At 41.2% G+C, this 546852-nt stretch overlaps 4 protein-coding genes and 2 long non-coding RNA genes across 22 annotated transcripts; 2 read left to right on the plus strand and 4 right to left on the minus strand.

Annotated features, from left to right (window-relative positions):
• Positions 1–40362: 40362 nt before the first annotated feature.
• Positions 40363–45400, minus strand: LOC119086679. The gene is made up of 3 exons (XR_005090025.1): positions 45312–45400; positions 40991–41034; positions 40363–40629 (listed from the first exon to the last, which is right to left on the minus strand). It is a non-coding gene; the product is annotated as an uncharacterized LOC119086679 (long non-coding RNA).
• A 5182-nt stretch (positions 45401–50582) lies between these two features.
• On the plus strand, positions 50583–392533 carry Cask (calcium/calmodulin dependent serine protein kinase). 12 transcript variants are annotated; one of them, XM_028875901.2, is made up of 27 exons: positions 50583–50742; positions 117725–117855; positions 181744–181849; positions 215276–215353; positions 220435–220507; positions 272960–273062; positions 278402–278577; positions 284467–284589; positions 290514–290597; positions 300484–300583; positions 304631–304648; positions 314027–314148; positions 335610–335687; positions 338189–338269; positions 345523–345711; positions 352141–352219; positions 354180–354265; positions 356789–356857; positions 359442–359510; positions 360869–360904; positions 362451–362647; positions 366652–366767; positions 373861–373926; positions 374030–374110; positions 377306–377508; positions 384447–384530; positions 388171–392533. In XM_028875901.2, the coding sequence occupies exons 1-27, from the start codon at positions 50684–50686 to the stop codon at positions 388345–388347; spliced, it is 2784 nt and encodes a 927-aa protein (XP_028731734.1). In that variant the 5' UTR covers positions 50583–50683; the 3' UTR covers positions 388348–392533. The 12 variants fall into 12 exon arrangements, with proteins under 12 accessions (XP_028731734.1, XP_028731733.1, XP_028731737.1 ...); XM_028875900.2 differs by having other exon boundaries at positions 50584–50742; positions 373846–373926; XM_028875904.2 differs by having other exon boundaries at positions 50584–50742; positions 117725–117837.
• Gpr82 (G protein-coupled receptor 82) lies at positions 229796–235810 on the minus strand. Of its 2 annotated transcripts, XM_037199401.1 has the most exons (3): positions 235324–235810; positions 232579–232643; positions 229796–232449 (listed from the first exon to the last, which is right to left on the minus strand). In XM_037199401.1, the coding sequence occupies exon 3, from the start codon at positions 232413–232415 to the stop codon at positions 231429–231431; it is 987 nt and encodes a 328-aa protein (XP_037055296.1). In that variant the 5' UTR covers positions 232416–232449; positions 232579–232643; positions 235324–235810; the 3' UTR covers positions 229796–231428. The 2 variants fall into 2 exon arrangements, with proteins under 2 accessions (XP_037055296.1, XP_037055297.1); XM_037199402.1 differs by lacking the exon at positions 235324–235810 and having other exon boundaries at positions 232579–233198.
• Gpr34 (G protein-coupled receptor 34) lies at positions 258115–276161 on the minus strand. 5 transcript variants are annotated; one of them, XM_028875915.2, is made up of 4 exons: positions 275949–276161; positions 273924–273990; positions 266416–266602; positions 258115–259828 (listed from the first exon to the last, which is right to left on the minus strand). In XM_028875915.2, exon 4 carries the CDS (start codon positions 259731–259733, stop codon positions 258609–258611), a length of 1125 nt encoding a protein of 374 aa, XP_028731748.1. In that variant the 5' UTR covers positions 259734–259828; positions 266416–266602; positions 273924–273990; positions 275949–276161; the 3' UTR covers positions 258115–258608. The 5 variants fall into 5 exon arrangements, with proteins under 5 accessions (XP_028731748.1, XP_037055294.1, XP_028731746.1 ...); XM_037199399.1 differs by having other exon boundaries at positions 273924–274114; XM_028875913.2 differs by lacking the exons at positions 273924–273990; positions 275949–276161 and adding an exon at positions 266942–269370.
• Positions 392534–426523: 33990 nt separating the features above from the next.
• Nyx (nyctalopin) lies at positions 426524–429734 on the minus strand. The gene has a single exon (XM_028875893.2). The coding sequence runs from the start codon at positions 429629–429631 to the stop codon at positions 428129–428131; it is 1503 nt and encodes a 500-aa protein (XP_028731726.2). The 5' UTR covers positions 429632–429734; the 3' UTR covers positions 426524–428128.
• A 107013-nt stretch (positions 429735–536747) lies between these two features.
• LOC119086675 lies at positions 536748–539166 on the plus strand. Its single transcript, XR_005090022.1, has 2 exons — positions 536748–537064; positions 538787–539166. It is a non-coding gene; the product is annotated as an uncharacterized LOC119086675 (long non-coding RNA).
• Positions 539167–546852: the final 7686 nt, after the last annotated feature.

Consider the following 546852-nt stretch of genomic DNA (forward strand, 5'->3'; position numbering starts at 1 on the left):
AGTGGGGGGAGGGGAAGAGTTGCATATAGTAGATCGTAAGAGAAACTATGAGACCAGCCATGGAGTAATAATAGGATTAAAAGTAACGAGATGCCCCAGAGTCATGGCAGGAAAATGACAGTCCATGTATTTCTAAAGCAACTGCTAAAGTTATAGCTGGAAGTCTCAATGTTCTCCAAATAAATATTCACTGGGAAGGGACCTTGTATCCAATAGAAGGATATCTGAATGAGTAAAGAACATCAATACAGAGACAAATTCCCCCCTCCCCCACAATGTGCCCAGCTAGAGGAAGATAAGGACAAGCAAGACACTTAGGTAATTTTCATGGGCTATTCTTTCTGTCCATAACACTTTGTCCCAAAGAAATGCTGAGAATTCCCTAAGATGAAAGAACTTGCATGGGAAACTTTATAATACTTTACTTGGAAAATTGTTAGTAGGCCTGACAGTCATAAATAAATCATCTTGCAGAGATTATTTAAATTATGCATCATTGGTAATGACTACTCAGGTATAATGAGCTTAATTGATTACAAGAGAGTATATGTTTTAAGATGATGTAATAATTACCAATGATATTTTGTTTTTTGAAGTGTAGGCTGGTAGGGATGATTAAAAAGTTTAAGGCACTTGATTTGCATTTGTTGTGAGAGATATTTTTAAAATATAAACAGAACTGATACTATCCTGTAGTTCTGGATTGCCCTATCTGTCACTGAAAAGGCAAGACTTTGGTTAACAGATTCATGAAAAGAAAACAAAACCCAATAACTTACTGGTTTTTGTCGCCTCCAACCAAAGAGAAAAAGAAAGAAAAATCTTCCCACCTGTGCCAATTAAAGTCAGACCTACATTCCTCAAATGCTGTAAACATGAGTCCACCTGATTGCCTTTCCGCTACCTCCCCAACTCACCATAGGACAACATGAAGACCCAGGAATAGTCAGCACATCTCAGTGCATATAAGTGGTGGTCATAGAGGATAGAGGTGTGCTGTGAAGCCGAGGTTAAGCTCTCCTTAGGCAGCCCAATTCAATGACTCAATTAGGCGAAAAGACCAGAGACTTGGCCATTTTGTTCAGTGCAGACCCCTCTTACTCTAGAGTTCATGTTTGGGTTGATTATTTGCTACATGAGTATCACAGTCTGTAAGATTTCTCTGCTTAATCATTTTTAAGCCCCCTTTTACCTTTTGCGAGCTTTATTCTCAATAAAACAATTAATTCCTTACTTCATATCCATGTTGGTTTTGCAAAGGACCCAATCAACTCAGTACATTTTCACTTTTGTCCTACTGCCATGCCTGAACCTGGACCACCACTTTTCATAAAGATTTCCTAGATAGGAAAACAATTCAGCTAAGAAGGCTAGTACCTCTGCCATGTCAACATACTGACCTAGTATGTTGGAAGTTTAAGTCTACTAGGACCTCCATGAGGAGACAGTTGTGAACTGTGCTGGATGCAGGCTTGAGCCTTGCCAAATAGCACTATCTGGCTTCTGCGTCATGCTGGATTCTCTGGGTTAAAACTAATGACCCATTTGGAAAAGAGTCATAGCTTAGTAATTGGAATGGTAGTGTCATAGCTAAAGCCAAAGGCATTGAAACAATCTCTAAACCTTGGGACTCCTCCAAGCCCTAAGTTGTCCCAGCTGGACAAATGTGATGATTACTTCAAATTTAAGGCCAAACTTGAGATGCAGCTGGATTGGTGACAAGGAAGAGCCACTCAAGCTCCTATCATGCATCAATACCACCAAAGCCAGGAAGAAAATGAAAAATGCTTCCCTCCAGGAACACGCATTCTAGTGGGGTGGGGGAGGGAGGGGCCAAACAGTCAAAAGGTCAAGTAATAGTATACTTTAGATGATTGTGAGTAAGAAAACAAATTAAGCACAGAAAGGGCACAGAGATGATCGTGGGAGCAAGGCTACAATTGTAAGTAGGGTATCAGAAGTGGCCTCACTGACGTGTTACAGTGGTAAGAAAGTGAAGCATGCATCCAGAGCAAAGAAAAGCATTCCAGGTGGAATGCACAGTATTGCAGAAAGCCTGAGATGAGAATGATATGCTTAGAATTTCTTCACAGTATTACCATGAAGCTGTGCGGATGGCTGCAGAGTGGCTGGAGAGAAATGCTCCCAGCATGAAGAGTGGGAGAACATGAGGTCAGGGAGGTAGTTAGAAACAGAGCATAGAGACCTAGGAGGCCACTATGAAAATGTGAACTTTTACGGTCAACAAGGCAAAGCGACAGACTACAGAATGGGAAAAGATCTTCACCAACCCCACATGTGACAGAGGACTGATATCCAGAATATATAAGGAACTCAAGAAATTAGACATCAAAACGACCAACAGTCCAACTGAGAAATGGGCTTTAGATCTAAACAGAGAATTCTCAACAGAGGAAACCCAAATGGCTGAAAGACATTTAAGGAATTGCTCAACATCCCTAATCATCAGGGAAATGCAAATCAAAACAACTCTGAGATACCACCTTACGCCTGTCAGAGTGGCTAAGATCAAAAACAATGAAGACACTTTATGCTGGAGAGGTTGTGGAACTAGGGGAACTCTCCTCCACTGCTGGTGGGAATGCAAGCTTGTACAACCACTTTGGAAATCAATATGGCGCTTTCTTAGAAAATTGGGAATCAATCTCCCCCATGATCCAGCTATACCACTTTTGGGCATATACCCAAGAAATGCTCAATCATACCACAAGAGCACTTGCTCAGCTATGTTCATATCAGCATTGTTTGTAATAGCCAAAACCTGGAAACAACCTAGATGCCCTTCAACTGAAGAATGGATAAATAAATTGTGGCACATAGACACAATGGAATACTACTCAGCAGAGAAAAACAATGACATCATATGGTTTGCAGACAAATGGATCGATCTAGAAAAAATCATCCTGAGTGAGGTGACCCAGACTCAGAAAGACAAATATGGTATATACTTACTCATAGGAAGATGCTAGATGTGGAACAAGGATGACTGGACTGCTACTCACATCACCAGTGAGGCTACCTGGAAAACGAGACCCCAAAAAAGACACGGAGAAATAGATGAGATCTACATGAACAGCCTGGTCATGAGTGGGAACAATGAAGGGCGACAGTCGAGGGAAAGAGAGTGGGAGATCCTAGCTGGATCAAGAAAAGAGAGGGAGAACAAGGAATAGGAGACCATGGTAAATGAAGACCACATGAGAAGGGGAGGAAGCAGAGAGCTAGGGAGGCCCACGGAGATCCACAAAGATACCCCCACAAAGGACTGCTGGCAATGGGCGAGAGACGGCAGGAACTGACCTACTCTGGTGATGGGATGGCCAGACACCCTGTTAGTTGTGCCATAAACCCCATCCAAGGAGGTCTGAGGAATCTGGATGCAGACATCCACGGCTGGGCCCTGGTGGAGCACTGGGAGTCTAATTAGTGAGAAAGAAGAGGGTTTATATGAGCGAGAATTGTTGAAGCCAAGGTTGGATAAAGCACAGGGACAAATAACGAAATGAATGGAAGCACAGGATCTATGAACCAAAGGCTGAGGGGCCCCCAACTGGATCAGGCCCCCTGAACGGGTGAGACAGTCATTTGGTTTGATCTGTTTGGGAGGCAGCTGTGTGTTGGTGCCGGTCCTGGGCTCGTTGCGTGAGTTGGCTGTTTGAATCCTGGGACCTATGCAGGGACGCTTGGCTCGATCTGGGAGGGGGGACTGGACATGGCTGGACTGAGTCTACCAGGTCGATCCCGGTCCTCGGGGGAGACCTTGATCTAGAGGAGGTGGGAATGGGGGGTGGGGTGGGGGGAGGGGGAGGGGGGCGAGAGTGGGAGAACAGGGGAATCTGTGGCTATTATGTTGAACTAAATGATGTTGTAAAATAAATTTACTAAAAAAAAATGTGAGGCCGGGCGGTGGTGGCGCACGCCTTTAATCCCAGCACTCGGGAGGCAGAGGCAGGCGGATCTCTGTGAGTTCGAGGCCAGCCTGGGCTACCAAGTGAGCTCCAGGAAAGGCGCAAAACTATGCAGAGAAACCCTGTCTCGAAAAATCAAAAAAAATAAATAAATAAATAAAAAATAAAAAATAAAAAAAAATGTGAACTTTTGTAATGACTCATAGAGGGGTTGATCAAAGCAGTGACATGATATGGCTTATTTTACCGAGATCATTCTGACTGATTGAGGACGACTGAGTCTCGAGGAGCAAGGGAAGAAGGGAGGCCTATAAGAGACTGCTATAACAGCCCAAGAGAAAAAATAAACGATCTTGGTTTGGGCAGCAGTGGAGGGGAGACATGATGGGATTCTCAATGTAATCTGAAGGCAAGACTACCGGGATTTGCTAATAGTTGTTTGCATATGTGTGGTACAGAAGACAGAAACTAAAGATTATTTGAGAAATTCATGCAGAACAACTGGAAAGAGAAAACAGACACTTCAGGAAGATCGTGTTTTTTCTAAAGATCAGAAATTCCATTCAGGACATGTTAAGTATAAGATATCAATATCATACTTACAAGGACAGACTGGGGAGGCAGTGTAACATAAGAAAATTCCAAGGATCTGGGGAGAGATGGCTCAGGAGCCAAGAGCATGTGCTGCTCTTGCAGAGGACTGAAGTTGGGTTCCCAGCACCCATGCTCTTGAGAGACCTCATACTCATCTGTTAACTCCAGCTCCAGGAAACCTGGCACCCTTTTTGGCCTCTCCAGGCACAGACACACAAGCACATGCACATATAAATACACAAAAAGTGCAAACAAATAAATTTTAAAAGAGAGAGAGAGAGAGAGAGAGAGAGAGAGAGAGAGAGAGAGAGAGAGATCTCAGGATCTGAACCAACCCAGCAGACAGTCTAACTGAGGCACCAATTCAAAAGATGCCAACCTCTGCCAGAAAAATGCTGTTTTATGAAACATTTCCTCTCCAGTTTTCTTCATTCAATCCTGGACTTCCTCCAATGTTCCATATTTCAGTAAGTAGCAGCATCTATCGTGAAAGTCAAAAGGACTCCCTTTATGGCCCTTCACACACATCCAACCAATCATTAAATCCTTCCTGTTATTCCTCCTCTGTATGCCTTGATTCCATCTACTCATTATATCATCGCTGTTATTTCTTATTCACCTGAGCTGGGGCTCATATCAGGTCTCCTGTATTCTTTTACCTTCTTTCCATCCATTCTCAATGCTACAGAGAGAGGAAAAGTTAACACACCTGTTTTCACAGGAATGCTCAGGATCCCTTCTTCCAGGGACCCAAAATCAGGGGCAGGGTAAAGAGTTAGAAACTCCTAGATAGTGGTGTGGCAGTCCAAATATGTGCCAATAGACAGTGCCAAATAATAACTGACACACTTCTGAATTTGGTAATAAATAATAGTCATAAATTTAGGGGATATTTAGTAAATTGGATCAGGCATACCATAAAGGGATATAATGAACTGTCTGCTTCAACTGGATAGCTTCCTTGATCTAGGGCTAAAATTGATGGCAGAAGATGATAATGTTACTTTGCACATCTGTGGCATAATATGTGATGTCAACCTTGTTCAATAGGCCATTACCTGTCCATGTGTCACACACACACACACACACACACACACACACACACACACACACATTCTCTTCTCTGCTCGAATGCTCCTTCCCTATCCCAACTGAATTGGTTACTGATCATCCTTCAAAACTCACAGAAAACTTCCCAATACCAAATTCAATGGGCTCTGCTTATATAAAACGCATCATACATGGATCTTACAGCACTTATTGCAATTGGAATTATATAATCAATCATTCAGCTTCTCTTTAATTTATGTCTCCTCTGGAATATGAGCTCCTGAGCAGGATGCCCGATTTTTGTTCACTGTTACATCCCAAGGCCACAATGCAATGCCCAGTACAAAATAGGTGCTCAGCAATCCCACGTTGAATGAATAAATGGCTACTGATACTGTGCGATACCAACCTGGATGTTTTTCTTTTTCCATATCTACTTTCCATTAGCTAGGCAACTCTGTTGCCTCAAGGGTGATATTTATTTGGCAGTGATTTGTATGTCTATAAGCTTATAGCTTTTTAACGAAACTTTTCCCTCCAACCAGAAAGACATTCCTTCAGACTGGTGGAGCTAAGTGTTGATGAACCCTACAGCAAGGAGATCTGAAGCCTACTCCCCAGTGATGACCTTAGGGAGGGAGCGACACATGAGACCGGAAGGGTAGTCACACAGGTAAAGTCAGAATATATCCAGGGTGGAACAATCAGAGAATCAGATGAACACTTAACCCCACACAGTACTGGACCCCGAGTAAGAACTATCCTAGCATGGGAAATAGAATTTTATGGAAGAGAAACCCATGAATGACTGAAGTGGTATTTTAAAAGCTCATTTCTTGAACTCATGGATTTGTAGGTTGAGATTTGTTAATGTTGTATTTGCTTCTGTTGATGAAGATTTTGATTTAAAGGAATTTTTCATTTCCTAACCACATTAGACAACTTTCATTTTCTGCCTTTGAATCATTTTCTTTTCTAGCAAAGATAATGTGCACCTTTCCAAGTTCAGTTACAGTTTTCAAATATTCTTTATAGAATCGATGGCACATTATTCGTTAATTGTTGCTTAATTGTTGAAATTTGCTTCTCTGTTGGTACAACTGCATTTTTCTCTTTCGGATGTGACATATTCTACCAAAGTTACCTGCTGTTGTTTGTGATTCTGGTGGCGATGCTGCCAGCTGGAGAAGGCGGAAGCAGCTTGCATGAAGTTCTCGTGTTTGATATCTTTAAAGTGAGGCCTGCAATTACTTCTCTTCGTTTGAAATTTTCCAGCACAGTGGGGCTACTCAGATTGCAGGATGTTATCCTAAGGTGTTTTGATGTTTCTACAGCAAAGACGTATTTTACAATCATGACTGCATAAAAGCTCTCCATGTCTTAGCAGTCTTTACATGGTTACAAAGGAAGCACACTTCATGAAATAGTCATGGAATAAAAGACCGTTTTGTGGTGATATATTGTGTCCCCCAAATATTGTGCACCCTAATAAGCTTATCTGAGGGTCAGAGGAAAAAGCCAGCCACTACAGTAAACATAGAAGTCAGGCAATGGTAGCATACGCCTTTAATTCTAACATAGCTGTGAGTTCAAGGCCACACTGGGAACAGAGCCATGCGTTGTGGCACACGCCTTAAATTCCAACACTAGTTAACCATAAAGGTCTGGAGGTCTGTACAGACACACAGGAAGTGATGTAGCTGGGCAGAAAGAGGAAGTGAGATGGCAGAAGAGAAAGGCCAGAAAGGCATAGAGGCATGAGTATACAGGAAGTAGCTCTCTTTCAAGGCTGAGGGATGGTAAGGTGAGGTTGGCTGTGGTTCATCCTATTCCTCTGATCTCTCAGTTTTTTACCCCAATATCTAGCTCCAAGTTTTTTATTAATAAAACCGTTTAGCAATTCGTGTTACATCTTTTATTTGCTGTTTAGCTAGGTCAATGCTATTTGGTCGATAATCTTCCATGGCAGCCCTTCACCCTAAAATTGTATTTTGTTATTATAACAGCATTCCAGAGACATTTGTCAAAAATACAATGCGATAGCCCATGCCATTTCTTTCTATCATCTTCACATAGAGAGCCAAAAGGGGGAAACAAAGAACTAAACAGAAATAAATTTGCAAATGCTTTGGCCAATGACTATTTAAGCAATATGATGAAAACAGGATGATAAAGGACCTGCTTGTCTAGTTTTCCATTTTCATCATCAAGGCAAGCATAGGATTTATAATGAAAACCAGGTTTGCTGAGACTATGGCTGTAAGGACAGAAGCATGTTGTTTCAGAGCAGGAAATACTGGGCTGGGAGAGCAGCCACAAGGGCGGCCAGGCCAGTTTGGTTGTTGGCTTGTCAGCAAACCATTAACCTTTTTCTGTATGTGAGCCTTATTTGTGAAATGAAGATACTGCCACCTGTTCTTAATCGAGTGTAGTGGATGTTAGGAGGATCAGCTGTGCCATCTCTTGAGCTCCAGAGGGGTAAAGGGGGGCATGCAGGCTTCACTTATAGAAGTCCATTAACTGGATGTGACTTTGCCGCTATCGTGAACAGATTGCCAACAGGTTGTTGTACTTTCATTCCCTAATTTAGGAAATATAAACTGTCAAAAGCTAGTTTTGGGCCAGACATGGTGGCAAACACCCATAATCCTAGCACAGAGGAGACTAAAGCAGAGGGATTGCAAGTTCCATGCCACCCTGAGCTACACATAGTGAGACTCTTAAATATCACCCCCCACACACATATGCACTAATTTTCAAACAATCAATAGCTTTAGAATAATAAATACATTACTGCAATACAACACATCTATATTAAAAGCCCCTAACCAGTTAATGAATTAATGACCTAAAATAGAAGTACCATCTAGAAATTTTCTCCCCCTCAACTACTTTTTTGAGCCTCCTTTAAAAAAAGATGTTCTCCAAGGATACATGCAAACCATATCCTTTCATAGCTCATATATGCAGCTCAATGTAGGTGAGTCCATGTCCCCCTGTAGAGTCAGAACACAAAATCATAATTATAAAATTTCAAGCAAATATTGTAAGATGGCATTGATTTTTAATATCCAGACAAATATGTCTAATTATTATATTGTTCTCATTAAATGTATTTTAATGAATAATAATTGTTTTGATTTTTGAGGTTAAAAAATAGTAAGATGGTAATTTGAAAAGTTAAGAAGTCTTAGCCAGCACACTTGAAGCATTTATAGGATCTATCAGTTTTATCTCTCAGATAATTGTTACTATATAATAGCCCATCTTACACCCTTCATAAACTTTCAAATTAAGCTTCTGCATGCTCTCCTGGTTCATAATTTTGTTCTTATGGGCATTACTGGTATCAGTTAAAGTCAAGTTACTTAATGGCTTTCTCTTTAGGAAACTCATGACTAGCTGTTCATCTTACTTAAGATGAACAATTATCTTTATAGGAGATTAAGAATACACTAAACACATGCAATATGAGTGGACAATAAAGAACCACATTAGAGCATGGGATTCTCAATCTATTCATTTCAGAGTCAGCTCTACCATTTCTGAATAACAGAATGAAATCATTCTAATTACCAAAAATAATATCAGTGCTTTTAAAGCTAGATTTTGTTGTTAAAAACATAGTTCAGTTAATTACTCAATTAATCAAAAATTGTCTTAAGAAAAAGGAAAAAATACACTCTTAGAAGCAATTGATGGGGCTAGGAATGTAGGTGACCAGCTATTGTCCTAACAAGATTTGTTTCCTTGTAGAGGACAAGGCCAGACAAAGCTGTATAGCAAGACCCCATTTCAAAACAACAATAAGATAGACATGTGAGGAATGTAAGACCATAAAAATGAAAAAGGAGAATCTGTGGTTGATATGTAAAATGAATAGAAAATCTCTTAATAAAAAAAATAAGGAAAAAATGAAAAAGGGCTACTAAGGTGACATGTGCTTGAGGAAATTGGGTCTGAGAAAGAAGATAAGCATCAAATAAATTAATTCATAATCTAATCAAATGATGTTAGTGTTGTGTTAAAAGACAGAAAATACAGCCAGGCGGTGATGGCACATGTCTTTAATCCCAGCACTTGGAGGCAGAGGCAGGTGGATCTCTGTGAGTTCAAGGCCAGACTAGTCTACAGAGTGAGTTCCAGGACAGCCAGGGCTGTTACACAGAGAAATTCTGTCTCAAAAATCCTATGATGGGACACCTCGTGCAGTCTTGAGGCAGGGGGATGGACTTAGACTTGCCTCTACCAGATGTACCTCCCCATGGGAGGCCTTGCCTTCTTGTGGGGGGGTGAGTGGGGATGGGTTGGGAGGGGGAGGCTGAAGGGGCAGGAGGAGGGAAGAGGGGGATCTCTGATTGGTGTGTAAAATGAATGAAAAGATTTTCTTAATTTAAAAACAAACAGAGAGAGGAAAGGAGAGAGAGAAGAGAGAGAGAATACAATCTTGCTCAGCTGTGGACCCTGTGTGCCACAACCCCAATTTACCAGGCAAGATGAATCCACTGATACAATAGTGGAAAGCCTTTTATGGGGATAATTAACTGCTTTCTGATTAAATGTAAGGTCTGCTCCATAAGAAAATATTCATATCTGGTGCTGTAAAACCAAGTGAAGTCCATAGCTGGGGAATTTGTAGGTCCTAGTTGGGAAACTGGTATTGTCTTGCTAAATGGGCATGATGTACTTGTCAAATTCCCTCCCAAATAAATGTTTATGCCCATAGAATAGTGCTGCCATCAACTTTGGTCAGAAAAGGTTCTTTTTCCAGAAGTCGATAATGACTGCAGACATTCACAACTGGCAAAGTATAGAGAATAAATGACATATGAATGTACAGCCACAAATGGGACATCTATATTGCCCCTTCTGAGGCTCAGGAAATGGGAAAGATATGAGAAAACAGGCAGAAAGAATGTAAGAGCTGTAAAAAGGTGGGAGGGGCCTGTGTAGAACATTGATTTCCAGGTGTGACATGGCTCTTTCACTCCTGAACTCACAGCAAACCTGCACAAGATCTCCACAAGACTAGGCCTGTCAACGACTAGCCACAAAATCAGGACAGTCTCATGGGGCACCTCTCCTCCCTGAGGATTTATTTGCAGGTTGATGGACATGAGGGAGAGATTCTCTTCAATAGCCTACCCACTAGTAAAGTCCACATGCATCTGCAAACAAATTTTCACCCACGCTCTTGTAAATAAATCTAATGAAACTCATTGGGAAAAAAAAGACAAGTCCAAGTAGAAAAGAGGCTAGAGAGTCTAGCCAGAGTACCTGCAGCTCTTCACCTCTACCGCACTCCTCCAAGTCCAATGCCCCAGTCTCAGGCCCAGCTCTGTAGCAGACCGTCTAATTTTGCCTCTCCTCACTCTCTGCCCCATTTGATTAGGGGACTAATGAGATCCTGGTAGAACACACTGCTTTCCGCCCTCCTGTGGGACCCCTCAGCCCCCAATCTAGCCCATCCCCTTTCCTGAGTGTCAGCTCCCAATACCTAGAAATACATTATTACCTGGAACCCCTAGTGGCCACACCCAGCAGGATCCCAGGAGAGTTTCCTACCAGGCAACACACAGCCACCATACCCTCCTAAGAACCAAGGAGAGAAACAGAAACTAAGGAACAAAACACACAGTCAACAAAGACAAGATAAGATATCAGCACCTAGAATTACAATCTTCCTAAACCCAGATGCCTAGACACCAGCATAAGAACACAGTAAATAACAGCCAGGATAATATGTCTTCACTAGAGCCCAACAACCTTACCACAGCAGGCCCTGAGTATTGCAACATAGCTGAAGCACATACACACACACACACACACACACACACACACACACACACACACAGAGACTGTAAACAGCCTATATGAATATGATAGATATTCTTAAAGAGGAAATAAATAAAACCCTTAAATAAATTCATGAAAACACAAACAGATGGTGGAAGGAAATGAAGAAAACAATTCAAGACCTGAAAGTAGAAATAGAAATAAAAGGTAGAAATATTGATTAATAAAGAAAACCCAAATTGAGGTAAATCTGGAGATGAAAAATTTAGGAACTCAAATGGGAACTACAAAGACAAGCCTCACCAACAGAATGCAAGTGATAGAAGAGAGACTCTGAAGACATGATAGAAGAAATTGATACATTAGTCAAAAAATGTTAAATCTAAAAACTCCTGGCACAAATCATCCAAGAAACATGGGACACTGTGAAAAGACCAAATCTAAGAATAATAGGAATAAAGGAAGGGGAAGAAACCCAGCTCTTAAGGCTCAGAAAATATTTTTAACAGTATCACAGAAGAAAATTTTCCTAACCTAAAGAAGGAGATGCTAACCAAGGTACAAGAAGCACACAGAACACCAGATAGAATGGGCCAGAAAAGAAAGTCCCTGCACCACATAATAATCACTAAGCATATAGAACAAAGAAAGAATATTAAAAACTGCAAGGGAAAAGACCAAGTAACATATAAAGGCAGGCCTGTTAGAACTACACCTGACTTCTCAATGGAGATTCTAAAAGCCAGAAGGGCCTGGACAGATGTACCAGAGACTCTAAGAGACCACAGATGCCAGCCTAGACAACCATACCTAGTGAAACTTTTAATCACCATGGATGGAGAAAAGATATTCCATGATAAGAACCAAATTTAAACAATATCTATCCACAAATCTAGCCCTACAGAAGGTACTAGAAGGAAAACTCCAAACTAAAGAGGTTAATCATATCCAAGAAAACACAGGGCATTAATAATCCCAGACCATCAAATCAAAGGAGGGGAAATATGTGCGCGGGTGCACGCACGCGCGCGCGCGCGCGCGCACGCACACACACACACACACACACCATCACCACCACTACCACCACCACCACCTCCTTCACAACAATAGCAACAACAAAATAACGAGAATCAGCAAATGTTGTTCATTGATATCACTAAACATCAGTGGTATTAATTCCCATAAAAAAGACACAGACTAGCAGAATAGATGTGAAAATACTATCCATCTTTCTGCGGCATCCAAGAAACATACCTTAATATCAAAGATAAACATTACCTCAGGGCAGAGTATTGTAAAAAGATATTCCAAGCAAATGGACCTCAGAAGCAAGCTTGTGTAGCCATATTAATATCTAACAAAACAGACTTAACAACTCCAATGTGTTAGTTTTACTATTATCTTATATTTTATTTTATTATTTAAAAAAGAAAAAAACATCATAACAAAAGCAACTAATGGAATAAGAGTTTATTTTGGCTTGTGGATCCAGAAGGATAAGAGTCCAACAGCAAGTGACAGGCATGGTGGCAGGAGCAGAAAGCTAAGAGACTGCATCTTCTACCACAACCATGCAGCACAGAGAGTAAACTAGAAGTAGGGTGAGGCTGTATACCTTCTCAAAGCCCTCCCCCAGTCACATACCTCTTTCAGTGGGGCTACACTTCCAAAACCTACCCAAACAGCAGCAACAACTGGGGACCAAGTACGAAATTTGGTGGGACATTTCTCATTCAAATGGCATAATGGTCTTTTGCAAATGAAATTTACCCTTATCCAGTGTAATGGTTTAAATGAGATGTCCCTGATGGTCTAGACAATTGAATACTTGTTCTTCAGTTGATGACTATATGGGGAGGCTTAGAAGGTGTGGCCTTGTTGGAGAAAATATGTCACTAGCGTTGGACTTTGAGATTTCAAGAAGACTTATGCCATTTTGAGTTTGCTCTCTCTGCTTCCTGTTTGTGGTTCAAGACATGTACTCTCAGCTGCTGCTCCAGCCACCATGCCTGCCTGCTGCCACACTTCCCCACTGTGATAGTGGTGGTGGTGGTGGTAGTGATGGTGGTGATGATGATGGACTCATACTTCTGGAACTAAGCACAAAATAAACGCTTCCTTCTAGAGAGAGAGAGAGAGAGAGAGAGAGAGAGAGAGAGAGAGAGAGAGAGAGAGAGAGGAGGAAGGAAGGGTGGAGGAGGGAAAGAGAGAGGCTGCTTGATAAGAGGAAGAGGATTGATGGAAGAGGGACTACATAGGGTAACAGGAAGTGAATATGGCCAAAATACAATATGTACCTGTATGAAAATGCCATAGTGAAAGCCACTATTATGTACACTTAGTAATTTCTAATACAATTTTTACAAAGAAAAAAAGGCTACAAATACTACCTTTTGTTTCTTTGGCCTCTATTTAACCTCATCGCTGGTTTATCTCACAAACATGGGGTTCATATTGGCTTTCTAGTGCTGTACCACAAACTGCCACAAACCTACAGGCTTATTGTAAAGCAGTATACATCAATTATCTCAAAATTCTGTACATTAGGGACTGAACACAATGTGCTTAGATTTTTGTTCCCCAGCATCTCATCTGACTGACATCACAGAGCTGGCTGGCTAGAGCTAGGATTCTCTTCTGCACCTCATGGTCCCCTTTCAGGCTTACTGATTATTGGCAAAATTTGTTTCCTAGTAGTTGAAAGACTTAGACCCTCATTTTCCCCTTAATTGATGACTAGAGACCACATGTCAGTTTTTGGAAGCTGTCCAAAGGCAGTTCCCATAACTGCTTGCTTTCTTCTGAGCTGAACAGAGACTGTCATTTTACCCCGCTTTTCGGTGACCAGTCAGGGGACACTTTTGGCTTCTAATGATCTCACTGGATTAGGTCAACCCCACTAAAGCTAATCACCCTTTCTTAAAGTTAACAGTGCTATTTAACATGAAATAATAGTGAAAGGGTATTGAGGTATATTTACAACCCTTTCATGTTCTCCAGGGAAAATTATGTAGGAATATGAGCCATGGGGACCATCTCACAGTTCTGCCTACTAGGTATAGTTTACAAAACAATTCCAAATAGCTCATCATTTCACATTCTCAGAGAATTTGTGTTTGTCTTTTAAAATGAGAGAAAAGAATAGGACAAAAAAGGGAAGAAGCAATCAATTATAGGATTCCAACTCTGTGCCAAGACATTATTGGGTACTTCTTAGGCAGTATCTTTTAATTTTATGAAGTTTTTGATATAGAGATATCCAGGTTTTCAGATAACAAGCAATCTCAGAGTAGAAAAGCACTTTGTTCGATGACATGGGGAAATAAGGATCTAGCTAAGACTCACACCCAACTCTTTTTCACTCGTTTCCTTAAAAGAAAATATTATTCAGTTCAAGACCTGCCAGAGTTTCTTAGCAACATGGTATCTCAAAAACTTGTAAAGGTTCTGTTACTAGGTATGGTGACACACAACTTTGATCCCAGCACTAGGGAAGCAGAGGCAGACAGACCTCTGTGAGTTCAAGGCCAGCCTGGTCTATAGAGTGAGTTCCAGGATAGCAAGGATACAAAGTGAGTGAGATCCTGTCATTAAAAAAAAGAGGGGGAAAATGTTGAAGCTGTAGCTCAGTGATGTATTTGCCTGTCATGCTGATGGTCCCAGGGTTTGATCCCCAAAATCACAAAAATAAATTAAATATATATCACTATTTGAGATAATAACCAATTATTTAGTATAATGCTGGGAATAAAGAATAGTCACTAACCTAAGAAGGACCTTGATCTGGCTGATGAGTAAAAAGCAGAAAAATGTACAAGTGAGATTCAGATACAGAGGCAGTACTCAATAGGGATAACTCTGTGAAGGACAATTGGTCCACATCTATCAAAATTGCAAAGCATATTAAGCATATTACTTTTGACCGATCATTTACTTCTAGAAATGTATTCTAGAGACATTTTCTCAGGGAAAAAAATGAAGTACATAGCTATGCTTTTTAGCACTGCGTGTAATAGAAAACAATGGAGACATTCTAATTTTTTATCAATAAGGAGCTAGTTAAATAAACCATGACATATGCATGCCAGGGAATGCTATAAATCCATTAAAAAGAATAAGGAGACTCTTTATGCATTAAAATGGGATTATTTCACATTTGTAAGTGGAAAAAAATGAAATTACAGAGCAGTATTCATGACACATTATCATCTTTATGGGTAAAGGGGAAATATATAACCTGTATGCTCATAATATATATACATACAATCTCTCTCTCTCTCTCTCTCTCTCCCTTCCTCCTCCCCTCCCTCCCTCTCCCTTTTCCTCCCCCATCTCTCTCTCGCTCTCCCTACTCACACTCACACACACATTCACACACTGGGTATCATGGCCATTTCAGCCAGGGGAACTGAGTGAGTAAGAGTAGGAATTAAGTAGGAAATTTTCATGTAAACATATGTACCTATTTGACTTTTAAAAATAGAATATATTTCAGCCGGGCAGTGGTGGCGCACGCCTTTAATCCCAGTACTCGGGAGGCAGAGCCAGGCGGATCGCTGTGAGTTCGAGGCCAGCCTGGGCTACCAAGTGAGCTCCAGGAAAGGCGCAAAACTATGCAGAGAAACCCTGTCTCGAAAAACCAAAAAAAAAAAAATAGAATATATTTCATATTTATTGTTCAAGAATGGTATACATGTATATATTGTGTTTAGAGCATATCCACCGCCACTCCCAAATTCCCTCAGACCCAAACCCTCACCCTCACCCTCACCCTCACCAGCACATTCCCCTCCCAACTCAATTCGGTTTTTGAATCATGTGAATATGGAATATGTGTGTGAGAGACTTGCAAGATGGAAGAACACAAGGGAAGGGAAGGAGAGGCTCAAGAAACAAGGACAATATTTGTAAACAAAAGTCCCTTGATTTGGCAAGGGACACAGACTTATTTCTGAGTTTCTGATTTGAGGTACTAACATTAAAATTTACAAGGCAAATAAGATGGTTCACTTTCTGCCAAGCCTGAGTTTGATCCCTGGGAATCTCATGGAAAGATAGAGCTGACGCCAGCAAGTTGTACTCTGACCTACTCACACGCACACACACACACACACACACACACACACACACTGACCATGGCATGTTCAAGTACATACACATAATTAATTAATATAAAATTTTAATTTGTAGCACTGCTATAAAGTTCAAAATGTAATAGCAAAGAAAAAAATAAAGACAAGTGGAAGCCACTAAGAAAGGTATGAAAAACAAGACATTTAGAATTTAGTACTAGAAGGATAAGTAATATAAGAAGTCATATGGCACGGGGGTGGGGGTGGGGGTGGAATATCCCAAATGGACAAAAAGGTGTTACTACTATTGGCTCTTACCAAGTAGGGAGATTAAGTTTATTATTTTCTTTTTTGCTTTCTTGTTTTTATTTTTCGAGACACGGTTTCTCTGTGTAGCCCCAGCTATCCTGGAACTCACTCTGTAGACCAGGTTGGCCTCCAACACATAGAGATCCACCTGCCTCTGCCCCATGAGTGCTGGGATTAAAGGTGTGTGCCACCACGACCCAAAGTAGTTTATTGTTTTCTATAGAACTTACATCTTTATACTTTTAACCAGAACATATTAACTAACCATCCTCTGTTTTCTTTAAGCAACTGTATTTTGGAAGCTGAATTGAGTGTGGAGACTGTCGCTGAATTATGAGAGAGAGCATGGGACAGAGACTGAATCTCAGCATCAATCAGCATGACCCACATGAGCTGTCTAACACCAAGAAAACCAAGTTTATCCTCAAACCTTCAGCAAAAAGGTTTTCAAAGACTAGGTTCCCAGACAGCATCTGCATGAAAGGCTTCCAGGATTTACACACAGAAGCTCCTGCAGATCACAGCCGCTTTGATCCCTTTCTCCTCAGAGGCAGCCTGCTGGTGTTAAATGCTACAGGGGGAGAGCCAGCTAGGAAAGACACTGTAAGCAGGAGAAAAAAAACTGAGCAGGCCCACAGGGTCAGATAAGATGCTTTCTCATCAGTTGCTTTGCTCTGTCCTTGAAGGCATCCCTGCTTTCTCTTAGAGCCAGGCAACTGTGAGATTTAACTATAGCTGAAGAGTGCCTAGCATGCAAAATGACTCATTCTGTTATGCTTGCACTGTCCCCACAAACATGGCCTCCCATTTTGCACCAGAACAAACCACATGTGGACCATCAGTAGTAGCTTTAGGCCTTATTAGGTGCTCTTCCTCCAGAATCTCTCCTAACCCTGACAGAGCTCTCCTTTTTAAATTTATTTTCCTTTGCAAATAAAAGCCACCCTATGAGTATGAAGCAAAGAGTGGTTTAGGTCTCTTTTCCTCTGAAATTGTATATATCTTTTTCTGTCACACAATTTCTAAAGAATCCAGTTTCCAAAATGTAAACAAAACCAAGACACCTAAAATCAAACAAACCACCACAACAAAGGATTATAAATAACTGTGCAGTCGTGACTTTAGAAGAAAATGATACTGCATAAGAAAGGGTAGCAGATGTTCATGATGCCTTTCCCAAAGCCCCTCACTCTTACCACTTGGGATAATGGCCTTCAATTCTTTTCTAACCTCCAAGTCTAACTTTACCATTCATGATTAGGTCAGAAGTACAAATAAACTAATGCTTTCCTGGGAATATGGCTTAATTAATGAGTGACAGCAATCCATGGTGTACTTCAGCTATCTGGTCCCTTTTGAGAAACATCTCTGGGGGCATGTGCACACACCCATGCCCTTTCTCTGCCTCAACACCTGCAGAGGGTAGAAACTTAAGTCATTAAAATAGGACAGTAACCCTTATCAAGAGCCTATGGCTGAGGAAGTCATAAGCCCTAAGTGGAAACCCACTACTATTGCTTTGATAAATGGTCATGTTGTCAAACTGTCTTTAAATGCTTGTGTTTACAACAATAGATTTGGGATGTGCTCAGATTTCATCAGAGAAGCTTCTTACTGCAGCAGGCCAGCAGCAGCTAATGCAGAAACCCATAACTTGCCTAAGTGCCAAGAATAAGAAGGGGTGGAGTACTTGGCCTTATTTGGGATAGGTATATAACACCATCCAAGACTCAGGGAATGTCACGGAAGAATGTAAGAGCCAGCAGATGGAGAGCTGTACAGCAAAAAAGATGTCTTCTAGATAGGAGCTAGCTGTTACATTCACAAATTCACTGCAGTCATGATTATATGAACAAAAACTGCACAAAATTGGGTCCTACAAAACATTTCATCATCCATGGAGGAGTGAAGCCCATGAGAGACTTTTGGCAGTTAACAGTTGTTGGAGGATGTAGTTGGACTCTTTGGGGGACCACCACCCAGCTCCCAAATAATCACAGGGAGACTTATTCTTACTTATGAATGCCCAGCCTTAGTTTGACCTGTTTCTAGTCAGCTTTTCTAATTTAAATTAACCCATTTCTCTTCTGTATTTTGCCTCTGGGCTTTTTACCTTCTTTATTCTATATATTTTTCTTTCCTTCTTACTCCATGGCTGGTTGTGAGGCTGAGTGGCTGGCCTCTGGTGTTCTCCTCTCCTTTTCCCACTCCTCTTTCTCCTTTTTCTAGATTTCTCCTCCTATTTTTAATCTCTTTCTGCCAGCACCACCTATTTCTCTCTCCTGCCTAACTATTGGTCGTTCAGCTTTTCATGAGACCAATCAGGTGTTTTAGATAGCCAAAGTAACACAGCTTTACAGAGTTAAACAAATGCAACATAAAAAAATGCAACACATCTTTGCACCATTAAATATTCCATAGCATAAATGAATGTAACACATCTTAAACTAATATTCCACAACAGGGGGAGGTTATTTTCCTCAGTGGTGTAGCCACTGCGAAGTTGCTCTTGCTCAAAAAAATAACCCCCCACCCATGCTATGGCAAGAAACTGTAACTCAGCTCAGTGGCCACACACAAAAGGAAAAGATGTGACTGGTTGAAAAGGGTTCCAGCAGGAGAGGGATGGGGATGGGGGACAGGAATAGGGGATGAAAATTACTACAATTCATTATATAAATGTGTGAAAGTTAAATCTGAAAAAAGTTCCACTTTGCATGCTGGAGTTTGAATGAAATTATTTTGCTACAGAAAGTGTCACTGCACTAGATCTGAAAATCACTATGTATAATGGAACCTACAAAGTTTTGTCAAAACAAATTAACTCAATATATTGTAGCCTCACAGTTCACAGGACTGTGGTAGCTTTATGGAATTCCATGTTTAATCAATCCACTGGAGACAAAGAAAGCTTTTCAGTTTTGCCATTGGATGGATTTAGGTTCAGAAAATCCAATGAAGCCTAAATATTTGTACTCACATTCCTCGGGTGGAATAACACAAAAGAGAAGAGACCACTGGGTCATTTAAATGCAGCAATCAGATGAGAGGAGAGAGGGCTGTAAAGACATAGAACTGTAGTCTGTGTGTGATCATTATTGCATATTAAAACGTCCCAGAGAACAAAGGGCACATGTATCTGTCACACCTCAGATGTGACAGGGAGAAAGCACAACATTCAAATGAGAACAATAACCTTTACACTTCAGGCAAAGATTATTTTAAGCTGTGAGAGAAAAGATATCATTGACTGTTTGCCAAGTTTCCTTTAATCATTTAAAGCTAAGATTCCACTGCTTATTATGAATTCTCTGAATTTCAGATACATTTTAGAAGAAAATCATAGCATTTTACTATTGCTTGTGAATTGTAGTTTTTCCAAGTTTGTGAAAGAAACATAGGAGTAAGGATCAATTATAGGGCAATTCACCAGAAAGGCACCTGAGTGCAGGTTAGATTAGTGGGGCTTGGTTGTTCATTCACACTTATGATCCCAGCACTCAGGAGGGTGAGGCAGAAAGATCTCAAGTTTGAGACCAGACTGAGTCATATGGTGAGATCCTGTCTCAACAACAAAATGTACATTAGGTTTTAGATTTGGGCTCCTTCAGAAGTAGTCCCTGAAGCAAGGGCAGAAGGTCACACGGTTTATTTGGAAGGTAAACAAACCACTCAGTAGCCGAGTAGAGAAATGAGGCAGAAAAGAAGAAAGACATAACAAAACCATCTGTTTTTACCATTAGCAATTTGAATTCATTTCCACTAAGGAACTTGGGATGGCCACAGGGCACACATACACCCACACCCCCTGACACACACCCCTCAGAGATGTTTCTCAAAAGGGACCAGATAGCTGAAGTACACCATGGATTACTGTCATATTCATTGACTAAGCCATATTCCCGGGAAAGCGTTAGTTTATTTGTACTTCTGACCTAGCCATGAATGGTAAAGTAAGCCTTGCAGGTTAGAAAAAAATTGAAGGCCAATGGCTCTCTGAAGTGGTGAGAGTGAGGGGCTTTGGGAAAGGCACCACGAACAACTGCTACCCTTTCTTATGCAATAAGTACAAATAAGAAAGCTTCCTAGAGACCTATTTATCAATATTCACCAAAGACTTAAATGTACACACTTTGGGACCCAGAAACAGGAGAAAGATCTGGAAGACCATAGCAAAACTTGTTTATTTCAGTTTTAGCACCATTAACATTGACAGAAATGGGGTTTGTTTTTAAGTGAATAGATCTTAACTTTAGAGCAGTTTTGGATATTTATATTTCTCTCTCTCTCTCTCTCTCTCTCTCTCTCTGTGTGTGTGTGTGTGTGTGTGTGTGTGTGTGTGTGTGTGTAGCACATGCATTTGTGGAACGTGAGTGCTCTTAACAGCTGAGCTGTATCTCCACTCCCAGAAATTTTCAGTTTATAGAAAAATTGAACAGTAAGTATTGAGAGTTCCTCTACATGCCCTTCCCCCTCTCATCCACCCTACTAATGTCTAGCTTTAGAATGGTACAAGTGGTCTAATCAATGAAAGAGAGGAGGGATTCTATGAGCAAGGGACACGAGAGCATGATGGGAAAAAGTACAGAGACAACTAGCCAAACTAGTGGAAATGCATGAACTGTGGACCAATAGCTGAGGAGCCCCCATGGTACTGGACTAGACCCTCTGGATAGGCAAGACAGTTGTTTAGCTTGAACTGTTCAGGGGGCCCCCAGGCAGTGGGATCGGAACCCATCCCTGGTGTATGAGCCAGCTTTTTAGAGCCGGGTGCCTGTGGTGGGACACTTTGCACAGCCTTGGTGCATGATGGAGGGGCTTGGACCTGCCTCAGCTGAGTGTGCCAGGCTCTGCTGATTCCCCACGGGAGACCTAGCCTTGGAGGAGGCAGGAATGGGTGGGGTTGGGGGAGGAAACTGGGGGCGAGGGCAGGAGGAAGGAGGTGAGGGGAATCTGTGGTTGGTATGTAAAATGAATAGAAAATCTCTTTTTTTTAAAAGATTTATTTATTATGTATATACACACCAGAAGAGAGCATCAGATCCCATTATAGATGATTGTGAGCCACCATGTGGTTGCTGGGAATTGAACTCAGGACCTCTGGAAGAACAGCCACTGCTCTTAACCTCTGAGCCATCTCTCCAGCCCCACCCCACTCCCAAATATCTTAATAATAATAAAAAAGAATGGTACAAGCGTTAAAAGAATGGTACATGTGTTACTACTGATGAATAAATCTCAGCACATTATTATTTACTGCCAGGCGGTGGTGGTGTATGTCTTTAATCCCAGCACTTGGGAGGCAGAGGCAGGCAGATCTCTGTGAGTTCAAGGCCAGCCTGGTCTACAGAGTGAGTTCCAGGAAAGGAGCCAAAGCTACACAGAGAAACCCTGTCTTGAAAAACCATATATATATATAAAATTTACTAATGTCCTTAATTTTTCACCACTTGGTGTCATACACTCTATGGATTTTTCTAGATACATGACATCGTGTGGCCATTATTACTGTATAACACAGAATAATTTTACTGGCCCAGGCATCCCTTGGGTTCCTCAGGTACAACCTAACCCTTCTTCCCTTCAACTTTAGTTGCTATAGTTTGGGCTGAAACATTGTTTTGAATAAACACTTTTGAAAAGCTTGAAAATTATATCATTTACTTTTATTAAAATTTCCATCAAGTAATAAGATACTTATTATTTTGCAAATTGACCAGTTTGCTTTTATGAGTAGGCATCCACTCTCTCAGATCCCTAATACTACCCCAATTTGCCTCTTCTTGCCTTCCGGCATTTGAGCATTCTTCCCTGTCTATATCTGGAATGTACCTGATCTTGTCTGAATGCCACTATCCCTTGAGTTCTGACATATCTTGAGCTGCAAAATCTATTGCATTTATATTGATTTATTGCCTATGAATTGGAAATCAAAGCTTCTGTACTGACCATGGTGTTTGATTATTGGAAAGGTATTTTTTCATGGCTTTGAAGGAGGTTGTTAATAGGGATGTTGTTTGGCACTCATCTTCTTTTGATTTTTCTTTCAATTTTCTTCCCAGTCCTAATTGCAGTGGGAACTGATTTCACAGTATCACATCACTCAAGGCTTCTTGACATTGCTAGCAACTTGTTATTTCTTCTCTTCATTGCTTCCATCAATTCCTCCCAACCTGATTTCTATTCTAAAGCATCCTTTTAAAAACAAACAAGAATGTATCATAAGGAAAACCCATAACTAAGAATTCATGCTGCATTCTTCATATTAAAAGGCACTTTGGGGATTGCCTTCATTTCTACCAACAATAAACATTTCCCAGGGCTTAACAAAGGCTCTACTTTAACAGTATATAAAAAGACTGGCAAAGTCTAATACTATATTAAAATGCTGATATTATCATGTTAGATTATACAGATAACACATAAAGATTATATTGGCTCAATAACTTGCTTAAAGATATTTCAGCATCACTTTATTACATTTTCTTTATTGGTTGTCTAACAACATTAAAAAGCATCACAATGATTTTCATCATACAACTGTGTCAGGGAAAGGGAGAAAAGAGAACAATGCTGTGTGTTTTTAGTTCATAATAAACTGTTCAGTTCAACCAGAATTTATTGAGTATTCACTGTGGTCTTAGAATGTGCTAAGGGTCATGAATACAAAGGTAAATGAAACCAAGAACTCAGAACCTGTGCTGTAGACTACATTTTCCAAAAGCAGACCTTGAGATGGAATTGGGAATCAGTATCTGTAAGATGAGTGTGAAGCGGGGCAGAGGGTGATACTGGATCAAAAGAGAACTGCTCACTGTTACCCAAGTCTGCAGGGAGCTCTGGGGGCAAGAACTGTCCATCTGAATTGCTATGAATCTGCCTGTGCTGACTGAAGCTAGACATCCCTAGCTTGGTCAGCCATGGACTGTGGGCTTCTAGGAAAGAATCTGAGATGGAGGGGGAATTCTCTGTGTCATATTGCCTAGTACAAGAGGATTCTTTCGAACAGAAGCAGCCCTTGAAGGGGCTGAGCACTCTTCCTGCTGCTGGTGAATTTGAGTAGTATATGTTGGTTTCTATCATAGTTTAGTGGGAAGAACACCATTTTATCACAATGGGAGGGGTACTATAACAAATAAGTGTTTGGGTTACTAAAGAAACATAGGGCAGGGACAGGAACAGAGAAGGGACCAAAAAAGACTATTATACTAACGTACTATTGTATAGTTAGGTAAGTATGGATAACAATAATGCGCTGTTTACTTTTTAAAAGTAGGAAAAGGGACTTATGTATTATCATCATATATAAGGGCATTATGAGGGATTTCACATGTGTGGATGCCAGAGAACAGCTTCTCTCCTACCATCTTTACATCAGTTCTAGGAGTTGAATTCAAGTTTCCAGGCTTACAAGGCAAGCACCTTTACTGCTGAGCCATCTCAACAACCTAGAAAAGGGGATTTTGAGTATTTTTACCATAAAGAAATGATAAATGTTTCTGGTTTAGATAAATGTGTTTAACCTGATTTAAACACTATGCAATTTATGCACATATTGAAACATCATCATCTGGTATCCCATAAATATAGACAATTTTTGTTTTCTGTATCTGTTAAAAAACCAATTCAGTAAAAAATAAAATTGTATTTGAAAAGATTTCTAGGGAAAGATTATCCTTCACTTAAATAGGAAGTAGGGCTAAAGACAGTGCAATGAAGAAGAATTTGGATTGCCAGGGCATCCTTTAACTCGAGGATCTCTATTTAGTATTCCTCTGAATTGAGACTTTGAATAACTTAATTATTTCCTTCATAGCAAGACAAATAAGCTCTTCGGAACAATTTAAACATGATGCCAAGACGAAATTTGAGTCATACCAAAGGCCAATCTTTTAAGCACCAATTTGAGGGGCAAATAGTTTTGTTTTGTTTTTGTCGGTCGAAGAAAGTATTCCAGTCTGTGGAGATGAGGGATTCTGGGGACAGCACCAAGGCTGGATTTAGTCATTGAAGGCTTGGCCATTGTTTATTGATTGCACGATTTGAAACATATAGCTCTGGGGAAAGAACCAAAGAACTGACTAAATGCTTTACATTTTTAAAGGAATTTTGCTGTCAGGTGACACAGTCAAATGCACAATCATTGTCCAAAATATAAAAGGAAGAATAAAACACCAAAATATGACAAAGGTGTTACTCAACACATGTCACTCATCACTGAAATGTTCAAAATCAACTTCAATGCTCACACTGCTTGCTTAATGTCAAGCAATGTCCATTGTATTTATATATGGCAATGATTACAAGCAGGACTTATTTAATAGGTAGAAGATCAATCCAGTCAAATAAAACTCTGTGATTAGAAGGGGGTTACACTCCATTTAATGTTCACTTTTTTAATGTTTACTTTTGCAGTGCTGGAATTTGGAATAATACTTGAATAGGAGGCTTGTGTTTTCATTTTATACAGGGTCCACCAATTATACAGCCAATCCTGATTTCCAAAAAAGAATGCTTAAATTACAATGCAAGTTTTTGTTCTAGGTCTATGATAAATCTAGTGGTACATGTTATCATGGAACCTTAAAACTGTAAATATGTTACTTTTTATCTTGTAGTTAATTAGAAAACTACACTTTCATTGTGGAACATTTGGTAAATATGGGAATTTTAGTAAAAGCATCAAGAACGAGTCCTTCCTGATGTTACCTATTAGTGAAAAGACATTACTAATTATCTTTGATTATATCTTATAATATCTTTTCATTTGTGTGTAAAAGTGCCACAGTGTGTGTGTGTGTGTGTGTGTGTGTGTGTGTGTGTGTGTGTGTAGGTCAGATGGCAACATAAATAATCCAAGATTCTTTTTCCATCTCACTTTAACTTTATCCCACTTACAAAGTCTCCTTTTCTAGGTAAGGTTGCGTGTTCACAGGTTCTCCAACATCTTGTGGTAGAGTGGGTATTATTCTGCCTACTGGAGTTTCATTCCCGTCACTCTATTAATCCCTTTGGTTCCTATTTCCTAAGCGTTCACTACTATCCTGCCACATATCAAAATATTCCTTCAGTTAAATGACAATTAGACAAATAGCGCTAAATTCTGAACTGTAGTGATGACAACGCACTGCTAAGGGGTTTGTTCCCTTTGAAGTCTGCACTCTACGTTTATACTGGGTAGGGAGCCCCAAGGAAGTAAGTTGAGCTCTGGGTTTTTCTTAACTGCTTGGATCTGTGTGGAGAACATACATCTCATACTCAAGTTCTTTACTACCTTAATCATTTCTCACTTTTTAAAAATAAAAGTATTTTCAGCATCCTCATGGGTTTTTTGTGTCCTTTCTGCATTCCCTTAGTTTTGGACTCTGGTAGGAGAAACATTTTGGTAGTAACATGCAAGGTATAAGACACAGGGCTGGAGATTGCCAGATCTTCTTTCTGTCAGATAGCTTGTCACAGCAATGAAAAAGTAACTCAAATGCAACAAACACTGTCATGCCTAGCTAAGAGGCCACGTCATCTGTTTTATTTGCCATAAAAATTCAAATGGCAACCTGGTGGTGGTGGTGCACACCTTTAATCCCAGAACTCAGAGGCAGAGCCAGGCAGATCTCTGTGAGTTCGAGGCCAGCCTGGGCTACCAAGTGAGTTCCAGGAAAGGAGCAAAGCTACACAGAGAAACCCTGTCTCGAAAAACAAAATAAATAAATAAATAAAAATTAAAAAATTCAAATGGCTGGATGGGGGGATGGCAACAGGGAGAGTGCGGGTGGGGCTGGGAGGAAGGAAGGGAGGGGAAACTGCCACCAGGATGTAAAATAAATAAATTTATTTTTAAAAATTAGAATGCTGTAAGTAACATTTTCATGTCTGTAAATAATGCCCTTTTCTTTGTCAACCACCTTGCTAAGTTATTTCTCAACTCAATCTCTAACCTGTTCATTCATTTCATATCCTGCTACCTGGGGAAGGCACCAACAGGAGACAAATATGACACATTCAAACTAGAAGAATTGAGAGAGGAGTTATTTACCCCGGGGTTAAGTAGAGAGAAATCATACCAAGTAGAAATTATAGAAACCCCTGAGAGTAAATATCACTATCCACAAGCCTGAAGGGAGCAGTCAAGGAGCAGTTATTAAAAGCTATGGAGTCACGTGGGACTAGAGGTGTAGATCGGGGTTAGAATGCTTACCTAGCATGCAAGAGGCCAAATTTTATCCCCAACACACACACACACACACACACACACACACACACACGCACGCACGCACGCACGCACGCACGCACGCACGCACACACACACACACACACCAGAGACACACACAGAGAGGTCGGGGGAGGCAGGGCAGATTTGAGATTTTTATATCAGGGGTTTCCCATTGGCCAAACTAAACCAGAAGCTGGAGAGGAAGGGATGGTGTTCTACAGTTGTTAACACAAGTTTGACTTCTCAGAACATAGAGTAGAGAAAGAAGGTGGAGTGGAAACATGGAAGGCGACTGTACTGCATGCAACCATTCCTCACTTTTCCGCCACACAGAAGCCCGAACAATATTGTCCTTCGTTCTGTTCCCTCCAGCGTGTTCTCCAAACTGCAGCTGATGTTTTCAATACGCAAGGCTGAAAAGATCAAAATGTCTACCATGGGCCCAATCTCATTTAAGGTTTTGCCATCACTGCCTTTGTTCCTGCCTACTTTCATTTTCTTTTTTAAATGAAAAATTGTATACCATATATTTTGATCATAGTATTTCCTTTCTCCCAGCTCCTCCTAGATCCTCCACACTTTCCTACCCACCCAATTTTATGTTCTCTCTCTCCTCTCCTCTCCCTCTTTCTCTCCCCCTCCCCTAAACAAATAATGAAAATCAAAACAAACAAAAAACCCAGTAAGACAAAGAATATCAAAACAAAAAGCACACAACAAACATGGAGTCCATCTGGTATAGGCCAACTACTCCTGGGCATGGGGCCTGCCCTGAGGTGTGCCACTCCATAAGAAACTTAATTTTGACTTTGCAAGCAAATTTCAATTGCAGAGCGCTTCTTGGTTAGGGGTGGGAGCTCATGTCCACCACTCCCTCTTGGTGCTGGGACCCGATTTGGCTTGGAACTGTGCAGGCCCTGTGCATGCTGCCACAGTCTCTTGGAATTCACACGTACATCAGTCCTTTTGTGCCTGGAAGGCCTTGTCTCCTTGGAGTCATTCACGACTCTGGCTCTTACAATCTTTATGCCTCCTCTGCATACATACCTGAGCCTTGATGAAAATTTACACAGAGACCCAAAACTGGACAATGTGCAGAGAATGAGAAACTTTGGAGTAAACAGCCCTAAGTGGAATGTCTTTATCAAAACCCAAGTCTTTTGATTTCCAGCATGAATCATAATCCCCAAAAGCTATAATCCCAAGTGCTGAAATCACAGAAGACCCAAATTCCTAAAGTCTAAAATCCTCCACTTTGAATTCCAATACTAAAAGGTTATTATTCCAAATGCTGAAAGCTAAACTCTTGAAAACAAATACTATAGGAGAGAAACAGAAAACTATGTTTGGAGAAAGGCCTGGTCATATAATGTACCAATGATGAAAAATTTAGATTGAAAATGTATCATTCCAGGTGATGAAATTCTAGTAGGGACTCAATAACTCAGAGCTAAATTTACCTTTAAAAAAATGCCAGTGAAGTTACTGGCTGATTCTAAAATAATTATGTGCACCATAGGACAAGAAGATGCTTAAGGAACTATGTTGCGGTTTGATCATCTATATAATTATTATAGTTTTTAAATTGCATTTATTGTGTGTGTGCCACATGAGTGCCACATGAGTTTCATGGTAAACAGGTGAAGGTCAGAGGACAATTTCAGGAGTGGTTCTCGCCTTCTATTATTTGGGGCCGGAAGACAAATTCAGGTTGTCTGGCTTGGCATCAAACCTGCTGAGCCATCTCGGTGACTTCATCAGTATTATTTTTGACAAATCTGTGATCTATGTACGAGTGAGTGTGGAATGGATGTCCCTATGCCCAAAACAACATAGAAACATTGCACAGATGATGAGGAAATTCCACTGGACATGGAATCCTAAAAGGGTTTTTTAAAGAGCAGTACCCAACAGAAAATAAATGTGACTGGATAATATTCTTCAAGAAGCTATGCCCTAAAGGAAAGGAGCAGCTATTTGTGCTAATACAAGACTTCAGAATCTAGTAGCTGATGACCTTGCATGGAGTCTCACTATATAATTGCTCATATTCTCTTCTTGTAGTACACTTCTTCCATATGTCATAATTATGTCAAAACAACTAATTTGGACGTTTCTATTTTTCTTCTTAGTTTTTTCCTGCTAGTTTAAATTGTCAGTGTCGTTATTATTATCATTAGCACCAACCCTTTGCTCCTCTGTCCTCCACCCCCAGGGTGCTGGGATTACAGGTGTGGGCCACCATGCCTGGCATCTTTATTGTTTACAGTTTTCTTGGTATGCTTTTCATTTATATATCACTTGCAGTTCTGGAGATACAAGTTATACAGAGTTTCAGAAAGTTCTAATTTATTTTATGAATTTTGTTGCAAATTTGACACCAGAAAGCACATATTACAACATTGTCCTTGTGTGTAAGCACTGGGAGTGTGTATTCAAATGTTGAAATTCTTCAATAATGAGATGTTCTGTTTGTACACTTGGATTGGCAACAGATACAATTCTTGGCTGGGCATAGTGGAACACACCTTTAATACCAGCAAAGGCAGGTGGATTTCTGTGTGCTCAAGGTCAACCTGGTGTCATAGCAATTTCCAGGCTAGCCAGGGCTACATAGTGAGACCTGTCTCAAACAACAAAAGATAAAATTACTTAAGCTAATCATTATTGGGTTCTATTCATGAATAGTGAATGAATCATTGTTTTGTTTTGGTTTTTTGTTTTTAATCAATTTTGTCAATAGTCTTGGTTTAAATACTAAGGATGTATAAAAAAATCTCTTGTGGAAACCCACTGCTTTGTAAGCTAATTTTAAAATGTAATTTTTCATAGAGGAGTATGAGCACAGCTACCCTGCATTGTAAACAATACTTTCCCCAAAGGGCATGGATTATTAAATGAAAATCTCAGTGCCGGACATGAGATACCTCCCTACAGGTTGCACCCAAAACAACACAAGCTATTTCCATTGCTCTTGGTTACCCACCAGAACTAAATGGTAAGATCTTAGTGCTAATGACACAACACATTTGGTTGCTAGATGTAGCTGGAACTAAGCTAAAAAACTTCCTCCCTGCAGGCTAGCTTTCACAGTTCTGGAAGGAGGAGAAAAGTCATCAACAGTATTACCCAGTGGTGAACCCTGGGTGCTATAAGACTGACCTGCAGGGCAAGATATTCCGACTGGTACAGTAGTAACATGAAGGCTCAGATTGGGTTTGAGAACTGCCTCTCCACAGGTTGTAATTCATGTCTGGTACTGTAAACCTAGTCAAAAGTCCATGGCTTGGGAAGTCACAGGCCTTGGCAGGGGTGGGGATAAGGAATCAACTAATATTTTTCTCTTAAACGAACATGTTATCAAACTGCCTTCTAAATATTTATGGTTATAGCTCTGAACATTGGCCAGAGAAGCTTCTTTCTGCAGTGAGTAGCAGTTAGTGCAATGACTCATAATTGGTCCAAGAGCTGAGAATAAGTGGCTGTTGAGTGCTCAGATCAATGGGACATCTATATTGTGGTGGTAAGAATGAGAATTGATCCCATAAGCTCATATGTTTGAATGCTTGACCCCCCCACACACACACACACACTTGGTGTATTGCTAGGGGTTGGCTTTGAGGTTTCAAAAGCCCATAATAGGTTCTCTCTCTCTCTCTCTCTCTCTCTCTCTCTCTCTCTCTCTCTCTCTCTCTCTCTCTCTCTCTCTCTCTCTCTCTCAACTTGCATATCAGATGTAAGCTTTCAGCAACTTCTCCAGCACCCTGCCTGCCTGCCTGGTGCAATGCGCAATGCTCCACACCATAGTGCTTATCAACTAAACCTCTGAAACTCTAAGCAAGCCCCAATTAAATGCTTTCTTTTATAAGTTGCCTTGGTCATGGTGTCTCCTCACAGTAACAGAACAGTAACTAAGACATATATAAACCCAGGGAACATTACAGAGAAAGGGGCAGAAAGAATGAAAGAGCCAGAGGTAAGGAGGAATGCTGAGAGATGTCTATTGCACTCATGAGTCTATGTGAGTTATTGTCCACCCAACACTTGCACAAGATAATAATCAACAAGATCAGCCAATAGCCCAGCAGGCAGTACTAACTGGACTTGGTAGGTTACATTTAAGGAGGAGATGGAGGTGGGAAGGAAATGTGTTGGGGAGTTAGAAGTACAGAGGATTGAGATATATTGTATGCATGAATGAAACTGACAAAAATTAAATAAAGACATTTTTTAAAAAGAAGAAATGAAAGAGGGGATATCTCACTGGTATTATAGAAATAAAAATAAAAAGGATCCTAGAAAGATGTTAAACAACACTGTTAACAAATTAGATAACCTAGATGAAGCCTAAAAAGACACAAACTCAAAACTCACTCAGGGAAAAAAAATCTGAATAGGCCTATAACACATAAAAAGACTAAAGTTGTAAAAAGAAACCTCTGAGATTAGCCCATAGTGGATAGGCATATCATCTCAGCACTCAGGAGACAAGGAAGAGGATGGTGTGTTTGAGATCAGCCTGGGCTACTAGCAAATCCCAAGTGAACTTGTGTGCTGCACACACACACACACACACACACACACACACACACACACACACACACTACAAAAGAGGTTATGTCCCCCAGTATTTTGATAACAGTAGTTACAAATCTGGGTTCACTCAATTACTAACCACAGTTATATGCATTTATACACTTACTTCTTGGTCTATTATGTTTGAATATGGTTTGTCTGCACATGGCTCTTATGCCTTGTACTCTGTTAATTTGGTTACCTTAATTGAACTCTTCACAAAGCAATGAGCATCTTTCTGTTTAGTTTGAGAGCCTCCATTTATAAGTAGTCTATATGGTCTTTCATATGATAAATCTACTCAAAGAATTTTCCCTCTTTCCTTAAAATATTCATTACAGAACATCTTGGATGCCAGCACTCTTTTTAATGTTTATTATATTGCTTTCACCTGCAACACCTGAGTGTTTATGCTTACAAAAATGTGTATGGGTTTTTTTTCTGATTTTAATGTGCAAAGCAACCTATAAAGTGTTCTGTCATGTTTTCATATGCTTCTCAAATTGATGTTCTTTTAAAATGTAAATAAATGTGTTCAATGAAGTTTTAAATTATTTCTTCAAGAATATTTGGGGGATTTTAGATATTAGGAACCTTTGATGTTTGTGGATTTCAAATTGTGGATTATAGTGTTCAGGATTTCTCTTTTAGTATCGTGGCTCTTTATACACATTCTTCCTTTTCTCCTGTGCCCTTCCCAACATCTAACCCAACCTTGGCCTAGACCATGCCTGCTCTAGGGAAGCCTTCCCTGGCTTCCCACTATCACATTTCTAGTCTAGGTGAAGTCTGCATTTTCCTCAAGATGGGATGGTGTCATTCTGAGAATATTTTAGTTTGGAATTCTGTGTCCACTGGGTATGATCCTTTGATGAACTCAGTTCCCCCTACTAGGCACCAAAATGATGAAAATTTAATTTTAATAAATTACTTGGAGATTGAGTTTATTTCTATTAATTCAAACAGGAGCTATAGTGGATGTGGGAAAAAAATTAGCTTTAAAGCCCACTTCCACAGGAATCAGCTAGAGAAAGCAATCTTTTCCTTGCAAAAATGTCCAGAGTCTCTTTGTTTCTGAGAACAGTGTTGCTTTCCATCATTCTGCAAGCACTTGCTCCAGCAGAGCCTCAGTGCCAAATCTCCCAAAGGAGAACTTCCTACAAGTAGGGGACAGTAAAACTGTCTCTTGTTCTAGACATAAAAGATGACTTAAGTGGGTGCTACTCCATACCTGCTCCTCAACTTTTGTCCTGCCTCTTGGCTCAGGAAGGACAGGAATTCATGACTCAATGCATTTCAGCTTCTAGGCTAGCTGCATTGCATATTCCTCTCAGTCTAAAATCTGATGTACACCTGTAATTCCAGTGTGTGGTAGGCTAAGGTAGGACAATCAAAAATGAGAGGCTAGCCTGGGCTATATGATGAGACCTTGTCTTAAAAACATGTCTGGAGTTGGAGAGATGGCTCAGTGGTTAAGAGCATTCTTTCAAAAGACCCAAGTTCAGTTCCCATCACTCACATCAGATGGCTTATAAGTGCTTGTAATTTCAGTTCCAAAGGTTCTGAGACCCTCTTCTGGCAAACACACACACACACAACACACACACACACACACACACACACACACACAAATCTAAAACAGTCTGATATTAAAGAGGCATAGCAGCACTTAGAAGGTGGATCAAATCAAGAATTCAGTGACTATTGGCGAAATTATTAAGGCCACTCCACGTAGTTAAAAGGGAGGTTTATTTAGTGGTGTAACTTACAAATGAAGGGATAGGTAGGTCGCAGGGTCTGGGAAAAGACATAGCGTAGTCCAGAGGTGTTCTCTGGAGAACTCTGCTTGGTCTACCTCCAGCGTCCGGGAACCAAGAGAGAGGAGCATCCAGATCTCGGGTCTTCAGGGTCCTCTCTTGGCCCCGCCTTGTAGGTGTGACAGTTACCAAAGCCTCAATGGGGGTTGGAACTTCCAGATCAAAGTTGGAATGGCTACCCACTACAAGTGACAGCCTCCACTACATGAGACACTGTCACAAAGCACAAAAGCAAATAAGAGACCATATTATTGAATGGCATTGTTATTTGCGTGTATATGATTTTGGTGGGTTCTGAAGTTTTATCTCAAAGGGTTGCTAAGGAACTTAGGTAATATCCTGATATGTATTAAATAGAAGTACAGCTAATGAGGTAAAAACCCAAGTCACAAGGGTTGCAGGGGAGAGTAAGATGTTTGTACTACAAACAAAGTTTAGAGTCTTATTTATGAAACTCACAGATTTTCAGATTTGAATGTAGGAAATAAGTAATGCCACACCTAATCTCATGCATTTTCAGGCCTTAAGTATATTTCTTTTTTTAAAATTCATCTCTTCATTTTACATCCCAGGACTCAGTCTCCCCCACAGCCTCCCCCACAGGCTCCCCTCCCAGTCCTTCCCCCTCATTTCACCCCCACCACCCTACTACCCTCCATTCCCACCCCTCCAATCCTCTACTCTTCTGTCATCTCAATCCAGGAAAGGGTAGGTCTGCCATGAGTATCAACAAAACATGGCATATCAAGTTGCAGTAAGACTAAGCACCTCCCCGTGTGTTAAGGCTGGACAAGGTGACCCAGTATGAGGAGTAGGTTCCCAAAAGCAAGTAAAAGAGTCAGAGACAGCCCCTGCTCCCACAGTTACAAGTCCCACAAGAAGACCAAGCTACACAAGTATCACATGTATGCAGAGTGCCTAGGTCAGTCCCATGCATGCTCTCTGGTTATCCTTTCAGTCTCTGTGAGCCCCTATGAGCCCAGGTTTGATGGTTTGAGCCTTCCCAAGGTGTCCTTGACCCTCTGCCTCCCACATTCCTTTCTCCTCCTCCTCCACAGGATTCCCGAACTCTGCCTAACATTTGGCTGTGGGTCTGCATCTGCCTCCATCAGTTGCTGGATGAGGCCTCTCTGATGACAATTGGGCTAGGCACCAATGTGGTCACAGGAGAGGCCAGTTCAGGCTACTTATCTGCTATTGCTAGGAGTCTAAGCTGGAGTCCTCCTCATAAGACTCCTGGGAGATTCCCCTGTGCCAGACTTCTGCCCAACCCCCAAATGCCCCCAGCACTCCCCCTCAGCACTCCCCACTCCGTGCCCCCACCCCGCCTGATCTCTCATGTTCCCATCCCCATCAGCTCTCAGTCCACTCACAAAATCTCTTCTATTTCCCCTTCCCAGGGAGATCTGGCTGTCCCCCTATGAACCCTCCTTGTTGCCTATTCTCTCTGGGTTTGTGGATTGTAGCATAGTTATCCTTTATTTTGCAGTTAGTATCCACTTTAAGTATATTTCATTGCTATTTTAACAGTCTTATTTGAAAATAGTTCTCTGTAGAAGGAATTTTGAGAGTTGGAGTTGTAGCTCAGTGGTAGAGTACTTGCTGAGCATGTATGAAACCCTAGATTCAATCTCTGGTATGGAAAAGGGGAATATTGTCTCTATATAAGCAACCTTCACTGCAAATATTAATTGTTCTGAAATTCTCTACTCACAGGTACCAAGAGACTTTAAATAGACTCCTTTCTTATTCTGTACCCCTTTAATTTCCCTTGTCTTTCTATCCCTCCTTATTCAGAAAAAGTAATTATAGAGCTGGGCATGGTTGTGTAAACGGAGGTTTTTCTGTCCTGCCTCATCCTGCGGCCACTTCTAAAATAATCACTCAGAGGCTTAATATTAATTATAAACTGCTTGATTGAACAGCTCAGGATTTATTACTAACTAGCTCTTACTACTTAAATTAACCCATTTCTATTGATCTATGTATTGCCACATTGTCATGGTATTACCGGTCTGCTGGCATGTTGCTCCTTGGGTGGCTGGCTGGCTTCTCCCAGACTCCTACCTTCTTCTCCTGTATCTCTGCTTGGATTTCCTGCCTGTCTCTATCCTGCCTTGCCATAGATCAAAGCAACTTTATTTATTAACCAATGGAAGCAACACATATTCATAGCATACAGAAAGATAACCCACATCAGTTGTTCATAACAGCAATACGAGCACTTGGGAGGACAAGGTAGAAAGATTGTGAATTCAAGACCTGTCTGGACTACATAGTGTGACTCTATTAAAAAAAGAAAAAATAGGCTGCAGAGGTGGCTCAGTAGTTAAAAGTACTGGTTGCTTATAGCACCCAGGTGATGGCTAACAACCATCTGTAACTACAGTTCTGGGGGATTCAATGCCCTCTTCTGGCGTCTGTGGACACCAGACATGCACATGGTTCACAGAGAAACATGTAGACAAAACATAAAATAAAATGCACATAAAATAAAGGGAAAAGGCAATTATAAGGAACATATCTTAGAGGATAAGGGGATAGACCATTTGCCTAGTCTTTGGTTTTTTCTTCTTTCAAGACAGGGTTTCTCTGTGTAACAGCCTTGGCTGTCCTGGAACTCACTTTGTAGACGGAGCAAACATCAAACTTACAAAGATTCTCTTGCCTCTGCCTCCCAAACACTGGCATCAAAGGGCACCACCACACCAGCTTAGTCTTTGGTGTTATTTTAAAAACATTGCATCAAATTGGGCCATGGTGGTGCACACCTTTAATCCCAGTGCTTGGGAGGTAGAGGCAGGTGGATCTCTGAGTTTGAGGCCAGTGTAGTCTATAGAAATGAGTTCCACAACAGCTAGGGCTGTAGAGAGAAACCCTGTCTCAAAAAAGAAAGAAAAGAAAAAGAATCATATGAATCACATCAGATAAAGAAGTTGCATTATCAAAATTTTGCTTACAAATATGTTCATCATGCACATGCAATACCCAAAGAGGCCAGAAAAGAACAGATCCCCCAGAACTATCATTATAGACAGTTATAAGCTGCCATGTGTGCTTTGGGAACTGAACCAAGGTCCTCTGCGGATACAACATCTTCTCCTAATCACTGAGCCATCTCTTTCAACTCCTCCAGCCACTTTTATAGTCTCAAGTTCATGGCCCAAAAGAATTTCTAGAGAATTGGACTTTCTGGTAATGAAATCATAATCTACTTGTGCAACCCTGAGTCATATCTATTCCCTTAGAGTCAAGGCAGGATGGCAGGACTACATCCCTTCTTTAACCAAAGTTCTACCTGTGTTTGGTCCCACTTAAGCCAGTAATAAGTACTTCAACGCGTATCCAAGACTCCCTTTGCCCTATCCTAGCCTGTCTTCCTGAAATTCTCTTTGGTCCTTAAGTACAGTCCTTGCTGAAGCACTCCATGTGCATGGCATTCCTTAGTGTCACAGTAGCTTTAGTAGCTTCTTCAGTCTCCAATGTCTCAGCAAGCCCCAGCATGTTACACCAACATCCCCCATGATTGTGCAGTCAGGCATATGCCTGTGTTCTTCCCGGAGAAAACTGCCTTCCAGCTCACATCCACCAGCTACCATATTTAGGAACCTAAATATGTTCCTCCAACAGGTTTTTAAGGCAGTTGCTCTACTAAAAAAAATTCTAAGCTCTACCTCCACTTTGGTTTAGGGTGTTATCTTCACTGCAGAAGGAAAAGAAAGCTTTTAGAATTGAAATGAAAGAAAGTAAACTGATATCCTAATTCCACATTTAGATGCACTTCTCCTTGTCTAGAATGGGGATGTGTGTGCAAAGGGGCTGGAAAAATTACAGAAGACAGGCAGGCAACTTAGACAGTCACTGACAGATACACTTCATTCTAAATCTAGTGCTTTGTCATTTCTCATATACCTTGGTCAGCAAAGCCATCAAGAGAGGAGGTGGTTTTTCGCTTTTTTTTCTATTTTATTTTATTTTTCAGATCTGGTTATTAAAGTTGAGTGACAGTGTAGACTATAAACTTAAAGGTTAGGAAATGTAATCCAATTCCATCTGCAACCATGAGTTAGGCATATAAATTGGCCTTTCTGAAACTAGAGTTTTCCATAAAAGAATGATAAGAGACACTTATCTCTGATAAGGTCTCATGATGTAACTGTTAGCACTCTGGACTTTGAATCCAGCAATCCGAGTTTGAGTCTAGGTGAGGCCTTATGGTGGCCTTTCTGGCTAGAATTGGTGATATAGTTTGTTTAAGTAATTGAGGAGAACCTTTTTTTTCTGGTTTTTCGAGGCAGGGTTTCTCTGTGTAGCGCCTTTCCTGGAACTCACTTGCTAGCCCAGGCTGGCCTCGAACTCACAGAGTGCCTCCCGAGTGCTGGGATTAAAGGCGTGCGCCACCACCGCCCGGCGAGGAGAACCTTTTTAAAAGGATATATTTGTTTTATTTTATATATGTGTATGTCTGCGTGTCTGTGTGTGCGTTTGTCCGTGAATGGATGCATGTGTTCACCGTGGCCAGCAGGGGGCGCTCGATCCTCTGAAGCTGGAGTTACAAGCAGTTGTGAGTCACTAGACTTGGGTGCGGAGAATTGAACTCTGGTTTATGAAAGAGCAGTAGTACATGCTCTTAACTGCTGAGCCATCTCTCCAGCCCCAAGAGCTTTGGGCTGTATGTGGTTTCGGGGGGCGGGGGGCGGGGAGGAGGAAGGTATGTGCACTAGTGAATTTTGCTTGCAGAGGCCAGAGGTGTAGGATCCCCCAGGAGTTACAGGTGACCTTGAGAAACCTGATGTGGGTGCTGGAAATCAAACTCAGGTCATCTGGAAGAGCAATACAGGCTCTTCATTGAGCCATCTTTCCGGCCCTGTTTTTAAACATTTTTAATTTGACCTGTTAGGGATTTTGTTGTTGGGTTGATTTATAAATATTTTCTCCCCTTCCATAGGTTACCTTTTTATGGGACTTGCTACATAGCCCAAAGTGGCTTAAAATTGGGAATCTCCAGTCCTCCCTCACTGGGATTGCAGGTCTAAGCCACCATACTTTTTACCTCCCAGTTCCAGAAGTGTTTCATTTCATTTTTAAGCATTCACACAGCCCCACCCACCACAAAGTTCCTAATAGCAAATTGAGAGCAAAGAAGAGGAACAGCTATCGCAAAACGGTCCAACTTGCCTGCAGGAAAAGGTGTTAGCCCAGACTACTCGCGATCAGGGGACATGTGTGAAAAGGAGGTCTAAGTATCAGTTAGCATGGCAGATCAGGGACAAGGAATGCAGAAGGAGCATCCTTAACTGATTCGGAGTAATCTGAAGGCAGCACACACTGAGACTGCCCCGTGTTCAATGAGCATAACAACCACGTCAGTAAGCAGGGATTTGTGCCTGGCGATGGTGGCACACGCCTTTAAACCCAGCACGCGGGAAGCAGAGGCAGGTGGATCATTGTAAGTTCCGGGCCAACCTTGGGCCGTTGGGTTGCAGGAGAGGCCCACATAAGCACACACAAGGAGACCCTACCTCAAATTTCTTGTTTATGAGGAGGGAAACAACATATTTTAGCTAGGACAGTTTAGGATAATATCGCAAATGGGATTGCTTAGAATGACCAAACCTTGATTGCCCTGGGGAGCCGCCCCACCAGCTAATTCTTCTTGGGAATTAAGAACACAGTCCACACTCCTAGTCATACTGCAGCCCTAGTCCTTGCTCTCTTCTCTTGGGCTGCGCTCAGAGAAATCATAAACCTTCTGCGTCCTTGGAATTTATTTCTTTTTTTCATTTTTTCCCCACCACCACACCCAAAATTTGAGTATGCTTTTTTGTTTGTTTAAACAGGGTTTCCCTATGTAGCCCCTTTTGTCCTGACACTTGCTATGTAGACTGGTCTGCCTTTGAACTCAGAGAGATCCACCTGCTCCTGCCTCCCAGTGTCAGAATTAAAATCATGCCACACCATACCTGGGTGATTTTATCTTTGGTGCACAGAAATTTTAGATCTTGATATATAACTTAATTTACCCATTTTTACTTTGGTTGCTTTTGCATTTAATATATGTAAGAAATCATTGCCATATCCAATGTCACAAAGATTTTACTATTTGTTCTATTCCAGAATTTTAGGTCATACACTTAAGTGCTTGATTCCTTTTCAGTTAAGTTTCAAATATGGTAATAGAAAAATTCATTTTTTTGCACAAAGATATTCAGCTTCCCATCATCATTAATTGAAATGATTCTTTCCCTATTGAGTGGTCTTTGCACTCTTCCATCTTTAAAATTTACTTTTATTTTTATTTAGGTGTCTTTGTGAATGTATGCCAACTTGTGTACAGATGCCCTTGAAGCCAGAAGTGGACGTTGGATCCCCTGGAGCTACAGGTTCCAGCTCCTAAATGCTGGTATTACAGGCATGCACCACCTCGCCCTACTCAGACCTGCCAGGGATCAAACCAGGGCCTGTACTTAGCAGGCAAGCACTCTCCCCGCCGAGCTACCCTCCCAGGCCCAGGCTGGCTCCTTGCACGGTTCTTGAAGTAATCAAACATGTATTTCTGTGATGACTTACATCTGCTGCCCTCAGCAACCTAGAAGCTCCAAGAAGCAAGAATCAGACTGAGGCAGTTGCTTGCCCACTTTTCTGAGTTCTAACTTAAAAATCTAACTTTTGAGGCCTAGCAAGATGGCTCAGTGGGTAAAGGAGCTTCCTGAAGAAGCCCAATCCCCTGAATTCCATCCTCGTGTGGTGGAAAGGAGAGAAGTCATCCTCACAGTTTTCCTGTGACTTACACACACAAGCCATAATCCGCAGGCATATGAACACACATACGCGCGCACGCGCACGCGCGCGCACACACACACACACACACACACACACACACACACACATAAATGATCAACCAGGCAGGTGTGAGGCACACAAATAAAATAAATAAATGTAATTTTAAAAATGTTAATGTTTAAAACATAAATGTGAAATAAACAAATCAAATCATTTAGATGCTTTACTCCTTTCTGCCTCCTCTTTGGATACTAAACAAAATCCTAAACTTGCTTGTCGCACACGCTGAGCTTTCTCACTGGGCCTCTGAATTCCAGCTTCCCATCCGCTCTTCACACAGCTGCTTGCAGACCTCTGTTGCTGACCTCGTTTCAAAAGGCATGGCTTCCTCTTCTCTGCCTCTCCGTCTTTCTCCTCTTGGCAGCTGCTGAGATTTACAACTTGCCTGCCTTGTGGTTTTTCTCTCAAACGCTAATAATGGAGCGCTCCTCAAGCTTTAAGGAGAGAGAGAGAGAGAGAATCAGTTGATTTAACTGACTATTGTACCTTTGGTAACTACTATATAATAAAGGCTCAACAAAGTTTTATTCAATGAGCAAATAAGTGTTTGGAAATATACACTGCTGTGCTTGGCACTTAAAAAAAAAAAAAAAAACCAACTCCAAGAAGCAAAAACTGCCATTGTTGCTAGTCAACTCATTGTATCGTTTTCCCCAGGCAGACTCTGCTGATTCTAAGAAGGCAGACCTACTGCTGCCTCAGAGCAAGCCAATGGCAGGGTGCAGGACCATTCAGGCTTTGAGCCTGGCAGAGCTCTTCCCCAAACTGCTCCCATCTCTTTCCAGTTGTATGGACCTTGGCACATTACTCAACCATTCTCCAAGCCTCAGTTTCTTCATCTGTAAAAGGAAGGTAACAACAATTACTTCATAAGGTTGTAGCATGGCTAAACAAAATATGTGTAACGTTTTCCCAAACTGCCTGGCCTTTATAATGAGCCCTCAACAAATGGTCCTTCAGTTATTTCTTTACAGATCATTAGGATCTCTCTTTTCCCCTCAGTTCATTTTAAAAGGTTACTTTCTTAGCTGTTGTCCCCATTACAAGACAATCTAAAAGCCAAAGCAGGGTAAACAGGTTTGAGTGGGAAGTATTTGATTAGTGCACAGGCAGTACAATATCACTGAAAAATTCCTGTCAGACCTGAGCACTATGGCAAACAGTCTGTGTATTTTTTCCCTCTTGACCAAAATGGAAAATATCATGTGAGTATAGAGCTTTGGCATTACAGATCACTTCTGTGAGAAGAAGGATTTTTAGGAAGAGAGCCTCCATTTATTTTAGGAGAAAGTAAGATAAGAAGGAAATCCCTGCCTGAGAGGTCTGCAGAGTCTCAGTGCTACAAAAGACCCCCAGCAAGGACCTGCTTCCCTCGGGCCGCAGAGAGTAAATGATTAAACTTCTCAGCGTTGATAGGCTTGTATTTCATATCGGTGACTTATTAATCACTTGACCTTTTCCACAGTGCACTTAGCATAGTAAATTATACTCCTTTCAAGAGAAGCTTGGGTGACTTAACATGACTCTTTGTAATGTAGCCAGACCCGGGCTCGATATAAGTCACGCACTGAACATATTGCAGCTCATCTCATGTTTTTCCGTGTGTGACAGTTTAATGCCAGCTTGGAAAGAATGAGCTAGGAAATCCAGACAAAAGAAATTAAGGAGGGGATTTAATTCCCTATGTTTACTTTTGAAATCTCTTACAGCTAAGCAGGAGGAAAAACTCCAATACCATATGAGATTTTGTTTCCCCAGACAAAAGATAACTAATAAAACTTTTTCAATTAGTAGAAATAAATTCAATGGCCTTTATGTCCATCACTGCTCCCCTTCATAGCTCTTCAATTATGATGTTGTTGACCATCTCCATAAAAATCTTGATCTTTCTGTTACATATTTCCATTTTCAAGAATTCAATCATTTTATTTCTTTAGGTTTCAAACTCTAGTTCTAAGTATAAAATGATTCTCTAACTCAATTTAAAAATACACAGCTGGGCGGTGGTGGCGCACGCCTTTAATCCCAGCACTCGGGAGGCAGAGCCAGGCGGATCTCTGTGAGTTTGAGGCCAGCCTGGGCTAGCAAGTGAGTTCCAGGAAAGGCGCAAAGCAACACAGAGAAACCCTGTCTCGAAAAACCAACACAGAGAAACCCTGTCTCGAAAAACCAACCAACCAAACAAACAAACAAAACAAAACAAAAAACACACGAAATAGTCATAATGTTCCATCCCTGTAATCTCAGCTCTCTGGAGATTGAAGCAGGTAGATCATGAATTCAAGCCAGCCTGGGCTATCTGTACATAGTAAGACTTAACACTGTTTCAAAATAGGAAAAAAAAAAAAAGAAGAAGAACTGAGGTGAGAGTGTGGCTCAGTGGTAGCACACTTACCCAAAAATTTAGAAGCATTGGGTTCCTTCCACAGTATTGCCAATCTCTCTCTCTCTCTCTCTCTCTCTCTCTCTCTCTCTCTCTCTCTCTCTCTCTCACACACACACACACACACACACACACACACACAGGCACACACATGCACACATGCATCGTTTTCTACTTATGATGGGATGATGTCCCTACAAACCCATCACAAATTGAAAATCCCCCAAGTATAAGTGCATTTACTATACTAGGTCCCACTCATTCCAGCTTAGCCACACAGCACGTTAGGGGGCACTGGTTATTCCTGTGTGATCATGAGGCTGACTGGGAGCTGCCATTGCTGCTGCTGCTGTCCATCAGACCCTATACAGCTATCCTGGGTAAAGATCCAAGTTCAAAACCCAGTGTATGGTTTCTACTTGAATGCATGTCACTTTTTGACAATAGAAAAGTCAGATAATCATAAGGCGAACCATTATAAATCAGGGACCATCTACAGTCTTTCACTTATTTAGCAAATACACAGGGAAGACCTAGTATGTTCCACACATTTTCTAGGTGGAAGGCATGAAGGAACAAGACTATAAGCAAAGGTCAATAAAAGAGAATCTCACAAATTAATGAGATCTGTAAAGCTATTCACTCATTCAACATTTGGCAAACACCTTCAGAATGTTTACCATGCACCAGCCCCAATCAATTCTTGATGTTGAGATTTCTCTCTCGTGAACACAAACTAGATATCCCAATTCCTGACCAGTGAACAGGATAGGACGAGCCATTGGGGGTAGTAGCACAATGAGTAGAGTGGGCAATATATATATATATATATATGCTAATAGGACAGTGGATTTGGACTAGAGACTGAAAAAAATGGGAAATAAGGGAGGGATCTAGATGAAATTTTGAAGGAAAAGTTGACAGAATGTTGTAACTAGGTGAACTCGAGAACAAGACAGAGCCCTGAGACACAGCCAATGCCAGTGTTTGGTGACTAGAATGGAGCCTCACTGTCAGGCCAATGAGAAAGAAGGGATCTTTGAGCAGGGATAGGACCTGATAGACAAGACTCTTTTCTCTTGTGTATAAACTGATGAAGTCAGAAACAATGACAAACATTTTGATAGTTTAAAAGAGAGCCTCGAGACCCAGTAACTATCTTATGGCTCCGAAAGATAAAGCCAATATGGAGGCAGAGGCACACAGATCTCTGTGAGTTCAAGGCCAGCTTGGTCTACATAATGAGTTCTAGGCCAGCCCAGGCTACCAGACCTTGTCTCACAAAAGTAAAAACAAAAAACAATAAGATAAAGCCACTATCACATAGTGTATAGTAAAAATCTGGAGAAAGTGGATCATCAATGACTTTTCTTGAGTCCTGAACCAATTCTCACTTGATGCTAATTTAAGCCTCAGCCTTTCAATTATGTCAGCCAATAGATTCTCAATATTTTTAAGGATGGCTTGGATTGTATGCTACTCGTAATGAAAATAATTCTGTCCAATACAATCTTTATCAGAATGCAGCACATTGGAGGTTCTGGAAGTCCAATGAACACTTGTGATCCCAGTCCGGGAAACAGAAAAACTTCCAGCTATATTGACATATTTTGGTTAATTCTTAAGTGATAACAATATTCAGTATATGCTTTTTCCAAAGGCAATATTGTTTCCACTGGCAAAAAAAAAAAGTTGCCAATGACTTGCTCATGGCTATTAAAGGAAGAAGAGCAGAGCAGATCTTTAGAGGAAAGTTTACAGGACTGGAACTTGCAGAAACTGGGTAGCAAACACATTTCTCTCCAGCCCCTTTCCTGCTCCCTAGAGCGCTCTTGTACATTTCCTATGGATTTCCCACCCTAGTAGTGACATCAGCCTTGTTTTTCTACCTCTCAAGACGGTTCTCCAAACAAGTGTTAGAGCAGGTTTTATTCAGTTTTAGGTGTATAAGACTCACTTAGTGGGAGCATATAAAACTATAGATCCTTGGGGCTGGAGAGATGGCTCTGCCATTAAGAGAATGTACTTCTCTTACAGAGGACTCTAATTCATGTTCAGTTCCTAGCACCCACATTGGGTAGCACGCTGCTGCCTGTATCTCCAGATCCAAGAGCATCTGAAGCCTCTAGATTCCTTGGGCAATGAACTTATGTACACACACACACACACTCGGGGTGGGAGGGTATAATTAAAACTTTTAAAAATCTTTCTAAAAAAGATTCTATTATACATTCCAGGGACGGCTCCAATGGAGTCAGATTTGTTAAGTTTGGGGTAAGACTTAGGAATCTACATTAAGAAACAAAACAAAAATGTTTTACAAACTTCCAGATGATTTTGATGAAATTGTTACTTTAAGAAACACCACTGATGCCGGGCGGTGGTGGCACACGCCTTTAATCCCAGCACTCGGGAGGCAGAGCCAGGAGGATCTCTGTGAGTTCGAGGCCAGCCTGGGCTACCAAGTGAGTTCCAGGAAAGGCACAAAGCTACACAGAGAAACCCTGTCTCGAAAAACCAAAAAAAAAAAAAAAAAAAAAAAAAAAAAGAAACACCACTGGCTTAGATTGGGTTCCTCCAGAGTTAATCTTGATAACAGAACCATAAACAAGTGAGTCATTAAGGTAATAATACCCCAAGAGAAAAACAGGAAAGGAGAGAAGAGGGGAAATGAAGGCAAAGGAGCTAAGCCAGGGTGTGATTTTAGGTAAAGGCCTGCAGAAGGGTACATACCTTGAGCTCAGTCCCACAGGGAAGCTATGGAAGGAGCTGATCCCTCTTTCCCAGCCAAGGGAACTGGGCTTCCACATTCTTGCACTATCAGTGATTGGCTAATAGCTAACAGTCAGATGTAGGAGACCTAAACCCCCAGGCATTTCCACATTGCAAAATAGTTCCAGTAGCTTGTGGGAAGTCCTCTATGTCACAAGCAGTCTTTGTATGCAAGACTACACTGAGCTGAAGTGGGGCTCTCAGAAATGCTAAATGGGATCACAGAGGATTGAGATATGTATTAGAGCAGTTTCTACATTTTCAAAAGGAGTGGAGGGAGAAGACAGTGTGCACCAAGTACAAAAGTAAGAACTACTTAAAAGCATAATTCCAGGCCTGGAGAGATGGCTCAACAGCTAAGAGCATTTGCTGTTCTTCCAGAAGCCTTGAGGTAAGTTTCCAGCACACATACACTCAGTGGCTTACAATCATTTGTAACCCCAGCTTTAGGTGATCCGATGATCTCTTCTGGCCTGTGTGTGTGTGTGTGTGTGTGTGTGTGTTCCCAGCACACACACACAGACACAAACACATTAATAGAAAATCATTAAAATGTAGCACTCCATTCATGCACAGGGCCAGGGGACCAAAGCTGACGTAGAAGAGTCAGTATTATTGAAATCAAGCATTTTAGTAGGTAAAGTCTTTAACATGGCATTTAATATCTTTTACTATCTGGCCCCTATCTATTTCTCTAACATATTATCGCCTCTTTCTTCCTTCACTGTATGATCCAGGACTTTAAAATAACATTGTATGTTTTTCAGAGAGTATATTCTTGCTCACCTCATGAATCCACAAATATTATTCTCTCTGCTGATTACCCACAGGCCCCAATCCTTCCAATGGCTAATCTCTATACTTTTTCAGTCTTGGTGTAAACACTTCTTCAGTTTGGTCTTTCTCAACACACACATACATATAATATATATATATTGATAGATAATTGTGTGATGGACAGAGAGATGGATGTATGTGGTGTGTGTGAGTGTGTGTGCATGTGTATTCTATCATCTGTGCACATAAGTAGGTCAGAGGCTGAAATCAGGTGTCTTCCTTTAAGTTATCTCTTGAGATAGGGTCTCTAGCTAAGTCTGAATCTCACTGCTTCAACTAGACTAGCTGGTGGGATTTCAATTTAGATCCTCATGCCTGCACAGGAAACATTTCATCCTTGACGTTATCTCCCCCGCCCCAAAGGCTCTCTTCAGATTTGCTGCCTCCAACTTCCCAAACCCTAAGGACCATTACTTCTCGTTGTAATTATTTGTCTGATTCTTGTCTTCTTTTAGGGTGCAGCTGAGAATGGACAGGGATCATGCCTGCTTTCTTTATCACTTTAGTCCTTTAGGCTTGTCTAAACATCAATGACTAACAAACAGAGAGCCACAAAGTATTGAAGTGTAAGTGTAATCTATATGCTTTTTACTGGAGCGATGGGTAGTGTCTTCTACTTGAGCTTAGAACACTCTGTTTATGCCAGGAGGCAATAATACAACTTTATTTCAGTTGAGAACAGTGTCAATCTTAATTGTATTCACTAATTCAGTGATAATTTATATGATTAAACAATCATACTGCAGAATGAGGTGATCTCTAATTGCCTAAATTAGGCTTATGCCGGCATACACTGCCCTCTGTGTGGCCCTCATCCTAATATTTCCCTGGAGTGTGTTTTCTCCTTCTATATCTGTGTAATCCTGAAATTACACGGGAGCTGAGCAAACTGCAAATGTCTATCCCAATCTTGAGAAATTCAAACAAACACTCACATCACATGAGATTTGTAATGACGTCTAAGAATCAAAATTATGTAGTATCTATAACATCCTTGGGACTTTTAGAGAGTTCCAAAAGAATTTCAGGCCTATAAGTTATACACTAGTGGTATATCTACATTATGATGATAATAAATGGTAATTTTCCCATGCTAGACAGATTGCTGATTGATTACTGGAGTCTGCTCCCCACCCCCACCCCCATAGAGAATGCAAAAACACCTATGTCCCTAGCCGCTCTTGCAAGTGAGGTCGCCTGCTAGGTGACTCTGGTCTGGACAAGTGAGAAGAGAAAATATATTTTCTTTCCTTAACAGAGATGAGACAGGGAGTGAAAAGACCTCAGCTGCCCTTCCTGCCTTCCTGCTTCACATTGTTGATGTTTGAAACAGTGGCCTCCATCTTGAGATGACGAAACAAGCCAAAGGCAAAGAGGCCAACTATAAAGGATGGCAGAGTGGAAAGAACAAACTAGGTCACTGTCGAAACTGTCGAGTAGTGGATCCAGTGTCAGTAACCACACATCTCCAGACTCCTTGTTAAACGAGAAAGCCACCACCCTTGTTTGTTTAGATGACTGTTACTTGAAGATTCAGTTATTAACAAACCTGAATGTAGCTTTAACTCAACTAGCTACCCTAACATTTCCTTAAATTAACTAAAACAGAATTAAATTATTAACACCTGATCATTTGTATTTGGGGGAAAGCATTGGATTTTTGCAGGAAACTCAGAAAAAAACCCAAGTTCATCTGAAAGGTTTGGTTATTTTCATCCCGGAAGCAGGAAGCAAAGAGGAGTTTCCACTTGCCATCACACATTATACAAACTCTTGAAGCTGTGGACTGCTGAGACCCTTCTGTTTGACTAACTACTCCCTAGGAGCTCAGAGATATAAGCCCTAGCTGGAGGGAAACTTTTGAACTTTGTGCTGATTAGACGATCCTGAACCATTCAAGCAAGGACTGACCAGGAAGTGTCAAGTGCTGATAAGATTAGGCCAACCACTGTGGTGGTGGGGGGCCTGTACTGATTAACTTAACAAACTAGTGTCTACCTCTCCAACGAAGATGGATTATAACCCCACATCAAACCTAGAACTGCTATCGAGTAGTGGAGATATGGGGTAGCTCTTGGTAGAGCAACCAACCTATAAACCCTCCACTCCTGGAGATAAGGGAGTTGGACCCCTTGGCCACTAAGACTCTTTTCAGGTCTAAAGCAGCTGTCTGCGGGCAAAGACCATGCCTATCCATGCAGTTCTCTTCTGTCCCACCTACATATCTTTTTCTGCTTTTAACTGTCCACTTCTACTTCTGAGAAGAATTCTCCATGAAAGATAAACTCCAAAGTAAAGTAGGCAAGCCTTAGCACAGCTCATATTTGGGCTAGAGAAAGGGAGCTAGCAGGGTGACTTGTGAGGATTTATGCGCACTTCAGAGCAGAGTGAATGACGCCTTATTCATTAGGTGGCAGGTAGACATGATAGGTTGGGGTAAGTGACTTGTAACCGCTGGACCCTCAAAGAAGACAAAGTTTCTTGGGCTCTGAAGCTCATTCTTTAGAGAAAACACAAAATCTTTGGGAAAGGAGGAAAACCTTATGCAATTATATTCTCCCTTGATTTGCTTTAAAAATAGAAAAGGTAAGAAAGATAAGGAAGAGGTTTAGCTCCCAAATATTTAATAGGCAAATCTCCCAGTCCTTTTTAGGGAGCAATCAAGGGTTTGTGCAGATCATTTCTGAAAGGGAAATAGGCTGTCTTCACCCTGCCCCCTGCACTTTGGCAAATACTACTTTAAAAATACCGCGCTGAGAATTTTAACAGATGATTTCTGGAAAGCTGACTTATGAACTAATTGGACACTTCTGCTGTGTGGAGGAACAAAGACTTCTTTTTTATTGGTCTTCAACTAAGGCATATACCTGTCTCATGGCGTTGGCTCACTCTGCACATGCTCAGTTGAACAGAAATCTTCATATTGCATACAACCTAGCACAGCGGCAACACCCACAGCTTTACTCCGTGGCTGACCCTGTACGTCCATTCCTTCTAGTTGCATTTTTATGCTGAGAACTCCAACATTTGTAGGAAGTACATTAAATAAAGTAGATGCTGGGGCTGGGGAACAAAATACGATGGATTTAAAGTCTCCTTATGTCACTATCTTCCTGACCCGTCTCTATATTTTGTCTAGCAGGAATAGACACTGCATAGATATTTGGTGAGTTTGGGGCAGGCGGAAGGCGAGGCTGTTTCTCTAGTTCACTGTTCGTTGTTGTACACCTTCCTCTGCAGTTTTTGTTTGGTCCTTTCCTTGGACAATTCTCCCCCTCCCCCAGCCCTCGTCTTCATTAAAGAATGGCAGGGTGGCACTAAAAGCATCCGCTGCCAAGTGCCGTCTTGAGTGACAATCTCTCTCCACCTCCTCTCTGGCTTTCCCATTCATTAGAACCCTTTCCCTGCGTTTTTCCCAGCCAAAAACTGGGAAGGGCTTCCTGAGGTTACGAAAGAAGGGCGAAAACTGCCAGAGTGCTGAGCACGCCGTCCCAAAACGTGCATACTGCTGTGGACCTTTTGTCCCCAGCCCCTTTTCTCCACTTGGTCGCAGCTTGGGCATAGAGGCGACGACCTCCACCAGCCCCACCTCAGCAGCTGCAACTCGCGCAGCTCCGCTAGCCGACCCCCAGCGCCCTCTAGATTCCCCGCGCCGGCCGGTTCTTCGTGACGTTGCGGGCGCTGTGCGCATGCGCCACCGGGGGGCACTCCCCCCTCCCCCGCCTCCTTCCCCGGTCCCCGCCTCCCAAAGGGCCGGAGTGGGCGGGGCCTGCGGGTTTAGCAGCCGCGCGGGCCAAAGGGAGGAGGGCTAGTCTGCGCGGGGCGGCTGCACCGGGTTTGTGAGCCAGGCGGCAGCTGAAGCTGAGGGGAGGAGCTGAAGGCAGCGGTCGCGGCTCCCGCCCGTACTGAACACTCATCCCGCGAAGCCCCCTCCCACACTCGGGCGGGCGGCGGCGGCGGGAGGAGCAGAAGGAGGAGGGAGCGTCTCTGCCGCCGCCTCCTGGTCCCCAGCGCCGATCGGCCGCCACCACCTCCCTTCGCGACGATCCTCCCTCCATGGTCCTGTCGCGGCCCCCCCTGTAGCCCGAGCTGCCCCGCGCCGGAGCCGGTCTCGGGCAGAGGGAGCGGTCGCGGCCTCGCGGCCCGCGCGGGCTGACGAGCGGAGAGTGCGGCGCCTCGCGATCCCCGAGGGTCCGCACGCCCGGCAGCGCGGCCGCGAGCGACAGCGCCAAGAGCAGCGGGCGGGCGGGCGGCGCCGGGCCCGGGCCGCCTCGCTCCCACGCCCCGGCCCCGCCGCCCGCGCCGGGGCGGCAGCCGGCAGAGGAAAGGCGCTGCAGTCTCCCGGCCTCGCGGCCCCAGTTGAGCTTCCTCAGCACTGAGGGCTTGCGGGTCCGGTGGAGAGGACGCGAGCCCGGAGCTCCGGGCACTGAGCTCTTGGGCGCCCCCAACCCAGTTTTCAGAACCCTCCACGCTGCGGCCACTGTCCCCTCCGGACCATGGCCGACGACGACGTGCTGTTCGAGGATGTGTACGAGCTGTGCGAGGTGATCGGCAAGTGAGTCTCCACTCGAGGGAGCGGGAGTGTGGAAAAATGCATTTCAGCGATGCCCGGGGCCTCCCGCACCCGCTCCGGGCCTGCCCCCTGCCCTCTCTTCCTCCCCTCTGCTTCCCTTGTCCTCTTCACCCTGGAGTATTTATAGACGTGTACCTGGTCTCCTGCCAGGAGAGGGTCTGGGGGCTTCTCCGCCACCCGTGGAGGCCAACGAGCCCGGGTCGGCCACCCCATAAGGCGTGGGGCGGGCTCCTGCATTTTATCTGACGGTTACACAGGGACGTGGCAGGACCGATTTTATAGTTGCTTCCTGGGAACAGTTGAGGTTATTGTTACCTTTCCTGTACCATAGACCTTTTACGAAAAGAGCAGCCTGCATTTCGTGTGCTTGTGTGGAGAGAGCGAGAGAGCGCGTCCAGGGTTTTTAATTGTGGGGTGTGTGTCTATTGTGCCAGGATATTAGACAGATGCCTTTGTGTTCACCCCATGCCCGGATTTAAGAGGGTCATTGAAGACGGGTGCGTCCAGTTTCAGCAAATTCTTCACCTGCCTTAGACGATCGTAGAAAGAGTTAGGGGCACCCAAATTTTTAATGCCTCGTTATGCAATGACTGTACAATCAGTGCTCGAGGCTCCCTTCCACTGTTGTTGGGATGGTGGTTAGCGTGGTAGAGCCGTCTGCTTTGAGTCACCGGGCTGGTCTAAAATATAGAACTGACAGTCCAAATGCTCATCCTTTCATCTGTGTTGTATAATTACACTAGGGAAAAGCAGGGAATCAGATTAATCACAGTACTGATTGAGAATTAAATCTGCAGTTCCTCATCTAATTGTCCAGTCCTGAAATCTGTTTTGAATTGTTTCCTTTTCATTCTTGTCAAACAATATTCCAAGTGCACAATCCTGCTAATTTGCTTGTGAGGGAAATGCTGGCAATCTGAAGTTGATTTCCTAGCTCAGCGTGTATTCTGTGGCTTTGGAAGTTGAGATAAGATTTAAGAGCGATTTTTTGCTTATTTAATAGGGCTCGTTAGATAGCTAGTATTGGAATATTTCACGTCGTTTTGGAAGCGGTGCTTTATTGTCTATTTTAAGGTCCACAGTTGGGAAATGAAACCAAGACAGAGCAGTTGGCTCTACCTCTTTTAAGTTGTCTGCAGTATACTCAGTTTCAATTTTTTGAGTACTGATAACTCATTTTTTTTCCTCCATATTGAGGTATTACACTGCTGCTCACAGGGTGAAATTGTGGGTTGAGCTTGCTACACTCTTTCCATAGATCCAAACGCTTCGAGGACGCATTACTCCTTGCCCCATTGTTCAATGGCCAGCCTGTCTGTTAGGAGGAAGATGTCCAAATGTGTCTGGTAGAGTCGTGGATGTGCCCTAGAGCAGCGCTGTCCAAAGCTATCTAATGAGAGCCACGTGTAATGTATAATTTTCTAGTAGCCACATTACAACGATTTCAAACAAAAAGGTGCAATTAATTTTAGTAAAATAATTTATTTAATACACTACATCTGAATTAGTGATTTCAGCATGAATTTTTTTGCAATGCTGTGCATGTTTTCATACTAAGCCATTGAAATCCAATGTGTGTTTTATACTAACAGCACATCTCAATTCTGACGCTAAGCTGAATTTTCTCCAGAACTACTTGATCTGTATTTAGGTCTCATAAAATTTGCATGTGCAAAAGTAGATTCACATACTCAAGTTGTTCCAAACATACATAAAAGTTTTCCAGTAACTGAATTTACTATTACTATTTCTAAATTTTAATCAATTAAGCAAAATGCAAAAATTTATTGCCTCAGCTGGATTAGCCACATTTCAAGTGCTTAATAGCCACAATTGACGACCACATTTCTAGAGAAAAAATATCAAAAATCTCCTTCATTTCTTCATTGTTAAGAGCACACAAAGAAGGTAAATTAGATGTTTTTCCAAACCACCCAAATGACCATGTGTGAGTGAGTGATATTTGTTGTATCTTAGTTATTGCTGTTGTAAGTGAGCCTGCTGTTGATCCTTGGAAAATGTGGAATTAAGATGCTTGCGTACATTATGATGTTGGAAAATAGCCATCGTTGAATCAATTTTGGTGACTGGTTCTGATTCCTTCAGGTCTGAAAAGATGACAGTGTGATTGATCCCTTTGGATTTTGAAAAGTGGTTAGCTTCATGTTAGCGGTCTTTATTGTGCTGACTTAAAATTGCTAAAATATTTTCAGAAGACACCCCTGGTAAAATTAAGTTGATCTGTTCTGTTGTTTTGCAGCTGCATAAGGAGGAAGAACAAGCTAATTTTGAGATGCTAGGTAGTCAGTGGCTGCCTGCACTTCTGTGAACTGTGAGATTTCATTCCCATTCTACAAATCTGACTTGGATTCACTATTTCAAGAAATGGCATTTTATAAATGACAAGATAGTCTCAGCGTTAAAAAATGTAATGATAGTGTTCCTTACCCTGTGCAAAGGTTGAAGGTTTCTCCAGTAAATTGTGTCAGTATGTATTGATCCTGAAATTGAAATTCATTTGAGATTTTTTTTTGCAGGGACCTTGACAGCATACATTTAAACTAAGGATTTGTTCAATTATGAGCTTAAACAGAAAGGCCTTGCAGATCATCATTCATCCTGAAATCTTTTTGTTGATTTCTATCCAGACTCTACAGAATTTTGATTTTCTTTCATATGAAATTAGTATCATGAATTGTGTTTATGCCACAATGTCTTAATAGTTTTAAAATTTCACTAAGGCTCTTTAAAATAGATTTCGGTTTTCTAGACATATTGGCCACCTACTCACTCCTCTGCCCACCTATCCACCTACTCACTCATCCTCTATGAGCTAGGCATTATTGGTGGTGTCAAGGATATTTCCAATTTATTTGTTTGTTTGTTTATTGAGATAGGGCCTCACTAATGTAGCCCTGGCTGGCGTGGAGCTTGTTATGTAGATAGGACTGCTCTTAACTCACAGAGAGATCTGAGTGCTGGGATTAAAGGTGTGTGCCACCACACCTGGCTTTAATTCTAATGTAATAGACCCCCCCCCACTTAGGCGTCTTTTTCTTGGTTAAGAACATGACTGGAGGTAGGGAGGTTTGAGGGAAGATGCTATTTAGGTTATATTTTCTTTGTAGTTGTTGCAACCTTTACTGTTGCTAAAGCTATTTTTGAAAGAATCATATATCAACTATAAAGATTAGGAAGATGCCATTTCTTTTTAACAAATTAAAACTCCCTCTTTTTTTTTTTGCAAGTTGCAAAAACTCTTCAATGCCTCTTGTTTCCATAACATTTTTCATATGGCATCTTTGAAGTTATTGAAGTAAATTAAGTTACAGTCCCAAACTTCCTTTTTTGTTTTTTTTTTTTTTTTGAGACAAGGTCTTACTATGTCTAGCCCAGGCTGGCCTCAGACTCACAGATATCTACCTGCCTCTGCCTCTTACATGCTGGGATTGATTGTACAGTACCACCACACCCATCTAGTTCCCAAGCTTCTTATCCTAACAAATGTAGCAATTACTAGAAAGAAAAGGTATTATGCAAATACAAATTAATGATTAATTTATGTCATAACTGTCCCTTTTGCAGATTTATAGTTTTGTAGGTAAATGTAAAATCAGTAATAGTATATGAAAGAAGTTTTAAAACAGTTCATTTAAATTAAAACATAAAAAACCCACCATCTTTCTGGCAGAAGCAGTGTTTTTGAAAGAGGGTCACACAATGTACAGTTCTGAACTTGTGTATGATGAAGATTTGTCCTGGATTTTAGGATGTTTGAGAACCTGTAACTCCTGACTCTCCTGCTCTGCTAAGACAGACTAAAATTGGAATGATGCAGCATGACCCTTGCTCAAGGATGACCTGCAAGTTTGCCAGGGCTGCTGTATTTGCTTACACCCCAAGAGCACTTATCATATTTAATTACAGTTACTTATTTATGATCTCTCTACCTGGCTAATAGGTAGCTTTGGAAGGCGGGGGAATATATAACACACATCTTCATTGCTAAACACACTGCCTGCAATGTAAGAGTCACTCGTTAGGTGTGGATAAATGGAGTAGTGTTAATAAAATCACATTTAAAGACAAAAAGTCGATTTATCCACCTTGGAGTAACTAGTGTACCAAAAGGCTGAATTAGTTTAAAGTAGTAGTGCTCTACCTGGCTGCATAGTAGCACTGTCAGGGGAGCTTTTAAAAATGATCAGTGCCAGGGCCCTGTGACAGAGGCAGAATCTCTGGGACAGACATGTCAGCTATTTCTTTTAAAACAAAATGAATCTTGTGTGAAGAGTCACTGTTTTAAAACTTAGCTGATATATGTAACATTCTGGAACTAGCTTTTCAGAGGATTAAAATTTTTACAAAATAGAGTAAATATATTTTGTAATGCATTTAAGCTACTAGACCAAAACATGGATTTTTATCTTCTGTGCACTTCTGTCTCTGAGGCTGTTGTGTAAGAATTTAGTTTCAGCCCATGTTTGGCTTTGGTTTCATGGGCCTTTTAAGACTCACATTGATTTATGACACTCATCTAATGCTAACATGATGATTGTCTGATGTTGGGAACAACACAGAACAACGATTGCTTCAATAACCATTGATGATAGTTTTCTACTGCAATGGCTTAATTTAATAAGAAATTCATTAGTTTAGTATGGATTGTTTGCACAAACATTTGATTAAAAGAGAATGGTTAAGTTACTTGCATACTTTTAGTTCTGTACCTGTGACTATAGTAATGCAATTTGCCAGAGAATTGAGTTAAATGCAATCTTATGTAAATACTGGGTTAATAATATATAAAATATGTGATTAAGCAGAGAGGGAAAAATCAGCTTTCCTGATTTGTACTAATCACTCTGGATTTCTCATGTATTGATTATCTCAGTGATTTGGAGTTCTAGTACCTCAGGGGGAATGTTACATCATATAGAAGAATCTTTCTGAAAATTTAAGTAGACACTGTACATAAACTAGTTTTTAATGTTAGGAAAAGGTCATGTGTAAGTCTGAATGATTTAAAAAATTTCCAAAAGCAAGTAGTGTTACAAGAAAAAAGAACATGATCACAGCAATAGCCATGTAGTAAGGCAAATGAAACACACAGTCACCAGCTACATTTCTAAGAATCTAGATAATTCCAACACTTGAGATTCAGTTGCCCTTTCATAGAAGGCAACCTACAAAATTTTGAGACAAGTAAGGTCTTATTCCTGAGCAGTTGATTCTGGAGCCCTCTTGGGGGGAAAGTGAGCTCTTCAGTTACTTGTACATATCACTTTACTGTAGATTTTTAGCAATTGCTTTAGGGGTTTTCATTTGCAGCTTCTTCCTAAGTGTTTCATGTGGACTTCTTTAACTTCCACAGTGGAAACATACTTTGTGTACAATTGACATGCACAGTTCACCTTCCATTTTCCTCTTGTATATATAAGCTTCACACAATGGACTATATTTCTAATTTCCTTTAAATTGTGTTCTTAGATATTTCCTTTACATTGAAAGTTCTTGCATTTCTATTTATAGCTATGATCAATAAATTGTAGAAATAGGTATACCACATTGCTTTGAGATTGTGCTTGAATGGTTGTCTTTTTGTAAATGTTTTATACTTTAACTGCCTTTAAAGGAACTTTAACACAGTAAGTTTTAAAATGAAAAACATTTTATAACCTAATGACTATTTGGCAAAGGATATTGACTCGCCTTTCTAATATTAGGCATTTTACATGTATCATCTCATTTAATTTAACCCTTTTACAGAGAAGACTGAGCACAAGAGGTGGTGCGGAGTAATCTGGCCAAGACCACATGGGATTCTGTCTGCCTCTAAAGCTAATAATCTTTAGAAAACCTTTCGGCCACATTCTACTGGTGATTCAGGTTGTGAAAAAGACTGCACTGGACTTCTTTAAAATAAGACTGATTTTCAGTTTTCAAATGGATTACTATAAAAGATGATTTCTTTACTTTCCAGTTACATTTCTCACCTCTTTGATACAATATATATTCCTTCTTTCATTGCTTCTTTTTTCACTTGTTGCTCTATGACAGTGATTCTCAACCTGTGGGTCATGACCCCTTTGGGAGTTGACTGACCCTTTCATAGGGGTTGCATATCAGATAGCCTACATATCAGAAATTTACATTACAATTCATAACAGTAGCAAAATTATAGTTATGAAGTAGTAATGAAAATAATTTTATTGTTGAGGGTCACAACATGAGGAACTATATTAAAGGGTTGCAGCATTAGGAAGGTTGGGAACCACTGCTCTGTAATGAAATATTATTTACCAAACTAACTGATAAATCTGTGTATTCTTTAGCAGTGGAAATAAGGAATCTTGGCCATCTGTCCAAAATAGAATTGGTTTTGAAACATTCTTCATCCCCTTTACTCTTGAAGTGTTTTTTTTTTCCAGACTAATTATTTTACATTTCTAAGCTAGAAGTAGTGAGGTTCTCAGAAACAGGCATTTGTTGGAGGGTAGAATAGGGTGATTTCTTATGTCCTGCAATAAATACTGAATTGTATTTTGATTTTGAAAACCATGTCCTAAACTGCAGCTTCTGAATCTGTCACACTGGTCACCCGCACTGCTCAATTAAGTAGTCAGAAGGCTACTTTTGTACAGTGACCACTGTAGAGCAAAGTACCTGTCACCAGCCACCACGCTGATGAGATGTTCTGCTTTCACATTTTGGGGCTTCTATTTTAGTTGCAAATTTTTAATACAGATTTATCACTGTATTTGTGTTTTGTAGATTTTTGATTACTGGCTTTTAAGTAAAATAGTTTGATTTTCCCAAAACGATGCCATTTTTGTTCTCTTGCTTGTATATGACCATAAATTAGATGGAAGCCTTTTATTGAGTGACAAAGTAAATATTTGATCCTTTAAGTTTTACTTTAAGTTCTTGGTATTTATCACACAAATGTTGTTTTCTAAAATTATTCCACTATAGAGAGCTCTTAATTCTTTCTAGTATCAAGAATTTTTTAAAAAAGAATTCTTGTCCTTGGATAGTATGCTCCTCCCCTCTCCTTTCTCACCCTCTTTCCCTCACCTTCTAAATTTGTTCATTGGCTCTTTTAATTGTCCATCTAGTCACAATAGAAAATGGTTATTTAATTGTACTTAAGCCAATATATGTTTTGTATCTAGCTATATAATTTTTTTCATTTAAGCTTCTTGTGTTGTTATTAGGTACCTGTACATTCTGTTTTTAACCAAATTTCATATTTCTTTTAGTATAGCATTTTGGCTTTATAAACGTTATTGTGATTATTTTCATCATGTACAGTAAGTGATTCATACTCATCCTCTGTCCCTCCATTCTTTCTTCTCTCTCCCCTGTGGTTTCTTCTCCAAAATATGCTATTTTGCTAGGCATGGTGGGGCACACCTATAATTCTAGAACTTGAGAAATAGAGTCAGGAGGAACAGGAGTTCAAGACTAGTCTCAGACTCACTGAATTTGAGGCCACCCTGGGCTACATGGGATCCTGTCTCAAAATAAACAACAATAATCTCTCTTCTCTGTCTCTCTCTCTCTCTCTCTCTCTTCTCTCTCTCTCTCTCTCTCTCATACACACACACACACACACACACACACACACACACACACGTTGACTTTGTATTTTGGTGTATGTCAGTCTAAGATGGGATTGTTGTCATTTGTGCTAGTTAGTTTTTGTCACTGTGACACCAACTAGAGTTATCTGGGAAGAGGGAACCTCAACTAAGGAATGCCTTCATTAGACTGGCCTGTAGGAATATCTGTGGGGTACTTTCTGGATTAATGATTGATGTGGGAGGGCTTAGCTCAAGTGGGTGATGTCATTCCTGGCAGGTGGTCCTGGGTTGTATAAGAAAGCAGACTGAGCAAGCTAGTAAGCAGCTTTTCTTTATAGTACCTGCCTCTGCTCCTGTTTGAGTTCCTCCCTGACTTCCCTCAATGATGGATTGCGACTGGGACATGTAAACCAAATAAACACTTTCCTCCCCCAAGTTGCTTTTGGTCCGTGTTTGATTGCAGCAACAGAAAACAAACTAGGACATCACTTAACCATATGTAGATTTTACTGCTCATTAAATGAACAGAGGGTTTATTCAGTTACAGAGGTGTCTACCTCTGCTATATTATGCAGATATCCAATGTTTCACTGCTCCTTCATGTGTTCACATTTGTGCTTTAAAGAAACATAGATTTTTAGTCTTCCTGCTTATCTTATTATTTCCTCTGAATATATGATTCCATTGCTTTGTGGCTTGTAAGGCAGCCAGTCCCCTAAGATCTGATCTAATCACCTTTAGGCACAATGTAGCCATTTTCTTCTTTATAGAAGGAATGATATCTACTTCACAAGTTATGTGCATAGATTAGTGATTAAAAGTGCAACATAAGTGTTTTTTTGTTTGTAGAATGTCTCTGCCATACTCAAATTTCTTTTGGCAGTTATGAACATAAGTTTCAACAATTTTCAGATGTGTACTTTCTCAGTGCTAAACACATGCTCAGTTCCATAAATAATATAGTGAAATGAACATCCTTTCCTACTGTGTAGGTAAAATCAGCAGAGGTGTTAGTATCTATTCATTCATTTGTAGCTGTGAAGCCATGAGCAAATTAGTTAACATCTCTGATCATTAATTTCTTTGCCTGTAAAATGAAAATGATAGTATATTCTTCTTAGGGAGATTATGAGGATTAGATAATACATCTATGGAAATGTCTATATGTTTTTATTTTAGTTGCATTATTATTCAGCAAACACTTGGATTCTCTAGCCTCAAGGAGCTCTGTATCAATAAAAGAGAAATGTTTAATTGAGACCCTATCTCAGTAGTTCTTGAATTCTGATAAGGCGAGAGTCACAGCTGACTTGCTCACACTGCTGTCTCTGCACAGTTCTTTACCCAGCATGCAGAAAGTCAGCAGTAGTTATTGAATGAGTGTGTTAAGTGGAGATCCAGAGACAGCGAGACACCTAGCAGGAAAATAAAGTTGAGGAAATCTTTGTAGAGGGTATGGAACTTGAAAGGTTTGTTAGTCTTCTCCTTAGGTAATTTTTGAAATGTTCGGCCTGTTTCCTCATTTCTAAGAAGGAGTAGAGGATTCAGGTAAAGGAACTCTAGTAACTCTTAGGAAAGTTTTAGAAATATATTCAAGAGCATTTAGGGTCTTTTAGCAAAAATTGTTATGTACTAGGAAAGATACTCTTTGAGTCTACAGGTTTCCATAATTTAGTTGTAAATCTGTCCTAGGCTGTAGTTTTACAGTGCTGTAAAAAGCACCAAAGATTTTGCTAAAAGAGAGAGTTTTGTATCACACTTTTGCATTTGGATATTTGGTAAAATATTAATTCTTCATAATGTGAGATTTCATGAGGAAAAAAGGAAAATGTAGGACTGGTGGGATGGCTCAGAGTTAAAGTACTTGCTACTAAGCCTGATGGCCTGAGTTATTCCTGCTGGGACTCACATGGTAGAAGGAGAGAACCAATTCCTGCAAGTTGTTCTCTGGTGTGTGTGTACACATATACATACAATATAAATTGTGGTAATTTTTTTTAAAAAAGAAAAGGAAAACCCCATGATATGTATTTTAAAAATAGCTATATACAAGATTTGTTAAATTTATAGTGTAGTAGTTTCTCAAATTTTGTTATGACAGCAATTTCATATCTTAACTGAGGACAAATGAGACAGAAAGACCCTAAAATTGTTGTCTGTGAAAGATTGGGCACTGACTCTAAATTACCCAAATGCACACTCTGTAAGAATGATCATCATGTTGAAGAGGGTGGTCTAACTTCTATGGAAATAGGTTGTCTTCAGAGGAGAGTTAAAGGGGTCTTTTCCTATGATCCTTGGACAGTGTTGTATATATTGCATCATTTAGGTTAGAAGTTTCGCTGGCTCTTCCTTTCTCCCTTAACTCATTAGTTTAAAAGAAGATTGTCTGACTTTATTTGTTTATGAATAACTTCCCGTAGTCTACTTAGGCTTAATATCATCTTAATTAGGCTGTAGCCCTAACAGTATAATGACATTAAATTTGAGATTATTCTTTTTTTTGAGACAGGATCTCAACTATGTAGACCAGGCTGGCCTTATTCACAGACATCCACATAACTCTGCTTCCTGATTGTTGGGACAAAGGCATGGGTCACAATGCCCACCTTGATATTATCGTTTTAAAAAAAGAGTAATTTCGGGGTTTGGGATTTAGCTCAGTGGTAGAGCGCTTGCCTAGCAAGTGCAAGGCCCTGGGTTTGGTCCTCAGCTGTGGGGGGGGTTCCTTTTATGAGTAGCCATGTGAGTGCTGGGAACTGAACTAGGATCCTCTGCAGGAGTAGCATGTGCTCTTAACCACTGGGCCATCACTCCAGCATGATTATCTTTTTAATAAATATTTTCTTTTAAATTAAATTACTTGTAATTAGATGCTTGTAAAACAAGCAGGAAGCTGTTTTCACTGAGAATTCTTACGTATATTTCACATGAATTTAAGAAAAAGTCATACTATTCAGGTAACAGGTCAGATTGAGAATATATTTAGCTCACACTATAATCAACATATTTTTAACAAATGCTAAGATGTGAGGGAAAAAACTTTACTAATCATGCATGTTGTAAGCTATGCTTTTTTTCTTAAAAAGCTTTCTTGCAATGGATGCATCTCCAAAATGCTCTCACACCTGAGGCTCAGGGAACATGGAGGAAGGAGTGAGAAGATTGTAAGAGCCAGAGATAAGTGAGGTTGTGTCTCCTAGTGTTATCAGAAGCCACACTCATACATCTCACCAATATGACTGCCCAAATGTTAGCTAAACAAGGATGACACCAATGAGCATGCCAAACTGGATGGAGAGAAAGCACATGGGGCCTCATCCCTGCACAAAGTACTGTAGGCAACTGAGGAAGTGAGAGAGGTGGCCCTCCTCGGGGAAGAGCACACCAAATGGTTGTTCAGTGCCAAACAGTCAGCCCTGAAAACACACATACAGATAGCATTGTACAGACTGAGCAGGTTTTATTTAGGAATGTATCTGTGTATGTGTTATATATATGTATATACATATATACATACATATGTATACATATGTGTATATACCTGCATACAATAACCATTAGTGAAGAAAAGAGGCCATGAATTTAAAGGAGAGTGGGGAGGAGTATATGGGAGGTTTGGGAGGGAGGAAATGGAAAGGAGAAATGTTATAATTATAGTCTCAAACATTTTTTAAGAAGATTTCTCTCATGGCAATTAAACTGATCTGTGAAAATGTCTATTCATGTGAAAATGCTTTGTTATCATCATTGCAGAAAAAGCCTGGAAATCTGAAGAGGAAGCATTCAAGGCTTGCTGCTACACCTTTTAGATTCTCAACAATAATATTTCTTCTGTTGTTGAGTGTTCCCATTATACTGCTGGATCATACTTCATATTCTATGACCTGTAAGCAGGTTTAGTGGGCTTTAGTTGACATCTGGAACCTCAGGTTTCTTGGTTTGACTTACCCTGGTGGCTTCAGTATTAAGCTTACGAATATGAATATGGACTTGATGGCCTCATTAGCCCATTTCCTCTCATTTCCAGATCCATTTCTAGACAGAGAGGACTGTAAGTTGTATTTGGGGGAAAATGCAATTTAGTAATTGACAATCCAGGCATGATGGCTCATTCTTGCAATTCCAGCACTTGAGAGGCTGAGACAGGAGGATTATTGTAAATTCAAGGCTAGACTGGGTTACAGAGTGAGAACCTCTCTTAAAATGTACCCCTCCAAATAAGGCCAAGAGAAATAAGTATTCTAAATAAACTTTATTTCTAAAATTATTTATTTGTTTGTTTGTTTGTTTGCTTATTTATTTGTCAGGGTCTCCTTGGCTGGCCTGGAACTCACTATATAGACCAGGCAGACCTTGGACTCACAGAAATTTATCTCCCTCAGATTCCTGAGTGCTGAAAAGGCATATGCCACCATGCCTGTTGGAAAATTATTGAATAATAGTTCACGAGACATCAGTATTTATTTCTTCATCTTATAAAAGAAGAATGGGGAGTTGGAGTGATGGCTCAGCAGTTAAGAGAGCTTGCTGTTCTTGCAGAGGACCTGAGTTCTGTTCCCAGCACCCATGTTGAGCATCTCACAAGTGCCTCTAATTCCAGCTCCAGGGGATCCAGTGCCATCTTTTGGTCTCTGTGAGTAACTGAATGCACATGGCATACATGCACACACACACATACAGGCTCATAAAGCAAAAGTAACTGGCATTGCTGTTTTTATGAGATGCTTAAGAGCATAAGATGGCGTGATTTTCAAAAAGTCTTAAATTGCTCTATACATTATATAAGTTTTGTTGAAGCACCTCTACTTAGAAATGGGCTTTGTAGAATTTTCTTTGATTTTGGAAGGATGATTTACCTTTCAAAAAAGTGTGTGTGTGCATGTGCATGTGTTAAGTGGCCACAGTGCATATGTGGAGGTCAGAGGACAGCTTGTATGATTGGGTTCTTTCTTTTCACCCTGTTTTGTTGGTCTCAGTGATCCAACCCAAGTTGTAAGGCTGGTGCAGTGAGTACCTTTACACACATCTTGCTGGGTTCCACCTTTGTCTTTAAACTGATTTTGTGTTGTCTTTATGAGCATTACATAATAAGTGTTGCCTCTTAGGTAGGACTTAGAACGTATTAAGTCAAACTGTTGACTATCTGAAGGTGAAGTATGTTTATTTTACTGATGGAGCAATAATAAATTTACACTGTAGTCAAAGCAAAGAGAAGCCGGGCAGTGATGGCACATGCCTTTAATCCCAGCACTCGGGAGGCAGAAGCAGGCAGATCTCTGTGAGTTCGAGGCCAGCCTGGTCTACAAAGTGAGTTCCAGGAAAGGCACAAAGCTACACAGAGAAACCCTGTCTTGAAAAGACAAAAGAAAAAAAAGCAAAGAGAAAGAATGTGAATTAGCATGTTGCCCCTTTTTTCCTTAAATTGTAATATTTTGGTTGAACTTTCAAAATTGGAACTTCACATGAGAAACATTTGTGTCCAATCACATTTGAACTTAGACTCTTCAACATCTGGTTAGCCTGTAAGGAAAAATTTAAGCATTCTAGGAATGTATTAGAAATGCAGATCTCGCTGGGCGGTGGTGATGCACACCTTTAATCCCAGCACTCGGGAGGCAGAGCCAGACAGGCACCAAAACTACACAGAGAAACCCTGTCTTGGGGGTGGGGAATGCAGATCTCAGGCCTCACCTTGACCCTACAGATCAGAAACTAGGGGAATGGAACACCACTATCACTGTTTTAACAAGCCTTCCAAGAGAATTCTGATGCACATCAAATTTTGAGAACTACCCACTTAGAATCCTGGATCAGTAAATGATGGTCTATAGCCTAAATTGGTTCACTACCTGTTTATTGTCTATGGCTGCTTTTTTTTCTCTTTTCTTTTTTTTCCCTTTTATTTTATTTTATAATACCATTCAGTTCTACATATCAGCCACGGGTTCCCCTGTTATCCCCCCTCCCACCCCCTCCCCTTACCCCCAGCCCACCCCCATTCCCACGTCCTCCAGGGCAAAGCCTCCCCCAAGGACTGAGATCAACCTGGTAGACTCAGTCCAGGCAGGTCCAGTCCTCTCCTCCCAGACTGAGCCAAGTGTCCCTGCATAAACTCCAGGTTTCAAACAGCCAACTTATGCAATGAGCACAGGACTCGGTCCCACTGCCTAGTTGCTATGGCTGCTTTTTATGTTGTAGGCAGAATTGAGTAGTTATGTAGGACCATTGTCCATAGAGCCTCAACTATTTGTTATTTGGTCCTGTAAACAAAAAGCTCACTGATCCCTGCTTGAGATGAAATCTTATTATTGTTTTTTTGTGAGTAGTTAAAATCATTAGGTAGATACCCTTGTCTACCTTTACATATGACCCTCATATGTCTCTCTAATATCAACTTACTAACTCAATGACTAATGTTCTACATTGCCCTTTTTGTGCTTGGTAAATAGTAAGTTAGAAAATAGGACTTAACTAAGTGATACTGAGCTATCTTACTTCTGAGTTTGTTTTGGTTCATGATTTATCTCAGACAATGGACATGACTGAAATACCCTTTTCATTTTTTAGACTTTTTCAGTCAACTTAATTCATACCTTTTGCCCTACTTACTCATCCCAGTGGTGAGATACAAAGAGAGATACAGACAAAGGCAAGTACACAGAATGTGGTCATTCAGGTCTGTTGCCCAAGGCAGCCTATCTGTCAGATAATTTGAGTTTTACAGTTTCCTCAAAATAGTGTTGGAAATGAAGATTTTTAAAAATTATTCATGGCGATGACTAAAAGGTGAACTCTTTACAAGAAGGTAGTAGTATTATTTTCCCGACAGTACAATCCACCCACAGGAATCATCTGAACAACCCCATCTTTTCTGTTTTATCTACCTGAAATAGAGGTCAGGGGTGGATGATGATAAAAGTTTGGTAAATCATACTATGCTTCAGGTAAGAGGAATGATTTGGTGGTTTGTGCTGTGTTGTCATGTCCTTGTGTACAGAGGTGTCTGGGACAACCCTACAGATTCGGAAGTAAGCATCAGTAATTTTCCTCACTTCCTTGGCAGCCAGTTATGCTTGGGAGCTTAGTGTTCCTTTCAGAGAAGCAACTGCTGTAGATAAATTCTGCTGAATGTGTGTTTTGAACCATTTTCAAGGCTATAATGTTCAAATTCAAAATTTCTTAGTAGGCAGAGAATGTTATTTAAGAGTGTTTATGCTGTAGTATCAGATAAGACTCATTATGAAATAGACATTGCACCTTGGTCTCCAGGTAACAGGTCTGTTTTCTTTTAGTACTAATACTTTCCTGCTTCAAAAGCATTTGAAGTCTCATGATGCCTCTTTGAACACATTAGTAAACTTAGAATTGTATTGTAGATATTGAACATAATGGTAGATTCTTATCCAGTACTAATAACGAATTAGTTTCCCTGATTTTTGAGAACTTTCAAAGCATCAGACTTTATACTAGGTACCACCTTTTTCTAGACTTTGCATTGATTTACCTTTCTTCTCTCCTTGCTGGATTATTAATTGTTCCACTAGGACCACTGAGTCCAGTGCTTCTCAACCTTCCTAATGCTCTGACCCTTTAATACAGTTTCTCATGGTGTGGTGACCCCAACCATAAAATTTTCATTGCTACTTCATAACTGTAATTTTACTACTGTTATGAATTGTAATGTAAATATCTGTGTCCTCAGATGGTCTTAGGCGACCCCTGTGAAAGGGCTATTTAACCCCCCCAAAGGGGTTGCAACCCACAGATTGAGAACAGCTGATCTAGTGTGATCCACAAGGCTAGACTTGACTTTCAGTCAACTAGCTAACCCCACCTGACCTTGAGCAAAGGTAGGTAATATGGTAGCTGCTAGGATGTAGTAGTTTCAGGTTAGTCACTGTTAAATAAAACTCATTAAACTATGCTTTCCCCCCAAATGATTTCTAAATCACCAGTGGACTCATGAAAAAGTGTCCACCATTAAGTCATTGAAAAATGCAAATAAGAAACAATAGTGACAGACACTACACTTAGGATGGCTAGAGCCACAAAGGTGGGTGACTGTGCTTACACAGGTGGCCCCGGTTAAACTAAATGGGTCAGAAAACCAAAAGGTAAAGTGGGGGACTGTTTCAAACAATAAGTTGGAGAGAACTGAAGAAGGCACCTGATGTTCACCTCTGGCCCACACATGCACTTGCATCACATGTGTGTACACGTACACATGAACACACACCCAAGTCCACATCAAGAAAAAGCAAAGATAACAAATAAACAACTTCATTTTGTGCCTGAGGTTGAAAAAGAAGAAACTAAGCTGCCCAAACCATCAAAATGAAAAAATAAATGAGCAAAAATTAGTACAATAGAAAATAGAAAAAAAATCAAAACAGGATTTTTTTTTGAAAAGATGAATCTACAAGACTTTAGGCAGATTAAGAAAAATAATCAAAATTATAAATGAAGAAGGGTCATTACAGCAAATAATAGAGAAATGACTAGAATTATAAGAGACTGCATGAACAATTATATGATAACAAATCAGATAACCTGAAGAAATATACCTTTCTAAGATTGGATCAAAAAGAAGTAAAATCTGCACAAACCAAAAATGCATGAGAAAATTAAATTAGTAATCAGAAACCTTTCCACCAAGAAAAGCAAGGAGGCAAGGCTGGTGAGTTTCATTGATAAATTCTCCTGAACATTTAAAGTAGAGTTAATGTCATTCCTTTACAAACTATTTAAAACTTGAAGAGGAAGAATATTTTCAAACTGACTTTATGAGGTAAGCATTATTCTAATGCCAAAACAGACAAGGACACTACAGAAAAGAAAATTACAAGTCAATATCCATGATGAAGATACCTGAAAATTCTTCAACCAAATATAAGCAATCCAAATTTAATAACAGATTAAAAGGTCATCTATGCTTTTATGATCCTCAAATGAGTGATAGAAAAACTGACTTTCCAAAATAAAGATTTAAATCAGAAACGACAAGATTACAGTCTGCTTTTCTGGGTGTTACAATGGACCATAAGCACACTAAGGAGGCAAAAAAAGATACATGTTTTTTTTTAAGGCAAAACAAAGAACATTTCATACTTTATTTTGAAAGCATTATCCTTGGTTAAAAGTTTTAGTAATGGGGGACACATGTCAGTCCAGAGTTGAACAGTAATTGCTGGGTAGACATCCTTGTTGAAAGAAGTATTTCTTTGTTCAAGGTTGCAATTTTGGCAATGTTTGTGATAACTTGTGTAGTCAGTCAAACTTGTATGAGGACCCCTCTCTTCCTGGTTTACTGATTATTACACTTTGTCATAAATGACTCCATTTTGTTTTTCACAACTTTCACACTTGTTACAAAAATGCTATACCTAAAGGGACTCTTCTAAGATTGCTTTTTTCTTTAAGCAAGTTCAGCATCCTATAGCATTACATGGACAAGTAAATATACCTCTTTGATTCATAATTTTTTTCAATGGGAAATTAGAGAGTTGACCTCACTGATTTCTTAAATCTTCTCGAACTCTAAAATTAGTGATTCCATAATTTTAAATGTTGTATTAACTAATTATTTCCTTTTACCTTTGATACCAGTCAAACTAACTTTATATTTCATTTACTTACTATTAAAATTCAGATAGCATGGATGGGAGGGAAGAAGGATCATACATCATAATTAAATAAATTTATCTGTAGGGTGCAAAGATGGTTCATTATATAGTAATAGTTAATGTAAAACAGAATAAGTATAAAACCTTTGTGGTGATCTCACTAGAAGAAAAAAATCCAATGAAATTTAAAATCCTTTCATGACAAAAACAACTAGAAAAGAATATACCTGAGCGCATTGAAATCTATGTATAACAACCCCACAGCTAATACACTGAATCTTGAAAAATCTGAAAGCTTTTCCTTTAATGTTATAAACAAGTCAGGGATACCCACTCTCACCAATTGTATTCAATATATTACTAGAAGATAAAGCCAGAACAATTAATAAATAAAAGTCATCCAAATCACAAAACCATTAAATTTTCTCCTTACAGATGGCATGATCTTATAACAGATCCTTAACAGACTCCACTGAAGAGGAGGAAAAGGAGAACTCACCATAAGCCTCAGTGTTTTTCTATAAATTTTTCTTTCTATTCTTTAGATAGCCTCATCACAATCGGATGAAACCATACAAAGATGGTGTCTTAGTCACTGATCTATTGCTGTGAAGAGACATCATGACCATGTAACTCTTATAAAATGAAAGCACTTAATTGGAGCTTGCTTACTGTTTCAGAGGTTTAGTCCATTATCATCATGGTGGGAAGCATGGTGGAGTGTGGGCAGACATGGTGCTGGAGAGGTAGCTGAGAGTTCTACATCTAGATCCACAGGTAGCAGGAAGAAAGAATGACACTGGACCTAGCTTGGGCGTTTGAACCTCAAAGCCCACCACCAGTGATACACTTCTTCCAACAGGGCCATATGTCCTCTAATCCTTCTCTTGTAGTGCCACTCCTTGATGACTAAGCATTCAAATATATGAGTCTATGGGCCATTCTTATTCCAACCACCACCAATGGACTTGGTGCTTGTCTGAGGCTTTGGCAGCTTCACTGTCTCCTCATATTAAGTTATCGTGGATAAGGGTGGTTTGACAGCACTGCTTATAAAGCAGTGCAGTACTAATGTCTATTACACCTTAGTAGCAGCGCCTTCCTTGGCCGTAGTGGTGAGTTACAAATGAAGCCTAATCTGGAGTGCACTCAGCTGGCCACTTCCCCTGGGTAATTTGGTAGAAACAGGAAAAGAGCACTAAAATAATTTTTAGCACTACAATTTCTCTATGATTCTGTCTCTTTATTGTTATTTTCTATCTAATGAGTCATGATACTTTCTTTTAACTTTTAACTTTTTAGACAAAGTTTTTTTTTTTTAATTATGTGAACATATTTACAATACCTAATTTAAAATCTCCTAAACCCTGGCTGGTGAGATGGCTGAGTAGATAAAGGCACATGCTGGCAAGCCTGATGACTTAGGAGTTCAACCCCTGGGACTCACGTGGTCGAAGGAGAGAACTAACTCCCTGGTGGACAAGAGGGCTCAGTGGGTAAAGGTGTTTGCTATCAAGCCTGATGACCTGATTTGATTTCCAGAACCCATATGGTGGAAAGAAAGAACAAACTCATACATGTTGTCTTCTGCACACACACACACACACACACACACACACACACACACACAAATGTAAAAAAAGTGGAAAAGAGAACTGAGTCTCACAGTTGTCATCTCACACCTCCACACATCTGCTGTGGTATGTTCAAATGTGCCTGTGTGCATACACATGTTGAAATGTAATCAAAATTAGAACATGAACTCTACTAAACCCAACAGTTGGGTCCCTTCAGGGCTGATTTCTGTTGGCTACTATTTTCCTTCAGCGATTTTTCTCAGTAGGTTGAGTCTTTGAATACTATATTAAAATAATTCTGTTATGAGCCTCCAAAGGTAGTGGTTATTCTTGTTTTCACTTGGTTCAGTGATTGCCTGAACTAATTATGTAGTCTTCCTCTTTGGTAGCATGGAGCTGCTGAAGTCTATGCTAGAGATTTTTTTGTTAATTGATTGAGTTTTGTTTTCTTCAAAAGTTTTGGCTTTCTTTTGGACCAGATCTCTGTGGCCTGGGTTGTCTTTACTATGTACCCGAGACTGACCTCAAACTCAAAGTAGTGCTCCTGCCTCAGCCTCCAGAATGCTAGGATTACAGGCATATGCCATCCTGCCTGGATGAGCGTTTTGTTTTGTTTTCTTTAAATCCTTGATTTGTTTTGGTTTTTTAAAGTCTGTCTTTCTAGGGTTTTCCATTGGCTCAGCATAACTTAATGGGGAGTCAAGACCAGTTTTCCTTAAACATTCTGAGCCAGTAAGCCTAACACCTTTTGTTAGGGACAAGCTGTGTGTGGAGTGGGGCATACATTTGACATCCAGGCAGTTTGAAAGCCGCTTTAGGGCCTGAAGAGATGGACTGGCAGTCAAGAGCTTGTACTTCTCTTACAGAGGACCTGAATTCAGTTCTCAGCATCCATGTCTGGCAGTGGTAGCTCAAAACCACCTGAAACTCCAGCTCTACAGTATCCAAACCCTATTCTGGACTCCATAGGTACCTGCACTAATGTGCATATAAGCACATATATACATGACTTAAAAATAATAAAGTAAGATCTTTAAACTTCTGCTTGGCTTGTAGACCATTGAACCTACTAGAATACCCAGAGACAAAGAAATACAGCATTGGACACCAGAGTTTTTACAAAGGCGTCAAACATGAATTAGGAAAAAGCCTATACAATAAATGGTGCTGGCAGAAGAGTGAAATTAGATCTATATCTCTCATCTTGCATAAAAAATCCATTCAAACTGCATCAGAGATATTAATTTAAAACAGGAAATATGGTAACTGCTAAAACAAAGGGGGAAGCACTTCAGAATGTAGGTACAGGCGACAGACTTGTGACTGTAATCCCAGTAACACAGGAAACGACTGTATTAATTACCAAATGGAAGTACATGAAAATTAAGAAACTTCTGTGCAGTAAAAGAAACTAACAACATCTTTAACCATTAGAGAAATATCAAGTGAATCTACTTTGAGATTCCATCCCACCCCATTAAGCATGCCATCCATCAAGAAAATAAATGACAACAAATTCTGGTTGGGATATAGGAGAGAGGAATGATGGGAAGTGTAGGCTAATGCACCACTATAGAAATCAGGTAACCAAGCTAGACCACTCCTGGGCATCTACCCAAAGAATGCCAAATCCTGCTACAGAGTTTCTTGCATATCCATGTTTATCAGTTCCTTTCACAATAGCAAAGAAGTGAAACCAGCCTGGATATCCATCAACAGAAGATGGCATTATGAATGTGGTGTGTGTGTGTGTGTGTGTGTGTGTGTGTGTGTGTGTGTGGTGTAATGGAGTTTTATTCCATGATAAAGAAAAATATACTTGGGATTTTGTAAGAAAATGAGTGGAACTGAAAAATACTAAGTGAGGTAATCAAGGCTGAGAAAGACAAGTGTGCATGTTCTTTCCCATGTGCAGATTCTAGCCTCTAACTGTAAAATATGCATATCTAGGTGGGAGGGAATATGAGAAGAGGCTCAGAAACTAGAAATGGGCACATGACTGGGAAAAAAAGAGACTTTAGCAGTGATCAAGAGGGCACACAATTAAAGTGGAAAGGAAGAATACTGGGAGAAAAGTATGGTAAGGAAGGCAGATTTGATGAGGGATGGTGGGGAGAGCCAGCCAAAACCAAACATGTATGAAAACATACTACTTTGTCAACTAATTCAAAAAATAAAATGATCTCGATATCTCTCTCTCTCTCTCTCTCTCTCTCTCTCTCTCTCTCTCTCTCTCTCTCACACACACACACACACACACACACACACACACACACACACACACGCGCGTGCGCGCGCGCCTGTACTTAGAGATTTTGCAGGGCTTCACAAGCAGACAGCAGTAATAGATATTTGGGACCCTCTCCAGTGCCTCTTGGGCATGCACATAGCTTTGCACATATGCAGTCTTCCTGAACCTCCAAAATACATCAGTGCTTTTAAGCCTTCTATTGTGTCATCTTGAAGATCTCCCATTTACATGCTTGGCTGTTGTTTTATTTGCCTCAAAGAAATATTGCGAGTTTAAGCAGCTGTGGTTTTTGACTCTTCACTAATGATTACTACTCTTTTGCAGTGCCCCAACAATGGGGTTCAAAATCAGGTCAACTCCCTTTAGTGGCAGTGTCCACAAAGCTAGAAGACCACAGAGTCCTGGTAAAGGATGGAAACAGCCCCATGTCAAATGCCACAGACCTGCTGGTCTTTATCATCAGTAGGCAGAAGCTTTGTGCTGTTTTTTTTTTTTTTTTTTTTTGTCTTGCCATTCCCCATAGGTTTACACTGTATCTGTAATTTGATAGCTTTTCATTTAGTACAAGTATTTTCTCATGTTCTTGATAATTCATTATAAATAATTTCTGATGACTGTGTATCATCTCATCATTTATTTGAATGCCTCATAATTTATGTGGTGATTCCCCTATTATTGTACTCTAGATAATTACTTGTCTAATTTGACTGACTTTCCCAATAGGCTCTAACCTCAGGAAAGCCTGTAACAGTTTTACTATTTCACCTGCAGTGTCTACCATAGTAATTTTTGTCTCCCCACTTTTTAAAATGTTACAGATAGTACTTTCAGAAAGTATGTCTTGCTGCCAAAGCTTTATCCAGATTGTGTGTGTGTGTGTGTGTGTGTGTGTGTGTCTGTGTGTTTACGTGTTTACCAAGAATGGAGTTCCAGAAGTGGAACTGCTTAGTCAAATGATAGAGATATTAAATTATTATTGCCTTGTGTGTTATCGGACAACTTGGTGGAGTCAGTTTTCTCCTTTCACCTTCACATCGATTACAGGGATTGAGCTCAGGTTGCTGGACTTGCAGAGCAAATGCCTATGCCCACTGATCTATTCCACTAGTCCCGACATTTGTAAAGTTCCAGGTTTAGAAGGACTGCCAGTGTGATTTCTAGAAAACTTACAACAAAATGTTTGATTTTAGTGATAAACTAATCTATTGCATTGTGCATTTGGCAATACTGATTGTGCTTATTGCTTAGGAATGTTTGTTTTGCTTTCTTTTGAGACAGGGTCTCACTATGTAGCCCTGGCTGGCCTGGAATTCATTGTATAGACCAGGCTGATCTCAGACTCACAGAGATCTCCCTGCCTCTGTCTCCCAAGTGCTAGGATTAGAATTGTGTGTCATCATGCCTGGCTTATTGCTTACATTTTATTGATCTGATAGACCAAAAATAGTATCACATAGAATTATTGTTAATCTTCTGATAACCAATGAAAGTATTAATTTTCATATTTAAATTTTAAAATATTTACAAATTGCCAATTTGTTTTATCTGTTGTCCTTTCATTGCCCATTACTTTTCTTTTAAAAAATAGATTTTTTTATAGAATATATTTGATTATGGTTTCCCTTTCCCTTCCCCTCACCCCTCCTATATCCTTCCCACTTCCCCACCCGCCCAAATCCACGCCCTTTCTTTCCCTCTCTAATTTATATAAATTCAGTATAGCAAAGGAACTAATCTGCTATTATCTTTTAAATATATTTCAAATTTACTTAAAAAATTCTACCTAATGAGTTTGGATGTTGAAAAACTAAAAACCATCTAGAGGAAGCTTCTATTTGATGTGATTGGATCTCATCGCTGGTCTATTAAAGAGAGAGCGGATTATTTCCAATTTTAAACATGGCCTTTGCAACTTCTAGCTTAATATGAACCGATCTTTTAAAATATGTATTACTAATTTTAATTGATGTAATTGTGCATATTTATTAGGAATCATGTGATATTTCAGTAATATATACTATATGTAACAATTAGATCGGAGTGAATGATTAATATGATCATCATTTCAAACATTGGTCATTTCTTTGTGTTGAGAACATTCAAGATTTTTGGTTTGATTTTTTTTTTTTGAAACAAGGTCTCACTATGTAGCTGTAGCTGGCCTGGAACTCACTATATGGACCAGGCTAGCCTTAAACTTTGAGAGATCTGCCACCTCTGCCTTCTTAGTGCCAGGAAAGGCATGCACTACCATGCCCAGCCCAAGATCCTCTTTGTTCTATTTTGTCATAGATAAATTTTGTCAACCACATTAACTACCCTTTCTCCATCTACCTACCCCCTTACCTTCTGTTATCCTTACCAGCTTCTGGGTACTACTGGTTTTTTAGCTTCCACATATAAATGAGAACATGTAGTATTTGTCTTTCTATGGCTGACTGATTTTACTAATGTCTTCTATTTCTGAGTTTATACATCTTTAAAGTGGAGTAATAATGAGCTGTAATCTGACCCTTTTATGTCTCTTACAGTCCCCCCAAATGTGTTTTGCAGCCTTGTCACCCATATTTAATATAGGATCACCTTTATCTGGTGTTTGCAGCAACCTCTAATTAAGAATTCCAGAAACACCTACAAAACTAGCATAAAGAGAAACACATTTTTGAACAAACGTTAAGTGACTCTTGGTTCGTAGACATTTTATTTTGTGGGGCTCTTGAGCGTGTGCATTTGCTAGTAGACAATTGGCATTGAGTAGTCAACATGCTGTGGGCATTCATTAAATTTCACCCTGTGAAATTTGTTAAGTGGAGGTTGGTTAAAAAACACCTCTCCCATAGTTATAATCTATCCGTCTTTTTCTTTATTTCTTTGGTTGTTTTGATGCTTCCTGAGCATTATGTGAAAATTCACCTACATTTTCTTCTTTTATTTTGATTTCTTATTCTCTATGGTTAATCTGACATTTATTTAGTTTTTGAGGGGGCAGTAAAGATATTTGGCCTACCAAAGTAGTTTTTTTTCTACTCTCAAATTATGTGGCAGGATTCTCCCCCTCCCCCCAGTATAGCAAATGCTTTCTTCAAAGAGAGAGAGAGATCAAAGACATCATTTCTGTTTTCTCATAATTAGAACAGTGGCCAACAGAAGAGAATAAGGCTTCTCCTGGGAGTGAAAGGTCATAATTACTCCTGAAGAGCAGAGAAAGAGGGAGCAATAAGAGTAGAAGAAGGGGCAATGTTAAGAATACACTATCAGAAACATAGATGGACATATTTGTGTTTTTCCACAATGCCGGAATTCATTAAATAATAATGTGCTAGCTATGTTATTTTCCTTGGCTGCAACTTGTCAAGTAGTCCCGACTCCCTTGATAGCTGGCAAACACAGATTCTTTATTCTAATCTTAATTATTAATATTTAAACTCTTAGATTTCCCTCACATGCATGCATGTGTATTATATATCTCACAGTAATTTTATCTCTATTACCTAGGTTACAAAATGACCATAAAAATGAGGCAGAGGCAGAGAACTTGTGGAAATGTAGAGTTGTTTTAGTGTTTAGATATGAAATAAACTGAATTGGAAAGCTGGTAGAGGTACAATGCTGAGCTGTAGCTGTTTCAGGTCCACAGCATTGAGCTGGTGAGCCTTAGACCTGAGTACAGCTTCAGAGACAAGCTACAGGATTGTGGAGACTGTAAAAGGTAAGATGCAGGACCACTGGACCATGAGGGTGAAATGTAGGGTCAGGTTTTGATGGAAAAAAATGGATAGACTATAGGATGGCCATTCCGGGTAGGCTATGCCAGCAGTGAAGATGGAACTGAATCCTGTCAATTCCTTGGTCTCTTGACACAGATAGATAATAGGTCAAATTATAGGGCAGCAGGAGCCATCACCATTACTTTGTTAGGTGTTCTCCTTTTTATGGGGTTCAGTTGAGGGCATTGCACCATTCTTTGATCTGCTGTTTTTATTTTTTCTGATATGGTTTTAATATACTTATGTGCCAATATATCAGTCTATTTTGCTAATTCGATAGGGTGGTACCTTTTTACTTTTAGGAATAATTAGTGTCTCATAAGCAGTGCTTGGATAGGTGGTGATATTTATGTGTACAATAAAGTAAGTACAGAGTCATCCTGCTTAAGCATTGCATGCAAAATGGAGCCAAGTGCTGTTTATAGAATAAAGTCACCCAGAGCAAGGTACAACCCAAAAACCACTGTTTTACACAACTTGGAGTATCTTAGAGCAGGGCACACATAGCAGTTTCATCCCAGTAGAAAGGAACTGGGTCAGAGAAAGAGAAAAACAAGAACTGAAAAGTTGAGCAAGAACAGAGCTAGTGAGAAGTAGGTATTTCTCAAGGTGCCCTTTATAGTACCTGGAGGGCTCTTCCACAAATGGACATTTGAAGGGGTAGCTGGTCTTTAGATAACAGTGGATAAAGTAGTTTGTTTAATAGTTTAATAAACATTGTTACAGTGTAGTTCATTAATAAAGATTATACCAACAAAGAAGTAATTAAAGAATGTTCTATAAAACTGTCCAACTTGAAACCATGATTTACTCTGAGTTTTGTGAGTTTCTGCTAGAAAATTCTTCATCTTTTAAATAGGATGTTTTTCATGTAAGTCTTCCTTTGGTGCAACTACTTTTTCCTGGGTCATAGCATTAGATTAGCTAGGAAACATTGACTATATGCTGTTTAAGGCTATGAATGACCTCTTAGTATTGTGTGAAAAATAATATTAAGGAACTGCTGTGAGGCAGAAGTTCTTAGTAGAAAATGTTATTACATGATAGTGCTTATGCTAGTCTTAGCTTTTTAAATACTTTAAATGACTAGTGTTAAGTTTTATCTTCAAAGTGTTTGGTGTTAATAGATTCTCTTTAGTCTTCCTACCACTTACTGATATCCTAAGCAACTTTAGAATGATTCACCAGCTTCATATTGAAGCACACAGCTAAGAACTATTGCAGAGTTTCAGTGTCTTAAAGTAGTTTTCTTCCCTTCCCCTGGAAAGCACTAATTTCAAGGCCTGTATTTTCTCCTCTCCCAGGTTTAAGTCATGGGTGTTCTTGCTAGAAAGCACAGCCAAAGCACATGGAGCCAGTGGCCCCAAGTTTTTCATACCATCTGGAACGACCTGTGGCTGCTTTGTAGTCTAAAACTTCAGATGGCTTTATGATCTGTTGGCAGATGGCTAAATTGAGAGATCCTTGTGTCAGGGTTTTCATTTATCTTGCTTTTTATTTTAAAATAGAAGGGAAAATGAAATGGAGGAAGGATACATTGAAAGTTGTGCTTTGTTAACACCCATGGGAGGCCTGCCCCTTTCTGGATGGAACTGGAGGAGGTGTGGATGGGGAAGGGTAGAGGGGAGGCTGGGGTAGGGGAAAGGGAACAGGAGGAGAGGAGGGAGGGGACACTGTGATCAGGATATAAAATAAATGAAAAATGTTAATTAATAAAAGAAGTTGTAATATTTTCTGTGAACTGAGAAATACTGATAACTTCTCAAGATATGTATATAGATGATAGCATCACTACTTTAGGTTGACTGTAGTTTTTGTTCTTTGTTTTTCTTTCAGATTCACATTTTTTAAACTGGAATTAGCTAAGGCAAATTGGCATTAATAAGAGTTGATGGTGTAATAGATCTGACTCCTTCCCTCCTTCCTCCCCTCCCTCCCTCCCTCCCTCCTTCCTTCCTTCCTTCCTTCCTTCTTATAGTCCTGGCTGGCCTAGAACTTGCTATGTAGACCAGGGCTGGCTTCATACAGAGATCCACCTGCCTCTGCTTCTCTGCCTAGTGCTGGGAAAGGCATGAACCACCATACCCAGCCTCCATAGATATGATTTATTGCTGGTGTCTTCAGCAATGAGGTCTAAAGTAATTAGAAAGGTGTCACTACTTTGTATAGGTTTCAAGAAGAGTGTTACAAAGCTTTTTATTCAGTATTTGTTGACCTGATATGTCTGACACATTAGAATAAAGTCTTGGAATCTACTAAAAAGGGTAAAATACCCTAAACACACACTATATCCTGACTGCCCCATTTAATTGAATTCAAGGTGATTCCTCAGTTTAATGTGTTAAGTTTTAATGTTTCACTGTATGTATGTATAAAAATGTGTTAAGTTTTAAGGTTTCACATATCTGGCTATTTAAGTGCATTTATCTTAGAAATGCAGCATATACTGATATACTCAGGATTATTTGCATATGTATCTGATAAAAACTTTAGATATATTAAATATTTGGTTGTTTGGCTAGAAATTTGACATTTTTGTGTATATTTATGCACATATTCACACACACACACATACACACACACACACACACACAGAGAGAGAGAGAGAAAGAGAGAGAGAGAGAGAGAGAGAGAGAGAGAGAGAGCGCTAGCCTAGAAGGTATATGCCCTCTAGTCAGAAGTCAGAGGAGTAACATGAGAACATGTTTAGGATATACCTGTGATGAAGACTTTTCCTTTGGTTTTTGTACAGTATTTCAATTTTGCCTCTTTTTTGCGGGGGCGGGGGTATTGAGACAGGGTTTCTCTGTGAAACAGTCCTGTATGTACTGGAACTCGCTCTGTAGACCAGGATGGCCTCAAACTCACAGAGATCTGCCTACCTCTGCTTCCCTGAGTGCTGGGGTAAAGGCGTGCGCCACCACCATCCAGCTTATTTTCACCTCAATGCATGTTTTAATTTTTGGTCATTTTCCTCAGAAATTGTTACTTCCATTTTTCAAAATTTAATACCATTTAAGTAACTATATGTAAATAAATTTGTACAGAAGAATATCAAATGTATTTACACCCCTTGTCTTTTTTCCTTGTATTACTCTCTAAGTCAGCCCAGATGGTGGCCATTATGGATAGTAATATCAAGGGAGAAGGCTGTTAATACCACAGTATCTAGCATATGTCTTCTTAGGGGTTTGTGAACTAGTGTCAAAGGTGTGCTGCAGTATATCTATTATGCCAAGAAGCTTTCCATCTACATCAGCCAAGTAGAATAGATTAGACAACAGATTCATCTTTTGTTGTTATCCCTGACAGGGAAACATTTGATCTTTTTATCTAGCCAGATTTTCACTTGAAATTTCCTAACTTACTTGCATGATCTTAATTGTTGCTTTTTAAAAACTAAGGTTCTGGGGCTACAGATATATAGTTCAGTGGTAGACAGCTTGCTTAGCATATGGCGGGTTCTTGGTTTGACACCAAGCACAGCCCAAAAGCCTCCAAGAACAAATTCGAAGGTCCTTTAGCGTTTGGCTACATGAACTTGTAGCCTGCAGTAGAGCAGGCAGTTGTGCTCTCTGCATATGTGCCTTCTTCCCCTGTTGTTGGGATCTGTGATGTGTATAAGGTATTCCAAAAGTGATCTAAGCAGCCTTGAGCTTAAAGATGTCCTCATTTGTTCTACATTGCTATTGTATCTTTTATAGTCTGAAAGGTAACATTTCCAGACTTTTCAAGTGTTTTCCTGTGTTGACAAGGACATTGAAGAAATGTTAATGGGACTAAGACTGTGACTAAGTAGTCAGAGCACTTGGGTAGCATTCACAAAGCCCTAGTTTCCATCATGGGCAGGGGAGAAAAAGTTAGTGGACTTCAGAGGGAAGAGTGCAATAGCACTTGTTTTAAAGGCATGGCTAGTGAGATTTGAATATTACTGAAAGTTCAGTTGTACTTTTATCTTGAGATCAGAGGAGGCTGTGATATGTACTATTATAACAACAGATGACTATGTTTAGTCAACAATCAACTGTGTTCTGTCTGGTGAAACCAAAGCAATGGAAACAATTGGAATATACCCTTTGATCTTTTTATGCTCTCTCTATCCCAGGTCATTATTTCTTTGATATAAAATCAGAACAGTGAACCCTTAGTATAGTTCTACATGGAACAGCATAGCTGTGTCCTTTAAATGAACCTACAAAAGGTGTTGAGTGTATGTAAAGGGTAGCAAATTATTATACTAAAGGTGAAGAATAAATTACATGTTATAGATTTAATTAATAATGTATGTATTCATAGTACATTAGGGTTTAGGGTTTTATTGTTTTATTATTGTGTGTGTGTGCCTATGATATGTTTCTGTAGGTGTGCATGTCATGGTCTGTGTGTGAAGGTCAGAGGACAACTCTTGGGAATTGGTTCTCTTCTTCCACTTTTCTGTGGTTTCTGGGGATTGAACTCAGTTTGTCATGCCTCATTGGCAAGCACTCTACCTGCTGAGCCACTGCATGAGCACTCCATGTTCCGAGCTTCTTTTTAACATTCCTTTTACATATGTTCTTCATGTCAGTTATATGAGATAAGTCAGTTTCCTAATTTTCTTATCTCTGGATGAATAAACAGCTGTTTTTTTTTAAATGTGATTTATCTAAAGTTGAAGAATTAGGTGATTTAATTAGATCAGAGTTATTTAATATGTAGACAAATCTTAACACATCTTCGCCATTCTAAGGTCTAGAGTTTGTCTTTGAATCTCTGAGATCTAGAGTTGAGAAGAAACTGAAGTTTATACAAACAGGAAACAGGTTCTAAAACATTGAGTGATAAATCAACAGCCATTGTAGCTTTTGAGACCCTTGAGGGGCATATTCCCAGTTTATTGGCAGAGAATGTCTTGGTCATTTACCCATGCCTGAAGTGGATATATGGTAACATGTGAATGATAAATTGTTAATGATCTAACTAAACCTGTTACAACTTTTTAAAGTACTTCATAGAGTTTTTTCTTACAGATTGTGTTTTGTAGGGTATATTAGGAAAATATATGGACAATATCATAGTAAGTTACAGGATTTTTTTATATATCATTGGGAGTTAAAGTTTCCTGTCTGGGACAGAGAATCTAAACAATAGCCTACATAAATTTGTGTCCATTTTCCTACAAAATGAGAATTCCAGAGTATATTCCACGGCTGGCACGGTGTGTCTCAGGTATTATTTGGGACCTGGCACCTTCTAGCTTTTCTTTCAACTATCCTTATTATATACTTATGGTTACAAAATAGTCCCCAAGTCTAGTCATCATTTTTATGTTCCAGCCATGTTGAAAGACAGGACAAGATGGTGCCTGCCAGCCAAATGAGCCCTCTTGAATTAGCTTTCTTATAAACCAAATCAAGTGAAATCTGCTTTTATCTTACTGACTGAATTATATCATGTAACTATCTCATCTACTACCAAGCTGGAGAACATATTTTACTTGTAGATTAGGGCCCAACAGTATTGGGGGCTTCTGATAGCATGAAGAAAAGGGGAAGAATAAATATTGAGCAGATGATTGATAGTCTTTGCTACAGAAGAACTCTCTAGCTATCTAATTCTTATACCACTATCTTTCTGTACAGATAACTACCCACCTTTTCCATGATAAAAACATCTGCACATTGTTATCTTTAAGCCCTCAGTAATTTGATGATGTGCAGCCTTCTCTATTAGGGCAAGGTAAAGAATTTTGGCTCAGAGATTCACAGGCTTCAGTCTATAATCCTTGACTGCTTCTGGTTCTGGTGGTGGGAGCTTGTGGCAGAGGTGACTTTCTTCATAAAAAAGCAGGAAGCAGGGGCAGAATAAAGTACAACCCCCAAGGACCAGCTGGCAGTGGCCTACTTCCTCTAATTACGTTCTACCTTCCAAAGTTTCTGGAAACACTTTTATGTATCATTGCTAGTTAGGGACCAAGCTTTGTATGGGGAGACATACTCAAACCAAACCACAGTAGGTAGAAAAAGAATAAGTTAACTAGTAGAAGTTCGTGCCCTGAAAAGAGGAAGTGAAAATTATCATTTCTATTGGTCAGGGAAAGTAGACTTTCTATCCTGGCTTCTTGGATGGCCTATGTGAGCAGAACCTATCTCTGATTCTGCTCTCCAGGGTGACTTTCTTTGCCTGGAAAGTAAATTTGTGAGGGGGAGTCTGGGCATCTGTACAGAGCCCTATGTTCTGTCAGAAATTTCCGTAGGACCCACTGTCACTGATTGGGAAGCCTAAGCAAAATGTAGGTGATTGGATTCTAGTGTAGCAGGAGCCTGTTGCTTAATTGCCAAATGTAGGGTAGGTATGATTGCTAAAATGGATAGCAGAGTCAGTAAAGTGAACAGAATGATCTGTGGTGTAGGCGAACTTTTCTGTCCCATCAGCCAGCTACCAAATAACCACACAGGGACTTATTATTAATTATAAAAGCTCAGCCTATAGCTTAAACTTATTCCTAACTAGCTTTTTCTTTTCTTTTCTTTTCTTTTCTTTTTTTTTTTTTTTCGAGACAGGGTTTCTCTGTGTAGTTTTGCGCCTTTCCTGGGACTCACTTGGTAGCCCAGGCTGGCCTCGAACTCACAGAGATCCGCCCGCCTCTGCCTCAGGAGTGCTGGGATTAAAGGCGTGCGCCACCACCGCCCGGCCTAACTAGCTTTTATAACTTAAATTAACCCATTTTTATTAATTTACTTGCTGGCACATGGTTCATGGCTTGTTACTTCATCTTGTGTATATCCTGCTTCCTCTGCATCTAGCTGGCAACTCTACCCTTCTTCATCCCAGTGAGCTCCCTTCCTGTCTGCAAGTCCTGCCCAACCTCTTCCTGCCTAGCTATTGGCCATTTAGCTCTTTATTAAACCAATGATAGCAACATATAAAAGATTGTTCCACAACACTGTGGTCCCAAAAGGTGTTTCCTTTACCCACAAAGAACCCCCACTGTCCCTTTGGAAGTTCTTTATCATTCTTCCTTCTCTCTGTCCCCAAGTCAAGTGCTAGAAGTAAAACGTACTTTCTTGGATACTTTGTAGCTTCACAGCCAATGTCCTGTTGATGTGAATTTAAGACCATAGATTATTTTAGAAATTTAATAGTTTTTGTTTGCTGTAGGACAGACTTGGGGTTTTCATCATCATATGTTTACCTCAAAAAAATGTGTAGGATTTTATTTCTCTTTTTTCTTTTAGTGAAAGAAGAATGGGAAAGAACTTACATCTTTAAAAATTGCCTTAAGGGGCTAGGAATTTATCTCACTTGATAGAGTGTTTGCTTAACATGCATGAAACCTTGTATTCCATCCCTAACACTGGGTATAGTGTTACACCTTTGTAATCCCAGTACCTAGAAATAGAGGGAAGAAGATCAGAATTTTCAGGGATATCCTTGGCTACATGGAGAGTTCATTCTCCACCATATTCCTTTGAGTCCAAGTTTCTTACTGAACATGGAGTGAGGCTGTCAGCCAGCAAGTCCCCCAAATCCTCTAGTCTTCACCCACCATAGCATTCAGATTCCAGGTGTTTGGCCACTCCCAGCTTTACATGGGTGCTGGAGATTCAAATTTGAATCTTTGCTTTACCCACTGAGCCATCTTTCTAGCCCCTGGTGTTAGTTTTTAAAACTAGTTTTCTTTTAAGTCTTTCATATTCCTTGATAGAGGTGCATTCTAGGTGGTAATAGGCAGCCTAATGTACATTTACTTCTTAGACTCAAAAACTGAGAGAAATTAGGAATAGGGAAAATGATTTTTTCAAGGACATTAATGTTTAGAAAGGACAAGGGAATTAATCAATGGTGGAGGGTGGGGTGGGGGTGGAAATGGTCAAAAAAATGGGCAAAGTAGTCTTTATGTGATCCTGTTGAGCCTAAACAGATACTCCACTAGCTATTTAAACCAGGTAATAGAGTTTACCCAGAGTCTTAGCTTCTGTTTGCAGTGATGGGAACCGTGATCAAGAACAGATTAATCCCATTACTAGTAGTTTATGTCTACCAATATTAGAACCAGTATTACTTTCCTCATTATAGTGACAAAATAACCACAAAAACAGCTTAAGCAAAGGAGAGTTTATTAAAGATTTACTGATTTATTTTTATGTGTACCAGTGTTCTGCTTGCATATTTGTATGTGCATCATGTGCATGCCTGGTGCTCACAAAAGGTCAGAATAGGGCATCAAATCCTCTGGAATTAAGGTTAACAGATTGTGAGCCATCATATGGGTACTGGGAATTGAATCTGAGTCCTCTTCAAGAGCAACAAGTTTTCTTAACTGCTGAGCCATGTCTCCAGCTCTGGAAAAGGTTTATTTTGGCTCACAGTTTCAGAGGCATTTCAGTCCAGCAGGTTTCTTTCTGTGGCAGCAGAAGAACATGGCAGAGGTTTGTTCTCCTCATAGCCAACCAGGAAGCAGAGACCACTGGCTGGAACCAGGGATGAGTGTAACCTTCAAAGCCTGCCTTTAATAATCTTCCTCCAGATAGACCTTATCACCTAAGGAGATCCATAGCCCCAAAGAGTGCCACAAAGAAACTTCTGATCAAAGTTAAGAGCAGCACTAGTTTATGGGTATAAATAAAAGTCCTTAGAAGGCCATTAGACTATTTGTCAACTTAGCAAAACATCAGCACTAAATTCTCCCCTAACCTGAAGTGAAAGAAGAAAATGGATACCTGAAAGTTGTATTTTGACCTCCACACATATGATGGAGTACACATTCTCTCTCACTTTCTCATTTTTATTTTATTTTATTTTACAATGCCATTCAGTTCTACATATCAGCCTCAGGTTCGCCTATTCTCCCCCCTCCCACCCCCTCCCCTTACCCCCAGCCTACCCCCCATTCCCACCTTCTCCAGGGCAAATCCTCCCCCGAGGACTGCAATCAACCTGGTAGACTCAGTCCAGGCAGGTCCAGTCCCCTCCTCCCAGACTGAGCCAAGTGTCCCTGCACAAGCTCCAGGTTTCAAACAGCCAATCACTTTCTCATTTTTAAGCACACATATACATACACTAATAAGTATAAATAAAAAAAAATAGTGCCACAAACTGGGGACTAAGCATTCAAAACATGAGCCGGTGAAGGAAACTTTAGACAAAAAAATAGGAACTATTATATAAGCAATTCTTTGCTCAAATAAAAAGTAAATTCTTTTGCTCTACTTTCTGTAGTACTTACCTTGCATATTCTTTCAAAATATTTTTATTTATTCTTTGAAAATTTCAATGTATCTTGATCATAGCTACCCTTCCAGATTTCCCCTCCCACTCCCTCTGAACCCTCTCAATACACACCCCTCTTCCACTTTTGTGTACCTTTTTTTGTGTATAACTCACTGAGTTTATTTAATACTGCCTGAATGGGTATAGGTGTGGGGCCATTTGCAGGCAACCTACCAGCAGCCACATACTCCCAGCAAAACTTGACTCCCCCTTTCCTAATAGCCATCAGTTGTCAATAGCTTGTCAGCTAGGGATGAATCCTTGTGAGTCCCTCCCTTATCCATGCTGGAGTGTTGAATGGCTTGATGCTTTGTGGGTCTTGAGTGGGTACCTATAGCTGCTGTGAATTCATGATTACAACATCCATGTTATATGTAGAAGACAGCAGTTCACAACTTGCACACACCTATCCTTTAGCTCTTACTTTCTTTCTGCTCCCTCTAATATGATGTTCTATGAGCCTTGGGTTAGAAGGAGGTTGTTGATACAGATGTTCCATTGATATAGATGCCTATTACCTTACATATTTTTAAGTTTACATTATGAAAATGTGTTCAATCAGTTTTAGTAAGACTTAAACCTTATAAACACTATTTTTTAGTAGTGTGCTAGGCCAAGAGTTAATCTGACAGATAAGTTGTAATGGAGAACTTTCATGCTATTTAACTTGAAATATTTTAGTTTTATAACTTTTCTTCTTTGCTAGTTTTCCTTAACTATATCTCTCTAAAAAATAAGGTAATTAAAGAAGAGACCAAATGTGGCCTTTACTAGAATCTCATTTTCTAAAACATCCAAATACTTTTACATCTTTTAAGGCATTAAGAGAAGAATCATCAAAAAGTATACTTGTGCACCAGTTGTCAGATATTTTAAAACTGTTTTACTAGCATATATTAATTATATAAAACAATGAGTTTCATTCAATGAGTTCTTAAATGCAGAATGTATTTAGATCACCCACAACAATGTATTCAGATCATACACATGTCCCTTTTCTGATTCCTGATTTCTTGATTCTCTTCTTTACTACTTTCGTGTCTTTCTTGGTGATCCTTTAAGTGTCATTAGAGTTGATTACAGGAATATGTTTTCAGGAGCATGTGTGCCTTTCAAGTGGCTATACTTTTCAAGAAAAATGTCTCTCCCTTCCCCGTCAACCATTAAATGTGTCTCAGTCCTCAGGGAGAATTTGGAGCCCCATGAATCCCTTCCCTTCCCCACAACAGGCTGTTGATGGTCCTAGTCTTGTGCAGGTAACCACAGCTGACGTGTGGTAAAGAGTGCAATAGACATTGTGTGTCTAGAAGTCAGTGTTCCATACCAGCACTCCACTCTTCACTTTCCTCAAGTTCTTACACTTTTTCCTCCCCTTCTGTGATAGTCTCTGAGCCTAATAGGGGTCCCGTCTGTAGTTGAGCATTCAACAGGCACCTATTCTGAGACTTTTAACAGTTGTAAGTCTTAAAGCAGTTGTTAGTTAGTATATTAGACATCAGGGCTTAATAATAGTAAATAATAGTTGTTTTATTGAGTATGTCTTAAATACCAGACATAATAGTAAACAGTATACATCCTTTCATCCCCAGAACAATCCCCAAAGATAAATATTATCCTGTGTTATTTTTCTGTCATAATAACACATACTTGAGATAATCAGCTTGTAATGAGAAACGATATATTTGCCTCATAGATTTTGGAGCATGATCAATTATACCTATTATTTTGTGTCTGTGACAAGGTAGTATATCATGACTGTGGAGGTAAACTGCTTACCTCATGACTGGGTAACTAAAGAGAGAAAGAAAATGTTTGGGGCCCTTCTGTACCTTTCAGGGGCACACCTGCAGTGATCTTAAGATTGCCCATTATGCTCCAGTTCTTAAAGGTTACACAATCCCCCAAAGTGCAGTGCTAAGGAAGATTTAACCTATGGATCTGCCCCCACCATTGTGTGTAAGTCAGAGGTTGACACCATTTACCATCATCAGTCACTCTGCACATTCTTTTTTTGAGACAGTCTCTCACTGAAGCCATAGCTCATCCATTTAGAGATCTTCTTGTTGCTGCCTTCCCAGCACTAGATTTACAGGGACATGCCACCTGGTTATGTAATGTGGGTGCTGGACATCCAAACTCAGGTCCTCATATCTGCATGTCAAGTACTTTACTAATTGAGCCCTTTCCCCAGCCTAGCACATGAGGGAGATTCCTTTCTTTATAGAGATTTGTAAACTGAGGATCAGAGAGATTTAAGCCATAAAGTAGGAGTCTTAAGTTAATCTGATTCTAAAGTCTAAACTCTTCATCTATAATTATGTATGGCCCTTGTCATTTAGGAATTCTTTTTTTTTGGGGGGGGGGTTCGGGACAGGGTTTCTCTGTAGCTTTGGAGCCTGTCCTGGAACTCACTTTGTAGTACAGGCTGGTCTTGAACTCACAGAGATCCGCCTGCCTCTGCCTCCCGAGTGCTGGGATTAAAGGCGTGCCGCCGCCGCCGCCGCCGCCGCCGCCGCCGCCACACCACCACCACCTGACCAGGAATTCATTTTAATAGGGGAAAGTAAACAGAAATAGCAAATTGAGTTATTTCATGTTCTTAGTTTCGACATAGTTGCTATGTTCTTTTGCAGTGTCTGAAAGCTATATGCAAAAGATCTTTGGAATGCTTAGTAAACTAAAATAGCATATCACCCCAAATAGTATGGAACTTTGGGAAATATTCGTTCAACAAAATTGGTTGAGAAGTTATTATGTTATGGGTTCTTTTTGGCCTCGAGCATGCAGCGCTGAGTTGTACATGAGATTCTGTTTCTATCATAGATGTTGCAATTCAGAGAGAGAAACATGTTAAATAATCCCATAAACAATTGTTTAAAATTCATTGATACTGAATACTATGAAGGAAAGCCATAGAGGTTCTGTGATAGAAATTAAAAAGGGAATTAAATCTCCTTTAGAAGTGAGAATTAATGGAATGGTCCATTTTCTGAGTAGAGAGTTCACTATTTCCACAAACTAATATTTTATCACTGAGTTTTCTGATTCACTGTTCTTTTTGCCAAGTCTACTATAGACCTGTACTTTGTATCACTGGGGAAGATGAGCTTAACTTGATCGGAAGGGATTGTAAACCAATTCCTAGCTACTTGAGCTAAGTTTTGATGGATTTAGAAGGTAGAGCCTATCTGGAGGAAATAGGTCACTAGGGGCCAATTCTGTGTTGTGGTAATGGTTCAAGATGTAAGCCTCTCAGCTTCCTGCCACCATGCCTGCCTGTTGCCATGCTTGCTTGCCATGGTGAATTTTATCCCTCCCAAACCGTAAGTAAGATAAGATAAACTGTTTTTTCCCCTGTAAATTGCTTTGGTCATGTTATGTTGTCACAGCAGCAAAAAAGTAACTAATACACAAAACCAAGGATATTAATTAGTAAAATGCATGAGGAGCTTATAGCTAAGCTGAGGCTTAAGCATTGCAAGAATATACAGTTAACTTTCCATGTCTGAGTCCCACATCTGTGGATTCAACCAACCACAGATTAAAAATATTGAATTTCTACTAACACTGTACTACATGTTTTTCTATATATATAAAATCCATTATGAAAGCTACTTATAGCATTTGCATTATATTTGGCATTTTGAGTAATAGAGAATTTAAAGAATGTAGGTAGGATGCCTTAGTTCTATGTAAAAACATCCCATTTAATATAGGGAGCTAGAGTAGGAATCATTACACATAGATGAGGAGGAGGACTTGTATTATCATTTGTATAAGATCAAGTCAGCTTGAAAAAAAGGTGGGTATTATTCATTCTCTCTACCCTCTTCCTCTCCCTTCTTCCTCTCTCTCCCTATCTCTCCTTTCATTCATGAGTGTGTGTGTGTGTGTGTGTGTGTGAGAGAGAGAGAGAGAGAGAGAGAGAGAGAGAGAGAGAGAGAGAGAGATGAGACCCAGACACTTGCCCATGCTGAGCAAGTGCTGTACCACTGAACTACAAACTCAGTCCCAAGAATCAGCATTGTTTTATTTTTCTAGTACTGGGGATTGAACTTAAGGCTTTATGCATGTTAGGCCAAGTGCTCTACCACTGACCTTCATCTGTAGCCCCTGAAGAGAAAGTTGGAATTATATATTTTATTTTATGTATATGAGTGTGCTTGAGTGTATGTGTGTTTACTACATACTTGCAGGCACCATGGAGGCCAAAAAAAGGGTGTCAGATCCCTGGAACTGGAGTTTTACAGGTGGTTGTGAACTGAGTGAGGTGGGTACTGGGAACTGAACCTGGGTCCTCTTCAAGAGCAGCAAGTGCTTTTAATCACTGGGCTCTCTCTCCAGACCTTGAAGATAAAGTTGTTAACCATGGTGTTCCAAATATTTTCTGTTGATGGAGCATTTGTGTTTTTATTAATTATAGGAGGAAATAAGAGATTAAGTAAGAGGAAATAAACAGTGAAAACAGCACATGGTGTTTGCTATGGAGTATTGAGAACTACCTATGAATTACATGCTCTCCATCAGAGGTGGACACTACTAATCTCTGCTGAGCATTCTGTAGTGTGAATCAGTATTTTACTTTTCAGAGTTTCCTCTTGGAGTATACCACGACAAATAGTACATTAGAAAATCAAAAGTGTATGTAGTTTACTCCTGTAAACTAGCACTGAGGTAAAGAAATTAGAACAGTACCAAAATCCCTGTTCTTTATTACTTTTAGTTCCATCATTTTATCTGAAAATGGGGGAAATGATTGTTTTCACTTTTTAGGAGTACCAAGAAGCAACAAAAACAAAGCAAAAAGAAAGAAAACAAACAACACCCCTAAGATTATAAAGACATAGGATCAGTTTCCCAAAAACAGCTTATTTGCGGTGCTGCTAATATACCTATTAAATTTGAAGTGATTGAGGAAATAATTTGGAAAACTGCCAAGCAAAGGATGAAATCGTTGTCTGTCTAAAACTAACCATATAAGGATCAGCAAGATGGTTCCGTGGGTAGTCACTTGCAGTCAAGTCTGATGGCCACCTGAGAGATCCTAGGGACCCCACACAGTGGAAGAAGAGCTGACTCCCTTAAGTTATTCTCTGGCCTCCATGTACATGCCTCCCTTCATACACACAAGAAAATACATAAATGTGGTAAGTTTTAAAAATCCTATTTCAGTGAGCATAGCATGTGCCTTTACAGTTCCTATTACCCATTATTCTAAATAGAACAACATGTGTAGTTTTTCACAGCCAACAAATGTGCAACCATTCTCGCTCTCTATGTCTAAGAAATAGCGAAGCTCCCTGAAAGGAAAAATGAGTCAAGTATTGAAAATGGACACAAGTCTTGAATTCACTGGATACTTTTGGATTTCAAGAGGTTTGATGTTGAGTAATTATAGAGAAACCTAGTCACTGGTTAGAAGACAGAAAGTAGTTAGAGAAGACAGAAAGTGGTTAGAGAAGGTGTCTTAAATATGAACACAACATAAGATCATTTAAATTCAAGCCCATTAGGAAGACACTGTTATATTGCCTCATGTATTTGAATTTCTTACAGCTGGTTAGGCAGAAGGGAAGGGTTACCCCATTCACCTGTATACATAAAGGTAAAGCCCTTCCTCATTGGAAAACTATTTTCCCATACTACATTAGAGTGTTTCTCAGGTAACAAAAGTTTATTACTGAAATAAATGTTCTATTCAGTAAGGGGAGGGGGAGCTTGTTCCTGCCGTCTATTGCACAATTGATAAAAGTTTGGAAACATTTATAACTCACATCCCATAGTTTGCTATTTTTGTTGATAGAACTAGAGGGAACATTTCAGGTTACATGGGATGTATGTCATTGCATTTTATGTAAAATTTCCAAAATTCAATGCTTGTAGAATTTAAATGCTGTTCTGACTGTTTAGTGTAGGATCAGCCATCCCTGCTACCTTTAGATTAGCAGAAAACCTACATAGCCTCTTCAGGTTGCCATCAAATCTTTATAGTTACTTCGACAGAAAGACTTCTCCCCAAACCATGGGGAATAATGTCAGTTTTAAAAACACTTGTTCCAGGGGTGGAGAGATGGCTCAGCAATTAAGAGCACTAGCTGCTCTTCCAGAGGTCCTGAGTTCAATTCCCAGCAACCACGTGGTGGCTCACAACCATCTGTAATGAGATCTGGCGCTCTCTTCTGGCCTACAGGCAACATGAAAGCAAAACACTATACATAATAAATAAATCTTTAAAAAACAAAAACAAAAAAACCACTTGTTCTTTGGAGTAGAATTAGCATGCATTTTGTCTGCCTCTAATGTGTCAAAATCTTGTCTTTTGAAAAAAGTTTGTGTCCATGTAATAGACATTCAACCTCAGAATGTGTTCTGCTTTTTATAGTAAATGGTCAAAGAAAATTAATTTATCATAATTTAGGACTTTAGTTTGGAGAGTCTATTATCTTTATATTGTGATACATTTCTTCTTCCCTAAGAATTAGATATGTAGTTAGTTGATAGCAATTCTTTTTACTAACACTTTATTTGATCTATTCTGTTTTTAGTGAGATAGAAATAAAAATGTTTAAAATATGAGTAACCATTTTAAAACATCATATGGACCATAAATATGCACAATTGTATGTCAATAAAATTAAATGAAATTTAAAAACAGTAAATGTAGCAGAATTCTCAGGACATTTCCTACTCCAGTCTCCCAATGGAAAATAATATTGGTAAATGTTCCTGGGGTTGCCAAGATGTTGTTAAAGATTTCATTTAAAAAAAATCACAATTTATCTGTCTGTCTGTCTATCTGTCTATCTATCTATCTAATGGAAAGATTACATCCCAACTGTAGTTTCCCCTCTCTCTTCTTCTCCCAGTCCCTCTCCCTATCTCTCCTCCTCTGTTGTTCTAAAAGGACAATTTAAATAATATAAATATTACACAAAAATTCTGCTGGTGAGATGGCTCAGTAGTTAAAAGCACTTGTAGCCAAAGCCTGATGACCTGATCCCCAGGACACACAAAGTTAAAGGAGAGAACTGACTACCACAAGTTGTCCTCTGACTTCCACATACATGCTGGGGTGTGTACTCACATATGTGTGCACACATACACTTACAGGTAAATGCAATAATTTTTAATTACATAAAAAGTCAAACTTGAATTTTAGTGTTCATTCACCAATATGCCAACAAGACCCAGAGTCATCCTGAGTTTTAATTATCATATTGCAAGGGTACAAACAGTGGCACTTATATTTTGGTGGTAACCAACAGCTCTCTAATTGAACTTAAGGGCTGCTCAACAGAAGGGAATTCACACCTAGCCAAGCACCCATGGCTAGTGAGGGTTTCACTTTTTTCTTAAATCCTTGGTCTTTCACATGAATCTTGTACTCTCGAGCCAGTATGGACATATAGAAGGAAAAAAATTGAGAGTAGTATGAGGTGAATGAAAACTGTTAATATTTTCAGCTCTGTCTTCATCCCTAGTACCTTGCGTGTCCATACATGGGTTCAATGTGAGAGCTAGTGATCATCTCTTGCATTTTACAGGCACAGAGTCATCAACAAAACAAGGGGCTGGGTCAAGTGATGCCTTGGAATCATCTCTATACCTGACTTTGTTTTATTCTAAATGTATATCTTGGTGCCAGATGCAGCTCTTGTTCTTGGATATCCCAGACCCTAGTCTATGACCAAATAATGTTTGTTGTAAATTACCCAGTTTGTGATTATGCTATCCTAGCACAAAATGGCATATGATGTTGTAATTAATTAGATATCAAATACCCACTGCATGACAATCACTCACTTATTTCTCACAATAATTCCGAACCAATTATAGTTAATGGTAGTTTCTTCAGCCCCATTTTACAGATGAGCAAACTGAGGCACAGAGAGTTAAATAAACTTGGCAACAGCCCCCAAATTTATAACTGCTTCAATCAGATTTCAAATTTTAAAATTCTAATATACTGTCAACAACATTCTTAATCACTGTGCTATTCATGCTTCATACCTATATTGGACTCCCACTGAAATTATATAATCTTTATCTCTTTTATTAGAAGTAAAATCATCTGTTACATGCATCAGAGAATTCCAGCCACCAGAGTATATCTCTAGCAGTGGCCTGAGGTGCTATCATCAATGTTCGACAGCAGCCAGCAGGTGCACAGCAGAAAGCCAATATAACCTTTCAATGGAAGCATTATTATGCCTTTATGATTGTCATGCTTCATTTAAAATACATTCTTGTTTCCCTTGCAGTCATTTCTATCAACCTCCTTCTACTGTGATACTGTTAATATACTATATTCTAACATCCCATTAACTTCAGAGTCAGAGAGCTTAAGCAGGTGCAGATATTGGCACAGAGGATGAGGGTCAGATGTCCCTGTAGCAATGCTTCTGATGATTAGAAGAATAGCATGACTGTCTTAGCCAAGGTGTTCTGTATGAGGATTCAGAGGTCAGAAAAGGCTAAAAGGCATTACGAGGAGTACAATAAAGAAAAGAAGTCACAGAACTTATAGCTGAGAAAGAAGGCCACAATGTTTAGTTGGGTGGTAAAGAAGACTCACAGAAACTTAAAGACCCAAGAAGTGTTTGTATGGTGCTTTCCAAATATTCATTGTTTTAGATCAGTTTCACTCCCATCAAAGATACAAACACAGAATTTCACTTTTTAAAGAATACATTATTGAGACTATTCTCTTGCAAAATAATGACTTTTTGTTCAGGGTAGACCTCTCCCAAGATTTTAGATAAAGCAATGAAGACAGATTTGCTCTAATGGCTTTAGCATTATGTGCTGTAGTTAATAGTTTATTTAATTTTTAAAGCATTGTACATTCAAATCAAGTACTAATCCAAATTAGTAAGCATCTGTTACTATTCATGCTTGTCTCTGTTCTGTGGAAAACAGTATTATGGCAAGGCTAAGGAGTATGGAGCTGTGATCGAAATAGCCTTTGCTAATGCTGCTGATCACAATCATATTTTCTGTTTACCATGAAACATTTTATTATGACAGTTAAGGTTTAAGCTGACTGATGTCTTAAAAATGACTATTTTTTATCAATAGTATATTTCCAGTATTTGAGATATTTTACTATCATTTGATTTGCTTACCTAGTATCGAGATCCATTTTATCTGTATAATAAATGAAAGCAACAGATGTATAGTACTTTGGCTTATTTGTATTACAGATCAGATAAGTGTTTGTGGGAAACCAGAGGCATAAAACAAGCTTTAAAATATGCAGTCTGTTATATGGGAGTTACACACTACACTCTCATTAAGGATAGTAACTCTGAATTTGTGCACTGTGGAAGTACAAGAATTTTTGTAAATGAAGTGGTAATGGCTTTTTTGATGTGTTCCTTGGAAAGAATTGTGAGTAATAATTTTGCCAGTTGATAAACTCTCTGCTATTTAGTGCTTCTAATACTTTTCCTAATAATAATACAACCAAAATAAAAAAGGTCTGTGCAGTAGAACTCACTTCTTCTGTTACAGCTAGCTTTCTAAGAGGGTTGAGGAAACCCCAATTGTCTGCGGCCTGCAGTGAATTGTACGACAGATGCAGTTGTAGAGCTTGGGTTCTTGGCCTGCGGTTTTCACCGTTGACTTCCGTATTAGCCTTTCGTTTGGAGCACTTAATGTTAAGTGGTGTAAGTATGTCTTTCTAGAAGACTGAATCCTCCTACTTTCTCCCCAAAGGAAGAAAGCAAGGTCACCATTGACCTTCTCATCTCCTTCTTAGGGTGTTCTTTGAATGGAATCGGGGTTGGTTAGGTCAAAGTCAAAAGTACTCATTTCGGTTTTTTTTTTTTGGCTGAAATTTAATATTAATAATAAGCATACATGGAAGAGAGGTTATGTATGTTTAAAAAATTTCAGGACATAATGTATCTGGACTTGTGTCTGTGGAAATCAGGAATAAAATCCAGGCCAGGATTTTACTAGTTTTCCTGGTTCAAAGAACTACTAAAACCTTGGCTTGGGGTGGCTCAGCGATGTCAAAACTTTTGCACACAGCCTGCAGCAGGCTGGCCTGGAGGTTTTTCAGCTTTTTAAGTATAACAAATTGTTGCATGTTCCTGGAGCTGAGGTTTTTTTGTTGTTGTTTTGTTTTGTTTTTAAGGATTCACAAAAAAAGCCTATACAAAATATACATACAGTTCTTTATTAAACAACTGTAAACACTTCACTGTAAAAAATCCATAAAACTATATAAACAAAAAAAACAAAAAATAATATAATAACTAAATATTTTGGATTAAAAAAAACCTTTGTGAAAATATGTCTTTCAGGTAGTATTCAAGTGATCTTTTCCATTTTCTTGATTGTTGTGTTAAAAAAAACAGTTTTCTGTAAGGTTTTCATTTATTTTACTTTTTAACCATGAAGTAGATGATCATAATGTGGACACCAAAAGAAATCAGGAGCAAGTACATGGTTCTCAACTTTCTTAATGCTGTGACTCTTTAATACAGTTCTTCATGTTGTGGTGACCTCCAACCATAATATTATTTTTGTTGCTACTTCATAGCTGTAATTTTGCTACTGTGATGAATTGTAACATAAATATCTGTTTTCCGATTGTCTTAGGCAACCCCTGTGAAATGGTTGGTTAACCCCCAAAGGGTCGTGACCCACAGGTTGAAAACCAGTGTTTTAGAGTATCTTCACCCATGACAGGATAGTTACATTCTTACTGCTCCTTACACTATTACAGACCCCGCCCTTCTCCCCAATGCCACACCCCCACAAAAAAGACTGAAGAGTTTTGGGGAAAGTAGTCTATTTAGTACTTATCTCATTATAGGTCTTGGTGGTACTTCTGATATGGTGGTAGGGAGATAGATCTCTTTTCTCTGATTGTACTGTGACCGGCTTAACAGAATAAAATATTAGATAGGAATTTCTTTAAAACACCTGGAAACATTACTTTAGCTTTCCTATTTATTGGATTTTAAGTTTTCCTTATTTGGGAGAAATCACCCAGCATGTGATTTAAGAAGTGAAATTATAACATTTCAGACTAGAGAAAGGTAATAAGACGGGAAAACACAGTATTGTCTAGAGATTAAGAGCAGCTAAGATTTTGTGAACATTAGGACAATAAAATCAAAGAGAACCACTAGAAACCAAAGGAAGGGAGGATGGCTAGCAATGACGTATGGTGTGGAGCTATTGAAAATGGCTCAGTGGTAGATTTCCACTCCAGTCTGAAAACCCAATTCTTTGTGTATTATTTAATACACAATTTTCTTCTTTGTACTTCTCATCCAGCCAGTTGCCTAATGAGTATCCTTAATAGGCCCAAGAGCATCTACCAATCTTTTTTAGGGGGCAGGCAGAGGGATCCCCATCTTTCTACATTTACTTTTCCTTTTTCTTGGCCATGGTGCTTGGTACCAGATGTAGTTAAATAGTGGAAATCTCATAGACCCTACAGCTACATAGAGTTTATGTTAAAATTCTAACTCTGCAGTGTGGAACATTGTGGAACATTTTAAAATTAACTAGGTCTTGATGGTTTTATCTTCTGTAAATATTGAGAACACTGCTTGAGACCTTTTGCAACACACTTATTAGAGTATCTGGCAGTCAGCAAGTATCCAAAAAATGGTAGCAATACTGCTGTTGTCATCCTCTAGACACGTCCAAGATATTTACTAAGCTCAGGAGCACCAACAAAATGGAAGGATACACAAATGTTGGAAGGATAAAATATATTGAAAATATTCATCACAGATATCTGTCACTCAAGTGATGGGATTAAAGGTATGTGCCCACAGCTGGTCTAGACCACTTTCTTAATGAGACTTCCTCTGGCTGCCCTATGAAATACTAAGATCCATCCCAACCCCACATTAGTACTTCAACCCCTTGCCATATTCCGCCTTTCCCCCTGTAGACTCATTCCCCTTATTGCACTAACTTCTTTGAGATCCTATGGACCACCAGGTGAAAGGGAGCCAAGTCCCCAGATTCATGCAAGGCCACATTTGCTTTTGAAACTGGGAAGGAGTGTGTGTGTGTGTGTGTGTGTGTGTGTGTGTGTGTGTGTGTGTGTGTCCGTCCGGGTTTTAGGTTCTCAGGAGGAAGGTTGGCCTAGGCTACCTATTTCACTATTGTTGAAAATGGAGCACTCCCTGATTATTTCCTGGTTCTTAGTGTTAGTGAGATGATATTCGTGTAGTGTAAGAAATAGCATATTTTAGGGAAGAAGTAGTGAAGAGGTACTTACAAGATCCCCCTCGATGTCCTGTCTTGTGTGGATGTGCTAGGTGTGCCTGTTATCTTCTGTATTTCTCAGGACCTTCTGAAGTACCTTCCATCTCTGTTTCTCAATCTCTAAAATATTCAATAACTGGGCTCCTATCCTCATAATTTGTAATAATACTCAGGATTCAACTCCTGGTCTTCTGAACTCTTAACTACTTCATAATAGATTTGATTCAAAGAAGAAAATGTTGAAGTCTATCAAGACTGGCTTCTTTAAAGAAGACAATTCTATAATTAAAAGATGTTTGGAGTTGGAGTGCTTGTACTACCAAGTTACCTGGGCATGCCAAAGGGAAGCTGTAAATTCATTGTGAAATGTTAGTGTGCAAGGATTCTTGGCTAGTATAATGAATTTGTTTTTCCGTAGTTCAGTGGTCAGTCAGTGAAGGTGCCTATGAAACCCCTCACATGTTGAGGTTGGAGAGAGAGCTCAGTGGATAAGAGTGCATGCTATGTACGCATGAGGACCTGAGTTCAAATCCCCAGTACCCTCATAAGAAACCCAGTGTTGCTGTGCATAACCCCAGTGTTTTGGGGGTTAGAGATGAGAGGATAGTTGACTTACTGGCTTCTAGTCTATTCAAAATGTTAAGCTCTAGATTCAGTGACAGACCATGCCTCCAGTAAATAAAGTGTAGCATGATAAAGCTGGACATCTAACACATCCTCTTCTAGATTACACACACACACACACACACACACACACACACACACACACACACACACACACACACACACGATGGGAGATGGGCAGAGAGAAGGGTAAGGGAGAGAAAGAAAACCTTACATTTAAAACATGTTCTTTGTTGCCGGGCGATGGTGGCGCACGCCTTTAATCCCAGCACTCAGGAGGCAGAGCCAGGCAGATCTCTGTGAGTTCGAGGCCAGCCTGGGCTACCAAGTGAGTCCCAGGAAAGGCGCAAAGCTACACAGAGAAACCCTGTCTCAAAAAACAAAAAACAAAAAAAAAAAAAAAATGTTCTTTGCTACAGTCACTCAGTTTATTTTGTCTATACTAGATATCTTTCATGCATTCTATATTTTTTTCCTATTAGTTGATATGAAAGAAAGGATTTGGCTCAAAGATAAGACATGATAATTGCATATGTGTTAGTTTTAAAATGAACTGATGAATGGTTATTGGCTAAACTGTTTCTGATTTTTTTTGGGGGGTGGGGGGGCGATTGGTTTGGTTTGGTTTTACCTGTCCCATGGCTATCTACCAATTTACACTCATGCACAGCATTAATTTGGAACTATGACTTTTTTTTAAGTCTTTGTCTGCCTGTAAAAAAGTGATTATATGGATAATATAAATATTTTTTTCTGCTTAGCATATCTTATGTTGATAAACTATTAGAATAGCTGAAGCTTTTATTTAATCATACAAGCTGAATTGTTTTTAATGAACTATTAAAACATGTAACAAATTACTGTCATGACTGTTTTTATAAAACTTTAGGATGGAAAACTTTCTGAGCTTTAAAAGAGCTATATTTGGTTCTTTGCCATTACCAAGTACCATTTTGGAAAACATCTCAAGTTTACAAGGCCTGTTTTCAGTCATTAGAATAATAAAGTATTTAAGTACAAACTGCCCCCAGTGACCTTCCTCAAATGAGGCTCCTTTTTATAAAGTTTCCACAACTTCCCAAAGTATTACTAGCAGCTGAGAGCCACTGTTCAAAACATGAATAGGGAACACTTCCTATCTAAGCCACAGTGTCTCTCCCTTATAAGTGCAGCTAACTGCCCTGAAAATGGGTCATGTAAAAAGAGTAAAAAGCTTCCTGAAGTTTGCTAGTAAAAAATGTAGAGAGCAGTTAGGAACCTTAGAATTTTAATAAAAATAGCAAGTATTAATTAGCTCACTAGATTTTCTGTTTACCTTCCTTTTTGCTCCTAGACTGAACACCAAAGAGATCTACATGACATATTTTCAATGGAAATAGAAGATGAAAATCCCCAAAGCTCACTTTCTCTGACAAAAGGACCAGGAAGTAGGAAGCCCAGCAGAGACCTAGTCAGACTTGCTCATCCCTGCTGCTCTACATTGGACCCCAATGGGCAGTCTTATCTACCCATTGGAGCCAAAATATGCAGTCCCTCTAAGCCGTTGTGCCACATTAGACCGCAGCGGGTAGTCTGAGCTGACAACAACTATAATACCTGGTCATTTCATCCTCTGTGCCACAACTCTGGCCCCTGTGGTCTGACATGACAACGGCAGAACTTAGGTTATACCTATCTCTACTCCTTACTGCCACTGACAAGGGGCTTGTGTTTCATAGGTTACAGTCATATGTGTACCTTCCCTTTACCCTGTGTTCTAAGGAGACCAAGACGCAATAGCTTCTGGGCTGTCTCCCTCAGAACTGTTCAATGATAAATAACACGTGGCTCTGGGAAATACCTTGGGTCCCTACAGATGATGTATCAGAGTTTGAGTTGGGCCTCTCTGGGTTTCTTTTCATGTTGCTTTGACACAATATGCTGACACAAGTAACTTCAGGGAGAGAGGATTTGTCCTGGCTTCGAGTTTAAGGGTAGTATGGTGAGGAAGTCAGGGGGGCAGAAACTAGACGGAGCTGCTCACACCACATCTAGTCAGGAATCAGAGAACACCGAATGCTTGCTACTACTCAGCTCCCCTTTCTCCCCCTTTATAGTCCAGGGTCAGGGCCAGGGCCAGGGAATGGTGCCATTCACAGAGGATGGGCCTTCCAACCTGAACTAATTCAAGACGGTTTCTGTAGACATGTCCAGAGTCTTATTTTCCAGGTGATTCTAGACTCTGTAAGGTTGACAATGAATATTAGCCATCACACAGCCCTGGAAGAATAAGCCAGAATAGCCTTGTGAGTGCTGAGAAAATTGAACTTCCATTGGAACTAAAACCTACAAAAGTTCTCCATGATCTATACATTAAACCTAAACAGGATGGTTGCCTGCCAAAATCAAAGATCCTATAATCACCAGTACCTGAATAATATACACACTATACTAACTGCTATTGGCACAACAAGTACCAGGTAAAACAATTTAAATGAAAATAAGCATTCAGCTGACTCCAAGACTGAGATGAAGCAGATATTAGAATGATCTGATGAAGATTTTTGTTCAGGAGTCCTAAAGTTGCTCCAACAATTAGCTGAATGGAAAGATTTTCAAAGTGCAGCCAGAACATTACCTAATTAATTAAAATTAGAATGTAGAAGAAAATGGTCAAGAATAGTGCCATAGTTTTTGGCTAAGCAATTGCAAAAGGGAGAGGAGAAATGAGAACCCTCCGGAGTTCACTTTCACTTGTTTTGAGGGATATGGTTCGTTGTTCTTTTCTTGTTCTCCATGTTTTCTTGTGTGCCTTATTTACTAATAGGAAGTCGTTTAAGTACTGAGAAGTTGTTCTGTTCTTTGGACTGGTTACAAGTGAGTATTACTGCCTAGCATATTCTATTGTTACATTGAGGGACTTTGGTTTCTTACCTAACTTAATTTTTTCCCCTAAATGTTTTGATATTTTACTATCTTGCTTAAACAATTACATCCACTGTACTCTTATTTTTAGATTTCTTTCCCCAAAGCAATTATTTTCCAGATCATCTACTTTACTTCTTTAGACCTAGAAACTGATTACTACAATTATAATTCAAAACCTATTTTCTGCTGCCCTGCACTGAGCTGGGTAATTGAGTGTAAATGGTTATTTCCTTTGCACACTTTGCCATTGTGTTAAGTGTTTTTTGGTTAAAAGACTAGAGGTTGCCTGCTGAATATGCTTATATTAACAATTGTAAAAGAAAGTAAATTACTTTGGGGAGTATTAATGAATAGACATTTAAATTACATAGCTAAATCTTTTCCATCCTTTATTAAGCAAACAATTGGATTAACACCCCCAAGTTATTTAATCAACAGTTTATATGCCATAGTTGAGTATTTGTTACAGAAAAAATGATATTTGAATGGCTCCTAAGACATTACAACATCATAATTCATGTTGTTATTCTAAACATTAAGATTCAGATCATATATGAGTTTGTAAAAGAACAAATTTAATCCTTAAAAGAAAGATTCATATCACTGTAACATCAGTTTTTCTAGAGAACACCAAAGATTAGTAGTTTCTACATGGGTGGTAGGGGTAGAGCACAGCAAGGGAAGGATGCTTGTTCCCAACCACAAGACTGGGTCACTGACATGTCACAGGGTATGAGAGGGACATACAGTTGGCCTTCATGTGATATTTCCCTGCCTCACTTGACACAGAAGATTTCATTCTTTAAAGAACTCCACATAGCTGGGCAGTGGTAGTGCACGCCTTTAATCCCAGCACCTGTGAGGCAGAGGCTGGTGGATCTCTGTGAGCTCGAGGGCAGCCTGGTCTACAGAGTGAGTTCCAGGACAGCTAGGGCTACACAGAGAAACTGTCTAAAAAAAAAAATAAAACAAACAAACTAACAAAAAAAGAGCTCCACAGGATACCAATTCAGAAAACCTCAATTTAGAGTTTTAGCTAATTAAATTTTGTTTCTTTTGTTATAATATCAATATTGTGTAACTTTAAATAGCTCAAGTGTATATTAGGGGAAGGAGGGAGTATTGCTGGCCTCAAGATTACTTTTACTAACTTAATTTAAATTAGATACATGAATTTTATGTAATTTACTAGTAGGTTTAACTAGGGATCTTTAAAGCATAGTTGTGAACAGGAAGAGACTAATAACATTCCACAGAGAGATCACTGAAGAGCAGACAGTTAAAGGTAGCTTCTAAGCCTAAGTATTAATCCCACCTCACTCTTAGGTGCAATTGTGATAATAGCTTCCAACAACACTATTATATGATAATGTGCTGTCTTGAAAACAATTTATGTTAGTGACATAGCAACAAAGCATATCACTTTGATGATGCGATTTACAATGTAATTTCACACTCTCAGACTTCAATAATTATTAGTTTCAGTTTTTCAGTTTATAAGGATTGGATTATGCACAGAAAATTTAGCAATTGTGATGATGCTAGCACTAATTATAAGTAATTTTGTTCATGAACACTAGTAGTAAAAAGGAAAAAAAGTGAAGATAGTTTCAAAAATATTGTCTCTCCAGTGGGCCAGTCTCTGATGTGATACTGTGCAAGGCAGACTTTGTTAGACATTCGGCCTTGGTGTTATATTGCTGCAAGATACTGAGGTCTAAGAGCTTGTCTTTCGGCGTGGTGACACTCACCTTTAATCCCAGCATTCAGAGACAGGCAAGTCTCTGTGAATTTGAGGCCAGCCTAGTCTACAGAGTGAGTTGCAGGACAACCAGGGCTATATAGAAAGATCCTGTCTCAAAAAAGTTTTTTGGTTTTTCGAGACAGGGTTTCTCTGTGTAGCTTTGCGCCTTTCCTGGAACTCACTTGATAGCCCAGGCTGGTCTCGAACTCACAGAGATCCGCCTGGCTCTGCCTCCCTAGTGCTGGGATTAAAGGCGTGTGCCACCACCGCCCGGCTCAAAAAAGTTTTTGTACAATATATTTTGATCATGTTCCTTCTCCATTCCCAACTCCTCCCAGGTGCAGATCCCCTTACCTTTATGTTCTCATTCTCTCTTGCAAAAACCAAAACCAAATAAAACCCACAAAGACAAAAATCAAAACAAACAAGCAACATGACAAGAATGTCAGCACACACAAAACAAACAAACAAAACAAACTATAGTATAACACGAATCTTAAAAAGTCTTATAATAGCTGGATGGTGGTGGTACACACCTTTAATCCCAGCACTCAGGAGGCAGAGCCAGGTGGATCTCTGTGAGTTCAAGGCCAGCCTGGTCTACAGAGTGAGATCCAGGACAGGCACCAAAACTATACAGAGAAACCCTGTCTCTAAAAACCAAAAAAAAGTCTTATAATAAAAAACCCAGAGCCAGATATTGGGGTGAAAGCTGAAAGATCAGAAAAGCAGAACTGTCAGCCACTAGCTTACCTCTACAAATTCCTCAGCCTCATGAGAGTGAGTTCTGGTTTCCTCACGCCTTATATACCTTTCTGTATCCTGCCCTATTACTTCCTGGGATTAAAGGTGTGTGTGCTTCCCAGTACTGGGATTAAAGGCGTGTGTCATCACTGCCTGGTTCTGTTTCTCTTACGTAGCCCAGTATGGCCTTGAACTCACAGAGATCCAGACAGATCTCTGCCTCCGGAACGATAGGACTAAAGGTGTGTGCCACTACTGCCTGACCTCTATGTCTAATTTAGTGGCTAGCTCTGTCCTCTGAGCCCCAGGTAAGCTTTATTGGGGTACACAGTGTATCACCACACTATGGAATTTGTTCTGTGGTGGCCAACTACTCCTGGGTATGGAGAAAGGCCAACTTACCCTGCAGTATGGTTGATATAACCACTGACACTCCATTGAAGAAAACTGATTTTCCCTTTGCCAGTGGGTATCAATTGCAAATAGCTTCTTGGTTAGGGATGGGAGCCTGGGTCCACTTTCCCTTTTCAGTGCTGGGACCCTATGTGGCTTGAACCTGTGCTGGTTTTGTGTGTGCTGCCACAGTTTCTGTGAGTTCATATGTGCATCAGTCTTGCTGTGTCAGGAAGATACTGTTTCTTTGGAGTTATCCATTACCTCTGGTTCTTACAGTCTGTCTCCTTTTCCACATAGATCCTTGAGCTTTGAGGGGAGAGCTTTGATGAAGACGTCCCATTTAGGATTGCATGCTCCAAAGTCTCTCACTCTCTGCACATTATCTAGTTGTGGGTCTCTGTTAATTCCCATGTACTACAGGCTTTTATGATGTCATTGAGAGATACACTGATCTATATGGGTATATAAATATGTCATTAGGAGTCATTTTATTGTTATGTTCCTTCAGCAAAATACTAGTATTAGGCTTTCTCCTAGGCCCATGATCTATCTAGTCTCAGGTTCTTAGTATCAGCTATAGGTTCCATCTCATAGAGTGGGCTTTAAATCCAACCAAAAAGTGGTTGGCTACTCACATAACATTTCTGCCACTATTGCACTAGTACATCTTGCAAGCCTGTCATTGTTGTGGGTTGCAGGGTTTATAGTTGGGTGATATTGATGATTATCTTTCTCTTCCAGTACTGTGTATAGTACTTATCTCCCTCATCATGAAAGCTAGTCAGTAGGAGTGAAGCTTCTAGTAAGGTACCAGCTCACCTTCTCTGTATGTGATGACATACATAAGTGTTGTCTTCTGAAGTAGGACCTTATCATTAGTTGTGGAGAACAACCAGTAGCCTTGGCATAGCCTGTGATACATGGCATGGGGGGGGGTGCGACTTCATGGGACTCCTTTGATCAACAGCTCAACAAGATATAACCCTTTCCTGACACTGGAGGTTTCAGTTGGTGGCATAAGATACCTAGTTGAGGCATAATTATAATCTATTACTTAGATTACTTTCATATATGTGTATATTTTAGACTTCTACAAGGAATAGGTTTCCATGTGGTTTTTCAAATGGCCTTTAACATTAGTTAGCTCTTATTCTTCTTATTAGGTTACTTGTAATCTTTCTATAGTAGTGGTGTTTCTAGAAGTGTCTTGAGGAGAAGCTGGGACTTAATCTGTTTTCTCAAGGGTTCTCATTTATGACAATAGTTTCAGTTACTTCCCATTTACTCATGACTTATTAAGAATACAGAAAATATAACTTTAGAATTTAGAGTTCCTTAAGTCTGAGCTCCAGTCCTTAACCTATCTTAGCTTCAGTTTCCTGATCTATAAAATAGGAGCAAGTATTGTATTATGGGTGGTGACAAATAATGAGAGAGTATCTTGGAAAAGTCCTAGCAGCTTGGCATTCTGGTATGTTATAAATAGTAGTAGTTAATGTCTTCATCTTCCTATCCATGCTGACCCTTACTCCTTTTGTATGTGTATGAGTTCATACAGGTAGGCGCATATACATGTGTGCACATACTGTATGGAGGCCAGCAATCTATGTCATATTTTCTTCAGCTGATCTCCAACTTATTTTTTGAGTCAGGGACTCACTGAACACAGAGCTCACGGATTTGGCTAGATTGATTATCACCAGTGAACCTTCTGTCTGTGCCTCCCTGACACTGAGATTCTAGATGTATATTACTGTGCCTGGGATTTTGCTTGGGGACAGGAGATGCAAACTCAGGACCACACACTTGTACGGCATATATTTTACTAACTGAACCATTTTCCCAACCTCCTTACTCCTTTAAAATTTCAGGCTTTTACCTCTTTCAGCTCTTTCTAAGTCCGTACCTGGATGTGCTATGGAATAACACTTACTAAATAAACTTCCAAATATGTTCCCTTTCTTTTTGAATAGTATTCCAGTTCTTTTTCCTATGATTCCTCTCTCATTTAGCGATACCATTATTTACCCACTAATTATTGCCAGAAATCTATCAGTATTCTGTTACTTCACCCTCACTGCCCCTCAAGATTGTTTGTCTCTCAGTTGTCCCTATTGGATTAGTTCAGGTCTTTACTTCTTTCTTGGGCTAATGTAATAACTTCTGCCTAGCCACCCACATACTCTATTCTCCCTTTCCAGCTACTTTACCCCTCCAATTTTCCCTGCCAGCAGTACTAAACAGCTTAGAGTCCCCAGCACACATTGTGTATTTCATGTCACTCTAGGTCATTCCACGCATTTTTGTCCACCCTTTGAATTTTCTAACTCCTCTTGTCTTGGAAATCTGTTGACCATTTCTTGCCCTCTCAAACTTCCTTGTCTCATAGAAGATTTCTCTGGCCACTTTCCTATACATAGATAATAAACTTTTCTGTAGACTTATACTAACATTATTTATGTATACCAATAGTAGTGTCATCTAGTGGGAGTTCCTTTGAAACAGGAATGGCTTTGCTAAACCTTTTTATCTGTGTGTTCTTTTGTTTTTGTTTTTTTTTGTATTTTTTCCATTGTAGACAATAATCTGAATAAATAAGTAAAATGTGAAAATGTCAATTGAATTCTCAAAATGTCAGCTCTTCAATATCTATTTGTGAATGTTCTTTATATATTAAGCTAAGAGGATCTACACATGTATAATAGAGTTAAAGTTCTTTGTGCTGCTTCCCTTATGTTTTCTTACTTGATTTTTTTTTTTTTTGCCTATGTATAATCTCCTTCCTATTTCTTACATTTACAATAGCTCCTTGGCTAGGGATGGAACTTTGTGCCCATCCCCCCTCTCCATGCTGGCATTTGGTCTGGATTGAGCTTGCACAGCTCTTGTGCATGCTGTCATACCTGCTTTGAGTTCACATGTGCAACTTCCCTGCTGTGTCCAGAAGATAACTGCTTCCTTGGAGTCATTCACCGTTTGTGGCTCTTACACTCTTTCTACCCCCTCTTCTGCAGTGATCCCTGATCCTTTAGAGGAGGGGTGCAGTATATATGCTCCATTTAGGGCTGAACATTCTGTATTCTCATATTCTCTGCACCTTAGCTAGTTGTGGTTTGCTGTGTTGGGCATCTACAGGAATCAAAAGGTTCTCTGATGAGGACTTAGTATATGGGTATAATGATAAGTCATGAAGAGTTTACTTAATAGTGTGTCCGTTTAGCAGAATATAGTGATAGGTTCTCTCCTAGGGTCCATGATCTGTCTAGCTATAGGTTCTTGACCTGATGCCAGATATGATATTCATCTTGTAGAGGGATCCATAAATCTAATCAGGAAGTGGCTGGTTAATTCCACATTTGTGCCACGGTTGTACCACTATTGAGCGTGTTTTGACCAGCCACTCATTATTGTAGCTCAACAGGTTGTTAACAGCTGGTTAAGAGTGATAATTACTTTTCTCCTCTGGTAATGTGCATGCACCTCCATGAAATCTAGCCAGTAGCGATGAAGCTTCCTGTTCAGTACCAGCTTGATTTCTCCATGCTCTGTGACTCAAGTGTATGGCATCTTAAACAATAGGGTCTTACTGTCAAGTTCTGGAGGATAGCCAAGAGCATTATTAATGGCTTGTAATATTTGGGGATCTTTGGGACCTCACCAGTAACCCATTCCTGAGACTATGCCTTTTATTTGTTAGCCTCTGGTATCTGGTAGGGACATTGTAGCTTTGTCAAGATAACGCCCTTTTAACTTTTTATGTTTATTTATAGATATATCTTAGTAAGCTTCTATGGTGTTAGGTTTCCATATGACTTTTTGGAAAACTCTTTAGTATGATTTATCTCTTCCAGTTTCCCTCTTCTACCCTGTCTTCCCCTGCCTCAACCCAATTCATCCCTTCCTTACCGTAAGTCCCCTTTAACCTTCTTTAACCTTTTATAACAGTGCATTCTAACTCCTTTCCCTCAAAAACCCCTTCTCATGGCCCCTTAGTAAGGTCCTGACCTCTGTAGATATTCTAAATAAAACACATATATAAATGTAATAGGTTTAATAAGTAAGCTAGAGATGATTTTTAATTATACAGAAATTTATGTGTAGATTATACTCTAATAGTTGCCATTTTATATAAGGGACATAAATATGAGTAAAATTTAGTATTCATGGGGGAATCTTACAACCAATCCTCTTTAGACACCAAGAAATGTATATTCTTGCCTTGATGTTTCTCATCTAATACATATTTTCCACATGAAGCCTTCTTGTGCTTAGAGACATTAAACAGCACTTCATCACTATTCATGGGGACCATCTTGAGTAGTGAAACCAACAAAAAGCACAAAATAGAAAACATATGACTCAAATAGAATTCACAAAAGCAATTTGTTTATAATGTGACAGTGGGAACAAGAAGAAGGATTATTATCTCATTTGACCTCAACTGGCAGCATGTTCATCAGAAGACTCAAAATTTTCGCTACTGTGTGCATAATCATCAACTGTAAAGGTGTTTCAAGTATTGACTTTAAGGTTACAAATAAATTTAAGCAAGTAGAAAAATTGATAGATATGGAATCTGACTAGTCAGGTTCAAAAATATATGAACTGTTATATTTATATATGCAGTGAATATATGTATATTGTTGGCCTTGACTTTTTTTAGTGTTTTCTTTCCTTTTTAAAATTATTATTCATTGTTTTCCCAAATATCCTGTAGTACATTGTGCAAATTATTATAACAGTTTCTAGGCCTACAATATGGACAAGTTTACCCCATTTATTAAAAGCTTCTTAATATATATTTTTACTTATAAATCTTTTATAGCATAAAAATTTATATTACAGATGTAACATAAAAGTTTGCACATTGAATCTTAAAATAATACTCTAAATTTATTTCAGTTAGATATAAAATTATAATTAACAGTGTCTATTGACTTTATTGTGTCTGAATTACCATTGTTTTCTTCATTAGTGTATATTAGGTCATTTGAAATAATTTGGATTATACAGATATATAAAAATTAAGGAGACCTTTTTTGATTAGCAAAATCTTAGAAATTTACCCACTCAGCCATTAAAATATTTTAAAGCTAGAAAAAAAGCAATATATAAAGGAAATTATAATGTATATGTGTAGAGAATGATAAGAAGCTGGGCAGTGGTGGTGAACAAATTTATTCCCAGCACTTGGGAGGCAGAGCAGGTTTGAGGCCAGACTGGTCTATATAGTAAGTTGCCGGACAGCCAGGGCTACATAGTGAGACCCTGTCTCAAAAAACAAAAAGAAACCAAAAATTAATAATAAAATGAAAAGTGACAAATCTGTTGTCAGATTAGGAAATAGAATATCACTATTGCTTTCAAAACTCTCTTCTGTAATTCTCATACAATCTCTCTGTCTTTTTAAACCACCACCTTTTTTATTTTTTGTTGTAGCTTTACCTGAAGTATGTATATTCCTTCACAGTATATTGTGTTGCATACACAAATTTAGCTATGTAAGGAAAGGACAGTATTGCTACCATCCTATGGAATGGTGAAACAGACTCTTTCATATAGTGTGGCTTCAGATGACCTAAAACTGTTTAGAACTCCATTCTGAGAAGTCAGTTGGGATGATCACTTGTAAGTCCTAGAATCTGGGGCTTTTGCTAGGAAGGAAGGAGAATGGAGCTGTTGGGAAAGTAAGCTGTTGGAAAGGTTCAACAGGAATGTGCTCCAGGGAATAGGCCATACCTCATTTCCTGCCCTTGGGCCCACTGACACTTGCCTCTAGCTCTCAGGAATATGTGAAAGCAAATGCTGCAGTGGAGTAAAATGGAGGTCCTCTCTTGGTCCATAGCCAGAAAATGCCCAACAAGAGAATCTGGAGTCAGCTCACCTCACCATTGTGTTTCTAGGTTTAAAAGGGTAGTCAGTAGTTGTGGGGACCCGCTGTCATATAGCCTGCATTGGTTCCCCTCTATATTTGGTGCCCAACAGTCAGCCTGAAATTTCCCTTCTTTACATTCCTAGGGAATTCCTTCATCTTTATTCTGTATTGGAGCTCCTATTTGAAATCTTTTTAGTGTCTTTTTAATTGGTACATCTTGTATACAAATACACTCTATAATAAGTTTTCCATAATGTATGCATGGTAAGGAAATTGTTGGCTTTCTAGCGTCTGAGATTACCCTGATGGTTTTTGATGCCCTGGCTGCATACAGAATTAAAGATTAGAGGTCATTTTCCTTCATTGGGAAAGTTTTTCACTACTGTGTTCTTGTTCTAGTGTTGCCTGGAGCACCATATAGGAAGTGCAGTCATCTTTGCTTTCTGTGAACTCTTACCTCCATATCTGGACAGGTGAAAATTTTACTTCACACTGCTGTCTGTATAGACTTGGGTTATTTATTTTGCTGAATATTTGGCAAGGCCTTTTAAAAGGGAAATTTTTCTTTCTGTTTTTCTTTATTACTTTTTGCTTTGCTTTATGGGGTATTTCTTCAGTACTGCCTGCCAACTTTTATGTTGACTTTTAGGGTTCTTTGTGTGTTTATTTTTTAAAATCCCCTTTTTGTTTTCTAAAATTTCTGTTTTGGTTTCATAGCTATTAAACCTTACTAAGGATATTAATGCTAATTATTCAGTGCTTCTCTTTGGTCCATTTCCTCTAAATTACTCTTTCTGTTAGCATTTGCGCCTGTTTTTTAAATTAGACTCTTCTCCATAAGTCTTAAGAGCCGTGGTTGTCTGGTCATGATCATAAATCAAGCATTGCTTTCAACTGGAGACTGTATTGCCCCTTCCCCCACAGGCAACACTTGGAGACATTTTTGGTTATCAAACCGTGGGGGTTTACTATTAGACAAGAAAACAAAACATTTAGCTCAAAATGGTAATATTGCTAACTTGAGAAATCCCACAGCAGAAGGACTAAAAGCTGATTGAGAAACCATGAGTCTCTTTGGAAGATTAATTCAGGGCATCTTAAACTTTTTTAATCATGACTCCTTTTCACCTGAGAAATTTTTATGCAACTTCAGGTAAAATATATATGCAGATCAAACACTTACTTTATAAGTCATAAAGAAATTTATTTTAAAACAATTCCTTTGTGTATATATAGTTTTACTATTTGTTAAGGAAGAAAGCAAATTTGCACACTAATTAAGTGGATGTGCTTATTTTTACATGAATTAAATTTTGCCTGAATGTTTGAAACCAAAGAGCTTAGAGCATATTAAATATTTTTCAGAGTTGATTAATACTGATTTTACAATTGTCAATGCTGAGATCATTGTTTTGCCTAAATACATGGATAGGAATGTGTTTAGGACATTGTTAGAAATTCTGTCCTGATACCAAACTAAAATGCATTTAATGATATCTTTAAATGAAATTCGAGTTAGAAACTCAAACAGCGATTTTGAAAGTCAGTCATTCTAACCCAATCCAATCCAAAGGTATACTTACTAATTTATTATATGCTCAGGAGTCAGAGTAGGAAACATGTTTCTATAAGAGCAGAAAGCATTCTGTGTACACTAAATGCACTGGAGTTCAGAACACCAGTCTCAAATCTGAGCTAAGGTGTTTTAGGAGGCTCAATGGGCAAAGCTGTGACACAATGCCAGTGACTACTGCCATCAACACCTCAGATTCATTGCACATTTGGTTGTGAATTCATCTTTTGGATGGTTGTTGGGCATGAGAAGAAGTCTGTGTCACATTCAATTTTGTGGTTTCATAGGGTCACATCCCACAGTGTAAGACGCTGGGATATAGTTGGATGATATAGGGAACTTCATATTATCTTTTCTTCTTTTCCACTGGACATGTCTTGTCTTGGGGTAAAGATCCAACTTTCAACGTTCCATTTGTTAGGGAAAGTGACTGAGACTGTTCATAAACTGCCTCTTTAACATATTTCTTCTAGTTCCAGCTTCATGAGATTCTTGATTATTCTGTAATGTAAATGGGTTTGGTTTCAAATAGTCTTCCTTGTTTTCTCTAAATCAGCTCTCCCAAGTTTGCTGGATCAGTTAACATCACTGCATCTATGTATGCTCTTACTCTGCAAATTTGATTGTTACTATCTCACCTCTCTTGTTCTCTCAGTCCTTTCCTTAAACTTCTTTCAGGAGATTTGGGGAATAAGTTAGATGCACTGTGCTCAGTTTATCTTGGTATTCTGGAAAGCAACATACTAGCATAATTTGTAGCCATTTCATATAACTCTAGTCTCTTTTTTCAAATGTATTTAGTTTTTATATCAGAATTGTCTATTGCCTACATTTAACTTTTCTTATAAATGAAAAGTGAAGGCGAGTATTCTGTGTCTACATAGGGCAGTTATAATCTTTCCAGAACTCTAGCAGACATAACAATACTCATTATATTCCACTTTAATTGATCTTTTACCTAACAGGTTTTGTTGTTGCTGTTTCTTTATCTGGCTTTGGTATCAGGGAAATACTGGTTGCATAAAAATAATTTGGAAACGTTCCTTTCTTTTCTATTTTGTGGAATAATCTGCATAGTATCAATAATCTGCATAGTATCAAGTATTAGTTCTTTGAAGATCTAGTACAATTCTGCAGTGAATCTATCTGTTTCTGAGATACTTTTAGTTGGGAGACTATTACTGTTTCAATCTTGTTGCTGTGTGTGTGTGTGTGTGTGTGTGTGTGCGCGCTCGCGCGCGCGCACGCATAACACACACTTAAATTTTCATTTCATCTTGGTTTAATTTTGGTAGGTGATATGCATGTGCATCTGAAAAATCATCAGTTTCTTTTAGATTTTCCAAGTTAGTAAAATATAGATTTAAGGTATGTCTTCAAGATAGTGTGGATTTCATTGTTATCTGTTGTAACATTGTCACTTTTTGTATCTAATTTTATTGATTTGGTATTCATTGTCTTTTCTTTTGGTTAAATTGACAAAAAGGTTTGCCAATCTTGCTTATCATTCCAGAGAAACAACTTTTTGTTTCAATAATTCTTTACATTATATTTATTTCTCTGTTTGTTTCTAGTTCATTAATTTCTGCTCTGATCTTAAATTTTTTGAGACAAGGTCTCACTGTGTAAACATGGCTGGCCTGGAACTTCCTATGTAGAACAGGCTGGCCTCAAACTCACAGTAATCTGCCTACCTCTGCCTCCTTTATGCCCAGCCCTGATCTTATTTCTGTCTAGTGTTTTCAGGCTTGGTTTGTTCTTGCTTCTCTAAGACTTGAGGTGTATCATTCAGTTATTTATTTGAGATCTTTCAAATGGGAGTGAATCTAGGAGATAATGATACTCCTAGAAGCAGTAGGTTGCTAAAGCAAGATTTCCAATCCCAGGTATGGGATACCTCCACAGGAGTTCATCAAGGAAGCCTCAAAGGTCCCCAACACAACACAGGTTCTGTCAGTACTTTTCGTTACCCACCATTAGGGAGTACAACTTTTTTTCTAAAGACACTGAATACCCTGGTTGCAAGATAGAAAGAAAGCAAGCTGAAACTGAGCTGGAAACTTGCTCCCTGCTGGCTACTCTCAAAGTGCTACTCTACAGACTTCTGGTAGAGAAAAGGTGTCATTGGTCTTACCCATCTGTGTACCCTACAAACGGAAAAAAAACCTGCCTGGCAAGATGTGCCTACCTGTACAATCGTGGCACAATTGTTGTGGGGATAACCAACTGCCATCTGATAAGATTTGAGGCGTGTTCCTGAGAAGGGAACCCACAACTAGTACAGTAAGCCCACTTAACAACCTATGCCTGAGAAGGTTGTAGGCCCAACTGGGGTAATTAAATTGATACAGCATCAAATGGACTTCTAAATATGTGTGTTAATACCCATTGACAAAGGATACTCTCAACCTTAGTGAGAAAAGCCTCTCTTTATAAAGTACAGCAGTGGATGGAGAGACTAGATTCATAGATCCCTGATATTCTGAGAATAGGTGATGGTTGAAGACTCAGTCTTAAACAAGACATTTACACTCCTCCCTCTAAGGCTAAGAGAACACTGTAGAAGAGGGGTGTAGGATGTTGCCAGAGTCTTCCTGCCTTGCCCACAGTCAGGACAAATCCTTGTCACCCGCCAGTCCACAGCCGCTCAGACCCAACCAAGCAAACACAGAAACTTATATTGCATACAAACTGTATGGCCGTGGCAGGCTTCTTGCTAACTTTTCTTATATCTTAAAGTAACCCATTTCTAGAAATGTATACCTTGCCACATGGCTCGTGGCTTACCAGCATCTTCACATGCTTCTTGTGCTGGCGGCATCTGGCAGTCAGTCCTTCTGCCTTCCTGTCCTTTTATTTCTCCTCTGTTAGTCCTGCCTATCCTTCCTGCCTAGCCACAGCCGATCAGGTTTTATTTATTGATCAATCAGAACAACTTGACATACAGACCATCCCCCAGCACAGCCAAGTGCAGACCATCTCAGACACCTGCACTCAGGCCCATGGTCCTAATCATCCTCTATGCGGACCTGCTGGGTAACTCCACAAAGAACCCAAGAAGGGCTCCCACAGGACATACAGAACATCCCGCAGCAGTAGGAAGATGAAAAAGCCAGAAGATAAAGTGAAAGCTTGTGAGATGCCATCTTGTGGACTCAATACAACTGTCACAGTCATGAACTCAACTGCAGTTACCCTCACTGGCCCACATAAGACAGGCCATGTTAATAGTCATGGAAAGGGAAGGAACTCATACATCTTACTGTTACACTATTGGCTATGGACAGGTTTGGGAATGGGAGTAATTGTCTCTAATTATATATCCACTAGGCTTCAACAGATAGCTCCATGTAGGTCACAAAGAACAACAAATAGACATGAATGTCAGAAAGTTGTAGGAAAGAGGTGGTGTATGTATATAGGAGTAGCAGTGAAATGGGAGAGGTTGAGATTAAGAGTGGCTAGTATGCATTATGTACATGTATTAAATTCTCAAATAGTAAATTTAATTAAAAATTTTAAAACACATAGAATTATATAAATAGCCATCTGCCTCAATAAGAACTCTGTGCTACTATTCCAGTCAATATTTAGTATTTGTAAGGAGTTGAATGGAAAGTGTGTGTGTGTGTGTGTGTGTGTGTGTGTGTGTGTGCGCGCGCGCGCGCGTGCAGATATGTTTTGTTATGTTTTTCTTTATTTTGAGAATCTCATACTTGTACAGAATGAAATATGATTCTATTTACGCCTAACCTCCCTCTCTAGTCCCCTCAATATCTCCAACACAGCCCTTCCCAACTTCATGCCATTTTTTATTTAATGAATCGTTAAGTTCAGTAGTGCTGCCCATATGTGCATGGGTACAAGGCTGTCACTGGAGCATGGGGAGCCCACCAGTGGACACATCATCCAAAATAAATAAAGAAAGAAATTCTCTCCCCCAGCAATGTTTAATCAAATCTGAAATAGTGTCAGTTAGTGTTCTATTTTGGTCAATACCCTAGTAGAAAAAGATAATGACTTATTGTGTTCTGCATCAGTACTCAAGAATTGACTATGCAGTACATTTTTAAAAATTAAGGTAAAAATGTCAAGTGTCAAGAAAGGGTACAAGCCAAACTGAAATATGTTCTTCTTGAATTTTTATTGTTTCCTAAACTATCAACCAAATATAACTAATAAATATAATGTAGCTATATGTTAACACTGTTTATTAATTACCCTTTGCATTTTTGTAAAAGACCAACTCAAATTATATCTTTTATTAGTATCTGCTGAGTTTCAAGTTGTGAAGGAAATCACAAGCAATCTTAAAGAGTATGGTTTAATATCTTATAAGGTTATTAAATTTGGCTCAGCTAACCTTTGTTAGCTTCCTGCATGTTATTAAGGAAAACTCCCTTTAACATGCTTTACTTATGACTTGTGCTCAGGTCTTGAAGAATTCATAAATGCACTCCTTTTTCAACCTCATTAAATTAGCTTAATGGATTAGTAGATTTCAATAAAAATTTGATTTTATTGAGATTTAAAAAAATATTTTGAGATGATTATAATTACATGGTTTCTCCCTTCCCTTTCTTCCCTCCAAGTCCTCCTATTATGTACTACCCTGCTGTTCTCTTTCAAATTCATGGTCTCTTTTTTCTTTAATTGTTGTTGTTGTTTTTGTTGTTGTTGTTCCTAATTTTAAAAGGTTGTCTCATTGCCTTTTCTCTCCTTTCTCCTTACCTATCTTAATTTTATAAAAGGATAGCACGAGAAGCTTATGCTTTCTTCCTTACCTTCATTCAAGCAGGAAAAGTGTTTTAAAAATTGACTGGATTGACCACAAAGAATTCTACAAACAGAAGTTGGAAAATTGACTCACACTACACAAATGTGTGTATATATATATATGTATATATATATATATATACACCTCTGAGGGGTTTTGTGTGGCCCAAATCTGATTATGTTAAATATTTCCTGAAATTGTATGCTATTGTCAGACTGAATAATCACAAGTAGACATCCAGGTTAAAAATGGAAACACTTTGGTGTACTGTTACAGAGGAATATTTGTTGATGTTTTGAGTGATTATGCAAAAGGTTTTCTCTCTGTAGAGTTTTGATCTGAAAGTTATTAGCCCTTCCTTCCCTTCCATGTTAGCTTTGCTGTTTGTGGAAGGATTTGAAGTTGGATGTAACTGATGGCCATGATGATGGTGTTAATGTAAGAAAAATTTATGTTTAGGTTAGATTAAATTCATTTGCTTGTTCTCCAAGTGAATAAAGAAAGAGAAACAGTATTACAAGTTAAAGGAGCACTATATAAATGATTTTCTTCTTATGTACCTTGAGCACAGATAAAAGTATTTTATAAAAGCCAATAAAAGTGTTCTCTTGTCTCTCTTCCACCATTAGAAAGTAAAAAAAACGTATATATGCACATATGCTTCTGAATTTAATGGTTCTGTCATAGTTGAAGTGCCAATTCTATACAAGTCTGTCTTTAGGTTATCTTGAATTCTGACACTTATTTGATAACTTCATCTCAAAGAACTTGTGTGTGTATGAGTGTGTGTGTGTGTGTGTGTGTGTGTGTGTGTGTGTGTGTGCGCGCGCGTGTGCGCGCGCGCTTCCTGGACCGTGCGTGCTTCCTGGACCCAGGTATTGCCATTTTATTTCACCATGCATATCCAACTGTGTGGCAAGTATTGAGTCACTGATGAAGATTGAAGGGAGCAGTAGGTAAGCAAATCACTAGACTAGTACAGTGACTTTTACTGCTAAGGCAGTTCATTTCTTATGGCTCTTTAAAACAATTCTGATTGGAAGTTTTAGAATAATGGAGGATTTCTCTGAGATTTTTGGTCGGACTAGAGAGGTTGATGAAAACCAAATCATGCAGGGCTTTTTCTTTGTGCTCAATACTACTGTCTAGATTTTGTTGAAGATTCTTTTTTCCTTATTTTCTGTAGTAATTAATTATATGTTTTGTATTTTGGTTCTTGATTAGGTGTGTGTGTGTGTGTGTAAAACTTTTTCTCTGGGATTATAAGTGAGAACATATCAGATTTTCTTTTCTAAAACACTGCAAGAATGAATGAGAAACCTTTTCAGTAGTCACAGCAAAAAAAAAAAAAATGGTAGCTTGAAAACTTTATGACATGACATGTTCAGAAGTGATAGAAAGATACTCAGTAGGATATGGTAGTAAAGATCAGGTTTCTGAACAAGATAAGAGGAAGTGTTAGCAATGATTTAACTTTCTGCTTCCAAAAGAGTATGTCTTATATGCATGCAATAACAATTGATGAAAAAGAGGTCATGAATTTGAAGGAGAGTGGGAAGGGGTGTATGGAAGGATTTGGAGGGAGAAAAGGGAAGGGAGAGATGTTGTAATTAAAGTACGATCTCAAATTAAACAAAAGGAGTATGGCTCTGTATACTACCACATCTACAAACTTCCCTATGTGTAAGCTGTTCATAATTACATGGAATTACTAGTTACTGTTTGCCTTGAATATAAGGATACTATTTAGAAATTTTTTTTAATTATCTTGAATTGAAAACGTAATTATTTGGCTTCCATCCTTTTTGTTTTAACTATCTTAAAATGATGAGTTACCTTTGAATTAGATAATAATGTTCAAAATTACATTAGTTAAATTTTATTGTGAAGCTCTATATGAATATTAAAATATGATAGGTCACTTGCTATATAGTTTGGCTGTGGTAAATAAGGAAACACAGTAAGATGTTGATCAAAAAGAGAAATGTAAAATCAGTGAACTAAAATTGACTTTTTGTTTTCTAGGGGTCCCTTTAGTGTTGTACGGCGATGTATCAACAGAGAAACTGGGCAACAATTTGCTGTAAAAATTGTTGATGTAGCCAAGTTCACATCAAGTCCAGGGTTAAGTACAGAAGGTAAGAGATGGATTTCAAGTAAGTTATTTGATGTCTGGCTTTATTCCATCTCCAAAATCCATTTATCAACCTATCCTCATCTGGGGGGTGGGGAAGCAGAGGGTGTGATATAGTGGGGAAGTGGGTGGAGACAGTCTGAGCTCCATTTGAAACAGTTACTCAGAAATCTAAAAGATAGCATTGAAATATGGAAGGCTTATAGTCATCTAGGATCTTTATGAGCTTGTCTTTTTTTGCTGGAAAGGGAATGAAATATGGACATGTATTTTTTTAGGGTTTAATTTGAGTCCTGTTGTGTGAGATGTAAGGTAGGAATGGAAGTAATTGCAAGAATGATAATTGAAGATTTAGAACAGCCAAGGTCCTTCTAAATATAATTTACTGCCTTTAGGATTACTATCTAGTATAACTAGAAGATTGATAACTTAATTCACATTTGGCTTAATCACATAGTATTTGTGAAAGTTGAAAGGTCAGTAGTATTAGAATTTGTAGGACTTAAATTATAGTTTAAGATATTGTTATATATGTGTGCATTTAAAGTTACTTGTTTTTTAAATATGTGCCATGATTCACACTAAAGGTAACAAAGCTGATTATTATATTGACTTTTCTAATTAGCCTATCTACTAACTCTAGACTTCCACAGCTTTCTTTAGTCTTTTACTTTTTAATCTTAAAGCAGTGCAATTGAGAGCTTAGGTTAGAAAATTCAAGGTGAAGTATCCCATTTGTGTTTTATCCAATTATTTTGTTTTGGAAAGTAGAACCTCACACACTGTGAGCTCTAACTTAATCTATTCCTATAGATTTTTATTCAGGTTGATTACTTTTAAGTATTTTGTGACTCTTAGAATTATTATTATCAATTTAATGTTTTAGAAGATTCCTAAAAATTACTACTTCATCCTCTTCCAGAGGACCCAAGTTTGATTCTCAGCAGGAGGGCTCACAAACCACCTGTAACTCCAGTCCCAGGGGAACTGCTGCCCCCTTCTGGTCCCTGTCAACACCAGCCATGCACTTGGTACACAGACATGCAAGCAGGCAAAATCTCCATATAAATAAAATAAAAATAAATAAATCTTTTGACAAACTGTTTTCTTTAAGTTACTACTAAGAAAGAATTCCTTACTGGTTTGTTTCCAGGTTAAAGGGTATGCATAGCTTTAGATTAAATAAACATGACCACACTGCTGGGGAAAAAGTCTTACAGTAAAGTTTAGATGTTTTATCGTTCATGATTTCATTGTCAGAATTGGCTATTAAATACTTTTAAATATAGGTTATTTTATATGCTTAGCAAAATGTAAAAATTACCTTTGAGTGGACTTTACAGTTGATTTTTTTTCCTTTGAACTATTTTGTTTTATGTTTGGTTGTGTTGTTTGCTTTGTAGTGTTGGGATTCAAATCCCAGGGCTTCAGGTAAGCTAGGCAAGTACTGTTTCTCTTAACTTTTAATTTGCTTTGACCTTCCTAAGTGCTGAAATAATTTTGCACAAACCTTATTATTAAACTAGTAGATGTTTTGAAACTTTAAAAAATGTTCTGATATTGTTTGCAAACTTAATAAGGTTCTAATTTAAAATTAGAAATATTAAATCAATTATGCAATCACCTATATTAAATTACCGTAACAGCAGTGAGATCCTCTTATATAATATTACAGATAATTAAAATGAGCACTTGTAGTTTATTTCTTAGCCCCAAATTTTAATATCAAAGATTTGATTTGTCTTATCATTATACCTAATTCTGTGTCTTTCCAGACTAAAGACATTTTTAAAGAAGATAACTCCTTCCTCATTTGTCTATGGTGGATTATTGACAGATTTCTTTAGTCAGATCTCTGGAATTCTAGACCCAGAATATGAGAGTGAATCTCTATTACCATCTAGAGCATGGTGATTTAATCCTAGAATTTAGGAGGCGGAGGCAGAGACAGGTGGATCCCTGGAATTTCAAGGATATCCTGGTCTACATAATGAGTTCCAGGCCAGCCAAGACTATATAGTGAGACCCTGTCTCAAAAAACAAGCCAAACAAACAAACAAACAAAACCCCCACTTAGTCAGAGGGTCAAACACCAAACTTTAAAAAAGGAAGGTGGATAGTACATATAATTTATTTATATCCCTGGTTTGAAGTTCACACCTTCATTGCTTTGGTGATTAAAAAATGTCAAGTTCTGCCCTGAAAGCAAGACCAAGGAATTCAGTTGATCCTTTATGTCTCTTTGAACCACTTGAAACCTGGTACTATTTTTCTATCAATGTTATACACCTACAGACTTGAAATGATACCCATTTGAATTCTTCATATTACTCATGGTGTTGTCTGGTTTGGGTCAGAATTCAGTGGTATTCTAGTAAAACTATGCTATTGGCATATTCATGGTATTACCCTTTAGTTTTTCCTGTCTTTTTCAGCACAGTGACTTACTGTAAGTTAAGCAAGAAACAGAATCAAATTTCACATATAGTACCATCTCACTTTTTTGTAATGGAAATCCCATACCCTCTATTGCTCTTATTCACACTAGCTTACATCCTTCTGACTTAGCCACATTTTATAAGACGTATAATAGACGTAATAAATACTAAATTATTATATAAAATCTCTCAATATTGACCCCTTCAAGACCTTTCTGCCCAACTTCTTTTCACCCCTTTTCTAGTTACTATAAGCAAAAAATGTCTGGTTCCTTCTCTTCTATTCCATTTATAAATTGTTAGGGTACAAAAATAATCTGTTCCACAGTAAAGCATATAAGATATACAGTATTAAGAAGAAACAATTTTAGCACAGTAAAGTAGAGCCCATAAGTTCAAGTAAGAGTATCTTAGAAATAGCTTTGACTTCTATCTATTTAAGACAATTTCTTAAGCAGCGAATCATTTAAAACTCCATCCTATCACTTATTCTGCCCTTACTCATAGCTCTCCTCCCTTTGGCTTGTGGTTTATTTGACCGTTGTCATTGCCCATTCTCTTCCTGCTACCATATCTTTTTTCAAATATATTATGAACTAGATGTGGTTGAAGAGGACTATAATCTAAAAATTAGGTGGAGGCTGAAAGATCAGGAGTTGAAGGTCATCCTTGGCTACTTAGTAAGTTTGAGGTCAAACTACTACATAAAACCATGTCTCAAGAAAGCAAATAATAACAAATATGAGTACATATGTCTGATGAGGATCACCTGGGAGCATTTTTATAATTTGATCTTATTAGAAAAATATGTAGTAAATTCTATATAAGTAACATACAAATTTAATTTTGAAATAAAATAGTAATCAAGATCACTATGTGATTCAATGAATTTTAAATTTGTATTGCCTTACTGAAGAGTCCATATTATAATTTGAATATTTATTCTTTATTTTTTGCCATCAATATTCTAATGTTTTGTTCAATATGGTTTTTCATATTGCACAAATCCAATAATCCCTTTAAAATAAAAACAGATTTTTATGTATGTGTTCATTTTCCTTTAAGTTTTTAAAAGATTCTGAGAAATAGCACTCCTAAATGGTTTAGAATTTCTTCCTCCTTATGTATAAAGATGTAAAATTGCTTATGAGATGAGTAAAAGGTTTCTACTAAATGAAAGCTAAGTGAATTTATATTAAGGTATTTTTATTGTGGGGCCAGTGAGATAGCTCAGCAGGTAAAGGCACTTGCCTCTCAACATGACAACTTTAGTTTGATCCCAGGAACCAACATGGTAGGAGTGACTCAACTCCTGAAGGTCATGTTCTGACCTACACACACACACACACACACACACACACACACACACACACACACACGCAGAAGAAAGAAAGAAAGAAATGTAATGAAAATTTTAAGATTTTATCTTTATATGTATATATCTGTACAAATGTGTGTATGGGTTTCTGTGGAAGCCAGAAGAAGTCCCCTGGGACTGGAGTTACAGATAGTTATAAGCCACCTGATATGGGTGCTGGGAACCAAACTTGGATCCTGTGGAAAAGCAAGAAGTACTCTTAACCACTGAGCCATCACACCAGCCCCTGATTGGAAGATATTTTCATCTACACATGTACAAAGACACATAGACACATCTTTTAGTGAAATTCCTAGATTATCTTTGAACTTTTAATTAATATATTTTTGTCTCTTATTCTGCTGAGTCACTAATTAGATTTTGTTTTAAAAATAGTATCAAAATTAATTCAGGCAAATAAGGATATTAAAAGATATAAAATAGATAGAAATTAGAAACTGAATTCCAAAGTTCTGAGTTACTTTTATTTTTACCTACTTATTTTGGTGCTAGAGGTTGAAACCATTGCTTTGAGCATGCTAAGTATATGATGTACCAATGAACTCTACTCCCAGTCCATAACCACAGTTTGAATAATGATTTTTTAGTTAAAGATCATCATTTTGTAGGTATTTCCTATAAGTTCAAACATTTCCTCCTAAAGGAAAGAGAAGACCAGTAAAACTCATAAGGCTTAGGAAGCTCAGAAAATTATAAAATTCCCTTTCCAAGGTTCAATAAGAAGTAAGCAATTGCTGGGGAGAGAAAACTGGTAAAACTGCCTCCAAAGCCCTTAAGAAAAGCCTAAGTGCCGGGCGGTGGTGGCGCATGCCTTTAATCCCAGCACTCGGGAGGCAGAGCCAGGCGGATCTCTGTGAGTTCGAGGCCAGCCTGGGCTACCAAGTGAGTCCCAGGAAAGGCGCAAAGCTACACAGAGAAACCCTGTCTCGGAAAAAAAAAAAAAAAGAAAAGCCTAAGCAAACCAATCAAGGATTCACTAGGCACATATAAGAAAGAATACAGACTTAACAGGATTTCTTCCCAATCAATTATTTTAAAGAACAATAATAAAGAGCAGCAACAACAATAAGTCTTGGATAGAATACTTTGATTTTACAGATGATATTATGGTTAAAAATATCCAGTTATAAAAAATAGCCAATTATGAGGTTTGCATGTAATGAAGCTACAACAACAACAATACTATTCATGCACAAGCAGTTGAAAGGAGCAAGCAACTAGGAATTATCCATAAGCAAATGCAGATATTTTAATTAGTTATTTTAATATGCTCACAAAAGTAGAGGAAACCAGTATAAAATGAGTAAAAGAAGGTATGAAAGTAATATCCTGACCAGTAGAAAATATAAGCATTGAGATAGAAACTACACAAGCAAAAAGAAAAGGTACAGAGTAGAAATTTCGAAGTTGAAAAGCATCATCCAAATGAAAAAGCAGCAGATTTGAACAGACAGAAGAAAGAATTACAACCAGAAGACTTGAAGACAGGCTCATTAAGATTATATAGTTGAGGAAAGGGGGAAAAAGCCAAATAAGAGACCTGCAGAAAGCCCTCAAGCATACAAAGTAAATATAATAGGAGTGCTGAGATGATAGGAGAAGAGGAAATAGAATGTTTGAAGAAACCCTTGAGGAAAATAATGACACAGAAGTTCAGTAAACTCTACATAGATAAACCGAAAATATATATTATAATCAAACTGTCAACATTATAGACAAGAAATGTAAACCTACAGAAGAAAGTAGCAAGAAAGAAGCAATTTATCCTAGACAAGGGATCTGCACTAACTACCAGAAGATTTTTCATCTGAAATCATGAGGACTAGATAGCAGTGGGATAGCTTTCAACATCTGAAAGAAAAGACCTATTAAGAATCCTTTATATAGAAAGAACATTCTTCCCCCCCCAAAAAAAAGTATAAATTAAGATATTCTCAGATAAACAAAATTTGAGGAAATCTTGCTGCCTACCTATTGGAAATAATAATAAACTTACCCTACATGAAATTCTTAGGGTAGGTTCTATAGTTTCAACAGAAAGTATTTGTTAATATCCTGAAGCCCTATAGAAATAAAAACCACAGCCGGGCGGTGGTGGTGCACGCCTTTAATCCCAGCACTCGGGAGGCAGAGCCAGGCGGATCTCTGTGAGTTCGAGGCCAGCCTGGTCTCCAAAGCGAGTTCCAGGAAAGGCGCAAAGCTACAGAGAGAAACCCTGTCTTGAAAAACCAAAAAAAAAAAAAAAAGAAAAGAAAGAAAGAAAGACCACAATTAAAAAGAAAACCCTATATATAAAAGTCAGTATAAATACATGTTTTACAACATGACCCCAATATGTAGCATTGGCTGACTTGAAACTCATTATGTAGGCTAGGCTAGTCTTAAATTCACAGAGATCTGCCTGCCTCTGCCTTCCAGGTAAGATTAAAAGCGTGTGCTACCACACTTGGCTATAAATACAGTTTTATTGTACCTACAGTTCTCCTAACTGACTTAAAAGATAACTGCATAAAGTAGCATTATAAAACTATGTTAATAAGACCATTATGCAGTAGTGTCATTTCCAGATTAACTAATAAAAGTTCTCAATATACTAGAAGAAATGACAAGATAATATAAATGCTATAGCTGATAATATCTGTACAACATCAAAGAAGTCACTGGTATAGGAATACAAGAACAAAAAGGGCACAGCAAAGTTTCTAATATAAATCCTACCTTATTAGTAATAGTATTAAATATAAATGAATTAAAACTAATTTCAAGGCAGAGATTAGCACAATGAACAAAAACACATCCTATAATAGATTATCTACAAAAAGCACATTTTATTTTATTTTTATTACATTTATGTGTGTGTGTGTTTGCATACAGTGTGCATGTACACACTCTACAACATGTATTTGGTGATCAGAGGACAACTTTTAGGAGTTGGTTGTCTCCATCCATCATGTGGGTCCCAGTGATCAAAGTCAGGTCATAATGCTTGGCAGCACGCACCTTTACCTGTTGAGCCATTGTTCTGGCTTGAGTCACATTTTAGATTCAAAAGGCATTTAAGTTGAAATGTTAAGAAAAGATTTATAATTCAAACCATAACCAAAAGAAATTTAAAATACCTCTACATAAAATAGAAATTTGTATTTTAATGATACTTTATTTCAGGGCTGAAGAGATAGCTCGGTCAGTGAATTTAAATTCAGTCCTCAAAACCCATGTTAAAAAGTCAGCAGGGTAACTTCTGCTTGTAATCCCTGTGTTGAGTACAGGGTATAGCAGAAACAGATCTCAGAGTGCTCTGACTAGCCAGTCTAGCTGATGAGCTTCAGGTAGGTGGGAGACCCTGTCTCCAAAAGCAAGGTGGCTAATACCTGTGGAGTAACACTCAAGGTTGACCTCTGACTTTTACATTGTGTACCCACTTACACATGAAGAGAGGAGAAAAGGCAGGGAGGGAGGGAGAGGGAGAGGGAGAGGGAGAGGAGAGAGAGGAGAGGGGGAGAGAGAGAGAGAGAGAGAGAGAGAGAGAGAGAGAGAGAGAGAGAGAGAGAGAGAGAGAGAACAAGAACAGGTTGGAGAGAGGGGAGAGATTATAGCAAGGTTACAGAGTTAATATACAGAAGTCTGTTGTTTTGATATATACTAGCAATGAGCTATTGGAATTTGAAATTTAAAATAGAGAACTATTATATTAACATAAATTGAAATGCTTATGTATAAAGTTAACAAGAGTTACATAAAGAAAATTTGAAACTTATGACTTTTTTAAGATTATAATAAATGGGGAGTTGCCGGGCGTTGGTGGCGCACGCCTTTAATCCCAGCACTTGGGAGGCAGAGCCAGGCGGATCTCTGTGAGTTCGAGGCCAGCCTGGGCTACCAAGTGAGCTCCAGGAAAGGCGCAAAGCTACACAGAGAAACCCTGTCTCGAAAAACCAAAATAAATAAATAAATAAATAAATAAATAAATGGGGAGTCTTTCTCATATTTGTGGCTAGGAAGACAGTACTGATCAAGGTCAGTTCTTCCCAAGTTAATCTATAGATTCATTGCATTCCAAAATGTGATTCCAGATTCCAGCTAACTACCTTTTGGATATTGACAAAGTGATTCTAAAGTTATATAAAAAGGGAAAATATCTGGAATAGCTATCATAGTAGTCTAGAAGAACAAAGTCACAAGGCTAGTGCTCAACTCCAGTGCTTACTCTAGAGCTACAGTCATTAGGACTGTGGCTATCAGTGGAAGGATAAATAGATAGACTAGAGCTCAGCAATAGAGCCACACAAATAGAGCCTGTTGATCTTTGACAACATAGAGAGGTCAGTCTGGTGGAAGAAAGGCAATCTCTTTAATAAGTAGAGCTGAAACAAGCAGCCCATCCTCCTGAAAGGCAATGACTCTGGATGGAGATCCGAATAGGAACTAAGCAAGTTGTCTGCACTCATCATTCCTATTTAACATAGTGCCAGAAACAATCACAGCAAGTTGGGAAAAGTTAGTGTATTCATATAGATAGGAAATGAAGAACGGAGGTTTCGTTGCAGATACCATGTGAGTCTGTGTACAAAATCTCTAGGGAGAAAAGCGTATAACTAGTGAAAATGATGATGAAACAAATATACTAAACAATTATATACTGTATGCTAGAAACCGTAGTTAAAAATGCAAAACCATTTAGAATTAGGTAAAACAAAACCAAACTCTTAAACATAAACCTCACAAAGCATATACAAACCTGTTACATTAAAAACAACTACAAAATTCTAATGAAAAGAAACAGTCTCTAAATAAATGGAAGCCAATAATAATCAAAGAAAAAAAAGAAGCTATGAATTTGAGAGTGAGAGGGGATGGTAGAGGCTGGATGGAGGCATGGGACAGGATGGAGGGAAGAAAGGGAAGGGGGAAAGTGATGTAATTCTATATTAGTAAAACATGTATTAGAAATGATACAAAATATTTCTGCTCCTTGGGAAGTCTACTGTGGCTATGTCTAGTAGAGTTGTCTGTTTTAGGCAACATTGCTCTAATTCTGTGCCTTTGGATCTTTGACATAAAAATTGACCACACAGTAATGCCATAAATAAATGAAGACATGTATGCTGTTCATGGATTGACTGCTCAGCATAGCAATGTATCTATTCTCCCCAACAATCTCACAATTTAACACAATTTCAATTTAGTTCTCAGCAAGAATTTTTGTGGGTATAAGAAACCTTATCCTAACATGTTTACGGAAAGGAAAAAAGAACAAAAATAGCAAAAAAAATTGCTTTTAAAAAACAAACATAATAAGGTAGGAAGAATCAGTCTATTCTCATTTTTTGATATTCAGTTGAGTGTGTTAATAATTCAGAGTTAGACACAGAGATTAATAGAACAGTTTGGATTTTACAGAAGTAGCCACAGCACAAATAGAACTATTTTCAGTTTTTACATTTATTCATTTATTCATTGTGTACATACACACATGTGAAAATCAGAGGATGTCTAGATAGAATCACTCACTCTACCACATGAATTCTGGAGATAAAATTCAAGTCATTAGGCTTGGCATCTCAACAGCTCCCAACTGATTTTTGACAGATTTAAACCGAATTCAGTGAAGAAAGCATCTTTTTAAGCAAATGTTAGTAGAGAAATTGGACATCCATAGGCCAAAAGTGGACTTTAGTCTAAACTTGTTTAAGACTTATTCAAAGTGGCTCATAGATTTAAATGTAAAGTTTAAAGCTATATCACTTATATAATATACCAAAAATTGTGTCTATAAAACTAGATGAAGAATTGTTAGACATGATAGCAAGAGCACAATTCATACATTAAAAAACCAGTAAGAAAATAATTCAGTTACAGTTAAGAAAAAGTAATATGTTCAATGTTCAATATCATTATTCACTAGGGAAATCAAAGCCAAAATGACATATTACTACATACTTAGTGGAAAACTTAGAATTAAAAATAATGATACATTTTTCTGTCAGCAATGCAGAAAAGAAATTGTTCTTTCATACATTGCTACTGGGACTATAAAGTGGTGTTATAAATCTGGAAAATCAAAAGTGAAAAATTCTAAGCAAACCCTTTCCATACAACTCAGCCATTAAATTACAAGAAAACATACATCCCAGAGAAATGAAAATATATGTTCATGGCAAGATCATAATCAAGTTTTCATTGTAGTTCTATTCATACTAGGTAAAATTTGGAAAGTACTGAAATACATTACAATGTGCTAATAGTTAAGTAAATTGTGGTACATCTGTGTTGTGGAATACTACTCCACAATAAAAAGAAAAATAGCAATGCATTGAACAGTTTAATGGATATCAAAGAATTGTGCTTCATTTTAAAAAACTACCTGTAAATATCATGTATTATATAGACTCCTTTATGCAAGTTTCAAAGAGATAAAAATTTAAAACTGCAGGACAGAGTAATAATTGTCTGCTATGTGGCATTGCAGTGTTACAGTCAAAATCATGAAATACGATCATTGTGATTTTAAAGGAATAGAATTGGGCTCATTGTGGAGTATCTTTGTGGAACACAACTGATTTCCATTTTGTTGGTGACAAGAATGTGCACATAATGATAAAATGGAATAATTCTACATAAAATGCATTGAATAATTCTACATATAATGCATTAATGCATGTAAAACTGTGAAACCAAAATGAGGTCTATTATTTGTATCAATGTCAATTTCCTGCATTGGATACTGTACTGTGGTTGTATAAGATGTTACCAAGGGAAGGAAGGATTGAGTTAATGATATAAAAAGCCTCTTTGTATTATTTTTGCGCATTTCTGTTAATGTGTAATTATTCTAGAATAAAAGATGTTCCTTAAAAGTTTCTTTGTGGTTTGTACAATCTTCTACAAGAGTAATAATTATCTGCCAAATATTCAAGAGTATAAGAAAACACATTTTAACTGAAGGTTTGGGTTTCTGATAACTCAAATTGGTATGTACAGGCAAATCATGATTGATATAACTGAGAGCATCATCAAACACTGTTAGTTGCTTTCCCTAGGAAACATGAATATTCAGTCATTCTAATTTACATAATGAATTTACATTCATTTTGTAGGATAATTACTGGTTTAGCTAATTAATCTATATCCCCTCCTCCTGCATGCAGAAAGCATGTGAAAACCTCTTCTTTGCAGTGATATTCTTTAGTGTTAGTCTTTCTTCTGCCATGGCATGTATAGAAGTAACACAGCAAATATCCAGATATTAAGGTTTATACTTCAGTTTTGTCATGTAAAATACTATAGAGTTCCTCATCAGTTTCATCATGCATTTATGAAGTACTGGTCACAGATTTAATGAATCAAATTGTAATTTGTGAATTAGGTATTTGAAATGAAAACACCCATTCATCCAAATGTTATTGAATTATTCTGCATGTGCTGCATCCTATGCATGTGAAGCATAAATTCATTTTATTGTAGAGTTATCACATAATCATCTTTAGAATTGATATTATTAAACATGGATTCCTGAGAATCATGAAATTATTGGCTGTGACTAATACTTTAATCACTTTATTTTTTGATAGTTCTATGGAGAAAACAGAAAGGATTTTGTATTAAATGAAATATTTGAGCAAAACTGATTGGAGACCAGCTTCCAGCTAGTTGTATAATTTTCTACAGAACGTCTATTTTCACCATTTCTGATCATAGTTCCCATTTAATTACAGCATGGATCACTGACTAGTATATTCTAAAAGACGATTTCCCCATTAAATTTCCCCCCATACTATTGAAGCATATATTAAAAGCAAAAGGGATTCATGTATTTTTGTATTTCATGCATCTTAGGTAACAGATTTTGTGCTTTTTAGCAAATTACATTGATGCTACATCTTTGGCTATTTTGAGAGAGAGAGAGAGAGAGAGAGAGAGAGAGAGAGAGAGAGAGAGAGAGAGAGAGAGAGAGAAAGTGTGTGTGTGTGTGTGTGTGTGTGTGTGTGTGTGTGTGTGTGTGTGTGTGTGTGTGTTTCTGTCTGCCTGCTTGCCTGGCTGTCTGGCTGTCTATATGGAACCCTGTTTTAAGCTAAAAAGTCAACTTTCAAACAAATGCATCCATTTTTTACTGATTACTTGTGGTGCTGTGGCAATTGTTTCTGGATAGCTACATTTAAAATAAGATGCACATTTTCCTAATGTGAAGTTTCTGATTGTCTTGTTAATCATATCCTGCAACTAGTTCTGTCAGAAATTGCTAATGTATCTCTGAAGTGGAGCAATTTACAGTGACTGTTCTTGAGATCAGCCATGGGGAAAAAGAAAGCTCTGATTTCTCCATACTTTTATTTTACCCTTTAAGAATGTGGAGACAATTTAGTCCAGATTACTTGTTCCTGTAAGTATATGACTGTTTGTTAACTAAAATGACTCAGACTCACTAGGTATAATTCTAGATGTGAACATTTAATATTTAATATGTTGGCTATAATTCTTGATATCAATGTTATAAATGGCTCTTAATCTGATTTTCCTATCTCACTTACTAGATGTGTTGATAAAGAGGCTGTCATGTTTACATGTTTATATATTAGTGCTCTCAAAGCCCTTTGGTTTATATATTCAATTTCATCTTAATGTCACCTTCAGGAAATATAATAGTATGAAAAACTATAAAACAAAAGCCTCTGTTCAATATTTATTCTGAAATAAAATAGTATTTTAAGATTGTCTCACCTCCACCATTTGTAGATTTTTTTAAACTTTCCCTATTTCCCTTGTTTTTGTACAAACAGCTAACTATTCTTTCAGATATTTATTTCATTCTTTACATTATGTGATTTAGAGAATTCCTCTGGAAGCCATAAAAATAGACGATGATAGATATTTTGGTAGGTTGGTGGATGCATAAACCCTATTAGGTGGAGATGGGAAAAATTCTATAAAATAAGTATGAAAATTTGGCAGTATAGTTGATGATTATAATATTTATGTCTAAATTAGCTGAGAGCAATTCATATATGTTTGAGTTGCTGTTATTATGGCTAAATGAATAGGCATTTAAAATAACCTAAGAAATCATCTTTTATTATTAAGGTGGTCCTACAGAGGTTTGCATTATGTAATTGAGTGTATATTTTAAAAACAAATTCTAACTTAGTAAGGAGTGCATCTATTCAAAATGATTATTGCACAGAAGAGAAAGGGGCTATTGCATTATATTATGGATGAGAGTTTTTATTAGCCCTACCCAGAATCTTATTATGGACCACTGAAATATGTGCAGAAATCTTCAGGATGCCAAACAAAGGGAGTGGGGCCTGTTGTATAGCACGGAAGATCTATGTAGTTCTCAAAGATCAGACAAAACAGAATTTTTTATTTTGCTTTTATTGATTAAACAGTTGATCTCATCAATTATAAGGCAAAGAATGGTCGTTCAGACTGTCTGTATTTGGCCTTATCATAGATAAGTGAATGAGAAGGAAAGGTCTCTTCATTTCAAGTTGTTTTCCAAAACATAAAAATTGGTAAATTTATTAACTTTTGCTATTTTTCCAGGATTATGGGGTTTAAGTAAAATTTAACAAATGTTAAACTGTAAAGACTTTGAAAGGATATTAATATTCACTGCATCATTTTTATATTTCTAATTTATACAAGAATATATTATTAGTCCTGGTTTTCTTTGGCAATGTTTAATATATACAGTCTGGCCTCATTATTCATGGACTCCATATCACTAGATTCATGCAAACACAGTACCAAACAAGTACAGACTTTTATCTTGTCAAGAGTCTCTAAACAGTATAATTCAACAACTACTTAGGGTTTGAAAATAACCTGGAGATGATTTAAAGTACTGGATACCCTTTAACATTGTCCTAATTTCAGTAATATGATGGGCATTTAAAGAAACATAGGCAGTCTGTCCCCTTGAAATTTGAAACATTTGGGGATAGTATGGGAGTTACAAATTTTAAGTGGTAACATGTATTACTTTTCAACAAATAAAGAATTCAATTTGATGGTGAAAAAAGAATTTAGAGAATTGCTACTTGAATTTTCACTCTGTAACAGTTATTCTTCAGAATAGGGGTTACAAGTGTTCTTAAGTGTTTATAAAGACTTCCACACAGCATCCAGCATAGGTACTTCCAAAGGAACAAATTTCTAAATTCATCTTCTCTCTTATTATTTCTAAAGTTGCTATGCTTAAGAAAATGCTCATGATGGATATGCAATTTTTTCTCTCATATTACCTTCCATAATATTTTATTGTCTCACATTACAATGAGTCTTCTTCTCTCTCAACTAAAATATTGTAGGGTGTTGCAATATCTATAAAGGCCTCTAGAATGCTGGATAAAGGAACACGTTGAAAATTGGCATCAGGATTGAAAAGGGGAATTAGTTAGATTTATTCTCTGTTTACTTTCAGTAAAATTCATGGAACACAATCAACATGCTATCTGGTGAATCACTGAAACTAATTATTTATTAAGTCATTATGGAATTCATAGTATATAAACCAAAAAAAAATTCTCTTACAAAGTATCAACTATTTCCATCTTTTTTAAAAAACAATAATGGAGTTGCATCAATAGAGAAAAAACAACATATAGAATTGAAGAAATATTTGCCAACTATGTATCTGGCAACGGATTATACTCAATTACATATATAACCTGAAATACATACCCTAAATAAACCTAATTTTAAAAGCAGGCAAAAAAGCCATATAGAGGCCATACCTGGTTCAGCAGGTAAAGGTTCTTGCCTGATGACCTGAGTTCAATACTGTGAACACACATGGTAGATGAGAAGAATGTACTTCTGCCAGTTGCACACGTGCTTTGTGACACATGCATACTCACACACTTATGTGCAGGCATGTATGGGCACATTGTTCAATTATAAAGGAGAATCCGATCCTTCATTTCTTGCAAACTGGTTGGAGTTGGAGGACATATTGTTTAATGAAATAAGTCAGCCAGAGAATCACAAATACTTTATGTCCTTCCTTTAAAACAAAGAAGTCAAACTGAAAACAGTATAGTATTACTGGAGTTACAGAAGGATAAGCTAAACTTTTAGGGGTAGTTAGAAACAGGGAGATAAAAGGAAGCTGGATTTGATTAGTATATATTTGCATTTATTGAAATACCATACTTGGCCTCATTAAGTAGAATTAATACAAGTTAATAAAAATAAAATAGTAAAATGTCTTATTCAGATGTAATTTATATACCATAATATTCAGTCCTTTAGCCTGTATATTTGTGATTTTCACTGGTGCAACTCTTATTTCTAGAACATTTCATCAAACTTTTTTTTTTTTTTTATTCTTTTCGAGACAGGGTTTCTCTGTGTAGCTTTGCGCCTTTCCTGGAACTCACTCTGTAGTCCAGGCTGGCTTTGAACTCACAGAAATCCGCCTGGCTCTGCCTCCCGAGTGCTGGGATTAAAGGCGTGCACCACCACCGCCCGGCCATTTCATCAAACTCTTAAACATTTTGCCTTTTGTTGACCCATGATCCTTCAGCTGCCCACCTGTCAACCTTGAATCTACTTTGTCTCAAATGGATTTACACATTTTGGACATTAATGGAGTCATGCCATAGGAGACCTTTAATGACTGCTTTCTTTCACTTAACATGTTTCACAAAATGCATTTACACATTGTAGATTGGATCCGGTTGCTCTGTTGTCCATTTTGTGGCTCTACCACATTTTATATATCTATTCATTAATTGAATGTAGATGCAACCAACCGTCTTATTAAATAAGAAACACAGAACCAATGCAAAGAAGAAAGCCAAGAGATCAGAGCTAAGAGCCTTACTGCCTGCTGCAGCTAGCCTCTTCAACCAAGAGACCTCTCTGAAAAGGACCTACTTCCTGTGTGTTTGTCTTTATATAATCTCTCTGTTCTGCCTTCTCATTGGTTGTAAACCCAAACACATGACTGGCTCGTCACTGCCTGTCTGTAGAGATTTGCAGATCTTCTATGATTGGTATTGAGATTAAAGGTGTGTGTCTCCAATGCTGGCTGTATCCTTGAACACACAGAGATCTACCTAGCTCTGCCTACCAAGTGCTGGGATTAAAGGTGTGCACCACGAATGCCCAGCTCTGCTATGGCTTGCTATTAACTCTGACCCCTAGGCAACTTTATTTATTAACATACAAATAAAATCACATTTCAGTACAAATAAAATATCACCATATTTCCCCTTTTCTATCTTAATAAAAAGAAAAAAGGAAAAGGTTATAACTAACATAAGAAAAACTATATACAAAAGTACAATAACTATATACAATATATACAAGTAATAAATACCTAAACAATGTCTAGTCCATTTGTATTTGACAAATTCAGAGAAAATAATTCCATTATCTATCCTATTTTGCTAAGTCCAAAATGTACCTAATTCACGTTCTATCCTAATTAATCTTCAACTATAACTAACTAATCTTCAACTCCCTCAGAGACCCAAGAAGGAAATAATATTACCAAACAAAAATAAAAACAGGAAGTGCATGCAAGCAACTTCCAAAAAATTTGTGAGTTGACAGAAACAGCCAGTTGCCTGGACAGTCACCTGAGGTTTTTCCGCAGTGTTGGGGCATCATCTTCAGCCTATAGGCTTAGCGTATCTGACAGACTCATTTGTGAAGTAGGATGTACACAAGGTCAACAGTTCAACCTCACATTGGGTGAGAGCAGTCCATGTACCATAAGCACCTGAATTCCACTAGTGTCCTGTCATGATTCAGGATTTTAAATTCTGGAAATTGTTGATGGTTTTTGAATTCAGCTGTCCATTCTTCTTGGCTGTATATATATGGCTTCATCTCAGCATCCCGTTCTTCTCCACATCCCTGTATCAAATGCCAGTCTACTATTGAGAGGTATGAGCTTAGTTACTCTTCAAGAATAACTGTTTCAGCTGCTGTTCCATTGCACAACAGAAGCCATCGGCCCACTGCCTGTTTAGCTGCCTTTGAAGAAAAGGGCACTGTACCTTTTCCGGATTGCGAAGGCCACTTCAGGGATAGTGCCATTTTGTCCTGGCCTCAGAAGATGCCTTTTGATAAAGCCATAACCATACTTGTTTTGGCAAGAATCAGTAGTCCTTTGTTTCATGTCCTGTCTGTCCATTTTGTCCTGTTGATTCAAGGATACTTTGTTGCCCAGTGGCTAACTTTTGCCACAATGAAAGGTAACTCCATATGCAGTTTCTTCAATGCCCATATTTTCTCTGAAGTAGATTGGTACTGCCAGGAGCTGACATGTCTCAAAAAAGAAAAATTTTCTAAGTTGTTAGAACATTTTAAATGCCATATTCTGTAGATCTCTGAAGAGTTTGAAGATGACCTGTCTGTCTAAAATATATCTGCTCAATCTTGAAAACATACCTAATATGACTACAAGTTCTATTGTAATGTCTAACTACTAACTTCCACTTCTTTATATCCTAATAGTTGGTAATAATAACATTCAAGGATCAGAAAATTGCATTACATTGTTAAATGAATGATATAAGTATAATTAGAAATATACATATAGCATTTTCTAACAATATCAATTTCAATATATATAATTTGTATACAATATAAAACAATCCAATCCAATGTAAAGTATTTAAAACTAGTAATTGTCTTTTTCTTCCTTTCTTTTCTTTTTTTTTAAAACAAGAACCTTAAATCTAATCTCCTTTGCTTAGCCTTTTTCCTAACCCTTGACAACAACTTGTAACCAACCCCCCTAAACAATGAAAATTATCCCAGACCCAAAACCCATTAAAAAGACCAAAAAAACCACCTGCCCCATACCACCTCTTTGGGAATGTGGGCGTCGTATTCTTAAAATTGCTTCCTGCTGGGTATGGGCGAAGTTATCTTTATCCTGAAAGAAAAATTTTAGGTTAATTGTCAAATTCTAGGAAAGGTAACTATATCCTTCGTTATCCAGTCTGTGTATAATGCCAAAGTTCAGGGTTTATCTCAAGTCCTTATTCAAGTAGTCTTTGAGACTGGATCATCTCAGCTAGCCCTCTCAAAATTGCTCTGAGCACTTTGTAGTCCAAAGCTGATCTGTAGATGATGTTTGTCAGCTTAATGATATTATTATTGTCCATGTGGAATTGTTGTTGTGGGGCCCCATCTTCTTTCTGGAGACTTCAGTTGATGTTAGGCCTGGCTGTGATTTCCTGTAGAAAACTGATAAGAGACTCGAACACAAAGACATATATATGCAGCTAATTGAAGCCTTTTTTCTAAAATTAGTTAGTACTCTATATGACCATTCATATCTTAACAAAGTTTAAAATGTATATATATATATATGTATATTAATCTTGTAAATTTTGATATAAATTTTATACTTTAAGAAAAGTTTAAAGAATCAGAATAGAATCAAAGAGTTGAGATTAGTAATAGAATTGTCCCTTAATTAATTTGGCTTTTCTCCTGTCCCATAGCAGAAGATGGCTCTTTTCTTCTGGCATGATACAGGGAGTTTGCATTTTCCTTTTTTTTTTTTTTTTTTTTTTTTTTTGGTTTTTCGAGACAGGGTTTCTCTGTGTAGCTTTGTGCCTTTCCTGGGACTCACTTGGTAGTCCAGGCTGGCCTCGAACTCACAGAGATCCGCCTGCCTCTGCCTCCCGAGCGCTGGGATTAAAGGCGTGTGCCACCACCGCCCAGCTCTGCTATAGCTTGCTATTAGCTCTGACCCCCAGGCAACTTTGTTTATTAACATACAAATAAAATCACATTTCAGTACAAATAAAATATCACCATATTTGAAGATTGGTATTGGACCACTTTATAAGCTGACAAGTGGAATGCTGCTGTTAACATTAATATACTAGCAGTCTTCATGCATGGTTTTTTTACTTTATGTATCCATCTATTCAGCAATGTTTCTTTGTAACTCTCAAACTAACACTTATGGCACTTTTGTGATCATCCACAGACCTGCAAAGCATTGCAATTTTTGAATTGCCCAACACTTGGGTTCCTAGTTGAAGTTAAACAGTGCAGTTCTTTTCTTCCTTTTTTGGCTCTCATTCTGTAAATGAATGTCCTTTTCAAGGTCTATTTAGTTCCACGCTTCACATTTTTGTGCTTTTTGCTGTTGACTTGGCTGCTTTAAAGTGGCCACCAAGTGTAGTGCCAAAGTATGGCCTAGCATTCCTTAATGTAAGAATGCTATTATGTGCTTTTACAAAGGAATTGTATCCTTCAGATATGAGTTACAGAGCTGTTGGCCATGAGTTCAGTTACCAAATTAATATATGTGACAAAATGTATCTTTACACAATTATATAAAGGATTATGGATTGATCACTTGACCAGAAATTTGTGACCAGAAATTCACAGGAACCTAGCCCTCTATTTCTTCTGAAGAGCAGTGGTTCGACATTTATCCCATGTATGGGCTGACTGAAAACATAAGTACTATGAATAATGAAAACTCAGTTGTATTTGATTTTTCATGGATATATATGTTCAAGTTCTCTAGAATGTATGTTTAACAGTAGCATTGTAGTATGGGGATATAGCTTAGTTGTAGAAGTTTAACTAGCATTTGTAAGACTCTAGGTTCCATTCCCACTATAGGCAAAGTAGAAATAAAAGGGTAGCATTGCTAGGTTATATAATAGCATCTTGTTTTCATGAACAAGTTCCTCAGCCTTTATACATACAAAAAACAATAAGATTCAAAGTTAGGTTGAACATTGTTATAGTCTACCAGTTACAAGGAAATGGCTTCATTGTTGGGCAGGTATGGGAATTGCCCTGGTTTAGACACCCATAACACATAGAGTGATTATCTTTTGTGACACTTCAATATGAATAGCTTTCAAGCACCCCTAAAGAGAAATGCCCAATTTCAAGGAACAGTTACAATTTTCCTAAAGTGGATTCCTTGTTTGTTCATTGTATCAACTTTTTCCCACCCGTCTCACCTCCCCATGCCCAGTTCCTTCATGGCCAATTTACAGCATTGCATCTAGAGTGCTTAAGCCTTATGTAGGAACTTGTTAAGCCTCGAAGGAGGTTAAGGCATTATTTTTAGGTTGACAATTTTACACGAACTCAACCCTTCCAGTAGCATGAAAAAAAATGAGTATATAATGAAAGCATTTTAGTAACAAGTATCAAAAAGAGCAGTGTCTATAAACAGAAGCAGTCTGTGCTTCTGTTTGTAGTAAAGATTGTACCCATACCCAAATGATATGCACATTCTACATTTTAAAGAGCTATCATGTACTGGTCATTTGCTATTTGAAACTCCAGGCATGTTAGTAGGTGCTGCTTATGTATGTTGTCGTATTTTATCTTCTGAAAAAAATACATTGTGCAGTTGCAGATTAGAGAAGTTTAAGAACTTTTAAATTGATACATGGGACATTATAGAGCCAGGTGAATCTTCAGTTGGTCTGTGTTTTGGACCCCAAGCCTCTGTTTTAGTCACATTTCATACTGCTGTCCTACACTTTATATCACAGTGCTCAGATACTCTTGGCTTCACATATGCCACACCTCAAAACAGAAATGTATATACATGAAATAAAGGTAGGGATATCTTTTTCTTGATTTTTCCAGTTTAATTTACTCTTACCATCTAGAATTGTGCCTATCACAAAATAGACACTTGGTGAATATTTACTCAGTGAATAAAGAAATACCATAAATTTTCTTAATGTATTGAGGATGCTAGGGATACTACAGTAAAGCAATGGTGTGGTATTAATAGTACATGAAGATTTCGACTTGTTGGTGAAGGTTGTTGCACCTCTAAAAGTTTAAATGGTTATGTTACATTTTTATGGTCAGTACTCCAAAAGTTGAACTATAAATATATATGATTCTAATACTATGTATCCCCTTTAACCTGGCCAACTCTAGTTTATCCAAACCACTTTTTTTGTGCAAGTTTGTTCTGTAGCGTTCTATAATTAGGTCATATAATCAGTTATGGTAGTAGCTGGTGACTCTTCTCATACTATAAGAAGTCCAGTCTAGGTGTCCCCAAAGTAAACCCTGCAAAGACCCCAGAGGCAGATCGAGAATGGGCAAAAGACTTACAATATTTCAGGATTAAAAAAGAAATTTACTCACATGGTCAGTAAATTAGTACACAACTTAATCATCAGAAAAATCCAGGTTAAACCACAAATTGATAGCACTGCATTACTAACAGAATGGCTAACAGTGAAAACAACAATTCCAGTGTCAGTGAGGATGTAAATCAACCAGAACTTTTCTAATGAAAACATAAATTTGTAAACTGGAAGTATCTACCAAAGCTGACATACATACCTATTGAGTTTGTAATTAGTTTAGCATTGCCATTCCTTAAGTGTATACCCAATAGAAATACTTTAACATATATCCACCAAAAATTAAAAGTGTGCAAGTTTGGTATAATTAGTATAATTTTTATGATAGTCTAAATTAGAAGCACCCCATGTTCTAAAAAGAATAACACAGTAAATTATGGTGTATTCATATAGTGAAACAGTAAAAAGAGAATGGATGAATCTTTGTTACACAAAAAATATAGATGACCCCCACAAGCATGATATGTAAAAGAAGCCATGCATCCATAGCGAAGCACTGGGCCACGCTCTGGGAATCCTGTTGAAGAGAGGGAGGAAGGATTGTACAAGCAAGGGGTGTCAAGGTCATCACAAGGGAACTCACAGAAACAATTAATCTGGGTTCATAGGAGCTCACAGACTCTGGACTGACAGCTCGGGAGCCTACATGGGGCTGACCTAGGCCCTCTACATATGTGTGAAAGTTATGTAGCTTGGTCTATTTGTGGAACTCCTAGCAGTGGGATTGGGCCTGTCCCTGGTGCATGAGCTGGGTTTTGGGAACCTATTCCTCATACTGGTTTACCTAGCTCAGCCTTAATACAAAGGGAGAAGCTTAGTCCTGCCTCAACTTCATATGCTCTGCTTTGTTGACATCTATGGGGTACCTGTCCCTTTCTGAACAGAAACAGAGGAAGAGTGGATGGAACAGGAGGAGAGGAGGGAGGGGAACTGCAGTTGGGATATAAAATAAATGAAAAAAATTCAAAAAAAAAAAAAAGGAAGAAAAAGAAGAAGGAGAAGCCAGGCATAAAGGACTACACACTCTGGGCTGGAAAGATGGCTCAGCAGATAAAAGTGACAGCTGCACAAGCCTGATGACCTGAGTCAATCATCTGAACCCATATAGAAAATCAGGTGTGTCATACTTCTGTAATCCCAATATACTGTATGTAGGATGGGAGGCTGAGGCAGGGTACTTGCCTGGAAGTTCAGGTGCCAGCTAGCCTGGAGTATGCAGCACAGTAGCAGAAACAAGGGAAACCCTGTATCAACAAGCCCCAAAAGTTCTCCTCTGACTTTCACATGCATGCTGTGGCATGTTCTGCCCTTAACATATACATATATACACATAAAATAAAAGACTATTCACTATATGACCACATTTGTATTTGTATTTGTATTGTAAGTAATCTTATATTTGAGTTCAAGTTAAGTTACCTCTGTGAGAAGATAGTGGCTATTGGGGGACAGAAGGGCTACTAAGCTGCTGGTTGTACTCTTGTTTCTTGATTGTTAAAGAGTTTACTGAACATTCAGCAAACCACACACATAATTTATATACAATGTATAGGTATGTGAGGTGGTTTGAAAGAAAATGACCCTCATTAGAACTAGTGTGGTTCTGTTGAAGTAGGTGTGGCCTTGTTGGAGGAAATGTGTCACTGTGGGGGTGGGCTTTGACATCTCCTATGATCAGGCTATGCCCAGCAGACTGTTCTCATGTGGGATGTCCTTTGTATGCTGTGAATATATGTTGCTCTCTGATTGATAAATAAAGCTGCTATGGCCTATGGCAAGGCAGGATAGAGCCAGGCAGGAAATCCAAGCAGAGCTACAGGAGAAAAAGGGTGGAGGCAGAGACACCATCCAGCCACCCAAAGAACAACATGCCAACAGACTGGTAATGTCATAACTATATAGCAATACTTAGATTAATAGAAATAGGTTAATTTGAATGTAAGAGCTAACTAGTAATAAGCCTGAGCCATCAGCCAAACATTTATAATCAATATTAAGCCTCTGAATGGTTATTTAGGAACTGACAGGCAGGAGAGAAACTTCCGATTACACAGTTCACTTCCTGTTGACTGTGGATCCAGTACTATGTCTGCCCCACCATGATGATAATGGACTAAACCTCTGAAACCATAAGCCACCCAATTGAATGTCATCCTTTATAAGAGTTGCCATGGTCATGTTGCCTCTTCACAGCAATAGAAACCCTAACTAAGACAGTTGCATTGTTCCAAGAGCAAGATGCTGGAACAGTTTTAATATGTTATTTTATCCATTCATGTGGTAAAGATGAGCTAGTTATTTACATTTTAAATAAATGGGTTTTATTTGTTCTCAAACACTTTCTTTCAGTTTTGTGCTAGGGGAAAGCTTACTAGGTAACTATTCTGCAAAATATTAATGACTTGGTGAGTACAAATAGGTATACAGCATAAATAACTGTAGGTCTGGTAATCCAGATAAGAGATTGTCATCTCAATAGTAAATATTAAGGAAAAAATTACTCAGGACACTAGTAAATCTAATTTGTCATCCTCGTTAGATACGTAGAAGATGATGACAAGTCATTTGTTTCAAAATGATAAAAATGCCATTTCTGAAGTGTTTAGGAAAGAATTTTTCTAGTCCGTTTGAACTGGCCTTAATATTTTTCTGTGCTTTAAACTCTATCTTGGCTTGCCTAAATTTCTTCCACATCTCTGTGGTAAATTGTATCTATTCTGTGTTATACTTCAGAAATAACTGCCAGCAGATTTAACACTACTATTTGAGGAATGATTGCCAATTACTCATTATTGAGTGTAAAGTTAGTAAGCAGTGTTGGCTTTCTGAGAAGCTTGGCCAGTTTGTCTATAATGTGTACATATTTTGAACACTTTCAATGTGTGAATGAAAGTATTGCAAAGGATCTTTGCTAGCTCCACTGTAATTGTTTACTCATTCAGTTCTGTTGTTTAACTAAACTTTAGAAACTATTATTGCTTTTAAAAATATTTTTAAAGATTTCATACATGAGTACTTGTGTTCACATCATTTCTACCCTACCTTCTGCCTTCTCCAACTCCTGTGTCACCCCACTTCTTAAGTTCCCAACTTGTGTGTGCGCACATGAATGTGCACACGTGTACATGCACATATACATATGTATATATAAATAGAGCCTTCTGCTGAGTTCATTTAGTTTAATGTGATCATCTTGTCCCCTGATATTTGAAAATGCTTCTCTTATTCATAGAGATTAAGTAAATGACATTTCTATCCTGTTGAGTTCTTATTAAATTCAAGGAAAGTTTAAGGTTGTTAAGTTTTAAGTGGATTATAGCTGAAAAGGCTTTAGTTTTTCTTCTAGATCCATCAAAACAGGAAAAGCCTAAGAAGAGCTGAAGTCAGACATGCCAGACATTCCAAATTGTCTGTACATCGTGACCTCAGCTTTCATGAGGACAATGATACTGTCCTCACAGGGCTGGCAGTAGATTAAGAGTAAGGATGTTTGAAGTTCTTTAATTTACTGAATACCATATATAGGTAGTGTATAATTTCCCTGTCCTCTGTTGTGACAATGTATCTTCAATTCATTCTGGAGTTACCTTAATCTTAGCAACATCAATCTCATCCATACAATTTCTGTTTGCTTATTTTAATTATTCTAATTTCTTTATTTCTAAATAAAACTACCAGGGGTTGTTTTTTATAAGTTGTGAGAAGACAAAAATTGTTCTGATACTGTTTGCAAAGTGTCCAAAAATATTTTAAATAACAAAATCAATCATGCTCATGGATATTGCTGTTTGCTTTCAAACTCTGTCACCACTTTCTCCTTTACAAGTCTGACATGTTAAAGACAGCTGACTTGGGAGAAGGGGCTTGACTCTACTACCATGTGAATGTTTGTGTCTTTCCCCAAATTCATAGTTGAATTCTAATCTCCAAGGATTAGAAGGTAGGGCTTTGGGAGGTGATTAAATCACAGAGATAAACCCCCCACAAATGGGGTTAGTGTCCTTTGAAGGAGACCCCAAACTCAGTTTCTTCACTTGTCAAGTGAAGATGATGTAAGAATGTGATTGTGTGGAATAATTAGGATATCACATCAAATTATATAAGGTGATAACCTTAGTAAGAAGACATACTGCACACTAAATACCAAGCTCTTTGCTAAGAGATTGCTTTGTTATTATCTCTTTAGTTCTCACAGCAACCCAGGTTGTTGTGCCCAACTGACAGAGAGGAAAATGGAATTTTAAAATTGAAATAACTTACTAGCTGGCATTGTAATAAGGCCAGAATTGGAACACAGTTTAATGTGAAATGCCACTCTAAAAATCTCTAGTCTTAAATCATTATACCATAGAATACAAAAATAAAAAACAAATATTCAAATAATTATAATATGGAATCATCAGTAAGGCAATACAGATTTAAAATTTATTGAATCATATACTGATCTTAATAAGGAAAATTGCTTATGAACATGAAATGAGTAAAAGGTTTCTACTAAATGAAAGCTAAGTGAATTTATATTCAGATTTCTGATATGGGGCCAGTGAGACAGTGGGTAAAGGCACCATGAATCATGATGATTAAATAATAATAATTTAAATCACTATTTAATAATAGTAGTACTATTATTTTGAAAAAGTTAGTAATATACTTTAATGTAAAGACTTATTTTGAATGAAATTTGGCAATTATTAGACTACCCATACACAAAAATGTGACATTTTAAATCTCAACCAAAAGTCCAAGTGGTGTGGTGACAGGGCTGCCTAGATAATAAGGAAAATGATCCACAGGCAGTTTCTTTCCCACTCTTCTTTACTGGTTTGAAAAGTCACAACTCTTTGGTGTTGAAGAAGAAAGGCTATAGATCCCATCTCTGGATGGGAATGGAAGAAATCTCTGGCTGCCTTACTCTGTCATACCAAATACATTTTAAAGCTCAGACTGTTACCTTAAATGTTTGAATGAGGATGTAGATGCTCTTGGTCCTTATTCCATTCTGAAGCAGTACACAGATGTCCTCAACTGAAGATCAATATGACAACAGTGAATAATTTGTCTCTAAATGAAAGACTAAAATAAGGATAGATTGTGTTCTACAATTAGACACTAAAATCCAGTCTAGCACTGTTCATTAAAACTGAATTTTAATAGTTTTATAATCAAAAGATAAAGAAATTATTTTAGGCATATTTTATATGCTTTTTGGCATGGTTCTCAAGAATATTATAAGGAAACAAAACAATTGCCTTTTGAACTGTAAAACAATTCTTATTTTTGCTAAATGGTTTAGATCTACAATAAACAACAAAAAAAGCAAACCTGTAAGGACACATCATCAGTGGTAGAATATCCTGGAAGACAGCATGAAATTCTTTTGTAAGAAACTCATTAGATTTGAGCACAAAGCTACTTTGGTGTGATCACAATAGACAGATGTAGGTGGTTTAACTGAAAAAAAGCATGAAAGGAAGTGTACTTGCTGTTTTGCTTTCATGGTGTATTTTAAAATGTTTAATCCTGAAATAAGGAAAAAAATCTAATGCCATTGTCTTTGATTCTATTTGTAACCAGTTTAATTTCTATAGTTTTGAGAACCCAAAGGGTTTGCTGAATACTTTTATAATTTTAACTAATCTGGTTGTACCTAAGGTGTATCATTCATAGTTCCTTCCAGAGATTGCCAACCAGCAATTATTTGAACAGGAAAAGTTTAGTATAATGACTTATTGCCCCCTGTGGTATGGGCTGGTAAGAATTATAGACTCTGGTAAATAAATATAGGACTAGCAGGCTTAAGGAATAGCCACTACTCCAAGGGTTCAAGTGGAACACTTGGGCAGGGTTTGGCCACTGAGATTCAGTCCTTGTTGAAGAGAGCAGGTGATAGCTAATTGGACCACAGGTTTGCTGAAACATCGTGCTGGTAGGAAACAATGGAAATCTGCCTTCTAGGGTCTACTGGAAGCTAGCCCTAGGGATAGGCTTCACCTTAGAATGTGCAGAAAACTGACTAAAGATGTGCCTGAGGAATCTGGTCACAGAGAGAGTACTCTAACAGCAGTACTCTGCTGAAAGGACACCTAAACAGGATTCTGAGAGAAACTACTCATGGACAGGTGCCACATGCTGGGCACTAAAAATTAAACTGCACACACTTCGAAACCTTATGAGAAAAACCTCTGGAGCCAGAGAGCAAAATACTTCTCCTTTGGTGTCTTTCTGGTGCCCTCTGTTGGCAAACCTTAGTGTTGTGCCAGCCGGAAAAAAAAAATTGAGTCCAACTTCAGTAGTGCAAAGCAGTCATTGACGGGTGGAAATGCAGAGACCGTGAATTAATAAGTAGTGTAGGGGCATGGATCTTTTATTTAGCAATGAGTACAGTGGAGGTTTGTTCTATTTTTTATTTATTTATTGTTTTTGTGATAGAGTCTCAATCTGCAGCTCAGGCTGGCCTTAAACTTCCACCTTGCCCTCCAGAGTGCTAGGATTACAAGCATATGCCACCATACCTAGCTGATACAGTGTGGTTTGTTGCTGTTGTTGTTTTAACTTTTAAGTTAGCATACAAATTACTGAGTTTCATTATGATGCTTTCATGTATACTTTGTTATTCATTCCCCCCTGCTGCCCTTCCTTGTTCCCTTGTCTCCCTCTTGATGGTTCCCTCTCCCAGTAGACTTTTCTTTTGTGTCAATTTTACATTACCTTCCTTTTTCTGTTTTTTAAACTAGTACTTCCTCCCCCCCCCAGCTGAGGACCGAACCCAGGCGCTCTACCACTGAGCTAAATCCCCAACCCCTTTTTCTGTTTTTATCTCCCCTTTAAGATCCCCCCCTCCCCGCAGAGAGTACCCTTTCCAGTTTCATGACCTGCAGCCACACAGGTGGGATAGCTTGATGCCATATTGTATCTAGCTACCCCATCTTATAATACTTGGCAGTGTCTTTCATTTTATTTTGCTTTCTTTTCCTTATTTCCATTAAATGGTTAATAACTAACTAAATACCATAGCATATCCACCATAGAATTGTTAGTATTGATTCTTATCAATTTGGGAAGATTCAGCTTTTAAAATCAAATTTTTACCTAAAACATCATCCACATAAATGAAATAAATCCATGATTTGATTCAGAATATTGTGTTAGTCCATATTGTGTATTTGGGCTTGTTGTGGTAGGATTTCATAAATATTACCTAGAGAATTTGTGTACAATAATATGAATGACCAAGTGAATTTTAGTGAAAATGCTATTGATCTGTATATTAAAGTAAAACCCAGGATTCTCTGTGAAAATTAAAGGACTTTAAGAAGAGTATGAAGAAGTAGGTATGATCAAATGGATTCCTTTAATAGTGGGTCATATAAATGCCAACACATTGGGGAGTGATGATACTAATAATGCTGTCCTGGAGTGTAGTTGATTTCTTTTTACACTCTTTGGGGGCCTGTCACCCAGCTCCCAGATAAATACATAGAGATTTATTCTTACTTAGGAATGCCTGGCTTTAGCTTGACTTGTTTTTAGTCAGCTTTTCTAACTTCAATTATCCCCTTTCTTTTTAACTACATTTTGCCTCAGGGCATTTTACCTTTCTTTATTCTGTATATCTTTCTTTCCTCTTACTCTGTGGCTTTGTGGCTGACCCCTGGTGTCCTCCTCACCTTCTCCTTTTCTCGATCCTCCTCTTTTCTCTTTGCTCTCCTCTCCAGCCTAGATTTCTTCTATTTATTCTCTCTGCCAGGCAGCCCCGCCTATTTCTCTCTCCTGCCTAGCCATTGGACTCAGCTCTTTATTAGACTAATCAAGTGTTTTAGGCAGGCAAAGGAGCACAGCTTTACAAAGTTAAACAAATGCAACATGAAAGGATGCAACACGTCTTTGCATCATTAAACAAATGTTCCACAGCATAAACAAATGTAACACATCTTACACTAATATTCCATAATACTGGAGACTGATTTATTCTGTCTTTGTAATAACAGGAGCCATATCCCTTTATTCCCTTTCTCCATTCCCACTTACCAACACCTAAGGTGGGGCTCAAGTTTACTAATTGTTGAACCATTGCAAAACTTTCTGTAGGCTATTCTTCAGTCTCACCCCACTTCTAATTTGTTCTGCCAATTAACTACGATTTTTTTCTTTCTTAATTACTACTTTCCTCAATCTTCAGAATATATTGTTAATAGTAACTTTCTCTGTAGCCCCATTGCTTTAAGATTAAATTGAAATACTGACATTAAGTTATCTGACATTTGCATTTCCAGGACATTCTCAACAGGAATGCTTTGTTAGGTTGATTTAATAGATCTTTATTAACTTCTTCCTATGTCAGATATTAAGAAGCAAAAGTCAACCTACTCTAAAGGATATCATGAGGCAGCAAAGGAAAATTCATTTAGAATCTAAATTTTATATGATTGTTGTTACATTGTGTGGAAGCTGAGTGATATCCGCTGACCCCTAAAAGATGTTCATATCCAAAACCCACAATTCGAGATTGGGTTAACTCATATAGATAGCAAAATGAAATTGTAATGTGGTTAAAGATCTAGAGATGAGAGACTATCCTGGATTATTTCTGTGGGCTTAATCTAATGACAGTGGTTTGATAAAAAGACAGGGTGAGATTTAATTTATAGGACATGGTAGTGTGACAAATTAGAGATTGGGATGATGCAGCTGTGATCCAAAGAACGTTGGCAGCTTCTATGAGTTTAAAGACACAAGAAACAAGATTCTCCCTTAGAACCTCCAAAAGGAACCAACCCTGTAGCACGAATCTTAGAAGGTCTTATTAATAAAAACAAACCTGGAGCCAGGTATTGGGGTGAATGCTGGAAGATCAGAGAGACAGACACAAGCCACAGCTGACTTCTCCGCCGATCCTGTTTCCTCAAACTGGAAGCCTCTGAGTCTTCATCTGAATAAATCTCAGCTGAACTGCGCTCAAAAGCCTAAAAGCTTAACTGGTCCTCACGCCTTATATACCTTTGTGCTTCCTGCCATTACTTCCTGGGATTAAAAGTGTCTATTACCATGCCTGGTTGTTCCCGGTGTGGTCTTGAACTCACAGAGATCCAGACGGATCTGCCTTCAGAATGCTAGGATAAAAGGGGTGTGTGCCACCATTTTCTGGCCTCTATGTCTAATGGCTGTTCTGTTCTCCCACCCCAGATAAGTTTATTAGTGTTCACAATATATTGGGGAACACAGTATCACCACACAATCCTGCCAATACCTTGATTTTTGTTTTGTAGGATTTATTGTAGAGGCTGATCTCTAAAACTGTAAATATGATTATGTTGTGTTGTTTAAAACATAAAGTTTGAAGCGATTTCCTGCCAAAGCAACAAGAAACTATTAACATGGTTTAATAGGTGCTTGCTCAGCTCTTGAACAACTTCTTCTGTGCCAGTCAGTGAATTAGTATGTGAACTTGTTGGGGTTAGGTCACTGAAGGTAGGGGAAGGATGTATAGAGGTGCAGAGTGGTGAATTAGTAGACTTGTTGTGCAGGTGGTTTATTGCTCTTAGCTCCTGATGAAATACTAAAATATAAATTGTTATTTTTACCTACAAGTGGGGACAAAGGTCTGAACAAAAGATGAAAGAAATGAGGGAGGCTACCAGGATCCCGAGGAACACCTCCATTTATAAAAAGAAGAGTTACCAAAAGAGATTTGGAGAATTACCCTCCGAGATGCTGTTATCAAAGCGGAGAGAAAAATTTTTTTCTCTGGTGTCAGAAATGGTTTAGAGACCAATTGATAGAATAATAGTGATGTCGGTGGAATTTGTCAGCATAGAAATCAGTGGGAACCTTAGCCAGAGCGCTTTCAGTGCTGTTGTGGAGTCAGAAGCCAGATTGCAGTAGGCTGAGGAAGGAAGAGCAGAAAGGGAGGAAATACAGGATACTTTTTGAGAGGAAAAATTGCACTGGAGATATTCCAGAGATTTTCTAGAGTGGGAAGAAGAGACGTGTGTAACAGAGGTGTTCCACTAGATCCTGGCTTCTTAAGCTTCTTAAGGCAACCCCATATGACATCATATAACAGAATATGGGGGCTGTGAAAATTTGGCAACAGGAAACAGTTTCTGAACATGCAACAACCAAAACTTGATTCAAAAGCAAATGCGTACTGAATTTGAAATATTTCTAGTAGCAATCACCCATGTTATATCATGTGACTTCACTGCAGCCTTGCTTCTGAACACACAGTGCACACACTTTGCACATGATGTAACACCTACATACACCTCAGGTCAGACTTGACGATTGTATGTTACAATTTAGTGTTTTTATTGTACATAATTTTTTTGGCTTTTATGGAAACATAATAGTTTAATTATAGAAAAAAGGCAATATTGCCCTACTGTTGTTCCTTAGCATGTAAATATCAAAGAAGTATATCACTGAATTGTTTTTAAATTTTTGATTTTTTTAAAAATTACTGTTTGAGCTGCTGGCTTTGGTTTCATTTTTTACAAATCATTAAATAAATTTGGCTCTCAATTAGGACAGAATTTCCAGCAATTTCTGAAATAGTCTTAAGTGTATTTCTGCCATTTTATACTATATATTTATGCAAAGAGGCAATCTCAGCATTGACAATTATAAAATCAAAATATTGATCAGCTCTGAAAAACAAAGATGCTCTCTGTCCTGCAGTATCCAGTATCCAGCCAAAATTTAATTCTTTGCAAATAAACAGGCACATCTATTTCATTAGTATGAAAATTTGCTTTCATCTTTAATCAATATTAAAATTATATGAGTGCCAAAGAATTGTTTTAAAGTTTCTTTATGATTTGTTATCAGTAAATGTTTGATTTATACATACATATATATATATATATATATATATATATATATATATACCTGAGGTCGATACAAATTTCTTGAGCAAAAAGGGATTACAAGTAGAAAAGCTTTAGAAGTTCTGCTCTAGAAAAGAGGAACAGTGTATGGGATAGGGGTGGAGATTAAAGATGGGGAGCGGGTACATTCAGCACCAGTATTGCTGGAAGGTAAAAGCTAGTAGGAAAGAGAAAGAAAGAGTGACCGATGGGAGTGATTTTGATAGGAAACAGCTGGAGAAGGGCATCCCTTGACATAAACGAGAAGCTGTCCTTGTTAGCTTTAACTGTCAGTTTGACATAGCCTAGATCAGTGCTTCTCAACCTTCCTAGTGTTGTGACCCTTTAATACAGTTCCTCATGTTGTGGCGACCCCAAATCCTGCAATTATTTTCATTGCTACTTCATCTGTTATAAATCATAATATAAATATCTGATATGCGGGATATCTTGTAAATGACCCCCAATAGGGTCACGACCCACAAATTGAGAACTGCTGTCCTCGAGGAGCCTGAGATGGGCATTTCAGTTGAGAGATTATCTGATCAGATTGTCTTGTCTGCATGTTTGTATGGTATTGTCTTGCTTGCTTGTTGATGTAAAAGAGCTCGCTCCTTTGTTAACAGTGCAAGCAGCCTTCCTCCATGGTTTCCATTTTTAAGTTTCTGCTTCAGTTCCTGCCTTCACTTCCATCAATGATGGACTGTAACCTGTAAACTGAAATAAATCTCCTCTTAATTGGCCATGGTGTTTATCACAGTAACAGAAAAGAAACTAGAACAGAAGCTGAAGGCAGGAGGAGCCAGGGTGATTTTGTTGGTAAAGTGGGAAGCGTGGTGGTGGATAGTAGAGAGAGACTAGTAGAAATAGAACGGTTCATAATAGTGCCTTAGGAAAATGGAAGGGAGGTAAGAGGGGAGATTGCTAGCCTCCTCAAGGGGAAAGATACTACAAACTTCTTGCCTTTTGGTCATTAAGATACTGTCAAATTATTTCCCATGGTTGTTGTACTCTTTGACTTTGCGACCAATGATTATAACTCCTTTGCTTTGCTACCAATAACAATACCAACAACGTGTAAGAGTTATAGCTACTCTGTATCATTGCCAGCGCTTGGTATTGCCATCTTTTTCATTTTACCATTCTAGTGGTGGTGTCATGGTAGTTCCTGTAGCTTTAATTTGTATTCGATGACCTGATGACTGCATATTTTTGTGCTTAAGGACTGTTGTATGCTTTTATAGCAGCAGCTGGAGCAGCAGTAACAGTGTGAGGAGGAGGAGAAGAAGAGGAGGAGGAGGAGGAGGAGGAGGAGAGAGAGAGAGAGAGAGAGAGAGAGAGAGAGAGAGAGAGAGAGAGAGAGAGAGAGAGAGAGAGGAGAGAGAGACTGAGGGAGGAGGGAGGGAGGGAGGGAGGGAGATGGAGAGTGAGCAGGGAAGGGGTATATCTTCATTGTATTAAGTTACAGTGACTCATACTCTGAATACTTGTTCTTTATCAAATATATATTTTGCAACTTTTTCCTCACAGTTTGTGACATTCCATTTTATACACTTAATGGAATCTTTAAAAGATTAAATGTTTCTCATTTGGGGGAAATTCAGTCTGATTTTTTTTATTTTATGGTTTCTGTATTTTAAGAAAACTTTGTCAACATCAGCTTTATGAAAATTTTTATTGTATATACCAGTATAATTGTAGCTTTAGCCATTACTCTAAATTTAGGAACCCCTTTGATAGTAGTTTATTTTTCAGTGTGAGATTAGAGTTGAAATTCATGAATGGCTACTTGTTCTGCTGGTATTTATTGGAAAAAGGTACCTTTGTCTATTAGAGTATTTTGGCACCTTTATCAAAAATAATATATTGTTCTGTCTCTATACTTTGTATTCTGACCTATTAATATCTGATCCATGCAGTCTGGATTACTTCTATAATTAACTCTTAAGTTATACTAACTTAAATTCTGTCATTACTTCCAAAACTTCTTGCTCTATTCTAAGTTCTTTACATTATTGTAAAAAGTTTTTAAAAAGGTGTGAGATTTTGATTGGGATTGATTTTAATCTATGCAAATTTGAGAAGAATGAGACATCTTAAATTAATTGTGTTAAGTCCTTCAATACATAAACATTTTCTATTTATGTAGGTCAACTTTTTGTGAATAAATATTTTTGTATTCTGAAGAGTAGAGAGAACATGAATATTTATTTTATTTTTAGGATTTTCTGTGGTATAGACACATTTTTGTCTTTCTAAAGCAAATTTTCTTGCATTTCATTTTCCCCACATCCTGCCAACATTTGTTGGGTGTTTTTGTTTATTTCCTTAATGATAGCCATTCTTAGTGGAGTGAGAAGTAATCCCAATGTAGTTTTTACATTTTCCTGATTACTAAAGATGCTGAAATTGTTTTTATGTATTTTGGGCTACTTGTGTTTCTTCCTTTGAAAACTGTCTTTTCTGTTCGTTTATTGATGTGATTATTTGTTATTTTGATGTTTAATTTTTTGAGTTCATATGTATTCTGGATACTAATAACTTGCTCAATAAACAGCTGGCAATGACTTGCCCTGATTTTGTAAGCTGTCTTTTCACTCTGCTGATTGTTTCATTTCACGAAATTCCATTTATCAGATCTTGCTATTATTTACTGAACTGTCAGAGTTCTAGTTAGAAAGTCATTGCCTCTGCTTGGATTTATTTAAACTTGCTTTTTATTTATTTGTGTGTCTTTCACATCATGCATCCTAATCCCATTCAGTTCCTGACCCTTCATATCTGCCCTCTGCCCTTGCAGCTCCCCCCCCCAATAAAATAAAATTTAAGGGAAAAAAATCTCATCATAGAAGTAGTAGTGTGACACAGTGAGTCACACAGGAAACTCTTTTGTCCATATATCTTTACTTGCAGTGTTCATTGCAAAGAGTCATTGGTCTGGTTCAAGGCCTCTGGTTTCTGCTGCACTATCCATGCTGGGCCCTCACTGGGACTCCTCTTGGATATCTGTTGTTGCCCTGTGTCATGGAGATCCTGCAGCTTTGAGTCTGTAGGACTGACCCCTTCACATGCTCCAGCAGATCACAGATGGGGTAGATGACAGGGTGGGCCAACTAATAACGCTAGTCTGGGCCTGGGTAGTTGCAGGGTTGGTCAGCCCACCAGCTCTCCCTTGTCCTCACTCCCAGAGTGAGCTCTCCAACAGTGCCCCATTGCCCTAGCTAGTTCACCCTTGCCTCAATTAGCAAGGGGCAGGGCCAGTTCTCCTGCATTCACGCCCTCAGCATTGAGCTCTCCCACACCGGGACCATCAGGGCCAGCTCTGCTGTGTTGCCCAGGTGAGGTACAGGGCCCACTCCCACGTGTTGCAGCTAGTAAAAGGAGAGGGTCAGCTCCCTCGACTACCACAGGTGGTAGAGGCAATGCCTGAGTCTTTTTTTAAAACAATTATTTTTGAGATTATAATATAATTACATCATTTCTCCCTTCCCTTTCCTCACTCAAGTGCTCCCATGTACAGCTCCTTGCTCTCTTTCTAATTTATGGCCTTGTTTTCATTTATTGGTGTTACGTGCACATATGTATATGTAGAGATATGTATATTCCTAAATATAACCTGCTTAGTCTGTATAATGTAACTTGTGTGAGTGTTTTCAGGGCTGATTGTTTGGTATTGGACAACCAATTGCTGTGCTCCTCCCTAGTGAAGACTACTCTTCTCACTCCCAGCATTTCTTAGTTGTCTGTAGTTCTTTGTGTAGAAGGTTGAGGCCTTGTGGTCTTTCTCCCGTCTACTTTGGCATGTCTATTGATGTCCTCCTTGTTCAGCTCATGTTTAGGCAGTCATGTTGGTGAGACTATGGGTCTAGCTTCTGACATCACTGGAAGACACAACCTCACAGCAAACATCTTGATCCTGTCTCTTACAATCTTTATGTCCCTCTTACACAATGATCCCTGAGCTTTAGGTGCAGGAGCATTTTGTAAGAATCCATTAACTCTGCATTTTAATTGGCTGTGTTTTTCTGTAGTGGTTGTCTGTTACAAAGAGAAATTTCCTTGGTGAGAGATGAGAACTGCACTCATCTGTGGGCATAAGGACAAACATTTGGAATGTAGTTAGGGGTTATGCTGGTTTAGTAAAGTGGTAGTTGTAGGTTCTCCTCCAAGACCCAGGATTTCACTAGCCCTAGGTGGTTGGCTAGGTTTCCATTCCACATATGATTTCCCTCTTGTCGAGTGGTCTTAATTTCAACTAGAGAGCTGCTGGTTACTGCCAAGGTGTATGTGCCACTATTGAACCCTTAGGGCTCATTGTGCCAGGCTGGTCATTATGGTGGTATATACTTTCACTAGATCTTAAAAGTGTATTTTCTGCAAATAGTTTCAAATTTGGAATCTTACAGTAAGATCTTCTTTATTATATTCTATTTAAGTTTTTTTGAGACAGGTTCTCACTGTGTAACACTGGATGGCCTGGAACTCACTTTATAGACCAAACTAGCCTTGAACACAGAGATCCACCTGCTTCTGCCTCTTGAGTGCTAGGATTAAAGGCACATGCCACCATGCCTAACCTTAGATTAAGGTCTTTGATTCATTTTGAGTTGATTTTATATAGTGGGGGAGAACAGGTTATAGATCCAGTTTTCTACTGTGAATATACTGTTTACCTAGCACCACTTGTTAAAGAAGCTATCTTTTTCTGCTTTTGTTACTTTTGCCAGAAATCAGAACTGTAGCTACATGGGCTTGTTTTTGAATCTTCCACCCTATTCCATTGCTCTATCGTTGTGTGTGTGTGTGTGTGTGTGTGTGTGTGTGTGTGTGTGTGTGTACACGCTATTTTAATAGTGCCATAGTTGTGGGGGTTTTGCATATTTGCTTGTTTGTTTCTATATAATGTAGTTTGAAGTAAGATATTGTAACACCTCTAGCATTTTTCTTTTTGCTCAGGATTGCTTTGGCTATTCAGGATCTTCTATGTTTCCACATGGAATTTTTTTTTAAGACAGGTTCTCTCTGTGTAGCACTGGCTGTCCTAAAACTCTCTGTGTAGACCAGGCTGGCCAATAACTCACAGGGATCATACTGCCCCTGCCTCCCTAGTGCTAGGATTAAAGGCATGTACCACTATGCCTGGCTTCCATGTGGATTTTAAGATTGCCTTTTTTAGTTCTCTGTAGGTCTTTATGAGGATTTCATTGACTCTTAAGCACAGGGACAAATAACCAAATGAATGGAAACACATGAACTATGAACCAAAGGCTGAGGGGCCCCCAACTGTATCAGGCCCTCTGAATAGGTGAGATAGTCGATTAGCTTGATCTGTTTGAGAGGCATCTAGGCAGTGGTACCAGGTCCTGTGCTCATTGCATGAGTTGGCTGTTTGAATCCTGGGACTTATGCAGGGACGCTTGGCTCAGTCTGGGAGGAGGGGACTGGACCTGCCTGGACTGAGTCTGTCATGTCTATCCCAGTCCTCAGGGGAGACCTTGATCTGGAGGAAGGGGGAAATGGGGGGTGGGCTGGGGGGAAGGGGAGGGGGGCAGGAAGGGAGAGAACAAGGGAATCTGTGGCTATTATGTAGAACTGAATAGTATTGTAAAATAAAAAAATAAAATAAAATAAAGAAGTATTATTCCAATCCATAAACATGTGAGGTCTTCAGTTTCTTCAATGTTTTCAAGTTTGTATTGTAGAAGTTATTAATATCTTTAGTTAAATTTATGAATAGGCAATTTTTGAAGCTATTGTGAGTGATATTGCCTTGAGTTCTTCCTCAGTGAACTTATTGTTGTATAGAGAAGCTACTGACTTTTATATCTTGCTACTTTTGAAAAGATGTTTCTAAGATCTAATAGTGTTATAGTGTAGTCTTTTGGGTCTTGTAAATACAGTGTTTTATTGTCTGCAAACAGGGATAATTTTACTTCTTTTGTTGTTTGTATCTTTTTTATATCAGTCTCTTGCTTATTGCTTTGCCTAAGATTTCAAGCATTATTTTGAATAAGAACTGTAATACTGGACATCTTTGTCTTGTTAATTTTAGAGGAAATGATTTTAGTTTTTCTCTGTACCTTATATTTTTAATGCTAATAAATGATTTCTAATTGATGACTGTTGGAAGTTTATAGAAAGTCCTCTAACTCAACTCAAACTCTTTTAGTTATGTTTTAATATATCTAAACAGCATTTTAAATTATTGCAAATCTTTTCACATCATTTGAAAAGTTTCTGGGTTTTTGTTGGTTTGTTTGTTTGGTTTTGTTTTTTGTTTTTTGTTTTGTTTTGTTTTGTTTTGTGGGGTTTTTTTGGTGGTTTTTTGAGACAGGGTTTCCCTGTGTAGCTTTGCGCCTTTCCTGGAACTCACTTTGTAGCCCAGGCTAGCCTTGAAGTCACAGAGATCTGCCTGCCTCTGCCTCCCGAGTGCTGGGATTAAAGGCATGCACCACCGCTGCCTGGCTGAAAACTTTATTTCTTATATTTGATTCATTATAATTTTTATCTTAATGTCAAGTTTTTTTAATACTAGGATACATACATACAATTGATTTTTGATATATTAGTTTTATTGTGTTCTGTAGTCCTGCTAAATTCAGTCCTTCTGGAATTTGTGATAGACTTCATCCTATTTTCTTCATGGAGACTGCTTATGTGTTAACTGTGTCGTCTCAAATACACATCTTTCCTAGTCTGGTTTTCTTGCTGTACTGCACTAGCTAGAACTCGACTGCAGTATAAATTAGAACTGGGGCCAAGAAGATGGTGTCGTCTTTCTGTTAAAAAGCATTTGGTCTTTCACCATTAAGTATGATGTCAGCTGTGGGGAGTGTTTTTGTGAATGACCTTTTTAAGATCAATAACATTTCTTTCTATTCCTACCTTACTCGGTTTGTTGTTGTTGTTGTTTTTGCTGTTGTTTTAACAAGGTTATGCTGATCTTCTATAGCAAGTTGAGACATGTTCCTTTTCATTTTGAAGGTGAAGATTTGTGTAGAATTGACATTATTATATGTTTGATAGAATTCATCAATGATGCCACATGGGTCTAGAATTTTCATATTTGTTTCATTCATTTGTTCAGCTTTCTAGGTCAGTGGGAAAAGAAAGTTCTCTTCTTAATTAAAATAAACTTTCATGCTTAGAAAATTTCTTCATCATGATTTTTAATGTGATTTCAAAGAATCTTAATTCTAATGACTTACAGAAAGGGAGATACTGTTACCGAATTCTATCAAATATGATCAAGCTTATCTTATTTCCATTGATGCTGTAGTTGGAAAATTATCACTACACTTGCAATATGGTTAAAAATAGAAATTTGTTAGAGTGAAATAAGATGAATAGGATCTTACAGTGATGAGAATTAATAATACAAAAATATGCCAGCCACAGGTAACATTTACTTAGCATTTTAGTTGTGTAAAATGCCTTAGTAAAAGGTGTCTCATTTTTCTCATTACAATTCTATTATATAGTTTCCAAATTATGCCAGTTTTGCAGGCAAAAGAACTGAAGCTTGACAGAGGTTAAGTGGCTTGTACAGACTCAGAAAACAATCAAGTAAGTGGCCTAGATTCTACCTCAGCATTGTCAGTCTCGAAGGTCTTGTTCATAATCACCACATTGTACTGCCTTTAAGTGGATAGGTGTCTCCGACAGCCAAGGAATCACCTTCAGAACTGAAATCTGGGATGGAGTGGGGGGAACATTTCCAGGTTTCGTATAGCAGTCTTCTTCAGCCACCTTTTCAGTGGTTTTTCTACTTTAAGAGATCAAGTCATCCATCTTTTAGGCACAACTTACATGAAGATTCTGATGGCATCTTCCTTTTATCTACATATGATTGGAAATCTGAGAATCTATTTGGAAACCTTGTCATTGATTATCATTTTTATTGTAACTGTTAAGACAATTTTTTAGTAATGATGAAGTGGTGTGGAAGCAGAGGACACTACTGGAAGCATGGTAACTGTGTTTATAATTACAAAGCTTCCAGTAATTTTCAAGGATTTTAAATACAAAGTTTACTTAAAATAACTATTTATTGATTTAGCCAGTGACTGGCTATATTATTAACTTGTTTCACTCTAATTTTATTTCTAGCTATTTTTAATTTCTATTTAATGTTTTTAATTATAAAAAACAATCTGATGGCTATAAAAGTGAACTGTAAAGTAAGATGCATACACATAAGTATGTTTTCTATTCCTGTTCCCTTCATATTTAATCATTTTCAGTAGTTTTTATTCTTTGTCTTTCAGATTATATAGTTGTATTTCAGTATTGGAAGTACTATATTGTAAACAAACACATTCCTCTTTCTTGATTGAAAAGTGGCATGTTTCATATACTCCTTTGCATCTTCCTTTTTGAAGAAAAAGAGTTATTCTATGATTTGCTCCATAGCAGGAGATATAGGTTATCCTTATTCTGTTGTACCTCTAGATGAACACTCTTCAAAATCTCATTTGGTAAACATGTGCTGTCTGCTATGTGTACCATCTGTCTGATAGAATCTATCAGATATAGTGCATGGTCGTAATACAATTCTCAACTGCATCCAACTTAGGGAGTTTAAAAATAGTCCTTGCTCTAATACACAGTAGCTGGTTTATCAGTATTTCTTTTTATCAGTCTCCTTTATACCAAAGACTTATTAGAACAGTTTATGGCACTTGTTGTTTCTGCTATGCTTAATGTTCAGATATTATTTGTAAACCTAATAATGAATGTATCCTAATGTTTAAAATATTTCAATAGTTGCTTGTAAAATGTAAGCCAGAAGTATGTCAATAAGGGCCAACAAATTGGCTTGACAGGTTTTTAAAACCACCTGTCATTCAAGCCTTGAGTTTGAAAACCCAGAATCCACATAAAAGTGAAAAGAGAGAATCAACTCCACAAAGTTGTCCTCTGACAAAGAACACACACACGATTTTTAAAGATTTTTACCAATGAATGTATGCTATTTTGAAATACTTTTCTGTCCCTGTAAATTCAGAATGTATCATATAGTCTGACTTACTGTATGTACCTGTCGTTTTGAAAGCTCAGCATCCATTGCCTGTTTTACGCCTATCATTTTCTTTTTGCTTATTTGGCCTTTGAATTTGAGAGATGGTCTCACTGTGTATCTTGGGCTGGCCTTGGAACTCATAATCCTCCAGCTTCAGCCTCCCAGCTGCTGGTATTACAGGATTAAAGGTGTATGCCATACCTGACACTCTTATAATTGTCTTTGTATTCATTTGTTGTTTTGTTTTCTATTCTGAATATCACTTCTCTCCACTCTTTATTATTTCTTTATTAAGTCCCACCGTATAAAAACCTGAACTAACTTTCCCTCAAAGACTTAGGTAGTAGATCTGAATTATGAATACCTATAATGCTTTGTCACAGAACTGGGAAGATGTGGTAGACATCGTCCTTCAGTTTCTATGGTAGGTCTGAGGACGGTATCTTCACACTACTTCAGGATCGTAACTGATTTTTCATCTTTAAGTTTGGTGTTTCTCCTTTGTCTTGGTGACACCTTGGTTTTCCTTTTCTTTGTTCTCCAGTGTTGGCTCTAAAGCCCATCTGTGGCATTGTTTGCCTACCCTGGTACCCCTGTCCCTGACCTGCTATGCTAATCACTCAAGCTGTGCATATGATTCCCTCTTTCCCTAATGCCTCTGCCTTGCTTCATATACCTTGGTGTCCTGTTCTCTTTTCACGCAAGAGTAACCTTGGCCACAAAATACCAACATACAAAGCTAGAGAGTATACAGGCTTCCAGGGACAGGCGTTGAATAAGGTCTGCATATGTCATTTATTGCATATAAATAGCTGGAAACAAAAAAGGAACACAATGCAAAACTAAATTGATTGCATAAATGAGATTTGGCAATCCGGCACCTATCACACTACTCAAAGCATTCCCACAGAGAAAGCTTCTAGGGAAATAAATACTATACAAGAAGTAGCTTCACAAAGCTCTTTTTTATAATTCAGGAAATTGATTCCATGTGCATGAAGTCAGCGTTTTCTCTCAGCAGGCACTGCAACTAATGACATTAATGAGACCCATGCCATATTAAAAAGAGGGAAAGAGAATAAAACAGGCAAAACTGATAATTTTAAAAGGAAATTATTTCCAGTGGTCTGTTTGAACATTGTAATTAACCAAGAAATAAAATGAGAAAAGGACCTTTTTAATTGTGGTTTTTCGCACTCCATTAAGAGTGGATCAAACTCTTTATGAATTGAGACAGTATAAAATGAGTGCTTATGTTTAGGTGGGAGAGCCATCCATATTCAATACAGAGGTGTGGATTTATTTCAGAGTATCTTAGACTTAAGTGAGTATTATTATCACTTTGGAAATAATGCTTTTTAAATCTCTACTATTTTGACAAGAGGTTTTTAAAAATGTTATACAGGAGAACAAACACTAAAATTGGCTAGTAAAGCTTATACAATAAATAAAACAGCTAAAAATACCTTTTTTGTTATTGTTGGTATACTTCTGTAGCCCCAGTATAGTATTAACTTTGCTACCCTTGAAAACAAAACTTTATAATTTGTAACATGTAAAATAATATCCCCCAAAGAGAGCCAGTTTTGAATTACTTACAAAGTCAGTTTTATCCAAGATCCTGATGTTACATTATTAAATTTAATGAGAAAGATATTTCTTAGGTGGGTTCATTTACAGATGTGCTCTCCCTTTCTATCCTTTATTCCTGTTCTAAGTTTGCTTTTCTATTGCTGTGATAAAACATTTTGACCAAAAGCAACTTGGGGAGGGAAGGGTTTATTTCAGTTTACACTTCTAGGTAACAGTCCATTTCTCTGAGAAAAGAACTATACACATAGCTATCACACCATGCTACTTCAGCAACAACACAAAAGTCATTTTTGTCCTAATTCATTCCACCTCACCCTGCTTTAAGCATTCATCACTATTCCTTTTGTACCTAGCAACATATACTATTTCTTGTCTTTATAATTTTAAATATCAATTATCACCTTACTGCTTCAAAAGATACAGCTCATTTACTAGTTGCTTCTACATTCCTTCCTGCTTGTCCTTACTTTCCTTTGTTCATTTCTTTCTTTTTATTTATATATTTTCTCTTTTTTCCCTCCATTCCATCTCCCCCCACACCTGGTCCTTCCCACTCCTGTCCCCACCTGCCCCCAGCCCACCTGCAAAATCTATTCTATTTTTCCATTTCTAATTACTCATACTTGAGTTATTGGTGTAATATGATATTTAATATAATTATTGCTCCTGGAGTAATACCTAGCTGTAGCAAGTCTTTCTCTGTCCCTCCTGCCAGCTCCCAAATAATAACACAGAGACTTCTTATTATGAAAGCTTGGCTGATAGGTTAGGCTAGTTTCTACCTAGCTCTTATAACTGAAATTAACCCATATCTTTTCATCTACATGCTGCCCCGAGGCTCGTTTACCTCCTATGTACTGTCCACCCTGCTTTCCTACCCCATCCGCGTCTCCTGGCATCCCTCCCTTCTTCCCAGCGTCCTCCACGCCTGGAAATCCTGCCAAGCCATTGGCCATTCAGCTTTTTATTAAACCAATCAGAGTGACACATTCACAGTGTACAAAAAAATTATTTCACAACACTTGGCTTAGTTCTTTGCTGAGATTTTTGTGTCTTACTGTTTATTTTTCCATAGGCTGTCCCCCTGAACTGTGTGACTTCTCTCAGTACGTTTATTGTTTTTCTTTATAACAGAGGGGTCCCCTGTTGTTACATCTTGATTGTCATAAAGGAATTCCTTTTTTTTTCTGTGCTGATTTCCCTGCTTTCTAGGTTTCCCATGTTTCTTTTTTTTCAGTAGAGTATACTCTCTAGTAACTTCCTGAGAAAAGGTACTTTTTTTTTAGATATATGAAAATGTGTTTGTTCAGTTTTGTGCTTTGATCAGTAATTTAGCTATGTATAGCATTCTTGGTCAGATGCAACCTTGCAGGGCTTTGATAAAATGCAGCAGCATAGCGGCTGTATAAAGATTCAGGCATCACAGGGAGCTTCTGCACACCACGCCTACCAGCTGTGTGACATAGGTGTATCATACAAAGTCTCTGCCTGTTTCTCTATCTAAAAGTCGGGTGCACCATCTTACCACTTTCCAAAATTGCTGAGAGGATTTAGTGAGCTATACATCTCACAACAATACCTGGCCCTGTTTCTCTCTTTTAAAAGCTTAAGTGATAGTCTCTTTGCTCCAGTGACCCCTGAAGTTTCTCAGTGATATGCTTTACTATCGGCTCTTGTAAAAATCATTATACTTAGAATCTTTTTATATCTAGAAACTCATTGTTCTTTGGTTCAGAGGGGAAAAAAGTCTTAGGTAACTACATCCCTCCAATTTCTCCATTCTTTTCTGGCTGCTGTTATTTAAATAACATGGCATATATAATTAGCCACCATCTCTCACCTTTTCTTTCCTTCTCCTATCTCTTCTTCCTTTGTCCTAGCTGTAGTTTTTCAACTTGATCTTCTAACCCATCAATTTGAATCTCCTATCTTTGCTGCAATTTATAATGTCCAAAGGCATTATTCTCTGACTGTGCCACTTTTAAGTTGTCAGTATTGTACAGTTTCATATCATTCTTACCTACTGTGTTAGTTTTTTTTTCACTGCTCCAACAAAGTATTTGAGCAAAAAAGCTTTAAGGCAGGAAGATTTATTTGGGCACACAGTGCCAGAGGTTTTAGTTCATCATGACAGGGAGGGTATAAGCAACTTACATTATGGTTGCCAGGAAGCAGACACAAGAGAGTGCTTATACTAGAGGGCTTTCTCCCTTCCCCCTTTGTTTGCCTAGGACGCTAGCCTATAGGAGGAAGATCCTCTTTCCATAGGTAATTTCTGGACATACCTTCGGCAGAACAACAGAAACATGCTTTACTAACCTAAATGTTTCTCAGTCCAATCAAGCTAACAATCAAGATCAGTAATCACAAGTTCACTCTTGTCAACTTGACATCCAAACATGTCTCCTTAAATTGTAATATTTTACCCATTCCCCTCCCTTCCCCCAAAAAAACTCTTATCTAGTTCCTATTGCAAAAATGTATTCATTCAGGCTGGAGAGATGGCTCAGTGGTTAAGAACACTGGCTGCTCTTCCAAAAAGGTCCTGAGTTCAATACCCAGTACCCAAATGGTGGCTCACGACCATCTGTAATGAGATCTGGTGCCCTCTTCTGGCCTGCAGCCATATATGCAGGCAGAACACTGTATACATAATAAATAAATCTTTTTTTAAAAAATGTATTCATTCTATCCCCAAGAATTCTCTTAGTCTTAACAGACAAAACCTGTTCAAAAGCCCAATTTCAAAATCTGAGACTCAATGCAAAACTCTTAGCTGTGAGCCTCTAGAAAATCAAGACGACATCAGCTATTTCCAAGCTCCGGTGGCACAGAGTACATGTTTGTACTACAGAGGACAAACAGGAGAGTAGTGAAAGAGTGGGGACCAGAACACTGCTGAAAACCCATAGGGAAAACATTCAGTCTTGGAAATCCATTTGCAGCTTCCAGAATAAGTGATGGTGTCATGAGCTCCAGGGGGCTTGGGCACTCCTGCTTCAATATTGCCTTAGCAGTTGCAGTCCACTTATCCACCGGTGTGACCTGGCTTTGTTCATCGCCTATAGCTTTCCTCAGCAGATACTCTATGTTCCACATACCTAACTTCCTAGGGTCTCCATTGCGTCTTTGGCTTTACTCTTATAGCTTCCTCTATTTCCCTCTCAGGAGCTGCCTACAGGGAACTGACTCTGTCACACATTGCCTAGCTGCTAAAATCTTGTTCTGATGCCTCCAAGACCTTACAAGTCTTGTATTCTGCATACCTGCAAAACCAGCATCCCATGGACTATACCAAAGTCTACCACAGTTCCAATACGTGCCAGGACCCTTTGGGCCATGGCTGCAGTGGCCTGTGAGTGCCAGAATTACTGAGTAAAGGGAAATGCATTCTTAAGCAGCTCTGTGTAAGCAGAGACGTCTGGCTTTTTTAAAATTACTTGTTATTTTAAAAAAGGAAACAGAAACTTTCCACTCTTGAAGTGGAATCTGAGTAATTCTTGAGATTCTTTCAAGGCATCCTTCCTGTTGTCCCAAAGCAAAGTATTTGGCTTCCCCTTAAAGACTCTAAGCTTTTCAGCACGGGGACTTTCCTTGGCCCCAACTTTACACTTTTCTTTTCTGAGCAAATTGCAAAGTTTTTGAAACATTTCTGTTCTTCTTTTTGCTCATGATTTCATTATAAACTTGGCTAAAAAACAGTCAGCAGTATCCATGAATGCTGGGCTGCCCTGAGACTTCCTCTGCCACATTAGTCTACCACTTTTATATTCAGCTTCACACCAAATATCAAAACAGGTTTCTTGCTAGAGTGTAATGTCCATGGCCTTTAGTGCAGTTCCCTACAGAGTTCTCATTTCCATGTAAAACTTTAGGAACAGTTTTTACTCTCCACATTCCTAATAGTGTTTTGATCTTAGCTCCCACCAGAATCATTAAGTTCTGTTTAGAGCATTCTAGAGTTTCTGTAGCCCACATCTCCAAACTCTTCCAGACTCCTTCCATGAATCAGTTACAAAGACTTCTGAACCACATTGTCAGATAGGTACAACAGTAATACCACTTCACTGGTACCAATTTCCTGTGTTAAATACTTGTTCAATGGCTGTGACAAAATATCTTAGCAAAACAACATAAGGGAAGGAAGAGTTATTTTGGCTTTGGGTTTCAAAGATTTCATCCATCCTGGTGAGGAGAATGTGGCACAGTTCACATTATGGTGTCCAGGAAACAAAGTATGTAGTCACTGGCCACCTTGATTTTCATCTTTAAGTCTATCTAGGTTCCCAGCCTATAGGATTGAGCTGGTGATGTTCGGGAACAGTCTCATTCTCATAGTTAATCCTGTTTGGAAACACCCACACAGACACACTTTCACAGATATACCCAGAAGTGTGCTTTATTAATCCTCTAGAGCAGTGGTTCTCACCCTTCCTAATGCTGCGGCCCTTTAACACAGTTCCTCATGTTGTGATGAGCCCAACCATTACATTATTTCATTGCTCCTTCATAACTGTAATTTTGCTACTGTTATGAATCACAATGTAAATATCTGATATGCAACCCCTGTGAAAGGGTCATTTGACAACCTCCAGAGGATCTCGACCCACAGGTTGAGAACCACTTCTCTAATTGCTTCTCGGTCCAATCAAGTTAATCAAGATAACCATTATATTTATCATGTTGTATTTGACATTCCCTTTGTTCGGCTTTTGTGAGAAATGGCCTCCTCAGAATTTTTTCTATTTCTTTTAGACTCTTTTTTTAGAGGTTTCCTCTTATACCTGATGACCCTTCCTTTCCCTCCCTCCCTCCCTCCCTCCCTTCCTTTCTAGGGGACAGTATTAAATAGTTGCCTAGAAACTCTGGATATAGGAGTAACTTAACTATAAGTGATCGGGAAAAAACGGAGCCATTTTGGACAGCCTCATAGTTGTCTAGTATCTCTAGGGTTGATTTTTGTTTCCTCTTAACCTAGTCAGTTTAATGGAGAAGAACCTTTTGAGTGTCTGTCTTGGGCTAGAGGTGTATCTGCTGGGAGGATGAGACACACAGGAACATCTAAGCCTAATTACAGGAGTTCCACAAGACAACTTAACTATAATGAGGCTGAAGTTTGACACATGAAATTCCTAGTTGACTCTCCCATCTAAGTACAGCACTTCATTTTGATCTGAGCTATGCATCTGGGTCCAAGGTCTCCAGAAGGAATGGGGGGGTGGAGTAAATTTCATGGCCACAGACTGCTCCTGGGCAAGTTCAACTGATACTCTTGTTTTCTGCTCTGCCAGCACAACTGCCCTGAAAATCCTGGGTGCCTCTTATTTCCAAACTTCCTTCAGTAGTTTGATAAGCATAGCCAGCTTGTTTCTCACCAGCTTCTCTTGTTACAACCTCTATATGTTAGTTCAGGTTCTACAAAAAGCAAGTGTCAGGAAATGATTAGATGCATAAGACATTTATTGGGAAGTGACCAATGAGTGGAACTTGATGGGTAAGGATCCTGAGGAGGCTGAGAGAGCACTTACAGGTTTGTATGTCTGAATCCTTTGGAGATGTGAAAGAAGAAATAAAAGAAGAAAAGAATGGGAAATTCCTAGACACTTTCAAGGGTGCTTCAACCTCTGTAGCATACTACTTGGCGTCCTTACACCAGAGTTGGCCATTGCAGTCCCATATCTCACAAGGATAAACTTGCTCTGGTGTTCTCTTGTCCCTTTACCAGTAGCTGGTTGTAGCATTTGTAAGCATAGTCTTAGTGAGAATGCGATGATGGATTCTGTTGCATGACTTTCACTGGGGAAACAAACCAACCATTCAGTAGTCACCCTATCTAGGGCACTGACCACAGGTCAAAGAAACCATTCCACTCAAGTCTAGCTTATGGAAGCAATGAGTTTATAGGAGTGTGGGTGAAGTGCTACTTAGAGGAGCATGAATCACTTAAGGGCATCGCTGAAAGGCCAACCCCAGCCTAGGTGGAAACTAATGGAAGTTGTGTCCCGCAGCCCTGCAGGTAGCAGGGCTGATCAAAGAGTGCCCTCTCCTTGGAGTTGTTATTGCTCATATAACCTTGCAAAGGAGCTTGTAAATCTTAGAACTTTCAGAAGCGTCTTAGCTTTTTCAGTTTTAGTTTATTTCCTGGGTCGTGTATGTTTTCTTTACTTCTTGATCTTATATGAGCCTCACTCTTCTCCAGGACAGAGTGTTTCTGTTGAGAAGAAATAGTGTATAATAAACTCATTGTGCCATACCTTGTCAGTCCTTTACATTCCCTACTTCATAGATTGAGGGGCACATCATAATGGTAGCCACATTTGGAGTTCACCTTTCTTTGATCCTTTACTTTCTCCTATCTGAAACTTGTTTTACTTATCCAGTATACTTCTGTCTCCTAACTTGTTCCTTTAAGCTGTTAACTTTTAATTCATTTATTGAAATATTAGCTGGCTTTCAAGGAGTAGTAGAGATTGGCTGGAACTGGGGAATGGGTTTTATCAAAACATCTTATATGCATGTCTGAAATTCTCATAAAATAAAGCAGAACTATGAAGAACTTTTGGAAAGAAGTAGTAAAGAAAAATATATGTCTAAACCATGGTTTAAATGGAAATACTAGTTCACTTACTCATAAAATTCAAGTATAATTTATTGAACAATATACATTATATTTTGTTGTATTATATGGCTCTCTAGTTACCTCTTTCCATAAAGCAATCCTATGTGGGCACACACTAAGGCCTGCTGGTGACTAACTTTAGTTATTTGGAATAATGGCAAGGAATAGGAAACTCACAGCTCAGTGGCCATTCCATGCAGATTCTCCTTACTGGTAGGAGCAGGGGCTTTGTGCTGTAGGGGAGAGTGTAGCATGGCTTGATGCCCTCCTGATTCTACATCAAGTGGTACAGATTTCTTATAGCCTAAAGCCAGGGAGCATGCCATCTGCCAGCATTCACCAGATGCTGAATGTGCTTGGACTAGACCTTTTACCCCAGGAAGCTGAAGAAGATGGAAGTTGCCAGTCAGCTACCAAACCCATCTCTGCAGCTATTTGAAAAGGGGTAACTATACCATGTCAGCTTCTTCTCCTAAATCCTCTGAGTTTGGCTGTAAGTGAAAGTAGAGGACTGGCTGCTCCATTGGCTATTTTTTCCTGTTTACTGTGGGCCTTCCACAATATGCTGTCTACTGGTCACCTACTCCACCCGGAATAGCACCTTTACCTTAAGGAAATCTGAGCCCCCTAAAGCAGTTCTTTTTGTAAGACACAGTGGGGAAGTGAGTATGCTCCCTGTGCACTCTCTCTGCATTGTGGAGGCTTCCCATTGTTCTTAACCCAGTTTCTGTAGATTTTATTGAATAAATGCTTCTCAATTTGTTAGAAGCCTTTTGATCTGTCTCCAGAGACAGCTAAATGCAGTAAGACCCCTGTACCTGCAGGGTGTGCATCCAGGAACTCACCCAACTGTGGCCTGAAAATATTTGGGCAGAATTGTGTGTGTACTGAGCAAGTATAGACTTTCATTCTCTGTCACTATTCCCTAAGAAATGCAGTATAACAACTACTCACACAACATTTGCATTTCATTTGTATTATAAGCAATCTAGAGGGGACTTAAAGTATAAGTTACATGCAAATACTACACTGTTTTACATAAGGTACTTGAACAGCCACAGATTTTGGTATGGGGGTAGGGTTCTTGAAACCGTCTCCTTCAGATACTCTGGGAGGATTTGCTATGTCTCTCCAGGTGACAAGTTTCTTCTTCACAAGTTTCTGAGAAGTGAGCTTCTCAGGCAGCTGTCCTAGAACTCCACCTAGTCATTGTGCTTTAATGATTCTGAATCTTAATTAAAGGTAATTTTCAAAATTCTAATCAGGTGACTTGAACTGAGAAAACAAAGATTTTTCAAAAGATTTTACGATTTAATTACTCAACTTTGATTAAGCTTGGCTTTAGTGAAGTTTGGGGTTTGTCTTTTAAAGTAATGCAGAGAAATAGTTTACCTATAAGTTTCATCTTTCGAATTGATCAGTTCTAGATTTAAGGAGCATTCATTATGTTATGGACTTAAGAAGATAGATTCAGGAGTAGAGAGATGGCTCAGTGGGTAAAGAGCTTGCTGTGTAAACATGGGGACCCCCTAAAAGTCAGATTATGGAGTACACTAGTAACCATAGCACTTACAGGGAAGAGGCAGAGCCTGGGGTCTCCCTGACTAGCCAGTCTAGCAGAACAGTGAGCTCTAGATTCACCGAGAGAGCCTCTCTCTAAAACTAAGACGGAAAGGCAATTGAGAAAGACTTCCCAGTGTCATCTTCTGACCTCCACGTGTCCTTACATGGGTGGTTTACATGCACATATGTGCATGGGACAGAGAAAGAGAGCGAGAGAGAGCGAGAGCGAGAGCGAGAGAGAGAGAGAGAGAGAGAGAGAGAGAGAGAGAGAGAGAGAGAGAGAGAGAGAGATTGATTCAGATTCAGATTCAGATTCCCTGGGTTCAAATCTTTGTTCTACAGCCTATTCTGTGAGTAATTTACTGAATTGCTCTCTGCCTTTCTCTTATATAAGTATTGTCTGCCTCTTAAAGTTGTGAGGATTAAGTGGGTCAACTCATTTAAAATAGAGCCTGACTCATAGTAACATTCCCCGTAAAAGTTAGCTGATGTTTATTGTTGTGATAGACAAGTTAAAGGCAAACCATTTGTGTATTATATCGTCAAGACCAACACTGATGGGGATAAGAGGGGCCCTCGTGCTCAAACCCTGAGGGCAATGAGTTGCTGGTAGTAGACTGCCAGTTGACAGCCAGCCTCTGTTGTCACCATCCAAACTGTCAGGGAAGCAGCAGCAGGGAACAAAGCAAAGAACCTTGGCTGAAGGAAAGTTGACAGGAAGAGCCCTTGAGTGGATCAGAGTGAGCAATGGGATGCAGCCTGCACCAGTCAGACTGCTGCCCCAACACTGTTCTTCCTGACTTCAGCAATGGGATAGCACCTGGAAGAAGAGATCACAGGAGTAGCCCCCAGGTGATCCATGTCACCATAGCAACTGAAACCACTACAACTCCTTTCGACAGCTAAGTGTACCTACCTCTGTAGTGGTGGGAAGCAGAGTTGGCAACCTGATTGGGTGCTTTCGGTGGGATCAGTGTCCTTTCCCTCCCACTCCAGGCTGGACAACTGTTGTCCGATTGGTCCCATTTTTCACCTTATTGTTATGCACATACATTCAGCCAATCGGGGCCCAGGTGGCTCAATGTAACTGAATGGATGAGCATTAAATAAACAGTCTTGTTGGAGTGCTCTTCTGAGGAAAAAGAAAGGGGAGACTGCCTTCACAATGCATCAGAAACAGACTGGCAACCTAAAGAACTGAAACCACAGCTACAGGGGGACTCGTTCATGCCTCAATCTCGAAGACTTTGACAACTAACAGGAACTCATTCCTGTGGCTGTTTCTAGCTTCCAAGACCCACTGCTTCAGAGACCTGTGGCTCCAAAGACCTGCAAGAGTCATAACCCTTTTCATAGCTCTAACACTCCTGGCTAATATCCCAAAGCTACCAAGAGTTCAGATCTATTCAGTTCTTATCAGTTTCCCAGAGACCTGTTTTTCCAGTTGAAAGGTGTTCAACCTCATTTCTGGCTGTTAATCCTGTGATAATAGAGTACCTCTCCTTCATACACTCTTTGCTGTCTGCCCACCTCATTCTTGGAAAAGGCATGACAAGAAGCCAGCTGGTGACACGAGGGTCCCCACCAACTGTCTCAATACTACTGTCTGTGCATAGATCTTAGTGATGGTCTACTCCTCACTGAGTAGGAGTGATGTTTAGTTCCCTCTAGTGGAGGAAAGTCAGATATGCTCTTTAAAAAGCCATTTCTTTCAGAATTGTGATGATTTAATCTAATTACTCCTGAATAGTTAGTTAACCAGTAGTAAACATACACATATATAAATGCCTTTAATTGTTAAATTGTTCATGAAACCTTTGATCTTCAGTTTTTTTAAGAAAAACCTTAGAGCCATATGATAATATTAAATAATGTAGTGTATAAACTACACAATGGCATAGAAATGCTAGGCATAGCATTACTTTGCCTAAAGTTGGTGGATTCTGTGGTGGTAGTGCCTTGAAGTTTTCCATCTGCAGTCATGGTAACAAAATGTCCAGGATGGTATTCATACCCTTTTGTTGCATATAAATTGTATGTCTTGACCATTCTCTGAAAACTCTAATCAATCTGAATATGACACTGAGAAGAGATTGACTCAAACTTTGGATGGTTTTAGCATCATCTTCCTTAGAAACTGTGAAATAACAGAGTGCTGGATTGGGAATCAAAAACCTGTGCTCATCTTTCACTTGGGTTGTAAATTAGCCATGTGAATTTGAGCATGCCTATCAGAGCCTCATTTTCTTTCTGAGTAAAATATGAATATAAGAAGAGGTGTTACAGTTATGTTCACTTTTAGCATTCTTTATACTTTGATGAGGCATACACTTCTGTGTGACAAAGATATGTAATAGACATAGGTTGAATGGCTTGTATATGCTTGATGCTGCCTTCCAGCAAGGTCAGCAGAAAGCTGAGTGACCAGCAGCAGCCTAGTTGGTGATGCTGAGATCTTGAGGCATGGGAGTGCAGCAGGGAGGGGTAGTCGCCACGTCATGACAGCAGCATGTGCCTACCCCTGCTGGAGACTATTAAGGACAACTGTGAGGCAAAGTGTAAATGGGATCTTGGTGAATGAGTGGAGTGGCTTTCGTCACGATAAAGAAGCATATGAAGTATTAAATGAGGAAGGCGCATTTACTGCAATTTCATAGATTTTTTAGTCATGTACTTTGACCATACTCACCCTCCTCTACCTTCCAGTTCCTCCACCGATCCTTCCCACTAGGAATCAGGGTGGAAGTTCAACAAAAGGTCAATATTGAAAGTACCTAGGTGTGGGTCAGGGAAGCTGAAGGGAGAGCAGCTGAAATAGAATGGAGGTGTGTAGAAATTTGGGGAGGGATAGAAAAAAAAAGCTTTAGATTCCAATTATGTTGCTAAATAGGTCTGTTGACTCTAGTTAAGTCACTAGAGGTCAAATCAAAGCCATCCTGCAGCATTATAACATTTAAATGCATGAAACAGAGCACAGTGAAGGGGTTTGAAGTAATACGATAATATCTGCTTTAAACTATGATAGTACTTTAGTGAGTAGAATGAAAAGAAGAAATTGAAGGCAAAGGAGCCCATTAGATGATCCTTGCTGTGACAAGAGCTGGTGAAGACTGAAACTGGGGAACCAGCAGTAAGAGGAAGGGAACGTAGACAAGTGATGAAGAAATAAAATGGACAGGTTTCGGCAGCTGTGACACAAAGTGGTTTGTGTAAGGATGGGTCCCAGAAGTGCCTACAATGAATGATTTCCCAGAATGTTACAGATGAAAAAGTCCAGTGGTAAAGTGGGCGTCAAACTATTTAACAGTGTGGCTCAGTAATGGATGCTCACATTGTCATCTTTTGTCTTCAGACTTGGTCCAAATGAGTTTGGTCAAGACAGGAAGGAATGATTTCCACCAAAAATGGTCAAAGAAAAAGAGCCATGCTCCATGCCGTGCACTGTGCAAAGTGTTTTCATGGGTTTAGGAGCTCTCTAGGCCTCTCCATAGTCCTGAGAGGGAAGTTGTTGTCTTACTCTTCCCATTTTACAGATGAGGAAAGTGAGGCTCTAAGGGTGATACAGCTACCAGTTGTTGGAGACAGGATTTTAAAATGGACCTTTTGACTATAAGTCTGTTATACTATCATAGCATAACTACCTTCCTGCAGAAAGTGCTCGTGCTTGAAAGGATACATGCCAGATCTGTGGAATAGGGTGACCGTGACCAGCCTCAGTGCTATAGCCAGGAAAGTCCTAAGCAAACCAAAGAAGCTGGTATGACATTTTATAAGAAATGAACCATTATCTAGAATGACCTAAATAATGTGTCCATTGTAATTGTTTACTCTAATACTGTGTCATGAGTGAGGCCTTTTGTTGCTACTGAGTGACCACTGAGTCTTAAATGAAGAGGAGTTGATGTCGATCTGTCTGCCTTGCTTGCACTTGTGTTTTCACTGGCTCAGAGGATCCTGTCTTTGCTGTGGTTTCACTTGGCTATGTGTAAAACAGATGTGAGGAGCCTCTGCCCCTCAAACTCCATTGTTAAGGGAACTTTTGTTTTACTCATTCCCAGTTTGATGAACTGGCAAAAGAGCTATTCAAAGAAAAAAAACAAAAACAAAAAACAAAGACGGAAGATTGATTACAAATGTACATTCTTTACAGAGTAAGAAAATGCACATTATGGCATTCTGCCTACAAAAAAATAGAGAAGAGCTTTAGTGTCATTATTTGGCAGACACTCTAAAATATATTTATTTCATTTTTGTAAACATTTATACACTAATTAGTACATAATTTATATTATTTTGATAGCAAGATGGGAAACAGCAAATTGGACCACATAGAATGTCCCCAAGGGAACGTCTTATAATTTTTCAAAGAGCAGAGAAATGTAGTTAATGGTAGTTTCATACATCTCACATAGCACAGTGCTGGGTTTGGCAGCAAACAGCTGAAATGTACTTTTTAAAACCTAAAGAATTATTCTCAGAACTGATCATTGCTGGAGTATAAGACAGAGCCTGAGTTTCCAGGTTTATACATTGTTCTCAGAACAACTGGAGGTCGGTTAGACAATTACCTTCCTGACCCTGACCACACTCATTGTAGGTTCTGTGCTTCCTTTAAATGTCACTACAGACTGTTTGGGGACAGAGCACCCACTACTTCAACAGACATTCTGAATGATTCTGACTCCAAATTTTAAATTGCATTATCTAGATAGCTACTACATTTTAAGCACTAAACAAGATACTTCCTTATTTTTAGAAAAGATGAAATGAAAGGTTTGTTACAAGGACAGAACAGTATAACATATACCTAAAATGTATTAAAACACTAGGAAAATAGAGCCCTTTCAGAAGGCTGTTTGTTCCCTATAGGCCAAAGTTTCACTATGTATAAAACATCTTTTTGACACTTTCTAACAACTATTAGGTGAGTCTGCTTTGAACTAAAAGTTTTCTACTGTTTTTCAAAGCTTTGTGACTGGTTTAAAAAGACTAAATGGTTAGATATTTACTCACACATACCTGTTAGCAAGTTTCTCTTGATAATATACAAATAATTTGGTGGTATGTATAAATCTGTAAGTGTTCTCTCTATCCCTGATTTTACAGTATTTATTAAGACAACAATCTTATTCTTTGCATTGGCGTTTTCTACAATAAATGTTCAAGTATCATTGATACTTTTTGATATAAATTTGTCTCATACTTCTTTTTGAGACAGTTTCACTCTGTAGCCCATGCCTAGCAGTCCTTCTGCCTTGGACTCACAGTTGCTGGGATTCCAGGTTCAAACTGCTATGCACAACTTTTATACTATTCTATGAGATACTATTGACAAAAGGATTTTATGACTAGGTGGAGAAATCTATGAAATTAAAAACCTTGGTAATAATTTCACTGTACCATAGAGCTTTCTGGTCTTAGTTATTTGCTTATTTGTATATTAAAATAGATCACAAGTTGTTTTCTGGGGAAATTGTTCGTCTTGATGGCAGTATTTCTTGCAGTGGATAAAGGCTTGGTAGAGAGAAGTAAGTCCTAAGGAAATCTGTCTTGGTATGTGTCCTTTGGGAGATCCCCAGCTATCAATAAATAAATAAAAATAGGAAGTAAATCTAGATAACATAATCAGGAACTATTATGCACGAGGTATGTGCATAATGTTTGTTACTTTGACAAATTAATTGAACTGTTTTACTGTAATAACATTTTCTTTTGCTGTTTAAACTTTATTGGGTAATTTGTGTACAATATAATGAACCCTAATAAGTCCATAGTTCAGTGAACTTTAACAAATGTATACATTTCATCATCTTACAAAGCACCCTTATCTCCCAATATGTGTGATGCTTTTTAAGACTTTAATATTGAGAAGTAATTGAGGCATAAAATAGGGTTTCTCAAATTTCCTTTTATAAAGTGAAGAACACAATGTTGAAATAGGTGTCTGGTTTTTATCATAAAATGCCTTGATCTTTCCCTCTTTGGTTTATACCTCCCCAAAAGAAAAGCAAGCGAAGAACTATACCTATTAGAGACATTAGGAGCATTGTGTTTAGTTATTATCATGCATAAAATATACTCTCAGTAGTCATTCATATATTTGGGAAAATGAAACACTGAAACTTGGTTTGGTTTGGATTTTAGTTACCTCTGCCTTCTCTTTTTAGCTGTCTGATTAACATCTGTTTTATTAGTTGCATCTCCAAATAGACATACACCATATTCATGATTGAGTAACTCCTTGCATAGAAGACTGAGCGCTATATTTTCTGAGACAAATAATATGGTTTCTTTTTTAATCTAATGTTGACTCTTAACCACAAATGGCTTTTTAAGCAAATGCTTCTCTTTAAAGACACCTTAATATCGCCAAAGATTAATATTAATAAGGAGCTTTAAATTTGTCACCTGGAACATTTATTACTATCTAGCTAGTAAGATCGATGATTTTTAATATTCAAATATAGATTAAGAATGAACTGACATTTTTATAACTTAAATCCAAAGTAAATAAATGACATTTTAGGCAGTTATTTACCAACTCATCATAATGAAAATGACAAGTAGTTGTCACATTAATTGGCTTTATTTTATAGCTGATTGGTGTTTGTACATATAGTATTGGCTTTAGTTTAAATTTAATGTTAAACAAGATAGTGTGTTTTAATGTGTTTGTTTCACTTACCAGAACCAAAACTTAAGAAATATATTACAAAAATCTCATTAATTTTGAAATATTCAATACAGTTAAAGTTAATTTCTAATTAATGCACAATTTGTCAGTTAAGAAACAAACAAAAAAAAGAAGCCCTGTTAGTGCAGCATTTTGAATTCCCTTTCATCATTCAAAGGACAAATGAGATTTTAGCTTATAGAATTAAAAGGTGGACAAGAACACAAAGAAATTAGAAAATGCACAGAACTCTACAAGTATGTGAAAAATAATAAAATTTGTAGGGATAATAGTAAAATGTGTAGAAGATCAAAGAAATAATGAGTTTGCAGTTAAAAAAAAAAATTTGTGAGCATCTGTCTGAGCCTCTGGTCATCCATCCATGGTTGAGAAGGTCTTTCTTAGTTTGCCAGTGGTGGTGCATTCCTTTAATCCCAGCACTCAGGAGGCACAGGCAGGCAGAGCTCTGTGAGTTCAAGGCCAACCTGATCTATAGAGCAAATTCCAGGACAGCCAGGGCTACAGAGAAACCTGTCTTGAAACTGCCATCTCACCCCCTCCCCGGCCCCCCAAAAAAAGAAAGAGAAAAAAAGAAAGAGAAAGCCTTTCTTGATTTATAGAAAAATAGCCTTATTAAAACAAACCTGAATTATATATACATTAGCCTTCAAATTGGTTATTATATAAAGATGAAACTCAGCAGCAGAAAATGATTTTACTACTGTAACTTCTCCAAAGTTACGCTTAGATTCCTTTCTTAAAATATCATATAGTCATTAGTTTTATGACAGTAAGGGAAAATGATATCAATACTTATTTTCATTTACTTATTTTGTTATTAACATTTGTTCAAGTAAATACATCACTACTGGCCTTAATTATTTCTAGGGCAGCATTAGGATATTCTGTTTGAGTTTGGAGCTTGATTCGGATCATAGTGAATTTTAATTGTTGAGTTTATGATACAAATAGCACTATTGCCCAGTTGGATCGTGGGACATATATAAACTCCACGGGTCCGGGAGCCATGATGGTGTAATAGCAAGAGCACTGGGTTTTTGTCATTAGTCTTGTCCTCTCTTACTAGTTATGTGATTTTTTCATCATCAGCCTACATCACTGAACCCAGGACCTCAGTTTCTTCCTCTGTAAAATCACACGCGCGCGCGCACAAATGATCACAGTTATTTAGTAAGTACTTGAAAAGGGGGTGCTTGAAAATCATAAATGATAATTAGTAAATCCTCAAATATTTTATTGCATAGTCTAGTGTTAGAATCTATAAAGCTTTCTATACAGACTATATACAGTGATGTTAACCATTCTTGTTTGGTAAATTAAGCAAAATAAAAACAATTCTAAATGACAGAACAAATAAAGGACTTAGATTAACAATAGTTGGAAAACTTCAGATTTAGTTATTAATTGATAAAATGTAGTTATTAAGATGAGCTATAGAGTTTCCTCTTATAGACGTAGTCTTGAGTTACACATAATTGAATTTCGGTTCTTTTTTAATGACTGACTGCAAATGTATGCCTAAGAATTTCAAAAGAAAGCTTGGGGTATGTAGCTAATGGGTAGAATGCTCACCTGGCAGCACACAGGTATGAAGCTGATGCGGGAGGGATCACAGAAAAGAATAAGAATTAAAGTAAAGCAGGCTGGTGAGATGGCTCAGAAGTCAAGTCACTTGCCATCAAGCCTGGTGACCTGTGAACATTCTTGGAACACATAGTAGAGGAAGAGAACTGACTTCCACACATTGTCCTCTGACCTCCACATGTGACTTTGTCACACATGTGCACATGAATACACAGATAAATAAATAAACGTAATCAAGAAGAAAGCAAATGAGTTTATCTGGAGCTGTACCATTCTTATTTGTAGCCACTACTCACATGTTGCTGTGAAACACTTAAGTTGTGACTAGACTAATTTTATGTAGACTATAAGTGTAAGACACATACTGGATCTTAAAGAGCACAAAACTAACTTTTTATTAATTTTGGGGTGGCAGGGTTTCAAGACAGGGTTTGTCTGTGTAGCTTTGGAGCCTGTCCTGGAACTCACTCTGTAGACCAGGCTGGCCTCGAACTCACAGAGATCCACCTGCCCCTGCCTCCCACGTGCTGGGATTAAAGGCGTACGCCTATTTTATTAATTTAAGTATGTGTTGAAATAATATTTTTCATATATTGGATTGAATATGATATTATTTAAATAGCTGATCTAATCTTCATTGAATGTTCCTAGGCAAACTAACTCTTAAATGTAGGCTTTTAAAGTTCAGATACTGAGATTCAGATTGCTACTTCAAAGCTAAACATTTTTGAAATTGCTCTTTTTTCAATCATATTTATAAATACGAAACCTAGTTTTTACCCATTGTCGAATAAGCTTGCTGAAGAATTGAGGCACTAAGTGGTGCCCAATTTTTATGAAAGAACTCTACTAAGTGGAAGTAAAATGAATAATAAGGATATTTTCCAGAAAAGTTGTTTTTAAACTTATTACTGAAACAGCTTCCCTAGCTATTCCTTATTTAAGAGACTGATAAGCCATACTCACTTTATTGCTGTTTGACAAACCAAACTTCTTACGAAAATAATAGTAGTTTTAAGATTGTATAGCATGTTGATTTAATTTAAATATGTTACTGATTTGAGCTATAAAATTAAAAAGCATTAGTGCCTCTTTTAAAAGGAAAAGAGTTAAATGAATGGGATAGAGATGCATGATGTGAAAGACACAAAGAACAAATGAAAAGAAGGAAAAAAGAAATGAGTTGATTAAATATAGCTAAATAGTTAAATGTAAGAACATTAAATGTAGAAATAGAGGGTTGAAAGTGTCTTTCAAATTTTTCCTAAGAAATTATAAAATCAATTATGATGGGAAGAGAGAAAGAGGAAGGAGAGGTTGACTGTTACTAGTCAGTAAACAAGGCAGAGATGACACTACTCAGCCGTGTTCCTCCCAGGTATGTCTCATGCTAGTATCTGTTTGCAGCCGGACAGTTGTACATCAAAGTACTACCATCTTCTTTCCAATTCTTCCTTCCTCTGCCTCATGAGTCAATATATAGGTAAACAATAGTTTCAATCCACTATGTCATCATAGACTTAACAGCATTCAACAGGTACCTATTTCCTTAGGTCATATTCACATTTTAAAATAACCATTTTGAGTTTCCTATTTTTGGAGTCTACAGTTAAAATGCACATAGAATATCATTGTGCATTGTGAGTTACTTAATTTAAATTTTCATTTTGGTATTTGTTTTTTAAAGTATGCTTTTTTATTTGCACTATTTACTTGATATTTGAATTATGGAAAATAATTGTGCATCTTTTACATTGCTGTCCCTATCATTTCAAATTTATTTTTATATTGTCAGTCTTGTACTATCCTGTCAGCATTCTGGTTTTAGTCTCTAAAATTTCAGATCCAGTGACATTTATGCCACTTTGTTATTGGAAAGCAGGGGCCCCAGAAATTCTGTCTTTGTTTGGAGTGATGGGAATTAAGACTAGACCAAGAGCTTGTTCAGCCGTTCACCATGCCAAGCACAGGGGGTCATTGGCAGATCTGTTTCTACTAAAAGCTCTCAGTGTAACAAAGGTGTCATGTAGCAAAAGGTGAGTGGGAATTGAAGCATGCTGTAGTTACATGAAAGGAGCAAAATGAAAAATAAACTGAGGAGTGCAGAAGAGACCAGTCTTTATTGTGGCAAACACTGAATGTGTTTGCTTTATGACTGCAGCATGGAGTTACAATTGCCTTTCATCAGAACAGAAACTGATGGGAAGGAGTCACTAATGGGGAAAACAGAGGTATGAAAGGGTGACTTCTGATAAATTGAGAAGCTAGGGAAAACATAAAAAGAAGTAATAAAACTCTCACGCTTTCCCTGGAGTTGGGAAGCAGAACATTCTTGAGAGGAGAGAGCCATGCAAGCATCAGATTGATGTTGTGTGGCTCAGTTTGGCCCTCCAACACACTTGTTAAGAGACTTCCTCATGGATAGCATCTCCCTGCAGCACAAGCCTGCAGCTGCACCTACGGGGCCTGCCCAACTGCTTTTGAGCAGAGAGGCATTTTTCCGAGCCTCCAGTCTTTTCTTTTGAGGTGAACACTGAACACACACACACACACACACACACACACACACACACACACACGCCCACACATGCATGCACTTGCCCCTTTAGCCCTTCCCCCACATGCTGTGCTCTACATCATCCTTCCCTGTGTGGCTTCTTGATGCAGTCGTAGCACTGCCCTCTGAAGTCGGTTAGTAGCCCCTGAAGGTACTGCATCACATATTCCTATTCCCATTTTGGTCGCTGAAAGGAAGCCCTTTATAGAAGTTGGTAGTTGGTATGCAGGTGGCAGGGACAAAGGTGGGATCACACCCAGTTTCTGACTTCACATGCTGTGGACTCTGTCAGCACACAGTGTTTCCTTCACAACCACAGTGAGCAAACAAACAAAACCTGCTTTGGCCCAACCATTTCCTTATTTATTTATTTATTTATTTATTTATTATTTATTTATTGCCAGATTCTTCAGCTGTGACCCATAACACAGCTTAGTGGAAAGGCTGCTGACTTTGGAGTCAGGGTTCATTTGGAGTCAGGGTTCAAAGCTCACTCCTGTGATAGCTGTATAGCTGTGTAATAATGAACATGTTTCCAAGCCTGAGTGAGTTTACTCATCAGTAATGTACCTACCTCACAGAATGGTTGGAGTACTCCGTTCAGTGAGAGAAATGATAAATTTTAATCTAACATTAAATAATCGTCTCTTGTATACTAAGTTCAGCCCTGACCTGCCACATCCTTCCATAGCTTGGTTCCAAGGCCCTGCCTAGGGGCAAGGAGACGAGGGAATGAAGTAATGGTAGACACAATAAAAGATGGGACCAGGTGGCCTGTGCTCTTGGATGGAGAAGCCACAGTATTCCTCCACCCGCAAGCTCAGCATGCTTATCATATATAGTTAAATCAAAGAGGCAAGGTTTACGGTATACAGCCGAATCAAGGAGGTACATGTAGCAAATCATAGCAGGAACCATTCATTTCTGTAGGGGAACAGTAATCCAGCTGTAAACATGGGGGGAAAGGAAAGAAAGCTACATTTTTTGCATACACTGTCACAGTCCCCCTTGGACCAGGAGGGAAAGCTTTGCCATTTCCCTATGCCTAAGCCAGGGCAAGTGTTGCCATTTCCCGTGGGTCTAAGACATTGGGAACATGGCTGTGCCCGGGTCAATAGCACACATTCACTCAAGACGTCAGTAGTTCCATATACTAACTGACCTTTCTTTGGAATTTTACCAGCTCAGAATGTTCATGGCCTTTTCTCAGATTCCAACTTTCTCCACCTGGATGTACCTTTATTTCCTCTATACCCCTGACTTTGCTAATATTGTATTACTGATCCCTCCTTTTCTGATGGTGTCTCTTCTGTACTGCCTTCTTTTATTTCTTTTGCCTGTACATGAGTAGGTTTTGTAAGGTTCTACCTGCAGCCATTGCTCTTGTTGACAGGACTAAGTTGAATTAATAAACCAGAAAAGAGATCATGTTATCTATTGCATTGTGCAGTCTGTCCGTGGTTCTTACTTTCTTGTCTCCCTTTTACGTTCAAATATAAAAATACCACATTGTATTTTATACATCAGCACACAGGTATAACACTATTAGTAATGGAATGCCCCTGCCCACACTCAGTGTGAGGATGTTGATAGTAATTTTGTTTTCCAAATAGGGCCTGTTAGTTGTTGTGAGATACTGTCTCATGTAGCCCAGATTGGCCTTAAACTCACTACCTAACAATGGATATCCTTGAACTCTTGATCCTGCTACCTCCACCTCCCAAGTGCTAGAATTACAGGCATGTGCCACAATGCCCAGCAGTTACTACCTGCATTATCTGTTTGTTCTTCAGAATAGCATTGCAAAGTACTTAAAAGACCCTGAGTTATTCAACATATTTGTAGATGATATTAAAATTTTTTTCTCAGGCTAGGGATGTAATTCAGCAGCAGAGTGCCTGCTTATAATATGCAAGGCTCTGAATTCCATTCCCATCATTGCAAAAACTAATTAATTAATTCTACCTTTGGCTCTGGGAATATTGCCTTTTCTGTGTAAACCATACTATTTTTGTATTTCACATAACTTCTATGATATGTCTATAAATGCTACATTTTATTCTTATTTGACTTCAGGAAAACTAAGACAAAGGTAAAATTCAAAACAGCAAATTGAGTTACTTATCGGCAGATCAAGGAAAAGCTATAAATTTGGAGGCAGAAAGGTGACTATAAGAGTTTGTGGAATATATACATGTATTTATTTTACTTTGGGACAGGATATTTCTTTGCACTGAGAAATGAAGACATTTGTTAGTAAGAGCTTCCTCCCATATATAGATGGAAGCTGACAAACAGTATAAAGAGTTGTATTGTCACAGTCTTGAAAGGGTAAGAAGATAAGTTTAGTTTAAAATGGGGATTTCATCTCTTTAGTCAGAGAAGTCTTCATGTTACCATAGATCACATCCATTCATTCATCCTTCACTCTAATTGTCTTTTGTTCCTACCTAATGAAGTGTTATGTGTTTATTTTGCAGATCTAAAGCGGGAAGCCAGTATCTGTCATATGCTGAAACATCCACACATTGTAGAGTTATTGGAGACATATAGTTCAGATGGAATGCTTTACATGGTTTTTGAATTGTGAGTGTGCATTTTATTTTTTCAGTAAAGTTTTAAGTGATGCTGGTTGTAGAAAATTTTAATAACTTTCTCTTCAAGTTTAGCAATAGCCGTGGACTCATGTGTTTCAAGAGACCTGAAGTCACAGGTAAAAAAGGATTTTCTCATGTAAGGTTACAAGTGGTAAAGGAAACAGAAGCTGGGCATATCAGGTACTCTCATATTTTCAGCACATTTAAGAGAAGAAGCTCCAAAATGAACTAGAGTTTAAAGGGTAAAGACACCCCAAAATATTCAGTGTGCATCTTAGTGAAGAAGAGGGAGATGAGAGTGAAGGATTCCACGTAGGAAGTCTCTCTGGCAACTCAAAATGTGTAATAACATACTAAGTTTCTCTTTTGATGTAACCATATTGCCATATAAAAGGAAACTACAACTAACAGTATCTGAATTTTAATATACTAACTACTTCACTTGCTTCTCACATAATTTTGTTGTGAGCCTGGATAAATGTCCAAAGAGTTTATATAAAGCTTTATATAAATGGAATGACATTATACAATATTTTGTCTTTAATCTTACTATATTCAAAATTTACCCATGACTTTGATTAGGAAAGCAGGAAAAGGAGGCTATACTAGCTTTAATATTCAAGATCCACCAAACCAGATTATGCATTGCTTCATAACACATTGCTCCAAATTTTAGTGGTTTTTAAGCAACACCCATGTATTACCTCACTTTCTGTGCATCAGGAATAAGGCCCAACTTAGCCAAATCCTGTGGCTCTAGATCTCTCACAAGATGGCTCTGGACTTTGCCAATCCCCTGGCTGTTAGCAATCATGTACTGAGGGACTCATTTCCTAAGAGCTATTGGCCTGAGGCGTTCCTTAGTCCTGTGTCACGTGGGCTTCTTCATAGACTAGCATGCCTACTAGCTTTGATAGAGCAAGCAGCAAGTGTAGAGATCTGTCTCACAACTTAATTCTGAAAGTTGCACATCATCTCTTCTGCCATATTTTATTAGCTAGAAATGATTCATTAGATCCAGCTCACGTACCAGTACCTACATAGCAAGAAGCAGGAGTCTCTGGGAGACATTTCAGAAGTTGCCTATTTGTATAGAAATTTGTGTCCGAAGAACTAAAACAAAGAAAGTAAAATTGAGGACAAATTCAGCTACGTAAGCTCAAGATTAGTGTGAATTTAATTATAACTATTTACTTGAAAGAGATATAAATGTTTTGATTAGTTGTTTGCAACAGCTTAGAAATTCTGAATGGAATCTTAGGCTACATTAATTAGAAAGCATATAGAATTCAAAACAAAGCCATACTCCCACCTTACATACCGCTCTTTCTCCCTGGAGTGTTCATAGTAAGCAGGACGCCACAGTGTTTGTAGGACAACCAGAACAGAAAAGCCTGCAGATTCCATCATAGAGTAGCAGCCTTCAAAACACTGGATAACAAATGTGCTAGACTCGTGAGCTGGGCCTGCTATAAGTTGATATTTAAAAACTTTTAGTGTGGAGCTAGTGAGGTGGCTTAGAGATTAAGAGCATTGGCTGCTCTTGGAGAAGACCTGGGTTAGAGACCAAGAACACACGTGGCAGCTCACAGCCATCCACAGCTCCAGTTGCAGAAGATCTGTTGTCCTCTTCTGGTCCCTGGAGGCACCAAACATGTACAGACAGACATACAAGCAAAACACCCATACACATAAAATTAAATTTTAAATTTTAAAATATTTTATTGTAAGAATGTTACTTTCAGCACCTTGAATGTTCTTTTAAATATATATTTCCTTCACAACAGTATAGCTACATTTTAGGAAATGTTCACTATGTGATCAATGTGGCAAAATAGATCCTCTCTGTCAAATCACAGAGCCCAATCAGACTTGCTTTCTGTCAAAGAAAAGAATCTGACTTCTTTTCTTTTTTTATAAAATTAAAATGTTAATAGGCATCCTGACAACGACATTCATATGACTATTGATTTCAAGTTCAGTAGATGAAGCTCTCCCATAAACACGTTCTCTAGCTATAAGGTGGTGCCTCCTTTCTTTACTCGAGGCCTTGGCTTTGCTTCTAGGGTACATTCCTCTTCAGGAGTTTTGCATTCCCCGACTGCCTTTGAAGGTAGATAGGCTTTAGGGGGTAGGGGAACAGTTGGTCTTTTCAGATGGCTGATTGTAAATGCAGAGATATGAAAGGGAGACTAACAGATCACAGCATTTGTTTTCAGGCAGACCAGGCTATGGTAAATGAGGAGATGGAAACGGATTGCTTTAAAACATCCTACGTCTGGAGCCCAGCAATATGGCTTCAACAGATAAAAGCTCTGGCTATGTATAGAGTGGGCCTGATGACCTGAGTTAAATTCCCAAAACAGAATAGCCTGGAAGCTCTCAGGCAAGCTAGCCTGGAGTAAGTACACAGTGCAGCAGAAACAAGGGAAAGCCTGCCTTCACACAGTGGAAGGTGAGAAACAACTCTTGAAAGTTGTCCTATGACTTCCACATGGGCACTGTGGTGCTCACAAAAGATATTATAGGTAAGGTTTTTTTAAATCTAGTTCACATGTTCCTTGGAAAGAGTTTGAGCATTTCTAGACATACTTGAATCCCAAATGAAGTGCCCTGGGATGGAAGAGCTCTTGAAGACATTGGAGTCATAGCTATCCAGGAATGTACTAATCTTCTCCTTCTAACAGTCCACCATAGGGAGACCATGATCAGTATCTTCAGTTATTTGAAAGACTGTTATCTGTAAGAGTATGTACTTCTTCTGTGGCATTACAGGCCACCACTAGAATCAACAAGTGACAAATTTCACCTTTAAGTAAGGAAGGGTCTCCAATGACAAGATTTATTCCAGGAATGAAGCTGCTGTCTTACAGAACACATCCAAGGAGCTGTATCCATCCAAGAGGGCTGCAGGTGGGGTTTTACTTTGAGACTAGAGAGGGTCTCTGACATCCCACACAATTTTAAGTTTATAATTCTTTTTTAATTGCTTTTCTGGTTTAATTTGATTCTTCACTCAAGAACTCTGTCTCTGCCCATATTTTATTCTGAGAGAACTAAAAGCAGTTTGAATCCTGTACTGTAAAGTAACAAGCACAGAAAACAAAATGTTTACATTGATCTAAATTTGGATGGTCACGCTGCTTGCATCAAGGGCTCCTAAAAGAACAGTGTAGTAGAGAGATAATGCTCTTTGTTGTCATGAAATCTGGATTTGGGCTTCTAGTGGTGAGGTGATCCTTAGGAGATTTTTGTGATACCATTCTGATTAAAATAATCCAGTGGCTGTAACTAAAGATGACATCTTATGAAAGGTAAACATTTACCAGTGTCCTAATCCTACTGTTAGCCTAAAATAATAGAACATGGTTGTTTTCTTTTTTCACCTATTATTTTAGAAAATTCCAGATAAAAAGGGAGACTAATATGATGAAAGCCAGCACAGAGCTTCACCAGTTATCAGAACATTTGCTAGTCCCTGTTCAAGCTATCCCTTCCTATGAGCATTTGCCCCTGAGATTTCGAAAACAGTGTCATTTCACCTAGAAACACTCCTGTTTTAAATGATAATACCATTAGCATGCCTAACAAAATCACCAAGAAGTACTTAATATCATATCATATTCACTTGACTTTCAGCTTTTCCTAATTGAACATGAATCTTAAATGACAGCTATCTAAATTTAGAACTTTTTTATGAGCTCTAGGGACCTGAAAGTAGATTATAAATTCACAGCTAAAATAACAGTGATTTCTTTAAAAGGCCAGAACCAAAATAGAAATATAAAACTCTTCTTTTCTATCATTATTTTATAAATGAGCCTTCACAGCAATCTTTGCCCACTTTTTCTACCTCAAGCCAGAAAACCGGAAACAGATTACTATAAAAATTGTGCTCAAAAGAGCAATGCCAGTACCTTTGTGTGTGCCTCCACCTACTGGCAAAGAGAGGGAATGCATCTACAGCTGCAGTGTGGATTAAGCTACTCCAGAATTCCGTCCATATTCCTGACCATAAATGTAATTTCCCCTGGTATTCAAGGGCTTGTTGCTCAAGTTGTGAGGGATCTGGATCTTTTTCACGGTTTTATAATGTTACATCAATACAGAGTAGACAGGGGAAGGGGAAACAAATGAAATTGGGCCGATTGATTTTTGTTGTTTCATGGCTTCTTGGAAGCTCTTATGAGGGGGAAAGACTAGACTGAACAGCATATTTGGATTCCCAGAACATTTTTAAATTTGGTGTCCATATCTATCTTTGCTGCAGTCTCTGTGTAACCAATACTCTTTTTCTAAATTACGCTCATGAAATCATATGGCATAATTATGTTGCTTGAGTATTAGAAAATCCTAGGAAATAGTAGGCATCTACATAATTACAAATAGTTTGTAAATGTAAAGCATATTTAAATACAGATTCGCAGAAACAGAGTTGAACTGGAAAATATCTAAAGCAATAGATTTCAATGCTTGGAAAATCCTTTCCAAGCCATTTGTGGTGGCACCCACCTTTAATCCCAGCACTCGAGAGGCAGAGGCAGGCAGATCTAGAGTTCGGTCTACAGAGTGAGTTCCAGGGCAGCCAGGGATACACAGAGAAACCCTGTCTCAGAAGGAAGAAAAAAAAGAAACAAAGTTAAGAAGGAGGAGAGAGGGAGGGAGAGAGAGAGAGAGAGAGAGAGAGAGAGAGAGAGAGAGAGAGAGAGAGAGAGAGAGAGAGAATACAAATCTGTCCTATGTAGAGTATCTTAGTGAAGCAGATACCCAGGTCCATCCTTGGATTCAGTTTGAACAGATGCAGGTTTTCATGGGACCAGGTGACCTTTAAAGCACAGCTAATGCTTAACGATTATATTGTCGTCTTGCCACCGCCTGCAGTCAGACTGTTAGACAAGTGGATAGTGCCATCGCTTTGGGACTAGTCTTCACTTTGAACCTGTCTGCAGTGATTTGCCAAACCTGTTTTAAAGTACAGATTCAATTTTGAAGATAAGGCTGAGTTGTGTTTCCCCTCCAAAAAACTTTAAATATTTGTTTCTCAGTAGCACAGTCGGGCTTGTTTTTAGTAGTGTCTGGTGCTTGCTTGAGTTAAGCTGTAAATCCTAAATTGGCTGGCTAAGGAATTTTAATTACCTTATTATAGTATGATTACATATACCACAGGGAGAATTTTACAGTAATTAAATATGGATTTAAAACACATCTGACATGAAAACAATAGTTTTTTATCTTTTAAAATAACATTCTCAGTTTGTATTTTTGAAGCTTACAAAGAAGATAATAGGCTGGAACTGCTTTTTTTTTTTTACTTTAACTTTTGTCTGATATGCATGCATGGGGAAGGGAGTATTTGTGAAATTCATTAAGCTAAGTGGAACTAATTATTACTTGCCAGCAAAGTTGTGACAGACATTTTAAGCAAAAACTGTCTTTGTTTCTTATCACACAACAAAAATCTGGCCTGTAGTGTCTTAATTTATTTGAAGATCTATATGTATATTAAATAGCCTTCTCTAGTCTTGACTTTTTTTTCTTATGTATGAGGATACAAATTACTGTTCATGCAACTCACTAACATTTTTCAAACTCACTCTATCAAAAGGGTCAGTTGATTTTAGTTCTACATACTATCTCATGGTCCCCAAGACTACTCTCAGGTTGATGGTTTACTCTAAAGACTCAAGGGATGCAGTTTGTGATGGCATCCACAGCTATGATTTATTGCAGCAAAAAGAAATGGTGCATAGGGTCCTAGGGACAAGCTTCTAGTAGGCCTTTCCAGCAATCGATTGGGAAATGCTGCTAACCAGAGAATCTCATTAGAGACTTAGTGCCCAGAGTTCTTATGGAGGGCTGGCTGCATAGGTGTCCGATGCCCAGCACTACCAGCTTCCAGACTCCCAGAACCCAAGTAGATTTTCAGCCTAAACTGTTGCTTGCACAGTTTAGATGCAGGGAGCCACTTTTTTCAGTTAGTGAGATAGGAACGTTCTGGGGCTCAGGTCATCAGATGCCTGCCCATCAGGACCAACATTGGAAGCAGGCCTGTCAGACCTCCTTTCACAGCATCTGCTATGCTAATCCTGTGTAAACTAAAACAGAGACAACCAGAAGGTAGATTTTTGAGTTGATTAACTCGCTCCACAAACCACAGTAATTGCTTATGAAGATAATTATAAGCTTTAGGTTTGGGGTTGTTTTTAACTTTTAAGTATAATTATGGTATCATTTTAATATGTAGTAGAAAAAATTTTAGGTGGCCAGATCTCTGAAGCAAATTATTGATTGAGATTTTACAGTGTAACATAGATTTTAAACTTTGAAATTGCATTTGAAAGTAAATTATACTCTGATACTGTTATTAGAGGAATATATTTGAAGTTGTCACTCCAGTAATTTTTGTGCAGCATATTAAATCTTATCTTCAGTCCAATAAAATAGTTTAATCACTTATGTGCCTATACAATAGGATAAATTCAGTTGATTTTTCTGGTATTTAAAAGTACAATTAATTTTAAAATAAAAATTAGAAATAATTTAGTATATAAAATCTTTATAATATACCTACTTTGTACCAGTTGAGAAATGATTGAAAATTATAGTGACACAAATAACGCCACTCACAAAACTTAATCAGCAGAGATTTGGGAACATTTCCTTTTAGTTCCTAATTGTGTTTCCCGATTTTTTTCCTACTTAATGGTCCTAAGCATTTTTTGTGACATTGGATTTTTTGAAAATAGTGTTTTATGACTGCAGTAAGGTACCTAGATGTGTGTGTGTGTGTGTGTGTGTGTGTGTGTGTGTGTGTGTGCATGTTTAATTAGGTAATTTCCCTATCTATTAGAAATCATGCTGTATTTAATACTTCTTTTAAATAATATTTTGTTATTTTATTGTTGTATGTGTATGAGTATTTAGCCTGAGTGCTTGTCTCTCCACCGTGTACATGTCTGGTGCCTGTGGAGGCCATCAGATCCCCTGGAACTGGGGTTACAGACTGTTGTGAGCTGCCGTGCCGGTGCTGAGACGCAAACCCCAGTCCTCTTGCTCTTAACTGCCGAGCCAGCTCTCCAGCTTTTAAAATGTTTCTATTAATCCTTGGGAACGTAGGTAGCCCATTGAGTTCAGTTTGTGCTGCCCATGTACTCATGAATGTAAGGCCATCCAACCTCCCAGGGGCCACACCCATACACAAAATTGACTGTCCCTCTCCCAGAAGCCTTCCGATGTCAGTAACTATTCCTCAACTAGAAGTAGGTGCCTAGAAGTCCCTTCCACCCCTTGCTGGAATGTTGACTGGTTTAATTCTGTACAAATCATATGCAGGCAACCACCGCTGCTGTAAGTTCCTGAGGACTTCAGTCTTGTCATGTCCAGAAGATACTGTTTAGCCCCGGTCCTCCCTGACCTCTGGCTTTTTTTTTCTTTTTTTAGCTATGAGCACTCTATCTGCCTGCATGTCAGAAGAGAGCATCAGATCCCATTATAGATAGCTGTGAGCCACCATGTGGTTGCTGGGAATTGAACTCAGGACCTCTGTAAGATCAGCCAGTACTTTTAACTGCTGAGCCATCTTTCCGCTCACCGACCTCTGGCTTTTATGATCATTCTGCCTCCTTTTCCATAATAGTACCTGAGTCTTGGAGGTGGATGTGATATAAATGTCTCATTTATGGCTGAGCATACCACAGACACTTGACAGTTAATATTCTTGTATACAATTACCTAAACAGAATTACTGTATCATCAACATATGAATATTAACAAACATAATATTCATAGATTTAAGTTAATGCATGCATTATGTTTAGAATAACGCATGCACATAAATACACAACCTAAGGAATTACTGTAAAAGGAACATTCACACATATACAACCCAAGTCAAGAAATAAAAATAATTACCAGCACTTAGTCTTAATTCTAACCTTTTGTGATCATAACCCCTTTCTCTGTAAGAAATAACTTTAATCTCTATGTCATTTTGTGCTTCTATAGCTATATCATCTGAATAATCATCCTTAAGTAATATAATGTAGTATCAATTGTTTTATATGAAGTCCTATAGTATATATTTTAGATCTGTAAGACCCATCCAGATTGTTTTGTACATCTGTTCCTTTTTACCACTATACAGTATTGCAATGAACAAACTTTCACTTTAAAGTTTATTCATTTTAAAGTTAATGACTGTTCAGATGCTTTCTAGATTTGACTATTTTGACCAGTGCTTTCTAAATAGTCTTGTACATGGACTATGGTGCACTTAAGCACACATTCATACATTTTTTAGAGTAGGATTGGTGGGCTTTTAAATATGTTCAACTGCAGTTTTCTAAGCCATTTTCTAAAGTATATGTATAACCTCATCCTCCATCAATGGATTCTGGCTCTCTAGGGTGACCTCAGCCCTATTTTCCTGGAACTGCCTTCATTTCAGCCTGGTGTTGATCCTTACTAACAGCACTCCCTCTTTCTATTCAGAATTATCTATTCCTACACTCCTTATCCCTCTTGATACTTAGTGTTGCCAGAATTTTTTTTTTATTTTGCCATTTGGTATGCATTAGGATTTCATAGTAGTTTTTTCTCATTGTCCTTCCTAATTGCCACTTGGTGTCCTCTCCATTCTTTTAATGTTGTTTTTTTTAATGAAAAATAAGTTGGTAGTTTGAATATAATATAATGTATCAATTGTTTTGCTTTTTGTTAGCATTTTTGTGTCTTAAGTTTATGAACCGTTTACCAACCCTGAGAAAATAAAGATTTTCTCCTATATTTTATTATCCATCTGGAATTGGTTTGGGTTATACTGTGAAGAGCAATCCAATTTCATGCCTTTCCATATGGAGATTCAGTTGTCCCAGCACAGTTATTAAAGAGCCTGCTATGCAGTATAGCCTTTACCAGAAATCAAGCATCCGTATATGAGTGAGTGTTTCCATGCTGGCCTGGCATTGTACCAGGAGTCTGTTGTTTTATGAGTTCTGGAAACTTGTAGAGCAGGTCCTTCTTCTACCTGTGTTCCTTTTCAGGTGTGTTGGAGGACATAATTGTCTCTGCATTCTCCAAAAGCATTTTAGAATGTGGCTATCAGTTTGCACTTAGTAAAAACCTAGAGGGACTTTTGACATTAATGTTTATATTCAATCTGAGAATTGACCTGCTTACAATATTAATATTGAATCTTCCAATTCACTAATGTCATATGTAGCTTCCCATTTAGCTCTTTGCCTTCTTTAAGTGAACTTTGATGCTTTTTCTGTGGATACTGTATGCATCTATATTAGATGTATTTTTGAAAATAATGCGTGTTAAATAATGACAACATCTACTTTAAATTTTGTTAGATTTGTTCATATGTATTTGCTTTTAAGGGTACGTGAGCCTTTCTCATTATCTTCTTCCTTCTGCCTTGTACTAACATATCCATTTCCATTCAGTGGGCTTTTATTCCAGTCATTAATTAGTAAAATCATTTGGATTTTCTGAGTCCATGATCACATTATTTGCATATGATGATTTGTTTTATTCCATCCCACTTCTGTTTTTAAAATTACATTTATTTATTTGTTTGTTTCTTTATTGAGGACACACATATGGAGGTCAGTGGACAACTTTTGGCAGTTGGTTCTCTTCACTGTCTGGGTTTTAGGGATTGAACTCAGGTTTTCAGGCTTCTTGGCAAATGCCTTTACTCACTGAGCCATCTTGCCAGCCAATAATTCTTTTGCATTTATTATAATTTTTTGCTTTTATTGTGATAGGTAAAGCATCCAGAAAAACATTGGCTATAATAAGTGTGAATGGAAAATGAATTCCATCAAATGATTTTGTCATAGTTAGGTTTTTATTGCTGTAAAGAGACACTATCACCACGGCAACCCTTACAAATAAAACATTTAATTGGGGTGGCTCACTTACAGTTTCAGAGGTTTAGTCCATTATCATCATGACAGGGAGCATGGTGGCATGCATGCAGACATGGTGCTGGAATAGTATCTGTGAGTCCTACATCTTGCAGCAACAGGAAGCCAGCTGATACTGGTAGTATCCTGAGCATAGAAAACCTCAAAGCCTGCCCTACAGTGACACACCTACTTTCAACAAAGCTATACCTCCTAATAGTGCCACTCCTTATGAGTTTGTGGGGGCCAATTACGTTCAAACTACCACATTCCACTCCCTGGCCCCATAAGCTTGTAACAGTATCATAATGCAAAATGCATTTAGTCCAACTTCAAAAGCCTCCATAGTCTGTCACAGTCTTAGCAATGTTTAAAAGTTCAAAGTCTCACCTGTGCGCACGCTTTAATCCACATCGGAGCAGACCAGGGATCTCTGAGTTCGACACTACTACCAAGTAGTCAAAATGCAAAGCTACACAGAAAACCCGAAAAAAAAAAAAAAAAAAAAAAAAAAAAAAAAAAAAGTTCAAATCAATAAAAATAAAAATACAGATTACATACTCCAGCATATAATGGCATGGGATATACATTACCATTCCAAAACGTAGGGAAGGGAGCATAGTGAGGAAATACTAGACCAAAGCAAGACTTAAAACTAACTGGGCAAACTCCAAACTCTGCATCTCCATGTCTGATGTCAAAACGTTTTTCAGATCTCCAACTCCCTTCAGCTTTGTTGATTGCAACACACTTCTTCTCTTAGGCTGGTTCCACTCCCTGTTCGCATCTCTTCCATGTCAGAGTATCCCATGGCTCTGGCATCTCTAACATCTTGGGTTCTCCAAGACAATCCAAGCTTCAACTTCACAGCTTCACACAATGGCCTCTCTACTAGGCCTCTATTCAGGGACAACCCTGACACATGCCTGGCCTTAGCAACTTTCTTTAGGTGCAGAGGCAAATTCTACAACTCCTTTCTTCTATCCTTAACTCTAAAACCAGAACCACGTGGCTGAAGCTGCCAAGTTCTGCTGCTGACAAGGGCTGTAACATGGCCCCCTTGTTCAATTACATCTCCACCAGCTTTCTGTCCTTCACTGTGTAAGTTTGCCTGTTCTGAAACTGAATCTCTAGACCATGCTGGCCTCAAACTCAGAGAGTCACCAGCCTCTGCCGTCCCAGTGCTGGGATTAAAGGTGTGCACCACCACACCTGGCTCTAAACTTTTCTTTAATTCCTTTTTACAGGTTGGAAACAGCTGGGTGGGATCTTACCCTGAGGTCACCACTTCCCCATATTCCATTTCTTAATCTCCATTCCACTTCCTGGCGTTCTTTTTCTCCTCAAAATTCACATTTTGTAATTTGCTCTGCTCAGCGTGCTCCTTTTCATTATAAATCTTCATTAGAGCTACCACTAATAACCACATGACAGTCTATACTAGGCTGTTTTGAGATTTCCTCTGCCAATGGAATTAATCCAAAACTCTTCACTTTAGTCTTAGGAGAACTTTTATGACAAGGGCAAGAGGCAGCTACTTTATTCACCAAAATATCACAAGAACTATCCCTAGGGAACATACTAAAATTCTTTTCCTCTGAACCCCCTTGATCCCCACAGTTCATCTAATCACACTCAGCACCACTGACTTCCATATTCCTACTAATGTGGCCCATTAAGCAACACTTAAAGCATTCTACTGCTTTGCTAACCCAAACTCCCAAAGTCCATAACTCCAAACAAAAACATAGCCATTCTATCACAACAATACCCCAGTCCCTGGCACCAGCTTCTGTCTTATTTAGGATTTTTATTACTGTGAAGAGACACCATGACCACAGCAACTCTTATAAGTGAAACATATAATTACAGTTTCAGAGGTTCAGTGCATTATCACCATGGCGGGGAGCATGGTGGCATGCAGGCAGACATGGTGCTGCAGTAGTTGCTGAGAGTCCTACATCTTGCAACAGGAAGTCCACTGAGACTGGACCAGTATCCTGAGCATAGGAAACCTCAAAGCCCACCCCCACAGTGACACACTTCCTCCAACAAGGCCACACCCACTCCGACAAAGCCATACCTCCTAATAATGCCACTCCTATGAGATTATGGGGGCCAATTACATTCAAACTACCACAGCTTTTTTTCTGTGTATTTTGAAACAGTCAGATACTATCAGCATTTAGTCTGTTAATGTACTGAATTGCATTGATTCTTTGGTTGACGTAACATGATTGTGATATATAAGTAATCTTTGTCATACTTTTTATATGTTGCTGGATTTTGTTTAAGATTTCTACATTTATGCTTATGAGACAATTTTGTTATAATATTCTTTTACTATCCACACCAGGTTTTCATGTCTATATTATAGTAGTTTTATAAAATAGTTGAAAAAGGCTCCTCTCTTTATCTGACTTTTCTTTTCCATCTATATATGTGATTCATAAAACTCACATGAACAAGTTTCTTGTGAGAAGAGTCTCTAGTTCTAATTCAATTCTTTAAATATTTGCAAGAATATTCAGAAGTTCTAGACATCATTATGACATGTTTGGCAAAGGATCCTCAATAGTTTGGCATAAAGCTGTTTGGAGTATTTTTTGGGGGTTCTGTGGCCATATCTTTTTTTTTTTTTTTTTTTTTGTGTTGTGTGTGTTGTGTGTGTGTGTGTGTGTGTGTGTAAATGCAGAGGTCAGAAGATGACTTGGAGGAGTTGATTCTCTCACCATATGGCTCCTGAGGGGTTGAACTCGGGTCATCAGGGTTGGTGGCAAGTCCTTAGACATCTTGCCTCCCTGTGTCTTATCTTTTGTTTTACATGTGAGGCTTTCTTTTGTTGCTGTTGTTTTGTTTTAATTAAATTTACTTTTATTATATCTTTTTCTTCGAGGTTGTAATTATGTTCTACTCTACTTGTAGCACTTGTCGGCATGTTTCTTTCCTTTTGTTTTATTTATTTAGATTATTTAATATCTTTTGTCATTATATTTCCATTCTATTAATTATAGAGTTTAAACACTCTCCTGTTACTTTATTGTGTAACCCAGAAATTACAATATATACTCCCTAACCCATTACATTCAAATATTTATAAGCAATTATAGTCCTGAGAAGTATAAATTCTGTAGAATCCATTAATTTCATTTACTATCTCCTTTGATATATCCCATGTTTCATTTAACAATTTACATAAAGTATGAGTTATGTGTATTCCCATCATTCCTAGCTTCTTTTATTTTAGTCATTTAGATTTACCCCCACACTTACCTATCTTTGTTCTTTTAGTCTTTGAGCACAGCTATGGTTTTATCTGGGTTTGTTTTCCTTGTGTCAGTTCCTAAGTACAAACTTGTATTTTTATTAGTTTCAGAATTTTCTTATATTCCCTTTAGTCTTGGGGCTGTTTGCTGTGTAGAGAATTCTAGACTGGCATTTTCTGTCTATTAGGCATCATTCACTCTTTCTCAGCTTCCATTGATGTTGAGAATTCAGCTATTAATCTGACATTTCTCTAAAGGTAGTAGTGGTTGTTTCTCAGGCTATTAAATTTTTCCCTCATCCTTTGCTTTCTCTGTAATATATCTTAAGAATTGTGTCTGTGTGTTTTAACCTTGCCTTGAATTCTGTAAGTGTCTTAAATCAGTGTGTTGATATTATTCATCGTTATGAAAACTTCTCTGTGATTATCTCTTCAAATACTGTCTGTTCCTTTTCACTCATAATTTTTACAACACAATTAAATATATTTAGAGATAAACCTTATGATATTCTATATGTATCCTACATTTTTCTTATATTTTGCAATTTCTTTTTTATAAATTTTTTTATGTACATCCCTGCTGCAGTTTCCCCTCCCTCTTCTCCTCCCAGTCCCTCCCACCATCTCTACTCTGTTCCCACCTACCCCAAATTCACTGTGGCTTATAATAAATTTCGGTTTTACTCAATTACTGAAAAAAAAAAATACCAATCCTCTGTTTCTGTTTAAGAAGGACAGGTCTCCCATGATATGAACAAAACATGGCATATCAAGTTGCAGTAAGACTAAGCACCTCCCCATGTATTAACGCTGGGCAAGGTGACCCAGTATGAGGAGTAGGGTTCCAAAAGCCAGTAAAAGAGTCGGAGACAGTCCCCGTTTCACTGTTAGGAGTCCCACAAGAGGACCAAGCTACACAACAGTAACATATATACAGAGGGCCTAGGTCAGTCCCGTGCAGGCTCCCTGGTTGTCACTTCAGTCTCTGTGAGCCTCTATGAGCCCAGGCTAGTTGATTCTGTGAGTTTTCTTGTGGTGTCCTTGACCCCCCTGCCTCCTACAATCCTTCCTCCTCCCCTTCTGCAGGATTCCCTGAACTCTAATGTTTGGCTGTGGGTCTGCATCTGCCTCCATCAGTTGCTGGAGGAAGCCTCTCTGGTGACAATTGGGCTAGGCACCAATGTGGTCACAGGAGAGGCCAGTTCAAGCTACTTATTCACTATTGCTAGGAGTTAAGCTGGGGTCATCTTTATAGATTTCTGGGAGATTCCCTTGGGCCCCCTCTTTCCGTAGTCTCTTTCAGTACTCTCCCCCTCCATCCCCATCCCTTGTTTCCTCTGACCTCTCTTCCAGGTCTGTTTCAACACTACTGAATTGCTGTCAATCTGCCTTCTAGATTTTTAATTAATTACGCTTTTTAGTTTTGAGTTTTATAGTTTCTATTTCTTTTTAAGTATCTACTATATTACTTTTTATTATTTTTACATTTTTGCAAAAATTCAAGGTGGATTTTTGTATTCTGGAAACATAGTAAGCTTCCTTACTTAAAAACTTGTGCTGGAGGACTCCACATGGTTTTATTTTTTGTCTGTTTTCTTTTCTGGCTCTTTGTCAGGTACCATTTTGACTTTTTGCTGGAAATTATGTTGAAGCATATTAGCCTAAGAATGAATCTTTTCTTCCTCAAAAGAGATTTTTTCCCCTTCTGCTAGATACTTTCAGGTTCTAATAGTTTGAAACTGTCTTAAAGTTTAAGATTTTAGTGGATACCTAGATATAAGGTCAGGGTTCAAATCTATGGATTGGCTAATTACTTACAACACACAGCTAGATCTTTATGTAGTTTCAGATTACTTTCCATATAAATATTTACATTTGTATTCACACCAATGGAAGATGAGAAGATCCATGTTTACTTTGTGTGTATGTGTGCAAGTGTATGTGAGTGTGCATGGAGGCCAGAGGTTGATGTCCAGTGTCTTCCTTAGTTTTTCTCTACCTTATTTTTAGAGACAGGGCTTTCACTGTACATGGATCTTGCTGATTGGCTAGACTGGCTGGCTTATACACCCCAGAGATTTGCCTGTCTTTGTCCTGCCAGTGCTAGGATTACAGACACACACCACTGTGCCTGGGGACACAAACTCAAGTCCTCATGCTTATGCAACAAGTCCTTTATGAACAGAGCCATCTCAGCCCCCAAGTTTACGTTTTGATAGGTCAAATGATGTTTTGGGTTAAATGGCACTTATTTTGTCATTAGTGCTACAAAATGCTTTAAAGCATGTTTACTAGTTTCTTTCTCTTCCATTCCCTTTGTTGTTTTTTTAATTTTTATTAGATTTACTCATTTTATGTGTGAATGCTTTCCCTTTATGTGTGTATGTGTGTGCATGATGCCTTTGAAGGGCAGAAAGTAGTACATAGAACTGGAGTTACTGATGGTAGTGAGACAACATGTGGATGCTGGGAATTGAACCGAGGTCCTCTGCAAGAGCAACAGGTGCTCTTAACCACTGAGCGATCTTTCCAACCCTAAAGAATTTTTTATTTTCTAAGCACATTTGCCTTTTTCATGTGTTTCCAAATGTTTCTCAAAAAATTGCTTGTTTAATTTTGTTATAGTGCTTGGTTTTTGCTTGTTAATTTAAAAAATGTCAGAAGGCTGAAATTCTGTCAAGGAAGAAGTTACAAATAAGCAAGAGGATGGGCTAGGGTGGACCCTATATTACTTTTTAGAGGTTGAGGACAACTTCAAATCACTGATTATATGTACACATCCTTATAGATGTATCCAACTGTCTTATTAAATAAGAAACACAGAAACAATGTAAAAGAGAAAGCTGAGAGGTCAGAGCTCAGAGCTAAATCTCACCTTCCTGCTGTCCAGCTTCGCGAAAGAAGCTACTTCTTGTTCGTTTTTTATATATGTTTCTGCTTCTCATTTTGTAAACAAACACATGACTGCCTCGTCATGTCTGAATGTAAGTAGTCTTAAGCATATGTCTCAATGCTGCTATATCTGAACACACAGAGATCTTATGGATAAAGGCGTGTGCACACCGCACACTCTTGCTATGCTCTAAAGCTCTGACCCTGGACAACTTTATTTATTAACATACAATCAAAATAATATTTCAGTACAAAGATACCACAACATCCTCCCAAGTCTTCATTTCTAAATATGCTTCTGTAATAGAAGGAGCCAGAGCTGAGACAGAGAAAATGCAAGCTAAGCCTGCCAAAAGACAGTGCCAAAGACACTGAAGTGTTCCAAAAGATACATGCATGTCAAAGAGACACAGAAACCAACCTGAAAGCGTCCCAGGTAGCCAAACCTAGAGCAACTGGAGCAGCAAACTAAAATAGTATTGTATATAACACAAAGTGTGTCAGAATGTGTGAATACATAGAGCTTACAAAGAAGAAGCGGAGCTCTCCGGAATGTTAGCACTCCATGGAGACAGTCCTCCTCTTCCCTGAAGCACCTTCTGATGTATGATAAGAAAGGCATCTCACCTCTGCTACTCTTCTCTCCACCCCTCAGAAAATCACGGTCCGGATCTAGGGAAGAATTAATGATTAGACAATACCCAGCTGAGGGATGTTATAAAATCCTTGGCCAGTGTTTAATTATCTAGGCCATTTAAAACAAGAAAAAAACTAAGAAATTGTAACTTAAGATGTTAATGTCCTGAGGGACATTGCTGATAGGTGTGTATGATTTCTCTACATTTGCAATATAAAATAAAAATGATCTTTCATGGTGCTCCTTGAAGGAAGACTTAATTTCTATGCATCCCCAGCCCTGAGTACACAGCATTTAGTACCATAATTTTTTTAAAAGTTGTCTTTAATCAAAATCTAACATAAAAATAAACCATGAGTTAATACTATTATGTCCAGATTAAATTAGCAATTAAAATTTCCATTCATTAGATAATACAGTTATTATATATTGATTCTTATTAGACAGTAAGTTATTAGTTCTAATATGTAATTTTGGGATTGTAATTATTTTACCAAAAAAAGAGTCCTTTCTATCTGGAGATAAGTAATGAAATATTTATGCATTACATGTTACTGACATCTGAGATTTATCTCAAAATCTGCCAAGTAGCAGCCAAGTCATCTCAATCTGGTATAGTCTGATTGATCATTACTTTGACCCTCAAAGTCAGTCATGCAAAACTCTTGGTACCAAGAAAGTCCCTGTTGCTTAGCTACTCCTACTATAGAAACCCCTATACTTAAGTTTTAAAATGTTCATCAGTCATAACTGTTATTCCTGGGATCCAAGGTAACAGTAAGAAAGAATACCTCAAGAGAGTTAAGAAGTAGGGAAAATAGAATTAGCTAGATCAGTGACTAGGCCCTCCCTCAAGACCTATGGGAATGGGGCTGAAGGTAGGGCCTCATCACAAGATTACAGGTAAAAGAAAATTAGCTAGTTGTTACATTTTTCCAGAAGGTTTCATATTTTTAACATTTGAAATTTTCTCTATTTATGGTTTTTAGTAAAAGAAATTATAGAATTTTTTAACTTATAAAACTATATATCTCAAAATCTTAAGAATTTCTGTTTCTTAACATGTTAACACACTTATTTGCTTCATCCCACTAGTTTAAATATTTAGTATAGTAGTTCATTGCACTTATTTTTTCCTTTAGTTGTAGCCTTTCACAGGTACACAATCAAAATGCCAAGTTTTAAAGTAACCTGAAATATCTACTCTTTGTGGTTAGGCCACAGACCTGATGTGGATCAGATTAGAATTATTTGGTTTTTGATTGTTGGGGGCAATGTTGTTTTTTTGAGACAAAGTCTCACTATGTAGCTCTGGTTGGGCTGGAACTCACTCTGTAGACCAGGCTGGCCTCAAACTCACAGAGATCTGCCTGCCTTTGCTTCCACCACCCACATGCTGAGATTTAGAGCATGCGTCCCCATGCCCAGCAAGTAGTTGGAGGCCAGCCTGGTCTACAATGTGAGTTCCAGGACAATTGGGGCTGTTATACAGAGAAAGCTTGTCTCAGAAAAAAAGAAAGAAGACAGATCCTTGTAGATTTGCCTCATTTCTCCAAAACTTAGCATTCTGCAAAAGTAGTATAATGTTACAGCTAGACTACTACCATTGATACAATCTAGCAGTCTTATTTGATTTTTATGTCCATTTGTTTGTAATTGGAGGGATTACCTTTTTTCCTTCTGACTTAAATTTTGTTTTTAGGTTATTTACATGGCTACAAAATCAAACTAAGGACTAGGCTTCAATCAGAAAGATCGAGCTTTCATCCCTTCAGCCCACTTGCTTCCTTGCCCTAGTAGAAACCTAAATTTACTTTGTCTTTCTATTATGCTTGATATAATACCTTGGCTTTGTATTTTAAGAGTGTGGGAAATGCTGAAGGTTCCATAGTAGAAGGCAGACATTTTCATTCCTATTTATACATGCTTAGTATCCTATTTGTGATACAGAATAGTCATTAAACCTTTCCTCTGTTGGGAGATATTTGGAATATTTCCAATTTTATTTTGTTACCTAAATAACATTATGCAGGCTTTATTTCATACTGGTGCTGATGTCAAATTCCTTCCATAAATATTATACCACCAGCATTGTAGAAAAATGTAAGCTTTGATTTTACATTGTGATTAAAGACCTGAATTAAATTTCAGTCATATTAGCTAATAAATATTTACCTCATTATAAAACTGTTGTATATGTCTGGACAAGGATGGTTATCGATAAATTATGATGTGTTTTATGCACTTTATCCATTTCTATGGACTTGACCAACATGTTGTTATTTACAGTGGGTTTCTTGTCACTATATGACCACTGAATCCAAGAAAACTGTAACTTTGCCATTGTTTACTTTAAATGTTCAAAATATCATTGAATCTTAGTAAAAGATGTAAAGGCTATACTCCTCTTCCTTTCTGCCAGACTCTTAAAAGTGTTACCTTTCCTTAGTATATTCTTCCTGGTTCTCCAGCACACCCTCAGGGATCAAGGCAATCACAAGATCCTGACGGGTCTTTAGAGACATAGCAAAGATTCAGGGTTTCACCCTAGAGATGTGAGCCCATCACAGAATTCTCAGATTGCCATTTTAAAGGACTTTTTAGAAATAGTGTGGCTGGAGGTTAGGAGGAGCACATTTGGATGCAGGGAGAATTAGGAGACAATGAAGTAGTTAAGTATGGACATTGCCTTGGTGACCAAGGTAGGTGAGTGTCAGTTAGACAGTACAGGAAGTGAATATAGCCTGCAGGTACTTAGAAACTAGGAGTGGGCTTGATGGTTGGATATAGGCAGTTAGGAAAGAGGAGGAGCCAAGGCTGACTCTCCATCTCTGACTTGAGCACTTGGCATGTGGTGGTGGTGCCTTTGACTAACTTGGGCAGTCCTAGAAGTAGGTGATAAAGTACAGTTTGGATATGTTGAACTTGAATTGTCTGTGAGACATCCAAATGACAGGAAGTTGAACACGTGGTTAGGAACATAGAGATCTTGGACAGATACTGAGATTTATAAGTGGCCATTATAGAAGAGGCAGTACTGAGACTTGGAAGGATAACCAGGAGTTTACCAGGTGGTAATGGTAGGTAGGGATGAACTAGACAAACCTAATCAAAAATATAAAAAACATGGATATCTCATGAAATTTAGAGAATGTAAGCAAAATGAGGCTAGGTCTGATGCAGATTGAGGGCAGAGAAGATCACAGAACCCAAAGCTACTACTCCCTTCTGGGAGGTGGGGAGGGGTGCTTTGCATTAACTTTGCTCTAGAAAGACCAGCTTTGGCTGTTTACATTAAAGGGCTTGCACTTGGCCCTGAAACAGGTTTCCCAGTTTCCAGATCTTCTTCACCTTGAAGCACAAGTATCTTTTTGTTTTTGTTTGTTTGTTTGTTTGTTTGTTTTTTGAGACAAGGTTTCTCTGTGTAACAGCTCTGGCTGTCCTGGAACTCACAGAGACCCGCCTGCCTCTGTCTCTCTCCCAATGCTAGGATTAAAGGTGTGCGCCACCACCACCCAATGAAGGATAAGTATCTTTAAGTGTCTCTTACTTCACATTCCAAATACAGAGAGAAAATACGAATAGCTTATCTGATTCTCTCACTTCCCACCTGCTTTTCTAGCATTTAGTGCCCTAAGTTATTTACCTGGTCTACTATGGATAGACGTCTTTTGAATTCAGAATATTTTCTTTGTAAAACCAAGGCAAATCAAAGCCCACTGTTGTTTTCAAGGCAGGCAGGATGGATAAATATAATAGACTGTGGGTGGCAGATTGACTACGTTCATAGGAAAAGAAATAGGCATTACGGCCAGGAGAGCAAGCACGTAGGATGACCAGAAATGTGAGTCAGAGTGTGTGCTTGGGGCGTTTCTAGTAATGGTAGAGCTTACTTTGAAGTAAAGTATAAGACAAGAACATGACTGGAGATAAGTTTGAACATGTAATAATAAAACCATCAGTAATGTGTACAACTTCATACTGCATATTATATTTTTATTGTCTTTTAAGTCTTCTTAATAAGCAACTGACTAACTGCAATGTCTATTTTGCAGATAAAAAATGAAAATTATAAAGTTGTGACTTGTTCAAGTTTACAACACTATGTGCTGCAGCCAGGATTCTGACTTAGGCAGTTTGATTCTAGGGCCCCACTCATAATTGCTATGTTATGTCTATGTCTTTTGATCCCAAGTTACCAAGGTTTTTAATCCATATATTCAACAAGTACTTAAAGAATGCCTGCAGTGTACCAGATTCTGTTCTAAGCGCTACAGATTTAACAGTGAGCAACTCTAAGTCCTTAAATACATGGACTGAATATTCTAATGGAAGAGATTAACAAGTATATAATACTAAAATTGAGTACTGAATGTGCCATTAGTGGAGCCAGGTGGGAGGTTGAGAATGCTGAGCATCAAAGACTACTGCTTGCTTCAGATAGGATATTCATGTAGAGGTGATAGAGCACATTAGAATAATTATACCACAGTAATAATATAATAAGATTTGTACATGAGAAAGAGAGAGACCTCTAAATTCAGTATGAAAAACAGCAGCAGACAGCTGAAACAAAGGTCAGTCAAGAAGTCCATGCAAATACAATTTGGAGTTTAACTTCTTCATTGTGAGAGGGACCAAAAGGCCCTACAGGGAAGAGGGAACAGGAGTCATGCCCATGAGTGAAGTCAAGAGATGGATGGAGATTGTGAGCCTGCTGGAATGGCTGAGAAAGACTCTGACCAGCAGATAGGAGTAGTTCAAGGGGTCAGAAGAAAAAGAAATCTCCACTTAAGATGAGTATTCACATTAAAAGATACAAGACAAAGCTAACATCACAAAACTCTCAACATAGAAAATTTGGACTCAAGAAAATGTAGATAGTAGAAAAAGGAATTTTGAAGTCTCCAAAAATTTGAGGTCAAGAAAATATAGATAATATAAAAGGGAACTTTGAAGGAATAACAACCATAGAACAAGAGACTATTTGGTAAATGTTGGAAAAGCCTTAGGAGAGTGTGTGGTATATGTACATACAATTTGTGTATCTGTCACTCTGTCTCTGTCTTTGGAACTGATATAAGCCATTGAAGAAACAAGAGAGAACAAAGAACAGTTAGCTAGAAATCTTAAGTATAAAAGGGAAACTGAGAGCCACAAAGGCCGATTAGAGAACATCCAACATACCTTAGGAATAGGAATTCTAGAAGGAGAGTGTAGAGGGAATGATGAAAAGGAAAGGCCTTACTAAAGAAATAATAGCCAAAAATGGTCCCAAGTGAAAGAAACACTGGCTCAACTTGGGTCATTTGCATTTGCGCTGATTGTAGAACACACACCTATTGTTGTCCAGTACAAGCCACCTTATGAGTCTGGCCCGCAGTTAGAGGTAGAACATAGGAGTCACTACCATTGACACAGGGTCCATTGTATATCTGGGCACCTCAGTTTTTACTTTGACTACTTGTGAGAATAAAATGAAATGCAAGAGTGGTTTGGTCACTATACTAAATACTATCTTCATGGCCATAGTCATGAATGCTATTTAGTGACTCAGGATTAGAGGTTAAGATTTCAGAACCCCAAGTCCCATTGCTTACATTCCAATTCTTGCTGTACTACTTTGTAACTATGTGACCTTGTACAAATTACATAACATTTGTATTAAGCTTCAATTTCTTCACCTGCAAAATAGTATTTGTCTCCTAGTGTTGTTATGGGCGTCAAATTAATACTTACAAGCCACTTAAAATGGTGGTTGGGATATAGTTAAATGTTCCATAAATCTTTGGTATTAGCTATTAACATACCTGCTTTTAACGGGAACATCCAGTATTTTAATCCCAGAGGAGTGACTAATATAAAAATTATAGTATATGAGGATAATAAATTTAGGTTTCTGTGTGTTCCTGTAATACTCAAAGGATCAGTTTAGTTAACTGCTGGCTTATATTTGTCCATGTAAACAGTTTTGTTGCTCTTTGCAAATTGTCCATGATGTTATTTGAACATTCAAGGGCTCACTTTTTTTTTTTTTTTTTTTTTTTTTTTTTTTTTGCTTCATAATGCCTGAAATTTATAATTCATTTACAGGCATATAAGATGTCCTCCTCAGGACATAGAAGTGGTTTCATTTTGTTCTTACCAAGTTAGAACAGTTCAGTCTTAAGGAGATACCAGTGCTTGTACCTATTTTTGTTTATATTTGTACACCTGTAGGTTTATAAGTACCAACATTAACATTTCATTTTAGCTAAGAAATTCCTAGAAGAATTAAACCAGCTGGTTTGATTTCAGTATGCAAATGACAGTCAAAAAAGAAAACCAATAATTAACTGCATGATTATTTAAGACTATCCATGTAATACTACACACCACGTCAGATATAAGAATTCAGGAACCTAGGGAGATAGTGCCTGCCTTAGGAACCATGTGAAAAAGCCAGTGTGGTTGCATATGTCTGTAAGCACAGTGCTCAGGAGGCAGAGACAGGTAGATCTTTTGAACTCACGGGCCAGCCAGTATAGCTGAATCTTTGTTTTGTTTAATCCACTAGGAGGCACCATTATCAAACTTAGTTCTAGTGAGGAATTGTGAGGAATACAAAAATTACAAGTACTTTTGAAAATCTGTTTGCAACTTGTCAAGGCACCTAGAAAATGTTTAATGGCATTCCCCCCCCCCTTTAAGACAGTGTTTCACTATGTGGCCCTGGCCAGACTGATCTTGAACTCAGAGCCCCTCTTGTCTCCTGAGTTCTGGGATTAGAGTTGTGCACTACCACACTCAGCCTTATAGAACATGTTTAGTGGTTTGTAAGTTTGATGGACAAGTCAGTATCCTCGATCCAAAAATCCAAAATACCCTCAAATCTAAAATTTTTGAATGGCAGAGTAAAGCCACAAGTGGAAAATTCTATACCTCACCTCATGTGACAGATGACAGTAAAAACGTGGGCACATGAAAATTTTGATAGAATTACCTTCAGGATATTTATGGCCTTTATATGTAAAACATAAATGAATTTTGTGTTTAAACTCGAGTTCTATCCAAGGTGTGTGTGTGTCTGTGTGTCTGTGTGTGTGTGTGTGTGTGTGTGTGTGTTTGTCCATATGTGCATGCCTGAACACGTGCATGCTCCCATGCTATTTGAAAATTGAAAAGCTTTTGAAACCCGAAACACTTCTGATCTTGAGTACTTTGCATAATCGAGACATTGCCTCTTTAGCTTTTAAATTCTCAGACGCAGGGTAACATAGGCTTCCTTTGCACACTTCTGTGGCCAGAACATGCTAAGGGTGGCCTAAACTAAGGAAGGCTGCCTGTGACATGTGTTAAAACAGTATGGATGTGTACCGTGATGGACTAGCAAAGTACAAAGGAGGAGAATGTGTTGGATTTGTACAGCCTGCCTTCCCTCCACAGCGTTCCCTTCCTTTGCTGTTCCACCTACTTGTGTCCATTTACCCTCACTTGATGCCCTGTTTGGTACGTTCATTCCTTCCATAAATCTATGAGAAGAAGCTCTTTCAGACACTTCCTGATCATCAACATCCACTCAGAGGGGTCTTCTTTTTAGGTTTCACCAAACATTCAGATCCATAAAGCTATGAAAGGCAGTAGATGTACCAGAGCTCCCAGCTAGGCAGTATTGGCATTCCCTTTCGGTAGGAGACCATTGAACAGTACATGTGATAAAGTTCAGAAAATTAGCAATTCAGAAATCCCACCTTACCCCTAAACACCAATAGGAATACTACAGACAGAATTGAGTTTGTATAACTAATCAGAAAAAGCCAACAAGAAATAGAATATATTGTTTAATAGATCTTTGATTAGCTTTTAAAACTTCAGTGGACTAAGGTTCACAAAGGAAAACATCAATAGATTTTTTAAAGTGAAAAAGAAACAAAATTAATTTGTTTCAGTATTAATATAAAAGAGTTACATTCCATTGAGCATAGAGTTCACTCCAATGAAAGACCCTGCATAAACAAATCATTTTAAAAAGAAAGGGAAGATATTATGCTTCATATATAAGTAAGTGAGGACAAAAATAGATGATTCTCACCAAAAGAAATACAACTGGCAAATAGGCACTTGGGGTTATATTTAAATTATTTTAATGTTTTTGACAATATATCATAATTGCTTTATTAAGCCATTAAATTCCCATTGCAATGAGTGATACCTTTCTCCATTGGCATGATGGTGTTTTTTCATTGACAATCCGAAGTATTTCTCTGGTCCCTGTAGTGGGTAGCCATTCCAGATTGGATCTGGAAGTTCCAACCCCCATTGAGACTCTGGCAACTGTCACGCCTACGAGGCGGGGCGAGGGGAGGCGCTGGAAACCAGAGAGCTGGATGGGCCAGCGCTCTCTCTGTGCACTCTCTCTGTGCCTGGACCCTGGACGGTGGAGGTTGACCAAGCAGAGCTCCAGAGAACACCGTGGGCACGAACCCACGACCCTGGGGTTAAGAGTCCCATGCTCTACTGACTGAGCTAGCCGGGCCCCACGTTGGGTGCCAGATATTGGGGAAAATTATAAAGGCCACTCCACGTATTAAAGAAATTTATTTATGTTGACTTACAAATGAAGAATAGATAGTTGCGGGGGTCTGGGAAGTGTATTGCAACCCAGCGGTGTTCTCTGAGCTCTGCTCGGTCAACCTCACCGTCCAGGGTCCAGGCACAGAGAGAGCGCACAGAGAGAGCGCTGGCCCATCCAGCTCTCGGGTTTCCAGCACCTCCCCTCGCCCCGCCTCGTAGGCGTGACAGTTGCCAGAGTCTCAATGGGGGTTGGAACTTCCAGATCCAAGCTGGAATGGCTACCCACTACAGGTCCCTGCTTAGGTTCACACTGAAAGAATATGATTGTGGCCTGTTTACAATATCCATAGGAAGGAAGAATTTATCTCATATTATACTGTCACACATTTCCTCATCCATCACAAACCTACCTCACATGCTGCTTCACTTGCTGGGACTCCTTCCAGGCTGTATTGTCACCTGTTTAGCAGAAGAAATGCCTTGAGACGCTACCTTCCTCTAAACTACCCCTCTTAGCTCCGTTCTTGCACTCTTTTGTTCTTTATTTCATCTTCTTCCTACCTCTTCTTCAGAACCCATCCCAGAGGCTGCCTACTTCATAGAAACTTTCAGAATCCTTCAAAGATAGAGTATCTCCCACCATCAGAACTCAAAGATGCACTCACTTTTGGTTTGGTTTTGCTTTCATCCTTCTTTATCTCCTTTTCTGTGATGTAGGCTCTTAAAAGATAGGCGATTCATGAAACTGGCCCTTCTATTCTCTACCTGTAGTAAGTCCTTACTAATTGTACTCTGAATGAGGCTAAATTCCCCCTCCCCGTCATGGAATATGGTATATATGAAGGGAGAGTGAAAAAGGTTTCTGTGTGTGATTTCTCTCTTTTGGAAATAAACTTATTCCCCATAAATGCTCATAAATAACCACCAATATATGGGTTTTATAATGAAGATAAAAGACTTGCTTTGCCCTCAAAGTTGTTACAGTCCAATTGTATAGACCAGACAGGTGCTTGCCTGTGAAATATAAAGTAACTGGGAGTATGGGTCTAAATGGTCATAGGTCCATATTCTTAAAGCCCACTTATTCAGTAGAGAGAAGAGTTGGGAGCTGTGATAGACAGGAGGCCTCATAGGAAGTTGATGAAGGGCATTGGTGCAGGAGTAGAAGTCAGACATATATAAAATTAGACAGAGGATATCCTAGACAGAGACATAACAAGGGCCAAAAGAATAAGGAAGAGACACTGGTTATGCAGCATTTATAAAGATATCAAATTAGTACCATAAACAAAGCTGTAAATTTTAGGAAAAATAAAACAAAATTAAGATTCATCTTAAGCCGGGCGGTGATGGTGCACGCCTTTAATCCCAGCACTCAGGAGGCAGAGACAGGTGGATCTCTGTGAGTTCGAGGCCAGCCTGGGCTACCAAGTGAGTTCCAGGAAAGGCGCAAAGCTACACAGAGAAACCCTGTCTCGAAACCCCCCGCAAAAAAGATTCATCTTAATCAAAAGATTAGTTTATATATGCAAGGATTACAGGACTTATCATCAAGCATACTAGATAGACATAGTGGCATATACCTATAATCTCAACACTTAAAAAACTGAGTCAGAGGGAGCCCTATGAGTTCTAGGCCAGCGTGGACTACAATGTAAGACCTTGGTCTTAAAAGATCAACAGAGAGAGAGAGAGAGAGAGAGAGAGAGAGAGAGAGAGAGAGAGAGAGAGAGAGAGAGAGAGGCTTATTAAATGCAGAGATGTAGAGGACTCATTTAAATGATATCAGCAATAATAGCACCTACATGTGTCATTTAGGAGGTGGGGATGGGGAGCTCTGCATTCTGAAGACCCCCACCCCCTACCCCACTCCATGTGCTTAACACAGTGATCTAGATCATGGAAACTCCGTAGTTGGCATGAAAATGAATGGTGCACAGAGTTAGGATGCTTTCCATTTTGAAACCTAACCAGTTTCAGGGATAGTACATGAACTTCAAAATCAGACTGCCTGAGTTTGAATCTGACTTTATCAGAGATCAAAGCCAGCCAGGGCTACATAGTAAGTTCTTGCCTTGAAAAGTTAAGAGAGAAAGAGCACCATGTGACCGTTCACTTATCCTGAGCTGTTTCTCAGTTTTCTCCTAAATAAAATGGGGATGCCTGCACTACCTTACCTAATAGGCTTCCTGTAGCCAGTGAATAAACCAGTGCATGTAAAACACCTAGAAAATGCCCATCACATAATTATGCACTGAAAACTAGCTTAATTGTTGTATTACTTTAATCATTGTCACAAAGTAATGGATTCAAACTGTTTTGTAAGGGCTACTTTAACACTGTTCTGAAGGAATCTTTTTACATGTTTAAATGATGAGACCTGATTTCATGTGATAAATACCTGTTTGTTTATGAAGAAGTAAAAGGAAGCAAAGTGTTTCAAGCATCATCCTGTCCACTCTTTAATTCTCTTTACTATCCAGCAACTTAGGTACTTGTGCGTACCTATATCTGCTTATGTGTCTTACTATGTTATGAACATCTTTATGTCAATAATATAGAACATCATTTAATATTCCCCACTGTGAGTTTATAGAGGCATTCTTCTATTACTGGAATTTCAGTTGCTTCCAACTTCCTATTATTAATAACTATGATAAACCATTCTCATTAAAACTGGGAGAGATCCCTAATTCTTACCTTTAGAATAAAATTAAGTAAGTCAAGTGTGTATCATTGTGTAGCAAATCTTAAAAGGTCTTATTAATAAAAAACAGGATATATTTTAAATAGTTTGGCAAGCACTATAAAGTCTCTCAGAAGGGTTATATTGATTATTGATGTATTTTCCATGAACAGTGAATTTGCTGACTAAAGAAAAGTTTCTCCAAGGCCAAGTTATATTTCTGTGTGTGTGTGAGTGTGTGAGTGTGTGTGTGAGTGTGTGTGTGTGTGAGTGTGAGTGTGTGAGTGTGTGTGTGTGTGTGTGTGTGTGTGTGTGTGTGTGTGTTAGATGGATTGCCTTCTTCTTACACTATAAGATTAGAACTATGCCCCAACTTATTAAAATGTAATGCTGGAACTCAACCATATATACCAGGTTGGCTAGAACTGATGGCAATCGCATCTGCCTATGCTTCTAGAATGCTGTGATTAAAGGTTTACACTACCACACCCAGGCTGATACCTCAATCTTACAAAAGTTTTGACACCTACTCTTTATTGTCAATGTTAGAAATATTTTCTAATTATCATTATTAGTTTTTCCTTGATTGATAAGTTACTGGGCATACTTTCTTCAGCTAACAAGTTTTAGGGGGATTTTATTGTTGTTTTATTAATTTACCTCTAACACAACTGCATTATGATCAGGAAACATACCCTGAATGCTTGCTTTTGATGCAATTTCTAGGTTCACCTTTTACCTACATAGTAATTAATAAGAAGCATTTAGGTGTTTCCTATACTACCAGTATGTCACACCAGAATGTACTCTATATCCCCATTTCCAAAACACAGCTGTTTAGGCTTTGGCAAGTTCTTCAGACATCTGCCAAACAAGAGTTTAGTCTGTGGAAACACATGAACTATGAACCAAAGGCTGAGGGGCCCCAGCTGGATCAGGCCCTCTGAATAGGTGAGACAGTTGATTGGCTTGATCAGTTTGGGAGGCAACTAGGCCGTGGGACCAAGTCCTGTGCTCATTGCATGAGTTGACTGTTTGAAACCTGGAGCTTATGCAGGGAAGCTTGGCTCAGTCTGGGAGGAAGGGACTGGACCTGCCTGGACTGAGTCTACCAGGTTGATCACAGTCCTCGGGGGAGGATTTGCCCTGGAGGAGGTGGGCTGGAGGTAAGGGGAGGGAGTGGGAGGGGGGAGAATAGGGGAACCTGTGGCTGATATGTAGAACTGAATGGTATTGTAAAATAAAATAAAATAAAAATAAAAAAGTATAACTTAAAAAAAAAGAGTTCAGTCTGCCTCTTAGACCATCAAGGTGCAGAAAAATCAGGTGCAGAAAAATCAGGGAAATTTGCGGTTTCCCAAAGGTGTCCCCCACAGCTGCCTCCTTTGTGTAGCTCACTCTCTGCATGCCACCACTACCCACTGCCCAGGGCAGAAGCAGCTCTTCTTGTTCATGTCTCATCTGTTCAGTTTTCAGTTTGTTGTACTGGTTGTTCTTTGAAGATGTAAAATGTTGCTTTCTAATTTCATATTGGTTGTATAGTTGTTTTTGTCATCTTCAGAGAAAATGCTGGTCAGAGAAATTTTGTCTGTCCTTCATAACAGTGTTCCTCAAAGTCATTTGCATACAAATACCAATCTGCCATCTCTTACAGGTTGGTGTGCTATGAGAGAGGTGCAGAAACTGACTGTAAACATGTAGGAATTGCTATTACAATTTGAGATGGCTCTGAAATCATAATGTATGATGCTGTACTTTCAGCTCTAATTCATCCTTAGGTCAGAATGGCAGAATTGGGAATGACAGATTCTCATCCTTTTCAATATACACACAACCATACCTTGCGACCTATTTTGTTTGTCTGATGCATTGACTCTGGATCGTTTTCTTAATTATATGAATAATTCTTGATTCGTACAGACAGAAAGAGCAGTTAAAGTCATTCATTCGTAATTCCATCACTTTCTATGATTTATAGTAAACTTCCCCTGGTTTCTCTCCACGTGCAGTACAGAAGCCCTCCTCATCCTTTTCCATACGAGATTTCTTCTCCATCTCATTTCACTCTCTTAGGAGACAACTAGGAAAATACAAAGCATGCTTTTGGAAAATTCATGAACTGCTGAATAAGTACCCCAAGATGGGAAACCAAAGAAAAGAGCAGTAAAAGAAGCCTCCTCACTGTTTTTAGAAGTATTATATTTTCAAATAATGTATTAAAGGAAAGAAATCATCAATTTTGTCTAAAATATTCAAGGTTATTATATCAGCATTGCATATATTATGAATATGTATAGATTAAATATATGGTGAATAAAATTTACATAAATAACAATATTTTTAGTTTTTACTTCTGTATCTCATGAAACTTAAAATTAGCACATTGCTTTTACTTAATATCAATTAATGTTATAAATAATCAGATGACTTTAATAATAGAAAGGTATTTTCATGGTCATTATTCTTTCTGAATACTCCTTTCTAAAACATGCCTGAACATTTTAAAAGTTACACCAGTGATTTTGTTCAGTGTTCCTGGTTATGAATCTCTGAATTAAAAAAACATATAATGTTCAAAAGACCTCATTTATTAATAACTAAAACTCCAGAGCTAGGGGTATAGCTCAGTGTTTGACTAGCTTGTGCGAGGCCTTGAGTTCTATCCTCAGCACTATAGTTAAAGAAGGAAGAGAGAGCCGGGCAGTGGTGGCGCACACCTTTAATCCCAGTACTTGGGAGGCAGAGCCAGGCGGATCTCTGTGAGTTCAAGGCCAGCCTGGTCTACAAAGCTAGTTCCAGGGAAGGTGCAAAACTACACAGAGGAACCCTGTCTATAAAAACCAAAAAAAAAAAAAAGAAAAAGAAGGAGGGATGGAGGGAGGAGCAGAGGGAGGAAGGGAAAAGAGAGAACTAGCTATATAGAGATATAATACCTATGGAAGAAACTAATAATCACAATTTGTAATCAATATGAAAAAACCTTAAAACTGTAATGTATATATGAAAATAAGTAAGAGATAAAAATATTAGAAAATATTAAATTCTGGAAGTTAGTATAAATAATTTCATCTGAGCTAAAATATAAAGATATTTTACAATTTCACAAAATTGTTTTAATGTTTAACTGGGAGAAAAAGTTCATAAAGATAATGTGAAACTTAATTTTGCCAAATATTACAATATGCTATTACAGTATTTAAAATTGTATAATACTAGATACAAGAATAGAGCAGTCAGTGGAAGGAAAGCGAAACCAGAAAAAAACAATGCCTGTGTGCGGATGCAGATGTGTGAGGATAGTCACTGGAGGTACTAGTATTGCAGAGATGAGCAGAGAGGCACAGACTGATAGTGCTGGTCACTATAGCACCGGTCAGTAAGTGATTCCTGGTTGTTTCACAGAATACTTCCCTTCTTAGACTTGAGCTTTTCCTCATTTTGCCACCTCCCCACCACCATCTCCTTTCCCCGTCTCTTCCCCAAGATCTTTATTGCTGTATTATGCAGTCCATTTGGCTTTCTCCTCTATCCAACTTTTTGAATGGCACTTATCCTTAAATTTCAATGGAAAGGGAAAATGCCTAAATAGAAGAAATTCTTCACTATGAGATTTCTTTTTTTTTTAGTTCTCATAGATCAACTAACCAACTTAAACTGAAGCCATTTTCCACCCTACAGTAAAAAGAAATGAAGAAAACACTCAGCTTTTCTAGTAATCAAGGAAATGTAAATTAAAGCAAGCATGAATGACTGTTTTCCTCCTCTCTGGCAAAGATGAAAAAGAGTAGTCATTGTGGTGAGGGCATGGTAGAGGAAAGGGCAGTCACACTCCACAGAAACAGTACGAACTGTTAAAAGGTGTCTGGCAGTATGGCTAGCAAAAGTATTATGGTAAATCCCTTGACCTAGCAACTGCCACTCAAGAATTCTCTTCTAGGGCATGATCAGAGTTGTCCACAAGCCTTAAGTGCATAAGGGGGATGCAAAACAAAACAAAACCACAATTTTTTTCATAATAAACATTTTAAATAATCCAACTTGACATTGAAAAATGCCCAAGTATGGCATGTAAAAGTCTTATATAAATATGGAAATGTTTCATTGACATAAACCACACTAAGATCTAAATGATGTAACCAACTGTTGATTAAAGTTCTGTGTGCTGCTCGGTCTTCTGCTGAATATTGGATTACAGTGTGTTGAAAGTATAAACTGGTTTTTAGGACTTTATACTCTTGTTGGGCTGTTGTAGGGTGTGACAGTGTACACTTGTTCTTTGCATATCCAATAGGTGTAGCTATAGTCATTGGGAAAAGCAATGGACATAACCAGACTGGGTACTTAGTTTCAAGTATGAAAGGAAATCTGACAGCTGCTTCCCATGAAATCTCCTAACACTTGTGTGTGAGTGCCTTGACTTTCCATTCCAGGAATTTATATTCTCAGTATTTTACTTGCAATAGTTATATTGAAAACTGACCTAGAGAATTTCAAAATACTTTAGAAGCATTTGAAAATATTAGCTGTTAATAGTTGAATCATTTTTAATATAAGTAATCTTACATGAGTTTCATGTATGTATCTGTACATTTGTATGTGCTTAGGTTGCATAAAGCCTAAAGGTTATGATGCAGACTGTAGTTTGTTAGCAATTAAAAGCTGGTAATCACTGAGGGAATTTTCTTCGTAGATGGGAATAGAATGGAAATTTGAATTAAGGTAGGTTTTAGATATGAAAAACAGTATATACAGAAGCATATACCAGGAAAAAGGAAAAGGAAATGGCATATTAAAAAAGTAATAAGATCAGTCTATGACAGTTTGATTTTCTTAAAATGTCATTGGGCAGATTAGGTCAAAGCAATCTCACCTACAAGGTGAGAAATTGAGAATTATTCTAAATTTTAGAGAAAGATAGTAACAGGGTATTACCATCACATCAAAACAAAAACAAAAATAAGTGTGTTGGAATGTATCTGTAGAAATTGATTTGGATAATGGAAGGTAAAATAAATAAATTTTGTATTGGCTTATTAATTTTTCTTTTCACAGAATGTAACTTAAATTTCCCATTTATTGATGATAGCTATTGCAAAATGTTATATAAAAAAAAAGAAACCTTTGTGTTCTTAAAATACTACGTTACTTGACATAGAGAATTTGGTAATTTAATTCAGAAATTACACCCACCACCTCTAGAGTTGCTCTCTTCGGAGACTTATTACTGTGATGTTTGTGTTATTTGATACTTCCGTTAGCTTAATCTCCTTAAACGTTTCTTTTTCTGTAGATTTTCAACAGGCGGTTATAATGCATTACATTTGGTGTGTGCTTTTCATTAAAAGAAAGAGGATTTAAATAATGTACAACCATCAGTAGTCAGTCAGCTCCCAACAATGATATGTTTACTTAGAATGTTGTCTTTGATGTTCCTCTTTTCTAATATTCTTTTTCACATTTCTCTGCAGTATGGATGGAGCAGATCTGTGTTTTGAAATCGTAAAGCGAGCTGATGCTGGTTTTGTGTACAGTGAAGCCGTAGCCAGGTATGTAATCTGCATCTAATCCCCAGAAGTAAAGTGGAAGTAAAAGGCGGAATTGACCAAGAAATCCCAGGAAGTAACCAGCTCTTCTGTCTGCCAGCACACTGCTGATGCCTCCACAGATGACTTAGCTGCTTCAGTATGTGTGGAAGCTGACAGCAGCTGGAAATGTGCAGTGAATGGCAAACACAGCATCTGCTAACATGACTTTGCTTTTGCACACAAATGCTCCTATTTTACCCCTTCCCGGTGACTTTCTACAAAGGGGTTTGGTAGTCCAGAAACCATGTAGACTTAAGGTTGAAGGTTTGGCAAATTGTGCCTCATTTTAGTTCTTTATTTTGCTTTCTAGTGATTTTAGATTATTATGTGATCAATTAATCTAAGGCAAACACAGAAGAATAAGAAGAGCAAAAATAAAAGCACCATCTTTCTGCTGAATATGTTGCTTCAGGCCAATATGTGGTCTATGAACCAAGCGATGACTGTTATACTAAGTGGAGCAGTAGTCATAAAATCTTAATGACTCAAAAGAGAAGTAAAAATGAAAATGATAGTAGTCATGCATGCACTACAGCACTAGCTTATAGACTTAAAGCAATACAGCTTTCTGCCTTGGTTGTATTCAGTCACAGCATAATTATGCACTGGTGGGTTACTGATTTGATCCATGAGCCCGAGCATCCCTCCTCAGTCAGTGGCCACAATATGGTGAAGGGTTCAGACTCACAAACCTATAAGGACTTATTGAACTGTTTTATCATTTGAAAGACAGTTACATCAAGTGATTATAAGTTTCCTTTCATTCTTTTTATAACTATATCATCCTAGAAGGACATAATTAGAAACAACTATGTAACTACCTTAATACAACGTCTAGTTCTGTGTGGATTGGCTGAGGAGCAAGGGGCCCCAATGTGGACAAGGAAGTGCATGTGACTGTAGCACAGAAGAAGAATATGGGCAGTGTGAGGGAATTGCTGTTTTTGTACTCCTGGAGCTGGCAAAAAGAAGCAGCTGAAGGCTTCAGATTAACTATACTATTACTTGTATCACTGACATATGGTAGAATGAAAGCTAAATATCCTCTTGTCTTGTGTATCATACTCTCTAAAGCACATTCTAGGTGTTTTTAAGTCCCACTCTTCTATTTTTGAGCTTATATCACAATTTTTAAATTGTCACATTTTGGTGTGCTTCCAAAGTAAAAAGCATGCCCCAGTACTCCAAGCAGTCAGTGTTATCTTCATTTTTCTTGTGGCATTGTGGTGAAGTACCTTGTTAAAGTAAATTGAACTTTCAGACTTTTGTACACACACACACACACACACACACACACACACACACACACACACACACACACACTTCTTACATTTCTGAAAGAATTCAAGGAAACTTTTATATATTTTTTTATCATCAAGCATTGACCTGGACCTAGGACCTCTTACATGCTGGTCAAGTGGTCTTTTGTACAGTTATTAAGAACAACATAAAGTAAGAAAATCAAAATGTGAGAATTTGCACTCTTTGCACTTTTCCTCGATGGAGGGAGGTGATTGTTTTCCTTGCTGGAGTACCTGACGTCCCCGTGCTCACTCCTTCTCCTCTCACCTCCGTTTCCTTTCATTTCAGTCCTGCTCTACAGTTGGTCTGGGTCTCGGCATAGGCAGGGAGAGGTGATAGCATGCACTTTAATGACTTCTGGGCTCTCTCAGTCTTGAGACTTACAGGAAAGGTCGACGTTTGTGTATATATCAAGATGAAAGCTTATTGACGGTTTCAAACCCACTTATATTTGTTGGTAAATGGTGGTTTTCTGAAAGGAACTCTTCAGAATGCAGCAGAAAAGAGCACCACCAGTGGGACCAGTAAGTGACATTGCTCAGAAACGTTTGGACACACCTTATTAAAGTCTGCTTTCCCCTAACAATAAAAAGGGAAGCAGGGAGACTCGAGTGGCATCATTAGCTGTGTTCCCTCTTACGCCACATCAATAACGGTATAGAGACTCTTCTCATGATGTGTAGTGTTCTGCCAGGTAACTTCTAAATCCTCTCTTCTCTCTGTTCCTGTGCTTTACTATGAGGAAATTTAGCTTGAATGGGTAGTCCAGTGAGTCCAGCAAGTCTTAGAGACCTAAATAATCAAATGGCTAAAGCTGTTTTTCTCTAACTGGCTGAGTTTCAAGAAAAGTAGCAAAGCACAGATCTGTATGACAGTATACACAGTATAACACAGTACAACACAGCCCAGTAAGGGGCAGCCTCTCTCCTTTCAGTGCTGATGAGTTCTGGAATAGGCTAACACATTGACTCCAACTCTTAAAATCACGGTGGTCCATTTCCTAGGAGCAAGCTTTGCTAACTGATTTGAAGGATGAAGACAACCAAAAGGCCCATCTGAGGCAGAGGGAGACCTGAACTATCAAGGGCTCCCCACATCACTTCTTCCCACATACACTAGCAATACACCTCTGGTCCAGAATAAATTCCCTTTGTGGGGCTAGTGGGATTCCACACGCTTCAGAGAGCATTTTAGTTATGAAACATCTTTGGTTTATACCTGAGAATGTTGGTTGGCTTATATTATCTTCTCCATGAAGCTGCCTACACCTCAAATATCCCTGGTTCTATTTACCATAAATAATCTTTAACTAGGAACATATCAGAGATAAGATCTCTTCTGCCCAGCAAATATTTAGACTTTTTAACCCACTGTTAACCACAGGAGTAAGGTGAGTTATCTTTCTTTACCCACCATCTAAAAATCAAAACACCTCCTTCTAGAGCAGTGGTTCTCAACCTTCCAAATGCTGTGACCCTTTAATACAGTTTTTCATGTTGTGGTGACCCCCAACCATAAAATTATTTTCATTGCTACTTCATAACTGTAATTTTGCTACTGCTATGAATCATAATGTAAATGTTTTGGAAGATAGAGGTTTGTCAAAGGGGTCACAACCCGCAGGTTAAAACCACTGTTCTAGAGGCAGTAAATGAGCTGTTGGACAGTCCTTTCTTTGTATAGAATTATCTTTTTTTCTGATTTTTCAAGATTGGGGAAAATATATGTATTTCTTTGGTTTTCTGAAAATATGGACTGTGATATTTTGTGAAATGACATTTTTTGTTTGAAAGTTGAGTCAGCAACTCTCTTCCATGCATAACCTCCAAGGATCATGACTAAGAGGTAGAAGATTATTAGTTTAGATATGTGAGAATTGGTAGAGGAAAAAGTTCTTCTCTCCCCTTATATGACTTAGAGATCCTGCTGCGCATGCATATTTGACTCAGATACTGTTTTCTAACAGTTGGGCATTAAAGCCAGAGCCTTGGGCATGTTACACAAACCCTCTGTCACTGAGCTTCATCTAGCCAAGTCATGAAGTACAGTGATAGTCACAGTTTCAAATGCTCGGTCACTGACTTTTATTGGGGTTTTTAAGGCTAGAAGACAGGGATTTTCTTTAGGCTGAAGATAATTTAGGTGGCTATCTTAGTATTATGTATCCAAAATAGTCTGCTCTTGTGGGTACATGTCCACTTTGCCTAATTTAAGTCCTCCATTTTGACATCTGAATTGACATTTAAAACTTTGACTAAACTTAATAACAACTATAACATAATGACTTTACTGTGAGTTCCAAACCACTTTGACATTTGTTGTTAGCCATTTCAGGGAATCACAGCACCTCCAAGGTCTACTTTGAATGAATAAAAGTCCCCAACAGCAAGTTAAGTCCTCCTAACTTAAACAAAAGTTAATTGCAGGCTGCACTGGCCCAGACAAACCCCTACATGTCTATTCTCAGTGGAGCATCACACTAAGAACTGCTTAGGGCCCAGGTATGAAGAGATGATCTGTATAGGAAAAAAAGCTAGTTTACTTTAAGTTTACGGTTTTTTCCTCTTGTGTCTCTTATTTTTTTATAGGGAAACTTGTAATCTATTATAATATATAAAATAATCCATATGTTTAATAGAGGGATATTTGTATGAGAATTTTAGACTGTAGCATACTGTAGTGTACAAGAGGATACTTGATAGGAATCTTTCTGTTATAAAGCAAGGAAACTTTTTGTCTTAAGTCATAAACATGCCTGTAAGGTCATTATGAGTGCTCTAACTTAAATTGTTTGGTTTTAGTGTCAGAAATATACTGTCTGAAAGCACAACCAAGTTTAGTGAACACTATACAATAAAATATTGAAATAGAGCACTTCTGTACAGTGGCTACTTGAGATGAAAGGGGAAGGCATCTCTGTCTTGCCTTAGTTTGACTTCCCAATTTTGTACCTTACGATGGAATAAAAAGAATGTACAGTCTGTAGAAACTACTCTTCAAGTTTTTCCTGGGCTAGTGATATGCAGTAATGGTTAATGTTACTGTTTTGAGCATACTTAAGGCAATCTAAGCTTAGACTCTAATGTTTGTAATAGGTTAGGGATGTGTTTAATGCATTTTCAACTTCCCTTATTTTCAGCTTCAGATGGTCTCATCCAGATATAAACCCATAGTAACTGTGACTAGTTGGCCCTGTTAGAACTTTTTAAAAAACATCAATTCCTCTGTTCTGTACCCGGTGGAAACCCCTGCAGACCCTAGCTGTCTAGAAATAGCCTTGCTTTGTTCAAGAGTACCCTCAGCTAAAGCCTGATTAAGTAACAAAGAGAAATCGCATGTGTAGAGGTTCCATGGATTCTCCTCCTGCCTAAGTGGACACCAGGTAGAGAGCCGCTTTGAGTGGCTGACTGAAGGCCACAACCCTTTAGTCAGAATTATTCTGCTAGCCTCCAGCAGTTTCCTTCATAGCGATCCATAGTGTGCCTCTTTAGTGTGTTTATTACTGTTGATTGATTATGCAGAATGCTTTTGACTTAGCCCAGAACATTCTGTTTCTTGAAGGAGCATGTAAGTTTGTCAACTTTTTCCTTAAGTCTCACTGTCTTTCTTGTTTGCTCAAATGAAAGATGTTTGTGACTAGCTAATATAAAGTTAGTGGGAGTTATAAAGTAGAGACACTACGTGTTAATTTTTAACAATGGAAGTTTTTTACAGTTTTAGATTTCTCTTGTATTTTACAGCCATTACATGAGACAGATACTGGAAGCTCTGCGCTACTGTCATGATAATAACATAATTCACAGGGATGTGAAGGTAAGTATTTCTTTTCACTAACTTTCATCTTTATGAAGAGAAACTAGGTGATAATAATAATAACCAGGGATTTTTCTTTAATATAAAGAGCATCTTAAATTTTACTTGCAAATAAGAATTAATTTAACTACTTTGTATTCAGAGAGTCATTGTACTAATTCTTAACAGGAACACCGTAATTTCAGTTTCCTTGTTTTTTTTTTTCCTAAGAGATACATAAGAGAAAAACACAAAGCCAATAAATAAGGAAAATAGAACTATTTTAAAAATATTAACCATGTGCTTAAATTTATCATTTGTTTTTCTATAACTTTTCTTCAACTGGATTTCTGTCTTTCAAGAAAAGCTGAAATGTTGTAAACTGAAAAAAATAGGAGACAAGGGCAGTGCCAGAGTAGCAGATACTCCAAACAAAAACCCATTCATCAGATTGGAGCCAAGGGAGAAAGTCGTCTTCATTCAGCATCATCTTCGTGGTCTTTGCTGACTTCACCACCGTTACTTTGCAGCATCGCTGTTATTTGTGAAATAGTAAAAATTAGTTTCAAAAAAGAAAGTGCTGATGAAGAAGCCAATTCATCCCAATAAGTTACCTCCTAACTTCTTACAAGCACCCCTCTCAGCACAAAATAATTAAAAATAATACCTACGACTAGAAGAGACAGTGTAGGTTATGAATCATATTAAAGAAGATAGAACTAGTGGGCCTGAAAAATGCTCTCACTAATAAAATTTTAAAATGAAAATAGAATCAAAACTCTAGTAGTGCTGAGTAGCTTGATGAACAGGGAAAGTAGGTCAAGTGTCACTGTACTTCCCCAAGTGGATGCCATTTTAACATTTCATGTTAAAGTGGCACATGGATGTAAACTGTATAAAGAACAACTACTATATTTTGATAGGACCTAAATAGTTACTTTATATTCTAAAAATGAAACATAGTTTACTTTAATAACTGTCTGTATATGTGAGGACTGTAATCCAGCCCCATGGTGGTTTGCTGTACAGTCCTTAACAATTATTTTTCAAATGTCTTTCTGTAAAGCTTTGACCCTGCAGTGTTCAGAGCACTCTGATTGCCATCCAGTGCATACCTTATCCTTTGAGCACCAAGTTACTAGAGTATGAAAAGTCCAAGATAACTACAACACCCTTGAATTACAGTGATACCAAAATAGGCAGTATTGTTCTGATTAGGTCTTTCTTTGTTTGAAATGCACTGGAAAGCCTCAAATAGAGGGATGCCTACAGTCAGAATGTTTCTATGGCCTTCAAAGATTTTCCCGTTAATCATAATGCTGATGTTTACAAGTATCTTTTCTCGATTCATCTAGTTGTGGGAGAAATTGGCAATAGTAAGAGTTCTCATTTGGCTTACTATTTAAAACCACAGTAACCTTTTTCTAATGTCATTTCCGACTTGTGGTATTTCTGATGTAGATTTCATGGAATCTACTCAAGAGAAACATGGTACCTCAGTAGCAAGATTTTTTTTTTATGATTGCAGGTCCCTCATGCAAGCTCACCATGTCCTATTTGGGGAAGATCATGCTCCTTTATCCTCAGGAGTCTTTTTAATGCCATCAGTAAAACCTAAGTCTGCTACCCTTGGAATACCACAGCCAAGGATAGTCTTTGAGCCCAGACTAAGAACTCTGGAGCTGTGGCTTTAGAGACGTGGGCCCAGAGAGCAAGGGAGTGATCAAGGAAGAGTGCACATTCGTGCATCCACTGCTCTTCCCTCTCTACCTCCTGCTGCTGCCCAAGCTCACCCCTCCCCTTCTCCTTGGTGCTGTCAAACAGCTAGTTTTTAAACATAGCAGGAAGTCATGATTCTAGATAGAATGGACTTTGTACTCTTAGAATATCAGTAAGATTATTATTCTTTCTTCCTGTCCTATCCTTGTATTGAGTTAATGAGATGGCTCAGTCCCTGCCATCAATGTCAAAAACACACAGAAGCAGGCCATAAATGAGCCTAGTGGGCCTTCTCATTCATCCCTGGCACCTTCTAAGGCCTTTAACTACCAGAGAGTCTCTGAGGTCTCTTTAGCCATAGGTTATGCTTTCATGCTTAGCTGGGTTGGCCCTGGCCTATGTAACCTTCAGTGTGCACAAAGGTGATGTTCCTTCCTTCTAGGTGTATTTTTAAAGGCCTTACTCTTTGGCATATTTTAAATGGTTAAGGAAATTAGGTAGAAGTTAGTAATGGAATTCTTATAGCTAAAAGCTTAGGATCCTCATGCAATTCCAAAACCATGTAATTAAATGTAATAATAGCAAATGAAAATCACTGTAAAATGTACAAAATGCCCATTAGTGCAAATTAGTTGTACAATATCTTATTCATTCTTTTCAAAAGTGGAGATCTGACATTGGTACTGTCATTATGAAAACTTGACAATAAACAACCCAATAGATGCATACTTTTATTCCTTAAAATCTTTAGTTATGCAAAGAGAGTAAGAATTGTGGGAAACTGTCTTAGTATTCTATTGTTGTGATGAAACACCATGACTAAGGTAACTCTTATAAGAGAAAGCATTTAATTAGGGGCACTTAAAGTTTCAGAGGGTTAGTCCATGATCATCATGATGGGAAGTAGACAGATATGGTGCTGGAGCAGTAGCTGAGAGTTTTACATCCTGATTCATAGGCAGGAGGCAGAGAGAGAGAGAAACCGAGCCTGGCATGGGCTTTTGAATCCTCAGAGCCCACCCAGCAACATACCTTCTCCAACAAGGCCAGACCACTTAATCCTTCTCCAACAGTTTACCAACTTGGGACCCAGCACTCAAACCTGTGAGCCTATTGGGGTGAGGGGTATTCTCGGTCAAACCACCACAAAAGTGAACAGAGGAAAAATTGTCAATAGAGTGTTACAGTCTGTTGTTCTTTTACATTTAATAAATATAAAACAGTGAATGTATACAGAGTAAAATTTTTCTCCACATATACATATAAGGCAAATATTTTACTCTTTAAAATACATACTAGAAAAACGATAATCTGACAACTTAAAATTTATAAAAACAGATTGCTAGTTATGTAACAGCATTATGTGTAAAAGGGTTTGCTCAACAATTTTATTTTGTGTGAATTCTGTCCTCGACAGAAATTTTTGTAAATATTATATAACAAGTTACAATTATGTGTAATGCTTCTAATAATATAGTCAGATTTTGATGGGTCATGGTATTTGATATACTGGGAAGCCAAATCAAACAAAACATGAAAGTAGTTATATTTGATTTCATCTTCTAGTTTAGCATCTGTTTACATATTCTCCAAATATCTGATTGCCCACTTCACATGGAGTGTAAGCCCTAAAAGTATGATAGTATCAGAGAAGAGACTGAGGAACACATCTTATTCCACACTTCTGGAGTCCGACCATCTGTCAACATTAAGTGACTTTAAACAACAGCTGACATCATTTGTTCCCTGTGCAGTCTGGTTAGAGATAGACTGGAAGTGCTCGCCTCTGACCCCCAGACTGTTGGCCAAGGCCATGGGGCCAGTGCACAGAGACTTGAGTCCGTCTGCTGACAGCTCCGCTAACTGAAACTAGAGAGCTCTCCTAGTCAACACTTCCCCCGCTCTTTTCACGTGGCCCCATCTCCAGAAGGACAGTGGCTCGAGTCTTCAAAGGAATGGAAGTTACCAGGCCTGTAGATGACTAGATCTCAGTTTTGGCTCCATGTCACACCTTTGGCATTTGATTGGCCATATCAATTATAAAAGGTCAGACAATTAGTCTGAGTTCCAGGGAAAGAAATAAAACTGTATTTTATAAATAATAATAATAATGACTGTTTTGTTTGTTTGTCTTGGTTTTTGTTTGTTTGTTTGGTTTGGTTTGGGTTTGCTTTTTTGAGACAGGGTCTAATGATTGCCCTAGCTGGTCTTGAACTTGCTGTGTAGCTGAGGGTGGCCTTCTGACTCTACCACCCCAAGTGCTGATATTACAGAAACGTAATCCCACTCCCACCATGTCTGGTTAGCCACATCTTTTTATTTTTTGAAGTGCTAGAAGTATACAAGGGTAAAAGAAGTTGTTGGGTGTGATCTTTATAGACAGGCAAACCAATTTTTATAGAGGGTGGTATCATTAAAAGACGGCATCAGAGGGTTTCCTGAAGGCAGTCTTGAATGATGGGGTAGTTGTATGAGGACAAGGGACCATTTCAGAGAAGGAACAGTGTGTGCAAAGGCCTGAAAGTACTTTTATATTGGGTTATATTAAGTTAGTTTCTTTTTCAGGGGGACATGCCATGTAATTTTTAGGAAGCACTTAGAAATCCACTGAAGAAGGAAATAGAGAAGTAATTCTCAGACTGCAAATTAAGAAGTCACTAGGCAAAAGCACTGTATTTCAGTTGTCAGGGAGACTCAACAGAGGGCTTGCATTAGTGTTGATAGCCTTTATATTCAGGTACCATTATGTTGATGGTACCTGAAATTTGGGTATTTTGCATGAGTGAATGGAATATTCAGTTTACTTAATTGACACTGTTGAATTGGGTATATTTCCTTAAGATATTCATCCAAAAGATACTTTTCAAGTGCCTACTATGTGGTAGGCACTGTCCTAGGACCTGGAGCTACATCAGTGAACAAGACAGTCACAGCCCTTGTGGAGCTGACATTCTAATACAGGGCAACAAATAGCAAGTCATTGTGCAGAAAGAAGTAAACTGGCAGTTTAGAAACTGAGAGGCACTCAGGAGACAGATGCAAGCAGATCTCTGTGAGTTCGAGGCCAGCCTGATCTACAGAGCGAGTTCAAGGACAACCAGAGATATGCAGAGAAGCCCTGTCTTGAAAAACCAAAAGAGGGTGGGGGAGGAAAGAGGGGATAAGGGAGAGAGGGGGTATGCAGGAGGAGGAGCTTAAATAGAGTTGTCAAAGCAGGTACATTGAGATGACATAGCACCCAAGCAACGACTTGAAGGAACTAGAAAGGAGTATGCTGACCCGATGCCAATAGTAAAGAAAAGCCAAGACATAAACACAAGTGGCCTGCTTGGATAAGCAGCATGGAAATCACTATGGCCCAGGCAGAATGACCAAAAATCAGAATGAGTTCATGGAGACTGGAGATGATTGTTCTCAGCTCAAAGCAGAGTAGAAGCATTGCAGGTAGCCAAAAAGAAAAGAAAAAAAGGAAGAGCAGTTAGATTGCAGCTGTACTTTGAAGGTTGTGTCAATAGAATTTCCTAACACTGTAGTAACTTACCTAAACTTAGTGAGATTCAGGTGCTTGTTCTAGTGTGTGATCCTGCTTGCTGGTCATGGTAAAGCCTTCATACCTGTTAGGTCTCAGAACATCCGTATATCCAGAAATTCTCCAGCTGTACCCTCTGACATACAATACCAATATATTTCACACAACTAATGATCTAAATTTTCACTTGGTTTATTATATTAATATTTTTACCACTAAAGCAGCCTATCCAGGACTTTTTGCATCCAAGTCAGTGACTTGTCTATGTATATATTTGGTTCATATATGTACATTTTGGTTTCTACAGTTAAAAGGTTACATCCTTTATAGTTAATGAAGAAAATAAAGACCATGACAATGTTTCACTTTCATGAGGTAAATTTAGATTTAATTTGTTTCATCTGGCTATCGATCAATCATATATTCTCATATCTCTCTCTCCCCCTCCCTCCCTCCTTCCTCCTTTCCTTCCTCTTTCCCTCTCTCTGCCTTACAAGATGATCTAAAAGCAGTAAATTTTATATTGATTAATTGTACTTTTTCCTCTGCTTAGTGGCTGTTTCCTTTTGAAATCATAATTAATTTGAAAAGAGGTATTTTGTTTAGATTTGAGCATATAGCACCACATAACCATAATGGAAGCTGCTTGCTTTGGAGACGCAGTTTCTCAAGAAATTGTATTTTTTTAAATGTTTGTCTTTGAAATGTAAGGAGCCATGTCATGATAATGAAGGATCTCCAGGCAGTCATACCAGTGAGATTGGGGATTTGACCCTCGGTGTGGGAAGCCGTTTAGGATATTGCAGTATGCTTAAGCAGTACCCCTGGCCTTTGCCCATGAAATGCCAGTAACATCTCCAGCCTTCCAGGTTGTGGCAACGAAAAATGTCTCCTGAGGCATAAAACTGCCCCAAGTTAAGACCCATTGTTGAAATACTATATTGCTTGTGGTTTGCCTCCTTGTGGCACTGAGGCATGTATGCTGGTTGTTTGTTTTTTGGTTTGTTTTTTCTCTTGCTATCTTCTTCCCTTTAATTCTTTATCTTGTGACTGGTTGGAGAAACTTCCATTATGAATTAGTGATGTTTCCTCCCCTTTGTCCTCTCACCCCGAAATTCAAAGTACTTTGGAGGGAAATCAGACCGTTGTCAAGGTCAGTGCAGTTCCTGGCTCCTTGGCTGACCTGGGAGAGTTGGCCTGATTCTCTCAGCTCCCCTGAATCCCAAGGCATTGCCTGGGTTTGCAGAGACATGGCATCCTTCAGCCTTGTCTCTCACTCTGGTACATCTTCAGTAATTGAAGAAAAGCAGCTATTGAGCATGCAAACTGCTTGCCAAGCACAAGCACTCTCCATTCTGAGCAGGGCCTGGCCCTGGAGGTCTGGGAGCTCAGCTTTTGGTTCTCAGAACCGCTAGCCTCAGTTGCACATACACTCAGCCTAAGGTCTCGTGCCTCAGTGTTTCTGACTGTGCTTCCTCGGTGGTTTCCTCTGCAGCCAGTGTCGGCACGCCTGACTGCTCTTTGGTCCCCTTCTGGTCTCAGTTCTCCTTTCACCTGCTGAGTGCCTGACTTTATTATAAATGTGCATTCTCCACATTTTAATAAGCAGGCTTGCTGTTGCAGTGCTGATTTCTTGAAATAGTCCTTCCTCTTATGCTCATTCACTAACGTTTCTTTTACACCAACTACCACAATTCCAAAAGTCCCTGTGCTATATTGTCTTAAAGAATTGATTCTCATTAAAACCAATTCACTTTTTAATCGAACATAGATTTTTTTCATACAATATATTCTGATTACAGCTTCCCCTCTCCCTACTCCTCACAGTTCCTTCCCACCCCCACCCCATACAGATCCACTCCCTTTCTGTCTTTATTGTAAGAAGCATACTGATAATTAGTATTGGGCATTATTCTTAAAAGATCCTTGAGCAACTTGTGCACATTTCGTTTGATTATAAGCTCTTAATCATTGGAATTTGAAAAAAAGTTGCACAAGTTTTTAAAGGATGAATATTTCTTTTGTTTATTAGAAGTAGCTCCTTGTACTACTCCTTACCTGAGCCCAGAGAGACATGTTTCCTATAGCCAGACAGGTTTTTAACATCAGTTATAAAGCTTTTCTATCTGCAGTAACTTTTGGAAATGGTATCATTGGGGCAGGGGGTTATCACATGGCAGCCTCCAGCTTTAGGGTACATGACCGAAATGTTCAGCAAATGACCAGTGTTCCCTGTGTGGTTTGCCCGCCAGCTTTCCTTTCCCCCACTTACCCATCCTAGCTCCCGCCCTGGCAGACTGCAAGACCAGGAAGTCCTCGGGTCATCTTCCTCTCCTACCCAGGAAGGGCTGACTTTTTCAGATTAAATAGTTAGTGCATCCTGAATTTTGTTTGTCTAGACTTAATGGTTGGAATTCCTGATTTATAATTTTACAGTTGCCTTAAGGAGACTGTGTATGAGGAAGGAAGAAAAGGGAAATCATGCCTGTTTTCTATAGTGAAAATATTGTTTGAGATTTCTAAAATACAAATGTTAAAATTAGGGTAGATTCAGAAAGTGATACTTTTTTTTTTTTTTGTTTTTTTTTTTTGTTTCTCGAGATAGGGTTTCTATGTGTAGTTTTAGTGCCTGTCCCGGATCTCGCTCAATAGAAAATGATACTTTATATAAAATTTTTTCTGTGATATTAAATAATCAATTTTCAATTACTAAGAAAAATTCAACACAATAGTCACCTATTTAGGAAATTATGTAAAGACAAATATGTTGAGAATAAATCCAACATATAATTTAATACAGCTTCCATTTTCTGTCAGAATAAGCAATTTGAAGAGAAACCATATACCTCGTTGCATGTAATTTTTAAATATAAATAATTCTAATTTGGTAATATCATTTATCTTTAACATAGTAAGTAGAGCTGTAAAGCAATTTTGTTCAACAAAGTCTATGTAACCCAGGCTGGCCTGAAACTCACAGAGATCCGCCTGCCTCTGCCTCCCAAGTGCTGGGATGAAAGACATGCACCAACACACCTGGCCTGTAAAGTGATTTTTCAAATTATTGTATTATTTTGTGTATTTGTGTTTTGCCTGCATGTGTATCTGTGTAACATGTGAATTTGGTGTCCTTGAGGGGCATAGATTCCCTGAAACTATAGTTACAGTTTGAGCCACAGTATGTGTGCTGGGAATCAAACACAGGTCCTCTGGAAGAGTAGTTACTACTCTTAACAGATGAGCCATCTCTCCAGGCCTGTGACTTTTTAAGGTTTTATATGTGTTTTAAAGTCTTAGTGCAATGAGTTAATATGGTATAGTTCCCATAAAAAAATATGATCATTTCAGTTCCTCTTAGTCTAATGAGTTTGGGGGTTAAAACTCGTGTAAGGATAATGTGTTGTAACCGTGGAGAAATCTGAGCATCTCAGGCAGTCTCTCAGTGGACTTTGAATTATTCTATGAATTGCATGTCTACAAAGTCACTACATTAGATACCTCCGTTTTCAGCCTGCACACAAGGAGGTCACCAGGAATTTCCAATTCTCCTTTGTCTCTGCACGTTACTGAAGCAAAAATTCAGTCAATTCAGTCAGGTATTCAAATAGGTACACAGACGGGGAGGTAAGTCAGTTGGTGAAGTACTTGCCACAGAAGCACAAGGACTTGAGTTCAGTGCGCAGCACCCAAGTAAAAAGATAGGCCTAGTGACACATACTTGTAATTCCAATGTTGGGGAGCACATCCCTGGCACTTGCTGACCAGCCAGCCTCATGTAATCTGCAAGCCCCAGATCCTAGTGAGAGACCCTCTCTCAAAATTAACATGGATGGCTCCTGAGGAATAAGACCTGAAGTTAAAGAGTTAAAGGTCGCCACACCCAAGCACACGCCCCAACACACACAGAGAGAGAGAGAGAGAGAGAGAGAGAGAGAGAGAGAGAGAGAGAGAGAGAGAGAGAGAGAATAGAGAATAGAGAATAGAGAATAGATATACATTGTTAATACTTGATGCCAGAATGTGTTCCAACTTTGGATATTTTCATCTCTCAGTTAAGGAATGAAATAAAAACAACAACAAGATTTCTGTATTGAGTTTTGATGAAAATTACACACAATGTCTATTAATTTTGAGCACATAGCTCTTAGAACATCTGTTCTACACTTCTATTTCAGGAACTAACCCTGCCTTAAAATTAAAGATTTGTAGTATCACATGAACTTAATGAGAACTTCTTTTTGAACACTGAAGTGATTACCATGTGGAAGAGAAGAAAATGAGCCTTTAAGCAGTTTCTAACAAAGTGATAAATTGTGATTAATGGTTGATTTTATCCATTAATTTATCCATTTTATCAACTCTTTTCTTTTGTTTCTATGTCAGAAGAGAACGGAAGTAGAAAAAGAAGATAGATTATAGCTCCAAAGGAGCTTATGATAATTTAGGAAATACACAGTTTTTATTTTTGCTTTTTAATCATAATGTATATAATACAGAATATAATCACTATTTTTCTTACTGGCGAGATTACATGAAAGAAATTATCACTAAGAAATAACTACTTCTTAAATATATGTATATACTGGAGGAATTGATGACCTCTTAACTATGCATCTGGGTTTTTTCATCAGTAAGTACATTAACATGCTTTATGGTTGTGATGATTAACATTCTGCTCATGAAGCACATACACAGAGGACCTAGCATACAACAAGTGCTGACTAGCTGCTAGCTCACCATAGTAGCAGTATCTGATTTAATAGTAATGATATGAGTCGGGTCATATTTTCTGCTCCATGATTAAGGAAATTAACATGTCCAGCTAAATAAGAGATTGAGCCAGTACTGAACCAGAGAGTTTAACCAAAGGCTAGTCTTTTATGTAACAAGATTACACTTCTTTACCATTCATTCATTTAGTTTACAGAAATTAATTGAACATAACTATATAGCAGGTACTGTCATTAATAATAACATCATTATTTATATTGGAAATATATGAAAATAGCATGAAGATGGGCATATAATTATATATTATATTGCCTTTTATTTTGACAAATCATAATCCAAATGTTTAAGCATATTTGTAAGTGAAATCTATTTATTAAATATTAGAATCATTGAATATGCCTTTCCCAGTAAAATGAGCCAGATAATACCAAATTTACTTTACAATGCATTATTCATGCAGTTAGATAGGATTTAAATGAAGATGTTTCTTACTGGTTGAATTTTTCCAGTACTTAACATTTCTAATTTTTTTTTAGGTTAGCAACAGAATAAAATTTAACCATAGATGAGTCCATGTATTCGGTTAGAAAGCATGCACACCTATAAGCCTTTTGCTTCTTTATCCTTCAAGTCATAAAATATTGTGTATTGGACAGAAGATCCACGATTGACTGAAAACAAAAAAAGAGTTTGATTTCATACACAGTGGAATTCTTGTGGTATACTTGACTTGCTTCTGGAAGTCTCTGTCATCTTGACTTTCAGTATAAATAGAACTGTACATCCAATTTTATGCCTTTATTTATTTATAAAACCCAAAGAGGTTTGCTGGTGCCCATTGTCAACCAAGCTGTGACATTTTCATCAATTAATTTAATGTCACTAATAGAGTCACATGAATGCTTTTCTATTTTGTGGTGGTTTCCATTCAAAAGTCAACCATATGGTAGTATATGTGGTGAATTAAGATTTTGTAAAGAGATTATATAGTGTCTTCTTGAATGTTTTATCTAATAAAAGAAATATAATGGGATCTGTACTACTTCTGGCTGACGCAAGGCAAGTGAGGATATTTTTTGCTTCTATTAAATAATTCAGCTGCTGACAGTCTCCTCTCTGGTGCAGAACATAAAAAATGGGTTTAAAAATACTATATGGAAGAAAGCAAACTACTAAGAGGACCTGGATGATCAAAAGATGCCTTTTCACAGATCTGTAGGTCAAATCTCTCTCTGTAATGGAGGTGCAGGTCCTTACTCTTCTCAGATGGCTGACAAAAGAATAGTATGATGTTACTACTACTAAAAATGAGAATCCAATAAATGTGGTTCCAATGAGACCTGCAATCTGAGAGATCCTGGCTCCCAGTTCCATCTGCCGATTGTAGCACTGTCTTTCTCCTTCTTCTGTAGCCTCTACAACTGAGTAGTATAGGATAACAGGAATAATTATGACCAGCACAACTCCCCATATGTAAGTGCACATTTTTCTGGCAAAGTTGGGCTGGCGAAATCTTTTTAGTAAGTGACCATAGAACATTCTCTCATAGCATGAGGTGGTGGCCTCTTGCATGGATTCCTTTTTCATTAAGGTAGCATAACGGCTTATGGCAATCCAGCTTAAAATTAAGAGGCTGACAAACATACTCACATGCATGGATAGGGTTCCCAAAAAATTGACCAGTCTGCATTGTACAGATTGATATTTCCAATAGAAACCCTTCAAGAAATAGATACCCATGAAAGGCATGGCAGTGCACACAAGTAAGTTTGCAGTCACAAGATTTGCCAGGTAGACATGCGTTGACGTTTTCTTACCTATTTTTGTTAAAAATACCCACTGAGCAAGTGAGTTTCCAAAGAGACCAACAACACACAAAAAGACATAAGTGACCGGTAAAGCTGTGGTAGAAATCATGGATGGTTGAATGCATGTCGAGTTGTTACTCATTTATATCAGATTTCCTTGAATTTTGTCACAGGAGCTAGAACAGAATTGCATATACTTAATATTAATATTAATGTGGCATTTAAGTTAAGTCTATTTTTTTAAGCTTTTGGGTAAAGCAACAAAATGCATTGGATGGAGCTGGAAAATCCAGATGGTGTCTTACCTTTTCTAGTTGTCACAGTGGTCCAGTTGAAATAAAAGCAACAGTATTTAAAGTGATGCCTTCATCTAAAAAACAAAATTTGATGCAAATAGTTAAAAATGCCTGAGATTTATCATTCATAGCTTTGAAGAATTTATAGTCCTTTGATTATAAAGCTATATGTAAATCATGATAGGTTTTGTCTAGAAATCTCAATTCACATACAAATTAATACATGCTGATCAGAGGGCAACACTACAAATGTGGCCATGTTAGCAGACAGGTAAAACCCATCTCTTTATATGATAGCTTAAAAATTAATAAATATCTTCTATTTGCAAGTTTTTATATTAAAGCTCTTATTTTTTAAAACTAATAAAGCAAAAACTAGTTTTTAATTACAACATTGGTTATATATAGTTTCCAAGTATATTTATGGCTAGATTAAAACACTTTTCTATAGTACTATTAGAAGAGTCTTTTTTCATAATCCAGAAGTAAACCCAATTCCAAATTAATGAAACTCATATACGGTCCTGAATTAAACAGAAGGAAAATATTAAGACCAAGGGTAAACTTCAGAACCCATTAGCATTATGAGATCACCAGTAATTTCTCATTCCAAATAGTGCTAAATTCTCACACTTCAATAAATTAAATTATGTGTCAAAACTATACTTGGTATGCTTGGTGGCTAGACCCTAATGTGTCCTCCTCTGTAATCTAGAATCTGTGGGTTTCAGAATTTGTTTGTTTATTTAGAGGATATAGTGTTTTCAACCCAGTGGAAATGCAGGTGTGGTTTTTACTTTTTTAAAACATTTATTTTTATTTTATGTGCATGGATGTTTTATGTGCATGTATGTCCATGCACCATGTGCATGCAGTGCCTGTAGAGGCCCGAAAAGAGTGTTGACTTTCCTGGGACTGGAGTTACAGATTGATATGGTTGTGAGCCACTGTGTGGCTACTGAGATTCATTCGAACTTGGCTCCTCTGGAAGAGCATCCAGTGCTCTTAACCACTAAGTCATCTCTCCAGCCCTGGTTTTCACTTTTTCGTTTTGTTTTGTTTTGTTTTCAAGACAGGATTTCTCTGTGTAGGCCTGGCTGTCCCAGAACTCCCTCTGTAGACCAGACTGGCCTTGGAACTCATAGAGACCTGCCTGCCTCTGCCTCCCGAGTGCTAGGATTAAAGGTGTGTGCCACCACCACAGCCTTGCTGGTTTTTTGTATCTTTTTTTTTTTTTTTTTTTTTTTTGGTTTTTCGAGACAGGGTTTCTCTATGTAGCTTTGCGCCTTTCCTGGAACTCACTTGGTAGCCCAGGCTGGCCTTGAACTCACAGAGATCCGCCTGCCTCTGCCTCCCAAGTGCTGGGATTAAAGGCGTGAGCCACCACCGCCCGGCTGTATCTTATTTTTAAATCTTTTTTTTGCTGCAGAGGTATATGTGAGAAACTCAGGGATCACATACAAACTCACTTATTTTTTCCTTATTTATTTTTTTTCAGGTGAGAATAACAGAAAAGTTACTAGGTTCTGGTCAAATAAGAATTTCTGTCTTCCAAAGTTGCAATTATCAAAGCAATTTTATTTCTTTTAAGGAATGTGATTTCTCTTTTGAACACACCATTTCTCTGTGTTCTTTGCCATTAACTTGTGGGACACCATATTCTGTGCTCTTTTATGATGAACAGCAGAGTTTTTCTTAGTCACCTTCTCTCTAGATGATAAACATAAAAAGATTTTCCTATTTTCTGACCTCTGCCTTTTGGGATTATTTTATTCTCTGCCCCTCTTCAGAATCATGGTCTTATTATTTTCTGTATCTTGGATTGCTTTAAAATCATACATCAGATTTTATATAAAAAAAGAGGATTATTTCCTAATACATTAGCATTTTTGGAAGACTTAAAGACTGTGCAGTTTGTCTGCATTCAGATAACTGAGACCCTTAACTAAGGCCTACCACTATCTTCACCATTTTATTTATTTACAATTTTTATTTAGAAATTGCACCATATGTTTCAGAGTGCCTTTATAGCTATTGAACTGCAATGGACTGCCATTATAGAGAGTCTTAAATATGCAACCCTAATCTGTAATGTTGCTGATTTCAAAATCAGGTAGAGAGAGATGGAAGTAAACCAGTTCATTTATTAAGAAAAACTCTTCTGTTCAAAGGAGAATTAGATTGTACGGGATGAAGCTTCTGTTACAGAGAGCAGTAGCTTCTGCCTCAGAGACAACACACTACATGCTAAAAGCAGCAGTAGTAACGGCACCTCCATGAATATCCATAACATATTCCCTAACGAAAGGAGGACAAGAGAGGATGGAAAAGGATCAGATAATGCTGTTGAGTCTCTAAAGAAACAAAATGACAACTAGCTCTCCCTCTTCAGCTTCCCAAATTTGTATCCCCTTCAATAATAGCCTTTTGATTCTAAAGCTTCTAGAAAAACAGTTTCTAAAATTTGTAAACTACCATTAAACTTAGGAAGTCAAATAAAAGTGGGCTCTTCCAGAATTACTTCCAAGAAAATGTTTCCTCAGTAGACTGCCTGTGTACACACTGGGTCTCTGCTAATTTGACAAGTGAGAAAACTTCTATAACGCTTGCAAAGCTACTCATGGCTAGTTAAACACCTATTATGCTGACTGCCTTACTTAATTAATGATCACATTTCACAATTGAAACAGTTTAATCCTTTCAGACATTTGTAGTTAACCTTTAAGCTAAAACTGAACAAAGAATCACCCTTACCTGTATGAGGAGCTTGTGCTGACTAAGGTTATAGACTGTTCAGGTAGTGATGTAAATTTCAGACTGACAATTCTCTGATCTTCACTCTTCCAGGATCCTCAACCAGTTTGAATAGAGTCTTGTATGACACCAACTACATGGGGAGAAAAGGGAAATTAGATATTGAAGAAATTCCATAGTTATGGTAAATGTAGCAACTACCTCCTCAAAAAACAAAACAAAACAACCCTCGTTTCTCTATTTCTTTAGTGGGAGGAAGTTAGTGGGCAATCTACCTATAAACATATTTAGTATACTTCCTTATGTTTATTTCCTCAAGTAGCTAGCTTTACTATTGTGATTGGCTGAAGTTACATTGAAAGGTTTAATTCCACATACATAGTTATTTTTCTGTGAGCATGACAGAAGGAACTACTCTCTAGTAACTCAAGAAAATACTGATACAAATTTGCCTCTCAGCTTCACTACAAAGCTCATCTGCTTTGCAATCCATCTTTTCCAAGAGTGGGGAAAAACAAACCTTCAAGTTTTCTTATTTCTACTAGCTTGCTCAAATTAAGTATCACTATGCTGGATTAAAACTTCATGGTCATCAGTAGTCTTGGGGCTGTTTGGGGGTTGAAAAAGCTGGCGCCCAGAAATGCTCACTGTGTACACAGACTATACCCAGGGAATGTAACCCAGTTTGGTTACTAAAATAAACTCTCTCTGCTTCAAATTGACATGTGCTACCTCCATTTTGAGTTGAAGTAATGAGTACATCAGATAGAGCATTTTATGATATATTTGGGGACCCTTAGAAGTAGCAAATATGTTTCAGAACAAGTTAATAGTTATAACAAATTATGACACTAATCTTACATGTAAGATTGTTTAGTAAGTCTGTGAATTAACCACTAAGTGAAGGGTAAAATGCACATAGCAAGAGCTGTATACAAGAGTTATGTACATTTAGTACTGTACCACTGAGGTACCTACATCCCCAGCCCAGTTTTGCCAATTCTTGTTTCCAAACCCAAGTCCTGCTTACCACTTACCCAGTGTGTAGAAGATGAGAAATCGAGTTTATTCAACAATTGAGCCTGAGAAGCTGGAGAGGGCTATTATTGGCAATGCTCTGTCTTGAAGAACTGGGTTCCAAGAAAGGGCTTTTATAGGGAGGGAAAGTTTGCCTTAGGCAGTGGTACAATGGGCAGGAAGCTCTGTGCCCATTTCTCTTCCCCTTGTGGCAAGAACATAGTAATCAACCTTGACCTCCTGGGGCTAGATACAAACATAAGTTTTCTACAAGTTAATCTTCACAGAAATTTGTCCGCTTTGTGTTGATTGATGCAGAGAATTAAAAGAACAAGGAGGGCTACACATTCTGATGTTATCTGAAAGTCACCAGAAGTTCGGGTTCTAGAAATCTAAAAATTGTTTGGCAGTTGCCATCTTCATCATTTTGCTAGGCTTTTCTTCAAAAGGCAGCAAGGGAAGCGGGGCCTGGGCACGTCGCTTTCTCTCCGTGGGCCCACTGCAATGCCAGCCTCTTCCTACCTTTAGAAAAACCCTGGCTCTTTTGCAGTACTGGGGATAGAACTCAGGGACTTCTCGCCTACCCAGCAAGCCCTTTCCTATATCTGAATTCCCCAAAATGGACAACTCCTTAAAAAATGGCCATTGTTACCTTCCTGACTGTTTTAGGTTTTAAAGTTCTGTATTTTCCTTAAACAGTGCAGTTCACTCAGATATTTATTGGAGTTTCTACCACGTTTCTAGTGGTATGTGGAGATCATGAAAGAAACAGTAAATCAAAATGGTTAAAAAAAAAAAAACCTTGTGAAACTAACTGAAGGAGAGAACAGAGAATGTATGATGAATAGTGGTGGGAAGCGAGGCTGAAAGAAATAACAGGAATACCTAAAATGAGACTGTTAGTAAGATAATATAAAATCTTTTTCTAAGAAAGTAGAAAATATTTCTTTCCAATAGTAGAAAAATTAATGTCAGGTGATAATACACTAACAAGAATATTACTTGTCAGGGAGACATTTCAAGAATATTAAACCAAGCTACAAATCCTCTAGGAAGTAAAAAGTACCCCTTTGTTACAAGGAGTTTTCTTTGGTTCTTTATGTTGCCTCTTCAAAGTTCTGCTTTCTTTGTCCACATGAAAATGTTCTTATCTGATTACTTCTTATATCATCTGCTCAAACAAAATGTTCTGCTCTGGTCCTTATGATACGTATCCTGGAAGTGTTATCATCCCCCAGTTCAAGTCCTGCCTTGTGCTAAATTTTCTTGCTACAGAAAGAAAGTCCTGCCTTTAGCTCAATTTTCTTGCTGCATGTATGTGGAGACCCAAATTACTCAGGGTCAGAGAATCTGAGCTTGCTTTCTCCAGCAGGGCTGCATAATGAGATGATTTGGTCACGGGTATGTTTACCAGGTGTTTGTAATGGTCTACACTTGGCTGTACAGTGTGCTTTGATCTTGCACGCTGTCTTTTTAATAAACCTTGAGGCCGTTAAACATTGACCCAGGTCCTCCCGAAGCTATCTTGTGTTTCTTTCTCCTCTTCACTATCTTTCTATCTAATATTTTCTTATCTCTCTCCTCATAGGAACCCTTGAAAAGGTGGGAGCTGGCCTCCCACACATGCATCAGGTGCAGTTTTTAAATCTGGCTCCAGAATTCTTTTGGAGTACTTCAGTAAGAGTAGTCCAAAGGGCAGGCATGTGCTCATTCAGTTTTACAACCGGTGGGGAGCTGTTTTTACTGACTCTGTGAATTTGGGGAAGGGGAGGGGGCTTAAGGTCACATGTACCTGTGTCCTTCAAAGCCAAAAGCCAGAGGACATGAGATAGCTTAGTCATACCTGAACTTACGTGTTTCAAACGGGAAGTTATTTTTGGCTCTCCATGCTTATATCTAATCTGGCTGTAACTAGCCTTTTTTTTTTTTTTTTTTTTTTTTTTTTTGGTTTTTGGAGACAGGGTTTCTCTGCGGAGCTTTGTGCCTTTCCTGGAACTCAATTGGTAGCCCAGGCTGGCCTCAAACTCACAGAGATCCGCCTGGCTCTGCCTCCCGAGTGCTGGGATTAAAGGCGTGCGCCACCACCGCCCGGCTTAACTGGCCTTTTAAATGGTCTATCTGACCAATCAGAAGCTTGGGGCATTGAGAAGGAAGTTGGTATATAAGACAAGAACACGTCTTATTTTGTGCACATTAGAATATTACATATTAAAGATGATGATTTCCCTCGAAGGGGGGCCGTGGTAAGCCTTGTTCAGTTCAATGCTTACCCAAGCCATTTGGAAGTGAAGTGCAGTTCTGTTACTCAAAGCTGTGGTTTGTTCAAGCTCACTGAACCTCCTGTTCTCTTCAGGATGTGGTGTCTAGCCACAGCCCTGTTTCCAGTTCTACTGCTCTCAGGCCCTCACATCTACTACAGGAAGCTGTAATCATGGAAGACCCATCTGTAACTAGAGTTTTAGAATGCAAGCGCCTTCTCCAGGACCCTTAACAGGCTGGGCTAGGCCACCCATCCTAATAGGCCAATTCAAGAAACAAATGAGAAATTGTGAAAAGCAGAGACAGGAGAGTTAGTCACATGCACACATCAAAAAGAGGAACAGATAAAAGTGTCTAGTGACCCCAAGTCCCTCTGTAGAGTACTGAAATCAGCTTTAGATTTTAAATAGAACACAAATGGAGACAAGAAGTCAAGAGCTATGCATAATTAAAGCAGCCTTGGTCAAAGTGTAGCCAATACTTGGTATGAATCACCTTGTGATCAACTGATCGTTGACTCAGTTGTGGTTCAGCAAGGTGGTCTGTAGATGTTCTTATTATTGGAGAGGACACGGTGGATCTCAGGAGATGATTGCTCATGCTATAATCCTCATTGTGGATAACTCCTAATCTAGGGGATGGAATCCAAAGGACTACAGGGTTAGGATAATGACTGGAGACCTTCAGGCACCTTTTAGGTGTCTGAAGCAGGACATGGTAAAAGCAATAATACTAAGAGTCCTCCTTAGTCTTGTCTTTGTGTCCTCAGCCTTGAAGGGTGATGGAATCAGTTAGTTATCACTGCTTTTTTGATATGCAGTCCTTGGGTGATTAAAACATAACAAGTGAGGCAAGGTAAAAGGCAGAGATGCCAGGCTTAAATTGTGCTTTTAGTTACATGGGGGCCCAAATGAAAAGGCAGTGATTTTTAGGAAGGTCGGGGTTTCTTTGTTCTTTTTCCCTCTTTTTCCATGTGTGCGAGTGTATGCAGCTGCATGTGTATGTGAAAGCCGAAGGGCAGTCGCAGATTCTAGCCTCAGAAACACCGTGCACCTCCACTGAGGACAAGAAGGGTCACTGGCATGAAGCTCACCAGTGAGGCTGGACTGGGCAGCCAAGTCACAAGGATCCACCTATCTTTGCCTTCCCGGCACTAGGGTTAAAGCACTCTACCATACCCGGATTTTTCAAATGGGTTCTGGAATCAAACTCATGTCCTCATGTTTGCATCAAGCATTTAACCACCTGAACCTTCTCCCCAGCCTTCTAGCAAAAGTAGTTTCGAAGTGTCTGTTAAACATTGTTTATTAGGGGGGAAAGGTGCTCTTCTTGCTTTTAGGAGCTGATCTCTTACCAAGCAGCATGAGTATTTGTCTGAATAACTACTAAAAAAAAGTAGACAATTCTATCCAAAATTTGGATATTCAAATATCACTGATTCCCTTAGTTTCAGTCCCAGCACCAAAAACAACAGCCAAGTTATCAAACTTGTAAAGTGTCTAACGACAAAACCCAAAGGATCTGGTCATCCAGGTTCTACCCTCCAGCTTTGGCTTTTGTCTTTTCATATAGACCCGAGTCAACAGCTAAACATTACCTTTCAAGAATGCACAGCACAGACACATTATAGCAACCTCCTTAGTAGTCGTCACAGAATTGGGACCATCTCAGAGGGGGTGGCTGGAATGCAAACCAGAAATGAGTAGTTTTGGGGGAGGGGGACATCTTAGTAATGGATTAAAGAGAGCAAGAATGTCTTAAGGAATGAGTTTAACTTTTGGCATCTTTGAGCCAAATCTGACTCCTGGCATATTTCTTTTCTTTGAGTCCTTTGAAAGCCAAAGGTAAAGATGAGAATGGGCCAGCAGTCCTTCTGTTCCTGCCATGCCTGTGCTGTCTTTGCAGCATTCAAAGACACTTCCTTTGTTTCCTTAAAACCAGACAGTTCTGAAAATGAAGGAAATGTGGCCTGTCACATTGCCACACATATACACACGTACACATCACACAGTGGAACAGCAACTGGGAATGCAGAGAGATTAAGGTAATCAGCCCAGAATTCTCCAAGAACAGGGTTTCCTAGCCATTTTATTACTAGCTACTTCTTTTGAATTTCTAGAAAAAAAATGTCTTAAGATTAAGGCTACGTTGCATGTCATTTTCTGTCTTTATTCAAGGGGGGGGTATCAAGGGAAGATGAGGGAGAACTGGGCATGAGGTCTTCCTTCCTGTATCTGTTAGTGTCTATATTTAGTTTCTCATATTGAGAGCTCCCTAATATTGAAGTAATGCATTTTACATAAATTGCTCTTAGAAAAAAATGTTAATAGCCAGGCATGGTGCCATCCCAGTGCTCAGGAGGCAGAAACAGGTGGATCTCTGTGAGCTTGAGGCCATCTGGCTTTACATAGAGAGTTCCAAGACAACCAATGCTATATAATGAGATACTGTCTCAGCGGGGGGAAGGGAGGAGAAAAAAGAGAGTTTGACAATAAATGACAGCCCCTTAGCTACATTTTTATAATCATACACATACATACATACATACATACATACATACATACATACATACATACATAGAAGTTTTAGGATATCTTTGAGATAAATATTATTTCTTCTACTTTCTAGATGGTAGATGTAGGTCCATAGAGGGCAAACATATTATCTATGATAACACAACTAGCATAAGTCCTTGATTTGACCTCAAGTATTAAATGCTCCCATCAAATAGGATAGCACTCACAGAATCTAGGGTTTTTTTATTTATTTAAAAAGACATTTCATACAATATATCTTCATCATATTCTTTCCCCTCCCCTAAATCCTCTCTGCCTCCCTACCCACACAATTTTGTGTTCTCCCTCCCCCTCCCTGTATCTCTGTTTCTCTCGCTCTCAAAAAATTAAAACCAAAACTCTGTGTGTGTGTGTGTGTGTGTGTGTGTGTGTGAGAGAGAGAGAGAGAGAGAGAGAGAGAGAGAGAGAGAGAGAGAGAGAAATAAGAAAACAAAAAGCACACACAAAACATAGTGTTTGACAAGGTGACCAACCAAGCATCTCCTTTGACCAAAACCAGATCTTACTTATGTCCCCATTACTGCCTTTCCATGTAATCGGAGGGTCACGCTTGGAGGTTCTGGATTTAATGTTCCCCTTTCCCAGTGGATTTTAGCAAGCATTGATGGTTCCTGCTAAAATAGGGGTCTCTTCCATTGGCACTTGCATCTTGGTACCCTTTTGATGTGTGCAAATAGGTTAGGGTTGAAGTCGTCATTTCAAATCATCATTCCAAACAAGTCTTGTTTTCTAAATCTTTCAAATAGCACTATTCGAGGCACTCTTTCTAATATTTCCATGTTGCCTTTTCTTTCAGGGAAAAACAACCTGAAATGTAATGCTTTAATAAAACTAAATAATTGATGTTTGGAAATAATAAAATTGTCTGAATTCTGCATCTCCAGAAATAAATACCTAGTAGAAAGCAATTGGAGAGAAAACCCTGCATTAAATTTTAACACAGAGCAGCTCTGTAAGCGCCTCGCTTCTTTAGAGCTTTGGCCGCCAGAGGGCAGTGTATCACCAGTCTCAAACCCTTTGCTCACACAAAGCTGAAGCTGCCTGCATTGCAGTCATTTCCAGCTGGAAACGAAGCAAATAGGAAAATGTCTGCTTTGTCCTTTTAAGCCCTAGTCAATCTACAAAAACCACTTTAAATATGACAAAACTAAAATAATTTAAAGACAATAATTTCTGTCCAGGAATAGGATAGATGATTTAAGGATTCTTTGGTTTGCTTTTGCCTTGTCTTGTTCAGATGACTATCATAAGTGAACCTCTGTGAACCATTCATGACTGTAATAATCCTGGAGGTTAAAGTCTGACAAGCTGGTGTGGTGGCCCAAGCACCCAGAAGGCAGAGGCAGGTAGATGTCTATGAGGTCAAGCTGTCCTCCAGGACAGCCAGAGCTACAAATGAGATCCTGCCCCCACCCCACCCCACCCCCCAAAAAGAAAAAGAAAAGAAAGTCTAACATTTTAGCATGGGACAGTTTTGTGGCCATCGTCTAGTATTTAACATTTAAAATAAAATTATGATAGCTGGTGGATATAGTTTGAAAAGTCAAATAATACTAAAAGGATTATAATGAAAATAATTAATAAATGTATTCTGCAGTAGATTTTACCTTCTGGAGAAAGGATTAGAAGCAATAGCCTTTACCTCCAACTGTCCCCACTTCCTCCTATCAACTCTCCTGATCCTCCTAAAGATGCCTCGCAACTCATCTCTACATCAGGGGACTCATCCGTTGCTTTATCCTTGAGAAGATGTGGTTTGTCACGAAATCTTCAGTCATTCTGCCACTTCCCTCCTGCCTAGGGCTCTCACATAACTACACCCTTCCCTCCTCCCACCTCAAAAGAGCTGCCAAGGAAAAGCATTCTTTTTCTTACAGAAATGACTTCTATCCATTATTGCCTTTTTAGAAATTGGTCTTGACACATTCTTTTCATTTTAATCTACCACGTTTCTTTGAATATGTTTTCAAATTTGATGGTCTGACTAGGCTTTTCTGTTTTTTCCTCCAAGTACAGTAAGAGGCTCTTTTCTTAGGGATTAATATGGTGTGTGGACTTTCGAGTGCACTCTTTCCTCGGCAGCGTTCCTGAGGAAAGAATTGTGTTTCGCAAAGGACTTCACATGGCCCAGGCACATCTTGGAGCTGTCACACGGCTTTGGTTCCTCCTCGTATTAAAAGCTACATTAAATGTGCCGTGAATCTGCCATTTTCTTTGTATATTTTTATCCACGATGAAAGCCTTTCCCTTTCTTTTGCTTCCAGAACATTAGTCTAGGTTTGCAGTAGAACTAGGAGGAAAGCCTATTCCTGCTAGCTGCTAGCAGTTTGTTCGATCCTGAGAGTGGATAAACTGATGGAGAGATGGTCATTCCAGAAGGGTGGAGGGGCTGTTCTCCCACCCCACTACGCTGTCCTTGTCACTCAGGGTTTCGCTGTTTGAGTGTCAGAAATCTCCAGTCATTGGACCAGGAGACTCACAGATGCTTACTTAGTACGCTTTTCTCCATAATTGCTGCCGATACTCAGAACCTTGTCATCTCTACCCACAAGAGCTGACCCCATGTGTCCTGTGTTTTTCAAGCCTTACTGGCCACAAAGGGGAACTGAATATGAGCATGCATGCAAACTTATCAGTTCCCTTTGCAGCCAGCTGAATGTGTTTGTTTCAAAGATATAGAGGAAACGGGGTTTTTCTTCTGAGTACAGACTGAATTTCCCCATACATATGAGCATTTCTGCTTCTGACAGATGGAGAGGGGGTGTAGGAAAGAAGAGGGCATGCAGTTATGAGAAAAGAGTCTGAAAAGAGAAAGTGGAGACACAGAGACAAAACTGAACTGAGGAAGAGAAAGAGGTGCTGCTGCGTCCAGGAAGGGAAAACAGCCGAAGAGAGGGACCTGACTGCTAAGACAGTCTCCGTTCGTTCGTTGCAACCACAAGGGGCAGGAAGGAAACAGAAAGGAACTGCGGCTAAAGGACCATCTAGAACATCTGCCAGCAGTGTTAGTCGAAGGCATAAAGAACCTTTGGTCTAGAAATTGACTGTTGGGCAATATTTGAAGAGGGCACAGACTGGCCATGTGGTGTACGCTTGTAATCCCTGAACTTGAGAGACTCCCTCCGTAGAGTAGTGTTGGAGGCCAGCCTGGGCTACATAGAGAGCCCCTGCCTCCAAAAGAATAAAAACAAGAAACACAGTAAGAGGATTAAGATTGCTACTCTCACTTGACTTCCTCCCATTAGGGCAGATTTTTAGGGAAGGTACCTTGTCACCATTTTCCGTTGCAATGTGATTACTAGTTCAGCCGCCCAGATTATACAGAAAAGCTGAGACTCAGATATATACTAATGTGTCTTCTGGCACCTTTCCAGATGCCCTCACGTTCTTTGTCTGCTTGCAGAGTTTCAGAGTATGGTCTGGCTAGTGTAAAACAGAATAGATCTGCGTTCCTGTCCCAGTCCCCGCTGTAAGGAATGCAAGCTAGGATTCAGGCCCCTCGTGAGTTTCTTCCAGAGTTGGCCCAGAGCAGCTTTCATTGTCTACGATTACTCTCAGTCTCTGACCATTGCTCTCAGTGTATTTCTGCCTTTCCCCTGGGATTTGGCTATTTGGATAACATACCAAATATTCTCTGCTTGCTGGGTACATTTATTAACTCATTCAGTCCTCTTAACAACTCTGAATGAGGTTCACCATTACTCATGGTTTTGTTTTTGTTTTATTTTTGTGGAGGAGGAAGAGTTTGTCCAAGGCAATTCGTGAATGGTGGAGCAGACATTTGAACTCAGCATTCTTCAAGCCTGTCCATTATTTACTGAAATGTTATTAAGCTCTAAGTTGGATTCATCCTCTCCAGGATTCTCCTCATGGTCATATCAATGAGGTCATAGATTGTACTCCATAACCACTGGCCAACACTAACCTCCTGGACTGTTTGAATAGTCACTGTTTGAAAAGCAGCACATCTTCCTCTAAATTTTCTTTTCATTCCCTAGCCAACCACTAATTCTTTTCTTTAATTAACATGTGACATGTTAATATATTTAATCAGAACATCTGATTTGAGACAGTGTGCTTCTTAAGCATGTTTTTATATATTTATACACAAGTGTTTGGGTTTTATAGTTTTAACACTCAGAAAACATTTCTATTTTTATACCCTCAAGGGTCCCCTCATTTGATACCTCTGTACTATTTTTAAGCGAAGTGCTGAGCTATCAAAAATATGATTTCACCTACAAATTTTACAGTCCTTGAGGAATGTGTATTAAAAGACTAGTGATTAGCTAGATTTATTGATGAGGTTTTTTTCTTGCTACTGCTGCCTGGCAGAAGTCATTGAACTAAGTATAAGCACATACAGGTGGAAGTTATTTGTGGTCCATTTAAGCAAGGAAGGATTATTAGTTTATTTTTCCCAGCTCCATCACAGTTTCCCCTCTTCCCAGGCCCTCCCCCCAATCTCACCTCCCCCATCCACTCTTTCTCCTTTCTTTTCAGAAAAGGACAGGCCTCCCAGCCATGACCCCTCCTCTCCTATCAAGGCTGGATGAGGCAACCCAATAGGAGTAAAGGGTACAAAAGCAGGCAAGAGAGTCAGAGACAGCCCCTGCTCCCTCTGTGAGGAGTCCCACAAGAGGACCAAGTTCCATAACTGTAACATATGTGCAGAGGGCCTAGGTCAGTCCCATGCAAGTTCTCTGGTTGGCACTTCAGTCTCTGGGAGCTCCTATGAGCCCAGGTTAGTTGATTCTGTAGGTTTTCTTGTGGTGTCCTTGGCCCCTCTGACTCCCATAATTCTTCCTCCTCCTCTCCTACAGGATTTCCCAAGCTCAGCCTACTGTTTGGCTGTGGGTCTGCATCTGTTTCCATCAGTTGCTGGGTGAAGCCTCTGATGACAGTTGGACTAGGAAGCTAAGCAACTAGGGAGGAGACAGAGGTACAAGTAGGAAGAGATCAAGGGAAAGCTTATATTCAGGAAATGTTACAGAATGAAGCTCCATTGCCCTGGTGTTCAGGAAAGTGCACACTGAAGCCACAAGGAGATACCATCTTGTACCTCTCCGACTGACAAACAGTGTGTGATGAAATCAAGTGGTAGTGAGGATGTGGCAGCTAGGAGCTCAGTTCTGCCTAGTTGTGAGATTTCACGTATAAGTAGTAAAATTGCTTTGGAAAATTAATTATCAGAACTGGGACATGCTAAAGACCTGTATAGTCTTACAGCCAGACATTGTTGCTTGTAGATGGCAACGCTAAGGAACCTCCCTGCAAAGACCCTGGGTGAACAGAAAACTGCTTTTCACCATGACTCCTAACAGAAAAGCTGGAAACCTAAGTACCCATTGGTAGGGGAAATGTATCCTAAAACACTTTATCTGGGAAAAGAAGTAAGGCCGCTGTGCTAGACACATAGATAAGCATAACTTTAGTGGGGGAAAGTTGTAAAATGATAAAATGGGGGCTAGAGAGATGGCTCAGTGGTTAAGAGCACTGGCTGCTCTTCCAGAGGACCCAGGTTGAATTCCCAGAACCCATATGGCAGTTCACAAATGTCTGTAACTCAAGTTCCAGGGGATCTGACACCCTCACACAGACATACATGCAGACAAAACACTAATGAACATAAAATAATAATAATAATAATGAAGAAACTAAAGAACTTAAAATAAATAGAAGTTATACCACATGTAAACTTTTAAAACAAAGTTTATCTTGTTATGCACATGAGGGATGCTGTGAGGTAAGCTTTGGTATATCTAACTTTGAATTGTGTGTATGGGTATTAGAGAATTATTATCACCACCTTCTATATTTAGACAAGGTCTCACTGTATCACCCCAGCTGGCCCTGAATTTACAATCTTCTTGCCTCAATCTCCTGAATGGCTGGGACTACAGGCATGTACCACCATGCCCAGTGAAACAACTTTTAAGACTAAAACATTAACATCTGTTAAATTAGAGTCATAGTTACTTAACTGTCTATTGTAGTGTAGATTCCCCCACCCATTTTAAATGTTTCTAATTTAAAAAATCTTAACCAGGTATAGCAATGCACACCTGTAAAATCCCAGCATGACTAAGCAGTAAGATCACAAGTTCAAGGCCAGCATGTACTAAATATCACTGTCCTGTTTCAAGAAAAACAATAATAGTTAATAGTTAATAAATAAACATATAGAGTAAAACTTATGTGTAAAATCACCAAATAAGATAACTAATAGCTAACTGTTGCTCCTAAAGTAATTTCTCCAGGTGACCAAAGCTAAAAGAGACACATGTATCCAAACTGTAACTAAAAAATTTTCCAAAACTCATCTTATGGAGGTTCTTGATGTGTTTTATGAACTAAAACAAAATTAGTTCAGGTAAAATGTACAACTTTACTTTTATTTTTTTATCTGCTCCACCTGTATGTGTTTGCTGTAAATTAGCTTTCAAGATTCAGGTCAGTCTTGCAAGATATACAAATATGTGACAGCCAGAAAGCCAGTCTTGAAGGTTTGGGGATTTTGGCATCATACAATTTTGATAAATGATAAACAAAAGTTTTTGCTCTAAATACATGTTAGTAGTAGTTTGAGGTTTGGAGAGGTTGGGTTTTTTTTTCGCGGGGCGGGGGGGAGTTGATTTTGGGTAAATATCATCTTGGGGGCTTGGGAAGATGGCTCAGTCAATAAATTGCTTGGCAGGCAAGCATTATTACCTGAGTTTCAATCCCCAGCACCCACATGAAAACATTGGGCATGGCAGTATATGCTTATTGTCCCAGAGCTAGGGAGGCAGAGGATCCCTGGAGCTTGTTGGCCAGACAGTCTAGCCTGATCAGAACTCAGTCTCAAAAATCAGGGGAAAGTGATTGAGGAGGACATCTCATGCTGACCTCTGGCTCCCAGTGTGTACGTGCACACATGCGTGCACATGAATGTATACACACAGACATATTAAAGACATCGTGGTGATTACTATGGTGAAATAGAGTGAAATGACAAGGAAAAACATTGTCTCAGCAGAGACAGTGCCTGCGGAATGAAAGCTGATCAGTTTGCATTCCCTCGGGTAATACAGCTGCTACTTACAAACCACAATCCAGTGCTGTGGTGCACATGAAGTACTAGCAGAGTGAAAGACACATGAAAACGGTTTGTGGTTGATTCCCATTCATCTGCTTGTAAACATGAAGGGAGGGAGGGAGGGAAGGAGGGGGAAAGGAAGGGAGAGAGGGAGGGAGGAAAGAAGGAAGGAAGGAGGAAGGGAGGGAGGGAGGGAAAAAGTGGAAATTGAGGACAAACCTCCTATCTCCTTTCCAGATCTGTGTCCATTGTTGCCACCACCCAAGCAGCTCACCAAGTCTTCATGTGCAAACCCAGCCAGAGCTAAGTGGTACTGCAGCAACCACCCAGCCAGGCCATGACATGGACATTTCTCTGCAGATTTTTATCATTGCATTAATCGTCCACAGATGATCTAGTCATCTATGGTTTTTAAGGTTTATGGCCTTAAAACTTTTAATAACTAACTTTTAATTCCACTTACAATTGCTTTAGTGTGATACAAAGCAAGGCTGTAAGTTGGATTTTTATTTTAAATTTGCACAGTACTATTTATTAAGCTATTCTTCCTTCTTGAAGCTTTTTGTGATGGTTCCTTTATTTGCAGTGACTATCTCTCAGAGAGAGAGGGATGTATGTCACCTTGGAAACTTTTCAAAACCATGCACACCTTAACTACCAAAGCTTTGGGTCTCCCTCAGATTAATTCCTGCCCCGTTCTGAGAGTCATTCACATGCCATGCACTCCCCTCACATCATCAAAGTTTCTCTCCACATCTACTCCCTTGTTTTTCTTACTGAGGACAAGAAAATATTCAGTATCAGTGAGGTAAGTTTCTGTTAACAGATTAGGTATCCCTTATCTAAAATGTTTAGGGCCATAAGTGTTTCAGATTTTGGAGTTTTTCTTTCTTTTTTTTTTTCAAATTCTTTTTTTTTATTTACAAAAATTATTTATTCATTTTACATACCAACCATAGATCACCCTCTCATCCCTCCTCCTGCTCCCCCCCCCCAGCCTCCTCTACCTGCCCACACCCCATCCCTTCCAGATTTTGGAGTTTTTCTGATCTGTGATTATCTACATAGACTTTACTAGTTGAATATCCCTACCCTAAAATTCCAGTATCTGGATGTAGATATAACCAATCGTCTTATTAAAATAAGAAACACAGAGCCAATGTAAAAGAGAAAGCCGAGAGGTCAGAGCTCAGAGATAAAATCTTACCTCCTGCAGTGCTCCTAACTTCCCCACGAGAGAGCTACTTCCTGTTTGTCTGTGTTTAAATAGTCTTTCTGTTCTGCCTTCTCATTGGTTGTAAACCCAACCACATGAATGCCTCATCACTGCCTGTAAGTACCGCCTTCCAGGTCTTAAAGGCATATGTCTCCAATACTGGCTGTATCCCTGAACACACAGAAATCTACCTAGCTCTTCTAACCACCACGCTCTTGCTATGGCTCTAATAGCTCTGACCCCAGGGCAACTTTATTAACATAAAATTAAAATTACATTTCAGTACAAATAAAATATCACCATATTTCCCCTTTTCTATTTTAATAAAAAGAAAAAAGGCAAAAGGTTATAACTAACAAAAGAAAAACTATATACAAAAGTACAATAACTATATACAATATATACAAGTAACAAATACCTAAACGATGTCTAGTCCATTTGTATTTGACAAATCAGAGAAAATAATTCCCTTATCTATCCTATTTTAGTAAGTCCAAAATGTATCTAACTCACTTTCTATCCTAATTAATCTTCAACTATAACTAACTAATCTTCAACTCCCTCAGAGACCCAAGAAGGAAATAATATTAGCTAACAAAAATAAAAGCAGGAAGTGCACGCAAGCAACTTCCAAAAAATTTTGAGTTGACAGAAACAGCCAGCTGCCTGGACAGTCACCTGAGGTTTCTCCGCAGTGTTGGGGCATCATCTTCAGCCTATAGGCTTATGGTATCTGACAGACTCATTTGTGAAGTAGGTTGTACACAAGGTCAACAGTTCAACCTCACATTGGGTGAGAGCAGTCCATGTACCAGAAACACCTGAATTCCACTAGTATCATGTCATGATTCAGGATTTTAAATTCTGGAAATTATTGATGGTTTTTGAATTCAGCTGTCCATTCTTCTTGGCTGTGTATATATGGCTTCATCTCAGCGTCCCCTTCTTCTCCACATCCCTCTATTAAATGCCAGTCTACTATTGAGAGGCGTGAGCTTTCAGTTGCTGTTCCATTGCACAACAGAAGCCATCGGCCCACTGCCTGTTCAGCTGCCTTCTAAGAAAAGGGCACTGTACTTTTTCCGGATTGTGAAGGCCACTTCAGGGATGGTGCCATATTGTCCTGGCCTCAGAAGATGCCTTCTGATAAAGTCATAACCACACTTGTTTTGGCAGGAATCAGTAGTCCTTTGTTTCGTGTTCTGTCTGTCCATTTTTTCCTGTTGATTCGAGGATACTTTTTTGTCCAGTGGCTAACTTTTGCCACAATGAAAGTTAACTCCATATGCAGTTTCTTCAATGCCCATATTTTCTCTGAAGTAGATTGGTACTGCCAGGAGCTGACATGTCTCAAAAAAGAAAAATTTCTAAGTTATTAAAACATTTTAAATGCCATATTCGGTAGATCTCTGAAGGGTTTGAAGATGACCTGTCTAAAATATATCTGCTCAATTTTTAAAACATATCTAATATGACTACAATTTCTATTGTAATGTCTAACTACTAACTTTCATTTCTTTATATCCTAATAGTTGGTAATAATGTAAATTATTTAAAACTAGTAATTGTCTTTTTCTTTTCTTTTCTTTCTTTCTTTTTTTTTTAAACAAGAACCTTAAATCTAATCTCCTTTGCTTAGCCTTTTCCCCAACCCTTGACAATAACTTGTAACCAATCCCCCTAAACAATGAAAATTATCCCACACCCAAAACCCATTAAAAGAACCAAAAAACCACCCACGCCACACCACTTCTTTGGGAATGTGGGCATCATTCTTAAAATTGCTTCCTGCTGGGTATGGGCGAAGTTTTCTTTATCCTGAAAGAAAAATTTTAGGTTAATTGTCAAATTCTAGGAAAGGTAACTATATCCTTCATTATTATCCAGTCTGTGTATAATGCCAAAGTTCAGGGTTTATCTCAAGTCCTTATTCAAGTAGTCTTTGAGACTGGATCATCTCAGCTAGTCATCTCAAAATTGCTCTGAGCACCTTGTAGTTCAAAGCTGATCTGTAGATGATGTTTGTCAGTTCAGTGATATTATTATTGTCCACGTGGAATTGTTGTTGTTGTGGTTGTTGTTGTTGTGGTTGTGGGGCCCCATCTTCTTCCTGGAGACTTCAGTTGATGTTAGGCCTGGCCATGATTTCCTGCAGAAAACTGATAAGAGACTCGAACACAAAGACATATATATGCAGCTAATTGAAGCCTTTTTCTAGAATTAGTTAGTACTCTATATGACCATTCATATCTTAACAAAGTTTAAAATGTATATGTATATATATATATTAATCTTGTAAATTTTGATATAAAATTTATACTTTAAGAAAAGTTTAAAGAATCAGAATAGAATCAAAGAGTTGAGATTAGTAATAGAATAGTCCCTTAATTAATTTGGCTTTTGTCCTGTCCCGTAGCTGAAAATGGCTCTTTTTTTTCTGGCATGATACAGGGAGTTTGTATTTTCCTTTTAACGACATGCTTGAGTTTAAAGAAGGAGAGAGCCATTCTCCAACTCCAAAGTCAGCTTTAAATTTTAATTGAACTGGGACTATTAGAAGACCAACAGTGTTAAATCTTTAGAGAAAAGCAGAAACAAACATTTAAGAAGACATAAAATTTTTTAGATAATATATACCCATACGCCGTTTCACTCTGTTTCCTGGGATAGATGATTTGTCCCTTTTCTTCAGTTGTCTCATTTGTCTTGTGTTCTTCAGATTCCTTAACCATCATTCTCCTAAAAGACAAAAACAAAAACCTTTCCCCAAGACTAATTTTGGGGATGTTCCTTTTTGGCAAGTTATTATCTGATTAAATGAAAAGACATGTGTTACAGGTACAAGTTAGTTAAAATTGGATGTTCATGCTGGTTGATGAACTATCACCTCCTCTAATTAAGAGGTTTCTCTTGTTCAAATCGAACCTTTATCAATTTTGATGGTACCCACAGCTTATCTTCTCCTGTAGAAACAAAAGCAAAACCTCGTCCCCAACGTAATACATACCCTGGTTTCCATTCTGAGGTCAGCACATCCTTAAAGTATATAGGCTGATTTAATTCTGTAGTTTTTTCTATTACCCGATGTCTCTCTGCAGCTGTTGTTCCTTTCTCATTGGCATTCAGAAAATTCAAAGTTAATAGAGCATTATGCAGTCTACTTCTGGGGGTTTTTGTTACTCCTTTCTGTTTATTTAGCATATCCTTTAGAGTTCTATTTGAACTTTCTATAACTGCTTGACCTGTAGGATTATGTGGTATACCTGTAATATGCTTTATTTTGTAATAATCAAAAAACTGTTTCATTTTAACAGAGACATATGATGGAGCATTGTCAGTTTTGATTTGTGCAGGTATACCCATGATGGCCATGACTTCTAGCAAATGAGTGATTACAGAATCAGCTTTTTCAGAACTCAAAGCAGTTGCCCATTGAAATCCTGAATAAGTATCAATGGTGTGGTGTACATATTTCAATTTTCCAAATTCTGAAAAGTGAAACACATCCATCTGTCAGATTTCATTCCTCTGAGTACCCTTTGGGTTACATCCTGCTGGTAATGGCGTTTGATTATAGAAGGAACAAGTAGGACATTTCTTTACTATTTCTTTGGCTTGTTGCCAGGTTATGGAAAAATTCTTTTTTAAACCTTTACTGTAGCAGGAATCTTAAAGGTTCTTATTAATAAAATCAAACCCGAGGCCAGTTATCAGGGGTCCATGCTGGTAGATCAGAGAGACAGAGCAAGCCACAGCTATCTCACCTCGCCGGATCCTCAGCTGGTCTTGTTTCCTCAGACTGGAGGCCTCTGAGTCCTCATCCGGAATGGGTCTCAGCTGAATTACTGCTCAAAAGCCTGAATGCTTAACCAGCCAAATGCTTAACCAGCCAAAATGCTCCTAGTTTCTGGTCCTCACGCCTTATATATCTTTTTGCTATCTACCACCACTCCCTGGGATTAAAGGCTTGCTTCTTGGGATTAAAGGCGTGGTCACCATGCTTGGCTATTTCCAATGTGGCCTTGAACTCACAGAGATCCAGAGGGATTTCTATCTCTGGAATGCTAGGATTAAAGGTGTGAGTGCCACCATTTTCTAGCCTTTGTATCTAGTGGCTGTCTGTTCTCTGACCCCAGATAAATTTATTAGAGTACACAATATTTTGGAGAACACAATACCACCACACTTTACTATTGACATGATGTTTTTTATGAAATTCTGAGGCCTCCAGCACATTTCCTATCAATAATTTATCAATCTCATCATTGCCTTGTGCTAAAGGGCCTGGCAGACCAGTATGAGATCGGATATGAGTTATATCTGAACTTTCAAAATATTTCAAATTTTGGAGCATTTTGACTTTCAGATTTTAAAATTAGGTATGCTCAGTATGTACTTTAGATACCTAGAAAATAATTCTGCAGCACCTGTATTGCCTGTTGAGAAAATTCTATTTTGTGTTTTATGAGTAATTTTCAATAGGCTTTGGTTGAAATTGTTGTAATTTCATTAGTTCTATTTTTGTATAAGCAGGATTAAATCTGTTTTTAAGTTAAAATCAAAGCTCATGTATAATTGTCTTTTTCTAAGATTGTAGAAACAGACACCATCAAATAGCCTGTTTCTGTGCAGAATATTTTCCCCAAAGTAGCAGCAATTGAGATGTCACTCAGGGAACCAGGCAATCCATGTCCTTATATGGCATTGCACATGTGAGATATTATTTAGAAGCTTATTCTTGCTGCAGATCTTTTGCAAGGTGAGATATGCATTACTTCTGAATTTCCTTTTCTTGTGTGTATCTAGAACTAACCCTTGTGTTGACCAATAGAAGAACAGTGTTTCCTACATACATGCATCAATACTCAGGAAGAAATAAAAGATTATATGTAATAAATAACCCTAAATTCAGTGAGTCAGTAGCATATTTTTTAAAACTCTAGAACTATTCTCAAGATGCAGATAAGGAATACTTATAGATGAAATATCTGTCAGTAAGTAACCCATTATGATATAACAGTTAGATAGACTGTAATCAAATTTTACTTTATTACAAATAACATAAGTTAATTCAGTAAACTTTTACAAATAGTTTTGTAGCTAGAGTTTTCCTGCCTTGCCCACAGTCAGGACAAATCTTTGTCACCCGCCAGTCCCACAGCCGCTCAGACACAACCAAGTAAACACAGAGACTTACATTGCTTACAAACTGTATGGCCATGGCAGGCTTCTTGCTAACTGTTCTTATAGCTTAAATTAATCCATTTCCACAAATCTATACCTTGCTACGTGGCTTGTGGCTTACTGGCATCTTCACATGCTGCTTCCGCCTTCCTGTTCTTCTTTTCTCCTCTCTGTTAGTCCCGCCTATACTTCCTGCCTAGCCACGAGCCAATGAGTGTTTTTATTTATTGACCAATCAGAGCAATTTGACATACAGACCATCCCACAGCATAGTTTATAGACATTCTATCAGTTAATATAAATAATGAGATAGTTTCCAAAACTATGGGTATTTTATTTCAATGATCCTGAGGCTGTGTAATCTAATATACATAATGATATGATTTCTAGAACTATGAGTATTTTATGTTAACAGTCCTTAAAATTATAGTAACAGATAGTATAGTGTGTGTGCTGGTGTGCATGCATACCTGCGTGTGTGTGTGCATGTGTGGTATGGTTATACATGCACATATGCTCTGGTATGTGCACTCCTGCACAGAGGCCAGAAAAGGACATTAGGTGTCCTGCTTTATCTCTCTGCCAGACCAGCTGGCCATCAAGCTCCCAGGATCTGTCTACCTCTGCACCTACTCCCCCAGGTGCTCAGGTTACAGCTCTTACCTGCTGTCTTAGTTCTGGTTATCATTGCTGCAATGAAACACCATGACCAAAGCAACTTGGGGAGGAAGGGTTTGTTTGGCTTATGTGCTTCCATATCTCTGTTCATCATTGAAGGAAGTCAGGACAGGAACTCAAACAGAGCAGGAACCTGGAGACAGGAGCCAAAGCAGAGGCCATAGAGGGGTTCCTGACTACTAGCTTGCTCCTAATGGCTTTCTCAGTCTGTTTTCTAGTAGAACCCAGACCACTTGCCCAGAGTAGCACCACCCACAATGGGCTTGGTCCTCCCCAATCAGTCACTAATTAAGAAAATGCCCTATGTGTTTGCCTACAGCCCCATCTTCTGGAGACATTTTCTCAGTTGAGGCTCCCTCCTCTCTGATGACTCTAGCTTATGTCAAGTTGATGTAAACTAGCCAATACACTCACTGGGCCATATCTACAGCTCTTGATAATATTTAAACTGTGTTTATTAATAGTACATTAAGAGGTATGGAATGCTTGCCACTAATAGGATCCAATGTTTCATTATTTCATCTGCGGGTACAGCCCTATGACATTTTCCTCATCCATGTTGGCCAGTCAACTGATGTTGTCATTATTCAAGTCTTGCTAAAGCAACCATATTGTTGAGATTTCTTAGGTATAACTTCTGTGTCCTATCTAGAAGATACTACCTTGCAGCAGATTTCCTGGTCCTCTGGTTTTTAAAATGTTTTCACTTCCCTCTTCCACAATGTTCCCTGAACCTTAGGGTGTGGGGGTTGTGTTGTACATACATCCAGCTGGGGCTGGGCAGCCCATGATCAGTTGTTGTCTGCATTTTGACAAGATGATGCTTTTTGTAATGATCTCTATCTACTGCAAAAGAAGCCTCTTTGGGGGATGGGGTAAAGCCACATGTGTGTGGGGATAAGGGGTTTTTAGAATCTCACTGGATCTAACCTGAAAGCTTTCTCCTTGAGGACTAGCTTTCATAGTACTGGAAAGTACTTTACAAGCTGCCAAGAGAGGGATGCAACCAGTAATCCCACCCAGCTGTGACACCTATGAGCCACAATAATGACCAGCATGGCAAGATGTCTCTAAAGGTGCCATAGTGACACATATATAGTATAGTGTCCAGCAGCTGTCTAATTGGACTTTAAGACCTGATCAACAGGAGGAGATCATGTCTGCTACTGTAAACCTAGGCAATTCTCCAGGGGTAGTGGGATCATGGGTTTTCGAGGAGAACCTACTTTACTTAAACCAGTATAATTCCTAACCGCATTCTAAATACTTAATGCTTTTTGACATTGATTTCCCAGCCTTTGGCCTAACGAGTTTTAAGAAGTATTCTAGGCTGGATGTGATGACACGCACCTTTAATCTCAGCACTTGGAAAGCAAAGGCATGTGGATCTCTGTGAGTTCAAGGCCAGTTTGGTCTATGTAGTGAGTTCCAGGACAGCCAGGGCCACATAGTAAGACTCCGTCTCAAAAAAAAAAAAATTGTAGTAGTCATTGTCATTATCATCTAGGTGCCAAAATAGCTCTGTTGGAAGACTACAGAAGCATTTGGACTTTTTAAAAAAAATCCACATTCTGGGATAGAAACATACCATAGATTCTTGGAGTTTGTCACAACAGCCTGTTACATATTCAGACAATGGCATTCTGGTTCTGTGTACAAAAAAAAAAAAAAAGTAGACACTGGCCAAATTTTTGCAGTTTCTCTAAAGATACCTCCTCTCTAGATTGCAATGTACAATGTTCCTTCCACTCTATGACTGGAAAAAGGCTAATCATGCCCATTTTTTTCTTTTAAGCATCTTTTCCTCCTCATCCTCTTTGTCCGTCTATCTTTTCTTCCTTTGTTCATTGAACTACTTGGAAATATTTACTGATTTCTGACTTGCCAAGCTACACTTGTGAAAAGTCCCTCCTCCTTAGAACTTACTATTTGTTTTTGAACATACATAATGTTTTCAGTTTGCTCCTTTCAATTTTAACCTGCAGATGTACAAAGTCTTTTACTCAGAAATTTATCAAAGTGACACTTAGACACCTGGGTTTGATATACATTAAGCTCTTACTATGTTTATGTCAAAACTCTTCACCGGTGACCATTAAGTTTAAATTCGTATGGATGTTGTATGTTATCATGCATGCTTTGAATTTTTATTATGTGTACATAAAGAAAATGATAGTGTTTTAATATTTCACATAAATTATTTACTCTTATATTTGGTTTTCTTTCTCACTCAATACCATTTTTTTTTACTCAGTACTATTTTTTATGTGTATGGGTGTTTTGCTTGCATGTATGTCTGTGCGTCACATTTGTACATTGTCCCAGGAAGCCAGGAGAGGGGGTTAGATCCCCAGCAACCTGATTTTCAGATGGTGGTGAGCTACCATGTGGGTGCTGGGAATTAAACAGGTCTTCTGGGAGAGGAGCCAGGATTCTGACATTTCTCCAGTGATATCCCCATGTTTGATGCATGTATGTGTACTTTATTGCATTGAAGTGTTAAAGGTACTTTATGTGGTAAATGCTTTTTCTGATACATCCTTAATTGTTCCCGGTTATGACAACTGAACATCATTGTATATATGTTCCTGTGTATATATTTGCATTCTTCTATAAGAGCTGTACCTTATATTTGCTGGGCCACATCATCACATGCGCACCCTCTTCCTCTATCAGAGTGTGAGGTGGATGAATAATTTATAGCCAGGCTATCAAATTCTTAGCTTATATATTTAGTATTTAAATTCTTCCCATTTTTATCTAAACAGTGATAGTGGGTGGTCTCACTTTTATTAGAAATTTATTAATTCATTTGTTAGCAGAGATTTAAACATAAATGAATACAGCAAATATTCGCTTTTGAAGTAACAAACATGTTTTTTGACATTTTAACACAGTACCCAAATTGCTTTATTTTTAAACATATTTAAAATTAGTATCAAGTGCCTAATTTTTATTAACTCTTTAGTGACTTGAAAAACAATGACACTTCGTTCATTTTGTTGTTAAATCCATAAACTTCACTTAACTTTATAAATGTTGTTAAAAATGTTAGCTTAACATTATATTCTGAGAAGATTCTACATATAGTTCTAAAATCTAGAGACAAATGTAAGCTTTTCTCTTTGCCTTGAACTATTTTACAATGTAAGCAAGTGAACAATCACTTCTAAAGATCAGGGTTTGGGACATTCTAGGGCTTTGTTCCATAATTTTACTGATCTCAAGGAATGACGAAGCTGGCTTATGTCTGTCGTTTCATTTTAGCACATTTGCCTCAGTTACCCTTAGTATTGCACTGTGCTTTGGCTGCCACAGAGAGGTCATGCAGGGAGTATCCTGGCTTAAATTCTGAAGTGCTCTCACTCCTGCTCGCTTCGCTCTGAAATCTCCTAAAAAGAAGTTGACACATGATTTTGCGAATATTACTGGACATCAGGAAATACATGACTGGATCTAAGCAGCTGTTGAAAGAGGAGAGAACCAGCATGATCTCATTGGTTTTGTGAACGATTTCCTTCCAGTAGCAAGAAGACACATTTAGCTGTGAAGAAATGTAGATGAATCGAAAGGCATGATAAGGCACAAAACATATAGTAAAAATGATCAGCACGATAAAGGAGTTCCGGGCTGTTGTGGCATATTTGCCAGAATTAGGAAATTTTGATCTCCTTTTAGAAATCCTAAGTAGATTCTTGCCAATCTTCAAATAGGAGAGGATTATCAATAGGAAAATAAGCCAGAACATTACCACAAGAACATAGTTAAAAATCGCTTCTCCCTTTGCATTATGCCTATCTCTGTAATGGAAACACATTGTGGAATTGTGCCCTCCTTTCTTCAGCGTCAAAATGATCATAGTTAAAAATCCAGCAAGAGCAACTGTCCATACTATACAACAAACATAAATACTCTGCTTGGTGGTTATTGCCCTCCTTTGTTGTATAGATCGATTAATTTTTACATAGCGATCCAAACTGATAAACCCAAGCAAAATAATACTAATGTACATGTTCATGTAAAATAGTGTCCCCACAACCTTGCAAAGAATCACACCTAGTGTCCACTTATTTTGGTTGATGTGATACATTATGCGGAAAGGGAGGCAGAAGATGAGTAGAAGGTCTGCAATGGCCACATTAAGTAGATAAATTTGAATGGAATTTCTTTTGCGGTGGATGCCCAGAAATACATAGAGGGCAATGATGTTCCCAACCAGTCCCACAATGAAAATAACAGAGTAGAAAGTTGTTAACACCGTAGATAGTAGTTTTTCATCCATTGGACAGCTAGTAACATTTGGCACTGCTGAGAAATTTTGTGAGGCTTGGTCACTGTAATTAGTTATAAAGTGCATTCCATAGGAGGAGCAGGGCCAGCTGTCAGCTGAAGTAGTCGTCATCGTTACAGGGACTTCTCAGTGTCTTCTGTAGCTATTAGAACAGAGTACTAAATGACATGTTCTTCGTGTGTACTTCTTTATTTCTTCATATTTTCCTACAAAAGAATACCAAACATTGAGTCAGTTGCTGTGATAATAACAGCTCCTTTAACACAAAGCATAAATAAGGATTTCATTTCAGACCTTATTTGGGACCCTTGTGCTATCTACACAATGTGTGTAGTAGCATTATTTTATCACAAAACAACAGTAAATACAGTAGGATCTCTCTAACCTTCTCTGTTGCTATAACGCATGTACAGAGTTCATTTCATTTATTATATAAAACTAAATAATTGAACCATATGAGCATCATTTCTTAGCAGTATTGTTATGGGAATAGAGATAGTACAAAGAAACAGCAGCTCATATTTTTCAAGGATGAATATCAATTTCCCCTAAAGGTGCTTATTGCCATGGGTGAGCTAGGTCCCTTGCTGACCCTGCTCAGCTTCAAAAATGCTTCCTGTCCTGCCCCTTCCCCTTATAGTTAGCATCCATTCATTTTGACATACATTGCCACATGGTGTATATTGGATAAGCTGTAGTGATCTCTCTTTCCACAGTGAGAATAGAAAAGATCCTAAATTTCTTCCTTCACCTAAGACCAAGATAGGAGTATTAAAATTACTTATCTATGGAAATATACAGTTACCAAAACAGACCAAGGCTGGTACCTGCCTCCTTTCACACACTCCTATAGCCCTTCACAGGAGAATACAGTGATCATATAAAACTAGACCAGATAACAGCCAATAAACCACTCCCACCCTTGAAGCATAGGGCAGTAATATAAATGGAGCCCAAGGTTATGAGAGGTTAACTAATTAAACTTTAATTATGCCCTGGATTATATCATTTGAGTTTGTCACCAGAACCTTCTAAGTATGTCAGTTCTACTTGGTCTCAGTGCTACTTGCTATTGAACAATTCTCAGGCATTTGACAGTTGAGACCTATTATATATGCAGGGAGAATTCAAGCAGGTCTCCTCACATTCCTTTCTTATAGTAACGGCCCTGGTTTTCTGCAAAGGCCCCTCATAGATGTAACATAAAGACTTTATAGTAGTGGGCAGATGAGATGGCTTAGTAGGGTAAAGGTATGTTCTGCCAAGCCAATTACCTAAACCTGATCTCCAAGACCTACTTGTAGAAGGAGAGAACTGACTCCACAAGTTGTTCTCTGACCTACAGATGTGTGCGATGGCACATTTGTGTCATACATACATACATACACATACATACATACATAAGTGGATAGTGAAAATTACATACTTCAAAGCAGGACTTTCAAAACCATACCTAACTTCATAATCAAGGACAAATGACCTTTTTTAAGCTTCTATTCTCGTTTGTAAAAATGCAAAGCTTTTATGTGAAACACTTAACCCTGATACATAGTAAGTGTTTAAAATAGTTTTTGCTTCAAGCCTAGGTCTTGTAGCTCAGTGATAGAACACTAGTCTAGTATGTATGCATCCCTGGTTCAGTTCCCAACACTACACAAAAACAAAACAAAACAAAACAAAAAAAGCTAGGTGCGTTGCTAGGCACACACCTTTAATCCCAGCACTCGGAAGACAGAGGCAGGCGGATCTCTGTGAGTTCAAGACCAGCCTGGTCTAGAGTTCCAAGACAGCCAGGGCTACACAGAGAAACCCTGTCTCAGGAAAAAAAAAAGCTAGGTACCTAATGATCAATCTAAACATTTCACATTCGTGTAAGTACTGCTTGGATATTAAGGCCAATTAACAACATTGGATATTAACAATATTAAGAAAGAGAGCAGTGGTGGGCAGCTTAATCAGATCACAAGCAGATCTCTGTGAGTTGAGCCAGCCTGGGCTACCAATGAGTTCAGAAAGCGCAAAGCTACACAGAGAACCCTGCTCTCAGTAAGCATTTTTAGAGGAGTGTGTTCAAGCCCTAAATGCAGTAATAAAAAAGTAGTTTGATGGTTTGGTTTGGTTTGGTTTGGTTTGGTTTGGTTTGGTTTGGTTTGGTTTGGTTGAGACAGGGTTTCTCTGTGTAGCCCTGGTTGTCCTGGAACTCTAGACCAGGCTGGTCTTGAACTCAGAGATCTACCTGCCTCTGCCTTCTGAGTGCTGGGATCAAATGCATGTAGCACCACTGCCCAGCTATAAAGAGTAGATCTTAATTATGATAATTAATTTCTTCTTGTTGTCATTGTTTTATGGTACTGAGGATTGAACCTAGAGCTTTACACATACTAGGTGAATATTCTCCCATTGAGCACATCACACCACCATAATTTTTCAATTTTTGCTTCCTTTTTTAAATCAAGCATTTTTGTTAGTATACAGAATGTATTTCACTCTGACATTTTCCATATGTCTGTCATCGTACTTTGCTCATCTCCACCCCCACCACTCTCCCTTGCTTCCCTCCCTCAGTAGGACCCCTCTGCTTTATTGTCATATGGATCGATAACTAAATAGGCAAATAGATAATTAACTCTATAATCTACATGAAAGAAAATACAGTCTTTGTTTTTCTTCACCTCATTGTTCCCTTCCTCCTCCTGCTTTTATGTTTTCTACATTCTTTCTATGAGAAGAAACATGCAGCGTTTGTCTTTGCTTAGTTAATTCTTGATTTGATGTTATGTAGAGAGAAAAATATTTGGAAGAATGTAGCCTCTCTTAAAACTATATTTTTGGTTAAGTACAGGCTTTTAATAGAAAGTAGCATTCAGCTTTAAATTTTGACAGAGCGAAGGAGTTGGTTCCAAGGAAGAGGAAGTGGCTGGTGAGGAGGAAGTTCTGTCAAGCCATCTTGAGAACTGTCTCCACAATTTAGGACCATGGAGGGAAAAACAGAGAAGGACTGGGAGGAAGGAATAAAGGAAGAACTGAAGCTTGACTGTGCTGTGTCTCAGATGCAGGAAGACAGATTTCACAACGTAGAAACATGCAGGCATGTTTCTTGTGATCCGACGTCTTAAAATGAAGAGACAATCTAGGAAGGGTAGCAGGTTGCTGATAATGCAACATGCCTTGCCGGGAAGAGAGCAAGAAACCTATGTTGTGTGGTTATATACAGGCAGTACTGAGGCTCAGGTAGAGACATCCTCTCCATAGGCAAGAGGATGCTGAGACTCAGATGATATGAGTGACAGTTGAGGAAGCTAAAGTGACTTGGAATACTCATCCATAAGAAGTTTTTCTTCCTGATATATTTTAAACCCCATTAGGATCAAGAATCAAGCCGGGCTGTGGTGGCGCACGCCTTTAATCCCAGCACTCGGGAGGCAGAGCCAGGTGGATCTCTGTGAGTTCGAGGCCAGCCTGGACTACCAAGTGAGTTCCAGGAAAGGCGCAAAGCTACACAGAGAAACCCTGTCTGGAAAAACCAAAAAAAAAAGAAAGAAAGAAAGAAAGAAAAAGAAAAGGATCAAGAATCAAGTCTGCTCTTGTTTGCTTCTGTGTCCAGGTGCTTAGCATACTACATATTACTGAATGAAAGAGGGAATTTGTGAGAAGTAGACATAAAGTGTTAAAAGTACAAGTAGTGAATTCACAAAAACACAATTCCCTGTGTGCTGTATCAGCAATAGATTACAGCCACAGCAAAAAAAAAAAAAAAAAAAAAAACCTAACCCCATCCTTGGTTTAACTCATAAATCTGCAGTGTTTTAAATGAAAATAGTTACTGTTGACCTGGATTCTGTCCCAGGCTGATGTCTCCCCTGTGATATCAATTTTTAATCATCCTCAGCGGTATGCTTAAGAAAGACATGCGCGGGGTGGGCACGCCAATCCAGCACTCGGAGCAGAGCAGGCGATCTCTGTGAGTTCGAGCAGCTGGCTACAGAGTGAGCTCAGAAAGGCAAAGCACACAGAAAATTGAAAAAAAAAAAAAAAAAGAAAGAAAGACCATGCACCAAACAGGGAGAAGTGGGATTCAGATTATGTCGTAGGGATAAGTTGAAAGAAATAGGCACATTAACCTATAAATGAGGATGTTTTGCAAGGCCATGGAGAAGAGGGTCTCCCTTTCTTATTCATGTCTGCAGAGAGCAAAGCAAGGACCAGTCATAGCAAGTGCAGAGACAGCTATTGCCTCTTTGTGAGTAAATGCTTTTAGAATGAAACAGTCTAGCTTGGAAGGTATTAACAGTCTTAGCACTAGAAATTCAAAGCTGTACCATTCTGTAGAAGGGATTCTCAGTAGTTCTCAAATCTGTGGATGAGCATCCCCTTGAAGGCTTTTTAAAGATACCAATGTCTGGCTTCTTCCCAGATACCCTGTATAGTTTATCTGGAATGCGCTTTGTACACTGGTTTCTTTTAAAAGTTCTTGGGAGGTGTCTAGTGTGTAGAGTCAAAATTGAATTGAACTAAATGATCAAATGACTAGTTAATCATTATTTAGCCCTTGCTGTGATCCAGATACTGTTTGAACACATTACATAGTTTCTTTTATATGGTCTTTATACGTGAGGTAACGAAAAAGCCGTAGGTAGGCCCTTTCCCCATAACCTCAGAGCTCTTAAGTGGCAGTTGGGACTTAAGTTGGGACTCAGCTCTAATTCTGATAACCCCTGAACCTCCTCAGTAAACCTCACTCCTGTCATAGCTGATCACCATTTCCTTATTAATGTTGAATTCTATCAGTCAGTAGTAGTTTGGCAAGATTCCTTTACCACTATCTACCTTGGTTGGTTTAAGAAAGGTGGTACCATCTAGCTTTGCTCCTTTGAAAGAGTTATTAATCTTTCCATTTGCTAGGTCTATAACAGTATGTAAATAAATCCAGATTTCACAGCATCAAATCATTGATCAGAATTTTCAGAATTATTTCTAGGCCAAAGAGCAATAATCAAGTTGTTTCTAGGAAGATAATAGCACAAAGAACATATCCTGAAACCATTTCCTCAATTTTAATATGCAAATATAATTAATAAATTAATTAATAATGGTTAGACAAAATAATAAGTCTTTTGAACTGTGTTAGTGTCAAGTTGAAGGAGAATAAAGCAAAAGCAGTGTGTTCAGCAGCCGCAGGCGCCAGGCTCTATGGCTCATGTATGTCTGTAATCACAGCTCCTTGGAAGTCTCAGGCGGGAGAATCACAAGTTCACAGCAATGCTGTCTAACTTAGTGAGACCCTACCTCAAAAGAACAAGTTGAAAGAGGATCAGGAGCATATCTAAATGGTAGAGCAGTTGCTTAACAAGCACAAAGCCCTTGGAGTTCAATCTCCAATACTGCAAAAGTAAAAAAGTAATTAAGTTAGCTATACGTCAGCTGGTGTGTTGGTGTTGTTCACTCATCATCATCATCATTATAAAAATATTTTAGTTTTTCAAGACAGGGTTTCTCTGTGTAGCCCTGGCTGTCCTGGAACTCACTCTGTAGACCAGGCTGGCCTCGAACTCTCAGAGATCTGCCTGCGTCTGCCTCCCCAGTGCTGGGATTAAAGCTATGAGCCACCATGCCCACCCAACTTTCACTAATTAGAATTAGGAATTAGTTAAAATTAATTAAGAATTAATGATGTTTATTCATATTTCAAAGGCTACCTGTTTGATTTGTTAAGAATTTTCCAGAGAGGACAATAGAAAATGAATATGCTCTGTTCACATAGTGGACCTGACTTGTAACACATACAGTAGTCACATTCATTTTCTAATAGCAGGTAGTGTTTGTTTCTCAGCAAATCCCGTTCTTATGTTTGGAACCCTGTGTGAGCACTTGTACCCCCGAGTGCCACCATCCTATCTCTCCCGGTTTTTCTTCAGTGGCTGCAACCAAGGAAATAGCGTGGTGTTTTTTTGTTGTTGTTGTTGTTGTTTGTTTGTTTGGTTTGGTTTTTCGAGACAGGGTTTCCCTGTGTAACTTTGCACCTTTCCTCGCTCTGTAGCCCAGGCTGGCCTCGAACTCACAGAGATCCACCTGGCTGTGCCTCCCAAGTGCTGGGATTAAAGGTGTGCGCCACCACCACCTGGCGAAAATAGCTTTTAAAATACAATTTAGGTGTTGTTTCTATCAATATCATGTGTTGAAATACATACCTATTTGATAATAGACTGATAATAATGACTGAATATACATATTCAGGCCATGCTGTTGCAGTAATTGCTGCATACAGAACAACAATTGAAAGCATGTTACTTTGGAAATAATGAGATTAGCAATATATTTAGTTTTGTTATAAACTTAACTGTCTACTTTCAATTTTAATTTTAGTTGTTTGAATTAATTATTTTTGTAAAGTACATTGTGGTTTCTTTTTCTTTTCTTGAGTATTCCCTTTATTTATTCCGAAACACAAAACTTAAGTTTTAATTGGTCTGGTAAGTTCCATAAGATAGTAATAATATAATAAAAATATTTGATTCAAGTACAGCTATAAATCATTGTGACACTATACAATGTCATATAAATGATAGGACTATATTGTTATTAAATATCCTATCCAAAACGGCAGAACCTTGTTTGCAAACCAAGAGGAGGTGTTGTCCGAGCAGTTTACTCAGTGGCTCTAAACAGCAAAGATTTGCTAACCTCCGAATAGCATTGTCAGCATACACTGAGCTTCCCTTGGAGTGTTCAGCTAATCAAGTTTTAACTATGCAAAGGCTCGTGGATGTAGTTAAAAGTCCCAGAGGATACTTACAGTTGAGGCTTTCGTGAAGTACAGGGGTAAAGGCAAAGCTCCTTAGAGTAGGCTCTGACAGCTGGGCTCTCCCATCCGGCGATGGTGCAATTGCTCGAGTTCTCTTCTTTATATTCACATGTGGTGCAGTTGTTTTTCCCCTTTTCCTTCTTTTCTCAGTGTGACAGCCCCGGGGCTCCTTTTGAAGCTATGAAAAGACCCCACTCTGAGCAACAGCTTCAAGCTGAACTTTAGGAAATGACATCTTCTCTTTTGTCCCTTCTAGCTTAAACTAGGGAGTGCTTGGGTCATCTGAACTGCCAACAAGCTATCCAGTACAAGCAGAAATGAGCAGATTCCCCTTTCCTAAGAAATGAGGAGTGATCTGCTACATGGATTTTAGAATTTCTTTCTCTTCGGAATTCATTCTAGAAGTTGCTTCTGGCATAACAGCCTTAAAATTGAGGACTAGGTGGGATTTGCAGTGCTAGTCTCTCCTCATGACAACAATAAACTTACCCAAGTTACCTGGAGCGGTCTCTCCTACCTCCAGGAAGATGTGGCAAGGCTCTGCAGCCTCCATTCTGGTCCCAGTCCACTATTTAACCACCATCAATTCATGTGTGTAACTGCTGCCCTGCGCCTGAGTGTCATTTCCCCTTTTGCTGGTTGTTTAGAACATAATCGTCATTCTGCAGCTTTGTTTAAGCAGTGTTTAACTCATTGGGCTTCATCTACCGATTAAGTATTTCTGGGCATGTTCTTTTGAACAACATATTCTCCAGAGCTTTTACCTTGTTAAGAATCTAATACACAAGACAACAATTATACATTGCTAGAATAAAAATACTTTAAAACTCTTACTTCCCCCTGAGAATCTCTGAGAAAGAAGATGCTTACTGTATTTGTCTGGCAGTATTTTTTTTTCTTACTGTGGTAAGTGACACATACCACTGAATTTACCATATAGCCAGTTTTGAGTGTATCATCCAGTGGTGCTAAGTGTACTTATATCATTATGTTGCAGACTTAGAACTCCAACCCACTATGTACTTATTTTCTCTCCCCCTAGTCTCAACATTAGCAACTTTGATTCTGTGACATTGAGTAGAATCATACATAAACCTTTTGTGACTGATTTATTTTACTTAGCCTACTATCCTTGAGGTTCATCCATACTATAGTGTGTAACATAATTTCCTTCATACTTAAGGTCGTATATTCCATTGGTTGGCTATATTTCATTTTCTTTGTTCACTTATCTTTCAATGGGCATGTAGGTTGTCTCCACTTATTGGCCATTCTGAATACTGCTGCAACAAACATATATATGCGAATATTTCTTCAAAATCCTGGCAGGATTTTTCATGACTAAATGAGTCATAAAGTTCTTTTTATCTCCTAAAATACAATATAAACACTATTTCTGTATTGTACGTTGTCCCACACCTGTTTTTAAACTTTAGTGTTCTCATATTGTAGCTTCATTTTCTCCCCAATGTCAGTCAGCAGGGTTGCCATCAAATTTGAGTATTATCTTCCAGTTCTTTCTATGAGCCTGTTCTGTTCATTCTGAACATTCCGCTTGTCACCATCCCCTCTTTATGTGAAAACCAACCCTAGTGAACTTTAGCTCATCACCTCCTCCAGGCCTGAACCTCCCCAGTGAAGATGAGGACTGCTGGGTACAAGCACACAAATCCTACACAGTGGTCTGGCTGGATTGACTATCAAACCTTAAGTGGGCCCCTGGACTGCCAGCGCTCCTTAATGTGAATCTCAATGTCCTTAGTCCAGGCATTCTCAAAGAATGACTTCCAGACCAGTAGCATTAGTAATTCAGAAGCTTGTAACAGACGTACACTCTAACCCTCATCCAGACCCAACAGCCAGGAATTCAAGGGATGAGGCCCAACAATCTGGGTGATGCTGGTGCTAAAATTGGGGAGTCACTGCCCTAGTTCATCCTCCTTCAAAAATAGTGTTTCACACCTTCAACCTTCTCAAACTGCCAGCAACCCCATTTCCTTCCCCTACTCTCACCTGCTAGTTGCTTTTCATTTCCCTAAGAAAATAAAAGCAGTTAGAAAGGAACCTCCTCTATATGTTCAGGGCACATTACAGGAAATGCAGGTATTTTGTATGTATTTTATTTCTTATTTTTATATCCTACCAATGAAGAGGGAGATAGTGCGGGGTAGTAAAAGAAGACAAAACCTAGACCTCTCTGAGTATTATTTGTTTTGCAGTTTTGAGTTTGGAAGTACAGGCGTGTTTTGTGTAATTAAAACACCAAGCTGTACAAATCTAATTAAACTAAATGAGCCTCATTACGTGACAAAATGAAAGCATATCCACATGGAGAAGTTATTTTAGGTGCCTTTAAAGTAGGATGGGGGTTCGGGGCATAATTTTAGACTTAACAAAAAAAGCTATATTTGTGTGGTACAGTAATCAAAATCAGGAAATTTACATTGAAAGACACCATTATGTGTTTGAGAATCCTTGTTATAAATTTCATCAGTTGCCCTAATAGTATCCTTTAGAGCAAAAATAAAAACAAGATCACATTTATCTGTGATATTTCTTTAGTTTCACTGAAACCCTTGAATCCAGAGCTATATAAGCCTGCTACTTTCTAGACTGTCTCTTGGACTTTTCTCCGTGATTAGATCTAATTACACTCTTTGTCAAGGACAAACCATGAGATTGTCACTGGCTTCTCAAGGCATCATATCAGAGACCAAGTCCCATTATTAGCAATGTTCTCTGTGCTAGTTTCTTCTAGGCCTCTCCCTTGAAATACTGCTATTCCCCTTTTGTAATTAGTAAGTATGTTGTAGGGAGGTACTTGGAGAATATACATATCCTATCACTCTTCAAACTTTGCCCAACTAGTTAGCATCCTTGGAGATTCTTACCTGGATCAATTATGTTCATGAAAACTGCCAATGGTGATTTTCTGATTCCAACATTATATTTTATTTATGGAAAGGCATTTCTGCCAAGTGTGGTGGTGCACACCTTTAATCCCAGCACTAGGGAGGCAGAGGCAGGTGGATCTCTGACTTCTGTGCCAGAGAAAGGCATCTCTCTCCTCCCTATGTGTTTGTTTCCTGGTTTATTTGTATCAGTATGAACTTACAGCCTTTTATTTTGCTCAGTAGTGAAATAATATTATGACTGAACTTATCTTATATAATTTAATGATAAAAAGAATCACAAAGAAATTATACATAGTTACTAATCTTGCTGCTGCTTCTGTAGGTATTGTTTTAAAACCTATATGTATAGACCAGTGGTCCTCAACTTTCTTAATGCTGTGACCCTTTAATACAGTTCCTCATTGTGGTGACCCCCAACTGTAAAATTATTTCTTTGCTACTTTTATGAATTGTGATGTAAATATCTGATTTGCAGGACATCTGATGTGTGATTCCCCAAGGGGGTCATGACCCACAGGTTGAGAATCTCTGGTATAGACAGAGCAAATGAATAATTGTATCACTGTTATTAGGCACCAAAATTACTTGCTAAATCAAAGAAGTCAAAACCTTATAGTCAAAAAAGAGTGAATTTGTATTTTTCCCTTCTATAAAGTACACACTTAAAACTCTGTCTACTGGAAAGGTAAAGCAATAATAACTGATCAGCTCTTGGGAGCCTCCTGTAGATTTAAATATCTTTTCCCACTAAAGTATATTATGATGTGCACATTTCATGCTATGTAAATTTTACTTCAGCATTTTTACAGATTCTAAGTTTTTAGGATCCCAAAGTATGAATCTATGAAATGAGGTTGCTAACATCATTAAGTCAACAGTTGGTAGTAAATCTCATGATGGGTCAGGTAAATAACACCTGAATCTACAGTTGAATCCTGTAACTAAAGCAGGGCATCCAGACGTGTTCTTACTGATGAGATATAACAATTAAACCACATGAAATATCAGAACATAAAACTGAAATTGAACTGGACTCTAATCAAGATTCTGGATCTAACTATGAATCTCTATGAAATACAGCCAAGTACAAAACATAAATTATAAACCCTGTGGGTACCACTAGACTGTAGGAGATTTTTATGGGGGAAATTACTGAGTATCTTAAATAAATACCATGAAAATTGGGAGGGGAAAGAATAAACTAGAAGGGGAAATATATTCTATAATACAGCAATATATGGTCCATGGATCCCATTTAATTTGGGTGTTTGTTTTGAGATAGAATCTTTTGGAGCCCAGGGTGGGCTCAGACTCACTGTTAATATGCAGCTGAGGCTCCCCCTTGAACTTCCCGTCTTCAACTCCCAAATACTAGGGTTTGGGTCTTATTTTAAACTAAAGCACAACTAAAAGCATTGTTATGATAGTCAAGAAAAATTGAATGTAGTGTGAATATTAGAGGGACTATAGACATGGTTCAGCAATTAAGAGAACTTCCTGCTCTTCCAGAGGACCAGGGATCACTTCCCAACACCCACGTCAAATGGCTCACCACTTCCTGTAACTCCAGCTCCAGGGAGTCAGATACCCTCTCAGCCTCTGAAGGCACTGCACCCATATGCATACACACACACACACACACACACACACACACACACACACACACGTAAAAATAAAATCTTTTTTTAAAGGAAGATAAAAAGATTACAATCGTTTGCTTTTTGATGTGGTAATAATTTATATAAAATGATTTACATAAATTATTTGTATTTAAAAATGTAATTATTTTTAAGTCCTCTGTTCGAAGTACTGAACTTGGTAAATAGGTGAAATTATATGGTTGGTTTTAGAATACTTCAGCAAAAAAGTTAACGAATGAGGATAGGTAAAGCAAAAATGGCAGAATGGGGGCCAACAAGATGCTCAGCTGATAAAGGTGCTTGCATCCAAGCCTGATGGCTGAGTGTGGTCCCCAGAACCTACCCAGTGAAAGGAAAGAACTGACTTGTTCAAGTTCTCCTCTGAGATGGCACACAATTATACACCCAAACACATAAGTGTACTAAAAAGCTTTAGAGGATCACAGCATGTCAATAATTGTGCATATAAGATGGGTGGGCATGTGGAAGTTTATTCATTTTCCTACAATTGCAAATGTTAAAAGGTTGAAGCAGGGGCAGGACTTCTTCAGTTCCATATGTTCCTCTTGCTGCATTCCTAGCACAGAAAACTTGAAAGCTGTTTATATATACTGTCTCCACATCATCTCTTCCCATTCCCTGAAGAACCTAGTCCAGTAGACATTTTTATCTCCACTGTGCCACCAATACCACTTTGATCATGGGTACCAGTGACTCCTAAATTGCCAAATCTAATCATCTGTTCTCAGTTCTTAATTTAAAATGGCCTTGGTAACATTGATCACTACTAAGCATTTCTTCTTGGAAAAGTTTCTTCACTTGGCTTTTAAGATGCAAACTCTGATGTTCATCTGGGTTTCACTGTCTGACCATTCTGTACTCCTTTGCCAGAGTCTTCTCATCTTTCTACTCTTCATTTACCCCTAAGACCCAACTCTCTGGCCTCTTCTCTAATAGTAGTCACTCCCTTAGAAACTTCATTAGCTTGGCATGCTGTTGATCCCCAAATTCACGTCTCTAATCCAAGCCCCTGCCATACCCTATTTTATAAGACCTAGCGTTCATTAGTCCATCTTTCAAACTCTTCCCCTAGGAGTCCCCATTTCAGTAAACGGTATCTTTATTTTCACTCCAAGGCTAATTCCAAGAACCTGCTTGTCAAGCTTGACCTGCCTCTTTCTCTTACACTTCTATCCATCAGCAATTCCTCTCAGCTTTACCTTTAGAACAATAGCTATGTTTGATTAGTTCTTGTCATTTTCTGTCCATATCACCATCCTCTCAGGCCTGATCAGCTGCAATGTCCTCTTTTCTCTCATTCTTGTATTCCTACTATCAATCAAATGGAGAGACTATTGCACAAAAAAGAAAATATATCTGTATTTCTTGAACATCCATCCATGCTTTATGAGTGATGGCTTGATCTTAGAAACAAATAATTCCTAAGTCTTTAGAGAAGGCATTCAGAAGAGAGAAGAGGACAAAGAATTCAAGCATTTTATATAGTTTAGAAGCTTTATTTGTGTGTGTTTGTTTGTTTATTTGAGACAGGGTTTCTCTGTGTACCTCTGGCTGGCCTGGAACTCGCTCTGAAGACCAGGCTGGCCTCAAACTCAGAGATCCACCTGCCTGAGTGCTGGGATTGAAGGCGTGTACCACTACTGCCCAGCTTCAGAAGCTTGTTTTTTTTTTAACTGAAATTTGTTTTTTAATAATAGGTTTTTAATTTTTTAATACTTGTAGTTTTTATTGGGGTGGGGGCCCAGAAGACAATTTGTAAGAGTTGGTTCTCTCTAATTTGTGGTTCCCAAGTTGTCAGACTTGGGTAAGTACCTTTACCCTCCGAGCCGAGCCATCTTGCCGACCCAATTCCAACATTTTTTAAGTATTACTATATTGTATTATTTGGTTTTGTGTAAATTGAATTATTTTCCATTAATTCTTATCGTTGGGTTTGATTGTCGTTTTTTTTCTTTTCAGCCCCACTGTGTTCTCCTCGCCTCAAAAGAAAACTCGGCACCTGTTAAGCTTGGGGGCTTTGGAGTAGCTATTCAGTTAGGAGAATCTGGACTGGTCGCTGGAGGTAAGACCATTTTAACGTATTTGTTTTCCCCTTCAAAACCTGCTTACTCTTAAGTTGGTGTCAGATTTCAAACTAGATACTAACCCAGCCTGAGCGTTTCACACCCCATTCTACCCAGCACCATCAGATAGTCTTCAACTTAGTAATTCCGCTGTCATAACTAGAATTTTAGTCCCTTAAAAATACACTCTGGCTGGGAGATGGTGGTGCACACCTTTAATTCTATCACTCGGGAGGCAGAGGAAGGCACATCTCCGAGTTGGTGGCCAGCCTGGTCTACAAAATGAGTCCCAGGACAGCAAGGGCTACTCTAAGAAACCCTGTTTCAAAAAAAAAAGACTGGGCTTGTAGGTGTAGTTTGGTGCAGAGCACTTGTCTAGCATGTGTGTATGTGGCACTGGGTTCTCCCTAACAATTCACAGAGAAGGAGCCCCAAAAAAGCACAATATAAGAACAGTGCACAAAGACGTTAACGTTTGGAGCATAGAAGTTTTGGAAGTTCACCTGGACAAATAAAGTCGTTTCTAGTATGCATGAGTTTACCTTCTAGGGTCACAGCATGTCTAAGTTTAAATTTCCTACCATTGTCCTTTTTCTATATATCAAAGAATCCTGCTGAAGTTGCCAGCCTGTGCGTTTCTGAAGAGCAAATAGATAAGAACATAGGCTGGTTGTCTTATTAACCAAAGCAAAACATGATTTTTAAATTCCTGTGCCATAGTAGAAAATAAGAAAGTCAAAGTAGGAGCTTTCTTCACTGCTGTATAGAAGTGGATGCTAATTAAGATCCCAGTATGGGGGAGGGGGTCTTCAGTTACTCTTCTCAACAGAATCCAGCCCACGATGCTGCCCAGAGTTTACCTCGGTCTCTTAGTTTCACACGTTGTATAGTTCTCCATTCCGTCCTGCCAGCATGGTCAGTGTGTTCCTGGAGAATAACACCATGAAGCACAGCCTTTAGCATGGAGTCTTCAAGTCAGTTTGCCACCCTTCCGAATACTTCTGTTAAGCAAGGTGTGCTGATGTACACATGAATCCCAGCACTGGGGAGGCTGAGGGAAGAAGGTGGCTTTGAGTTTGAGACCAGCCTAGACAACATAGCAAGACACTATCTTCTAAAAGATAACAAAACAGATGCTTATGTTAAATGTAAGCGCTTTCTAAACCATGACTATCGAAATAGCTGTCTGTTACACAGGATATTTCATTCAGTTTGATTATGAGTAGAGCCTTAAGCAGTAGCGACATGGCACTATCTTCTGAAAAAAATGAGCATCAATTATATTTGTATTTTAAGAATCACTCTCTAGCACACTCCTCTCTGAAATTAAATTGTGTTAAGTTCTTCTGATCTTACATACTTTTCCAGCTAAACATTTCCAGTAACATGAGAATGAGAGAAAATGAGTCAAATTCCTTTCATATGTTATGTACTGAAGGATTTTGTGTCTGTTACTTCGGATCTGCATTCTGTTCATATTCATTGTGGCATGGACTCTGTTATTTCACAAATCTTGACGGGGCAGGGGGAGATTCATTAAGTTTTCCTCCATGTACAGCCATTTTCCTGAAGTCTATGAACCCTCCCCCTAATTTTTATTTTTCAACTAGTTTTGAACTCACAGCATGTCCATTATTCAAAAATTACTATTCTCTATGCTCTAGAATTCAAATCCTTTTTTTAAACTTTCTTTTGAGACAGGATTTCATGTGGCCCAGGCTGGCCTCCAACTTGATAAGGAATTGAGGAAGACCTCAAACTTGTGATCCTCCTGACTTCACCTCCTGAGCACTAGGATTACAGATATACACCATCACACCAAATTTGAATATGGTGCTGGGGGTAGAACTCAGGGCTTGTACATGCTAAGCAGGCACTCTGCTGAGCTGCATCTCCAATCCTAAAATAATTCCTAGTAGTCAAAATATTGTCGTTTCTTAATGAACCTTTCTATATAGTCTTGAAGTAACTATTTTAAATATTGCAATGCCTTTAAAAACACAATGTGAATAGATAAAGGGATACATGATTTCCCTTAGGGGGAAAAAGCTTTCTTGTTGTTTAAAGTACTTTTGAAATTTTGCTAATGTTTTCAATTTTGGAACAGAAAGCTTTTTTCCTGTAGATTGGAATGTTTAATTACCTGGGCTTCCAAATAGAAAATATTATCTCCTTTACATGTTCTACATACTAAAACCACTTAACTCCATTACATTTCCCCCATCTAACACTCAACTGTTTAGAGAATCCACTTACCCTGAATACAACCTAGAAAATAATTACAATGTAGTGAAAACCGTTTATCCTTAAAACCCATTCATAGTCCTTTCTGTTGAGAACTAAATGCACACACAGGAGGAGGAATTCTTCCTGGCTTTCATAAAATTGTATAAATTTGTGTCCCCCTCATAATTTGCACCTGCCATTTCATCTGTTTAGAATGCCTTTTGTCATTTTATCTGTCAGGTTTAGTCTTTTGCTTGAAGACTAAGCGAACAATTATTGCCTTTTAAAAGCAAGCATATTGTAACTGTCATGCCTCCTCTTCCATCTAACCAGAACTATCTGGGTTACCTACTTCCTTGCAAAATTTGATCAAGGACATGTAATAACAGCAAAGATGAGAGATTTGTAAGGGGTAGGAGAGCCATGGCTCGTCCCTCTATATATCTGCTGTACCTGCCACGGTGCTGAGGACCTGACTCTGGTGGCTAGTCATTTTCTGGTCAGTAGCAGATTATAAGGAACAAATAAAGAGTTGCCAAGCCTGGAGAAAGCATGGTAAGAGGAAAGCAAATGAAAGCCTGGTGACAAAAAGTGTAGGAAAGGTGACAAGGTGAGAGCAAAGCAAGGCCATTGGATCAGAGAGAGCCATCCTTACATACCTGTGAGGGTCCTGGGAGTGTCATCTGTTGTTGAGAGCCAGGATGACAACTGCAAGTCACCACGGAAAGATTGAATGATGTGTGACACCCTATGCAAAAAAGGAGTCAGGAAATTGTAAACCGCCTACAGAAGGGATAAGGTAAAAGGCTGTGTTATGAACGCTCAAATCCTAAAGTATTGAAAGCATAACTACGCAGAACAGCTCCCTCCCTGAAGTTTGAGGGAGGGTTTTATTATTGCATTAAAATTAGCACTTAAATATTATGTAAATATCTGTGGTATTTCATAAACAGTTCTATGTTTGGTTTGGTAATTGGTTTCCTGTTCTTAGAATTTTGTGATAAAAGTCAAGTGGTCACAAAAAAAATGAAAATTAGTAGCAAAGGCAAGGAGTTCGGTGAAGTTTTTCATACTGATGTACTTGAAATTGAAAAGTCTCTGCCATCTCTGAGCAAACTTCTCCCAAAGAAAGAGCACTAATTCCTCCATAGTGCAGGCAGCAGTCTTCAGTCCAGATAGATGGCTGGACTTAAACTGTGGTGCTTTGGATTATTCCCTACAAAAAGCCCCCCCACACACACACACACCCACCCACACACAATGAGTCACTCTACCTGGAGTCGTAGGAGTTGAATGTCAAAGTACCATGTGAACTTTTCAGCAGGTACCGGATGGGTCCTGGGAGCAGTGTTTCAAATGATACCCTGAGCTCTCGGCCCTGCTTTGCCCTACTTCTGCCAGCTTCTGCCCTGTCCATCAGAACAATGTTTATTATCCTGGGGCCCTGCCTTATGGAAGCTGCCAATGAGCCAGAAAGTTCAGCTCCCAATACTTCAGCTCTTATATGCTGCTTGAGAAAGCAAATCAGACAATCCAGAAATAAAAACTGTTTCTCTCGTCAGATCCTTGTAGTCGGTACTGAGTTTTTGTTGTACATTTTAAGAGAAGGTGTTTTCCCTGTTGGAGCCCTGAGCTTAATCTCTTCCATTATGGGGAATGGAAGGGAAACCAGAATGATCTGCAGCGCCGGTCCTTAGCCCTCTCCATCCCAGCTGAGTTTGATAACCACCAAACAGGCCTTTGCGATATATTCTGTGTAGATGGACTAAAAGATTTCTTAGGCTCTGGACCACAGTGAGATAAAGTCTTTTGCAATCTTCAAAGTAAAGATGATCTTGGATTCAGCATGAGAAGAGACAGGCGGACAAACCAACAGACAGAGGAAGGAAGGCAGGGCTGGGCCTGCAAAATGTACAAGAGCTGCCAAGTCTGGTAGGCAGTGGCTCACCCCCAAGTCCTTTCCCTATTAGTTTAAGCCTTTTACTCCTCCAGAGAGGAAAAGACTGTCTTGAGGGTACTCAGTTAAAGATGCTTATAATGTGCAAGCAGCTAGTACCAGAGGGAGGAAAAAGGAAAATTGTTTCAAGATGAGAGTCAAAGAGTCAGATGGTACTTAGACACTCAAATCCTATGAGCCAGGTATGTACGCTTTTGATCCCAGCACTCGGGAGGCAGAGGCAGGCGGATCTCTGTGAGTTCAAGGCCAGCCTGGGCTACAAAGAGAGTTCCAGGGCTGCCAAGGTCATTACACAGAGGAACCCTGTTTCGAAAAACAACAACAAACACAGGAGGAGTGCATGGGAGGGAGTTCCTGATTTTGCTTTAGTGCATGCCATCTGTTTGCTCTCAATTCTCTTTAAATGTTAACATTAGGAGTAAGCTAATTCCCGTTCCAGTAGCCATTGAAAACTGCTACAGTCAACCTAATAAATTCAAAGTAACCCTTTTGCCATCAAATTTTTGCTCACTTATACCCTGCCCCTGCCCTCCCCTGCCCTGCCCCTGCCCCTGCCCCCCCCCCCCTGCCCTGCCCCTGCCCCTGCCCCTGCCCCTGCCTCTATCCAAGTGGGCCTTCCACCTCTTCCCCAACAGGTGCAGGCTCAGTCAACTCACTCTTCCCTGCCCCCACTCTAAATTAGAACGTTTAAACTCCTTGAAGAAGCAAGAAATAAAAGACCTACTATATAACATGCAGAATCCAGAGAAGAGTACCAGGGTCCTGTTCTAGACCCAGTGTTTTCAAAAAGTGGTCAGATAAACTATTTTTTCCTTCCATGAATTCCTTTTATAAGGGGAAAAAAGTGGTAGGAAAACACTGATATTGGTAAATTTTTCATTCAGACTGATATTGGTTTTTGTTGTTTGTTTGTTTGTTTGTTTGTTTGTTTGTTTGTTTGAGAGACTGGGCTTCTCTGTATAGCCCTGGCTGTCCTGGAACTCACTTTGTAGACCAGGCTGCCCTTGAATTCACAGAGACCCACCTCCCTCTGCCTCCCAAGTGCTGGGCCATCGCCCGTCCGATATTGCTTTTTTACTTTCAGGTTCCAAGTAGAAAAAAAAAACCTTCATTTTATAAAACCAGTTTTCTATAATGTTGTTGTTTTAAATCTAGGACGCGTTGGAACACCTCACTTTATGGCCCCAGAAGTAGTCAAGAGAGAGCCTTACGGAAAGCCTGTCGATGTCTGGGGCTGTGGCGTGATCCTTTTCATCCTGCTCAGTGGCTGTTTGCCTTTCTACGGAACCAAGGAAAGATTGTTTGAAGGCATTATTAAAGGAAAATATAAGGTAATGGATTATGGTTTTTATTTTCCACTTAGATTTAAAAGACCCCAAAAGGTGTTGTTTTAAAGCTACTGTCTGTCTTTGCTCACCACCTGACTGTCACCTAGGTACCCACCCCACCGTAGCAAAGATCTGTGTTGACATCAGGGACCCAGCAGTCTTGTGGAGCACAGTGGGATCTGGATAAGTTTGAGTCACCATGAGTTGAACTCAATGAGAAGCAGACTTCTTCTATGGGCCTTTTTTATAGAGTTAAGAAAAGGCCTTTATTCTTAAAGCTTTTTTCTTAATTTATAATATTCAAATGGAAATTTCACTCAGGTACTTTAAGTCATTTCTTATCCTAGTTTTAAATTTCCACCAATATAGCAAAAAAAAGTCTTTATATTACAGAGTAAACTGACATGTGAAGAACATCACAACCGTGTTTCATGATAACAATTCAGAGGTATTTTCTCTAAAGAATTTCTTTTTATTACTTTAATTTTGTGTATGTGTCTGCATGTGAATACAGGTGTCTGCAGAGGCCAGAGAGGTGTTGAATCCCCTGGAGCTAGAGTTACAGGCAGTGATGAGCCACCAGTGGAGATGCTCGGACCCAAACTCAGGTCCTCCAGAAGAGCTAAGCCATCTCTTCAGCCCCAGTTTAGAGACATTTTGATATGACTTAAACATTCACATTCTGTAGCTACTATGCATTGAAAGCCTCAAATATTATCATTGCCTTGTAACTACCAGATTACTGCTTTTATTATTTATAAAAAAAATAATGCTATTACTGACATTGTGGAGGGCTAGATCAAAAAAGACCTAAGGAGTCTCAGAAATAAGTAAGCTGAAAGCCCCTACACAGTCCCAATTCTTCCTACATTTCTAGCCATATTCCAACACATGTAGCTGGTAGGATCTGAAACTGTGAGCGTCTGTATGCCTCTGGTCAAGGCACTTAATGTTGAGGAATTTTTCCCCATTGTCACTGAAGCTTGTATTTTCTATTCAGCTGAATCAATTGCTTCATTTTGTGCCATGCCTGGTAACATACGACCAAATACAAGTTTATGTAACACTAGACTCCCAAACTGAGGCCACTAACATTTTCTTTTCATTTTGTCAGTAATGTCATAATTTTTAAAGATTTGTTTGATTTTTAATTATGTGTATGTATGAGTTTGGTGGGGGGGAGTATGTGCACCAGAGAGCAAGTGTCAGTGAAGGCCAGAGACATCAGATCTCAGCCACTGGAGCTGCAGGTGGCTGTTAGGAGCCTCATGTGGAAGCTGGGAATTGAGTGCAGGTTCTCGGCAACAGCAATACTCACTCTTAACAGTTCAGCCATCTTTCTAGCCCATAATGTGGAAAAGTAGTTTCAGAGTCGCAACCTCATCCTTTAAACTATAATGAAAGCACATGGAGGTGAAAATAGTGAATAATTTCGTTTGTTTGCCTGTGCACTGTCAACTCATAAGAGCAAACAGTATCCTTCTGAAACAGAAAGAAGTTGTAAATACATCTTTTTCTGCTTCTCTTACAGTCAATTGCCCACTAGTAAATAAAGCACTACTTTCAAGGTAACTGAATACTCTAGGAGGTTGCTTATTAGCCGTTGCTCTCCTATCCTTGGAGATTGTAAGCAATTGTCAGAAATACATAGACTGGACTTTCTGGTTGAATGAAATTATAGAAGAAACTCAGTTGAAAATGCACCAAGGGCCAGGCACGGTGGTGATGCTTTTAACCCCAGCACTTGGGAGTCTGAGGCAAGAGGAACTCTATGAGTTTGAGGCTAGCCTCGTCTACATAGAAAGCTCCAGACTAGCCAAGGCTATATGAGGCAAGTACCAGGTTAATAAGAATAACAGCAATGATAGCAGCTGAGACACAGCACTTCATATGCACCCAGAACTGCCCTGGGCACTTCACTAAATCTTCTCAGCAGCTGATGGCGTACTTACCATATAATAAAATCTCCCACCTGCCTTTTTGAGTTATAAGCATTTGCTAATAATAGAATTCTTCCTTTGTATTTGTTCAGTTGCTAACTTCCTCGTTTCCAAGGCAATGTGCTTCATTCCAACAGTGTCTGGTATTTGACTTTGTCTATTTTTAAAGCATGAATACTTATTTTTATGCCTTGGTAAGAAATTTGTACTTTTTATACTGTCCAAAAATTAAGTTATTTTAAAGTTTCCTATTCCTAGCAAATGGTGGCAATATTATAGGAAGTGATAAGGTAGCAGCTATACCATAATTTCTGTACCAAGGTATAGAAATAAGTATTCAATGCTTTAAATACTTGAAGCTTTGCACCTTATAGTGTATTTCCCACTTATTTGGCTAATCTTACTTCTTGTTTGTCTTCAAGGCTTCCTTTACAAAAGCCCCAGGTTTTCATCAGCAGTTTAAAGTATAGGTCCATTTCTGCCACCTCTTTGAACTTCATGGACCTTGTCATTATTTTTTTTACATACTGTGATACGACTCTATCAATATGCACTGCTGCTTCTTTAGTATGGAAATAATCGATCACACAAGGATAGGGCAGAGCCCTCAGCTTCAATAAGCAATACATTGCAATCTTATTCTGCATCTCACAGACTTTTAGCTTATTCCAAAACATCTCAAAAACAAAAATCACTTTGACATCCTGATGGTACTTAGCAAAAGAAGCAGTAAAACCCTGATCTTGGACACATCTGTAAGAAAAACTCGATGACATCTTCTAAGTGTTGTATAGCTCGGTTGGGAGCTGCTCCTGCTCTTCAGTGATTGGGCTTAGATCTCATTCTTGTGTGCTGACTTGCTTGATCCTTTTTTCTATTTTCTTATTAAATTTTGGCTAGTATACAAAACAGTGGGTTTCCATATGAGATTTTTGTACATATAAATTTGCTCACATTTGCTCCTCCATTACCCACCCTTGCCCCCCCTCCCTCCTCTGGTCCCCCTCCTCCTAGTAGCCCCTCTTCTGCTTTCCTGGCATGTCTGTATTTTAAATCTAGCTTCTGTGTAGGAGAGAAAACACTCAGGATTTGTCCTTCTCCCCACATGCCATCACTCTGCCCTTACTTGCTCTTTTAAGGTAGATGTCAGAGAATACTATTTACTGGGATACATGCTAGCATTTCAAAGACATGCCTGTTTTCTAACCCAGTTGGTTTGCCCCGATAACTCAGTTTTATCTGATTTTGCCAGCTGAAGGACTGTGTTGTCAGTGCCGGGTGTCCTCATCAAAAGAGCAGGGAATTACCATTCCAAACCATTTCTTCAAAATTCGTAGCCACCACTTTCAGATCTTTTCATTTGCCAAGAAAAAAAAATCAGATTTTGAAGATCACATGAGCCCCAAGATAGGGAAGAAGGGTGTCTTAGTTAGTTTTCGACTACTGTGATGAAATACCATGACCATCAGCAAGTTGTGGGGGAAAGGGTTTATTTGCCTTACAGGTTACAGTTCATCAGTGGGGGGAAGCCAACACAGGAACTTGGAGGCAGGAAGTGAAGCAGACACCATGGAGGAATGTTGCTTATGGGCTTGTGTCACGTGGCTTGCGCAGTCTGCTTTTTTATACAACTCAGGACCATAGAATGTAGCCTGGGCCCTCCCCTCCCACATCAATCATTAATCAAGAAAATCCCTACAGACTTACCTACAACTAATCTGATGGAGGCATTTTCTCAATTGAGCTTCCCCTTCCCAAATAACTCTAGTCTGTGTCAAGTTGGGGAGGAAAAAGCGGCAAGGGAGCATAACCATCTAGGTCCTGCCTAATTAGTCACCACTTTCAAGCATGGACATTGACCACAATTCCAATAGGACGACAATATTGAGGCACTCTTATGAAAGTTATGTCACAAAATTCAACAAATGAAAATGGTTGCTTTTGTAATTTTGCCTATAAGAAGAGGAATATAGAACATCCTTTAATTGTAAGAGCTCTCCCTAGCATGAAGATGCTTTTCCCTCCCCATCTGTAAGTTCAAAGCCTCATCTGAGCCAAAGCTTGGTATCTATGGCTAGCCCTTGGCCAAATTGGAATGATTCCTTTATGCTATGATGCAAGTACTGTGATTTCATTTGGCTTTAAATCGCTGTGTTCATTCTCCATCATTTTCTCTTAAGAGGTGCCATAAATCTCTACTGGTTAAGGCCAGCACACTGAGCCAGAGATGTAGCTCCTTGGCAAAGCACTTGGCCTTGCATGTGTGAGGACCAGGGTTGTGTCTCCCACACTGAAAAACAACAGCAACAGTTACAAAAGCTGCAATACTACATGAAGCACCTGGCATCAAGCAGCTTCCATATGGTCATTCGATCAGGCAACTTCCTGGTGTTGAACTGGGAATAAGATCTACCTCCGTCACTACCTCCTGTTCCCACTTCCCTTCCCAACTCCAAGCTCTGAGCATGTTCCTTGAATGTTTTTCTCATTGCTGGGCTTAGACATATCCGCTTCCCCAGGAGCCTTCCAGTTTTTGCCTCAAAGGTTCACAGCCATTATCAGAAGACTTTTGGAAAACTTGTAATTCTTTTTTTTTTTATTTTACAATACTATTCAGTTCTACATAATAGCCACAGATTCCCTTGTTCTCTCCCTTCCTGCCCCCCTCCCCTTCCCCCCAGCCCACCCCCCATTCCCACCTCCTCCAGATCAAGGTCTCCCCCGAGGACTGGGATCGACCTGATAGACTCAGTCCAGGCAGGTCCAGTCCCCTCCTCCCAGATTGAGCCAAGCGTCCCTGCATAAGCCCCAGGTTTCAAACAGCTAACTCATGCAATGAGCCCAGGACCTGGTACCACTGCCTAGATGCCTCCCAAACAGATCAAACCAATCAACTGTCTCACCTATTCAGAGGGCCTGATCCAGTTGGGGAAAAACTCGTAATTCTTACTGTTTGGTTTTATTCAATTTTACCACATGAATTGGTTGTCTCATCTCTAAAAGAAAAAAGTGACTTCACTGAATAGAGTATACTAGTGGAATTGGCTATTTTACAGGGTTATGATGATAGTATTTTTTCCTTAGATTTTGAATACTGTGATCATAATATGCAATTAATGAATCTTCATATCTTCACAATTAATGTTGCTCCCAATTTTGTTGTAGGGCTTATGTACGCATCTTTCTTCTCTTCTCCTCTCTTCTCTTCTCCTCTCTTCTCTTCTCTTCTCTTCTCTCTTCTTCTTTTCTCTCTCTCTCTCTCTCTCTCTCTCTCTCTCTCTCTCTCTCTCTCTCTCTCTCTCTCTCTCAGAATTTCTATCCAACCTAGGCTGACCTCAAACTCACAATTCCCTTGCCTTAGCCTCCCAGTTGCTAAGATTGTAGTGGTGAATACCACACTCAGCACCTGATCCCAGTATTTGCAGACATCGCTTTTAAAACTTTATTTAGCCGGGTGTGGTGGGACAGATCTGTAATGCCTGCGCTCAAGATCCTATGGCAAAAACAACTAGAAGTTCAAGGTCAGCCCAGGCTACAGAGTGAGTTCTGGTCCATCCTGGGCTTAGGGAAACCTTATCTCAAAAAAAAAGAATCTTTCTTTGATTCTTTTCATTTCAAATTTATTTCAGTACTTTGTAGATCAATGTATTCTACCCTTTTTAGATCAAAATCAAAACTAGAAACCAGAATCATGGGCATTCTACCTTTTAAATATTGAAAATATTACAATGTAGCAGCACCAGCAGAATAATAGCTGATACAAACCCTCATATAATGGAGAAAAAATCACAAAGCACTGCATATGCTTTCTTCTTCCTCAGAAAACAGGTCTTCCAATCTGTTATTTGCTCTGAGATATTACATTGACATAGTATAGATTATAGAATAGTAAATAATGGTAAGCGTGGACTTCTTGAAGATAACTGTGGCGCTTTCCTTGTTTTCTCCCCAGATGAATCCAAGGCAGTGGAGCCATATCTCTGAAAGTGCCAAAGACCTAGTTCGCCGCATGCTGATGCTGGATCCCGCTGAAAGGATCACTGTTTATGAGGCTCTCAATCACCCATGGCTTAAGGTACCTGCGCTCACGGGTCACCATCCACACTGTGCTTAAAGACTAGCGGCAGCCACAGTGCACCACCCTGGAAGATGGACCTTTTCTCTCCTGGCTTGTTTCTCAGCCTTTCCTTCAGTTTTGTCCATCTTGCTTGCTGCCTTGCACCCTGACAGAGACATGTAAGATATTCAGCTGTTGGACAGGGCACAAAAGCAGGTTAAGACAGAATCTGTGAGTGAAGATGGGCTGTTGTCTGGCAACAATGTACCAAAGATGAAAAGGAACAGCTGAAGTAACCATGTTATCTCACATTATCTTTATTGTGGGTGCAACTCTGTACTCTGTAGGACTTCACTGGTTTTCAGTAGGCACTAGGTATAGATTGACTGTTTTAGGGGAAAGACACATTTCAAGCGTTTTTGTATCCCATTTTTCTGGGTTAAGGAAAATCATATCTTAAGACACCAGGAAATAGTATTGTTTCATTAAAACATTGTGCTGTAATTCCAGGAAATTCTTGCTATAAGGAAGAATAATACATCCTCAGAGAGGTTCAGAATTTTGCCCTCAGTCAGAGACATTGTCACTGCTAGAAGCAAGACTTTATTTAGTTCAGCCTACCACAGCCCATCATTCATGTTCTGTATCCTGTCCCTGTCCCTGTCCCTTTCACTAATTAGATGGCATTGGTCCAGCCACTTCCTTCTTTCCCACATTATCAGGTTTCTGGACCTTTGGGGTCTGATGTGTTATGATTTGTTTTTATTGTTTACATTCACATGTATGCATGCACATCTGCCTTCTCTTGCTCCTACAAACACTTCCAGCTTCTGCCCCCAATCCTTGGTTCACTCAATTGCAAAACTAATAAGAATTATATGTACCCATTTCTCCAATTTCTGCCATACCTTTCTCTTGAACTCATACCAGTCAGGATCTCAATGCTGCCAACCCCACTAAAACAGCTCTTATTGGCAATGGATATGGCTCAGTAGAGTTCTTGCCTAGCATGGGCAAGGCCCTTAGTTTGAACCCCAGAATCTCAAAAACTCAAAAGAAAAACAGCTCTTGTCTAGTCACTACTAACCTTCACATTGCTAAGTCTAGTGCTCAGATCCCAGGGCCAGACCTTATTGGTCTGTTGACAAAGTTCCATGTCCTGAAACTTGTCTTCCCTTGGCTCCCAGGGTATCTGCCCTCTGTTTCCCTTCTGCTTGTCTGGCTGTGTCTCCTCAGATCTTGCTGATTTGTCCTCGTTTCCTTCCCTACCATATCACATGGCTGTGCCACTGACTGGCCTCCGTCCTTGCTCTTCGTCTTCTTCTGCATCTCACTGTATACGGAAGACCTCCTTGAGTTTTACTGCCTTTAAGTGTCTGTACATGATGAGGCCTGAATCTAGGCCCCTCTCCTGAAGTATTCTTCCTTGACCTGCTATCTAACTGGGTTTCCTGATACTTTTCTGATTTTACCCTGTCCTAGTCTCCTGAGCCTCAGTTTCTATCATTCTGGTCTCCTTGCTGACCCTCAGACCACAGATACATCATTGCCTCAACTCTCCCATATTAGTCATACCCTTTGCCTAGAATATTCTTCCTTAGGTCACTTTGGAGTTTGTTCCCTCACCATCTTCAGATCCTTATTTAGATACCAGTTGCGTGGTAAAATCTTCCCTGGCTACTATTGTACCATGCTGCTTCCTCCGAGCTTATGCAAGATACTAAGATATATAAAAATATTGATTAATATGTATTCCTGGTGATGATGACGTGGAATAATATTATAGGGCAATTTTGGCATTTCAGTGAATCTTGATTCTCCTTGGAATATTACTTCTTCACTGAGGGTTATTATTCAACAATAGAGCACTTTCCTAGCATGCATAAAATCCCGAGTATAGTCCCAGTAACATTAAAAAGAATATTACTTTTGAAATATGTATTCAACCTTTTGATATTTTAATACTAATATTTCTGATTTTCCGAGCAAAGAATCAATTCTTTAATATTTTTTACTTTCTTAGTATTTTTCTTCCTGATATAAAATGAACACCTTAGAAGATTCCTACTCTTTCTTTGCTTCTCTCGGTTTTTTCCAATGAAGATCTTTTGTCATTTAGAAGTTACTTTTAATGCCAAATAAGGACAATAGCAGCTGTTTAAGTCATTTTTAAGATGCTTTAAAAAAAAGTCTTATCATTATACAGTTACAGTGACTTTCTTTATCAAAGCTTATCTTGGTTAATAACATATTTCTTTCTGGAAATTCTTGTCTCTACCAATGATTATAGCTCTCATCTTAAGTAGTCTGAGCTCCATACAAAATGGATTTCTGGCTCCAAAATGTTTTAAAATGTCAGTAACATAAAAGGAAAAATCTGGAAAGCTAAACTCAGAGTCACTTGCCATGTTTGAACTACTGGTTATTCTTATGGCTTATGTGTCATCTGGAGATAAAGAAGTCCATTAGTGAGGAGCTTATCTATCTGGAAGAAACAACTTTATGTTACATTTAGCCCTTGTTCATGTACATATGTGTCTCATTACAGTGGGTGTAAGTTATGTTTGTTTAGGATGGCTAAAATGTAAGCCAAGGCTTAATGAAAATGCCCTCAATAAGTACAAAGTAAAGAAAAGAATGATGAAAATTCTTGTAATAAAGGGTGTCCAAAGTCAAAAGTATCATTGTTTTGAGTCAAAAATAAGAGCAAAAGAATTATTTCTTTAGTTAAAAAAAAAAAGTCTTTCTTATTTATTCCATGTGGACAAAGAATCTGAGTATTAAACCAAGTAACATATGAATGCCTTATAGTTGTTGACTTGCACCTGTTTAATATCTTTATATATCTGATTAATGATACTTGCAATGAATATCCATCCCAACAACTGTAGGATTAAGTACAGACAGAGTTCAGGGTCACGGTTGTAGTAAACTTCCTAGTCTGAAAGGAAGACAGAGCCAGGCTGTGAAATAGCCCAAGGTTCTATCCTGCACAGATATCCTCTTGTCCATGGGCTTTTCTCAGGGATCATTTGGTCAGTGTTATTTGTCCTTTGACTTTTTGGGCTGCAGCCTTATACCTAGGCTAGGATATGTCAGGAATCAAAGCTGAAGTAAAAGAGGACAAAGAAAATAGCAGCAATATCAGCCTAAGCTTTCTTCTGCAAGCCTGGATCCCTAGAACGTCTACCTGCCTTTCTCCAGCTTTCAGTCTTCTGGCCATTCCATCAGGTAACCTGCCCGGGGTTTTACGCAGCAGAAGCATGTGATGAAATGTGCTCGCTCTGTCTCACCACTCACCGCTAGGCAGTCATTTCATTTTCCTTATTGCCAATACCTAACACTCCAGGGAATGTGTTTATGCTATTAGGTAGGAAGTGTTTTCAAAATCAACTCTAAACCCCATTTGTTGCCATGTATTCAAACAAGACATGCATCTTTCAAGGTGCTTGCCCTAGTCTTCCTAGTACAGTTGGACTCAAACTTCAGTTTCTCGTGCTCAAAATTGTGGTGCGTAATGGTGTCCTCTTCCTCAAACTACCCATGTTCAGTCTGTCAGAGCATTCTGTTCTACCTGCAAAATGTATGCAGAACTAAAAGCTTCTATTATTTGAGAGACAGTATTAAGAAAATGAAAAACAAACTGTAAACTGAGAATAAATCCTTCCAAATTATGTATCCGATAAAGATCTTAATCTAAAGAATGTAACAAATTCTCAAAACTCCATAAGAAAGCATAAAATCTAATATAAAATGGGAAAAAAACTTAAGCAGACTTTTTTACAAAGATACACTGATGCCTGGTAAGCACAGTCAAAGCTCCTCAACATTATTAGTCATTAGGGGAATCTAAATAATGCCACAGTGAAATCCCTGTACACTTGTGTTAGAATGTCTAAAACAAAAATTATTGGGGCTAGACAGAAAGTTCAGAAGTTAAGAGCACTGGCTGCTGTTCCAGACGGCTCAGGTTCAATTCCCAGCACTCACATGGTGGCTCACGGTGATCTGTAACTCCAATCCAGAGAATCTGATGCCATCTTCTGGCCTCCACAGGCACTGCACACACATGATGCATATACAAACATGTAGGCAAAACACTCATACATGTTAAATAAATATAAACAAAAAATGAATAATGACTAACCACACCTAGTGTTGACAAAGATATAGAGCAACTGGAACTCATGCTGTTACTGGGAATGTAAAGGGTACATTTGACCACCTCTTAAACCGTTAAACAGCCCAGTCACATGGCCAGCCATTCTGTCTCTTCCTTAGAGAAATTAGGTGTATATTCATACAGTGGCTGAGTTTCATATGTAAGTTGTTTTACATTTATTTATTTATTTGGATGGTGTGCCATGACACACGTTGGAGGGAGGGGTCAGAGGATACTTCTGGCGCGTGTTCTCGATTTCTTCCATGTGGGTTCTGGAGATCAACTCAAGTCATGAGGCTTGGCAGCAAGCACCTGTGTCCCTGCCCTCTCATAATAAAGCCAGCCTAGCCTGCCCCATCCTCATCATCCCTCCCATCTGATCTGTCTCCACTGTCCCGTCACTACATTCTCTCTGCATGTATTCATCTGCTTGCTCTTTATCAGGATTTCCACACATTCTCACTCCTTAAACTTTGGTGCTGGTTACTTGCCAACTCTCTCAGTAAATAATACCCCAACCTTTGTTAATTGTTTGCTTAATGCCTGCCATTCTGGCTAGTTCTGGGTTGAATTTCTCAAATGACGAGTGAGGTTGAGCATTTTTTTCATAATATTTATTGACCATATTTATTTATCTTTGGGAATCTGTCTGTTCATTTCATTAGCCCATTTGTTGAGTTGTTGTTTCTTAATTCTTGTTAATCCTTTATTTATTTCAGATACTACTTCTCTGTCAGCTGTCTGGCCAGCAAAGATTTGTCTCCCATTCTGTAGGCTGCCTTTTCAGTCAGTTGACAGTTTCCTTTGCTGTACAGAAGCCTTTTAATGCCATGAGGTCCCATTTGTTAGTGTTGACCTTATTTCCTAAGTGACCAGAGTCCTATTGAGAAAAACCTTCCCTATGCCTATATTTTCAAGTATTTTCCCTATTTTCTCCTCTAATGGTTTCAGAATTTCAGGTCTTACATTAAGGTCTTTTGGTTTTTCCAGAGAGGATTTCTCTGTGTAGCTTTGGAGCCTGTCCTGGAACTCATTCTGTAGACCAGGCTGGCCTCGAACTCACAGAGATAGATCCTCCTGCCTCTGCTTTCCTGAGTGCTGGGATTAAAGGCATGTGCCACCACTGCCACACACATTAAGGTCTTTTATCCATTTGGAGTTGACTTTTGTACAGAGTGAAAGATAGGAATCTACTTTCATTTTTCTAAAATAAAATTCTAAATTGCTCTTTTGGAATTCTAAAAGGCTGCTACAAAGGAAATGATTTCTTTCTGGGCAAGAGCTGAAGCAGACCCTGCGTAGGGGAAGTGGCTGAGTTAGATGTCCAGTTATTCCGGACAGTGCCGAATGCTGAGTCAGTATAGACTTCATTTTTAGTGCTCATTTTACCTGACAGTTGATGATGAAGACAACCTCAGTGCAATGATATATGGATGTGGGAAAATGTCATAATGAAATCTGTTATTTCGCATGCTAGCTAAAAAAAATTAAGTAGAAAAAGACAGCTTCATACTTTCACAACCATTATAACTTTAGCCACATGTCTAAAAATTAAATAATCTATTACTTTAGTCCTGTATTCTTGCTAGAAATACTATTTAGCCATCAATTTTACTGTTTATAGCCCTTGTTTCAGAATGTGTATCAGTGTATGGAGTAAAATAACCGATTTCCTAAAGTTAAATCTAAACTTCACACTTAAGAACTTGACCTTAATAATTGCTGTTAAGCTTCTTCACTTTTTTCAGTGGTTGTATATGATCATAATCTTCTTTTATAGGAGCGGGATCGTTATGCCTACAAAATTCATCTTCCAGAAACAGTGGAACAGCTGCGGAAATTCAATGCAAGGAGGAAACTAAAGGTAAATTTGAAAAACCACCAAAAAGCCTACTAGATGGGGTTGGTGGTCATGCCTTTGTTCTGCTTTGTTCCCTACAGACACATCCTCATGTCAGCCATTATTTTTGCCGCAGCTAAATTATTTCTAAAAATTGTTGCCATTTCAGTACATTTTAAGTTAATGTTTCAGTCGGAATCAAAACAAAATTTAGTAACTAGAAGACACATTATATTTTTGATTTGTTTTGTCTTTAAAATTCATAACAGAGGTATGGTTACATTATGAATCTAAGCTTTGTTTTTTCAAACATAAATATTTTGACAGAAAATATAACATGACATATAGCTATAATCCCGCCACTGAAACAAACTGAGGCAGGAGGTTCATGAGTTTCAGGCCAGCCTGGACTACATAATCAGACACTGCTTCAAAATGTTAAACTAACCATGATAATAAGACCTTAAATTTTTAAGTGTGATTTTAGTTCACTGGAAACTGCAGCTGGGTTAACACTGGATACAGAGTTGAACAATCATCATAAAGCAATAAATGAAAGCCCCACTACCATAATCTATAAGAAAATGTTTGCAGATCGCCTGCTGTCCTTTATTTTTCCTAGTTAGTTTTCTTGCCACTCTCCATATCCTCTGCCTCAAACAGTGAAAAGGCACAATGATAAGGGCCTTCACAGGGAGCCATTGTAGTTCAGACCTTTCTGAAAAAGACCCAGCATTTGGTGGTGGAGGTCTGCACTCTGGAAGGAAATGCTGTGGGGCAGCAGCACCAGGCTGCAGAGATGCAGAGGGAATGATTGATGCTTACTTGATCTGGGGTGCCGATTGTGTTGAGTCTGTTCTGTAAGTAAGTGGCTAACTGGATAATGATCTCTAGTCACGTGACTCCTACCAGCTACAATGCTTCTTGAGTATTTTCAGATGGCCTAAATTATAATACTATTAATTTGTTAATCTTCACCCCTTGAAGATTATGAATGATTTTATATAGAGGTAGATTTTATGTAAATGTTTGGGAAAACCCTCAGGTTATAATAGTACCATGGAAGGCTAAAATGCCCCAAATGGTATCCATTAGCCACATGTACCTATGTGAACTTAAGTTACTTAAAATTTAAAAAGCCAAGTGCCTGTTCCCATCCATACCATCATGATTCAAGTGCTCAGTGGACTAGAAGCTACCGTACTGAACAGCACAGATAGAAAACATTCCCACCCTTGTAGGAGATTCTACTGGACGGTGAATGCTGCTGAACTGCAAGAGAACTTTTCACATATCATTATTAACATCAGCATTCTTTTTTAAGCTTTTCTCCTAATTTTCTTGTTGACAGGAGTTCAAACTGGCTCTTCTCTATCTGCTTTCATAAAATCATTGGCAAAAAATAGTTATTAATGATATGCCATCATTGAGCTAGTGCCCAAAGAAGTTTCTTTTTTTTTAAGACAGGGTTTCTCTGTGTAGCCATGGCTGTCCTGGAACTCACTCTGTAGAGCAGGCTGGCCTCAAACTCACAGAGATCTGCCTGCCTCTGCCTCTTGAGTCCTGGGATTAAAGGTGTGCACCACCACCGCCTGGCCAGTGAAGTTTCTTAGGGCTTGACATCTTTGCCTTGACATCTTCCTAAACTGGTATAGCCATCAAATGAAAAACAAGAAAATCTAATCATTCAAAGTAAAATTTGGTCAACTCTTTTGCAGTTAGCTTCCTGTCCAACTGTCTGTGCTTCTTTCTTAATGTTTCTCTAAATCTCTTTAATCCTTGATCCTGCTTTGGCTTCACATAACATTGTGCTATGCAAGGTTGAACCTTCCTTTGCCCAAATACAGAGGTTTTACTCAGGCTTGGGCTCACCCATCACAGGAGACATGTTCTTCCCCTGGTGCCACAGAAGCAGACTTAGACCAAAAATAGCCAAACTGGTGACTAAGATTCATTTGGACAGGGCCAAACTATCACAACAAATGGGGATCATGTGGATTTACCACATCCCCTTACAGGCTATTTAAAGTCTCAAGACCAGCCAAGCAACATAGAATTAGGAACGTCAGTCTAATCATTATGGGCTCGTTTTCAGCTTCTGGCAAGGCTGCATTCCTGAGAATTGTCAGCCGCCAGGTTAACACATGCCATGCCTGCCCTCTCAAGGAGCTTATTCTCCTCCTTAGGCCTCTCCTATGAACCTCTAGAACAAAGGTTGTAATTTCCCTGGTTTACAACACCTACCACCCCACAGCTTATTTCCCCAAATGAACAGCTAGGTGCCCACTCATTTTTACCCCAGACACTGATTGAAGTTCCCCCAATGGTGCAGCAGCCTAATTTTTAAGACTACCATAGATGTAATTAAAAAAGAAAATTTGCTGAAAGTAGATTATTGAATTTTGGTTACGGGTAGCAGAAGTAAGAAGCACACAGCAGTACAGAAGAGCTGCTCTTGAGCTGTGATGGGTGGGTGAACCCCCGATCTGACCCTCCCTCATTGGAAGTCTCTGTGCCTTGATATGTGTCGTTATCTGTTAAAGTATGCAGAGTGGTAGCTGCTAATTCCTAGGAGTAGTGGATTCAATGAGTTACTGTTACACCAATTAGAAGAATACCAGACTGTGGTAAATGCTCCAAAGATGTTTTTTACTGTTAACTTTGTGCTCTTTGTTAATATATTATTATTGTTATTATTATTATTATTATTATTATTATTGTAATACCTTTGATTTAGTAATCTATAAATGATTGTAATTCCTGAATAAGCATTATATACAATTTTAGATTCTTACTACTCATTCAACTTTAATATTTTTAGAGCTTTTAGGAACTTTTATTAGTTTTTAGTTATTTATTTTGTATGCCTGAAGGAAAGGGAACACACATGCCATGCTAGGCATGTGAAGGTTGGAGGACAATTTGTGGGAGTTAGTTTTCTCCTTGCACCATGTGGGTTCTCGAGATTGAACTCAAATATTCAGGCTTGGTGGCAGGCACCTTTGCCCACTGAGCAATCTTGCCAGCCCATAGGAACTTTAAAAAATGCATAAAATACTGAAATGTTTACTGAATAATCTCTGTTCTTATTTTTCCTCCAAAAAAATTATGTTTAGACTTATGCTATCACTTATTTTGATCATCATTTTTCTTTACATTATCTACAGGAAGTTCTTATAATTATACTCACTCCCTTGCCACTATTTTCCTCAAGTAAGAGAGCCACCGTGTAACAAGCCACCATGTAACATGCAAGACCCTTAGGTGCCTAAAATTTTTCTGTCTTGAATCCCATATAATCTGCTGTTTTTAATATACAAACATGTTTCTGATAAAGTATAGTAAATAAATTAGGCACAGTAAGACTAGCAGTAACTCATAGCAATATGCTATTGTAAAGGTCATTTAAAGCATATAAAATATTGACTTCTGGGATTTTCCCTGTCATGTTTTCATACCAAGATTGTAAGTTACTAGAACCAAGGAAGAGGGGAACTACTCTACACTTCTCATGTGAGGCCTTTGGACCAGCAGATAGGCATCACCTAGAACATATTAGAAAGAGAAATAACTGGGTTGTAGTATATTCAGACAAGAAAAGAAAGGCTTCCATTTGGGAAGAAAATAAAATTGGCTTGGCAGATGACATAGTTCCATATTGTAGGAAATCCTAAGAAATTCACTAGAAAGAACAAGTTCATAACAAGTATAGGTTATGAATCAGTACAAAAGTGAAATATATATATATGTGTGTGTGTGTGTCCACACAAATATATGAGCAATGAACAGTCTTAAGAAGAAGTTAAGAAGCATGTCTATTCACTACAGCATAACAATGAAATGTTCAGAAATAAATCCAACAAAAGAAATACAAGGTGTGTAAACTACTATTCCTGGGAGAAAGTAAGACTGAGTCAAGGGAGATGTAGTGCTGATGTGTCAGAAGACTGTGTTATGTAGGCTGTGAAGAGGAGCTGTGCTCTGAGGTGTGGACTCCTTAAGTGATATGCTAGTTGCTGTCTCATTGCTGCAACAAAAGCCCCTGACCAAACAGCTTCGGGAAGGCTGGGTTTACCTTGGCGTGCTGTTGGAGTGTATGGGGACATGCCAGCAAGTGTGTGAGGAAAGGAGTCATGCTGGGTCCACAGTCGGGAAGACAAGAGAGATGAGCGCTAGTACTCAGCTGCCTTGCTCTTCAGTCCAGGGCTGGTGCTGGCCACAGTTAGGGAGGCTCTCCCTCCTCAGCTAATCCTCTCTAGAAACACTCGTAGACTTCCCCAGTTCTGGTGTCCTTGGTGACTCCAAGTCCAGCCAAGTTGACAGTGGAAATTAAACGTCACGAGAGGGGATGCTGCTTTCCATCTTGGGCATCAGCTACTAAAGGAATTATAAACAAAGGGATGTCTTTGATATGTGAGCTTGTCAGTCTAGGGACAAGCTCAACAGGGTATCTGTTCTGAAAGTTATCCCCTTTGCTTCAGGAATTATTTTGACCCCTAGAAAGCATATTTCTCTATAATGAAGCAAAATACATTATATATGCATTATGAAATTTTCAAACAGTTAAAAAATGTTTCATAAATTTAAAAGAAGCCTTACATCAAAATGGTATGTTTTGGGATAAAATATTTTGATCCCTTTCACTATCACTATTGACTTTTGTGTAAGCAGAAATTATCTGTCTACTATCACAATTTTAATTTCAATGTGTTTTCTGTTTAGCATAATATAATGGGACATAAATATAGGGTTTGGCCTTTAGAGGAAAAAAATTATCTAAATAGAAGCACTATTCGATATTTGAGTGAATTTACTGCAATCAATTTAGGAAATGATGGTTTGAGTCAAGTATGGTGCCATATACCTATAATTCCAGCACTGAGGAAGCTAAGTCAGGAAGGTTTCAATACCAGCCTGGGATATCTAGCCACACTCTGTTTTAAAAGCCTCTCTCCAATAGCTAGCTATAGTGAGTTGAAACCAAGCAGTTCAATTAAGAGGATCAAACCATACTCTTAATAGAGAGAAAGGAAGACCCTCCCCTCAAGGAGGCACACATGAACTCTCAGCAACTGTAATTGCCTTCATGAAGTCTGCACAAGATGGAGCCCTTAGGGCTGGAGAGATGGCTCAGCGGTTAAGAGCATCTAGCTGCTCTTCCAGAGGTCCTGAGTTCTATTCCCAGCACCCACATGGTGGCTCCCAACCATCTGTAATGAGATCTGGCGCCCTCTTCTGGCCTGCAGGCATACATACAGGCAGAACACTGTATACATAATAAATAAATTAAATATTTAAAAAAAAAGGAGCCCTTAAACATTCAGTCATAGATGGGAGAGGGGTTCATGGGACTACACCCCACTCAGAGAAGCTAACAGCAGTCCAGGGTTGCTGGGGAGAAGTCATTATCTTTCTTAGTGTAGTCACGAGTGAGTTAGCCATCTGTGTTCCAGTGGACAGCTCCACACCCATATCTATGTAGACAGCTGTGGTTAAGCCCAGTGAGGTCACCAAGTAAAAACAGACAGAAAATGAAAAAACAAGAAAGTAGGATGAGAGCAGTGGGAGGATGCAGGGGGATGGCTGTAACAAAAATATATTAAATCCATGTAGAAACTGTCAAATAACAAATTATTTTAAAAAGGAAAAGAACACAGCAAGGGAGATTTCTGACAACTCTATGGCTTTCCTTTATTGGTTTTGCAAATTACGGAAGTATACCTTGCCTCTGCCTGCTTATCAGTCTCCAGCATCCCTGAACTGCATAAGAAAAGGCAGTTTAGGAATGCTGTTTTAGTACTTTAAAAGCAGAAAGTTGCAATTTTATCATGGTTTTTCTTAACACATTTTGAATAGTCTTAATTTAAAATTCTGTTTCATCCTTAAAACATGCTAAAGTTACCTAGTAAATTTGAAGAGCAAGCTTCTTTGTCGAGGTTAAATAAACCAGAAAAATTTTATATAAGGTATCGTTTATATTGCTGCACACAACAGGCTGTTCTCTAGCTACAGTGTACTGTGGGAGCTGGGGGTCCGGTCCAGCCTTTGAGGGACATAAAGTTTTATTGAAAATCCGTGCCATATGTGCATTTACATTTGACCAACCCTCTTGTTGCTTTTGTGTGCTTTGATGTCAGAGTTGAGTAGTAGCAAAAGAAACCGTGTACCCTTCAAAGCCTAAAATATTTATGATCTGTCCCTTTACAGAGTAAAAAGAAATCATTGTTAACTCTCAGTCGAGTAGAAACCCTTAAATTAGGAAGAATGGTCAGTGGAGCTCAGTTCTGACCACTGTTGATTACACCTTTAATAATTACAGGTTTCTAAGCCTGCCTGACCTGTTTTCTCACCTATGAAATGAATCTTTTAGAATGGCCCATCACTGAGATTGACTCTCGAAGCATACTAAAATTCTTTGACTCTGAGCTATTTTGAAACTGTTTTCCTATTTCACATAATTGCCTTGCATTGGATAGTGGAACCATGTATGGTCACTGAGCTGAGAAACTAAATAGACCAAACCGCTAGCCATAGGCCAGAAAAACTAGGAACTTACTGTCTCACAGCAATTTTTCTCTCAGGCTCTTTTAAGTACTGGTGTAGTATTTGTTTATAAGATCTTCAGCTACAGAAGCAGTTGGGAAAAGCCTTAAAACCTAACACTAACATACCAAGAAACTCGGTTAACTTCACTTGGAAATAAAACATCTCTACAATTCTGATTTGGCTGTGTGGGAAATATGATTTGATGCATAAAACTTCCATTCCAGCCAGCTTTTAGGAAACATGTGTAATATGCAAAGTGAAATAAAATCCTTCTGTAGCTGTGAGAGTGGGATAGCTGGCCACGCTCCCCTTGTTTGCCATGTGGTGGTGAGGGCAAGGGAAAGATGCCTGCTGCCTGTGGTGGGCAAGGGAGCTAACCTCCCCCTTACCAACTGCAGCACTCATGGACCCTGCACCTGGCCTGGGCAGTACGATACCCTGTTGGGTGAGCCAGCCCCAATGTTGTGAGCATGGGAGAGCTGTCCCCATTACTCATCTGTCATGTGGTGGCATGGGAGGGGGAGAGATGCCCTCGTTCCTTCCCCTGCCCATCAACACTTGAGGCAGATGGGAGAGCTGGCCCTGCTATCGACTGCAGCACTCGGGAGAGTGGTCCCTCCACCTCGCCTGGCCCTGGAGGTATAGGTGTGGGAGATCAAACCCTGAGGATGCAAAAGCAGGAGAACAGGCCCCGCCCCTTGCTCATCACTGCTGCAGTGGTGAACTAGCCAGGGCAATGCTAGAGAGCTCACCCTGGTGGTGAGGATAGAGGAGAGCTGGTGGGCTGACCAACCCTGCAACTACAGGCCCAGAACCAGGGTTATGAGTTGGCCCACCCCAACATCCACCCCATCTGTGATCTGCTGGAGCAGGGACCAAGGGTTGGTCCTTCGGACGAGGGCTACAGGATCTCAACACAGGGAAGCAACAGGATGTCCAGGAAGAGTCCCAGTGAGGACTCAGTATCAATGGTGTATAGCAGAGACCAGGGGCCTAGAACCAGACCAATGATTCTTTTCAATGAATGCCTGCAATTTAAAAATGTATGGGTAAAGGGGATCACTGCATGACTCACTGTGTCACACTGTAGCTTCCATGACGAGATTTTCCCTTTCTCTCCTCCCCCCCACTTCTTTTTTCTGTTAAATTTTATTTTGTTTTATTATGGGGGGAGGAAGATAGGTGGGGTCGGGAGGCATGATGTGAAAGGCACAAAGAATAAATTAAAAGAAGGAAGAAAGATTCTTCTGTAGAAAGAACTCAACATTCACTATTTTTCTATATGGTTGGTATAATTCTGCATTAAAAACCCTATTTTAACCCCATACTATGGGAAATCTAGGCAGTTGCCTCAAATGGCAATATCAAAAGCACTTGTGTTTTATTTTGTGTGTTTTTCACTTTTTTTCATCTTTTTTAGGATGATGATGTTAGTAGTGGTAGCTGCTGCTACTGCTGCTGTTTTGAGACAGGGTCTTGCTATGTAGCCCAGGCTAGCCTGGAACTCCCAGTATTCTTGCCTCAACCACAGGCATGAAACATCATGCCTAACATTGGTTCTTTAGTTTCTATAGTCTATTTTTCAATTAAAATTTAGAGAAAAAACTTAACATGACCTCCAAAAAGTGGGCCTTGTAGAAATTCATTGCCACTAACATTTTTATGTATTTACCAACAAGTTCCTACACACATGGCAGATTTACCTTTCCTTTCAGAAAAACTCATGAGCTCAACAGTTAAAATTTACATAGAAACTATGATAGACTTAGACCACTTTGGTGACTTGATATTTAAACCACCTAAGTGAACAATTCTACATAGAGCAACAAAGATTTGTACTCATGTTCTGCCCATATTTTAGTAGGCTTAGTAATGACTTATACTTCCAGAATGTTCAACAGCTTTCAAAGCACTTTTGTGTACATTAAGACTTTTGGCAATTCTATACAGTAAAGTAAGGTACGTCCCCTTTCATATTCTCCATTTACAGATAAGAAAACTTAGAGAAATGGTGAAGAGATAGAGAGCTCGGTCAGAAAAGTGCTTCCTACACAAGCACAATAACCTGACTTTCATCCCTAGCACCCACATAAGAACATACACTCCCAGCCCTGAGGCAGAGGCAAAAGGATGCCTACAGCCTGCGGACTAGTCTAATCAGCAAGCCCCTGTTCGCAGTGAGAGACTCTGTCTCAAAAAACAAAGTGATGGCTCCTGAGGAATGACACCTAGGTTTGGCCTGTGGCCTTCACATGCACACATGTGCACACACATCCACATAAACATGCACATAGATGCACATGTAACAACAAGAAAACCTAGAGTGCTTTAATGATCTACTCAAGCAAGGTTGCAGAGCTAGAACTGGGCAGAGCTAGAGAGCAAGCATGGCAGCTTAGGGATTTTCCTATTACTAAAACAGTAGCTCCCAGTGCTGTCCCACACAGTAGTCCTAAAAGATGCCAGGCACTCAGTATGGCAGTGCTTCTCTACTAGGGTTCAGTGGGTCCTCTCTGTGGCTTCCAGGATCCACACATAACCAGGTATGGTGTTCCATGTCTATGTAGTACTAGCACTTGGGAGAAGGTAGAGGCAATAGGATCAAGAGTTTAGAGCAGCCCCAACTACACAGCAAGTTCAAGGCCAATCTGTGCTACATAATACCCAGTCTCAAAAATTACGTGTAGTTGATTCTAATGTGTGGCCTGATTGAGAATTGATGTACAAGAGCAATGTAGTCATTATTACAAAAAGAAAAGAGGAAAATGAAAAACTCTCAATCCTACTACCCAGTGATATTATTAATATTCTGATATATGTTTACTCTTTTATAATTATTAACTTTTTCCAAAGAAGAAATCAGACTATGCACTCTTTTGAAAGCTTTTTTTTTTCTTTTGGTTTGTCAAGACAGGGTTTCTCTGTGTAGCCTTGGCTGTCCTGGAACTCACTCTGTAGACCAGGCTGGCCTTGAACTCACAGAGATCCACCTGCCTCTACCTCCCAAGTGCTGGGGTTAAAGGCATATGCCACCACCACCTGGCTTGAAAGCTTTTTAAAATATAACTTATTGCAAACATCTTTCTAGTCTACTAAATATCCTTTGGCCATGTCATTTTATGATGACAAAGTCTTTTGTACTGTTTGGTACATATGCAAGTCCAAGATGTAATTAGTTCAGACACTTCATTCTGCATATGGAGTAATCTAAAGTAATCCAAAATTGTTTTGAGAACCCCCTCTCCTAGGCAACATTTCTTACAGATTTACTTTCTGAGTAATCCTTAAGGTAAATGAGCATTTAGGTAACGCCTCATGTTTGTGCGTATGTTTTAATTGTATGCTCTTCATCTTTTTGTACTAGGGTGCAGTACTAGCTGCTGTGTCGAGTCATAAATTCAACTCCTTCTACGGGGACCCTCCTGAAGAGTTGCCGGATTTCTCTGAAGACCCTACCTCCTCAGGTAATTGGGAACTTCATTCATTCACTTGTGTAAATCGCTTGGCATCTATCTTTTCTCATCCATTCTGAATAATCTTTGTGGGAATTTAGTCAAGTCCTCCCTCCAAGAGATTCTAAGGAACTTTGTCACCCACCAAATCCTACCTACCGTTGTCTGGTTCCTCTTTATTTGAATACCAAAGCTGTCCTCCCCAAATGCTTCCAAACCAACATTATACCAGTTTCTTTTTACCACACTACTTCTTCCCCTTTGTACACTCCAAACTCTACACTCCATGTCATCTACCCCAATGTCGTAATCAGACTCACTGGATCTTGATGATCATCTTCTCCCCCTGCAAAACCTTCTAATGTAAGATTTTCCCATGTCAACTACATGGAATCAGACTTGGGGACAGCACTGCTTGAAATTAAGTCTTTCCATGTAAAAGCTGTCTTGTGAGCTTTAAACAATTGCCAAGTTCTTCTCTCTGTAAAGTCTCTAACTCGTGTGTGCAAGTATTCAAGGAAGAAGCGCATAGAAGAGTTACCTGTTTTGATGAATGATACGTAAGTACTTCTGGGGCGGGGGGACCTGCTAGTGCTCACACAATCATTCTATAAAATGCTCACATTTACATCTGACCAGTGAGGTGTTCCCCAGGACCATTCACTAAAAATTTAAATGACCAATTTAGATGAAGAGTCATTAGAGTTCTTTTTTTTTATTTATTCTTCTCTCATACAATACATCCCTACCACACCCTCTCCTCCCTCCACTCCTCGCAGTCCTCCCCCCACACTTCCCCTCTCCCCCAGATCTACTGCTCCTCCATTTCCCTTCAAAAAAGAGCAGGCCTCCCAGTAATGTCAACTCAACAAGGCATAACAAAACACAATAAGAATAGGCACAAACCCTCACATCAAGGTTGGACAAGGCAACCCAGTAGGAGGAAATAGGTCCCACGAGCAGGCAAAGGAGTCAGAGACATCCCCTCTGCGCATATATATACAGAAAGAGGACCTAGCACAGACCCATCAGGCTCTGTGATTGCAGCTCCAGTCTCTGGGAGCCCCTATGAGCCTGCTTAGTTGATTCTGTAGACTGTGTTCTCCTGGTGTCCTCGACCCCTCTGGCCCCTACAATCCTCTCTTCCCCTCTAGTGAGGAATTCCCTGAGCTCCACCTGATGTTTGGCTGTGGGTCTCTGCATCTGTTTCCATCAGTTGCTGGGTGAAGCCTCTCTGATGACAATTGGACTAGACACTGATCTATGAGTATAGCAGAATAGCGTTAGGAATCATTTCATTGAATTTTTTTGTCAATAGTGTTTGGTTCTACACTAGGTCTCTAAGCTATCCAGCTTCTGGATCCTGGCTGTCCAGACAGTGTTGAGCATGGGCTCCCTCTCGTTTATTTACTTAACTCCTGAATTATATGTCATCTGGCCTCAGCTTTACTTCTGTTAGAGACAATTTTTATGTGGTTGAATTTGTCTTCTGATTTGGCTTTTACACATTTAAACTGGCTTCTTTAATATTTGTGTATGAGCATTAGAATCCAGGCTCAAGGCCCTTCCTTCCTACAGCATGAGTAGTATGTCCCAAAGTCAGCAATATGAGTGCTTTTTCCTTGGTGCATCTGGAAATGTCTGTCAGTGCTTATGCTTCTGCCCTCTCTTCATGTACATACGTGCACGTACCAGTCAGTATGTGCCTAGACCATATGCACAATGACAGGACTGAGTTTCCAGTCCAGCAGGTATGTGCTTCCTCCTTTTGATTTTTACCAATTGGGATATGAATCTTCCTCTTTTGAGTGAAGGTGATTTCCAAACACGTTCAGAATCTTAGAGAAGTGACTGGGGAGAAAGGCCAGAGGCTTCCTCTTGTGCTGCCTTAGAACGTGCCTGAGCCCTTCTGGTGCCCTGGGCTGGGGCATGGTTGTGACTATACACATGCACTGGATCAGGTCATCTCTGCCTTTTTTTCCCCCACTATATATATATTTTGTTCCTATCCCCTGGACAATTTTTAGAGCTTGAACATCTCTCTTCTGGCTTTCAGCATAGATTACAGTTGACCCTATTTAGGGAGAGTGGATCCAGGCATGGATTTTATTTCATATTTGTAATGACATGATAGAGTCACAACTTGTACTATATTTAGAATAAATTATCTCTTTGGGATTTGTGATCAATGTCTATACTATCACTTTCATCTTTTGAAATGGGCCTAGAAAACATTGTAGTCCTTGTAAATCACTTTGTAAACCTAATCTCCAGAATTTGCCTTTAATTAATATTTATGTCTGCCCACTGAGAATGTAATGAGGCCATAAGTGTTCTTTTTCTGGAAGAGTTGAAATTTTTTCTTTACAGAAAGAAATTATCTATATTCATAGACATGCTTATTTATATTAAATATATTTTATCACCTAGGTTTTCCCTTCTTTCAGTACAATCTTTAAGTGGTTTGGTTGAACAGTCTTTTAGTACAGTACTTTAACTTCTTCACCATCTTGCAGGCTACCTCAAGGTCTCACCTTCATTGTTCACAATGGAACATTCCGTTTTGACTTCCCTTTCCTGCATTCTCACCTTCTTACATTCTTTTCTTCTCTCTCCTTGTCTTTACTTTCTTTAATTCTGGGAACTTCATGATCTTCTAAGCAGTGTGTATTTTAAATGGCCACAGTAAATATCTGTAAAGGATTTTTTTTTCAGTGATGCTATCTGGGTGCTACAAACAAAAAGTAGAAGAATTAAAATCTAAATGTAAATCACTACCCTAAATGAAGAGGAAATTTTTATGTAGTCAGAAGTCAAAAGCAAAGGAGGTGTTTAAAGAAAAGTGTAACATTTTCCTTCACGCTTCACATAGCTATCAGAAATTATTCATCCATTTCTAAAATTAATTTTTAATACTAAGCCTTTTTGAGGCAGGCATTCTGCCCTAATCAACATTGCTGACCAAGCAGCCATCTGCCCACCCATGTCGTCTCTGCAGCCTGCACTAGTGCGTCAGCCGCAGAGAGCCATTTGTGTGTCTTATCTAGACTCAGATAGAGCTGTGCACTTCTGTAAATGAGAACATCTACAGTTGTTTTTCATTGCTTCCATCTCATTTTTAGTATTTTCATTAATTTTCAAACCCAAAGTCTTCCCTGTTTATCCTTATACTTGTTTATTTTAAATTCCCAAAGTCACCCTTTCCTCTGTCTTTCTGTTTCAATTTGAACGGGTTTGTTTTACACTACAAAACCGGAAGCATTTTTTTGTGATTACCAGCAAGTGCATCCAAGCCCAAGACAAGAGAGAGAGAAGTGACTTCAGAACCTCTATGTAGGGTGGTGCTGGGGGTGGGCACGCAGAGCTGGGAAGACAGAGAACGGTATTTCACCAGCTGCCCATTCTTTACACAGATTGTCTTTGTCTTCTACCTTACAGAATACCTTTTCTATTCTTATGAAATGATAGGTAAAAATAAGCCTAACAAAAGTAATAATTGGCAATCCCAATTTTGTCTCCCAAAAGTTCTTAAAATTCTCTCTACCACATCTGAAGTTTGAGGACAGTGACTAAAGCTGCTTGCCCACAAAATACAGCACGTTATTTCCTTAAATTAAAATGTATTGTTGTGATGAGTATGTATTTGAAAAACTGTATTTAAAATCACAGTTTAAAAATTAATCAGCTTCCTAACCTGTCATCCAAAGAAAATTGGAGATGTTTAAGTGTGTCGTAATGTAAAACAATTTTTTTCTGAGAAATGCTTTTCTATTTTGATTATTGAACTTCATTCATTATGCATTTACTAGATTCACTAAGTTTAATCTTATGGTAAACAGTATCTTGTTGCTTTGTTACTTAATTCAAAGGAGAGATAGTCTGTTCTCATATTCCAAAGCAAAGAACTAAGAACTAGATCTCAGTAATGGATGTCTGAAATTTGGAGGGGTGGCTGGGAGGCTGTGCTTGGGGCTTATGTAGCGGGCCCGACTGTGGCCTGATGACCTGCTTGCTCTAAAACCATGTTTGTCCTTTGTCCGTATGCTGCCTTCCTCCTAGGACTTCTAGCAGCAGAAAGTAGGTATCCCTTTGTTTTCCTCTAAGGTTTATCTTTATGCAAAAGTGTTTGGCTTTGCATGGTTCATAATTGGCTTGACTTTTTCCGTGGCTGTTTGTGTTTAGATGTTTAAATGTGAATTTTAACACTGTCTGACCATAAAATGAGAACTGGTATATATTGATTTCCTGAGGCATTGTTATTCAACTTAATTTCTCATTTCTTTCAAAAGTCGGGGGAGGGGGGGCAGAGTTAAATTTTCAACCATACTTAATATTATTTCACACGTGAATTTCAAACACAAATATATTCATTCTGGGGGAAAAAGATAACATTTTATTTCAAAGTTGGCTTTAAAGAAAACTTTTAGGGTAAGTGAGTCTTTTTTTGACAGTTTCATTACACATAAGTGGGTTTTCTTGCTGATACAGAGTCCATTCTGAGTTTATCAATGTTGGGCTGTGAAGTAAGCCCTGAACTCATGCGTTTTAACAACTTCACCATCAGAGGGACTTGAAGGCATAGAGGTACACTGGTACAACCCTAGCACTCAGGAGACTGACTCAGGAAGGTCACAAGTTGGAGATCAGTCTGAACTATGTAGTGAGGCCCTGTCTCAAAAAAATAAATAACAAAGAAGAGTAATGACGTGTATACCTTAATTGCCAAAAAGAAAATGTAATCTGAATATGTGAAAAAATAATCTGTAAGAAATATGCACATATATGTAAGACTGAGACAGTCCAGATAAAGTGGGTAGATTCCATCAATGTCAGTACTCAAAATGCAAAATAAAACTTTACCTCAAAGTGATGCTTACTAAAGGAAAGTAAATAAGAGACAAAGATAAATTAGAAAATCTGAGTGCTAGCAATTAAATTCATTGTCACTTTTGTTGCATTTGATATTTATAGCTAAATTTGCAGCCAATGAAAAATCTCACCATATACTCGTGGTCTGTGGCTGAGTACTGAATTGCCTCATCTTCCTCACAACACCTGAGGATCAGAAGTAGGGGCATGGCTTTGCTAAGTGCCTCTGCCTCCACATCTCTTGTGATGGCACTCCAGAGCTGCCATCCCCCCTTCGAAGGCAATGACTATAGGTGAAATCTTTCAAACTCACCCAGTGGTTAGTAGAAAATTTCTCTTCCTCTCTGGCTGTGGCCTTGTCTACAAGGCTGTTCACAACGTGGCAGCTTGCTGCCCCAACACAAATGACTAAAGAGAAGGCAAGAGTTGTTCCCTTGTATTCCCAAGACAGAGAACAATTTTTTAACTTTGCCACAGAAGTGACATTCTATATGCTCAGTCCCCATGCCAGGAGAAGGAGTTGATCACAATCGGTAGGAATAGCAGGGGACAGGATCTTAGGGGGTCCAGAGGCTACCTATATATCCATGCTGGTGGCTATAAAAATGAAAATCAAGCAAGCAAGCAATCGCTTCCTCCCTTCTTCTCTCCTCTTTCCTCTTTCCTCTCTCACTGTCCTTTTTAACCAGCCACACCTATTATCAAAATTGAGGATGAGCATCGTATGAGTCATCCTTACCAATCTGTGTAAAACTTTACACAAATGGGCATTTAAGGGCTAGCAGAATATTGTTAAAGTACTTTGAAAAAATAGTGCTCAAAAAATGTTGCTACTTATGCCTACTGTCTCATGCCTTTAATCCCAGCACTCAGGAGGCAGAGGCAGACAGATCTCTGTGAGTTCAAGGCCAGCCTGGTCTACAAAGTGAGCTCCAGGACAGCCAGAGCTGCATAGTGACACCCTGTCACCAAAAATAAAAATAAAAAAAGAAAGAAAGAATATTACTACTTGGAAACAGACTATTTTAATAAACATGATGTCACTGGAATTGTAGCAGTGAATAATGATGAAATATATATGTAGAGTTCCTTAAGAAACTTAAGCTAATACATTTTTGAGGTACCTATACCATAATCTACACATAAAAAATCTGAGACATTTATTCTCTTATACAAGTTTTCACAACTGGAATTGGATATAGTACACATGCCAGAGTTCAAAATACAGTTTCCGTTGTGGAATTTACTATTGCTTATAGCTTGATTAAAAGCCTGGATTTGCTTTGTGCATTGAAAATAAAAGTTGTTGGCTAGAGGATGGGGGTGAGAAGAGACAGGCTACAGTTAGACAGGGGGGATATTTTTTGAGTGATGACAATGTACATTTAAATTGGTGAATTTAACTTAATAAAGTACACTTTTGAGTAAGAAAAAGCTTTTTGAGACCAGGTCTCACTATGTAGCCCTGGCTGGCCTTGAACTCACAGAGATCTGCCTTCCTCTGTCTCCTGAGTTACGGCATTAAAGACATGTGCCACCAAACCTGGCAAAACAAAATTTTTAAACATATTGCTTAGCCAGGGACAGGGTTCACACCTATAATCCCAGCACTGAAGGAAGATGAGACCTGATAATCATAACTTCAAGGCCAGCCTGAGCTACATAATGAGATCCTGTCTTTAAAAAGGTATCATGTTTGCAAGGGAGAGGTTTTTATTGGGTGATGAGAGTATGTGTACAGAGGTACAGTGTTGTGTTAATGAGCCACTCATGAACTAGGCAATAGAAGGTATTGCTTCCCCTTCAGAAGTGAGCTGCATTCACATGCTTCATTTGCCAGTGTTAGCAAGTTGCATAGCTATACATGTATACAAGAAATGCACACAGATCTTTCTTGAAATAACTGCCATGTAAACATTGGAACACCAAAGCCGATTTAAAGTTTGTCTGGCGAAGAACTGAAATCTGCTGAACTGTTTAAGAGAGAAGTGATTGGTGTTAGCCACTCTGCCGCTTACTTTGGCATGAATGAGAAATACACTGAATTGCCAGATGGATAGCTGGGCTACATGTGATAGAGCAGTACAGCAAGCTGGTAACAACTCTGTGGGCTGGGTGCTTGTCGGCCTTCCTGCCTGTTTGGAATTGGTCATAGCTGGCTATGTGGGGGGAAAGGTTTTAAGAGGAATTCAGCCTACATTGACGCTGAGAACTGCTTAGTTTAAACATTTTTCTGTTTCTTTTTCTGTTGTCCTTTTTGGTTTATTTTTACTTGGTAATTTTTTTGTGAGACTTTTCCACTCTTGAAATAAAACTGTTCTGGATCTAAAGCTTTTGTTGACCTTAAAAATATATTCCTCTTTAAATACATAGGCCTAGAAAACATTTTTAAAGTAGTTGACTATTTAAGCTATTTTGACTATTGTTTCATAATAGCAACAGAAGACTTTTCAGAAAAACATTTTTAGAAGTGAGATTCTTTTGAAAAATAGAAATGTTGAAAATTCAAGTGTATGATTTTCAACCTGAATTTTTAGAAACACACTTGATTACTGAATGAATTGTGTAAAATATTATCCTAAGCCAGGATATAATTGCTTTTAGTAAATTTATCAGTGTAAAAGTTTGGACCAAATACTAGAAAAGAACCTTATATGGTAAATGCAAATGAGATTAAAAAGAGACTAGAAATTGGAAAGCATGGCATTACTGAACATGTGATCTGGGTGCATTGCTGAGGTACTATGTGGTTTGAAGTTACAGAGGGACCCCTGGAACAGGGGTCACAGGTGGGTGCTAGGATTCATTCCTCTGCTCCCCATCTGAGAGTGGCCCTTGGATAGGTTATCAAACCCTGATAAGCCTCCTGTTTTTCAAATATAAAGTATTTGCCTGCACAACAGGGTTATTGTAAAATCACATAAGATAGCAAGGATAAAAATACAAATTACCATACATGTGTTGGTATGGAAATAATTTCCACTGTGATTTTTATCTGGGCATGCTATCTCATACCTGTAAGCCCATCTCTTGGGAGACTGAGATAAGAAGATCAAGAATTTGAGGCCAGCCTGAGCTACACAGTAAGACTCTGTCTCCAAACAATAAAATGTTTTCTGTGGATAAATCTTCTATTTTAATACTTAACTCTAAGTTCTTGAAAATTTGTTTAGAAAAAATACTTTTAATCAAGGATCCTTGATAAAGAAAGCATCCTTTTGAAACACACACTCTACAAAGTGCAGCCCAGAATACAAAAGCAACTAGGATGCCCGCGGCTATGCCATTAGATAGCTGTCTCCTAGGGAGAACTTGGGGACCACTTATTGGCTGATTGACTTTTTTAAGGCAGGTAGACATTTACTCCAGGATTTTATAGGAAAAGCATCATTTTCAATCTTTGAAAAGAGTAGCTAGTTCCTATATGACAATATTGATCTATAAAATGAATACTAGTAACAGCTTAATAATCTGTGTGTGTAATTACCACTAGTGCCTGTATTTAAAATCTGAAGCAATAACAATAAGGAAGCCCTACCAAAATCTTTGTGTCAATTTAGTTTTTAACTAGGTTTATTGATTTTATTTTATTGAATGTTTTGCGCCTCTCTCTCTCTCTCTCTCTCTCTCTCTCTCTCTCTCTCTCGTGTGTGGGTGTGGGTGTGTGCGTGCCTGCGTGTGTGTGTGGTGTGTGGGTGTGTGTGTGGGTGTGTACCGCATGTGTGTCTGGTGCCCTTGAAGATCAGAAGAAGCATCAGATCCCCTAGAGCTGGAGTTACAGATGGTTGTGAGCCACGCTGTGGCTGCTGGGAATCAAACCTGGGTCCTCTGCAAGTGTAACCACTGCTTTTAGCCACTAGCCACCTCTCCAGCCCCAGGTTAATTTATTTTGTTACCTTTTTTCTTTCATTGAAAAACTGTGGGCCTTTTAGATGGGCTTGGTACTTGATTAGAGATACTAGTTGTACACTTCTGTCAGACCCAAAATGTATTTTTGAAAGAAAGAACAAGACTTCAGACCACAATGGTACAAGCAGAGCTAGAGGATCTCTTACAAGTTCTAGGCCATCCAGGGCTACATAGTGAGACCCTGTCTCCAAAAAAACAAAACCAAAACCAAAGCACAAACAGAAATAAACAAGTAATAAGACTAGAATAGGTTCTTTAAAAAGAAGCTATTGAAATGGTCACGGTTTGGGATGGAGTGTAGCTCAGTAAAAGAGTATCTGCCAGCCATGACTGTGGCCTTGGCTTCAGTCCCCAGCTCTGAGAATAATAATAATAATAATAATAATAATAATAATAATAATAATTAACAACAGTGGCCAAAGGTGAAGAAAAGATTTTAAAATTAGAGCAAAACCATTTATTCGATTTGAAAAATGAAAGAAAAACTAAATGAAACAATTCTCCTCATAATTACAGACACTTAAAATTAGGGGCCTTTTTCAGACCTGTAAGTAGCTGAGTACTTGAGTACAACTGGGAAAATGTTCCCTTTTATGAGAGGGAGTACTTCAAATGAATTCTGTTTGTGTACAAGCTTTGACTATAAGTCACTCCAGAAACGACAGATAAAGAGATTTAATAGACCACTGGAGACCATGGAAATGCAAGCTAACAGATTTCTTCGATGTTTTCAGAAAGACATCTGTCCAGCAGCCCCATCAGCAGATACATCCCCTGGTTAAGGCAAGGACTCATCCTCCTTTTCCTTTCCAACCCTGTCCCAGGATCATTCACTTCTAGGTGTAGTTGGCCTCTTGCATACACCAATCTGAGACTCCTTGAGGCTCGAGAGCATAGTTCTGTTTTCCTTAAAGCCCTTCTCTAGCACCTGGCACAAAGGAGAAACTTTCACTTCAGTAAGGCACTTAGTTGTGGGCTAATGCAATAGGGTCAAGTTCTTTTCCAGCCTCCATATCTATGCATGAACCATAACTGTTCAAGTTTCCTCTGGGCTTCCTAGCACAGCCAATTAGTGTAGTAAGTCAGGCAAAGCATAGATTTGGAAGCTAGACAAGGCCAGACCTGAGCACTAGTTCTATCACTTCCTAGCTGGAACCTTCTGAAAGCAGATCTCCTATCTAGAAAGATGGAATGATGTCTGCCGTTATGTGTTGGCAAATAATAGAAACTAAAGAATTAGGAGCTACTGTTATTATGAATTTTCTTTTTAATTTATTTTTATTATTTTAATTAAATGTATATGGAGGGAGGGTATATCCCATGAGTACAGGTACCCACAGAGGTCAGAGGCATCAAATCTCCGTAGAGCTGGAGTTACAGGCAATTGTGAGCTAGGAATTGAGCCTGGATCCTCTGCAAGAGCAGCAGGTGATCATAACCACCAAGCCATCTCTTCAGTATACAGCTTGTAGACATTGTAAAATAAATGACAGATAATAATAACAATAAATAACATAATAAAATAAATAAAGACCTGCCTTGGAGATTTTATTACTCTTTTTAAAAGAGGAATAAACAAAAGTCCAGTAGGTAAGTCATGGAATGTGCTGACAGGACAAGAATGTCACAGGTACTTGGGGAGTTCACAGATCAACCAGTGATATATACCCTGTTCAGGTACAAGCAGAATTGCTTTCCAATCATCGGCCTGGCCATCTTAGTATTCACTTAGTACATTTTGTTTTAATCTTATTAGTAAGCTGCTATAGTGTGTGTGTGTGTGTGTGTGTGTGTGTGTGTGTGTGTGTGTGTGTGTGTATTAGCACAATAATTACTAAAATGAGTGAACAGAAATGATAACTAGGTTTTGTGTTATCTGCTGATTTTAAGTATACAAAAAGACTATTTCCTTAATATTTTTATTGTTTTAGTTTCATAAGTTCAGGACTTTAGAACTGATTTTAATAATTTGATAACCCCAGTATCATTTAATTCTGCTAATAATGATATGCTTTAGGGAATTCGAGATTCATAGAAACATGGGGACTAATTTTTCCTACATGTTCTCTTAACTTTCCAGATCCTTCAGTAAGGATGGATAAAGCTGGTTTTGTGCTTGTGCTACTTTACAGGGTTTTGTTGTTGTTGTACTGTTCTTTGAGAGTTTTGTTTGTTTGTTGCTCCAGTGAGCAAAGTAAAAATCCTGAGAGCAGGTAAAAGGCAATAGATTGTGTCCATACATCTTCAGGAGCAGCAGGGGCAATGAGGACTGATTTCTACCTTGGACCTTTTTATCCCATTCAACATCTACTTAATGTTTGTGGTGAAAATCTCGGTAGCCTGACAGGCAGAAATTATCCAAAAGTGCCATTAGTTATTTCTCAGCAAATAAATGGTCAAATTGGCATATTCATACCATGGACTACAACTCAGCAGCAAAGAGGAACAAACTGGATGACTGCAGAGAAGTAGGCTAGCTTTAGAAAAAGAGCCAATCTCCAATGGTTATATGCTATGTGATTGCATTTAGATAACATCCCTAAAATGGCGAATTATGGAAGTGGAGAACAGATTGGTAGTTGTCAGGGCTTGGAGAGAGCAGAATGGGAGGCAAATGATGGCTCTAAGACATCATGAAGGCTCCTTGTGGGGATGGATGTTTTGTAGCTTCTTGTACCTGTCATCATCCTGACTGTGGTATCTAGTAAGGTTTTGTCATATGATACTATTGGAGGAAACTGGATAAACTTTGATCTTTGTGTCATTTTTTTACATTTATAACTGTCCTAAAATAAAGATAATTTTTTTAATAGCCACAGTAATTTCCATGTGGATAGCCACATGATTTGTGACTTAAATACAAAAACTTTAATGTAGCTAGTGCTATGAAAATCAGTAGCTTAGTTAGCAACTTGTTTTTGCTATTGTAGAAACCGTGGGTCATATGGACAAGAACAGGATGAACTAAGTAGGGAAATGAGAGCAACTGTTACACTTCTGGTGTATTTAGTTCTAATTTTTCCACTCTGTGTGTATGTGTGTATGTGTGTCTATCTGTCTGTCTGTCTGTCTGGTTTTTTTTAACCATAATTAAGAAATATGTTACATGGTTTTGTGTTCTTTTCTAAAGTTTATATCATGAGAATTTTCCTATATCTTGACCTTTTTTTTCCAAAATAATTTTTATTCCGCTATATATTTCATTATGTGAACATCCTATAATTTACATAATCATTATCTATTAGATTTAACTTCCATTTATCTGACAAATATCCTTATAGAGAATCTTCTTATTTTTCTCTCTAAGGAAGATTTTTGCACATGAAATTAGCAAATTAAAACACATTAGCACTTAAGGTTTCTTGACGTGTGTTGCCAGATTACCTTCTAGGGAATAACCCTGATTTACATTCTCACCAATAAGCGCATTGTAACAGATGGGATCGGAGACAAGAAGAACTAGAAATGGTTCCTAAAGAATATTCCACTTTTGTCTGAAACAGGCTTTGTCAAACTCAGCACTGACATTTGGGGTCAGTAACTCTTTGTTGTAGGGTGCTATCCTAGACCTCTGGGATATTCAGTACCATCCCTAGCCTCTACTACCACAGGCCAATAGTCACCCTCCCTTCTGCTGTTTGTGACAACCCAAAATAGCCCCATACACTAAGAAATGCACCCTTGGAGAGCAAAATCCAAATCCCCCACTCAGCTGAGGACCACTGATCTGAAGACTTAACTATGAGTGGAGCACTTATTCTTAGACTTTCTGAGTATATACAAATGTGCTGATACCTCTTGGGATTCTTTTTATAGACTGTATGTTTGCATATTGCCTGTAGAGTAAAACAAGTTGATTGGTTCTTTAAGGCTGTGTAGATGATTTTAATATTGCTCATATGTATCTTTCACTAATGATACCTGCCTAGTGTGCTGAGCATGGGGAAATGTAGGGAAACTGATAACACTTCCATTCTCTTTGCCCTACAAAACAGCTTTCCTAAAAACTGCATGTGGTATTTGGATGTGTCCATTATGTATATGCCTGTTTGTCTACCAGCCCTTTGTCTTGGGGTCTGTATAAGGTCCTGAGACAATGAGAATGACTTTGGTTCTCTTGACTCCATATATAAATTTTTAAAAGGAATAAATTGACTGAGGTCTTTGCTAACTAAAACTATAAAAAAAAAAATCCAAGCTTATTTTAAGTAGTGAGAGCTCTCAACTGATAGATAGTCTGTGCCTCTTATCCATAGTCGACTGTTCTCCTGTTCTTGATAGAATGCTTCCTGGGAAAGGCCCAGCTGTGTTGTTTCTGTAATGTTGCAAATGCCTTGTGGTCCTCATACCCTTACTGTCCAGCTGATGTCTAACTTGCTACACCCAGATCTTCTGTCATAGTAGCCCAGTTATGTTGACAGAGTGCTTTGATTTAAATATGCAAGCTTAAGTTCACTTTCAAAAACAAAAGACACAGATCCATTGTTGAGAACGTAAACACTCAAGATATTCTGCCCTTAAATGATATAAAGCACATTTAAGCCTCTCCTTCATAAGAACACAAGCCTTCTGAGTTCTGAAGCTCGTTGTTATTAAATGCAAGCTTAAGGTTGCAAGCTAGTGTAACATTGATGGTGTACTAGCAGTTTCTTTTCCATTTCACCCCGCCCCCCACAGGAGCCGTCTCTCAGGTGCTGGACAGCCTGGAAGAGATCCACGCACTTACAGACTGCAGTGAAAAGGACCTAGATTTTCTACACAGTGTTTTCCAGGATCAGCATCTTCACACACTGCTAGATGTAAGTCTTGTCTTTTTAGTTTTCTTGTTTGGAGAACATTTAGTAGTTAGCAAACCTTTTTACTTTATAAGGATTCACAGATCTCTATCTTAGCACTCCATTTTCAATTTCTTTGGATCTGTGAAAAATGGGGCAAACTATATAGTATAGATTACAAGCTAAAAAAAGTATATGTGAAGTACAATGCTAGCCAGCCACAATGGGGAAATTATATGTGCTTATATTTATAAATAATGTGTGCATGCAAGTGATAAGTTTTTTTAAAGTGTAGCACAACCCTAATTTACCAAGGTATTTTTTATTTCTATTATAATAAACTATTAATCCTAACAGCGATTTCTTTCTGTTGCCTCAAAACATTATTCCTCAAGCATGCATATAGAGGTGATAAAAAAACAAATGAGATTCTATGCAGTGGACTAGATATATTCACACACAAGAATATTTAATATCGCTGGGACATTGGGGTTCATAAATTTGGTGTCTTCTGCAAACATAAGAGGATGGTCCATCATTAAATTTGGCAGGCTTCTTTGACAGCAGATCAGGGCACAAAATAAAAAAGCTAAACCAGGTGTGGTGGCACATGCCTTTAATCCCAGCATTGGGAGGCTAAGGCAGCCAGATCTCTTATCATTCTGAGGCCAGCCTGGTCTGCATAGAGAGTTCCAGGCCAGCCAAGACTGCATAGTGAGACCCTGTTCGAAAAAAGAAAAAGAGAAGAATAGAAACAGAAACTGACCATCCATGCCTGCCTTCAGTGTGGTATCAGAAAGCTTGACTGATTTCTACAGTGGAAGTCTTCTTGGATGGTTCTGATGGTAATAATACATGTCAGTCATTTTTGTCTTAAGAGGAGAACAGAACTTGCTTTGGAAGACCTAGAACTGTTTAGTGGTAGAACCATTTGATTCAGCCACCACAGAATACAGACTACACTAAAGCAAAACTTTACAGGATTTTCTATAGAACTTTCATCTACTAGGTAGTACTATGACAGGAAGGGAGAAAGGACTTTGATTGATTGGTTGTTTGATGACTAAGTGTGGGATTCATTATATTAAGTGCTAAGATGTCCTGAACCTTTTGAGATTTATTTAATAGCATTTCTCAAACTAATTCAGGCACAAATCTTTTACTCTGAAATCCTGTAGAGCCATATTTTGATGAGGACCACTGTGGGAAAAGCTAAGCTAAGAATGTTGCATGATGTTTCAACTTTACACTGTATAATTATAGTTATTGAACACTGGCTTCGCTCCATAGATTTGATCAACTTAAATTAATTATCAGAGTTCCTTAGTTAGTTTGGCTTTGTGTGGGGAGGGGGGTAACATTTATGAAGCTATGTGGATACATGTGCACTTGTATATGCATACATGTAGAGGCCAGAGATTGACATGGAGTGTCTTCTTTACTCACTCTCTACCTTATTTTTTGAGACAAGGTCTCTCACTAAACCTGCAGCTTTTTTATTTGTCTAGGTGAACTGGCCAGTGAGCTGCAGGGATCCTCCAGCATTGAGGTTATGGATACAATGCTGAGCCCAGCTTTGTATAAGGATTCTGGGGATCTGAACTCAAGCCCTAATGCTTACACAGTGCACACTTTACTCACTGAGCCATCTACCCCTCCCCCAGTTTTGCTTTTTATATAGTGCATATGTGAGTCAGAGCTCATTAACAGTTCTAAATCATGTGTAGAGGGGCTGGAGAGAGAGCACTTGCTGTTCTTCCAGAAGACCCAAGTTCAGTTCCCACCACCCACATCAGACAGCTTACAGCTGCCTGCAACTCTAGCTCCAAGAGATTCAATACCCTTTTCTGGCTTCTATAGGAACTGTATTCACAGGCACATATTCATACATAGGTAATTAAAAATAGAATCTTTAAAATGAGTCTGGGCTGGTGAGATGGCTCAGCAGGTAAAGGTGCTTGCTGCCAAGCCTAACGACCTGAGTTTGATCACTGGAACCCACATAGTGGAAGGAGAGAATTGTAGCTGGAGGGCTTCTCTCCAGGTTCCCCAAGCCCCGCAGTCCCACAATCCACTTATAAAATAATCACTCAGACGCTTATATCACTTATAAACTGTATGGCCATGGCAGGCTTCTTGCTAACTGTTCTTTTATCTTAAATTAACCCATTTTTATAAATCTATACCTTGCCACATGGCTGGTGGCTTACCAGAGTCTTCACATACTGCTTGTCCTGGCGGTGGCTGCAGTGTCTCTCCCCTCAGCCTTCCGCTTCCCAGAATTCTCCTCTCTCCTTGTCCCACCTACTTCCTGCCTGGCAACCTACTTCCTGCCTGATCACTGGCCATCAGTGTTTTATTTATATAAAATGATATCCACAGCAGAGAATCAACTCTTGTAAATTGTCCTTTGACCTCTGACTTAGAATGTAAGGGACCTAGAAAATACAATCTAGACACAGGCATAGATTGGAGATATAACTCAGTGGTAGAAAACTTGCTTGGCATGTGCAAGATCTTTGGTCTGATCCTCAGCGTTCAGGAGACTGAGGCAGGAGGATCACAAGTTAGAAGCCAACCTGGTCTACATAGTAAGATTGTCTACAAAAGAAAAGGGCCAGTGAGATGACTCAGCAGGTAAAGGCACTTGCTGTCAGGGCTTATGTCCAAAGCCCACATAGTGGAAGGAGAAAACCAACTCCATAAAGTTGCCTCTGACCTCCACACACGTGCCACAGCATGGACCCCCCACAAACACATGCACATCACACACAGACACACACACACACACACACACACACACACACACACACACACAAATAATAGTAAACAAATTAAAATTTTAAAACAAGAGGAAGTAGGTATGAACAGCTCTTGGGAAGAGACTTTTAAAACTTTGTCCATCCGTATTTCCGCCTTCCACTACTCCAAACCCCGTGCTTGGTATGAATTCTTTTGTTTTACGGGGTCCTCAGTAGTGATAACCACTGGCGTAGTTTTGAAGACCATGAATTCTTTCAGGTTGCTGAGTCCCAGGGAACCATTTTATGTTATTCTTGTTAATCCAGTAACACTCTAAATAGCTAAGTTTGAGAGCAGAAGTTTTAAGCTAACCAAACAAACAGAGTAAGTTCCTAAGATGACTGAAGAACTTCTGAGGGCTTTGTTTGCCCTAGTCGTGGCTTTAAATTTAAACAAGTTTAGCATTCAGGAGGACATCATTGGAATTTGGAGGGAACAAAATTACCATGGTGTTGACGTGCCTGTCATTTACAACAACATGAGTGAACCTGGAGAGCACTGTGACTAGTGTAATGAGCCAGCCACAGAAAGACAGCTGCAGCGTGATGTCACTCAAATGTGGGGTCTGCCGCTGGTCTCACAGAAACTGAGCAGCTGGGGGAGCTAGGAGTGGGAGCATGGGGAGAGGTTGGCCAGTAGAATGTCATCTGGTGATCTCTTTCACAGTAAGGTGATTTTTGTTAACAATATCGTATTGAATATTTCCAAATAGCTACAAAAGAGGATTTTAAGTATTCTTACCACAAAGAAAGGATAAATGTATGAGGTGACAGATATACTAAATACCTTGATTGCCGCCCAGCATCCATTTCTTAACACATCACACCGTTCTCTACTAATAATGTACAGTTATTATGTATGGATTTATAAAAGGAGAAAACCATTGATTCCACAGAGGAAGATATGTCCTGATTTGAATTCTAGTTTAATCTGTGGTTAGAAATGAGTCAAAAATCTCCAGATATTGGCTGCCTAACTATTCCCAGCACATGAACACTGTTCCTCATTTTGTAGGCAGAAATAGAGAGAGGCATGAGGGAGACCTGCTTGGGTCAACTTCTTTCGGCCTCTGTTTAAAATTCCAAGGCACCAGTGTTAAGATGGTCTCCATATGAACTATATAGGTAATTTTAGTAAGATGTAATTTGGCATGGGTACTAGTTGCCTGAGGCTGCCAAATCACAATCAAGTGGTTTCAAGCAGCGACTTCCAACCTTTGCTGGTTGCCACCATCCCTTGGCTTGTAGACACTTCCCTCCAGGCTCTACGGTTTCCTCATATTTCCTTGTCTTCTGTGCTTCTGTCTGTCTTCACATGGCCTCCTTAAAAGGACACCAACCATAGAGTTTAAAGCTGACCCTTATCCAGTACACCTCATCTTAATTACATTTGAAAAACCTAAATTTCCAAATAAGTTATATTCTGGGGCTCTAGGTAAAGCTGAACTTTGGGAGAGACAATTCAACTCAGTACAGCATGAAAAACTGATTTTACCCTGAATTACCACTCAAATCAGGTGTGAGTGCTAAGTGCACAAATCCAGCATAAAATAATTCAATGTCATCCATCAGTTAGTCACTTTACTTTCTTGGAAATAAGTATTAAAGTATAGGTTACTCATTTTATTTTCTTGGAAATAAACATTAAAGTATAGTCTTTGTCTTCTTGTGGTCTTTTGAACCAGTGCTAGCTTAGAATTTGTGTGGTATTTTGGATAGTCAGTTGATCAGTACATTTTTGATGGTTTTATTTTCAGATCAAAAGGCATTTTGCAAATGTTATTTTATAACAATTCTCAGTCTTTTCATTCTTAGAGAAATTTTCCTATTACAGAATAAATGTTTACTTTGTAAGTAAAGTATTATAAAATACTATTAAATGACACATTCATCATCTTTGCCCCACTTTAACAACTAAGCTTCAAAACTTCACTCACTGTGTGTCCTACCTCTGACTGCTAGCTAGGATGTAGTGATGCCTCATTAGTGAGTAAGATGCCCTACCTAACTAATATGATTAGCTTGTTCTCTAAAACTGTAACCAGTAAATGAATGCTAAAACCACAAAGCCAGCTCTAAGCGTAGCTTAATTTAGATGTTCATTTGTCTAATAGATTAAGTAGTGTTTTATTTTTAAGTAATATGTTAAAATATTGCAATAGAAATAAACAAGTGCTGGAATCCCTCATATTATATATGGCTGACATCTTTATTGTATTGCTTTACTGCTTAGAGAGAGTTAGAGTTTTTCCATCTAGCATAGAAACTACAACTCCAGATTTACTGTTTTGCGACTTTGAGATGACATTAATTTAGTAGACATGTTTGGAATAGAATATTTTTAGAACTCAAAAGTTTCCTAAAGGAAAAAAGAAGTAGAACTTTTTAGCCACTTAGAGTCTGAGAAATAAGTTACGACAGTTTGAATATGTAACGACATTGCCAGTCAGGAAATGCCAAAACTGTTTCTTGTGAATTTTGGACTTAACTGTCTGGAATGAGAAGCCCTGAGGACCTTTGGAGGCCAAGTTACTGGTAGCGCCCCCATCCAGTCTCAAAGAGTCATCGGCTTTGGCAGGTACAAGCTAGCTGGGTGGTGGGCCTAAGCCCAGTGGTGATGGTCTTTGTGTTCTTGTCCACTTCCTAGGGCTGAAGATCAAAGTGTTTTTGCTTTGGGGAGTCGCTTACTCTACCATTTCTAACAGATTAGAAAACAACTTCCTTGTGTTTCCATCTCTGCAGTGAGAAAGTACTACTAAAAACAAGAACCTGAGAGCTGGGTTAGCTGGGTCCTTTTAATATAGATATTTCAGCACACCATTAAGCTTGATATGGTCACTTATTTTGTTTTATTTCTTAGAAACAGGATTTCTGTGCAAAACTCTTGCTGTCCTGGAACTCACTCTGTAGACCAGGTTGTCCTCCAACTCAGAGATCCACCTGCCTCTTCCCGAGTGCTGGGATTAAAAGTATGCCCCACCACTGCCCAGCTGATGGTATCACTCTTTAAGCAGCAACAGAAAACAAATATAATTAGGCATAAAGCAAGGGTTGTCCACTTCTTTTTACTTACTTTTAAAAAGTTATTACCATATATGGATTGTACAGAATAATTGGTTTCATTGTGACATTTTCAGGCATTGTTATGTTTAATTCCCCATTATCCTGTATTGCCCCCCAACCTTCTTCCATTGTTCTCTTTCTTCCCATATAACCATTTGTGTCTTTTTTAAAATCTAGATTCTCCATGTGAGAGAAATATGGTTTTCTTCCTAATTTTATTTCACTTAATTTGTATAATCTCCAGTTCAATCCACTTTGTGATGAATGACATGATTTTATATTCTTCTTGTAGCCAAGTTTTGCAGAATATTTTTATACTACATTTTATTTATCCATTCAAAGGATCATCCACTCTTAACCACTTCAATATCACCCTGGAGATTCTAAGAAATTTAATAAGACAAGAACAAAATTCAAAGCATCGGTTGGAAAGGAAAATGTAAAATTATCTTTTCACAGAAATATGAAAATCTTTTTCTTTTTGGTTTTTGGTTCTCAAGTCTTTTTTCAAGACAGGGTTTTTCTCTGTAACAGCCCTGGCTGTCCTGGAACTTACTTTCTAGGTGGGCCTTGAACTCACAGAGATCTTTCTGCCTCTGCCTCCTGAGTGCTGGGATCAAAGGCATGCACCACTATGCCTGGTTTACATATGGAAAATCTTAAAGAATCTATATAATAGTCTATTAGATTAATAGTAAGTTTAGCATGGTCATAAGATGTAAGCTCCATATCTGTGTTTCTGTAATAAGCAAAAGTAATGTGAAAACATTATCACAAAAAAGAAAATACCTAGTGATAAATTGAACATAAAGATTATGTGCTTAAAACTGAAATATTGTAAAAAGAAAGTAAATAAGAACCAGATAAATGGAGATGTGTATTTTTTTGGTAAAATAGCATTTTCCATTCTTATCAACATTCCAGCAGTATTTCTTTGTAGAAATTACTACAATGGGACCCAGGGGAGTGGTAGCTCAGGGTTAGAGTGCTTTGCCTACCCTGCACAAGGCTCCAAGGTCCATCCCCAGCATTGGGGGGGGGGTGGCGAGCAGTAGAGAACTAGAAATTGACATGGTGATCCTGAAATGTATATGGACATGTCAAAAAGATGACAAAGAATAATAACATAAGAGAATTGATTTCAATATTTACTATAAAGCTATAGAAAACAAAATAGATATATAGACTGATGAAACAAAAAGGGATTTAGACATAAATTCTCACATTTCCAATTAATTAATTAATTTTCATGAAAAATGTCAAGGCAATTAAATGACAAAGGAATAATCTTCAAATGGGATACCACTGTTGGAGTCCATGAGCAAAGACATGAAAGTGGAATCTTACAACCATACTCAAGAGTTCTCTCAAAATGGATCCTAGATTCATTGTAAAAGTTTAAAACTATAAATTTTGTTTTGTTTTGTTTTGTTTTGTAGTGTTGGGGAGTAAACCTGGGATTGTGTGCATGCTAGGCAAGTACTTTGCCACTAAGGTACATCACTGGTGGCATGGCCTCTAAAACCTTTAAAATAAAATATAGGGGCAAAACCTTATTGCTTTGGAATAGACAAAGATTTCTTCAAACACAAGGGAATTGGGGAAAATGTTCTAAAACTGAATTGAGATAATAATTATGTAACTGTGAGTTAAGGTTCTCTGAAGTAACAGAACCAATAGAATGAACATGTACTACAAAGGGGCTTACACAATGTAGCATAGATATTCAACAGTGACTATTTACACACTGGAAAGGCTGAATACCCAGTAACTGTTCCGTCTACAAGGCTGGATACCTCAGCAGTTCAAATCTGGTACTCCAGGACTGGAGAATTCCTAGACAGCTGCTGCTCTTCTGTCCATGTTGGAAGAAAAAGCTGGACTCCACTGTCAGCAAAAAAATGGCCATAGCCCCATCAGCAACAAGATAAGATATATTTACCAACAAGGAACAAAGGCAGGCAGGCATAAAGCAGCACTGTTTTTCTCTTAGACTCCTTTTTCCCTAGACTGTAAGGTGCTGCCCCCTCTGAGAGGTCTTTCCTCTTGTTTTTGTTTTTGTTTTTGAAATAGTGTCTTCTACATAGTCCTGGCTGTCCTGGAACTCACTCTGTAGACCAGGCTAACCTCGAATTCACAGAGTTCCGCCTGCCTCTGCCTCAGACCAAAGGCATGTGCCACCACTGCCTGGCTAGGGTTTTCCCTCTTGTTAACCTTCTAGAACGTACCTTCACAGACATGCCCAGATTCAATGAAGTTGACAGTGAAGATGAAACATCACAGCTATATGTTTACCAGAAGCCATCAATCTATCCACTTACAATGGGCAAACTGTGGATGGACTTCAAAAAAGCCCTTAGAAGTGAGCGAAAGCAATTAGGTTTTTTTCAAATCTATCTTAGCACTTTTGTATCTTTTCAAGATAAAGTTATTTTAGGAGCTAGAGATGTAACTTAGATAGCACAATGCTAACCTAGCATGCAGAAAGTCCTAGATTCAATCCCCAGCTCTCCAAAAAATTAGATATAGTTACACATGCCTATAGTCTAAGCACTCAGGAGATGGAGGCAGAAGGATCAGAAGTTCAAGGCTATCCTCAGCTATAGAATGCATAGACAACAGCCTGAATGCATAGACACTAGCTTGGGATACATGAGACCATATCTCAAAAACAAATGAAGAAAAAGGAGCAGTAGCTTGTTTGGAAACAATATGAGTTATAAACATTATATATCACTGAGGAGGTCATATCATTATTTTGATCATTCCATCTACATTCAAGTATGTATTTGCCACTTCCCAAACTTCACAGATTTTGGCAAATGTTATATAATATAACATAACCATTTGGAACTTTTTATGGCTATGATATAAGCCTAACATGAAATTGACCATTTCCACATGTTTTGTTTTGTTTTATTTTGGCTTTGACTGGCATACACCAATCAAACCATTTATTATGTTCATGGAGGAAATCATCTTAAGATTCAGAAAAAAGTTAAATCCAGGCTAATTTGCCAGAAATTTGTGTCATAATTCTATATATTAAAAATGTTTCCTATGATAAATCACTTTTAACTTTTTGAGATTTATTTTTAATTATATGTATGTGTGTGCATATGCATGTGAGTGCGGGTGCCCACAGGGGCCAGAAGAGAATGTAGGATCCCCTGGAGTTGGAGTTATAGCAGTTGGGAACTGAACTCAGCTCCACTGGAAGAGCAGCACCTGCTCTTAACCACTGAGCCTTCTCTCCAGCCCCACTTTGAGCATTTTCAAGTGTACAGATCTGTGGGTTTAAGTGCATTCTTGTTATTGCACACCATTGTTACCATCTGTCTCCAGAATTCTTTCATGTGCCTCAGCAGACCTAAAACTAAAACAAGGTCTCTATCCCCTACCCCTATCCCTTTTAGCTCATGACAGCCATAATTCTGCTCACTCTCTCTATAGTGTTACTGTTCCAAGAACCTCAGTGGGCCACACAGTATTTACCTCTTTTTAATTTTTTTAAAGTGTGTGTGTGTGTGTGTGTGTGTGTGTGTGTGTGTGTGTGTGTGTGTTGCTTAGGCGCACATGTGCCATAGTGCATCTGGAGATCAGAGGTCATCTTTCGGGAACTGACTTTCTCCTTCCACCATGTGCGTCCTAAGGATTGATTTCAGGTCAACAGGCTTTGGGGCAAACAACTTTATGCACTGAGACATCTCATTAGTCCAGCATTTGTCTTTTTATGACAAGCCTATTTTATTTAGCATCATGGTCCTTAAGGTTCATCCATGTTGTAGCATGTATCAGAATTTCCCCCTTTTTTAAGGTTGAATAGTAGTCTATTGTATGTGTGTATGTTGCATTTTGTTTGCCCACTCATCTACTGTCTATGTTATATGGTAAATATGTAATAGGACAAACCATCTTCTCAAAGTGCTGATCACAGAGATTTCTACCTTGGTTCCTTGTTCACAAAATTGCTCTTCTGGATCCCAAGTTGGTTCCTATAGTCTCTATTATTTTTAAAGGAATGCATGGTCTTCTCTGAATGTGCTGTGGATTACAGGGCTTCATCTGGTTCCTGTTTGAATGGATTACATAAACCAGAGTTGGAAATTGACTTTACAGTACTGAAGTAGATACTATAATACTAAATCAGTGTGTCCCATGATCAGTATCACCCACTCTGATGTCGTTCTCTCTTTACATTCTACTTTATCAGAAGGCAAAGAACCTTTCTAAGAGCCTTTGAAGTGCAATAAGTAATGGCTCCTCTTTCTGCTCATTCTCAAGCAAAAGAGGGCTCTTTCCAGAAAGGAACATGGTGTGCTCCGTTGAAGAGGGAATGGTTACTTTTTCTTTTCTATGAGTTATCAGGTGAAACACTTCAAGAGTATGTACATTTCACTAACCTGCTGATAGTAGAGTTCTAGGCAAGTCCCTTCATGATTATGACTTTTGGTTTGTGTAAACATCGCAGAATTGAACTGTGTGCATGAGACCCTGTTATACTTTAGATTCATTGGAAAGCCAAGGCAAAACGGAGTTCCAACCTTTATCTAGGGTATGCATATGAGAGGCAAAACTAAAGCTTTTCAGAGTTCTTACCTTCTGTACTGAAGGTATAAAGATGGTGGCTAATTAAGAAATTAAGTACATACCTGTAACCCCAGTGCTCAGAAGACAGGGGAAAGAAGATCATGCTAGGATCATGCTAGCCTGAGCAAAGCACAGCAAGACCCTGTCTCAAGAAAATAAACCAAAAAAAAAGAAAGAATGAATGAATGAATGACTAGCTTGCAGCATTAGCAATCCAACAACACAGCTGCTTTCTTCTCAACTTTGTGTTGGTCTCTTTTTAAATTTGTTTTTGCTAGTTACTATGGCTTCCAAAAGCAATCCCTTGTGATATCAATGTCTTTATTAAGCAGTGGGTAGATAGTGACATTTTCTTTAGTATAATTATTTTTCACTTATAATCGTAGATATGTAAAAACAATAGGGCTAGTAAATCAGGTTTTAACACTTTAAAAAAATAGGAAGTAAATTCATATCAGAGTGTAAATATCTTAAAGTTGGGCAAACTCTTGTCTTTAATATCAAAAAGTGCCTTCTCCCCGGAGGCTTTCTTAAAACAGGGTTTTATTTCAAATAAAACGATATTTGAAAATATCTCAGTTGATGGAGGGCTTGCCTGGCATGCTTGAATCACTGGGTTCCATCCCCAGCACCCTATAAATCAGGTACATACTTGTAATGTCAGTACTCAAGAGCTGGAGGCAGAAGGCCAAGGACATCCAGTTTGAGGCCAGCCTAGGAAACCCCTGCCCCATCCCCTGTCCTGAAGAGAAAATAAAAACAACAAAAAGACGCCTACACTGTGAGATGGCTCCACAAATAAGGGTGCTTACCACCAAGTCTGACAGCATGAGGGCTACGACTTAGACCCAAATGATGGAAGGAAAAATCGACTCTTTCAGGTTGTCCTCTGACCTCCACTTGTGTGCCATGAGTCCAAGCAAATGTATGCATGCAATAAATTTTTTTAAAAGGCTTTATTAAAATAAGGGCTGCCTATACTATATGCCTATATCATATCCTGTGATTTATTGTTTTCCCTCCTGATCTTTGTTTTGTTTGGAGGTTGTTTTGATTTTTTTTTTTTTGGCTTGCTCAAGAACAGATGTGATTTGTTTCTTTCTGAAGTTCATTTTAAAGCTATTTGCCAACTCAAAAATGACAATCAAGTTAGGTCATCTGGGGCTGATATCTCGGTTTCTCAGGAAGAGCTGCCGAATCACCAGACATTGCCACACTGGCTTATATTAGGCCACCAAAGGGACAGCTTTTTAGACTCAACTTAGAGGTCAAGCAGCTCTTAATTTCTTGGACTCAAAAGTAAATCCCTGAAGTGCAGTGTATAGCTGGAGAGCTTCTCTACAGCCCACTTATAAAATAAACACACAGACGCTTGTATTATTTAAACTGTTTGGCCTAATGGCTCAGGCTTCTTGCTAGCTGTTCTTACATCTTAAATTAACCCATATCTACTGGTCTATAAGTTGCCACGTGGTTCGTGGTTTGCTTGTCATGGCAGCGGCTGGCAGTGTCTCTCAGCCTCAGCCTTCCACTTCCCAGAATTCTCCTCTCTGCTTGTCCCACCTATACTTCCTGCCTGGCTACTGGTCAATCAGTGTTTTATTTATTAACCAATCAGAGCAACACATTTGACATGCAGAACATCCCACAGCAGCACCATTCAATCAACTAAGACTGAAACAAAAGCATTGCTGTACACACACAAATAAAATCTACACCAAACAAGGGTCTACTTGCAGCATTCTGATGCCAGGATATGAAAGCATTTATTGACTGTAGCTGTGTGGTCACTACACGAGTGTGTGGGTTCACGCGGGTCCGTGGAATGAAGACACAGAGGCATCTTAAGAATGAATCTAGCGTCAAATACTGAGGGATTGAAACACATTATTATAAAATATTATGAAAATATATTTGAGGCTGAATTCTTACATTTCTATATCTTACTTAAATATGTCTTCTCCCATCTTTTTCTTTTCTTTTCAGTAAGAAATTGTTCACTTGTAGGAAAATGATCAAATAAAACAAATTTTTTTTCTTGAATGGAAAAAAAAAAGAATGAATCTAGCCTTTCATGGCTGCAGGGGGGTCCAGCCTGGAAAGACTGAAGCACTCTTCCCTTCACCTAGGGCATACTTATTTACTCTTTTTTACAGCTTAGTTAATTTACTCTTTTTTACAGCTTAGTTAATTTCCGTGCCTTCAGAGCAACCCAAAAGGAGCTCCCAGAGACCAAATGCCAGGTGCAAATTCCTTGATTTCTCAGGTACCTCGGTTTTCCGGTTTTCCTGGACCAAGTTTCCCATAGGCCTTTGATCCTTGGGGGACTCTCTGATCCTTGACTCTCAAACAAGATTCACATAGGGCGATAAGAGAAACAAAAGGTGTGGTTGAACAAAGGAAGGATTAGGGGTAGGTGCTGCTCTCTGGAACCAGGCCAGGAGCTCAGCAGGAATGCCACCACAGTTGACTTTCAGGAACTCTTCAGTGAGCCCAAAGATACTGATCTTTCAGTGACCTTCACTGCCCACAGCAAACTTCAGTCCTGGATTTACTTTGGACTATCTATTACCAGACAGCTGAGCTGCTTCTTAGAACTTCAGAATATATTCCCCACTAAAACGTGACTTAAGCCAGCATTTCACTGTTATGCTGTTAAGCTAACATTACACTAGTAAGCTATTATTACGTTATTAAGCTCTCCTGGCACATTTAAATCAAAAACTTCCAGCCACTAGTCCACTCCCAATTCATTTCCAGCTTGAGGTGTTCAGTAGGAGCTGGGCCCAAGGACAAGCTAATTCCAGACTAGGACTCTCGCTGCTTTACTCTAGTCACTAGATTCTGAGGATGTAGCATACTTCTGGAGATGAAACACAAGTTTAGTTTACAGTTTCTAAAAGATGCCTAATTTACTTGTTTTCTGAATATTTGGAGGGAAAGTTAACTCATAGCATAAATTGTAATGATACTCTTCAAAGACAATGGAAGTACACCTTTCTAATGCATGCAATGCATGATCTCCTTGCAATGGAGAGTCATCTGCACGACTAATATTTGAATGTTTTCTTTAACTATTCGAAATAACCTGGGGGCTAGAGAGATGGTACAGTAGTTCAGAGTACTTGCTGTTCTAGAGTACCAGAGTTCAGCCCAGAGCACCTGTGTCAAGCAGCTCCAGTGGAGCTAACATCCTCTTCTGGATCCTGTGGGCACCTAAGCATATGTGGAACGCACTCAGACACATACACACAAAGCGGGGGGCGGGTGTTTTTTTAGTTAAACAGATTTGAAAAATCCATAGTCTATAAGGAAAAAATGGAACTGATAGAATAGAGAGATACTTACTCCATAAAATAAAGAATACCCTGGTGGTTTTGATATCATTTTATAAATCACAGAATCACAATGATGTATAATCATTCTTAAATGTGTAAGACATTTTTCTTGGCGTTTATAAATTTATAGCTCCTTAGTTGCTTTGAAAATTCCATTTTAGCTTTTACAATATTTCTTTTACAAGATTCAGACCTGTATGTGCTATCTTTGCATTATTTCATGTTTAATGATACTAAGGATGTATGGCCCCGTCATGCCCCCTTTGCACTATCTCGTGTTTAATTATGTCAACATCTTTGAAAGGGTCTTTCAATTTTGGTTTACATTTAAGAGATGGGGTTTCCTAGGCTGTCCAGGATCCTCTGTTCAAGCTCCTGGGGGAGTGTTTATCCTGAAGACATCAAGTTGGTCTGTTAACTTGTACAGGAAAATAGAGTTTAGATCTCAGAAATTTTTCTCCAATTTACAACTTCCAAAAAATCCTCTTCAAAGTGATAGCTGCTTGTATTTTAGTATGAAATCCCCTGCATTTCCCTAACATTTTAGTGGGTTTCAAATGTATTGTAAGTGAAAAAGAATCCTTTTGCCTATCACTTCTCGGTTGACTAAGGTGTGATAGCGGAGCCTGGTTCCTGTTCCCCAAGCTCCTCCACAGATGGTTCACAGAACTGCGGAGGAAGTTCCTACTGAGATAATCCGTTTCGTATCTCATGGCTGTCATTTCACGCACTCTTGCTCATCCTCTTATTATCTGTCTTACTAGGCCTGCAGGCACATTTCATTGTTTTGCGGCTAAGTACAAACTTGAATTCTTTTCCAACAGGAAGTTGCTTCAGTGTCCTTAAGTGCTTGCTAAAGAGCTTCAATGTTCTCTGCAGCTCTACAAGCCCATTCGTTATTTGGTCCATGCTTATATATAGTCTTGTACAAGTTATAATCATGCTGGGTGGTGGGGATGAATGCTATTAATCCCAACACTCGGAAGACAGAGGCAGGTGGATCTCTGTAAGTTGGAGGCCAGCTTGATCTACAGACTGAGTTCCATCCAGTATAGCCAAGGCTATACAGAGAAACCCTGTCTTGAACCCCGCCCCCCAAAAAAAAGAAAATTATAATCTTGTCTCAAATGGTATATATCATTGTCCTTTGATATGGTTTTCTCTGTGGGGGAAAATGGGTTATACAACCCAGGGATAGTTATTTCATAGCGTCTTCCCACTAATCTATTTTAAATATTCAATGATAAATAAAACAATGAGCAATCACTTCTATTTGAGGACTACTAAATCAAGAGTGAGATGTATGTAATAAAGTATGACATTTAAAAAAAAGAAGCTTCATTGAAAGCTTTACAAGTAAATTAAAAGCAATATATTAATTTATTTCATCTTTCTGTTGGAAAGTACGTGCTCAGGAGATAGGAATTGAATATTACCACTGAGTTTATTCTGCTTTGTTTGGAACATCTACAGTGTAGAGTGCAGTTTGTCAATGGAACTGCGCCTACTCTCCTTGAGACAGAGGTGAAGTGTGTCCATGTAGCTGTGTGTGGTCGCATCTGACACAGTGCCAGAGACACCCGGGAGCAGGCCTGTCTGGAGTGACATGGTGTGAGACAGCCTGTTTCCCTTGCAGCTGTTCCCATTTCCTTCTTTCGCCCTTCATGCTATGTGTGTGGTTTGGATATATATATATATAGTGCTGAACTTGGGTGGCTAATTTCTTTAGAAAAAGAATGCAAACAGTCATAGACTTCCACATCCCTGTTTTCCATCTAAGAATGATTTATTAACATCTTCCCACCCTCTTCCCCGTCTGCTCCAGCATGCCAGCCTTATAAATACGCTCATTGTCTTCAGCTTTAAGGAATGCAAATAACAAAAAGAAATATATTTTGATGTTGCCAGACCACCTTGAATTTAAATTTCTAGAGCAGAGGTTACAAATTCTCACCCTCAAGCCAAATCCAACCAACCACTTGTTTGATAAATATTTCATTGAAACACAGCCCTGTCTGTTCATTTTAACAGATGCTTTTACACAACACAATGGACTTTGATAGTAGTAGTGACAGAGACCAGATAGCCCTAAAGCCTAAAAAATTTCAGATCGTAACATGCCAAAACCTGCAATTGATTGGCTAATAACTTTCATATTTACTTTATTTTTTCCGTGGTCTGTGAATGACATTTTCTGCAGTTTTACCCCCAAATATTACTAACAGCATCTCCCTAGCGTGGGTTGTTAGTTGTTAGGTATTACTAAGTTCTAAGACAATCCAGAGAGATCTGGTGTGAGACAAAGGGCCCTGTTATCATGCCCTGCTGCTCTGCTTGTGTGACCCTAAGTGCGGCATTTCACCTGAGGACATGGTAGTTTTCACTTCTGCATTGGTCAGCTTTCAGTTGCTATGACAAAATAGCTGAGATAATCACCCTAAAAGGAAGAAAGATGGAATTTGGCTCATAGTTCTAGAAGTTTCCGTCAGTTCTCCCTATTGCTTTTGGGCCTGTGAGAAGGCAATACATCATCGCAGAAGAGGCTGCCCACCTCATGACATGCAAGAGGCAAAGAGAAGAAGGGAATGGAATACTATTATAATTAATACTATTATCCACCTCAAAGGTGCAGCCCCAATGACCTGACTTTCTCCTACTAGGCCCCACGGCTTCACAGTTCAGCCACCGCCGCTTGTGCCACAGACCAGCAAACAAGACTTGTAATAAATACGTGGGTGCTCGAGTGACGTTTATCCAAACTGTAACATTCTCTTCAAAATGAAGGAATAGAATTGTATTGATAGCTAAGGTTTTCTCTATCTTAACAATCTTAAGTAATGCAGACATGAAAGATCCAAAAAAGAATCAAAATGTGCTTAATTTCAAGGGGAAAAGTTTTAATGTGCAAACAGGATCAAATAGAAATTGTATCTAGTTCCTAAAGAGACCAGCTAAAATAAGTATTTCTGCTGTGTTTCTTTTTGTGGTACTCAACATTTTTTTTACAAATATATATTTGTAATTTCTATGTACAAGTTCAAATTTTTCATTTTTGAGGAAACTGTGTGCTGCTGTCTTTTTTTTTTTGCCCCCCCCCCAGTGCTGCTGTCTTATATTGGAGAACTCGAGGGTCAAGGAGAAGAGAAAGAAGCCCTTACACAGCATGTTCTAATGTCACGAACATCAGACAGCCACTTCCTTTTCGGTTGTTGATGCCCTTGAATGTGGCGGGCATCCCAGTGCTGGCGCTGTCCTGGGTTACACATGTGCAGCTTTAGCCCGTTGGCACAGCCTGCAGCTTGCCTCAGCAGCACACTCCTGCCTCCTGCCCGTGCCGTTACCCGTATCCCTGTTTCTGGGTCTTCTTGCTCTAAGCAGGCAGTCCTCTTGGACAGGATTCCATCAGAATGGCCTTGGGCAGGTTACCCTCCGAGATGTTTCTCTAACTCATAGGAAGCATACATTCTTTCCCATACTGGGGGGGGGGGCACCCCAGGTGAGGCATAAAAGAAGCAAACACTAGTCACTTTTCACTTAAGACCTAAAATATCCCATGTTGAGCCTCTCCAAGGATTCTCTGGACAAAGCTACCTTCCTAGTGCACCAATGTGGGCCAGTAAGTTGCTGCAACTCGGCAAGCCCTGGCCAGAGACCAATGCAAAGAGCGCTAGTCACCACTCCAGTTCCTGTGTAAGTTTTTCTGGAGGGTCCCCATACCCTTTGCTTGACATGGGGGAGAAGACAGGAAGAGGGGAAGGGAAATCAAATATGTTCTCTCCTGTGTCCCCTACACATGCAGAATAAGGCCTGGGCCAAGTGTGGAAGGAACGCTGACTGCTGCTCACCAAGCCCTGCAGCAGCACTGGCAGCTTCCTCCTACACTGGAGGCCACAGACTGCCGATTGGCCTTAGCTGGGAGTTCTGGAGCGTGTGTATGTGTGCATGCATGCGTGCATGCATGTTTCAGGCCATACCAAAGGCCCAGAGGAGTTTTATCTGAGTACCTTCCTTATAATATGGCCATGAAAGTGATGAGACTCCAGGCACCTGCATGCCACCCATGAAGTCACCCTAAAGCTAAAACTGTGGTTCTTACTTCACTGTTGTCTGTTTTCCTCATCTGTAAAACGGGAATAACATTTTATAACTAACATTTACAGAGGCACCAGACTTGCAAAATTAGCTGAGGTTAAGTGGATGCATGTATATTAAGATCTTTGACTAGTAGTTAGCCTCTAGTAAACGCTCAATAAAAGAAGCAGTCATCATTATTCCTAGTAATATACATTATCTCTTATCTGAATTGCTTGAGAAATGAAATGTTTTATTTATTCATGTATTTTATGAATACACCAGAATAAGGAATCTGATCTTCCTGATGTGGCATTATGAGACAAGGAGCCTCCAAAGATGCCACTGAGTTCCTTTCTGTTGGCCATCTCCTGCTGGGCATGCAGCCTACCCTGAAGAGTACTTTGTTTCCCCAGTGAGCCTCCCTTGGAGAAAAGCACATTTTCACTCACAAGTGGTTATCAATCGGAGACCGCTTCTGGGTTAGGGATGGGGCATGTGTCCACTTGTCTTTTCAGCTCTTGGACCCGTCTGGTGCAGACCTGTGCAGGCCTGTGCATGCTGTCTCAGTCTCTGTGAATTCATCTGCGCATCGGTCTGTTGATGCAGAGGGCCTTGTTCTCCTGCTGGCCTCCATCCCCTCTGCCTCTTCCACTCTTTCTGCCTCCCCTTCCACAGGGGGCCCTGAGCCCTGAGAGGAAATATTTGATGGAGATATCTCTTTTAGGGCTGCATATTGCCTGGCTGTAGGTCTCAGTATATGTTCCCACCTGCTACAGGAAAAAGCTTCTCTGCTGAGATGGCTGAGCAAGGCACTGATCTAAGAATATTACAGAATGTCATTGGGAGTCATTTTATTACTCCTCTTTTTTTAGAGCAGTGGTATTTGCTTTTACTCTAGGTCCCTGGGCTATTTAGTCTCAGGTTCTCAGTCACCCAAGCAGTGTCAGGTATGGGTTCCATCTCATGGAGTTAGTACTGGATAGAAGATTTCTAAAAACCCACAGAACAGATGAAAGCACCTCTAGTAGGTCTAGAGTGAGGCTCAAGAATGTCTCATAGGCACCAGATAAAAGTCTTCAAGCTAGTATACTGACATATAGTTCTTAGATGTTAGCAGATTCAAAGCCCTGACTACTGTGCCTAGCACTAAAACATTTTTATAGAAACTACACTGACAGACTATACTTGGATAGTAGGACCAGGTTAAAAATCAAGTCTCCAGGTTCAGAAATTGGGAAGAGTGAGTGTTTGTTGCTCTGTGAGTAAAAGTTGATACGCATTTATTAATTGTGTAAATAGAAAGCAATACTAATCACATTTGAAAGTGGTGGAAGTAGCATTAGCAATAGTCTTTGGTTACGAAAAGGTAAAACTTTTTTAGGTAAAGAATTAACAGTGTAAACAGTGTAAAGTGATAGTGCAATCAGCCTAAAAAGCCTTGAATTCAATTTGCTATTCTTTTAAATGGCCTTGAGCTCTTACTGTTGTTGTTATTATTATTCATCTAAGTTCTATAAACTTTAGTTATTAATACTTTGACATTAGGGATAACTAAGCATCTTTTTAAAGTTACACTTCGTGTGTGTGTGTGTGTGTGTGTGTGTGTGTACACATGCACACATGCCACAGTACATGTGTGAAGGTTAGAGAACAACTTCTAGGAGTCTGTTCTCTCCTTCCACCATGTGGGTTCTACGGAATGAATTCAAACCATCAGGCTTGATGGTAAGCACCTTGGCCCATTAAGCCATTTTGCTGGTCCACTAAATGGTGGTGATGGCTGCTGCTGCTGCTGCTGCTGCTGCTGTTGTTGTTGTTTTGGTTTTTGAGACAGAGTTTCTCATGTAGCTCCAACTGTCCTGGAATTCACTCTGTAAACCAGGCTGGTCTAAAACTCACATAGATCACCTGCCTCTGCCTCTGGAATGCTAGGATTAAAAGCGAATACCACCGCTCCCAGAACCACTAAATGTATTTTTTTAATCTTCTTTAAATTATATTTTGTTTTGGGGGTTAATGGGAATGTGCTCATGTGGATTTCAGAGGACAGCCTTCAAGAGTTGGTCCTCTCCTTCCACCATGTGAGTCCTGGGGGGATTGAGTTCATGTTGACATGCTTGGCTGAAGGTGTCTTTTTTTATATAATGAGCCATCTCTCAGGCCCACTATCTTTTTTAAATGTTACATATTGTTTTATTTTGCTAAGAATACAACATGGTATTCACTATCAATAAAAAATTAAGTCTATTAACTACAGACACAATGTTATAGGATTTGTTCATCTTGCAATTGTAATATATTTAAATATTCCTAAATGATGGTTTCTTTTTTGTTTTGGTTTTTTTGAAGTGGGTGACATTCACTTTGTTTGAGGTTTCCTTCTTAATATTTTATATATGAAGTCTTTCATTTCTTTTCATAAGTTAGTCTAGGAAGTTAATCACTACATTATTTCTGTAAGCTGGCCATCGTGGTACACACTTTTAATCCTAATACTCAGGAGGGAGAGGCAGACAGAACTCTCTGGGTTTGAAGACAAGTGTATATCTACAAGCAAGAGGCCAGCCTGGTCTACATGGTGAGTTCCAGGCCAGCCAGGGCTACATAATGAGACCCTGCCTAGACATATTTCTGTAAAAAAGAAAGTACATTTTTTTATTCCAGATTTTGTTGGCAATCACTAGAGATGTAAACTTTAAGAAGACAGAGATCATCCACATATATTCTCCCAAGGATTTGGCCAAACATCATACTACCAGTACCCTAAAATGTTTTAAGTAAAGTAGCATTTTACTTTTCTGCTTAAACTATTTATTCAGTCTTCAATTAAGTAGTACTTTCTTAATTAATGTTTTAGAGAAGTTAGGAAATAGACATCATCAGACTAGCCAAGGTCACTTTGAACTTTGTACTTTTCAAAGCACACTATTGACTGTGGGCCATTCCATTTGAAGTAGAACTAGCATTTTAATTGCACTAATAAACTGCAGAGTATTTTCTCTGACAAATTAAATTAATGTTTTTTAGCAAGTTGATGCTTGAATCTTTCATGTTTGTCGGGGGAAGGTATAACTTTATTTAGACCTTTTTCACATTCTGTATTTGCAAAATCAAACGAGACCAAGTTTCTGTCCTTGACTCCCTGCTGAGGGCTCCAGCACTGATTCTGATCATGAACATCCCTAGTAAGACAAGCAAAAACTCCTGTGAGAGCATTCCTTCCTAGAAGGAGTTGGGGTTGCCCTTTCCCAAGGTCTAGGTTTCTGTGAAAATTCTTTAGACTCTTCTTGGCCAGAAACGGTTCTTTCATTTTACTGCATACTCATGTTAGTGAATGTTGCTTCTGTCTGGAGGGAAACACTCAGATTGCTGCTATATTGACAAGTGTGAATTGCTAAGGATAGAATTTTGGTTCCTCTCTTCAAAAGTATTTACTTTACAAGATATACATGAAACATATTCTGACAAATTCCCTTGAATGATGACCAGTTCCAAAGAAGACCCACTGACATCATCTCCTTGACTTTTTAAGAGGAAAATATTGTTTGTTGAAACAGAAAGCTGTAAACTGTAGCAAAACGTGATGAGTATTGATTGGATTTTCTCCTTTGCTTTTTAGCTCTATGACAAAATTAACACAAAGTCTTCACCACAAATCAGGAATCCTCCAAGCGATGCAGTACAGAGAGCCAAAGAGGTAAGTGACATCTTTTTCTCAAAGTGTTCAGCATCGTCACATTGCTACCTTTACTGAAGATGTTTTGCTGCATGTTAAGAGGCACGCTCTTTAGGATCGCAGTTTGACTCATACTCAGATTGAGATTGCTAAATTTATCATTGAACATCCGTCTGGAGAAGAAAAAAGTCTCAGCAACAGTAGTTCCCAGATTCTCCTTCTGGTTTTGCTGTGTAAATGAACATATTAATATAGTCTTTTCTTTTTTTAATGTTATTTTACTGCACCTGGTAGAAATAGACATGCTTTAAAAATCTGAGTTGCTTTTTAAATGTGGTATTATGTGGAGGTTAATTGACTTTTGTATAACAATTAAATATACAGAATTCAAAGAAATCATTTTTATGCATCATCAATGCATAAAAGTATTTGCCACAAGCTTTTTCATACTTGTTTATTAAAGGAGCATGGCTTTGCAGAAAGCTTGGAAAACCAAATTCACCCAGAATCCCATCACCCTAACATAGTAGTTTCCGTTTTTTGTATCTTTTTCATTTGCATATAGAATTTGATGTATTACCAACCAAAATGTGTTGGTTTGGGCCTAATACTATGAAATAAATATTTTATGCCTCTAGTTGATCTTTATGGGCATAATACAATGACTGTGTAATTTTTTCTTATTACTAGAATGATATAGAAATTACCCCATTAGTAAATACCTTTTTTTTTACTGTTTGATCTTTTAAAGTTTTTATGCAAATAAACATTTCCTTTTAAAAATACTCCTTACAAAGTATGATTACTAAATGAAAGAGTATCGAAGACATAATCCATTTTTAGCAGATTTTGTTCTGGGTTTTGTTTTGTGGAGACAGGATCTCACCATATAGTCCATTGTTGGGATGACAGGTGTGTACCACCACAGCCAACTTCCTAGCAGATATGAAACATGACTTTTGATATATATACATATATATATATGTGTGTGTGTGTGTGTGTGTGTGTATGTATGTATATGTGTGTAGATATGTGGATATACATACATACATTATATATATAATGTATATATATATATATAATGTTTACATTCTCACTAAGAAATTAGACCATGGTGGTTGCCATGCTTGCTCACTTGGTGAGCAGAAATAGGGTAAGGAGAAATCTGTCTTAATTTGCCCAGCAATCATTCTCTCGTTCTTTGAAAGGAATTACATACACTTCAGGCAGGAATCATGAGTCACTGCCCAATCTTATCAATACCCAAATAGACAGAAGTAGAGACAGTCTGGGGACAATCCTTTGTCCTAATTATACACTTGAAGAATTTCCCCTAGCTTAGGAGATCACACCTCTGTACTTAAGATCATAGGCCGTGAAAGTAGCAAGGGAAACAAGGTTTGTGCTTTCCCCCTTGGTATTTCCTGGAAGAGAAGCAGAAAATACACCAAGGAGAACTACTTGAGTTTCATTAAGCAGCAGGAATTAGCTGCATAACAGGGTATTTGAATAAGAAACACCAGTAGGGGTGTGAGTGGTAGGGGGCTGAAATCTGAGACTCAGGCCAAGTGAACCCCTTCCTGAAGTTCTTGCAGGTTGAGGCAGGAGAGTCCTGTGGTGAAGGGCTACGTACCCCTTACACCAGTGGTGCTGAGGCAGCCTAGATGGGCTCCATGATTAGGATTCGGTTGAGCGCAATGCGGAGGTCTCTGGAGCAGCCATCAGCAGATAGAGCAGTAACAGAGGCCTGCTCAGAAAACCGAGGCGGCACTGCTGTGGGCTGCTAGCCCTGGACTAAGGTGAACAGATGAACTCCGTTCCTGGGTGAAAGGGAGGGAGACCCTTTTAACAGCAGTTCACCTGCAAGCAGCATTTTCACCAATGCAAGCAAACTGTTCGTGCCTGATTGGTGAGGAAGGATTGAGTTCAGAAGACACACGACTGAGGGGGGTTGAACTTCCCAATCTGCTCTTGGGGTCGCTGGAGTTTGTCCAAGGGGCCATTGGCAGAAGCACTGTCTTCTCTGTGGTGGAAGATAAGCATGGAGAACAGCATTCCTCCCACCAGGCTGCAAGGAAATGAAGTGTAGTCTTCATTAATGATCCTACTTCATGAGCATTCTCTTATACACTGTTCCCGTTGAGCGTCTGGTCATCTTTTCAAGGCTGTTATCAACTTTCAGTAGGAATTGATTTGGGGGGTGAATTTGAATTTTCTCCTTAAGGTACTTAAGTTTCTTAAACCTGTAATAAATATATGTTGCAAACTTCCCATTTTGCTTTTTAGTTTTTCGTTACCTTTAGGTCATAGCTGGGTATTAAAGGCAAACTATTATTGCATTTGTTCCATTTTACTTCTATCAATATTATTCTCATATTTTAATAACCTTTGAACTCAACAAATGTTTTTAAAGTAATTGTCTTTCCCACCACAAAAACCCACTCATAGATTTTAATTTAAAAGAGTTCCATGCTTTGTAAATCTCATATCATTTTTCACTAGTATGTATCTTGTTTTTCTAGGTATTGGAAGAAATTTCATGTTACCCTGAGAATAATGATGCAAAGGAACTAAAACGCATTTTAACACAACCTCATTTCATGGTAAGTAATACATCACTAGACCTAAACCATACTTTCACAAGAAGTTTTTTTTTTTTTTTCTTTTTTTTTTTTTTCGAGACAGGGTTTCTCTGTGTAGCTTTGCGCTTTCCTGGAGCTCACTTGGCAGCCCAGGCTGGCCTCGAACTCACAGAGATCCGCCTGCCTCTGCTCCCAAGTGCTGGGATTAAAAGGCGTGCGCCACCACGCCCGGCTCACAAGAAGTTTTTAATAACCTTCATAAAATACTTTATCCTTATACAGTCATATCACCTACTGTGGAGATAAATTCTGAGGAATATGTCATTAGACAATTTTGTCATTGTAAGCATATCACAGAGTGCCCTTAAAGAGCCCAGGTGATATGGGCTACCAGTGTACACCAGGCTACACAGTCCATTTGTATGGCATAGTCCTAGGAGGTGCTTAGAATCATAGTGAGCAGAATAATGTGAAATTTAACAAGCACACAAGAGAAATGATGAAATCAAGAGACACAGTAAACACAGGCACGTGACACTAGTATTAGGATAACACGACATGAATTTTTACAGTAAATGTGTTGTTTCTTTGTTTTCATTTTGTTTTTGGTTTTGGTCTTGACTTATGTTTGACCTAGGATCGCACTAAGCAACCCAGACTAGCCTCAAATTCAGAATCCTCATGCCTTGGCCTCCTAAATGCAAAGATTATAAGTGCTACCGTAATTAAACTTTTTTCTAACTAGAAGGAACACACTGTAAAATAATGATAAAAAGTATAACACAGTAAATAAGCCAATAACATCATGGCTCTCTAGTCTGATGTTCCATGGATAACTGTATATATTATGCTTTCATGTGACTGACTAGGCAGTCATTTGGTTTACGCCAGCATCACTACCACAACCATGTAAGTAGGCATTATGCCATGAAGTCACTAGGCACTAGGAATTTTTCAGCTTCAATATAATCTTGTATATGTAGTATATCATTGACTGAAATATCATTTTGTGGTTCCTGACCATAGTAGCAGACTAAGATTATAATCCCAGATAGTAACCAATATTTTGATTTTATTGTTTTGGTTGACCTTGTGTCATAGTTGTAAAGGTGATTCTTCAAGATCTATGTATACCCCAAATGAGGATCTGCTTCTGTATAGTTCTTGCCTTACTCACTATGCTATCTAAACCACAGACAGCTATAATTGAGGGCAATTTTTAATGAAAAACTGGCTTTGGGTTTTGCATTATATTTATTTAGGGTGGCGCATGCATGCATGGAGGTCAGAGAACAAGTTGAAGGGGTCTTCCTTCCACCACATGGTTCCAGGAATTAAACTCAAGGTGTCTTTGTTTTAGACAGTGCAGAACTCCTACCCGTCTTCCATTGGTTTCTATGAAAAATAGGAGTAGCACGTGCATTAGCCAGTTATTAGAAATTTGAAATAGCTAAGAAACTTTTTTTGTTGAGAAAAGTTTATAGCTATCTACTTATCTGCAATTGAAAAGTTGAATTACAGGGGTTGGCAAAATGGTTCTGTGGTTGAGAGTGCTTGCTGCTCTTCCAAAGGCCCCAAGTTCAGTTCTCACACCCACTTTAGAAGACTCGTAACTGTTGTAACTCCAGCTTCAGGAGATCTGACATCTTCTGACCTCCAAGGTCATCTGCACAAAGGTGTATACACATAGGCACATAAAAAAACAGCACAATTACAGATGGTAATTCATGCTGAATATAACATTTTAAACAGTCACAGCTGTAGATATGGAATATATATACAAAGAATAGAAAATCCAGCCAACTGCCCTCTGGGTGAAAATAATGACTTTAAAACCTTTTTTTTACTACAACTATTTATTTTAAATGCTAATTTATTTATTATACAATATAACATGTATCATATCATACCTGTGAGTTTTTATATACATGCTATTTCACATGTCCTTCAAAGTAACCATCTTGAAAGAAGCAATTTCCTGTATCCCCTCCCTAATTTTTCTAAGCTTTAATGGCTAAATTCAAACACGTCTCTGAGAGTGTTTAACTCCATCCCATTGTAGAGAATTAGAAATACAGTTCTGTGTCTGGGCGAGCTTACTTTTTTTACAGCTGAAATGTGTCATTGTAGAACTCAGTTTGAATCCCACCTTTGCTCTCAAAGTCATTCCTAGTTACTCTGAATCTGTGTTAACCTCTCTTCTCTCTTCCCCTTTCTGTTCCTGTGTGTGGCATTCTAATACACACTGACCTGCTGACGCAGGCCCTGTCCCTGGAGAATGGGCCTGGGCAGTTCTCCTATGTCTGTCCAAATCTCAGCTTAGCTTTGTGAGCTTGTGATCTCATTTAATCATTGTTGTCCTCTATATACCAAAGCAGGAAAAAAGAAAGATTCCGTGCCCTGTTAGTGTCCTCACATTTGAACAATCACAACTGGAGTTAATTATTATCTTGTTCACTGATACTGCATATATGGGGGCCATGTTTCCCCAGATTACAATTCATTCCTCTTCAGACATCATGTCTTCTATAGGTTAAGTGTGATTAAAGCTCTAAATTCAGGCAGACGTGAGGTTAAACTCCATCCTTGCTGCTGTGAACTAGGTCTGTGATCTCGAGCTCAACCTGTTGTAGTTGGAGTAAGAACTAAATGGATGCCTACTGTACTTAGCCTGCTTTCTGCCCGATGTATGCTTAATGCCTCGTCAGTGTTAGCTAATAAGGATGGTTGGTCATGTCACAGTGCCTGTCATCTGCCTGTGTACAGAGTCCACATTGTAAGCTCTCGTAAAACACTGAGCACAATAGTAACTGGCCCGTTTGCAAGTAGGTTCCCCTCACCACTCGCTGCTCTGTGCAGCTTATCCCCCACATTTGTAAACAAATCTGAGCTCACTTCATAGAATTATATAAGACCATTTCAGACAATAAATCTTTTGGATTTGAAGGAGACTAAAGAAATAAATTAGCATAGACCCAATTATGACCTTTTTACAGGATAAGGGTTTTTTCCTCACAGCTTACCTACCCTCTAGGCCTTGATTTATTTTGCATTTCTAAACTTAGAGAGAATGTGGTGTGTGTGTGTGTGTGTGTGTGTGTGTGTGTGTGTGTGCGCTTTAAAGACATCTTTATTCGTTTATCAAATATCTCAGCACTTCCTGTGCTCCAGGTGTGCTGTGCTAGCCATTAGGAATCTAGTCGTTAATGGGAAGAACAGTTCCAGCCCTCCTGGAATTTCCCCTTCCCGTGAGGCTGCAGGATGGGGGTGGGTAGATGATTAGAAACAGACTGAACACATGAAACAACACGGCCATTTCAGACTGCGATAATAACCAGGAAGCAGAGATTTAGTGCAGTGGCAGTAGTAAAGGGGGGGGGCTATTTTATATCCTCAGGGGAAGCCCCGCTGAAGAGTTAGCTAAACTGAGCCTTGGTACAGGAAGAGCTGGCCCCCTGAACATTCAAACAGGAAGAAGCAGAAGGAAGTTGTGTGGGTTCAAGGAGACAATAAGTCCATTAAAGATGGGGTTTAGTAAAAGGGAAGAAAGTGCTACAGAAATGCTTACAGAGCTTGCCAGAGGCTAGACCAAGTAAAGCTCTCCAGACTATAGTAAAGCGTCTAGGGCTTTCTCCTGGTTAAAATACTGATTGCACTGAGTGCTTGCAAGCAAGAAAATCCGATCCAATCCATGCTTTCACGGTTGTTCCTTGGCATAGTGGCACATTCCTGTCATCCCAGCACTTGATAGGCTGAAGTAGGAGAAATGCCACAAGTCTGAGTCCACCCTGAGGTATATAGTGAGTTTCAGGCCAGCCAGGGCTACGGAGTAAGATCCTGTCTCAAAGGAAGGGGTGGAAAATTCTGGAGCTCACACGTTGTAAATGGACGGGAGGAGAGAGGCCAATTAGAAGGCATTGAAAGAAGTGATGGAGCTTAGAGAAAGATGAGGACAGTGGTAGATGGGCAGTTGAGATTTCGTGTTGGAGATGGTAGGGAACAACAGGACTTGCTCATAATTGGGATGTAAAGTTGTGAGACTGTTCTCATTAGTAGAAATTGCCCTGTGAAGTAGACACTTGTTTAATTACCCAACTAGAAAATGGCCTCCCTAAGGTTCAAGCAGATCTTGCTGGCTCCAAAGCCCAGACTCTTAAAAAGTAGACTATTTGTAATACTAATGAATTTCCCTGTAAGCTTACATTATGCTTATTGGTAATTCTTGAATAAGCACACACATGGATAATATCCTTTGTAAGAAATAAAATTTTAAAATATATATTAAATAAACTTTTAGGTACTGAAGTTTTTTGTCTTATACAAATATTTTACCAAAGTTCCAGTGTTGTTCTTTGCATATTTGATATTTTATACTTAATTTGCTCAATTATCTGGACTTTTCTTTGCTTTCTAATCACTGTAACCAGAGCATTTAACTTTTAGTTACCAAGTACTTAAAACACAGACACTTTGAAAATATCTGCAATCACTTAGAGGAGAGAAAAAAAAGGCAGCCCGTGAGATGGCCTAGCAGGTAAAGTCTGACCACCTGGGTTCAATTCCTGGACCCCACGTGGTGAAAGGAGAGATGCAAACCCCTGCAAGCTGTCCTCTGACCTCCACACATGTGCCATGGCAAGCATATTCATGGGTGTAAACACATGTGCACACACAGAAAATTAATAAACGAATGTAAGATAAATTTAAGCTCCATATGGCAGCCCAAACCTGCTGTCCAGCACTCAGGATGCCAAGGCAGGAGGGATGCAAATTCTAGGCCAGCCTGTTTATATAGCAAGACTGTGTCTAGAAACATCCAAACAAACTACAGCTATTTCAGCCTAGTACTGATTGCTCAATCATACCCTATAAGACACTCACAGGAAATAGTAAAACTTCAATTTCCTTATGTTGATCTTCTATATGCTTTTTAACCTTATGTTAAGCATTCTGTGCATGTTTCCCTTTTCTGTTTGCATATGAATTAGAGCTAGCAGTCATTAACAGCAGCAAATTCTGGTTAATATCAAGGGTGACCTTTTTTGACAACATAATTTAAACTTTTTTAAAAATTCAGTGTGATACTGCTTTATGATTGAGGGCTTATTTTTCCTTATAAATAATACATTAAATGCAAGCGCCTGTTTATATAACTTTAAAGGATGAATAGAAATAATCTACAAAAAGCAGCATAAACATTTTATCCAATTCATGGGACTTTGAGGCTGATCTCATCCCCATAAAGCTTGCCTGTATGTACCAGTCAAAGTATCCTGAGTCATAAAAGATATCTCTCTATTTGATATGATGAGCCTGATCTTAAGAGATGAATTTCTCTAGTTAGCCCATTCCTGATTTGGCCTTTCTACTCTAAATCTTAGCTTCTTTGGTGGCTACAATTAAAGCACAGAAAGAAGGATTTGCCCACGTGGTCCAACCTCCGCACTTGGTAGCTCAGGTTCCCAGGCCCCTGAGGAGCTCTACTTTAAAGCTGTGCATTGTCAGTGGCCTTCAGTGACCCTCACCAGTGGAGAACAGCGGCCTGGGCTTTATTCCACTAGAAACAGAATAAATGGATTACTCTGAGCACCTACTGATGACAAGCCAGCACCATCTCCTTACTGCTTTGAACACAGCATTACCTTATTTTTGCCTTGTATGCAGGACTTGTAAATAGCTCTTTTAGGAAGTAAATAGCCTTTTAGGAAGTGATTTCAGATGCTGAAATACTACTGAATTGCATTTTCATTATCTTCACATATCTCATTACCACACATATTACAGATGAAAATGAAAGTAAATTTAGAGTTAGCATACACACTAATATATATAATATATATATATATATATATATTTAGTATATCTGTATAAAATTTCAAACAGACCAACAATAGTCAGTTGTAAATTCTCTTTGAGCTAAAATTTCTCATGCTTATTAAAAAGGGTTTATGATGGGACAAAGCAGGAAGATATCCTTTTTTAGAGAAACAAAAGAGATTTATTATCAAAGTTTGCCAAGATGACATACAGATGTCAGGATAAAGAAATCCTTTTTCTTTGTTAGTGAGTTTTGCAAAATGAATAAGTAATCATTTTTAACTCAGGGGTAGGGGTGTAGCTCAGTTGGTAGAGTACTTGTCTAGAATTCACAAAGCCCAGCACCACATGAACCGAGTATGGTGATGTACCCCTATAATTCTGGAACTTGAGAGATAGAAACAGAAGGTCAAGGTCATCCTTTCCTACATAGTGAATTCAAGGCCGACCTGGAATACATGAGACCCTCTCTCCAAAATAATAAAAGATAATAACTGTCCGATTTATCCAAGAGCTCCAAAAAAGATAATGAATAAAACATTTCCATTTTGAGACGTGACTCATCAAGCAAAGGCACTTTTCCCCCAACCTAAGAACTTGAGTTCAGTCCCTAGGACTCACATGGTAGAAGTAGAGAACCACTCCACAGGTTGTCCTCCGACCTCCACACGAACACCATAGCACATGTGTGTAATCACACATGTGTGTACATACATATACCAATAGATAAATAAATGTAAAAAAATTAAACTTTCAATTTTGAGTTCTATATGTCCGGTATTTTAGAAAATTGGTGTCTTAAGTGCATCTATATAATTTAATTGTATTTCCTAAGTTATGTTCTAAATTATCTTCATCCCTTGTAGACACCATTTATGTCACTGTATAATTGTCCATTCAGTTGTAAGAACCTGAAGCTTATGGGTCCTCCTCGATCCTTGCTTCTCCCTCATTTCCATTACCAACCTACTATTAAGCAATACTAATTTTATCCTTTCATTGATATCACAGAAGCTATTTATTCAGTACAGTCATCATTACAATTTATTTCAGTTTAAAGCCCCAGTGCAGATTTTCTGGTTCTTTTAATAAACATTCTTTCTGCTAAATTATTTAAAATTTAAAATAATAAAAGTATTTCAGCTTTTATTTGGACATGTGAGTTGGATACAGTTTTATAGCCTAACACTAGATGACACTTCTAACCCTGGTAATTGATAGGCCCCTCCATTCCTTGGTTTGCTCCCTTACTTGCTCATTCTATTTTGAAAAAGAGATCCATTTATCATGATAATTTGCCACAAAGGAATTGAGGTAGTTTAGAGGTATAGTTTGTTTTGAGTCACTTTAGATGAAAAATACTTTTGAGAAGAAGTATAATTACATACATTTATGTAGCAGAATCCTGCTCAAATGGTACTGTAAGTAATATTTTTCTCCTTTCATGAAAACGCCAGGCCTTACTTCAGACTCACGACGTAGTGGCACATGAAGTTTACAGTGATGAAGCATTAAGGGTCACACCTCCTCCGACCTCTCCCTATTTAAATGGTGATTCTCCAGAAAGCGCTAACGGAGACATGGACATGGAGAATGTGACCAGAGTTCGGCTGGTCCAGTTCCAAAAGAACACAGATGAACCAATGGTAAGTAGGAAAAACTGGAGTTACAGTCAGCCAACTTCACCCTGTACAGAGGAGGACGACAAGAAGGGTGGACATGGATGGTTCTAAAGAAATCAGTTTCCAGATCATCAGTTCCCCTGCCCTTTTCTCCAAGAGTTATCTGCCTGACACCAGATCTTAGACGTGCTGGCCATCACACCTCTCCTGTAACAATTACTTCTCAACTTTCCAAGAAGAGGTACATTACTCAAGAATTTTAAAAAAAAAAAATCTCTCATATAGCAAAGAAAGAAGCAATTGTGAAGTATTAGCATTGTAAAAATTAGTTAATTAAAAATTCCAGTACTTTCCATATCTTTTGCTTTCACCAAAATTTGAAGAAAAATAATTCAGAAAACATTCAGAGACCTGAATAATGTTGCTAAAATAAGCTTCCTCCCATTCACATCAACCTGTTTATTCATTTTCCCATGCAGTTGGAAGAGAACTGGTAGTGTACCTCCGATCATTCTCAGGAGCATCATAGGTTGAGATGATCAGGAAAGGCTCTGGGGTGGTCACTGAGCAGATGAAAAGGATGGAGCCCTAGGGTGGCGCAGTTCAGGCAAACCAAAGAGCATGTACTCTAGTAGTGAGAAAGCTCTTTCATGGTTTCCAGATGGAAACCAGGCACTGCAGCTGGCCAGCAGACAGCGTGGCCCATAGCAAGGGTGGGCCATTCACTACTGAAAGACATGCTAGGTCTTTAACCAAAAAACAGCAGAAAGCTACTGAAGGTTTTAAGCTGGGAGCTGGATTTGTTTCTCATTTTAGAACTAGCAATCTGGAGACTGTAGTATAGAGTCTAGAAAGACTAGTTAACAAAGCAGACACTGCCATGGTGCAGGGGGGAGATAATGATACTCAGAACTAGTGGGATGTACATCCAGAGAGAAAACATGAAAAAGCCAGGCATCGTGACCTATGCCTGTAATCCCAGCACTGGGGAGATGAGAGAACCAACTTAATAGCAAGTTCAAAGCCAGCTTGGGCTACTTGAGATTCTGTCTCAAAAAAGATATGAGTGAATGAAAGTAAATCAGCAAGGCAAGTAGTGGGTTGCAATGAAAGAAGCAAGCATCAAGGATGACCCTGCAACCTCGGGCTTATATGATTGAATGCATAAGGAGACAACGACATTGTGAAGAGGGGCACTGGGCAACCTTCAAGTTTAGAGATGGGAGCATATTTCTAGGGATGAAGACATTCAAATATGTGCATTTATCTTTTCTTCGGAGCTTAGAAAAGGCAAAATACCTGCTTAAGGAGGGAGAGCAGATCTGTGATCACAATTTCCAGAGAGCCCTCAGTTCTCTGTTCATACTCTTGTTCATTGTTCTAACATTATCTGGCAGCACACAGGGGCCATGCAAATCAGGTACCTGCTCTGCTGCTCTCGGGGCTTAGCAACCCTTGCTCTTAAGAGCATGGCTGGCAACAGGTTTTGAAGCCTTGCACATATTATGTTACATCCATGGACCTCATGGACCTCCGGTTGTTCACTTCTAGAAGCACACTGACTAAATGATCCTGAGGCCCCTCCAAACCGTGAAAGTCAAAAATTTCATCCATTCATTTTATGCTTTGATTTCCCCAATGAGCAAATGTTGAAAGTCCGTGGGGTGTATTCACTGCATTAGATAAGCCATGATATAGGGGCAGATAAGATATGGTCCAGTCCTGGAGCTCACTTTCCACAAGGTGGTCCACGTTAAGGAGGTAAATTTGCAGGTGAGCACAGTTTGGTAAGCCCAGTTACAACAAAACTAGAGAGAAGAAAAGCTGTCTGGAAAGGCGGAAGGGGTAAATGTCCAACCAAGCAAAGCAGACAGAAAGGTGTAAGGGACCATAAGGAGATCCCAAAATACCTTGTGATCATATAATCTGAAGCAAGATAATGGTAGTTGTTTGTCTTTTTTATGTGGGCTGACTACACAAATTGAGGGAAAGAATACACATCTATCTCTGAGTTAGTTTTTTTTCAGAAAGCAAAAATGACCTTCAATCACTCCTTAAAGTCTCCTTTAAAAGGCTGTTCTCACTTGTGATCTTGGTGATGGCATGTATTTTCACTGGCTGCCATGAAAACAGGAATTATTTCATGTAAAACATATATTAACAATAATAGACTATAACTCTATTGCAGTTACTATGGCTGTTTGCCTGTTCTTTTGCCTTCTTTGTAGCTCTGAATTACTCTGAAGAGTGTGTCTACATGCCCTCTTCTGCCTGGTGACCCTCTATAATGCATGCATTCCCTAAGGGTGATACACTTCCTTTAGACCCTGTATTTTTCCAGTTTGTAACACTCTACTCATAATTGTTTCCCTATTGATTAGGACTCCAGTAGTTAGAAATGACAAATACCATACTTGAACTAGCTTACACAAGAGGGGAAAAGCTTGTTTGTATAAGCAATGAAAGACCAAGAATGTTTGACACCCCCAATTCCTCAAGTTTGATAAGTTCATACCCATCCCAAGCTGAGCCAACACGTGCCCTGGAGTTTGTGATTTTGAGAACAATATGAGTCAATTCTTCTCTGCAGAGAAATTGGACAGAATAAAAAATGTTGACTATAATTGGTTTGAAGTAATTTTCCCTAGCAATGAAGATGCTGTCTTCCTCCTTTACTACTGTGCCTAAAAGCGTCTACAACATAGTAGCTTCCCATTCATTCATGTTAGTTGAGTTAATATAGAAACCTATTAGCTTTAAGGGTGAGATCTCTGTTGTGCCATCATTTCCCTTATGAAACTTGGTTTGACGTATGTATTCATTCATGGCATTTTCCAGAATACTACTCTAAGTAACCATACATACTGACTGTACAAATTGGAAATGAAACCTGAACATTACAATTGAATGTTAGGACCACAATCATTTTGATAAGCTGTTCTTTTCACAGTACTTGCCTAATCCTTCTGAGAGCTTCAAAATAGGAACCATGCAAAAATATATTTTGTGGCGTGGTTCAAATTAAACTTAGAATATAAATTCTGAGATAACTCCATGAAGCTTTATGACAGAATTTTATTCTTCAAAGAGGCAAAATTGAATGCCTACTACTAACCACTTCAAATTCAAGACCACCATCCTATAAAGTGACCTTGTTCAAATATATATAATTCTGGGCTCCATTCCTGTCCCCAGGAATATAAATCTAAAGAGTGTGCTTAAGAGTCAGCATTATTTAACAGCTCCCTGTGTGATTCTTAGGATCGAGCAAGTCTACTGCAAAAACATGTTTATGGAAGTTTGTCTTTTAATAGGGAATGTTTGCAAAGTCAAATGGAAAATGGCTGTGACTACAACTAGGAAACTTAGGCTTCTGGCCTCTAATCTGAAACAGATGAGATTGTGACAGATGTTCAGTTACAAGTGAGAATGGTTTTGGAGACGTTGGACATCACGCAACGAGGAATAGAGTTCTCGGAGAGAGAGGATGCAAAGACACTAACACCTGTAATTGTCCCACCTTGCTACCTTTAGAGAGTTTCCAGGCCAGCGCGTGCGGAGGGAGTTCTGAAGCAGAGCAAGCAGAGTCCCTAGATTGAGGGAGCAGAGCTAAGAATCTGGGAGGACCAACAAAAGTGTCTTTCAAAAATGGGCCAAATGTAAATATCTATAGACCACCAAAGCTAAAAGACTGTCACTTTTTTTCCTTCTCTCTTCAATCTCTTCCAATGATACTTTGCAGTGGGATGTATAAGAATGTAAAATGGATTACAAGGGTAACACAAGGTCAAGTAGAAAGAAATGGCTGTGCACTATTAGAAAGTCCTCATAAATGAAGTCAAAGACAAATTGGTAGGTTAAATACATATGCTATAATAAAGCCAACTACAGCCGCGAAAGCAGCAACACGAAGGGTTACAGATACCTGGGACTGGGGGAGACCAAAGAGGGGGCTCAGTGGGTGAGAGAGCTTGTTGAGTCGGCGGTGTCCCCATCACCCGTGTTAAATCAGATGTGCTTGTAACTGTAGCCCTGGAGATGAAGGGCGGGGAGCATCACTAGGACTTGCTGGCTGTCAGCAAAGCCAAAAAATACCACAAGATACAGCAGACTGAGAATAAATCCACAATAACACAGAAAAAAGAAGTTCAAAGAACACAGAAGAAGTGGAACACAAGAAGATATATTTATGCCAAACTATGTTACAATCATGCTAAATCTTAATAGTCTAAATTCTCCAGTTAAAAAGCAGAGGTTGGCAAGCCTTTAATCCCAGCACTTGGGAGGCAGAGGCAGGTAGATCTCTGTGAGTTTGAGGCCAGCCTGGGCTACAGAGTGAGTTCCAGGAAAGGCGCAAAGCTACACAGAGAAACCCTGCCTGGAAACCCCACAAGAAAAAAGCTAAGGTTGTCTGTCAGTTTGATTTTAAAAAAAAGTATTCATCGCATGCTACCTACAAAAAAAAATGTACTTAATACAAAAAGAAAAGTAGTTTCAAAAATAAGGATAGAAAAGCTATATCAGTATAACATTATTCAAATGAAGGCTGAAGTGGCTATATTAATATCAAAGTTTATTCTCAACCATAATGAAAGTAAGTTGGAAACTAATATAACAGATAGAAGCCGGGTATAGTATTACACCTATAATCCCAGTGCTCAAGAGGCAGAGCCAGGGAGATTGTGCATTTGAGGCCAGCCTGGGCTACACAGCAAGAACATCTCAAAAATAAATAAAAGTGAAAAGAAAAATTTTAAAAAAGAAAGAAAATATCTCAAATACTTGACAACTAAGTAACACAATTTGAAGTAACCCAAGAAGAAATCAGAAGGTAAATAGCATTTTCAGTTAATGAAAAATTAATTGCACTGTATCAAATTTTGTATGATGTGACTGGAATAGTACTTAATAAGGAGAAATATATATTAACAAAAATGTCTCAATTCAGTAACCTTGTCTCACATCTCCACCTTTAAAAAAAAGACCAATGAAACTAAATTAAAGCCAAGATAAGTAGAATATGTAATAAAAATCAGTAGAAACAAATGAGAATGGCAATATGTTGCAGTGGTAAAGTGTTGGCATAGTATCTATGAGGCCCTGAATTCAAGTCTCAGTACTGAAAACAAGGTAGCCGTCAGTGGACTAGGAAACAAACTCAACAGCATGAACCAAACAGAAGGTCAGCTTGGTCATGAAAACAATGAGTCTATTGCAGTCATGTCTCCTGAGGAGATGTAAACAGACGTCTCTTCACCCCAGACAGGCCTCACATAATTCCAAATGGACTTTTCCCAAACCAATGAAAAGGAAGTTCTTCCCAACTCATTCTATAAAGCCTGTGCTACCCTATAAAGCCAGATAATAACATTACAAGAAAGGTGAGGATTCGAATCTCTCATGAATATAGATGCAAAACTTCTAAACATAATCTTAGCAAAGCAAATTAACAAAATATGAAAACATTAATAAATGCTCATTTCAACAGCGTATATACTAAAATATTAACACAGAAAAAGTTATCCTGGTGTCTGTAGAAAGTTGATGGGCAAATACATGAAATGTCCCAAATCTTTTAAAAAAAATCATTATGAGTAAATGGAGATTAAGCCAGGAATTGCTTTATTATAACTGCCAAAACTGAAAGCAGGGCAGTGGAGGGATGGATGAACATGTTCTTGTGTCTAAACAATGCAAGACTGTTCAACAAGGACCAAAAATAAGTTATTGATACTATAACAAAATGGTAGACTCTCAAAAGAATTATGATAAGTTAAAAAAAAAGCAGCCAAAATGAATGTTGCTCCGTTTCTAGATGATACAAATTTACCTATAGTCAGGAAAGGCCCATCAGTGATTGTTTGGGCATGAGTAGAGAGCATAGAGCAATGGGAGTGGATGACCAACAAATAAGAGGAAATCTTTGGGGATAAGACACAGTTACCATCTGATTGTCGTGAAAGATCCACACATACTTGCATGTGTTAAACTAAGCAAATTTTATACTTTGAAATATTTTATGTGGGTTATAAAATAAAACTATTATTTTATGGAAGAAATATAAGGGATATACTAATAGAAAGTATATAAACTAAAGCAGGAGTAAAAACCTTTTTTTAATAGTTGGCAACATAAAAAAAAAACAAAGGGATGTGAAAAATAATCATAATTAAAAGATTAAAAAGCACTGCATAAAAAGCATGCATGGTATTATAGTAGTCAAAACACCAGCAAGTAGCATTTCTATCATAGAACAATTCTGTGAGTAAAGTAATAGAAGATCTTCATCTTCTATATATTTTCTAATGATTTTATAACTCTTCCAAGTAAAATTACCTACAGTAAAATCACAAATATAAAATAGTGCTTTCATTTAATTGTATCCTTACCAACTTTTTTTCTTTCTTTCTCTCTTTCTTTCTCTTTTTCTTTCTTTCTTTTTTTTTTAAACAGGGAATCACTTTGAAAATGAATGAGCTAAATCATTGTATTGTTGCGAGAATCATGCACGGGGGTATGATTCACAGACAAGGTGAGTTCCATCTGTAATTCTTTCTTTGCTTTTCTTAATTCTTCAGATTCTACTGATAGAAATGGAGGGGAGTTCTGTTTTGTTTTTATAATTCACAGAAAAGAGCTGTTTGTCTTTTGAGTTTCAGTCATTGTAGACCACATTTCTGAGTTCCATCCCCACCACCGGAAATAAAGTACAATAAAAACTCCAAGTATTGTTTTATTTGTATCCTACCAATTTTGATATGCAACCATTTGTTATAATTCATTTGTCAGTGTTCTTACATTCCTATTATACTTTTCATTGGCCCATAAGTGATTCAGAAGTATTTTTTATTTATCATATTTGAAGAGATTTTCTAGACATCTTTCTGTAATTTACTGCTAATTTAATTGTGTTGTGGTCAGAGAGTGTAGTCTGTATCACACCATTTCTTGGGGTTTTTTAAGACTTTCCTAATGGCATAGCACTTTAATCGTTTTTGTGAATCTGTATTTATGAAGAACCTTTATTTTTTAACCGCTGCATACAGAGTTCCCTATATAATGATTGGCTTGGTGTTGTTAATGTTTTTGTTTAAATCTTCTATATGTTGATTTTTTGTATGCTTGACCTACCAATATTTAAATATCCATTTATAGTAGTAGAGTATTTCATTGTCTACTTATAAATCTCTCTTTGGACTTACATATTTGACTATATAAATTAGGTACCTGGGCCTCAAACCCACTATGTAGCCAAGGGTGACTTTAAACTTGTAATCCTCCTGCCTTCACTTCCTGAGCACTGGGATTAAGGTTGTGCACTACTGTAACCAGTTTAGATTACTATTTTTTGATAGGAGTAGTTTATTAATATTTGTCGTGATGATTCTACTATCTTGTTTTCCTTGTTCATTTTTTGGTGACTTTTTTGTTTCATTACCCCCTAATTATTAGCTTTTAATTTCTGCACCCTATTTCTGTGATGTTAATGGTTACCTTGAAATTTTAAACTTTACATGTATTCAAGTTAAACAATATCTTTATTATGTTTATTTGCTTTTGTGTGTGTGTGTGCTCACACATGCACATATGCACACACACAAACATTCACACATACACATGCTACAGCATACATGTAGAGGTCAGAGGACAGCTTCTGGGAGTCAGTGTTCTTTCCACCATGTGGGTCCCAGGGATTGAACTCAGATTGTCAGACTTGATGGCAAGAGCCTTTTACTGCTGGCCCAGATTTCTTTTTATTTTATTTTATTTTTTTTTTTTTTAACTTTTCTGTTAGCTTTGCGCTTTCCTGAACTCGTTTTGGACAGTGCTTGAACTCACAAGATCTGCTGCTCTGCTCCGATGCTGGATAAGGTGCAACACTGTCGCAGATTTCTTTTATGTTTCTTTCTATTAGGAAATGTTCAACTGCTCAAACATTGCCTCTTCTTCATTCTCTGTTCTTTCTGAATTTCAGTTAGATGTACATTAAACACTTCTATATTCCATAGCTTTTTTATATATTATTTATTTCTTATTTCCTGTTTTTCTTATGTCTTTATTTCTATGACTTATATTATACATAATCTTTTGTTATATCTTCAAGTTCACTGAAACTCTCCTCAGCCATGTCTGAATTCTTACTCAACTTATCCACTTACTAGCTTATATCATTATTTATGTTTTTGTTTTAGAGGTACTAGTCATTTGTCTTATTTTTTCTCTCTGCTCATACCTGATAGTATCTTATAGGGTTGTCAACAAATTTCTGTGGCCAGCCATCAAAACTGTGCTATCTGAAAGAAGATCTTATCTGTTTGGATGGTTTTACTACATAAAAGTTAAATAATGCTGCAACCAAATGTGGCCCTGTCTCTGAAACATTGGCTTTTAGATATATAACTTATTTTTCATTACATTGCTGTCTTTGGCTTTTCATTGTTATAAAAAACATTTATTCATTTACTCTTTATAATTGTGTGTGATTTTCTTAGGTACACTCCATGTTGGTGATGAAATTCGAGAAATCAATGGCATCAGTGTCGCTAACCAAACAGTGGAACAACTACAAAAAATGCTGGTGAGTAAATGAAGTTTTTCCTTTTCTAAGATTAATTTTTAGTGCATTAGCTTAGATTTGTATCTTTTGAGACATTTATTTACTATGTGTTTGTGTGTGAGTGTGGTTGCACACATGCCTCTACATATGTGGAGTTCAGAGGACAACTTGAAGGAACTAGTTCTCTGCTTCCTTCATGTGGACCCCAGGGATTGAACTCAGGTCATCAAGCTTTGTGGCAAGTGCCTTTACATGCTGAGCCATTTTTTTAATTTATTATATTTTTAATTAAAATATAATTACAACATTTCCCGCCTTCCGTTTCCTCCCTCCAACCCCTTCTATAGACAATTCCCCCATCCCTCTCACTCATAGACACTTTTTCTTTGTTATTATACATGTATAAATGTTTACATGTATAAATACAATCTGCTGAGTACATTAAATGTTAATGTATGTACATGCTTTCAGAGCTAACCACTTAGAATTGGATGACCAAGTGGGAGCCTCATCCCTGGAAATAACTAATTCTCACTCTCAACAGTCCTCAGTTGCCTATAGTTCTTTGTCTATGGGTGGAGCTTCATGTGTTGTTTATTTTAACTTCAGCACAGTGACTGAGGCTTAATCTACTGCTATTTCAGCCAGCAATTGTGACTCCACAGTTAATGGCCTGCTTCTCTATCAATGGGCCAGCTGCTCAGGCTGTAGCCTGTTGGGAATTTTGTTCCCGCAGGCATGGGCTCTGTCGATGCAGCTAAAGGTAGCTTTAACTAAATCTCTATCATTCTGTTTATAAATAGATTCAAAGGCTGGGGTGAAAACCTGCTAGCTCAGAGAGGTTGAGTAGCACCTAGCTAACCTTCTCTTCTTGCTGGTGTCTCCCAAAGAGACTGTCCTTCTGCTCTGCCAAACAAAAAAGCTCTATGCCACTCCAAATCCCTCCCTACTTCCAGTGCATCTCTCTATCTCTTCCAGGTGCCCTCTGAAGCTCTATGATTACTTTCTGTCAACTAGTTGCTAATTCAGCATCCTGACCCAAGGCTAATTAATTAATGCAAATGCAAATTTGGAATGCACAGTTGATTGACTATCCCCCAACACCCATGAGATTTCCCCCTTCTATGATAGCATGTCTATGAGTGTTCTCATTGTTTAGGTCCTGTTGCTGAGCCATCTTGCCAGTTCCATCAACTTATTTTGTAAAACGTACATAATATAGGGAATGGAGAGATGGCTCAGTGGGTAAAAGCACTTGTGGGTTTACCTGAGTTTGGATGCCACACCCATGTAAAAAGCAGGGCAGTATTGTGTCTGGTGGAGACATGAGGGTAGCTGGGGCTTGCTAGCCACCACCCTAGTTCCAGGTTCAGTGAGAGATCCTGTCTCAAAGAAATAAGGTGGAGAGTGATAGAGCAGACTACTCACCATGTTCTTTTGGCCCCCACAAGCATATGCACACAGGTGCTGGCACTCACGTACGCACATCACACACACTGAATAAATAGAGATTTAAAAACACATATCATTCTTCAGTCATAATCAGAATGCTTCTTGTACCATCATGTATGTGAGTTGAACTTCTGCAATGATCATTAAAAACTGACAACTAGGAAAATATTTTCGTTGCAGTGGAGTTTGGAACCATTTTGCCTGCCTTTAGCAGTGTGGGCTTTCACACCGTTCATTCTTCATCTGTTTCTTACCAACCAGCTGTTTACAGAAAAGCCTTCCCGATATGTGAACTCATGTGAACTAGTTTCTCACTGACCTCAAAAGGCTCCTGATCTAAGCAATATCAGAAACCTCTTTCCTGTTTAGCTGAGTCATGGCCAGCTGTAGTGTATCTCTCTATAGCACAAAGGGGAGGAAAGTCACTGTAGGCCAGGCCATTATTGACTATACTAAAAAAAAAAAAAAAAAAAAAAAAAAATCTGTACTGAGATTAGGCCTTGAATTAAAAGCATTGACATCCATTGACAGACCCCCATCTGTGTTCTTTGTTGTAGCAAACAGAGGGAAACATTTGGTTTATGCCTTGGGTCCTTCTTTCTGCTACAGTGCAGCAGCTCCCCATGTAATGAATGCCTATTAGGCATGAAGTAAGCATCCAAGGCTTGCTGTAATAAAAAAGAACGCCAAAATTAATAAAGTACAAAAGCAATTTTATGGAGATAGCATCAGAAAGTAGCATATTAAATAAGATTTTTATGTAATTACTTAGTCTCTTGTTCAGTTCAATGTATAGTCATTCTTGTAAGGTATGCCATTTCGACTCTTTTGTATTCGAAAAGATAGCCATCAGAGATGTATACGGTTAGTCACTGCTAGGTGTAGGCTAGTCAGCCTTGACTTCACTGGACCTTTCCCAGAAACTTCTACCAGTAACCTGAGTGGTTCCTGCACTCTAGTGAGGTTTTGTTGTAGGGCTGTGTGCTGTCAGGTGGTGCGTACTAATTGCACCCACGTGTTTTGAATGGTTTCTTCTGTGTTTTTGTGTGCAATATGTGTTTGCATGAGAACTCTTCTCTTTTTTTCCCCCAGAGGGAAATGCGGGGGAGTATTACCTTCAAGATTGTGCCAAGCTACCGCACTCAGTCTTCATCCTGTGAGGTAATAACTCTAACAAGCCTCACCCATCTTCTCTGAGTTCTTAACTAACTGTCTGCTGATGGCTGAATGTTTTTGCTTTCTGGGAAATTGTTTCTGCCTGTGCTGTTAGATCACTGCACACCAATTTTACAACGAAGATAACGGAACAGAGGAGGTCCCACCCACCTCCTCAGCCCCACTTCTATGCAGATATCTTCAACCTTTCTACAGCCAAATCTAAGCCAAATATAGAAATGCTACAATAACATCAAGTTTGATAAAGAAAAAACAATGAAATCCCTGAGGCAAAAAGTACAGCAGTATATCCAGGAAGTCCATTCACTTCCCTTGTTAAGAAATCTCACAGGTAGTTCTTCTTTCCAAGAATCTGAGAAGTGATCAACTTCTGTTGAGATATTGGTGTTCAAATGACTGGCAGGTCTCAAGATGAGCATTAAGACCCTGAGGATTTGGTAACTGGCTTCACTACAGGGATGTGGGCTTTTGCAACCTTTTGTAAAAGTCTTCATCTTTGAAATGTTAAATGACTCGTAAACAAATACCTTTTGTAGAATAACAGCCCCAACATTTCTTAAAACATATTTATCTTCTTGCAATTAGAGATCTTCCAATTTATATTTTTTTGGTTTTATGTTGTTCGTTATAGTCAAAAATCTATTCTTTCTATATTGGGAGATACAAATTATCATAACAATATGAATCTTTGGTTACAGCGTATTCAGCTCAAGTTTTATTTATTGAAGCTTATTTTAAAATTTTTCCTGTGGATCTTCCAAGTATGTTATTATGAAGTACAAGCTCACCTAGCATGTATGAGGCCCTAGGTTTAAATCCTATCACTGCAAATAAGTAGATGTGAAGTGTACATTTTCTAAAGGTAATTTTTAAGAGCTGGTAGCTAACTTACTAGATTTATGCTTAAGAAAATTTGAAATAGAAATTACTTTTCAAGTCTCTAATGATGCTACAAATTTCACAAGAAAACAATTAGAGGGTTCATATTTTTCATCTAAGCCTATTCAACATGTGTATAAGAATCTGTGCTTTTGTCAAGTGAGCCAGTGACAATTAAAGTGTCTATTTTGTTGGGTCTTGAGCTCCTCTTGGTGGCTTCCTATGGAATTATATTTCAAAACTTTGCAGAACTTCTGCAGCTTCAAGATTCGGAGCATTAAATTTGGTTCCTTAAAGTATGAACCTTTCGGGGAAGGAGAAAATAGCATGCATACATTTTTGTATAGATAATTTAAATACTCTAAAACCATAGATATTCCTCACACCATTTCTTGTGTGTTAAAGAACTTGAATAAATAGATTAGATTGAGGGGCGGTGCTAACCAGAAGATATTGTTAGTTATTAATACAAGTTTCTTTTTTTTCAAGTGGTTGAACTAGTTTGAAGAAGACACAAGTATTATACATATAAATTCTATATCTTTGAATATTAGGAAAAAGTAATGATTCCCTTCCCTTATTCTGTTCACTTCCAACATTTAAACGCACCGCTGTTGTTGTTGTTGGATTTTTTTTAACCCACCTGGGCTTGGCCTCTTCCTAGCTATGGCAAGGCTTCTCAAATGAAGGCTCATACTTTCCTCATACCCTCCCCTACTGACTTGACTCCCCAAGGGTGACAAACAGAGATCGAGCCACTCATTAATGTTTGAGAATGGTCCTCTAAAGGATCTCATTCTATTTCAGGCTAACAAATTCCAGAAGTTTTCTTTCTTTCAATATTCTAGAAAAAATATGTCTTTTGAACAGAAGTTCATAAAGAACTCTAAAAATTAAATATTTAAAGCACTTATTTTCTTCTCTTAGCTCTTTTCATTAAAGTTGACTTGGACACTAAGGAATGGGACCTGCGAAGGATGCTGAGTGGGTTGAAGAGCAGAGAGATCTGGGAGTGTGGCTCTAGGGACAGTGCTGTGGCTCCTGGGAGTTTGGCCAGAAGGAGAACATTGTTGTTCAGAGTTACTATTTTACTCGGTCTGTGAAAGTGATACAAAGGAAGAGAGTTGCTCTCTGGTACAGCTTTCTCTTTAACTCCCATTAGTAATATTTCTTCCAGAAAGGTCTAAGGTGGTTGATTACATGTGAATTCTTTCTCTTAGGTTCATTTGCTCTCTGTGGAGTCATTTGGTAGTTCTTGGCAGTGAGGTACCTAAAAACCATTGCCTGCTTCTCAACCCCATTCTTTACCTATTCTTTAATATAAAACTAGGCAGTTGAGATCTTTAGCACAATAGTATTATAATATTTATCATCATGAGGTATTTGATAGGGTTTTAATATCCCTCTCCTGAGGTCCCAATAAAAAAAAAAAAACAAAGATTGTAGAATTTGGGATACCAGAGAAATCATTAATGAATGACAGCACCATCCTCACTTATAATATGGGAATCTTCAAACTACAAAAAAGTTTTTTCATACTTCTGTGAAATCATGCAAGTAAGTCAGTACGGCACCTTTTATAGCATTAACCAAAAAGGAAATGGTTGTCAGACTGTGGTGGTAACTGTTGATGTAAATATCTGTTTCTGTGCTGGTGTTCTGTGTTAATGAACCTTGTGTCTTATTGCAGAGAGATTCCCCCTCCACTTCCAGACAGTCCCCTGCTAATGGTCATAGCAGCACTAACAATTCTGTTTCGGTAAGAACTCTAGCTCCACACAGCCAAGTGTGACAATTCTGTTGGTGCTCACCTGCCATGAGTGTTCAGTTACATGTGTTCGGTGGCAAGATTGTCTACTGCAGCAGCAGGGCAGTTTACTCTGGAAACCCTTCTCAACATTTCCTTCCCCTTGAAAACCAGTTCCACTTGAAGAAACGTAGTGCAAGACCTCTGTAGTTGCTCTGAAATACCTCTCTGCCTCCCCACCAGTATGTGTGACTGCTCAAAGGGTAGAAATAGAATTGGGTTTCAATTCCTTGAAGCATTTTTTTTCATTTAAAAAAAAAATGATACAGAAACATAAAGGATTTTGCAGAAGAAGTATTTGGGTGTTCTTGGGCTTTAGAGTTTTCGATTCTGAGGGATATCAGCAACATGTTTTAGTTTCCGCTATCTAAGTTTACGAATTGGTGTGCCCTCTTGTTATTGTGGTACGTGCACATACTTTTGTGAATATAAGCCTTGCCTGGATCTGAACAGCAAAGGAGCTGGCTTCAAACTGCACTCAAGCCACGCTGCTATCACATCTTTAACACAAAGTACGGACTTGACTGGAATTTGGAAAGTGGCCATTCTTCAGAACTCATTTTGGGTTATAGAAAGAATTATTTAATCAAACAGAAGCATTTACATGTGCAGGTCTGCCATTTTTTGGAATAGCCAAATCTCTAAGTTGCTGCTGCTGCTGCTGCTGCCTGTCAGTCAGCTGCAATTAGAAGAGCTCTAAGAATGCAGCAGTGTTGCCCTTTAAGAATATATATCAACTTTTTTATCAAATAAAATCATAAATCATTCAAAGATCATCTCTAATGGAATTATATCCCAAGTATCTAAGTAAGAAAAATTGTGCGAGAAAATTGTTCATAACGGTGTTTCCAATGTGAATCTAGGCTCCCAAAGAATGCCTTTTGAACGTTGACATGTAACGCTTTTAAGATGGTAAAGAGCCATGGAGCTGTTAAAATTTTCCAAGTCGGAACGGTTGCAGTGCTGAAGTTGAAAGGACAACCGTTCTTTTGCGCTCCTCAGGGGTTTTGTAATAGGCTGTTTGAACCGCAGTGGCTTTTGTGTTGAAGATGCTGAGTTGTTTCTTAAGAACACATTTTCTCTCTGCTTCAACTTACCTGCTTTCTTCAGCTTGCTGCTAAATGGCCTGGGTTTGATTTTTTTTTTTTTTTATAACTCAACACTTCTGAGAAATGTAATAATGTATATGATCTCTTTACAACTTAAATCTAGTTCATTTTTAACCCTGTTGTAACAGAAACACACAAATTACTTTGTACTCTTGACAAGTAAATGAAAATTTTTTCTCCTGGGTTGGCTTTATTCTACAGGACTTGCCGTCAACCACCCAACCAAAAGGACGACAGGTGAATAGATATCCTCTATAGAAACTTCTCTAAACTGAGCTAATAGTCGATCCTTTATTAACCCTTTCCATCCCATAATGTCTGCATTTTGGACCATAACATTTGAGCATTGAAAGCTTGTACCATTTCATTTTAACACATTATACATGACTAATTCTCTAGAGAGATTTTTTTCCTCCTCACACCTCTGTAGCTATGATGGTTATTGTAAGTTCAACCTGATCATTTTTTGCTGCCAGTAAGGAGTTTGGCCTCAGAGAGTCTCACCTGCCTCTGGTGGATAAGAATTCATAGAATTCTAAATATAACTCGAAGTCATGCCCTAATGAACATTTTAAGGGACTTTTCTAAAATTGGAAGCTAACTAAAAATTAAATTGGTATTTGCCTGTGTATGTCTAAAATCTATGTCTGATGACAAAGAGCATCAGTGCCTGGCCTTCATCCCGACATGCCTGTGCTAGTTTAGAAATGATAAGTGCTGTGTAGCATCGGCAGGCACCTTCTAAAGTGGGGGGTTTAGGTACAAACGTGTTCATTTGAAGGGCTAGATTGCTAAAATAGAAATATCATACAGTAGTTCCAAAGCCCTTCAGGTTGGTTTTAGAGTGACCTAAATGTGACTATTCAAACTTAATATCAAGAGATAGAATTGTGGGGATTTTTTCCTGAAATGTAATGCTAAAAAACGTAAACCTGATTTTAAGTTAAGAACTGTATAAATTAATATTGGTAGAATATGCCTACAGTTTAGTCTCAGGACTGTATAACTTAGGCAACCTTGGATATAGTACCTTATTTTAGAGCACTTAGAATTCCAGTCATTCATAAAACGCTGCTGTATTATACCCCGTCTGCTATTATGTCTCCTAAATTCACATACCATAAAGCTCAGGGCCTTAAACCATGCATGCTTTGATGTTCTGTACTGATTTCAAGTGTTACATTGGTAAAGCAAGGGTTCAGATTCATCTTTATTTTTCCAGAAGAGTAAAACACGAATATAAAGCCAGAATTCCTCTAAGAAATAAAGCTGTATTTTGAACTTGTTAATATTGTTTGAGATACATATAGCTTTGTCTGCAGTGCATAGACACTGCCAGTTGTTATGAAAGCATCCAACAGCAAGACACCAACCCAGACTTCTTGCTACTTTAAGATCAAAACCTACCCTGAGTGTTAGCCTCCCTGCCTTAAAGGCTGCCTCATGGTTGTGACAACACATCCATACCATCACCATAGCCATAGCAAGTTTTAAAATTGGTGAGCATACTGCTCTATAATTCTACATGTATCCTATCACTAAAAGTAGAATTTATTCAACAAGTATTTTAAGTGTTCCTTCTAAATAGAAACAGCAAAGTTGAAGCTGTGATCATTAGATGTGGCACCCTGTTTCTTGTGTCCTATTTCCATACATCGTTTCAGCTTTCACCATCTGATGTCCTATTCATGTTGTAAATGTTGATGTGTGGTTATTAGATCAGTGCTCACTGTTTTCCTTCACATCACTGTGGCCTCCTTTCTTACAAACTCCTGTTTTATAGATCTATGTAAGAGCACAATTCGAATATGATCCAGCCAAGGATGACCTCATTCCCTGCAAAGAGGCTGGCATCCGATTCCGAGTTGGTGACATCATTCAGATTATTAGTAAGGATGACCACAACTGGTGGCAGGGTAAACTGGAAAACTCCAAAAATGGAACTGCAGGTCTCATTCCTTCTCCTGAACTTCAGGAATGGTATGGTTTTTGTTGTTTTATGATGAAACATTGCCCTCCCTTCCAGTTCTCAATTTCATATTTTGTATTATAAAAACTGCTTGGTAAATCTTTTGCTTTGCTAACTATACAAAATCCAATTGTCAAAGACCAGAGATCAGATCCAAAACTCAGTTGTCGAAGAATTCTCAGTCCCCAGCTTGTAGTTGGATAGTGGTTCCAGTTAGATCTGCGCATGTGTAAGGAAAGAAGGGTCTAAAGACAAGCGAGGGCTGGAGATGTCAGGTTAGAGACTGCTGCTCTCAGATCCTGATTCAATTCAGACACATGTCTCAAACATCTATAATAATTGTCCTTTCTGTCATAATGTATACATAAAAAAAAATCTTAAAAAAAAAAAAAAAAAAAAAAAGCGAGGGACTAGCCTCAGATCATTTGGGCAGAGCCCTCAACTCCTACAAACTGTTCAAATCTTTTTAGAATGGCATTTTCTTCCAGATGTCCCTCCTCTTGTCCCTTTCTTTCTTTCATGACCATCTCACAACACCAGGAAAAAATCTCCAAGTACCATGACTCAGTGTCACTCAGGGATTTAACCTGTTCCACTGTTGGGAGAAAGGACAATCAGAAGCTTTGTTCTTTGCCTTGCCATTCTTTAAGAATGGTTTTTCTAGGTTTTAAGAGTGGCTTTTCTAGCTCGGCAGTCGATGCTTGCCTGGCATGCCCTGGATTCCATCCACAGAACAAGAGACAGAGCAGGGGGAGAAGATGACCTCTTCTGTTAGAAGGCTCAAGTTGTGAAACAGGCTGGAGTCAGACAGGCATTTAGACCCTGCTTTTAGCTAAGAGACGAGAGAATGAGTGTCATCTATTAACTGTCCATAATCTTACCCTCTTAATTCTTTGGCCAATATCTACCAGAAATCTAGTACCAAAAAAGATAATTTAATGTCTGGGTTTTGTTTTGTGTAACAAAACATAACCTGCCAAAAACTGGAATTCTGCCACCCCCTAACCTGTACCCCCCCAAAAAAAAATACTTGAACTTAGAAGTAATCAAAACTATTTCTGCTTTCTCACCGGTCTTTCTCACTATTTAAGAGTTTTCTTGGTTAATCTTTTGGCTTAATTGCCTCTTTCACCTATCTCATGTTTCCCAAAACTATTCTTAAATTTCGAATGTTGGCGTGGGTGAGGACATCAGGGGCTATCATGTTACACATGGAGAGATGTGGGCCCACACAGAAGCAGCAGCCTGCTGTCTGGCTTGTCTTTAAGTCTGATTGTCTGCAGACAGTTTAGCATAAGCAGGAGGAAAGTAATTTCTAAGTCTTCTTGCTGCTGCTGCTGTGAATGATACATGTCATAAAATGTCTTCTCGAGAGCTGCCATATATTATGAGCATTTATTCAGAATAATCATGTGTGGGCTGGGAATGTAGTAGCTCACGTGGTGAAGCCCTGGGTTTGATTCTCAGCACCGAGTAAACCAGATGTGGTGGTGCAGGCCTGTAATCCAGCACTTGGGAGGCTTAAATGGGATGATCAGAAGCTCGAAGTCATCTTTAGTTACATAGAGTTTGAGGACATCCTGGGATACAGGAGAATGTATTGGAAACAAATTTTAAGGAAAGAAAAACAATAATTATGTAGATTCCAGGCTTCCTCCTACTTAGAGCAGCTATATAAATAAATCATGAGCTCTTAGTCCTCTGCAGGAATCTGGAGAACCACAGTGGAAAAAGATGGTTCGCTTCTTGGCTATGCTGAGGTCTAGGCTCTTCAGATCAATCTTCTTGCTTCGAAGGGAAAAAAAAAAAAGCTGCAGACAGTGAAAGGGTTTTTGTTTTTGTTTTGTTTTTTTGTTTTGTTTTGTTTTGTTATGTTTTAATGAGCTTGAAATCACTGAATAGCTCAAAGGGCACCAGGGAACTCAGCAGCCAGTTCTTCTATGAGACCCTTTCATCAGAGCCATAAGCAAATCTTAGAGTACCAAGTGCTCATCTTACCAAGAAGGAAGGCATTTGCTATTATGCCAGAGAACCAAGAGTAAGACCTAAGGCTTAACAAAGATGGTGAATCTGTCAGGAACCCTTCCTCACATTGTAAAAAACAATTCAGTCAGTCAGGTATTCTGGTACCCATCTGAATCCCTATTTAGCTATTGTGAGGTAAAAAGAAAAATTTCCAGGAGTTCAAGGCTAACCTAATCTACATAGTGAGGTCCAGGTCAGCCTGGGTTACAGAAACCTTCTTTCAAAATGGATAAAAAAAGGTTAGACTCTCCTGAAACCACAGGATTAATAACTGGTTTTAACTTATTAAAACAAGACTGGATAGTGGTAGAATGCTTGCCTAGCCTGCCCAAGGCCTTAGAGGGAGTTTTGAACCAGGAACAGTGGTTCATGCTTGTAATCCCAGAATTTGGGAAGGAGGAGGCAAGAGGATCAATTCAAAGCCAGCCTCATTTTCATAGTGACTTTGGTGCCTTGATTTTAAGAACAAGAAAAAAATGGCATGGTGGTGCATATTTGCAATCCCAGCACTTGGAGGTGCAGACAAGAGCATCAGGAGTTCAAAATTATCCTTCAAAGACTCTGAGGCCACCTGAGATACACGAGAACCTGTCTCAAACAAAATAAAATAAAATTTACTAAGGCATTAAAGAAGACAGACAAGCCAGGCAGTGGTGGTGCATGCCTTTAATCCCAGCACTCGGGAGGCAGAGCCAGGTGGATCTCTGTGAGTTCGAGGCCAGCCTGGTCTACAGAGTGAGATCCAGAACAGGCACCAAAACTACACAGAGAAACCTTCTCTGGAAAAAACAAAAACAAAAAAATAATAAAAAAGAAGACGGAACAAACATTGTATTCATGGACTATAAAACTCAAGGTGTCTATCCCTCCTGCATTAATTGTACCAGTGCAATCTCAATCAAAATTCCAAGTTTTGAAATTGACACACTAACTTGAAAGTTTACATGGAGAGGTTAAAGAGATGACTCCATGAGTAATTAAGAGGACTAGCTATGCAGTCATGATTCCCAGAGTTCAGATCTCAGGACCCACATAGCAAGCCAGGTGTAACCCTAGCTCCTAGGAAAGTAAAGATAGGAGGAACACTAAGACTTGCTGATTTCCAGCCTAGCTGATAAAACATGAGCACCAGATTCAGGGAGAGACTCTGCCTCAAAGGACTAGGTGGAGAGTGACAAGGAGGACACCAAACACCCAACTCATTCATACATACATACATTCATGCATACATAAATTATCTTTAAAGTTTGCCTGGAAATGCACAAGTTCAGGGATAGCCAGGATATCTTGAACAAGGACCAAGATCTTACTCAATCAAATACCAAAAGCCACAAAGGTATAGTAATTCAGAGATGCTCAGATAGACCAACTAAAGAGACAATATCCTAAAGAACTCCCATACCAAAATAGGTACTTGCTATGTAACAAATAGCATTGCACAGCAGTGAGGAATGATCTTACTTTTTTCAGTATATCCTGCTAGGACAGTTGAGTATCCACAAAGGAAACAAAAGAGACTAGACGCCTACTTCACATGATAAGCAAAAATCATTTCTAATATAATGAAATATGAAAGACAAAACTATAAACTTTCAGAATTTCTATGCAATGTGTCAGAAAGATTACCTGAGCTGATACATGGAAAATTCCTAGAAACATGCCTAACACTAAGTACTAAGCACTCAACAGGCCTGCCTTGATCCTGAATCTCATAAGCACATGGTGAAACTTCTGACCCTTATTATCAGTTAATGTGGGCTCAAGGAACACAAAGCGATTTTAACATGAGCCTGTAGTTTTAAAGCATTTCTAGGAAATTTGTCATGAAAGCCAAAGAATAGCCTTTATGCCAGTGATTTCAAGGACTGAGGAGGATATTATTGCTATTTATGTAGCTTTCAAATGACTTGTTTTCTTCTCAGCATAAAACGAGGCATTAACTTTGTCGGATTCTTTTTTTTCTTTCTATCGTCCTTTCTTTGTGTACTAGGCGAGTCGCTTGCATTGCCATGGAGAAGACCAAACAAGAGCAGCAGGCCAGCTGTACTTGGTTTGGCAAGAAAAAGAAGCAGTACAAAGATAAATATTTGGCAAAGCACAACGCAGGTAGGAAAAGCATGTCTGTTTCTGAGGCCGAGTCAAACAGCTCCAAGACCTAAGCAAATACAGCATTTACGTTTGGTCTTCAGAGTTCTTGTTCCAGAACATTGTATCCTATGAGACCTTGACCAACTTGCAGATGCCTTAAGAACCCCTGCCTCCTACCAGTTTCTTGGCAGAGCTCTACTTTATAGGACGAAGGTGCTGTTTGGAGGAAGTATCCTCTATGATGAGAGGAAGTCAACATTGAGAAGCAAGTGCTAGGGGTGTGTTGAGTCCCTAGAGTTCTCTCCTCTCTGGCTGAGATTGGCCTCCCTCCCAGTTCCTCTGGCTCTTGGATCTTAAGGACAAAGGTGCACAGAAGGACTATGCTACAGTGGGTCCTGTAGCTGCTTTGAACGGCACAGGTGACATGGATGCTAACTTGAGATAGTCAGTTTCTGTGACTATTGCCTGCCCTCATTGTACTTTAATGGAGTTCTTTTGCCGGGCATTGGTGGCGCACGCCTTTAATCCCAGCACTCGGGAGGCAGAGCCAGGCGGATCTCTGTGAGTTCGAGGCCAGCTGGCTACAAGTGAGCTCCAGAAAGCGCAAAGCTACACAGAGAAACCCTGTCTCGAAAAACCAAAAAAAAAAAAAAAAATGGAGTTCTTTAAAAAACACAAGGATATTACCTAGGCCCTCATTACCTTCCCTTCCCTTTGTCTGTGTGGAAGCTGGGGTTCAATTGAATCACAGGGTTCACTGTTATGTTAAAAACCAAAATGCATACCAAGAAAGTATGATCTGTTATTGCACTTGAATTCCCAGAAGACTCACAGGATGTCATTTAAGCTGAAAGAAAATATGTGGTAGTATATTAAATTTCAATGACTTCTCAATGTGACTCCTTTTATAATGGACTGTTCCTGAGAAATTAAAGGTTGGCAGTAGATTAGTTCCCAAATTTTCAGAAATAACTCCAAAGTATCAACCATATGGTCAAAAAAGTCAAATGACTGCACTCATTCCTACACAATTCGGTGTACTTCTGAGAAATCTGGAATGCAGCTTTCTTTGTTCTAGCACGCATCAACATTCACCAGGAAAATTATTTATGACTTCTGAATTCTTATTTCTCAATCAGAAATTAAATGTAAGCATTTGTGAAATGCTGTATACAGAATGGATGTGAATGCCCGCGTGGGTTGAGTTGAAATGGCTCAATTAGATGAGGGCTCTTTCCCTTCCCATCAGTTACACTGTGTGCAGTCCTATTCCCAATTCAAAGAATCATTTTTCTCATGGACTTCCACAGTGCAGTAGCCTCACAATGGCTTTTGTGTTGCTTTCATAAAGGCAGTAGTTTCCCTTTATGCAGAGTATCTAAACAGACTCTAGCAACCACTATGTCCAAGTAGCACTGTCTGAAAAAGTGCACAGCATGAACAGAAGGTAGCTCTTCCGGAGACATCAGCACTTCTTGTTGTCTCCTTAGTTACCTCCTCTCCACTTCCATCAGTCTAACACGATCGAGCCAGCTCACAAGGAAATTAGTTAAATTGAAATCACATTAGTTAAATACAAAAAAAATTAATCAGCTGGGGATGGAGCTCAGTAGTAACATGCTTGACTAGCATGTGAAAGGCCCTGGGTTCCAGCCCCAGCATCAAAATGAAAGAGGCAATTATCTAGCTCACCTTGTCATTTGTATAGTGTGAAATGACACACAAATACTGATGACACTCAAATGAATTTCAACCTAGGAAAGCAAAGAAATAGCTGGGCAAGTCTGCTAATACGTCATTAGTTTTATGCTCTACTAACTGGAGGCATGTAGACATCAGTATTCAATTTGCCAATATTCTATGAGGATAATTAAGTGAATTGATCAGAAAACGCGACTTCTCCAACTGTTGACAAAGACTTAGTCAAATCATTTGTTGAAGAATTTTGCTGGAGAAGCAGCATCCAATCTGACAGTGGTTCTCCTTTTCTGTGGCTCGTGTTTTCTTTTCTTGAGCACTGGGGCATCGGTGTACTTCTTCCATCATGCCCATTTGGATTCCCAGTAAGCAGTGTCCACTATTCCTGCAAATGTGGCTATCAACCGAATCGATGGCCTGAGACAGGATCATTAGCCCACCCAGAGAAAGTACATGACTTGCTCGCGTAGAGCTCACTGATGCCTTCAAACCAGGCAACCAGGTTAGCCGGTCAAGGCAGTCCTTAATTGTGGATTCATCACTCAGTCTGGCAACAGGTACCCTTGTGGGAAATCTGAGTAATCTTTCAGTGCTCCATGTCTTGGGCTGTAGCACTCTGAGAAACACTGCCTGTCCAGGTTGAATCCTTGATTTAGACAATGGGATACAATTGTTTTCTTCTCCATCCTTTGGCCTGACATCCCCTATCCCAAACCATGTGCCAAAGTTCTCATAAACTCAGATTGAGGAAAAGTAACCTTAGCTACACAGGGAACAGAGGGCCACCACTTTTTGTTGCCCTTAGTAGTCTCCTAACCATTGGCCTCTTCTAGGCAGCTGAGCAGTCCTAGTCATGCTTGAGGGATTGTCCTACCTGCCCATGTTTATCTGCCTGAGCAGCTTGGAAGGAAGGTCCTTGCATAGCCACCTAAGTTTCTTTCTAAACCTCTGTGTTTCTGCTTAGCTGTGAGTCTCTAGTCAGAATATTGCCATCAGGGTTCCTTCCCCTGCAGAGTCATGAGTTCTCGTTAATTTCTCTTTTAGGAGGAGGTGACCAGCTTTTATCCTGACCTGTCTGCAATATACTTGCCTAACTAAGCCTAGTATTCCTGTCACCATCTCTCCAGGGTTCCTCTACTTTATCAACGAACGTTTCCATCTTGTTTCTCCTAAGGTCCAGAACCCTTTGCTTAGCACTGCAGGAGATGAGGCTGTCTGGAGACAGCTGTCTGCTTTGGCTAGGATGAGGTTGCCTCCTAAATTACTGTATTGCCCATATAAAGAGTTACGTAAAATACTATTGGCCTCCATCTAGGTAAGGCAGGTGCTGTGAAAACATGGAAATAGTGTATTCTTTGATACCAACAACTAGCCAGATGCCCACAAATCAAACTGTACTTCTCAAGGATTTCTTTCAGAAACTGGCCATAAAATACAGCACACTCTGTTCTTCCTATGTTGTACAGTAATTCAAAATAAGGTGATGGATTTTGTTACCTGTCCAAAGCCTTTGAAAATTCGTCATACATTGATGACAAGCTCTAAATTTTATCATCAAAGTTGGAAATTATTTGTATCTTCAAGTAGAATAAAGATAGACTTTGTCAACAGCACCAAGAATGGCAATAATAACATTAAAATCTATTATTTCTGTCACCAGGAAAATCCACATGTCTAGTTAAAGCAGAATTCTGCTCAAACTGTGCAGCCTACATCTTACATAATACAGTGGCATAAATAAATTTCATTCATACACAATATTTAAATAATTTTATGATACCACATTTGAAAATCAGGTTATATAACATAAAACTTTGGGTTTTATCTCTTGGCAAAATAGTGAATGCAGCCTTACTAAGTCACTTCCTTTATTAGGGTCTATGGGTTGCTGATATCCCTTTTGGATGAACATTTCATTCCCTAGTACCCCCCCCCATACCCATAAACCCCTGCTGTTTTGACTGGTTCTCTTCATTCAACCACATTAGCTGTGTGGCCACTACATACATACAGTATCCTCTCTGAACCAGTGCCACGAGTTGGAATTCATTCTTAACTGGAGTCGGATTGGGGGGTTGTTTGTTGTTTTGTTTGTTTGGTTGGTTGGTTGTTTTTCGGTATTTGAAGCTACTTGAAATACAGAAGCAAAGATTCAGTGTTAATAGCTTGCTTTTTTTTTTTTTTTCAAATAGTTGCTTAAGTGCCTGAAATGTTAAGTAGCTTACCAGGAAATCAGAGAAATATAAACAAAGTATGCCAGGAAATATTTCTGGATTCTTGGGAATGAATTGGATTGTGGTATGTGTAGTATTTACACCAAATACGTTTCTGCAAACTCGTGAGACCTTTTGGCCATATGCATCTGATGCAAACAGCATTACCATCCTGCTAGAACTGTGCTCTAGATGCACTGAGCTTCCTAAGCCAAGACTTCAAGAAGTCACTTTTAGGGGGCTGGAGAGATGACAGTGGTTAAGAGCTGACTGTTCTTTCAGAGGACCGGAGTTCAATTCCCAGCACCCACATGGCACAAATGTCTGTAACTACAAGATCGGACACCCTCACACAGACTTATATGTTGGCAAAACACCAATGCACATTTTTTTAAAAAGTCACTTTTAATTCAAGTTACTGATTTAAACTTTTTTACAAATTAGAAAGTCTGTATTCATTTTTTTTTAATGTGAGACTTCAGAACAGTGGTATTTATTGTCCTGAAAATACTGCTTATGTGGGTACATATGCACTTAAGAGGATTTCTGGAATAGCGTTCATAGTTGTGTTTAAATTATGCTTAGTACTACAAACTAGTAATTAGCTTTTTTAAACTATCCTGAAGAAAAGTGGCCTATAACCTCACTGACATTGGCTTTTTTTAATAATAAAAGTAGGGCTGGAAGTGTGGCTTGGTGATAGGGTATTTTATTAGCATGTGCAAGGCCAGGCTCTGAGTTTGATCCCCAGAATCACAAAATATAATAACAACAAGCTAATAGTCACACATAGCTAGAAATTGCAGATGGTACAGAAATGCACAAAGTGAAAAGTGAAAGGCCTGTACATTTATTCTCTCTAAAAAGAGTTTCTTATCATTCCCACATAAAATTTCTATACACATGCTATAGCACATAAAATCCACTGGCTTTTATATAAGGGTATGATTGAATTTGTATTAAAAATGAGTTTGTTTCTTAATGTGGTTTATTTACCTTGTGTTTAAAATAGTGCATGATAAAGTTTATTTTGTGCCTATTATACTTTTATTTTACTAATATATGAAAAGTCATATTTCAATGACCCCTGTACATTTTTCATGCTGTCTCACTCCCAATGGCCTCTGTGCATGTAAGTAACCTGTTGAATGACTATGCCTCTGTGTTTTTGATGATTTCATTTTTAAGTCCTTTTTCTTTAATCAGCAAGCAATTTCAACCCTTTCGAAGTTCAGTCTTTAAGTGTTCTTCTAATATCCCTTGTATCTCTTGTTTTCAAATATCCTGTTTTGCTTTGCTTTGCAACCCTATGAGTCCATGGCAATTTAATTTAGACCAGAGTAACCTCTTCATGCTACTCATTCATGGCTAAGATTCTAATGTTTAACCTATCTGTTCATTTGTTTGTGGTATGTTAATTGTTAATCCCTAACTCGTGTACTTTTAGAAAACGACAAAGGCATAAATAATCAAGACTCAAGTTAGGGCTCTATAGAGGGAGAGGGATGTGTCTACCTTTCCGAAAACTTTTCAGAAAAATCATCTTGCTCTTTCATGAAGCACTTGGTTTGTATAGCATAAAACACATCAATTTGCCAATGCACTTCTTCCCATAAGCATACTTTCCCTTGATGGAAATATTATTCAAGGCAATAGGTACAGAACGCAATGCCATAAGCACCCTGCTTTTATTTCTGCAGTTCTCATCACTCCATTACCACTGTAGCACAGCAAGCTAGCTCTCCCACGGGGAGTCTCGTGTTCATTTTAATTCTGTGACCATACCATTCTGCAAACATTTCTCCAGTATAAGCTATTGCTAGAGAATATGGTCTAAAGATTTTTTTACTCAACTTTTGTAGAATCAAGTTTTCAAAAGAAAGCAAATGCACAAAGACCCATTAATATGCACTAACCTTTATTTTGATATATTGTATTTCTTTCTCTATATATTTTGAGAACGATGCTTTTCATTCATTTATGTATTTGTGATCTATTGCATTCCATGGTATCTTATTTTGCATCATAAGGTTCTTTGCTACTGTGCAGATCACAAATGTTAAGGACTGAGCTGATTCTCAAGATAATTTGGCCATATTATTTCAGGGAGCAGGAGCTCTCTGCATGATTCAACCATGGGGTCCACTTCACCAAATTATTCACCCCCTCTGAAATCCTGGGAGAACTCAATATTTTAAGAGGAAACTTCACTGTGTACTTGATATTAGTTGGGTATGACCATGGGTGGGTAGTTTACAGGAAACACAGATCTCTGACTTCAGCCTTCTCATGAGAATTTTCAAATGTGTGAGAATCAGACCCTTTCAATAGCAATGATCATTCACTGTGATAACTTCCCCTATTGCTTGAAATTGTTCTCATCATAGTGTTGTTGAGAAGCACATTTGTAAAACATATTTTTAAGGTATTTCTCTGTCTATAATAATTAAAGAACTGCCCTTTCTCAAAGGTTTCTAAGCTCAGACTCTCCATGATTCTTTCCATCCTGTCCATGCTGATTTATCACATAGCTTCCCATATAATTAATGGCTGACATGGTTTCTGGGCCAGGAATGCATGTTTCCCTGCTTAAAACCCATGCCTTCCCAAGACCTGAGTTACAGGAAAATCTGTGAAATCTTCAATTAAAAGCTTATAAGTCCTTCCAGAACCTGGCTTTGAACATGCCGCCTTCATCAATTCTTAAGAAGTAATAAAAGCAGTAACATTAGATAAAAACTGGGTGACCATGCATTTCTCAGCCATCTCTGGAAGTGCTGGCCCTCACTCACTGAGCTTCACTTGCACCCATGCTCTAGTTGTGTTGGTTGCTGCCCAAAGACTTTTTCTTTTTAATATGTGAAAATATGAACAGCATGTGGTTCTGAGTGAATCCAAATGATGTGTTGGAATATTGCATGAAAAACAAATGAGGTAGCCTTTAGAATTGGCCTTTCATGCATGCATGGACTCATCATTTCTTTGGTTCTCAAGTGCATTTTCATGGGCTTAAAAAGGGAACTTTCTCCCATAATGGCACTATGAATTAAATCATATGTAAGCTACATTTCATAAGCAGGATTCATGGTGTTACTGTAACTTAGTTTTTCCAATAAAATTATAATTTACCTACATGAGATGTCCATTCCATAAACTTACCTTTCTTCTAAATCTTTGCATTTTAGTGTTTGATCAATTAGACCTTGTCACATATGAAGAAGTAGTCAAACTGCCAGCATTCAAAAGGAAAACACTAGTCTTGTTAGGTAAGTTTAGTGTGTCAGTGGCTTGCTGATTCTCACCTCCAAAATATTTTACCAATATTATTACTAGTTGTTAATTTTTCCATTCTTTTCAAAAACTGCATAGGTGCACATGGTGTCGGGAGAAGACACATAAAAAACACCCTCATCACAAAGCACCCAGACCGGTTTGCGTATCCTATTCCACGTAAGCAATGGATCAGTCTGAGTTCTTTTTATCCTATCATGTTCTTATCATTGTAATATGCATATTTTTCTAATTATATAAATTACTGTACTATGGGAAATCTGTAAAATCCAAAATAAGATCAATGAAGAAAATAAGGTAATTTCAAGCTCGTTTTCCAAATAATGAGTACCATGAGTGTTTGTTGTAATCCCCTCCTAGTGGGGGTTATCCATGGTGTTTGTAACCTGATTTTTCCAACAATATGTCAGAAACATTATCTAGATGAATGATTCTTTTAAAACATAAGCTTTAATTGTTTGATAATTTTCTCTGATACAACCATGTTTCCGCCAATCATTGTCTACATCATTGGCTTCTTAACACTTTTAAAACCCAGTCAATGAACTATCTGTTGTCTAGTATAAGGAGTTCAAATCTGTAATATTTTTCAATCACCCTTACTTGACTATTTCATATTGTCAACCTCTTGCCCTCTTTCATTGCCTCAACTGTGAAGTGAAGGGGTCCCATGGTTGTAAAGGGGTGTAAGAGGCTGTGTGTGAAGCAGATGGTGGCCAAATCATAGCTATCAGACCTGTCACTGGATTGTTCACATCATTATTCTAAAGGTTAACATTTCCATTGCAAACACTATCCAGAAGTTAAGTCTTTGTTCAGGGTGGGCAGAGAATGAATGACTCTCTAGAGCTACAGGAGGGGGCATCCCTATAATCCAGCACAAAAGAGGCAGAGACAGCAGAACCCTGCAGGTACGAGGCCAGCCAGGGCTACAGTTCAAGATCACGCCTCCCAAAAATTCAGAACCAAATAAGAGCAACAGAAGAAAATGTCAAGACTAGTTCCTTCCTGACCAAGAGTGGCCAGAAGCCTTCCTGAAGCAAGGTCACTGCACACTTCCAAGCCAGGGGCCTTCAGAATTCACAAATTAGCACAAGAAAAGCTCACTGGGTATTGCAATTGGTGCTGCTACAATTTTCTAGTCAAACATTTTGAAATGTGCTTTCAGTTCTCACACCTGTATCATGAGGACATTACATTTAGGTAATGTTTAGTTTCATCTTGATCACATAGCAGTTGAACTTCCCAGAATAATGTCTGGTTAAGTTGCTTAGTTTTTTGTTAGTTTTGTTTGGTTTGGTTCAGTGTGTTTTGTTTTGAGACAGGGTCTCTCTGTGTAACAGCCTTGGCTGTCCTGGAACTCGCTTTGTAGACCAGGCTGGCCTCAAACTCACAGAGATCCTCCTGCTTCTGCCTCCAGAGTGCTGGGACTAAAGGTGTGCACCACCACTATCCAGCTAAGTAACTTAGTTTTAAAGCTTACCTTTGATGACATCAACCATGTCTAGTCTCCTAAATATTTGGATGTACATGTGCTGTACATTACCTGATGTAATATATAATATTTCCTGAAATAACTGAAGATGAGGTATGCTAACTTCAGCTTTCGATGTAACTAGAGAAATCATCCTCTTAAAGTTGACTTTGGCCCATGTTTTCAGCAAAGAGTAACATAAATTTGTCTTTATTCAAGGAAGGGAGGAAGCAATACAGAAGGGAGGAAGTTGAAAGATGAGAGAACAAAAGCAGGGAGAAAAGACAAAAAGTGTGTGTCTGTGTCCAGTCGTGTTACACTTTTGCTGATATGACAAATACCTGAAAAAAAAGCAAAAGGAACAAAGTGATTTGGCACTCACACTTCAGAGATGTCAGTCCATGGGTGGCTGGCTTGCTCCATTGCTGGGGGTCAGTGATGAGACAGAATACCATGATGGCAAGAGCTTAGAGCGGAGCAAAATACCTCATGGCAGCTAGGAAAACAGAGAGAAGCCAGGATTGGCTACAGGTTTGAGTCCAGCCAGAGCGATATACCAAGAACCAGGCTAGCCAGGGCTACAAAGTAAAACCTTGTCTCAAAAATGAAAAACAAATCTCTGAAGGACCATTTGGCCTATAAACCAGTTCACCAGTTCCTTGCCTCACCTTTGATGTAGTTCTTCTATACTAATCAGAGCCACACCTCTTTAAGGCCACTATGATGTTTTCAGTGTGGTATGCCTTTTACTCTATTCCAACCAACATTCTCATTTGTGAAGTGGTATGGACTAACACTGTCTGGAAGTTTCAGTATCTGAACTGTCCAATAGAGTAGTCCTTTGTGGCTCTTCAGCCATTGAAATGTGGCTAGTAAGATGGAGAAACTGAGCTGTTTCACTCATTCGTTTAACTGTAAATAGCCACGTGTAGTTATACATTCTTTCATTCTTCCTTCCTTCTGCATGGGACCCAAGTAAGCTAAGGGATACTGAGTTATGTTAATCTTTCGTCACCCTATTAGTTATTTTTCTGTCGTTGTGATAAAATACTATTACCAGGGTAACTTAGAGGGAAAAAGTTTGTTTTGTCTTACCGTTCCAGGGGGTGAGAGTCCATCATAGCAGGGCAGACACAGCAACAGGAGCAAGAAGCTGAAAGATCACATTTCCAGCCTCAAACACAAAGCAGAGAGAGAAAAGTGGAAATGGAGCAAGGCTATGAGTCTCAAATTCTGTTCCAAGTGACATATTTCCTCTAGCAAGGCTCAAACTCCCCAAACAGTGCCACCTGACTCTATCAGGGCCATTTTTCATTCCAAAAACATCACAGTCACTTCATGTCTTTTCTCCCAGGGCAGTGTGGAATGCATCTCAAAACACTGAAATATTCACCAAACAACAAACCAACCAAAGAAATCTGATCTGCTGCTGTACACAGATAAATACAGTTTTTAAATTGATTCTGCACATTACTGGAGATGGACACAGAGGATATGAGACACTCTGAAGAATCACCAGCTTTTTTTTTTTCCTCTTGAGACAAGGTCTCTTGTATCCCAGGCTGACCTTGGATTTGTAATCCTTCTGTTGCCACCTCCAAGTGATGGGATTGCAGCTCTGTGCTATCATACCTGGTTTAATCAGCTTTTAAGAAACAATTGAAGAGCTAAGTTTACAGTTCAGTGGTAGAGTGCTTGCCTAGTATACAGAGAGGCCTGGATCTTAGCATGCTCGCGTGCGTGCGTATGTGTACACAACACACACACACACACACACACACACACACACACACACACACAGTGATTGAGTTGAGTAAGTCCATTGGGAATGTAACCCATCAATCCAGCAATTTAAACCTCTCATGAATGGAACTTTACAGATACAACCAGACCTCCAAAGAAAGATGAAGAAAATGGCAAGAATTACTACTTTGTATCTCATGACCAAATGATGCAAGACATCTCAAATAATGAGTACTTGGAGTACGGCAGCCATGAGGATGCAATGTATGGGACAAAACTGGAGACCATTCGGAAAATCCACGAGCAGGGGCTGATTGCAATACTGGACGTGGAGCCTCAGGTAATGTCCAAGCCACCCTGAACCCACTCCATCTTGCCTGCATGCTGATAAGCTCAGATTCTAAAATACAAAATGCCATCAGAAAGTTTTGGGTCACGGAAATAATTTTCTAAGCCACGGGAAAATTTCAGTTCTCAAGACTGCCTGAGTCAACAGTCTAGGATATAAACTGATCAGTCACTGAACTCAGCACACACAGCATGCATTTAAGAAGCACATTGTTCTTTTCTGCCACTTATAATCAGAAGCTCAATGAAGTACCCATTTGGGTCTGTGCCTACCAGAAATCCTACACTTGCCCTACCTCAGGATGAGGCTCTGACAGTTTGTTATCACAGCAGCCCACCCCTGATCTCCTGGTACAGTCCATGCTGGACCAGTAGAGCATCTGCCAATATCTTCCATTGACCATTTGGGAGAAACTGATCCTGAGGTCTGGATGTGAAACAGCCGTAGCTTAATGCAATTGTGAGTGCTTTCACCCAGGGTTAGGCAAAGCAGGGATTAGGAGCCCAGGTAGCTCTCAGCCTCTGCTATTTCCTTTCCTGAGGAGAGAAGTAAAGAACTTAGAGAGGACTCAAAAAGGAGCTAGTACAAAGATGATTGATTTAATGATTTGTAACCAAGTCTTATGTGGGAAGCAATAGCAATGATGGAGCTTGAGAAAGATAAAGCTGAAGACTTCATATAGGGATTGACATCATTGTAGGTCAGCGGTAAGGTGGGCACATGCTTAGCATACACAAGGAAAACAGAAATGCTGACAAGCTAACTTTTCATGTCTGAGCATAAGCCAAGTAGAAGGGGGTCTTAAAGCCCAAGGAAAGGGACTTGGGAATGATAGACATCAGAGGAAGTTACAGGACAGGCTGGTGGGGACTCTTAGGACTCAGACGTGCCATTTTTAGATGGATCTCTACCCCTCGCCTTTCATCGCTTAGACTAGAATGGGGATACCACCCGCTGAGATACGGAGAAATGCCCCTGGCGGAACAGGCTCTGCTTCAGCACGAGGAGGCTTATATACTTGTCCCAGGCAGGGAAAATCCCTGTTGAGAGGTCACTGCATGAGACTGGGTCTCATAGCCGTCCCTAAATCATTAGATTTACAGTCTGTGTGAGCTGGGCCGTGATGGCTCAGTTTCTAACCCATGGCCACTAGCTTCATCCATTTCCATTATAGCACCAAGTTGGGTTCTTGAACTCAGAACTTTGGAAATCACAATAGGATCTGGTTAGGGGCTAGGGAGGAGTACAATAATAGGGTAAACACTAGTTTACTTAAAGGTTAACTTGGACCTATATAGAACTAAATATGATGATGTGTAACGCAGATTGATCTTTGTTTAACTACTAATCCCTCCTTACTAGGGATTGGAAAAATCTTCTGGCCAGGGGTGGCTAGAGGCAAAGTCTCAATCCTGGTCCTGGTCTTCGACATCCTCTCCTTGGGTTCCACACTGGTCTTCACCTGAACGTCGTTTTCTGCTGGTAGTAATGTCTCTAGCAGTATGCTGGCTGCAGGGCTCCTCAGATCCCTCTGCATTACCTCAGGCCACTTCCAAGGGCTTTCTGCCTTCCCTGCTGCTGCTGCTGCTGCCACCGCCGCCGCCACCACCACCACCACCACCACCACCACCACCGCTGCTGCCGCTGCTGCTCCCCTCATAGCACCCAGCTCCCCCTGTCCCTTGCCCTTGCACAGCCATGCACTGCTCTGCACTGCTGAGCGGGAGACCCATCTCTCAGCCTCATCAGGACGTCCACAGCAGATCCTTTCTCCATTGCACTTGGCCCGGCACCTCCTCCTGCCGGGCACACTGGCCCCTGCTGCCCTGACTGCTGGATGAGCTCACCTGCACTCCTCTCTTGCTTCCTGTTCCCCCTCCTCTCACAACTGTGATCTCTCAGTTCCACTGGCCCCTGAGGGCAGGCCCTAAGCATCCTGGGCCTCTGCTTTAGATGGCCCAGGGCCATCTGGCCCCTGTATGGACTGGTTGACCACTCTGGTCCCAGGCTCTCCTGCCCAGTCTAGACTCCTAGCTGGATGCTATGTATGGCAGTACAATCTGGGATACCTGTGGAGTCCATACTAACAGGGTTCCCCTAGGGTTCCCCTGGGGCTCCCTGGCCTCAGCCCATTCTCTCCTACTTTCAGGATGGCTGTGGCCATGAATGACTTACTTTCAGGCAGGGCCTTGTTCTTAAAACGTTTTCCTCCATGCCCCTTTCCCACCCCAGCTCTTTAGATTAAGGCCTCCACTGTATCTCAGACAGTCTGATTCAACACACTTGTACAAAGCACTAATATGCCAGGCTATGTGTGCCAAGAGCTGAGATGCAGTTAAGGAGGCAAGCTGGTGAGGATGAAATTCCCTCCTGCATGTGCCTCTCCAAAAGAGGGAAAGTGCCTTGTGGCTTTTCTTGTTTAATCTGCTCAACAGCTACTACAGCTGAAGCCACTTCTCCCATAGGTGGCCCATTGTATGACCAACCACCTAACACTGGTGCTCAGCTCCTTTAGGACATGTCTAATGCTTTCTGCCATCTTATTTTATTTCAGACAATTAAGGCTAAATTTAAGCACCACTACTAAATGATAAGATGTGGTGGTCCAACTTCAACCTAGAGGGCCATGGCAGCGATACTAGGCTAGAAAAAAAAATAAACCAGTACCCTGGCTGCTTTCAAAATAGCAAGAGATTATATTCCTATATTGCTGGTTCTGGTAACCTCAAGGAACTCTATCAGTATCTACCACCATAGATGAAGAAAACAGGCTTATTGTAATTGTGATCAACCAAGCTTTTCCAGCCAAAGTGAGCTTTGAACTGTGTTGGGTTTGTTTACTTTTCTATGACCAATCCCAACCTTTTGTGCCATTGTAGGCAAGGCAACCTTGGGCACCCTTTAGGTCTCCCACCTTATGCATAATACTACAGTTTAACCTTCATTTTTTTTCTTTCAACATCTAGAAAAGTCTATAGGGTAATGAAACCTAAAATAAATAGTATAAAGCTCTTTTCTCATGGAAATAAAATTTGAGGAACTAATCTATACCAATAAACAGAAAGTGTAGAGTAATAACTAATAGGTAATTGGAAGTTAATATAATGGTTCTTAACTTGAACTGTATTCTGATTTACCAATCAGAAGCATTACAAAGTTGATACTAGTTGCTGGGAGCAGCTGTGCCTGCCTGTAATACCAGCACTCAGGAGGCTAAGGCAGGAGGATTATAAATTCAAGGGCAGCCTGAACTATATAGCCAGATTCTATGTCCAAAACAGTAGCAGATTGTTTGTAGCTTTGCCTTTGCCCAAAGAGAGAGAAGTATCCAAAGATAAATTTCAAACTTAGTAGAAACCTCAACTTGAAAAGAAGAGTCCAAGCCGGTGGCCTAGCCCATTGGTAGGGGCGCTGCTTAGCATGCAGGAGGGTCCTAGGTCCCATCCTCAGTACCAGAACATAAACAGGAGCCAGAGGTCATTGTTCTCTGGCTATCACGGTGCTCTTCCTGAAGCCCTTGCATTTGTGTACAAGAATAACTGAGCTGCTTCCCTGTGTACTTCGGAACTGTGCAAACCACATTAGTCTAATGAGACCTACACCTGAGGTCCTTGGGTCAAATGAGTTCTTTTTCCTTGGCAAGATAACCTGAGATTAATTCTTGGCCATACATAGATGAACTATAAAAATGAATTCACCTCCGTAAATTACCTCTCATAGATGAATGGTACTTGTTTAATCTAGTACGAATCTAGTGATTATTTTAATCCAGTATGTTTCCAGTGCTTTTTCTAGAGTGTGTGTTTTCTCTCTGACTCTCTCTCTCCCTCCCCTTCTTTCTTTTCTTCCTCCACTCCCTCCTTTCCTCCCTCCCTCCCTCCCTTTCTTCCCCTCCTCCCTTTCAGAAAGATAGATTTACTTGTGACTATTAACAAATTTGTATCTCACCTCAAATCAGAGGTTTGGAGTTCATCTTTAACTCTGATAGTAGCCACCTGAGGGAGGGGACTCCTTATGAGCAGTTGCATTTTCTGTCCCTGAAGTGACTCTGAACTTCAGCCAAGAGCCTGGACCTACAATGGCTCCTGCTTGAAAACCCTAACTAGAGCAGGCTCTGAGGATAGACATTGTCAGAAACAAACGAGGAGGTGTGTGGTGATGATGCTGAGACTGAAGCCCAATGAGACGAGAAAATCGTGCTTGGGATCTGAGGCACAGTGGAATTTTGGAAAATGCGATACTATAGGATAGAACTAGAAAAACATGAAAAAGACAGGGGAACAAATATGCTAACCACAGGAACTACTGTAGTTATTATGATAAGCATTAAATTTGGTTCTAAGCTTTCTGTCAGCTGCAGGGTGGGGGAGGGACCTAGAGCTGATTTTTAGGCACAAAAAACCTCTGGAAATGTGATGAACATGACCTTCCTTGGGGCTTTCATGTAGTTAAGAGTCGGATGGTCCTCCTTATTCACAGCTGTAGACTTAGGGCAGCACACAGTGTATGTATGGCTAGTCCACTGGGAGCTAAGCTGCTGCTTTCCAAGGATCGAGTTTGTTTGTGCAGTAGCATGATGGCAGACTAGACTCGAAAGCACTCACAGGCTTGGTTGTATAGCAGGGTGGGCGACTAAGAAGAACAGCATCTCCCACCTGGGGGACCGTTGTTGTCCTCTGTGAGTTCCATTCAGCATCCAGGTGTGTGCACTTCCATCTGGCACTCAGAGGTACCTCGGGGAGAAAAGCAAGTAGGATGTTTCCACATCTTAGTTGACACACAGACAGAAAGTGTGTGTGGGTGTGTGTGTGTGTGTGTGTGTGTGTGTGTGTGTGTGTTGTGTGTTGTGTGTGTCCCCGTCCATCCAGTGGAAATGATGAGAAAGCCTTATAGCCCGTCTGATGTTTTCCCTTGCTGCCGGGGCATAGGAAGGAAGAAACAAAGACCCAAGATAATAGTGACAAAGTGGACATTTGTAAGGGAGACCCTTATTAGACTTACTTGAATCATGTGTTCAGTCACAACAGGTGAGCAAAGAAATGGGCAGCTACCTCTATCAAGAGTGAACATGGGCAGGCTTGGAAAGCATTCTTAGCAGGGGACTCTGAACATGTGTCTTGACCGATGAAGAGATTTGGACAGATAAGACAGTGAACCAGGTTCCCCTCACCTACCCAAAGACCGTATGTGGCCAAAATCTAGAACTAGTGTGATTGATGGGTATTCCAGGAATACATTGCTCCCGAGCCCAGTGGTAAACTTTCCAAAGAAACTGCCAGTGTGGTATCAGCAGTGTGAGAGGATCCGGAGCTCAAGGTCCAGCTCGGCTGATAGAATGCATGCCGAGCATGCATGAAGCCCTAGATTCAACCCTCACCACTGCATACAACTGGGCATGTCTGTAGTCCCAGCACTCAGGAGACGGAGGCAGGAGAATTAGAAGTTTGAAGTCATTCTTGCCTATGTGAAATCATGTTTAAAAAAAAAATAAACTTTCCAGAAACTGAGTTCTGAAGGATTATTCAGCCAAACAGAAAGGGCAATGGGAAAGGGTGGGAAGGCCAGGTAGAGGGAGCAGAAAGAGGTGGGCCTTTTCTCGGACTGAAAGTTGTTCAGTAAGCCAGACCCACCCAGCGGGTGGAGCAGAGCCAGGCAGCAGAAGTTGAACGTGGGTCCCAGCCCTTCTGCTAACGGAGCATGTGTTTCCCTGCAAGCAGAGGGGGCTGTTGAGGGGTTAGGAGGGAAAGGTGGAGTTTGTGTTTCAGAAAGATCATCTAGCAGTGGCTTGGAATATGGATTTCAAAGCCCCCAAACTAGAGGCAGGGCATCAGTGTAAGGACTAGCACTCTAAACCAGGCTAAGGACGGAGCAGAAGAAATAGGGGAGAGCAAACAGAAGTCAAGATCATTTACGAAACAAAATACATAGGTGACAGAATAGACGTTTGGCTCTCGTGGAGAGAGCAGCAAGCAGTCTGACTCAGTGGTGTACACATGTAACCCCAGTCAGTGCAGAAGGAGTGCCAGTCTGAGGCCAGCCTGTGCTAAGACCCTGTCTCGGGCACGAAAACTAGAATAGAGACTCCTGATGCCTATGAGTCACTCGCATGTCCGTCATGTGTGGATTAGGTACCTGCATGTGGTCAGCTCTGTACTGGGATGGGCATTGATTACCTCTGACAGTATCATGGCCTCCCAGGGGAGGAACAGAAACAGTGAGCCTTCACAGAATTGCTGCACACCTCTGCAAACAAGTCACTTGCACAGATTTGCCACATTTTGGAAAGGTACTAGAAGTAACCTCAGAGGGCCATGTCTTCACATGGGTCAAGTTATTGACCACAGCTACACAAGTACTTCCTTCTGTGGAAGGACTTCATGATTGCAGCCCTGGGCAAGGGTCTCCCTTTCTCCCATGAGGCCGAAGGGGGCCTTTTATCAGAAGGCCTGTGTCAATGTGACTACAGCCCCACAGTGATGGCGGACAGGATTTGCTCTCTTTGGTTAGCAATTGGCAGTTGGATATATGACAAAGTGAGTTCCCAATCAGTGTGAAGCCAGCCTGCAGATCTAAGCCTCCCTAGAATGTGGTTCCCATCAACTCAAATCTAGGCTTTATCAAATCACCAGGTTTAAATACACATTAACCAACATAGTCAGTGTTAACTATTACAAAAAAAACTCAACTCAGCCAAGTCATGAGAGTCATAAGAAACATGTCCACTTTCTCAGCTCTTCTTTTCTGAGCTGTTGTCCACCCTGAGGAGAAAAGCAATCTACATTACTTACAAAGTTGGTACATTTCATTATACCTTGCCCAAACCCTGAGGAGCCCGGGCCGTGGCTTGTTCGGCCAGGTCCCGTTTTGTAGGCTCCTTTGCACGGTGTCATGGTGAGCTCTTCTTCTAAGCGTCTCTCTCGCCCACGCAGGCGCTGAAGGTCCTGAGAACTGCCGAGTTTGCCCCCTTCGTGGTGTTCATCGCGGCGCCGACTATCACTCCAGGGTTAAATGAGGTAAGAGCAAACCCACCCTGCTCCGGAGAAGCACACCCTGTGCCAAGGAATGCACATGGCTTGGACTGAAGACACCTGAGCAAAGCTCTGCGTTGTCCTGGGCACTCTGGTTTCCAGGGCACAAAGGCCTTGTTCGATGTTTGCAATTAGACTGCATAAGTAGGGTGTTTCTTCCGAGATCAGAACGTTAGACCAATTCCAGCCTCCTCCCTAGCACAGTCTGAAGCACACCAGTCTGCATTTGCAGCAAGAGGGTCTGTCTGCTCCAGGAATAGGTGTGGACTAGACCAGTCAGTAGGACAGCCTGCAGCCTTAATCAGTGTATCTGCTTCGCAAGTACAAGCGGAAGCCCCTCAGTTCCCAAGGACCCAGGTGTTCCGAGCAGACTCGGCCCTCCAGGACTGCTAGTCTACTGCCTCCCTGGCAGGATTGTGTTAAGCCCCTAGAGCCAAGAGGGGCTATAAGGAATCTGTGACTTTGATGGGGCTACCAAACCTAGAAATGAGCTGCCCTGGGCCCGGAGCTTCCTTTCTCAGTTACCTAGTATAACACTGTCCTAGGTTCTATCCCCAGCACCACAAAAGGAATCAATTCTGACTGCTTTCAAGCCAATTCAAGTCAGGCTGGCCCAGATCTTACTGAGCCCTCGCAAAAGCTCTCTCTTCCTGGCAAGCAAGGGCAGCAGCATATGCTGACAGTGGAACCACATCTGCTTCCTGTGGTCCTGAGCTAGGAAGCCCCCACTATGTATGCAGTTATCCTGAAGAGCATGATTTTGCAGCTTCTAGAAACCACCAGCAGACTCTCGACTATGTCCAGTGAATGCTGACCCATACTCGCAGGATGGTTAGATCAAGGCTTGGATGTTGTGTGTACCTTTAATATTTAGATTGACCTTTTTGCTCATATCTTCAGTCTCTGTTCTTTGTCATTTCATTGGCAAAAGGCATATTCCTTTGTAAAATTCTACTTTCCCGTGTGTGTTTGAAGCCTCATTGTGGTTAATGTTTTTCCTTGGTTACTGTGTATTTTCTTGAATTACCATCTTTGCTTTGTTTTTGTTTTTGTTTTTGCCTGTTCTGCCCTTTTACTAATTTTCCATAGCTGCCAAAATGGTGCAGAAAATTGCCTGTAAGTACCAGCTAGGAGGTGATGAAATACAGCCTGTGTCTTTTAATAGCTGTAGAATGTAGACATCTTGTTCCCATAAACCCTTGCTTTTGCTCTTAGAATAAAGGCCTCTTGTTTTCACTGAGTTAAGCCTGCTTGTATGTGAGGGACGAGCTGCTGCTAAGGAAGGTGGCAGAGCCTCACCTTAGAGGATGCAGATACAGGAAAGAACTCTGTCTGGCCATAAATTTCCTGGAATGTTTACATCAGCCCAGCCTTCTGAACAAACCGGAGCCTGCTAGCGGTGTCCAGGCCCAGGAACAGAGCACACAGAACCCCATGGCACATAGAGTGACTTCTTAGGAACTGTGCCTCCAGGGACTGGTAGGAAGCACTCCTGGCTCCGGGGAACACATGTTTGCTGAAAAGGGGCTCTGTTTCTTGTGAAACTGAGCCACAGTGAAAATACTATGCTGTTCAGCTACAAGCAGAATGGGTGTGTTTAGGACCTCAGAAGGTGACTAGTGGCCTAGTCACCAGTCATCGGGAGAGTTAGCACTGAGACTCAAAGCGTGCTGTGTCCTGCTTTGCAATTCCTGTAGAGGATGACTGAGTCAGTAGACTTTGATTGGTCAAAGTACCCAGATAAGGAATATTGAATCCCTGGCTGCTCTGGTGTCTGTCTGTCCTGCACAGGGCTAGAATAGAATTTCCTCCCTGCTCATGCCCTTGCCAGAGAGCTGTACCCTGAGAGAAAAAGGAAGAGAGGTCCTTAGCCAGGCTGGGCACCCAGCACTCCTTGGTCTCTGAAGGTATCACAGTTTTGACATTCTCCAGGGATCAGACTCTGTTGCCCTGAGCCCCATTTCCTAGTATAATAGACTTAATATTTGTCAAAATCCTAAAGGACCTCGGTCAAAGGAACACATGTTCTTTCAATAGCAGTTATTAAGCATGTACTGTGTGTGTGCCACTCTGCTTAGCTCTAGGGCACAGCAATGGTAGAACATGCAGCATAAGTTTTATGTAATGGCTGAGGAGGGGGTCAGTAATCAAATAAACATGTATACATATATGTATATGGAATAAGGCTCACTTAGGCTACACAGAGACCCTGTCCCTGTCTACTCCCAAGGGCTGAGGGAAGTGTGTGTGTGTGTGTGTGTGTGTGTGTGTGTGTGTGTGTGTGTGTGTAAGACTCCAACCAATAGTTTACAACTACCTAGTGTTTGGCAGGTAGAGCAGAAAACTTATAGTTAATTTTACTCACAAAGTTCAAATTTGAATTCTGCGTAAGAAATTTGACCTGCCAGGCAGTGGTGGCGCACGCCTTTAATCCCAGCACTCAGGAGGCAGAGGCAGGTGAATCTCTGTGAGTTCGAGGCCAGTCTGGTCTACAGAGCTAGTTCCAGGACAGCCAGGGCTACACAGAGAAACCCTGTCAGAGAGAGAGAGAGAGAGAGAGAGAGAGAGAGAGAGAGAGAGAGAGAGAGAGAGAGAGAGAGAGAGAGAGAGAGGAGAGAGAGAGCACTGAAAGAGCATTCAAGGTGGCTGTGATGTCATGTGCCTCTAATCCTAGCACTTGAGAAGCTAAGACAGGAGGATCCCAAGTTTTCCAGGCCAGCCTGGGCTACATAGTGAGACTCTGCCTCAAAAAGAAAAACAATATTCATGGGACAAGCTGGAGACCTCAAATTCCCTCCTGGTGTTAGCTCAGCCTGATGGAGAGAGTTCTGATGGTATGAGGCCAGCTGTGTACAGAGGTGTCCATCCTTTAGCAAGCCTTCTTAGGGTTCAAGGCTTGGGAGTCATTTTCTTAAGAGACATGAGTACGAGCAAACAGTGACATTTGCCTGACTGTTGCCAGTACAGACCAATTTGGGGGCATTCCTCAGTACTATTGTTTTTGGGAAATGGCTTATTCCAGCCATTATTTGTAACATCCAGAAAGCTTTGCCTCTGGCATGGACTGCTGTCAAATGAGGGCTATTATGTGCCATTCCTGGAACACACTAAACCTTTTAAGCAGAAGGGGAAACTACAACTTAATTTGTTATGCAAAGACAAGGCTTGTTAGCCCAAACACACGAGGCTCACATGAACTTCAAGATCCCCGGGAAGGAGCCTAAGAGTTCAATCCAGCCACACTAGTAGCTCCGCTCCACCCTGGCTTAGAGGAATGACGAAAGAAATGTAGCCACTGGAGCCCCAGGCTTTGTGTGGCCTCCTCCAGGGAGCTCCGGGGATAGACAGGCCCAGCGAGGCCTGGGGGTGGGGGGCGTGTGTTCGCTGGAGTGTCGGTTTTGTCTGTTTTTCACAGTGGCCCCTGTTGCATGTCAACCAGTCACAGTTGGCAGTGGGAGTTCTGCAACCCTGTCATTACAGGACAGGGACCATCATCTCCTCTGTGACACAGCCATCTTGGCCTCGTGCCTCCGCATTGTTTAGTGTTGACCTGTTCAGACACTAGGAGGAACTGAAATGTAGAAAGACTACAAGTGACTTCTCTCTCCCATGCCACCCTCTGCAGGATGAATCCCTCCAGCGCCTGCAGAAGGAGTCCGATGTCTTACAGAGAACATACGCACACTACTTCGATCTCACAATTATCAACAATGAAATTGATGAGACAATCAGACATCTGGAGGAAGCTGTCGAGCTCGTGTGCACAGCCCCACAGTGGGTCCCGGTCTCCTGGGTCTATTAGGCTTCTCCCTGGCTAGCTGAGTATAAAACTGGGAGCTGCCTCCTACATGGAAAAGCCTCTTTGTTATCGGCCTTGTGTCAGCAGGTCGTGGTCCCTAGAGACTACCTAGTTGTAGTGTGACCTACATTTACAATTATTGTCATGTCCGAATAGATAGGAGGAGAAAAACAATTACACACTAATTTAAAGAGACAGTATCTTTTTTAATCAGTTCTCCTAAACTTTAATAAAATGTATCTTTAAATGTATGTATTATTCAATCCTTTGGAATGTTATATTTTTGGAAATCATAGCTTTTTATTTCCAAGGCCCCTAAAAACTGCACAAAATAGATGCTGCTTTCTATAATCTATTTTAATAATAATAAACAATGATTCTGTTACCTTGACTGGGGGTGGAACACTACATTCTTTTTAGAGTCTGATTTTATGGATTGGAATATCTTTCTTTCCTTTATTTATTTGAAATAATTAGTCTAGTGATTACAAAACAGTCATAAATTTTTAAAGGCCTTTTTTCTCTCTCTTTTTTTTAAGTCCTTTATGTAACATCCAGATACTGTGATACTGTCTCTTTGAAGCACCCTGTAAACCTTTTAGAAATTTGAAGTTGGGTCTTGACTCTTAATGCATGTGGACAGTCGCGAGCGTTTATGCTGTCGGTGTGTCTGTGTTGGACAAAACAATCTGTAATTACAGCCAAGTACATTCCGTTCACGGGGCACACCCAGGGGAATAAGAATAAATTGCTATTATGACTAAGTTGTAAACCTATGCACATCCCTTGCATTTCGGGCAACTTTATAAAACAGAAAAAAAAAAGAAACTGATTTTTATTAATAATAATCACGTAGTGAAATGTGTTTGTAATTTTGTCTCAATTTAATTTGTTGTAAGGGGGAGGGGGTATTGCTGGTTTCGCCATTTCAGATCTGTGTTGTCTAAGAGTATTAACGTTTTAATTAAGCAAAGAAATGCGGATTTTTAATCTGTATGTAATTGTTTTAAGCACCCACTTAAAGAGAATATACTGTGCAATGAAGAAACCAGTTTAGGCATTTGCTATAAACTGAATTATTCCAAAAGAATAATCTATAACAGCTCTGTAAATTCCTTTAAATTGATAACTAACAGGACAGTCTGACCAATTTTTTTTTTAAATATACTTCATTGTATGTGTTCAATAATTAAATGCCTTTGGGTCCTTCATTTCGTTACAGATTTGTTCGGGTCTCCAAGCTGCTAATCTTTTCAGTTTTAAAATTCGATAGATGCTCACTGACCCATGAAAGGCCCAGGAATGAGTATCGGTTGGCAGGGCAACAACGCAGCCTGCCAGAGCACAGCTTGGAACACATCTGAGTCGAAGGGCCGCCTGTGGCCTCTCCTTCCTCTTGCTCTATCCCTTGGCACAGGGGAGTCACCTGTCCTTGTTGCTGTAGAAACAGGCTCCATCTCATCCCCTGCCATGCTGTCAATTCCCTAGAGGAGGTCCAGACTGGGATTCTCAGACTTTGCCAGAGGTCACTAGAGGGTGTGCGAGAACAAGGCATTGACATGACTCTGGTCCTTGGAAACACACCATCACTTTCACTGCCTGTGGGTCAGGTGGCCTCCGTCACTTTGTGCCTTGGCAGGATTTCAGAACCAGTTCTGGGCTGAACAGCTCCTCTTGGGCACTGAGCAGAGAAGGCATGTTTGCGCTCATACTCCTTCTATTCTCAACATCCCACCCTCCCCAACTATTATTACATGATATCATTTGGTTTCTGTTTGTAGACGATTCTTTATCAGTGCCCAGATGGGTCACAACTTACCAACAAGATATTGTAAGAATAACAACTTGTGTTTGGTCCCACAGTGGAGTGACCAGATACCACACCAGAGACAGGCTCAACAGTGGGCTCTTGCTAGGTGGAGGGAGAAGACTCCAGGAGTTGCTTCGGGCTGTGTCGTACTGACCTCGGTCTAATGGTGCAGGCCAGACACCATTATTGCAGTAGTACTGACCAAAAGCCACTCTGTCTGTTCAGTGGCTCGGTACCTGCTCTACCTCTTCCAGTAAAGCACAAAGAAGACCACAACTAACCATGGCAAACAGAACTGTCCCTCCCTCTGTCGACTCCCTCAGGCCCCCCCACCCCACCCCACCCCACCCCACCCACCACCACCCCGTGCTCTTGAGAGCACGTCTCCAGAGATGCTGGGAAGGCCTATCTGTAGCCATCTACCGCATTCCTCCAGGTAGAGAGAGCATCACCAAGTGAGGCCAGCTTCAATGTCTGTGACCCCAGACTGAGAGAAGAAGTGCTCTGGCACTTGGGGGGGCCTTCTGGGGACTCCGAGAGAAGAGCCCAGGCAGGCATCCTTCCTGCCCTTGTGTGGGTGGGGGAAAGCCCGCACCTAGAACGCAGCGATTTCCCCCCAGGTCATCTGTCCTTTGCCACTAATGCACAGCTCTACAGCAGTGTGTTTATGACTTCGAGAGGAAACACTTCAGAAGTCAAAGTACTAGGAGTACAGTAGTACCTGGAGCCAGCAGAGGCTATTGCTAAAAGCTTCCTGACTGCCTCCATTTCATCAGCAGAAACACACACACACACACACACACACACACACACACACATACACACACACACACACACCCTTTTAAAGACTAAAGCAAACGATCAGAGATCACTAAATCAGTGGCCAGTTGAATCATATGTCAGGTCCTCTCTGCCACCCCATCCGCACTCACCACAACAGGAGAGGGAGTGTTTGGATCTCCTACATTCTTTGTTTAAAAGACGCAGTGGCCTGATTTTCTAGTCACAAGGCAGTAATTATTTCTCACATGCATCGTATTCCTATCTGCACACTGAAAAGGAAAGTGTCACTCAGTTTAATTCATCTGGATGTTTCCCAGTGTCGAGAGAACATCATAACATTTTTAGATGCACCCCCTGTCAGGTGAGATGGTTTCAGAAAGGCAAAGAAGTCAGTTGACCTACTTCTTGCTATTTGCATTCAGAAGGCAGAGTCCCAGCTGGTCCTATTGGTGGCAGGATAAGTGAAGCCACAGGGCCCCTTCCCACTGTCCAAGGCCTGGAGCAGGCAGGCCAAGCCGTCCTTTAAAGCTACTGTTATCTTCTCAAGCTTTTCATCCCAGAGTTCTCTTGTTTTTCAGTCAGGATTCTCTTCATTAAGGCTACCGGTTTATTCTTCGCCAAAGTTCAGTCAATTGAGCCACCCTCCAGGAACTACCCAGAATGGACCCGCCCCTTAAGGATGAGGCAGCCCAAAGCATTCTCTTGTCTCGCACTGATGGGATGTTCCTTTAGCATCTCAGGTCAGTTTCTTACGCAGGGCACAATTAAGCTTCACTTGCCACTAACACTGTCGAGAAAACTGCTTGGTTAGTGAATTCTTCGTAAAAATGTCACCTTGGAAAGAATAGAGGGCACACTGACTAGCATTCCAAACACAAGTCCCTTGCAGCCCTCGTCACTCCTTGTTTCGGGTCAGCAGCCTGGTGGGCAGCTAGTGGTGACTGTCTGAACTGAGCGCCGCCTTCTCAGCCTATTCTCCTAACGAGGGCTGTCTATGCCTAGGCCCACTGAAGCCCCTGTGTGCATCTTCCTTGTTCGCGCCTCTGGTTAGTTCCTTTAGAAAGATGCCTTGCTTCTCAGTATGGCTTTCAGAAGGGCTGCATGCTCTTCTCGTCACTGCTTTTGTTTGGAGGCACTTGCCCTTTTCTGGCCCCTTTAGACATAGGATCTGCCTCCTTATGTGGCACTTCTGGCTACAGGACCATATTTGTGAGGCCTAATGTGTAATTGACTGTGCTTGGGCACTGCACATGTCCATTTGCCTTAAACTTGTGGGAAGTCTCAGATTGCCTGGCTTACAGAGTGAAGGTCAGCTATCACATCCATCCAGGAAGTCGGGGGGTGGGGGTGGGGAGAAAGAGTGTCCCAACCTTCCCATCTACACTTCCTGTTGGTGCCCTTGGCCCACAGCAGCAGCGGCTATAGGGAGAGAAGGGCACCATCCCTGGGGCAGAGCAGGCATCCCCAAGTCTTAGCTGTTAGAGGGATAGGAGAGAGCATCCTGACTTCCACCACCTGTCACCTGACCCTCCCTTCATTAACTCCCTTGGTTGAACCTGTGCAAATGGACCAAGCAAAAAAAAAAAAAAAAAATGGAAGGAGATGTTTGCAGCCACACAGGAGACCTCATTTCTAGCCTCCAAGCACAACTCCAGCTCTGTGTATGGGCAAGAACTCAGCACTTTGCTACTGCTTGGAGTTAAATCCATTCTCTATAGCACGTGAAAGAGTAAGGTCCAGGGGTGAGGCTTTCTGGACCCAAGAGAGAGTCTCAGCAGAGGGCCTTGTGCTTGGGAGCAGAAGTAGGCATTCCTCAACAGTGAGTGGCCTTGCCTTTATTTTTCGTTTGGCAGAGACCAAGAACTGGGGGGTAGGGGTTGATTTCCAGTCTTTGATGTCGCCTGGGATGTCCTCTGCAGGCAGGCGGTGCTGAGAGCACAGCATCGTGTTTCAGTACAGTGTAGGCGCATTACCATTCAGACTCTGTTCTGGGGTGGTTTTGCTTAAAGCTTTGCCAATGTGTTCTTTCTTTCTGTATGTATTATTGCCTTTTTATAAAAGGTTTTGAAGTATTGTCTCAGTGATAAAAAGAGAGAGATGTTAATGGTTGTTGTATAGTTCACCGTATCCGATTGTAAGTATTCGCAGGGTACAGCAAAGCCTTAGCTTGCAAGAGGAGCTGAAGGGGTTGGAAAGGTTCGGATTCTTTGTAAATGTCCTGCTTTTCTTTCTCTCTGTGTGTATCTATTTACATGCCTTAGCACACGCCCTCCCATCCCAATCCCTTTGCCCTGTCGCCTCAACAGCCACAGTGCTGGTGGCGTTGCCAGCACAGTACAAGTGGAAACCCTCATCAGTTATCTCGTGTGACAGGGAAGAAGAAACTGCATAGTATTCTGTGTAGACTATACATATCTGTAGGATGCTGTGTAATGGGAAACCATAGACTTGGGCTTTCGTCATTTCAAAGTTGGAGAAATGTATGAATAAAATGTATAAAACATGAAAAGGCAGTTGTCTCCTCAGATTCCAGGCCAAACAGCTTGGAAACAAGCACCATGAAAGGTAGAAGAAGAGGATGGCCAGATTTTAAGCCCTGGGCATGGCTGGGCCTTGCGGACCTCCCCTGCGAAGGTCTGTACCAGAGGCGTGGCTTCCTCCCTCTCTGGGAAGAACATGTCCCAGGCTCCTGATGTCCATCCTGGAAACCTTCCTCTCCAGCCATGGTTATCACAGACTTCAACTTGCTTTTGGATGCACATTTCAAGTAACTTCTGAGCTTTAGAAAAAGTGGGGGGGGGGCAAACACAGTTGTGACATCTGCTGCCGAAAGAAGGCTGAATTGATGTTAGTGATGTAGGGGCCATAGCTCAGCCAATGTGCTTGCTGACATCTGCAATGAAAGGCGGGGGAGGGGGAAGCACGCCAGGCTTGTTGCTCTGCTTGATACCGGGGCTGCTTTGTGGTTGGCTGTGGGGTCTATCTAGAGTCTGGGACATGGCTTCCTCGGTGCCCCTGCTCACCTAGTGGACACACTCCCCACACTTGCGTGTGTTGTACACACACAGAAAGGAGCCAAGCCCTGTTGCATTTTCCAGGCTCACTGGGAGATTCGCAATAACAAACCAAGTGATTTTACAAGCCAATGCTGCACTCAAGTCAAACTTCTCACTATGAGAAGAGTGTAGACATGATGAGGGGGGCGGGGTGGGTTGGGGTGCTCAGCTGGTCAGTAAAGTGCGTGCCAGCAGGCTGAAAAGCGTAGTTTGGATCCCCAGAACCCAGGAATGGTGGTACAGCCTTGTAATCCCAGTGCTGGAGAGGCAGACACAGAAATCCTGGGGCTCAGCTGACTGCCCAGCCTAGCTGAAGTGGAGTGCCTCAAGCCTCAGTGAGAGACCCTATCTCAAAAGACAACACGAATAGCTACTAAGGAACCTGAGGTTGACCTTTGGCCTCCACACATATGTATATGTGTGCACACACACACGCACACACACACACACACACACACACACACACACACAAGTGACTATCCTCTAAGCCAAGGAGCCACCATCTTGGGGAGTTCAGCTGTTTCCTCTTGCAAAAGAATCCCATTAGCTGGACTGGTTGACTATGAGGGGGCAGGGAGGGTCGCAAGACCTCTACCACCTGTTGTGTGCAACTCTGCCCTAATTGCATATGGCCCCAGGGAGGAGCTAGACTGTCTCGTGGGCCGGGAGGAGTAGTGAAGGGGCGCCATCGATGCAGCTGCAGACCCTCCACACAGCGGCTCACGGCCAGAGCATCTGGCTCAATCCTGACGAGCTACTGGAGGGAAATCCAGAAGAAACAGCCTGCTGAGGCTTCCCAAGTGGCTCCTGACTGCGAGGCAGTCAACTGAGGTGGGAAGTGGAGAAGCAGAGACTGTCCACTGGAGGCAGGTTCACCATGAGTTAGCAGCGTTCGCAGACTTTCCCCTAGAATGGTCCTGAGTGCCAGGAATGTTTACTTTCTCTTGTAGGGTGGTGCTTACAGACATACACCATCACCATGTGAGGGTGACAAGCCAGCAGACCCAACACCTGGCACCTGTGTGCTTTCTTTAAGATAACACGTATTTCAGTTACAGAACCAAAAAAAAAAAAAAAAAACCCACCAACTGCGATCACTTTTGCAGCGGCCCAAAATAATCATTAATAAAATCTAATGCCGAGTCCTAATTTGAAAAGGATCTAGTCAGAACATAAAGCAAATATGCTTCGCAGCTGAAGAAGAGCTGTTCCAGGGTCTACACAAGCATGAGGACCCCAACCCAGGTCCCTAGCACCCCTGGAACAAGCCTGCCGCAGCAGTACAACACAGGGCTGGAATGCCGGAACCGGGAAGGTGGAGACAGCAGGTTCCCAGAGCACAGTGCCAGCCTATCTAGCATAATAGGTGAGCTCCAGACTCACTGAGAGACCCAGTCTTAACAAACCAAGGTGAAATCGATTGGAGAAGAACGACTCCTGATGTCAAGCTCTGGCCTCCGCACGCACACGAACACACACACCTGCACAAGAACCCACATGTGCAAGCAGGAAAGGGAGACTTCTCCTCCAGGAGCACTTGTCTTCCAGAAAAGGTCGCCAAAGGCTAAGGTTAAAACACAAGTAAACCAGTGCTCTGTTCACGTCGGCCCCGGTCCCACCACCTGCTTCAGATGATCCCAGACTGCCTGTGCCTTGGGTGCCTCCCAGAAGAGGATTTCATTCCTCTTTGAAGGAAAGCCACACCACCCCAGGCTTCAAATAGTTTCTTCAAGTAGTTGGTACAGTGTCTGACATACACCCAAAACTAAACTAGCTAGGGGCCAGCAAGAGGGCTCAGCAGGTAAAGGTGCTTGCCGAAAAGCCTGACGATGTGAGTTCAATCCCTGGACCTCACATGGTGAAAGGAGAGAACTGACTCCTGAAAGTTGTCCTCTGGCATGTACTGTGGCATGCACATACCTGAACACATACAAGCATGCATGCATTCATACATACATACATACATATGCATGCACATATGTACACAAAATAAATATTTAAAAACTACCAGAACTGTAAAACGAAAATGGGAAAGTAGATAACCACATCTGTACACACAAATATCAATAATATCTCGTTTGGCTTTTAAATATACATACAATTAAAATACCTTAAAGGAGGATGGACATGACTGGTCTCAGATTTTGGCACCAGATGAATGAAAAAGAGAAATAAAAAAGGAAAGGGCCTGACTGGTCCTAAGTATGTTGGAAGAGAAAGTTTATTGTAGATAAAAGGGAGACATAGCCAGAGGCATGGCCATCTGGCAGAGTCCAGCGTGAGCATGCCTGGACTGAGCCATGTGAGGAGGAGAGGGGGAGGGGAGAGAGCAGCTGCCAAACAAGAGGGGCAGCCTGGGCCAAGAGACTGGCCAAGAGAGCAGACGAAAGGGCCAGGTAACCAAAATGGTTGGATTATACAGGGAAGGGCAGCCCAGCCTCTGGGCTGGAGAAGTTTAGGGTAGGAGCAGGGTGTGCCAGCCAGGAGGATCCTGTAACAGGTAGGGACTGAAGGATTCTGGGAGAACCTGGCGGCCAGGTCCACTTTGGTATGTTAAATGGGCATTTCAGTCCTTTAGAGAGAGAATTAATTTAGCCAAGACTGGGGAGACAAAATTTCTCCATCTGCCTCTGCTTCACCCATGTAGCAGTGTTACAGTTTATAGACAAGATGAAGCAAAAAAAAAAAAAAAAAAAAAAAAAAAAAAAAAAAAACCCTGAAAATACGCATATTTTAGATTTAGCTGTGGGCTCCAGTTCCCAGACAGGGAGACAGTCTTTTTCCTGGCACCATAGATCTTAGGATGGGTTATTTTCACTCCAGTATGGTATTTCCCGTAGAGAGATGGAACTGAAAAAAGATAAGTTTTGGAAAACAGACCCTAAAAGAAAAACAAGAGATAACTTCCAAGTTAAGTCCAACACACAGAAGCACAGAGCACAGAGGAAGTGCTAATAAACTCAACTACCAAATTAGGATCTTAGAAGTAAGATAGAAGCCAAGCATGCTGGTGCAGCCTGTAATTCCAGCACTGAGGCTGAGGCAGGAGGATTGAGAGTTCAAGGCATAGAGAACTCAAGGCCAGCTGGCCTACATGAGATCCTGTGCCAAAAGAAAATAGAGAATTGGGATGGATTTGTCAAAAAGCAAAAAGCCATAGTTAATGCTCAGGCCCCTGTTTCAGTCCCCAGCAGCTGGGGCTGGGGCTGGGGACCTGGCTGAAAAGACAAGCCCTAGAATCTTTTAAACACCTTCCAACACTGTAAGTAATCTTCCCAAAGTGGAAGCCGTGAGCTCTGTTCTCAGCTTCCCCTGCAGCTTCCCTGGGCCTGTGAGCCACAGCCCCTGCGCCTGTGGGACACCTGAACTCAGAAGGAAGCAGCCAGGGAGCCTTATGCTCAAGGTGGCAGTAGAGGCATGTAGCTGTGAAGCAGAGGTGCCTAAGGTTCGGACTCTACCTGGCAGCAGTGTCCATGGGGTTTTGCTGGAGGGATCAGACAAAACCGTGTGAGATGTTCATTTGTTTGCTTGTTTTCCTTCACTATGGAACATCTGGTCTACCTTAGGTTCTTTCCGCTCCTCTAATACTCCCTCCCCCCCATAATGCTGGGAATAGAACCTAAGGCTTTGTGCATACTAGGCACGTAATACATTTAAATTTTCTCTTTGCAAAATATGGAGAACATTACATACAACTACAACCAATCAAAATGAGTTGTGGATCCCAGTCCAAATGGATACATCTTCAAAACAACTCCTGCACCCAAGGCTCGGGGAACATTGTGGAAGAGGGGGCAGAGAGATTGTAAGAACCAGAGGGGTAGGAGTTTGCTGGTGAGACTGTGTCTCCTAATGATGTCAGAAGCCACACTCAGAAAGTCTCTCCAACATGACTGCCCTATTATGAGCTGAACCAGGATGACACCAATGAGCATGCCGGACTGGGTGGAGAAAAACTCAGGTGACCTCAACCCCGAACCAAGAACTACAGGTAGCTGAGGAACACTCAAAGCGGAAGAAATGGTCTTCCCCAGGGGAGAGGACACCAATCAGTTCTCCATTACCAGATGGTTGGCCCTGAAAACATATATACAAGCAACATTATAGAGACTGAGCAGATTATATTTAGGAATGTATGTATGTATGTATGTATGTACACATATACAACAAATGAAAGAAGAAGCCACGGGTTTGAAAGACAGAAAGAAGGGGTATATGGGAGGGTTTGGGAGGAGGAAAGGGAAGGGAGAAATGATGTCATTGTAATTTTGTACTATAATCTCAAAAATAAGAGAAAAATAAATAAATAAACTTGAAATACTTTACACCTTACCCCAGGAAACAGCTCAGTGAGTAAAACACTCACCACACGAGCATGATGAGCAGAATTCAGGCCCACAGCACCACATATGAAGCCAGGCATGGTAAAATGCTTCTGGGACCCCACATCAGAAGGAGGCAGAAACAGAGTTTCTGGAGGTGGGCGCTCACTTGCTCACCAGTAGGCAAATTGGCAAGCTCCAGGTTCAGTGAAAGACTCTGTCTCAAAAAAAGAAACAAGCAAAGTGAGTGGAGAGCAAGCCAAGAAGATGTCAGACCTCGATCTCTGGCACATGGCCATACACAAGCACATGCAGTGACATACATGCGTACACACATGAACATGTACCTACATATACTCAGGCATACACAAAAGAAAGTCAGTAAATTAATAACAATAAAATAAAAAGTCGCATGTACACTTACAGCAGATTTTCCAAACCTTGTGTTGTCAGGCATCCATTTTGAATATAGGTTGGATGTTCTCACAGCAACAGAACTTTCAGCTCCAACTCTTCTCGGTTTCTTCTATTCATGGGGGGGGGGTCATTTGTTGTCAAAGGGAAGACAGAACAGGCTTGGGGTGGAAGCAAAAGAGAGGTTTTGTTTTGAACTGTTTAGTAATGTATCAGTTGCTTTTTTTTTTTTCATTACTTTGACCAAATACTTGGCAACAGGCAATGTAAGGGAAGAAGTGTTTCTTTCGGTTTACAGCGTAAGAAGACAGGTAGTCAGTCCATCATGGTGGGGAAGGCATGGGCGCAGGAGTGGCTTGCTGATATAGCAGGAGTATGAGACGGCTGGCCATACAATTTGGGCAGTGAGAAAGCAGAGGAAAAGAGAGAGACTGTAACTCCCAAGCCTCAGCCCAGAGCAGCCCGCTTCCTCCAACCAGGCCCCAACTCCTGTAAATTCCATCACCTTCCCAAAAAAGCACCACCAGCAGGGGACCACCTGGTTAAACACATGATTCTGGGGGCACAGTCCCTACCCTTAACAAGAATGACTGTTTCCCCAGCTCACTGAGCTTTGGGGCTAAAACATCTGCGTGTCCTTCCTACTCAGGGAAATGGAGCTCTACTCCCCACCTTAAATACCGAAGGACGAGAATATTCTCTCCCCTCCTCTCTGACAGGCAGAGGTGTGAGCAAGGACTGACCCACTGGCCACTCCCATTGGAGTCTTTGAATCTTAAGGGGGGGGGGGGAATGAGACAGATATAATTCAAATCAGAGATGCAAGGAATCTCCCAAGAATTGTTCTGGGACTCAGTTAAAGCAAAGTGTGAGGACGAAGGAGATGGTACAGAAGTGCAGCTGCTGCACTACTGCCGACCTCAGTTCCGGCCTCTGAAGCCACACCGCGGAAGGACAGGACTGACAGCTAGCTGCAAGTTCTCTCTCTCTCTCTCTCTCTCTCTCTCTCTCTCTCTCTCTCTCTCTCTCACACACACACACACACACACACACACACACACACACACACACAGAAGAAACAAGAATTTGGAGCTGGAGAGATGGCTCAGTAGTTAAGAGCACTTATGTACTTGGGGACCAGAGTTCAGTCCACAGCGCCTATGTAACAAGCCAGGCAACCTGCACACACTTGCAGCCCCAGCTCCTCTGGGGCCAGAGACAGGGGGATCACTGGGACTTGCTGGCTATGAGCCTCAGACTCAGGAGAGACCCAGCTTCAAAGGGATAGACAAAGAGTGATAGAAGAGAACACCCAAAGGTGATAGAAGGGATATGCCCCTTTCATGGCTTCACACACATACACTCATGCACATAGACATACATACATACATACATACATACATACATACATACAGCCTTAGGATTTCTATTGCTGTGAAGAAACACTGTGACCACGGCAATTCCTATAAAGGAAAACATTTAATTCGGACTGCCTTACAGTTTCAGAGGTCTAGTCCATTATCATCATGGCAGGAAACATGGCAACATGCAGACAGACATGGTGCTAGAGAGGTAGCTGAGAGTTCAACATCTGGATCCAAAAGCAACAGGAAGTGAACTGTGTTCCACACTGGGCATAGCTTAAGAATAGGAGACCTCAAAGCCCGCCCCCACAGTGACATACTTCCTCCAACATGGCCACATCTCTTAATAGTGCCATTCTCTATAGGTCATGCATTCAAACGCGTGAGTCTATTCAAATCACCACACATACATACAGATATACAGGAATCTTCATATATTTGTTTTTCAGGACATGGTTTCTCTGTGTTGCCCTGGCTTTCCCAGTCCTGTAAGTAGCCCTTCGTCTATGCTCCTGTAGCTCCAGTGAACTCACTGGTTCACTAAGCCAGACTTGATGGAATTATTCCTTTGGTCTGTTATCAGTTCTCTATCTAGAGTGAAGAGATGTTTGCTCACAACTCCCCAAGAAAAGTCACATGACAAAGAGAAGTTGCAAATATTTGCCCCAAACTCAGGCTTTCTTATGTCAGTGAAATTGATGCCAAAATACACTGTAAACCATTTGACACTCAAACATCCGGGAGATATACCAAGTCACAACTGAAGAATGAAGTGACGGCAGTGATGATCAGAACATCACAAGACCCTGACTCTCAAACTCTGAGAGACCCTTAGGAAAACCAAGGAAGCCCCAGACCCTTTATCTCTTCAAGAAATCAAAACTAAAGGGGAAATGTATACTAGCATTATTCTGTACCAAAACACACTAAAAAATTTCATTCCATACTTCTATGTATTACAGTGTGGTTGCCATTGGGACATCTTTGGTTGGTTGGTTTTGTTCTTTCTTTTTCTAACATTTTTTAAGAGTATCAAACATGAGTCCATTGTATCACATCTTTTCCCCCTCCTTCTCTCTCCAACTCCTCCCATGACACCCCTACTCCCTCTCCAATTAATTACCTCTTCTTAGTTATTACTGTCATATATATGTATAAATAAACACAACCTACTGGATCCATTTGGTACTGCTCATATGCATATGTGTTTAGGACTGACCCCTTGGGATTGGATAACCTAAAAGGGGGTTCATCCCTGGGGAAGATTGATTGTCCCTCTCTTAGAAGTCATTAATGAACTGCCTGTAGCTCTTCATCTAAGGGTGGGGTCCTGTGAGATGTCCCCTAGCCATGTTGGGATGTCAAGTGCTGTTGTCGTTGTACAGGTCTTGTTTAGGCAACCATATTGTTAAGATCTGATGACAGGCACAGCTTCCCTGTCGTATATAGCAGACATCCTGATCCCCTGGCTCTTACAGTCTTTCCACCCCCTCTTTGGTAATGTTCCCTGAGCCATAGATGGAGAGTTTGTGTTGAGGATGGACACCCCATGGTCTGTTATTCTCTACATTCTGACCAGTTATAGGTTTCAGTGATAGTCTCTATCTGCTACAAAAAGAAGTTTCTTGAAGGTAAGACCCTATTGCTGAAGACACCACACACTTTGGAAACAGGGCTTGGAGGAATTGAGCTGGAAGTAACCTAGAAACCTTCTCCCTAAGGACTAGCTCTCACAGGCTTGGAAGGTGCAATGGAAGGTGCCAGGGGAGCAAAGCAATCAAAAGTCCTACCCATCTGTGAAGCCCATGAAGCACAGCCGTAACCAGCCCAGCACAAGGTACACCCTAGGGGACAACAGTGGCACTTGCATCTTGAGGGCAACCAACAGCCATTTAATTGGACTTGGGAGGGAACTCATGCCTGGTACTGGAAACCTGAACTGTGATTGATGAGGTAGTGGACCCTGGAGAACACATTACTGCCACTTTCCAAAACAGTGGAATCCCAACTGCATTCTGAAGCCTTAGGCCCACAGATAAGTATAGCTCTCACCCTCAGCAAAGAAGCTTTTCTTACTCTCTTCTTCTAAAGATTTTTTTTTGCAGGGCAGTGGTGGCACATGCCTTTAATCTCAGCATTAAAGGGAGCAATTAATCAATCCCAGAATTAATTAGTCAGATGCAGGTGGTTCTCTGAGTTCAAGGACAGCCTGGTCTATAGAGTGAGAACTAGGATCTCCAGGGCTACATGACAAAATTCTGTCTTGAAAAACAATTCTTTTAGCCGGGCAGCGGTGGCCCACACCTTTAATCCCAGCACTTGGGAGGCAGAGCCAGGCGGATCTCTGTAAGTTCGAGGCCAGCCTGGTCTACAAAGTGAGTTCCAGGAAAGGCACAAAGCTACAGAGAAACCCTGTCTCGAAAAACCAAAAAAAGAAAAAAAGAAAAACAATTCTTTTATTGTTTTTACTTATGTGTGTGTGCACATGCACTCACGTGTGTATGTCCACATGTGTACAGGTATTCATAGAGACCAGAAGAGAATGTTGGATCCTCTGGAGCTGGAGTTACAGACTGTTATAAGCTGCCCAACATGGCTACTGGAAACAAACTCAGTACTCAGCTGGAAGCTCTGCCTTGGCCCCAGTCCTCACCTACAAGCCCTGCCTCATGGGAAAGACTGCCCAAAGCCCAGGCTCCTCCCCTGAAGCTCAGGACCTCACCTCCAGGGCATTTAAACCCTGAGTAATGGGATTATATCGCTGGCAATCCACAGAGTCTGCTTAATGATCAAGGGAATTGATTTGGGGGTTAACTCACAAGACAGAATAAAGGAATTTGTCACAGGATCCTGGAAGGGTAAGGCACGGTCCAGCGACTGTTCTCCGGCGAGATCAACCCTGGTCCTTCCCAGCATCCAAAGCCACAAGGTAGTGAAGAGAGAGCCCAGTAAGTGCATCCCAGGTCTTAAGGGGTCCCCCACCCAGCAGCCACAGCCCAGGGGCATGTACTTCAAGGTCATAGGCAGGTGTAACAGTTACCTGCTACCTTGCTAGGGCCGGTGCTTCAGGGCATGGCAAGAACAGCTACCCTACACCTGTCCCTGGACCTGCCATGGGATTTCTCTCCTTCTCCCTTTTCCACGATCACCCAGGGGTGCTTTGCTCAGATTAAACCTGGTCCTTTACTTTTTAATTCAGCTTGATTTGGCTTACTGCATGGGTGAAGAAACCTACTATTGGAGTACCAAAAATACCTACCACTCAGGTCCTCTGGAAGAGCAAGAGTACTTAGCCAATGAGACATCTCTCTAGCTCCTTGTTCTTTCTCTTTTTGAGAAAGGGTCTCACTCTGTAGCTCAGACTGAACTCATTATTCAACCCAGGCTAGCCTCAAACTAGAGATCCTCTCACTGCTAGCTCTCAGGTGCTGGGATTACAGGCGGGTAGCACCGCTCCTGGCCTGTGTCATGGTTTGATAAGCATGAGTTCAAACACACTCATTTTCCTAACATGTCAGTTCTATTCCTAAGGCAACATTAGTCCTGTCTCTATCATTATTGTTTACTATGGTCTTGCTCCACATTTTAAGGAAAGTAACTCAACTTTTTCTGGCTCTGATTATCGAGAGTATGAGGAACTTCAAGGACAATTAGGGTTTCTCTGACTATACTGCCTGAACAGAAAATCAGTATCTCAATAATGGACCAATGACATTATCTGGTAATGTTTGAAACCTGTCCCTGACACACACTCGTAGCAATCTACGAATAGAACATTTGCGTTCTAGAATCAAAAGCCATTCAAGCTGGCTTAAGTATAGAGAAAGTGAATGGAAGGTACTAAGTACAGGGTACTGGAGGGGAGGAAGAATGACATCTCATGTTCTGTGATACAGGAACTATGGTTCAGTACAACCAATTAATAGACAATTTGAGTGTTCCCAGAACAGCAACAAAAAAGACATCTATGTAGGTTATAGATACATCAGTTACATCAATTTGATCATTATACATTGTATACATATCCTGAAATCTCATACTGTATTCCATAAATATGTACAATTACACTTTTTTTAAGCAAAGCAGGATTGACAAGATGGCTCAGCATATAAAGACACTTGTCACCAAGCCTGATGACCTGAGTTCGATACCCAGGACCCACATGGTATGGTAAAAGGAGAGAATCTTACTCCCAAAAGTTATTCTCTGACCTCCATATGGTACCATGCCATGCTCATGCCCACACATACACACAAATAAATGTATGAATATAATAAATTTAAATTTTAAAACTCAAACAAAAAGGCAAAGCAGATATGGTGGCACATGTATAGCATTCAGAAAACTGAGGCAGGAGGATAACAATTGTAAGGCAGCCTGGAGTACTCCCTATCTTACCTATTTTTAAGATAGGTAAAACCCTATCTTAATAAACAGAGAAGGGCCTGGGCAGTGGTGGCGCACGCCTTTAATCCCAGCACTTGGGAGGAAGAGCCAGGCGGATCTCTGTGAGTTCGAGGCCAGCCTGGTCTACAGAGCGAGATCAGGACAGGCACCAAAATTACACAGAGAAACCTTGTCTTAAAAAACCAAAAATAAAATAAAATAAAATAAAATAAACAGAGAAGGGAAAGAAAGAAGGAAGAAAAAACAGACTATGAGGTCTATTGCACTCATTACTCTATTCATGACTGTGAAAAAAGCCCCTGACAAAAAGCAACTTAAGGAAGGAAGGTTGGTTGTGGGTCACAGTTCAAAGGGCTACAGTCCATCATGACGAGGAAGGCAGAGTATGAAGCAGCTGGTCACACGCGTCCACACTCAGGAAGCAAAGAGAGATGAATGTCCCTGTTCCGCTCACTTTTTCCGTTTTATTCAGTCCCGGACTCTGGCCCATGGATGGTGTCATCCATATTCAGGGTGGGTCTGCCCTCCTCGGGTAAACCTCTATGGAAACACCCTCATCAATATGTTCAGAGGTGTGTCTCCTACATAGTTCCAAACCCTATAAAGCTGACAAGTTTAACCATTACACTGGGTTTGGTGGCATTTCACCTCAGCACTCCAAAGGTGGAATCAGGAAGAGCAGAAATCCAAGACAAGTTTCAGCTACTTAGTTCGAAGCTGCACAAGACCCTGTCTCAAAAAAAAAAAAAAAAAAAAAAAAAAAAAGACAGCAAAACAAAAGGTTTAATTACTTGTATTTTCAGCCATTTCCTTCAAGATAAAACCATCCATCATGGCATGGAGCGTGTCAAGATGCAGAATACTCTAAGAGGAGATGAAGCATTTCATTGTGCAGGGAAGCTCATTAAGCTCATGAAGTAAGCTTCTCAAAGCTCAAAACAACCAAAGACTTCAAGAGGTCCCTGCAACTGGCCAGACTCACTAAGACCCTCCCTCCCCAAGCACCTATGAGCAGTAAGAACTGCTTAGAGATGCTCTCAGACCAGCCGAGGTGCCGAGGAAGGGCTCAGACCAGCCAAGCAGTCTAAAAGAAGCAGAGAGTAACTGATCACCCCATCCCCCCAAAATAAGAAGAGATCAACAGAGCAGCCTGTAAGAGCCTCCAACCATCCTAGCTGCTTAAAAGAGGCAGTCTCGAAGCTGTTGAAGTTCCGCAGGTTGAGCGCTGTGATCCAGGTTTCGAGCTTTTGTGGGCTGTCACCCTGCGGGGTGGGCTTTGGTGAGGCAGCTGTCTGAGTCATTTCTGCTCCAGTAGCCTACCCCTCGCCCACATTCCTCTTAGTAACCCCAATAAAACTCATTGCTTCCCAAGTTAGACTTTGGTGGTATCTGTACTTAGGTCTATTATCAGTTCCCTATCTGGAGTGAGTAGACACTTGTTCATATCTCCCTAGGGACAGTGTCACGTGACACCAGCACATCTCCACAAAGGGACTTATTAATTACACAGAGAAAAGCACTTTGTACCAGGAAAGGCCATGTCATTTACTTCTCAAAACAGTCCTAGAAGGTGGGTGTCACCGTGTCTCCTTTGTAAGACACAGAAACTGAGATCATTTGCATTGATAACGTGATTCTAAAAGAGATGGTCAGTCAGTAAACTGCATGCTATGCTAGCCCGAGGACCTGAGTGCAGTCACCAGAATCCATTTCAAAGCCAAAACAAACAACCGGACCCATGGTGGCATGCATTTGTCACCCCAACACTGCCAGGGCTGGGGGCAGAGACAGGCAGGTCACTGATACTCTCTGACCAGCCACACGAGCCTATTTGGGGAGTTCCAGCAGCAAGAGACCCTTTCTAAACAAAATAAAAGTGGATGGCACCTGACTAACAACATCAGAGGTCAACGTCTGGCATCCACGCACAGACACACACACACACACACACACACACACACACACACACACACACACACACACACACACACACACACACACACGAGACAGAGAGAGTTCATTCTAGATGGAATGCTCTACTCCTATTCCATGCTTGGTGTCCCTCCTGAGTTACTAGAAGTGGCCATGAGAATAACGAAGTATCCCTTCCTGGGAGAGTCCGGAAGAAGGAACTGCTACGGCTGGGGTGAGGGTGGGGGTAGGCAGGACATGCTGATTAAACAGGAAGATGCATTGTATTGTAGCAGGAAGTAGACAGAAGTTGAGGCCCTGAAGGCCAGGCAAATACAAGCCCTTACCTTTGTCCATACTCAGGTCAAGGCAGGGCAGACCTCCCCAGGACCTGAGATCCGGCACAGTCCAGAGTCCAGGCAGAGTTTGTCAAGGCAAAGCTCCTTTCAAGCCAGATATGACCTCAGAGAAGGTTTACTTCATGTAGAAATATACTTATGCATATGTGTGTGCCCATGTGTGCTTACATATAAATATACTTGTGCCCATGTGTGTTTACATATATGCACACATATGGAGGCCAGAGGTCAGTGTCAGGTATCTTCCTTAATCATGCTCCACTTTGTTTTTTAATTTCCATTTTATTTATTACTGCAAGGGGTAGGTGTGACTGTGGGTGCATGCGCATGAGACCAGAAGACAACTTGGGGAGTCGATGCTCTCCTTCCACCACGGATTCAAGGGGGCAAACACAGTCAGACTTGCGCACACCAAGCACCTTTACCCAATGAGCTGGCTTCCTAGCCTGTCCACCTTTTTTCATTTTTGAGACACGACACATCACCCTGTCTCTGTGTCCCCGGTGCTGAGATTAAAGATACGTGGCTGCTGTGCCCACTTTAACGAGGGGCTGGCATCAAGCACAGGTCCTGATGCTCACACAGCAAGCACTTTGCCAACTTGAGCCGTCTTGCCAGCCCGAACCTGGTCATATTTTTGTTGAGCAGGCCGTGCAGTCTTCTGCTAGGTTCCTGGTGGAAGTTGTTGAGCAAGCCTCTCCGTTACCAAGCCTCTCCTTTACCAAGGCTCTCCTTTACCAAGCAAGGCTCTCCTTTACCAAGGCTCTCCTTTACCAGGCCTCTCCTTTACCAAGGCTCTCCTTTACCAAGCAAGGCTCTCCTTTACCAAGGCTCTCCTTTACCAAGGCTCTCCTTTACCAGGCCTCTCCTTTACCAAGGCTCTCCTTTACCAGGCCTCTCCTTTACCAAGGCTCTCCTTTACCAGGCCTCTCCTTTACCAAGGCTCTCCTTTACCAGGCCTCTCCTTTACCAAGGCTCTCCTTTACCCACCTAGGTGCAGCAGTCGCCTTCTTTCTGCAATTGCCCCTTCCCTACAGTGATAGAATCTTCTCCTTCCGCTGGGACAGACATACTTTAGTTTCTCTTCAGCATACGTATCTCTCTCCCCTTCAACGGGAGATATAACCAAAGAGGATAAATAACACTTCTCGGCCTCCAGTGTGTTTCTGTTTGGTTATATGGGGCATGGATGCAGGGATGTAGGCAACTAACAAAAAAATCATTAATTTATTCTTTCACAATTTCACAATATCTATAATGTGAACATTTGGATCATGTTTACCCCCAATACCCTCTCTTATACGCTTTCCCTTCCCACCAAACAATCTTCTTCCCAAGTCTCCCCGCTTCTGTCATGTCTGTGTGTGTGTCCCACACATTCAATTAGCTTTGCTTGCATGGGCATGGGGTGGGTGTTATTTACTTGCATAAGGGCATCTCATGGCTACACCACTGAGGAATTGACACCCCCCATAACCATTTACAGTCTATAGCTCTCGAAGAGGGAGGGGAGCCTTATAAGCTGTAGAAGCCCACAGAGGTTTCCTAGTGAGACCTGAGCTTGCTTTCCCCAGCAGGGCTGCATTAGAGGATGGCTTGACCACGTGCATGGTTACCAGGTGTTTGGAAGGGTCTGCACTTGGCTGAGCCAGGGGGGGGGGTCTTTGCTCCACCCCTTGACATTTCTATAAATAGCCCTTTAGACGAGACAGAAGGGGCCAGTGGATAAGGATCCCGAGCCTCTTGAGGCTATCCTGTGTTTCTAGCTGTCTCTCTCCCCTTTATATTTCTATCTAAGTATTTCTCATTTCTCCCTACTCAAGAGTGCTCTGGGGAAAAGTGGGGGGTCCCCCACAATAAGCCTCTCTTCGATCCATGATGGAATTCTTCTGGAATTCCCACTATTGTGCAGGGAGCAACCTGCTGCTCCAGGGTCACAGGTGCAAGTACCACATCGCGGCCCCAAAGCAGCATCTCACAGCAGCCCTCCTCACCGCTGCCTCTTACGTTCTCCTGTCGCCTCCTCTGCTGTGCTCCCTGAGCCTTAGAGGGGGTGACCCAGATGTTCCCTTCATAGCTGAGCTGAGCACACGACTGTCACTTATTCTCAGCACTCTGACCAGTAATGAGTTTCTGTATTAACTGTGGCCCACAGCAAACAGAAGCTTCTCTGACCACGGCTGGGAGCAACACTAAATATATTTGGTAGGCTGTAAATATATTTGGAAGGCAGTCTGGCATCATGCCCATATAGCTAAATAGTAATAGGTCTCTCACTCACATCCCAGGGCTTATGACGTGCCCGGCCATGGGTCTTGAGCAGGTTTACAGTAGCAGGCATACATTCTTCCTGGGGAAAGCTGTTGGTTAGCCCTCCGCATTTACATATGCCACCAATGCACTAGTGGGCGCATCTTGTCTGTCAGGTTGATATTGTAGCTTACAGGGTTCATACTGGGTGTTTAGTTAGGGTTTCTGTGGCCGCGACAAAACGCCATGACAATAAAGCAAGCTGGGGAGGAAAGGGTTTATTTGGCTTAGACTTCACCATTGCTGTTCATCACTGAAGGAAATCAGAACAGGAACTCAAACAGGATGGGAACCTGGAGGCAGAAGAGGCCATGGAAGGATGCTGCTGACTGGCTTGCTCCCCCTGGCTTGCTCATCCTGCTTTCTTATAGAACCCAGGACCACCAGTCCAGGGATGGCACCACCCACAATGGGCTGGGCCCTCCCACATTGATCACTAATTGAGAAAATGCAGTAGACCTGGATCTCATGGAGGCATTTCCTTAATGGTGGCTTCTTCCTCTCTGATGGCTCTAGCTTGTGTCAAGTTGATGTACAACACCAGTTGAAAGGACCAAGCAGATGCCATAACAGGCTGCCCAGTCTTCTCTCAGAGATCAGGCTCCCTCAATTTCAGTTTCCTGAGACTTGAGCAGCAGTTTCTGGGAGGGCCATGAACAAAAGACGTAGTCCTTGCAGTAGCTCCCTTTCTGCATGTACTCTGACTGCTCAAGGTTCAGCCAGTTGTTTACTGCCTGGGACCCCTCACCAGCTTAGAGCTATGTGCATGGGTCAGTGTGAATGTGCTCAGGCAGCTCAAGGACAAAGCCTGGGACTTGTCCAGGCCTGCCCCCAAAATGATAACTGTAACCCCCAACCAGTAAATTCAAAGGTTACACACCCTCACCCAATCATATGATGCAAAGGCTTGTACCACCCTGCTTGCGGTTTTTCTGTTTAAAAACCCCTCACCCTGAGAGCTCAGGGCCGCCCTCCTCCACCGGCTGTGACACGGACCAAGTCCGGGCTTGCTTGTTATCAATAACCCCCTGTGTGTTTTGCATCGGATATCGACTCTGTGGTGGTCTTGCTCGGGGATCTCGTGACACAGGCACAACACTACACTAGGTAAGACTGTTGATGACTTTTCTCCCTCAGAAGCTCACACAGCACCTTCCTGCATCATGCAAACTAACTAGCAAGGGAAAAGCTTCCAGCACAGTTCCAGCTTGATTTCTCTCCACCCAGCAAGACAAGTATGTGGTATTTTCATCTAGTTCTAGCAGGCAACCAAGAGCAACGAGAAAACCCTGTATCATTTTGGGTCCCATAAGGCCTTCTTGACCGGTGCTTCATAAGGAAGTACCCACAGCAGGCATTGAGATGTTTTTTTAATAACCTGGGAGTTAGGAGTTCTGGGAGCAGAATTATCCAGAAAATATTCCTTTTAGGGTTTGTTTGTGTTTTGTTTGTTGTTGTTTTGGTTTGTTTCTTGAAACAGGATCTCTATTATTGTAGCTCTGGTGGTCCTGGAACTCATTACGTAGACCAGGCTGGCCCTGAAGTCACAGAGAACCACCATGCCTCTGCCTCCCTAGTGTTGGGATTAAAGGTGTGCACCACCATGCCTGGCCAGAAAATATTCTTGATAGAAAAAAAAATACAGTTTTCTTTGTTCCCTTCTAGTCAAAAGGGATCATTCTGACTAGAATATGTATGTGATGGCTGGTGCTCTTGCAGCCCTCTTGGATTATGAGACGGCTATGAGAATGAGAATTATACACAATGGAGTGATAACTTGAGAAATCTGGGTAGTTTTGAGCTTTATAGTACAGCTGCCACACAGGCTACAGACTTCCTTCCCACTGAACTTTCTGTAGTTGCTTTTGTCTTGGTTTGATGCAGGGTGATAGGGATGGAATCCAGGACCTTGGGAATACTTCTGAGCTGTACTCTCTGCCCTTAGCTACTTACGAATTGGCGAATAAAAATTGTATAGAGTTATGGTGTACTTCGTGATGCTTTGACCTATGTATGCATTTGTAAAATGGCTAAATCAAACTACTTCTCCATTGCTCCACAGATGTATTCCTTTTAAAAATATGTGTTGATTTTTATTTATTGTGTATGGGTGGTTTTGCCTGCATGTATGTCTGTGCATCACATGCATGTTTGGTGCCCACAGGAGGCCAGAAGAGGGCTTCAGATGCCCTGAAAATGGAGTTATGGATGGTTATAAGCTGCCATGTGGGTACTGGGAACCGGACCCAGGCCCTCTTCAAAAACAGCCAGTGCTCTTAACTTCTAAGCCACCTCTCCAGCCCCTGCATTTATTACTTCTGTAGTGAGAACATTTAAAAACCTCTCAGCAAATCTCAATAAGTAGTACTGCTAACCAGAACTACCATGCTGTCCAGGAAGGCTTATTCATCCTGTGCTATGGAACAATCCTTTTGTACACTGTGAAGATGTGTTGCTCTCATTGGTTTAATAAGGAGCTAACTGGCCAATAGCTAGGCAGGAAGAGGTTAGGTGGGAGAGTCAGACTGAGAAAACACGGGGAAGAAGAAGGGTGGAGTCATCAGCCAGAGGCAGAGGAAGCAGGATGTGAAGGAGATGTGATAAAACCATGAGCCACGTGGCAGCACATAAATTAATAAATATGGGTTAAGTTGTAAGAGCTCGTTAGTAACAAGCCTAAGCCATCAGCTGATGATTTATAATTAATAGAAAGTCTCCCTGTTGTGTATTGGGGAGCCAGCAGTCCTGATGAAAAACCCTGCCTACAGTCCTGTGCATCTGAAACTTTGTACGAACACACGTCCCAGTGCCGCAGCTGCGGGCAGCCTCCCTTCCACCCTCTGCCTCTTTGGTTTCAGCTTGCTTCAGGGTCCGTGTAGGGATGAGATCATGTGATATTTGGCTTCCTGTGTCTGGCTTAATATCCTTCAGGTTCACCCATGTTGTCACAGCTCTGGGTTGAATTATGAAAAAGAAACGAACTTCTAGATTATCTCAACCTCTGGCACTGGGGTTTATGTTACCCCTGCCGAGCGCCATGCAGCCTCTGGCGGTGACTCACTTTTCCTTGGCTCCAGACAAAGGGCTCCGTGGCTACTTCTCCCCTTCCCTCCTCACATCAGCTCCTGGAGGTGAGAGGAATTTTCCTAATGAGGAAAATGGGAGCCGCAGCACTGCAGGCGGTAGGGGAGAGCAAGTGACGCTGGCTTTGTCTTTCCAGAAGGCTGCGCCTGCAGCTGCTGTCTTAGCCAGCGAAGCGCCGGGCAACTCAGACAACAGGGCTGTGCTTCTGCAGTCAAGCAGCGGACGGGGTCGCGGAAGTGTGCGGTGAATTCGGGTATCTGGAAAGCAGCTCCCAACCAACGGGTGTTTTTATAAGGCCCCCAAACACGCACCTCTCAGTTTGAAAAGGAAATGTAGAGAAAGAAAGGAAACACAGAGGGAGAGGGATGGGGGTGTTAGAGGCTGCGGCAAGAAAACGACAATCTAAAGAGCAGCCTGGCCTGTATAGTGAGCCCTTGTATCAAAATTAATACTGTTAAAAGAAGAAATATAAATGGCCAATAATATTTGGAAAAGTATGCAACATCCTTAGCTATCAGGGAAATGCAGATTGGCACTGCTTTGAAATTCCATCTCACCTCAGTCAGAATGGCTGTCACCAAGAAACAAAAGGACAACAAATGCTGGTGAGGAGAACCTTCACTCTCTGCTGACTGGAGTGGAAACGGGTACAGCCATGGGGAAATCTGTACGGAGCTTCCTCAAAAATCTCAAAACAGAACTAACCATATGATGCATTATACGTATGCCTGGAGCGGTGATACTTGGAGATACTTGATCGTCTGCGTTATTTCCTGTATCTAGAATTCCTTCCACTGGGGAGACCTAAGCAATCTACCACTACCACCTGCCCCCCAACAGATCCCAATGACAAACAGAGACACAACGCCCCCTAAGTTCACTTTGGAAAACCGATGATTTTCTTGGGTTTCTAATTACAGAGGGGTTACTTACAGGGGCGTGGAAGTTCTCCCCAAAAACTAGCCACACTGGCCCTGACCCCACAAGGTTGAGGGCTTCTCTATAGCCACATAGATGAAGTCTTCCTCCCCTAGCCCCCACCCTTATATACTCTAGCCCCTCCCTGGGGTCACCTGCAATTAGGAGCGAATTGCATACAGTGGGTGGTGGAGAGCTGCTGGACACTCAGGTGACGGTCTTGCGACCTACATGACGGGTATAAGCAAGCCGGGCTGGACTAATCCTTTTGCAAGCGAGCTGAGCGGAACTCTCCAAGCTTGCTTGGCTAGGACAGTCACGCACATCGCTGCACTACTCACGAGAGATGGATGGATAAAGGAAGTGGCTTACCCACACACGGTGGGATTCTGTGCAAATATGGAGTGATCAAATCATTGCATTGCAGCAAAATAGATCGAGCCGGAGATCAGCATGTTAAAGTGAGCCTGACTCGGAATAAGGAGAGGAGGGGAGAGAGCTCAATGGCAGCGTTCCAATGACACGAAAGCTGAAAGAGGGACAGGAACCAGAAAGAGGATGCAGGGGATGGAGGAGGCCAGTGAGGGCAAAGAACAAAGGGGAATGACACGTATGTAGGAAAGTGTGGAAGGAAGCTCGTCACTTTGTGTTCTGACTTTTTTTTATTTTAATTTAACTTTATTTATACTTCTCTTATTTCTTTTTACCAGGTAGGTCCTTTACATATTTTTTTAATTTTATAATTTAATTTAACCTTACATATCAACCACGGATTCCCTTGTTCTCCCCCCTCCAGTCCCCCCACCTTCCCCCCAGCCCACCCTGTGTTCTGACTTTATTTTTGGTTGTGAGCCTAGCCTTTAATGGCTGAGCCATCTCTCCAGCCCGTGTTCTGACTTTAAAGGTTCATAGTAATTCTTTTTTTTTTTTTTAAGATCTTATGTGTACATGTTTGCTCATGTGTAAGGAGCAAAGCAAAGGCCACCATTTGCATAGAAGGAATCAGATCCCCTGGAACTGAGCTACAGATGGTTGTGAGGTGCCGTGTGGGTGCTGGTGAACCAACCTGGGTCCTCTACAAAAGCAATGTGTGTTCTTAGCCTCTGGGCCATCTCCCTAGCTCCAATAATAATTCTTTTTTTAAAGAATAAAACTGGTTAATCCCAGCACTAAGGAGGCAGAGGCAGATGAATCCCTGTGAGTTTAAGAGCAGACTGATCTAGGACATAGTGAGTTCCTGGCCAGTCAAACCAAACAACAACAAAAAAAAGAGTAAAACTGGATTGGAGACACAGCTCAGTGTACTTAGCATGCACAAGGCCCTGGGTTCCATTCACAGGAGCACATGCACACACCCAGACCACGGACCAGGGAAGGGCTCACAAATTACCACTAGTACCAGCAGAGTACTTGGCAGTAATTGTCTGATAGGGGATGGAGAGTAGGTTTTCTTCAGGAACGTGGCTCGTGATCCGTTGCCTATGTTCCAGTGAATGATCCCATACACACTCATAAGTAGCTCTAATTGTACTCATGGTTGTTTTTGTTTGTTTGCTTGCTTGTTTTTGGTTTTTTGGATTTTTTTTTTTTTTAAGGCCATGAAGTTGGGAGGGCATTGTGCTGGATAGCTTTTGGTCAGCTTGACACAAGGTAGAGTTGTCTGGGAAGAGGGACCCTCAGTTGAGAAAATGCCTCCATCAGATTGGCCTGTGGGAAAATTGGTGTGGGAGGGCCAGTGCGACCCCTAGGCAGGTGGGCTTGGGTTGTACAAAATGCAAGCTGAGGGAACCATGAGGAGCAAAGCAGTAAGCAGCTCTCCTCCATGGCCGCTTCAGTTCCTGCCTCCGGGTTCCTGCCCCGGGTTCTCGCCCTGATTTCCCTCCACGGTGGACTCTAACCTGGAAGCTGAAATAAACCCTTTTCCTCCCCAAGTCGCTTTCGGTGATCATGTTATCATCACACAACAGAAGGCAGACTAGGTCGGGGACACAGTGAGAGGAGTCTGGAAGAAGTATGGAGGGGCAAATGGGGACTTGAATATGATGAAAATACATTGTGTACATGTATGCATGCTTCTCAAAGAATAAAAAGATAGGCTTAATCATAAATTAAATTTTAAGCCATGTTTAAAAAATAGAGAAAGCAAAATAATTTCAACAATGAGAATTTACTGAGGAAAATCCAAAGTTGGTGGCTGAGTTTCCATAAGCTCTTATTAGTCAAGTTGCTATGACCATGCATATGTAGGTCTGTGTATGAATATAAGTGTTCATTTTAGTAGGATGAAGGGCCAGGAGTGTGAATGTTATGCCACATGGTAGTTGTGTGTTCAATTCTGTAAGAAACTGCCAAATTTCTTCCAGAGTGGCTGGCTGCCCTTTTATCCATGAGCCGCCAGCATTGGGTGTCATGATTGGCTTTTATTTTGCCAATCTGATAGGCATATTGAGCTATCTCACCGTGGTTTAACTGTGTCCTAATTGGCTGGCTGGTGATGCTGAGCATCTTTTACGTGTTTACTCTCCATCTCTCCATCCTCTTCAGTGATAGGTCTGTCTATGGCTTCTGCCCATTTCCTAACTGCACTATTGGGGTTTTCACTGTTGTTTGGAGAGTCCTTCACAAGCTATGTAGTTTCCAAATATTTTCTCCTAGTCTGTAACTTCTTATTTATTTGTTTGTTTGTTTGTTTGTTTGTTGTGTATCTGCTGACCCATGCATGCCATGGCATCTGTGTGGAGGTCAGAGAAGAACCTGCAGGAGTCAGTTCTCGCTTTCCACCGTGTAGGTCCCTGGGATTGAACTCAAGTCAGCAGGCTTGGGAATGTCGTCCGCTACTGTGGCGTCATCTCAGCAGCCCTGTAACTTAACTTTTCATCCTATAGTCATGGCCTGTTGCGGAATAACACTTTCATTTGGATGAGAAGCTGTCGGTTTTTCCTTTAGTGAGTTGTTCCTTTTGACATCAGGTCTGAGAATTGTTCCTAGTTCCAAAGCCAACATTCATTGTCCCCAAAATGTCTTATATTTACATTCAGTTCAATGACTCATTTTGAGTTGTTTTTCATATACAGTGTGAAGTTTAGGCTGGGGTTCCTTTTTGTTTTCTGGTCTACAAACACCCACTTGCCCCAAGGCCATCTGTTGAACAGACTCCCCTTCTTGGTTATGGTGAATGACTCAAACGCTTCATCCCCAGCTTGTGGATGGATTTTGAAGGCTGTGAAACCTGACAGTGGTTCTCACCTTTCCTAATTCTGTGACCCTTTAGTACATTTACTCATGTTGTGGTGACCCCCAACCATAACATTATTATCGTTGCTACTTCATAACTGTAATTTTGCTACTGTTATTGTTACATAAATACCTGACATGCAATCTCAAACGGGTCATGACCCATAAGTTGAGAACCACTGCTTGGGAGGTGGGGCCTGGATGGAGGAAGTGGGTCACTAAGGCCAGGTCTGTAGATGTTACAGGCCAGTTCTGGTTCTGGGATGGTGCCAGCTCTTTGCTTCCTGTAGACCACAGTCATTTGAGAAATCCCTATGTACACTCCCACCTCCATGGTCTGAGCCACTCAGCTGTACCTTCCCCAGTATTATGGCCCCTCTGCAACTAAGAGCCAAAATCAATCTCGTCTCCCTTAAGAGGCTCCTATCAGGTCACCTGTCAAAGTGATGAGAACAATGGCTAACCCAGAGGCCAGTTCTTCCGGAATCATTGTGATCATTGCTCCCAACCTTCAACTGTGAGCTCCAGAAGAGAAATGCCTGTGTAAGCAGGGACATTGACTTAGACTCTGGAGCTGAGAGACATACATTCAAATCCCACTTTTGCCATATACTAGCTATGGACCTTGGGCAAATCATTTGAGCCTCTAAACGTCAGTTTCCGCATCTGTAAAATGGGTGTAACTGCCTGTGCTGCAAGATTGTTATAAAATTAGACAAGAGAATTAAACAATTCTGTATCGACTCCTTACCTGGCACAAAATAGGCCATGGATGATGCTAACCATCTCATTTCCAGAGGAACACACATTTTGAAATAAAGGGGAAAAATTTGGAAAAGGCAGCTACATATAATATTGGGAGTAGGGTACAGAAGTGACATAATGGAGTTCCTCCTATTGATGACAATCTCTAGTTATTGCTCCTTGGGTAATTGGGGTTTCTCTTTTTCATGATATTAAGAGAATTAATAATAGGTATCACAGCAGGACACCAGGAGGTCATTCAAGGACATTCTCATTAATAGCTATTAACTTAGTAAATGAAGCAGAGTCTCCCCGCAGGAGCTCAGCACTCATTAGCAGTTGGGATGCACATCCTTGTGGTTGCCCAGGTGATCTTCCAAGCGCCTGCTTTCACTTTCTTGGATCTAACTATGTCAGATAGAGAAGAGGGGAGGCAAGCACGCTGGCTGCGTGAGAAAAGAGTGCCCAGACAGAAGGACGAAGTGGAGTCCTGCATCTCCTTCTAAGGACACACTCTGAAAACAAAGAAGGAACCTGCTTTAAGAGTCAAAATTAATCAGGTATAGTGGCCCATGCCAGCACTTAGGAGGCAGAGGCAAGCGGATCTCTGTGAGTTCGAGGCCAGCCTGGTGCACACACTGGGATAGTCAGAGCTACATAGTGAGACACTGCCTTGAAAACAAACAAATGAAAATTATAGTGCACAAGGCAAGGTAGATTTTTGTATTGGAATCTTGTAAACACACACGCAGTACACGCACATTTAAGTGAATCAAAAGTGTAGTGAAATAACACATTCTATTACTTCTGATACATGCTAAATTTCCATTTACTTTGTTATTTTGTGGGGGTGGAAGAGATCATTAGTGTTAATTGCCAACAAAATCTAGGATCACTTGGGAGATGGGCCTCTGGGCATGCCTGTGGAGGCATATCTTGATTGCATTCCTTATGGAGGGAAGGACCTGCCCACTATGGGCGGCATCATTCCCTGGCTGGGATCCTAAACTGAACAGCAGCATTTGTTTCTGGTTCTAGTTCAAGCTCCTGCTGTCTTGACTTCCCTGTACCTTTAACTGTGAGTAAAATAAGGCCCTCCCCCCTTAAGTTGCCTTTACAGAGTACTTTATCACAGTAACAGGACAAGAAGCCAAGACAAGGAGCCCAGGGTTGCTACGGACTGAGCCCACAGCCTGAGAAGCACACACTCTACCATTCAGCTACACTGAGCAATTCTGGGTTGTTTACAGCTGGTAGCCTCTTCCAGTTCCATGACCCACTAATGTGCCAAAAGATGAGTGACAAGAACTAGGTACTGTGACTCATGCCTGTCATCCCAGTGCTCAGAGTGTTCGCCATGAGTTCAAAGCCAGCCCCGGCTACAAAATAAGATTCTCAAAACAACAAAAGAGTGAGCCATGAGTGGCCCTCAGGTGTGAGCACCTGTGTGCAGGCTAATAGGGAATTCTGTCAGTGGCAGAAGTGGAGAAAGAGCCTCCACGGGGCTCCCTGTGGGTTGGTCTTGGCGGGACTCAGTCTGGCTGGAAGAAAACTCTTTTTCTCCTCTTAGGGTCACAGTTCTAAAAGTCAGCAAAATTTCAAAGGAACGCCCTTCAAAATTGTATGTTTGCACAAGAGCCTTTCAGTTTCATCTGCCTGGAGCACAAACAGAAAAAGAAAGGTAGCATTCATTCGGGAACTGAAGGTGGCCAGCGGGGACTGGAGGCCAGGCCTCACTCTGGCCTGTACCCTGTTCCACAGGGAAGCAGACACCAAATTGCTCTTCCAGACTGGGGCCTGACTGTATGTGGTGGAGAGAATTAGATGAAAAGCTCCTCAAACCAGCCCCAGGCGGGGGTTCCTATCTTAAGAAGCAGTGAGACAGTAGTTACTGCTGCTTTTGACACAAAAGCAGAGCTGTGAGCGTGGTTCAGTGGCAGAGAGCTTGTCTACTATGGATGAGGCCCTGCATTCCATCCGCAGAAATGAAAACAATCATCTCCATATGACCCGCAGACCTCTGCCCGCCCCCCCACATTCCCTTGAAAGTTGAATATGTGCTGTGCCAACCCCGACACCCACTAGACCAATAGATTCAGGGACAGACAGAGTGACAAGTTCAGCAGTTCCTGCCTCCTGAGACAAAAACCTGGGCTGGCATCCGGAAAGACATCCTTTGTGCTGTGAAGCCTTTGGGTCTTGGGTGAATAGCAAGACAGAGCCCATTAGGGCCTCTTTAAGGGCAGCCGGCTAACAGTCTCAGAGAGGACCCTCGAGAGTCCACGTGACTGCAGAAAGGAGGAAAACATTGGTTTTATGTAGACCACTTTAGAGAGGAGAGTCCTCCTGACTCCCCAGAGGTTGGCACTATGTATAGAGAAATGTGTCAGTCTGTGTCACTTTAGGCTGACTGGAGTCACCGTTATCCTTGTTTGTTCTGTAGCTCCGAGCAGCAATGTTTAAGCAGTGTAGAACTGGGAAGGACAAAAGACTAGAAGGTCAACAGGTGGACTGACGGCCCAAACTCTCTTGCTCTGGTGGCCACACAGTAGGCCTACATGATGTTCCTGGGGAAGGGCTGCAGAGAAGGAGGGCAGTGGCCTTCCAGACACGGGAGTTTCCTAGGTGGAGTTTCAGAGGCAGGCTTTAAAAAGACTCCTTGCTCTCAGCTTGCTGTGGGAAACAGAGCCACCTTGGCAGTTCCAGGCATGTGGGTGAGGCCTGTAAGGAGGCTGGGGCCTTGGGTGCTGCCAACAGCCCCTCCCAGGAACAGCTGGCTGGCCTACTTCTTCTCTCCCACTCTAACCACCCCTCTGGAAACGTTTCATTCATCTCTTCCAGACTGCGAGAGATTCCGACGTCAGGGACACCTTTGGCCAAGAACAGAAAAGAATGGGGTCCTCTCTCTTGAAGAAGGGGGGAGGGTGGCAGTGAGGCCCAAGAATAAGGACAGCTGTGCCCAGCAGACCTTCCTCTAGAGGAGTATAGTGCTGACCGGACAAAGAAGAGCAGTGAGGTCTGGACCGTTCTTGTGAGGCCAGCACAAGGGACCTTCTGCAAACCTCCTTCAGACCTTCCCTCTGCGAAGTTCAGGATTGTAAAGTGAGTGAGTGTATGGAAAGCATTATTAAGAGCTGAGGCTGTGCGCAGGGCCGTGTGCCTGCTAGATAAGTGCTCTACCACTGAGCTTGGAAACCTTTTCTCTTTCTTTCTTTTTTTGAGACAGAGTCTGTAGCTCTGGCTGACCTGGAATTTGCTATGTAGACCAGGCTGGCCTGGAACTCCTGCCTCTGCCTCCCAAATTCAAGGATTAAAGATGTGTGTGTGTGATGCCACACCCAACTGGAAACACTTTTTAAAAGAAAAATATGAACTGTCTCTACCCTTTTTGTTGTTTTGACTTGAATATATTTTGATTCTTTAAGAATCCCAAGGCTGGGCGGTGGTGGCGCACGCCTTTAATCCCAGCACTTGGGAGGCAGAGGCAGGCGGATCTCTGTGAGTTCGAGGCCAGCCTGGGCTACCAAGTGAGTTCCAGGAAAGGTGCAAAGCTACATAGAGAAACCCTGTCTCGAAAAACCAAAAAAAAAAAAAAAAAAAAAAAGAATCCCATGCATGTATAAAATGTATTTTGGTCATATCTCCTCCTCCACTCCTCAACTCCTCCAAGATCTACCCCCCACCCCCTTTTCTGTTTTGTGAGACAAGCTCACTATGTAGCCTGGCTGACCTTGAACTACCCTCCTGCCACAGCCTTCTGAGTGCTGGGATAACGGCATGTGCCACCATGCCTGGCATCTCTCCCCTTTCTTGAAAGAACCCATAGTGAGAGACCATAGCATCTCGATTAGCAGAGCAGACACTGTTCAGAAGCCTTGCTGGGGGCTTTTCCCTGGAGTCACTGCTTCTCCAAGCACTTCCGAGGAGTGCTCTACCTAATGAGCCACCAAACGACAGCCACTAGTGCTGTGCTTTGCTATGGTCACATACAGTCCCATTTCTCCTCTCCTGGGCACACGAGGGACCTACTTCCCTGTCTTGGTAAGTATAGTTTCTTTTATATGAGCATCCAAGGTTGTGTAGCTTTCCCCTTGTTTGAAACATTTCATCCTGCAGCGAAGCCCCTTAAGAGAGGAAGCAAACAACCCAGAATAGCTTCAGGAAGTCCCTGAAACCGACCATATTCACTAGGCCCCTCCCTTCCAATAGGAAACAATAGAGAATGGCTGAGAGTTGTTCTTGGAGAAACCAAGCTACAAAGAATACCGAGACCAGCTGAACTGCCTAGAAGGAACAGAGACCAGCCCAGCTGCCTGGAAGGGGCTCAGACCAACTGAGGCACCTGGAAAGGGCATCCCCCAACCTGTTGAGCTGCCTACAAGCTGTTCCATGTGCCCCAGGTTCCCAGGTTGTGAGCTGTCACCCATGCTGGGGTGGACTTTGGTGATGTAGCTGTGCTGAGTCATTTCTGCTCCTGTAAGTAACCCCTCACCCATATTCCTGTAAGTCACCCCAATAACACTCATTGGTTCACCAAGTTGGACTTTGGTGGTACCTGCACTTGGGTCTGTCGTGAGGTCCCTATCTGGGTTGAGTAGACATGTGTGTGTTGCATCTCTCCAGGAAAAGTCTGTCACACAACACCAACACATGTCAGTTGGGTGGAAACATTTAGAAAGAAAGCTTGATTCTCTCAACCTCCCCTTTCCTGTGTCTGGGAATGCTGAAGTTGTGTTTTGGTAACCATGCCTGAGATGGTGGATCCCTCATCAGCCTGACTCCCTGGGCAGATACAAGGGGAAAGCCCCATATTGACTCCCCTAATCAGCCTACATTGGCTGTGTACCATAAGCAAGAAATAAACTCCAGTAAGACAGTGATGTTTGGGGGCTGATTGTTACTGCAACAAAATATGGCCCACCCTGACTGCTACATCCAGTTTTGCTTAGCAGAACCTGTGGTACCTAACATTTCCCTAAGTGCTAGCTAACCAGTGATGGAGGAAAGTGCTGTACTTTGCCTGGTTCCAGGGATTAACCTGACTGAGGTGATGAGGGAATGAAGAAATGACGAACCCATGGATATATATAAACTGTAGGGTAAAAGGTCTGAGCTCACTTCTGGGTTTGAAAACTCACCGAGTCTGAGCTCAAAATCCCACCAATCCCTGAACTCGCCCCAAGCTCAGGACTTGAAATCCCACCAATCTCCACCCCAGAACTCTTCACCCTGGGAAGCTCCTCTCCAAGAAGCCCTATAGAGGCAATTCCTCCTGCTCAGGTCTTTGCTGCTCCTCACCCGAGCAGAGGCAGCCGCCCTCCTGTGTCTTTCCCAATGAGTCTCTTGTGGGAGGTTGGTTGTGCTGTGTGACTGAGGTGTTCCTTGGCTCCTGACTGCCAGGACACCCTTCCCCTCGGAGTATGACACTTGAACTGAGAAAACCTTGCCCTTCAGAGCTACAACACTTCCACATACACAGAAAGTCGGAGATTGGGTGAGCCGAGCTGTCTGATGGAGGAGCCTCAGCACCCCAAAGCCCAACATGAACAGAGAGGCAGGGTTTATAGGTTAGAGGTGGATCAAGGGGACAGGTTTAGCTAATCTCGGAGGGTCAGTCTCTGTAGGGAAGCAGTTATAAATATCTGGTGGGGAAGAAAGCTATGCTGAACATTTTTTGCACACACAGTCATCCTTCACACTTAGACCCCAAGGAAGGTTTTGTCATCCCTCTGAGCCTCGCCTGAGGGAGGCTTTGCCACTCTCCTGGGCCTGAAGCATTGGTATCCTTGACATGGCTGCACATATGTCAAGCATATACATTCACTCGGGACTTCATTCACTCGGGTCTTCCTCTGCTCCCCACAGCAGAGACTTCAATGAACTCATGATGGGAAAGGTTCACTCGCAGATCTCTTGAGAATTTATAAGGGTTACTATTTAGGCCTCTCTGGATCTATTTGGCAATAAGTAGCTCCCACATTCCCAGAATTCTATTGGACTAGGTATGTCTGCAAAACTCTGTCTCCCAGGAGGCTATTTTAGTGTTGATATTTGTTCCAAACTTCATCCAAGTAAATGTTCATTTAAAGGCTGGTCACCTAACCCAGGCAGAAGGAGAGCAAAGCTTTGAGGCTAACTCCTGAACCCAATCCAAATGAAGGGAAGGGCATTCCTCTCAAGGCGCCACCTTGTTCCTCAGTAACCCAGGCTGTGTGCCCACTGTGGACTTCCATGGTTACCCAAACACAGAGAGACCTGCCCTCCTGGACTCTCGTGATCTTTGCTCAGTCTCCATGGCCACAACACACAGTTGAGCAAACAACGCTTCTGGCCTCATCAGATTCTCACATTTGGAAAGTAAGACATTCAGAGAACTAGTTCACTTTGAACCATTAAAGTCAACAGGTTTAGAGTCGTGAATATTATGACCAAATGAAGACAAGTCAAGATTTAGGAATTCATTTTCTACCACTGGGAAAATGGCTACTCAAAAAATTTCATTTCGCAGTTGTTGATATTTCAACACAGTGGTTTTTTTTTTTTTCTATTGTGTGTCTGGTTCTGGAGAAGCAACCCAGGATGTTATAGGTGCCAGACAGTTTTTCTGCCACTAGGCCACACTCTCAGACCAGAGTGGTTTTGTTTGCATTTGGGGACAGGGTCTCATGTAGCCCAGGCTGGCCAAGAACAGGCTATACAGCTCATAATTAAGTTGAACTTTTGATCTTCCAGCCTCCACCTCCCCAGTGCTGGAATCACAGTCATATACTACCAGGCCTGGTTTATGCAGTGCTGGGGGTCAAATGGAAGCCAATGCTTTGTGCATGTTAGGCATGCACTCTGCAAACTGAGTTCTATCTCCAGTTCCCACAGAATAGGTTTTTAAATAGTGTTTTATAAGTTAGAGAGATCCTGATTTTTGGATAATGGTATTGATAAGAGAATAGCTTCATTCTTAGGAACTACATACTAAGGTATTTAAGGGGAGGGTCATGATATTTGTATTTCAAACTATTAGTAAGAAATAATGTACCAGGGCTACACAGAGAAATCCTGTCTCAAAAGAAGAAAGAAAGAAAGAAAGAAAAAGAAAGAAGAAGGAAGAAGAAGAAGAAGAAGAAGGAAAAAAGAAAGAAAGAAAGAAAGAAAGAAAGAAAGAAAGAAAGAAAGAAAGAAAGAAAGAAAGAAAGAAAGAAAAGAGTAATATAGTGAGACGAGAGAGAAAGAAAATGTGGCCAACAGCTTAGAATTGGAAAACTTAGGCAAATGGCCAAAATATTCACTTTACTATTCCTGCAACTTTTCTGCAGGTATGAAAAAATGTCAAAGTAAAATGCAGAAGTTTGTATGTTGTGGGTGTGGGAGTGCGGCTATAACATGCACCCATTCACACACGAGCCCAGAGACAGAACACTAGGCTCTCAGCTCCATCACGCTCTGCCTTGTTCCCTGGAGACGGGGTCTCTTCTGAAGCTGGAGCTCACAAATGTCTTTGCTGGCTGTGACCAGCAGGTTCCAGTAATCCTCTTGTCGCCATCCCCCCAAAGCACTAGGATTATAGGCATGCCCGGGACCATCAGCTTTTTCCATGGGTTCTGAGGATTCCAACTCAGGTCCTTGTGCTCGCACAGCAAGCACTCTTACCCACTCAGCCATCTCTCCAGCCCTGAAAGTAAACTGCCTTTTTAAAATCATGCATGCTCAAGAGTGCGTGAGATGGCGGAGCAGGTAAAGATGCTTACCACCAAGCCTGACCATGTGCGTTGTTCAGTCCCCAGGACCCATGTGGTTGAAGGAGAGAACTTCCACAGCTGTCCTCTGAACTCCACACATGTTATACCATGTCATGAGAGTGTCTTCCCAATGGATATGTGTAACTGTAAAAGTTAAAACAAATGCATGCTCCAGACCAGCAGCTTCCACAATTTTAAACTATAACCCCACCATAAAATATAAATTATAGCAACCCAATACACACATATCCACACAATAGGAACAAGAACATGAAAATGTCAGGTTTCACAGCACAATGCTTACTATTTTTTTTTTCAAGACAGGGTTTCTCTGTGTAGCCCTGGCTGTCCTGTCTGTAGATCAGGCTGGTCTAGAACTCACAGAGAGCTACCTGCCTCTACCTTCCAAATGCTGGGATTAAAAGCATGCACCACTACTACCTGGCTATAATGCTTACTCTTATCCCACACGTGACATCTTGTGACTTTCCTAGTCTAACATATTTTTGTTGATGTTGGATTTGGGGCTTTTTGTGTGGTGCTGTGCTGAGGATGTAACACAGTACCTTGTACATGCTACACACACTCTGTCACTGAACTACATCCCCAAACCCCTCAGCCTTGTGTTTGCTTTTCAAGATTTCTCTTATTTCTAATCCCCCCCCCTCTCTCTCTCTCTCTGTGTGTGTGTGTGTGTGTGTGTGTGTGTGTGTGTGTGTGTGTGGTGTATGTGAATGCCATGCCTCTGGAGGCCAGAGGAGGATGTCCGATCCCATTCAACTGAGTTAATGGCCACTGAGAGAGATCCCCACACAGCTGGGGCTTCCTCCCGGACCCCCAGATTAGGCACAAACCACACCCAAACACCTGTTTTCACCGAGAGATCCTTTATTAAGTGGGGAAGAAAAGTTAAAGTGGCTGCTTTCTGACTCAGGCAGAAAACAGGAGCAAATGACCTTGCAGGTGTCATTTTTAAGAGGGGAAAAGGAGAGGTCGGTGTTAGAATGTGCTAGGATGCAGTGGTAAAGGAGAGAGGGACGAAGGGGAAGGGGAGGGGGCAAGGGAAAGGGGGCAGGGGTGTTTGTCCTGGAGGACGAAGGACTGCCTCTGCATAGAGAGCAGACAGACATGGCCCATAGGAAAATGGTGGTTTATAAAAGTAAGGACAGGGGACCCTGTGTTAGGATGAGGTGTTCGATTTTTTTTCCATCACAGGCAATTTATTTTGTTCTATTCATTCACAGTTAATACAGAAAATACTTGGAAACATTTCCATATAATGTTTGACACAGAAATCATCAAATAGAGGTGTTCGATTTTAATGGGGCATGTTGCTTAGGTGAACCAAAGAATGCTTCTGATTGCTAGAGTTTGGTAGTCAGCCTCAGGAGGAGGAAGTGGCCGAACAAGGGACTAGGCCTTGGGGGCTAGCTTCAGGAATGTAATCTAAGGGTTTTCAGCAAGGCAGAGGGAATGGGGAGAAGGGCAAGGCCCTTCAAACACTAGTAGGCAAGCCTATTTGAACACTGCAGTAGTTTTGACTTAGTACTATTACTTAGTATTGTTAAGAAATACTGTGTGTGGGCATGGTAGCACATGCCTGTAATCCCAGCAACTGAGGAGTTTGAGTAGGATCGTGATTTCAAGGCCAGCTATGTAGTGAGACCCTGTCACACACAAACACACACAAAGCATGTATGAAATTATCAAACAATAAAAAAAATCACCTTTTTAAAGAAGAAAAAATACTGTTGCCCTTGACAGCTTGGCACGCCCTAATCTGTGTGGGTTTTTTGAAACCTGGCCTCTCTCCCTACAGAGAAAGGAAGTCAGCACATGAAGACGGTGCATTTCCAGGACCTCGACAGATACAGCGGTCGCTGCTCACCGTGTGCAGACAAGCTGGAGCGTCTGTGTAGCAGACACATGTGGGCACATGTGCTGACCTGATCACCTCATGGCCCTTCAGGAACCCGCACCTGTTGTCATCCGTTCAGAATGGTTCTACTGCCGACTCGACTGAGATTGGAAGGTCACTGACCAGTGTCTTGTTTTCTTCAGGGATGAGTAGACAAGCCAGGTCCTCGCCCATACGAGGCAAGCACTCTCCCACTGACCCACAATCCCCAGCCCACAGGTCAACATTTAGAGGGCAACCTGCAAAGCTCACCCTCATGGCCAGGGCCCAGAGAGCTGCCGATTCTGAGGCTGACAAGACAATCAACCTCTGCTCTTTTTCACCCCCACCCTGAGAAGAGCCAGTGTGTCAGGGGCCCTGGGTGGGACTCGGCCTCTGTACCCTCATACGCTCCACACTCAGAGCCCCTGCACACTCACTGTAGGTGCTGGTAGACGACCTCTGCCCTCAGGCATGCACCCTGAGAAATCTGAGGTCCCCCTTCCCTCTGGGCCATTAGTCTCCATGCAAGCAGCTCGTAAGAATTTCATACCTAATGGACGCATCCCAGCTGGAGATGCTCTACCCTACTAACAAAGCATTTGTGGGAAGGGACACTCTTCCCACAACAAGAAATGCTAAAAGAAGATTTTGTGCTTCCTCGAGAGTTCACAGTACATTGGAAGCTTACAATGGCATTGGAAGACTCTGAAAAGTCTTACATTAGAGAAACTGGTTTACCTTTCAGCATTTTATAAGTGTGGTCCACAAACACCTGGCACTGCCTATACTAAGGGATAAATTGTGACCTAAAAGGAATGAATCTTTGTTTTAAATTCCACTTAACACACACCTCAGACCTCAGCAACCACCACCTGCCATGGATCTCAGTCTCTTCTTTCCCATGCCCCTTCTCTAATGTCCTGTCTACCTTCCTGAACCTTGTTGTCCCCAAGCTCCTGGGCATAGGAGGAGAGAGGAGGATCATGATAGAAAAGACGGATTGGGTTTAGTGGGCTACTGAGACAAGAGAGATGGCATGTACATGTACTAAGTACTAAGATGGTTCTAGTACTTAGCCAATCGAGTCCCGCTTTAATGTAGGCCCTGTGGGCATTGTTGCCTAAAGGTGGAGGGCAGGAGTCCCAGGAACTTCCATTCCTCACCTACCTACCCAAGAGCCCTTGTTCATTCTTCTCTTTTTCAATGGATGCCCATGTGAGAAGAGCAGAAATTCATACCCACTTCAGTGGCATTTCCCAGAGTGCTCCTCTGCCTAGGGCTATCTTTTGAGATAGTGTTTCTTCCACCCTCAGCAAGAACGTTTATCACCAGCCCTAATCCTGTTCCCTCTCCTCTCAACTACATACACTCCCAATCACAGCCAAGCAAAGCTTCCCCTTTGGGAAGTGGTCTGGGTCACTTCAGTGTGACAGAGTCAGTCCCTCTGGAGGCTGAACACTCCATACTGTGCCAGGGTGAGCAAGAGGCAAGAGACAAAGAGAAACGTGGCCTTGCAACCCAAGACCACCACTCCACGAGAGGGAAGGCTGTCATACAGAGAGATGTTGACCAGCTCCCAGGTGGTGTTGGCTACTTCCTCCACGGGGACCCTTGGGGCCAGCAGCTTGGAGAGGAGGCTGCTGAACCTGCTCACGGTGGTGGCCACCGGCTCTGGACTGGGCCCTGGACTAGATGTGGTAAAGTTCAGCTCCTCAGGGTCCACGCACAAGCCGTCCGAGGATCGCTCAAAGACCACCTGGCTGAGGTCCAAGCCAGCCACGGAACCTGGGGAGGCACATGCCACATCAGCCACACGCCCAGAACCCTCCATCCAATCGCGCAGCCACTCCAGCTGGCAGTCACAATGCCAAGGGTTGCGGAAGAGGAAGAGGCGGCCCAGGAAGAAGCCAGGCTGGAAAGCGGCCCAGGAGAGCATGGTGAGGCGGTTGCCGTTGAGATGCAGGGCCAGGAGGCCTGATAAGTTCTGGAAGGCGCCTTCCTCCACAAAAGTGATGCTGTTGCGGTCCAGGTAAAGCAGCTCGAGCTCGGCCAGGTCGGAGAACCAGGCACGTGCCACACGCTCCAGCTCATTGCCCCCCAGATTGAGTGTGCGCAGGCGGCGGAGGCCTAGGAAGGCAGCGGCAGGCAGCGCGGCCAGCAGGTTGTCGTTGAGCAGCAGATGCTCCAGGGCACCGCAGTCGCTAAAGGCCCCGGCATGCACCGCGCGCACGCGGTTGGCCTGCAGGCTGAGCGAGCGCAGGCGCCCCAGGCCCCGCAGGGAGCTGGAGGCCACGGCCTCGATGCGGCTGCGCTCCAGGCGCGCATGCGTCAGGTTCGCCAGCCCTCGGAGCGCCCCGGGCACGCGGCGGAAGAGGTTGTCGAAGGCCGTGAAGTCGCGCAGGGCGGGCAGCTCGGCCAGCAGACGCTCGGGCACGCTGAACAGGCGGCAGGCCGCCAGGTCGAGGCGGCGCAGGCGAGCCAGCGCGGCGAAGGTCCGCGCGTGCAGGTAGCGCAGCTCGCCGTTGTGCGCCAGGCGCAGCTCGGCCAGCCGCGGGAGACCCTTGAAGGCGCCAGGCGTGATGAAGGACAGGTTGTTGTGGCGCAGCGACAGGCGGCGCAAGGACGGCAGCGTGCCGAAGGCCCGCTCGCCCAGGATGCGCAGGCCGTTCCGGTCCAGGTCGATGGAGGCCGCCTCGCACGGGAACTCGGTGGGCACCCGCTGGAGGCCCGCGCGGTCGCAGCGCACCGAGCAGCCGCGCTCCACGCTGCTGCAGGTGCAGGCCGCAGGGCAGGCCTGCAAACAGGCCTCGGTGGCCCGCGTGCCAGGCAGGCCGAAGACCACCGCTGGACAAGACAGAGAACAGTAGTCAGAGGTCGCCCCCGCAGCAGGTTGCAGACCCTCCACCAAGTCCGGCATCGCCAAATGGCTCCTTCCCATCTGCTCACCAACACAGGTTTTCCCAGCTCCAGTGCCCTCCCCTTTGCTTTCCTGTTAGCTTAGTAAGCAAAATCTCCACTATAGTCCCCGTGTCGCACTTTTCTCCAAGTTTCCTTACCTGTATCATCACGGTATGCTTTTAAGAAAGGTTGTTGGGTGGGTGGTTGGGTGGGGGAATCTCCGAGGATGTCACTACACTCTACATTAAGGCCTGTGCTGCTCAGTGCAGTGGCCAGTAGCCACATGGGCCCCGAACTATCTGCAATGCGTCGAACCCAAATTGAGTAATACAAGTATATAGAGGGTGTCAAAAAAAGTAAAATACTACCTCAACAATTAACATATGGGTTACATATTGAATTGGTGTTATATATCAAAGTTAATATCAAGTGTTTCTACCTTTTTTGAATTTATTTGTATTTTATGTATTAGTGCTATGCATATATCCCTGCAGGCCAGAAGAGAGAATCAGATCTCATTATGGATGGTTGTGAGCCACCATGTGGTTGCTGGGAACTGAACTCAGGACCTTTAGAAAGAGCAGTCAGTGCTCTTAACCACTGAGCAATCTCTCCAGCCCTGTGTTTCTACCTTTTTAATGTGGCTATATGTCTATTGGTGTCATTGGCCCCTTTCACCATAAGAATTCAATTTTCGAAAATCCCCAGTGAGTCCATTAAGCCTCATGAAAAAGGAAGAACTAAAGAGCAAGGGGAGGAGGTGGAAATGAAAGAAAAGCCTGTTGTATATCTTTTCTTTCACAGTAACTGAAAAGTTAAATTTAAGGATAATCTCGGATCCTAGTGATGGCGGAAATAAAAACTGAAACACACAGAAGGACCTCTCAGACAAGTGTTGTGGAATATTAGTTGAAGATGTGTTAATTTGTTTATGCTCTGGAACATTTGTTTCATGATGCAAAGATGTGTTGCATTCTTTTATGTTGCATTTGTTTAACTCTGTGAAGCTGTGCTACTTTGCCTGTCTGAAACACCTGATGGTCTCATAAAGAGCTGAATGGCCAATAGCAGGCAGGAGAAAGAATAGGCAGGGCTGGCAGGCAGAGAGAATAAGTAGAAGGAGAAATCTGGGAGGAAAAGATCAAGGAGCAAGAAGAAAACAAGGAGAGGAAGACACCCAGCCACACAGCCAGCCACAGAGTAAGAATGAAAGTAAGGTATACAGGAGTAAGAAAAGGAAAAAGCCCAGAGGCAAAAGGTAGTTGGGATAATTTAAGTTAAGAATAGCTGACTAGAAATAAGCCAAGCTAAGGTCAGGCATTTATAAGTAATAAGATTCCATGTGATTTATTTGAGAGCTGGGTGGCAGGCCCCCCAAAAGAGCAAAGAGTAAAAACAACCAACATCAGACAGTTTTCAACTGGAAGGAAAAGGGGGACTTACTATAATAATTTAATTTAATAAAATTATCACTTATTGTGAGAGACCCAGGTTAGGTGCAGACATAGGAGGAAAAAAAACAGGCATTTTCCTGGGTTGTTTGAGCAGTTTGAGGTCTAGTGGGTTTTGTTAGTCACCAAGATCAGAGGCTGGTGAGTCACCCTGAAGGGTTTCTTGTTATCTTGTGATAAAGGACAAGCACATGCCATACATTATCTATAAGGGAAAAGAGACTCTTGGGGGTTATCAGGTTATGAATTAAGGGCATGAGAACCTTTTATTTTCTTGTCCCCATGAGGATTCCCATTCCCTTCTTTCCCCATCTTCTCTTACTTTACTTTGTGCCTGTGTATGGGTGTGTACATGCAGAGGTCAGAAGACAACTTGCAGGAGTCCGTTTTTTTCCTGTCTATCATGTGGGTCCCGGTGGGGGGGGGGTCAAACTCAGGTTATCCAGCTTGGAGGTAGATGCTCGAACCTGCTGAGCCATAGCACCAGCACTAGATGGACTCTATTATTTCAAGGACAGCATATTAAATACACTATCAGTGACCGCCTACATCTCTAAAGAATGACCAGCCTTTACTCTCTAGAAACTTGTTTACTTCATACTAGGAAGAAAAATGCTTATAAATTTTGTTCTGAAAATCCAAGTGGATGATCAAATAAAGTCATCAAAACCTGCCCTCTCCAAGTATGGTTGCCACTAACAGCAAATAGGATTCATTGCCTGCTTCCTTGTGCAAGGCTGTGGTCCCAAGCCTAGTCTGAGGACCAATAGACAAGACTGTATTGAGACTGAGGATGTAGCTCCGTTGGCAGAGTGATTGACTGGCTAGCACACAAAGTCCTGGGCTCTATCTGTAGCCCTGCATAAACTGAGTGTATGATACATGCCTGTAATCCCAGCACTCAGGAGGTGGGGGCAGGAGGATCTCAGGCTCTAGATCATCTTCAGCTACATAGTGAGTTCAAGACCAGCCAAGGATAGTAAGACCCTGTAGAAAAGAAGAGAAGCGGGGAAGGCGGCAGATGGACCATTTCCAACCAAGTGATCTCAGGCAGTGTTCAGTTTCACCATTTATACAAGGAAATGGAGTGTCCAGATGTAAATGTGCTCAGTGTCCAGCAAACACCCCTGGCCTGCCGTGTCCCTCCCATCCTGTACACAGTAAGTACCTCGCCTCTCTAAGCTCGCGGCTGCCTCTGTAGGCTTACTCAGTTCCAGCAGTTCATCTCTTGTGAACACTCCATGGTTTCTCAGCTGCTCTGAAGGGGATTCAGCCCTTTCGGGTTTGTCTTTGAGTGTCCAATTGAAAACGGGCTACTTCAATATTCTGCTGTTGAGGAAGCTTGATATACCTTTCCCTTCTCCCTAAAAACTGTGAAATGGACACCAAGCTACCAGCAAGATTCCTGGACCCTATACCATCAGATTGGCTGTGAATAAGAGCTCTGTTAATTGGTATACTCTGCTAGGGAGGCAGGACCAAAAACCTTAAGTGCAGTCCTCTGTAGAACAGAGGAGTAACCTGTTCTCATCAACCCTTCCAACTAGGTCAAGCTGAAGTATCACATTTCCCTACCAACAGCCCTTCATTCTATTCTCTTCTCCTTTCTAATTAAGAAAAGTACACTCTCAATCCTATGACTCATGTTTCTTCTGCTGAACAGCCAGCATTGTTCCGAGCACACAGTATGGCTCAATAAATGTGTGCAGAAGTAAATGGAATTGATGCCTTCCTTTGTGGGCTTCTTGACAAAGAATGTCATTTGTTTTAAGAACTCTTTGTAGACAACTCATACGATTATAAGGTGGCTCACAACTGCGAATAACTCCAGCTGTAGAGGATTATATTATTAACTATACTGTATAATGTAGATGATCACAACTGATATATAATTATCACAACTGATGCAAGAGATCCAAAAGGCAGTTGCTGATGTTTTTAAATGCTTTCAAGAGATCAAGAGATGTGGAATGAAACTTTCCATTGTATGTTGCCCTTTGGAGGGTTGTTTGGTTGGTTGGTTTGTTGGTCAGGGTTTAGCCCTGGATGTCATAGAACTCACTCTGTAGACCAGGCTGCCCTCGAACTCACAGAGATCCACTGCTCTACCTCCCGAGTACTGGGATTAAAAACATGTGCCACCATGCCAGCTGCTGTATATTCTTTTTATGATTAAAATTTTGAACCACGTTGTTATGGTTTGAATCTAAAAACTATGCCTCCAATCCCTACAGGAAAGGCTCAGTTGCCAGTTGATGGGCTTTGGAGGGGTGACTGGATCATGAGAGCTGCTTCATAGCTGAGTGGACTATTAAGAGGTGGAAGTGGGTGGTGTTGCACGCCTTTAATCCCAGCACTCCGGAGGCAGAGGCAGGGAGGCCAACCTGGCCTACAGAGTTCCAGGACAGCCAAGGCTACACAGAGAAACTCTGTCTTAAAAACCAAAGGGAAAAAAGAGGTGAGAGGAGGTCGAGCACTGGTAAAGGCTTTGAAGGGTGCATCTTGTCCCAGGACTCTGAATCTCCTTACTTGTGATGGCCAGGAGGCAAGCAGTTCTGCTCCACCAAACCCATTCACCATGCTGTACTGCTTCCCCACAGACCCAGAAACACCAAAGTGACGTGAACTGAAACCAGGAGCCACATTGTGCATGTGAGTGTAGTGCCCAAAGAGGACAGTAGAGGCCATCTGGTCCTCTAGAGCTGGAGTTATGGCAGTGGTGGGCCATCTGATAAGGCTGCTGGGAACCAAACGTGGCTCCTCTGGAAAAGCAGTACCTGCTTTGAACCACTGAGCCAGACGTTTTTTACCATGATGAAAAAAAGAATACTTGCCATGTGGATGTCTAGGCTATTTCAAAAAAACAGACTGTAGTTAATTTTAAATTTCTCCAAAACAGTCACCATTAGAGACCAATCTTTGGACTCTGAAACTTTGATAACCATTAGAAATAGTAACTAATTTACTGGATTAGTAGGCAAAATTTAAGTTGAATCAAGTCAGTTCTCAAAACAGACAACAAAACTCCAGTATTGGCTTACCAGGTATGAAGACTAGGTATGTGCTTAGTAAGCCAGAAAAGCGGGCACCAAGAAAACTATTTAAAATATAATAATAACATATTGTGGTGAGTTCTGTTTGCAATCATAGCAGAGTATCTTCCATCAGGTGAAAATTTCTGTTGATAGTTACAATGTGCCCATAATTAATGCTACAAGGAGACTGCAAAGAAAAGTCTATGTGGGTGTGCTAACTAGGGCTTCACATAGGAATTACATGAGAGCTTTTAATATTCACAAACCCAAGCTAATTGCATCAAGATCTTTAGGGGTGGGACCAGGCATTGGTATTTGTAAAGCTCCAAGGGGCTGATTCTAATAAGCATTTGAAGTAAGAAACCAAGGACTTAAGCAGACCTACTTTATAAAAATGAGACTCATATGTGTGGGGAGGGATATTACAAGATATACCAGAGTGACTGCTGGTTGACTGTCAGTTCCAAACCCAAGTATATAATGAAAGGAGTTGTAAACAGGCATAGCCCACTCTTCATACCATCCAAGAGATACAAACAAGTACATCAACAGATGAATGGATGAACAAATGTGGCATATCCATACAAGTAATATATTTCGGCTGTGCATGTGTGTCCGTAGAGGACAGAGGTCAACATGAAGTGTCTCCCTCAGTCACCACCACATTGAAACAGTTTCTTGTGGAACCTGGAGCTCTCCCGTTTAGTTTGACTGGCTGGTCAGCAAACCCCAGAGAGCTTCCTGTCTCTGCTCCTCAGCACTGGGCTTACAGGGTGTAATCTTGCAGCTCCTGTTTTTATGTGAGTGCTAGGAATTGAACTCAGGTCCTCATGATCACCTATCAAGATCTTACTGGCTGAGCCATCTCTCCAGCCCTTGTTGTTAGTTTCTGTGTCTCTTTTGAAAGTCATGTTCCCTATGCTTTCACTCATTATACCCATCTTTCCCTGTCAATTCTTTTAGCATATTTATGGCAAACCTTTCCTTGGTAATCCTAACATATAAGCTCTCTGTGGGCCTTCTCTGAAGGAAGATGAAGCTAGACAAAAAACAACAGGGAGGCAATGAACAATGGAAATGGTAGGTGTGTCTCTAAATATACAAAACCTCTCTTTTCTCACCTTAATTGTTTAACAGCCAAGTGATTGTTTAAAACAAAAATAGCAATGCAGTATGGAGTTTATAACATACACGAGTGAAAACTATGACAAAGTAACATAAAAGATGAAAAGAAACATGAATTACTTTGATAAAGATCCTCTACTCTACATGAATCAAAGTAAAACTGTTACAGTAGCCTTGATCTGTGGAGAGGCCAATTTGAAAGAGCTATTTCTCTGACCTGGGTAGAGACCTAGCATTCCAAGCTGCCAAAACTTAAAAGAGTTAATCAAGTTGAGGTGGTCAATCACCTAGCCAAGGGACCCTTTCTCAAGAAGACAGGTTTACCTTAAACCACACTAAAAGGATAGGAGGATAATTATTCCTTAATGAGATAGTATACTTTTCCTTCCCAGAACTCCCACCCTATAAGGCCAGTAGTTTACAGGGTTAGGATTAGTCTGCCTGCCTTTCTGAAAAGTGTAACTTTCCCTTTTCTTCTGTGTCCATTCTAAGCATGCTCATTCGGGCTCATTTGCACCTTGCCTACGTTTTTTTTTTCTTTCTCAAAATCTAATAAAATTGGCCTCAAGATTTCTTCAGTTTATTCTCAATTTTTTTGAGACAAGGATTCTCTGTGTAGCATTGGCTGTCCTGGAACTCGTGCTGTAGACCAGGCTGGCCTCGAACTTATGGAGATCCACTTGCCTCTGCCTCCCCAGTGTTGGGATTAAAGGCCTGCACCACCATGCCTGGCCAAATTCTTTTATTAACAAAATTCAGACTAAGACTTCTGAAAGGGGGGCTGGAGAGATGGCTCAGCGGCTAAGAGCATTAGCAACTCTTCCAGAGGTCCTGAGTTCAATTCCCAGCAACCACCTGGTGGCTCACAACCATCTGTAATGAGATCTGATGCCCTCTTCTGGCACGCAAGTGTATATGCAGATAGAGCACCAGATACATTAAATGAATGAATAAACAAACAAACATAAATAAATGGAGGTGAACATTTTAAAAAAAAGACTTCTGAAAGGGTCTCCAAGCTCCCTGGTAACGTTTAACAACTCATCCTAGACTCCACAAATTGATGGTAGCAAGATTAGTTCAAGGTAGACTAGGACAAATTGACCTGCATATTATTTTTTTTTTTTTTTTTTTTTTTTTTTTTTTTTTTTTTTTTTTTTTTTTTTTTTATTGTAGCCAGTGTAACTCAAAGATCGCTGCTCTGCTCCACTATAAACTGCCCCCCCCCGCACCTGCATATTATAATCCCCAGAAAATCAAACGACTCTCAACCCTACCTCACACCATGCACAATGAACAAAATCCCATAAACCGTGAATAGAGGAAATAGTTTGGGAACCGGGGCAACATATTGTGTCATGTTGGTGACACAAACATGTATAATGCCACTCCATTTTTATGGGTTTCTTTTTCTCTCATAATAACCAGCTTTTTAAAATTTGAAGTAGTGTTTCACTTGTAGTCCAGGCTGGCCTTGAATTCACAATCCCCTTGCTTCAGCCTCCCAAGCACTGAAATTACAAGTGTATGCCTTAATGCCTAGCTGTAATAATCAAGTTTAATAAGTGTTTATTCATAGATTTATAACCTTACTTCATTGACTCAGCCTTGCACCTAAGTGCATTCTTCTCCTGGTCTCAAAAGAAGAAAGTGAAATGGGGCGGAGGGGGTGCACGGCAGGGGTGCACTAATTTTTGTTTACCTTTCCTCTGAGGCTTACTGTCTCCCAGCTCACACACCTAATCTGAGCTCCTGTGTCTAACTACAATATGAAAGAACTGCACGTTCTGACCTTTGAGCAGCCTTCTGGCACTCATTGTCCATGGTTCTCTAGCAGTTGTTACCAAGCACTGTTTCTAAGAAAACATGCCCCACTCAAAGTCCCATGGGCCTCTGCTGCCTCCTCCCAGCACAGCCGTTTGTGCCATTACACTTTGATGTAAGCGCAGCTAATTGGATTCATGCCTTCTCCAGCAAGCTCTTGGAAGTGCAAGTCTAGTACTGGGGCTGGGCTTTGTATCGAAGCCACGTGTGATCTGGCTGTGCTGACACAGGCCAGGAATCCCAGCACTTGGTGGATGAAGGCAGGAGAAATCTGGAGTTCAAGACCATCGTTGGCTACATAGCAAGTTTGAGGTCAGCTTGGGCTGTATGATATCCTGCCTTGATAAACAAGAACAAAACCGAACAGAAAGCAGCATGTGACTCAAAGCTAGGGAGAAGCAGAAGCCAAGGGCAGTGTGAGGACGCAGTGTGAGGACGCCAGTGTGCAGTCCCTCTACTCAGAGTGCCATAACAAAGTGCTAAACTGGGGGAACTGGCTTGTAAACAAAGTTTCTTGGGGTTCTGCAGGCTGGGAAGGTCCAGATCAAAGCAGATTCAGTGGCTGGTGGGGGCTGGCAGCTTCTTTCTCTGTCTTCATGACAGAAGGGGTGGGGGCACTCTCCAGAATCTCCCTTATAAGCACACCAAGCCAGGACCAGGCGTGAAGTGCACACTTTTAATCCCAGTACTAGGGAAGCAGAAGCAAGCAAATCTCCGCGAGCTCCAGGCCAGCCATGGATACACAGTGAGACCCTGTCTCAAAAAACAAATCCCAGTTTGAGAGCTCCTCCTTCCTAACCTATCATCTCCCCAAAGGCCCTGCCTCCCACCTCATTCTAGCCCACTGGGAATTTGGTTTCAATGGTGACTTAGGAATGCGACCCAGACATTCAGTCCACTCATGTGCAGAGAGAGCAACAGATCTGAGTCCCCACAAGGCCCTGCTAGAACTTTCTGTGTCATTTCCCTATTGGTGAAATTATTAGAAATCCACTGAAGCCATCTGCATGGGTAAGTAGGTTCTGTTCCTTACAACCAAATGGTCACTGATTATAGTAGACAATTGACAGCAGAGGAGACGGCGCCTTTTGAGTTCTCTTTCTGCGTTCACCTAGAAGCCAGAAACTCCCTTCCTAACTTTGTCTAGCAGTTAGGGCCCAGAGTAAGTGACCTAGTTTTGTCAAGCAGACAGCCAGCAAGATTTGGAAACAGAAGGCCTCAGGCAGAAACCATCTTCTGGCCAGGATGGCAGGAGAGCCACCAGGCTTTCAGATTTACACAGCAGTGAGGAAAAAGAGAAGAAAAAAAAGATCTGCATGGTGGAATCGCTGGCCCCCAGTACCTAACATGTTTCCATGTGCAGGTGTGCCCATTAAATGACAGTGGCTGTGGGCTCTCTGCTGGAGTTACCCACTTCCTGATATAGGCATTTCTCTTGTCAGTGAAGCTTCCATTCAAGAATGCTAGGAATGAACACCTAATGTCACCAAAGAAGCCCCCAATTAGCCTCTGCAGCCTAGAGCAGTTCCGATAGTTTGCAGCCAGATTTTTTTCTGTGTGTGTGTGTGTGTGTGTGTGTGTGTGTGTGTACATATGTGTGCCACAGCATGCATATGGAGGTCAGAGGACAGCTTATGGGAATCATTTCTCTCCTTGTACATGTGGGTTCTAAGGATCGAACTCGGGTCGTCAGACTTGTGTGTGGCAAACCACCGAACCATTTTGTCAGTCCTGCTAAAATTCTTAAGCAACAGCCAAACACAAGTGTTATCGTTTGACTTTGAAATATCTTTCCAAAGGCCCATGTGCTAAAGCTGGGTCCACAAATGCTGGGAATATTAGGAGAAACCATTAAGAACTAGAGCTGACTGGAGCAGTCTTTAGAGGGAGGGGTGACCTTGACGGGACTCTTAGGATCCCAGCCCCGCCTTTCTCTCCCTTTGATTAGCAAATGTAGTTGAGCAGTCTTCTGTTCCCTGCCACTCAGCATGATATACTGTGCCAGCTCGGGCCTAAAGCAGCAGAGCCAAGTGACCAGGGATGGACACCTCTGAATGCTGAGTGCAGATAAACCCTTCTTCTAAGCTGTCTCTCTTGGATATTTGGTCCAGAAATGGAAAGCTAACACAACCATCCTGTGGTGATATCTTGTATACCCCAATAAACTTGCCTGGGGATCAGAGCACAGAGCCAGCCAGTAGATTAGACATAGAGGCAGACAGTAGTGGCACACAGCCTTAATCCTGTCACTCAGGAGGTAGAGACCGGTCTGGATCTCTGTGAGTTCAAGGCCACCCTGGAAAGAAACAGTCAGGCAATGGCGGCACACAACTTTAATCCCCACACTTGAGATCTCATGCCTTTGCTTGGGAAGAACCAGTGACTGCTGCTCTGCTTCTCTGACCCTCAGGCAAGTTTTTTAGGGTACACAATATATCACCACACCAGCCCCCTTTATTTTTGTAGTGTGGGCTCCCTCCTCTTTGCCCCTGAGGAACTGTGAACACTTCATCTTGCTCAAGAAAAGAACCTGAATTCAGAACCCAAAGGGAATTCCTCCCCATCCCTTGCCAGGAAGTCTGTGAGAGTGAATTGAGAAGGGCCAGGGCAGTGCTGGCTTTTCCGTCTCCAGACGGAAGGTGGTGTCCCTCAGAATCGGCAGTGACAATGCCAGAAACAAATCTCCTTGGCTGTCCTGAGCTGAGTTCCATGGGAAATCCTTGGCCAGAAAAGCCCATTTGCCCAATTAAAATAAAGATTCCAGTCTGGGAGAACAGAAAGTCAACTCATTTGTCAGTTGCTAAGCAACGTCTCCTCACACGGCGGTATTCCGGGGATGGATCCATCTGGAAATCAGAAAAGGTCTCAGTGCTTTCCTCCTTGGTCTGAGGAATGGGGAGGGGAAGACAAAAGCTCGCTTTGGGCCTGCATAGTCAGAGGTGAGGCTTTCCCAAAGTCCTCCCAGGTCTCCCCTGAGGACATGTCCGTCTGCACCAGTTCTCTCGTACACTTTGGGTCTTCGGGTGCTGACTCTCACCCCTGCTTTCTCATTCTGCTCCCTCTTTTTTTTTTTTTTTTTTTTTTTTGCTTTTTGTTTGTTTTTTCTTTTTTTTGTTTGGTTTGGGTTTTGGTTTTTCAAGTCAGAGTTTTTCTGTGTAGCCCTGGCTGTCCTGGAACTCACTCTGTAGCCCAGGCTGGCCTCGAACTCACAGAGATCTCCTGACTCTGCCTCCTGAGTGCTGGGATTAAAGGTGTGCTCCACTGCCCGGCTTCTTTTCTTTAATCTTTATGTATTCTTCTCTCATACAATACATCCGCACCACAACTTCCCTTCCCTCTCCTCCTCCCAGTACCCGCCCACCTCCCCTCTCCCCCAGATCTACCCCCCCCCATGTCTCTCCCCAGAAAAGAGCAGGCCACCAAGGGACACCAACTAAACACAGCATAATAAGATACAACAAGACCAGGCACAAACCTTCTCATCAAGGCTGGGCAGGATAACCCAGTAGGAGGAAAAGGTCCTAGAAACAGGCAAAAGAGTTCGAGCCATTCCCATTCGCACAGTCAGGAGTCCCCCCAGAAACACCAAGCCAACAACCATAATGTGTCTTCGTATATTCGGAGGACCTAGGGAGATCCGCACAGGCCCGTGATGGCTGCTCCAGTCTCTCTGAGCCCCTCTGCGGCTCCTTCTTTTTAAACCTCAGGCAGATTATCCCGTCACTCAGCTCCCGAATTGTATTGTGTGGACAGCTATGAGGAACAGGTGCACTGTGTGCTTGGGACAGCTGTGAAAACACTGGGCCAAGCCAGAAGTGGACTCCGCAGCCACTTGTCACAGTATTAAAGCTCATCAAGGGACAAATCCCTCAAAACCACGTGGAAATATGTCCCAGAATAGGAAGCCAAACACCAGGTGCTCTGTTTAGATTAAAGATCCCCTAAAAGCTCGTGTGCTGAAGGCTTGGACCCCAGCCTGCCGCACTATTGGGAGGTGACGAAACCTTTCCGAGACAGGGCCTAGTGAAAGGCAGTCAGGCTGCAGGGCGTGTGCCATTGTGAAGGGACACTAGGTCTTCGGCACACACATACGCACACACACACACACACACACACACACACACACACACACACTCCCCTTCCTGGCTACCATGAAGTGAATAAGTAGCTTGGCTCGGCCATGCGTCCTCACCATCACATTCTGCTTCACCAAAGCCCCAAAAATCCCCAAAGGAGGACTCACAGACTGAATCCTCCGTAGGCACGTGACAAATCCTCTCCTCCTCAGTAGTTATTTAGCCCAGGGGTTTTTGCCACAGCAATGGAAAGCTGACTGGCACGCCAGGTATCAGAAGGTTGAAGCTGTTACTAATGGAGAGACTGGAAAGGATGGAGGATGGTCCAGCCAGGGCTGCGCATTAGGACCCCATGGGGAGTTTTTGTTGAACTCAAAATGCCTGAGCCACCGGTTATAACAAGGATGGAGTCCAGCATTTGTGGGCTTTTCTGTTGTTTTGTTTATCTGTTTAGTTGTCAATGCTGGGCATGGAACCCAAGACCTTGTGCATACCAGGAAAGCACTCTGCCTTTTAGATGCTACATCCACAGCCCTTGTTTTGTTGTTTGGGTTTTGTGTTTGAGGAAAAGTCTTGTCGTGTAATTCACGTCGGCCTGGAACTCGCAGTGTAGGCCAGGCTAGCCTTGAATTTGTGGCCCTTTCATCTCCGCCTGCCAAGTGCTGGGATTATAAGCATGCACCATTGTGTGTTGCCAGAGCCTTGGTGTTTTTAAGGTTCCACAGGTGGGGCGGGGGTGACAGCAGTCTGTAAAGTGCTGTAAAGGACCTGAGTTCCATCCCTAGAAACCACATAAAGAAGAGCCGAGTAGTGCACACCTGTAATCCCAGAACTGGGGAGGTGATCCATGCGACTCAGCAGTCAGCCAGACTGTTACTTGGCAAGTTCCGGGCCACTGTGAGACCCTGTCTCAAAAAGCAAGGACAGTTCCTGAGGATGACATCGGAGATCATCCTCTGGTCTCCTCATGCACACACACACACACACACACACACACACACACAAGCAAATACAGCTCCACATGTGATTCCAATGTGAAGCTAAAACAAGAGTCTTTGCGGACCTCATAAAAATGGGATCCTTGAGTGTTGTGCAAAATGTTGTGGTAAACTAGGTGTTGGGGCACACGCCTGTAATCCTAGCACTCAGGAGGCTGAAGCAGGAGGATCAAGATTTCAAGGCCAATTTGACCTACATAGGAAGACCTTATCTCTAAAGAGAGAAAGAGATAGGGTGTATGGTGGAATAATGGCCTAGCTAGGTCTCTCATGGGTATATAACCAAAGGAATTGAAAGCGGTTCTGCACAACGTTCGGGCAGCACTATGAACACTAGCTAAAAGAAGAAACAGCTAATGGCCATGAACCGACAAATGGAGGAGCAAATGTGGTATACTGCACACGCACACTGGACTATTCCACCTGAAAAATAAAAGTGATGGGCACATGCCAAGATGTAGATGAAGGCTAAATCTCAAAAACGTGAAAGCTGGGCTTTGTAATCCCAGCTACTCAGGCAGAAGGATCACAAGTTCAAGGCCAGCCTGGACAAGATAGTGAGACCTGCCTGTTTCCAGAAGAAAGAGAGAGAGAGAGAGAGAGAGAGAGAGAGAGAGAGAGAGAGAGAGAGAGAGAGAGAGAGAGAGAGAGAAGAAGAAGAAGAAGAAGAAGAAGAAGAAGAAGAAGAAGAAGAAGAAAGAAGAAGAAGAAGAAAAGAAAAGAAAAGAAGAGAAGAAAAAAGAAAAGAAAATAAGAAAAGCGACTGAGTTTGAGTCCAGCCTGGTCTACAGAGCAAGATCCAGGACAACCAGGACTATGTAGAGAGACCCTGTCTCAAAACACAAAAAAGGAAAAAGGTAAAACGAGGTCTGGGATACAGGTCAGTGACAGAGGATTACAGAGCATGTGTGAGGCCCTCGGTACAACACCCACAACTGCAGAACAAATTATGCTGGGTGAATTGAGCTAACCACGCAAGGCTACATATCATATTACTTCCACTTACAGGAAACGTCCGGAACAGGCAAATTCATGAAGACAGAAAGCAGATCTGTGCCAGGGGCTGAGAAGGGGGCGAAACTCTGAGTTGTTTTTTTTTTTTTTTTTAAGTTACAAGGTGTCCCTAAATCTGGGCAAACACCAGAAATGAGCTCTGGGTTTGTGACCTGGTGAGATGGATGGGCCAGCTCCACGCTGCAGGAAGGCATTGCTGGCCAGGCCTAGGCGCCCCACAGAATGCTGTCTTAATGTGGACCAGCTGGGGAGCTTCTCTCTGGAGGCACTAGGCTCTGCAAGTATGTGTTTTTCTCCCCTGAGGTTTGCTAGGGGAATGGTTACTCATGGAGTTTCCAACCGCAGGCTGAGCTTGGAATATTTTTTTTTTTATTCTCATTGTTTGAAAAAGACTTGCGCCTCACAAAACCAAAATAGTATGGGAAAATGTGGTCTGGTTTCTGGTTTCAGCAGAATGTATTTAGCCACTTTGGCTCTAGAAATCATTCTCTTCCCACTCCTGGCAAATGCTTCCTCAGTCGCTCCTCCAGCCAAGCCCAAGGCTAGCTTTTCAAAACACAGCTAACTTGGGGAAACAGAGAGGCACCAGGGGGTACCATGCCACGGCCTCTGGCCTCAGGTGGCCCCAGAACTTGCTTCTTACGCCATGCAGGTACCCTCTGTGAGAAGAAGGAAAAGAAGGAGCTGACCAGATGGGCTCAGCAGTTGAAATAAATAAATCAGCAAATCTTGTCCAAAAACCAAGTTGGAGAACCTTGTAATCCAGCAAATACACTTCAAACATAGGAAACTGACTAGGTGCCAAAAGACTTGTAAGGAAAGAAATAGGGAAGAAAGAAATGGGAACAAAACCGCGTGGGGATGGTGCGTTCGGGACCTGTTCTTTCTTTATTATTTTGTTATATGTATATGGGTGTTTTGCCTGTATGTATGTCTGTGCGCTGAGTTTGCGTGGTGCCTTTGGAAGCCAGAAGAGGGACTGGAGTTACAGGACAATTGTGAGCCACCATGTGGGTGCTGGGAATCAATCCAGGTTCTCTGCAAAAGCATCCAGTGCTCTTAACCACTGAGCCATCTCTCCAGTCCCTCCCCGCATTTTTTTCCTTTTAGTTATTTTTGAGACAAAGCCTCATGTAGCCCAAGCTGACCTTGACTTAACTATTGTAGCCAAGGATGGCCTTAAACTCCTGATCCTGGCGCTCTTGCCTCCATCTCCCGAGGGCTGGGTTTATATGCATGTCTCCCCATGTCCAGCTCAGGTGGTAGGCCCTTCAAGAACTGGAACTTAGTTGTCCTAGTTAGGGTTTCTATTACTGTGAAGAGACACCATGACCATGGCAACTCTTCTGAAGGAAACATTTCTTTGGGGTGGCTCGCTTAGTTTCAGAGGTTCAGTCCATTATGATCATGGTGGGCAGCATGGCAGCTGCAGGCAGATGTGGTGCTGGAGCTGAGAGGCCTACATCTTGACTCAGAGACAACCGGAAGTTGACTGAGAGTCACACTGAGTGAAGCTTGAGAAAAAGACCTCAAAGCCCTCCCCCACAGTGACACACTTCCTCCATCAAGACCACACCTACTCCAACAAGGCCACACCTTCTAACAGTGCTGCTCCCTTTGGGGGCCATTTTCTTTCAAACCACCACATTAGTGTAAGTAATTTGGTCATTGAGAGTGCTGCTCTTAGAAGGGATGAATGCATTTCTTATTCTCTCAGGAAGTCTTGTGAGAGCAGATTGTTATTAGTAAGCCTGGTACCTCCCCCAGAATCTTTTTTACTTCCTGTCTTACCATATAATTTCTTCGTATTCATCTACTATAAGACCCTCACCAAGGATGAATACATACTGGTGCCATATTCTTTGACCTCCAAAACGTGAACTTGAATTCACCTCTTTTCTTTATAAAGTACTTACCTAGCCTTGGACATTTTGGTATAACAATCAAAAACATGCCCCTAGTGGGAAGCAACTCAAATCCCTAACAATAAGGGAGTATATCAACAAACAATATATTCATACAAAGGACATACTGCTTGTCATTCAAAATCAAGAACCAGTGGTCCATACGGTAGCATCAGTGAATCTCCTACCTATATTGCCAACATGCCACAGTATCTGACTGTACAATGAGAGAATTCTCCTTGGAGTACAGTTATTCTCTCCTTACACTCCTGCTTTCTTCTTTTAAATTCAGTGGCTTGAGGTACAATTAAAATTGTCTTCAAGAAAATGTCCCCATTTTGGTTACTCCATCACTGACTGTGCCTCAGTTGGAAGAACTAGCAACATGAAGTCCCAGCTTCAGAACCATGTAAAAGCAGGTGCGGTAGTACTCAAAAAGTACCATTTTAAAGTGCACTTCAGTAAGTATAACAAATGTTTGCAACTACCATATCAATCAAGATTGAAAGCATTTCTAATTGAATTTCCAGAAAGCTCTTCAAGTCCCTTTGGCACGTGTCCTCTCTGCAGACAACACAGAGCTGCTTTCCGAATCTTAGATGAGCTTTGCCTTTGTAGAATTCCATAGAAACGGTGGTAATGGTTCTTTCCCTCACCAGCATGTTTATGGGGTTCTTCCATGCTGTGACATGTCAACTGACCGTTACTTTATAGTTCTGAGTTGGCTAGACTGTGATAAATAATGGGGGTACCTTGACTAACTTATTCCTTTACCTGTTGATCTGTGCTATGGTCTGAATACGAGATGGCCCCTGATAGATGCAGGTATCAAGTGCTTGGTCCCAGCCGCTGGAGTTATTTTAAGTCTAAGTTGAGAAAGTGAGGCCTAGCTGGAGGAACTAGGCCTGGTGGATGAATCCTTGGGTGTATCTTGCCCCGCCCCCTTCCTGTATTCCCTTTTTCTTCTTCCTGGCTGCCATGATGTTAACTGTTCTATTCCACCATTCTATCCTTGCCATGATGGACATGTGAGCCATATGAGCCACAACAGAAATAAAAGTAACTAACAGTTGGCATTTGTATTGTTTCCAGTCTGGTGTGTGTGTGTGTGTGTGTGTGTGTGTGTGTGTGTGTGTGTGTCTATGGACATGTGTTTTCATTTCTCACCTCAGCCGTGTAAATGTGTGTTTACCTTTCCATGAAACTGACTAATGGTTCTCCCCAATGGCCGAACCGATTGCTATTCCTGCTAGAGATTCATGAACACACGAGTCCTGTTATATTCCCGGCAAGGCTTGACGTTTGTCAGTCTTTCACGTTTTGGCTGTTGCTGTGGGTCTAAAAATAGCATCTTGTGACTTTCCTTTCCTATAGACTTCTTCTAAAACGCACTCCTCATCCTTCTAGGATGAACGAGTGCATCCAACTGAGGAAGAGAGTCTACTGCGGGCTGCTTCATGCATTCAATCAACAAACAATTATTAGCCACCTCCCACCTCTTAGATTATAAGAGAGAGGAGCGGGCAAACACAAACCCTGGTGACCCTAAAGACTCAGTATAGAGCAAACAGGGTGTGAAGGACCCTAGAAAGCGAGTCTGGAATTCTGTTGTGATGCTGTGAACAGCGGGGAGATAGGGATTGGTAACACTGGAGGGGGACGTGGGAGTGTCTGTCCTTGTCCACCTGTGAGGAGAAGCATGTCTCCAGGAAGACTGTTTCTGCTTCACTCGGTCCTGCCTCACATTTCCCCTGCTCTGAGCCACTTCGGAGTCTCTCAAGTCCTAGTTTGGGGAAGCTCAATCAGCCTTTTTCTCCCCCCAGCCAAGGAGGCAGATCGCTATCCCTGCCCGCTTCTTGGGAACATGTTGTTCCCATTGCTTGTGACTCGTCATCAGAGAAATAGTCTCCGTGCTGCTGGAGTGTTTTAAATGAAAGCGCGGGGGGTGTGGAGCTGGTCATTAATTTTAAGTGTGTCTATTGTTAGGAAATGATGTCACCACTGAGCTTGCCAAACTGTCACAAGCAGTCTGGATGTCTTTCAGGATTCTGTAGAGGAGACAGCTCCAGTCTACAGCGTGCAGGCTCTGAAGACTGTCTGGGTTCTGTGAGTGGCGGTAGAGCTTCGGGTACTGGTTGACAATAATACTGGCTCTTGGAAGCAAACATTCTGTCCCCATGACTCAGTCAAACATCTCCTTTCTAAGGAGGAGAAATGGCAAGGGGCTGGCTATTAGTGATGATATAAATGTCAACCTCTGTCCTTTGGAGGCTCCTCAAGTAGGAAGTCATATCCTATTTATCATGATGTGCCCTATGCCCCGCTGATGATTTTTAATTTTTTTTTCGTTGCTTGATTCTCCATTAAGGAAGGTAGGTTTCTCAAAGACCAAGGCCGGGTGGGTGTACCCCTTATAGCATCCCTTGGACACACTAAAGGTGCGTTGTCTATTGTTTGATGGAACAGAGCATGCCCTGCTTTTTTAAAAAGATGGACTATAGAGTGCTTTGGCTAGCTTTCACTGTCAACGTGGCATCACCTAGAGTCACCTGAGAAGGGATCCTCAATTGAGGAAATCCCTAGATCAGATTCGCCTATAGGCAAGTCCATGAGGGATTGTCTGATTGTTAATTGACTGTAGGAAGGCACAGCCTAGCGCAGGCAGCACCATCCCTAGGCAGGCGGCCCCAGGCTATAGAGGAAATCTAGCTAAGTATAAGCCAGCCAGCCAGCCCGCAACTGTGCTTCTTAGACTATGAAGTGAGTTCCTAAGTGAGAGGTAATGCTGTGTTCAATAGAAAGCAGCCTGCCTTCAAGTTCCTGCCTTGACTTTGCCTTGCCTTTCCTCCCTGTATACTATGACCTTGAAAGGACCAAGCAGATACCATAGCAGGCTGCTCAGTCTTCTCTCAGAGATCAGGCCTCAGTTTCAGTTTCCTGAGACTTGAGCAGCAGTTTCTGGGAGGGTCATGAACAAAAGACATAGTCCTTGCAGTAGCTCCCTTTCTGCACTTACTCTGACTGCTCAAGGTTCAGCCAGTTGGTTACTGTCTGGGACCCCTCACCAACTTAGAGCTATGTGCATGGGTCAATGTGAACGTGCTAGGCCAGCCAGACTCCATGGCAGCTCAAGGACAGAGCCTGGGACTTGTCCAGGCTGGCCCCCAAAATGATAACTGTAACCCCCAACCAGTAAATTCAAAGGTTACACACCCTCACGCAATCATATGACGCAAAGGCTTGTACCACCCTGCTTGCAGTTTTTCCCTTTAAAAACACCTCACCCTGAGAGCTCAGGGCTGCCCTCCTCTATCCGCTGCATCGAAGTGTTGGACACGGACCAAGCCCGGGCTTGCTTGTTATCAATAAGCCCCTGTGTGTTTTGCATCAGATATCGACTCTGTGGTGGTCTTTCTCAGGGGTCTCGAGACACGGGCACAACAACCTAGAACTGTGAATTGAATAAATCCTTTCTTCCCCTTAGTTACTTTTGGTTGGAGTGTTTTCTTGCAGTGATATAAAGAAAACTAGAACACAAAATAAGAAAATTCTGTTACTAGAATCATCTGGTACAATCTGTAACATGTGTCATATACAAAGATCATGACATAGATCACCATAACTTCTAGTAATTCATTCCCCCACAAGGGTCAGAGAAACAGATTCTTGGTGTAGAATCATTTACCAAAGAACTGAAAAAGAGATTGGTTGGTTGGTTGGTTGGTTGGTTGGTTGGTTGGTTGGTTTTTATCCTTGGGCTAACTGAGATTTGAGCCACTGGAGAAAGTATTTTGTGGCAAGCATTTCTAGGTTTTGGGGACAGAGGTGTTTAGTTTTGGGGGGGTTGTTTGTTTGTTTTGCAGTGCTGGGGAAGGTCCCTAGTACCCTGTTCATGCATAAGCATGTATTCCACCATGGAGCTCTAGGCTCAGCCCCTTCTTGATATTCTGACTAGGGGAGGGGCGGTATGGGGCACAGACTTGTAATCCCAGCACTTGGGAGGCTAAGGCAAGACGAGCCTTGCCCACATAAAAAGTTTAAGGTTTGGCCGGGCAGTGGTGACACACTCTGCCTTTAATCTCAGCACTCGGGAGGCAGAAGCAGGCGGATCTCTGTGAGTTCGAGGACAGGCTCCAAAACTACACAGAGAAACCCTGTCTTGAAAACAAAACAAACAAATGAAAAAAAGAAGTTTAAGGCTAACCTGTATATATGAGACCCTGTTTCAACACACACACACACACACACACACACACAGTTTGAAAAAATAAAAATGTTTAAACATCTATAATGCCACAGTTCCACCCCCACCCCCTTAGGAAGATTTTTTTCCTCAAGAGATTTTTGTTTTTCACTAAGAGAGTTTAAAATATGAAACTTTTTTTAAAGACTTAGACTCACTATGTAGCCCTAGAACTCAGTGTGTAGCCCAGGCTGGCCTCGAACTCACAGAAATTCACCTGCCTCTGCCTCCTGAGTGCTGAGACTAAAGGCGTGTGCCACAACACCCACCTTGAGTTTAAAATAGTGTGTAGAAAATCACTGGTTTGGGGTTATAACACTAATAAATTCACATCCAAAACATAAAAATATATAAGAATATTATTTTTTTTTTTTAGAAAGAACCCTATTTCACATTTGACTCAGGAGTTTTGTTTATAAACAAATCAAGGGAGAAAACAACCTACCACACACTGTTTTCCCGTTTTCCAGCCCTTCCCCACGGTCACACAGCAGGGAAATCTGATCAGATGGAGTACCCAGCTCCAGCGGGGACTGAAGCCGCGTGGAAGCCCTACTCTTTAGACAGAAGCCGAGTGACTCTTGCCTACCTTCCCATCCCAGCGCCACTGGCAGCAGGACTCACCATGAAGAAGCAGGATCAGCATCCCTCGGCCTTCTCGCACCTGGCGGCTTAGCGCCGTTCAGCTGTAGGATCCCTGCCTGAGGGGAGTAAGGGCAGGTCACCCGGTCATAGGTAGCCCAAGAGGTCCCTTGGGAACCCTGCCCGCACCTCCAAGCTTCCTTGGCTATGCCCGGCCATTTTCCCTTCTTTGCGCTCATTCCTCCCCACAAGCTTCTAATGTTAGGCTAAGAGGAACCCGTGAGAAAAGCCTGTCCAAAGCCCGCCCCAGTTTCACCGCATCCATCCATTTGGAAACTCTTCATCAAGCCAAGGCCGGACGGCAACTCAGGTATCACTCGGGATCCAGCAAGAAACTAGATGGTGGAAAGCCTCTGCGGAGAACCCTTCCTGGCCCATCCGAAATGCTACTTACCATCCTGGGGGGCTGCCCACAGCGCCCCCAGCCCCTCCATCGCCCAAGAAATATTGCAATAAGAAAGAAAGGCTGGAGCTGGGGGCACGCCGGCGAAGAACGAGGGCTGTGCGTGCAGGTTTGATTGCTTTTTTTTTTCTTTCTTTCTTTCTGGAGATAGAGTGGCTGGAAAATCCTCTGTATCAGATGAGGATTAGCAGAGATGAGAAAACGTGTCTGCCTTTTGAATCGCCAAAGCCAATGGCAGATTTTGCTGACACACCAATCAGTTTTATCCCCAAGCCTTGGTCACCCGAGCCTTCCTGCCCTCTCCATCTGCCAGGCCCCTTTCGTTCCTTAAATCCTTCCCACATTCTGCCGAGTTCCCTGACCCCAGCCCTTGCCCCACCCACCAACAATAAGCAGAAATCGGCTTCCTGCTCCCAAATGGTATTATCAGTCTTTCCAACAGGGTCACATTATGTAACTTAGAGGGCTGGAGCAGAGACCCGGCACTTTAACCTAACAGTTAAACAACTTGCCCAAATTGCCGACTGCTGTTTTCATCTGTTTGGAGAGGTGGCTGATCCCCAAACAGAAGGTGGCAGAGGCCCTTCCAAGCAGGCAAGAGGCTTTGGTGTTGAGGCTTACAGCCATGCTTGGCCTAAGGCCATTAAGTCCAGTGTCATGTTCAGAATCTAGCTGAGGTTTTACAAACCCGCCAGGCCGAGATGTAAGCTCTTGCTGCTCAGTTTGGTTTGTGGATGCAGCAGAGGCCACAGCTGCAGCAGCGCCTGGGAGCTGGTTAGGAATCCAGAAACTCAGGCACCCCGCCCCCACCCCAGATCCTCTGATCCCTCCCGGCATTTTAACAAGAGAGTGTGGGAGATTCCTCTGCCTGTAAGGATTTTGGAGACTGATTTGCGTAGAGACGGCAGGAGCATGTTTCTCTGGCCCTGGGCCACAGTTGTCCTACGTGCTCCTGGTCCCAGCAGCTCCTCCAAGGCTCCCTTGTGAGACATCAGTCCCAGGTATCCATGAAAACGTGCTCAATTCTGGCTCTGCTGAGAGGAAACTTGATGTTCTATTCCAATAATGAGGGCTCTGGGTGTGAATTCAGCCATCCTAGGCCACTGTCCCCTGGGAAATTATTGTTTTCTTACACTTGGACCTTGAAAGCCAAAGCCAAAATATGACTGAATTGGTCTATCATCTGATATGAAGGAACTAATGGGGATGGGGTAGATGGAAGTAATGTAAGTGAAAGGAGCATCTTCCCCGTGGCAGATGAAGTCCCTAGGTTAAGTGGGAGAGGTAGACATAGTCTTTGTAACCACCAGTGTTAGACATACCTTCGTGGAGCAGGGGAGTAGGGCTGGCCGTGAGGTCCAAGGCCTAACACAAATGTTGCTAAAATGTTTAGCATTACAGAAAAACACACTGGTAAACAAAGTCTCCAACCCTGGAACCACCCTGCTCCCCACCACCATCACCATCCCCCCCCACACACACACACACACACAGCCAAGAGCCCTGCTAGAAATGCCTGGAGCCAGAGGAGCAGGCAAAGTGTCTGAAGATGCTAAGGAGACAGGTGATCCATTAAGTTGTGTGTGGAACCACATGCAGCAGCTCGGGCTAGAAAGTCCGTGCTGTACGAATAAGCTCCAAAGCCCACATGTATCGTAAAAGCCTCATCCTTGTACAGGGTTGGCCATTTGTACTTCCAAACTTCCTCCTGCTCTAGCTTCCTCCCTCGAAAGTGTCTTTTTCTTTTTAAAAAAGGATTTCTTCTCTGTATCGTTTTTAGTTCTGTGTAGGTGGATGTGTCTGCATATGGGTATGTATGTGCATGTGAGTGCCGCTGCCTGAAGAGGCCTGAGGCATCTGTTCCCCTGGAGCTGGCTTACAGGTGGTTGGGAGACGCCTGGCATGGGTGCCAAGGACCCACGCCCAGTCCTCTGCAAGAGCAGCAAGTGCTCTTGACCTTAAGTCCTGAGGCGTCTCACCGGCTCCCCAGTTTACCTTTTCAGATAGACCGTGCCCGCTTCTGCAACTCTCTGTGTAGCTCTGCATAACTCTTGTTCTGCAGCACAAAGCCTGGAACCCCTCCGGAGGAAGCCACCAAACCCTGACGCCCGCCCGCTGATGTCCCCACTGTACCTTCCCTTCAAACATCCCAGTGAGGTCTCCAGGCCCTCCTCCCCCTCCCCGCTCCAGGCAGCCAGAGGCTGAAATGGGGCTGTAAAAGTGGGGCTGGTCACACCCGCAGCGCCGGCTGGCAGCTTCTCAAGTCCTGTTTGCCTTCCGCCATTGAACCTGTGGCCCAACAGCTGCAGCACGGGAAACTGCTCCTCCCCGGTGGACAGGGAAGGCGACAGTGAGGAACAAGCAGCCCTTGTCTGTCACCAAGGATGGAGCAGCCTAACTCCATCTTAAGATTAGAAGCCATCTTCTTCCAAGGTCAAAATAAGTTCATTCCTGTTTCCATCAAACTTAAATTTGACCATGTCTTGACCCATTTTCTGGAGTTTGACATGTTCCATACTCTATACCCTGACTTCCACACTGATAAGGTAAGATGTTCTGCCAAATAATTTCAAAATGTTCGGCCAAATTCCTACGTAGCCAGCCCCCCCCCCCCCAGCCCTTGGAAACCTTGGTCATGCAGGGTTTTTAAGCTATATAAACCCCACTGTCTCCTGTGTTCATGGCTGTGCCTCAAACCCTGCTTTAGGGAGACAGCCCTGTCTGACAGAAAATAAAGCTTGCTTAATTAGACTACAAGAATTTGGGGATGGTCTTTACTCTTGTTTAGTGGCATTAATACTATCTGTAGTGAACAGACATATGTTCACACACACACACACACACACACACACACACACACACAGGGAAGTCACATAACACTTTGTTTTATTTTAAAAAATACAGAAGGCCCTTTGTATCCCTTTCCGGCTTTAGGTCATGGCACACTTGGCAGCAGGAAGGAGGAAGAGTGTGGTGAGTGAAAACGTGAACGAGGCAGGCGGTTCAAACCCATGTTCACCTTTACAAGTCTTCTAACGGAAGCTTCCTCGTCGGAGGAGACAGGCTAGCGTTTCTGCGGCATCTCTGCCCATTGGTTTAGAATTGACCGCAGCTGAAGGGAAATATGAAACTCCTCCTTTGCAGGCCTTAGTAGTGTGATGAGACCTTTCACAGTACAGTTATGCATGACCCATGGACCTCAGATGCCAACCACTTATCGTCATCAGAGGTGACCTGGGACAGTAGTCCCAAGTTCATTGTCACATGCCAAAGAATGCTAATGACACAGACTCCTGTGAGGACCTGCAAAGCAGAGGCAGGCTGTGTTCTGAATTATCACGGAAGAATGAGAAGCCGAGGAAAAGGGAAAAAGTAAGGAAAGGGAGAGAAACTCCTGAGACTCAGGAGAGGCTTCCAGGACGGGTAATCTGTTGAGTTCCTCTTGTCTGGAGTTTCTATAGGGCAATGGCGGAAACTGGACAAAGACTAAGGAAATCTCTCCTGAGGCTGATCAATTCTCTGGGCTAGTATGAGCTGAACCAAGGAAGGGCCCACATGCTCTATGCCTGCTGCCCTGGCCCAACCAGGGAGTCAGTCATAGGCTATTTATGTACTACCCACCTAGTTAGGGGTAGTTGAAGCCCCTCTCTATCCACCTCTGACTCCAGCTTTGACCTTGACTGTCTACTAGTTGTTGTTATGGGAATTCTGTTATGTCCTGGTCCGTTATCCAATTGAATAGAGCGTTCGGTTCAAGAGGCAGAGTTCACATTCAGCTGGCCAGAACGGATCAATGAGTCCTTGATGGACGCAGGACGAGAGAAAGCGTGCCTACTGGGGACTAGGTGGGCTGTAATGTTGCGCACTCTTTTGTGGAGTCAGAAGACAAATATGGCAGGTGTATCTCGGCCATAGTGACTGTCTCAGGTTCTTATACTTGTCCCTGAGTTTTATAAAATAATAAACAGTAAAAGAAATCGTATCATCTTAGTCATTTGGCCAGCGTTCTAGTTTCATTCTGTTGCTGTGACAAATACCATGACCAAAAGCAACTTAAGGGAGGAAAGGATTTACTTACACTTCCAAGGCACTGTTCATCATTGAGAGATGTCAGGGCATTGCCTCAAGCAGGAATTTGAAGCAGAAACCATGGAGGACCGATGCTTGCTGGCTTGCTCACAGGCTCATGTTTAGCTAACTTTTTCTTGTACAGCCCAGAACCACTTGCCCAGAGAGTGGTGCTGATGTGGGAGGTCCCAGCCCACTATGGGCAGCACCATTCCCTGGGCAAATGGTCCTGGTCTGTATAAGAAAGCTGGCTAAGCATGAGCCTGTCAGAGGCATGATCAACTTGTAGCTTTAGCATGGCAGAGCATTAACTCTCTCAGGTACCAAGATACAGCTGCAGTCTTTCTTAGTTACCTCATATTTAGCTCCTTGTCTATGCAGTGGTCTGGGGTGGTCTCCCAGGTGGAAGCTTCTTATTAGAAGCCATCTTTGCGAGCAATTAAGCCTGTTCATTAGAAGCAGGAATATGTGAAAGGTCAGCAGTGTTTCAAGTATGTCACTGGAGGGCTTTGGAGGGGGCAAAGCAGCCTGAGGTCACTGGATCAGAACCCTGTCCTTCCTCTTATCGGTCTAGCTTGGTTATCTCCTATCCAACTATAAGTCCTCTTATTAACCCTGCTCAGTATCTCAGATGCTAACATTTTAACCCCTAATCTTCCCTTTAATTCCAGCCTCTTTTCTTGACGCAACATATGTGAGCACGTTACAATCCTCACCCCCTCACCACGGCTCCTTTTCCCTCACTACCTATAGAATGTTATCGCCTATCTTATGTTCATGCTTCAGATGTTCAGAGAGTCTCCTTGGTAGCTCTTAGGTACTAAACCACGTTCTAGTTCTTTACCTAAAACCTCCCTTCACGTTCATACACACGTCCCATGGAGACTAGACTATTTCGAAGGGCTAATGCATGTGTGCCTGGCGTGTGTAGCCTCACTTGTTGAGAGGCAGGGGCCTGGAAGGGAAAGAAGTCTTGGCCTGAGCCCACCTCTTTATATATGGATGCCAAGACTCTAGCATGAAATGTTTGTTCTCTGTCTCTCGTTCCTTCAGAAGCAGATCCCAAGACAAGGACACAGATGGAATTACTTTGTTTGGGAGGTGATTGACAGAAGCTCCACAGGGGAGCAGAGAGGGTGGAAATAAAGCTCTGTTGTCAGGCACCAAGAGCCACTGACTGGAGCTTACCCTGCCCGGCACACACCTGAGTTCTCTCAGCTGCAGGGCGGGAAGCTTGGGCATTCATCTACCAACTCCTTCATGGATGACTGCTCCCAGGGGAGATGAGGGACTGTTGATTTGCTAGCCATCTTGAGCTATGTGTCAACATGATGTAGACATTCTGCTTCCTAAAGGCAGCTTCTGTTGGGTGTGCACTCAAGAGCCTGAGGCAGGAGGATTGCAAGCTCAGATTTAGTCTGGGCTCTGGGCTATATAGCAAGTCCAGGGTAGCCTCAGCTACATAGTGGGAGTTTGTCTCACAAAACAAACATGCAAAAGAAAAGAGCTACTTTTAGTGCCATCTTGGCAGGGTGGGAAGTTTGTGCAGAATTCTTTATGAAAGCTTTGAGTGGCCCTCTCACCTTGAAACTAGTGAAGTCTGGCATGGTGGTGATCATCTACAATCCCAGCATTCAGGAATTCAAGGCCATCCTTGGCTACCTAGGGAGTTGGAGGCCAGCCTGGGCTACATGAGATTGTCTCAGAGTGAGAGAAAGAGGGAGAGGGGGGGAGAGAGAGAGAGAGAGAGAGAGAGAGAGAGAGAGAGAGAGAGAGAACACTCCTTTTTAATCCCAGCACTCAGGAGGCTGAGGCAGGTGGACCTCTACATGACTAGCTCCAGGCTAGCCAAGGACACATGTTGAGACACTGTCTCAAAAAAAAAAAAAATGAGTGTGTCCTGCTCTTCCAAAGGATAGACTTTGGGTCCCAGCACCCATGTTGGACAGCTCACAACCACCCACAACTCCAGCTCCAAAGGCTCCTTGGCCTCTGCTAGCATGCCCACCTTTAATCCCAGAGACAGAGGCAGGTGGATCTCTGTGAGTTCAAGGGCAACTCGATCTATGTATTGAGATTCAGCCCAGCCTGGGCTACATAGTGAGACACCATCTCAAAACAAACGTAAATCTAAAAAGAACAAAATTGGTGAAGAAGCGTCGGTTCCCAAGGCAGCATGGTACAGGGAGTGGTGACCGACTTCTGCCTAGTACAGAGCTGCACCAGGGTGGCCTTCAGCTCATCTTGTTCTGGAGAGGAGGCTGGCCCTTGAACGCTACATAAGGTGCCACAGCTCGAGGCTTTTCCCGTTTAGAAGACACATGTTCAATCTCCTACACACCATTGACAATTCAGAGACCCTAGCCCTAGGATGGCTGGTCTCTCAACCTTCGGTCTTTTCCTGCTCTTATCCATCTGCATCCACTCTCAAGCTTTCTGCCAGCCTTAGCATACTTGGTAGCACCTCTGAAAACCAATGATTCCTTCCCAGCACCCTTACACCTCCTCACCTGCACCATCTGCCTCACAGTTGACAGTGTTTGGATGTCTAGCCTCCGTGAAGGAGCTGTGCTTGATCCAAGGCCACACCCCCACAGCACTTGGCCAGTACCAGTTAGACTAGACAGGAGAAAGGGAGATAGATACAGGCAAGGAGTCACTGGAGACCTAGGATCTCAGAGTTTTCCACCCACCAGGTTCTGAATGCACTGCTCTTGGTCTAGTTTCTTAAAGGTCAGATTGTGTCTTAAAGGTCACCAGTGTGAACGCTCAAGAAGAGCAGCAGGTTGCAGATACACACAGCGCTTGAACACGTGGGAAGATCCACCTCTTCTTGTGGTGAAGAGGTGGATCTGGTCTGGGAGGAAAAGGAAGCCACACCATGGCCTTAAGCTGGTGTTACTCTCTGTACCCACATGTTCCAGCCACAGTAGCTGAGGAATAGAAGAATTCCAAATGAAGTCGGCCTTCCAGAATGCTAGGACTACATCCATTAAGACAGGAGGATGAGAGCTGGGGCAATAGCTTAGGAGGTATGAAATCATAAAGACCTGAGTTTGGATCCTCAGCATCCACGGAAAAGCTGGGCATGGCAGTGTGTCTGTAACTCCAGCCTGGGGGTGGGGAGACGGGCAAATCCCTGGCACTTCCCGACCAGCAAGCGTGCCCCAACTGGTGAGCTCAAGGTTCAGTGACAGACTCTGTGTCAAAAACCTAAGGTGGAGATCGATTGAGGAAGTCACTGTCGCCGGTTAGGAGTCTTGATAGAGTTCGATTTTTCTGACGGTTAAAGAATTAAAAGGCATGAAAAATCTCTCCCTTGACAGGTAGCAAAGGGGAAAGTCTTGATGGATGGCAGGCAGAATCAGCCATGAAGAATCGTGGCTTTTATTAGGGGTGAGGAAACACCCACACAGCAAGCAGACAGAGAAAGGCAAAACAGAGGGGGGCACTCGAGGCAAAAATCCAGTCCTCTCGAGAGAGAGCTGGTGTTTTGAAAGTCTCTAAGCGTCTTCCTCCCCTGATTTAGGGTTGGCCAGCTTGAACAAAGTCAGGATGGCTAATTGGCCCAGGGCTATTGTGTAAACATGTATTGATCCCGCCTTAAACTCATCAGCAAGGAGGGTCCTACTGATGGGAGAGAAAAGGCCTACCAGGCCTTCGTTAAGCTGCCAGGCTTGTGTCTCAGTTCATAAGGGTGAGGAAGAAGTCGGCCGGCCATCTTGGAAGTTTGCTTTTATTATTTTCTAGTCATGGCCCTTCTCCCCATCTGTCTGCCTGACAGGAAATGTGTCTAACTCCTACTTTTCCAACACTTGACGTTTGCCTCTGGCCCCCACATGCATGAGCACACATACACACACAATGGAGGATAGGGCATGTTTTATTTAATGGTTTGTTAGTTTGATTTACAACTTTCAAATATTTAGACACGTGGTATATGGCCCTCCCTATGTACTCTAACCCCAGATCCCACAAATATTAGAGGTGAGCCTATATTTGCCTTATAGGTGGAGGTGTCCACTGTTTGAAAAGGAGAACTGAAGCTTGGGTGAGAACGTCTGGAATAAAAGAATTGGGTGACGGGCTGGCCTTTGTCCTGCCTTTTTCTCTCCCTTGTGTCGTGCCACATAATCGAAAGCAGACCCTTGATTCCTCAGGCAAGAGACCTGCTGCCGGGGTCTCTTTATGCTGTTGACATAAGCAACTCTGCCTTAAAGGAAGTAAGAAGACAGTTTCTTCCGAGTCATATATGAGTAGCCGGGACCTGGGAACCTTGAATGCCATGTTCCACAGTGGAAGAGACAACAGGAACTGTACAGTCACAGAACAGAGCCAAGTTGTAAATCAATAGATTTTCAGTTCTGTTGGCAGAGCATCGTGCGGACTGATGCAGCAAGCTGCTTGCTCCACAGTATTAGATGTTATCTCCCAGCAGTCTTTGTTTTAGGGGAGGTGGAGGCCCAAGGTATGCTAAGCTCCATGACATATTGTGAGACCTTCTCTAACCAGTACAAGAATGTTAGGCCAGGTGCCTGCCATTAAGGGTGCTTGCCCCCGAGCCTGATGATCTGAGTTCAGTCCCCCGACCCCACATGATGGAAGGCAAGAATGGGCTCCTGTAAGTCGGCCTTTGGCTTCCACTTGTGTGTTGTGGCATACACATCTACGCACGTAAACACACGCACAATTCTTTTTAATTTTAAAGAATTTAGGTCAGGGCTGGGAAGATAGCTTAGCCAGTAAATCTGAGATGGATCCCCAGAACCTACATTTTTTTTAAAGCCAAGAAACAGACAGATCCCGGAGTTCACCAGCCAGCTAGCCCAGCCTACTTGACAGGCTTCAGACACTATCTCAAAATGAATAAAGTGCATGTATTCTGATGAAGGGCACCCAAGGTTGTCTTCTAGATTTCACATGCACCCCACATGCGCAGGTACACACACACACACACACACACACACACACACACACACGTTAGGTCAGATATAAAAATTAAGGTAAATGGCTAGTAAAGGTTCTAAAATAAGACGATTTTGATCCTCTTTTCACAAAATTCCATCTCTCCACCATCAAGTTGTTCTAATCAGCCTGACCAAACTGCCTGAAGAATGTAATGCAGACGCAGTTCTTCAGAAAACAATGTCAGTTCACAATGCTGACCGTGGAGCAAGGGCTTGGTCGCCTCGCTCCTGCCCCACCCCCGGCGAAGGGAACTCCAGTAAGAAGACAAAAAGACACTGCCTAGTGAGATCAGGATGAGGCAAGCCATTCATTCTAATTTTTGTGAGGAACCCCTAAACTGCCTTGGCCAAAAGCATCCTTCTGATGAAAACCCTAGCTCCTTGTAGGGCTGGGCGAATCCACCTGAACCAAGAGCCTTAGCTCTGGAGTGAAGGAAGGGAGGCAACAGTTCGTGCATTCTGCTGACGCTCAGTGGAATGACGTCACCCCAAGGGCAAGCACGGACAAAGTCGGGATGCAGACTCGTACCCGCTTCCGGGCCCCGGGCGCAAAGCGCGCCTCGGCGCTAATGGAGGGGGAGTTGGCCACGAATCCCCAGTATGAACGTTTAGGTGCCTGTCCCCTCCCTCCCTCCTTCTCTGGGCTTCGAAACTCGTTCAGCTCGCTAGCCCGGGTTAGCAACCACGCGTGACACACTAGGGGATTTTTCCCCTTAAGGTCACGTCCTTGCGAAACCTGGGCAGCCTCTGCCAGTAACCGGCGCTGCAGCCCCGCCCACTTCCAGGGCCTGCAGGGGCGGGGCATCTGCGCATTGGCCCCGCCCTCCCAGACGCGCCCATCAGAGGGCGCTGAGGCTCCGGCTCTGGAACGCGGCCACCGCGGTCGCTTTATCGCCCCTGCCGCGACGCAGGCTCCAGCTCGGCGGCGCGGGGGCGGCAGCCAGGCCCGGAAAGGCCCCGGGCACGCCTGAGCCGGAAACCTTAGTCACGCACCTGAAGCCACAGGAGGGCTGGCTGCTCTGGCCGAAGCCAAAAGACCCTCCTGGGAGGGTCTCCCAGAGTCCTACTCATCTGACCTGACCCTGGAGTCAGGAGGGTGGATAATAACCCAGTTTGATACAGCAAGGGTTGGCCCAGGGTTCCTTCTGCCATCCTACTCAACAATCTCGCTGCCCCACTACCCTAAAATGCACTTTCCAGGAGCTACTGCTGTCTGAAATCTCCACTCTGTGTGGTCTCCAAAATAGAGCAGTAGAGCCATCTGTCTTGCCCAGGAAAAAGACCCAGAACTCCATGCAGCGAGGCTGCTGCCAGGAATCAAATTAACATTCCAAACTCAGAGGCCTCTGAAACAATGATTGATGGTGCTGACACATGCTAGGAGGTGAAAACTGGTCCTGGGATAGGTTTCCTAAGCCACCAGCAGCATGGCCAAACAGCAGTCGAAATCAGTAGTTATGGCCCTAAGGAGCCCGTATGCTTTAGAATGGAATGTTGGAGGAAAGAAACAAATTGTTTACACGTATAATCATACGGGCCAGGACAAGGCGAATGTGCAGAGTCCCGAGATTGAGTAAATTCGCTGCTTATTGGTTAATCTTTTCTGAAAACCGAAAGTGAGGTGACGTTGGTGGGCAGTCTTTGGCACACAGAAAAATAATGCAGCCCAGCAGTTTTGTCTTTTTCTTTGTTGATTTAGTTGGAAGCTGTCAGTTAAAATAATCTCCTCTGATCTCTTCTCTTCCTCCATTCTCTGGCCTGTAACTTAATTTAGAGCATTTCAAAATTCTCTTATCATAGGTATGTGGGGCAGGCAAAAAGCTCTTGGAACATCTGATTTCAGAAGGCAAGTCATCAAAGATACTTGGATCTGTGGAATGTTGAGCCACCATGTAACTGTGGGGCTCTGCGGAAGCCATCAGACCATCACCTTTGGCCACTTAGGAAATTAGTGTTTGAAAGGCATACAGCAGTCTAGAGCTGACGCTGATCTCCAAAGAAAAGGTACAAAGGTTTCCACTCCCTGCCCGTCAAAGGCTGGATCTAGGAACAAAGAAGTCTGTCAGACCTGCAGTGGGAGGATCTTCCACACCACAAGACCCCTAAGACTCTTTTCTATTTCAAAAATGGAAAAGCTTTGAAACCTTGTTTTCCCCGGCCTGGACTGGAATTAAAAACTTTGTTGGGTTTGAGAGCCACCTTTCCTGGATACGTGAGTGGAGCTCTTATCCTCATCAAAGCAGCCTCTCTCTGCAGCAAATGGAGAGCACCACAGAAAACCACAACTAGACACAAGATAGAGCTCATCAGATGACGGGGAGCACCTATGGCTCAGAGCATATCAAAGAAGAGAGCCAGAAAGACTGTAAGAGCCAGATACCAGGAAGTCCGCCATGAAACAGTCTCTCCTAGAAATGGCTGCATAAACAACCAGAACAATGGCAATATCAGTGGACATATTAACACAGAAGGAGGGAGATTCACGGGGCTCTGCCCCTAGACAAAGAACTACAGGCAACTAATGACTGTTGGGAAAGGGAGAATTAGTCGCCATGTTGGTTGTCCAATACATAGTGGTCAGCCTTGAAACTATATACACACTACCAACGAAAAGGGATTCAGCAGGGTGTGTGTGTGTGTGTGTGTGTGTGTGTGTGTGTGTGTGTGTGTGACATATATATGTAACAATAAAGAAAAAGAGTACAAGGGGACATGGGAAGGTTCAAGGGAGGGTAGCTAGGAAAGGTTGGCGGGAAGAAAGGGAGAGAAATCGATGTAATTCTACTTCAGTTATAAACATTCAAAACTAAAATGAAAATATATACATTATAGAGAGTGCATCCCTGGTGGTAGGCATGGCGATACACATCTAAAACCCTGCACTCAAGAGGCCCGGGTCCCCCTTTTCTTAAGAGAGAACCAGTTAACATGCCTCATTTCCATATTTTCTAGGTCCCCCTTTTCTTAAGAGAGAACCAGTTAACATGCCTCATTTCCATATTTTTATCCCCTTTTCTTAAGAGAGAACCAGTTACATGCCTCATTTCCATATTTTCTAGGTCCCCCTTTTTTCTTAAGAGAGAACCAATTAACATGCCTCATTTCCATATTTTCTAGCTGTTGTCTTACGACTTTCCATAAACTGTAAAATGACCAAAGGCACAGTGGGGAGGAATTAGACTTCTCCGCCTTACCATTTGGCCAAACTAAATAAATCAACTTTCCTTTACCGGTGTCTGTGTCCTGCCTTACCTAAAATCCCGGGAAAGCAGCCAGTAACATGACTCAGCAGGTAAAGGCTCCCGCCACCAGGCCTGGCAAGCTGACTTCTGTCCCCTGGACCCACATGAGGGAAGAAGATAATGAACTCCTGCAATTATGCTCCGGCCTCCATACTGCACACACACACACACACACACACACACACACACACACACACACACGCTCACAAATAATCAAACAAAAACGTTAAACACCTTTAAATAAAGGAAATACAGAGAAACAAAGGCATCAGCTTCATGGATGTCAGAGTCTGCCGGCAGTGGCATCATCAAGAAGAGTGACTTTGCAGGTCTGTGGTGGCTCACACCAGTGACCCCGGCACTCCAGAGGTTGAGGCCGGAGGATTATAAGAGTTGTGATCTGTGATTCCCTCCAAGGATGTTTGTCCTGGGGACAACAAGAAATGAAGTCTGCGGTACTCCAGAGAGTGTTCAATGAGCATATTGATTAGAAAGAAAGCCAAAGGGAAGCTCCTGAAGCAGAGAGGTTCCCAAACAGGATGCTCTCTAAGCAGCGACGAGGGTGCTTTTAAATCGTTACAGAACAAAGAAAACGTTAGTCAGGTAGGGAATAAAGAGTGCCTTGTCTCTTCTGGGTACACAAGTGAAGCCACCCTAGTGCTTCAGGGTTCTATTTGCTGCCAGTCTGGACCAACCAGACAGGTTCTTCCTCTCACTCTGCTATGGGCGATTTCAGTAGACAGGGTGTCTGAGAAGCCAGAATATTGACTGGTAAGATTGACCCATCCGGGGCCAGGCAGTAGTGGTGCACGCCTTTAATCCTAGCACTTGAGAGGCAGAAGCAGTCAGATCTCTGTGAGTTTGAGGCCAGCCTGGTCTACATAGTGAGTTCCAGAACAGCCAGGGCTACACAGAGAAACCCTGTCTTGAAAAAACAAACAAAGAAAAAGATTGACCTATCCCGGAATGGTTCAGGGACTAGGTTCACCGAGATATCTTTTCAGGGTTGGGTCAGTCCTGTCGTGGAAAGATCTAGCAATCAGAAAGATTAGTGAGTCAGAGTAAGAGGGTATCAGTCATGCTGACCAAGAGCCAATAACCACAGACAAGGTAAAAGAGAAGTCCTTTCCTCTCATGGTTAGAGGAACCAAAGGGTGAGGAAGCCACGGATTGGGACAGCCGGAGAAAGGAAGCCTCTGATGTAACCTAGTTTGAGCAAGTATGTGCTCATCTGCTCTCCTCTGATGTCCTCTACAATGGGTGACTGTCACTTGTCTGGGTTGAAATATGTCAGAAAGCAGTCTGTTTCTTGATGGCATTCAATAGGGGATTGTGCACCTGTAAGGAAGGTTCTCTTCTTCCACGTTGTGGTGTGGGCATGGAGGACGAAAATGGCATATTTAGAATCAGTGTAGAGAGGGACCCTCTTGTTTTGACATAATTCTTGGGCTCCGGTTAGGACTATGAGGTCAACTACCTGACTACTGGGTGGCAGGGTTGGGGGTTTATTTTTTAGGGTGTCACAAAGGGTTACCATAGCATACCTGACTCAGTGGATCCCATGCTCAATGAAGGCATTACCATCCATGAAGAAGACGCAATCGGAGTTTTCAGGGGACTTTCCAAGTCTTCCATAACAATAGAAGTTTATAGAATTGTTTGTTCAGTCGGGTTTCGGACTGTCTTCACTTTTGTCTTCCTCGGGTCGGAAGGTGGCAGAATTGAAGGTGTAGCATGTTTTTATTTGAGCAGCTGGGCCCTCCAAGCGTAAAGCCTGATCTTTTAAGAGTCTGTGTTCAGTTAACCAGACTCCCTTTTGATTCCAATTGTCCTGTCATGTTATTGGAGATAAACAGTCAAACCATGTCCCAAGGTCAGCTTAGATGCCTCTGGAACAGACAGTGACTGACTTAGAAGCCCTGAAGCATGCAAGTCAGGATTTCGATTCAAGATCCAATTCTCAGCCAAGGTAGCCTATCTGTTATTGAGCTAGACTAAACGCCTCTAGACTAAACGCCTCTAGACTAAACGCCTCTAGACTAAACGCCTCTAGACTAAACGCCTCTAGACTAAACGCCTCTAGACTAAACGCCTCTAGACTAAACGTCTCTAGACTAAATGCCTCTAGACTAAACACCTCTAGACTAAACGCCTCTAGACTAAACGCCTCTAGACTAAACGCCTCTAGACTAAACGCCTCTAGACTAGACACCTCTAGAGTAAACACCTCTAGACTAAACACCTCTAGACTAAACGCCTCTAGACTAAACGTCTCTAGACTAAACGCCTCTAGACTAAACGCCTCTAGACTAAACGCCTCTAGACTAAACGCCTCTAGACTAAACAACACCTCTAGACTAAACGCCTCTAGACTAAACGCCTCTAGACTAAACGCCTCTAGACTAGACACCTCTAGACTAGACGCCTCTAGACTAAACGCCTCTAGACTAAACGCCTCTAGACTAAAGAACACCTCTAGACTAAACGCCTCTAGACTAGACACCTCTAGACTAGACACCTCTAGAGTAAACACCTCTAGACTAAACACCTCTAGACTAAACGCCTCTAGACTAAACGCCTCTAGACTAAACGCCTCTAGACTAAACGCCTCTAGACTAAACGCCTCTAGACTAAACACCTCTAGACTAAACACCTCTAGACTAAACTCTAAAAACTTAACTAAACGCCTCTAGACTAAACGCCTCTAGACTAAACACCTCTAGACTAAACGCCTCTAGACTAAACGCCTCTAGACTAAACGCCTCTAGACTAAACACCCCAAAGCCTTTCTTTTTCTTTCAGTTGCTTACAGGTTGAAGTCTTTATTAGTGGAAGAGTTCAAAGCAGGGTCCCTAGTAGGTGCCTGCTTAAGACCTTAATTCCCTGGCCCTGGGGTCAGAGTTTGCATTTTCATTCTGCCAGGGTCTCTTTCATTAGTTGATACAGAGACCAGACAATTTCTTCCGTGTGGTCAATCCAGAGCCTGTAGAATCCCTAATTTCTAAAACTTCCTAAAATTGTGTAAGTGTTTCCAGAAGAGATAAGTTGCACCTGGTCCTCAAGCTTCTTTCTCCTTAGGTATGACTGCTCCTAAGTACCTGACTGACTGTTGACAGCCTTCTAGCCCCTTTCCCTAAGAAATTCACAATACTTTGCTTTCTTCTTGAGGATCTTTCATCTGTGTAGACACAAGAAGGAGGTCATCCAGATCTTGGCTTGAGAGCTGAAGAAGTCAAGCAAGTCCCTAGCTAAAGCCTGCATCCTGCATCCCCGGGGCGGGACCAAACAGGTGAATGGGCTAGCCTGGGAGTTGGATCTTTAAAAGCAAATAGATATTGAGATTTGGAGTGTGCTTAGTTAGGGTTTCTACTGCTGTGATGAAACAGCGTAACCAAAAGCAAGTTGGGGAGGAAATGGTTTATTTGGTTACACTTCCACAACATCATAGTCCATCAGTGGAGGAAGCCAGGACAGGAACTCAAACAGGGCAGGAACCTGGAAGCAGGAGCTGACACAGAGGCCATGGAGGGGCGCTGCTTACTTACTGGCTTGCTTCCCATGATTTGTTCAGCCTGCTGCTTTCTTATAGGAACCCAGGACCACCAGCCCAGGGATGGCACCACACACAATGGGCCTTCCCGCATCAATCACTAATTAAGAAAATGCCCTTCAGGCTGGCCCACAGCCCAGCCTTGTAGAGGCCTTTTCTCAATGGAGGCCCCTCCTCTCAGATGACTCCAGTTGCGGGAAGCTGAGAGAACACTAGCAGGCACAGGATGTAAAGGGATACCAAAAAGGCTTCCTTTAAGTCCGGGTCCGTAAACCATTTGGAGTCCTCTGGGATCTAGGTCAGGAGAATAGAGTGGTCTCCACTCTATTAGTTTTGGAACCCCCAGACTAGGGGTGTTACAGGGAATTACTAAACTAAACCTTACTGTTTCCGATTAGCTATGTTGTGTAAGCTTTCTTGTGCCTCGAGTTTTAAAGGTTCCTGCTGGTGACGAGGAAATGGTCTTTGAGATGGATTTTAATAAGGAGGCACAGTTGTCCTTTCAGTCTGCCTCCTGGACGGCTCATACTCTTGGATGGGTTTCAGTCTCCATTAGAGGGAGAATGAGGTCCTGTCCTGGACCATGAAGGTCCCCAATCAGGACATGAGATCTTGTCCCAGAAGAAGAAGAAGGCTCTCTGGCACTATCAGGGACATATGAAAAAGAGGTCTTCTCAGTTTCCACTGGGGTGGGAGGGTGGGTAAAACAGCAAGTCATGGGCTTTCTAGAGACTTCTATCCTGGTGGTACTATCAGAAGGAGATATAGCTGTGTGGTCGCTACACAAGTGTGTGGGTTCACGCGGGTCCATGGAATGAAGACACAGAGGCATCTTAAGAATGAATCTAGCCTTTCATGGCTGCAGGGGGGTCCAGCCTCGAAGGACTGAAGCACTAACCCTTTGCATAAGGCATACTTGTAGGTGGTATTGTGTTCCCAAAATATTGTGTACCTTAATAAACTTATCTGGGGTCAGAGAACAGAAAAGCCACTAGTTAGGCAGTGATAGCACACACCTTTAATCCTAGCATTCCAGAGGCAGAAATCCCTCTGGATCTCTGTGAGTTCAAGGCCACATTGGAAACAGCCAGGCATGGTGACACACGCATTTAATCCCAAGAAGTGAGCCTATAATCCAGGGAGTGATGGTAGAAAGCAGAAAGGTATATAAGGTGTGAGGACCAGAAACTAGAAGCATTTGGCTGGTTAAGCATTTGGCTGGTTAAACTTCAGGCTTTCGAGCAGCAGTTCAGCTGAGATTCATTCTGGATGAGGACTCAGAGGCCTCTAGTCTGAGGAGACAAGACCAGCTGAGGATCCGGCGAGGTAAGATAGCTGTGGCTTGTTCTGTCTCTCTGATCTTCCAGTATTCACCCCAATAACTGGCCTCGGGTTTGATTTTATTAATAAGAACTTTTAAGATTCCTGCTACACATACTTATTTACTCCATTTTACAGTTTAGATAGTTAATCTCCGTACCTTCAAAGCAACCCAAAAAGAGCTCCCAGAGACCAAATGCCAGGTGCAAATTACTTGAATTATCAGGTACCTCGGTTTTCCGGGTTTCCTGGACCGAGTTTTGCATAGGCCTTTGATTCTTGGGGGACTTTCTGATCCTTGACTCTCAGACAAGATTCACATAGGGCGATAAGAGAAACAAAAGGTGTGGTTGAACAAAGGAAGGATTAGGGCTAGGTGCTGCTCTCCCGAGCCAGGCCAGGAGCTCGGCAGGAATGCCACCACAAGGAGAGCTGGGATTGGACTGAAGGGCTGACCAAGAAGCACCTGAATCTAATAGGAAGTTTATGTCCTGTCCCTCCGCCATCAGGGCTACCCAAGATTCACATCGAGATATTGGATGTCAGGCACAGGAGAGGACAGCCCCAAGCTCCTTCAGCCCTGTTCTTGTTGGACCAGGATCAGGTTACTTTCTGAGCCTTTGCCACTGGGAAAGTGGTTCCGCTGCTCTCCACCGCTGCTCTCCACCGCTTTGCTGACAATTAGGACAGGGCTTGGGTGGTGACCCTTGCTTTCTGCTTGGGCACGCCCTCTTGAAGTGCCCTGTGCTTCCACACTCATGCCACCATCTAGCAGGAGACACTCAGAGTCCCAGCAGCTCTTTAGTGCCGGAGGGTGGCCACTCACAAGGTGGCCTTTCTTTTCTTATCACGCCACTCTCTTGCCCTAGTTTCCTCCCGGTCTGGATTAGAGAACACCTTAGTGACTTTCCTGAGGAAATTGTCGGGTATTGTCAGGCCCCAGGTGAATCTTCTATCATTTTTGCTTGATGTCCAGGGTGAGGACAGACTAAATTATACTCCTGGTAGTAGATAAAGACAGTTAAAGTGGTCTCTCAAGACCGGGCATCCTCTATTGACTTGGGATCTAAGTTGGTATGTTTGATCAGGGCTCCCCTGACCCATCTAGGATTGCCTCTGCTCCCTGAGTTACCTGAGAAAGTTTGGAATCATTCAAGAGTTTAGTGCAGATCCTTTTTAAGCCTTCTAGATACACAAGAAATGCTTCAGATTGGGTGTGGTGCCTCCCAATACCTGGGAGGCAGAGCCAGGCAGATTTCTGTGAGTTCGAGGCCAGCCTGGGCTACCAAGTGAGTTCCAGGAAAGGCACAAAGCTACACAGATAAACCCTGTCTCAAAAAACCAAAAAAAAAAAAAAAAAAAAGAATTCAACTCCTTGAAGCCCTATCTGTTGTCAGGGGGGGAAGGGAGAGAAGTCTGCCCCTGCCAAGAGTCCACTGTTTCTCAATAGATAGAGCAAGCACTGAGCATTCAGATCAACTGGGCAGGGCTTCACAGGGAAATTCCACTGCAGCCTGCCTAAGAGAGGAAAGGGCATGTCTGGGGGGATCTCAAGAGTGTGTTCCCTATCCCAGGGAATGCACTCCAGGGAAAAGGGACACCTCCCAGATACCCATTCTGAAGGTCAGGGTCTGAATACTGCCAAAGAGTAGCCTTGACTATGAACTTTCCATTACCCCAGGGCTGCCTTTGGTCCCTTCAATCCAGAAATTGGTCAAAAAGGAAACTGTCCTGGCAGCTGGCCAACATTTTGGCTCCTCCCAAGGAGGAGGTCTGGGAATTGATCAGAGCTGGTCCCATCGAGTCTTACAACAGAGTCTTAATAGCTGTCCTTCTAAGTACTCTTAGGTGATAGACAGGCATGCCCATGATGCGCAAAGGAAGTGCCGTTTTGTCTAACAGGGTAGAGGAGAAAGAGGCTGGGTAGTGCTATGTTTTGATGGTGTTTTATGGAATCCCAGATAAAGCCTCTAAGCTACAATAGTTGTGGTCTGTGACCTCGAAGCCATGTCATGTGAACAAGGAGAAATGAAGGCCCTAGAGTCAAGAGAAAGAGTGCTCAACCAGCTTGTTTATTATAAAGAAAGCAAACTGTTTGCCCAGAAGACATGGATTCTTAAATTATAATTTCAGTACCAGGCATGGGATATTTTCCTATGAGTTATTATTGGTCAGGGAGGCCCCAACAGCCCCCAAAATAACACAGGCTATTGCCGTTGCGCTGGGTTGCCCACTGGAACTAGATGATAAGACCTTATTTCTGAATATACAACATACTTGGTTTCAGGAACTAGAGAAATCAAACTGGAACTGACTTGAAAACTTCCTCCCTACTGGCTAGCTTTCACTGTGCCCTAAAGGTGCTCCAAAGGCTGCTGGGGTTGAAAAGCCATCAATGGTATTACCACATTGTTGTGAGATATTTGGTTACACTATATAAAGATTTGTCACTCAGATTGGTTCAATAAAGAACTGAATAGTCAATAGCTAGGCAGGATTTCTAGGCACAGGGGATGCTGGAAAGAAGGACAGAGATGAGAAGAGACACAGAGGAAGGAAGAAAGCAGGTAGAGAGTACATAGATGAGGTAAATGAGCCTTGAGGCAGCACAGAGATGAATAGAAATGGGTTGATTTAAGTTGTAAAAGCTAGCTAAAAACAAGCCTAAGCTATAGGCCAAGCTTTCATAATTAATAATAAGTTTCCATGTGGTGATTCGGGAGCTGGCTGGTGGGACAGAGAAAGATGCACAATACCCCATGGTTAGCCCTGAATGCTACAGTACAGATCTGCCAAGGAAGATGTGCCCGTTAGTGCAATGGTGGCATGAAGGTTATGGAGATAACCAACCACTTTGGGGTTGGATTTGAGGAGTGCTCCTCAGGAGGGAATTCATGCCTGGTACTTACTGTAAACATAGTCAAAAGCCCATGGCTCAGGGGGGTCAAAGTACTAGCAGGGACCTTACTACTGTCATGGTGCTACATGGACATGTTACCAGGCTGCATTCTAAATATTTGTGTTTACACACATAAATAAGTGCTGCCCTCAAACTCGGCCAGAGAATTTTCACTCTGCAGTGTTCACAAGTTAATTCAGATACTCACAACTGGTCAAAATGTTGAGAACAAGTAACTGTTGGGTGTTCAGGCCTAAATAGGGCATCTATACAATCCCCCTAACGATTCAGAGAATGTCAAAAAAGAGGGAAGAAAGAATGTGAGAGCCATCAATGGGTAGGGAGGAATGCTGTCACATGCTGTCTTCTTGCCGTGACATGGTCATTGTACTCATGAACTCACTGCAACTATTGTCACCTGTTATGGAATAATCTTTTTGTACACTGTCTTTGCCAAGACACCTTCTGATTGGCTTAATAAAGAACTGAATGGCCAATAGCTAGGCAGGAAGAGGTTAGGCAGGACTTTCTGGCAGAGAGAGAGAAGAGGAGATGAATATAGGCACAGGGGAGATGCCAGAGGACATGGAGAGGAAACAGGAGGTGCAAGATGGAAGAGAGGTAAAACGCCACGAGGCAAAGCATAGATGAATATAAATGGGTTAATTTAAGATACAGGAACTAGTGGGACAAGCCTAAGCTATAGGCCAATCTTTCATAATTAATAATAAGTCTCTGTGTTGGGTTTTTTTTTTTTGTGAGCTGGTAGCCCAGAGGAAAGTCCATCTACAGTCACCTGCACAAGATCAGCCAACATTCAAAGGCAGCACTAATTGAACTCAGTGGGTTACAAAAAATAAAGATAAAAGGGAAGAACATGAAGGGGAGGGAGGGTATATTAGGGCTTCTGGGGGTGGGGGTAGGAGGAGGGAGTTTGGGTGGATGTGATCAATATACATTGTGTGCATGTGTAGAATACTCAATGAATAGGTAAAAGATATTATTCGATTTAAAAATTAAACTGGAAGAAAGAAGCTCTCGAAGCAGGAGTCCCAAGGAAGGACTCAAGTAGCAAGGACCGTGCACTTTTAAATGTCACAGAGCGAAGAGCACAATAATCAGGTAAGGGATAAAGGGTGAGCTTGTCTCCTCACCATAACAAGCTCCCACCATAAACTAATAAAGTTACCTAAAAGCCATCAAGCAGAGGGACTTGGACCCATGGAACCTCTGCAACTGACATCATGAGTGTTTGTCCAGGCAGCTCGAGTCTACAGACAATCAGGATCCTGCTGGGGCCAGTTCCTAACTGCCTAAGTTCCCTCTGTCTTCGGCCTGGGGACCATATTGAGTTCCAGGCTAGCCTGAGCTACAACGGGGGACCCTGTCTCAAATAAACAACAATGAAGTGTAATCAAGTGACACACATCAAATACAAAAAGAATTTTAAATCTGTGAATTTACTTAGGAAAGCATTCATCTCAGTAGACGTTAGAGGTTTCTTGGGCATTGAAATGAAAAGTACTAACTAACGGGGGAATTCCCACGTTTCTCTTGTCTCTTCTGTATTTGGGGTAACCAAAGAAATGTTTCCTTTATAAAGGAATCACAGAGGGCATGGAGCATGGCTCCACGGTAGAGCCCTCGCCCAGCTAATAAGACAGAAACAATAGAATAAAAAAGGCATGGACTCGACTCTTCCATCTAAGCGTGCCCCAGATGTCAGGACCAGAACATTCTACACCTCCTCCTGTGTGATGCAATACCATATAATAGAAAGCACAGCTCCAGGGCCTGGGGACACAGGCCTAGAATCCAGCTACTCAGAAGGCTGAGGCAGGCAGATTACAAAATCAAAGCCCGCCTGGGCTACTGAGTAAGTGAGTGACTCACTTAAGCAAGACTTTGTCAAAGGTCTCAAAACCAAAATTGAAAAAGACAGCTAGAGTTAGAGTCTACCATGGGCAAGGCCCCAGGTTTAACCCCCAACCCCAAGAAAAGAAAACAGAGAAACCAAACCAAAAAGAAAGCAGAAAGATCTAACCACCATTTAAAGAAATGTGACAGATGGAGAAGTGTGCTGAAAGACACCAGACAAATGCACAGTTAGCTAAACATAGACTGAAAAGTTCTAGGTGGCGTATGGTCACTTGTTTTCTGCCAAATTAATAGAATGGAGGAAAGGGAAAGGAAAAGAGGCTTCTAAACAAAGAAAGAAACAAAAAAACAAAAGAACCTAAGAAACGTCAATAATGCGATTTGGGGACAATCTTGAAACAGCCTGGAACAAAATAAATGGAGTGTCACACAGCATTCAAGACCCGGTTCCCTGTTGGGCGGGATGATGGGCTTCCGCTTCTGTTCTCAAGGTTCTTTACTTCCGAGGGAAAAAATGAAGCAAATAGAAATGTCCAGGGTGAAAGGAGATTGCATGTTGGATTTGACGTTAGATAGTCAAGCAGAGCAGGTGGAGGGAGACTGGGAGAAAAGGGGCTGGCAGCAAGCGGCCGCGGTGGGAAGCGGCTGATGAATGCATGCTCCTCCACCTTCCCGTCTGCTGGGGTTCCTCAGAACAGCTTCTGAGATACACGGCCCTCACTGGGGTTCGTCAGAACAGCTTCTGAGGTACACGGCCCTCACTGGGGTTCGTCAGAACAGCTTCTGAGGTACACGGCCCTCACTGGGGTTCGTCAGAACAGCTTCTGAGATACGCGGCCCTCACTTGGACCTTTTCAGATACAGCTGCCGCAAAGACTATTTCCTGTTTTTCTCTGCATTTCCCTGCAGGCATCCCTTTCAGCTTCCTTCGTCTGAAAATGGAAATGATCTATAAAAGGTAGGAAAGGAAGCAATCAGATTTTCCATTTTGAGCTACAGCAGTGCCATACATAACCCACGACTGAAAATGGTTTAAAGAGGAAAACAAGGCTCAGAATGACTGAGTTTTATGGCCCATTTGAATCCTCGGGCTTTCCTTTCATGGCTATTTTTTTGGTTCATTCACTCGTTTTGGTACTAGTAGAGGGTGACTTAAAATAAGCTTTATTTTTCTTTGACATGGGCAGGATGGAAACGCAGGGCCTGCTGCATGCTTGGCAAGTACTCCACGGCTGCGTCATACCCCCAGGCTAGATCAATCAGTAGTTTCATCTGAGTCCTCAAATGTGTGGGGGTTGTCTTGGATGCCTCAAGTGTCAAGCGTGAGCAAATTGGTATTCTTCACGTAAAGCCTGTGAACGTCAATTCTTGGAGAAAGGAAAAGAGGAAAATTTCACCCCATGGCTGGGCGGCGACAAGACAGCTCCAGTCAGCCAAAATCCACCCCCGCCCAAGATCCTTCTTGGCATTTCAGTTTCCTCTTTTGTGGAATGGGCTGGGTTTACTTCTTCCTAATTAAAGCCTGTGGACACACTTTAAAAGGATATCCTAAGATATATGGTGCTAGAGAAGTGAAAATTATCATTAATATAGTTTAATCATCATGTTAAATACCCTTATAGACACACACACACACACACACACACACACACACACACACACACCTCTTCTCCATTCAGGCAGATTTGCGCTAAGGGGTAATTAACAGTGATGATGTCACAATCACAGATCGCTACTTTCATCCTGAGAGCCACAAAGTTTCCAACCACTAAGCCCTGGTTGCACTTTGAAAGCCTGCCTCCCTTCTACCTGTTGACTCTCTGTTCTGATTTCCAGTTTGCTCAGAAATCTGTCTTCCTCATTTTACCTCATATTTTCTCTCCATTAGTCATCAACTCTAACATATAAAAAGCTCCTCTCCCCCAGTTTCCGCAAACATCACTTACCAAGGGTGATGTTAATTATAACAACAGATGTTTAGTGTGGATTTGGAGCAGTCATGGGGTACGACCCAACCCTACAATGGGGTCTTAAGAAATTAGGATCCCTACAGGAAATGCCATGCCAGGAATAAAAAACAGTCTACCCCTAGAGCTCTTGGGAGAAAGATTTTAGCCAAAACTGTAAATGAATTCATTTTTTTCCCTTTTTATTTCAGTGGAGGTGGCTGGTATACCTGTGGGGGGATGCATATAACATGCATTTGCATATGAAGCCAGAGGTTAGTATCAGAGGTCTTCCTTAACTGTTCTCCACCTTATTTTTTGAGGTGGCATCTCCCACTGAAACCAGAGTTCATGAATTCAGCTAGATGGAGTGTCCAGAGAGCTCCAGAGATCATCTGTCTGTCTCTGCCCCCATCTCAGGACTGGAGTTACAAGCACTGTGTCTTCCCTGTGCCTGTGCCTGGCTTGTACGTTGTGCTGGGGATCCAAACTCAAGCCTCCATGCTGCCATGGCAACCGCTTTCTCCCACTAAGCCTTCTATCTATCCAGTCATTCACATATATAATGGGCTTTTTCTTTTTCTTCCTTTCTTCCTCCCCGCCCCCCATTTTTCCAGACAGGGTTTCTCTGTGTAGCCCTGGCTGTCCTGGAACTCACTCTGTAGATCAGGCTGGCCTGGAACTCACAGACATCCGCCTGCCTCTGCCTCCCGAGTGCTGGGATTAAAGGCATGCGCCGCCGCCACCACCACGACATGGAGAGGTTTTTCTCTTAATGCAGGGTCTCACAGAGATCCCTGAAGATGATCTGAAAAATAGCAGGCAGCCACAACTTGTTCCTGCCCGTCCAGGAAGGCGCACTCTTGGTGCACTCTTTCCTCTGGGCCCCACCTCCAGTTACAGTGCCAGCCACCTCCCTCTGCTTCACCCCCTATGTCCTCTCCCCAGATCCTCATGCAAACACTTCCAATTTGAACCCCTTTCTCATGCTGAACAGTCTCAGCTCCCCACTTCTCTCAGTGCCAGCCCTTCTCCAGCCACAGTGGCTCACGAGTTGACTTTTCCAACAAGGATGATTTCTCCCCCAAGAATTCTGCACTTGATCTTAGCCAAAAGGCCAAGAAGCGATTCCCCCCAAGAATTCTGCTCAGGTGTTCAGAAATGCTTTGAGCAGCAGTTAATAAAACAGCCTATCTACTAGAAAAATGACCTCATGATGCCTTAAATCAGTAACTCTCAAAATGCTTTTGGCTCAAGACTATTATAACCCCTTTCTTTTTGAGATAAGGTTTCACTCTTGTAGTGAGGCTGGCCTTGAACTCTTTTTAGATTTTTTTTTAATGTATGAGTATTTTGCATGTGTGCCTGGTTCCCGTGAAGGCCAGACGAGGACACTGGATTAAAGTCATGAGCCACCACCATCCAGCTATCTATTAAGAGAATTTATCAGAATATTTTACAGGCTATCCAACAATGGCTGTCTACCACGGGAAGGTCCAAGAATCCAGTAGTTGCTCAGTCCATGAGGCTGGATGTCTCAGCTGGTCTCCGTTATATGCCAGAATCCTGAGGAAGTAGGCTCTAATGCCAGTGAAGAAATGGACTTGCCAGCAAGGAGAGGGCACACAGGCACAAAAGCAAACGCTCCTTTCTTCCATGTCCTTACACAGGCTGCCAGAAGAAGGTGTAGTCCAGATTAGATGTGGATCTTCCCTCCTCAAAAGATCCGGATTAAAAGTGGGTCTTCTCACTTCAAATGATTTAATAAAAAAAAATCTGCTTGGGTTTTAGGTAATTCCAGATGTAGTCAAGTTGACCACTAAGAATAGTCATCACATAGCCTAAAGTTTAGTTTTCAAAACTTGATTCTTTGTTCTCTGTCCCTTCTTTCAAGTCTTTTGTTGCTGTCTTACCTTTTCTGCCAAACTTGTCCTCTGCTAACGTTACAATGTCTGATTTCCCGTGTGCGTCTTGCTATTGACAGACCTCCTCTGTTTTCTAGAATTGCCTTGGTGTTGAAGCCTGGTGTGGGGGAGCTGTATGCCCATGCCACATGACGGTGGGCAACTGTAGCGTGATGTGTATGAACTTTGCTTTAACATCATAATCTTTGCCCCTTCAACCCCCTCCTCCCAGAGGCAGATTTTCTAGACCACATGAGGGATCTGGCTGTCATCTAAAGTCAGACAGGAAAGAGACTTGCAAAATGTAAAACAATGTCTTTCTTCTGACTTTGGAAAATTTTCTAATGAAATATGTTATATATATATTAGCACGCAGTGAACATAGGAATTTATTTCTCAGTGCTAGGGATTGTGAACTGAAGTTTCCAGAAAATAGCCACACCTATGTTTATGACTCTGCACGTCTGATTAGGTGTATGTTTATGGAGAGTTGGAATGTTGTGTGTCTGAAGTCAAATTATCTTGGGCTATCTTTAGCCTTTGGGTAGCCATTTGTTGCCCACCTCTGTGTCTCATCCTTGAGACTTTATGTGAAATCTTTTGGGCTGTCTTAACAGACCACTAGCTTCTACCAACCCAAAAGCTAAGAATGGCGTCAGACGGCATCTGAGACCTAAATAGAGTCTGCCAGGCTTTGCTGTAATCCGTCCACCTTACATTCCAACCAAGGCAATACCTTGACTTATGACTTTATTTTGTTCTGTAGCTGTAAAAACTTCATGAAGCTGTTACCACTTGGGACGTGGTATTTGGTGCACACTGAATGTGCGTTCTTAGGCCATGGTCACTCATATTTTGTTCCAGAAGATACCATTTCTTATTCCTTTTAGGTGTGAGCTGTGTTTCATGTTCGTAGGATGGAACCCAAGGCCTTATACATGCTAGGCAAGCTTGTTACCACTAAGTTATACCCCTCAGCCCTGAATGGCATTTTAAAGTTGATAGAGACACGTTTTATTCTTTGGCTTTTTGAGACATAGTCTCTCTGTGTAGCCCTGGCTGTCCTGGAATTCCCTATGTAGACCAGGCTGGCCTTCAACTCACTGAGATCTGCCTCCTGAGTGCCAGGAGGCAGAGACAGATGGATCTCTGTGAGTTTGAGGCCAGCCTGATCTACAAAGTGAGTTCCAGGACAGCCAGAGCTGTTTCACAGAGAAACCCTGTCTTGAAAAAAAAAATAGAGTCATTCTATAAGCTCTGTTCCTCTAGAGAACCCTGACTAATGCAGATTTTGTACCAGAAGTGGTTCTAGAGCAACAGAAGTCTGAGGATGAATCCTTTAAGTACCTAGAATAGGTTTTCCAATTGGCCAACCCCTACAGTTACTGAAGCCTCTTCCAGAAGCTCGGAGAGAAACTTTTGACAATTTGTGGGAAAATATGCTAATTGGTTGCTCCTAGCATCTCTGGATAAATTGACAAAGAAAACAAGTAAGCTCTGTGATAAAATTAACTGACTTCCAGCCTCTCAGAATATGATGAAGGGCAACAAACAGTCTAAAGGTTTCTAAGTGTGTCCTGAAAGAGAATCTTCTCTCTAGCAGCCAGAGCTCAAGTTTCAGAAAATCAAACTGAAGCCCTCTTTATAAAGTTGGCTGAATTACAGTGAAAATTCAAGTCTCAGCCTCAGAGGGTGTCAGCGGTTAAAGTAAGGGCGTTAGTTGGTAGAGAATGAGATCTAGGCTAGGCAGCAGTGGCGGATCTCTGAGTTCAAGGCCAGGGTGGTCTACAAAGTGAGTTTCAGGGCAGCCAGGGCTACACAGAGAAACCCTGTCTCAAAACAAGAACAACAAAAGTGGGATCCTGTAACTTGGGATGGGAGTGTGTGGGAGAACCCTAGAGGCCTCAGGTTCGCAAGAATTTATCTCATCTGAGGAAGTAGTCTCTCCACCCTCAACAGATGTACCCTCACCCTCACTGCCTGAAATAGTACCTTTTCCGCTTTGACTGAGGAAATGAATCCTTCATTGTCTGCTAAATCAACAGTGACTTTCTCTGAAGGAGACGCCAGTCAAGACAATACCGATGTCCCTCAGGGCCACCAATAGTTGCCTCATAACCTAAAACCGGACTCAAGGCAAAGCGGCTCCTAGAGGAGGTGGAAAGTGTAGTCCATGAGGAGGTGCGCTACACTACTAAAGAGCTTAATGAGCTTGCTCATTCATTCAAGCAGAAGTCTGGGAATATGTGTGGGAATGGATTGGTGTGGGATAAAGATGGCAGGAACATAAAACTAGATCAGGCTGAGTTTATTGATAAGGGGCTACTGAGTGGAGATTCTAGGTTTAATATGGAAGCTTGCACAGTTTAAAAAAAAGGAGGGGTGTCAAAAGTTTGTTTCAAAGCCTGGAGGTGGTTGCACACACCTGAAAAAGGTGAATCTCTAAATTTGAGTTCGAGGCCAGCCTGGTCTACAGAACCAGTTTCAGGACAGACAGGGCTACAAAGAGAAACCCTGTGGGGGGGGGGGTTGGAGTTTGTATGAATTGTTGGTTAAAGCATTTCTCAAAAGCTGGCCTGCTGAAAAGGAGTTGGAGATGCCTGACATCCCTCAGCTTAGTGTTGATGAAGGGATTTGAAGACTCAGGGACATTTCAATGCTCCAGTGGGTATATTGTGTAAAACCTAATCCCCCACATTGGGAAGGCCCAGAAGACACGCCCTTCACTAATCCTACATGACACAAAACGGTGAGAGGGGCACCCGCACATCCAAAGAGCTTCATTGTCACCCTTTTCCTTGTCCCAGACCTTAGGGTTGGAGATGCTGCTGCTCAGTCAGATGAATTAAATGAAATGGGTTTAATTGGGCCCCGAAGTAGCAGGGGCCAGGTGGCGCACTGAATCACCAAAGACAAGGTGGTCGTAGTTATCATAATGGACAGCACAGACAAAGCAATGTCCATAATAGCCTAACCCATAATAGTCAGCAAAGGTAAAGTAAATTTTATGGTGGTGTGATTCGTATGGACCCTTGGTACTGACTCATCAATCATGGTGTTTGCAGACATGAGATATATAGGCTGCCTACTCAATTTTTGTTTGATGTTTATAAGCAGAAAGTTTCTTAAACAAATGAAAGGAAGGCTCCATTGGATCGTGGCACAAGGGGTTCTCAGCCTGTGACCCAGTTTCCAGACTCAAGTCAGTTTGCACACCCAGAACCCGTTGAACGAAAGGATGGCCAGATTCCCCTGAGGAAGGACCTTGATAAAATACCCAAGAGTTCTACTGTTAGCCTTCTCCAGTTCTTCCCCAGAGGGACCTGAGGCCTTTTACAGGGGTAACTGTACACTGGGAGAAAGGAAACAACCAGACTTTCCAGGGTCTGTTGGATACTGGTCCTGAATTGATGCTGATTCCAGGAGACCAAGAAACACTGTGGCCCCCCCCAGTTAAAGTAGGGGCTTATGGAGGTCAGGGGATTAATGGAGTTTTGGCTGAAGTCTGACTCGCAGTGGGTCCCCAAACTCATCCTGTGGTTATTTCCCCAGTCCCAGAATGTATAATTGGGATAGATAAACTTAGGAGTTGGCAGAATTCTCACACTGGTTCCCTGACCTGTGGGGTGAGGGCTATTATGGTTGGAAATGATAAGCCTTTAGAGTTGCCTGTGCCAGGGAAACTAGTGAAACAAACCAGTATGGCATCCCTGGAGGAACTGCAGAAATGAGTGCCACCATCAAGGACTTGGAGGATGCAGGGGTGGTGGTTCCCACCACGTCTCCCTTTAGCTCTCCCGCCTGGCCAGTGCAGAGGACAGATGGATCGTGGAGAGTGACAGTTGACTGTTGAAATCTCAAGCAGGCAGCGACTCCAATTGCAGCTCCTGTACCAGACATGGTGCCCTTATTTAAGCAGATCAACACAGCTCCTGGTACATGGTATGCACCTATGGATCTAGCAAATGCCTTTTTCTCGGTATCGGTCCATAAGGACCACCAGAAGCCATTTGCTTTCCATCAGCAAGGCCAGCAGTACACCTTACAGTTTGACCTCAAGGACATAAGTCCCCATCCCTGTGTCACAACTCAGTTCAAAGGGGTCTTGATTCCCTGTCTCTTCCACAAAGTGTCACATCGGTGTGCTATAGTGATGGCATTATCTGACTGGACCAGGTGAGCAGGAGGCAGCGACAACTTTGGACTTGTTGATAATTCATGTGCGCATCCAAGGATGAGAAATAAATCCAACCAAAATTCAAGGGCCTTCTTCCTCAGTGAAATTCTTAGGAGTCCAGTGGTGTGGGGCATGCAGGAATATTCCTTATAAGGTGGAGGGTAAGTTATTGTACCTGGTTCCTTCTACCACTAAGAAAGGAGCACAATGTTGTATGAGCCTATTTGGATTCTCACTTGAGTGTGTTACTCCCACCCATAAATCAAGTGACATGGAAAGCTGCTAGCTTTGTGTGGGGGCTGGAACAAGAGAAGGCTCTTCACCAGGTCCAGGCTGCTGTGCAGGCTGCTCTACCACTTGGACCATATGATCCAGCAGATCTGATGGTACTCGGGGTGTCAGTGGCAGAGAGGGGTGCCTTTGGCAGGCCTTATAGGTGAATCACCGAGGAGACCTTTGGGATTTCGGAGCAAGGCTCTGCCATCATTTGCAGACAACTGTTCTCCCTTTGAGAGGCAGATCTTGACCTGCTATTGTGCCTTAGCGGAAACTGAATGTTTGATAATGGGCCATCAAGTTGCCCTGTGACCTGAGCTGCCCATCATGATCTGGGTGTAATCTGACCCACGTAGTCAGAGTTTTCCTGTCCTGGCCCCCTGCTCCCAAGTAATCACATGGAAGCTTAATATAAATTATAAATGCTTAGCCAATAGCTCAGGCTTATTACTAATGAGTTCTTACATTTTAAATTAACCCATATTCCTTATTTGTAGTGGTATTTGCTCTGCCCATGACCCTGGGCTATATGGCCCAAAGGAGGCAGTGTTTGCTGTGGTTTTACATGACCTCTGATAAGGAGCTGGAGAAGGTACACAGCCCCTGCTACCAGCTCCTGGCTGCAAGGTGCATTCACTCCTGGTCTGATCAGAGGATGACTTCTTCTGTCTACTCCATTCTATAATCATGAGTGTATTTTCTTAATTTATATCTTAATAAATTCTGTTACCCATTTAATACACTCACATGTATTGATCTTAATAAGTGGCACCCAACATGAGGCATGAACCCATGACCCTGAGATTAAGAGTCTCATGCTCTACCAACTGAGCTAGCCAGACAGTTATAATTAATATAAGCTTCAGAATGATTATTCTATAAGCAGGCCACAGACTGCAGAGGCTTGGTGGGCCCCAAGAAACATCTGACTATACCTGGGCCTGGTTTACTGATGGTTCTACATACTATGGAGGCACCCAGAAGTGATCAGCTGCAGCATTACAACCCCTGTGATGGTTCTAATGAAAATGACCCCCATAGGCTCATATATTTAAATGCTTAGGGAGTGGCACTATTTGAAAGAATTAGAAGGTATGACCTTGTTGGAGTAGGTGTGGCCTTATTGGAGGACGTGTGTCACTGGGGGTGGGATTTGAGGTTTCAGAAGCCCAAGCCAGGCGCAGTAGCTCTCTCTCTCTCTTCCTGCTGCCTGTGGATCTGAATATAGAAATTTCAGCTACTTCTCTAGCTCCATGTCTGCCTGCATGCCACCATGTTAATGATGGACTAAACCCCTGAAACTATAAGCCAGCCCCAATTAAATGTTTCCCTTTATAAGAGTTGCTATGGTCATGGTTTCTCTTCCTAGCAATAAAACACTGACTTAAGACAATCTCTTTCTGGGACAACCCTGAAAGGCACCAATGAAGGAAAATCTTCACAGTGGACAGAAATCCAGGCAATACACATGGTCATATATTTTGTTTGGAAGGAGAAATAACCATATTTCCTTTCTTTCTTTCTTTTCTTTCTTTCTTTCTTTCTTAATTTCTTTCTTTCTTTTCTTTTCTTTTTCTTTCTTTCTTTTTTGTTGTTGTTGTTTTGTTTTGTTTTGAGACAGGGTTTCTCTATGTATAGCCTTGGCTGTCCTAGAACTCACCCTGTAGACTAGAGTTCCTCTGACTGGCCTCAAACTCAGAGATCCACCTGCCTTTGCCTCCTAAGGGCTGAGATTAAAGGCATGAACCACCACTGCCCAGCTAGGATTTTCTATAGTTCATTGACTTATGGGCCAATGGATGTAGCCAATGGATTGGCTGGATGGTCAGGGACTTGGAAAGTGCATGATTGGAAAATTTAGGAGAAAGAGATATGGGGAAGAAATATGTGGATAGATCTCTGCAAACGGGTGAAAAATGTGAAGATAATTGTGTCCCATGTAAATGGTCATCAGCAGAGGAGAAGTTCAATAATCAAGTAGATAGAAAGACCCATTCTGTGGACAGTGAGCATCTTTCCCCAGCCATTCTTGTCATTGCCAAATGGGGCCATGAACCAAGTAACCATGGTGGCAGAGATGAGGTTATGCATGGGCTCAACAACATGAACTTCTACTCACCAAGGCTGACCTAGCTATGGCTGCTCCTGAGTGACAGATCTGTCAATAGCAGAGACCAACACTGAGCCCCAGATATGGCACTCCCCAGGGTGACCAGCCAGCAACCTGGTGGCAGGTTGACTACTGTAATAACTATTCTTGAGTGTCAATTGTGGAATTAACTGAAACTCAAAAATAAAAGGGCACCCCTGTGTGGGATTTTTACTTAATTTGAAGTAGGAAGATTGACTTCTAATCCTGATTTTTGAGGTGAGAAAAATCCACCTTTAATCCAGATATTCTGAAGTGGGAAGACCTACCCCTAATCTGGGCCACCCCCTCTGCTGGAAGCCTATATAAGAAAATGAAAGAAGGAAGCTTTTGCTCTTTGCCTGCTTGCCTTCACCTCACCAGCAAATCCACTGGCATTAGAGCCCGCTTCTTCAGGATTCCAGCATATACCAAAAACCAGCTGAGACATTCAGCCTCAGGGACTGAGCAACTATTGGATTCTTGGACCTTCCATTCTTATAGGCAGCTATTGTTGGATTAGCTGGACCACAACCTGTTAGTCATTCTAATAAATCCCCTTTCTATATATAGAGAGAGATTAATTCTATAAATTCTGTTACTCTTTACTCTTAAGAACCCTGAGTAATACAGCTACATTGGACCACTTCCTCTGTGGAAAAGACAACACTTTGTCCTTACTGGAGTAGACACTTATTCTGGTTATGGATTTGCCTCTCCTGCACATAATGCTTCTGCCAAAATGCACCATCCACGGACTTACCAAATGCCTTACCCACCATCATGCTATTCTACACAGTATTGCTTCTGACCGAGGAACTCACTTCACAGCCAGAGAAGTGTGACCATGGGCCCAGAATTGTGGAATCCACTAATCTGACCATGTTCCTCACCATAATGAAGCAAATGACCTGATAGAAAGATGGAATGGTCTTTTGATTTTACAAGTTACAGTGCCAATTAAGTGTCAGTAGCCTGGAGGGCTGGGGCAGATTTCTCCAGAAGGCAGTATATGCTTTGAATCAGTATCCAATATATGGTACATTTTCTCCCATAGCCAGGAGCCACAGGTCCAGGAATCAAGGTGTGGAAAAGGGAATAGTTCTACTCACTAACACCCCTAGTGACCCACCAGGAAAATTTTGTTTCCTGTTCCCATGACTTTAAGTTCTGTTGGCTTAGTTGTTTTGGTTCCAGAGGGAGGAAACAAAATGCTCCAGCCAGGAGACACAACAAACATTCCATTGAACTGGAAGCTCAGACTTCCCTTGGACACTTAGGGCTTCCGAAGCCCTTAAACCAACAGGCTAAGAAAGGAATAACAGTGTTAGGAGGGGTGATTGATGCAGATTACCATGGGGAAATTGGATTGCCTCTCCACAATGGAGGTAAAAAAGTTTATGTCTGGAGTGCTGGAGATCCTTTAGGGCTTCTCTTGGTGCTACCCTGTCCTGTGATTAAAGTCAGTGAGAAACTACAACAGCCTAATCCAGGCAGGATGACAAAGGGCACAGACCCCTCAGGAATGAAGATATGGGTCACTCCTCCAGGAAGAGCCAAGACCTGCTGAGGTTCTTACCAAGGGTGGAGGAAATACAGAATGGGTAGTAGAAGAAGGTAGTTACAAATGCCAGCTAAGGCCACGTGACCAGTTGCAGAAATGAGGGTTAAGTTGACATAAGTACTTCTGTCACATTTTGTGAAGAATGTGTTTGTACAGATGTTTGTGTTTCCTTTCCTCATATGATTTCTTCATCATATGACATAACTTAAATTAAAGAAATATAAATAGTTATCATATTTAAGTTTGGGGTACTAAAAGAATATTCATGGGACATTGCCACCTATTCTAAAGTTATAATGTTTTTGCAGTTGTACGAGGGATAGCTGTTTCATATTAGGCATAATTATGACCTGGTTATTGTTTTCATTTGGAAGCTAAGCATGGCATAAGGAGATATGGTTGTGTATCAAGTTGATAAGGGATGAACTTGAGATGACTGTTCTTTTTTTTTTTTTTTTTTTTTTTTTTTTTTGGTTTTTTGAGACAGGGTTTCTCTGTGTAGTTTTGTGCCTTTCCTGGATCTTGCTCTGTAGACCAGGCTGGTCTCAAACTCACAGAGATCCGCCTGCCTCTGCCTCCCGAGTGCTGGGATCAAAGGCGTGCGCCGCCACCGCCGCCACCGCCGCCGCCACCGCCACCACCCGGAGAGATGACTGTTCTTGGTGGTCAACTTGACTCCATCTGGAATTGACTAAAACCCAAGTAGCTGGGTACACCTGTGAGGGATTTTTTTCTTAATTAAATCATTCAAAGTGAGAAGACCCACTTTTAATCTGAATATTTTGAGGCGGGAAGATCCACCTTTAATCTGGGCCACACCTGTTGGCAGCCTACATGAAGAACGTGGAGGAAGGGAGCTGGCTCTCTGCCTGCTTGTCCTCCCTTGTCACTGGCAAGTCCATTCCTTCACTGGCATTAGAGCCTACTTCTCGGGATTCTGCCGTAGACTGAAGAGCAGCCCTGAGACATCCAGCCTTGTGGACTGAGTAATGACTGGATTCTTGAACCTTCTGTTGGTAGACAGCCATTGTTGGACTAGCTGGACCACAGCCTGTAAGCAATTCTAATAAGCCCCTTTCTAGACAGACAGACAGATTCTATAAGTTCTGTTCCTCTAGAGAACCCTGACTAATACAGGCCAGGTGTAGTGGCACAGGCCTTTAATCCCAGCACTGAGGAGGCAGAGGCAGGTAGATCCCTGTGACAAGCAGATCTCTGTGAGTTCAAAGCCAGCCCAGGATAGCCAGTGCTACACAGACAGACCTTGTCTTTAAAAAATAAAAAAAAAATTAAAAAAAAAACTTGCCTTTATTTTATCACCTTTGGGGATCAAACCCAGGGCCTTATATGATAGACAAGCTGTCTATCGCTGAGCCACAGTTCTATCCATTGAAAGGTAGATTTTTAATGTTCTCCACTTGAAGGCTGGGACTGTTGCTCACTGTAGAGCACTTACTTAATTTACATGAGTCTAGAGTCCCTGAAGTACAAAGAGGGGAAAAAGAGAGAATTAATTCAAAGGACTCGGGTTAATAATAAAAGTAAATATGAGTGCTAACAGTTTTCTAAAAGCATAACTGAAAATCTCAGGAAGATGGATTTATTCAGATCATCTGCTGATATGATTTAAAAGGAAACCAAGTTGAAAGTACCACAAACTGAAAATGAGGTGGTACATAAAAATTAAAAAGAAGCATGGCATGGAAAAAATGTTACAAATTCAGGCATTAAATGACAACAGCTGAGTTCTTCTTTCAAACAGTGGCTTCCTGGCTAGAAAAACAACCTAAAAATTTGTTGCCTATAAGAAACACAAACCAAGAATGTTATTCAGAAAACAGCCGTGTAAGAGGATATTCCTACGTTAACAAGGGACAAGCCGGGATTACTATTTTGGCAGCAGATGAGGCAGATGTCAGCAAAAAGCAGCACGATAAATAAATAAGGTCATTACATAATGGCAAATACATGCAAATTATGAAAATTACAATAACACTGATGAATGCATTACCCAGACTATTCATACCCAGGTATAATGGTGCATGTAGGAGGATAGCCATGAAGTCAAGGCCAGCCTGGGCTATGTAAGAAGACTCTGTCTCAAAATAAAATGGTAATAAAGCCCACAAAAGGAAACAGACCCACAAATAAGAAACAACCTTGGTGTCTTCCCTGCCTTCCTCCTGGGTTGAGATGGGGTCTCTTATTTGTTGCTGATATGATAGACTGCTGGTCATTCTCCTGTCTCCACCTCCCATCTTGCCATAGGAGCATGGTCAAGCTCTGCTTCCAGCTTTAGGGTTGGGGGTGAGTCAGGGGATCCAAACTCATGTCCTTACTCTCTGAAATAAATGCTTTTCCACTGAGCTATTCCCCAGACCCAGAAATCCCGTGTGTGTGTGTGTGTGTGTGTGTGTGTGTGTGTGTGTGTGTGTGTGTGTGTGTATGTCTTACAAGGCCTGGTCAGACCTTGAACTCCTGACCCTCCTGTTTTTATCTCCCAAGAGCTGAGATTTTTAGGCATGTGCCACCACATCTGGCTGAGATCACCTTTTGCATGGTGGTTTTTTTGGTTTTGGTTTTGTTGGTGGCGGCACTGTTATTTTTGTTTCTTTTTTGTTTTGTTGTTGCTATTGTTTGAGACAGACTCTCTCTGTGTAGCCTAAACTGGCTTACAACTCATCATGTAGCCAAGGCTGGCCTCCAACCCATAATAATCCTCCTGCCTCAGCCTCCTAAATGCTGAGATTAAACATGAGCCACCAGGCCCAGCTGTAGTTGGCTTTTGTTTTTGTTTTGTTTTGTTCGTTTAACAATCATCTTGGAATTGTCTAGACAAGTCATGATATGCTGAAGCAATGAAAACTATTCACAATATTAGTGTCTGAAAACTAGAAATGGCCGGGTCTGGTAGTAAACACCTATAACCCTAGCCCTCAGGAGGCGGAGGAAGGATTGCCATGAGTTCAAGGCCATGCTGTGTACATAGCGTGAGAACCAAAGTTAACTACTGGAGGCTGTTGTTTATGCTTTCACTCCCCTAAACAAGTTTGTTTGACCCATCTGCACCTGCACCAGATGTGCTGGATCACACGTGGGGGCTCGGGGGTACATAGGCAGGAAAAACGTCAGGATGTACACCTGCCCCAAATGGATGTAAGCAGGGGTGCATAGGCAGGAAATACATCAGGATATATGTTTGCCTGTGGTTGGACCTGATGGCAAATATGGTAGTCTTGTGGGGTTGCCTTTTTAAACCTCTGCAAGGCAGGACTAGTGTACATTTTCTGAAAACCCGGAGATGCACCTGACCAGAGAGTCCATCAACCTGGCTAGTATTTAATTAAAGCTTGCTTCAAATTTGGCTTTAAACTGTCGTAGTGGTCTTATTCTTGACTGGTGAGATTAACAATAGGAAGAACCTGTTTCAAAATAGTAATAATAACAATGGTAATAATAATAATAAATAGACAGATAATTTGAAACAAACACACCTCACACCGGATGTGATGACATGTACTTGTAACCTCCGAACTCAGGATTCTAAACCAGGAGAATTATCATGAGTCTGAGGCCAGCCTGGGCTACACAATGAGACTCTGTCTCAAAACAACAACAATGATAGTAAAATAAGTAAAATAAATTTACAATAACACAAATGTAGCACCATATAGCAGCACACATCTGTACTTGTGGTACTCAGGAGGCTAAAAGCAAAGAGGATGGATGTGTGTTTGAGAGCAGCTGCATTATACAGCAAGTTAGAACACAGCCTGGGCTACATAGCAAGACTGTCAAAAGAGAGGGAGAGGGATGGGGGGCTCTTTTCCAGCTGGCTGTCACAGAGTGAGCAGGGAAGTCTTTCGTAACACTTTGTAAGAGGTAGTGTGTGAAGTGCCACACAGAAGGCAATGCAAACACAGGAACTTTCTGGAAATAGTGGATCTACAGATCAGCCTGAAGAATGATGCCCCCCAGGAGGACAAGTGTTTCTGGGGTACCATCAAGTTTAAGTGCACTCTCTGCCCCAAGTTCTCTGTGTGCATACTGAAGAACCAGCAGCCCTGTGATGACGTCACAGCTCTGGCTCTTCCAGGCATGGCCAAGGGTACAGAAGAAACACACAATATGAAGTCAGGGGTTAGAAAGACGAAGCGGTGGGTACAGGTGCTTGCCACAACAGCCTCAGGCTCCAAGTTCAATCCCTGAAACCCACCTAAAAAGGCAGATGGAATCCCAACACTCCTCTTGTGAGCTGGGAGGCAGAAACAGAATCAGCCAGACAGCTGCAGTCGAGCTAGCCTAAAGTGCACAGCGGAGTGACAGAAACGAAAGAGACCTTGCCTCAAAAATACGGTTGAATGTCAAGAGGCTCACAGCCACCCATAACTCGAGTGCCAGAGGATCCCATGCGCTCTGCTGGCCTCTGCTGGCACCTGAACTTGTGGCACACACACACACACACACACACACACACACACACACACACACACACTTCAAAAATAATAAAAACCTTAAAAAAAAAAACAGTAAAAGAAGAGAAGCGTGCTGGCGGTGGTGGCGCACGCCTTTAATCCCAGCACTCGGGAGGCAGAGGCAGGCAGATCTCTGTGAGTTCGAGGTCAGCCTGGGCTATAGAGTGAGTTCCAGGAAAGGTGCAAAGCTACACAGAGAAACCCTGTCTCAAAAAAGAAAAAAAAAAAAAGAAGAGAAGCAACTCCTATAAAATTATCCTCTGGTCTCCACAAGTGTGCCAAAGCATGTATACATCCCATACTCTCCCCCCTTTTCCTCTCCCCCCCCCTCTCTCTCTCTCTCTCTCACACACACACACACACACACACACACACACACACACACACAGTAAATGAATTTTTTTTTTTTTTTTTTTGGGTTTTTCGAGACAGGGTTTCTCTGTGTAGCTTTGCGCCTTTCCTGGAACTCGCTTGGTAGCCCAGACTGGCCTCGAACTCACAGAGATCCGCCTGCCTCTGCCTCCCGAGTGCTGGGATTAAAGGCGTGCGCCACCACCGCCCGGCTAGTAAATGAATTTTTAAGAAAAGTAATGTGAAGTTGGTCAAGCAGCTGGCCAAGCTGTAAGATGGCTTTTTGACCTCCAAGCCTCCGATCATACCATCCACAGTCAAGTTCCAGATGAAAAAGGTTCTGCGTCTGGCTGTGGGGCTTAGTCATGTGACAATGACAGCCTATGAGCTGGTCTACAGCAACTGCCTGGCCATCAGTGTCTTGATGGCATTGCTCACGGGCTGGCAGGATGCCCAGGTTATTCATCAGGATTATTAGGGGCAAGTCTCACTGTCTGTAGTGGGGCTCGCCTTACTAAATCTTAGTGCAAGCCAAATATTTCAGGAACACTGGGAACCCAGCTCAGTTGGTAGCAGGCCTGCCTAGCATGCAGACTGTCCTGGGTTCAATCCCCAGCTCCACATAAACTGGGTTGGGGCATGCCTTTAATTCCAGCACCTAGATGTAGGAAGATTAAAAGGTAAAATTCACCCTTGGGTACATAAGGAATTCGAGGCCAACCTACGTGTCTTAGTTAGGGCTTTTGTTGCTGTGAAGAGACACCGTGACCATGGCGACTCTTATAAAGAAAACATTTCATTGAGGGTCTCACAATTTCAGAGGTTTAGTCCATTATCATCTTGACAGACAGCATGGTGGCGTACAGGCAGATGTGGTGCTGGCTACATCTTGACCAGAAGGCAGCAGGAAGTCCACTGAAACTGGACCGTATCCTGAGCATAGGAAACCTCAAAGCCCACCCCACAGTGACACACTTCCTCCAACAAGGCCACACCTTCTCTGACAAAGCCACACCTCCAAATAATGCCACTCCCTGTGAGATTATGGGGGCCAACTACATTCAAACTACCACACGAGGACACGTGAGATCTTACCTAAAAACAAAGGAGCAGGCCTAGGGATATGCCGAGGCTGGTACACACTTAGCGCTGGGTTCAGTCCATGGCACTGCATAAAGCAAACAGGCAGGAGAGTCAGAAATTCAAGGCCATCCTCAGCCACATATCAAGGTCAAGGCCAAAAACAAAAACCAACTAGGCCAGGTGGTGGTGGTGCTCGTCTTTAATCCCAGCACTTGGGAGGCAGAGGCAGGAGGATCTTTGTGAGTTCAAGGCCAGCCTGGGCTACAGAAGAGATCCAGGAAAGGTGCAAAGCTACACAGAGAAACCCTGTCTCGGAAAACAAAAACAAAACAAACAAACAAAAACCAACTAAATGAAACCAAATACCCTGCAATGTTATTTCAAAACAAAAAAGGGGGGCTGTGAGGTGGTAGGGTCCTTGCCTAGCATATACAAGACTCTGGGTTTGATCCTCAGCAACACACACACACACACACACACACACACACACACACACACACATACACGAAAGGAAGGAAGGATGGAAGGGAGGGAGAGAGGGAGGAAGAGGGGGAGAGAGAGAGAAGAAAGAAAGAAAGAAAGAAAGAAAGAAAGAAAGAAAGAAAGAAAGAAAGAAAGAAAGAAAGAAAGAAAGAAAGAAAGAAAGAAAGAAAGAAAGAGACTTAAAAAATGGCCAGGCAGTGGTGGTACACACCTTTAATCCCAGCACTCGGGAGGCAGAGGCAGGTGGATCTCTGTGAGTTCAAGGCCAGCCTCGTCTACATAGCAAGCTCCAGGCCACCCAAAGCTTCCTAGTAAAACCCTGCCTCAAAGCAAAAAAAAAAAAGGTAGAGTTGGGGGGAAGAAGAGATAAAACAAAACAAAAATAGACAAGGTCTTGTGCAGTCCAGAACCCCCACCCCCATCACCACCTTCCTATCTCAGTCTCTCAAGTGCTGGGGTTACAGGCCTATGCCACAATGTCCAGCTTAAACATATAATTTCAGACTGAAGTGCTTATTCATATAGCACCCAAAACACTACTACTAACATGGGAGAGACCCTGAGTTCCATCCTCAGCAACACACACAAATCTATTTCATTGTCATTATTATCAAGTATGTCCATTTAAAATATGGCTTGTTGTGTAGATTTTATACAAAATGCTAAAAGCATTTCATGGGTAGTAAGACTCAAATACACAAATCATTTCAGATTTCAATTCATCTCCTGAAAGACCCTAGCCCTTCAGGCTTACACCCCCAAGCCTCAGGAAAAGAGAAACTTCAAGCACCAGGAAATGAGAAACTAAAAATCTAGTTCCAAGGGCAACATGACTTAGCCATTGTTCAATCTCCCCTGCAACCATATAACAATGTAAAAAGATTTCTGTTAAGAGATGTGCTCAACTGTGACTAGGATAGTTGCAAGTGTTCCAGGAAGGACCACCGTGACCTTTGTGTAAACTCCACTCCCGCCCTGATACCCCCCTTGAGGTTTCAGGAAGAATGTACCTGTTGATGTAACTGTACCCCCTCTGTGATCACTCTGTGATCAGACCATGATCTTGTGAAACGAAATTGTATGGGAATTGTAATCTTGTGGGTTTTGTGGGTTTTTCCTTTAAAAGCCCTTATGGGGCTGCAGTAAGATGCGGCTCTTGCTCTTGGGAGCAGAGGAGCCCTTCTATATAGAAGCTAAATAAATAAAAAAAACCTCTTGCTATTGCATCAACTGGACTGGAATATGGGTTCTTGGGGCATCCACTTGAGACCCTAAACTTTGGGGTCCAACACTCCTAGTCAAGCCTTACTTCAATCTCTATCCTCAACCTTCTGCTTCATCCTACAGTCCTCTGTAAATTATATTTCATTTGGTGCTGAGGATGGGACCCAGGGCCTTGAAGATGCTAGGTAAGTGCTCTAACCCTGAGCTGCATCTCTGCTGTGTGATGTTCATTTACTTGTTTGTTTTTTAAGATTTTACATTTATTTTTAATATTCGTGTGTGTCTCAGTCTGTGTGTGTGTGTGTGTGTGTGTGTGTGTGTGTGTGTGTGTGTGTGTCTGTAGAAGACAGAACAGGGTGTCAGACCTGGCGTAGCTGGAGTTACAGGTAGTCGTGTTGGTGTTGGGAAGTGAGCCATCTCCCCAGCCCCCATCTCTACTGTTTGTGGTTCTGTTTCAGAAAATGAATGTGCCCTGTGTGATCCCAGCTCCTGGAGTACTGCCAGGCACCTAGCAGCCACTCAGTGAATAGCCACTGAGTGAATCAATTCTCTTAAATCCATTGGCGTTTCTATGAATCAGACTCTTGGTCAAGAGAAGTTTCATTCTGCCCAACAACAGAAACTTGTCTTCAGAGTCTTTTCCAGGACACACAAAGGGAAAATCAGGAGAAAGTAGAGGATTTGGAAACAACAGAAAAACATGAAGAAAAAAAGTGGAGGAGAAAGATCCAAGTGTGATATAATCAAGATATGAGTCTGTAATGCCAGCACTTGGGAAGTGGAGGCAAGAAGATCAGGAATTCAAGGTCATCCTGTGCTACATGATAAGTCTAAGGCTAGCCTGAGATACATAAGACCTCCCTCTCCCTCTCCCTCTCCCTCTCCCTCTCCCTCTCCCTCTCCCTCTCCCTCTGCCTCTCCCCTGCCCCTCCCCTCCCTCTCCCTCTCCCTCACACACACACACACACACACACACACACACACACACACACGAAGGAAGGAAGGAAGGAAGGAAGGAAGGAAGGAAGGAAGGAAGGAAGGAAGGAAGGAAGGAAGAGAGAGAGAGAGAGAGAGAGAGAGAGAGAGAGAGAGAGAGAGATTCCTGATATCTCACCATTTCAGGCTACTACAGACAGCAAGCAGTAGAAGGATTTTAAGAATGTAACTAATCGAGCCGGGCGGTGGTGGTGCACGCCTTTAATCCCAGCACTCGGGAGGCAGAGGCAGGAGGATCTCTGTGAGTTCGAGGCCAGCCTGGGCTACCGAGTGAGTTCCAGGAAAGGCGCAAAGCTACACAGAGAAACCCTGTCTTGAAAAACCAAAAAAAAAAAAAATGTAACTAATCAATCATCTGTGCTCATAATAGAAAGAAGTTGAGGGGGAAATCATGATTAAAAAAAAAAAGAAATGGTGGCATTCTCCAAATAGAATGGTCACCCCAAGCTTTGAATTTTAAAAAGAGCAGTCCTGAATTAGTAAGTGCTGCTGAGCTATTAGTCTGTGTTGCCTTCCATCTTGGAGCACAAGGTCAAGGTCCATCCCAGGCCCCACAATAATGTTGTAAATAATGTTTGGTTGCCTTGGAATTAGCTGATCTCATGCTGTGCTGGTTGTGAGCTGCCTCATGTTGGTGTTGGGAACTAATGCACCCCCAGCCCCTACACACTCGGGTTGTCTGGGAGGATAGTGTAACAGGGCACCAGACCTTAGCACAATGGTTCTCAACCTGTGGGTCATGACCCCTTTGGAAAAAATGACCCTTTCACAGGAGTCGAATATCAGATATCCTGCATATCAGATATTTGCATTAACAAAATTACAGTTATGAAGTAGCATGAAATAATTTTATGGTTGGGAGTCATCATAACATGAGGGTCATAGCATTAGGAAGGTTGAGAGCCACTGCCTTAGCACACCTGACTCCATGATGGAAATGCCATTCAGGCTGTAAAACTCAGCACGTAGACAGGCACCACCTGCCAAAACTAAAACCAAGACCTAATCCATCAAAGTCCATAGTTCTGGGAAAGTCTCTAAATGTACTAACCTTGCTTTTGGCTTCTGTAGTTCTGCTTCTGCCTAACTGTTCTTGTTAACTGAAGTATGTGAACCCAAGACATGGTTTTTGTACTTAAAAGCTCCCCCTGAGAAAGGCTCGGGGCTACACTGGGATTCCAAACACCTGGTGTACTCACTGACTGGCTAATAAAGACTTTCTATTGGCTTAAACTCATATCGGAGCAGCCTTCTCTGATGAATACCCACAACAACAGGACCTCAACTGACAAAATTCCCCCATCATATTGGTCTCTAGGCAAACCTCTAGGTCATTTCTTGATTAACGATTAAAAAGTGGGAAGTCCCAGTCCATGATGAGTGGGGCCACCCCTGGCTGGTGGTCCTCAGTGGTAAGAAAGCAACCTGACCAAGCTATAGGGAGCAAGCCAGTAATCAGCATTCCTCTCTGGCCTCTGCTTCAGTTCCTGCCTTCAGGTTCCTGCCTTGAGTTCGTCCCTGACTTTCTCCAATGATGGACTGTAATGTGGAAGTGTAAACCAAATAAACCCTTTCCTCCCCAAATTGCTTTTGGCTGTGATCTTTTTGTTTGTTTCTTTGTTTTGGTTTTTTGAGACAGGGTTTCTCTGTGTAACAGCTCTGGCTATTCTGGAGCTCACTCTGTAAACCAGTCTGGCCTCAAACTCACAGAGATCCACCTGCCTCTGCTTCCCAAGTACTGGGATTAAAGATGTGGGCCATCACTGCCCAGCTTAGTCATGGTCTTCATCACAACAATAGAAACCCTAAGACACATGCTATCTGAAAGGAAGGTGCTGAGGAATAATGCTCTTGTACACTGTAAAGATGTGTCACTCAAATTGGTTTAATAAAATGCTGATTGGCCAGTAGCCAGGCAGGAAGTATAGGCAGGGTGACAAAACTAAGGATGATGGGCAGGAGAAGGACAGAGTCAGGGAGTTGCTGGCAAATGCAAAGAAGCAAAATGAGAATGTTGTACTGAGAAAAGGTACCAAGACACATGGCTAAACATAGATAAGAATGATGGGTTAATTTAAGTGTAAGAGTTAGCTAGTAACAAGCCTGAGCTATCAGCTGAGCATTTATAATTTATATTAAGCCTCCAAGTCAATTATTTGGAAAGAAAATGCCAGATATTTCGGAACAGATGGACAGGAGAGAAATGTCTGATTACAGGAAGGGCTCAATTAGTTCATTTTTCCCCTTTCTTTCACCAAGCTCCCATCTTCCCAGCACTTCAAAGGAGTGGTTACCTCCAAGATCTGCAGTGGCACAGCAACCACATCTTCACAGTATCAATAAAGACCTACCTTTTCCTTATAAAACAGTAGACAAACATTGTACAAAAACATTTTCCTGGAGTCTGTTTTCTTTTCTTGGGGAAGGTTCTCACCAGGCTGGTCCAGAACTCTTGCCTGAGTTTCCTGAGTGCTGGGATTACAGGCATGACCCACTACACCTGGCTTTTCCCTGAAGTCTGAATATCAGTCACATGAATGGCTGTTTCAAGAAAATCATAGTTTGGTGCTATGTCAGCAATGATCTGTCCACTGGACCCCAAGATATGCCCATGAAATTTTCTATACATATTCTTGTGACATGTGACAGCCTCTAAATTTGTGGAGCCTAGGAGAGGGTTTTCCCCTGGGGCAACCTGGAGTATCCCTATTCATGTGTCTTACTTTTCTATTGCTATGAAGAGACTAAGGCAACTTATAGAAGAAAGAGTTTCATTGGGGGACTTGCTTACAGTTTTAGAGGGTATCCATGACCATCCTGACAGGGAGCATGGCACCAGGCAGGCAGGCATTTTGCTGGAGCAGTAGTTAAGAACTCACATCTGATCCAAAAGTTTGAGTCAGAGAAAGAGAAACTGAACCTATTGTGAGCTTTAGAAACCTCAAAGCCCACCCCTAGTGACACACCTCCTTCACCAAGGCCACGCCTCCTAATCCTCCCTAAAAAGAGTTCCACCAGCTAGTTATGCAACAAGGGTTCAAATGCATTAGCTTATGGGGGCCATTCTCATTCAAACCACCACACTGTGTTCTGGACTTACCCATGACAGGGAAAGGAAAATCTTCCACAAAGAACCTTCTGGTCAATTAACCACCTGATTTGTTTGTTTTGTCTTGTTTTAGTTTCATTTTGTTTTTTTTGAAACAGGGTCTTTCTATATATCCCAGACTAGACAGACCATTGACTGGCTTGGGCTCCTGGGCTTGAGTGATCGCCTGCCTTAGCTTCCTAAGTAGCTGGGACTGTACTCCACCAGGCCAACTGAGGCCCTTTCAAAGGAGATTCCCAGCAGTAGCAATAGTGCAGGCAGAAACAGGTCTTTTGTCGAAAGACAAGTCCCATCTGAGGCAGGCTCTGACTGCTCTTTGATTGAGGGCCTGGCTTATTTAACAACCTCAGGGAAGCTTGCCAGAACTGAGAATGAAGCCAGCAGAGTGACTGACTATGTTGGATGTTCCCCGGCCCTGTCTGAAGAAGGAAACTGGCCATGATGGGAACCCAGAGACTGGGATAATGAGGCAGATGCCACCACAGTGATTGACAACGAAATATTCACCAGCCCTATCTAAAAGCCCTGGATGAGTTAGTCAAGTAGTCAGCTGTCTTAGGGTTTTATTGCTATGAAGAGACACCATGACCACAGCAACTTGTATAAAGGAAAACATTTCATTGGGGCTGGCTTTCAGTTCAGTGGTTTAGTCCATTATCATCATGGCAGGAAGCATGGTGGCATGTAGGCAGACATGGTGCTGGAGAAGGAGCTGAGAGTTCCAAATCCAGAAAGGAAGGCAGCAGGAAGAGACTGCCACAGTGGGCCTGGCTTGAGCATCTGAGACCTCAAAGCCCAGTGACACACTTCCTCCAACAAGGCCACACCTCCCAATAACGCCACTCCCTGTGAGCCTATGGGGGCTGTTTTGTTTCAAGTCTCCACACCAACTTTGCCATTCTTCCTCCTTGTAGATAAAAGCATCTCTGGTAGAAGACGGAAGCACATGGGGAAACCACAACAAACGGATCACCAACAGCTAATAATCCCAGCAGTTTGCCATGATGTTGTCTACACAATGAGCTCCAGGCCAGGCTAGGTAGGCTCCAGAGTAGGACTTTATCTTAAACAAATGAAGCAGGGTGGGAGGATTCTCTTATGAAACAAGATCTCTCCACGTATACTGACTGGCCTGAAATTCACTCTATAGTCCGGGCTGGCCTCACACTCAGAGATCCAACAGCCTCTGCCTCTGGAGTGCTGGGATAAATGATGTGCGCCACCACACCTGGCCACAAACATTTTTATACATTTAGATCTTCTTTTATTTCATTCACCACAATTTTGGATATGATCCTGTATGTATTTTTTTCTTTTTTTTTTCTGGAGCTGAGGGCAGAACCCAGGGCCTTGCGCTTGCTAGGCAAGTGCTCTACCCCTGAGCTAAATCCCCAACCCATGTATTTTATTATATTTATATCTACATATTTCATTATTTATACTAATATGAATGGCATTATAATTTTAATTTTAATTTTCACTTGCTTTGGGCTGGTGTATTAAAAAGCAACTGACTTTTAAAAAATAATATTTTTATTCATTCTTTGAATATTTCATACATGTATACAACGTATTTTGATCTTATCTGCTCCAACTATCTCCTTCCAACTTCCCCCAGGACCCACCAACCTGTCTCTCTCCCAACTCCCTGTCCTCTTTTTTTGCATTATTATTATCAATATGTCCTTGAGTTCAACTAGGTCTGACCACGTATGAATGGGTATGGTGTCATCACTGGGCATGGGCAACCTACCTGCAGCCACATCTCCAACACAGAGTGAGTCTTTCTCCCCAGTGGCCGTCAACTGCCCAAAGCTCCTCAGTAGTGATAGGGCCTCAGGACCCCGTAGCTCCCCTTGCCCCTGCTGGAATTTTGACTGGTTTTATCTTATGCTAATCTTGTGCAGATGGCCACAAGTGTGAGCTCATGTGTGCAGCAGCTGTATCACATCCAAAAGACAGCATTCACAATTCACCTCCCCATCCTCCAGCTCTTTCATTCCCCACCCTGTTCTGGATCCTGTTTCATTTCCCAGTGAACGGCCCCCCACAGAACATAATTGTAATTTTGACCTGTCACAGAGGAGCAAGTGCTTCCTAACAAACTGGAGGGCATGATTCATTTGTTTAAATACATGCTTAGATACAAGGCTGATCCTACACGTATCTAGACTCTAAGTTTACCCCTGGACCTGTAGGCCTGAAGTGATGCCATGAGGGGACAGGGTAGTTCAACCTGATTCACATTCATGACTTTTGAGCCCTCCCCAGATATGATCCTGCTGCCACATTGGAGGAGGTGTGCCCTTGTTGGAGGAAGTGTGTCACTGGGGGTGGACTTTGAGGGTTCAAAAGTCCAAGCCAGACCCAGGGTTGCCTCTTCCTGCTGCCTGCGGATCTGGATATAAAATTCTCAGATACTTTTCCAGCACCATGTCTGCCTGCATGCTGCCATGCTCCACACCATGTTGATAATGGACTAAACGTCTGAACGGTGAGCAAGCTCCAGTTAAATGCTTCCTTTTGTAAGAGCTGCCTTGGTCATGGTGTCTGTTCATGGCAACAGAATAGTACCTAGGACAGCTACTAACTTGTAAACTGTCAAAGGTAATTAAGACACACAAGTTCATGGTCAGTCACCTTCTAAGTGATCAAATTCTTTAATGTGCTCACAACTATGCTTGTAGTCTGTTAAGTACAATTGAAATTTACTTATGAGGACAATCTTTAGCTTTCTGTATATGTTGTCAAGGTTAAGCCTGAAGCAAGTAACAAAAAAAAAAGTAAAGTTTATTTACTTAATAGATTAGATGGTGGCCCTCAAACCCCTCAGAGAGAACTGGGAATGTGGTACTTAAGGTCTTTAATGAAAAAAGATTTCTTCTGATAGACAAAATATCAGCTTCTCCATAAAATACGGGCAGCAACAGACTCTACCTGCAGCTTGCTTCAAGTGTGGTAATGCTAACCACTGGGCAAAGAACTGCCCCATGCTTTGGCCCTGGCAGGGCCCTGACCCAGCTGTGGACACTGTTGGGTCCATGGCTCTGCTCTGCCTCACTAAGGCAGGTCAGTATCCCCAAGTTTCTCCTCCATAGTAAAATCTCTCTAACCTTCTGGGTCAGCTGTTTATCAAACCAATCAGGTGCCTCAGGCACACAAGGTAAAACAAATGCAACCCAGCTTTACATCAGTAAACAAATGCAGCAGAGCAAATGCAACCCAGCTTTACATCAGTAAACAAATGCAGCAGAGCAAATGCAACCCAGCTTTACATCAGTAAACAAATGCAGCAGAGCAAATGCAACCCAGCTTTACATCAGTAAACAAATGCAGCAGAGCAAATGCAACCCAGCTTTACATCAGTAAACAAATGCAGCAGAGCAAATGCAACCCAGCTTTACATCAGTAAACAAATGCAGCAGAGCAAATGCAACCCAGCTTTACATCAGTAAACAAATGCAGCAGAGCAAATGCAACCCAGCTTTACATCAGTAAACAAATGCAGCAGAGCAAATGCAACCCAGCTTTACATCAGTAAACAAATGCAGCAGAGCAAATGTAGCACCCCTTTCCACAGGTCTAATTCTATTCTGCAGCGTAAGCAAAGGCAACCCATCTTTGCCCAGTTAAAATAACATTCCACAGCGCTACGGGGTGGGAGCAACGATGGCTGTCCTCTTCAGCAGCCCTGCACAGCATCTTCCAGTGAGATGAGAGTCAGTCCTCAGGGAGAGAGTCAAACAAACGGACAAACAAACATTTTCTGAAAGATTGATTTGTATTTTGTGTATATGGTGTTTTGCTGGCGTGTCTGTCTGTGTGCCACCTGCATGTCATGCCTGATGCCTCAGGTGGTCAGGTGACAATATCAGATCCCTTGAAACCAGAGCTAAGAGATGGCCGTGAGCAGCCATGGGGGTGTTGGGAATCTAATCAGGGTCCTCTACAAGAACGAAGAGCTCCCTTAACCACTAAGCCATCTTTCCAGTCCCTCAAACAAAAAAATGTAAAGGCAAGCTAAACTTTAGTGTGTAAGGATGTGTAGCTGAGTGGTAAAACCTAGTTCTGTGCTTACTGTCAAAGTTGACATACTGCCGGGCAGTGGTGGCGCACGCCTTTAATCCCAGCACTCGGGAGGCAGAGCCAGGCGGATCTCTGTGAGTTCGAGGCCAGCCTGGGCTACCAAGTGAGTCCCAGGAAAGGCGCAAAGCTACACAGAGAAACCCTGTCTCGAAAAACCAAAAAAAAAATTTAAGAAAAAAGTTGACATCCCGAATACTTATGGAGGAGGGAAGGACCATGATTAAAATGGCAAGCATGAAGGTGTTCCTCGGCAGGTAATAGAGACTATTATCTTTTCTGAAGATTCAGTTTTATTACTTTTACTTACGTGAATGTGTGAGTGAATGCCTTATGTGCCCAGGTGCCAGTAAAGACCAAAAGAGGGCATTGAATGTCCTAGAGCTTCTGTTACAAGTGGTTGTCAGCTGCTTAACACGGTACTGGGAACCAAGCCAGGGTCCTCTGCAAAAGCAGGTGGCCTTAATTGGGGAGCCATCTCTCCAGCCCAAAGATTGTTATCTTAAAAAGCATGTTAGATTTTATTTCTTCTGTGGGCACAAATGCATGCCACAGCACCCACGCAGAATTCAGAGGAAAACCTGTGGAACTCAGTTCTCTCTCTCCACCATGTGGGCCACAGGGATTGAACCCAGGTCATTGGGCTTGGTGACAAATGTCCCAGCTGAGTCACCTTGCTGGTCTGAGACTTGTGTGCTGATATTCACGGTGGTTATGAGAACATGCAGCTTACAATAGTTCATGTCGTCACCATTTGTTTGCTGTGTCGATTTTCTCTGGGTTTTTGGCTTTCAGTGTCCTCCAGTCTTCCCCCGAGCATCAGTTTGCTCCACAACCCACAGGACTTTGTTTTGATGCTCTTAGCGCTCAGAAAAGCTTGATACCGTTCTTTCTGTTTTGTTTTGTTGCATGTTCTTTGAGACAGGGTTTCTCTGTGTAGTCCTGGCTGTCCTGGAACTCTGGATAGACCAAGCAGGACTTGAACTCAGAAATCCACCTGCCTCTGCCTCCCAAACGCTCGGATTAAAGGCGTGTACCACCACCACGGTTCTTAAAATGTCCAGTTATCTTGTCTCTGTTGCTGCCACTCAGCTCATGCAGATCTTTTCCTGATGTCCAGATGTCTATCGTACGTTCTGGCTATTCTGGGGCAGTCCTGATTTCAAAGCCTGGTTTGTTCACTGCAAATCATTCTTTCTCCATAGACGACAAGATCTTTAGGGGTTTGTTGGTGAGGGCAGTTTGGATGTTTTGGGGGTGAGGAATGTTGAGACTATAGCTCATACTGTGAAGCCTTGGCTTAGCTGGAACTCGCTACACAGCCCAAGATAGCCTCAAACGCTTGGCCTTCTTTCTGCTTCAGTCTCCCAAGCGCTGAGATTATAGGCACCCACCACTATGTCCAGCTAAAATGCAAGGTCCTGGGCTGGGGAAATAATCAGTAGCTGATGCCGGTCTAGCATGCACAAGACCCTGGGTTCAATCACCAGCAGGGTGCCATGCCACACACCTGTAGTCCCAGCAGTTGGGAGGTAGAGGCACAAGGATCAAAATTTCAAAGCCAGTCTTGGCTATATAGCCTGTTTGAGGCTAGCCTGGAATGCATGAGACCACATCATTCATACACACACACACACACACACACACACACACACACACACACACACACACGAGTGAGTAAATAGATAAATGCAAACAACGCACAATCTTTTTCTTAATTTTTAAAAATGTATTTTGTTTTTATTTTTAAACACTTTTAATTAAAACATAATTATATCACTTCCCCCTCCCAGTTCCTCCCTTCAGACCCTCCCTCCAATTCTTTCCATGTCCCCCAACTCCCGATTTAATAGACATTTCTTCCCCAATTATTCTGTTAAATATATATAGGTGCATGAATATACACACAAATATATAACTACAGCCTTCTGAATCTCTTTCTGTTGTATGTGTACATGGTTTCAGAACCGACCACTTTGTATTGGACAGTCAGTTAAGGGGCCCATCTCTGAGAGAGGCTAACTTCCTCTCTCTCAGCAGCCATCAGTGGCTTGTAATTTCCTCTTCAGAGGTGTGACCCCATGACATTTCCTCACTTCTGTGTTAGCATGTCTGCTGACATCGCCATGTTCAGATCTTCTCTACGCAGCCATTTCTCGGAGAGAGTATTTCACAGCACGCCTTCTGGTATTCTGTCTCTTACCATCTTTTTACCCCCTCCTCCTCGATGTTCCCTGAGCCGCAGATGTGGGGACTGTCTTGAAAACATATCCATTGGGTCTAGGTTTCCACAATCTGTTGACCTCTTATTGTGTCCAGTTGTGGTTTTCTCTGATGGGCTCCATTTGCTGTAAAGAGAGGCTTCTTTTCTGAGGGGTGGTAGCCGCATTTGTCTATGTGTATAAGAACAAGATGTAAAATGTAATTAGGAATTGTGCTGCTCTAGCGAAGTGTAGGTTCTTCTAAGATTCCTAACCTCACTAGACCCAGGAAGTTGCCTAAGTTCCTAGGACGAGGGGTTATTTCGCTCCTGTTGGGACTTCAGTTCAATTAGACAGCTGTTGGTCACCACTAACACGTGAGAGTCACTGGCTGCACCTTCACGGATATCCTGCCGTGCTGGTAACTGTAGTTCATGGGTGTCACTGTGGGGTAAGACTGTTAATTGCCTCCATCCCTTGGCAACTTGCATATTTTTTTGTACTGTAGAAACAAGACCACAGGAAGGAGGATTTCAGGTTAGATCCAGCTTGAACCATCTGCCTCCAGGGTCCTGACTGTACAATGTCTTCAGCAATAGGGGCTTAACTTCAACCTCTGAGAGGAACCAAGCGTAACAGTCTATATTGTTTTTTTTTTGTTGTTGTTGTTGTTGGGTTTTTTTTTTTTTTGTTTTTTTTTTTTTTTTTTTTTTTTTTTTGGTTTTTCGAGACAGGGTTTCTCTGTGTAGCTTTGCGCCTTTCCTGGAACTCACTTGGTAGCCCAGGCTGGCCTTGAACTCACAGAGATCCGCCTGGCTCTGCCTCCCGAGTGCTGGGATTAAAGGCGTGCGCCACCACCGCCCGGCAACAGTCTATATTGTTTTGGGAGTCATGTGGCCTACCTTGACAAACCATTCTAAGTGGCTTTCTCATGCATAGGGTTTTTGTTAGTCAGTAGTCCTCATGGTGAGGATTGTTAGCCCTAGTGGCAAACTTCCTTTAAGATATATATATTCATACACTTGTATGTATTGTGTATGGTTTTAGGGAAATATAAAGTAAGATTCCTTGAGGTTTATCACACAGATTTTGTGTCATTTTTCCCCATCCCTCCTTCTTTTGTATTGATCCTCCCCAGTTCCAGTCCTCCCTTCTGTATTGATCCTCCTCCTTCCTCCCCAGTTCGAGTCCTCCTCCCAGTCTTTCCATTTCCTACTTCCTATCATCTGGTCCAGCTATTCTTCTCTTGAGCCCCCTTCCTCCATAGTCCCTTTAGTCTTTCCTGGTTTGTGTGGTTACTCCAGGTAACCATCACATCTACATCCACATCTACAAATGTGGAGCTAAGAACTGCAGATGAGAGAGAACATGCAGCATTTATTTTTCTGGCTCTGGGTTATCCCACTGGATAGAATCTTTTCTGATGTCTTCCATTTACCTACAAATATCCTTATTTCAATTTTCTTTATAGCTGAATATTATTCCCTAGTATATATGTGTTTGGTTGGGATTTCCAGCTCCCTCCTGCATGGTCTGAGAAGCCCCATCTCTCTCTCTCTCTATCTCTCTCTCTCTGTGTGTGTGTGTCTCTCTCTGTCTCTCTCTGTCTCTCTCTGTCTCTCTGTCTCTCTCTCTCTCTCTCTCTCTCTCTCTCTCTCTCTCTCTCTCTCTCTCCCCCCAAACCCCACTCTCTCAGAATCTCCAACAAAGAAAAGGCACCAAAAAGCCCAGTTCTGCATTCTTGGTGGCTGCAGCAGCTCCTCCCTGAAGTTGCCAGCAGCCCAAGTCTCTGACTAAAGGGTTCAGTTTTTGACCATACTTGGGCACAAACCCAGCTTGTGACGGACACATCATCACCCCTCACCTACAACCTGTATAACCTCCCTGCTTTGGTTTGGTCGCATGACTTCTCCAGCCTCCATCTCTGGGACTGGAGGACTCACCCAGGAGTTGCTTTGCTCAAATAAACTCGTTCTTTTACTTTTTCAATTCAACTTGGTCTGGCTTACTGTGTCAGCTGAGAAACCTATTATTGGGCTACAGAAAACCTATTAATATGTACCATGTTTTCATTATCCATCAGTTAGTTGAAGTATATTTTGGCTGTTTCCATTTCACGGTTATTGTGAATAGAGCAGCCATGAACAAGGCTGAGCAACTATCTGTGGAATAGGATGTCAAGTCCTTTGGGCATATGCCAGAGTGGAGTACCTGGGTTGTAGGGGCCCACAGAGGTTTCCTAGTGGAGATTCTGAGCTTTCTTTACCCAGAAGGGCTGCATTAGGGGATGGCTTGACCATGTGCATGGTTACCAGGTGTGTGGAAGGGTCTGCACTTGGATGTGCTAGGGGGAGGTCTTTTGCCCTGCCCCTTGCCATTCCTATAAAAAGCCCTTTTGAAGAGAGAGAAGGGGCCGGTAGATATTGATCCAGGTCCTCCCGAAGCTATCCTGTGTTTCTGTCTGTCTTCTCCACACTATCTTTCTATCTAAATATTTCTTATCCCTCTCTCCTCTAGAGTACCCTGGGAAAAAGTGGGAGCCGGCCTCCCACACTGGGTCACATTTTTTTCCGAAACAGGGTTTCTCTGTGTAGTCTTAACTGTTCTGGAACTCATTCCATAGACCAAGCTGGTCTTAAACTCAGAGATCCAACTGCCTCTGCCTCTGGAGAACTGGGATGAAAGGTGTGCGCCATCACTGCCTTGCACAGCTGGGTCATATGGTAGGCTTATTTTCAGTTTGTTTTTTTTAGGATTCTCCACACTGATTTCCAGAGTTGCACCAATTTGCACTCCCACCAACAGAGAGTGAAGGCTCCTATGTCCCCACATTCCTTCCAGCATTTGTTGTTTCGTTGATCTTTGCTCTGCTGACTAGGATAAAATCTTTTTGTTTGCTTGTTTTTTGTTTTGTTTTGGTTCTGGGGTTGGGTTTTTTATTTTGTTTTGTTTTGTTTTTTGTTTTTTGTTGTTGTTGTTTTGTTTTTGTTTGAGACAGGGTTTCACTATGTAACAGGCTATCCTGGAACTCACTCTGTAGACCAGGCTGGTCTCGAACTCACAGAGATCTGCCTGCCTCTGCCTCTTGAGTGCTGGGATTAAAGATGTGGGCCAACACCACGCAGCAAGATAAAATCTTAAAGTTGTTTTGATTTATATTTTCTGATTGCTAGGCACAATAAACATTTTTTGAGATACTTCCTAGCCACTTTTATTTCTTCTCTCTCTTTCGATACCAGGCCCATTTTTTAATTGGGTCATTTGTTTCCTTGACTCTTTGTTTTTTGGAATTTTTTAGGGATGGGGTTGAGTTCTTTATATATTCTGGATATTAATCCTCTGTCAGATGTATAGCTGGCAGATTCTCTTCCATTCTGGGCGTTTCTTCTTCACTCTATTGTTTCCTTAATTGTGCAGAAGCTTGATGAACCATATTTGTTTTGACTGGCTTTTTTAAGGTTTATTTATTTTATTTTATGTGTATGCCTGCATGGATGTCTGTTCACCATGAACATGCCTGGTGCCCAAGAAGGGCAAAAGAGGGGGTTAGATCCCCAGGAACCGGAGTTTCATATGGTTGTGAGCTGCCATGTGGATGCTGGAAATTGAATCCCCATCCTCTGGAAGATCATCCAGTGCTCTTAAACCATTGCACCTTCTCTCCAGCTCTAGTTTGGGTTTTGATACAGAATCTCTCTATGTAGCTGTGGCCAGCCTGGACTATAGAGTAGGTTGGCCTTGAACGTTCAGCAATCCTCCTGCCCCCTGAGTGTTGTGATTACAAGCATCAACACCCTGCTCAACTGATGAACTACATTTGAATGAACCAAACCATTAAGTACTTTTGAGATTGTCTGTCTTGAACCACATTTGAATGAACCCAACTATTAAGTACTTTTGAGAATGTGAGTCTGGAGGGGGGAAACCTCGATTATTCATGAAGATAAGCTTCTATTCTGCAAGGAAAAAAAATCTGTGCATACAGCACATTAAGGTCAGAGCATCTATGGGCAAGGAGCCAGGGAGAATGAGGCAAGAATAGTGGCGAGTATTTTTAGATCCTTTGCTCAGAGCATTGTCCACTTTCTTGAAGTGTAGTGGTTGACATTTTAGGAAAGCAAAGATGATGCGCAGACAGATTTCTACTGAAATTAAGAGCTGAGGGAATGAGCCTGAGGCAGTGACCACCAAGGTCAAGAATGAGAAACAGGTCAGCAGGCCCATCTCCAGGTGGGAAGCAGGGCTAGAAACAGGGACAAGGACAATGGTCGGGAGCTGAATAGTGCAAGAGCGGCCTGCATGTGAAAGTGGTGGATTTTCTTGTTGACCACCATCTTATGAGGGGATTTGGTGACCTGATATCAGGGCGGATCACCACCTTATATTCACATCTACTACTCATGGCAGAATCAAGGCTGCTCCACACTAGCCTATAGAACTGGCTAGCATCTCTGCTGCACGCAGCCAAGCGCCTGCCTTCCATGCCCTACTTCCTATTTCCAGCGGCTGGGCTATGGTGGGAGGAAGCTGTTCGAGCTGCATTCTGTTGCTGTGGCAAACACTCTGACCAAATAGGGGAGGGAAGAATTTATTTCAGCCCACAAGTTGCAGTTCAATCCTGAGGGCAGTCAGAACCAGGCCTGTTTACTCTTCCACACAGTACTACTGATGACCAAGGAACTCACTGGCAGTCAAGGAGCAGGAATCACGGAGGTGTAGACCATGCTAAAGTAGCTTTCTTATCTAGCCCAGGACTCAGGGGCAGTCAAGGAATACAGGCACCTCTCGCAAGGAAACAGATGTTCCCCAGAGCCTGCAGAAAGCCCTGGCCAGCCCCTCACTGCTAAGACTTCAAACCACCCAAACGGAAAGGCAGCCATTAATGTTGTTCTCAGTCACTTGCTTGTGGTCAGATGTAACAGCAGCAACCGGAAACTTGTCTCCAAGAAAACAGGACATTGAGGCAGGGATGGCAGATGTTGTTGGGTCAGATTCTGGACAGGATCACTGACAGTCAACTGACCATGAAGCTGATTGAGCCTGGGACCTGGCAAGACCCTCAAAAATGGACTTTGTTTTGTTGCTGTTGTTGTTGGGTTATCTTGTTTTGTTTTGTTTTTGTTTCTAAGACAGGGTTACTCTGTGTAACCCTGGCTGTCCTGGAACCCACTCTGTAGACCAGGCTGGCCTCCTCTGCCTTCCGAGTGCTGGGGTTAAAGGTGTGCACCACCACTGCCTGACTTCTTGTTGTTTTGTTTTGTTTTGGCTTATTTGTTTGTTTTGTTGTTGTTTTCACCAAGAAAAGTAGACTGTTGATTTGGGCTCTTTCCTCTGGTTATCACTCTTGGAGCCTAGGGTCTGTTGGCCCGTGTTATACGATACCCAACAGGCTACTTTAAGTCTGACATGGGGCTGTTGAGATCGGTGGATAAAAGGGTTTGCCTTACAAGCCTGATGTCTTAGTTTGAGTTTTTATGGCGGTGAAGAGACCATGACCACAGCAATTTTTATAAAGAAAACACTTAGCTGAGGGGGCTCACTTACAGTTTCAGAGGTCTAGTCCATTATCATCACAACAGGGAGCATGGTGGTGTGCAGGCAGACGTGGTGCTGGATCTGAGAGGCCTACATCTTGCAGGCAACAGGAAGTCAACTAACTGTCACACTGAGTGAAGCTTGAGAAAAAGACCTCAAAGCCCGCCCCCACAGTGACACACTTCCAACAGAAAGTGTAGCCCAGATTAAAGGTGTGCTCTCCAGCCTCAAGGTCTGAATTATAGGCCTGTGTCACCCAGCCTCCTCCAAGACCACACCTCCTCCAACAAGGCCACACCTCCTATTAGTGCCACTCCCTCTGAGCCTACGGGGGCCGATTACATTCAACCTACTGCACATGGTGACTTGAGTTTGATCCTGGGGCCACAAGGTGAAAGGAGAGAAGCAACTCCTTCAATTTTGTCTTCTGCCCTTCATGTTCACATACCCCTACTCACCAAGAAATCAGTAAGACAGTAAAGACATAAATAAGTAAGGCCGGGCATGTGGATGCACACCTCTAATCCTAGCACTTGGGAGACAGAAGCTGGCAGATCTCTGTGAGTCTGAGGCCAGCCTGGACTACAGAGTGAGTTCCAGGATAGCCAGAGCTCCATAAATGAGACCCTATCTCAAAAATAAACATGCAAAGAGGTAAAGAAATAATGTGGGCCATGCCTACTGGGGCAGAAGTCTCATTAGACATTAATAGACAGTGTTACCATGACAGGACTCTGGGGCAGCAGGAATGGATGCTCGGGTCACCAAGGAATGGAATGATCTGGATAGAGGGAGGCAAATTTGCAGGTGACATGCATCCTGAAGGGTAAGTTAGCATGGTGCCACGTGAGTCACTCAATCTGGCTGTGAGGCACAGAGCTGGAAAGCTGTGGCCACAGCTGCCTAGTGACAGAAACTCTGGCTGCTTCTGTTCCTTCATCCGTGAAGTGGGCTGAACCAATGCCTACCTCTCCGGGCTGTAATTAGGCCAAAGGAGATAAAGTGAACAAAATGCTTAGCGCAGTGCCTGGCACACGAAAAGTGCCCAGGCTCTAATTAGAGAGACGTGCAGCTCTGCCGCAAATCTGCGGAGGTGGCCGCGGAGGTGGAGAGGCTCTTTGTAAACAGGTTGGGTGGAGGTCTGCTGAATGCACATACTGAAGTGACAGGTGCCATATGGCACTGAGGCACCGAGTGGACAGGTCTCTCAGAAAACCCAGCAGATGGCACCTGGCAGATGCTCTGGGATTCAGGAACCAATGGCCAGGCCCCAAGCGATGCCTGAGCCTATCTTCAGCTAGAGTACGTGTGCACAGTGAGATGAGGATGCTCACCCCCAAACCAGGATAAGCTTTGGAGAGAAGCCACCAATCCCTGGCTCTATAACACAGAGAAGGGCCCTGGCCCTTGTGCTGATAGCTGTAGCCAAACAGTCCACTTCCATTCTAGGGTCAAGCCAGAACAGAGCATCTGTGATATAGAGCTGGAGCAGAAGGAGGCAGGCTGAGGCATCATTTAAGGAGCCCAAAGGGCGCGGCGGGGCTGGGCTTCAAGAGCGTTGGAGCGGGCAGAAGAGCTCGGTAGTAGAGTGCTTGCTTACTCAGCATGTGAGAGGCCCCAAGTTCATCATCAGAACCAAACACGACGCAAACAAGAACACCAACACGAGCCCATAGGGAACCAGGGGCAGAGTGAAGGGCCAAGTCCCACAGGAGCTAGGGAAGTATGGGCAACTCCCCCGACAGAGAACGCGGGTGTCCATGAGCACTTCTACCGCTTCCATGTTGGCACGTGCATGAGTCATTTTGGCTATTTGAAGAGTTTGGGAAAACATTCAATTGTAAGTTTTATTTTAGTGTCAAAATGAGTGCCAAACGAACAAGAACATGAGGACTTACAAGAGAACTGACAACGTTTTGTGCTCAGGGCAGAATGAGATAAAGATTTTTTTTCCCCACACTGGGGAATCAGGCTTCAAGAACATAATCAAAGAGCCGTCAGTTTCTGCCAGTCTTGAAACTTCCACTCTGTGTGTGTGTGTGTGTGTGTGTGTGTGTGTGTGTGTGTGTGTGTGATGTTTTTAAATTATCTGGTTACTGTGTATCCAGAGGACAAATTGCAGGATCTGATTCTTGTCAGTCTTGGAAGCAAGTGCCTTTGCTTGCTGAGTCAGCCTGCCAGCCCTCTATTGCATTCATGAACAAAATTTTCATGAAATCATTTGGTTAAAATGAAAAGGTTCAGTTGGGCATTGTGGCGGTTTAAAAGAAAATGGCCCCCAAAGATAGAGGCATTATTGGGAGGTGTGGCTTTGTTGGAGTAGGTATGGCCTTATTGGAGGAAGTGTGTCACTGTGGAGGCGGGCTTTGAGGTCTTTTGCTTAAGCCTTCTTGCTCAGTGTCATAATTGACTTCTTGTTGTCTGCAAACCAAGATGTAGCCAGCACTGTGTCTGCCTGCATGGCATGCTCACCACCATGATCCCCACAATGATGACAATGGACTAAACCTCTGAAACTGTGAGTTACCCCAATTAAATGTTTTCTTTATAAGAGTTGCTGTGCAGTGTGATCAGGATCCTATCCCTGGTACATGAGCTGGCTTTCTGGATCCCATTACCTATGGTCAGACACCTTGCTCACCCTTGATAAAACGGGGAGGGGCTTGGTCCTGCCTCAACAGAATGTACCAGGCTTAGGTGTCCCCCTATGGGAGAACTTACCTGTTGGAGGAGAGGATGAGGGGTAGTGGGGAAAGGTGGAGGGGAGCGGGAGGAGGGATGAGAGGGGGATCTGTGGTTGGTATGTAAAATGAAAATAAATAAATAAATAAATAAATAAATAAATAAATAAATAAATAAATAAATAAAATAAGAGTTGCCATGGTCACAGTGTCTCTTCACAGCAATAGAAACCCTAAGACAGACATGGTAGCATAAGCCTGTAATCCTACCACTTGAAAGATGGCATCAAGAGGGGAGTTCAAGGCTAGCCTTGGCTATATAGCAGGTTTGGGACTAGCCTGGGCTACATAAGACTCTTTCTCACCCTGCCCCAACAGAAAGAAAAGGAAAGCATTATTTTGTAATCATAAAAAAATGGATTTTAGAAACTGGAGAGATGGCTCGGCAGTAAAGAGCACTTGCTGCTCTTGCATGGACCCAGGTTTGGTTCCCAGCACCCACATGACAGCTGACAACCATCAGTTCCAGAGGACTTAACACTGTCTTCTGGCCTGTGAGGGTACCAGGCACACATGCGATGCACAAGCATATATGCAAGCAAACCACCCATACACATAAAAGAGGCTGGGGAGACGGCTCAGTAACGTGCTTACTGCGCAAGCTTGAGGACATCTCCAGCATTCAGAGAGAAAGCCACTCATGGTGGCTTGTGCTGGAGAAGCATAGACAAGACGATCCCCAGGGCTCACAGGACATCCAGTCTAGCTGAGTCAGCAAGCTCCAGGTCCAGTGAGAGAGCCTATCAAAAAATAAAGTGGAAGGCCAGTGTAAGATGAACTGCTAAACAGTCTTATTAATAAAAAAAAAAACCTGGAGCCAGATATTGGGGTTAAAACCAAAAGATCAGAGGAATAGGACAAGCCACAGCCAACCTCACCTCACCAACTCCTCAGCTTCCAAAGAGACCTACTTCCTGTATACCCACACCTATATGCCTTTCTGTTCTGCATCTCACTTCCTCTTTCTGTCCAGCTCTGTCACTTTCTGTCTGTCTGTACAGACCTCTAGACTTCCATGGTTAGTGCTGGGATTAAAGGTGTATGTCACCACGCCTGACTCTGTTCCCCAGTGTGTCCTTGAACTCACAGAGATCCAGATGGGTCTCTGCCTCCTGAATGCTAGGATTAAAGGCATGTGCTACCATTCCCTGACTTCTATGTTTAATATAGTGGCTGGCTTTTTCCTCCAATCCTCAGATAAGCTTTATTAGGGTACACAATATATTGGGGGACACAATATATCACCAGAGCTGAGTTCTGCCAGCTCCCATGTGTGATTTTTTTCCTTCATCCTATAGTGGTAGAATGGGAGATGACATTGCAAACAATGTCCTTTTCTGCTACTAAATGTTATGTGAACCATGTCCTATTGACCACCAATTTTGCAGCTGAATGTTAACGTGCATTTCAATAAGCAGTTTTCATTTCTGTGTAGGTTGTACAATAAATGTACAACTCAATTTGATTTTCTCTAATGCTTAAGATGTTTCTTATCAACACAGGACCAAGGAGGCTTGTAGATGTAACCAACCATCTTATTAAATAAGAAACACAGAACCAATGCAAAGAAGAAAGCCAAGAGATCAGAGCTAAGAACCTTACTCTTCACTGCTGCAGCTAGCCTCTTCAGCCAAGAGACCTACTTCCTGTGTGTTTGTCTTTATACAGACTTTCTGTTCTGCCTTCTCATTGGTTGTAAACCCAATCACATGACTGCCTCGTCACTGCCTGTTTGTACAGACCTCCAGATCTTCTATGGTCGGTATTGAGATTAAAGGCGTGTGTCTCCAATGCTGGCTGTATCCTTGACCACACAGAGATCCACCTAGCTCTGCCTACCAAGTGCTGGGATTAAAGGCGTGCACCATGAACGCCCAGCTTCTGCTATGGCTTGCTATTAGCTCTGACCCCCAGGCAACTTTATTTATTAACATACAAATAAAATCACATTTCAGTACAAATAAAATATCACCATAGAGGCTGGCACAACAGTGAATGTCAAAATGAAAGAAGTACTTTATCGCACTCAATCCTGACGACCATGGAAGCAGGCATGAGCATCCTGACTGATTTTCTTGCTGTGTTTTGTTTGATTGGTTGATTTCTGATTTAGGTTTTGTTTTGTTTTTGAGCAGGGTCACGTGTAGTCCAGCTGACCTTTTGTGTCCTCCAGCCAGCCTCGGTCTTCTGAGTGCTGAGTATATGTGCCACCATACCTGACTTAGCTGACTCTTCGGTTTGGTTTGGTTTGGCTTTTGGTTTTTCGAGGCAAGGTTTCTCTGTCCTGGAACTCATTCTGTAGACCAACTGTTCAGAGATCTGCCTGCCTCTGCCTCCTGAATGCTGGAATTAAAGGTGTGTGCCACTACCACCTGCCTATTTGTTTGTTGAGATAAGGTCTCTCTGTGTAGTCCTAGATGTCCTGGAGCTATGTAGACCAGGATAGCCTGCTCTGCCTCAAGAGTATTAGGATTTAAGTTATGCACCACCACACTGCAAGGGGCCTGCCCTCACTTTTCCCCCAGGGTACTCTTGAGCAGGGAGAAATGAGGAATTGTAGATAGAAATATAGAGGAGAGAGACAGTTAGAAAACACAGGATAGCCTCGGGAGGGCCTGGGTCAAAACCCACCAGCCCCTTCTGTATCTACTAAAGGGCTTTTAAAGGAATTCCAAGGGGTGGAACAAAAGACCCCCCCCAACCACAGCCAAGTGCAGATCATCCCAGACACCTGGTGACCGTGCACTTGGTCAAGCCATGCCCTAATGCAGCTCTGCTATGTAAAGCAAGCTCAGATCTCACTAGGAAGCTTTTATGGGCCCCCGCACAACACTCAGAAGTTTTTCTTTTCTTTTTGTAGTTTTCTTTTTGTAGTCGGACCTTTTTGTGGGGACCACCAGCTCCCTAATAATGACACAGAGACTTATTATTAATTATAAAAGATCAGCTGATAGCTTAGGCTTGTCCCACTAACTCTTATAACTTAAATTAACCCATTTCTATTCATCTATGTGTTGCCACATGACTCATGGCATTTACTTATCCTCTCTGTCTTGCTGGTGACTTGCAAGTCTTTACATGTCTTGCTCCTTCTCTGTCTGGTTGGTGACTCCTCATTACTCTGCCCTTCTTCTTCTTCCCAGCATCTTCTTTGCCCCCAAAATACTGCCTAGCTATTGGTCAGCCAGCTTTTTATTAAACCAATCAGAGTAACACATATTCACAGTGTACAAAAGATTATTCCACAACATTCCCCCCTTTTTGTCTAAATAAAAAAGAAAGGTTTTAAGTCTAACCCAATAAAACTATATACAATAAGAAAATTTGTCAGGTAAGAATTACATTCTCAATATCTAGTCTCTAGTTCCTGTCTCCTCACACCTTTCTCTATCCAGCCATTTTACTTCCTGTCTCAACCTTCCTAGTGCTGGGATTAATGGCATGTGTGCTTCCCAAATACTGAGGTTAAAGGTGTGTGCCACCACTACGTGGCTCTGTTTCTCTCCTAGACTGGATCAATCTCTTGTAGCCCAGTGTGGCCTTGAACTCACAGAGATCCAGACAGATCTCTGCCTCCTGAGTGCTAGGATTAAAGGTGTGTGCCACCACTGCCTGACCTCTATGTTTAATCTAGTGGCTGGCTCTGTCCTCTGATCTTCAGGCAAATTTTATTAGAGTTCAACAAAATATCACCACATAGACCAACGGCTATGGAACCTGCATGGGACCGGACTAGGCCCTCTGCATACAGGAGACAGTTGTGTAGCTTGGTCTGTTTGAGGGGCCCCTGGCAGTGGGATCAGGATCCATCCCTGGTACATGAGCTGGCTTTCTGGAGCCCATTATCTATGCTGGGATTCCTTGCTCAGCCTTGATGCAGGGGGGAGGGGCTTGGTCCTACCTCAACTGAATGTACCAGGCTTTGTTGACTCCCCATGGGAGGCCTTACCCTTTTGGAGAAGGGGATGGACGTGGGTTGGGGGAGAAGGCTGGGGAGGAGCAGGAGGAGAGATGAGAGGGGCATCTGTGGTTGGTATGTAAAATAAATTTAAAATTTTCTTAAATAAAAAAAAATCCAACCTCCCTTGCTTAGTTTCCTCCCTTACCATGACCAGTAACAATTTGCAACCAACCCCCATAAATGATGGCAAACATTCAAAACCCACAGAAAGACCAAAACCACCTACCCTTCTTGGGAATGTGGGCATTGCATTCTTAAAATAACTTCCTGGTGTCTGGGGGCAAAGGCATCTTTAGGGGACTCTGAGAAAATTAAGATAATGGTCAAGTCCTGTGGGAGCTAGCTGCTGTCTGGTCTCAATGTGATGGGATAATGCAAGGCTTATCTGAAGTCTTAGCTGGAGTAGTCTGTGAGGTTGGACCATCTCAGCCAGCAGCCTTGAAGCTCTTTTGGATGCAGAACTCTGAGGAAACTGCAACAAAGGCATCTGAGAGGCTGGATCACCTGGACCACCCGTTTTCATTGGTGTCTGGTCCCCTTGCTCTGAAAATACATAAACTTTCAAAGGTAACGTACATATCTGTCTTCATTAACACAAGTATGGATGTGCAATGTGCACAAGTCAGATAAAGATGATTTTTTTTTTGTTTTATGTTTGAGCAGGTAAAAGACATATGTCAACTTTATAAGTCTGTTTGGACTGTATAATCAAACTATAATATAAATCTCTATTCATTGTTGTGGGAATTCATTCCATTCAACCAATGACTTTTGGAATATCTGACTACTAGCCAGTTGTGGTGTCGCATGCTAGTAGGATTTGCTGAAAGAGGCAGAGGCAGGAGGATGACAAGTTCAAGGCCAGCTTGTAAAGTCAGATACTCCAAAAGCCATTGGTTGAATGGAATAAATTCCCACAACAATCAATGCCATATGAAAGGATGGCATGCAATAATAAGTAATGAGGATTCTGTAACCAACAAGATTTATCATGTCTCATCCAGTCTCAGAGTTGTTCCCATGTCAAGGAATCAGCTTGGCTAGGCAGTGGTGGCACACACCTTTAATCCCAGCGCTCAGGAGGCAGAGGCAGGTGGATCTCTGTGATTTTGAGGGTAGCCTGGTCTACAGAGTAAGTTCTAGGACAGCCAGGGAGAGCTACACAGAAAAACCCTGTCTCGAAAAACAAACAAAAAAGGAATCAGCTTATAAGTCACCTGTCCTGTAGTCTTTTTTTTTTGGTTTCCTCCCCTATGTCTGTAGCCAAGATACTCAGGAGGTCTCCCTCTGTCAAATCTGATCTCTATTAATCTGGAAGGAATCCACAGCCTTTCATTTCCTGTGGAAACTTAAAGCATAACTTCTCCCCCAATGTAACACATTATCCAACTTCCATTTTGAAGTTAAGATATTTTTAAAATATGTAGGTTAGGGGGGGCTGGAGAGATGGCTTAGAGGTTAAGAGCACTGACTGCTCAATTCCCAGCAACCACATGGTGGCTCACAACCACCTGTAATGAGATCTGGTGCCTCTTCTGGCCTGCAGGCATACATGCTGTATGCATAGTAAATAAATAAGTCTTTAAAAAAAAAAGATTGGTTTAATTTAACAGTTTGCATAATCCAAAGTCTCTCAGCACCTATTGGTTTTTGTATATTAGCATTTAAAAATTCAAAGTTAAGCCGGGCGGTGGTGGCGCACGCCTTTAATCCCAGCACTCGGGAGTTCGAGATCAGCCTGGGCTACCAAGTGAGTTCCAGGAAAGGCGCAAAGCTACACAGAGATGAGTTCCAGGGAAAGCGCAAAGCTACACAGAGAAACCTTGTCTCGAAAAACCAAAAAAAAAAAAAATTCAAAGTTATAAGACACCATATAGGATCCAGACTCCCTGTGTATTTCCCATCCTTATGTGGCCTTTTTTTATTATTACTTTACTCTTTCTTTAAAGACTTTACTATTTTTAAACTATTTATTTTTTCTAAGAGTGTCTATACTCATTTTTTTAAATTTACATTCTTAAACCTGTGCACATTGTTAAACATACTATAATATATTTAGAGGTTTTTTTTCCATCTGAACCTGCTTTACTGCATATCTATAACCTTTTCTGTCTGCACAAGCAAAACCTTAAACCCACCATGTGGCTTAGCTCATGATTCACTGGTGGCTCAAGCACACAGGCAGCTGCTGGGAGACACATCTCTGTGCCACAGCCAGCATGAGAGACATAAGACTAGGGAGCCGCATTTGGCTCCATTTTTTGTGTGTTTAGAACCTTTTTTAAAGCTTTCTCAGGTCTTTTATGGATATATGTGTCCCTATGTTGGGTCCATTTGTAATTGGACCTTTTCATCAGGACCACCAGCTCCCCAGTAATGACACAGAGACTTATTATTAATTATACAAGATTGGCTGAGCCGGCGGTGGTGGCACATGCCTTTAATCCCAGCACTGGGAGGCAGAGCCAGGCGGATCTCTGTGAGTTCAGTCAAGGCCAGCCTGGTCTACAGAGTGAGATCCAGGACAGGCACAAAGCTTACACAGAGAAACCCTGTCTCGAAAAACCAAAAAAAAAAAAAAAAAAAAGGATTGGCTGATAGCTTAGGTTTGTCCCGCTATCACTTCTATTTATCTATGTGTTGCCGTGTGACTTGTGGCATTTACTGGTCCTCCTGCATGTGTTGCTCCTTCTCCATCTGGCTGGCAACTCCTCACAACAATACCCATCTTCTTGCCCCCAAAATCCTGCCTACCTATTGGCCATTCAGCTTTTTATTAATCCAATCAGAATAACACATATTCACAGTATGCAAAAAGATTATTCCACCATACTTCTTTTCTTTTCTTTTCAAGACAGGATCTCAGGTAACCCAGACAGGCATTAAAATGACTTTGGAGCCAAAGATGACCTTGAACACCTGATCTTTCTTCTACCTCTCATGGGTAGGGATTACAGGAATGTACCCAATTCCTGGTTGATTTTACAAATAAAAACCTAGACTGGGGAATAATTTGCTTCAGCAACTGGTATGAGAGGAAGATATTGTAAAAAAAAAAAAAAAAAAAAAAAAAAAAAAAAAAAAAAAAAACATTGTGCTTGTAATACCAGAAAAAGGTTTGGAACATCCAGCTGAGACAGGGCAAATGTTCCTCCATCTTGTTTCTGCTCGAGCCACCTTTGACTTAACCTGAAACTGACCCATCCTTTCTACTCCCTGCCATAAGAAGTCCTGTGGGAAGGTATCCAACACTGTTCTAGAAACTTGGGGTCCAAATGCCCCAGTTCACCACGTTTTCAGCTTCTGTTAAACTTGCTTGCTTGCTTGCTTTACTTCCCCCCTGCAACTACCAACCAGGATGGAGTTTTGATGTGTTCTTTGCCTTTAAAAGTTCCCTGTAAAAACAGGGGCTGGAGAGATGGCTCAGAGGTTAAGAGCACTGGCTGTTCTTCCAGAGGTCCTGAGTTCAATTCCCAGCAACCACATGGTGGCTCACAACCATCTGTAATGAGATCTGGCGCCCTCTTCTGGCCTGAAGGGATACACGCAAGCAGAACACTGTACACATAATAAATAAATAAAAATTAAAAAAAAAAAAAGTTCCCTGTAAAATGCATTTGCAGCTGCCCTATGAGAAGTGTTTCTCTGTAAGCAATTGTTGGCCAGCTCAATTTGCATTTTGGTAAGGCTGAGTGGTCTTTGAGTCTCTACCCTGTAGCCAGCTTTCTTGGACTGCTAGCCCCCAAATCATAACATGGAAACTTATTATTAATTATGAATGCTTGGCCTTAGGTCTTATAACTAAATTTAACATGTTTATTCATCTACGTTTTGCCTTAGGGCTTTTTACCTTTCTTTCATTCTGTATGTCCTACTGTCCTGTTTCCTCCATGTCTGACTGGCTGGTGGCTACCTGGCTGACCTTGGACATCTCCATCTCTTTCTCCCCATTCTCATTCTCTCTCTCTCTCTCTCTCTCTCTCTCTCTCTCTCTCTCTCTCTCTCTCTCTCTCTCTCTCTCTCCCTAGATTCCTCCTCCTACTTATTCTCTCTGCAAGCCCTGCCTATCCCTCTACTACCCATCTATTGGATGTTCAGCATTTTATTAGACCGATCAATTAGGCAGGCAAGGTGAAACAAATGCAACACACCCTTACACAGTTAAAGTAATATTCCACAGCATAAACAAATGCAACACACCTTACACAGTTAAAGTAACACTCCTTGATACCACCCAACTCACTAAAGCCACAAATCACCTCAAAATAATTTTACTATATTTTGTGACCAAATTTCCAAGAGGATTCTGAATCTATGTAGTATTGGATCTTGTGAAAATGTGGGAACTTCCCATGAGGAAGGGCCAGATCAGCAGCTCTGAAGAAAAGTCATAGTTGACAGGCTTCTTTGGGGTTAGATTGTGGGTGAAAGTGAGTTCTGGTTTGAAGTGGCAATCATATATATTCTCTCCTCCTCTAATCTAGACCCTACAAAGATGTTTTGCAAAGACTTTTAAGAAGAATTAGGGGGATGGAGATGTATTTAGCTGGTAGAGTGCTGTTTGCCTAGCATACACAAAGTTCTGCATTGAAATGCCAACACAGCATAAAGAAGGTATGGGGGCACATGTCTGTAATTCTAGAACCCAAGAGGTGGAAGCAGGCAGATCAGAAGTTCGAAGTATCTTTATTTATAGGGAAAGGGGCGGGGTGGGGGAGGAGAACCCTTCATAAACAGAAAGAGAAATCAATGAAAATACAAGCACAAGAATTTTAATTTGTTTTGTTTTTCAAGACAAGGTTTCTCTGTATAACCCTAGCTATCCTGTAACTCACTCTGTAGACCTGATGTGGTAGTTTGAATGGAATTGGCCCCCATAATCTCATAAGGAGTGGCACTATTAGGAGATGTAGCTTTGCTGGAGTGGGTAAGGCCCTGCTGGAGGAAGTGTGTCACTGTGGGGTGGGCTATGCTCAGGATACCATTTAGTATGTCAGTTGACTTCCTGTTACCTGCAAGATGTAGGACTCTTAGCAGCTTCTCCAGCATCACGTCTGCCTGCACACACCACCATGCTCCCTGCAATGATGATAGCAAACTGAACCTCTGAAACAGTAAGCAAGCCATCACAATTAAATGTTCTCTTTATAAGAGTTGCTGTAGGGGCTGGGCGGTGGTGGCGCACGCCTTTAATCCCAGCACTTGGGAGGCAGAGGCAGGCGGATCTCTGTGAGTTTGAGGCCAGCCTGGGCTACCAAGTGAGTTCCAGGAAAAGGCACAAAGCTACACAGAGAAACCCTGTCTCGAAAAACCAAAAAAAAAAAAAAAAAAAAAAAAAAAAAAAGAGTTGCTGTGGTCATGGTGTCTAACTTTAACTGCCAGGGACTTGGGTATTGCTGTGATAGGCCTGACCATGTTTCTGTTTGGAGTAATACAGACTTTGGGACTATGGATTAGAAAAGCAGTTGAACACTTTAAGTGCTGCTTAATGGCCATCCTAATAGGAGCATGGAAGACAGTGGTGCTGAGTGTGCTCTGATGAACTGTGGGGGGCTCCCTCAAGAGGTTTCAGAGGAGAAGAATACTAATATGTGGCCTAGAGACTGGTCTTGTGATTTTTGGTAAATAAACTACCTTTTGCCCTTGTCCAAAGAGTCTACATGAGGCTAAAGTGAAGAATTTTGGATTAATCCTGTTGGCAGAGTAAATCTCAAAACAGCCTAGTATAGACTCTGTCCTGTGAATATTAGTGGTAACTCTAATGAAGATTTATAATGAAAAGGAGCACGCTGAGCAGGGTAATTACAAAGCGTAAATTTTAAGGAGAAAAGGAGTATCAGGAAGTGGAATGGAGCTAAGTCCTACGTTCAAGGAGATAAACAGATTAAGAAATGGAATAAAGGGCGGTGGTGGTGCACGCCTTTAATCCCAGTACTCGGGAGGCAGAGGCAGGCGGATCTTTGTGAGTTCGAGGCCAGCCTGATCTACCAAGTGAGTTCCAGGAAAGGCGCAATGCTACACAGAGAAACCCTGTCTCGAAAAAAAAAAAAAAGAAAAAGAAAAAAGAAAAAGAAATGGAATAAAGGGAATGGGGACCTCAGGGCAAGATCCCATCCAGCTGTTTCCAACCCCTGAAAAGGAACTAAAGAAAAACTTAAGCTGTGTGTGGTGGCGCACACCTTTAATCCCAGCACTGGGAAGGCAGAGACTGGTGAATCTGAGTTTGAGGCCAGCGTGGTCTGGACAGAAAGCTGGTTAAGATATAATTGAATGAAGGAGCCATGGTCCAGCCCCAGTAAGCAACAGAATTTGACAGCTTCAGTCATGTGGTTCTGGCATTAGAGTTAAAGAGAGAAGAATCAGGTTATGGAATTTGCCTCCACACCTAAAGAAAGCTGCCGAGGCCAGGCATGTGTCAGGGTTGTCCTTGAATAGAGGCCTAGTAGAGAGGCCATTGTGTGAAGCTGTGAAGTTGAAGCTTGGATTGCCTTGGAGACCCCAAGATGTTAGAGATGCCAGAGCTGTGGGCTACCTGCCAAGGACAGCTGCTAACAGGGAGTGGAACCAGCCCAAGAGAAAGAAGTGTGTTTCAGTCAACAAAGCTGAATGGAATTGGAGATACGAAGAGGATTTTGACATTAGACATGGAGCTGCAGAGTTTGGAGTTTGCCCAGCTGGTTTTCAGTCTTGCTTTGGTCCAGTATTTCCTCACTATGCTCCCTTCCCTGTGTTTTGGAATGGTAATATAGATCCTGTGCCATTATATGTTGGAAGTATGTGATCTACTTTTTTATTTTTACAAGTGATTACAGCTAAAAGATTGCATGAATCTCAGAAGAGACTTTGAACTTTGGACTTTAAAACACTGTTGAGACTGTGATAGACTATGGGGACTTTTGAAGTTGGACTAATTGTTACAAACAAGCTTGTGGGAGACAGGGAGTGGAATGTGGTAGTTTGAATGTAATTGGCCCCCATAATCTCATAGAGAGTGACACTATTAAGAAGTATGGCTTTGTTGAAGTGGATGAGACCTCGTTGGAGGAAGTATGTCACTGTGGGGGTGGGTTTTGAGGTTTCCTATGCTCAGGATATCACCCAGTGTCTCAGTCAACTTCCTGTTGCCTGCAAGACATAGCAGTCTCAGCTCCAGCACCACGTCTGCCTGCATGCTGCCATGCTCCCCACCATGATGATAATGGGCTGGCTGAACCTCTGAAACTGTAAGCAAGCCATCCCAATGAAATGTTTTCTTTTTTCCTTTTTTTTAAAATAATTTATTTATTTCATGTGCATTTGTCCTTTGCCTGTATGTATGGTCTGTGTGAAGGAGTCAGATCCCTGAAACTGGAGCTACAGGCAGTTATGAGCTGTCATGTGGGTGCTGGGAATTGAACCCAGGTCCTCTGGAAGAGCAGTTGGTGCTCTTAACAGCTGAGCCACCTCTCCAGCCCCCTAAATGTTTTCTTTATAAGAGTTGCTGTGGTCATGATGTCTCTTCACAGCAATGAAAACCCTAAGACACCAGGTTGGCCTCAAACTCAGAGATCCACCTGCCTCTGCCTCCTGAGTACTGGAATTAAAGGCATATGCCACCATGGCCATCCAAGTATAAGAATTTTTTAAATGATACTTAAAATCAGGCATGTTGGTACATGTCTGTTATCACAGCACATGAAAAGTGGAGACAGGGGATTCAGGAGTTCAAAAACAGCCTCAGCTACTTGGAGAGCTGGAGACTAGTATAGGGTACATGAGATCCTGTCTCAAAACACAACAAAACAGTTACATTTAATATTCTTGGAGAAAAAGGAGCTGTGTTCCTAGTTGAAAATGGACAGTTTTCATTTTCAAATAGGGCTTGGCATTTGCCATAGATCTGCCCTGCCTTCTCAGTGCCACAGGAAGTCTAAGCTGTCTATCTAACAGTGAAAGCTCTACCACTTTGGGACTGTGTCTTTGATGATCCCTTGGGATGGGACGCATGGCTCAGTAGTTAAGAGACACACTAACTACTTTTGCAGAGGACCTGAGTTCAGTTCCTGCTACCCACATCAGGCTCAGAGCCTCTGACATCCCCGAGAGAAATGGCACATAACTAAAAATAATTTTTAAACATTTTGTGTGTAAGTGTATATGTTCATGTGTGTGTGGAGGCCAGAGGCTGACTTTGGGTGTTTTCCTCAATAACTTTCCACCTTATTTTTTAATGTTTACATTGTGTGTGTGTGTGTGTGTGTGTGTGTGTGTGGAGAGAGAGAGAGAGAGAGAGAGAGAGAGAGAGAGAGAGAGAGAGAGAGAGAGAGAGAGATCAGAGGACAACTTTCAGGAATCTCCTTCCATCTTGCCATCTTGTGGGTTCCAAGATTGAACTCAAATCGTCAGGCTTGGCGGCGGATGCCTTAACTGTCTGAGCCATCTTGCCAGCCCCATTTTAGGATTTTATCTTTTATGTCAAACCTGCACCCAACTGCAGAAATGTAAGTTTGTTGTTGATAACCCATTATTTAAAAGTTCCATATTTGTAAAAGAAAGAAAGAATGAGCAAAAGCAAACTGAGGAAAAATGGAAAGGAAGCGTGAGTTGTTCTCCATTTCTTTGCTAAACGCCACCAAAGTTCTTGAAAGATAAGTTGAGGAAATCGAGTACGGACAAAGAGAAGAGAGAAGCTTCAACAGTCCAAAGGAGCAACCAAAACAAGAGCTCACTTAGACACTCAAAATCGGCTTCCAGAAGAATGCAAATTAATCAAAATTTCACTGAATGCTTAAAATTCAGGTTAAGGAAGCCTCCAAAGATGGACAATAATACAAAGATGGAAAGTAGAACTGGATGTGGCTGGAACAGGACCCCAGACTTCAGTAGGTCCTGAGACCTTGGCACAACTGACTCCATGATGGAGGTGCCATTCAGGCACTTTTTTTGTTTGTTTGTTTGTTTGTTTGTTTGTTTGTTTTGTTTTTCAAGACAAACTTTCTCTGTGTAACAGTCCTGGCTGTCCTGGAACTAACTCGCTCTGTAGACCAGGCTGGCCTCGAACTCACAGAGATCTGCCTGCCTCTCAAGTACTGGGACTAAAGGCGTGTGCCACCACTGCCCAGCTCACATAAGCCTCTTAATGCTGGACATAGACCTCACAGAGAGAGTGCAGAAGCTCAGCATTCCAAAACACAAGAAAGCCCTGAGGAGGCCATCTGGTCCAGAATGCAAAGCAGGCCCCTGGCTGGACTCCAGAAAGGACAAGCAGATCTCAGTCCTACAACCGGAAGGACCTGAATTCCGCCAACCATCAGAAATTAATTTGGAAGTAAAGATTTCCTCATGACCTCTAGGAGGACTTCAACCCAGTCAATGCCTCCATCTTAACCTGGTGATCCCTGAGTAGGGCACCTGGCCAGGCCACAGGAGACTTCTGACCTACAGAACGGTGAGCCAATAAGTGAGTGTTGTCATAGCCACCAAGTTTGTGGTAACTTATTACACAGCAACAGAAATCCTGTAGGCTGTGTTCAAAGGGGTGTGAGAACGTTGGCACATTCACTGCTATTGGTCGGAGTGTAAGTAGGTGTGACCTCTGTGGAAGGCAAGTTGGCAATATCTAAAACTTGAAGCTATGCATCTCTCTGACCCCACAGCTCTGCCTTTGGGGATTCCTCCTACAAACAGATTCACACACTTGAGATATACATCACAGCTCCGTCTTTAACAACAAAAGACTGTGTGTGGCCTACATATATGTCAATATACAGGCCAGGCATGAGCCTTCATCATGAGGCCATTCCAAATACGTCAACACAGAAGGAGGTCCAGGAATTACTTTTAGGTAAAAATACAAGGTTTAGGAGGGCTGGGGAGATGGCTCAGTCAGGAAAGTGCTTGCCATCCACACATGAGGACTGGAGTTCGAATCCCATGTTAAAGCTGGGCATGGTGGCACAAGCCTGCCATTTCAGCTCTGGAGTGGGAGAGACAGGAGCGTGATGACTAACCAGCCTGGCCCAATCATTCAGCTCCAGGTTCAGTGAGAGATTCTGTCCCGGAGACTAAGGTGGAAAGTAACTGAGAGACATGTGACGTGGACCTCTGGTCAGCACAAGCGCTCAAGTACACCTCCTCCGCCCCACTCCCACACCGGAAGGTTCAGGGCGGCATATAAAATGCTACTATTTAGGCAGAGGCTGAAAGGAAAAGCATAATCAGATGTGTTGATGAGTATCTGTGAAAGAAGATAAACTAGTCCCAAGGTCTGTTTGTGCAGAGTGGATGAGGAAGGAGAGAAACTGTTTCCCAATGACCTTTGTTCTCTTCCAAGAACAAAGACATGTTCCTATTACCTGGCAAGGAAAACAAACACCAATAAAAGATTAAGTTGCCTGTGTTTGCGTAGTTAGTTGAAGGGAACGGAGAAGAAGAGGAGGAGAGGGAGGAGGGCTGTGAGAACAGTCAGGCCAGGCATACCTGCAACTTCCCCTCTGCCCAGCTGAGGCCGGTCAAGGAACAAAGGGACTCCTGAGAAATGCATCATTAGGTGATTTTGTCACTGTGTAAACATCAGTGTTCATAAACAAAAATGGCGATGAAATCCTGCTCATCGGCAGTGGCACTGGGCAGTATAACCATGTGGGCGCTCCCTTGGGTGCGCTGTCCATGCCAAGGGAACTATTAGACACATGTAGCTGTCTCTTGAACTGCCACTAATGCATGGGCTGATTTTTTTGAGAAATGTCCCCTACAAGAATGACTGTGCAACCAGCCTGGTGTCACCTCAAGCAACTGGTCCTTCGCCCAAGAACCTCATCCCTAGTGCGTCAGATTTATTATGAGACGAAACAATGATCCAATTGATGGGCTTTTTATATTTATTTGGGGGTGGGGGCAGGGTCTTTGCCATGCAGCCCTGGTTGGCCTAGTACTCGATATATAGCCCAGGATGGCCTCTCTCAAACCCATGACATTTCTCCTACCTCAGCCCCCCAAGTCTAGGATTGTAAGCATGCACCACCACATCCACCCCAGTTAATGCTTTATTCACGTGCCCTCCTTACTTTGAGTGAAAATATTTGTTGGGTTGTTTTGTTTTGTTTGTTTAAGACAATTTCATATATAGCAGGCTAGTCTAGAACTCATTATGTAGCCAAAGATGACCTTGAACTTCCCAAAGTTTGTGATTACAGGCAATCACTCTACCAACTGAGGCACATCAGTGGCCTGGAAATGTTTCATGTTTAGTTGAGAACCAGCTAGGAGATATAGCCCAACAGGTTAAGGGACCTGAGTTCTATCTTCAGAATCCATGTGGTGGAACCCACTCCACAAGTTATGCTCGGACCTCCACAAGCACAGGTAGGCTAACACACATACACACAGTAGATAAATAAATGTAAATGTTTTAATAGTTCCTTTATTTTTATTTTATGTACATTGGTGTTTTACCTGCACATATGTCTGTAGGAGGATGTCAGGTCCCCTGGAACAGGAGTTACAGACAGATGTGAGTTGCCATGTAGGTGCTGGGAATTGAACCCTGGTCCTCCGGAAGAGCAGCAGTGCTCTTAACCACTGAGCCATCTCTCCAGCCCCAGTGTACAACGTTCTTAAATAAGAAAAGTGTCTAAACTTTTCTTAAAAGGCATCAGCATTTCAAGATTAGATGTTGTCTCCTTTCAGTGGGTGCCAGTGTGGGGAGAAACCAGGTAAGGCGATTTTAAAGTGGAAAGCACTTGACCATGACGTAATTCAGAGAAATGGCTCAACTGCTGAAGTGTTGGCCATACAAGCATGAAGACGTGAGTTCAATCCCCAGCACATACATACAATCCTAGTGCAGTGCTATCCCCCTGTAATCCCAGTGGGGGAAGGAAGGGCCAGAAAAAAGATCTCTGCGGCTGGCTGGCCAACCAGTCCAGCCTAACTGGTGAGCCCCAGGTTCAGTGAGAGACCCTGTCTCAAAAACAATAAGGTAATCCCTGGACTCGGGAGGCAGAGGCAGGCGGATCTCTGTGAGTTCGAGGCCAGCCTGGTCTACAGAGTGAGATCCAGGACAGCCAGGGCTATGCAGAGAGGCCCTGTCTCAAAACAAACAAAACCAACAAGGTGATAGAGGAAGACTTTAAGTTCACCTCAGGCTTCTCCACGCACACATGCATCTGTGTACACACAGAGACACATATAAAAACACAGAAAAAGCCGGGCGGTGGTGGCGCACGGCTTTAATTCCAGCACTCGGGAGGCAGAGCCAGGCGGATCTCTGTGAGTTGAGCAGCTGGTCTCCAAGCGAGTTCAGGAAAGGCGCAAAGCTACACAGAGAAACCCTGTCTCGAAAAACCAAAAAAAAAAAAACACAGAAAAGAGACTGCAAACCCTGATGTGGTGCCTGTCTGTACTCACGGCCCTCAGGAGGCAGAGGAAGGAGGGTCATCATAGGTTCCAGGATAGCGTGGGGTTGCTGAGAGCTCACTGCTCTTGCAGCAAGGAACCAGGGTTTGGTTCTCAGTTTCAGGGAATTCTACATCCTCGGGCATCTGCATGTATATGGTACATATAACCTCATAGAGGCACACATACACATAAAAAGAAAATCTGTCTTAATTGTACAAAACAAAGCAAAGCAAGAAGAGAACATGGCACAAGCTGAGTACCTGGCTGCACTCGGCACACGTGGCACACGTGTGTACACTGTGTTCTGGCAGTTCTCAGCTACAGCTTGGCCTAGACTCCTGATGCTTCCTTCCGTTTGCCGTCTGTGGTTTTGGCTGTAGGATGGTGTGAAAGTAAACTTACACATTCTATTATTTATCACCTCAAGTATAGTAGTCAGCAAATGATATGAGGTGTTCCCCATTTTCTTATACAATGGGCTTTGTGATCACGGGGCTTGCCCAAGTGCAGGCAGACGTAAGTGCTGTGAGCCCCTTTCAGGAGGGTGGGGCTCATCTAGGCTGACCAGAAGGTGAGGTAAGCAGCCACACATTCAATTTGGGATATTTTCTAAAGATATATTTTTATTTTTAATGTGTGTGTGTGTGTGTGTGTGTGTATGAGTACATGAGTGTAGATACCCACAGAGGCCAGAAGGGTATGTCAGATCCCCTGGAGCTGGATTACAGACAGTCGCAAGCCAGCTGGCATGGGTGCTGGGAACTGAACTCAGGGGCCCCAAGGCTCTTAACTACTGAGCTATCTCTTCATTTGCTAAGTCAGTGAAGGAGCATCTCCTCTGTTGTGGAATATTATTGTAAGATGTGTTACATTTGTTCATGCTGTGGAATATTTGTTTAATGAAGCAAAATGTGTTGCATTCTTTTATGTTGCATTTGTTTAACTCTGTGAAGCTGTGTTACTTTGCCTGTCTAAAACACCTGATTAGTCTAATAAAGAGCTGAACAGCCAATAGCAAGGCTGGAGAAAGGACAGGCAGGGCTGGCAGACAGAGAGAATAAATAGAAGAAGAAATCTGGGAAGAGGAGATCGAGGAGCAAGGAGAGGAGGACTCCAGGGGCCAGCCACCCAGCCACCCAGCCAGCCACGGAATAAGAGGTAAAGAAAGAGCAGGGCAGTGGTGGCACACACCTTTAATCCCAGCACTCAGGAGGCAGAGCCAGGTGGATCTCAGTGAGTTCAAGGCCAGCCTGGTCTACAGAGTGAGTTCCAGGACAGGCACCAAAAACTACACAGAGAAACCTTGTCTCGAAAAAACAAAACAAAACAAAAAAGTAAAGAAAGGTATACAGAAATAGAAAAAGGTAAAATCCTAGAGGCATAAGGTAGACAGGATAACTTAAGAAAAGCTGGCTAGAAACAAGCCAAGTTCAGGAATTCATAAGAAAGAATAAGACTCGGTGTGATTTATTTGGGAGCTCGGTGGCATGCCCCCCAAAAGAGCAAAGAGTAAAAAAAAATATACGAGCTACACAAAAACAAAAAATAGAGCCCCTCCCTTCCCCCCCCCTCCCGCCCCCCCCCCACCCGTTTCTCACATCCACACACCATTCCCCTTGCTAGGGCCTCTGCCTGGGCCCCAATCCTTCTTCCTTTCTTTATGGCCAACACACTAGGGCTTTGTTTTGTTTTGCTTCATGTATGTTCATGTTTTGCTTGTGTGGATGTATGCACATGACGTGTTGCTGGTGCCCAAAGAGGTCAGAAGAGGGTATTGGATCCCCTGAACTGGAGTCATGTGTGGTTGTAAGCCATCATTTGGTGCTGGGAGGCAAACCCAGGTCCTCTGCAAGAATAACAACTGTTTTACCCGTGACCTCGGTGGAAAGCCCTCCTCTGCTCCCAGAACCTGCTCACACCCGTTGCCTGGGTTTGCAGTCCCCACACAGATGCCTGCTGAAGGACTTGGAGAGCAGGTGGTTTATTCTGGACGTGACCCCAGGGAACACAAACGAGAGACAGGCAGGGTAGGGAGGAAAGCCTGAAGGGTGTCTTGAGCCGGTTACCACCGCGGGGCTCAGTCCTGTTGGGGAACGGCAGAGGGACTGTGTGGAGCACGCCCCAGAACTGTCCTGCCCGGAGCTACTGCAGCACACTGTTAGGCAGGGAGCTAGCTCAGAGGTAGAAAATATGCTTAGCGTGCGTGCGTGCATGCGTGCGTGCCTGCGTGCGTGCGGTGCTGGGTTCCAACCCAACACCCTCCCAAAACTGTTCAGATGGCTAGTGTTCCCTTAGGCAATTTTAATTGTAATAGTAAATACTGTCTCGGCCAGGTGTAGAGGTCCACACTTAGCATCTCGGCACTCAGGAGAGGCAGGTGGGGGGCAGTCGTTCAAGGCCAGCCCCAGCTACACGGAGAGTTCAAAGCCAGCTGGGAATCACATGAGACACTGTCTCAAAAATATATAATAAAAGAAAAAGGAAGCTGGAGAGCAGCTTGGTCAGTAAAGCTGTTACTGCTCACATGCCTGGAATCCCAGCGCCGGCAAGGAGAGCCCAGAAGGTCCTTGCGGTTCACTGGCCAGACAAGCAGTGAGCGTCTCAAAAACTAAGACGGTGCTGGATGATGGTCAGCGGGTGAGGGCACTTGCCCCATAAGCCTGGTGACCTAAGTTCAATCCCCAGAACCCACACAGAGGTGGAAGGGAAGAGGTGACCCCACAAAGCTGTCCTCTGACCTCTGCATGCCCGCACCCCATCCACCTCCACAATAATACAGTTCAAATAATGAGGACAGCAAGGTCGACCTCTGACCTCCGATGAATGTACCCACTCATTCATGCACACCCGCCCCACTCATGACCATGCACACACACACACACACACAATCACTCATCCATTAAAAACGCTGTCTCAATAGGGAACAAAATGATTGGAGCTATTATCCACCAGGGCCCAGCTCGGTCAACTTCCCTTCCCACACACGCCATTCGGGGTTGGTCCTCTATTGGTACCCAAGCTGGGAGGCTGGGAGGGGCAGGAGGTGGTGACCTGTCTGCCACAATGGCTAGTGACCTCAGCTGGACCCAGGGGTTATAGGGCAAGATATCAACAGCATCTGCAGTATTTGCCCTGACATTTCTGTGCCAAATGGTCACATTATTTCTTCTTCTCCGTTCTCCTCTGTATAGACACAAGTACTCAGTCAGTGAAAGGGTGACTGAGGGACAAGCATGGAGCTCTTTCATGGGAAGGGTGTTGAGGGAGAGGAGAAACCGGGGGCTGGGGTGCTAGGTCAAACCACAGACACTTCAATGCTGTCGTGACTTGTTGCCCTTAATAACTAGAGGGAACAACTGCCACAGGTAAAATGCGGCAGCTCTTCAGGATTCCAAGTTCAAGGCCCACCTGAGCTACACACCAAGCTCAAGGTCTGCTTAGGCAACATAATGAGACGCTGTCTCAAAATCAAAACACAGGGCTGAGTGGTAAGTCAAAGGCACGGCTTCTGCCTGGTTTTGTGCCTAAGACTGGGGCGGGGGCAGAAAACACAGGCGTTTCAAGTCATAAAAACCTCCAGACACCGAGCGTGATGGCGCACGGCCTTTAGTCCCAGTACTGAGGAGGCAGAGGCAGGCAGAGCTCTGTGAGTTTACAGAGCAAGTTCCAGGACAGCTAGGACTATACAGAGAAACCATGTCTTGGAAAAAATTCCAGACAATTGGGAAAATAAGATCACATGGCCAGGCAGTGGTGGCGCATACCTTTAGTCCCAGCACTCGGGAGGCAGAGCCAGGTGGATCTCTGAGTTCGAGGCCAGCCTGGGCTACCGAGTGAGTTCCAGGACAGCCACCAACACTACACAGACAAACCCTGTCTTGAAAAACCAAAAAAAAAAAAAAAAAAAAAAAAGATCACATGAAAAGCATGGGTCATTTCTCTCACACCAGGAGTTCTGAGAGCTCCTTCTGAAGTCACCCCCAACCTCCCTCCATCCAAATAGAGGACTGCTGGTGCTTTTCAGTTTCCTTTTCAAGCCTAAGTGCTATTAAAAGTAACAACAGGGGCAAAACTAAACTTACCCCCAGACAGGAAGAACAAGTTGTGTGGAAATCAAGCATCCTCACTTAATTACCCGACACTCCCTCCTGGCCCAGTTCACGGCCATGAAAGTGACCTGCCCACCACCCCTGGCCAATAGGTGTGTCTGTCCAAGCATTCCCAAGGCCTCTCCTGTGCTGGCACTTAGATTAGGCCATTCTGTCTGGTGCTGTGGAAGTGGGGGGAATTAAGTTGCTCCCATAGCTTCTGGTCGGGAGCCAGGCCCGGGACTCCTGCTCTGAGCCACTGAGGGCCCTGAGTCACCAGTTCTACCTAAGACAGGTGTGACTACAGCGGGGACCCCACCACAGGGGATTGGGTAGCTACAGAGAACAAGGGCCTTGTCTTCTATGGGCCTGGGACCTAACTGCTCCTCCAGACATGGAAGCCGAGTGCTCTAGTCACACAGCACATGTGACCCTTCTGACAGGGCTAAGGCACCAAAAATGGACAAGGGTCTAGAAGCTCTTGAGATTCCTGGGACTTCTTGGCTGGTTTTCCTGCTCTATTTCCAGACTCTGTGGCACCGATCTCCTGTGCTCTCCTTAGCTGGGAGTACTCACAAGCTTGGGTCCCTAATGATGAGTGTCCCCATCTTGGTTTAAGCTTAGCTTTAAGGTAGTGGCTGCTTCTCCTCCCCTCCCCCTCCTCCCCCTCCTCTCCCTCATGCTCATTCTACTTCTTTTTCTTTCCTTTAGTATTGGGGATTGAACCTAAGGTCGCATGCATGCTAGGCAAGTACATGTTTAGTATCTTTTAAAGATTTCTTCTATTATTTATACATATATGTGTGGGTATGTAGAGGAGGGTGTCAGATCCCCTGGAGCTGGATTTACAGGCAGTTGTGAACTGCCTGATGTGGGTGCTAGGAACTGAACTCTGGTCCTCTGGAAGAAAGCATCAAGGCTCTTAACCACTGAGCCACCTCATCAGCAGCCCCTTTCCTCTTGCTTTTGAGACAGGCCTCTCTCAGTTGCTCAGGCTGGCCTTGGACTCATTCAGAAGCCAAAGAAGACCTTGAACTTGTCATCCTCCTACCTCAGCCTCCTGACTCAGGTTACAGGCCTGAGCCATTGAATCCAGATTCAAGGATCCTTTTTGATGAGCTCATCTTCACACCACCTTGTTTTTATGGCAGAACTTTCTAGGAGGAGTTCAGTAGATGTTGACTCCTCAATGTCTGCCTATGGTTTAATTTCCTTCTCTTTGTCTAAATCCAGCCAGAACAGAACTTTCTGTCTGGGCCACACAGCACCACAGGGCAACTCAGGATAAGATGCCTTGTCTTCTTGTGGCTCATGTACCTCCTAGACACTCCACATGGCTCTGAGATGCATGGGGGAACGGGGCACAGTGAGAGAAAACGTCCTCTCTGAGTCTCAAATGGGAATTTGGCCAGACATCCACTTGTGGTTTCTCTTGCACTTTACTAGGTGTTCCACCCTTTTCTCTGGCCAGAAGCCCAGAAGACTGACCTTGGAACCTGCTGCCACTCCTTCCCTGGCCCCGCCTCCAGGTTTCTGTTCACAATTCGTGGGAAACCGAAGGGATAGGTCGGATCTTCCTACTCTGGGCAGCAAGACCCAGTGGTCAGATAGATGCCAGTTCTCTAGCTTGGGATCTGAGTTCTGCAGGATTGACTTGTGATCTACTTCAGAAACTTGGAAAAACTTTCCTGTTATCAAGCAGATGGTTTCAGGCTACTCAGCGAGAAGGTTGCTTATTGGTTTGTTTTTTTGTTTTGTTTTGTTTTTTGTTGTTTTTTGTTTTGTTTGTTTGTTTGTTTGTTTTTAGAGACAGGGTTTCTCTGTGTAGCTTTGCGCCTTTCCTGGAACTCACTTGGTAGCCCAGGCTGGCCTCGAACTCACAGAGATCTGCCTGCCTCTGCCTCCTGAGTGCTGGGATTAAAGGCGTGCGCCACCACCGCCGCCCGGCTTATTGGTTTGTTTTGAAACAGGCTATAGCCCATGCTAGCCTAAAATTCATAGCAATCCTTCCACCTCAGCTTCCCTCTTGAGCACTGAGATTACAGGCATTGACTAATAAGACCCCACAAAATGTCATGTGTATACAATGCAAGATGGAGCTGGAGGCTGTAGCTTAGTATATATATATATATATGTGTGTGATAATAATAACAAATAATACAGAGTTTTGTGTAGTCCAGGCTGGCCTCAAACTCACTATGTAACTGGGGATGAGATTGCATTCCTTATCCTCCTGCCTCCATCTCCCAAGTTCTAGGATTACAGTGTGTGTTACCATGCCAGGTTTTATGTGGTGCTAAGGATTAAACCCAAGACTTGGTACAGGCTGGGCAAACACACTACCAACTGAGCCACAGCCCTTCACCTTAACGTGTGTGTGTGTGTGTGTGTGTGTGTGTGTGTGTGTGTGTGTGTGTGTGTGTGTGTGTGTCTGTGTCTGTGTGTGCTTATGTGAGTATTATGTGCATCGCCACGCTTATGCAGAGGTCAGAAAAGACCATCAGATCCTCTAGAACTGGCATTAGAGATAACTGGGAGCTGCCATGTGGATGTTGGGAATCCAACTTGGGTTCTGTGCAAGAGCAGTAGGTACTCTTAGCCACTGAGCCATCTCTCCAGTCCCCTTCCACCTTACTTTTTGAGACAGCATCTGCCATTCAGCTCTTAGCTCCCCAGTTTACTGGACTGGCTGGCCAGGGAGATCTGAGAATCCACCCATCTCCAGTCCAGCAGTGCCGACGGGTGGGTGCACCCATCCCAACCTTTTACATGGATTCTGGGAACCTACCTCAGGTCCTCCTGCTCAAGTGGCGGGCCCTCTACCATCGAGCTATGTCCCCAGCTCCACAAAGTCAACTTTTTCTTGTCAGCCCAACGACACTATCACCAGGCTCTTCCTCCATGTCATTGTCATGGCCTCTGGACCCACACTCCCATCAGAATGTGTCCCAGCTTTTAGAAATGGCCTTGGCTCACCCCCCCTATCCTAACTGCCTCAGTTTCCCCTTACAGGTCACGATGAGTAAGTAGCCTCCAGCCCACAGGCAGCACAGGCCTTCGTGACCCTCACCTGTCCGTGCCTGGCCCATTCTCCCGTCAGCCAGTGTGATCTTGTCCATCCTCCCAGACCACCTTGACCTATACTGCCCTTGACCTTTTTGGGGTTGGCGGAGCTCAAAGCCAGGGCCTCAAACGTAAAGTATCCTCTTTTGAATTACTGCAAGTTCTCCTCCAGAACCACATGAGCTGGCCCTGAATTTTACGCAGTAGGAACCCACATTTCCCAGGGTGACTATGAACTCTTCAGGGACCCGAGTGGTGTCATATGCTTCCTTGTAAATCACCTTTCCTCTAATGCTTAGAAATGTCACTAAAAATGTAGGTTCTAAGCTGAAGGGGTTAAACGCTCTCACTTTCACAACTGAACTTAAACTCCAGTCCTCTGAAGACAAACAGGTGTCTTTTCCAACAAAGGGCATCTATCTCCAAGGCCCTCACATTCATGGTGGAGGGAGAGAACAGACACAGAGGGCCTAAGTTAGCCTCACAGTGTCTCAAGGACAAACCCAGCAGTCCCTTCTGAGTCACGGCCAAGCTTGTGCAGATGTGTCCAAAAATGAAACGACGACTAAACCTCAGCCAATTAAAAGTATGCTAATGAAACTGCTGCTTGCTTAACCAATTATGCAGTTGACCTGGAAACTCCCCTTAGCTGTGCTTAAAAGGAGCCTGCATGTCTCTCTCGGGCTCATCGCCATTTGGTACAGGTGAACGACCCCACATGCATGCTGGTCTAATAAACGCTCTTTGTTCTTGCATACTGTTTGAGTCTGGGGTCTTCCTTCAGCGTTGCCTCAGACCCTACATAAGCCAGGCCTGATGGTACAGTCCTGTAATTCCAGTACTTGGGAGGCTGAGACATGAAGATAAGAAGTTCAGACCTGCTGGGCGGCAGCGCACGCCTTTAATCCCAGCACTCGGGAGGCAGAGCCAGGTGGATCTCTGTGAGTTCAAGGCCAGCCTGGTCTACAGAGTGAGTTCCAGGACAGGCTCCAAAGCTACACAGAAAAACCCTGTCTCGAAAAACCAAAAAAAAAAAAAAAAGTAAGGGCTGAGATTATAGCTCAGTGGTGAAGGGCCTGCCTAGAATATTAGGCTTTAGATCATCATGAGCATCCCAGCCAGGCATGGTAGCACATGCTTTAAGTTTTACCACATGATAAGGAGAGGCAAGAGGATCAGGAATTCACGGCCAGTCTGGAGACCCTGTCTCAAAAAGACAAAAACTGAACAAACATTTATAAAGCTCCCTGGAATCTCTGGCAGTAACCAGATAAAATTTTTGGTAATGGCTTAAACTGAAATGAAGTTCACATCCCATAAAATTTACTCTTTTTAACTGGATAATTCAACTGGGAATGGGAATGTAGCTGAGTAGTGGTATGAAGAGGCTCTGGCGTCCATGCCCAACAATACAAAAAAAGACAATACAGCACAGAGTTCAATCAGTTTTGTCGTAGCCTAGAATTTCCCATCATCATACCAATGACAACTCTTGTATTTCATCACTACCCACTCCAATGTGCTCTTTGATGTATAGCTCTTTAATGTTTTAGATTTATTTTGTGTATATGAGTGTTTTGCCTGCATGTACGTATGTATACCATGGTGCCCTCGGAGGTCAGAAGAAGCATAATGCCCTGGAACTGTAGTTACAGATGGTTATGAACCATCACGTGGATGCTGAGAACCAAATCCAAACTCAATGCAAGAGCAACAAGTGCTCTTGACCACTGAGCCATCTCTCCTGCTTATCTTATTTTCGAACATTTCTGTCTCTCCCAAAAGAAATCCCGCCAGGCGGTAGTGGCGCGTGCCTTTAATCCCAGCACTCGGGAGGCAGAGGCAGGCGGATCTCTGCGAGTTCGAGGCCAGCCTGGGCTACAAAGTGAGTTCCAGGAAAGGCGCCAAGCTACACAGAGAAACCCTGTCTCGAAAAAAACAAAAAACAGAGAGAGAGAGAGAGAGAGAGAGAGAGAGAGAGAGAGAGAGAGAGAAATCCCTTACCTATTAACAGTCATTTCCCACACTCATGCCTGACTCTCATAACCATGAAATCTAGTAACCAGTAACTATCTGCCTGTAACGGTGCACCTGGGCTGGACTCTTTATATGAACAAAATTGTAAGCTGGGCAGGGTAGTGCAGGCTTGTAATCCTAGACTTGGGAGGTGAAGGTTATCCTCAGCTATATACCGAGTTCAAGGCTAATCTAGTTTCCATAAAAAAAAGGGGGGGGGGCAAAAATGGAATCCTATAGCACACAATATGTGAGCCTTTGTGTCCGGAAGTTTAGTAGAATGTTTCCAAGGCTCAAGGCTTGGACTTCCTAGGGGAATGAATGGAGATCACACTTGACTTCTTTGTTGTTGCTTGGTTTTCGAGACAGGGTTTCTCTGTGTGGCCCTGGCTGTCCTGCAACTCTCTCTGTAGACCAGGCTGGCCTCAAACTCAGAGATCCGCCTGGCTCTGCTGGGATTAAAGGCGTGTGCCCGGCATGCCTGATTTTTTTTTTTTTTTAAAGAACCTCCAAATAGCTTTGTAAAGCACCTACAGCCCTTGCCACGCTCTCCATCGATCAAACAAGGGTCGAGTCCTTGACAATGTTTTTTTTTTTTCCCTATGAGCTACAGCGTGACTAAGTTTAGGCATTCCTACGTTGAGTTCAGAAGGTACTTATTGATCATCCAGAGCTTTCACCCAGACGGCTCCTCGGATTGGATCATCCCCCCCCCATCCCGCTCCGCCCCCTAGCCCCAGGGTGGGAATGGAAAGAATGGTGTGCTTAGAGGCCTTGGCACTGCCAAGGGATTAACTACTCAGCACCAGACAGTCCGGGTGCTAAAACCTAAAAGCCCAAGTGATGAGAGATATTAAGAAGGAAGTAGCTGGGGGAGGGGAAGGACCCAAGCCCAATCCTGACTCTTCCGAGCTGTGAATCCACGACTACAATTGCATCGTGGAGCCTCCGCCACTGACGGGAGTGGGCGGGGGGAGACTAAAGCTGGTATCTGTTCCCCATCTCCGCCCCCGGACGGATGCTGCTGCGTGGTTACCCGAAGCTAGATGACGGTACCTGCTGCGAGCGCGCCCGCACCTCCTTGGTATTATTATGGTATTAGCTCTGCCTTGTCCGCGGGCGAGCGGAGTAATGGGACGCAAGGCTGCAATTGGAGCCCTGACCCAGCAGTTTTGATTCTTTCCGAGAGCCACGGGCAATCGCTTCCATCACCGCTCCCCACCCCCAGCTGGAAGATACTAATCTAAACAGGAAGTGGCCGTTTCTCCCAGGGGGGTTGTGGGGGACTTCAGCAGTGGGGTTTCTTATCTGTGATGGGAACCTTTCAGGTTGGGGCGTGGCTTAGCGCTCTCAAAGCTAGGGCTCTTCTGCACTTGCTTTTTCTGGCTGCCCGCCCCGCCCCCCGCCCGCCCGCCCCATCTCCCTATCCTTCTCCTCCAATTGCCCTCTCCCCCTTCCTCCTCCCCCGTTTCCTTCCCCACCCCTCCCCACCCCCACCCCCACCCCCATAGCTTCCTATTTAAAGGTGAATAATTCCCCCTACCATGCCTCAAGGGTATGTGCTGAGGGTTTGAATTCTGCCTGGAGCCCAGCATCCAAGTTGCAAATTAACGTTAAGCCCTTGGCGTGACTACAAGTTCTTAAAGAAGCACAAGTCCCGGTAGCCAGAGTTTGAGGAGGGGCATCTTTTTGTTCGGTTTGTTTTGTTTCTTTGTTTGTTCTTTGTTTTGTTTGAGATAAGGTCTCACCGAGTACCAAGGATGAGACTAGCAGTAATTCTCCTGCCTCAGCTTTACAAGTGCTAGGGTTACAGACACTCCTGCCACATGGGATTTGCTTTTGTAGGAGTAAGTGTGATGGGGATCGACCTTGGGACGTGGGTGTAAGAATGTAATAGTAGAATTCAGCAGCTGCTCACAGCTGCAGCAGCCCTTCCCCCATTGCAGACACAGACAAGCACCTTACACGGAGACATTGTCTGCAAATCTCTAACTCACAGACTTCCAGGTGCCAGGGTTTCTCACCTGGGGAAATGAGTTTACATCAAAGGCAGTATTGGTGGCTAGGCTAGACGTGGTGCTCCCCACTGCCTCCCCTGACTTCCGCCTGGGAACGGAGAGCCTGGCTGTAGGCGCCTGCTCTGGAATCTAAATCTATGCGGCACACAGTCCCACTTCTGCCACTGAGGCCTGGATTCCTCTCTTCAAAATCCTTGTTGTGCCTGTTGTCTGTCCGCGGCGATAGTAACTCATTTCTGATAAGTACACTGTTTACTCCCAAGAGTCTGTCTCAATGGCACTTTGAGTCCCACACCAGAGACGTTTTTAGTGGGTTTGCGGCCAGGCCCTCCACCACTGAGCTACACCCCCAGCCAGTTTTCGTTCTCAGGGTTTTATTTGATTTTTTAAATTGCATTTTTCCATTGATTTAGTGTGCATATGTATGTGGGCAGATGCGTGCCATAGCATGCCTGTGAAGGCCAGAGGATAAATTGCAGGGAGTCTTTCCCTCCACCATGTGGGTGGGTCCCTGAGAAAGAACTCAGGTCACTGGACTTCAACATCTGGAGACCACTTTTAGCAGCTAGATTCAACTGGACCAGATTTGGGGCACTGGGGGTGGGGGGTTAAACAGTGAAACTTCAGTCTTTTGAGCGCCTTTTGTCTTTAACCCGGGGGGGTTGGGGGGGGAAATGCGGTTTGTTTCTGTGTCCTGCCCCTGGGTTCCTTTTGGAATAGGTCACAATAGCAGTGTGGCTTTCCTTTTGTCCCTAGGCTCATCAGCGGATGGATGTAGGGCTGCCTCGTGTGCCTGCCCTGATGTCAGCCAAAAAGCAGAAGAGGAGTGAGCAATGAGTCCATGCGCAGGAATTTGCCTTTGCTTTCTTTCTGCCAAAACCAGCAGATCGGCGGTTCCCATAGGACCTCATGCTCCTGGGCCACAGTGGGCCTCCCTCCAGAATTGTGGTGGTTGGGCTGGTAGGGGGCAGATGGTGTTTCTGCTTTGGAATTAAGTCCCTTTTTTTTTTTTTTAGAAAAGCTAATGGCTTCCTTATGGGCTGCCACCCAAATTCTTGCTAAATTTTGCTCAGCTTTTATGGCTTTCTTGTGTCTTCTCAGCCAGCTCTCTCAGTCATGAATAAATAAGCCGAGGTGAACCTCTGCCCTTTGCTTTTTCCCAAAGCCAGCCAGATGAATCATCCAGCTCCTTCACTTCCCTCTCTCAGAAACCGGGGAGAGCTGAGAGCGTGGCTAGAGGGGGGACTCTACCCCAGGAAAAGTCCAGCCAGCTCCCTGACTTCCCAGAACAAAGAGATTCCAGTGCTGGTGGGGAGAAGGAAGCGTTGTTCTCAGCGGGAAGAGACCATAGAACTTCCTAAGGGGGCCTAGAAATGTCACCGTGTTCTGAGGAACTGAAAAAGGACACAGGCATGGAGAGAACCTGAGCTCTGGCAGCCCTCAATAACCTGTCCTCAATAAGCAACTTACCCAAGAGGCAATAGCGAAAAGCAGGAAAAGGAGACTTCTCCAGTGGGGCCACCTTTCTAAGAAGAACCTTAACTCCATTTTCAGGGTCCTAACTTGAGGGTTATGGTCTTTCATTCATTCCCAGTTCCTTACATAGACGTGACACACTTTGATCAAAGTCGCCTCCGTTACTCTCATCCCACCTCCTCCACCAAGTTCATTGCTTCCCAAAAGCACACCTCCTATTCTCATCTCCTTTTTGGCTTGAGGCCACGGACAGATGTTGTTTTTTTTTTTTTTCTTTTTTGATGTGTTATCTAATTATTTTTTTTTTTTTTTAATGCTGAATGCGGTTTATTGAAGGAGGGAAGAAGTCTTAAATACAGGCTTACAGCACAATGGGAGAACCCCGGAGGGCGGAAGTTCACTACGGATGTTTTACAATCTTGCATCTAAGCTGTTAACGCCCATTATGCAGGATACACAGACAAGGATGGTGGAACCCCGCAGGGAATTAGCACAGGGAGGATATCAAGGTCAGCAAGCAAGGCAACAGTTACCCAAAACAGGGGCCAGGGCCCTACAGGTCCCCCTTTTACTACTAAAAAATGACTTCCGACTTAGGTTGCATGGGACGTCAGCAGGTCACCTTGCCCATCATGGAGATGCCTGCCCAGGCCACACAGGCGCTCTATCTTAGGTTGGTGAGCGCCCCCCCCCCAGGCATTATCCACTGAGACAGAGTTTCTTTGTGAAGCCTTGACTGCCCTAGAGCTCACTCTGTAGACCAGGCTGGCCTCGAACTCACAGAGCTCTGCCTGCCTCTGCCTCCCAAGTGCTGGGATTAAAGGTGTGCACCTGAGTCGCCGCCACCGCCGCTGCCGTCGCCGCCGCCACCACCACCACCACCAGCAGCAGCAGCAGCAGCAGCTGAGGCCAATGCATTTAATTAGAGTTGCCCACCTGAATTCAGGGAGTGGGGTGTTATTTACTTGAACAAAGGCAATTTAGCACTAAGGAATGACTCTTCCATCCCACCCCAGCAACCATGAATTGCCTATAAGGTGTTAAGAGAGGGCAGAAGTATACTACCCAAAACAAAGCTGTCCAGGCCAATCTAGGTATTGAGACCCATCACTACCCATCTCCAGTCTGTCCTGCAAGGGGTCAGAACTGCATGAGATTTCTCTCCAGAAGACAAGCTCCCGTTCCGGCTGGCACCAGGGCCCCAACCTTTTCCTTCACCCAGCATGAGACTCCTGGGGGAAATTTCAGTTTCTTGGGGCCCATTGTCTCTATGGTCTGATGGCCAAAGGGAAGGAAACAAGTGTTTGTTTATTTTGAGACAGGGCTTCTCTGTGTAGCCCTGGCTGTCCTGGAGCTCACTTTGTAGTCCAGGCTGGCCTCAAACTCACAGAGATCCACCTGCCTCTGCCTCCTGAGTGCTGGGATTAAAGATTTGTGCCACTACACTTGGCTCAAGTGCTGTTTTAAAGTATCACCATTCAAGTCTGGATTGTTATAACCTGTTTGAATTTACCTGGTCGGTCACACCACACCCCACCCCACTCGATGCCCTGGAGATGGATCTTGTTTAAGGAAGGAATCTGAACCGGAAGGAGAACTCCAGGAAAGTTCAAGGTATGCTGTGAATTTGCTTAGGTGCCACTCTGAAACCTCACCCAGGCCCAGGCCTCCATGGAGAGCCTCAAAAAATTGACCCTAACCTCCCTGAAAAGCTCAGGCCTTCCCAGCAGAATAGTGCCTTTGCCTCCCAGGTACCCTGTCCACCCAGGGTGGTGAGCACTCCCACACAGAAGCAGTTTCTAAGGACACTACAATCAATGCGACAACAACAACAAAAAAGGCAAACAAAAGCATAAGCAGCGTGCTCCCGCCTCAAAGTAGTAAGAGCAGTAAGAGTTTATTCAGGAGCCAGCCGAATGTGAGCGAGCATTGCCTGGGAACACGGATCTAGGTTCCCCTGAGTACCATGTCCCAACATGATAACAGTTCCCTTACATTTTTATAGTAATAGAACAAAGAAAGCCATAAATCCAGACACTTTTCCAATACTTTGGTGGGTCCATCAGGTAGGCAGGTTCCAGCAAAGCCATGACGCCTTTGTTGTAGGCCCCTGATGACATTCTTAGCTTTTCAGGCAGGCTGATGGAAGTTGGGGGCCAAAAGATTTACCTAATAGCTACAAGGATGGTAGATCAAACCCAGAAGTGGGCAATAAATGGCTCTTTGGAGGGCTCAGATAGCCAAAGAGAGTTTGGCTCTAGACCATCAATTCCAGCTCTCCACAATCATTGCACTTCTAATTGGTCAAGCAGCCTTGTAGACTGTTAATGTGGGTGCTGCCTTTTTCTCCTGGGGCTTCTCTTAACACTAGCATCCCTCCCCTGGAACTGGCAGCCCATCCTGGACATTGTCCAGAATCGGCAATGGTCAGAAGGTAGCTGTGGAAAATGACTTGAGTTAAAAAATAACTAGCTGGTGACTCTTCCCACCTCTCCCAGGGGAACAAAGCTCATTTTCCAGGAAGTTAGCATATGAGCTACTGATACAAGTCCTGAGCAAGCACTTCTGGGAAGTCCGCTGAGGACCTAGCCATCCATCTGCCATGAGGACGGTACCATTCTGACCCCTGGGCCACCAGTCACAGCAGGACAGTATCTCTGGGGTGGATGGGGGCAGATAATGACTGAAGGGGACATGAGAAGGGAAAGAAACCTTTCCTTGGGGTCTAGTTTGCCCTCCTATTGAGAGTTAAGGGGACGAATAGATAGATAGATAGATAGATAGATAGATAGATAGATAGATAGATGAATAAATAAATAAATAAATAAATAAATAAATAAATAAATAAATAAATAAATAAATAAGACCAAAACTGCCTACAGAGACAATGCAAACAAGACACTCAAACAAGAATGTTGAAAACAGCAAATAGGGGCCGGTGATGGAGTTCTGTGGACAGGAGGCTTGCTTGGCATGCGAGAGGTCTTGAGTTCAATCCCCAGTACCATATAAACCAGGTATGGTGATACACACCTGTAATCTCAGCACTCAGGAGGTAGAAGCAGGAGGGCCAGAAGTTTGAGATCATTCTCAAGTACATAGTGAGTTCAAGGCCAACCTGGGCTGCATGACGCTCTAGTGAAGAAAGGAAGGAAGATAACTTTTGCTTATTAGAGCCCAAATATATATAAACTTGAGTTGTACCATATCAACACTCCTTCTCATCCTTAATCTAACACCTCATAAAACCACTTTACAATTTCATTCACTAAAGAAAATGCTTTTTTGTTGTTTTTTTTCTCGACAGGGTTTCTCTGTATATCTTTGGCTGTCCTGGAACTCACTCTGTAGACTAGGCTGGCCTCAAACTCACGGAGATCTGCCCGCGTCTGCCTCCTGAGTGCCAGGATTAAAGGTGTGTGCCATCTGGGTGTGATGTTTCCAACATTTAATTGGGTATGGCTTACAGTTCAGTGGTTTAGTCCATTATCATCATTGTGGGACATGGCAGGGTGCAGGCAGACATGGTGCTGGAGCTGAGAGTCCTACATCTTGATCAGCAGGCAACACAAAGTGAACTGAGACACTGGGCAGTATCTTGAGCATATGTGAGAACTCAAAGTCTACTTCCACAGTGACACACTTCCTCCAACAAGGCCACACCCACCCCAACAAAACCACACCTACCATTAGTGTCACTCCCTTTGGGGACCATTTTCTTTTAAACCACCAAAATCGTTTTGTTTTGATTTTTGAGACAGGATCTCTCTACATAGCCCTGGCTGTCCTGGAACTCACTCTGTAGATCATGCTGACCTTGAACTCACAGAAATCTGCCTGCCTCTGCCTCCCAAGTACTTGGATTAAAGGCATGCGCCACCAAGCCAGACTTGTAAGGTATTTATTAACTACAAATAAAAAACGAGAATGTCGTGGTATGGAACATCAGAAGGCACTCAGCCAAGTGATCAAGAGTAACATCACTAGTCTACCATCCAGGCATTTGGGAGGCTAGAGTAGAGAGGGTTGCCTGGAGTTTGAAGTGGGCCTGGGCTACAAAGTAAATTCCAAGCCGGCCTGGGGCTACATGAAACCTTGTCTCAAAGAGAGAGAGGAGAGAGAGAAACAGACACTATACTACTGTGTAGGTCATTTGCTGTCGCACGCTATAACTCAGAGCATCGATCTGTGATTGAGATTTAAAAGGCGCTACACAGGTTCTGACATCATTTCTGTGGCAATTTTTATTCTTTAGTTATTTTTATGTATTCTTATTTTATATGTGTTTTGCCTTCATGTATATCTGTACACCACATGCATGTGTGGTACCCATGGAAGCCAGAAAACGGTGTCAGATTTCCTGAAATTAGAATTACAGATGGCTGTGAGTTGCCACGTGGGTGCTCGGAATCAACTTGGGTCCTTTGCAAGAGCAGCAAGTACAGTGTGGGGGTTTGAAAGAAAATGGCCCCCACAGGGAGTGGCGCTATTAGGAGGTGTGGTCTTGTTGGAGTAGGTGTGGCTTGTTGGAGGAAGTGTGTCACTGCGAGGGTGGGCTTTGAGGTTTCCTATGCTAAAGATATCACCCAGTATCTCAGTCAACTTCCTGCTGCCTGCAGGACGTAGCATTCTTCAGCTTCTGCACCACATCTGCCTGCATGCCACCATGTTCCCCATCGTGATGATAATGGACTGAACCTCTGAAACTGTAAGTGAGCCACCCCAATGAAATGTTTTCTTTATAAGAGTTGCTGTGGTCATGATGTCTCTTCACAGCAATAGAAACCCTAAGACATATTCTTAACTGCTAAGCCATCTCAAGCTCCATTTCTATGGTATTTTTGTCAAGAATGCACAACCTCATCTAATCATGAGAAAACATCATCAGAAAGACCTCAACTTAGCCAGGAAGTTATGGCGCACACCTTTAATCCCAGCAACAGGAGGCAGAGGCAGGTGGATCTCTATGAGTTCGAGGCTAGCCAGGTCTACAGAGTGAGTTCCAGAATGGCCAGGGCTATTACATAACCCTGTCTTGGGGGAAAGAAAAAAAAAAGTAAGACCCCAACTTAGATATGCCACAAAATACCTGAGCACACACTTCAACAGTGTCAGGAAAGAAAAATGAGACACTGTCAGGAGTTAGAGAAGAGCAAAGGGATGTAGCAAAGTGAAGCCCTGGCCTGGATCCTGACGCACAGAGAGGGCGTGAGTGAAAAAACTTGCTGAAACTTGAGTGTGACACATGGCTGTTACTAGTCTCATAGCCCGGTTACAGTCCCCTTTCTGGTTAGTGGACTGTGGCTGTGGACAGAATAAGATGATGGGGAATGAAGCAAAGCAATGAGCAGCTTCAAAGATGCTAAGGAAGCGAGGAAGCTGAGCAAAGGCTGTGCTGGAAGTCTGCATGGATTGGGTGAATGTGAATTCCAAACAAAGCTGCACTTTGATTCTGCTTAGGATGGACTGAGGGCATTCTAGCCTGCTTCTCTCACTACAGTGTACCTGAGAATCCAGAGGGGAGATGGAGGGTGCTGCTCAGTGGTTCAGTCCTTGCTTAGCATGCTGAAGGCCCTGGGATCAATCCCCAGCATGGAGAAGGTGGAGAGAGAGAGAGAGAGAGAGAGAGAGAGAGAGAGAGAGAGAGAGAGAGAGAGAGAGAGAGAGAGAGACCAAGAGGCAGAGAGAGACACACAGAGAGAGGTGGGGACATTCTGGGTGGGAGGCTTGGGGAGCTTCTCTGAGGACCCTGAGAAGTACCTGGTACCCTATGACCAATCTAGCCATGAGATCCCCGGGTTGTTTAGTCACTTAGCTGCTGCCTGAATCCCAAGGCTGGATTGTGCCACGCAGGTGGGGACAGGAGCTGCAAGCCAAACATGTCCTCCATGTCCTCTCTGGTCATGCAAGGGGCCAACGGGGGTCAGGAAATGAACCAACTCCAGGAAGCTGTCCTCTAATCTCCACATGCACCTCTGAAAAGTGCATTCTCCCCAATAAATAATAGACGTGATTTAAAAAAAAAATACTATACAGTGAGATACAATTACAAACCCAACAGATGCCAGGACCCTGGTTAAAATGATGGAAGGGATGTGGAAAGAACTTAATAAAGGATACAATCAAACAACGAAAGAACCCAGCAGAAGCCTGAGGATATAGCTCAGTTCAAGGGTTGCCTGTCGCACAGGGCCCTGGGTCCCACCTCCACACTGGAAAGTGACAAAACCTATGATGCTTGTGTCTGTCTGAACATGTATGGACTTGCCGTTTGTCCCTAAACAATATGGTCCAGGAACTAGCTGCACAGTGGTTGCATTGTATGAGGTGCGGTAAGTCACCTAGAGATGATGCAAACGGGGATGCCTGTGAGTTCTATGCAAATACAGTACCGCTTTGTACAAGGGCTTTGGCCACCGGTGGGTTCTGACAGGGTTCCCATCCCTGAGATACTGAGAGACAACTGAGGCTGACAGAGTAGGTGACTGGAGAATCTGGCAGCATTGTGGAGGAACTGAGGAAAAACCACCAAGTAACTGGTTCTAGCCAGCCATTACAGGACACTGTCCAACAGAATGGGTGTGTGTGTGTGTGTGTGTGTGTGTGTGTGTGTGTGTGTGTGTGTGTTATTTTGTTTTTGAGTTTTGTTTGCTTGCTTTTGAAGCAGGGTCTCTTGTAGCCCAGGCTGGCCTAGAACCCAGGCTGGCCTTTTCTAGCCAAGGATAACTTTTCTAGCCAAGGATAACTCAGACACCTGTTCTTCCTGCCTCCATTTCCCAAGTGCTTAGGATAACAAATGTTCACTAGCACACCAGCTTGTACATGCTTTTCACCTGTATGAAAATCACCAAAACAAAACCTTTATTTCACTTTAATTTTTCAGTTTGGGGGATTGAATCCAAGGTCTCTACCGTTCTTAGAATCTAAGGTCTGTCCTGCTCCTGTCTCTAAACCAGAAATTAGAGGAAGCAGATTTATTCAAGTTCAACCTTGAGAAAAATCGATTTCTCTTTCTCCACCTCCGTGTAAGTGTGGTATGTGTGAGAGAGAAAGAAAAGGAGAGAGAAAATATTGTGTGGTGTGTGTGTGTGTATGGTGTCTGAGTATGTGTGTATGTGGTACGTATGTGTGGAATATGTGTGGTGTGTGAGTGTGTGTGGTATATGTGAGGTGGTGTGTGTGTGTGTGTGTGTGTGTGTGTGTGTGTGTGTGTGTGTGTGTGATATAAAGGGTTTTTGTGGCACAGGAAGAAATTGAAGAGACTCAAGGGGCAGAAGCACCCACCTCGGGTCTTCCTCCCCACGTCAATCTGGACCTGAGACCTTGGCTTCCAGAGCCAGCATCTT

The sequence above is a fragment of the Peromyscus leucopus genome, chromosome X, assembly GCF_004664715.2.
Source record: "Peromyscus leucopus breed LL Stock chromosome X, UCI_PerLeu_2.1, whole genome shotgun sequence".
NCBI classification, from domain to species: domain Eukaryota; kingdom Metazoa; phylum Chordata; class Mammalia; order Rodentia; family Cricetidae; genus Peromyscus; species Peromyscus leucopus.

Excerpts from the sequence above, each read along its gene's own strand:
- Cask (XM_028875900.2), top strand. The coding sequence starts at position 50,684 with ATGGCCGACGACGACGTGCTGTTCGAGGATGTGTACGAGCTGTGCGAG. Across the intron at positions 335,688-338,188 it reads CAGTACAGAGAGCCAAAGAG|GTATTGGAAGAAATTTCATG; the intron begins GTAAGTGACATC and ends TTGTTTTTCTAG. Across the intron at positions 345,712-352,140 it reads AGAACACAGATGAACCAATG|GGAATCACTTTGAAAATGAA; the intron begins GTAAGTAGGAAA and ends TTTTTTAAACAG.
- Gpr82 (XM_037199401.1), bottom strand. The coding sequence starts at position 232,415 with ATGAGTAACAACTCGACATGCATTCAACCATCCATGATTTCTACCACA.
- Gpr34 (XM_028875915.2), bottom strand. The coding sequence starts at position 259,733 with ATGACGACTACTTCAGCTGACAGCTGGCCCTGCTCCTCCTATGGAATG.
- Nyx (XM_028875893.2), bottom strand. The coding sequence starts at position 429,631 with ATGGGAAGGAGCCATTTGGCGATGCCGGACTTGGTGGAGGGTCTGCAA.